The sequence below is a fragment of the Eubalaena glacialis genome, chromosome 10 (genome assembly GCF_028564815.1).
Source record: "Eubalaena glacialis isolate mEubGla1 chromosome 10, mEubGla1.1.hap2.+ XY, whole genome shotgun sequence".
NCBI lineage: Eukaryota > Metazoa > Chordata > Mammalia > Artiodactyla > Balaenidae > Eubalaena > Eubalaena glacialis.
In genome coordinates this window covers 15,445,297-16,022,012 of record NC_083725.1, presented here as the reverse complement: position 1 = coordinate 16,022,012, position 576,716 = coordinate 15,445,297, and the positions used below count along the sequence as shown (strand labels likewise).

The 576,716-nt window shown below is 42.9% G+C and overlaps 13 protein-coding genes, 1 non-coding gene and 1 pseudogene across 26 annotated transcripts; 7 read left to right on the top strand and 8 right to left on the bottom strand.

The window, feature by feature from the left end:
- Positions 1-57,690: 57,690 nt before the first annotated feature.
- BUD13 (BUD13 homolog) lies at positions 57,691-91,532 on the bottom strand. Its single transcript, XM_061202499.1, has 10 exons — positions 91,367-91,532; positions 89,302-89,395; positions 85,194-85,278; positions 78,556-79,431; positions 73,125-73,429; positions 71,124-71,229; positions 70,630-70,768; positions 69,798-69,982; positions 69,476-69,557; positions 57,691-58,071 (listed from the first exon to the last, which is right to left on the bottom strand). Exons 1-10 carry the CDS (start codon positions 91,507-91,509, stop codon positions 57,978-57,980), a joined length of 2,109 nt encoding a protein of 702 aa, XP_061058482.1. The 5' UTR covers positions 91,510-91,532; the 3' UTR covers positions 57,691-57,977.
- Positions 91,533-93,768: 2,236 nt separating this feature from the next.
- On the bottom strand, positions 93,769-103,106 carry ZPR1 (ZPR1 zinc finger). 2 transcript variants are annotated; one of them, XM_061202497.1, is made up of 15 exons: positions 102,900-103,106; positions 102,557-102,718; positions 102,021-102,111; positions 101,522-101,592; positions 100,788-100,874; positions 100,509-100,631; positions 100,097-100,144; positions 99,872-99,938; positions 99,384-99,454; positions 98,632-98,721; positions 98,053-98,163; positions 97,296-97,382; positions 95,217-95,282; positions 94,283-94,397; positions 93,769-93,964 (listed from the first exon to the last, which is right to left on the bottom strand). In XM_061202497.1, the coding sequence occupies exons 1-15, from the start codon at positions 103,062-103,064 to the stop codon at positions 93,936-93,938; spliced, it is 1,383 nt and encodes a 460-aa protein (XP_061058480.1). In that variant the 5' UTR covers positions 103,065-103,106; the 3' UTR covers positions 93,769-93,935. The 2 variants fall into 2 exon arrangements, with proteins under 2 accessions (XP_061058480.1, XP_061058481.1); XM_061202498.1 differs by having other exon boundaries at positions 93,769-94,397.
- Positions 103,107-105,213: 2,107 nt separating this feature from the next.
- On the bottom strand, positions 105,214-106,985 carry APOA5 (apolipoprotein A5). Its single transcript, XM_061202799.1, has 3 exons — positions 106,911-106,985; positions 106,686-106,797; positions 105,214-106,165 (listed from the first exon to the last, which is right to left on the bottom strand). Exons 1-3 carry the CDS (start codon positions 106,957-106,959, stop codon positions 105,214-105,216), a joined length of 1,113 nt encoding a protein of 370 aa, XP_061058782.1. The 5' UTR covers positions 106,960-106,985.
- Positions 106,986-131,665: 24,680 nt separating this feature from the next.
- APOA4 (apolipoprotein A4) lies at positions 131,666-134,173 on the bottom strand. The gene is made up of 3 exons (XM_061202571.1): positions 134,026-134,173; positions 133,533-133,659; positions 131,666-132,729 (listed from the first exon to the last, which is right to left on the bottom strand). The coding sequence occupies exons 1-3, from the start codon at positions 134,072-134,074 to the stop codon at positions 131,763-131,765; spliced, it is 1,143 nt and encodes a 380-aa protein (XP_061058554.1). The 5' UTR covers positions 134,075-134,173; the 3' UTR covers positions 131,666-131,762.
- Positions 134,174-138,676: 4,503 nt separating this feature from the next.
- Positions 138,677-141,028, top strand: APOC3 (apolipoprotein C3). The gene is made up of 4 exons (XM_061202581.1): positions 138,677-138,692; positions 139,333-139,400; positions 139,567-139,690; positions 140,729-141,028. The coding sequence occupies exons 2-4, from the start codon at positions 139,346-139,348 to the stop codon at positions 140,847-140,849; spliced, it is 300 nt and encodes a 99-aa protein (XP_061058564.1). The 5' UTR covers positions 138,677-138,692; positions 139,333-139,345; the 3' UTR covers positions 140,850-141,028.
- A 2,267-nt stretch (positions 141,029-143,295) lies between these two features.
- Positions 143,296-145,623, bottom strand: APOA1 (apolipoprotein A1). Its single transcript, XM_061202496.1, has 4 exons — positions 145,292-145,623; positions 145,024-145,086; positions 144,688-144,841; positions 143,296-144,038 (listed from the first exon to the last, which is right to left on the bottom strand). The coding sequence occupies exons 2-4, from the start codon at positions 145,064-145,066 to the stop codon at positions 143,438-143,440; spliced, it is 798 nt and encodes a 265-aa protein (XP_061058479.1). The 5' UTR covers positions 145,067-145,086; positions 145,292-145,623; the 3' UTR covers positions 143,296-143,437.
- Positions 145,624-151,170: 5,547 nt separating this feature from the next.
- Positions 151,171-401,527, bottom strand: SIK3 (SIK family kinase 3). 6 transcript variants are annotated; one of them, XM_061203636.1, is made up of 25 exons: positions 401,239-401,527; positions 264,354-264,470; positions 261,023-261,086; positions 226,717-226,878; positions 202,284-202,408; positions 201,621-201,744; positions 183,323-183,441; positions 182,671-182,781; positions 182,282-182,425; positions 181,772-181,849; positions 181,552-181,661; positions 180,035-180,188; positions 179,613-179,768; positions 176,319-176,389; positions 173,948-174,091; positions 170,010-170,160; positions 169,153-169,278; positions 168,801-168,886; positions 168,251-168,360; positions 166,819-167,158; positions 165,392-166,263; positions 156,146-156,309; positions 155,074-155,206; positions 154,060-154,230; positions 151,171-153,360 (listed from the first exon to the last, which is right to left on the bottom strand). In XM_061203636.1, exons 1-24 carry the CDS (start codon positions 401,509-401,511, stop codon positions 154,073-154,075), a joined length of 4,092 nt encoding a protein of 1,363 aa, XP_061059619.1. In that variant the 5' UTR covers positions 401,512-401,527; the 3' UTR covers positions 151,171-153,360; positions 154,060-154,072. The 6 variants fall into 6 exon arrangements, with proteins under 6 accessions (XP_061059619.1, XP_061059621.1, XP_061059620.1 ...); XM_061203638.1 differs by having other exon boundaries at positions 165,392-166,083; XM_061203637.1 differs by lacking the exon at positions 173,948-174,091.
- LOC133099206 (cyclin-dependent kinases regulatory subunit 2) lies at positions 250,280-250,822 on the top strand. The gene has a single exon (XM_061202720.1). It carries the CDS (start codon positions 250,351-250,353, stop codon positions 250,588-250,590), a length of 240 nt encoding a protein of 79 aa, XP_061058703.1. The 5' UTR covers positions 250,280-250,350; the 3' UTR covers positions 250,591-250,822.
- Positions 271,926-281,359, top strand: LOC133099029 (small ribosomal subunit protein eS1-like; annotated as a pseudogene).
- A 46,398-nt stretch (positions 401,528-447,925) lies between the features above and the next one.
- PAFAH1B2 (platelet activating factor acetylhydrolase 1b catalytic subunit 2) lies at positions 447,926-472,502 on the top strand. Its single transcript, XM_061202495.1, has 6 exons — positions 447,926-448,065; positions 454,828-454,915; positions 462,953-463,042; positions 463,867-463,983; positions 465,609-465,731; positions 469,080-472,502. Exons 2-6 carry the CDS (start codon positions 454,835-454,837, stop codon positions 469,356-469,358), a joined length of 690 nt encoding a protein of 229 aa, XP_061058478.1. The 5' UTR covers positions 447,926-448,065; positions 454,828-454,834; the 3' UTR covers positions 469,359-472,502.
- An 8,398-nt stretch (positions 472,503-480,900) lies between these two features.
- SIDT2 (SID1 transmembrane family member 2) lies at positions 480,901-497,195 on the top strand. Of its 2 annotated transcripts, XM_061203627.1 has the most exons (27): positions 481,336-481,644; positions 483,259-483,380; positions 483,692-483,856; positions 483,944-483,989; positions 484,405-484,506; positions 484,615-484,698; positions 485,488-485,587; positions 485,785-485,850; positions 486,756-486,849; positions 487,189-487,241; positions 488,290-488,361; positions 488,509-488,589; positions 488,782-488,844; positions 489,654-489,772; positions 490,074-490,147; positions 490,256-490,322; positions 490,878-490,951; positions 491,096-491,219; positions 491,645-491,762; positions 492,251-492,387; positions 492,588-492,696; positions 492,929-493,005; positions 493,180-493,226; positions 493,493-493,598; positions 494,232-494,342; positions 495,540-495,653; positions 495,727-497,195. In XM_061203627.1, exons 1-27 carry the CDS (start codon positions 481,462-481,464, stop codon positions 495,787-495,789), a joined length of 2,571 nt encoding a protein of 856 aa, XP_061059610.1. In that variant the 5' UTR covers positions 481,336-481,461; the 3' UTR covers positions 495,790-497,195. The 2 variants fall into 2 exon arrangements, with proteins under 2 accessions (XP_061059608.1, XP_061059610.1); XM_061203625.1 differs by lacking the exon at positions 488,782-488,844 and having other exon boundaries at positions 480,901-481,644.
- Positions 497,196-499,108: 1,913 nt separating this feature from the next.
- TAGLN (transgelin) lies at positions 499,109-504,377 on the top strand. Its single transcript, XM_061203621.1, has 5 exons — positions 499,109-499,220; positions 502,589-502,780; positions 502,884-503,061; positions 503,349-503,451; positions 503,796-504,377. The coding sequence occupies exons 2-5, from the start codon at positions 502,601-502,603 to the stop codon at positions 503,938-503,940; spliced, it is 606 nt and encodes a 201-aa protein (XP_061059604.1). The 5' UTR covers positions 499,109-499,220; positions 502,589-502,600; the 3' UTR covers positions 503,941-504,377.
- Positions 504,378-504,634: 257 nt separating this feature from the next.
- On the bottom strand, positions 504,635-526,978 carry PCSK7 (proprotein convertase subtilisin/kexin type 7). Of its 2 annotated transcripts, XM_061203620.1 has the most exons (18): positions 526,900-526,954; positions 525,624-525,700; positions 525,231-525,352; positions 524,314-524,796; positions 523,451-523,585; positions 522,672-522,837; positions 521,391-521,481; positions 520,422-520,476; positions 519,830-519,968; positions 518,888-518,988; positions 516,194-516,361; positions 515,630-515,737; positions 515,110-515,212; positions 508,127-508,283; positions 507,512-507,606; positions 506,608-506,701; positions 506,275-506,392; positions 504,635-506,007 (listed from the first exon to the last, which is right to left on the bottom strand). In XM_061203620.1, exons 4-18 carry the CDS (start codon positions 524,782-524,784, stop codon positions 505,645-505,647), a joined length of 2,364 nt encoding a protein of 787 aa, XP_061059603.1. In that variant the 5' UTR covers positions 524,785-524,796; positions 525,231-525,352; positions 525,624-525,700; positions 526,900-526,954; the 3' UTR covers positions 504,635-505,644. The 2 variants fall into 2 exon arrangements, with proteins under 2 accessions (XP_061059603.1, XP_061059602.1); XM_061203619.1 differs by lacking the exon at positions 525,624-525,700 and having other exon boundaries at positions 526,900-526,978.
- Positions 526,979-527,523: 545 nt separating this feature from the next.
- RNF214 (ring finger protein 214) lies at positions 527,524-576,187 on the top strand. Of its 5 annotated transcripts, none has more exons than XM_061203607.1 (15): positions 527,524-527,602; positions 529,162-529,277; positions 531,765-532,275; positions 532,965-533,024; positions 536,946-537,086; positions 540,048-540,187; positions 571,063-571,159; positions 571,384-571,472; positions 572,062-572,152; positions 572,356-572,454; positions 572,653-573,029; positions 573,164-573,296; positions 573,511-573,615; positions 573,891-573,986; positions 574,902-576,186. In XM_061203607.1, exons 2-15 carry the CDS (start codon positions 529,165-529,167, stop codon positions 574,965-574,967), a joined length of 2,118 nt encoding a protein of 705 aa, XP_061059590.1. In that variant the 5' UTR covers positions 527,524-527,602; positions 529,162-529,164; the 3' UTR covers positions 574,968-576,186. The 5 variants fall into 5 exon arrangements, 4 of the variants coding, with proteins under 4 accessions (XP_061059590.1, XP_061059593.1, XP_061059591.1 ...); XM_061203610.1 differs by having other exon boundaries at positions 531,765-531,810; positions 574,902-576,183; XM_061203608.1 differs by lacking the exon at positions 573,891-573,986 and having other exon boundaries at positions 574,902-576,187.
- Positions 557,114-557,251, bottom strand: LOC133100164 (small nucleolar RNA SNORA8). The gene has a single exon (XR_009702407.1). It is a non-coding gene; the product is annotated as a small nucleolar RNA SNORA8 (small nucleolar RNA).
- Positions 576,188-576,716: the final 529 nt, after the last annotated feature.

The following is a 576,716-nucleotide window of genomic DNA, read 5'->3' as shown; positions in this document are numbered from 1 at the left end:
TCACTCTCCTTGTCTCACTCACTGTGGCCTCCCTCTTCTTAACCAGAATGCCTGGTAGTCTGATGGGTAAGAATAGACATACGGGGTTTGATTCACAGTCATTGGCTATGTGACCTTGGGCAAGATAGTTAATTTCCCTGAGCTTCAGTTTCCTCAACTCTCAGATGGGGATCAAATAGTATTTACCTCAGAGGGTTACTGTAAGGACTTAGCACAGTGCCTAGCACATATCTGCTCTGGTTATCTGCTTTTTACTGTTTCCCTAACACGTGGTATCTTCATGTCTTTCTTCCTTGGTGCCTTTCTTTCTCTTCCTCCCTCTGTTGGTCTGTCTGCCTGTCTTCCTATCTCCCAAACAAGCTGCAGTTCCCTTAAACATGCTGGGCCCAACCTGAGGGATACAGATGGGCATGGGGCTGAGACTTCCTGGATCAAGAAGGGAACTTGTTCCAGGAAAGGAACCATGGTGAAACCACATACATCAACACCTTCCTCACCTGTGCCAGGCAAGGTCTTGGAAGAAAAGCCTGGGGAGGCTGTGTGGGGTGGCAAGGCTGAGGGGGTGGGGACAGCCCTGAGAAGACCTGAGGTGAGGTGAGCTGGGGGGTCCCAGTCCTGGGTGAAAAGAAACCGGGTGGGATGAGAGTGGCCAGCACCCAGGCATCAAGGGTACCACCCTTAGGGAGCAGCAGAGGGTAAAGGTAAGCCCCCTGGCCATTGCCCAAGGGTCAGCTCACCCAACAGCAGGCACTAATCGAGGGACCTCTGTGCTAGGCTGATATCAGGGTGGACAGCACAGGGGCTCTAGGCCTCGTGTAGGTGGAGGGTCGTCAGACCGCTGGAGAGGCGTCATGGCCTCAGCACCTTAGGGAGTAGGAAGAACTAGGACTGGTCTCAGAAGACCTAGGTGTGGGTGAATGCATGGCCACTTAGTAGTCACGTGACCTAGAAATCATACAATCACTCTCAGCCTCAGTTTCCTCATCTGTAAAATGTAATAGCAATATATGCCGCCCCTGGATTGCTGTGGAAATTAAATTTAAAGATAACAGGTAAGAAAGCACTTGGTAAACTACAAGGGGCCCTGTGATGTTAGGTGTTATTACTGGGACAGGCTGGGAAGCAGAGCTCCCACTGCTACCCCTCTGGATGGTCAGTCCACCCCTCATCTCCCTGCCCCACTGTCACAGAGGACCCATTCTCAATGGTGACACCAGGAAGACAGACACACTCCAACACAATGTGGCAATATAGTCCAGCTGAGCCCCTGATCCACGTGCTAAGCGACCTTGGGCTATTCCACCTCTGGGCCTCAGTTCCTTCTTCATACCAAGGGGGTTGGGCCATAATGTTAAATTTTCAGATTTGTGAGCCCGTTTTGACTTCATTTTGGTAGCACGAAATCAGCCATGGTGGGAGTCTTTACACCACAGAAATTGGCAAACACTTCAAATCAGGGTACCACTGTTCAGGCTGACATTCCAGAATCCCCTCCTTCCAGTGGCTGGCCACGAATGGAGCAGCTGGCCCAGACACCTTGCCCAGCGGCGTGCTCAGCATCCGGCTGCCTCCCAGGGACTCTCCCCTGATAAATACGGATGCACACCTGGCAGCAGCAGGCTCACTCCCCACAGACCACCCCCCGCCCGCCCCACCCTCTGCCTGGTGGATTCCTGGGTGCAGACAGGGAGGGGAGGGAGGGAGGGAGGCAGCCCTGTGTTTGTCAATTGCAAGGTCTGGGCCCCGCCTGGCCCGAGTATTACACGAGGCCCTTTCTCCCCGCTATTCCTGATCTCCCCATCTCCCCAGCCAGTGTCAAGGTAGGAGGGGAGCTGGCTAAGCCTGCAGCATCTTGCCTGCTCAGTAACTGAAAGGTACCACCAAACAGACCCCTGTCCCCCACTGCCACCCCCTCAGGACGTCCACACTGGGTAAGAGCCATGCTCGGGAAGCAGCTCCTGCACGGACTGCAGTGTGCCTGGTGGCCCCAGAGCTGGAACACATACACTTTGTCCCCCTCATGTGTTGTTCCACACACCCATAACCTAGAAGGCAAACCAGCCCCAGGTGAAGCGGCAAAGGGAGGGAGCTGTGCAGAGGGCTGCCTGGGGGTGGAGGCTGAGCCTGGTCTCTGCCCCCTCTCTGTCCCCTTCCAGGGTTTTGGGGGTGTTGTTCTTGCTGCTATTTTCTGAATCAAGCCCTCGGGCACTTGCTCACTCCCTGTTATGGGTTGAACTGTGTCCCCTAAAAATGCTACGTCGAAGTTCCAGCCCCCAGTACCTCAGAAGGTGACAGTATTTGGAGATAAGAGGTAAGTTAAAATGAGGTCATTAGGATGGGCCCTAACCCAACAGCACAGGTATCCATATAAAAAGGGGCCATTGGGACACAGAGACAGACACACACTGATTGAAGACGATGTGAAGACAGGATGAGAGGGCATCGAAGCCAGTAGGCCTGGAACAGGTCCCCCGCTCACAGCCCTCAGAGAAGCCAACCCCGTTGACACCTTGATCTTGGGCTTCCAGCCTCCAGAACTGTGAGACAGCACATTTCTGTTGTTTAAGCCACCCGGTCTGTGTTCCCACAGCCCTAGGAAGCTTATACGGTCCCTTTCTCTGAAAGTGAAGTGAGGGAAACTGCATCTTGGTTTCACTCCTTCCAAGCGTGCTCACTCTGATGTCCGTATCTAATCCTCAGATCACATGACTCCTTAGGCCCAACGGGTGCTACTCAGCCCATTTGACAGATGAGGAACCTGAGGCCCGGAGGCAGGGCGCTTACCAAAAAGCCCGCACAGAGTTAACCACCAAGCCAGGACTAGAACCCAGGCCCCCTCACTAACATCCCAGAGGACTTTCCTACATCAAGCCAAACGTCTCTTCCTAAATTTGTACAGAATTCTGTGAGGCCATAGGGCTGGGGGGCTAGCGGCACCTTTTTCACCTGGTCCTCCCACCTGCATCCTCTGTGGCATCGCCCAGGCAGCCTTTAATCACCCTGATGCCTGGGCCCCACCCCAGACCAAGTGAATCAGAACCTCGGGGGTGGGGCTCAGGCAGTGGTAGCTTTTATAGCAAACTAATGTGATTCCATGTGTGACTGGGGTGGAGAAGCACCAGCTAGAGGGTTCCAAGGTGGGTCCTTGACCAGGGACCACTGGCTCACAGAGCCAGCAACCAATTATGTGGCAAGGGGGATGGGGGCCCAAGTGTTCGCACTCCGTCCCAGAGGGGGCCTGGGGGTGCCCAGCAGGCAATCACACCTCAGGAAATGTGAGATATAAATTAAGGTGCGAATCAGCATTCACTCATTCCGCGCAAAGCCTAGAAATTGTCAGGGCTGGGAGAGGTTCTTCCAACTCTTTTACTTTACAGGGTAGTGGGGAGTTCTTTAAATATCAACAGAAAGAAAAATAGTGTTTTTGCTTTAAATTTGGGGCCTTTACTCTTCCATCTAAATCAAATGTAATTGCTTGTTATGAAAATGAAAGAGCTGCTCTTGCTTGAACACTTACTATATAATGGGCATGTGCTAAGTGACCTTTACAGTGTTTGTCTTTCCAATAATCCTACGAGGTAGGTACTATAATCCCCATTTTACAGAAGGCGTAACTGAGGCTTGGAGATGTTATTTAACCTGCCCAAGGTCACTCAGCAATTAGGTGGTGGGGCTGGGAGTCCAACCAGGAAGGCTGGCATCAAGGACCGTGCCATTGACCACCAGCTGCACGGTATTCTACAGTCTTTTAATGTTCATAATGCATTTTTGTAAAAGGTACTAAAATAAGTAGCATATTAAAATATTTAAACAAAATACCTTTTTACCAATTCTTCAAAATTTCCAGAGATTTTTTTGTTCCCTAACTCAGCACTGAGGAGCTCAGGCAGTAGTAGGCCCTAACCCAGAGAGGCGGCAGAACAGGCGCCCTCATTCCCAGCACGGGGAACCCCAGCCTGGACACAAGCGTTGGCACCCCGCCACCCCCAATTCCCATCCCTACCTGGGCCCTTCGCTTTCCGGAAAGAGGGAAACATGGGCTGGGACTTCCCTCTAGTGGCTCTGAGACTAACTGCAACGAACACATCCACACTTTCCCAGGCCGGGTGCAGAGCCCTGAGCCCCAGTGAAAAGGGGAAGCTGCACACCCAGTGTGGCAGCACTAGACCCCTGCGACTCTACCAGGTACTGAAGCTTGGAGGCCTAGACGATGCGCCCCAAGAGGCCAAACCACGTCAGACTCCCACTCACCCTCTTCCCCTCATCCGCCTCCCATCCCTCCCCAGCTGATGGGGGCATTAGAAGTCAGGAGGGGGCACCCCTGGAGAGAGGATTCTGGCCCCGGGGCAATGACAGGGACCCACAGCACTCTCCCAAACATGGCCTGTGCCCTCTCTCCAATGCTCTCACCCACTCTTCTCCTTGCTCACCTAAATCCTGCCTGTTCCAGCGCTCCCCGCTCCGGGAGGCCTGCTCTGAGCCCTCCCTCCCCCCACCCTCCCCCTAGCTGGCAGTTATCTCCAGAGGGGTACAAGGTACCCCTCAGCAGCAGGCCCAGAATACTTATCAGGACATCAGTCTTCCCTTCCCCCAGCCCTCCTCCACTAGACTGGGAGCCCCTGAGGGCAGGCTTGAGCCATGTATGTCTCTGGTACAGAGACCCCTGGGCCACAGCCTGGGCACAGAAGCCTGCTCAGTTGGCTACACCGAGCCCACGGGAGGACACAGCCGTGGGCACCCGCACGGGAGGCTCCACTCCCACCCGCTCCATGACCCAGTGCGCACTGAGGGGCTGGGCAGTGGACCCAAAGGAGGCAAGGGGAGGGTCCCAGGAGTGCGCAGCGTGAGCTGGAGGGGCAGACACTGACGGCACAGAAGACCCCTGCGGGGGAAGGGCTGGCTCTCAGGTCTCCACTCCCTCCTGAGCCGGTGGAGGGCTGGGCCTTACAGCTCCCGGCAGCTGAGGGGAGGGTGGGCTGGGAGTCCCAGGGTCACCCCCAGCCCAGCAGGGACCCGCCCACCTCAGAAGCAGGCAGACTCCCAGGGTGCCAGCCCCCACCAGCCAGCCCGAGGGTACCTCCCACCCCACCCCAAGGCCTGAGTGCATCAGCGGCAATTCCAAAGGCCCCATTTAGATTCCTAAGTAAAGGACTTGTTAAGATGGAGCCTGCCTCTGGGGAAATGGGAATGCTTGGGGTGAAAGATGACAAATCGGGGGCCCAACGGCCAGGCTAAGAGCATAATATTCACTTACATCTCATTCATCAGGGCTGCCCCTCCAGGCCTCCAGCCACTCGGCCTCAGCCACCTGTGGGGGTCGGGTGAGGGAGTCGGCCCTCAGGGGCCCCTTTGGCCTCCAAGAAGCCTTGGGATGATGGGAGGTGGCCGAGCAGTCAGTCCTGCCCGCAGCCAGGGGCAGGCCCAGCAGCAGAGGGAAACGGGGGGTGGGGGGCAGGGTGGAGACCCACCCCCCGCAGCCCTACCACGCAGACGTGGATGAGGCCCAAACCAGAACATTCCTTGGGACAAAACCCCTGCTCCTGGCTCCTGCGAGAGAACCAAAGAATGCCACCAGGTCCGTCTTGGGCCCAGCCCCTGCCTGGGGAAGGATGTCCAGTCAACTGGGCCTAAAGGGGGCCAGGATGGCTCCTGCTCAGGTTCCGGCCTGGAGGACGGGTCGGAGCTCTCCACACACACTCGCAGACACACACTCGCACACACAGGCACACACCACAACCCAGACGCCAGGCAGGACGCACGGCCGGGCGCTGCCGAGTAGCAGGCTTGGCGCCGGGGCCCAGGCGGGCGGGGGTGTGGTGTGAGTAATGGCGGGTGCAGGATGCACCCGAATCCTGATAAGGGAGAATAATAACTTGTCAAAGATATATATGATATGTGCTTGCTTTCCCTACGGAATATCTATGCGGCTAATTCATCAAGCCGGCGGACTGGCTGGAGACCCACGGAGGGAAGAGAAGAGAAGCACGTGACCAGCAGGCCCCAAAGTGCCCAGTGGTGGGGAGGGGAAGTGGCCTGCCCCAGCTGGACTCCCGCCAGGGCTCTAAGAAGTACTGAAACTGGCCCGTCCATGGGTCCCCCGGGTCCCTAACGCTAACGCTCAGGTGCATTTTGGATCTGGAATCCAGAGCAGATGTCCCCCTACTTGGGAAGCCCACTGTTTCTCACGTGCTCCTTCTCTCCTCCCCTCCTTTCTTTCTCCCTGCTGTGCAGTCTGCAGAAAGCCTCTAGTTCAAGAAGTTGGAAGGTGATCAGAAAACGTCTCCGCTTTTGGAGAGGAGACGACAAACAGAAACAGTTCTTGGGAAGAGCAAGCTGAGAGGGCAGGCCCTATGTGGCTCTCCTTGCTCTCCTCACCGCTCTCCTCCTGCCCCTCCCGGCCCGACACCCCCCCACACCCTCCAACCTCCCTAAGCTCCCGCAGAAGGAAGGAAAGGAAGAAGGAGGACCTGTTCCCCTTAGCCAGGTCATTTCAAGGACGCCGATGCCAGAAAACCCACCTGGAAACACGGTGCGCACCCCCAGGAGGCAGCTACCTCCCCACCAGAGAGGTCTTTCATCCATCTACACCTTCACGATCCCCGGCGGGGGGGGGGGTGGGGGTGGTTAGAGCTTCCTCTCTAATCCCCTCTCTTTCTTCCTCCTCTGTCTTTGTCATAATAATTTAAAAAAATGAATTAGCTTGCATCATCCCAGGCCTCCCCCAGGGCCTCTGGAGGTCTGCCTTCACCCATCCTCTGTCCCGCAGGCCCTCGTGGGGCATCTTCCCCCGCTGCCCCTCAGACTGTCACGGGGCGCTTGACTCACCATCACCCAGGTCTGCGTTCTGCCACTTCCACTGAGGTCAGCTCCCTCCCCTGTCAGCTCCAGGCTGGCATTCACCCTCCACTTGTACCTACTCACTAAACAAAGACTAGAGTAAACAGACCAAGAGGCTGTGGAGCTCATCATGTGAAAATACTGAAACCCCTCACTACCGACACCCTGCTCTTCCCCCTCGCCCACCTCCCCAAGACCCAGCAACCAAAGGGTTAACTTCTGGCACAGCTCAGGGGCCTCCAGGACCCTGCCCAGCACCTGGCCCCGCACCCATCTGGTTAGTAAGGGCTGGTGCCACACGGTTGTTAAATATTGTGATTCCCACCTTGGATGGTGCAGCTGTAGCTTCATCCTGTGGGAATTACGTGAGAGTTTCTCTGTGCAAGAATCACCACTGGCCTCCTTCCTCCCTCCCTCCCTCTCCTCCTTCCTCCTCTCCCCACTCCTTCATTCCTTTCCTCCTTCCTTCCTTCTACTCCTTCCTTCCTCCCTGTTTGAAGTCTAAGGTCTCCCCCCCAGCACGCCCTCCTGGCCCTCAGCTCTGACACAGATCTGAGAGGCCACCCACCACTGCTTACAGCCCCCCTCTCACTCTCCCTCCCAGGGCCACCCTGGCAGTGGCTGGCATCTCCCAGATCCCAAGGGCCAGGAAATATGGGGACCAGGCTCCAAGAGTGCCAGCCCCTCCCCGTCTCCATTTCTCCCTAATGGCCAGTGATAGCCCATCCCCTTCTCTGCTCCTCTGGCCCTCTCCCCAACCCGCCCCACTGCCCTGTCCACAGAGGGCAGGCCCAGGGCTGGAGACCGCTGGGGCACGTGGAAGGGGAGAAGAGAGGGGGGCCATGCCCCTGCCAGTGCAGCCTGAAGCTACAGAGCAATTAACTTGGCATTTTCAAACAAGGGCAGAGGAAGCGGGAGCCACAGGACTGAGTCAGCACATAAGAGAGGCTGGCTCAGCTCGTTAGCAGGACAGGGCTGAGCCAACAAGAAACAAGGTCAGGGAAGAGGGAGTGGGAGCCCCCAAATGGAGATGGGGCGGGGGGCAAGTGAGGAAGAGGGCTGCAGGCCCCTCCCCATCCCCTACCCAGCAGCCAGCCTGCACAGGTCCTGGCTGCCAAGGCCATGGGACCAGCCCTCAGCTCTTTTTCCCCCAGGCAGCTCCTGCCCACCCTCCACAAGTCAGCAAACATTCTCCATGTACTGTAAGTGCTCCATGACTGGGAGTAAAGGTGACAAGACACTCCCCTCCCTCCTGCCCTAAAACATACAATAGAGTTGGCCTCCCAGATGACATCACCAAAGGGCCTGGGGCCTAGGAGCAGCACAGGGCTAAAGACGATGTTTGGGGGATGGCGGGCGATCTGGTCACCTGGGAGACTTCATGGAGGAGGTGGACTTTTTTAGTAGCTACATTTAAAATAAGGTCGGCACACCCAGTCTTTTTCCAAAAAGGAAACAAAGCCTCTGAATCCAGCCATCTGCTGAGTGCTTTGCCAGGTGCCAGGGGCACTACCCACATCACCTATGATCCTTACATCCTCCTGCAAGATTCCTCTCACCTAGGAAGAAGCAGAGGCCAGGGCTTACGTGACTCGCCCAGGCTCATACAGAAAAGGGCACAGCTGAGATTTGTACATGGATTCATCCACTCCAGAGGCTGTGTTCTTTCTGACACAGTGCTTAAGCAGGTAGGACTCTGCTAAACTGAGAACAGGGGAAGGTATTGGAGCAAAGGCCCAGATGGAAGAGTGAATAAAGTGAGTTCTAGCAGCTAGGCTGTCGGCCAGGTTGGAAGAGGGGCTGAGCATGCGTGATGGTTAATTTCATACATCAACTTGATGGGGCTAAGGGATGCCCAGATGGCAAAACATTGTTTCCGGTGTGTCTATTAGGGTGTCTCCGGAAGAGATTAGTGTTTGAATCAGTAGACTAAGTAAAGAAGATCGCCCCCACCAATGTGGGTGGGCCTGAACAGAACAAAGAGGTAGAGGAAGGGTGAATTTGCTCTCCTCTTGAGCTGGGACATCCACCAGTGCTCCTGGTTCTAGGGCCTTCAGACTCAGACTGGGATTTACACCATCAGCTTCCTAGTTCTCTGACCTCCTGACTTGGATTGAATTACAGCACTGGCCCTCCTGGTTCTCCAGCTTGCTTACGACAGATTGTGGGACTTCTTGGCCTCTATAACTGCACGAGCCAAAAAATATAATAAATGAATAGACAAATCTCCATATCCTATTGGTCTGTTTCTCTGGAGAACTCTGACTCATACAGCATCTCCAGGACAGGGTGTTGCTCTCAGGGTTACTGACAATGCCCTGTGGATGTGCCACAACTTGGGGGGATCTCCTAAGCCACACAGCAAAGCATCCTTGTAGACAGGAACCAAGAATTTACCAGAACACCACACTGGACCATATCGTCATAACTGCCAATTCTACTCGCCTTGATTAATCTTGATCCTTGAGAGAGGGGCTATTTCCAAGGGGCTGTGTGTGGTTCTTTCTGGTCCTGATGCTACTGCTATTTTCGAGGCAAGGTAAGTTTAGGGGGAAGGCTCAGGAGCCATAGGCTGGGGGGAAGCCCAGTGATGGTCAAGAACTGGGTAAAATCTGGAGTCAGCCTGGCACAGCCGCGTCAGCCATGAGATGCAGGGTCCCAGACAGATGGAGCAGGAGCAGGGAGGAAAGGGATCTGCGGCTCGGCTGAGTTCCTGGCCGGAATTTCCCATCAGCATCAAGCTAGGAAACCCCCTCCCTCCAGGCCTTCCAGTGGGGCTGGGCCACCTGCGATACCACTCCCCCCTAGTCTCATGATGTGACCTGTCCCCACACCCCCATCTCTTCTGATCTAAACATGGACAGATTTTTCCCTTTTCTTCATAGTCTGCCCAGGTGAAGTTAGAACATTCTGAAAAAGACTGACTAGAAAGCACAAGGCAGATAAATACAAAATCATGCAATGGACAAATGCCCCAAACACATTTGTTGAATGATAAAAGTATTCCACGGGATTTCACCAGAGTAAGTCCCTACGCTACTGCTGTATCCCTGGTGCCTAGAATCGTGCTCGGAACAACGTGGATGATTAGATGATTAGCGCACCTTCGCTGAGTGAATGAGTGCATGAAGGGATGAGCGGGCCAAGTGAACATCCTGCCTGATGCTAAGCATGGCTCTCCCCTTCACCCAAGCTTGTTTTCCTCACTCTCAGCTCCACACAGCACTGACCTGATGACCCCCCGCTGCCCTCCACCTGACTGACAAACAAGCCTCGCCAAGAACCCACCTGCCTTCCTGCCAGACTCCTCCCTCCGCCACTTGCACTCCGCACTGCACCCCTCTCACCCCAATGACCACACCGCACATGCCACCATCTACTGTGGACTGAGCAGTAACTGGCATTTGCTGAGCCCTCTACGTGACTCATCTCATCTGATCCTCATGTGCTGTGCACAGGTACTAAAGGCACCCAGTCTGGAGATGAAGAAACTGAGGATTACAGAAGCCCAAGGTCAAACAGCAAGTAAATATAAGAACCAGGACTCAGACCCTTAACTGTTTCCAAAACCCATGTTCTCTGCCACTGAGAGTAGTGATGGTGGACCCCTGACATCACCAGGTTACCTCCTCATATCTTCACCAATCATCAAATTCAAGAATATCAGTGACACTGAATTTGCCCCAAAGACATTCGTTCAATAAATACTGAGCACCTACCACACGTTCAGTGGATACATAAATGACGGGCATCAGACTCCCTCCCTAGGAGTTGTCGTGGTCCGTGAGGTGGACACCACCTTGCCTGGGGTAAGTGATCTCTGAATGGGGACCTCCCATCCCCAACGCTGGATTCTCAGCAGCAAACAGTCAGGAGAAAACCCTCTTATTTGGTTTTCCTGGCCCCCACCTCCGGCGGCCTGCAGTTCCCAGCTCGCTCACAAAGCTCATCTGCCCACCAGGTGCCGTGCACCCAGAACAATCAAACACGAGTGACCTTGCTTCTCCAGGGGGCACTCCAATAAGTCATCATTCAGGCAACCCCCAGGGAGAAGGTGTTCTGGAGCCCTGACACTATACTCTTGCAGCATCAAAAACATTTTACTCACTTCAACAATGCAAGATACCATCTTCACCAAGACAAAGCAGCATGGTTTCCTGAAAACGATGCCCAGCAAGTGAGGGTCGGAGATGAGCGAGTCATTCCCCCCTGGAAGGGGCAAACTGTCCTACATGGAAACTTCCTGTGTGATTACCGGTCCACTCCTCACTTTGGAGACAAGGACACCTCAGACCCGTCAGAGAAGCCTGGAGACTTGTCCCTCCACCGAAGAGATGGAGCCAGGATGTGGACCCAGCTTCTCTGGTCCCTAATCCAGGCCTCCTTCCCTTATTACCATGCACTCAAAGTTACAGGGAACAGGCCAGTGTGGGTGCTGGGCAGGGCAGGGTAAGGCCAACCTGATGGCTGTCCAAGACATCCTGGCCGGTGCTGTCCTGTCCCTGGGAACTTTCTAGAGAGTGTTGCTGCCACACACACCCATCCCGGCAGCTGGCTTGCATGAGGCTTGTCTGGATGTGTATGGGGTGTGGAGGCCTCATGTGCCCAGGGGCCGAAGGCTTTCATCTGAGGGAGGGGTCTTTTCTCACAGCCTGGCCAATGCAGAGGCCCGGGGGTGAGGGCGCCCAGATGGTCTCCAGGGGCCCACAGTCTTGAGCATCAGGGTCCTGGGGACCAAGTGGTCACCTGCACCCAGGACAGGGGGACTGCCAATAGCATTTGGCCTTCCCTCTCCCTCTCCCCTACCCCTTCCCCCAGCTGGGCCAGTTGTCTTCCTCTCCAGCCCAATCAGGGGAGTTTCTCATTGTAAGTACCACGCCACAGCCATCCTCCAAGTTCTGGCACTCCAGCTGCACAGGTCTGCGCTTTTCTCCAAGTACCTCTCCCCCTTGATAGCACTGAGCCTCCCCTTCCTCATTTCATCCTTCCCCATCTCAGCCACTTGAAATCTGGCCCATCATTTAAGACCCAATTCAAAACTCACCTCCTCCACTGCCGTCTCTCTCCCAGCTCTGTCCCCCCAGAGCCTCTCCCGTCATCATCATCATCATCATCGAGCCCCTTCCAGTGCGCTCACCTCACTCCATCATGTGCTCCCGTGACATCTGTACATGACTTTGTTTCCTAGCACAGTGCCCCACACAAAGAAAGCTCAAAACTAATTTTTACTTGAATAAGTCCAATGCATTCATCATTATGTTACAGACAAGGAAACTGCAGCAGGGAGAAGTCGAGAGGCTTCCTCGAGGTCACATACCGGCCGGTCAGTGCCAGAGGCAGCTCGAGAACCCATCCATAAGAGCGTGATTCCCACCCTGTCCTCCTCCCCTGACCCCATACTGCCTCTTACCACCTACTCCAATCAAGCCAGGGCCACAAGCTCAGCATGGATGATTTGTTATTGCAGGCATCGCACATACAGAAGAGTATAAATATGTATGTGTTGTGAAAAGAGTAACAATCACCTGAGTCTCCACTACCTGGGTTAAGACATACAATGTTATTAGTGCCTTAGAAGCCCCCATTTCCCCAGCCCCCTCTCCTGTGACCCTCCCCATTAACCACTGGAGTTAACCACTATCCTAACTCTCCTATTAATCATCCCCTAGCTTTGCATTATGGCTGTGCCACTTTTATGCATCTCCCTAACAATGTATTGTCCTTTGCTTACACAGCTAGGTTTGCGCTTGCTACTCAGTTTTTCAAAACTAAACAGGATCTGTGATCTCTTCAATGCTGAACACTGTTATGTTCAAGTTCTCCCAATGCAGTGAACCCTGAGCAGATGCCTATTATAAAGTCAGGCCACAAAAGCATGTACAGAGTTCTCCTATCAGATAGCACCAGCTCTCTCCTAAAACAGAGAGCTTTATTTTAGGCACTGAATTAATGGTATACAAACGACATGCATAGTAATGTGGAATTTTTTTTTTCAGGAAAGGATTTTGTATGTGTGTGAAAAAGTCAACTGCTCAGGCCCTTGTCTTACAGGGCTGTTTTGATCCCAGTTGTCTGACAGCAGGGACCTGTCCTTGTGTTTGGAGGCAGAAAAGAGGCTCCAAGAGGATGTGAAGAGAAGCTGGCTCAGAGGGTCCCCCAGACCCCTCCTTGCTTCCTCCCAGCCAGCCCTCACCACGGTGGCTTTGGCCCACAGCTGCCCTAGCCCAGGGACCTGGTGGCAGACAGAAACAGATCTACTTTGGTTTCCATGACAACTGCACGCATTGGGAGACCAACCGAGTGAGCCACAGCCAGCGAGGCAGCTGGTTTGAAGGGTGTTGATCTCTCTGTGGACCAGCAAGGCAGAACCACAAGGGACCGGAGGCAGCAACCAAGCCAGGACGAGCCACAGGAGCTGGGCATATGGAGTCTGCAGGAACCTGTCTGCAGAGCTACACATGAGCAGTGCACATGTGTCCCCTCACCCACGACCCTCTCTCACCCACCCACTCAGGCAGAGGCACGTGCTGAGAAATGCACATCCACACTCTACTGTGAACACAGAGACCCATGCTCCCAAACTCAGACACCTGTTCACACCAAATACACCCAAGGTTTTACACCTTGCCCCATTTTCACACTCAAAAACACAGACCCCTGCATACAAATGCACATTCATCCATAATATATAATCTGTACCCCTAGAAAGAGTCACAGTCACCCCAATACACATTCTCTGTACACACCCACATGCACAGATGGTGCACACACTCACCTTAGACACACAGACCCACATTTACAGGGAGAAACGCACGTCCACACTCACCTGTGTGCTGGCAGGGACACTCCCAGCACATACACATGGATTGAGATCAGAGCCTCTGGATGCTAAGACGGAAGCTGAGGAGCCCCAACGGCAACAACTCAGAAATGAGATGTGGTTCAGGGCTGCAGCTGCATCACAAAATCCCAGAAACAACTTTCCTGGCTTGCTGCCTCATGAACGGTGTGCCCCATGGAGGAAGGCCATTAATCTTCTCTGTTTACTCAGAGTAATTCTTTTTTGTGTCCTCCATAAACACCAAAAGGACAGAAATCCAACAGGACAGAAATCCAAGTATCCTCATGTCATGCAGACTTGAAATAAAAATTTTGATGACAGCCTCAGAGATGCATGTTCCTCTTTAAGACACCTGTGTGTGTCTGACTCTATGAAGAGGCATGTCCCATCCTGGTTCACTGCCTTCTGTTCCCAAAAGGCAAGGAAAAGAGGCCTGCTGGTTCCGCTCCTAGGAAAAAGGGACAAATTCACAGCACGTGGAGTATCTTGCTAAGCCAGGGGTTAGCTCCTGACCTAGCAGGGAAACCTGACAACCACAGGCTCCATCCACAGAGGCCCTTGAGAGCCAGGGGTCACAGAAGCACTTGGCGGGGGAACATTTTGTTGAGAATTTCTTGAAGCACATTCGAATATTTGTGACATTTATTTTAATATTGTCCTAATGATCATTTAATTAATATGGAGAAATGGAAAGATTATGTACATGTGTATATATTCCTATTGCAATAATAATAATAGCTAATACAGGCACAAAAAGGTCACTAAATGTTAAGCTATTGAAGGGCTTCCCTGGTGGCACAGTGGTTAAGAATCCGCCTGCCAATGCAGGGGACACGGGTTCGAGCCCTGGTCTGGGAAGATCCCACATGCCGCGGAGCAACTAAGCGTGTGCGCCACAACTACTGAGCCTGTGCTCTAGAGCCCGCACGCCACAGCTACTGAAGCCCGCGCACCTAGAGTACGTGCTCTGCAACAAGAGAAGCCACTGCAACGAGAAGCCCGCGTGCCACAAGGAAGAGTAGCCCCCGCTCGCCGCAACTAGAGAGAAAGCCCGCGCACAGCAACGAAGACCCAATGCAGCTAAAGGTAAATAAATAAAATTTTTTTAAAAATGTTAAGCTATTGTTATTACTGTGATTTTAAATTGATAATGAAAATCATCTATAACTTAAAAATTGAGGGTTGTTGAGATGAACCTCCTTATTTCATAGGCTTTTAAACACTTTTCAGTTTTAGCAGCAGCAGGATTAGCACTGTGTGGTACTTTACAAACAGCTTCACATACACCGTCTCCTTTGTGTCCCTGAGCATCTTCTGTTGGCCAGGCATCAAGCTGGGGTGGGGGGTGTCATAGATTAATAAGACCCAGGCCCAGGCCTTGAGGAGCCCACAATCCAGCAGGTAAGGGGCGGGGGAGCCACACTGGAACTGTGTACCATTCAGCCTCGTGTCATCACAAAGGCCAATGCAAAGGGCAGGAAGCATAGGGAAAGGAATCATTTGTAGATGGGGAAGAATCAGGAAGGGGTGGAGAATCAAAGAGAGCTGCAGGGAGGAGGTCACACTTGAGCTGGGCCTGAACTCACCAGTAGGTTTAGACAAGCCAAGTTCCTGGCTGGAAAGGAGCATTGAGGTCCCGAGCACAGCTGTAGAACAGTGGGTGGTCGACCTGGGCAGCTAGACCCAGGGGTCCAGGAGGGTACAGGAAAGAATGGAGCCACAAAGGTAGACTGAGGCCAGATTCAGAAAGGCCTTGCACGGCAAGCCAAGGAGTCTGGCCCAGCAAATCATCAGGTGTGAACCGGCCAGACCTGTGGTCCAGAGAAACACCTCAGGTACCTGGGTGTCTGACACTGGGTTGTGGGGTATGACTGGGGAAACTCGGGGCCAAACCGGAGGGTTAAAATTGCACCCTCCCATTAACAGAGCCAGAGCGCAGGTCAGCACCCCCGGCACCCAGCTCACCCAGCTCGGCGCCTGACTCACACAAGGCTCTCCATAAATGTTTGCTGAACTGCACGGCGCAGCGGGTCACGCGAGGAAAATGGAATTAAGAGTCGAGTGACCTGGAGGGCTGGTTCAGGCCCACTATTGACTGGCTCCGGGACTCTGGACCGGCGATTTAACCTCTGGTTCTCGGTTTCCACGCTGGTAAAGCGAATCCGATAATGCCCTGACCTCCCTGGCTTAGCTGCTCTGAGGCTCACACGCGGGAACCGGCTGAAGGCGCTGGAGGGCGCAGAGCGCCGGCCCTGGCGGGGGACCACGCGGGCCGCTGCCGCCTCCCCGGGACCATATGCGGGGAGAGCTGGCTCAGCCGTCATACCTGCCCCCCAAACTCACACCTGCTCTGCATTTCCGCTTAGGCAGATGGTGCGATTTGGCCGCGCGCCAGCGCGTAGGCCCCGCCCCGGACGCTCGCGCACGCGCCCTGCAACCGGCGGGACGCCGCTGGGAGGTGGCTTTGCGGACCCGGCGGGCACCCGGAAAGGACCTGGCTCAGCCAGAGGGCGGGGTGCCTACGGCGCCCCTTCCCTTGCTGGAACAGCGCCCCTTTCCCAAGGCCAAGGCAGCAGCAAGGCCAGCTTCTCCCCAATTCTCACACCGCCTCTGAAAGGTGAACAGGGAAGGAAGCTTTCAGAGTTTCGCATGTGGAGAAACTGAGGCTCAGAGAGATTAGGAGACTTTCAGCTGGACACACAGATATTAAAAGATGGAGCCAGATGGAAACTCAAGTCTGCCGAACTCCAAGCGCACCGTTCTTTCGTTGGTTGTCACTACCCCGGCTACTCAGACCGCTGTGGCCAATATCTAGTGGGGACAGGAATTCTTCCTTCACCCAAAGCTGGCTTTGCGTCCGTCCAGCGCAGCCGCCTTACGATTCCCATACCGCCCGGCCCACTCCTGAACCACCGTGCCACCTCGCATACCTGAAGATTAGTGGGGATCTGAGCCAAGCGTAAATCAGTAGAATTAAATAATGAAATACACACAAAGAACTCCTTAAAATATATATATATATATGCTGCTTGGAAAGAACATTTAAAGAAATCTGGTCTAAATGCCAAGCCGGGGGCAGGCATATCTATTGGTACAGCATGACCACCAAGGGCTCGTCTGGCCTTAAGCGGCACACCTCCCAGAATCCTGAGCTCATCGTTTCCTGTTTGCCCAACGCTGGTGTTCAGAAAGTTCTTGCTTCTCTTTAGCTGAAATCCATCGTCTCCTTAAGGATCCAGTTGTCCCTCTTGGGGCCACATGGGACAAATCATATCTCCCTTTCTTTTCACAATGCAGCCTACATTAGGAGGCCGCCTTCTCTCTTCCAGACTCAGCGGCCCCCAGTTCCTTCAACCATTCCTTAGAAGTCATGCTTGTGAGTTCCTTTCTCAGCCTCCAGACACACTCCTGTCTGGTCCTATCCTTCAGAGCTCAGCACAAACATGTGTTCTCACCATGTGTCATACACCGTGCTATAAGTGCCTTCCCTGAGTCATCTCATTTACTCCTGACGACAACTCCAGGAGGTGGATGCCATCATTATCCCTGTTTTGCAGATGAGGAAACTGGGAAGTGAAGGAACTTGCCAACAGTTACAGAGCAATTGACGGATCAGTCTCTGCTGCCCTCTGCTGTCATTGCAGCTCCAGCAGAACAAGAGCACTGGGCTTGGGGTTGGGTGAGCTTTGCTTCCCACTCTCCCACTTATTATTGTGTGACCCGGGCAAGCCACACATCTGGTTCTCCTGGTCTGTAAAATGGGGGTCACTATAATGTCCCACCTGCTAGGCTTTTTGGAGATTAAAACATATTTTGAGATGTGACCATAGGCCTGATACTCCCCACTAGCTCCCCCTCCCCCTCCAGGAGTCCTGTGTGAGGATTCACAGGGACTACAGCAAGTGACCAGATTCATGTCACATCCTATGGTGCTGGGGCCCTCTCCAGGAGGGAGCCAGGTTCAAATCTCCAGGTCCCCCACGCGGCCTGAAGTCACTCTCTAAAATGATTTGTCAAGTAACAAGCAAAAATATATTACCAATTTAAGAGTGTGATTTGCCTGGAACTTTTTAATCCTTGGGCCGTTGTTGAATAGATTAAAGTGTCTGCTTTGATCCATGCATTTAGATGGAAACATAAATATAGCCATCACTTATTCTCTCAGCCGCCAGGATGGGTGTCACGTTGCATCACGCCGGCTTCCCACCCAGACAGGGTAATGCATGAGAATGACCTTTTTGCCATTCAAATCCCTCTTGACTTTTCTGCTCTGGCCGGAGCCCGAGCTGCCGCTGCTGCCTAATGTGACCACAGCTCACGCTGGGAAACAGTCACTCGGGGGAAAGGGTGGAGCAGGGGATGCCCGATGCCGAGAACTTCCCCCAGCTCGGCAGAGCCCAGCAAGAATAAATCTCCGGAGAAATAGATTTTGAAGAGGAATTTGGTACATAGATCTTCTGTCAGCGGAGCAGACTCCGGCTCAGCCGTTTTTCAGGCTCGCTGCTTATCCAGAAATACATCTATTTTTGCATGGATCTCTGGCGAGATTCCCTGTTCCCTCGTGGGGTGGGGGGCGGGGCCTCGGGGCAGGGCAGGCCCAGGGTCTGGCTCCAGGACGCTGCGGCTTGGGAAGAGGGAAGCGGTGCCGAGCCCTGGGCCTTCCGAGGCTTCCTCCAGCCATCCGCCCGCATCCTGCCCCGGCCCTTCTCGGGACACGGCCCGGCCTCCCAGAGTCTCCATCACGGCGCCTGCCCCCCTGCGCCCTCTCCACCCAGCCAAAGCCCCGGCCACCTCCATGACCCCCTCAACCCTGAAGTCTGCTGAGGACTGAGCTGTGGACACTCCCCAGGCTCACAAGTCTGCGCAGACGCGCGCGGACAGGCACACAACGAGGACCCCCATCGGCTGCCCACTGAGATGGGCTGCGCCCGCCCTTCGCTGCCGGTTTATTCCGGGCCTGCCTGTTGGCACCCGGCCACCGCGAACAGTGGGAGCCGGCTCTGGGCAGCCCCGCGGACCAGCGGGTGGAATGGCTGGCGGGGGCTCTGAGCAGTGCGCTGTGGCAGGCAGTTAGGCCTCAAACAATGGCCCGTGAAACGTCAGAAGTAGCGGGGAGGCTCGGGTTGGCAGGGGCCTTGGGCATGTGGAGGGCCCTGGGGTTGACCACGCACTGATGGAGCCAAGAGCCAGGGGGACAGTGCTCTCCTGATCCCATAGGACCCTTTGGCTGGAGAGACACCGTATGCCTCCTTTCCCCAAACCCCCTTGAATAAGGTAACTCCTTTCACCCCAGGAGCTTTTGTGCTGTGGAGAACCAGGCCACCCCAGGATAATCAGGGGAGAGAAGATAGTTCCAAAACTAGGAATGACCCCACTGTGGCTGTATCTGCTGCCCTACTTGGCCCTGTCCTCTGCCTCCTCCCCACAGCCCATGCCCAGTCCATGCTTCTGTTCTAAGAAGCCCACTGTCCTACCCAAAGGTCCTGCCTCTCCCCTCTCCAGGTCCTGGCTCTGGACTTCAGCCCCTGCTGCTTTGGGGACCTTGTTCCTGAATCATACCCCTCCCTCTCCTTCCAGCAGTGCCAGTCTCTTCCTCTGCTCTGTTTTCAGTCGGCCCTGGCCTTGCCCCATCCCTGCTCACATGCTGACACGCAGTGCCTGTGGACCCTACTGAGGCTGGTGTGTGTCCCCACTCTCTCCCTCCACACCACCTAGTCTCACTCAGAAATACCTGTCCCCCACAGAGAACAGACTTGTGGTTGCAAAGGGGGAGGGGGGTGAGGGAGGGATGATTTGGGAGTTTGGGATTAGTAGATGCAAACTAGTATATATAGAATGGATAAACAACAGGGTCCTACTGTATAGCACAGAGAACTATATTCAGTGTCCTGTGATAAACCATAATGCCAAAGAATATGAAAAAGAATGTATTCAATATATATGTATAACTGAATTACTTTGCTGTACAGTAGAAATTAACACAACATTGGAAATAAACTATACTTCAATAAAATAAATTTTAAAAAAAGAAAAGAAAAGAAATACCTGTCCCCATCACCCACAGCCATCCCATCACCGACTCCTGGCCTTTGTCCCACTCTCCTGCCAGACCTCTGCCCTTCCTAACCCCGAGCACCAGCGCTGCCTGGCCTCACAGATGGGACCTCTCCTAGCTTGCTTCCTTCCCTTCCAGCTGCCCAGCTGTGCCTGCTCTTTCACTCTCTCTAGCTCTTCTTCCTCCTCCTCCCATCTCTTCTTTGGTGGTCCCCCAGTGTTCTAGCCCAATTTCCTTTCTACCCTGTCTCCCTTGGACACGACGACGATCTACCCCCGCACACCCAAGACTTCAATCATTGCTTTCATGTGAATAGGTCACAAATGAGTATCGCCTGGCCTGACATTTCTGATGAGTGTTCCCACCTGCTCATAGGACAGTTCCAGGTTGGCAGATGCTGTCACCCCTAAGTCACCCTGCCTGAAACAAATGCATCATCTGCCCTCCATGACCAGGACCTCCACCTAGAGTGACTGACGAGTTACCATCTTTCTCCTGTTTCCTAAGCTGGATCCAAGGATAACTCCTCCTTTCCCCTTCACTCCCTCCCGCCCACCCACACGCATGCAGCCAATCATGGAGCAGCCTCTAGTGTCGCCCGCCCAGCCTTTCCATTCTCATTACACCCAGGTTCTAGCCCTCATTTCCATTCACCAGGACTATTTCAGGAATCACCTAATCTGTCTTGCCCCATGGGGTAGGTAGAACAATGCCTCTCCCAAAAAATGTCCATGCCCTGGTCCCTGGAACCTGGGAATATGTTCCATTACATGACAAAAGGGACTTTGCAGATGCTTAAAATTAGGGTTTTGGACCTTAAAATAGAGATTATCCTGGATTACCTGGGTAAGCCCCATCTAGTCACATGATCCCTTAAAAGCAGTGAACTTTACCCAGCTGAGGTCAGAGAGATGCAACAAAAGAGAAAGTAGGAAAGTGGTGGAAGAGCTGCAGCAGAAGGGGAAGTCTGAGAGCTTCCAAGAACAGAAGGATTTGATACACTGTTGCTGACTCTGAAATACAGGGGCCCATGTGCAAGAACTGGGAGGGCTTCTAGGAGATAATGGTGGCCCCAACTAACAGACAGCAAGGGAATGGGGGCCTTCAGTCCTACAACCACAAAGAACAGGATTCTGCCCACCACCTGAATGATGCTAGAAATGGATTCTTCCCAAAGCCTCCCCACAGGAGCCCAGCCAGCCAACATCTTGATTTCTTGTACAACCCAGAGCAGAGAAACCGTTCAAGCCAACCTGGACTTCTGGCCCGAAGAACTGTGAGATAATAAGTTTGTGTTACTTTAAGCTGCAAGCTCACCCTCGCACTGCATTACCCTTCAGGACTCCCAACCAGATATCACATGTATCCCAAATCCTCAGCCTGATGTTCGACAGTCAGCCTCCAATTTTTATTTGTAGTTCATCTACCCCACTAACTCCCACTAAAAATACACTAGCCACATTCACACCCTCCAAAATTGCCTCAAGCATCCCTACCTCTGGGTCTTTGCTCACGGTATGCCCTCATCAGGAGTTCCCTCTCCTGCCCCCTCCCCTCTGCCAACCAAATCTGAGCCCCCCTCCTCCATGAAGCCTCCCGAACCTCCAGCCTGAGAAGCCTCACTACGCTGCTCTCTCTGCCTCACCCACTGGGCGCTCAGTACACACGGCCTTGTGTCAGTGTCTGTCCCTCCTCGACACCCTTCCCAACCCGATGGCAAGACCCACACCTGTCTTTTCTCTAAGGGCCCCACTGTGCCTAGCACAGTTCTGGGTATAGAGTAGGGATCAACAGAAACCCGTTGAGTTACAAATAAAATGGAAATATTTCCAGCTACCGCCCTATTGAGCACTAGATCCCAGACGTGAGGATCTGAGGGACTATCCAGCCTGGACCTAGCTGCCAGGGACCAGGAGAGAGGGACAGAAGCCCTCAGGCCAGGAGGCCACTCTGCTTGTGGTAAGGTGGTAAGGGGACAAAAACAATTCCAAACCACACAGAGCCAGGCCAGAAACGATCCTGTGTCAGGAGCAGGTGAGCCAAGAAGAGGTCCCCAGGTCAGACCGGGAAGGTCCAGAGGGAAGCAGGAGGAAATATCCAATCTGAGCTCAGGGATCAGGGCAGATCGGCCAGGACCTGCAAATTAGCCATTACCTACCTGCCTGGCAATGCAAGGGGACAGCGTGGGCTGTCACCAAGTGCCAGTCAGACACCCATGAAGACCAGCAAAAGGCTGAGGGAGGGAAAAGAGAAAAGAAGAGATTAAGAAGTCAGGGAGAGGGAGGGCTGGAGAAAGGAGGGCTGGAGAGGGGAGCGGGAGAGAAGACAGAGAAAGGATGCGAGGAGGAGAAAGAGGGGAAGTGGGAGGAGAGACAAGGACTTCTCCCTCCATGGCCACTGTGGAAATACCACGGTCCCTAGACTACCCGGAGCCCACGGGGTTAAGATGAGGTGAGGAAATGGCAATACCCCACCCTCCTTGGTCACCACAACTAAGAAATTACGTAGAGTAATTAATCAAAAGCTAATGAGAAATGTGTTTTCTCTCCCAGCCTAGCCCCACATCATATTCTTATTAGCTGAGGTTATTACAATAGTAATCATGCATGCTCCAGGCACAAATTGGGTTTTTTGCTCCACTGCCACCAATTTAGAAAACCATTAATGGCAAGATAAAGCCCCCATGGGTCACACCAGGCCGAGCCCGAGGAACCGGCTGCTGGTTCCTGCTCCCACTGCCACATACCCACTGTCCAGAGAGGGCACCCCCCGCCCCTGCCAAGAGCAGCCACAGGAATCAGAAAGTCTGACCACAAGAAGGAGCCAAATACTGGTGGGGTGGGGCGGTGCTGGGCCTGGAGTGGGGGGACCTTGGACTTTACACACACACACACACACAAACACACACACACACACACACCCTCCAGTGCAATTGCTAGGGCAGGGACAGCCCTCATGAAACGAAGCATAAAGGCAAGTTTGCCTCTGGGGTCCAAGTCATCCCAGTTCTCTCTTGAGCCCTTCGCCATTCAGAACCTGTTCTCTAGAAAGGGTTGGCTACATCTGTGGTTCTGAAACAAAGGTATGCAGTCAGGTGCTGACTCTTGATGAGGTTTCCACTAGTAAAAAGAAGGGTAATGTTTTCATAAAGCTAAATGGACTCAATTTGAAAGATGTTCTTAATTCTGAAACTGTCCTTCCTATTTTCTTTGTGGTTTTACACACATACGTGTATGTGTGCCTGTGCGTGTGCGTGTGTGTGTGTAAAAGTTACATATATAACCTTACTTGGTAATTACTTTCAGTAGCAAGGGACGGATTTAAACTGATAGTGCACAATTGGAGATGTACTGGCTGATGTAACTAGGAAGAACAGGGGTAAAACCAGAAGTCAGATGGTATTGTTGGTCCCTCTCCCTTTCTCCATCTCTCTTTCATTGCTCTTGTTCTCTCTCACTAAATTTGAGCTTCCTCCCCAAGCTGAGATCATGGGAGGGATGACTCCTGGGTTGGCATGGCCAAAGGCTGCTCTGGGCTTATGTTATCCATGCTTAGGATCTCAGAGGAAAGAGATCTTGGTTCTCCCTCAGCACCCCCATGTGAAATCCAAGGCAGGACTCTTACTGTCCCACCTTGGGCACTCTATATGTATTCTTAGACCAATCACTGTGGCCAGGGACACCAGGCCTGAGCTATGGGATTACTCCTGAGGCCCAGGTAACTGTAGCCTGCTGCCCCACTAGAAACAAGGGAAGAGTTGATGCCCTAAAGGAATACGGATAAGGTAACTGAAAAAGAGGGAAGAAGGGGGCCACACAGACAAAGACAATGGACACCACTATACCTGGCAAAATAAAAATAAGATGTCAGTCCTCCACCCCTATTGCAAAAGTGTCTTTCTGAAAGTCTTGGGAACTACTAAGTCAACTGAGCCACCAAAAAATGCCAAAGACCATTCTGCTGTGTAAATCTCCCAGGATTTACACAGAAGAAAGTTACAGCAATGAGGTGTTAATGTAGACTCAGCAACCTCACTGGTAAACTAAACTGTTTCAGAATATCAGAGGGCCTGTATGTAACATCAGAACAGATGGTGACTCCTCCAACCATTCCAGATATTCTGCACTGTAAGCCTAAAAGGTCCTCAGAGCCATACTGCTATGACAGTAAGGTCAGCAAGCAGAAATTTTTCTACAGAGGAAACTCCCCAGGGGCCCAAAGACCTCATGGAAACCCACTGAAGTCAGCTTGGACTCATTTCCAGAATGTCAGGCCCCTGAGCAAAATGGCTCTCCCTTAGCCTCCCAGTATCAGCACACCTATGGCTTGTCCAAGTAATGGATCAGAAGTATGGTCAAGACATCCTCCCTTAACTGGTGCTGGTTTGGCTATTTTTTATCATTTATTATTTAAATGTTTGAACCTGCTGTCTGCAGAAGTCCCCCAAAATAATAAACAGCCCTAAAACAGACCTGACTTTGAAGTCTATCTCTACTTCTCACTGGTTGTTTCACTTTGAACAAAACTCTTTGACCTCTCTGATCCCCAGTTTCTTCATCTGTAAAATGCACCTTCAAAGACATTCTTGCATCTTTTGGGGAACTTTGTCAAGCACTTACTAAGTGTCAGGCACTGTTGTGATGTGCTGTGGATGAAGGGGGTCTTCCTAAGAATGCTGGGGATAGAAGACACACACCCAACATGTGTGACCCAAAGGAGAATGGGACATGTGTCATAAGAGAAGTATGAACCAAGTACAGTGGGCATTGAGAGGAAGAAGGTACTACTTCCAACTAGGGGGAAGTGCAGATGTGGTGGAGGAGAAGACTTCTGCTCTGGTTTGGAAGGATAGATGGAACGTAGTGATGAAAAGGTAGGGCATTTCCTGCAGGGAGGATGGCCCAAGCAGAGGTCTGGAGACAAGAATACTAAGAGTGAAAATAACACAATAGACCAGTTGGACTTAACTGACAACTACAGGACATTACATCCCCCAACAACAGAATACACATTCTTTTCAAGTGCACATGGAATGTTCTCCAGGATAGATCACATACTAGGTCACAAAACAAGCCTCAACAAATTTAAGAGGATGGAAAGAAATTATATTACGCATTTTTTCCAACCACAACACTATGGAACTAGAAATCAACTACAGAAAGAAAAATGGGAAAAGAACAAACACATGGAGACTAAACAATATGCTACGAAAAAACCAATGGGTCCTTGAGGAAATCAAAGAGGAAATCAGAAAATACCTTGAGAGAAATGAAAATGGAAATACAACTTTCCAAAATCTATAGGATGCAACAAAAGCAGTTCTAAGAGGGAAGTTGATAGCGATACAGGCCTTCCTCAAGAAATAAACAAACAAAAATCTCAAAAAACCTGACCTACCACCTAAAAGAATTAGAAAAAAAAGAAAAAAGAAAACCCAAAGCCATCAGAAGGAGGTAAATAAATAAGATCAGGGAGGAAATAAATAAAATAGAGATCAAAAAATAGGAAAGATCAGTGAAACCAAGAGCTGGTTTTTTGAAAAGATAAACAAAATTGATAAACCTTTAGCCAGGCTCACCAAGAAGAAAAGAGAGAGGACTCAAATAAACAAAATAAGAAATCAAAGAGCAATAACAACTGATACCACAGAGATACAAAAAATCATAAGAGAATACTAAGAACAGTTATATGCCAACAAACTGGACAACCTAGAAGAAATGGACAAACTTCTAGAAACATACAGGCTGCCAAGACTAAGTCAAGAAGAAACAGACAATTTGAACAGACCGATCACTAAAAGTGAAATTGAATTTGTAACAAAAGATCTCCCAGCAAACAAAAATCCCAGGATTGGATGGCTTCACAGGGGAATTCCACCAAACATATAAAGAAGAACTAATACCTATCCTTCTCAGACTATTCCAAAAAATTGAAGAGGAGGGAACATGCCCAAATTCATTCTATAAGTCCACCATTATCCTGATACCAAAACCAGACAAAGACACTACAAAAAAACAAAATTACAAGCCAATATCTTTGATGAATATAGATGCAGAAATCCTGAACAAAATATTAGCAAACTGAATCCAACAATACATAAAAAGAATCATACACCATGTTCAAGTTGGATTTATTCCAGGGTCACAAGGATGGTTCAACATTCACAAATCAATCAATGTGATACACCACATTAACAAAAGGAAAGACAAAAATCAATGATTATCTCAATAGATGCAGAAAAAGCATTTAACAAAATTCAACATCCATTCATGTTAAAAAAAAAAATCTCATCAAAGTGAGTATAGAAGGAACATATCTCAACATAATAAGGGCCATTTATGACAAACCCACAGCCAACATAATACTCAATGGTGAAAAGCTGAAAGCCTTCCCGCTAAATTCAGGAACAAGAATGCCCACTCTCAGCACTTCTATTTAACATAGTGTTGGAAGTCTTAGCCACAGCAATCAGACAAGAAAAAGAAATAAAATGTATCCAAGTTGGAAGGAAAGAGGTAAAACTGTCACTATTTGCAGATGACATGATAGTCTATATAGAGAACCCAAAAGTCTTCACACAAAAATTATTAGAACTAATCAATGAATTCATCAAGGTAGCAAGATACAAGATTAATATACAGAAATCTGTTGTGTTTCTTTTAAAGAAGAACACTTTAACACTATTAAAGAAATATTAAAGAAAGAGACAGTAAAAAAAAAAAATCACATTTTAAATCACATCAAAAAGAATAAAATACCTAAGAATAAACTTAACCAAGGAGGTGAAAGACCTATATGCTGAAAACTATAAAACACTGACAAAACAAACTGAAGATGATTCAAAGAAATGGAAAAATAGTCTGTGCTCTTAGATTGGAAGAATTAATGTTGTTAAAATGGCCATATTACTCAAAGCAATCTACAGATTTAATGCAATCCCTATCAAAATACCCATGACATTTTTCACAGAACTAGAACAAGTAATCCTAAAATTTATATGGAACCACAAAAGACCCAGAATTGCAAAAGCAATCCTGAGAAAATGAGAACAAAGCTGGAGGTATAACCCTCCCAGACTTCAGAATATGATACAAAGCTACAGTAATCAAAACAACATGGTATTGGCACAAAAACAGACACATAGATCAATGGAACAGAATAGACAGCCCAGATATAAACCCACGCACCTATGGTCAATTAATCTATGACAAAGGAGGCAAGAATATGTAATGGAGAAAAGACAGTCTCGTCAACAAATGGTGCTGAGAAAACTGGACAACCACATGTATAAAACAACGAAATTAGAACATTCCCTCACATCATATACAAAAATAAACTCAAATGTTTTAAAAACCTAAATGTAAGCCCTAAAACCACAAAACTCCTAGACAAGAACATAGGCAGAACATCCTTTGATATAAATCATAGCAATATTTTCTTGCCTCAGTCTCCTTAGGCAAAAGAAATGAAAGCAAAAATAAACAAATGGGACCTAATTACACTTAAAAGCTTTTGCACAGCAAAGGAAACCATCAACAAAACAAAAAGACAACCTACAGAATGGGAGAAAATATTTGCAAATGATGAGACCAACAAGGGGTTAATATCCAAAGTATACAAACAGCTCATACAACTCAATATCAAAAAAAAAAAACCCAATCAAAAAATGGGCAGAAGACCTGAATAGTCATTTTTCCAAAGAAGACATACAGATGGCTAAAAGGCATATGAAAAGATGCTCAACATCCCTAATTATTAGAGAAATACAAATCAAAACCACAATGACGTATCACCTCACACCTGTCAGAATAGCTATCATCAAAAAGTCTACCAATAACAAATGTTGGAGAGGATGTGGAAAAAGGGAACCCTCCTACACTGTTGGTGGGAATGTAAATTGGTGCAGCCATTGTGGAAAACAGTACGGAGGTTCCTTAAAAAACTAAAAATAGAGCTACCATATGATCCAGCAATTCCACTCCTGGGTATATATCCTGAAAAAACTAAAAACACTAATTCAAAAAGATACATGCACCCCAGTGTTCACAGCAGCACTATTTCTATAGCCAAGACATGGAAGCAACCAAAGTACCCATCAACAGACAACTGGATTAAGAAGATGTGGTGTATATATATATATATATATATATATATATATATATATACATATACACACACAACAGAGTATTACTCAGCCATAAAAAAGAACAAAATGCCGCCATTTGCAGCAACATGGATAGACATATAGAATATTATGCTTAGTGAAATAAGTCAGAGAAAGACAAATACTGTATGCTATCATTTCTATGTGGGATCTAAAAAATAATACAAATGAATGTATATGCAAAACAGAAATAGACTCACAGATATGGAAAACAAACTTGTGGTTACCAAAGGGAAGGCGGAAAAGGAAAGGGACAAATTAGGGGTATGGGATTAACACATACAAACTACTATATATAAAATAGAGAAGGAACAAGGATATACTGTATAGCACAGGGAATTATACCCATTATTTTGTAATAACCTATAATGGAGTATAATCTGCAAAAATACTGAATCACTATGCTGTACAAGTGAAACTAACACAATATTGTAAATCAACTGTAATTCAATTCTAAAAAATCCTAAAAGTGAGTAGGCTTCCTGCCCTGAATCTGGAGAAGGTCACTGTTGGAAGGGTCTTCCCTTCTGGACCATCCTCTTTCTCTTCTACCATAGCTCTACTCTCTCCACCGTGCATTCACAGGTGACATTGGCTGGACACAGCCAAGGGTGGCATGGGAGAGGAGTTACCTCAGGACCAGTCCCTAAAGAATCTACGACACCCTCAGCAGAACCACCCGTGAACAGTCCCCACACACACGCATACCTGCCTTTATCTGCCTCTCCAGCTTTGCCAAGGTTCAGTGCTGCTAATGAGCATCAGTCAGCTCAGCTCTCCCCCCACTCCTGCCAGGGCTGGGACACAGCTGATCACCAAGGCTTCCTTTCCATTCTGCAGGGACAACACAGCTGGAGGCAGAGGCAGGGGGCAAAAGGGAGGGAGGAGTGGCTCCAGGGGTTGGGTGAGGTGGATAATAGGGAGGGATTGGAGGCATTTGGGACTAAACTTTGAATCATAGGCTCAGTGAGCTGAAGGCCTCTCTAGCTCCTGCTTGGACTGAGCCTCTGTGATAATAAGAACTCCTACCAAGAAAGTGCTTCATAATACAAAGCCCTTTCCCACAGAGCCTCATTAGTTTAGTCTCCAAACAACCCTGGGAGACAGATATTTTTTTTAATATCTTTCTTCTTTGGTCCACTCTAAGATCCACAAGGGAAGGGACCATGTCAGCCTTGTCATTGTTATGTATCCTCACTGCTACATACAGTACCCATTGTAGAGCTGGCATGCAATAAATGTTGCTGCCTGGATGGATGGATGGATGGAAGGGATAATGGATGGACAGGGAGATGCATGGATGAATGGATGGATGGATGGATGGATGGATGGATGGGATAATGGATGGACAGGTGGGTGGATGGACGGATGGATGGATGGATGAATTATCCCATTTACAGTTTAAGAAACTGAGGCCTTAGGGAGAAAAAGTAACTTACCCAAGACCAACCAGACAGCTAGCAGCAAACCAGCACCAAGCCCCAGTTCACCAGCTCCCCATCTGGCACACTTCCCAACACCCAGAACTGTCTCTCTTCTTCGGTTTCTTGAATGTGCTCAGCCAAGAAATGCCATCCTTCTGAAGCTCTGATTCTAATCCTTCCTCTGGCAGTTTTTCAGAAACCAAGCTACTACCAACTGGTCTCCCATAAAAAGAGCAGGATCCCCAAAGCCCAGTGACCATGGGCTAGAGACAGGGAGGCCCTCTGACCATCGTTCTGAAAACACCTGACTGCTGACTGTGGAGGAAAGGTAGCAGTGGCATCCAGAGCATGAGCCCCCATGGAAGAACTGAGTACAGCCGGCATAGGTTGAACAGAGCAGGGCTTGGAGTCACATAGGCTCAGCCTAAAATCCCAGCTCCTTCCCCTCCACAAGCGTCTCCTCTCCATCTCAATGAACCTGGCTCCTAACCTCTCCAAGTCTGTCTCCCTGTCCATACTTATCACACATGTTTTTCTGAAGCATAAATCAGTGATGAGATGAAGTCACAGCTTTGTCTCAGTTCCCTGGCTCTCTCTAGATTCCCAGCTTCCTCACTCCTCCCAAATCCTGAAGCCCAGGCGTCAACACAGACACCTTTCCAGGCCTTCCATGCCCCACTCTGCAGGCCTTCTCACCACAGCCTCACTGCTCTGCTTCAGGCCTCACCCACTATCCCAAGGGCCGGGCATTCTTCCTTCATCTTGATTCCATCTCCGCCTTTGCCCCCAGGGGCCATGTCAGGGCCCTTTCTCCTTCAGCTCCCATGTTTCTGCTGCAGCAGCCTGCCCTCTGCTCCCACAGTCACTCCTTAGTCACCAGATAAAACTTCTCTCTCTCCACGGTGAGTTCTGTCTCTTCCCAGGAGGCCACCTCAGATTCCCCACACAGACCCTAGGCAGGCCATCTGACTCCCACTATCCCTGTTGTCCCCTCTGGTTTTCTAAAACCTCCAGATTTTTTTTTGCCTAGACCAGACAGGGGTCCTTCGCCAGGTCCAGGAGCCCCAAGAAGGCCCTCCATATATTTTTGGATTTATAGGAACACATGCACATTTTGTAGGAAAAGAGTCCGTAGCTGCAGAGTTCCCTGATCCCAGAAAGCCTGAGATTCACTGCCTGGAGGCTCCAGACCCTCTTCCATCCCACCCATGACAGACAGCTCAGATTCAGTCCTTTGCAATTCAGTGTGAATTTTGCCCTTTCAAAGCCCAGTTGACAAGATTCCTCCTGCCTGGCCCGACATCTACATGAATTTCAGGGACACCACAGACTTTTGGTCCCTTCTCCCTAGGCTTGGCCTCAGCACAAGGCATGGCCTCATTGCTCCACCAGGGGTTTAGTGCACGAGCCACAAGCAGCCACCATCCTTCCCACCATATCTCCTCCAAAACAGAGCCTTCTGGTGTGTGGGTGCAAGGCCCTGGAGGGTCTCCTTGGTGAGGACAGGATTCTATACACAGTGGACGCTGCATCGATGCTGTGACCATTAGAAGTTAAAGGGTCTTTGATTACAGCAGGTGGAACTGGGAAATCTGGCAAAAGTGCGGATCCCATAGATCCCTGGAGTAACATCTTAAAAGATACCAACAGACCATCGGATCCAGCCAATTATTCAAAAACCCACTTCAGTAGCACCTTCACCGTACCCAACACTGGAGATAGACAGACATGCGAGATACGGCCCACTGGGATGGTGTTAGTGTGATTCCCATTTCACAGAAAAGGCAACTAACACCCAAGGGGTTGATGGCTTGTCTAAGGCCAAACAGTTGGTAAGTAAAGGAGAGGAACTAGGTAAGACCCAAGCACCCTGTCTTCTTAGGTTCAAGAGTTCACAGCACATACCCCCATCCAGCGGCCCCAAATGTGACCCCGCAGGCCAGCCTCTGCTTCCTACTCTAGATGTGGGAATGATGGGAGGACTGCCTGAGAGTGGGCAGACACTGGAGCTACCAGGTCTCTCTTTTGCCTGAGACTCACAGAGGGCTCCTGGCAGAGGAGGGTGGGAGAGAAGCTGGGAAGCCACAGCCTGTGCACGCAAATAAGGCAGCTGCATAATTAATCAACATCAAACAGTTTCATTAAGAGATGGAGCTTTGCGGCTGTTTGTCTTGGGAAAAAAAAACTGAAACAGCAGGAAGGGGACAGGAGAAGGGAGGCTCAGACTGTTAAGGCCCTATTCAGAGGCTAATGTTTCTGCCCGCTGGGGGCCAAGGGGTCTGCAGATGGTGACAAGATCTGTTGGGAGAGGAGGCTAATGGCGCCCAGGACGGCTTTAGCCCCCAAATATTAGGCTTGGGCTCCCAAGAGGTCATTTTATCCCTCCTGGACAGGGATGGTGCCCCTCAGCTGTCAGCCCACTAAGAACCACACCAGCCACCTGAACCCAGACCTCGTACAAGAGCAAAGGTTTGGGGGAGGAAGGTGGGCATCGCCAGACGGAGCTCAGAGACCCATCCCGGAACAGCAGACCCTCTTGAAACAGAGAGTCCCAGCTTCTGAGCAGGGGGTTCCCCAGGGAGGGAGCAGATGCCCTCATACACCCTGGGACTTGGTGCTCAAGTTCCCCAAAATGATCGCAAAGCACTGTGGGACAGAGAAGAGCAAATTGCAGAAACCAAACCAGGGGACCTATTTATCCCTAAATCTCCAGCTGTCCCCTCACCCCATGCCCAGCACCTCTTCTTTTACTCTAAAATGAAGAGAGGAAAGCAGGGGAATGAGAGCTCCTTGCCAGGCCTTCTGGGAGCTAATGCCACAAGGCTGGAGTCTCCCTAGGCATCCAGCTGTGGGGTGTGGCCCCCAGTTGCCCTGGTTAAGTTCCCATGGGCCAGGGAGATCACCTCTCAGAAGAAATCCTTCCAACTCTTCATGATCCGGCTCTGATTCTCTTTCCAGCCACTTTCTCATCCCTCTATTCGCTCTGTGTTCCATCCATATCAAAGCAAGTTCCATTCCCCCAGCAGCCACGGCCTCTCACATTCCATGCTATTCCTTCTGCTGGAATGGCCTTCCTATTCTCTGTGTTCCCTACCTAGCAAACTCTTCCTTATCTGTCAAGTCACAGTTCAAATACCCCTTCCTCTGTAGAGCCTTCCCTGAGTTCCATACCCTACAAGGTCAGGTATCTTCCTCACTGTGCTCAGCGTAATTTGTGTTGTAATTATTTGTTTACTTGACAGACTCTGGCCATGAAACCACAAGCTCCTTGAGGACAGGGACCATATCTTTCTTCATCTTTGTATCACTAAGACTTGGGCTGCACTCTGTAAGTTTATCAAATGAATAAATCTTTCGAACTGAAAAAGATCACAGATCCCTCATCCAGATGCCTGACTCTTGACAAATGTTTAAACCATTCAGAATGAGAAGTTTATTCTCTTCCTGAATAGATCTCAGATCCCTGAGATTGGGAAGAGGCGGAAGTGGGAGAAGTGAGCCTCACTTAGCAGGTTGGGTCTCCAGGATTATGAGCAACAGTTCCTAAGGGGTCAATGCCTTAGTCTGAGTGCCAGACCATAATAAAAGCCAGTGTGCTGGGCCAGAGCCCCCTGAGCTCTCTTCCGGAGCTAAGTGCTGCTGGGTGACATGGAGTGTCGTCTGGGAATGCGGTGGGGCGGAAGTTGTTCCAGTGCCTCTGGAATCCCGCGGCCACGGGGCCTGTCAGGGAGGCCTCTACCCATCAGGAGCCTCTCCTGCAGACCTGGAGCTCCAGGCAGGAACCAGGTGGGACCAAACAGCCGCAGCTCTACATGCCCACCCAGGTCCTCTTACCCTCTCTTCTGCCCGCCCCCCGTCCCCTTTCCTCCAAAACTGCTGAATCCTCGTGACTTAAGTCTTCCAGAGATGGCCAGAAGGGAGAGGATCCGTTTTAAATTAACAAGGTTATTAGCAGTTAATTACTTGAGGTATCGCTGTAATTGAAAAGAAAAAGAGAGGAAAGAGGCTCATAAACATTCCCAGGCCCCGTTCTCTTCACTATCACTGAGGGGAGGATGAGGAGGGGAAGGGTGAAGAGGGCCCTCTCCCCGACACGGGCCCTGCTCAGACCACTGGCTTTTCTTTCTCTCAGTGTTTCTGCACGTGCTCCCACCCATTGTCCAGAGATATGTGGGCGTGGGGGAACCAGACACAGGAAGAGTACTCTGCCTGCCCCACAGACACTTCAGAGAAATGCTCAGCAGCAGCTATAAAGATGAAGGGAGATTAATTTCATATTAGGGGTGTGGAAAGGAGGCACATATCTGAGGCCTCCAGTGAATATTTTTAGTGATTTTTATCTCGGATTGTCCTTAGTTATTCTACAATTAAGCATGGCTGGCATACGTCGGAATTATTGATTTTTGGTCCTGAATTCACTGCCACCAGAGATACCACTTATGGTCAGGGATCATCCCCCTCCTCCCCGACTCCTCCTGCCCCTGCCAGGGCTAAAGACCGCAGGGAGGGGTAGGGCCTGGAGAGGACACAGAAGGAGGCGCCCCTCCCTCAGGCTGGCCACCTAACCCCAGCTCCTGCTAATGAGATCCTGAGACTAGGATGCCACACCCCACAGCTTCTTAGCAGAGAGGCCTCTCCTGCAGAAGCTCACCAGAGGCCATCCCGTCCCTGACACCTCACAGAAGGCGCCGAGACCCACAGTCTCCATCAATGCCTGCCTGTGGGAGATGCAACCATCACAACTGTCTCCCGTTCCCACCAAACTGTTCCCTGTTTAGGGTAAACCAGCAGGAGGAGCTAACCTGAGAGAACCAAAATCCCCCCACCAGTCCAAAAACTCTCCCGCAGAGGCAAGTGGCAGGTGCAAATGCCCGCACTCCCGGGCCAGGGCCCTGACAGAGGCACTGCTGGGTCTCCTGTGAGGAGAGCAGGGGGTGGGTGCCGGCAGGATGGACAGGGGAGCCCAAGCGGGAAGGCAGCCATCCAACCGCTTCGAGCCTCTGCTGCCCTGAGACGCCTGCCACCACCCCCGGCCACCCTCCCTGTCCTCCTTCCTTCCCCCACTACCCCCCACCCCAGCAATACCCTGGGTCCCCTGCCCTAGGCTAAGCCCCTTCACCTCTGTACCTGACTCTCCTGAGCAGCATTCAGCCCCCTGAGGAGCCAGAGTGGTCAGGAGTAGACCCCTCAGCCCCACCCAACCTTCTAGAGGCAACAACAAAGTGCAAAGCGGGGAAGGGCAGAGCACGTGGAAAGCCCACACAACCACATACATGTGCAAGTATGAGTGTAGGAAGTATAACATACATGCAGAAAAACGCACAGAGCATTAGTTTTTTTTAATTGAGCATTTACTATGTGACAGGTAAATGACATTACTAGCTGCATTTCATGAATGGAGAAATTAGGGTTCAGAGATTCTAACATGTCCAAGGTGATGGAGAGAGATATGAACCCAGGCAGTCTGTCTCTAAACTGCCTAAACCCTAAATCCTCCATTACACGCTTGGTAGGGGTGGGGTAGGGAGGAGATGGTTAGGGAGCCAAGGTGTATTAAAATGTTCCTCTCCCCACTCCACATGGGGAGGTTACTGCTCAACAGAGGACCAGAGTCCTTCCTCCTCTCTTCCCCACCCCAGGCAGGAGCAGGGGGTCAGGGTCCTTGGTCAGGGGGAAACCAACCCACCAGCACAGACTCCCCCAGTCATGCCCTCAACCTCTGGCTCCCTGCCCTCCCTGCCCTTCCATCCACGCTCCTAAGGGCAGAGGGACCCAGCTGGGTCAGGGAGGAAAAGGCCCAGTCTGGATCCCATTTCCTCACCTGCAGGGCTGCTCCATACACCGCGCCCCACCCCCCCACCACCCTGCACTGAGTTTGCACCGTTCAAAGTCACCTTGTGAGTGCCTCCCGTGCCAGGGAAGGCAGCCAGTGGGAGAGAAGCAGATGGGCCGCTGACAGGGGCAACATGCAAAGAGCATCTACAGCTAGCACGGACGAGGGCATGGGGAGGCTGCTGCACAACCTGGAACCTGGACTCGGGGCTCCCAGGGCTCAGGGCAGGCCCAGGGGTGAGCCCAGAACCCTAGGCTGGCCCTGGAACCCGGTTCACCTGGACTGGCCTCTGAGTCTGGCGGGCCACTGACTGTAACATCTGGAACCTGAATGGGCTTGTGAAACTGGAGGGGGTGGATCTGACACCTGAGAGCCACGAAGCTCCCAGGAACCAGGGCTTCACTCCAGAGAAACCTTAAGCCCTGTCCTTTCTTTCCTGGGAACAGAGGAAACAAAGTAGGGAGGGAAGGAAGCGGCCCAGGGCCTACCACTCCACCCTGCGCCCCTGCCCCATGCATCTCTGGCCACTGGGATTCGCCTTCTCCCTGGTCCTCTGAGGCTCTGGACAGGCAGGGGTGTAATGGGAGCCCACAGAGCTGCCTTCAGACCTCTCCCTGCAACTTACTGACTCGGGGAAAAAATCACTTCACTTCTCTGGGTAACAGTTTCTATAACATGGGGAAACCACCCACCTTGTGGCTTACTGCACAAAGTACCTAAGACACAGCTGGCACTCAGCAAATGTTATTTCCACCCCCTCTCCCTCCCCACCCCTTCCCACTGGAGAAGCTCTCTCCCCGCTGGTGGGCAGGCCCGGGGAGTGGAGGGACAGCAGAGCCTCTTCGGGGCACCGTCCCGAGCTAGCACTGGCACTTTGGGAATTGGAATCTACCGGGGATCCTGCAGGGACAGTGGGATGTTGGGGCCACGTGCTGGCGCGTTCTTGGGAACATGCTGGAATCTCTGGGGGGGGACACCACGTACTCCTGGGCACAGGCTGCGATATCACGAGAGGTCCACTGTGGGGTGTTTGGAGCAACCCGGGCACACTGGGACCTTCCTGACAGTTACTAGCGTGCTCCTGGGATTCCCCACCCTGAGGGCTGGGGGCCTTACAGGGTCTCCATTGGAGAGATACCAGAGCACAGTAAGAATACAATAGGAGCTGCTGGGGACACGCTGGAAGGTTACTGGGAAACTCTCCGGGGTGCCACTGGGAGCAGAAGCACACACCTGGGCGTTCCGAGGGCACTCTGGACGCGATGCCCGCTGGGGCCCTCTGGGGACCACCAGGGGCTCCCCGCAGGGCACTCACGGCTTCCGCTAAGGGCTCACTCTCAGCTGCTCTGCTCTTGATGGCCGGGAGGGTAGCCTGCCTGGGAGCCAGACGCAGGGCCGCATTGCCCCAGAAGAGGGAGTCAGCATCTGGACCTGGGACTGGGCAGCAACCACCAGTCTGTGCCTCCGTGGTGTGGCGGCAGGCTCGGGGAACGTGCAGCCTGGTCTGGAAAACCGACCCTGAAGAGGGGGGCAGCTCTGCCTGACTGCTGGGAGCCCTGCCTGGTGTCAGTGCCCCCAAACTCGGGCCCTAGGCCCTACATCCACCCCCAGGTGAGAGAATACCCAGGGCTCCGGGAGGCAGGACCGCTGGTCGCAAGGACCCTCTCAGGGCTGAAGCAGGGAGACCCAGTGGGGCTGGCAGGGGCCTCATCAACAACAAAGCTTCCTCTGTGTTCCCGGAGCTCGAGCACAGGGGTCTAGAAAGTACTCAGCAGAGAACAGCCTTCCTCCCCACGGTCGTGGCCCTGGAGGGAGGCAACAACAACCCAAGCCATGCTCCAGGGTCATGTGTGGGTAGCTGCGATCTCACAGGAGCCTGCGGTGGAGGCAACGGGAATGCAGACACCGCGGAGCGGCAGAGGGCTAACCTCACAGAGCCCTGCTACAGGCAGGCAGACAGTGCAGACGCCCACTAACCAAAAAGCCGAAAGGGGAAGGTCGAGGTCAGTTTCCAGGAAAGGGCCCGGCTCCTTTTGAAGAACTAGATATGGTCAGAGGAAGAAAAAAAAAAGGCAAGACAGACAAAGCCCCAAACTTGAGCATGTTCATTATCAACTAGCAGGTATTCAACACCTCCTACGTCCCAAGTGACTCCATCAAACGCGGTCCTCGCCCCCAAGGTGTCCCCAGGCAACATCGTCATCTCTCCTTCTTCCCCGTATGCCTCTTCTCCTCGGAGAATAGCACCCCTCCGCGCCAAAAACCTGGACCCCACTCTGCCCCTCACGGCCACTCAGAGGCCAGATCCTGCCTTTTCTGCCTCAAGACGTATCTCTCTCCTCCTCCTTGGGCCCCGCACCGCGGCAGCACCTCTCAGGCAGATAGCCACTGGGTTGGGACCCTGCCTCTGACCTTGCCCATCTCCACGCAGTTGCCAAATGGTCTTTGTAAAACACCATTCCAGTCATCCCTGCCTCCTGCACGAAGTCCTCTCTTGCCACCTCAGAGCCCCTAAAGTAGTATCAAAATTCCAAGGAGTAAAATGCCCTTCAGCCCGATGCCCTTCGGTCCCCAACACAATCTATCCTCCAGTCACCCTAAGCTCCTTGTCAGTCTCTAAACATTTATTCCTCTCGCTCCTCTGGGCCTCTGCGTGTGCTCTTCCCTTGTCTGTCTCCCATGAATCCTTGAGACTGCCTGCAGTTTTGTATCCCCAGCACGTGGAACATGGAAGTGATTGAATGAATGGGTGGATGCCCATGGGAAAGGATATATTAAAAATCTCATGAAAGGATAAATTAATCTCTCATGAGGTTGTAGTGTTTTCCACATCATAACAACGAGGAAACAGATTCAGAGAAGTGAAGCTACTTGCCCGAGGTCACAAAGAGTCAGTACCTCATCAGAAGAGCCCTGGAAGGCCCCACACAAAAGAAAGAACAGAGTAAGAACCGAGGATGGGGTCAGGAGCAGCTCAGGCAGGAGTCAGCAGAGGTCAGGGAGAGGAGACAGGGAGCAAGGCTGGTAGAAGGTCGGCGCCTGGTGGTCATACAGCTCACAGTGGAGGAAGGAGGTTTCAGGCAGATATCACTGGGGTCCCAGTAGGAAAATAGTGTCCTCCTCCAGGAATCAGAATGGGGCTAGAGTAAAGACAGGACACCAGGGTGGGGGACATTAGCTAGCGCTGGCCATGGTGACAAGGCTGTGTGCAGGTTACTAAGCCTGGACTAATGGTGGGAGTCTTGACATAGAAGTAACTCTTCCCCATTCCCAAAGCCCCATGGGGCGGGGTGGGGATATGTATCCCAGTCTCGGGAAGAGAAATTTGGGGGCACACAGGCTGGACCTCTGGCCTGTGCAAAACAAACCTCAGCTTCTTGGCCCTGGGTGGTAATGGCTGCTAGGGAATCTGGGACCCTTGGGGAAAGATAAAGACTTGGATAACCCTATTGTCCCTATTCCCCAACTCCTATCCTCTTTTCTGCGTCCTCCCCACCCTAGCCCTTCTTAGAAACCTTCCCTGTTTCCAGCATGCATTGCCCCTTCGAATAACAAGAGCTCCTCACCAGGCCCCTGACCTCCCGGCTTGTTCCGGACATGGAAGACCATCTCCTTAAGGGCCATGGTGACTGGGGGAGAGCAGTGGGACGGACCCGCCACCTGCCCTAGGCCTGGCCCCAGCCCCATCCACACCTGCTCAGGGCTCAGGGCTCCAGGGCCTGGTGGGAGGTGGCTGTGCTCCAGCTAGCAGGCATGTTTTGTTAAAGAGAATACAGCTGCTGCTCTGCTTCAGCGGATGGGACCCAAGATAGCTGCAAGCCCTGGAAAGCACCAGTGCTGCTGCTGGGCCAGAGGAGCTTGGCCACCTCTGCCCCCAGCCTTGGACAACCAAGGCAACCAACACCAAAGCAGCTCCTATGCATGCCCGTCTGGGGAAGTATGGACTTGGAGAAGAGTGAGTCACTCGGCTCAGGACACTGACTTAGTTCCTCTACGCCCTGCTGTGCCAGCATCAAGGAAACTTGGATCCAAGGTACCCACGAGGCCCCAAGCAACATCACGCACCTGTGCACCCTCACCTGAACTTCCAGGACTGCTCTGTGCGTCCGTTCACTAGGCTTGAGGACCTGCGTGGCTGAACCAGGATATGCCCACAAGTCCACCACCCAGAGGCCTCCTCTCCATCACCCCTGGCCTGGTGTGAGCTAGCAGCTGGTGTAGGCCAGTGGAAAGCAGCAGAGACGCTGTCAGCACCCACCCCTTCAGGGTGACTGGCCTGCCACCCCCCCACCCCTGCTCAGCCCGCTCCAGCCTGGCCACCGGACAACGAGGAGAAACAGGAGAGGGGCTGAGGGTCGGCACAGCCAGCCCCGGGCCTGGCCACCCACTCCCCCACCCCTGGCAGCACTGAGCCCCATCATCAGGCACTAATTAAATCCCCCTAATGAGGAAATAAGGATGCAGGAGCTAGCTCCACCATGGCCTCCCCGGCCCACCGCCCTTGCCTCTCCATTGGACTTATCGCTCGTCACAGGATGTTTACAATAATTTTTAATTTGTGCAATTATTAATCACTTTTCTATCTGCCTAATTTGCATAATAATTAGTCCTCTCACTGTTTGGCATGCCTGTGAATGACAGTGTTTTAAATTGAATTAAGATTTTAATATTCTATTTTCCTGCTTTCTTCCCCCTCCACACGCTAATCAAAGTCAGATTTGGCAGCCAGAGGGAGGGTGGGGAGGAGGCTGGCAGGCGCTGGACTTGGCCCACTCTGCGCTCCTGAGAGCTGTCTCTCGGAGGAGGGCCTGTCTGGAGAAGGCAATGGCAACCACCCCTCACCCCAAACGCGGCACTTGAAGGGTTAACCCAGGCTTGCCTAACCAGTAGAGGTAATGAGTGAGGAGTGGGCAAAGGCACCGCAGAGGGAGGGGTCATACTGGCCCAGAGGCGCCAGAGATCAAAAAAGAGCTTTCATTTTTTTTTTTTTTTTTCCCCAAACGGGCTGCTTTTTGCAAGGGGAAGTCAGAAAGCACATCACAGGCCAGTAATTGATCCCCGGTTACTAGTCTAGGTTAACTTTGATGGCTCAGGGTCCCCCAGGTAGAGAAGCAGGCTGCAGCAGTCTAAAACCCATTGCCATTCTTCAGATGGATGGAGAAAACACATCTCTGCAGCTGAGTTTGGTCCCCCGACTCCCCTCTAGAGCCACCGCTGCTCCACACGCCGGCAGACCCTCTGCCCAGGCTCAGCGGGGCACTTTGCAGACTGTGCCAGGGAGTGTTGGGTTTTGACTGACCAGAGACAACAAGCAGGGGCACACTGTCCTCTGTCAGGAGGCTTTGGTGGGTTTCTTTCTCTCCTTCTTACCCTCTAGCCCCTCTCTGACCACCCCAGGAATTCAGCTCCACCCCCGCCTCCCCACCACTATCGGCTTGTTGCCATGGTAATCCCGAGGCTGGCCTGGATACCCACTGCTGCTCCAGAATTCTCTGCTTAGGCAGGCAGCGCACCCCGCAGCCTGCTAAGAACACCTCCCCTTTGCCATCGCTGCGGACAAAGGGCGAGGAGCCGGGGCATGATCACCTACACATGGTCTGCAAAGTCAGACCCTGGCCTCTCCCTCCAGGTGAGTAGGGAGAGAAGACGGGGTGGGGCGGGGGGCAAACTTCACACAGCAACCGAGGCCTCCCCCAGGCCAGAATAGGAGGAAGGGCTCCGTCCTACCACGGAAATCCCTTCCTCCCACAAGGAGCAGGGCCTCCCAACTCTGCCCTTAGGGGCCAAGGGAGGGAAGTCCCCTGGATGCGAAAGAGGGAAGTGGGGTCTTGCTGCCAGATTTAGAGCTGGATGAGAGGAGGGAGGGCTACCAGTTTCCGGGGGAGCCCTTCTCCTTCACAGGACTCCACGTCTCGTCTGCATTCCCCACCTGCAGGTCAGTCAGCACGGTCCGGCAGAGAAGTTCCAGGCATCCCTGGGGCCTCCTCTGGCACAGGGTATCTGTGGGCCCTCCAATCAAGTGCTAATCCACCTAGGAAGGCACCAGCCTCCGGGGCTGGTAGTACCAGGAACCATTTGCCTAGTCTTTGCCTGAAGGGGCAGGATAAAAGTTGCCAGGATTCAGGGGAGGTGCAGTCCAACCCAGGAATTACAGGGAGAAACCGGGCCTCAGGGCTTTGGGCTGTGTCCTCAACCCCAGCTAGAGGGTGCACACAGCCCTCTTAGCATGTTGTACAGCAGGCTCTGACGAGCCAGACTTGACACTCTGCTACACTGTCACTCAGGGGACCCCAGCCCTTACCACACCCAGCTTTACCCACCACAGCCAGCTCTCTGCTTCCCCACAGCCCCTGAGCGGCCAAGGGAGCTCCGAAGACAGTGAGGCCTGCACATATAGCCAGTGCCACAGCAGCCTCTGCTGGCCACCCTCGCCTCCCACACCTGACCTCGGGATGAAAAGAAGGCAGCAGCCCCTCAGATCCAGGCCCGCTGTGTGTTGCAATCATGGACCTGGGAGAGACCTGGTTTACCCCTGCTGTCTCGGCATAATTATCAAGAGCACACACCATTCACTCTCAAAGTGTCCTGGTTTGGAGGATAAACTAATCACAGCCAAGTTCAGGGTCCCAGAGAGCCCGGGGGGAAGGTGGAAAAACTCCAAGGACGGAGACAAGCAATCTTCTCTCCACCCCCACCCAGAGTTACTCTCTTCTAGGCAACACAGGAGGAAGCTCAGAGCCTCTGTCCTGGGCCAGAGCAGACGTGTCTTGACAGTCCTGCCTGGGGAGAGAGGGAAAGTAGCTCTTTCCCACTGGAGGAAATACTAGACAGGAACCCAAAGGAACCCAAAGAAGATAGAAGAAAACTCAGCAAAAGGGTAGGAAGCCGGAGGGAGTAAAGTGCTATCTCTACATGTGTCCAGCAGGTGGCAACACAGAGCAGTCTGCATCCACCCATCCCCGTGGCAGCAGGGCAGCCCTATCCAGCTGGTTGCCTTGTCTGGCTCTGGGGTGTGGCCTCTGCCCTTCTGCAAAGCCTCTCTCTCCCCTTTACTAGATTCTACACCCGCTTTTCCCCAGCTGACTCCCTAGCCTGAACCTCAAAAATCAACAAATTAACACACTACGCGCGCGTGCACACACACGCACACACCCAACCCTTAACCTAAGAGAGGAAGAAGAGAATTCAGAGCCCAAACTAGGGGCTGCGGGACTCCTGGATCCCTTCGTCTCGTGCTGCTGCCTGGTTGATGCAAGGCTCTTAGCGGATCCCTTCCACCAAATGGGTAGAGATACCTGAGAACAGAGGTATAGAGACCACTGTGTTTCTTTGTGGGATGGGAATGGAGTCATAGAAATCGGGGGATTTCTATACGTTCTGTCATGTGGAGAAGTCAATGCAAATTGGCTGCAAAGTAATACATAAATGCACAGGATCTACATCAGGAACCAACAGTGGTGGCATTATGGGGACTCAGACAGCAGTAACTACTCCACAGAGCCTTGTGAGACCAGTGGGAAGAGAAACCAGCTGGTGCACAGGGGTTTTCCTGCACTGCCTTCCCACTCCTGGGCACGCCCCTCCACCCCCCCACCCCCCATGAAGCACATGGCCAGACCCTGGTGGAGGCAGAGGAAGGTGTGTCTTGCACTGAAGTGGCTCATGGTCTGGTTGGTTGGCCCTTGGGCCTCAGTCCCACACCTCCACCATTTCCCCTCCAGCCTAAGACTCTCCCAGCATGTAGCTGAGGCCAAAGTGGGATTTTTATCCCCCTTTTCCCCATGCAGGAGAGGATTATTGTGAAAAGAAGAAATAAGAATCACAAAATCCTTACGAAGATTTCAAAAAATGCCCTACCTCCACTTGCACATCGCTTGCTGAGTTCTGCAAGTTCACATTTGCCTGGGTCTTACCTGCAATAGAACCTCAACCTAGCATTTAGCTGAATTCAGCAAATATTTACTGTGTCTCCTATAGGTCAGGCTTCGTGTTGGATGCTGGAGACTGTGGTCTCCGCCTTTAGTAAGCTCTAAGTCAGGCCAGGGGAACAAAACCACATTCACTGTAATATAAAGAGATTTATACTAGAGTCAGGTATGAACAAGTATTATGGGAGCGAGCCCAAAGAGGAAGCATTTCATTCTGCCAATCTGCCTGTAGCGAGGAAGCCAGGGAAAACTCCACAAAGGAAATGACATCTGAGCTGGGCCCTGAAGGTTCTGCTAGGGGAAGGAAGAACAGGGCAGAAGCAGCAGCTTGGAAAAGCACAGAGGCCTGAACCAGTGGCGTCTGACCAAGGGGAGTGAGAAGTCCAGAGAGTACAGGGAAGGGGCCCACAGGTCAGGTCGCAAGGGACCTTGACAGAACGCTGAGGATACTGGACACATCCTGCAGGCAAGGGTTTCGTCCTGTCGGCCTCCCACGTGGCCCTGGAGGGCGTTCCTGTCCTCGGTCTCCCCTGCCGACACTGGGATAATCATGCTTCCCACACCCTGTTCCCACAAAAGCCAAGGACCTTCTGTCGCTGGGCCTGGGTTGGCTGGCAGAACCACTCCATGAATATCTGACAGGATGTCCATGTGCTAATTAGGCATTTACCTCATGCTGCAGACATGACAATCAGTTAGCCCAGCCCAGAGCACCCACTTTGGCCTGTTCTTACCCAGAGTCACCCCCTCAAGACTCATTCATTCATTCATTCATTTGGACAGAGAGCATAGGCTTTGGTAGCTCTGTGGTCTTTAGCCTTAGTTTCCTCATCTGCGAAATGGAAATATTAGCATCAAATTTGTTGGGTTTTTATGAGATTAATGTATGGAGAGGCCTGGTCCATAGTAGCCTAAATAAATGAAAGCTATTAGTTCTGAGGTGTAACGCCTCGGCCTACAAGCTGGAGATTTGAAAGTGAATAAGAGACCTGAATAAGAAAATAATGAATAATAATCAGAAAATGAGTAAGAGTCCTGGCCATAGGAGCTTACAACCCACAAAACAGCATGATGAATGTTGGGTACAAAGTGCCATGGAAACTCAGAGAAAGGCTGAATCGGCGAGCAGACCCTACCCTGGGAGAAGTAGAACGAGTCTGCATTCTGAGTTCCGAAGCAGAACTGGGAAGACAGGCCCTTCCAGCCCCTGCCCCATAACCTGGGGGTCCCCCAGCACCTCGGGTGGTTGCTTCAGTTTGCCTTTGTCAACACTTTCTCTTTAGTCCACATCAAAAGACTCCCCAAAAGACTCAGAAGTTAACTCCTCTCCAGCATGAGGCCACATTGGCTGGGCTAGTCTGAGCGTCAGGAGAAGTAATGGGCCCCAATAACCCTCATTCCAGCCTCCTCTCCTGCACCAAGAAAAACCAGGAGAAGGACCACCATCCTACCACTTTGCATGCTGAGAAAGCGTAGCAGAACAAGCAAGTGGGATTTCTCTTGGAGAAACACCAACGGCATACGTGGAGATGGGGGCAACAGGGCTCCATCCCCTCTCATAATATGTATAAAGGAGCTGTGGGAACTTCTGACAGTAGTGAGCTCAGTGGTAATCGATGGTGGGATGTGGTCACCGTGAAAGCTAATTCAGTCTTAAACACACTGATTGCAATGTAACAGTGATGACACTGACTATCAAATAACATTGATTACAATATAACCCGATCTACATGGAGGGAAGTGACAGTCCTACTGTACTCTGATCAGAATACCCTGAGCCTCAGGACTCACACCAGCTGCTGTACTTTAAAACAGACGGCAACAAACCGGAGTGAGTTCAGAGAAGAAAATATGGGACTCAAAATCATCCATCATAAGGATGGTCGAAGGAACTGGAAAAGAGTCAGATAGGCCCAGCAGCTTTCTTCTAATGTCAACATAACTGTGACATTACTTCCTAATCACACAGGAGGTGCCACAATTAAGGGGGAAAGAGTCTTACTGTCAGCCACTCCAGCACGATGAATCCCAGAGATTGTTCCCTGGGTCCCTGCCTCACGTTCATGTGGTACAGCCCAACCCACACAGTGCCTCCAGGACGACAGCATTCAGGAATAGTTCCTCTAACCCATTTGGTTTCCCCTGATCTTTATTTATGACTCTGGGACCCACCTGGAGACCACCGTTCAAGGTTAACTTGAACAGGCCTCCAGACCCCTTCAGCTGACCCCCTTGATCCTCTCCTACAGTCCTTCATCCTTTTCCTCCCACCTCTTCCTCTCCTGTCAGCCTCTAGCTGGGTTGTCATGCTTGGGTCTGCTGCTGGATTGCGTGTGGAGGGGAGGGAAGAGGCCCTATGTGAAGTATCTATAAATACAATTAAACCCTCTATGTATGAAGATTAATTTCCTACTACCTTATTATGCACAGATCGTCTTGCTTCCTTTCCTTTACAAGTTTCAATACATAGCTCTCCTCCTATTACCTTAACCTTATGGCTCCTGGGAGGGAAGCCGGTAGGGCATGGGAAGAAAAATGTGTCCCAACACATCTAAAGTGTTGTCAGGTAGAGAAGGGGTTATTAGTCTGTTTTTGTAAGCCCCAAGATGAATAACTCAAATGGTGAAGCCACAGGAAACACAACTGAAAGGAGCTGGAGTTGCCCAAGAATGGAATACATTCTGTTCCAGGACGTGGTGACGGGACAGAAAGTGTTTAAACATGGATGTGAGTGGCTCTTCCCAGAAATACGATTTGCCTTTGAACTCCAGCACTGGAGTGGGTGTGAGGATTAGACTTCTTTATGACACTTTCTAACTCTGATTCTAGGATTAAGATAATTAGCGCTGCATCTCCATGGGACCAGAAGTTGGGACAGCAGTTGAGCTAATAAGTTGATGGAAAATACTTTTAAATTAATTGGTGTGGGGAAAGTGTAGTGTAGAGAAGTCTTTTAAGGTATCTTCCAACTCTGAGATTCCTATTTTGTGATTACAGGTTTTGAAAGAGTGTCAGCCACTGGCAAATCTATACAGCTGACAAGATGCCAGTCCACCTTCTGTCTCAAGACGACAGCTGGTATGTGGGTGTGTGTGTGCACGCGCGCACTGGGTGGAGATGGGGGCAGGAAAGGACAGGCATCTGAAGGGCCAGAGCCTGGGCTCACACAGCTCACACACACAGTGGAGATCCAGAGCTGGACTTGAGGCTGGTGGCAGACACAAGGCCTGAGCAGGCCCATGCCCACCCCCTCCCAAGCTGCAGCCGCAGCGTCTGTTGTTAGGGACACAGCGGCCTCTGCCTCCTCTAAGTCACAGCACTCTAAGCCATCAGAGCTCAGAACCAACGCCAATATGCCAAAGCACAGGCAGTCAGGAGCGGGGGACAGAGGACAGGGCCGGGCAGAGAAGCTAGTGCCAACGTGGCCCGGAAAGCCAATGCGCCAAAGTGCCCACCTGCAGCCTCTCTGTGGGCTCTGTGACTGTGGGTGAGTATCCAGTCACCCCTCTCCCACGACTGCCACCCACTCCCCTACCTGTCCTCAAAGCTCCTGCTCTCTGCTCTGTCCTCCCATGCAGGGTTGACAGGAAGAGGACACAGGACACTTCCTGTCTTGGGTACTACTCTGGCTCAGGGCTCACCCGGACCTCGATGGTTCACGGGCGGTCCTCCCACAGAGTTCTCATTACCTGCTCCCCACTGTAACTGCAGCCTCTCAGTATCAACCAGAGGTTAAACGGCCCTTTGGCAGCCCTTTTCTCCATCCTAAGGACACCACATACCCTACCCTGCCTTGTCCATCTTACACTGGCCGGTCAAAAATGTTCTTTATTCACCAGTCAAAAAGGTGCTTCTAAAAGGGCAGCAGCACCTCCTCTCCCAATCTGCCACCCTTGAAACTCAAATGCTGCGTCTGTGTGGCCAATGCAGAGACCACCTTCCTCCCTCTCTCTGAGGAACTGGAGGGGCTTCCACAGGTCCCGAGGGGTGTATCCTTCCTCGCAGCTTCAGAAGTAGGGAGGGAACAAAATCCCTGACTCTAATCCTCCTGCGCTCCTAGACTACTCTTTCCTCTGCCCCTTAGGAAACACAGACACCACGGCAAATGCGCCAAGCCCTGGAGCAGGGTAGTCGCCTATCTGGAGCTCCGCCCACCTTTCAGTGAGTCCACCACTACCCATCCTCCTTGTGAGCCACCCCTCCGCCAGCCAGCACTACTCTCAAAGCCAAAAAATACCCAAAAAACAAAAACAAGAGAGAGCTGAAATACTCATTGAGAAGAACTGCTTTTGAAACGCCATATGGCCTTACCTACAGAGAAAGCCCCCCACCAATTCTTACTGATCCAACCACAAATAACCTAAATCTGGGTCCCGTCTGGACATACCATCAGCAGCAGTGGCCCACTTCTCCCCTTAGTCGGGTAATGGGTGAGGGAAGGCCGCCTGGAGGTAGATGGGGAAGAATCACTGAACTAGGCCAATCACGACTCCTCCCCCTGCTCTAGACACCCTCTCTCCTGGGGACAGAAGACCCCACCCACTCCAATACCCTTCTTCAAATGGCACAGCCCTCAATCCCACCCAGCAAGAGATGCTGGCTCACCAAACCCAGCCAAGGAAAAGCCATCCTGCTGTTCAGGTAGAGTCAAGAGTGCGGTGAGAGTGGAGTCAACAGGGGCACGTGCCACTGATACAGCAGGCACCTCTCGAAATAACTTAATAATACCATTTTAAGAGAAGATACTAATATTTTATTAAGCACCTACTACATGCCAGGCACTATGCTAGATACTTTATTTCAAATCCTCTCAAATAAGGAAATTATGGCTCAGAGAATTTAAGTAACTTGCTAGATGGTAGCACCTGCCTAGTTTGTTGACCTCTCTAGGAGGCTGGTTCCCACCAACTTCCACTATTAACGACGGGAAGATAAGAAGGACCCCTCTGAACAAAGAGGTGGAAGTGAACTTCCTGTGATGGGCAAGCAGCAGCAGGGGGTTGCTTTGCAGGAGTCAGAAGCCCAGGAGGAAATAGCCCCAGGAGATGGTAAATACCGCCTGGAGCCCCTTCCCAAGGCTCCACTCCAGATACAACATCTAGGCTACTTCGGCCGGCCCAGCAAGTCTCCATGGATTCACTTCAGTACAACCTATGAAGAATGTTACAAGCCCTGGACTTACCATGGCGAGAAACCCTCCCATTCAGGTGAGACTTAGCCTGGAGGGGTGCAGGGTAATAGGGGATAGAGGAGTAGGCACTCTGCATAAAGCAGAAACTGACCCCTGTTCCCAACCTACCCAATGCCCCTTACCCAAGGGCACTCCTGTCCCCCAGGCGGATCCCAGGCTTGCGAACCACCAACCCAGGAGAATACAATAAGCAGCAAGTGCCCCAGCCCTCTCCCTTCAAGAGCCTTGCAGGCAATATTTGGCTCCATGGTTAGCCAGGACCCCTCTGGCAGGGCACCATACCCACTACCCCGTCCCAGCCTATGCTCCTCCTTCCTGTTTGGGCTGGACAAGCAGGCAGCCCTGCAGTCCAGGCTTTCAAAGCTCAGGTGATCCAAAAGGGGCTGGGAGGCCACTCTGGGATTCCGCACTAATGACTCTCTATTTCTGGTCTTGGGGAGACAACTTTGAAGGTCAGAGGTGTAGAGGAGGCAATGCGGATATATTTGGGATCTGCTATTCCCGTTATAAAAGGCTTAGTCGAGTCGAGCCGGCTGTGCAAGAGGTCCAGGCTGCTGGGGTCCAGATTCCCACCTTTAATCTCATGCCTTTCCCACACAGAGGACGCCCTCTGCACGCTTTCTCTCTCCCCTTAGGTGACTACTACATGACCACTACTCATCAGATTTCCTTCCAGAACCCTCCTCTTGGTCAGTCGATGTTCCTGGTTCACATTCAGGGCAGAAAAATTGCACTAATAATGCATCCAGACTACATGGAGTATTATCAACCAGTATCAGAGTGACTTCCAAGCCCCAGGGTGGAATCAAGTCCTCAAACCTGACCCAGACAAGAGCAGCCAGGGGATCAAGAGAGTAACCAGAACCGTGGGCAACCTACTGTAAGTTTACTGTGGGGGGAGGGGCCAGAGGAGGGCTCTATTTCCCAAGACAAAGGTAATAACTTCAGAACTGTCTTCTGTCCAACTGAGAGACAAAGCTGGAGAAGGCAATAGAGCAAAGGACTAATTGTTTGACAATCTTGGATCTCCATCTAGTTCAGACTAACTTAGTCCTCTCACCTCACATAAGTTTTGAGCAAGGACAAACTGCATGCTGTTCATAACGGGGGGTCAGCTCTTGCCCTACGCATCCTGGGAGACGTGAACTCTACCCGCAAGCCAGGAGGTAGAGTAGCCAGGCTTATCCAGTACCCATGAAACTATAGAGAATCAGACATCCCACTCGCCCAACCTTGTCTTAGCTTCTCCCCTATTAAAGCCTGCTTCCCTTGGGGCTCGGAATGGCCCTCTACATACCTCTGACTCATCCGTGAACGTTAGAAGGCCCAGCTCCAACCCAAAGTCAGTAATATGTGCACAATGTTACACAAGTGTTACAGAAACAGCCATCCTATTCCAAGGTGGTAGAGGAAAAGATAATCTTCACCCCGAAGTGACCAGGAACACTAACCTAGCAATAAAACAGTTCCCCTCCCTGCCCCCTCAGCAAACACACATCCAAGCTCCTGTTTCCCAAGACCACATTTTCTAAGCTGTAGCCTCAAGCTGCCTAACAGGGTGATCTAGAAAGTGTCTCCACTGCCCTATCCTTCGGCTGCAGGTGTCACATCCTCTCTGCTGGGTCTTAGTGTGATAAACGGGGAGTGTGAAAAGAAACAGAGATAAAATAAATTAAATTTTTGTTTTCAGAGAAGAAATAAATTTTCATTTGAAATTACCTGAAAATACACTGTACAGTTTAGGCAGGCACACAAATGACAGGCAAAGAAAGCATGCAGAGGCCCGGTGCCCTTCTATTTGGCATCCCTGGACTGGTTCAGATATGGATTCTGACCTATAGAAATGCTTTTACCGTGTGGAAGGTCACCGCTCCTGGCTGGCAGACCACTACACATCAACATCAGAAGCCGAGCTGGCCGAAGCAGGAGATGCCATCCTGGGCGGGAAGAGTGCTGCCAAGTCTGATGGAGACACAGTGACCAGGGTGAAGTGCCTGAGCTCTCTGTCAAAGGGGGTCACATAAAGATCCTAGCTACCCCTCATCCCAAGAGGGGGTGCAGAGAACAAGAAAAAGAGTTTACCCGGCCAGGATACCCCAACGCCACTTTTCTCGGGAAATCCAGAAATTTGGCCCTCACAAATCCGCAGCCACTCACAGACTATGATCTCTCCCTGACCACAGAGGTGAGGTATGTATGCAGTTAACACATGCTTGACACGTGGTAAGTACTTAACAAAAGATAGCCATTAAAATCATCATTTTATTATCATTATTATTATTTCCCCAGACATGCATTCCTCTCTACCCAGATGTCTTATCTACTACCTCCCCAATCCCTGGAAGAAAGCGTCAAGGCTAAGTACCCCTCTAGTACATTCAGGGTCTTCAAAGCCAAGCTCCAAGCTGAAACTGCCAGCAAGCAATTCTTCCAGGACTGTGGAACTCAGCCCCGAGTATGCCGTGGAGACCCTCATCACAGAGGCTATGAGAAGGCCCTGGTAAGAACTCCTTCCTGTGGGTAGGGGACCACCCTCTGGACTCTCCCTTCGCCTCTTACCTGATGTTTAAATCCTGGCTCTTCTCTCTTGCACAGAGCGATTCTGAGCAAGTTACCCTCTCTTGCCAAAAGAAAAAGAAAACAGGCCCTGCTTACTAAGCACTAGACATTGCTTTTTTACCTGTGACTCCTTGTAATTCCTTAGCTGACAGAGGGTGCTGAACATAATATGCAGGAAGAGGAAGACTGATTCCTTTTTCAGCTGACTGCTCTCTGCCCCCTCCCAAGGGTAAGGGTTCACAGGCACCAACTGAGAATCAAACTACCACCAGGACCTCCTACATGCCCTTGTTTTCTGAAAGGGTGAACCTGTGTAAGCCCAAGGTCAACAGCATCAAATGTGAGGCAAACACACTTTCTCTACTGAGCAGAGGAAAATATTCAGGTACAAAGGAGAGACTGAGTCATTACCAGATACAGTAATGTTGTCTGCACATGGCAAAAAAGGCCAGCGTCATGGGGGAGACATGACTCGGCTTCAGCCTGGCCCCATAATCTCTCTACCTACTTTTACAGGCCAGTCCAGCTGCCTGAAAGCCGGTTCCAGAAGTATTTATGCCAAAAACAGGACTCAAAACTAAAAAAAGAAACAAAACCGGGAGAAAGAAACTGCCCAAATAACCTATGCAAAAATGCACAGTTCAGGACACACATTTCTTAACAAACTCAAACTTAAAACTCAGGCCTCAAGATAGCTACCTCACAGCCTAGACTCCGCCTTCTCACTGGGATTCCCCAGGCACACCCTAACCCTAGTCCAGCTCTTTGACTAGGGTGAGTAACCTCTTTAGAAAGGAATGACGCTCTCTGTGTCCTAGGTCAGTGTGTTCCAAGAAACCTGAGGAGAAAAGAGATCAGAGTATTGCACTCTTGCTAATGAACCAATGGCAAAGCAGTAAGGCTTCTCAGATCAGTAAAATCAATTAAGTACATTGTATTTGAGCTACAGCGTCTGCTCACTGCTGTTTTTTGCCGTTTATATTTTTTGAGATATAATTCACATACCATAAAATGTTCTCTTTTAAAGTGTACAATTCAGTAGTTTTTAGTATTGCTCACTGCTCCTTAAGTCTAAACTTCAGGCTGAAGAAGGCATAGGAAAGGAAGGAGAACAAGAGGGTCTGAATATGATTTAAAAATTAAAAAAAAAAAAAAAAAGTCTTCCATGTAGAGAAAGGTTTCCAAAGCCCAAGTAAGGGAGATTCTGGTCAAAACCTAAATACTATGTTTCTCTCTTGAAAATCTTTACCATATTGAAAATAGGATTATGTTTCTGGATCTAAGGTAGAGATAAGAAGTGGAAGAATATGCAACTGAATTTAGCCACCTATATCTTTGAAAGATTCTAGGGCTTGTTATTTTGAAAAATGTGCATGGACCCAGCGCCCTGCTTCCCCAGTCCAGAAAAGATGTATCACACTGCCCTCTAGCAGCCAGCCTAGGAAATGACAGCCAGCTTCGAGCTGAACAGGCTTGGAGGTCTCTGCCCTAAAGGTGTGCTGTGCTCATACATGTAAAGGCAGAGAAATCAGAGGGAGGAGGAATTTATAAATTTTCACCAATGCCCACTAAACACAAAGCTTGCCCGGAATAGAATCTATCTGCTTCCCCTCCACCTCAGTCTCCGCTTGAATACAGGTGATAAATTCTTTTGTTAAGAAAAAAAAAAATTGGTGGTTTAAGATTTTCAAAGTATCTGAGCCTCTTAGTCCATTCAGGCTGCTATAACAAAAATACCATAGACAGGATGGCTTAAATAACAAATATTTATTTCTTATAGTTCTAGAAGCTAGGAAGTCCAAGATCAAGGTACCAACAGACTTGGTGTCTGGTGAGGGCCAGCTTCCTGGTTCACAGACAGCCAGCTTCTGGCTGTGCTCTCACATGACCAAAAAAGCAAGAGATCTCTCTGGGGTCTCTTTTATAAGGGCACTAATCCCATTCATGAGGGCTCTACCTTCATGACCTAATCCCCTCCCAAAGGCCTCACCTCCTAATACCATCAACTTGGGAGCTAGTATTTCAACAAATAAATTTTGAGGGGATACAACGTTCAGTCCATAACAGCCTCTTAAGGCGAGTTCTTCCTAAGAAACAGTGTAGGGCCCCACAAAAATGAAGTTAAAACCTGAACCCATACGGAAATAAAAGCCAGCTGTGTACAAGAGATGTGACAATAGTCTAGAAGTTTAACGTACTCACCGCCACTCACAGGAAAGGGACTGGCTTTAACATAACTTACAAAAGTATGAACTCAAAAGTAGTAACTTAGAGTAGGATCCAGTGTCCAGAGCCTATATTCCCTGGGGACTTTTTTAAAAATAAGCTTTTTATTTTGGAAAAATGTTAGACTTACAGAAAGTTGTAAAGACAATACAGAGAGTCTCATTACTCTTCACCCAAATTTTTCTTGACTGTTAACTTACCTAACTACGTTCATTTTTCAAAACTGAGAGATTAACAATGGCATAATTCTATGAACTAAATTCCAGACTTTATTTGGATTTTTACCAGTTTCACCACAACGTTCTAACCTTGGGCCTTTTAAAAAAATGTTTGGGACTTCCCTGATGACTCACTGGTTAAGACTCCACACTCCCAATGCAGGGGGCCCGGGTGCGATCCCTAGTCAGGGAACTAGATCACACATGCCGCAACTAAGGGTTCGCATGCCACAACTAAGGAGCTGGCAAGCTGCAACTAAGACCCGGCACAACAAAATAAATAAATAAAATATTTTTTTTAAAAAATGTTTACAGCAAGGCACCAAAGGACCATATAGGCACTGCAGAGCCCAGCAGAACACTGGGTTCTAGTCCCAATCTGCCACATGTTAACTATAGAAACTTCGAGTTTATTTTGAGCTGTTTCCTCTCTAAAACTACCTTCCTCTCACAAATGCTGATTCTAGACACAATTTAAGTTTACCCTTCATCTCTCTGCCTAAGCTCTCCTCTGACAGCCACTGACCAATCAGGAAAGAGATATTCCTAACTTGGTAGCGACTTCAGCTGAGACTCTCCAGGTAAGAGAATGGAGTCCCTCTGGGATTTTCAGATCTCAAAATTATTTTAAAATCCACAAAAGTCTCAAATGGCTGGGGGGCAGACAGCCTTTCTTCAGGATTACAGCAGAGATGATCGCTATCCCAACAACATCCACTTTTCCCCTCTTCCTGGGTGTGCATCACATTTCTCAAGCTCCTTTGCGTTAAGGGGCAGCCATGCAACTAACTTCTGGCTAACAGAATGTGAATGGCTGTGTGCCACTTCTAGAGCTGGCCCACAATATCCACCAAGCAACCCTCCAAGCTCTGCTCAGCTCACCAAAATGGCGATGCCCAAAGCAACCCTGGAAGCCACGTTAATGTTGGCATCAGCCTGGTCCCTAAATGACTGCATGGAGAAGAGAATGCCCCTCCCTCTCACCCAGTCTGAAACTACCCTGGACATGAGTGAGGAGGGAGGAAAAAAACTTCTATTGTGGTAAGCCAGTCCATTTGGAGACTGTCATAGCAGTTTAGCCTACCCCAACTAATACAGGTACTAAATGTCAATTCCATTAGAGCAAGACCTTGCCTCTGGATGTGTGCTTAGAGCCCCAGGCGCAAAGAATTGAGTGGATCACATGCCTGAGGTCAGGACACACTATCTCACTCATCCATGCAAGGCCCCTCTTTTGTCTCCCTTTCCCTCCTTCATTCCACATTCTAGTCCCATTCTGTTCCCTCCCTCAGACACTATTCTAGTAAGTTCTAGTAAGGTGTAAATTCTCCTTAAAAAATGCTTTCTGTGTTTCTGTTGCTTTCTGTGTTCAATTTACTTAGCTAATTTTTGCTATAAATTTCATTATTCCTTATTTTCCTCACCTGGAGTCTATCATGTCCTAACAGCTTGCATCTGACTTTTTTATAATATTCCATCATATGCATATACCACATTTTACTTATCAATTCCTTTAGAAACAGGCTTCTAAGCTGTTTTCAGATTCTCGCTACCCAAGATACATATAGATAAACATCCATATACGTAACTCCTTGTGGATCTGTGCAAGTTTCTCTGAAGGATAAAGCCAGGAGTGGAACTGCTTTGAGGTAGGGTATGTACAAACTTAATATATCAGTTATCTATTGCTGCATAACAAATTACTTAAAAACTTAGCAGCTTAAAACAATAACACCCACAGAATGAAATACTTGCAAATCATATATCTGCTAAGAGACTTGTTACCAGAATATATAAAGAATTCTACATAACAGTGTGTATGTGTGTATATGTGTGTATGTGTATGACAAATAACCCAACTGAAAAATGAGCAAAGGATTTGAATAAACATTTCTCCAAAGAAGATAAATAAAGATATTCAACAACATTAGGCATTAGAGAAATGCAAATCAAAACCACAATGACATACCACTTCACACCACTAGGATAGCCATAATCAAGAAGACAGATAATAACAAGTATTAGCGGGAGTTCCCTGGTGGTCCAGTGGTTAGGACTCCGCGCTTTCACTGCCATGGCCAGGGTTCAATCCCTGGTCGAGGAACTAAGATCCCACAAGCCGCATGGCACGGCCAAAAACAACAACAAAAACAAGTATCGGCAAGGATGTGGAGAAACTGGAACTCTCATACACTGCTTTGGAAGTTTGGTAATTCCTCAAAAAGCAAAACATGGAGTTACCATATGAGTCAGCAATTCTACTCCAAGAAAAATGAAAACCTAAGTCCATACAAAAACTTGTACATGAATGTTCATAGCAGCATTAGTCACAATAGCCAAAAAGTGGAAACAACTCAAATATCAACAGATGCATGGATAGATAAAATGTGGTATATCCATACAAGGGAATATTATTCAGCCATTAAAGGGAAGGTGGTACCGATACATACTACAACACGGATGAACCTTGAAAACACTACGCTAAGTGAAAAGAGCTAGATCCAAAAAGCCACGTATTGTATGATAGTCCCATTCACATACTATATGAAATGTCTAGAACAGGCAAATCTATAGCAACAGAAGGATTAGCGGTTGCCTAGGGCTAGGGGAGCTGGGGACAAGTGAGGAGTGGCTGCTGATGGATACAAAGCTCCCTGTATCCAAAATGTTTTTAAATGAATTATGGTGAAGGTTATACAACTCTGTGATATGCTAAAAACTACTGAACTGTACACGTTAAATGGGTAAACAGTATAGTATGTGAATTATATCTCAAGCTGTTAAAAAATAATAAACACCTCCTCTTATCTCAATTTCTTTGTGTCAAGAATTTGGAGCTGGGTGGTTCTGGCTCAGGATCTCTCATGAGGTTGCAGCCATGTTGTTGATCAGGGCTGAACCCATCTAAAGGCTTGAATGGAACTAAAAGGATCCACTTCCAAGGTGGCTGGCTCATTCACAGGGCTGATAAATTGGTGTGTCTACTGGTGAGAGGCCTCAGTCCCTCTCCGCATGGGCCTCTCCAGAGGACCACTTGCGTGTCCTCATGACACAGTAGCGGGCTTCTTCCACAGCTAGTGATTCAAGAGAATACAAGGCAGATGCTTCAATGTCTTTTATGACTCAGCCTCAGAAGTCACACATTTCCAGTACATCCTACAGGTTACACAGGTCAGCCCTATTCACTGTAGGAGGGGACTACACGAGGGCTTAAATACCAGGAGTCAGGGATCATTGGGGCCATATTGGAAGCTGGCTATCAACACTTGATGATTAGGAAGACAATGATAACAACAGCTAATAATTTTGTGACATGTACTATGTGCCTGGCACTGTTCTAGGCTCACAATAAACCTATGAGGTGGGTAATATTATCTCCATTTCAAAGATGAAGAAACTAAAACACAGAGAAGTTAAGTGGCTTATCAAGGTCACACAGTAAAAGACATACCTGAGATTCAAACTCAGACAATATTCTCTCAAAAATTCTGCAATACTGCATCCCAGATATTACTTATTTTCAATTAAGTTTTGCCCATTTGTTCTCCAGAATGGATGCACCAGTTGAAACTTCCCATGAGTTTTCATTCCCCATGAGAATTCAGTCTCTTGCTTATTTTTGCTAATAGATACAAAGTAGAAACTCATTAATGTTTTGATCTCTATTTCTCTAATTTACTAGTAGTAATATACTTATTAGCCATTCTGGTTTTCCCTTTAGATTTTACATATTCATATTCTTTGCCTATTTTTATTTTGTGTTTTGTATTTCTTTCCAATTTGCAGTAGTTCAATCTCTTATAAATGTAATCCTTTGTCAGTTTTAGACATTGGAAATATTTTCCCTAATCTATACCCATTTTTAACTTTGACTATGGGGTGCTTTGTTGACTAGAAATCTTTAATTATGATGTAGGCAAAGCTATCAAATCTTACGGATTGTGATTTGGAGATCTAATTTAACAAATTTATCCTCACCCCAAGGTCACAAAGACATTCCCCATTTTTTCTTATTGGCTGTAGCATTTTACCTTTCATTTAGGTAAAATCACTTTGGGATTTGTCTTTGCTTTATGTGGTTTAAGGCAGGGATCCAACTTTATTTTTGTCCATATAATAAGCCAATTTTCCGAGCACCATTATCTATCTCTTCCCCACTAATTTGTGACACTACCTTTACCAGACACCAAGTCTCCAAACAGCCATGTCTATTCCTAAGTCTAGTTTAGCAATAATTCTTATTTTCTAAGAGGAAGGAGCTATCACTGTGAAAGTTTTTACTCATCCTGCTTCCTAGATGAATGAAAAATCCAACTATCACCCTCCAAGATCCCTGGAGGTTCAGTATTAGCTTGTATTCTTCCCCAAAACAGAATATCCATTTAAGAAAATTATTTTAAAAAAATAAATGTGTGTTTATTAAAAAGGGAAAACCCTAACCAAGAACCAACCCTGGGACACAGAGAAATCAACGCTTCCTCTGAAAGCCAGCAACAGGCAGTGTCGGCACACCTGAGAAGTACAGGTCCTTCAGTCCAAACATTACGTCTCAAATATTCTTCTGCAGTCAAAACTGGCATCCAACAAGTCGCTGGTCTGTGTGGGCCCTGATTATGAGCACAGATGACTGCTGCAGCTGGACGTCTGTCCACCCTGTGTCCACCACCACAACCCACAGCCACCCCCACTGCCTCAGAAAAGTTACATATCCTCAACACTCCACTTGTAGGCAAGTTCCTCCACCGCCTTCTTGCTGGCAAGCCTGGCAAAGCGCTTCTGTTCAAATCCATTGGATCTGCAATCAAGAAATATTAATCAGCCAGAATCCTGAACTGAACATTTATTTTTGAAAAAAGAGTTCACAATCTAATGAGCAAAAAGGAAAGTAAAGGCAATCATGTGAAAATATTTAAGACATAAGCAACAGAATCAGAAAGACAGAATACCTAATCCACCCTCTTATTAGTCCTTGTTCAGTTCCTTCTCAAACTCTTTGACAACTGTTTCAAACATTTACCACTCTCTAAAGGCCCAACTCACTCTCAACTGATGTCTACGTATTATACTTTATCCATTCATTACACAAAAAATTAGTGAATTCTTATTATGTACTAGGCACTGTGTCATGAAAATGAGTATAACATAGCAGCTATCCTGATAAACTCACAGACTAGTGGAGGAGATTGACATTTAAACAAATAATTAAAACAAAAAGCATAGACTATGGTAGAAATATGCATTGGGTATCATGGAAGCAGAGTGGGGACCTTACTCTGCTTGGGAGGGGCGTGGACAAGAACGGTCAGCAAAGGCTTCGTGAAGGGGGCCCCTACGCTAAGTCTGAAAAGACTTAGAGTTAACCAGAGGGCCAGAAGGGTCAGGAGGGCATTTCAGCACAGAGCATAGCACGAGCAACAACAGCAAGGGCACAAAGTAAGAAATCGTATGGCACATGCAGGGAACCAAAGGCAAACTGGTACGGCTGGAGCCTCAAATATGAAAAGAGAGCAGCACGAGACAAAGCTAGAAAGGTAGGTAGAGGGCAAATCATAATGAGTTCTGTAAGCCACAGTATAAAGCTTAGATTTCACCTAGTAAGGATAAATTTATTTTTTTTTATTTTTATTGGAGTACAGTTGATTTACAATGTTGTGTTAGTTTCAGGTGTACAGCAAAGTGAATCAGTTATACATATACATATATCCACTTTTTTTTTTTACATTCTTTTCCCATGTAGGCCATTACAGAGTATTGAGTAGAGTTCCCTGTGAAGGATAAATTTAAAGTGGGAGCATAAACTGCATTTCAAAGAGATCACTCTGGAGGAGACTGAAGGCAGGAAAGTTACTGCAATGGTCCGGGCAACAGATGTTGAAAGTAACGATAAAGAAGAGGGACAGAAAGAGAGAAAACATAGTAGGACTTAGTGATTGATTAGTTATATAAGAGCAAAGGAGGAAGGGGTAAGTTTGACTCATGGGTTAATAATTTTAGTGACTAGATGAATGAGGCTGCCATTAACCAGGACAGAACACAAGAGTAGGAGCACGCTTAGAGTAGGGAAAGCTGATGAGTTCAGTTTTGAATACGTTTGCATTTAAGGTGCCTCAAGTACATATCAACAGAGAAATCCAATGCACAGCCAGATACTCCAGACTGAGGTGCAAATACAGATTTGGGAATCATGTACATACAGCTGGTAAGTGAAGGTGTACTAGACAAGATTCAGCCAAGACAGCACATGGAGTGAGAACAGCTAAGGGTTACAGATGGAACCCTGAGAAACATTTAAGCAGGGGGCACAGAGGAACAGAAGTTCATAAAGGTGGCCGAGATGAAATGATAAGAGAAAATAACCAGAAGTAGGGTGTCATGGAAGTCACTACAGGGGTGAATTTCAAGGAGTGGCCCTCAACTCCCTTCTAATACCATGTACTTCGTCTTCTTATATAAACTTCTTGAAAGAGCCTTTATTCACTGTCTACTTCCTTATTTTTCATTCACTCCTTGATACATTAGAACCTGGCTTTTGTTTCACTATGCTATGGAGTTAATGCTCTCTCAAGTCATTAATGACCTTCCTTATTGCCAAACCCAGTGATTTCTCCCTCTCACCTAATCAGTCACTAGGTCCTGCCATCTTATCACTTAACCAATTTCCCACTTCCTCCTCTCTCCATTCGTACTACCACTGTCATGGTTCAGACCTCCATCATCTTTAGCCTAATCTACTGCAACAACCTTGTATCTTGTCTCTCTACTTCCAAATTTGTGCCTTGCAAATGCTTTGTACGACCGCTACAGTGCGTCACCTATCTAGAATGTAGAGCTACTGTTAATCCACCAGTGGCTCCCCTCTGCCTCTAAGGTGAACACCAAGCTCCTCAGAAATGTTTCCAAGTCCTTCAGTGACCAGGCCCCTGCTTACCTTTCCAGCCCATCTCACACAACTCCATTTCACACTTACTGCTATCCAACATCAAATTGCTTATAACAGGCCCCCACCCCACCAAACACTAGGATGTTCCATATCCTTATGACCTTGCAATACAGGATGCTCTTCCTTAAATATCCTTCCTTTCCTTCTTATCTTGACATCCCTTAAGACTGACATCCCTTAAGACTTAGCTCATGTATCACCTCCTCTAGGAAGCATGTATTCCCTGACCACAGTCTCCCAAGGCTGAATCTAACTACTCTTCCTTTGTGCTCCCAAGGCACCTTGAAAATCCTCTATAGTAATACTTAGCAAGTAGCATTGAAATTATTTACTTGTCTGTCCTCTCCTCTAGATAGAAAGTGAGTTGCTGTGCTCAAGGACCGTCTCTCACTAATTGTGAGACCCTAGCACCTAGTACATAGCTGCTTAAAGTTATAATACGTGTGCTAAGTGCTACTGAACTGATTGGGACGACAGGCTTCCCTCTTTCCTAAGGTCTTCCCTAAGGGATCAGTTGAGTGAGTAGTGAAAGGGTGAGGAAGAAGGGAAGCTTATTATGAATGGCACCATCTCCAACCTTAGAAGCATGCATGGTGTTCTAGAGCACAAGGAAACCACTGCCTCTTGTCTTGGGGAATTAGTACTTAAGAGAATCAACACTAATATGATCAAACAGACAAAAGGTCCTATGAATAACAAACCAAACCCTAAACAGAATCAAAAAAACAAACTGCAAGAGAACACACAGTGGAAAGAGCTTTAGACCAAAGAATCAGATGCCCAAGGTCTAATTCCAGCTTTATCAGGTGAGCTGAAAGACTCTTAAGTTGTTAAATTTATCAGGGCCTCCGTTTCTCTTTTAAATAATGTAAGTTAGTTTAATTGACCTTATGGGTTTTTCTAACTGTAACATACTATAGATCTGTTTTAGAAATATTCACTTGCCAAAAACAGACAAAAGCAGAAAAGGCAATGAAAGAATAAATAATCAGAAAGAAAGCAAGGATGAGAAAGGGAACTAAAAGGAAAACTCTAGGAGAAAATAAGAATGAGAAGTGTAGGAAAACTACAGGGAGAAATGGAGACAAATTATACCAGTTAAAAACCAGGTCAGGGAGGGTTCTGTTTTGGGTCCAGAAATTTGAAAAAAATAGAAAAAAGAAAAAAAGAATGAACTCAGTGTAGCAGGCGTATCTTTAGGGTTGTGGCTATAAAAAGATCTACTTCTGGTTATACAGCAAATTAGTATTCTGAAAAATCCTCCTGTTACCAAAAAGCCGATATACAGTGCGCTGCAAACGAAAGCAGGAAAGGAGCCTGAAACCACAGCCACCCTGAGGATACCTGCCAATATCAGGAACTAGAGCTCTGGATTTAGATGGCAGCTTAAAAGGACAGAAGATAATGCCTTAGGCCCATATAAAGCAGAGTGGTAGATGCCAGTCATGGCAGAGAACTCGTGCAAACTAATCTACACTCAGAAAACAATTATAAAGTCTGGACAAAATATAAAGATACAAGTATCTGAAAGTATTTGAAGGCATGAGAGAGTGACCAAAAGCAGACAAAACTTGGGTGGGAGTCTAGGTGTGAGAAGAGATTTGTGAGGCTTTTTGCCAGAGGGCACTTCCCAAACTGCACAGCTCATGGAGGCAGAAAGCCACAGGCGTACTGGCTTGAGGTGTCAGTGCAGAGTGAGCAGAGCAGCTGGCATATCAGGGAAGAAATACTGAAAGGGAGGGAGCTTCAAAAGGGATGAACCCCAAAATCTACACACAAACTGCACCCAAATCTTTGGCTAACTGCTAAACTGTGCTTGTGCAGGGGAAACCCCCTTGGGCCCCATGAAAAAGCAGCAGCTAGAAACTGAAAGAACTGAGCAGAAATTTTAGCTGCTGCCCACTGCAAAGGAGTTAGCGTTTGGAGTTAAAATACAGCCAAGTTAACTGTCTGCTGGAATAAAAATCAACACACTTCAAGGACTTCCCTGGTGGCACAGTGGTTAAGAATCCGCCGGCCGATGCAGGGGACACAGGTTTCGAGCCCTGGTCCGGGAAGATCCCACATGTCGTGGAGCAACTGAGCCCGTGTGCCACAACTACTGAGCCTGTGCTCTAGAGCCCGCAAGCCATGAGTACTGAGCCTGCGTGCCACTACTGAAGCCCGCACGCCTAGAGCCCGTGCTCCGCAATGAGAGAAGCCACCGCAATGAGAAGCCCGCGCACCACAACGAAGAGTAGCCCCTCTCACCACAACTAGAGAAAGCCCATGCGAGGCAACGAAGACCCAACGCAGCCCAAAATAAATTAAATAAATAATTAAAATAAATTAATTAATAAATAAAATAAATTAAAAATAAGATGGTTACACCATCTAATTAAAAAAAAATCAACACACTTCAAAGGAATATAAGAGAATTCAAAGTCTCTGCAATGTATCATTCATAATGTCCAGTATAACATTTTTAAGTGACCAGACATGTAAAGAAACAGTAAAATGTGATGAAACTCAAGAAAAAACTATGAATAGAAACCAATCCTGAGATAACCCAAATGTTGCAATGAGCAGACAGGACTTCAAAGCACCAATTATAAATATTCTCAAGGAAAAAAAAAATGATTCATAATGAATGAATAGGTAGGAAATCTCAGCAGAGAAATATGTCAAATGGAAATTCTAGAGTTGAAAAATATAATAAACTAGCTGAGGGACTTCCTTGGTGGCACAGTGGTTATATTATAAAAATATAATAAACTAGCTGAGGGACTTCACTGATGGCACAGTGGCGCCTGCCAATGCAGGGGACATGGGTTCGAGCTCTGGTCCGGGAGGATCCCACGTGCCGCAGAGCAACCAAGCCCATGTGCCACAACTACTGAGCTTGTACTCTAGAACCCGTGAGCCACAACTACTGAGCCCACATGCCACAACTACTGAAGCCCACGTGCCTAGAGCCCACGTTCCACTACAAGAGAAGCCACCGCAATGAGAAGCCCATGCACTGCAATGAAGAGTAGTCCCTGCTCGCCACAACTAGAGAAAGCCCACGTGCAGCAACGAAGACCCAACGCAGCTAAAAATAACTAATAAATAAATTTAAACTAGCTGAAACAAAAAATTCAGTGTATGAGCCTAATAGGCTAGAGATGGCAGAAGAGTCAATGAACTTGAAATCAGATCAAAAGAAATAATCCCACCTTAAGAACAGAGAGAAAAATAATGATAGAAAAATGAACAGGACTTCAGAGATCTGTGGGATAATATCAAGTAGTGGAAATAGTGTAATCGGAGAAGGAAAAGTGGTTTAAAAAAAAAGAAGAGGAATTGAACAAAAAATAGCCAAATACCTCCCAAATGTGAAAAACATGAACTCATAAATCTAAAAAGCTCAACAAACTCAAGAAAGGATAAATACAAAGAAAACCACACCTAGGTACATCATAGTCAAACTGCTGAAAACCAAAGACCAGAAGGAAATCTTGAAAGCTGCCAGAGAATATATTATAATGTGTATATGTTGGGGTTAGGAGGTGAGACAATGAAACAAATGAAATCTGAGGGTTGACTTCTAATTGGAAACAATGGAGGCCAGAAAGTGATGAAAAGTCTTTAAAGGGCTGACAGAGCTGTCATAGAAGTCTGGTACTGTCAATCCTGAGTTCTTTGTGTTGGTTTGAAACCTCAGGAGTTCCCTGGGTAAAATCTGAAATTGGCCCCCATACTCGGAGGACAACAAGAGACCAAAGAAAGAGGCAGATCACTCCAGATTGGCAGGTGGCAGGTTTAATAAGCAAGGGAACTTACATACAAGGTTTGTCTTGGGCGCAGGACAAGTGGTTCTCCACACCTGCCTGCCAGCACCTTAAAAGTTTATATAGAGGCCTTATATATAAGGGTTCAGTCACATATTCAGTCCAGATGGTCTCAACAACACCCTACTCTCTCAAGGCTATGTCCTTGAAATGGCTGCCAGTATGAGAAGAGTAGGCAGGATGTACATTCCAAGGACAGGGGAGAGGTAAGGGCCTCCAGTTGCCTGGGTCCAGCTCATAGGTCAACCAGTGGTCACATCCCCTCGATAACCTCCCCCAACACTATGCCAGTGAAACAATCCTTCAAAAACAAAGGTGAGAAAAAATTCTCTAATTTAATTAATAGAACTGTGCCAATGCCAACTCCTGGCTTTGATAATGTACTATGGTTATATAAAATATTATCATTGGGGGAAGTTGGGTGAATGGGACACTAATACACTGTACTATTTTTTCAAGTTCTTGTGAGCCTAACATTATTTCAAAATTAAAGCTGTTAAGAAACAAAGGTGAAATAAAGACGTTTTCATATCAACAAAAACTGAATTTTTTGCCAACAGACCTGCACTGAAGGAATATTAAAATTTCCTAATTTCTTTAGGAAAGAAGGAAGAATACCAGAAATTGTAACTATGTGAGTAAGTACTAACAACTATATATTTTTTTCTTTTGTTTTCTTAGCTTCTTAAAAAAATATATAACTGCAAAGTAAAAATTTTAACACTGTATTGTGGGATCTATACCACTTTTTATGTAATATGTATGAAAACAATAGCACTAAAAACAGAGGTTAAGTAGAACTGTAGTGTTGCAAGGTTCTTATATTTTATGTGAAATAGTACAATTATAACTCTCAGTAGGCTGTGATCCTTATAACAAACACTGAAAAAAAAATTGCAGAGAGGTATAACTAAAAAGAAAACAGAGCAATTAAAATTCACTACTAAATTCACACACCTAAAATCCAAAACACTGACAATACCAAATGCTGGCAAGGATATGGAGCAACAGAAATCCTCACTCTTTGCAGTAATGTAGAATGATACAGCCTCTTTGGAAGACAACTGGCAGTTTCTTACAAAATTAAACATAATCTCAACAATACAATATAGCAATCATTTACCCTGGTATTTACCCAAGTAAACTGAAAACTATATCCACATAAAAACCCATACACAAATGTTTATTGCAGCTTTATTCACAACTGCTAAAAACTGGGAGCAACCAAGATGTCCTTCAACTGGGGAATAAACAGACTGTGGTATACCCATCCAATGCAATACTACTCAGTGATAAACATGGAATACAGTACTGATTCATGCAAGAACATGGATGAATCTTAAAATGCATTTTGCTAAGTGCAAAAGGTCAGACTCAAAAGGTTACACATTGTATGATTCCATTCATGTAACACTCTGGAAAAGACAAAACTACAGGGACAGAAAACAACAGCAGTAATTACAAGGGGTTGGTGGAGGAGGTATAAATGACTAAAAGGAGACTTACACAGGAAATTTTAGAATGATGGAACTATTCCATACAGTACTAGGGTGGTGAATGAATGACTCTACTCATTCGTTAAATCCCATAGAACTATACACCATAATGAGTAAACACTAATATAAGTAAACTATAAAAGAAAAAAGTTACCCAGGATGTTTGGCGGGGGGGGGTGGGGGCGGTACGGGGGCTGACTCTTTAAGTTATGTTGGAAAATGGTATTTTGATTAGAAATTATAAGGGTAAGAACAAAATGAACTGCACATAAATGCTACACTCTAGATGGTAAATTAGTTTCTCATTTCTGAATTTCTCAATTTTGAAACTGTTTTACATGTGTCCTGGGATGAGCAAAATGGATGGTGGATGGTGGGTGCCAGGTTTCTCAATGTTGGGGAGGTAAGCAAAAAGGAAAGGTAATACTTGGTTAGAGTCAGTTACATCAACATGAACTCATATTTATATATATATGTAAATATATGTGTATATATAACATACTTGCAGGTGGATAGACACAGAAACAATTATAGATATGTGTGTATACACAGACTACTATACACGCATTAACTAGCTCTGTCTGCTGAGAGGGTCTAGAAACAATGACACCTCAGTAACAACAAGCACTCTAGCAATCGGATCTTGGTTTCTAAATATCTTTCTCCATTAAAAGCAGTCAGGATTTCTTAGAGAAATGGCTATTTTAGGGCTGGGGCAGAGAAAATACAATATGAGCCTGAAGCACCTTATAGTAACAGAAAGTCAAAGGATGCTCAAAAAATAAAAGGATGGGCATATAAAAGGGACACCTGAGAGAACTCCCAATGGCCAAAGAACAGAACAATTTAAGCAACAAAATAAATAACATACTATTAGATTACTATACAAAGTACAAAATATACATGAGTCCATACTGATATAAACAAATGATTGAGCAAATAAATGGGGAGATGAAACAGATCTTCCTTACAGAAAAAGTCTAAATAATATATGTAGATATCCTTCTGTAGGTCTCCTTTTGAGTGTAAGCTGAACTCAGTCGACTCACTTCCAGATAAGAGAGTATGAAAGAAGAAAAACAGTAATTTTAAAGCAGAGAAACCCGGCAAACACTCACTACCTTAACCCAGTGATCCAGGTTAACATTACTAGTGATGTCATGTGGATATCATGTAACCCCTAAAATGATGTGATGAGAAGGACACTCCACCACTGCGGAATTCTTTCCAAAAACCCATAACCTCAGGCTAATCATGAGAAAAACATCAAACAAACTCAATTTGAGGAACATTCAACAAAAATACCTGACCATACCGCCCCCCCCAAAAGTGTTAAGGTTACAAAGAACAAAGAAAGACTGAGAAACTGACACAGATCAGAAGAGACTGAGGAGACATGACAACTAAGTACAATGTGGTATCCTGAATTGCATCCCTGAACAGAAAAAGAACATTAATAGAAAACTGGTGAAATCCAAATAAAATCTGGTGCATTAATAATAACATACTAATGTTGGTTTCTTAGATTTGATTAATGTACCATGATAATATAACAAATGGTAACAAAACTGGATAAGGAGTTTACAAGAATTCTTTATAGTATCTCTGCAAATTTTCTATAAATCTAAAATTATTCCAAAACAAAAAGTTTACTTAAAAAAAGAATACAAAAAAAATTTTTCAAAACACTACCCCAAGCAACTGCAAAATACACATTATCTTCAAGTGCAAATGGGCTATTCACCAAGGTAAACCATATACTGGGCCATAAAACATGCTTAATAAATTTCAAAAGATCAAAATATTACATAGTGTATTCTCTGACCTCAATGGAATTAAATTGGAAATCAATAACAATGAGATATCTAGAAAAGTCTAAATGTTTGGAATTCTAAAATACACTCATAAGTAAATCATGGATCAAAGAATGAACCAAAAGGAAAATTAGAAAATATTTTGAACAAAATCCAACATACATTCCTGAAAAAAGACATTCCTTAGCAAACTAGGAATAGAAATTTCTCAACTCAATAAAGGAAATCTACAAAAAAAATTCTATAGTTTACAAGATATTTCATGGTGAAAAGGCTGAATGTTTTCCTCCTAAGGTTAGCAACAAGGTAAAATATGTCTGCTCTTACTGCTTCTACTCAACATTTGCACTGGAAGTTGCAGCTAGTGCAATAAGGCAAGAAAAAGAAACAAAAGGCATCTGGATTAGAAAGGAAGAAGTAACACTGTTTATATTCACAGAGGACATGACCCTCTAGGTTCAAAATCTGACGGATCCTACAAAAAAAGCCATTGTACGAAGTGACCTTTACATCAAGGAAAGTGGCTGATAATATTTGTTGCCAATGATAAAATAGGAGCTTTCAAGCGTAAATTAGAATTTTGAAAAACTTGTACCCACTACCATGAACTCCTTTAGCTTCTAGTTATTTAAAGATTTTTGTGATGAGATCAAAGTTAATATTAATATGTATATATCATTATCTGATATTGTATATGAAATATGTCAACATTTGGAAGGTCTGAAAAACTCAGCAAACCAATGAACAGTACATGATGTTATAAAATCATGCATGAGTAAAAGATCCATCCAAAATAGGAAAAAGACCAATGGATTTTAATCTAACAGTATGAAAAGCTTTTTGATATGGTTTCTGATTCCATATTACAAATAACCTTTAAGAAACTACCACTTATTGAGTTTTTGTGTAGTATTAAAAAAAATCTAATACACCTTCCTTTTCTAACTACCTATGTATAAGGTTGAATTTTCTTCCTATATTTCAGCTAAACATACTGCAACAGACTAAATCCTGATGTCTTCTTGTGCACATTGCTATATTTAAAATGGATAACCAACAAGGGCCTACTGTATAGCACAGGGAACCCTGCTCAATATTCTGTAACAACCTAATTGAGAAAAGAATTGGAAAAAGAATAGATACATGTATATTTATAATTGAATCACTTTGTTGTACACCTGAAACTTAACACAACATTGTTAATCAACTATATACCAATATAAAATAAAAAGTTAAAAAATAAAAATAAAATAAAATACAAAAAAAAAGTCCTGATGTTTTCTATCAGCCCAGACATTAATGAGATTTGCAAGAATGTAAATCAAAGCTATCCTGAATCTCACTTTTTTTTGTTTGAAAAATATAGTTATTTCTCTTTAAAAACAGGGTAACTATGTTAATGTAATGGCTTTTTTTTAAAGAATTAATAAATACTTTTTAAACTTCTTAGTTTAATTTCTAATATGGTAAATATTAACAGCTATAACCCACATAAACAAAACTTTTTAGAGTCCTCAATAATTATCAAGAGTGTAAAGGGGTCTTGAGATGACAAATTTTGAGAGTCACTGTGCTAGATGATATAACAATGTCCTTTAGCAGGCAAGAGATGGGATCTAACATGAAGTAGAGGGACTGACTTTGGATAGGAGCATATATAGTTCATCCATGATAGCAGAAAGGAAGTTAGTGCATGCGGGTACAGATATGGGTAGGTGAAAAGACAAGGTGGTAGGGGCAGTGCAACATGACAAGTAACTCACTCATAAGGCAGTGAAGAAAAGATTCAAGGGCTACATTTTAAAGATACAACATACAAAAGGCTTCAGACTAGCACCTATCATTCACCGCCTCCAAACCTTAGAAAATATCATTAGAAGTGATCAGTGTCAAAAACAAAGGGTATCCTAGCTGGACCACCTGAGTTATTTGCCCAGAGCTTTGAAAAGGAAAAAAGGAAGGAGTATTCTAAGCATGGGAAATGAGATTTGAGAAATAGAAGCAACCAAACTGCATATTATTAACCTTGTGATTAGAGCAGAAAATGAGGCAGAGTGTAGAATGATTTGAGAACAGTCAGGGAAGGTTCAGGTTAGATGGAAGAGAAAACAAAACTGTAGGAAATATTCAGGTTTACCTGTCTACTCCATCCCAGCGATATCCAGGCCAGATATTGAACCTGTTGGGAGGAGGTGCTGGGCCACTGTAGCGAGGTCTCACTAATGACAGGAGAGGGAGAAAAGTTAGTTACCTACGTAATTCAAATCAGAGCTGGATGGCAGTGGGAAAAAATGTTTTTGTACAGAAGTCTCTATTGAGTTAAATCTCAATTCCCCAATACAAGAAATCTGAAATTGTATGGGAAAGCCTTCTTTGCACATAGCTATGTATCATCACCCTATTGATTTTCTCTCTTCACATAAGTCACCTCATTCTCTGAAGATTCCCAGAAGGCTCACCTTTCTTATTCTTGCTCTCCTTGGCCTTACTCTTCTTGATAAAGTTGGCCATGGGGTCCCCCTCTCTTTCTTTTTCTCTCAGCATCCGATCTAGATCTTCATCATCAATATAGCGGGCCAGAGGCTTTTGCATTTCCTTCACTGCATCCTCCACATTTTGTTGCTGCTGCCGGCGCTGTGCAAGCCTGGACAAAAAGAACCAGGAGTGTCTGCTATCCTGTTTAACATTTCCACTCTTACACTGAGATGTACTGCTACACTTGGAGAACCTCCTCTTTCCAGCAGCCTAGGCCAAATACTGAAAAAGGTAAAATTCTTAGAATACCAACTGGAAGTGTGGAATATATCAGTATCTTAGGAAGGAGACTGAGCACACTGAATTTCCCATTCCTGAAAACAGCTTTGGGGCTTCCCTGGTGGCACAGTGGTTGAGAATCCACCTGCCATTGCAGGGGACATGGGTTCGAGCCCTGGTCCGGGAAGATCCCACATGCCGCGGAGCAACTAAGCCCATGTGCCACAACTACTGAGCCTGTGCTCTAGAGCCCGCGAGCCACAACTACTGAGACCACGTGCTGCAACTACTGAAGCCCGTGTGCCTAGAGCCCATGCTCCGCAACAAGAGAGGCCACCACAGTGAGAAGCCCGCACACCACAAGGAAGAGTAGCCCCCGCTCACCGCAACAAAGACCCAACACAGCCAAAACTAAATAAATAAAATAAATAAATTTATTAAAAAAAAAAACAAAAAACAGCTTTGAAGGCAGAAGAATAGAGAAATGACTCCCTCCGGTCACTGCAGTCTTGTTTTTCCTTTCAGTGGTTCTCTTACCCTTTTCCCCACTGAGCATACAGCTCATCTCTCTCTGAGTCCTTCTCCGCTTTTCTCCTCTGCTCTAAACGTTCCAGTTTCAAATTCCTCTTACGACCAGACTTATCTCGAAATACGGTTTCAGCATACTGGAATTCAGCTGCAAAGGAAAATTATACTTTTAAAGATAAACACCAGGTATCAAAATCAGAAATAATATTCTAACAGCTGAAATCAACCACGTGGGGTTCTGATGCTGGATAAGAACCTTCACAGCCAGACTACTAGTAGTCCCTACCAACATCTAAGTGCATATCGGTGATGATCCTGAAAATTAACATTTTTCAAGAAGGAAAAGAACCACTTGGACCCAATGAGAAGTTAAAATAATGCACAAAACCAGAGCTGAAATTTGACAACAATTAAAACTTTTAAATATCAGGTATAATAAGCTACATTAAAAAAAATGAAAGCTACAAGAGCCTCAGCTGGTCTCTGCACTTTCACGTTTTTACCTTCAAACGCCACGGTCTCTTGGTCCCGTCTCTCGAGCTCCTGCTGCTCTCGCTGTATGTCAGTTAACACCAACCCAGTTTTAGCCCCAGAATACATGTGTGCAGCCTATGCAATGGAAAAGGGAGCATCCAACATTAATAAGACAATGCAGCAATAGACTCCATGGGTATACACAGGTGTATTTCTGTCTGATAATCAGCAATAACCAAACCAAAAACTCTAGCTTTATATTCTTATTATCAACCACAGGATTCACAAAATAGAAATGAAGAAATAAAACTGAATTTCATGGAAAATTAACAGTACTATCAAGTTTAAGAGTAAACAGAAACACAAACCAACGATATGCTAAAGGGAAGGCTAAGCATCGTATTTCTGACTTTTCAGCATATAAACTGCACACACGAAGACTCTCAGGTCACCTGACCAGAAACCTCTATCACGCTCTAAGCCCTCTGGTAGAGATCAACACTGATAAAATATTTCATTTAAATCACAAAGTCAAGCAAACCTAAGATCCTGAAATTGTGGCTATATTTCAGGATAATGACAAGATATAACCAAATCGAAACTTCTTACTAAACTCCACTCTGTATCAAGATAACAAACCAACCCACAATCAATGTATATACTTATATCCCGATATCCTTAAACAATGTGCTAAATTAAATTTGATTAATATTAAATTGCCCATGGACTAAGCAGATACATAAAAATGTCAAGGAGTCCAGCTGAAACACAGACCTCACTCTGTTCCCCAAAAGAGAAGAACCCTACTTCCTGGGCTAGGGACAAGCTGGTCTACCCTACCAGGACCACATGGGCTACAGAGAAACTTACCTGAAAAGTCTGCGTTAGAGGAAACGTGCACACCATAGGCTCTATCATTCTCATTCTTAACCAACTCACTGGAATAACACTTTTTTTTTTTAATTAATTTATTTATTTTTGGCTGCGTTGGGTCTTTGTTGCTGCGCGCACGCTTTTTCTAGTTGCGGCCAGTGGTGGCTACTCTTCGTTGCGGTGCACGGGCTTCTCATTGCGGTGGCTTCTCTTGTTGCGGAGCATAGGCTCTAGGCACACGGGCTTCAGTAGTTGCAGCACGTGGGCTCAGGAGTCGTGGCACATGGGCTTAGTTGCTCCGCAGCATGTGGGATCTTCCCGGACCAGGGCTTGAACCCGTGTCCCCTGCATTGGCAGGCGGATTCTTAACCACTGCGCCACCAGGGAAGCTCTGGAATAACACTTCTTTACTAGTACTGGTGTTCTTTACAACACAATTACTCAGGGTTCATGCGGATTTGTTTTGCTAATTCAGGCTTCATCACAGATTTAAAATAATACAAAACACTTACTTCCCAGGCGATATGATTTCTAAAAGTCGTTTTATATTTTAAGTGCCTCTCTTTAAGCTCTGGAGACCTACAGTCCAATTTATAATAGTAAACTGCTTACACTAAATGCTTACTTTGTCCCAGGCACTGTGCTAAGAGCTTTACTTACTGACTCATTTAATTCCCACAAGAACCTTAAGAAGTACGTACTACTATTATCCACATTTTAAAGATGAAGAAGCTGAGGCTTAGAGATATTATATATCTTGCTCAAATCTCACAGATAGTACATATAAGAAGTACGATCCCAATATGTGATGTTCGACACAAGGTTCATGCTCCTAACTCCACTCTGTAAACTGCGTTCTCAGTTTATTCGTAAGAAAATAGGAAGTTTCTGTGGACCTATTAAAATGAGATTCATGGAACTCAGAGGATATAAAGGCAGACGCTCTTTAGGGAATCTGCTATTTGTAAGTTCACCTGGGCTGAGTTAGGCAGTCCTGATTTCAGAGAGAAGAAAAGAGCCCTAGAGGTCCTGTGAGCTAGATTTACTATGCTACTAAGAGCTACCTCTTCCTGCTTTGGCTTGGATCTCTGGGACTTGTACAGAGCTAGAAGATAGGAGTTACTCTAAGAGAAGATATGGCTCCTGAAAATTCTTACCTTCTTTCCCAGAGGCTGACTCCTTCGAGGTGGAGACAGGTCGGAATCAGAAGATTTGGCCCTCTGTTTCCTCCTTGGTGGAGAGAGGTCAGAATCAGAGTTCCCGTGCCTAGGTCTATTCCGTGGAGGTGACAGATCTGAATCAGAATCCCGGGGCCCTGAACTTTGTTTATGCCGTGGAGGAGAAAGATCTGAGTCAGAAGCTTTCCTACTGTCACTTGGGTAGGAAGAAGAGTCCAACGTGTGACTCTGATGTCTCCTGGGTGAAGAGCTTTTATGATATTTCCTATGGCTGGGAGAAGAGCCTGGAAATTAAACAGTAAAGTCTTTAATCCCCTTGGCAGAATCTAAAAAAAGAATTTGTCAGGCTAATGTTCAACATTCATTTAGTCCTCTTGTGAGGAACTATCACTAACCTAAATACAAGTACGAATGACATGGGAGAAGAGCAAAGTGAGAAACAACTTTTAAAACCAATAGGCAGGATGTGGGGTTCTATTCCCAAGTTACTAGTGACTGACTAGCATGTGAGATCTCAACATACTCATCTGTGCCATATATATATATTTTTAGGTTATTAATCTGTTTTGAGTTTATTTTTGTGTATGGTATTAGGGAGTGTTCTAATTTCTTTCTTTTACATGTAGCTGTCCAGTTTTCCCAGCACCACTTACTGAAGACTGTCTTTTTCTCCATTGTGTATCCTCGCCTCCTTTGTCATAGATTAGTTGACCACAGGTGTGTGGGTTTATCTCTGGGCTTTCTATCCTGTACCATTGATCTGTATTTCTGTTTTTGTGCCAGTACCATATTGTCTTGATTACTGTAGCTTTGTAGTATAGTCTGAAGTCAGGGAGCCTGATTCCTCCAGCTCCATTTTTTTCCCTCAAGATTGCTTTGGCTATTCGGGGTCTTTTGTGTCTCCATACAAATTTTAAGATTTTTTGTTCTAGTTCTGTAAAAACTGCCATTGGTAATTTTATAGGGATTGCACTGAATCTGTAGATTGCTTTGGGTAGTATAGTCATTTTCACAATATTGATTCTACCAATCCAAGAACATGGTATATCTCTCCATCTGTTTGTGTCACCTTTGACTTCTTTCATTAGTGTCTTACAGTTTTCTGAGTACAGGTCTTTGACCTACTTAGGTAGGTTTATTCCTAGGTATTTTATTCTTTTTGTTGCAATGGTGAATGGGATTGTATCCTTAATTTCTCTTCCTGATCTTTCGTTGTTAGTGTATAGGAATGCAAGAGATTTCTGTGCATTAATTTTGTATCATGCAACTTTACCAAATTCATTCATGAGCTCTAGTAGTTTTCTGGTGGCACGTTTAGGATTCTCTCTGTAGAGTATCAAGTCATCTGCAAACAGTGACAGTTTTGCCTCTTCTTTTCCAATTTGTATTCCTTTTATTTTTTTCTTCTCTGATTGCCATGGCTAGGACTTCCAAAACTATGTTGAATAATAGCAGCGAGAGTGGACATCCTTGTCTTCTTCCTGATCTTAGAGGAAATGCTTTCAGTTTTTCACCATTGAGAATGATGTTTGCTGTAGGTCTGTCGTATATGGCCTTTATTATGTTGAGGTAGGTTCCCTCTATGCCCACTTTCTGGAGAGTTTTTATCATAAATGGGTGTTGAATTTTGTCGAAAGCTTTTCCTTCATCTATTGAGATGATCATATGGTTTTTCTCCTTCAATTTGTTAATATGGTGTATCACATTGATTGATTTGCATAAATTGAATAATCTTGCATCCCTGGGATAAATCCCACTTGATCATGGTGTATGATCCTTTTAATGTGCTGCTGGATTCTGTTTGCTAGTATTCTGTTGAGGATTTTTGCATCTATGTTCATCAGTGATACTGTAGTTTTCTTTTTTTGTGACATCTTTGTCTGGTTTTGGTATCAGGGTGATGGTGGCCTCATAGAATGAGTTTGGGAGTGTTCTCTCCTCCGCAATTTTTTGGAAGAGTTTGAGAAGGATGGGTGTTAGCTCTTCTCTAAATGTTTGATAGAATTCACCTGTGAAGCCATCGGGTCCTGGACTTTTGTTTGTTGGAAGATTTTAAATCACAGTTTCAATTTCATTACTTGTGATTGGTCTGTTCATATTTTCTATTTCCTCCTGGTTCAGTATTGGAAGGTTATATACCTTTCTAAGAATTTGTCCACTTCTTCCAGGTTGTCCATTTTATTGGCATAGAGTTGCTTGTAGTAGTCTCTTATGATGCTCTGTATTACTGCGGTGTCCGTTGTAACTTTTCATTTCTAATTTTATTGATTTGAGTCCTCTCCCTCTTTTTCTTGATGAGTCTGGCTAAAGGTTTATCAATTTTATCTTCTCAAAGAACCAGCTTTTAGTTTTATTGATCTTTGCTACTGTTTTCTTTGTTTCTATTTCATTTATTTCTGCTCTGATCTTTATGATTTCTTTCCTTCTACTAACTTTGGGTTTTGTTTGTTCTTCTTTCTCTAGTTCCTTTAGGTGTAAGGTTAGATTGTGTATTTGAGATTTTTCTTGTTTCCTGAGGTAGGATTGTATTGCTATAAACTTTCCTCTAGAACTGCTTTTGCTGCATCCCATATGTTTTGGATCATCGTGTTTTTGTTGTCACTTGTCTCTAGGTATTTTTTGATTTCTTCAGTGATTTCTTGGTTATTTAGTAATGTATTGTTTAGCCTCCATGTGTTTGTGTTTTTTACAGTCTCTTCCCTGATATTTCTTTCTAATCTCATAGCGTTGTAGTTGGAAAAGATGCTTGATACGATTTCAATTTTCTTAAATTTACTGAGGCTTGATTTGTGACCCAAGATGTGATCTATCCTGGAGACTGTTCCGTGTGCACCTGAGAAGAAAGTGTAATCTGCTGTTTTCAGATGGAATGTCCTATAAATATCAATTAAATCTCTCTGGTCTATTGTGTTATTTAAAGCTTATTTCCTTATTAATTTTCTGTCTGGATGATCTGTCCATTGGTGTAAGTGAGGTGTTAAAGTGCCCCACTATTACTGTGTTACTGTCGATTTTCCTCTTTTATAACTGTTAGCATTTGCCTAATGTATTGAGGTGCTCCTATGCTGGCTGCATATATATTTATAATTGTTATATCCTTTTCTTGGATTGATCCCTTGATCATTATGTAGTGTCCTTCCTTGTCTCTTGTAACATTCTTTATTTTAAAGTCTATTTTATCTGATATGAGTATTGCTACTCCAGCTTTCTTTTGATTTCCATTTGCATGCAATATCTTTTTCCATCGCCTCACTTTCAGTCTGTATGTGTCCCCAGGTCTGAAGTGGGTCTCTTGTAGACAGCATATATATGGGTCTTGTTTTTGTATATATTCAGTGAGCCTGTGTCTTTTGGTTGGAGTATTTAGTCCATTCACATTTAAGGTAATTATCGATATGTATGTTCCTATTACCATTTTCTTAATTGTTTTGGGTTAGTTTTTGTAGGTCCTTTTCTTCTCTTGTGTTTCCCACTTACTGAATGAGATCCTTGCTGGGTAGAGTAATCTTGGTTGTAGGTTCTTCCCTTTCATCACTTCAAATATATTGTGCCACTCCCTTCTGGCCTGTAGAGTTTCTGCTGAGAAATCAGCTGTTAACCTTATGGGAGTTCCCTTGTATGTTATTTGTCGTTTTTCCCTTGTTGCTTTTAATAATTTTTCTTTGTCTTTTTTGTCAATTTGATTAGTGTCTTGGCATGTTTCTCCTTAGGTTTATCCTGCCTGGGACTCTCTGCACTTCCTGGACTTGGGTGGCTATTTCCTTTCCCATGTTAGGGAAGTTTTCGACTATAATCTCTTCAAATATTTTCTCGGGTCCTTTCTCTCTCTCTTCTCCCTCTGGGACCCGTATAATGCGAGTGTTGTTGCCTTTAATGTTGTCCCAGAGGTCTCTTAAGCTATCTTCATTTCTTTTCATTCTTTTTTCTTTATTCTGTTCTGTGGCAGTGAATTCCACCATTCTGTCTTCCAGGTCACTTATCCATTCTGCCTCAGTTATTCTGCTATTGATTCCTTCTAGTGTAGTTTTCATTTCAGTTATTGTATTGTTCATCTCTGTTTGTGTGTTCTTTAATTCTTCTAGGTGTTTGTTCCTTAATTCTTCTAGGTCTTTGTTAAACATTTCTTCCATCTCCTCGATCTTTGCCTCCATTCTTTTTCCAAGGTCCTGGATCATCTTCACTATCATTATTCTGAATTCTTTTTCTGGAAGGTTGCCTATCTCCACTTCACTTAGTTGTTTTTCTGGGGTTTTATCTTGTTGCTTCATCTGGTACATAGTCCTCTGCCTTTTCATTTTGTCTGTCTTTCTGTGAACGTGCTTTTCATTCCACAGGCTGCAGAACTGTAGTTCTTCTTGCTTCTGCTGTCTGCCCTCTGGTGGATGAGGCTATCATCTGTGTCATAGTTATCCACACATAAAGAGTGGGCAAAAAAAAAAAAAAAGAGTGGGCAAAAAACAAACTGCACTCAGGTCTCAGTGGTGTGGTGAAACTTAAAACTACCTGGATTATATTCTCATGTCCTCAGACTAAAGTATAAAAATGTATTTGAATTTAAAAATTAAAATAGTACCTAGGGACAAAAGATGGAGTAAACAAATTTCACCACACAGGTGTGAATCGTAGACATAAGCATCACAAATCACCTTCCCCAAAAGCAATCTGCAATACATATCAACAGTCCTAAAAGCACAGAACCCTCTGACCCAATAAATCAATTTCTATTGTACTTAGTTTCCTAGGAAACAGATCTAGAAGTACTTCAATTCCCCAGAAATCTATCTAGAAGTAGATAAGGAAATAATTCAGAACAGGGCAACAGTTTACGTATAAGGATGTTCATTATGGAATTATAGAAGAAAAGGTTTAGAAATAACCTAAAATACGCAATATTAGGGAAATGGTTAAGTAAACACCAACAAAAATTATATTAACAAAGAGATGTTTTACGACATGGGGAAGATAATGTTCAGTGTAAAAAAACAGGCAAGATTACACATGCAATATGTACTTACTGCCTAGACAAGTCTCAACTACATCAGAAATGAATAGAAAAAAAAAAGACTAAAAGGACATTGGTTACAACACTAGCAGTGGCTGCCTCTGAATGACAGAATTTTGTATGACCTTTTTCTACATTTCTATGCATTCTATACATGCAACAAACATGTATATAATATCTTTATATGAGGTGGGGAGAATAAACAAAAGGATATATAAAAATTTCCTCCCTGCTACTGTAAATTTTTAACTCTCCTCAGCCCAACCTGTCACTTCCCTCCAGTTTTTAAAACTTCTCCAAAGCTCCATTCTCATTTCTAAAGATCACAAATACCTAATAAAGCAACTAAAATGTCCAAAAGAAAGTGCCTCGGGAACAAGTCTCTCTCATGGACAATCAAATGCTCACCTTTAGAATCATGCTGCTTACTTCCAAAACGGGATTTTGCTTGCTTTTTCCGTGGAGGAGAGAGTTCTGCGTCATATTCATACTTGCTGTTCTTTGGGAATGATAGATGAGAAGGTCCTGGCCCCTTCCGATGTGGAGAAGTTTTGCTAGAGCTTTCTGGGGCTTTACTGCTTTTGGTTCTGGGCAGTGAATGAGGGACATTAGAAGCCAAGTCAGGGGAATTATGATGGGCCCTCCTGAGCTGTGGTGTGTCCACGGAGTCAAGAGTCCTTCTAGGCTGAGCTGTGTCAGGGGAGCTGTTATGGGCCCTTCTGCGAGGAGAGATATCTGAGGAATTGTGGTGGGCTCTCCTAGGTGGAGATGGATCTGGTGTGTCATGACGAGCCCTCCTAGGAGATACACCTGAAGAATGACGATGAGGCTTCCTGACGGGAGAACGATCCGGTGAATCATGACGGGCCCTCCTTGGGGGAGATGGGTCTGAGTCATGATGGGCCCTCCTGGGGGGAGATGGATCTGGGGAATCATGACAGACCCTCCTAGGAGGAGATGAATCCGGGGTATCATGACGGACCCTCCTAGGAGATGAATCCGGGGTATCATGACGGACCCTCCTAGGATGCAATGAATCCGGGGTGTCATGACAGACCGTCCTAGGAGGAGGTGAATCCAGGGGGTCATGACGGACCCTCCTGGGAGGAGATGAATCCGGGGTGTCATAACAGACCCTTCTAGGAGGAGATGAATCCAGGGTGTCATGACGGACCCTCCTAGGAGAAAATGAATCCAGGGTACCATGATGGACCTGCCTAGGAGGAGATGAATCCGGGGTATCATGACGGGAATGTCTGTGTGAGGGTAGATCTTCATTGTGGCCTAAACACAAATAGCAAAGAGTCAGATTCCTACAAGTGCTCTGTTCACCCCTGTAACCAAAGTTTCAAAAGATGCCCCAGCAGGATACATCTCAAAACTCTTCAGAAAACCCAAAAGGTATGCACAACTCTTACTTAGGGGTAGTAAACCAGCACTCATGTATATCCTAAGAATAATCTCTCATGTTTGCCTAACAAGTCATAAATCTGCAAAGCATTTTAAATGTATTTTTCATGTTACATCTTGTTAGGTAAGCAGGGCAGGTATCCTTGCTTTACAGACATGAAAACACAGACTCCAAGGAACTAAGTGATTTCTTACCTAGGGGTCATAGCTACTAAGATGAAGAGATAGGCTAGAACTCCAGCCTTCTAACCCCCAATCCAATGTTCTTCCCAAAACCTTATTTGTACAGAGTTCCCCATCAGAAGCTCCTACTGATATTTAGCCTAGATAATTCATAGTTTGTATCCACTCTTCTTTCAAAAGGCAAATTGACTAAATCTGTGCCGCATCAAAATGAAATGCTGTTAACTATTTAATCCATGCCATTGTGCTCTTTATTAGAGTTGGGGAGAGCACCAGAAAGAAAGGATCAGCATTTACTGATCACCTACTGCATGCCCATTATTTATATAGATTATCTCATTTAATTCTCAAAACAAGCCTAGGAGATAAACACTGTTATCCCTATTTTATAGATGAAGAAGTTGATACTCAGCAAGATTAAGTAGTTTGCCAAAGTCATCCTGCTAGTAAGTGGCGGAATGAATATCAAAATCCAGATTTGTTTGACTCCAGAGTCCATGTGCAATCTTTGAAAAGGAAAGCATTTGAGACTTTCAATATTCAAAGGCATAACAGAATGAAATGTTTATAGCAAATCAGGACAGTTCCAAAATCCAGTTTCTCTTCTCCCTCTATTTCTTATCACTGATCTCCCTAAACAAATAAAATACAAACAAAAATAAAAGCTGGGTAGGACCCAATGAATACTTGTTAAATGGATGAATGAAACAAAGTCAACTCCTTTACTTTGGAGAATAGGATCCTCTGACTGGAATCCACCCTTCAGAGAAAAGTATTGATATCTGTGGGGTACCTGACAGTAAATCTAATCCACGAGGTTGATAAATTCCATGATACTTATAAAAAGGAAGTAAGGGTCAGAGATCAGTCAGGATATTTCCAGTAACAAATGGGCCAGTGAGGATGAGGCGAATGAAAAACAACTATGCACGTTTATGTTTGTGTGTGTGTGTGTGTGTGTGTGTGTCTGTGTGTCACTTCCTAGACCTACAGATATGGAAATCAGAAGATTCTCTCTGAAAAAAAGATTGTGAAGAAGACTGGAAACACAACCACAGGATAAGGCAGAAAATAACAGATATGAGTGAACAGGATTCTGATAAAATAATACTGATAATAAAGTTTTCATTCATAAAACATAATAATAATGTACTAAAAATTGAGGCAAAGGTGATCACTAACCAACAGCCAATTGTCACTTTTGTTATGCATTTTTTTCTAATCAGAATTTTAGGATAATTAACCTAAAGGCACAAAGTATAACACAGAAAGAATAAATCCTGTTTAGGAGTTAATTCTTCTACCCTCCATATGTGAAAGGGAACAAGCATCAAGGGTAAACAGGAGTTAACTATCAAGAAGCAAGATCCTTGCTTATGTAAGAATGGAACAGAGAAGGTAAAAATCAGCACTCTTCCACTGGCCACACAGAGCCCAAATGACTGCTGGGACCAGGGCTGTGACTCAATGGGACCAAGTATTTCTTAGTCTGTGTCCCTTAGTAAGCAGACCTACCACCAAGTTTTTGGAAAAGGGGAAATGACTGCTAAGCCCCAAGTGATGATTTACCAAAGAGCAGTAGGCTGTAAGAATCGAATACCTATTAGCAATTCAAGAAATATGTCTTAATGGCAACTCTTTGTGCTGGGCAGAGGGAATACTAGGGCAAATAAGACTAGGTCTCATTTCTGCTCAGACATAACAAATGTCCTTTATCAAACTCTCAAGAACTCAAAAAATGTTTTAAATAGAGAGTTAAATTACTAGCCCAGGGAGAGGGTGTAGAGTGGCAAATGGAGGATAATGTGCTGCAAAATACCAATAATTAAGGGAAGAACAAAGAAAGATTTATTAATACAAAAAAGAGGATAGAAAACATTGATCCTTGGCCCATACACGTGTCACTTCAACCTGGGAGAGGACAGAGGTTGCTTTAGTCTCCAAATTCTGTTCCTCAGATTCTCGTAAACTCCTCCAAATATATACTAAGTGCTCTCCTATTCTGGGCCAGAAAGGAGTGGGTGCTGAAAGACACCCAAATGAGTCACTTCCTGACCTCAGTAACCCTAACACCAAAATATAAGAAAAAGTGGAATACTTGGTCTCTCAGTTCTCATATCTTACTACCTCTGAAAAAGTTCCGAATTCTTTTTCACTATATTTTTCAGGATCAGTGACACACTAAAATAAACTATGCATTCCTCTAAAAAGAAAAGTGCAGGACAGAAAAAAAAGGCTTCCCTCAAATCCAACAATACATAAAAAGGATCATACACCATGATCAAGCATGATCAAGTTGGATGCAATCCAAGGTCACAAAGGATGGTTCAACATACACAAATCAAATCAATCAGTGTGATACACCACATTAACAAAAGGAAAGACAAAAACACATGATCATTTCAGTAGACAAAGAAAATGCATTTGACAAAATCCAACACTCATTCATGACAAAAACTCTCACCAAAGTGGGTAGAGAGGGGACATATCTCAACATAATAAAAGCCATTTATGACAAACCCACAGCCAATTGTCACTTTTGTTATGCATTTTTTTCTAATCAGAATTTTAGGATAATTAACCTAAAGGCACAAAGTATAACACTTTTTTTTTTCCTACTATATATCACAGGGAACTATATTCAATATCCTGTAATAAACCACAATGGAAAAGAATATAAAAAAGAATGTATATATAACTGAATCACTGTGCTGTAGAGCAGAAATTAACACAACACTGTAAATCAACTATACTTCAATTTAAAAAAAAAAGAGACACTTCTGAGTAAGAGATAAGTAACCATCAGGAAGAACAATTCAAAAGCTTTACACAGAGATAATACTTTAAGTAAGAATTATGAAAGTGTCTACAAAGGCCCCCCAGGCTATGTAGTTCAAATGTCAAAAGGTCTAAAGCCGTCTCCATTCAGTGGGCCTGATTTGTATGAAAAAGCAAATGTGCAGTTTTATATAAAGAAATAAACATATTGTGTCTTGATGTGAACCAAGCAGCAATGCTATTTTGCAGTTCACATTTTCTAGCTCAGCAAATCATTTACACACAAGATTATATTCATATTGAAAAAAATCTTTTGTCTAGGTGATGTGATTACCTTTGACAACTGGCACTTACTTCATGGTCAGTGGAGCTATAATACTCAACAGTGAAAAACTGAAAGCTTTCCCACTAAATTCAGGAATAAGACAAGGATGCTCACTCTCACCACTTCTATTCAACATAGTATTAGAAGTCCTAGCTACAGCAATCAGACAAGAAAAAGAAATAAAACCTATCCAAATTGGAAAGAAAGAGGTAAAACTGTCACTATTTGCAGATGACATGATACTCTACATAGACAACCCTAAAGCCACCACACAAAAATGATTAGAACTAATAAATGAATTCAGCAAGGTAGCAGGATATAAGATTAATATACAGATATCTGTTGCATTTCTTTACACTAACAATGAAACATCAGAAAGAGAAGATTAAAAAAAAATCCTGTTTAAAATAGCATTAAAAAAAAATTACCTGGGAATAAACTTAACCAAGGAGGTGAAAGACCTATATGCTGAAAACTATAAAACACTGACAAAGGAAACTGAAGATGATTCAAAGAAATGGAAAGATATTCTGTGCTCTTAGATTGGAAGAATTAATATTGTTAAAATGGCCATACTACCCAAAGCAATCTACAGATTTAATGCAAACCCTATCAAAGTACCCATGACATTTTTCGTAGAACTAGAACAAATAATCTTAAAATTTATATCGAACCACAAAAGACCCAGAATTGTGAAAGCAATCCTGAGAAAAGAAGAATCAAGCTGGAGGTATAACCCTCCCAGACTTCAGACTATGCTACAAAGCTACAGTAATAAAAACAGCATGGTACTGGCACAAAAACAGACACATAGATCAATGGAACAGAATAGAGAGCTAGAAATAAACCCACACACCTATGGTCCATTAATCTATGACAAAGGAGGCAAGAATATATAATGGAGAAAAGACAGTCTCTTCAACAAGCGGTGCTGAGAAAACCAGACAGCCAAATGTAAAACAATGAAATTAGAACATTCCCTCACACCATATACAAAGATAAACTCAAATGGTTTAAGGACCTAAATGTAAGGCCTAAAACCACAAAACTCCTAGAAGAGAACATAGGTGAAACATTCTTTGACATAAATCGTAGCAATATTTTCTCAGCTCAGTCTCCTTAGGCAAAAGAAATAAAAGCAAAAATAAACAAATGGGACCTAATTACACTTAAAAGGTTTTGCACAACAAAGGAAACCATCAACAAAACGAAAAGACAACCTATGGAACGGGAGAAAATATTTGCAAATGATGCAACCAATAAGGCGTTAATATCCAAAATACACAAACAGCTCATACAACTCAATATCAAAAAAAAACCCAATCAAAAAATGGGAAGAAGACCTGAATAGACATTTTTCCAAAGAAGACATACAGATGGCTAAAAGGCACATGAAAAGATGCTCAACATTCCTAATTATTAGAGAAATACAAATCAAAACCACAATGACGTATCACCTCACACCTGTCAGAATGGCTATCATCAAAAAGTCTACCAATAACAAATGTTGGAAAGGATGTGGAAAAAAGGGAACCCTCCTACACTGTTGGTGGGAATGTAAATTGGTGCAGCCACTGTGGAAAACAGTATGGAGGCTCCTTAAAAAACTAAAAATAGAACTACCATATGATCCAGCAATTACACTCCTGGGTGTATATCTGGAAACAATAAAAACACTAATTCAAAAAGATACATGCACCCCAATGTTCACAGCAGCACTATTTCTATAGCCAAGACATGGAAACAACCCAAGTGTCCATCAAGAGACTATTGGTTTAAGAAGCTGCGGGACACACGGACACACACAAACACACACACACACACACAACTAAATATTACTCAGCCATAAAAAAGAATGAAATATTGCCACTTGCAGCAACATGGATGGACCTAGAGAATATCATACTAAGTAAGTCAGACAGAAAAAGACAAATATTATATGATATAATTTATATGTGGTATCTAAAAAATAATACAAATGAATCTATATACAAAACAGAAACAGACTCACAGACATAGAAAACAAACTTATGGTTACCAAAGGGGAAGGGGGGAAGGGATAACTTAGGAGTATGGGATTAACAGATACAAACAACTGTACCTAAAACAGATAAGCAACAAGGATTTACTGTATAGCACAGGAAACTATATTCAATATCTTCTAATAACCTATAATGGAAAATAATCTGAAAAAAAAAAAAATATATATATATATATATCTGAATCACCTTGCTGTACACCTAGAACTAACACAGTCTTGTAAACTATACTTCAATTAAAAAAGAAAAAAAAAAAAAAAAGGCTTCTCCTATAAATGGGAAATTCAGATTTACCTATTGTTGGAACTCACCTCCCAGAAGCTTCCATTTGGCACTGGAACGAAAGGCTTCCATCTGCTTTACCTCTTCTGGCCGCTCATCCACAAACTCAGCCACCTGTGGGAGTCAGAACAATACGTTAAGGAAATCCACAGGATCCAGCCAAGTAGCACTGTTGTTGTCTCAAGAACCTGAAGCTATGACTATTCCATTCCTAATAATACACAACACACGAAGACCCAAAACGGCCATGAAGAAACAGGTACTGGTCCTCAGTTACATTTGCTCCATAAACATGTGATTGTCACTGGATGGTTTAATTATAGATCTTTCTCTGACTAATCAATTTCCCTCCAGAGGTTAATTTCTTTCATTACAAACCTTCTTATTAATGTGCCAGGTATACAACTGCCACTTGTAAGCTAAAAGCTAAACTCTTTTTACCCTTTTACTTTTACATTCAGAGTGAAAACACAGGCAGGTTTCCTGTCATCCTATCATTCATTAAGGGCGTTGGACTCCTTATGAAAACTTTCTTCTTGTAGGTAGTCACAATGACAGTTTTTCTAGTATCCAACCAAAAGAAGTCACTAAAATGTACACAGACTCATAGAATCTTTAAGGGATAAGACCATATTTCATATCATCCAAATTCCCAAACAAATCTGGAAACTTCTCTACAGTATCCTTGATAAATGATCACTCATGTAGTCCCTCCCTGACAGGGAACTAATTCACTGACATGGAACTCATGTTACAAGGCAGTCCACTGCATTTTGGGGCTAGAAAGTTCTTAGTTTCATTGGACCCATATCTACCTTCCTATAACTTCTTTCCATCCACCCTAGTCCTACCTCTGATGCAACTGATCCCCTTTCCACATGACAGACCTTCCAAGATGGCTGGCATAATAAATTCTAATTACACAGTAGCAACTATGAGCAAGGCACTGTGTTTTGTGCTTTACTTATATTATCTCACTTAATCCTCACAAAAGCCCTGGAAAGAAAGGCTCCACACTACTAAGAGCAAACTATGGCTCAGAGAAGTTAAGTAACTTTCTCAACCTAGCAAGTGGCAGAACTGAAACTCAAACCCAGGTTTGAATTCCCCTCTACTTCTTCTCTTCTCCCAAGATCCTACCATCATTCTTCATATAACCTAGTTTTGAGATCTCTCACTGGGCATTAAAAACACAGGCTTTCAAACAAGATGGGGTTTCCCTTGTGGCACAGTGGTTAAGAATCCGCCTGCCAATGCAGGAGACACGGGTTCGAGCCCTGGTCCGGGAACACCCCACATGCTGCGGAGCAACTAAGCCCGTGCGCCACAACTACTGAGTCTGCACTCTAGAGCCCGCGAACCACAACTACTGAGCCCGCGTGCCACAACTACTGAAGCCCGTGCGCCTAGAGCCCGTGCTCCACAAGAGAAGCCACCTCAATGAGAAGCCCGCGCACCACAACAAAGAGTAGCCCCCGCTCGCCGCAACTAGAGAAAAGCCTGCGTGCAGCAACAAAGACCCAATGCAGCCCAAAATAAATAAATAAATTTATAAAAAAAAAACAAGATGAATTAAGATCTAAATTCCCAGCTTTGCCCCTTAATATTTGTATAACCTTTGGCAAATTATTCTAAGCCTCAATTTCCTCATTTGTAAAAGCAGGATCAAAGGATTGCTATGAGGATTCAACAGATAATTCATGTAAGCTTAGCAGTGCTTGGTACATGGTAAATTACACCTATTAATCTTGTGCTGCCACTATTACTGTGTGTCCTAATTATTGGTTGTGATAATCTTGGAGTAACAAAAATGAATTCAATAATCAAGGTCTGTTGTAACAAGCATAGAGTCTAGCAGTGGGGCTAAAGCTTCCCTTATTTAGGTTTTGGGACAATCATAAGAGCAAAAGACAATATTATGAAGGAAAATTAACAGACCTGACTACAAAAAATCAAAATTTTTAAATGTCAAAAACTATTATAAATGAAGAGGCAAATGACAAAATATACCTATGGCGTGTAAAACAGATAATATATTCCTATTATACAAATATCAAATAAATCAATGAAAAAAAATAAAAACTCCAATTTTCTTAAAAAATGGACAAATACAAGAAATTCATAAAATACAAAAGCCCAATAAACATATGAAAAATCATTCATTTTTCAAAGAATCTGGATACCACTGTTCACCTGCCAAATTGACATAGGTTTGCAGTTGTTTTTGTTGATGTGAATAATGCTCCAATATTGATGAAGAAATGGGGAAACTGACATTCCCATACACCTCTAGTGGGAGTGTAAATTCATACCACCTTTTGGAAAGCAATATGGGAAACACCTCAAAATGACCATACTCTCTAACCTATTGATTTCACTTCATAGGAATAAAGAAATAAATGGATTCTTACAATGATTTATGTCCAAAATGTTTATTAAATCATTATGATATTTTAAAACAGGAACAACCCCCCCATACAGCCAGTAATAAGACAGATTAAATTAATATGTATATTGAACTACTATGCAACCATTAAAAGTCACATTCTCAAAGAATATTTTAAAGTCTTACTAAAGTACTGACAACATACTATTAAGTCAAAGAGCAGGCTCCAAAACCATATGTATAGTATAATCCCAATTATACTTGAAAAAATAAATAAAATACAAGTATTACAATCTATGAATTAAAGCATCTAAACGTTAGCAGTTGTTATCTCTGGATGGTCACAGTAAAAGTGATTATTATATTCTTTTTAAAACTTAAACGTTCTTACAATTACAAAATATTCTATAATAAACATGTATTGCTTTCATAAAATAAAAAAATAGGGCTTCCTGGGTGGCACAGTGGTTGAGAGTCCGCCTGCCAATGCAGGGGACACGGGTTTGAGCCCCGGTCCGGGAGGATCCCACATGCCGCGGAGCAACTGAGCCCGTGCGCCACAGCTACTGAGCCTGTGCTCTAGAGCCCGCGAGCCACAACTACTGAGCCCACGTGCCACAACTACTGAAGCCCGTGCACCTAGAGCCCGTGCTCCGCAACAAGAGAAGCCACCGCGATGAGAAGCCTGTGCACCGCAATGAAGAGTAGCCCCTGCTCACCTCAACTACAGAAAGCCTGTGCGCAGCAACGAAGACCCAACACGGCCAAAAAAAAATGAATGTATAAAATTAATTAATTAATTTAAAAATAAATAAATAAATAAAATTTAAAAATAACAACAAATGTTATAAACATTAACTAGGTTTCAGTAATTCATTCTGACTGAAACTAAATTGGCTCCTTATGATCACTATTTCCCTTCTAATTACTAACAAACCTTCTTTTAAATAATCTATCAATATTATAGAATATGCTGGGGATTAACATTAAACACACTCATCTGGAATTCACCTTTACCACCTTTTAGTATAATACAGCCTATCAAAAGCTCTCCTCTTCACCTTGTTTCTCAGCAATTCTGAGCAAAGTTTCCATGACCATACCAATGCTAACTTACTTGCCTATGCTTTTACCCACCTGGCTCTTACTCATCCTTTAAAATTCAATTCAGATATTTCCATCCTTCATGGAATTTCCCAGTGGGATAAAAAGTGTGCTATCTCCCTTGTGTTCTAATAGCACTTGGTACATATGTGAACTCTATCTCCAACATTCATCATATTGTCATTTGAAATTCAGTCTCCCATTGTAGAGTATGACCTGTAAAGTACAGACACTATGTTCTCTTAATCTACATATCTCCTGTACTTAGGCAAGAGCATATAATTTAAAGCTTAGTTGAATCAGGGAATAAAATGAGCAATTAAAAAGTTTCCTTTGATTGAACCTGAACGTTATTTTTAAGGTAGGTTCCAACAAATTGAACCATGGCGAATTCTAATCATGGCTCTATCACTGACACTGAGGAATCCTGCCTCTCTGTGATCAGTTCCCGTTTCCAGGCAGATGGAGCCCTCCATATACAAAGACTGTGTATAGGCATCAGCAAAGAAGACTACTTTAAAATAGCTCCTGGAAAGTGTCACCTTTTCTCTGCCCTCAACTTTCCCCCTTACTAATCTACCCTGCACTGGGAGTCGAGATTGAGAGGCTTGCATTTCAAAGTCCTCACAGCCTCAAAAGATACACACCACAGGCAAATCTCCATCATCTTCCTCTTCCTCCTTTTCTGTTTTAGTGGTTGACATAGATGTCCAGCTCACGTCATCATCCACAATCCGCATTCTAAATGTGAAAAATAAAAAGATCAAAAGAGAAGAAACATTTTTGGATAACAGCCCACAAACACTTATCTTTGGTTTTAGGCTAAAACTCAAAATTCTACAAGATCTATGGTCCATTCTTTGCCAATACGGCCAACTTCATCTTGTACCACTGCCTCCTCAGTTCATTACTCACTAGTCATCTTTTGGTGCCTAGAATGAGCCAAATTCCTTTCCGTATCAGTTTCATGTCTCAGTTCCTTCCCTCTGCCTGACCTACTCTTCTCATTCTTTACTGGGAAACTCTTATGCATTCTTAAAATCCTAGCATATATATAACTTCCCTCACAGACCTTCCAATACTATTTCACTTACCTCCCCCAACTAAGAACCCCTGTTAACTCATTCTTGGAATACTTTATCACAAAGGAAATAAATCAACCAGTTGTGTAATTAGTTGTTAAAAGGCTGTATCCCCATTAAACTATAAGCTCCATCAGAGTAGGGACTATGCCTCTCTCACTCACAGTGATATCAACACCCTGCAAAAATTGGCATAGGAAGTACTCAATAAATGTTTGTTACATGGATAAACTATGGATGAGTCCAAATAATAACAATGCCATGATGTAAACAGTTATTATTAACAGTTATTATTTGAAAAGGCAAGATCACTTATCACAACAACCATTTAAGTGATATCATTCAGTATTACTCTCATTTTTAAAGATGAAAAAACTGAGGCTTAGACAGATGAAATACCTTGCCCAAGGCCACACAGCCCATAAAGTGGCACAGCTAGGACTTATCAGTGTTACTCCAAAGCTCAAGTTAATTTCACTACATGGCACTGCCTCCAAGGAATCCACACAAGTCAGAGGGGACAGAAAGCAAGAATAACACAACAACCAAACTAGGAGAGGAAATGGATTAGTTCTTCGGAACTACTTGACTTTATTGGGTATATTATTAGTTTCCTAGGGCTGCCTAACAAAGTACCACAAACTGGGTGGCTTAAAACAACAGAAATGTATTCTCTCACAGTTCTGGAGGCTTCAAGTCTGGAATCAGGTGTCTGCAAGGCAATGCCCGCCAGTAAGTCTCTAGGGAAAGACCTTTCCTTGACTCTTCGAACTTCTGGTAGCCCCTACTGTCAGCATAAAACCAGTCCAGTCTCAGCCTCCATCTTCACGTGGTAGTTTTCCCTGTAAGTCTGTTTCTGTATCCAAATTTCCCTTTGCTTAAAAGGACACCAGTCATATTGGATTTAGCGCCCATCCTAACCCACTATGACCTCATCTTAACTAATTACAACAGCAAAGACCCTATTTCTAAACAATGTCACATCCTGAGGTTCTGGGTGGACATGCCTTGGAGGGAAGGGGCACTATTCAACCCAGTACACTGGGCCACATAAGTTTTCTCGTTTGAAAAGTGGGGGTAACAAAAATATCTACTTCATGGTACTGTTATGAAGCTTAAATAAATTCGTTTAGGTCTAAAGTACTTAGAACGGTGCCTGGCACATGACAAGAACTGTATAAGCGTTAGTTGTTATTGTTAGTAGTAGTAGGAAGAGTAACAGGAAGTGAGCATAGGTCGCCGACTCAGGACCGGAGTCCTTGGCATTGGAGAATCCCCACCGACATGTTCTGGGCCCTTAATATCCACGCACAGAACCTCTGAATTCGCTTCACCACTTTAGTCTCAGGGCACAATATTCATTCTCTGTGGGAGAGGACGGAATGCTACAAAGGCGGGAAAAGAGTAATGAAAGTTACAGCCGGGCCTCAATACGTCGAAGATACTGCCCAGGGGCGCGAGGAGCGGTCTGAGCGGACTCTGGGCTCAGGCAGCGCCGGGCGAGCAGTCAAGGGCGCTGGGCCCCTGGGGGCCGCCGGCGAGGAGCCCAGGAAGAGCCGGGCCGAGGGCGGAGCTGGGAAGGTTAGGGGCGGCGAGCCGCGCGGACCCCGCCCCGCCAGGGCCAACTCACCCCTTGCCGCCGGCCCCGCCAGTCTTCGGCCGCTTTTTGCGACGCTTGCGGCCGGACTCAGGGCCCCCGTCGACGCCGGCATCTGCCCCAGACAAGTAACGTTTCAGGTATTCGGCCTTGGAGAGCGGCGGAGCTGCCGCCATGGCAGCGGCGAAGGCGGGGAGACGGATCGACGCTGAGGACAAAATTCTCAAACGCGAAACGGACAGCGAGAACTCTGGGAGGCGGGACCAAGACCGGAAGTGGCGGAGGGTGTTTGGAACGGCCAGGGTGTCTCGTCTGAGCTTTTGCGGGCTTACGAGGGACACGCGCACCTTGGGGGCCCACTCTACATCCCTCTGACGGGGCAATCGTGTTTCTTATCTTTGTCCATTCTGTCATTCAACAGACCGTGCAGCAAGCGCTGTTGTAGCCGCGAGGCTACAGCCACGACCCCAACAAGATCTCTGCCCCCAGCAGCTTCAGAAGCACCAGAGAGCAGTAGTTAGGAACGTGGGCTCTGGAGCTGCAGTGCATCTAAGTTTGAGTTCTGCTTCCATAACTTCCTAACTGTACGACCTTGGGCAACATACTTAACAAAATGGGGATAATAATGACACCGAACTCAATGGTTGCAAGGACTAGGATAATATTACTGTGTAAAGTGCTTTGAACAGCATCTGGCATAGTGTGTCAGTTATTTTTATTAGTATGTTTAGGTGGAGAGAAATCTGCTTTAATAGGCTTTCAAGAACTATTCAACAGAGGAAGTCAGGAATTCCAAACCCAATATAATTACTATGAAAAATATGGAGGTTTCTAACCTATGTATCTTACCCACATTTGATATTGGTTGCCCCTAGCTATCTCTTGCATAGAATATTTCCAATGAAAATGACCTGGATCTATTTTCAGCATGGCAAGAGAGAAGCTAGAGACATTGAATTTTTTTTTTTTTTTTTTGTCATTCAGTCTTTTATTTTTTAAAACTCAGGTAATTTATTTTTTGGCCAGGCGGCATGCAGGATTTAGTTCACCGACCAGAGATGGAACCCGCGCCCCCTGCAGTGGAAGCGGAGTCTTAACCACTGGACCGCCAGGGAAGTCCCTAGAGAGACTGAATTCTAATACTCAGGTTTAGGGAGAAGACTTTTCTTCTTGTGGGCATTAAGAGCTTTACTTGAATTATCTCATTTAACCCTCACATTTCTCAGATGCTTTTATTATCCTTACCTTACAGATGAGAAAACTGAAGCTTGGAGAGGTTAAGTTGCCCAACTTCACACAGCCAGAACATATGACCCTTGGGAGCAGAGGCTACCAAAGTGGGGTGCAAGAGGTAATCCAAATTTCTTGAAAAAGAATTAGATTGCGTATTTTACTTATCTCACCATATGTTAAATTTTTGTCACTAAAGTTTTAAGGTTTATTAGTCAATAAAGTATCGTTATACTTTATAAATACGCCTATCTTGGAACACATGTTCAGAAAATATACATTAACAAAACAGGTTTGGAGATCACTGCCCTGAAGCATGAACTTTTAACCACTGGGCTACACTGAGTGGTCACAGCACAGGTCCAGGAGGAAGAGCAGGCTGGGTGTCTCAGGGCCTGTGAGAAGGGAGCGCTGGACTGATAGGGCTTCACTAGCCGCAGGGCCCCACAGGTCTCCCATCCACAGCCCTGCCTTGGCTTCTAGTCAACTTTAGTGTATCTCAAGCTGAACTCCACAGCCCTGCCTCCACCCTGGTGTCAGCAGACATTGGGAAAGTCTCATATTTCTGCTCCAGTGAACATTACCAGTGTAGTCCTCTCCACCCCATCGCCTCCTGCCCATTTCTGTCTTCAGTTCCACCTCTACCCGTTCTACTCGGTACCAAACCTTAGCCCGACAAGACTAAGCTCAGGTCTTAACCCTGCCTCACAGGGCAGTTAAGCAGGATCAAATGCATTCACGACCAGCGGCATGGTCTAAGCTTTGCCCTGTCTCTGCAGTTCCATCTAATAAAGCTAATGCCCCCGCCTTCCCTGGCACTACCCAGACCCCTTCCCTGCTTGACATTCCTCCATAACATGGTGATTAATCTGACACTGTTCTACTTGTTGGTTTCTTGTCAACCCGCCACCCACTCTGTTTGCCAATTTTCCCCACTACACTTGAAGCTCCATGAAAGCAGAGCTTTATTTTGTTCAGTTCTATGATGTGCCGGGCACAAAGCAAGCACTCAAACATCTATTGAAAGAATGAATGAAATGCCAGCTCCAGTCCCCCGATTACAGTAGCCACACTGGAGAAAATGTTCTTCAGGAGGCTGAATTCTACCAGCATAACAAACAAGGACAGAGTGCAAAAAATTAAAATTAAAATTAAATAATAATAAATAATAATAATAACAATAAAAAAAACAATGACAGAGTGATTTCAGAGGCCAGTGCTGTTTGAAAGCCACCATTTTAATGAGAACTTCTTCACCTGTCCTAGACTCCCTCCCCTCAGAAGATTCTCTTCCTGTTGAGAGTCAGTATTTTATATACCCAACCCAACTTCCAAACTCCAGACGTAGCTGTCTTCCACCTTCTCCAGCTCTTCAGAGTTCCAGCTCGACATGAGAGAGCACTGTGTGGAGGGAGGGTAAAGACTTGATAGGAAAAAAGTGACAATGACATGCCCGATGGTTCATTTCTGGGTTTCTTCCCAGGCCAATTCAAATCCTCCAAAACAAGGTCAAGTAACCCAAGAGGCTTGCACTTCCGTCACAAACTGTTCAGAAAGTATGCTCAGATCTCCGACTCAGACCAGGTGTCCTCCTCACATGGGCAAGGCCTGGTGGGGAGGCCACTCCAGGCTTTTCCAATAGCAATAAATAGCCCCACGGTCTGAGCAGCGCTGGAGGCTGGCCGGGAACCACCCACTGCTACCGCTGGGAAGCCAGACCTGTCTCATAGCCCTCCGTCTTCATGTCGTTGAGCCCCAGTTCCTCATTTTGGTCAAATGTGCGCTTATAATGCTCCACCTTCATCTCAGGATCGTCTTCAGGTGCATACACGTTCTGCGAGGCCAAGGACAGACCATCAATGCCTGTGCCATCCTGCCATCCCCCCTCCCCCAGGCAGCTTCCAATTCCCACTTTCCCAAGACCTTAATGAGGTGTTTATTCCTTTTTGTTTTGGTTTGGTTTTGGCCGCACGCCATGCGGGATCTTAATTCCCTGACCGGGGATTGAACGTGCGCCCCCTGCAGTGGAAGCACAGAGTCCTAACCACTGGACCGCCAGGGAAGTCCCTTTATTCTCTTTTTAAGGGCCTCCAACACCCCATGGCTAGGCTCAACTCGTGGGCAGCAACAGAACCCACATGGGCTAGAAGTGGGACTGCGGGGAGAAAAACTTTCTATCTGCACCTTCTTACGAAGAGAGTAGCATAGTCTTAACAGTGGAGAGACCTTAGAAGAGTTTTGCCTGACCCATAATAACTGCTCAATAAATGTTAAAGTTACTGTTAATCACCAGAATATCTCCCTAGTCAGCTTAAAGCCTTTTCCCATCTTGGCCTCTGGACAAGGCACCATTTCTCCTCAATCCACGGTCAGATTTGCAAAATGAAAACGCCACTGCTGGACTTAGAGCTGGGACTCGAGCTAGACTAGAGGAAGAAGGAACCTGGGAGTCTCCTTTTTCCCCCTCTTGACACACACTTACAGTCCCATACACCTTTCCCTTCCTTTCTTATGTTCTAATTTCTGCTAAACGGTTCCCTGATAAAAAGCAGTTCATTTAGAATTAAGTCTCTCAGTTTCTGGAGAAATGATACATATTTAAGGAAGGTCAGAAAAGATATCTCTGTGAAATACCAGGGAAAGTCTACAGTACCTGCAAGTAGCTGTTTCCTGCTGGATCATCCATAACAAAGTGGGCCTTCATGTTACCCTCAAGGATCTGAAGGAGACAGAATACAGCATGAGCATGTAAATCTTACATAGCTGCTGGCAGGAAGGGACTATGTCTGCCACACAGAAACCAACCCGATTTACACTGCAGAATCCCCCAAAGTTTTAAGAATTGGTGAGATGAAGGTACCTCTAGAGGTGGAGTGGAGAGAATCTAAAATAAGGACTTTTGACAGCTATTTAAGAAGCAATCAGGCATCCCTAATCTCCTCTCCCATTCCAAACAGACCAACGATTGCCCTTCCCCCACCCCAATAAAAGACAGAGAATTCTGTGGAGAAGTTACCACAGCACACTATGGACTGCGGGACACTGGCCCAGTTGAGGGTAGAGGGAAAGGAATCAAGAACAGAAGGTTAAGTGAATGTACCCTTATTGGAAACAGACATACACACACCCCAGCCCTCTTCCCACACTCAGCTCTCAGAACACAGCCAGCCAAGCCTTCACCCTCAAGACAGGAAATGGAACATGCACTGATGGAAATCTGACCAGCCCAAGAGGAAACACCTAACAACTCTGGCACTGGAGTTACCTCAACAAAATGGCTAAGCTAAATCCCCCTCCAACGAGTCCAACGTCAATAAGACTCACCCCACTCAGGTGTTTTAGTCCTCTACTTTTAAATAGACAACCAATGATTACCAGACATGTGAGCAAAGCCCCTAACATTGAAAGACAGAAATCAAATGGAAAAAAAAACTTAAGAGGAAATGGAAACTATGCGAGGAAAATAAAACGTCAAAAAAAAAAAAAAAACCCCAACATTAATATCCTCAAACAGAAAAAAATACTACATCCTTAAAACAACAGGATGCTATTTTTTTAAAAGGAGGAGAAAGTATTGAAAGACCAAAAGCCACTTGGAAAATAAAAATGTCAGTGGAAATGAAAAACTCAATTGAAGGGTTGGAAAATTAAGATAATCTCCAAGAGTAGAGCAAACACAAAGAAACTGAAAACAGGACAAAAAAATAAGTAAATTACAGAAGACCAGACAAGTCAGTCTAACATCCAAAACATAGGGATTTCAGAAAGAGAGAACAGAGGGGAAGCAATAGAATACTTTTTATGTCCTAGAACTGAGCCACATGAGTTTCCAGATTCAAAGAACCCACCAAGTGCTTAGCAACAATGGTTGAAAATTGACCCACATACACCAAGTCACATCCTGAAATTTTACATCACAGGGGACACAAAAGTATCACAAGAATAGGTCACAAACAAAAGATAGGGAATCAGAATGCCTTCAAACTTCTCAACAGCCAAACTGGGAAACTGAAAGACATTAGTGGGAAACTGGAAGACCTTAGAAATTCTGATAAAAAATTACTACCATCCTAGAATTCTATTCCCAGCCATTAATCTAATATAAGAGCAGAATAAGGACTTCCCTGGTGGTGCAGTGGTTAAGAATCCGCCTGCCAATGCAAGGGACACAGGTTCGAGCCCTGGTCCGGGAAGATCCTACATGCCGCGGAGCAACTAAGCCCGTGCAGCACCACAACTACTGAGTCTGCACTCTAGAGCCCGCGAACCACAACTACTGAGCCCACGTGCCACAACTACTGAAGCCCGCGCGCCTGGACCCCGTGTTCCACGAGAGAAGCCACCGCAAGGAGAAGCCCGCGCACCACAAGGAAGAGTAGCCCCCACTCGCCGCAACTATAGAAAGCCCATGTGCAGCAACAAAGACTCAGTGCAGCCAAAATTAAAATATTAATTAATTAATTAATTTTTTTTAAAGTGGAATAAAAAAATTTTCAGACATGCAAAGTCCCAGAAATTTTACTTCCCATGCATTTTCTTAAGAAGCTACTGGAGAAGATGCTCCAACAAAAAAAAGGGAGAAAACCAAGAAAGGAGATGGCATGGGATATCAGAAACCAAGAGAATCCCCAGCATGTCGGTTAGATGTTTACATGTGGCAAGAAAGGATATGCAGCTTCTTGTTCACTGGAGCCCCAAGATCACAAGCACTGACCGGCCAGAGTCCTCTCACCTGGTCCAACTTCTGGCTAAACTCCTGCAGTTTCTCTGTCTGGCCAGGACTGGAACTGTCGCCCAGTGTGAAAGGGTTCTTGGTCACCTGCAATAAATGGCATCCAAATTGCTAGAATACTGGCTCCATGTTTGATAGGCTTAACCATAAACCTGGTGCGGGGTGACAGGGGTGCCTGTCAGGGAAGCTTGGTCTCCATTTATGCCGCACCGCCTTTCTGACCTAGGCGGCCACCCCTAAAACCGTGTGAATTAATCTGCCAAGATGATAACGGGCAACGTGAAACAAAAACTATAGAAATGTTCTTAAATATGATCTCTAGTCCTCATTGGAAGAAGTGCAAAATAAAGTATAATTTACAAAGACAAAATGCCCGACGACTGATCATCAGTTAAGCGAAATGATTCATTAAGAGGATAAACATATGGGTTAAGTCAACACACACACATATATATGTATGTTCGGGACTTTTTTAGGTGCTGGAAGGACCCTCATGACCCCATTTTACAGTGAAATAAATGACTTATCCGAAACCGCAAAATATCTACGTCAGCCCAGAATTAGGCCTGAGAATTTCCATTCTGAATTTCCAACAAACTTATCATCACAATCCAAAATAATATTTAAGTCTGTCAAATCAGCTTTAAAGCAAAGAAACCTGTTATCAGCTCCAAAAACTAGGACCTTTGCAGCCTTCTAGCCCCTTCCCCACAGCTGCACTGCGGAAGATGCCATGCACTATACTCAGGGGACTCACCAGTTCCCGGATGTCTTTCAGTATCCCCTCCAGTGTGGTGAACTTGCCCCCGAGGACAGCCATTCCCAGTTCAAATTCCAGCTCTGGGATTTCCAAACTACATGTCTCGGACTGTGAGATGAGAGATCAAATTAGGCTTTAAATCCGGAGCTGCTAGAGAAAGCTAACCAGAGTCCTCCTGCCAAATTAGTACCACCAGTGATAATCTGGGGACAAAGTCAGCTGTCCCAGTTTTCTCTGAATCTCCAATTAAAGCTAGACTCACTCCTGGAACCAACCTTAAAAGGGGGCATTCTGAGTCATGGCTCCAAGCTGGCAGGCATCCTGTCATTAGAGATCAGAAACAAGGGCCCTCACAGATACTAGAGGCAAAAGGCTGCCAGGTCATCAGAAAGAGCTTATGGGTCACCTTCTGAATCTGCACTTCCTACCATGGATTAACTCTGCTCAGGGATCCTCAAACCCAAGGAAGTAAGGAGGTACCTCACAACGCAAGGACATGATTGAGAAAACACAGATTCCCCCTCGACAGAGACAGCCATGTGCAGAGGAGAGTCACTTCCCCAAGCAGGTTGTTACCTTGAGCAGGTCTCTAGTCATATCTGAGGGATCAGTGATGTAGAAGGTGATCCTGGTGCCCAAGGGCTCTACTGCTCCTCCAGATTTCACCTGCAACAGACAACAGTGTCAGGAGCAGCAGCAGAGGAGACGCCCATCCTCACCTGGTGCGGGGAGACCCGGGCGGGTTGGGGGAGTAGGCTTGGACCTCCAATCAGGCCCACTAATGGCTACCAAGGACAGTGCCTTCTAAACCAACAGTGGCAGCAGTCACCCAAACCAAAATCACTGAAAGCTGGCCAGGAGCAGAGTGCCCAGCAACAGCGGCCTGCCAAAGATTTACCCCAGATTGCCAAGAAACTGAATTCACGGTGAAAAAAATGACTCTTGGGGCTGAAAGGGACTTCCAACTGCAACTAGTGTGTAGATTCCCTTTATAATTTTCTGGTTTAAGAATTTAAACAGCTTATGCTTGAAAACACTCAGGGAAAGGGAATTTACAACCCTCCAAGGCAGCCCACTCTATATTCAGATAGACCTAGAAAGTTTTTTATTATTGAGTCAAAATCTGCCTCCCTGCTCTGCCATCCCTCTGAGCTGTAGGTCAAAAAGTGGGTCTCTCTCTTCCGTATAACCAACTTTGAATGTCTTCAACAAGTTATGCTATCTCTAACTTTTCTTCTCTAAGCTAATTTCTAGTTCAAGAGCTCCTCACCCTAAGCAGCTTCAGAAAGGATGAAAGCTACTCTTCCCAAACAATGAAGCCCACCCACCTCATTGGTCCGATGGCCGCAGTTCTCGCAGTTGGTAGCCATGATGATAACCTCCTTAAAGTGGGGAATTTCTGGAAGATGGAATTAAGGAAATCTGCTTCCAGGATAGCAAGACCACCCTCTGGGGAAGAACAAATCCAAACCCCACAAACACACAGTTGCTGGTCCCAGGACTGCAGGAAACAGATCACAAGAAGCAGCCTAACTCAGACAGCCCCCCAGAAGAGGGCAAGGTCACCACCCACGGCGATCGCTGTTCATCAGTGTTTGATGACATGGCTCAGGCCACACGCAGGAGCCTACAGACCATGGCCTAATTCTCTCTTTGAACCCAAAAGCCAAGGTGCACAGTCTCATCAAAGGCAGCATCCCTCTCATCACTCAGAATAAAGCCTTGTGCTTTCCCTGAAGGGAGTACTCTCCAGCTTGAATATCATCTTCATGCCTGAGTCAGATGAAGAGCAACCCAACTGCCCGACAAAAGATACCAACTAGCTTCATGTTGGTCTGGGCCGGAGCATTGCATTCCGGGCAGTTGGTGTTGAACTGGAGCACCTGGAACACAACAGGGGGACGTAGAGTGAGCCCTCCCAGGCGGATGAAACCTGCTCAGGCTAAAGACATTCAGCTGGCACACTGGCGGCCACCCGTGAACACCGTCAGTCTCAGCCCACCACTCTGCTCCTTCCTCCACAGTTGCCAATGTGACTCACTTCGTTTCTGAGATCTTCCTCTTCTGGTTTCTCTTCTGGTTCCTCTGCCTAAAGTAGCAGAGACGCAAATCATATGTTGGCACGCAGACCTCAGCCTCCCCAACACCCTGCCCCAGAGTGAGAGAAAATGCTCTGGTTTGCTTACATCAGCTGCCACCTCGTGGGTTTAACAGAGAAGTTGGAGAGCAAAGCCCCAGGCAAGGGCAGAACAGAGTTTAGGATAGGATCACAGCCACTGATGTCCTGTGTTGTAAAGTTTACCCAAAGTCCTTAAGTGAGCTAGAGGGGAGGCACACACATGCTGAGATAGCATACACAGGGCGGCAGCAGCAAAATAAGTTCCCACTGACTCCAAGCAATCGTAGTGCAAGATGATTCCAGAGCATTCTTCTGGCTTCTTCAGTGCACTTACCTGGAGCCCCAGCTTCTCTTTCTGCTGTAGAGTCCGATTATAGTGTGTGATCACCAGGGCATCATCTTTCCGGGGAGCATATGGGTTTTCCACAAAGCTGTTCCCTGAGGGATCATCAATGATCTAACAGATGGGTAAAGAGAGAGCAGTTATAACAAGAAATCATGTACGATCCTCCACCTACCATCAGACCACTGAGGCACCACAGAAAAATCTCAGACAGTCTTAATGGTCTCTCCTGCCCTAAATCTAGGGCACCTGGAATCCCTCAGTACTCACCAGGGTGAAAGGAGAGGCCACTTGCTTTAGCTCCTTCAGTTTGACAATGAACTCATCAATTCTTTCAGCCATGGCTTCTTCATTCGCCTGACAGGAACAAAGAGTAAAAGATCAGCCCTGGTGATAGAACTTATGCCCCCATCACTTCCAACAGGAAGTCACCACCTGTCTTAGTGTGACTGGGAACAGAGACTCAGGCTTCACAATAAGAAGTAGCAAATAAGTTTGAAGTTTATGGGTGGTGCCAGATGAGCCTCATTTTCTCACTCATTCAGCCATTTAGTCCAGGCACTTGTGCCAGGTTATAGACAACAGTAAATAAACCAGAGCCCTCTCATGGGGCTCCACAGCCAGTTAAGAAGACAGGTGACTAAATTTGCAATTATATTATTTCATACACATATATATATGTATATATAAAATGTCATAATAAACATAAGATACAATGGAACACTCAGGAAGCACAGATAAGCCCAAGAGTATCAGGAAAGGCTCTTCGGAGGTAATGTTACAGTGTCTGTCTGAGAAGAGGCCTCAATGTACAGTGGGGGAGGGCAAGTGGAAAGGATAGTCGTACAGCGTATGCAACATCCAGGAAGCTATAACATCACTGTGTGCTTCCCCCCACAGTTCTCCAGCATTCAATCAGAGACAGTTCAGCCACATGGGAAGGTGAACAAGTGTACATAAATAATTTTTCCTTGAGCTGCTGCAATCAGAAAACCCCAGCTCACCCTTCGTGTGGGCTGGTCCTGCTCCAGGCCAGAGACAGCACGGCTGATCAATCCTTCAACAGTAGTCAGAGCTGGTGAGTAAGAACAAAAGACTGGTCAGTCTTCACTTTGCTATCAAGTGCCTGTATGACCCTGGGCAGTTCACTTGAACTCTCTGGGCCTTGATTTCACCTGTAAAATAAGGAGGCAGGGAACAAGGTTCCATTCACCTCTAATAAGAGTGATTATTACAGAAAATTCTGTAATATATTGGGTTGGCCAAAAGTTCATTCTGGTTTTTCTGTAAGATGTTGTGGAAAAACCCGTACGAAGCTTTTGGCCAACCCAATACTATCTTAAGCTGCTTTACCTAAGCTTTCTGCTTATGTTAAACCAATGAAGATCACAGTGATGTGGCCAAACCCACACACAAGCCACTAGACCTGGCACCAGGAGTTTTGCAAGAAAGTAAGATTTGAGCTAGGCATGAACGGTGCAAACACTCTGACCTTAAACTTACCTCCTTTCTGGCTGAAGGCAGGAATTTCAAAATCCAGCTCTGGGATCCTTGTGGTGGCAGAGTCAGTCTTCACTACTTCTCTGTTCATGTCCTGGGCAGAAAGAAAAACCTTCAGTCCACAGAGGTCTCAACAATACAGGTACTTCTCAGGAAATAACAGAGTGCGTGCCTGCCCCACCCCGCCCCGCCATCAGAGGCCCCAGCCCAGCTGTCTCTTCCTCTCTCCACTAGGGCGAGTCCGGACTACTCCTGCGGAATAGTACCTTGATGTGAAAACCAGCTACCCAAACGATGAGAGTCCTATTCATAACAACTACTGCTCATTTGATACTTTCTGACAAAGTTTACAAAGCACTTTCACAAGTCTTACTTAACCTGAGCAGATGACAGCACCAACGCCATTTTACAAAGGAGGAAACCGAGGCTTGAACACTTAAGTGGATTTATTTGAGGTCCGACCACCTCGACCAGAGCTGTGACTCCAGTCCCCAAGCTTTCTCGAGGACACTAGGGTAACTGCTCTGGGCTCCTCTCACCTCCTGGGCCCTGACGGTCAAAGTATAGCGCACTCCCTGGTCCTGTATCCTGCCTGCCGACTGGATCTCCGTGTTGTTCCAGCCACAGTGCTCGCAGGAAAAGGAGCTCACGATTATTTCTCTAAAGAAGGGGATCTCGGTGAGCAGGAGGCGCGTCATGCCCTAGGGAAGCAGAAGACAGTTAAGGAAAGAACCAATGAAACCCCCATCCCCCATCTACTGACCCCCGGGCGTGCCTCGCCTCCGGGTCCCCAACTGGACCAGCCTGGCCAGGTCGCCGACCCCCGCTCCTCCCCTCCTCGGCCCAACCCTCCAGCCGCCCGCGGCCGCGCCCCCGCCTCACATTGCGGTAGCAGTTCATGCACAGCGACTCGATCTCGGTAGGCTGCTGCTCCTCGTCATCAGCGCTAATAGGCCGGAACAAGTGCCCCGGCCCGGGCTGTCGGGCCGGGACGGGGGCGGCAGCAGCCCCCGGGAGCCCGCGATCCACACCCCCACTGGCCAACATCACCACGCGCAGCTCAGGCCCCAACTTCGGTCTTCTGCGCCTCTCTCTTGGCCCCACCCCTTCCTCCGGCACTTCCGCCAGCTACCGCCCCGCCCATCCTTAAAGAGGCCGAGGACTCCCCTCGGGGAGCAGTACCTGACACGGTTTCCCAGTTGCCGGGATTATTCGGTCCAGACTTCCAAAGCCAGCCGGATCCAGGCTTTGCCTCCACCTCAATTCAGGCGTCACTGCCCCCAGGGCGCCCTCTCAGACCCAGGGCAGTTTTTTGCTCCTTTGCAATAGCTCCGCCGTACTGGGTTCTAACTATTAGTCCACAAGTCTAACTACGAGAGGCTTGACGGCAAGGGGCCTGGCCGTCCATCGGTATCCCCGAGGAGGTGCGCTCCGCCCTGGGTTTGCATCGATCCGCCGTTGGGCCAGATGCTGCCTCGGCCCTAGATCACCCTCCCTTAGTCCCTCAATCTCTCTCCCTTTCTGTTCTTCTCACTCCCTATTTCTGTCCTCATAAACACCTGCCCAAATTCCAGCCTCAAATACACGGCCCTCACTTTTACCGCTATTGGCTCATCCCCACCACATCCAACCCCAGCTGACTCACCCCTCCTGATCTCCTAACCACCAACAACAAAAACACCTCTTTGGGGGGTAAACTTTCCTTTCCAGCACCTCCTCTCCCTGGGCACCTTTCTCCCAGTTCTGGTGCTAAATCTAGGGTGTCATGGAAGAGATCCAATCTGCAGGCATGATGAGTCCAGATTCAGATGGGGTCTGTGCTATGAGGGAGTGCGGCAGTGAGAACTCTGTGCAGGGTGGGCTGAGCCGGGAGGAAAGGGTGCTGCCCGGGACGTTCTAAGGGTACTGGACTGGGTGTGTTTACCCTTTCCTCTCTCCTCTTCCCTCCACTTCACCCACCCCCAATTTCAGACTTCCCAGGGAGCTATGAGGAGCTTGGTTGCCCCCAAGTGAATCTGTACATGGGGAATGGGGGTGGGGGTATGAGTTTGAGGGTCCAAGAAGAGGGTCAGTCATAAAAAGAGGGACAGTCAAAAAAGAAAAGAGGCCATTCAAAATCTGGACCAGCCGGGACAAAGAAGACAGGCCACCTCAGGGGCCTATACCTCGTGCACACCGTCCTGTGGTAAGCAGGCTGGTGAACAGTGCAGGTGCAGAGGAAGGGTCTCTAACCCAGGCACACCACAGGTGTGACAAACAGCTGTCAGCCCAGCCAGAGCAACACCCCTCCGATACACCTGGACTAGGAGGAGGTCAATGAGAAAGAGTAGCGAGGGACTGAAGGGGGGTGATGGGTGTGCTTTGGGGATAGTGGTGAGGCCACTGATTTCAGACATAGTCCAAATGAGAGTCACAGCAGGCAAATAAGCTTCCATCATAAGCATCTATTTCATTTGTGTCAGAAATCTAGACTTCCGCCTGGGAGTCGGGAGGGAGGGGCCAGAGATGGGGAGGGCACACAGTAGGCTCCCCAGAGAGTTTAAGTAGCCCTCACAGATTGGAGGGCTCGGTCAGCTGTTTAGATGTAGTGTTATGTAAGGAAATCCAGGCTCTGCTCCCTCCCATCACGACCCACACCATTTGTCCCCACCAGCATCAGCCAGCAGGGATATATACACACACACCATCACATGTTCTCTTCATCATATTTTCTGCTCTTTCTCCCTTCTCTTCCCCCAGCAGAAGCTGTCATGGCAGACCTGGGGAGAAAAGAGCTCCTCTCTGTGGACCAGCTCTAGCAGTGGCCACCAGGTGGCCAGAAGTGATCAGAGCCTGGCCCTGGGACGAAGAGGCACAGGCTTCCAGCACCATGGCAACAGGCTTGCACATAATCACCCTGCACATACAGTGCCTCCTTCCCGCCCTCTCCCGCCACCCCAGAATGGAGCAACTCAGGAGGATTCCCAAATGAGCACGGGAAGCCGGGTTTGCAAAGCCTGGTGAATGTAATGCATCCGGACGGGGGAATTGCAGGAGGCTGGATGGCCTAGGACAACAGCCCTTTGGATGACCTCAGCTATCCTGTGCAGGGCCCTCCACCCTCTGCCCAACAGGCCACTGTCAAGGACATAGCTATGTTAGAGGCTCAGATCGTGGGCTCCCCAGACAAGAATCTGGGACGTGGACAAGTAGACCCTCAGGGCTCCCCCAGATGGCCGGGACTATGGTCGCGAAGGCTGTAGTTGATGTCTTCCCACAGGTCGTCGAGGCGGGCCTGCAGCTCGCTCCGGGCCTTGCCTCCGTCCCCTTGTAGGAATTCTGGAGCGAAGGCACTGTGGCCTGGCGGAGGCGGCGCCAGCTGCTGCTGGATCTGCTTGGTCTCTTGGTCAATGGCGCGGGTGAAGGCGGCAATCTGCAGGAAGGTGTCGTGGCGGAAAGCCTGGAGTCGTTGGCGCACCTCCTGAGACAGCACCTGGGGGTCCGGCTGGGCCTCTTCCTCCGCACCGTCAGCGCCGGCGCCAGCAAAGGCGCTGAGCTCTTCGCGCAGCTGGTCGAGGTTCTGCTGGATGCGCGTGTGCAGGGCCTTGGCCTTGAGCGTGAGCTTGCGCGAGAGCACCTGCACGCAGCGGCTGAGGCGCGCCGGGCTGGCGGCCGCGTGCGGCGCCACGCTGCGGTGCAGCTCCTGCACGTGGTGCCCGATGCCGGTCACCAGGCGCTCCGCGTACGGGTGGAAGAGCGCCTTGACGCGGCCAGTGTGGTGGGCCACGCGGTTCTGCAGCTCCTGCAGCAGGCTGCGCGCCTCCTCCACGCCCCCCAGCAGCTGGGCCTTGGTGCCCTCTCCGACCACGCGCAACTGCTCCTGCAGCTCCTGCACGCGCAGGGCCACCTGCTCCATCAGCTCCACCGTGTAGGGCTGCAGCTGCCGCCGTAACCCCTCCAGGTTCCAGCCCACGCGCTCGTGCACCTCCGCCATGTAGGGCTCCAGGCGCTCCCTCACTTCCTCCAGCTCCTCCTGCAGCTGCTGCCGCATGCCCACCGGGTCGCGTGGGAGCCCGGGAGGCTCCCTCCCCTGCCCATTCAGAGGGCCCAGCTTTTCCAGGAAATTGTCCATATTGCTGAGGTCTGGCTCAAGTCTGTCTTTCAGGCTCCTGGGGAAGGAGACAATCAGGCCATCAGACTGCTAGCCCCCTCATCTCCTTTGCCCCAAAGACATCACTCACTGATCCTATGGAGAAACCAAGGATGCAGGGCGGTGGCGGCAGAGCCGGGTCTCTAGTACTAACCCAAGCCAACCATGACTCCTCCCACAGGAAGTGCAAACACATGGCACAGGCATATCCAGGTCAACACTTCCAATTCCTTGTGCACGGAGGCACCTGGACTCTGACATAATCCTTTCGTTCTGGAGACTGCAATGGGGGGTCCTCTCCCCTGCTCTCTGGTCCCACGCCTCAGCGGGCATGGAGGCAGCAGCTAAAGAGAGATCAAAGGCAGAGGCTGCCGGCAGGGGTTGCTGAACAGCCCAGGAAGACCAGGACAGAGGGCAGAACTAGCACCGCTCTGTTCTCTTCCCAGGGAGGACCACAAGGTTGAGGAATCAGGCAGGGCAGCATCCCACCCTCTGGGTGTCTTCTCCCTTTGCCCGCACCCCTTGCCCTGGCCACTCACGCGGGCTCCCCTGCCAGCTTCTGCTGCTGGATCTGCTCCACCCTGCCTTTGTCCCTGCTGCTCTGGCTGAAGTAGTCCCAGAAGCCTTTCCGTGCCTGGGTGATTGAAAGCACTGTGGAGAGGGAGCGGGTGAACAGGGGCTGGGTTTCCTCCCCCAGGGTGGACGGACCCCTCAGTCCAGCCTCCACCCACACCTCCACAGTGAAGTCAGGGTTGGAGACCCACCTGAGAGGAGGACCAGAGCCCTGGTCAGAACTGCAGCCACACTTGCCATGATGTTCTCTGAGAAGAAAGGCGAATGGAGGCCTGGTGAGAGTGAAGAAGCAAAGAAGGGACACCTCCCAGGGGACTTGCCCCAGGGGACGCTGCCCCAAATCTGTTAACCCTCCCCTGGGTGTAGGGAGCACAGAGCTATCAGGGCTTAAGAGGACTGACCTAGCTGAATGTGGCTGGGAGGGAAAGGGTGTCTTCCTGGGATGGGTTGGGGGGGCTCCTTTTTCACCTCATCACATCATATGGAGTTTGTGGAGCTCAAACTGCTTTGTAAAGGTTCCCCGCCACCCCGCCCCGCCCAGGAGACCCCAGGAGCAGCTCCCTCGGCCACTTTTGCCACCACTCCCCTGCTCACCTATTCCTGCCCCCATTTCATGGCTGGGAAAACTGAGGTATCCCGGGGGTGGGGGAAGAAGCTACTCTGCCAAAGTGCTCCAAGAGGAGGTCCTTAGTTCTTAGTTCCCACCCACAGCTCTCTGCTCAGTCTCCTCCCTTAGGACTCCAACCCACATCCCTCTGCCCTGGCTGCTCACCTGCTCGGTTCTGGGCACAGAGACCAGACATTCCGCTTTATAGTCCAGGGCCTGGGCCTCTGGCAACAATTGCTCTGAGTAAATACCACGTGGAGGTTCAAAGAAGGATGACCTCAGCTGCCTCCCAGTGCTTACCTCCTGCTCTTTCCTGGCACCCAGGGGGTTAATGAGTACCCTAGTATCTGGATGCTGCCCCAGTAGAAAAGTGCTTCCTGGAAAATTTTACAAGGAGTGGGCCTGAACTCCTCACCTAGTTCCCCCAAACCCCTTGACTTCCAACCTTCCTGTGGACCTACTGACTGACCCACCAACAGAGACAAGCCTGTTTGTCTGCTGAGGGCCCCGCTCTTACTCAATTGCCGAGAAGCACTGTGCCCCAGCCAGACAGGGGCAGTGTCCAGCTGCCAGCCTGAACCTAAGCAGCCCTTGACACCTCCACCAAGGGCTACTCAGGCAGCCTGGGAAGAGCCAACATTTATAGGGTTGAAGACCCACCCACCTCCCACTTTATGAAATAATTCTGGAACAAGCTGGGGAAGTTTGATGGGGTGAAGATGACATCATGAGAGGCATCTGGGCCAGGGACATTGGGCCCAAAGAATGGGAGCAAGAGGAGGATTCTCCCCATGGGGAAAGGCTGAACTCCACCCACAGGGCCTCTGAGGAGGAGAAGCCAAAAAGCCCAGACTTCCTCTGATGATATATACCCCTCTGATGATATATACCCACTCCATATACTTAAACACACACATTCATAAACTCCTGATTTTTGCTTCTAAATGTATCTTGAATTGATCTCCTCCCCTCCATTTCCACCACTGGTCATTTCACCACACCACTGTCTCTCACCTTGATCACATTTGTAGCCCCCAGCAGGTCTCCCTGCCATGGTCCTCCCTATTCAGTCCGTGCTCTGCTGTGGCTATTCCCAACCCACTTCTGGCCTCATCTCCTGCCACACAAACCCTTGGCATTCCCTGAGCATACCACCTCTTTCAGGACCCTAAGCTTTTGTACCTGCCGTTCCCTCTGTTTGAAATATTCCTTGGTGAACTTTTTTTTTTTTTTTTTTTAAACATCTTTATTGAAGTATAATTGCTTTACAATGGTGTGTTAGTTTCTGCTTTATAACAAAGTGAATCAGTTATACATATACATATGTTCCCATATCTCTTCCCTCTTGCATCTCCCTCCCTCCCACCCTCCCTATCCCACCCCTCTAGGTGGTCACAAAGCACCGAGCTGATCTCCCTGTGCTATGCGGCTGCTTCCCACTAGCTATCTATTTTACATTTGGTAGTGTATATATGTCCATGACACTCTCTCACCCTGTCACATCTCACCCCTCCCCCTCCCCATATCCTCAAGTCCATTCTCTAGTAGGTCTGTGTCTTTATTCCCATCTTGCCACTAGGTTCTTCATGACCTTTTTTTTTTTTTTTTTCCCTTAGATTCCATATATATGTGTTAGCATACTGTATTTCTTTTTCTCTTTCTGACTTACTTCACTCTGTATGACAGACTCTAACTCCATCCACCTCATTACAAATACCTCCATTTCATTTCTTTTTATGGCTGAGTAATATTCCATGGTATATATGTGCCACATCTTCTTTATCCATTCATCCAATGATGGACACCTAGGTTGCTTCCATGTCCTGGCTAAACAGAGCTGCAATGAATATTTTGGTACATGACTCTTTTTGAATTATGGTTTTCTCAGGGTATATGCCCAGTAGTGGGATTGCTGGGTCATATGGTAGTTCTATTTTTAGTTTTTTAAGGAACCTCCATACTGTTCTCCATAGTGGCTGTATCAATTTACATTCCCACCTTGGTGAACTTATATTCATTTTTTTCCGACTTAGTTTGTATTAGTTAAGATTCGGCTTAGCTGCAAATGCCAAAAAAAAAAAAAAAAAGGAGAAAGAGAATAGCTTAAACAAAATGGAATTCTGTATCTCTCTTATGTAAACATAGGCCAATCAAGGCTCCTTCTGTCTTGTTGCACTATCATCCTCAGCAAAAGGCTCATGTCCAAGTTTCAGCTGCTTCAGCTCCAGCCATCAAGTCCACCTCCCAGCCAGCAGAAAGAAGGACATGTACTCTTCCTTTAAAGACACATCCCAGAAATTGTTCTTACCACTTTAACTGACATCCCATTGGTCAGAACATAGTCACATGGCTATACTTAGCTGCAAAGGAGAATGGGAAATGTAGTCTTTATTCTGGATGGCTGTATTCCCAGCTGGGAAAGAGCTATATTACTCAGGAAGAAGAGAAGAATGGATTTGGGAGGACATGAGTAGGCTCTGCTGCACAGCTCCAATATCACTCTAAATGCCCTTTTCTGCCCTCAAACTTCTCTGGAGACAGACGATTCCATATTAACCATAGAACATTTTGTATATTCCTGGAGTATCGCACTTATTATCCTGCAGTGCAATGATTCATTGACATATGTGAGAGCTCTCTGAGTGCAGGGACTTTGTCTAATTCATCTCCATGTCCCCCTATTATGTTTGACACAGCACATATTAAATGACTTGTCCATCATTACACAGTAAGAGGTGCAGTCAGAATTGGAACCCAGGTAGCTAAGGCCAGCATGGGATGGGGCAGAAAGGGTAAAGAGACCACAATCAGGTCATGAAGAGCCGTGTGCAAGCGGTCACTGAAGGGTATATGATGGAAAGATCACTCTGGAGGGCAGCAAGACAGAAGGTGAGGAGACTGCTTAGAGGCTGTTTGAGTAACCTGAGAGATGATGAAGACTCTGAACTAAGGCATAACAATGAGGATTGGTAGGAGAGAATATATTTGAAGAATATTGAAGTGGTGAACTGATAGTACCTGCTGACTGGTTGGATGAAGGAGGTGAAGGAAAGGAAGGAAACTAGATGTTTCCCAGGTTCCTGGGCAATTATGTAGATGGTTGCATAACTTGTGTCCATCAACAGATGAATGGATAAACAAAATATGGTATACACATATATACACTGGAATATTTTTTAGTCTTAAAAAGGAATGAATTCTGATACATACTACAAAAATGGATGAATCTTGATGACATTATGCTAAGTGAAATAAGCCAGACACAAAAGGACAAATCTTGTATGATTCCACTTACATGTGGTACCTAGAATAGCCAAATTCAGAGACAGAAAGTAGATTAGAGGTTACCAGGGGCTGGGGGAGGGAGGGATGAAGAGATAAATTGTTTAATAATACAGAGTCTCTGTCTGGGAGAAGAAAAAGGTCTAGAGATGGATAGAGGTGATGGCTGTATAACAATGTGAAAGTGTTTAATGCCACTGAACTGTGCACTTAAAAATGATAATTTTATGTTATGCATATTTTACCACAATATTTTTAAATAGCATTTCTGGTACCCTAATGGTTTTCTGCTGAGGCTATGCTATAAAATATAGCTGCACTGGATTTTCTGTGAATCATCATCATCACCACCCCTTCTAATGTCTTTTCTGGGCTGCAGAGGAGACACCTGGAACCATATTTCCCAGAATCCCCTTCTCTCTATGGGCCTAGGTTAGAGTCACCAGGGTGAGATGGAAGAGGAGAGACCATTATTATTCATTGGTTGTTGCAGGCAGATGCATAGCCAGACTTGGGGTTTAAAGCAGCTTCTGGGTGACTTTCTTAAGAATCACACTCATTGGTTTTGCGAACTAAGATAATTAGGTGAGCTTCCCATTTGTAGCCACTTACAAGTGAACTTTTGAGAATCACTCCTTCAAGTGCAAGCTGAGATGGTCACTCCTCCAGCCCTTCCAACAGTTTATAAAACTGTAATTTTCTACATTACAGCCTTTCACACTTGAAAAATATAGAGTGGCTTCTGTTTTTCTGACTGAACTTAGATTAATACAATAGGTAGATGCAACACACACTCATTCTTCCCTATTTGATGATACAGTTTTAGTTTTTAAAATGTTTGGGTTGGTTGGAGGTATTTGTATATGTGTATGTGTTAAGTGCTTTGTGTGTGGAATCATTTTAAATCATTGTAGGCAGAGTGACACTTCACCCTAAATACTTCAACATACATCTCCTAAGAATAAGGACACTTTGACATAAACAGAATACAACTATCACACCTATGAATATTAACATAATTCTTTACTATCATGTAATATATACCATATATTCAAATTTTCCCAATTCTCCCAAAATGCCTTTTATAGCTGTTTTCTCTCTCTTTTTTCCTTTTTAAATTCAGGATCCAACACATTTCATGGGGTTGTTATGCCTCTGTTGTCTCTTTACATTTAGAACAGTATTCCCCAACCCTTGGCATTGACTTTTTTTGAAGAGTCCAGATAAGATGTCTTGGAAAGTGATCTGAATTGGACTAGTCGTTTCCTCACCATTAGATTCAGGTTAAACATTTTTGTTCAAGTCTTTGGATTCAAAAACCAGTCCCCTGAAAGCTCTTACTTACAGAAGAAATCAGCTAATACATGTAAATGGAATGATGTAATTTTTAAAAATCACTATTTTGCAACCCTCAGGGAATATTTGATTCAGGCAAGGTTCATCAATGAATGCTAAAACCATTAAATGAAAAATTATTGAGGAAAGGGATGCTCACATGCCTTCAAACGATCTCCCCACAAATTACTTATCAAATCACTAAACTTTACTTTTGCAATGGAGAAATCTGGTGGTTCATTTTAACCAAGTGATCAAACTTAACATCACCAAACAGTGGAACAACCTGATATTTTGTACCTCCAGATATAATGCAATAAGAAGGGTCAGCTCTGAAGTGTCTTGAACCAGATTACTTCCACAGAACTTGTTTGAGCTTCCCTGTCTTCACTGTCTCCCTGTTGTGTAGAATCATGGTATTCACAGACAGCTGAATTTTTAGAAGAGAGTTAACCATCTGTTTTTTGTTTTTGTTGTTGTTTTCTCATCCAAGAATTGCCAACATAATCTGACTGTAGAGTAAAAAGAATTTTAAAATGTATTTTTATAAAGATTAAAAGGTACCTTGCTCTTTAATGCTCTGTAGCAGCAGTTTTACTGTAAACACATGAATTAAACAAGTATACGGATCTCAAATAAAAACTCAATGTGAACCAAATGGGAAGACCTCCTAGACAGTCTTTCTCTTGTGACCTGTTCTTTAGAGGAGCAATAGTGACTCCTCATTGTACATAGTGTATAAAATGTGCTGCAGGTTGCCCTCCTTCAGTGTACTCTGCCAAGATCTCGAGTGTAAGCTGTGATGCAGCAGTCTCCACTCAGTGTGGCACCGGTTCCTGGATTCCCTTTCAGAAGACACCAGGGACATAGAATATAATCATAATATAATAACTGCTCTTTATGGATCCATTCTACATTGCTTATATTTCTATCACCAAGTCTTAATGGAAGTCCATTTCTTAAAAAAACAAATTTACATCTCAAATACAATTCAAAAAGAAAGGTATTTACGCTTAACACAGCATTAAAACAGCCAGACAAGTTAAGCACTGACCTGTGCGATGGTTTTTTTGTCTTGAATGACAATCTATTTGCATTATTTGTCAAAAAGAAAAAGAATTAAATAGGACATCTAGAAGTGAAATATATTGTCATTAAATTAAAAAAAAAAAAAAAAACTCAGCTACAATTGGAAAGAGAATTAGTAAACTGGAAGGTTGATCTGAGAAAATCACCCAGAAAGAATCATAGAAATAAAGAGAAAGAAAATATGAAATGGAAGTTAACAGACATGAACAGAATAGGAAAGTCCAATATATCCCTACCAGGATTTCTGCAAAGAGAATAGAGACACTTCAGGCAATATTCAAAAGATGATGGCTGAGAAATTTTGAAAATTGAATAAAGATGTGACATGAATCGTCAGTTATAGGAAACATCCTGAGTCTTGAGTAGGATTAAAATTAAATTAAAACAAATGCAAATCAAGACACATTATAGTGAATCTACAGAACATTGAAGACAGAGTATCTTAAAATCAACCAAAGAGAAAAGACTAATGATCCACAAATAAAAATTATTAAACTGACAGCTAGCTTATCAGCAATATATCTTCAAAAGACTGAAGGTAAATTAATGGCCAACCAAGAATCATACTCAGGTAAACTATTATTCAAGAGTAACAAGTTAATTTCAGAGAAGGACTGAGAGAGTTTATCACTTACAGATCCTCATTGAAAGACTACTAAGGATCTGAAATGGAAACAAACCCAGAGAGGAGTGGGATACAAATAACATGGAAGCAACAAACAATGAAATTAGTAAATGTTTAGGTAAATTAAAGCAGCAGGGACTTCCCTGGGGGCGCAGTGGTTGAGAATCCACCTGCCAGTGCAGGGGACACAGGTTCGATCCCTGGTCCGGGAAGATCCCACATGTGGCAGAGCAACTGGGCCCGTGCACCACAACTACTGAGCCTGCGCTCTAGAGCCCGCGAGCCACAACTACTGAGCCCACTCACCACAACTACTGAAGCCCACGTGCCGAGAGCTCGTGCTCCACAACAAGAGAAGCCACCACAATGAGAAGCCTGCGCGCCGCAAAGAAGAGTATCCCCTGCTCGCTGCAGCTAGAGAAAGCCCGTGTGCAGCAACGAAGACCCAACGCAGCCAAAAAAAAAAAAAAGCATTGGTGATTTTACATGCATTTATGTAAATGTGTGTGTATATATATTTAAATATACATATATTTAACCCATATGAGATTAGTTTTTAATAACTAAAATTGGTCAAATATTGGCAATTTCACATAGTGCAACCTAACATGAAACATTTTTACATGTAGTTTAGTCTGTCTTAGTCACTGCTGTATTTCCGACACTCAGAACGCTGCTTGTCACATGGCAGGGGCCTCAATGAATATTACTGATGAAGGGATTGCTTTAGAGAAGGTGTTGTAAACAACGAGGAACTAAAATATTATTGACTAGACCAAAATCACGTGGAGAATGGGAAAGGAGAGGTCAAAGTGAAAGCATGCTGCAGTCTTTGCATTACTCAGGAAGAAGATAAGAATATTGATTATCTTTAGACTTTAAGTCAAGTGGGAGGATTAAAATTTCAGGAGTAACCCATTAAAGACACAAAGAATACATAACTTTCAAACCAGCAAATGGGAAAAAGAGACTAAAGAACATCAGATTGACTTCTAGTAAAGGCTGGTGGATTGACTGTGTGCATTAGCCTCTGCTCTTTTCTGAAATCCCAATAAAATGACATTAAAGTGCACTTTTAAAAAAATGCATAAACCCACAAAGAGAATAGGAGACAAAAGAAATTTTGTAAGCTGGAAAGCTTCTAGATAGTCAAACGATAGTAACTAAACACACCTGAGAAGATGAATTTTGAAGCAGCAGTGGAGAAAGGCAAGAAACCCCCTGATTGATATTACTGAACTCCCAAAAGCTCAGACATTAGCAGCAACAGATTCTTCTGGAAACATGGGTGGCAGTGGGGCTGAAAATGTGGCAAATGGTTGAGAGTCTGTTTGAGAAGCAGATTCCTCTCCAGTTCCGCTCAGCTGGGTTTCTGTCCTTCCCCCAAAGCAGCAGGAAGCCAGAGGTTTATTCTCTGGAGAGAGTAAAAGAACAGGTCTCTGGCCTGGGAAAAACAAGATATTGTTGGGGCCAGGGTTCCTGTACTCAAAAATACAGGATTTAAGTAAAATTTTATATATTAAGTTATGAGACTCCTCTTTCCACACACCATCCTTCCTTTCGGCCAAAATGTTGGCCTGTTTGACTTTACCCTCCAGAAAGGAGACTGGAATATTCTCCCTGTGAAATTAGACTAAGCCAAGAAAATAGACCTAAAGAAACACTTTTGGGGGTTTTTGTGGTCAAGATGGTCCATTGTAAAGTGACCCATGGACTCAAGGCTTCACATCAGCTTCGTTTTTTCTTCTAATTTGCTATGAAATTTTCCAACATACAGAAAAGTTGAAGGAACAGTACAATGATCACCCTAATACTCACCATCTAGGTTCAGTAATTGTTAATATTTTGCCATGTTTGCTTTCTCTCTCTATATATATGTATTTTATACGTGTGCCTAACCACTTGAAGTTGCAGAGAGCATGCACTTTTCCTCTAACAACTTTAGCTTGTATGTTCTAAAAAATAAGGACACTCTTCCACAAAACCACAGTACTCTTATCATACCTAGGAAAATTAATAAGAATTCCATAATATCATTGGATATACAGTCCATGCTCAAATTTCCCCATTCATCATTTAACAATCTTTTTATTAGTGCTTTATTATTTTCTCAGTCAAGATCCAATCGAGGTGGGGGGAGGGATAAAATAGGTGTCTGAGATTAACATATATACACTACTATATATGCAATAGATAATCAACAAGGACCTACTGTATAGCACAGGGAACCCTACTCAATATTCTGTAATAACCTATATGGGAAAAGAATCTGAAAAACAATGGATATATGTATATGTATAACTGAATCAGTTTGCTGTACACCTGAAACTAACACAACATTGTAATAAGTCAACTATACTCTAAAATAAAACAAAAATTAAATTTAAAAAAAGGTCCAGTCAATATTTATGCATTGTCCCTTGTTGTTACTAAAGTACTCTTTAGTCTTTACTAAGTTGTTCCTACTTTTTTTAAAATGACGTTAACTATTTTAAAAGACCAAGCCAGTTGTCTTGTAGAATGTGCCATATTCTTAATTTGTCTGATTGTTTCTTTGTAATGTCATTAACCTTGTTTCTCTATCTTCTGTATTTCCCATTAACTGGAATCTGAGTCTAAAGGCTCAGTTATGTTCAGGCTATGTTCCTTTAAAGAGGAAGCAGGAACTTCACATTACAACACATCAGGAGAAATGCAGTGTCCAGTTGTCCCGCTGTTAATGATCCTAAGTTTCATCAATTAGCAAGGCAGTGAAAAGGAGATCTCTTAGTTGTAAAGACATGCTATTTCCCTTTGTAATTAGCAGGTGATCCCTTGGCTCTCTGTCCTTGGGAACCTGATGAATTTACCACACATTCAAGATCTTTGCCTGAAATGATTATTTCATTGGAGATTTTTTAATTCTATTATTCCTTCTACATGTTTTAGCTGACATTATTCTGTAAAGAAAAGCTCTCCCTTATCAATGGGGATGAACTACAGTTCTTCCTGAAGCAGCAGCAGGGTAAATGCTTAATTCTTTCCTTTGACCAATTTACAGAAGAAGGAGGTGGTAAAATATTCTCCTCAATGGTGGCAAATTAAATTTTATATTTTTCTTTTGGTTGTCACTATGGACTCGGGGAATTACTCTTTTTCAATTTTTGTGATAATGCACAGTTATTACAACACAATATAGCCATGTTTGATGCTCAGACTCTTCCTAATTTGGCCAGTGGGAGCCCCTTCGAGCTGCTCCTGTGTTTTGGTTTTTTTTTAAAGATTTTAAATTTTATTTATTTTTTTTGGCTGTGTTGGGTTTTCATTGCTGCGCACGGGCTTTTCTCTAGTTGCGGCGAGCAGGGGCTACTCTTCGTTGCGGTGCACAGGCTTCTCCTTGTGGTGGCTTCTCTTGTTGCAGAGCACGGGCTCTATGCGTGGGCTCCAGGAGTTGTGGCACGAGGGCTCAGAAGTTGTGACACGCGGACTCTAGAGTACAGGCTCAGTAGTTGTGGCGCATGAGCTTAGTTGCTCCACGGCATGTGGGGTCTTCCTGGACCAGGGCTCGAACCCATGTCCCCTGCATTGGCAGGCGGATGCTTAACCACTGGGCCACCAGGGAAGTCCCTCCTGTGTTCTTTTAACACACCCCACTTATGAGTCAGGGTTCTTTAGAGAAACAGGACCAATAGGATATATATAGATATATAAAGAGATTTATTATGAAGGAGACTCACACAATTATGGAGACTGAGAAGTCCCACAACCTGCCACCTGCAAGCTGGAAGCCCAGGAAAGCTGGTTCTAGTTCAAAGGCCTGAAAACCAGGGGAGTCAATGGTGTAAGTCTCAGTACAAACCCAAAAGCTCAAGTATTGGGGGCTGATAGTGTTAAGTCCCAATCAGAGTCCAAAGGCCTGAGAACAAGCGCTCCAACATACAAGAGCTGGAGAAGATGAATGTTGCAGCTCAAGTAGAGAGACCAAATTTGCCCTTCCTCTGCCTTTTTGTTTCATTCATGCCCTCAAATGATTGGATGATGCCCACCCACATTGGGGAGGGCAATCTTCTTTACTCAATCCACTGCTAATCTCTTCCAGAGACACCCTCACAGACACACCCAGAAATAATATTTACCAGCTATCTGGGCATTCCTTAGCCATCAAGTTGACACTTTGAGTGCTTCCTTGATTTCTGATACAACTAGATTTCCCAAGCTCACCTTGTACTTTGTTTGCCCCAGACCTGGATCTCCAAGGGGCCCTGGTTTGTTTTAGTGGAGAATGGTATTACCAAACCAGGTTCCGGTGCTTGGCATTGCTGTTGGGTTGTCTTTGCTTGTAAGCCCTTGCAGTTAACTAAAGGTATGAAATATATGGGGAAAAAACATGATTTCATATAGATATTTCTAATTCAAATTTTAAACTGCAGAATTTTTCTTTTTTTAATTTTTTTATTCCTTTTCTCTTATGTATTAATTTGCTTTAACCTACAATACACATAAAATAGTTTCTTTTAGTCTATCGTTTGTCTTTTGACTTTGCTTAGAGTGATTTGATCTTTTGCCCTGCAACATATTTTTATTTTTGTATAGTCAAATTATAAAGTAATTCACCTATTTTTTCTTAAGTACATGTATGGTTTCATCTTTTCATTTAGATCTCTCATGCATTTGGAGTTTATTCATCTCTCATTTATCTCTCGTGCATTTGGAGTGTATGGCATGAGGCATGAATCCAACTTTATCTTTTCCCAAATAGCTATTCAGTTGTTTCAATACTATCTCCCCATTATTCAAGACCTACTGTTTCTCACATACTAAATTTCCATTTGTTCTTTGGCGTATTTCTGGACTCATCATTCTGTTCTATTGGTTTGTCTCTTCATATGCCACTACCACACTGTTTTACTTTAGAGCTTTATAGTACGTGTGTCAGCTGCCTAAGGGTTTCCCCCTTATAAACATAAGCAGACAATCAAGAATCATAGCATAACCAAGGGGGGAAAGTGGTGGGGTAGGGGTGGTGGTATGATGAATTGGGAGATTGGGATTGACATATATACACTAATATGAATAAAATGGATAACTAATAAGAACCTGCTGTATAAAAAAATAAATAAAATAAAATTTAAAATTAAAAAAAAAAAGAATCATAGCATATCTAAGGAGAGTCTCTCATATGAAAAATGTGGGCCAAAATAAAAAATAGAAAACAGCAATGTAGAGAAAGAGTCTTTGCAGGGAGAAGAAAAGAAAAAAAGAAAAATGCAGAGAGATGTAAGAAAAGATATTTTAGGACTTCCCTGGTGGTCCAGTGGTTAAGACTCTGTGCTTCCAGTGCAGGGAGTACGGGTTCCATCCCTGGTTGGGGAAGTTCCACATGCCATGCAGTGTGGTTAAAAAAAAAAAAAAAAAAAAGAAGAAGATATTTTAACCATAAAACAACAATAGGATTTTTCTTTAAATGTCAATATGGATGGCCAGAAAAAAAAGCTCTTGGAAATTAAAAAATATAACAGAAATGAAACTAATCAAAATAAACAAACCAAAACTCAATAGCAGGGTTACAAGATAAAGAAAGCTGGTAAAGAGAAGAGAAAATTTAGAAGGTGAGAGAAACAATCCAGGAGGTCTAACATTCAGACAATAAGAGTTCCAGCAAGAGACAGAATAAGGGAAACCATCAAAGAAATTATTCAGGAAATGAATTTCCAGATTGAAAGGGACTATCAAGTACTCTCATGCCTAAGGAAGTGTTTGCAAATAGACCCACACAAAAGCACTTCATCGTGACTTTTCATGACCACAAATGAAACCGTGTACCTCAGATTGGGACTTGAACCCATATGCTGGGACTCAAACCCAGCCAAAACCCGCAGTCTTCCAACTGAGATCACACACCTGGTTTCAGGATTTAATGAAACTCAGGTTCTTGATGTCTCATCACAGAAAGAATTCAGTGAGAGAAAAAGCGATAGGTAACAAGTGGATTTATTTAGAGAGAAACACACTCCACAGACAGAGTGTGGGCCATCTCAGAAGGTGAGAAAGACACCAGGGTATGGGGTTGTCAGTTTTTATAGAAGGGGTTAATTTCATAGGCTAATGAGTGGGAGGAGTATTCCAGCTATTTTAGGAAGGGGCTGGGATTTCCAGGAATTGGGCCACTGCCCACTTTTTGATCCTTATGGTCGGTCTTGGAACTGTCATGGCACCTGTGGGCGTGTCATTTAGCTTGCTGATGTGAGCCTGTACTGAGGCTCAAGGTCTAGTGGAAGTCGACTTGTCCGCCATCTTGGACCCATTTGGTTCTAATCACTTTATGTCATGTCCTTGGGTTATGTCATTCTTTCAAAGGTTGTGCCCTGCCTCCTTCCCTCCTGTTTCACAAAGAGAAAGAGAAGATGTTATGGAACGCAAGTTCATGTGCCTGACATACAGGGAGTCCAAACAAACAGAAACATCGGAGTTTGGAGCAGAGAAAGGTTTATTGCAAGGGCCAAGCAAGGAGAATGTGTAGCTCGTGCTCAGAAACCTTTAAATCCCCAATGGTTTGAGGGTACAAGTTTTTAAAGGCAAAATTTGGGGTGAGGGATGCAGGGTGTGTGACTTTCTTCTGATTGGTTGGTTGTGGGGTAACAAGGCTGTGTTCCAGGAATCTTGTGCTCAGCCTGAAGTTACCATCCTCCACCTGGGTGGGGATCCCATTTCTGCAGAAGAACTGAAAGATATGTATGTATATGTATATTCCTTGAGGACAACCGGACACTGCTTTATCACTGCACCATTGTTTCTTGTCTGCTCCTCCTTTGTTTCAGCAATACCTCCCCTCCCTAATTAGTAACTGTTTAAGTCTAACCTTTGGAACTCAGGGAAGGTCTAGGAGGCTGAAGCCTTTTTCCTTCAAACAAGAAATGGGGGACACGGAAAGGATTTGAAGCCAGGAGAGCCCCACAGGGTCCTGCTTCATTTCAGGAAGTCAGGGGATAGAATGTATGTGTGTGTGTGTGTGTGTGTGTGATGTGTACAAGTTGTTTATATGTGGAAGAGAACCCAATTTTCATTGATCATTAGTGGATAATCATAAGCCTGAAGATAAGATAAAGCTAAAATTGAAACATCAGAGTAATAAGATTTTCTAAGAGCCAAAAGTTGTTTTTGCAGAGTGGAAAATGGGGATGAGCTTGAGGGACTTCTGTTTTTTTATACTACCTTGTAGGCTTGCTGGACTTTTAAAACTGTGTACTTTGATGAAATAAAAGCAGAATTTAAAGGTACATAAAATTATTTTTTAAAGGAATACAATAAAACAAATAGAAGTACAAGCAGGAAGATAAAAGAAGCAAAGAAATACCATGGTAAATAGAAAATACAAAATAATATGATAGAGATAAATCAACAATCACAATAAAAGGAAACAGATTAAACCAGCCCATGGAGCATCAAATCTGGAGCTAGACTGCCTGGGTTAAAATGCTGACATGGATTAGCTCTTTGACCTTGGGCAAGTTATTTAACTTCTCTGTGCATCAGTTTCCTTATTAGTAAAATGAGGATAATTATAACATATAGTATAGTATAATTCATAGGTTCTTTGGGAAATAAATGCTTTAATATATTTAAAAAATAAAATAAAAGCACTCAGAGCAATGCTTGGCACATAGTAAGTGCTGTGTAAGAATTTACTATTGTTATTATTATTATTTTCACATCAGACTTTACAAAAATTCCAGACATTTTCTATTTAAAGAGGCACACCTATAACATAATGTCAGAGAAAGTAACCTTTAACAAAGGGTGGGGGGAGGGTGGAAGGCTTTAAAAAGACATACCAGACAAAAATTAATCAAAAGAAAGCAGGTATGACAATATAATATCAGAACACATAAGCTTTGGGGCAAAAAGTATTAATAGAAAGAAAAATTCACCAGGAAACGATAAAACCTAACAGTAGGGACTTCCCAGGTGGCGCAGTGGTTAAGAATCTGCCTGCCAATGCAGGGAATATGGGTTCGAGCCCTGGTCCGGGAAGATCCCACATACCGCAGAGCAACTAAGCCCGTGCACCACAACTACTGAGCCTGCGCTCTAGAGCCCACGAGCCACAACTACTGAAGCCCACGGACCTAGAGCCTGTGCTCTGCAACAAGAGAAGCCCGTGCGCCACAACGAAGAGCAGCCCCCGCTCTCCTCAACTAGAGAAAGCCCATGTGCAGCAACAAAGACCCAACGCAGCCAAAAATAAATAAATAAATAAATCGATATATTAAAAAAAAAAAAACCTAACCGTATAGTCTCAAAAGACATAAACAAAAAACTGCTGAGTCTCAAAGAGAACTTGACAAATTCGATAGGTGATTTTAGTGCCATCTTCTCAAAATTGATAGAATCACAGAAAAAAGATGTGAATAACAGTCAACAAACTTGATACATAAAGAACTCTGCACACCCCAGGAAGCGGAGAATCTTTACCATCACAAGTACATACCTCAAGGGAAATCCAAACATTATTTGTAATAGCAAAAAAAGAAAAAGAAAGAAAGAAAGGAAGCAAGGAAGGAAAGAAAAAGAAAGGGAAACAACCTAAATGTCGTAAATAGATGGACAAATAAATGATGGTAAATTCACAGAATGGAGTATTAACATTAGCTGGTAAAAATAAACATGTTTGATATATATGTATTAACATGGATATGTTTCCCAAAGATAATGTAAAGTGGAAAAAAGCAATGTGCAGGAGGATACAAACAATTTTATATTAATCACTTAAAATTTTATAGCATGTGAAACAATACTGCATATCATTTTGGTTACATAAATATATGTAAAAGAATAAACCATGGATGGAAAGGAAACTCACCAACTTCAGGCTAGTGACAGACTTTGGGGAGAGAAAGGAAATGGGGAGGGACTTTCACTATATCTGTCAGATTCTATTCCTTTAAAAAAAGATTCTAAGACATTAACGTTAATATTTGTTGAATCTTGGAAAGGGGTGCATGGATGTAAATAACTCTGCCACATGTACTTGTATGTATGTTTGAAATATTTCATTGTAAAATTTTAAAAATAAAAAGCAAGAGATCAAATTGATGGAGAGATAAAGGAAATAAAAGCTGAAGAGTATCGTTGGTTTTGTACACAAGAGGCTCCTGGTGAGCCCAATAGAGGCAGATGCAGTGGCTCCATGGATGTAGATGCCAGATAGAGTGAAGTGAGGAGAAATGAAGGAAGGAAGGGGCTTGAATGGACCTTTGGTGTAGGTGTTTTGGGGGAACAGGAGAGAGAATTGAGCAGGAACTCATAGAAGTCTTAATTAACAGACTAGCCAAGGGCCCACTAAAAGCTGGAGGTCTGAATTTACAGTGGCATAAATCATAGCACAGTCTTCTCTAACAGGGTTCCATAAGGTGAAGTTGAAAAAGCAGAAGCCAGCTTTTTTTTATATATATATAAATTTATTTATTTTATTTATTTCTATTTTTGGCTGCGTTGGGTCTTCATTGCGGTGCACAGGCTTCTCATTGCAGTGGCTTCTCTTATTGCGGAGCACAGGCTCTAGGCGCGCGGGCTTCAGTAGTTGTGGCACGCGGGCTCGGTAGTTGTGGCACGCGGGCTCAGTGGTTGTGGCACACAGGCTTAGTTGCTCCGTGGCATGTGGGATCTTCCCAGGCCAGGGCTCGAACCCATGTCCCCTGCATTAGCAGGCGGATTGTCAACCACTGCGCCAGGGAAGCCCAGAAGCCAGCTTTTTGTGAGGAAAATGAAAGAGAAAGACAAGGGGACAAAGGGTCCAGAGAATTGCAAAAGAGTTGTTGAAGTAATGCACTAGATGGGAACGATGGAAGCAGGAGCCGTGAATATGAGACAGAGAATGAGAGGTCAGAAGGATGGGCACTGTGGCTGAAATGAGACAGAGGAAAAGGATGCTGAAATTGAGGAGGTCAAGGAGTTGAGAGGGAAGGTGTTTTGTTGGGTTTTCCACATACATGATGTCACAGGCAGGAAGGCAAGCTCCGAGGAGAAGAGATAGATGGTCAACTAAGAGCCAGATGCTGAAGTCTGTAGTGAATGTGGAGGTCAACAATGAGGACCAGTGAGGGAGCATGGCCAGGTGGAGCCAGCCTCCAGGAGTCAGTGGTCTGGAAACAACAATGGGGCTGCGAATCGTCTGCCTCTGTGGAGGAGGGTTGCAGGAGAAACCAGGGAGCAGGCATCCTGCACGAAGGCCAAGTTCCCACAAGGGCCAGGAAGTGGAGAGAGTTCTAGGCAAGGCTGAAGATGCAGAGGCATCTGATCCATGGGGCAGTGGGAAAATTGGGAGGGAAGAGAACTTTGGGGTGTTGGGTAGAGAGAATAAACAAAGAAGGATGCAGGAGAGAGTAGGAGTGTTCATCTTTCCAGAGAGCCTTTCTTTGGGGCTGTGACCAGGAATGAAAGGGATGTGAGGCACAGTGGGTTTAGAAGAGGGGTTCATGTTGTATCCAACATGTCCAAAGCCTTGATGAAGGCAGCCGCTGACACTGAGACCGACATGGTTGGGACCTCAAGGGTGGGACCACTTACTGTGTTCCAGACACCCCGCCGGGTCTGGAGATGAACTCGGTACCAAGTAACATCCAACTAGATTACACTGTGAGCCCAGGGATGTTCCAAGTGCTACACAGCAAAGGACGAGTTCTCCGGGTGATGAAGGGAAGAAGCAGCATGCCCAGCAAGAGAGAAGACGTGGAGGCCAGAAGCTATGCAATCCATAGTATGAATGAAGGGCTCAGTATGGCTAGAGTGTGGTGGTAGGAAGGTAGCCTGAGCACATCTGCACGTCCCTCTGCCCCTCAGAGTCTGGCCCAGTAGGATTTGAAAATACTTGATAACAATAACCCCTCTATTGAGCACCTCCCATGTGCCTGGTATTTACCCTTTATCATCTGTAATGTTCAAATCAATACTCCGAGGTAGGTATTGTTATCCTCATTTTACTTACAGAGAAACTGAGGCCCAGAGGGATTCGGGAACTTGCTCAGGGTCTTGCCCTGGGCCAATCCCGGGTCTGTCTAACTCTGAAGTCCATGCTCAATACGCCAACTCATGCTCAGGATGAGAGAGAACCCTGCTCGTGGGGCCGGTACCACACAAAGCCTCTACACACCTTACTGGGGGACCCAGAGACCCACGTGCTCAGTAGAAAGCCAGGCGCCAGGGATTTATGATTCGGTAGAAAGAGGCCTGTTGAAACACAGGGGAGCCAGGGTCCATGTGTAAGCTGATCTGGGGACAGGAACAGTAGCTCAGGGCCAGCCAGGGAAAGGACAGCCAAGCTCAGGACAGCTGCCAAGTCATCACAGGGAGTGGAGTCCACCCCTCCCTCCTTGTCCCATCCCACACTTAAATATGCCCCCTTCAGTGCCCCTTCTCTCCTGTCCCCTACGGAGGTAGAAGCAGCTCTAGTTATGGCCGGAACACCAGGTCCTTAGGTCTTTAGCCTTGTCAACCGTGGCCTCCACAGGCCATGATCCATCGTGCCTCAGAAATGCCCCACAACTAGATGTTTGTGTCAGAAACACCTACTGGTGGTGCAATAGCTAGGTGGGACCAGTGACATGGACTCTGATACCACAAAATGTACTGAGCACATTCTGAGTCAACACAGTGATGGGGGCCAAAAAAGATAAGGATTTTAGTTGTTTGGGTTTTGCTTATGTAAACCCTCCTTCATCACCAAAGGTTTGAGGCTCCTGGCAGTGAAAACTGAAATGATGATGATGATGATGATGGTGATGGTGATGATGATGACGATGAAAGAGAGAAAGAGAGAAGACCCTCAGGACCAGTGAAAATAAAAATTGTAGAAGAAAATCATGACCTGAGAGAGCACAAGACCTGAAGAACACAAGCACAAGCAATAAGGGATGACAAAGTTGCAATAGTTGACTTTCACGTTGGCTTTGGGTTTCCTGGAAATCCATGAAGAGGGAAATTCAGTTAGTTACATAATTGTCGTAAGCAGAAGAAAGAAACAGACCAGAATCAAAAACAAAATAAAGCTTTTCCAAACATGAGTTGCAAAATAAACATCTCGATGGGACTTTGTATACAAGGACTTTTGAATCGTGTTACAAAGTCACTGAGAGATGGCAATTTTGCATAAGATCAAAGTGAGGAAGCCCAAATATCTAAGCTTCTGGTGATAAGATCTGTGGATAGGATTACGAGTGCCTGATATTTTTTAGTAGGAAGTCCTGTCTATTAAAATATTAACTAACGTTAATGAACAGCTTTTTATTTCATTAATACTTAAAAGAATACAATATAGAAAAAGCACACATTGCAGATAAGCAAAATATATATATAATCACCTATATTCCCACCATCAGCACTTGTATATTCTCCAATTTTTTTTTAATCTAGGCATATGTTTAGATTTTTTTTTACAAATTTATTTTTATGCACTCAGACTGTTTAGTAGCCTGATTTATTGTTTAGAATATGTCATACTTACAATCCATGTCAATTAATGTTCATTCACAATATGATTTTTAATAGAGATTAATGTGGACATATCATAATTTAACAATCTCCTCTTGTACATTGTGTTTTCTTAATTTTTAAAATTATAAACAGCAATGTAGTGAACACTTTTATAGCTAAATGCATGCATTCTGTGGTTATTCCCTTACCATTAATTTTTAAATAGAAGAACATTTTCTAAACAGGTATATCCCTATTCACAAACCCTTTGCAGTAATACTGAGACCTCCCAGTGTTAGGACCAGTTAACCTCCCAGGTTGGAACCAGTGGCTTAGACTCTGAAGGAAAGATGCACCACAAAGCCTTCAGGCATTTTCTGTCTCTGTTACTTTCATGGATTTTCAGATACAAACTGAGTGCATGTATCTAATTTCACTTTTCTCTGAAACCTCCCTCAAAATGTAGTGAAAAGATTTTTTTTTTTTTTAGAAAAGATGTAGACCCATAGGGACAAAAAGAATGGAAAAAAAGACCACAGCAAAATTTTGAAAGCTAGACAGCAGACAGACCAGTTGCAACTAATTTAGCAGGCCTGAGCAAACTGATCTGAAGTTGGCAGTGGGGAAAGATGAGTGCCAACCTGATTTATTGCACTGAATTCTCAAAATGTTAAGGAATTGTAGTAACTCTTCTGCTAGCCAATGTTACACCCGTGTATGAATTAGTAATACCCTCCCTTTTCTCAAGACACTCTACTGCCATCTACCAGAAGTTTGTCATAATAAATATACAATTCCATGATGTCTACAGTGCGGGAAAGGTGCACTCGGAATTGTGCCCTGCCCAGCTTGCACAGCCATACATACCAGCCCTGACCTGGAGGCACCAGGTACCACTGAAAATAGAAGTGAATGAAGAGGCTGTTGTAAAATATGAAAGATCGGTTAAAACTATTTAAAAAGCTGGAAAAGCTTTAGCTTTTCTCTCTCACCTTGGCAGAAGATTGGAGGTTTATTCTCTGAAAAGGGGAAGACCGAATATCTGTGGAAAGAGAATGTCTGGCAGAGTTGAGGACAGGGGTACGGTACCAGAAATAGAGGGATTAAATCAAAGTGTGCCCTCTGAATGCTGAGCCTCATCCTGCTTCTTCCACTTCGGCCCGGGAACACTGGTATCCAGGCCTTTACCCTCCAGGCAGGAGAGTAGGAGAAACTTCCTAGGGAAACATGACCTACTCAAAGGAAAATACCTAACTATTTTTACTTTGGGGGTTCCTGAACTAAACTTTCCAGTGGATCACCCAACAGTGAAGCTCATAGTCAACAATACTATGTACTCATGTACATGGAGCTTCAAATCAGCTTTAAAATCCCCACTCTGCAGTTTAAGCAGATAAGCAAAGTTGACCAGGCATTTGAGGAAAGATCCTAACGTGAAAGACAGAGACCAAAACAAACAGACATTTAAAAAGGAACTTGAAGAAAACTGAGACTATGCAGACAGAAGAACACTTAAAAATACCATTAATATCATCAGAGAGTTAAAAGAATATATTACAATGATGAAACAAGAACAAGATACTACAAAAGAACATTCATAGAATTTTTTTTTAAAAAGCCCTTGCAAATTAAAAACACAATTGTAGAAACAGAAAACTGAATAAAGTGTGAGGAAATCTCCCAGAAAGGAGAGCATGCAGAGATGGAAGGAATGAGTGAAAAGAAAATTAGAAGACTTGTCCAGGAAGGTCCTATTATTGGAAGCGACTGAGAAAAAGTGGTACAATATCTTAGAAAACAATTTAGCATTACCTGGTAAAGATGAACATACATATACTGTACAACTGAGCAAGAGAATAAAGATTTATTAAATTCATTCATTTATCCAACAAATATTTATTGAGCACCTGCTAAGTCATTGTGCTGGGCATTGACTATACAAGAATAGTAAACAAGATAGACAAGACCTCTGCCCTCTCAGAAACCAACCAAGATTCTTCATCCCAAGGCAGCTGTGAAGTATGGCACATCTCAGGCTCAATTTTGTCCACAAGGTTTGGGTTTTCATGCAAGGAGTCTCTGGATAGATTTCCTGTGGGCAGAACATGTGTATGAAGGAATTGTAATTATTCTGTGGCTCAAAAGAGGAGTAAAAATTAGAACAAAGCTGGATTGAGAAAGAACCAATCTAATTTTTTTAATTTTGATAATCTTGAACAGAGTTGTCCAAAGATAGAATCAATTGTTTGGGGAGGTGGTAAGTTGGCTGTCAGTGGAGGTGTTCAATACTAAGCAGGATTCATTCACTCAGTGATTGCATGATGGCCATGTGCTGGGCACTGGGCTAGGCAGTGTGTATTAGTTAGCTATTGCTGCATTGCAAATCACCCCCAACTTGAATGTCTTACGATCCCTCACAGTTTCTGTGGGTCAGTGGCTTGGCTGTGTGGTTCTGGCTCAGGATCTGTCATGAGACTGCAAGTAGGACGTTGCCTGGGTCTACACTCATCTGAAGGCTTGACCAAGGCTGGAGGATCTGTTTCCAAGGTGGCTCACTCGTATGGCTGGCAAGTCGGTGCTGGCTGTTGAGGAGGGGCTGTAGTTCCTTCCTATGTGGACCCCTCCACAGGGCTGCCTGAGTGTCATCACAACATCACAACATGGTGGCTGTCTTCCCTCAGAGTCAACGGTCTAAGAGAAAGCAGTATGGAAGCCACAATGGCCTTTATGCCCTAGCTTTGGGATTCATATACCATGACTTTCACAAAGCCTATTGATCACCTAGGTCAGCCCTCTTCAATGTGAGAGGGGCCACACAAGGTCGTGAGTACCAGAGATGAGGATCAATCTCAGAGGCTGGCTACCACGCTGTGAGTGCAATGATGAACAAACGAGTGGGGTGCCTGACCTCAAGAGTCTGTTAGTGTAGAGTTAGGATATTTATTAGAGATGCTGTCAAAGGAACTGGACTGAGAGACAAGACAGATCCCTCCAATCCTAACGTCCTGTGATTTTGTTCTTCTAGGTCTTAGTTCTTTACTCACCGTACCACTAAGCCACCGTCTCAGAACCAGCAACGCACACCCTCGTTCTTCTGCCACAGGCAATTCTGAGGTCTCCATTATTAGCTGCTTGTCATCACACAGCGACGTAACATGGTCCCACTCTTGGTGCTCTCAGATACAGAAGTCCCTGGATAACCCCACGCTTGTTGTTTCTCTCCCCAGGGTGCACCACTGCCTGTGCTCCTCTTCCTGGGAGCACAAGGTGTCCTATGATAATGCCAAGAGAACACTGTGTCCCCATGCGGGAGCTTCTTTTGATCCAGCTGGGCAATCCCTCAACAGCAGCAATGCCCTGTGGCTTCAAGGGGAGAGCGGGCCCAGCCCCCCTTTACCCTGTTGTGCTCTTCTCTCCCTAATCAGGGCCATGCCAACCACCAGAGACTTCAGGGGCCGTGACCCCTCGGACGTTCTCGGATGACTTTTTACCTTCAAGCTTTGTGGAAGGGTGCAGGGGTATGGCTAATGTCTTAGCCTGGCCCACACCGGTGCTGGTCGACCCTCGGTTTGGTGCACTCACCCATGTGCACCGAAGAGTCTGTTGCCTCCAGTTCACCCGAGGAGCCAGAGGTAGCTGGGGGAGCTTCAGGCCTGAAACTGTGCCGGGCTCTGGGAGGACCATGGAGAGATACTGACGTGGGCTGCACCGGAGTCCAGAAAACGCCCTCCCCTGCCACTTGCAAGGGACTCAGTGCTCAGTTCTCCCGTGTGTAAGTGCTTCAGTCTTGCCAGGTGGTAAAAACCGGATCCTGGAGAAACTCTGGTGAATATTTATTTATTTGTTTGTTTGTTTCTAGTTTTTAAAGTAATACTATTAGGATGGCTATTTTTAAACACAACAACAGAAAATAACGTGTCGGAGAAGACGAGAGAAAACAAACCCTTGTGCACTGTTGGTGGGGATGTAAAATTCTGTAGCTGCTGTAAAACACAATATGGAGGTTCCTCAAAAAATTAAACAGAATTACCGTGTGATCCAGCAATTCCACTTCTGAGTATATTCACAGAAAAATTGAAAGTAGGGACTTGAAGAGGTATTTCTACACCCATATGCATAGCTGCGTTCTTCACAACAGCCAAAAGGTGGAAGCAACACAAGTGTACACAGACAGATGAATGGATAAACAGAGTGTGATCTATACATGCAATGGAATAGTATTCAGTCGTCAAAAGGAATGAAATTCTGATATATGCTACGACAGGAGTGAATCCTGAAAACATTATGCTAAGTGGAAGAAGCCAGACACAAAAGTAAAACTATTGTATGATTCCACTTACATGAACTATCTAGAATAGGCAAACCCTAAGAGACAGAAAGCAGCCGAGCAATTACCAGGAGGTGGAATGGGGGAGTGGTAATGGCGAATTACTTAATGGATACAGAGTTTCTGTTTGGTGATGAAGAAATTTTGGAGATAATGGTGATTGTTGTACAACACTGTGAATGTAATTAATGCCACTAAACTGTACACTTAAAATGGTTAAAATGGCAAATTTTATGTTATATATATTTTACCACAATAAAAAACTAATACTAAAACATTATCTTAAAGTCCCAACACTACATAAGTCTATAAAGTAGAAAGAAAAATCCCATTCTCCGGAGAGGAGACCTGATGAATTTACCATCTAGGTTTAGAGATTTCTTTCTTCTGTGCAGTGGGCATCCTTGTGTAGTGGGCATCCCCTCTTCTCTATGGTCTCTAGGCCGCATTCCTCAACTCTGGAGACCATGGGTTTAGCAGTCAAGAAATTTCTGAAATAAGCATGAATCGATATAATGGAAGTGTGACGGGGTGGGGTAGAATAAATCAAAATTCACATAAATAAGTCAGGTTAAAGGCACAAAAGAGCTTATGCCAGGAGGGACAGTCTCCCCCACTGTGCCGTGAGCTCTCCAAAGCCAAAGACCACGTCCTGACTACCTCGGTGGCCCTCTCAGAGTGAAGCACATTGTCAGACCGATGCTCCACAAAAGCTATTTTGCTCGTTGTCTGGTGCCTATGATTCCACATACAAGAAATATCTAGAGTAGGCAAACTCACTGAGACGGAAAGTAGTGGTTGCCGGGGGCCGGGGGAAAGTTACTGTTTAATGGGTATGGAGTTTCAGCTGGGAAGATGAAACAGTTCTGGAGATGGATGGTAGTGATGGTTGCACAACGAGGTGAATGTACTTAATTGAAGACATTTGTTGGCTAAGTGAATATAAATGGGTTGCATATTTCATTTGTGGATAACACGTGACATCTTTATCCACCTTCCCCTTAGAGCTATCCCCACACCTCTCTCAGCACACCCTGCCCTCCCCCCTCCCCCCGTCGCACCTCCCAGCCCTCCGTGTCCCTCTAAGCATCCCCTGGCAGCCCCTGCTAAGCATTGCAAAGCTCTCATCTCAGGCCCTGCAACACCAAGAATTCACATTGTAACCAGACTGGGCTAGCTTCTCAGCAGCTTTATTGAGTAGCGAGAGGTAGTGTCACTTTGCACTGGACAGGTATCCACGGGTTTATACAAGAAATGCTTTGGGACAGACAGACAGACAGGGGGCAGGGCAGGGCAGGTGTCAGCGGTGGGGCAGGAGCACCGGGGGCAGCTCAGCCCGCCAAAGGGGCCGGCGTCTGCTCCTGGGCGGTGAGGGCGTGGGCCTGGCTCTCTTCCTCCTTGAGGGTGTTGAAGAAGGTGGTGACTTCGTCCCTCAGGTCCTTCTCCAGGAAGCTCAGGTGGTCTTCCACGTCCCCTGCCAGGGGGCCCAGCTTCTGCCTGAGCTCCTCCACTTGCTGCACCATAGCTTTGTTGAAGGTCTCGCCGTAGGGCCCCACGGTGTGGCGGAACTTCTCCACCTGCTGGTCCAGGTGGCTGCTCAGCTCGGCCAGCGACTTCTGCAGCTCCCCGGCGCTGCCCTTCAGGTTGCCGCGCACGCTCTCGGTCAGGGGCGCCAGCTTCTGCCGCAGCTCCTCCGCGCTGGCCGAGATCTTGGTCTTCAGCTCCTCGGCGTGCTTCTTCATCTGGAAGGCCAGGCCCTCGAGCTGGTGGCTGAGCTTCCCCTGGACGTCCTGCGCGTAGGGGGCCAGGCTGCGGCGCAGCTCCTCCACGTGCTGGTCGATCTTGGCCTTGAGCTCGTCGGCGTAGGGCGTGAGGCGCGCCTTGAGGTCCTCCACGTTCTGGTCGATCTTGGCCTTGAGCTCGTCGGCGTAGGGCGCCAGCGAGGCCTGCAGGTTGTCCATGTTCTGCCTCAGCACCGCCTCCATGCGCTGGGTGTAGGGCGTCAGCTGGCGCTGCAGCTGCTGGGCCTGGGCGTTGACCTGGGTGCGCAGCTCCTCCGCGTAGGGCCCCAGGCGCTGCTGCAGCTGGCGCATGTTGTCCCCGATCTTCTGGCCCACCTCGCTGGCGTGGGGCAGCAGCCGGGCCCGCAGCTCCTCCAGCTCCTTCCGAATCTCCTCCTTCAGCTTCTCTGAGTCCTTGGTCAGGCGTTCGTGCAGCTCCGTGGCAAAGGGCACCAGCTTCTTCTGCAGGTCATCCGTGTAGGTGTTCACTTCCCCAAGTTTGTCTTGGAAGAGGGTGCTGGGGCGGAAGGACACAAGGGGGCCACCGTTATGCTTGGCATTCCATGCCAGGACCTTGACTCCTTACATAGCACTCACCTTACACACACCTGCCTAGGACAGGTGAGTGTGCAGGGTACTGATTTCACCCATCTTTTCCCTGTGGCCTTCCCTATGGGTGGATCATGATTTGAGCAAATGGATGTAATAGACTAAGGTATTAACATTGAACTTGTATCTCTGAGTCTCCCCCTGAGCTTGAGTCACAGTATCTACCTATCATGTGACCTGGAGCAGCTTGCTTTCCTCTGCTTACCTGTAAAGTACAAAGTGTGGACTCTGAGGTCCTCCCCATCCCAGCTGTGCTGTGACAGAGATCACATTCTCTAGTAGAATGTTATGTTCTGGACCTCTTCCAGCATCTTCTAGCTACACCGGGTGCTGGCTTCCATGCCATGTGCCCACCCTCAGAAGCTTGCCAAATATCCCCACCTCCCTTCCCATGATTTCACAGAGGCTTGTCCTTCTGGAATGTATTAGAAGCCAGCTCACACGACATTTCTTCCCCTTCCTTTCTTCTGCGAGCCTCAATACTAAGATGTGGCCATTCGTCATGCTCTAGAAAGTTAAAGCAGGGATTATTCAGCCCAACTTTTCTGTTTGTATATGTGGATCCCAGGTCTGGAGACCTTGGGTCACCAGTGAGTTGGTGGCAGGGCAGTGGGTATCCTAAGCTCAGGTCTCCTGCCTCCGATTTCAGCCCTTGCCCACTCATTGCATGGCCTTTAAGAAGCTCCGCCTTGCAAGCTCTGCCCCTCTTACTTGAGCTGCTGCGTGAGCTCAGACTTCTGGAGATGTTCCACAGCCTTCTTGGCATTGTTGCTCAGCTGGCTGAAGTAGTCCCAAATCACAGTGGCCACCTGGTCGGCACTGACCTCCTCCTGGGCACCTGGGTGGAAAACAGAGCAATTCATGAGGACCTGTCTCCTTCCCTGCCCCTCTGCACCAGCCTTGAGCTGCAGGCCGGATGATGGGGGGAGCCCAGCCACTGATTTCCTTCTTTGCGCTTGGCTAGTTGGAAGCCATGGGGGTATGTAAAACGGGTATAGCACCAATGCCAGGGGGCCCACCGCTGTGAATGGACCAGCTCTCCTGCGAGCCAGATGGCAACCGGGCAGCCGCCTGCATCCAGCTGTGGGCTGACAGGCACTCGGAACTGTCCTCTTACCTTGGCCCCAGACTCTCCACCCTTCCCTGCCTGATGCAACAGATGGGTCCTGCCTGAAAGTCCCATCCAAAGGCAGCTTCTACTCACCGGTGACAGCCACCAGGGCCAGGCTCAGGACCACAGCCTTCAGGAACATCCTGGGCTCCTTGCTGGGCTGGAAAAGTCTCTTACTGCACTGGATCCTTCCTGGATTCAGAGGGGGCCAAAGGAGAGGTTCTCAGGCAGCTCACCTATGCTGCTGTTCGAACTGATTGAAGCTCAGAGCCAGCCAGACATTTAAATCCCCACCGGGCTGCCCTCCCCGCCTTCCTCCCCATTGTGACTCCACGCTGGAAGGTGACACATTCCCAGGAGGCCTCTTGGACTTTTGTGACCCTAAGGCAACGTGGAAGCTGACGGCAGACTGGGGCTCAGGCAGCAGTCAGAAGCAGCTGCTCTGTGCACGTGCCCCACCCAGCATTGAAGGGAGGATGGGTGAGGGGCCATGAGCTGGGGGAGAAACAAGGCCTAGGGAACACCTGAGCCTGGGACTGATGCCCCAGAGGCCCTGTGGCAGCTCTGAGTCTGTGCCAGGCTTGGTGGGGGTGAGGGGGAGGCAAAGTTCACAGCTCCTCTGTCTGCTCCAGTGAGGAGTGGCCCCCCACTCCTACATCCCCCCAACCTGGACTCCATCTCAGAGCACCAGACTCTGGACTGGGACATCTAGGGCCACAGGTGCGGGCAGCGAGCTGAGATCCAGGGCTCTGGTCAAGGTGCACCCAGGAGCAGGGGACCCCTGCAAGCCTTTGGGAAGGTGGGTGGAGTTGGGGGGTGTCCCGTGTTGAAGGTGTTAACTGTAAGTGTGCTTCATGTCCCATCACTGCCAAGTGTGTCACCTTGGTCTAGTGATTCAACTTGGCCTAGCCCTGAGCCTCAGTTTCTCCTTTGAAAAATGGGGTTGTTGGGTATATTAAATGAGATATTGCTGGTGAAGTGAGTAGTATAGTGTCTGACAGAGAAAGCACTAAAAATTAGTTGTTATTGTTGTTAATAATAATATTACTATTTTCCTGATTTGGATCAAAGCAGGGAATACAGTAGAGTGCTCACCGCTCCAGTGAGAGTGGCAGAGTTAGACCCAACCCTCCGGGGGTCATCAGGCAGGCGTGATGCAGGGTGAGGGGCAGGCTGGCCTGAGGCCTGATTCCTGCCCACCTCTCCAGCCACACTCCCTGGGTGGGAGCAGTCAGCTTGTGATGAATCACAGGACTTGAGGCTCTCAGGGGGCCTCTCACCAGGGGATGATGGGGATGGTGGTGGTGTCCAGGAGATCTTCTACTTGGGCTTCCAACGTTCTCTCCAAATGAGGTCACACACAGGAAGATATCCACCAAGAAGGCGACACAGTCTGGTCAGCTTGGGCCCCTCTGCTGGACCACACACATCACCGTGAGAGACTATGAGATGAGATCCATCGTATCGCACTGTTGGCTGCCCTCTGTGAGTGCAGTGCCTGGCACGTAGATGGGCTTCCAGTGGTCTGCCATTGGAATAGACCACAGTTGTGCTAACCCTGACTTCCATGTCTCCATTTTTTCATATACCAGAAGTGGCTTGATGTATCATGGGATGGAAGACAGCTAGAAGGCTTTCTGATGCTTGCACCCCTTCTGCAGAGTCCCCACTACCCAGCAGTGTCCCACACCACCCATGGTCACTTCCAGCGTCAGGGAGCTCCTCCTTCCTGGAGCAGCCCATGCCGTCACGCAGTAGTTATTAAGGGTTCCGGTGCTGGAGTCGGATGCCCTGGGTTTGCGTGTGGGCTCCCCACGTACTGACTGTGTGATCTTGGGTGAGCCTCTTAACCTCTCTGAGCCCTGTCTGCCTCAGCAGGGCATAGAATAGTACCCACCTCCTGGGGGGTCAGGGAGATAATCTGAGTAATGCTGGGAATGGTGCCTGGAGCAGAGTGAGTGCTCATCAAGCACGAGCCATGTTTTACCCCTGAAAGCTTTACCTCCCTGCAACACGCCCGAATCAGGCACAGTCCAGCCTGGGCTGGCTGCAAAGGTCAGTGCCCCATCCCTTCCCCCCTCCAGGCCAGAGGTGAGGAGGGCAATGAGTCACCAAGGACACTCCGTTGAGTGTGGCCTCCCGGACTTACAGTCTGAGCAGCGGGCCTCTGGCTGGCAGGGCTGAATCAGCACTGCCCAGTCCAGCCTTGTGGCAGGGGCATGGGTCACAGAGACTCATGTGCTAAGCCTCACTCGGACACAAGTGGAAGCAGAGTCAATCCAACCCCAGGGGACCATTTTTGGCCCCAGCTGGTCAGGCCTTCTCCCCCTCGTCCTCCTCCTCCTCTCCTCCCACCACCAGTTGTGGTCTGGGGGCCAAGCCTGGAGGAGTCTCCTCATTCCAGGGGAGCCCTGGTCGGGGGGAGGGAGAGAAGAAAGCGGGGAGAGGTGGCTTAGTCTGGGCCACCGATAAGACCCTTACTGAGATAGCCCTACTGAGACCCAGCTGGAACTGCTGGGAGGGATACAGGCACACAAAGGCGCCAAGCCCTGTGAAAGAGTTAAGGTCCCAGGCGCCACGGCATGTCGCCACCCAGCTGCATGGGCCCACACACCCAGGTTCTCTGCCCAGCTCGGCACCTCACCGCCGGGTCTCTCTGCCCGTGTCTTCTGACCTCCCTGGGATCAGTGGCCCATTGCCGTGCAGGAGAGAGAGCACGACCTCCTCCAGACCCTCCACACGCATGGAAAGAGAGTTGGAGGAAACAGGGCCAAGGGCTCCAGCCAGCCCATTCTAGCATGACCCAGCCCAGCCTGGAACCTGGACTCCCACTGTGGCCCTCACCTCTGGGGCCGAGGAACAGGCCAGAACAGAAGAGGGAAGTGGACACAGTTGCCCTCTACCTTCCCCAATGTCCAAATCCTTCAGTGACCTCCTACTCACCTTCCTTTCCTCCCCACCCCATCACCAAAATCTGTACTCAGGAAGAGATCTGAAACGGATTGACTCTGATGAATGAGTGACACAAATCTCCAAGGGTCTCATCTCTCCAAGTGGTTTGGTACCAGCGTGGCTATTTGAAGACCTGGATTCTGGTTCCCAGCTCTGCCACTGATGGGCTATGGGTACTTGGGTATGCCTCTGGCCCTGCCTTAGGTTTCTTACCTGTAAAACGGGGTTAATAATGTCTACTTCACAGGAATCTATTTGTATTTTAGCAGATAACAAGGTCTAAGTCAAAGGAATGAATCTGTATGGAGAAACTTCAAGTCTCAGCCACAGATAAAGAATTCTGAGGGTAGGGCCAGGTCACTTTCTCAGGCCTGTGATTTCACACTGTGGGTTTAGTCGCTTCCTCCTGAGAAGACGGCCGCCTGTCAAAAGCTCTACTTCTACATTGGAGGCTCCTCCCGCCTTCAGACTATGCTGTCTAGGGAAGGACAAGGTGTTTAGGAGAAAGGGAGAGAGATTTATGAAGCCCCCTCCATGGACCAGCTGCTTTGTACATATCTCATTTACATTTCACCGCGATTCTGGCATATCGGTATTCTAGCCCCATTTTACAGAGGAGAACATCGAGGCACTGAGATGTTAGCTCTCTGGCCCTGGGTCATATGAGTAAGTGCCAAAGTCATCATTTAAACCTAGAATTTCTTGGCTCTAACGTCTTCACATCCAGAAGACAAAGGCCCCAGATCCTGCCATCCAGGCTACAGCTCCCAGTGTGGGCCCAAGGGACACCTCACCCCGAGAAGGGCCCAGGCCTCTCCTGGACAGCTGACTGCCCCTGTAGAGCTCGTCTGGCCCCTCTCCCCAGCAGACCAGCCTCACCACAACCTTGGTTCCTTTCAGTTGCCTAGCCAGCCAGGGGACTATGAGGGCCGTTATTTCCAAGCTGAGGAAGCTGAAGCCTGAGGTGAGAGTACTCAGCGCTGGGGGTCCATCCCAGCTGCTGCAGTTTGGGGAGGGCCCCAACCATGAGCCTGGATCCTGTCCCAGGGAATGTTATCAGTGGGTCCAGAGGGCAAGGTGAGGAGGAGGGGATGGTAGGATAAAGGCCTGGGACTCAGAGCGGCCTTTGACCTTCTCCCACCACCCCCTGCTCTGGGATCAGCTCAAGGAGGTTTCTGGGTAAGCAGCACTAGGGACTGAAGCCCAGAGATGGAGATGCTGGGGAGGTGGCTGTGTGCCCTCACCTGTGTCCCCCCTCCCCGCACAAGCCTCTGCCCGTAGGCCTTCTGTGACTTCACTCTAGACACCCCATCCCGACCCGCTGAGTTGTTCCCAAGTCCGAGACAGCCCATCCCCCTCTCACATCACCCACAACCCTTGCAGGCTGTTGTCAGGGCTTGGGGCTGGGGGGTGGAGGGGTGGGAAGGACCTGGAACCCAAGTGTAAAGGGCTGAGGTATGTCCTCTAATCCCTTCTCCCATTTTGCCAGCCTCTCCCTGAGGAGCCAGGCTTCTCAGGAGGAATGGGGTCTCCCCAGGCCCACGCCACCCCCGGGTCCTGAGCCCATCTGGGCTGCGGGGGTGGCAGAGAGCAGCATGGGCACCCGTAGCTTTCTAGAGATTTCCCAACTCCCAGCAGGCCTGACTGCCTCTGGCTACCCTCTCTCAGGCCCTGGTCTAGATTGATCAGCAGGTGACCTTTGCCCGGCTCCCTGGGCCCTCAGTGCCCGCTGCCCTGGGGACAATATAAAACAGGTCAGAACCCTCTTGCCTGCTTACTCAGTTCATCCCAAGAAGCAGCTGCTCCAGGTAATGCCCCCTGGGGGGAGGAGGAGGAGGAGGAAAAGGAGAGCAGGATGGAGAGGGCCAGGCGGGGGTCCCTGCCCAGCCCAGCCAGCAAAGCCTGGAGAAGAGCCTGCTAGAACCGAGGAAGCCTTAGGGCTTGATGAGCGTCCCCTCCCCAAGGCATTCCGGGGAAATGGAGGTCCGTGGGGGAAGGTCACTTGCCCAAAGCTACGTAGAGCGTAGTGGCAGAACTGGGGCGGGCACTGGCTCCATTTTCCATGCATTCTGCATGTTTAGGACTGGAAGAAGCCTTAGACACCCCAGTCCCACCCCAGGCAGAAAAACTGAGGTCTGGAGGGTACAGAAAGCCACCCAGAGTCACACAGCATTTTAGTGGCGGAAACCTGGCCAGAACCCAGGTGTCTTGATTCCCAGTCTGGTGGGGTTTCTGCTCCATGCCACTCCTCCCTCTCTCTGGCCTGGGTCCCCCAAGTACCCTGTCTGAAAGCCCTTAGCCTCTCCCATACTAGGATGGGAACAGGCCCTTCCTCCTCCTGGCCTGACCCAGCTCAGGTCCTACTTTAAGGGCCACTGCGTCTCCCCAGGGAGGGCCCAGCGGCGGTGGGGGGACGTGGGGCACCCCTCACAGGACACTTCCCTGCAGGAACAAAGGTGCCATGCAGCCCCGGGTCCTCCTCGTTGCTGCCCTCCTGGTGCTCCTGGCCTCTGCCCGTAAGCAGCTGGTGGGACCGGGCTGGGGGCGGGGAATGGGCCGCTATCTGCCTGGAGGACCCTTGGCAGGTGGCTTTGGGGATGCCGGGCCCTGATGAGTGGCCGGGCAGGAGCCAAGGGTTCCCCAGAGGCTAATCCACCCCACTCAGCCCCACTCTCCTCACAGAAGCTTCCGAGGAAGAGGATGCCTCCCTTCTGGGCAAAATGCAGGACTACATGAAGCAGGCCACCAAGACTGCCAAGGACGCACTGACCAGCGTGCAGGAGTCCCACGTGGCCCAGCAGGCCAGGTACGCCCTCCCTTCCCTGCCCCCGGCCCCCCACCTGCCCCTGACTTGGTGAGAGCCCAGGAGGAGGGCTGTGGCTCTCCCATGGCCACCAAGGACCTGCGCCTCTCTGAGCCTTTCTGTCTGTAAAACAGGCTCCCTCACAGGGAGAGGGCACCAAATCCCGCCTCTTATCCCTTTGTCGTCCCTCCTTTCTCCCTCCGTGCCCCGCGTGGCTCTGAGGAAGGCCATTCAGCCTTCACTTCCATTTTCCTTTTCTGATAGTTTGGCTCTAGGTTTGGCTCCACCCGACCCAATTTCAGCCCGGTGTGTGTGTGTGTGTGTGTGTGTGTGTGTGTGTGTTTCTGCCTTGTTCCAAGCCCTGGGGCCCGTGTGACCAGAAGTCGGCCCTTCCCCTCCCACCCTGCCCCTGCCCACTAGTCCTCTGCTCTCCCCAGCCCCCTTCCCAGCCTCCACTTCACCCGCATTGGCCGGCATTTCCATAGCAGAGGCGTTCACAAACATTTTTAGTCCTCAGAACCCGCGGTGGAGTAGGTATTATTTTCCCCATTCTGCAGATGAGAAAACCAAGGCTCACTTAACCAAGTGACCTGCCGCATTTCAGGTAGCTAATCAACCCTCTGACGATTTTCTAAATGAGAGACGGCTTCCCTCGGCCCTGCCCCACTCAGAGCCACGGGGATGTACAATTCTAGGGGGCCTCATTTGCCTAGACTAGAACGGCAGTCCTGACCTTACACATCTCCCCACTCAATCACTCCTCTCCAGCTTGCTTCAGACCCACGTGGCACAAAGGTCTGCCCCCACCTGGAGAAACTCGGATTTGGCTTGTGCTGGGGGTCCCATCATCACCTTTGGCGTCTTTTCCTGGGTTGGCAGCTGTAGAGGGTTCCTGCCTGAGGTCTTGGGGCATTGCTGGGTGGAGTTGAGAAGGTGGTGGGAGAGGCAGTGGGGATATGGTGGGAGCCCCATGGTTGCCACTGCCTAGAGACCGGCTCTCATCCCCACCCTGTTTGTTCCCCTCACTGATTTGACCCCCAGAGGCTGGGTGACCGACAGCTTCAGCTCCCTGAAAGACTACTGGAGCACGTTCAAGGGCAAGTTCTCTGAATTCTGGGATTCTGCCCCGAACCACACACCGCCTTCACCTGAGGTCGCCTGAGATCTCAGTACCCCAAGTCCACCTGCCCATCCATCCTGCCAGCTCCTTGGGTCCTGCAGCCTCCCAGGGCTGCCCCCAAAGGTTGCTTGAAAGGGACAACATTCTCAGTGCCCTCCCACCCCACCCCAGACCTGGTCCACCCCCAGGGTGTGCTGTCCTTCCAATAAAGCTGGACAAGAAGCTGCCATGAGTGGGATGTCCCACGCGTGCCATGTATGTTTGGGCGCGGGAATGGGCCGGGGCTCTTCCGTGGGTGGGCTCAGGACTGACTCCCACTCAGGCAAGCCTGGGGCTGGTGTCCCACCCACCTCTTAGCAGCTGCGTGGGGTAAGGTAGGAGTGACCCTACCTACCCTGCCTGCCTCCACAGGTTTGCGTGGAGGAGCAAAGGAGATGCTAGGTTTGGCAAGACTTTGATAAACTGTCAAGTGCTGTGTAACATGTCTTGAGTGTGTGCTCTGTGCCAGGCCCTGCGCCTGGCATTTTATGTCATCATCAGAATTGAGACTCTGTGTGTCCATCAAAATTCTGGAGTTGACTTGCCCCTCCCAGGCCACCTGGCCCTCTCAACCACACTTGAGGGAAGGAGGCCGAGGGGTAGTAGTTAAAGTAAGATACATCTGGGCTCTAGTCTTGGCTCCATCACTTCATATCAGCCTCAGTCTCTTATCTGTAAAGTGGGTACAATGATACCCCATCCACTGTAGGTTTGTTGAGAATGAATGAAGGAAAGGAGACACTGCACAGCACCTGGGACATCAAAGGCACCTGGTAAATGGCTGCCATTGTCACTACAGGCTGAGCTGATTGTCCCCTTGGGACCAGGATTGGAGTGGGGGGGGCCAGTGTCCTGGGAACTAAGGAGGAACCCAAGGTCACCCAACACAGGCTGCGCCCCTTGCGTCCCCACTACCCAACAGATGTTCACGTCAGAGGGGTCCAGAACCACAGACTACTTGAGCAGCCCCCCACTCTTCCAATGACAAGACTGAGGCTCAGAAAGGTGAAGGCACGTGCCCAATGTCACTGAGTCAGCAAACAGCAGAGCTGGACCTCAGGCCCAGGACAGCTGTCCACATTCTGCTCAGCTGACACAGAAAAAGGCTTCGTTACTCCCATGCCAGGTGTCAAAGGCTCCTTGACAGATCTTGGTGGCATCAGGACATCCAGCCCCACTGGGAGACGTCTGCTCTCTCTTTGGAAGTCCACCTGGGCTTCTCTTTGGGCCCAACTTGGCCAGGGATCCCAGCACCCACACCTGGAAAATGTTCTCACCCAAATCTGGGCTTGACACCTATTGTAGCTCAGGATGGTTAGGAACTAAAAAAGCCCACTCCTTTACCCAAGAGCTGTTAAGATACACTGGAGGTAGAGGAAGGGTAGATTTTCCAGCACCAGGGCAAAAGGCCCTGAGGGGAGAGGGAAGGGAAGGCTCCGCGAATGCACTGCCCAGATCTTTGCAGGTCTGTGAAGCCACAAGCATGCACATGGGGGTGTGCATACCTGAGTGTGAAGAGGGGCCGGCTGTAAACACTCAAGTCCATATGAACTTGAATGCCTGGCCACAAACTTTTTTTTTTTTTTTTTTAATAATCATGGGTGCTCAGGAGCACGTAGGTCTAAAAGGGGCAATCTAGACCACCCTGCTCTTCAACCCCGGAAGTGACTTCACATCTCCAAGCTCCAGCTTCCGCATCCATACCATCGATTTCATGGCAGTCTACCCAGGATCTGGGGAAGGATGCAGTAAGATGATAGATATGAAAACACTTTGGAGCTTAAAATGTGCTAGTTACCTGCAAGAGGTGGTGATGATTTTTCTGACTCAGGCCAGAAAAAGAGGGGCTGGCAGGGCTGGAGCCCCAGGGATGGGGCTGGCACAGCTGAGCCCGAGGAAACGGCGGCTGTTTCCAGGCAGGGTGGGAGTGTGAGGAATGGCACGAGGCCCTTGTGAAAAAGGAAAAGGGACGTGTTTGTTAAAGTATTTTTTTGCATTAATAAATGATGAAGGAGCAAGTGCCAAGCCCTTCATCTGAACCTGCCCAAATCCTTCAAGTTCCAGTGGCTCCTTGCAATCTGTCCGCCTCACCTGCCCTAGAGTAGGAGGGCTGGGGGAGGCTCCTGTCCTCTGCCCACGGGAAACGCTGGGGACAGGGAACCCACTTCTCCCAGCAAAGCCACTACTTCTTGCTTGAGGCCCTTTCAGGGCCCCTTGCGTTGGATTATCTGTCGCTTTGCCTGGTCCTCTATTATTTCCTTTCTGTCCCCACTCTTGAGCCCCCCGGCCAAGCAGGCCCTCCAGCATTAAGGCCCTGAGAGGCCCCAGTTCAGAGCTGATGACTCCACTGGGAAATCAACAGGTGTCCCTGCCCTCTGGCCACGCCCCCCTGGAGTCCCCTCCAGCGTCACTCCCCCCACTCCTCCAACCTCATTCTCCCCAAAGAGAATTTCTTGGCTTTTGGAGAACTCTTTATTGTTTAAAAATCATCATCGAAGCTTCAAAAAAACATACAACCCATCACACCCGTCCCGCTCCGAAAATGTTTATTCTAAGAAACTGAACTGATGGCGAGGGGAGCCCAAGGCATCTCACTGGGCATTCAGCTTCTTGGAGGCCTCGTCGATGGCGGCCAGGATGCTGACCTTGAGGTTCTCCAGCACAGGCAGCAGGCCCTGGCGGAGGTCCTCCAGCGCGGGCTTGGCCTTCTCGCCCAGCGCTTTCAGCTGCTCGCTGGCCTTGGCGTGGTACTCGACCAGGCTGCCGCCGCCCTCCTTGAGCATCTCGAAGCGGGCGGCCATGCGCTGGCGCAGGTCGTCACTGAAAGGCGCCAGCTGCTGCCGCAGGGTCTCCACGTGGGCGCGCGCGCGGTCGCGCATCTCCTCGGCCAGCGGGGTCAGCTTGTCCTGCAGCTCCTGAACCTTCTGGCGCGCGCCCTCACGCAACTCGTCGCCCAGCGGCGCCACCTTCTGGCGGTAGATCTGCAGCTCCTCCTGCCACTTCTTCTGGAATTCGTCCAGGTAGGGCTGCACCTTCTGCTTCACCTCCTCCAGGTCCTTGTTCATCTCCTGCCTCAGCGACTCTGTCTCCTTTTCCAGGTTGTCCCAGAACTCCCGGGTCACCGGGCCCAGCTGTTCGCGCACTTTGGCAAACGTGCTGGTCAGGCTGTCCCAGTTGTCCAGGAGTTTCAGGCTGACGGGGGAGAGAGAGGAGGGCTCAGGGGATGCCTCCCAGGCACCCCGGCAACCCCCGGAGCTGCAGCCCAGCGCCCCCGCTTACCTGGGGTGACACCTGGACATACCTGTCCCTGAAGGTGCGGTAGCTGGGGGCAGACCCTCAGCCTGGCTTCCCCCATCCATGATCTCCGCACCCCCCCCCCCAGCCCCACTCCCACTGCATCCCACTGACCAGATGGACAGAGGAGCTAGAAAGAGACAGAGCCGGTTTTGGTACCCAGTCCTGTCTGTCCCCGAAGCCGGGCCTTTTAAGGACCTAGTCTCCACCCTTCCAGCCCATTTTCCTCTCTGAAGACAGCCATCCTGTTGCTGGCCGGAGCCAAGGGGGGAGTTAAGAAGGGCGTTAAGAACAGGAAGGGGCTTGTTGCACCTGCAGGCAGAGAGCGGTGCCGTGAATACTGACCCGGCAGCACTGGTCTGCCCCCTGCTAGGGGGCTGTGACCCTGTGTGGGGATCCCACTTCTGTCTTCCATCCAGGTCTTCTATGGGGCCCATCAAATAGCAGGTGGGGATTCGGCCAGTCTGGCTGCTTCTTCCCACAGGCCTCTCCACCCCTAGCACCGGCACCCCCTACCCCTGCCCCAGGCCCCAGGCTGGGTCCTTACTTGAGATGTTTTCCCAAAGCGGAGGCTTCAAATTGGGACACATAGTCTCTGCCACTGTCTTTGATTGCATCCACGTACACGGTGGCAAAATCCTTCACCCGATCCCAGGATGACTGGGGGTCATCTTGCTGCCAGAAATGCCGAGCCTGGCTCCCTGGAGGTGGGAGGGGAGACCCAGATCAGGCCAGCTCTGGGCCGGGATCTGAGCTGAAATGCTAGGTAGGGGAGAAGGGAGTGAGGGAGAAATTCTGCTCCCTGTGCCCAGGAGGGTGGACCACAGTGGTTCAGAGAGAAGTCGCCCCCCGATGGTCAGCTCCCTAGGTTGGGGGCACCTACCGGTGAGGAAGAGCACAGCCAAGGTCAGCACCACGGCTTTCATCTTGAAGGGACGTGGGTGACCTGGAGGAGAAGACGGGCCCGGCTGAATGGGGCTTGAAGGAGCCCGCGCACCCCATCTTACTGTAGCCCAGGAGGAGGAGGCGGGGCACAGGGTAGGAGAGGGCCAGGTGTCCAGAGCCCCAGCATGGGGCAGAGGCTGGAACCAGGATCCCAAAGCCTGAGCCTCAAATGCCTAGAGCTGGGGGAAGCAGGTAGCAGCACTTACCTCAATGGTCAGCAGTCTCTGAACAGCCAGCTCTCCCCCAGCCTATTTATGTGACCAGGCAGGGGATGGGCTGGGAGGCTGATAAGGCCAGCCCAGGCCTTGCCGCCGCTCACTGGTCCTGGCGATGTGGAACTCAGAGTTCAAGGATCAGCTCTGTCCCTGGGGCCGGGCAAATAGAGCAGGCAAACAGGAAACTGTGAGGGCTGCAGGGCCAGGGATCAAGGGTTCAGGCAGGGGTGGGAGGGAGTGGGTGCAGGCGTGCGGGTCCCCAGGGTCTGGGTCAGCTGCACCCAGCCCCTTCTCCTCGGTCGGGGCTGTGTGCCGGCCACTGTCCATTGTGCCAGTGCAGCAGGCGAATGGGAGGAAGGAAGAAAAACACATGAGCTGCCAGCGATGGCTGGGACTCCTCCACTCAGGCGGTGTCCTCCCCCACTGTCCCCTCGCATTCCAGGGAGATTCTCTCACTCCACCCTGCCCCTGCCTCACAAAGGCAGCAGACGGTGCTCCCACCAATGCTGTCGCATCTCTCGTCGTCCCCCCTCTCCAGGCCCTTGCAGACCTCCCAGATCCAAAAGCTAAGGGAGCCCCGTGCTAGGATGCTGCCTGGGGAGAGAGACAGGACAGTGCTCAGTGGCTCCCAGACTCTGAGATGTCAGAGACCTCTAACATTTCCAAACAAATTCTAAAGACCAACACGGAGCTGCCCACTTTTCATTTTGTCATGTTAAAAATCTTACCCACCGCTGCGCCCCACCTGGCCCAAACCCTACCATCTGGTGGGATGAACTGGGAGATTGGGATTGACATGTATACACTAATATGTATAAAATGGGTAACTAATAAGAACCTGCTGTATAAAAAAATAAATAAAATAAAATTCAGAAATTCAAAAAAAAAAAAAAAGAACCAAAAAGAGCATAACCTCAGAATAAAGGACAGTTGCTTAAATGGGATACATAGATCTTTGCATTGTTAATATTTTTAATTAATTAATTAATTAATTTTTGGCTGCATTGGGTCTTCGTTGCTGCGCATGGGCTTTCTCTAGTTGCGGCGAGCTGGGCCACTCTTCGTTGTGGTGCGCGGGCTTCTCATTGCAGTGGCTTCTCTTGTTGTGGAGCATGGGCTCTAGGCGCACGGGCTTCAGTAGTTGTGGTGCGCGGGCTCAGTAGTTGTGGCTCGTGGGCTCTAGAGTGCAGGCTCAGTAGTTGTGGCACACGGACTTAGTTGCTCTGCGGCATGTGGGATCTTCCCGGACCAGGGCTCAAACCCATGTCCCCTGCATTGGCAGGTGGATTCTTTTTTTTTTCCTTTTAATTTAATTTAATTTATTTTATTTTATTTTTAACATCTTTATTGGAGTATAATTGCTTTACAATGGTGTGTTAGTTTCTGTTGTATAACAGAGTCAGCTATACGTATACATATATCCCCATATCCCCTCCCTCTTGCGTCTCCCTCCCACCCTCCCTACCCCACCCCTCTAGGTGGACACAAAGCACCGAGCTGATCTCCCTGTGCTATGTGGCTGCTTCCCACTAGCTGTCTGTTTTACATTTGGTAGTATATATATGTCAATGCCACTCTCTCACTTCGTCCCATCTTACCCTTCCCCCTCCCCGTGTCCTCAAGTCCATTCTCTACGTCTGTGTCTTTATTCCTTTCCTAACCCTAGGTTCTTCAGAACCATTTTCTTTTTTTTAGATTCCATATATATGTGTTAGCATATGGTATTTGTTTTTCTCTTTCTGACATACTTCACTCTGTAGGACGGACTCCAGATCCATCCACATCACTACAAATAACTCAATTTCGTTTCTTTTTATGGCTGAGCAATATTCCATTGTATATATGTGCCACATCTTCTTTATCCGTTCATCTGTCCGTGGACACTTAGGTTGGCAGGCGGATTCTTAACCACTGCACCACCAGGGAAGTCCCAGCATTGTTCATATTGATTTTGGATCCCACACAGGTGAGAATGGACACCAGCACTTAGGGATGGCTGGTGTCAGGGAAAGACCTCTGGACTGCTAGTGGCAGGAGCCTAGGTTCTTATTTCATCTTTGCCTTCAGTGTGCAAAATCCTGGAGGAGGATTGTGAGCCAGTTATGTAATCTCCCTGAGCCTTGGTTTCCTATCAGTAAAATGAAGATGAGAATGGGGGTGGTTGGAGGACAAAGCCAGGGAAATCCTGTAAATCAGTACTGTGTGCTTGTTGGTGTTTGCAGAGTCATTTTGTAAGGTTTCTCCTGGAAGGCGTGGGAGCCCCCAACACCAGGTCACCTACAGGGCCCCAGTCATAGAACCTGTGAACGTGCAGGCCGAGAGTAATTTTGAGATCAGCCTCTCCCCACCCACCATCTTCAGATGAGGAAACTGAAGAGTGGAGGAATTTGCCTAGTGTCCCTGGTGTCCCAGGGAGTTAGAGGCAGGGCTGGACTTAGAACCCAGGTGTCTGGTCTGAGGACCCAGGGCAGAAATGTGCTCTGCACCACCTACCCAGGAAACTCCCTAATGTTCTAAAACCCAGCCGGGGACTGCCGTCTGCCAGATCCCAGAGTGGCGGGCCTCCAGACCTCTCCCACTCTAGCCAGCCTCGTGCCTTTCTCCTCAGAGGGGAAAGCTTTGGAGCTGGACCACCTTAGGTTTCAATCCCAGCTCTGTCACTTGTTAGCTGTATGACCTGGGCTAGTCCAGACCTTCCACCTTACCTGAGTCTCTTATCTGTTAAGTGAAGATAATGATAGAACATGCATCTCCTAGAGTTATCGTAGGGGTAGCATGCATGGCAGGCAGGATAAGCCCCTCCCCCAAACATGTCCATGTCCTACTCTCTGGAACCTGTGACTGTTCCCTTACATGGCAAAAGGGACTTTGCAGATGTGATTATAAGGACCTTGAGATGGGGCAGCTATCCTGGGTTATCCAGGTGGGCCCATGCCATCACAAGGGTCCTTAAATACACAAGAGGGAGGCAGGAGAGGGAGAGTTGGAGAAAAAGGTGGGAGGTCAGAAGCAGAGGTTGGAGTGATGTGATTGCTGGAAGGGGGCCTTGAGCCAAAGAATGCAGGCAGCCTCTAGAAGCTGGAAGAGCCAAAGCAGCAGAGTTTCCCTAGAGCCTCCCGGAAGAATACAGCTCTGCTGACTTCATGCTTTAAGACTAGTGCGACCTATTTTGGACTTTTGACCTCCAGACCTGTACTGTCAGATAATAAATTTATGTTGTGTTAAACACTAAATTTGAACGTGCACGGCAAAACTGAAAGGGACCTGGCACTTAGTAAACAGTAACTATGCTGTGGCCCAGAATCCCAGTTTCTGCCATTCTGCCCGCCTGCTCCCACTGAACGCACTTGCACCGTCAGACCAGAGCTCTGACCTCAGTTTCTGGTGCCAGAAGTGGGGGACGGTGAGGAATCACATTTTCTCTGCGTGGTCTTGACGTGCAGATGCCGAGATGAGGGACTGACCCACCCCCAAGGCTCTGTGGGCTCGGCGGAGAGGGAGGCTGCCACTTGGCCAGCCCAGCTCCCTGCCTGTTGTCTAGAGAGTCTGAGGGAGGCCGGTCCCCTGCTGGGGCAGCTCAGGGGTGTCTCAGGACGAGAGGCTCCTTCCTCTTGGGGAGGGAGGCGGTAGAGATCCTCCTAGCCAGCGTACGGGGGGGGGCCTCAGAAGCTTACCAGTTGGGCACTGTTTTGCCCTGCTCTTTGGTTCACTACTGAAATTAGAGCAAACCTAGTGTTTGACGTCTGCACAGTTCTTTCGTGGCCAAAGCAGTTTCAGGATGAATTCAGTTTGTCCCTTTAAGGCCAGCAGGCCAGATATTCTCCTTGTTGTGTCTTTGAGAAGGCTGCAGCTGAGAGCTGCTAAGAGCCGCCCTGCGCCCTTCAGCCGTTAGTGTTCGGTGCTGGCAGGAAGGGAATCAGGGGGCCTCTAGCTTCTAGCTCTTCTGGCTTCTAGCTCTTTGATGGTTGCCTGTCAGCCAACAGCAGCCGGACCCCCGACTCCCAGAGCCCTTGTTTGATAGCATCTTACCAAGCCAGAAGCTTCCTTTTAAAATATACTTATTCACTAGTGTGTCTACTCCATCTCATTGTAAGATATTTGGCTTAAACCAGCCCAAACCCCTCGTGACTAATATTTTGGAGAAGCGAGTCTTTCTGGACAGAGACCTATGGGAAAACCACCACCAAGAGCAAACGGAGCGCATCTCAGAACCAGACTTGGGGTCCAGCCGTCATTGTCAGAGGCGCCAAGTGCCCGGATTGGACTGTTTGGTGGGTGCAGGGCCTACCAATGCAGGCCCGCAGTCCTACCACCCTCTTCCCCGATCAGGGGAGTCTCCAGAGTGACCGTTTCTGAAGTGGGTCCCCTGACACGTGTGGGAGTGTGGCTGGCTGGCTACAGGAGTGGATTTTGCTCAGAATGACGGGCCACTCATTTCACAATTGATGTCTCAACGTTGTACTGGTCAGTCCGCACTGGGAGGACTCTGTCCCCTGCTAGGCCTGGCACATAACAGACACTCAGCAAATATTTGCTCCATGACCCACACTGGCAACCAAAGGAAGGGTCACCAGGGAGGCAGATGGTCACCTGAAGGAGCGGGCCTGGAGAGGGGACACAGGAATCTGGAGCGTTTGGCCCTGTATCACGGGCCCTGCTCAGAACATTTACTGGGAAAGCACATGGTGCAGGTCGGGAGGGGAGGCTTGAAGTTAGGAAGGTTTGCATTGATCAGGGGAGGAGATCCCCACAACCACCATCACCCTATTCACTATCTGGCAGTTTTGTTGCAGCTCCCGGTGATAGAGCCCAGTTGAGACCCAGGGCAGGGCATTGTAACCAACCGAGGTTCTCTCCTGCCCTCCTGCCTGGGAGATGAGGCAGCGGGAGCAGACGTCTGGCTCCTTGGCAGGCACGCCAGCCTTCCGAATTCTTGATCTGTGCAGGTGGAACGGGCTGGGGGCTACCACAAAGTCAGAGAGATGAGTAAGGATCTGTCAGCAGGGCTTGCATCTTCTAGAGCTCAGACCTCAGGGCCTGTATCCAGGAGGCAGGGCCCTGAGGGCCCTGAGCTCATCTCAAAGGCATCCTGGCTGCATTCAGGAGGGCGTGGCACCTCCCATAAAAGGTTCTTACAAATCGTTTGAAGGCATCTGGGTTTATCGCTGTTTGGTTCCAGAGACACTCCCAGCCTTCCATGGGAGTGTGTACACACTCAGATGATTTCTAGAAGACCCCTCTTGAGGCTTTTTTCTGTTCTAAACAGTCCCACAGCAACTTTTTAGTCCGCCATGGACTCCCTCCTCTCCCTCTTCTTCCTACAAACTCAGTATTTCCAGCTTTTGTAATCTTTCTTCATAGAAGGCCTTCCATCAGCTATCTGTCAGCCGTGGCTGGGACCCTGCTAGAAATTCTACCCTGCCCTCTGGAGTCCAGCCGTGGAAAAAGAGGGAAAACTATAGCAAAAGTCCCCTTCCATCCTAACACTTAGAGTTGATCGTATCACTGGGCTGACTGAGGTCACCCCGTAAAGGCCCCAGCCTGTGCCAACTCTCTTGAGGTCCTCCTTTTACTCCTTCAAAAGTACGCTCTCAAGGAATCTGTTTTCCACCCGACTCAGCAAACTCGTAACGTTCCCTTCTGAGGGGCCAGAGTCCAAGCAAGGTGCCTGACGACCCAGCGTGGAGCCGAGTTCAGGCTTCTAGAGAATGCTCGGCTCGCAGGGCGGGGTGAGATAAAGCACTGCTCAAAGCCCCACGCTACACGTCCTCAGCCTCCAGCATTCCAGCTTCCAGCCTGAACAGTTTCTCCCAACTAGACTCCAAACCACAAGGCAAGAAACATATCAGCATAAGATCATAATCAGGTGTTTATTTGCACAATCCCCTATTGTCCAACCAAGTTACTAAGTTGTAAGTGCCCACCAAGAAACGACTAAAGGTCTTACTGCAACTTGGGTCTGGAGATTTTTAATCCTTTTTTAGTTCAACATAAATGAGAAAGAAAAAAATACTCTGACATTTTCAAAGAACAGAAATAGGAAAGTATGTTCATATACATTCAACATATACTGCGCATATTGGTCACTACAATACAAAGCAATGATTTTTTAAAAGTGTAGTTCGCAAGATGGCACGGTTAATAGGCTCACTGGCTTTCGTCTGGGTGGTCGCAGGGGGGCGGCAGTCTGCTCGTCCATCAGCACCGTGAACAGAACAGGCTGAGCACGTGGTGGGTGGGAGGCCAGCATGGGAACTGCAACGAGCCCGGAGAAGTCAACAGTGGCTGTCTGGGCTATCTCGGTTGCTTCCAGAAGGTGAGCAGCTGGTGGCCCCACCCAGTGGAGGGGATTTGGGGACCAAGGAGACACGGAGAGATCCCAAGAAAGGCTCTTGCACTGCAGAGACCCACTCGAGGGATACTGGGTCCAGGAGCCGAGCTGCCAACATCAGTGAGAAGGACAAGCTGCATGGGTATCCTGTCAGCAACACCAGGATGGCCATGCTGGGAACCCGCTTTCTTCTGTGCAAATTCAGGATGAAAGACTAGGAGGGGCTGGGGGACCTTTTACTCTGCTTTCCCAGCAAAATGGATCAAGAGTCAGAATATTTAACACCTCTTCCTTGTTTTGAAGATCGGAAGGCGATAACCCAGATCCTCTGTCAGCCCCCAGCCAGCAGAGAAGACTTTGGTTTCTAACAGTGAAGAAAAATAAAGATAATAACACAAATAATAGCTATTGCATATGCACTGCTTCAGCTGGGGGAAAGGAGACCACTACATCTGTCACTGGCACGAGTGAGAACTGTTCACAATTACAAGGTCTAAATAAAATACTTTGAACAAAAGGTGCAAGTCACAATTCAAATAGAACAGAATCTGGTTAAACATTTCTCTTTTAAACAAAAATTCCTTTTGTTTTTATTTATTAATAATAATAATAACAATAATAATAACAATAATATCAACATTTACCAAAAACAATTCCTACATGATCAAGAATTAAAAGAGGGGCTGAGGATGCCCAGGGAGAAGGAGAAGTTAGGAGAGAGGCAGGACCCAAGACAACCTCCTGTTCTTCTTGCCTGTGACAAAGAGGCTGAAAAGGAAAAGCATTATATATATATATATATGGATGTATACGGTTACATCCATATATATATATATGGAGCAACAATCCTTGTTATAGCACAATATAAAATGAGAATAAAAGGTGACACAAAAGCATAGTATACCACTGTCGGGTGTTCAGTCCATGGGTGGAACCAGCAGGATGATAAAGGCAACCAACTTTCCAGGTTGTAAGAGGGGAGCCGAGTTACACACCAAACAGGTGTTCTAACTGGCAACCCATCAATGCCAGGCCACTCGCAGCCTCCGTGCTAACATTCTCATATGACCTTGGCTGGGCCAGACATGTTCTTCAGTGGATCCCAGCAGCAAAGACCTCTCCAGGTTCCAGGCTTGGGGTTTCTCTTTTTGCTCTCCAAGGGCCAAAGGCTGTCATCCCTTCCTCTGTCTCTTTCTCCAGCTGCTAAGATTCCAGAGGATGTCCCCCTCTAACTTCTGCTCCTGTGGAAGAGCAGTGCAGAGACTGGAGGGCACTCTGTGGACGGAGGCCAGGGAGGGGAGTGGCTCTGCGCCCCTGGCCCCCGTACACTAACTGCTTTGCTCTTCTGTCTCAAAAAAAGGAAAGAAAGAAAGAAAAAAAAAAAGAAAGAAAATCACCTCCAAAAGAAAACATACTTAAAAAAAAAAAAAAAACAACCAAAAATAATCCAAACCAAAACCAAACAAAACCACCAACTCAGATACACCAAATACACTTTCATGAAAGGTGGCGAACATGGATTTCCTGTTTATTTCCTTGGTGACTTGGTCATACAGGCGAACGTGGCAAAGCCCCCCTCAGAACCCAAAACAACGGCACGCTGATGAACCAAATGTGAGGAAAGGAGCCGACATTCTGGGTGGAGGGAAACACAAGGGCAACTTGGCGCAATGCTGCTAGATACTGTTGGTTTAAAGTCAACCTTCTCATTCCCGCGCGGTACATAAACCTGCAACAGAGCAGCAGACACAGACAATTAGTTTCAAAAGAGAGAGACTCATATATTCCACTGAAAACTTAAAAAAGAAAAAAAAATAGGTGCACTTTACCTCAGTCAGATATTTAAAGAGTTTTGCCTAGTATGGATTTGCCAGATGGCTTAACTTTCATCAAGTCTTTTCTGTCAATGAATTTTCAGACAGAACCGATACTACCTGCTGTGTGCGTTTAGCCGTTACTCCAGCCAGACTGGACTGTTTACCCGTTTTCTACCACTGGCCTCTGATCACACATTTCTGGAATATTTTGCCACTTGCAGCACAGCCTTAACAAAATCTGGCTGGCCATGTTTTCTTGCTGAATTTCATCCTTCAGGACTGAGTTCAAGGGTCACCTCCTTTCCCATTACCCTGGCCAGAGGTCCTGTCTGTCCTCTGAAGCCCTAAGCTCACTTACTCTGTGGAGGCTATGGCACCTATAACACGTCTTATCCCCCATAATTCAACCAAGGGACTATGGCCAGCATCCACCCCCCAAACAACTAGCATGGTGCTTAATGAAGGAACAGGAAGATACAAAGACCTTGACGGGAAGAGTGGCGTTGTCAAGTTCACTGGCTCAAGTTCACATGGAAGGGAATCTCCTGATGGGATGAGGAGCTGGTACTGGGCCAAAGGGCTGGTTTGGCCCCGGCCAGGGTGATACTCACTCTCCATCCTTTGCTACACGCCTGCCTGTTCCATGCTGAAGGAGACCTCGGGGTGCTTGTAGCTGAGCAGTATGTCTGTAATACATGTGGACGGGTAGCAAGAGGAGTTTAAATGCTGGCTGCCATCAGTCAGGTCTGGGTGCTCATGACCTCCAAGACTCTCCCCGCATTCTGCAAGACCAGAAGAAACATGGGAGATTTGCAGGGAGTGGGGTGGTAGGTGGGCAAGAGGTAGGCAGGGGTGGAAGAGAAGTCTGAGCCTTCTGTAGCCTGACTCCCAGCCCTGAACTCTAGCTCAGAGTAGGCCCTCGGTTTGGCTAGTGACCGTGGCTGGGGGCCAGCCTCCTTCCTGTTGTCCCCAGTGTCCGTTTTGCCCTCTTCCTTTAGTCTCCCACCGTCAAGCACTGTCAGCTCCTGTGGTGTGGAGGACACCCTCGCGGCTGGCAGGCACTGACTCCTGGGCACGCTCTGTACTCAGGACACGGGCCTAAGCACTTTAAACTCCCCAAGCTAGTTAATGCTCACAGCACAATCTAGGACAGGGGCTCTGTTGTTTCTGTCCCTTTACAGAGGAGGACCCTGGGGCTCAGAAAGGTTAAGCGCCTTAACCTGTGGAGCCGGTGAAGGGCAGTCAGAATTTACTGCAGACCTGTCCACTCCCGAGCCTGGGCTTTATATCAACTATGATACCCTCCCTCTACTGGTTCTAAAGGGAGGCAGACATTGGGACACGGTGCCCTCTAATCAGAACCAGAAAAAGAGTTATTGAAGGAGCATCTTAACAAAGCACTGCAGACAGAAGCGTGATACCCCTGCCCTCAAACAGGAGGCGTGCTCCTTCATGCACGCACACTCGGTGGAAGAGAACTGGGGAAAGGTTGTATCCAGAACCCCTTGGGGATGCTGTGGCTTCCCATGGGCTGTTTATACAATAGGGGAGTAGTCACTGGTGAAGATGAAAGGGGGGCCCCTCCAGGAACTTCTCCGGGGTGCCCCACGCATAACACCCCTCACCCTCATTCTCCCCATCCTGGAACTGCTGGCTCCCCATGAGCGAGGACTGACTGAGAACTGCATCTGACATCCGGGCAGAACTAAGTGCTTTCCCAGCCACGAGACTCATGCCAGGCAAGTTATCCAGCTGCACCTGCAGGAAACAATTAGGAAAAGAAGGATATCAGAAAACGTGCCACTCTCAGGGACCCTTACAGACAGCTGTGCCCTCCAAAAGAGCCCAGGCAATGGCCGGCCTCAAGCACCAGTCCCAAGCACTACCACCCAGACTGCCTTCCTCTGCAGGGCCAGCTAAAGGGGGACGCTGCAATGGTGACCGTGCGGGAAGCTGAGGCTGGGGGTGGGGGTAGGGTGGGAAGGGAGGGGCACGGTGAATCTCAGCTGGTGGTCAGATGCCCTTGACATCTACATGGCCCTCCAGTGCCAGGCTGCTGACCTATCTCATCACCACGAGGAGTTTGTCTTAGGACCGCACTGTCAACAGCACTCCCTGCGAGGATGGGAATGTCCTGTGCCTGCCCCGTCCAATAGGAAGCCAGCAGCCACAAGGGCTACTGAGCCCTGAAATGTGACTCGTGTGACTACAGAACTCAGTTTTAAGTTTTATTTTGTTTTAATTACATTTAAGATTGAAAAGCCACATGGGGTTGGTTGCTACTGTATTAGACAGCGCTGCCTATGAGTCTGCCCTAAGGAAACAACGCTTTGCTGCGTGGATTAGCTCCCTTATCTGAATAAATTCAATGTAGCTGCCAGAAAACTAACCAAGAGCCTGAAGGCTCATTTGCTGGGGCCTGAGTTTAGACTGTCTGGGGAGAAGTTCAATAACTAAGACTAGAGGAAACAGATGGCAAACCGTTCTTGATTCCTCAGTCTCTAATGTGGAGTTCAGATTCTACGGAGATTCTCCTGGAGTTTAGGATTGCTTGTTACGGTGATTCAAAGAAATGCTCCCTTAGTGCCCAGAGGCGCTGGACTCTGGCTGAGGAGAATGAGAGTAGATGCTACCCCACATTCCTAAGTTCTGTTTTCAAGGATTCCACTTCCGAAAAGCAGGAGGGGGCCAACGTACATAAGCATCGTCACTGTTCTGGATCGTGTGGTGTCTCTGGAGGGTCCGGGGCCTGTGGTGTTCACTGACTGAGGGGTGTGCTGGGTACCCAAGTCCATTGTGATCTGGCAGCTCCATTGCTTGTCCTGGAGAACTTCTATCCATGCAGTTCCCTAGGACAGACTCTGAGGGGACAGAGCAAAATAGGGTCAGCAGACCTAGAGTTTCTCCCAACGCTGGCAACTCTCACCAAAGAAATGTCTTGCAAGGGACAGTGGGCAATGGTGAGGACCACATGTGCACTCTCTGCTAATCCTCAGCTGGCTGGTGATGCTCAGAGGAGCCTGGACCAGCCTGCCAACCCTAAGTCTTAACAGCAAAGCTGAGGCTCTCTCTTGCAGGGATCATACCCTCAGGAGAAAAAAATTCCACGTATCAGTGGTTGGCTGGATCACACTGAACCTTTTCTTTTTTTCTTCATTTCTCTGTTGATTGGACAGTGCTATGTTCCCACACCTAGATGCACAGAAGAATCATTCTTGGAGCTTTCAGGACCTCTGGCCTAGAAGGATGGCCTCCATCCTGTGGACGCCTCTCACTCCTTCCTTGGCTTCTCCTCCGTACACCACCCAGTCCCCTCCTCTCCTCCTCTAACTGCTGCCCCCAGCTCCTTCCATGGCTCCTTCGCTCTTTACATTTCTGTCCTTTTTTTTTTTTTTAATTTTTATTTATTTATTTTATTTTTATTTTTGGCTGCGTTGGGTCTTTGTTGCCGTGCGCCGGCTTTCTCTAGTTGCAGAGAGCAGCTAGTGGGGGCTACTCTTCGTAGTGGTGCGCGGGCTTCTCATTGCGGTGGCTTCTCTTGTGGCGGAGCACGGGCTCTAGGCGCGCGGGCTTCAGTAGTTGTGGCACACGGGCTCAGTAGTTGTGGCTCGTGGGCTCTAGAGCACAGGCTCAGTAGTTGTGGCGCACGGGCTTAGTCGCTCCGCGGCATGTGGGATCTTCCCAGACCAGGGCTCGAACCCGTGTCTCCTGCATTGGCAGGCGGATTCTTAACCACTGCGCCACCAGGAAAGTCCCTACATTTCTATCCTTGACCGTCTCTCTCTCCCCACACTTACTTTGGCAGTATCATCTATTTTCACGACTTCAACTACACTGCTTCTATATAAAGAATTACTGAAATGCTCTTTTAAGCTCCAGATCCAAAATTTTAACTATTTACTAGGTATCTTTCCCTGGATGGCTAACACTCAACGTGTCCAATTCTAAACTCATCAGCTTCCCCCACAATCTCTTTCAGACATCCTGGTTTTGGTGCCTACTTTCCTAATCTTCTGGGTATGATGAGCTTGTGGAGTTCATATGGATTCCTTACTCCTGGTTCCACATCACCTTAAGTCAGAAGAATGTGCCCCTCCAATGTTGGTCACTTCAGTCTCTTTCTTACTAATCTCACTGCTTCCACTGAAGTCCTGTTACCTCTTGCCTGGATCACTATAATAGCCTCCTAACCATCCCTCTAGCACTGCCCTACAAAGACTAACCTTTCTATAGGGGAGCCCAAACCCCTCATTTTCACAACACCGTCCCAGCCTCTCTTCCAATGAGTACGCCACACGACTCTCCTCTACATTCTAAGCTCTGGTCAAATGGGACCACGGACAGTTCAATGCATTTGCTCTCACTGTTCTCTCTCTCTGGAAATGCTTGACTCTTTTACTTCCATTCCTGCCAATCTGAATCAACTCATCCTTCTAGGTCCAGCTCAAATGTTATAATTTTTATGAAATTCTCCCTTTCAAACAGAAAGAGATCTTTCCTTCCTTTAAATGGCAGAAGACTTTATTGGACTCTGATTACTCTAATGTTATTCCTGGCACCATCTTCAGTTGCATACTTGTCTTAATTATTCATATTAAACTGCAAATTCTTTGAGGACAAGAATTGTATTTTATGCATGTTTGTGAGCCTTCACTATTCCAGAACATCGTCCTATTCCCAGTGTTTAATAATAATCTCTTTAACTGATATTAATAAACACTCTCTTAATGTGGGTTAGCTACCTGTCAGAGTCATACAACCCTGTGGACTGGACTTTGGAGAGAAAGAGGAATTCATGAAGACTGAGTATTTCTTCTTCTTGACCAAGGATGGTCAAGAAGGATACCAGGGCCACACCTAAGTTGACAGGATCCTCCTGGTGGCACTTCTGGCTCCAGTCCTTAAGAGCCTAGACCTTCAACATACGCTTTCTTTGCTTGGTTGGTTTTTCTGGGTTAAAGCTCCCTGGCAGCTATTGGGCTTATCTCCTGATGAACTGTACCTTAGCGAGACCAGGCTTTTAAACAAATTTTAATAGGAAATACAGTCCTAACGCTAACTGTACCATCCCAGTATCTATTTGAATAACGAAAGTAAAATGTGCTGCTTGAGTGATGGTTAAAGGGTTTCAGGTCTCTAGATTCAAATGGTCTCCATAACCATCAAGGTGAGGCCTGGGTTCAGGGGCTGAGGCAGGACGGGAAGGGAGGGGAACAAAGTGACATGCACGTTGCTGGTAATGCAAAACACTCTGGAGAAAAGTGAAAGGATGGGAGCTTCCAAACTACCAAAAGTGAAGTCAAGTGAGAAATCTTTTGAAAGTTCTTTGAGCAAAGAGGTCAAAGGAAGAGCCAGGAGCCACCTCTTTTGCTACTGAAAGCTAAAAGCCAGCAGCGAGAGGAAGATAAAAGAAAGCCTACGCCAGGACTTGCTCTGTGGGATTAGGTCACCCATCCTACCCACCCAGCCCGATTCCTCTCAGTGGACATAGCTCACGTGCTGGCCGCAGGGCCAAACAAAAGCCACCAGCAGGAAGTGGTGCAAGGCTGCCTCTGTGGAGCGAGGGACTGGCTCTTGAGTCTGCTTTGACAGGAAGGAACACGAATAGCTGCTTCTTACTTTTCCGAAGTGTTTTCTAATGCCTATACTTTCTTCTTTGATAGCTAACCCCATCCACTCAATTCCTTGGGGCTCCTTTTTTCTGGACTATAGAGCTGGATGCAAATCTCATGAGCTGCACCTCCTTGCTCTCCCAAAGACAAACACGAGAGCTCTCCTGTTTAAAGATTTTTCAAGGATGATTATCAAACGTGAGGAAATGGCAAGGCTAACAGCATGTATAAGCCCTGGTTCTTGACATTTGGTTCCTTCCCACCTCTTCCAGAGGCCTCAATGTGTTTATCTGATATGTACGCTGAATCTCCCTCCCCCAACCCACCTCTCTTTTTTAAATCTATTTTTATTCCTGAGAATGGGGTTTCTCCAAACCCAAACACCCACCCTCCTTTTGGCCCTGCCTTTGGGAAGGTCCCATGGATTCTGTCCTCCTAGTCTGCTCTCTTCACAGCCTTTGGGTCTGGTGCCAACACACCTGAAAGTGCCACCAAGACAGAGCGAGCTATTGCTTGACAAATCACATGACGAGTCTTTCTGACTCCCTGGCCTAGAGCTCAGAAGCACTAGCTCTGGGGTCAGGAAGACCCGGGCTTGGATCCTGGCTTCACCAGAATTCCTGAGGTGGGGGAATCCTGGGCAAGTTACCTGACTTCACTGGGTCTCAGTCTCTTCATCTGTAAAATAGGACTTACTCCACAGGTGGGTAAAGGGCTTACTTGAGCTTGGTACTCTGTTATGAGCTCAGTAAAGACTCATAGTCATTTCAGAGATGTTACTTCTGAGTGGTTGGGGCACAATGAACCAGTTGACAAAAACAAACAAGAAAATGATTTTATCACAGAATCCTACTTCCAGAATTATGGGGGCAATTTACCCATAGGTAAGTGAACAAGTGAGTCACTGAAACTTTAATTTCCAGGAAAGAAGCCTCTGGTTTAGGAGCGACAAATGGCAGTTAAAAACTAGACGAAAGGGAGTTCCCTGGTGGTCCAGTGGTTAAGACTCAGCGCTCTCACTGCTAGGGCCCAGGTTCAATCCCTGGTAGGGCAACAAAGATCCTACAAGCCTCGAGGCACAGCCGAAAAAACAAAACAAAACAAAACCAAAATCAATCAAACAAACAGAAAAACTAGACGAAAAAGAAGCCTATTAAGGACTTCCCTGGTGGCGCAGTGGTTAAGAATCCACCTGCCAATGCAAGGGACACCGGTTTGAGCCCTAGTCCGGGAAGAGCCCACGTGCCGCGAAGCAACTAAGCCCGTGTGCCACAGCTACTGAGCCTGCGCTCTACAGCCCGCGAGCCACAGCTACTGAGCCTGTGCGCCTAGAGCCCGTGCTCCGCAACAAGAGAAGCCACCACAATGAGAAGCCCGTGCACCGCAACGAAGAGTAGCCCCCGCTCGCCGCAACTAGAGAAAGCCTGCGTGCAGCAACGAAGACACAACGCGGCCAAAAAAAAAAAAAAGCCTATTAATAGGAGTTGGGTAACAAACCAGGGCTCTGTCTGTTCAAATTTCAATATAACTCACAGGTTGAAGATCTGGAAGGGCTGGCATCTTTTGCTTGGCAGATATACTTGGAAGGGGTAGAATGGGAGGCAAGGAGGCATAAAGAAAAGAATATGACTAGGAATTCGGGAAACTTGAAGTCAGGTTCCAACTCCATCACAAACAGTGTATGAACTTGAATAAGTCATTTAATCTCTCCTAACCTCAGTTTCCCTGTCTGAAAAATGAGGGTTGTTTGGGGGCTCAAGAGCTAACACATGTATAAGGGTCTTTAATAAACTGTAAAGGACTACACAAGAAAAGTATTATTTTTAGTAAGAATGTTGAGTCCTGCGTTTAGAAGTCCCCTGTGACACTCTATAGGTGAGACCCTCTGACCAGTTTGGCAGCTGGGGTGGGGCGGGGTGGGGGAACGGGGGCATGTGTGTAAACAGACCAACCCACTGGCCAAGGAACGGGAAATGCAGGCTCAAATCTTTGGCATTCTTTATGCCAATTCAGCAGCTGGAGGAACTATCAAGCTCACCACAGGATATATAAATAATGCGGAAAGAGGACTGCTGGGAGCAGAATTCTCGGGTATTTACCCAAGTAAAGCTGAGACAGTACAGGGGGAAGGATGACCATCTGATCACGCAAGGGGAAAAAATACACAAACGGACACAAAGCACAGCACCCACCTACCCAGGGAACCTCGGGGCAGCTTGCACAACTCTCTATTGAATCTGTCAATGTTGACTCGTCCGTACTCATTTACTGGGTTTTAAGAGAAAATGAGAGAAATGACATGTTGTGCATATCCCTCCTAAAGGTTCTGAGGGGTAAACCCTCGCAGTCTGTCATCGTTTGACTCCTCTGTGAGGCCTGAAGTCCACCAATGCTGCTGAAGCTGAGTGGGCTCCGAGTAGAGGATGTGGTTTTCTCTGTGAGTTCAAGCTGGTAATCTCACTGTGTAAACCGGTTATGCTATCATATTTATTTGCAAAGTAAAAAAACAAAAACAAAAAAAAAACCAAGTGTATGTAATACTACAGAGGGAAGATAAACCTTACTTCTACTTCTGGAGTGGCAGACGGGAGATTACAGGCAGCATGGGGCATGTCTAGCCCTGAAACTTCTACACATTACAAACAGACCTTTGGCACGTTGCCTGCTCAGCACTCCGGCTGTGCCTGGCCCCGCACTGATTGGTGGCATACGGCTGTAAAAGAAATAGGTAAGCATGGCCGCTGATAATGATGGCATGTAATTTTCCTTGACTAACACCAGCAATCCCTGATAATCTACCCTTAAGAAATTTTAGAAAGATGCCAGTAGCTCTGCTCGTTATAATTATACCTCCTACAGCACTCATTACGTAGCGCTTCATTTAAGTCTCTTTATGAGCTTGTCTCTCCCGACCCTGCATTCCCCACTGGACCTAAAATACAGTCTCGTGTGATCTAGTCATTCAATAAATTTCACTGAATTCGCTCTATCACAGAAGTAACACATGAAGTGTTTGGGGGCCCGTGTGTAACTACGAGCAAGCAGCAGGTGTCCCCCCACAAAGACATAAACAAGGATGAGCTGCACCCACGTGCCTGCAGGGTGGTGGGCGGAGCACATCACAACCCTTTCTTGGCAGAAGGAAGGGCAAATTATCGGATGATTCTTTGGCGGTTGTAAAACTCTGAGCTCTCATGTTTTTAAAAGAGAAGAATCACGTCAGGTTAAAGCAGGAAGAGATTGTGGAGCCTAGTTTCTCCTGTAAAAGGGATCATAAGACATACGCCCAAGGTGGTTGTGAACAATAAATGAGTAACTGGCTGGAGGGCACCAAGCCCGGAGCAGACCAACTGCAAACACCTTCTCGGAGGGGGCATCTAGCTAACATCCCTCACAACACAGATGAAGACAGGGAGGTGCGGTTAGGTGCCGGGGTGGTCACAGGTTTAAGGTAAGGACAATGGAGACGCTTCAGGATAAGAAGAAGTTTTAAACACACATAGGTACATCCCCGGACGGATTCTAACTCTTAACTCTGGAGTGGCTTTGGGCTTCCCTGGGCTATTTTTTCTCTATTGCATTATTTTACTATACTGGATTCTAAACTCACAGGGTAATAAACTTGGGGCTTTATTTGTTAAAGATAATTGTATATATGGTTCCAAAAGTCTCAAAATAGAAGTCGAAAGAGGTTAGAAAGAGGCGAGGTGAATAGTATTGAAGAAAAGGCATACGCCGTAGCTAAGTTGAAGAGTGAGTTGAGAGTAAACTGGGCAGAGATGGGAAGGATCATCTCTGCCATACACTGGCAAGCAGGGCAGGAGCTAAGACTAGGGCTTCTAGAAAAGCTCGTATCCAAGGTCAGGAAAAGAAGATTTAAGAAAAAAGAGGGCTTTGGGGGGAAGCAAAACTGATCATGAGGCAACAAGGACAGGGTAGTTTTGAGCTGAAACCTTTAGGGGTGTACTTATGGCTTGACTCTTCCAGAAACCAGAAAGGATGCTTGCAGAGAATGATGGCGGCGATGGCGGCGGATGGAAGAAGGCAGGGGGAAGGAAGAGGGAGAAGTAATCGTAGTCACTCAGCTTGGGGAAGAGGTGGGAGGGACTCGTCAAAAGAATCCTGACTCAAGTTTCGGTCTGAAGTGAACTGAACTGATTTAAAGCCGCGGGGAGCCGCTGGAGGCAGATCATCCTCTGGATTTCAGGAAACCTTGGCCCTTAGCTTCTACTAACTCCTTCACGTAGACTAGACTTCACACTGACCAAGGCAGCTTGCCTCCCCCCAGAAACGTCCCTGAGGCACTCCCACCCGCTGGTCTTTCCTCGCGCTTCTCCCCTAAATCCAAACGGCAAAATCCTTTCCATCCACCAAGACCCAACTCAAATGTCACTTGCTGCAGGAAACCTGCCCCTGCTCCGACTGAGAACTGGCCTGTCCCTCCCCTGGTCTCCCACGGCACTTGGACCAGCCACGTCCTGCCTTCCTTCAGGCACCAGATAGACCTGCAAGCCTGCCGAAAGGGGGTTCCTCTGACAATCAGGGGACACAGGCGAATTCAAGCCCCCTGGTCTTCCTGTACGTAGGAGTCACACAGGAGGGAAAAGTGAAGGGGATTCAGAGAGAGTATTTTTGAAGAATAATATTTCAAAAGGTTATTTTCACACATGGTAATCCAGGGTGCGGGCGGGGAGTGTGCACTGTGTGCTCGCTCGCTCGTTCCCCGAGCCTTGCACACCCAGCGTGTGCTCAGCAAGTGTCTGCCGGCGTGAAGTGAGCGGCTCTCGGGTTCAGTGCTACTCCCGAGCTGTGGGCCCTGCGGGAAGATCACTTAACCTGGGCCTCAGGTGCCTCACTGGTAAAATGGGGACAGTAAGATTTGTGAGGATTAGACAAGTTCATACGTGAACAGCATCCGGTGTCTGGCAAGTGGAAAGCCCTACGCAAGTGTCAGCTTTTCTCCTTTTCTGGTGAAAGCTGTCATTCGCACAGGAAGCTTTCCCACGGCATCCACATACGTCCTGGCTCCAAAACCTCCCACTATCCTACGTCTGCCTAAAAACGCAGCAGCCGCAGGTGGACACGATACGTCTGACTGGTGCAGACCTCAAACTGGACGGCACCCATCTGCTCAAAAGCCCAGGATTTAACTGGAGTTTTAGGGAACCACATCCCTATCAGCGCTTAATGAGCACAACCTGAATGCACCAGGTCCTCTGCACATAAACTGATTTCGAGCCAGGTCTTCCATCCTGCTCTGTGCCAGCGGACCCAATTCCCCCAGGAGTTGAGTTTTGTGTGCTGACTTCAAAAGGACAGGGCAGGAGAGGCAGGCAGCTTCAAGAAGGGGAGGATGGGAGAAGTGCCCAGATTCGGGGTTGTATATTTCATTTTCAATGCCCAGCTTCAGGGTTGTATATTTCATTGTATATTTCATAGATCTCATTTTCAAGATCTATGAGGATGGGAGGGATGTCAGTCCAGACTTCGAGTAGGGTGAATGCCATGACATGAGTGGAACAATGTCTTCTGAGTATAAGTTACTGACAGTAATCCCAATCTCCTCCCAAATGAAAATGAATGTACTAATTATACAGTGATACTAAATGAAATGGCATGGGGTCCCTTATGATGCTGTAATATTCTGTGTTTAGCTTATTAACAAAGTGATCAGAGTAATAATAATGCCTCAAATTATTTACATCATACATTCAGATGATCAAGTGTGCCTCTCTCTCCCTCTCTCTGTGTCACACACACAAACATTATGTATAAACATAAATACATACGTGTATGCTTTAGTCTTCACAAATACTCTGCAAAGTACCGTTATTCCTCCTGCCCTTTTTCACAGATGAGGAAATAAGAACCTGAGGTTTAAGTGACAAGGTCACTGCATTCGTAACACAGGCGTGTCCAGGACTGAGGGGCCTTGACTCTTAGTTCAACACTATTTACACTAAATCCTATTTCCTTAGCACCGGCTGACTTTTATTCTACCGCAGAGGTTAAAGTCAGCTATTTTGATGACAGCTGAGAAATTCTGGATTCTAAGGAACCATGGTATGAATATGGGAAACAGGTAATATACCTTACTGACTGTACTATCTATATGTTAATTGTCTATCACTCTCTTTTAAGTTTGAAAACAGATCCCCTTCCCCACCAAATACCCACTTCCTACGTGCTTCTCCCCTAAAAGGTGCTGAAGGTCTTCTCAGGAATTCTTTTTTTCTTAGGAACCCAGAGTACTAGCTGAAAAAAGGTAATACTGCTGAGTTAACTGAATGAGGGCAGACTGGCCCGGGACTGGACTTTGCAGGGCTCTTACCTCGGCTGGACACCTTATTTCTATTGAATGCAGCAGCTGGCTGTCGGTACGGATGTATCCCCAACTCCTGTACATGACTCACGGTTCCTAGTAAAGACTCAGGGTCCCCGGGTCCGCCAGTACTCAAGAGCAGGGGGCCATCGTGGCAACCTTTGGTCAACGTGTTCACGTTCTTCCTGTCCGGAAAGCCGTCCTTGGCCCCCTCGCACGAGCACTCCTCCTCCATGCTCTCCGAGTGCACGAGCGCCGGCTGGTGAGCGTACCCGTGGGTCGGGGTGGGGGAGGAAACCTGCGAGATACATTCTTGCGCCCTGATTTGCAGAAGATGCTGGGGGCTGGTGTGGTGGTGGTGATAAGAGTCAGCGTTTTGATACGGTAAAGCCTGGCGCTCTGTCATACTCTGCCCCCCGAGGCCGGGAGCCAGACTCCCTGCGTCCCCCTGGTTCATATGCCTGAACAGTTCTTGGTACTCTTGCTGCTGCTGCTGCTGCCGCTGCTGCCTCTTAATGAGCTGTGCAAACTCTGCCGGGGGCAGCCGAATGTCCGAGTGGCCGGTGAGCGAGTGCCGGGGGGAGAGCAGTCCTTGGAGGATGTGGGGGACCTGCTGGTGTCGTGCGTAGTCCGGCGGCGTCGGGGACAGCAGGGCCTGCTGCAGCGCCGACGCGGTATAGTGCGGTGGCTGCTGATGAGCACTGGGAGGGAAGGTGGGGAACTGGTCAAGTGGAGGGACTTTCAGGGCTTGGGTGGGAGGTAACCCCACTCCTGCTGAAGGGCTGTAGCTGCTGGGGGAACCCCGGGACTGGTCCGAAAACAGATGGGGGTGTAAATGCGCCTGGTCGTAGTTAGCAGGGGAGAACCGATTCACGTTCAAGCTGCAGACACAAAAGGGAGTGAGTACCAGGCATCCATGTGACAAGTGTGCTAGACTCCCCGGGGGAACAGCTACCACGCTTCCTCAGTGGGGAGCCCCCGCTGGCACAGAGGACCGCGGTGGATGGGGCGGGGGAGATGGGAATGCATGCGTCATCCCCACCCGTCCCCTCTGGTTGTAGGTGGCAACATCACTTGAACTATTAAGATGTACCCATCTCTTAGAATATGGGTGACAGAGAAAGAAACAATCCTAAAAGAACAGACAAGGGGCAATGGCATTTTTACCAACTCCTCTAATTGGCCACTTTCTTCTTTGCAGACATATAGTAAGGTAGCTTTGTCCTTTTCTTCCTCTGTCTCATTAGCATTTTGATCCTGGGTCAATATATAGGTTTCAAGTCCGTCCCAAACCCACCACCCCAATTTTAATAAGGCTGAAATGAGCACAGCCCAGTCAGAACCCTTCTCCTTTCCTCCTCCTCTCTCGCCCTGCTAAGGGGCTTCCTCCCACCTAGGCCACCTGGAGAGACGGCTGGGTGACTGGGCCGGCTTACCTGTGGGCCTCCGCACTGTCGGCGCTCAGCTGCTTGGACAAGGGCCGGTGCCCATAGCTGAAGGCGGCCATCAGGTTGGTCCGGTGCTGCATCTGAACCTGACTGGCGCTGGGGCTGATGGAGACGCCCCGGCCAGCAGAGCCTGCAGCTGTCCCGGGCATGCTGCTGAGCATGTCAACAGGCTCCTGGACTTGGATGGTCACCTGCTGTGACTGGGGAGGCTGCTGTATGCCCAAGCAGGTTAGTGCCACATTGGGAGGAGGGGAACAGTTCTCAGGCTGCTGCTGGAAGACTGCACTGCGGGAGGGGAAGCCTTGAAACTGGGAGGGAGATGCAGCACCTGGAGAGAAAGGAACCTCAGAGTGACCAAATGCCCAGGTTACCAGCTGGCCGGAAGTCATGGGAGCCAGTGAGGACACTTAACCTGCATACCACCCAGAGCAGTGCTTCTCCAACTCCAGGGTGCCGAAGGCTCCTCTAGAGGACTCGAGAAGACACAGGCTCTCCTGGGCCCGACCCACAGAATGCTGATTCAGTAATTTGTCATTCCAGGAATTTGTCATTCCAATAAGTTGCCCGAAAGCTGGTCTGTAGATTATTCTTTGAGTAGCTCTGATCCAGGGCAGTGCTTCGCAAACTCTAATGCACAGACAAATGGCCCGGGGATCTTGCTAAGATGTAGATTCTGATTCAGCGGGTCTGCGATGAGACCTGAGATTCGACTCTTCCCGCCGATGTTGTTCATCGGGGACCCCACTTTGGGTAGGAAGGGCCTAGAGACCAATTCAAACTCTCCAGGGGATCTAGATTGGGTGGCGTTACTTAAGAGATCCTCAGTTTTTGGAATACTAAACGCTCAGAGTGCTGGTCTCTGAAGGCCCACACAGACTAGGGCACACTCATCTTCACCTTCACCTAAACACCCACAAGCGAGGAGCCACGTGCCCAGTGGATCACCAAACCCAGGCATGACAGGAGGGAAGGTTCCGGTAGTCGCCTTTCATTTGGTAGAGTTGGAGGGGGTTTTATGAAAAATATTATTAACGGTCAACCTTTACTGAGACCTATTTTGTTCCAGAGACTATTTCAAGTATTTAACTTGAATTAATATATATTAATATTGATATTAATAATTTAATATTAAATTATATATTATATATTAAATATTAAATAATATTAATAAATATATATATTTATTCGGTAAATAGTATTAGTATCCCTATTTCACCTTTGAGCAAGCTGAGGTGCCCAGAAGTTAAGTAACTTGCCTGAGGTCTCACAGCTAAGGAGCTGGTAGAAGAAGTCAAACCAAGGCAGACTCCCTTGAACACTACGTCACGCTGCCACCCGAATCGATGGCTTGAGGCACGCAAGGCGAGGCCTCACTTCTCCCTGCGGCACACCGCGGTTGGGCATAAACCTCTCCACTCACCGTGAGGCTGGATCATGGCGCCGCTCATGGGGGGAGGGCTGTTACTGGGTTGTCTGAAGAGGTGGTTGTTGGGGTGGCTGGGAGGAGGGCTTGAAGGCTGAATCCTTAACCTTAAAAACAACAGAACCAGATGAGCAAACGCACTTCCTGAGGTGGCAGTATGACCTTGCAGTTAGTTTCAGCCATTCGACACACAGGCGGACACTACTTTTTTGGTTTTGGTAAGACTCCAGGCTAGACAGACATGCACAGACCGCCCACCACAGTCTACTTAGAGCCATTCACATCTTATCTCCCCAGACTTCCCAAGGAGGCAGCGGTCACTGTGGGCCTCCGTCTGGCCTCCTCTATTACTGGCGTCAGGTTACTTTGTTCATGGGGCTAAGAAAATGAAGCGGCACAGGAAGTCAGGATTTTAGGGGCCCGCTAAAATTGACCCTGGCCTCCCTGCTTTTCAAGTGGGTTCTTCCAAGATGAACGTTAGGGTCAGTCAGCATCGCCCATGAGAGTCAGGCCAACAGCTTAGGCATGAAACAACATGCTTCATTACCTCTGGAGCTGGTGGGTGAGGAGGGCGGGCTGATTCTCACACGCAGCCTGAAGGGGTGGAGAAGGCTGAGGAGGACAGATAGAATCCTAAAACAAAGGTGGGAAAGGAGAAAAAATACTCGTGAGCTCGAAGATTAACAAGAGCCGTTCTCAGGAAGGGAAGAAGCTCTCTGTGGCTGAGATTCACGCTATTGTTGGTCATCGAAAGGTTTGATTACCTTTACTCAGCCATGGCAACCACGCACATAACTCAGCTCCTCTTTGCCCTGCGTGATCTCCTCTGAAACTCACGGGCCAATCCGCCTGAAAGCAAACTGCAAAGAAGCTGGAGAAAGCACAGCGGGAAGGCCCACCTGAATCTGCTGCTGGAGAATCTGATGGTGCTGCTCCTGCTGGTACAGCATGTGCTGCTGCTGCGTCTTCTCCAGGGCTCTCTCATCAATCTGCCCCCCGTACATCTTCTGCAGCTGCTCACACTCCTGAAGGGAAAGCAGTGAACACAGATGGGATGCAGCCAGGCCCGCGCCACGCAGGCGTGTCAGCAGATGCAGACCTGCCCCCAGGTCTCACGGGCGGAAGGAGCCACCAGGAGAACAGTGTCCTGGAGGAGCAACTAACCCATTTACGTAGCCATTGGTGTACGAAATTATTCATTCACGCTCTGTTCTGGCTGAACAAAGGGAAAACTCCAAGATGGCCTGCGTACAAGCAAAGGTTCCAGCGTGAAATCTGTGTACAAAGCACATGCCGCTCGAAGCTTGGTCGTCAGGAAGGCAGAAAGGAAGCCGGCCCTTTCGAAAGGCTGGGGGTGCACTTCCTTCCTCTGGGAGCGCCATTCCATACCAACCGGAGAGTATGCCAGGTGGTAAGAATGCAGAGCAGGCTCCAGCAAGACCCAGGGCCTATAAATCATGAGAGGAATGCCAGGGTTGCTTCGAAGGACATTCCCTGGGGCCTCCCACCGAAACACAAGCCCAGAAATTCCTCTCTAATGAACTACAGAGACAAGAGGAAAATTTAGTCCCTTCCTGCGGAAAGCTGGACATAACAAGAAGTAAGGAGAGTGTCAGGAAGCTATTTGCTTTGGAACCTCTAAAACTTCAGTGCTGCTGACATGAAGGGGGTAGGAAGTTTAACACCCGGGTCCTCCTGCAATAGTGGTCTCTGTCACCCATGCTTCTCCAGAGAGGCCTGCCATCTCTTCCATTACCTGCTGCAACTGTTTGATGCTGCTGTTGTTGCCCATTTTTTCCAGGTGAGCTTTGAAGGCCTGGATGCTTGCAGCCCCATCAGAGAACCGGCGCACAGGGGAGAAACGCTCCGTAGGGAGGTGCAGGGTGTTGGAGTCCTTGTAGGTAGAGCTGAATACATGGGAAGAGAAGGTTAGGGGCTAGGACTCAGGGGTTTTGACCAAATCACCTAGGGACACTGTTCCAGATGAACACAAAGCTGGCTGGCTGCACGTGCAGCCCTGCACATTACGCCACTTCCACGTCATCTCCAGAGGCCAGTCGTTTCCCTAGCCTGCTTCCCTTTAGAGGCCTCCAAGTGACCGTCTTCCATTTCCACTTACCTTGAGTTGGCTTAATATCCAAGCCCGGTAAGGTCCTGGGATCAAATACATCCAGTTCTTACAAATACACTGGGTCAGAGAGAAGAGCTTCACAGTATCCCTCAGGCCCAGCTGTATAGGAACTCTTGCTTTTATAATCATGTCTCTATCTAGTGTCTTTAGAAACCTAGAGCAAACCTACCCGTTCGACCCGAAGTTTTCCCTGAGCAGCATTCTCCGTACGATGGACCAGAGGGAAACTACAGTCAACTGTGGGGTCAAAGGTCTGGCCTGGAATTCACAGGTTTTGTGCTAGAAAACGGAGGGTGGAGGTTAAAGTGGGGAAAATGGGGACTTGTGATCCCCAGATGGAGACAGCCCATTCTTAAGGAATGTGGGCCTCAAGATCCTGCACGTACCTGGTCAACGCAAATAAGGTTACCTGCTGGGAAAGTTAACTTCTCAGAGCAGTGGCACCCTCCCAACCTGCTAACGAAAGAGGAATCATGTGGATTACCTTCAAAATGACCCACTGCTCAATCAGAACACAGCCAGTGTCTTACAGAAAGAAAGAACAAGCTATCAATGATAAGGAATGCCTAAGACAGCACCAGAGTTAGAAGCTAATACCTATACTTGTTACCTAATCAGAAAGAGATGTTTATGGGTTGAGGTAAGCAGATAAAAGACTGCCAAGGCAGCATTCCAGCAGCTGATGGAAAGGATCAGGATTTCATGTCGAGGGCAGAGATGACATCACACTGAGCTATGGGTGACATGATGTACCACCTTGCCAGTCACTCATTCTGGACTGAAGCAGAACCAAGGCTAAGGAAGAGGGTTAACAAGCGAGTTCAAACGCAGCAGACAGGGAGGGACTAGGCGGGTCTGGTGACTGTGCGGAGGGGTCAAGAGAGTTCTGGCAGCAGGTGAAAGCCCTTTACCCTCTCTTCTCTAACGATGGCTCCTGTTTCAGACTCTACCTGAAGCCGAACAGTAGGGAGCTAATGAAACGAACACGAACATGCATCTGGTTCAGTAACACAAAAGACAAATGATTTTGGCAGACGCACTCCAGAAACAGTGATCCTGAGAGCCGCTCTCAGGAGTATTTCCTCAATACTTCTTATTTCTGTCTCTACTTCAGGTGTTGGGAGTTAAAGCAAGCAAATACTATTTTCTCCTAAAATTTGATTCTTACACTTGCAATATATTCTGATAATGGACACATTTCTGATTCATTCAGAAAGTCATGTTCTTCAAGGAGTTAATATGGTCTGTCTGCACAAAACACATTCTCTCCCATCAGAGCAATACTCCCAGGTCCAGGTATTTCATGGCTTTTCCAGAAGATCAGGTTGTGAACAGACTGACACCCATGGCAGCCCAGCACAGTAGATTCAGTGGAACAGTTCTGACGCAGCTGCTCATTTTGGAAGCACTGATAGTATCAACTGTGTTTTATTTTTATTAGCAATCATGTTCAAACTCAGGACAGCCTCATATTAGGCTGATATTCCCACTACACTCTTCAAACAGGGACTTGGCACCCCACCTAGATAAAATCCATCTTGTGTCAGTTGTTTTTTGTTGTTGTTGTTGTTAATTACACTTAAACTTTTTTTAAATTTTAAATTACACACTTCCCGCATTGAAAAGGTCGGTCAGACCCCTCTTCTGTCTCCATGTTGGACTTTATCTATGATACCCCAGAAGAATAGATAATATGTGCTGTTCTTGAGTCATTTCCTCCAGCAAATGAAAGGAATTCAGTAATCTATTCAGGCTACCCATTTTCAGTGTTTTATAGCCTGGGAAAGTTTCTCTTTTCCCCTGAAGACTTACTTCAGTCTCTTGTGTTGCCATGTTTTTATAACCCCATCGAGACACGCTGAGGTTGCATAAATGCCCCACCGTACACAATCTGTCACTCATAAAGCATTCATTCCAATTCAAACTGGCTTGACCATAGGAAACCCTCTACCAGGAGTGTTCACACAAAAACAGACAGCAGACAGATTTCCAGCAGGCAAGGCCTTGACAATGACTAGGCAGGGTGGAAACCACACAAATGGAGCTGTGGGCCAATGTGGTCTTTCTTTAGTAACAGGTGTAAACAGGATATCAGGTCTGATAAAGGCAGACTATGGAGATGTGCTGATCTTCATGCTTCCCCCATAAGAACACATCCTGAGGAGCACCTGAATTAAACAACGATTAAACCCAAAGGCCTGAAACTAAACAACAGACCCTGACATAGGATGAAAAATTAAGTGTGGGGCTATAAAGGAGGGGAAGATAGAAACAGGGAGAAACAAAGTAATAAAGGGTCTATTAGGTAACAGTGTAGAGCTCAGTTATTGAGAAATCACAGAAAATGTTTGGAGTGGAAAATGCAGCTAATAATCACTCAAAGTACTCTCGATGTAGTATCGTAACAGCGTTAGGCCCTGAAGAGATTTTCCTTATAAAAATACTGTCTTTCTGTGCCATCAGAGTTTTATTTGAGAAATGTCATTTCTACTAATAAACCATTTTCACTACATTATTCATAGTCATTTATAAAAGCTTATCTTCCTCCTTTCTAAGTTCCAACGTGGCACTAATGATGTCTCAGTCTGCTCAGAGGTCACCTGTCTCTGCTGATTACCTCTGATGCCCAGTGGGTAACTAGACACAATAAAAGCACTGTGTCAAGATGGCCAGTGTGAGCCTGTTGCAAGATTGAATAACAACACATTTATAAACTTAATCTCCTTGGAATCTGCTTTCCAAGCTTCCCAAGTAAGACTGCTTTTCGCTGTCCTCCCAAAAAGATTGAAAGACAATAAGCTCTAGCAACTGGTGGTGGCTTTGAAAGTGTGGCCTTTGAGCTTGGGGACAGCTTCAGAGTTTACTAAAGGTTAAGATTTTCAGTCATCGAGGTGTTCCCAGAAGATAATCATCTCCTTAAGCCAGCAAAGTGTCATTCCCCTCTGTTCCGAGGCTTACTTGAACTCAATTTTGTGAAGTTTTCTTGGCAAGAAAGGTTACACTTGTTTTTATTTCTTTAAGACAATGAATTATAAATGTATCAGAGACCTACTAAAAGATTTTGCCATCAGAATATTGCAAGGATGACTTTTCAAGCATAACACTCAAGAGGATGCAGTATCTCTGCTCTACCACTCACAAAGGAATGTATCTTCCCCCATGTCTAAGCTCCTTGTTCAGCGGTCACGTGATAAGAAATGTTCATTCTTCTGATGGCGATGGGTTATTAAAGGTCAAGCCTACTGATGTGGCTACAAATCCTTCTATATTTCCAGTTGGCCTTCTGAGAGCTTCACCCACTTTCAGGTTTCAAGTTCAGTTTCATCTATAAGTCAACATCTAGAATCATGAGAATCACCTGCAGGCACTCAACGTGCCTACGAGGTAATGGGAAAGAAGCATCTCACATTGCCCTGGGCACTGCTTAGCTAAGGAGTTGAGAAGATGTAAGTTCAGGATGCTATTTAAAGCCACGATGCTAGTCACCATGTCTGTAAGACTAGCCAGAAGGGTGCCTGTCCAATGAGCCTCAAGGAGCTCCCACAGCTCACGTGGCTACTCACCGATGCTGATCAGGTACCAGGTGAGGGGGCCAGACCCGGGAACGGAAAGGCTGCTGTCCTAGCTGCCGCTGTAGGTCCGGTGGGATCTCAGCTGTAGGGTTGGTCATGGCCAGTGTATGTCTTTTGGACCTATTTGCCAAGTACCTGCAACAAGCAGGAGCACATTTCATAGTAAAAAAGACAGACAGGAATATTCCTCAGCAAGAAGCATTAGAAGTTAATCCAAAGCGCTCAGAATGAAACAGTGCCAGAGCTCAAAAAGGGCTCGATGGCCAACAGATCCCTGACTGGATGAAAGTGAAACATGTTCCAAAAGGCCAACAAAAGTTGGCTTACCACTGAAGTGGCTGAATTTGGGACCTAAGAGTAGCCATTAAGAGAAGAGAGAAAACAGATGTAGCTCACGAAGTGGATCAATTTCCCTTACTTCATTCCATTCAGGAAAAGAATTTATTTTCTACTTGTTAGTCTCATTCCTCTTTTCTCTCCAAATTTCCAAACTACAAGTCGGAGGAAATGAGCCCTAAGGATTGTTCCTAGAGATGAGCCAAGAGAGATATTCAGAAGGGCTTCGCATGTGTCTCTTGACGCCACTGGCCCCCAGGGCTGGAGACTGACCTCGCTGCAAGTCACAGAAAACAGATCTTTCCATGTGGGGCTAAGCGAGTTCCGACACCTCCCCTTCCCTCATGCCCCATGATTGTAACTCCATCATCAGAGAAGAAAAACTGATGTTGTCCCCAGGGAACCAACATTCTCTAAAGGATGAAGAAATGAAACCACATGAAATGTTTAGAATTGTTTTTTAGGGGGAAAAAAGGCAAGGCAAGAAAACAGAAGTTTCAAAAGCTGAAGAGTGGACAAGCTGATGACTTTTCTTCTGAAGACCTTTCAGATCCACCACTAATACCATTAATAAGGTATCAGTCCCCCTTGGTCTGACTGATGACTCCCTCCACCACTGCCGCTCTTATTGGGCATGAATAAAAGAAGCATTATTCCTTCCATTACATCAAAACTGATGGGCATTTTACCCTTTAAATGTTGGTCTAAGGAAGAAAGAAGGAGCTGAAGGAAGTAAAGTGCAAGACAAAGAAGATAAAATGAAATACTGCTGTCTAATTAAAGTAGGAAGGCAGTAAGTTTCCTAATTTCTCTTCATGACACCAGCAGCACCCATGTACAACTTTACACACCCTGTGATTGGCAAACTATAGAAACCACAGCATCAAGAGAAAAACAAAGTCAACACGATTCCTCTATCGGCTACGCTGTAGAAGGAGCTGGCCCACCAGCCAACACCCCTGTTCTTCACTGTTCTTTCCACATGGGACCAGACTCTTTTTGAACAGCAGCTCTCACACAAAGCTACTGGGGGTAGGGAAAGAATACTGGCCAGCAACCGTCTGGGTCTTAATAATAAAGTGGTCTTGTTTCATTCTTAACTACTTTGCCCATTCCAGCTAAAAACAGATAACAGACTAGAGAGTAATTAGCGGTATGCAAACTTGCCAGAGGGTAAGCCATTAGTGGTTTAATATCCATTTGATAAAAACACCCAAAGTTTCCCCAAGAGCCCATGAAAACCATTTTATTTCAACTTCCCTCAAGGGAAAAAACATATAATCTTGAAGAACACCTGTATTTCTGGGAAAATACATGCTGGATTCTGGTCAAACCCCCCTCCCCGGAAAATAAGAAAGTCAACTCTCACAAGGGGGCATGCATGGAGCTGAGGACCATGGCTAATGGAACTGAGGTCAAATGAACAGTACAGCATGCCTGACGGTCACTGCCGTTTTCTGTGAATTAGGCATCTCTGCAAACAATGGATATCTGCATCTGTCCCTGGCCCGAATCCCATATTCTTTTTTCAATATCTCTTTGTTGATACAAGGGGATGGAGGAAACACACAGCAAACAGTACAAGAGGTATTCATTCTCCTGGAAAGGAAGAGTCCATGCCAGCGGTCCATGGCCAGACTAGCTAGGATCACTGTCATCCCAAATCTCCAATTCCTTTTCAGTAACAGTTCTTGGCAGGTAGGAGCAGGCTTTGTGCCTTGTGAATACTATCAGAGTTGCAATATGAAGGCAGGGGGCAAGGAAGGAAGGAGGGAGGAGAGAAAAAGTTCTTATGGTTATTGCTGTCACTTAGGGGACTTCCAATGGTGCTTACAGAAATGAAATTTTCTGGGTAGTCTTCTGTTACTTCCATGTGGGGAGGAACATGCCATCTGGCTTGAGCAAAGAGACCACACAAATGTTGAAGCTGCACTGTACCACCTCCTTGGGCAGAGGTGACCTTTCGTTGGTTGCAGGGGGAGCCTGCCCAAGGACGTTCTGCAAGCACTGCCAGATGCCACATTACCTCTGCACAGCTTCCTGATCTGGCTCCCCATCCGAGCTCTCCTCGTCCACAGGGGTAACTGCTGGCACTGCCTGAAGAGAGACAGGAAGGAAAAGCTCAAGGTGGCGCTTCTTCTGCAGTAGCTCTTATTCTAGACACTGGGCTTGGGGCAGGCCTCTCTGTCACTTTTTTTTTTATCTGCAAAGCTTTTCTAGGTTCCCTGGGTTATACAGAACTTTCATATACCTTTCCATTGTTCCATTTTTTACCTCGCACGGTTGATTTTAATTTGAATTTCTTCCTCTGATTCATCTTCCTTCGTTCATTTATTCATCCAACAAATAGCTGAATGCCCACTATGTTCCAGGATAAAATGTGAATTAATAAAGTTCTTGCCCTTGTTTTACAGTCTAGTGGAGGATAGAGATAGGCAAACAGACAAGTACAAAACAGCAGGACCCAGTCATGGGCGCTTGGGAATTGAGGAAGGCATTCTGGAGGACGTGGCCCCAAACCTGAGACCTGAAGGATGAGCAGGAGTTAGCCCAGCAAAGAGGGGAAGGGGTCACAAGTGTCTGAGGTTTCTAGGCCAAGAGAAAAGAGAAGGCCTGCAGGTGTTTGAGGACCTGAAAATGTGGGAGAAGCTTGTTTACCTGGAATGTCTAGGAACTGACCTGTTGTTTCATATTAATGTTATTTCCAGACTTTAGATATCCTTTACTCCAGAAAAGCTTACTGGTTTTTTAAAAGCACACTTTAGTACATAACATAAAACTGTGTAATTACAGTTCAATGCTTTAAAATCGCTGTTACGCACCAAAACATGTAAGTGAGATGAGGACCGCCACAATGCATGCATTACTCTGACTCTTCCCATCTGCTTGCGGGCTGGAATGCTGTATGTCCTTGATAGCTACTCACAGCCTGTGGCTCACATAATCACCATGCCTCAAGCACCGGAGCAAACATCATACCGCAGTTATTACAAAAGAGCATTTTTTTTAATGGACAATAATTATAAAACAAAACAAACTTTTGGAATAGTTCCATTGTCTGTATGCTCCTAGGGTTTCCAGATCCCTTACTACAGTTCTACAAGGCTGGAGTGAACAGGGTTAGGCAGGAAGTGGCTACAGACGAGGCAGGAGAGGAACACTGGGGCCAGTTATAAATGGCCTTGAATACCACATTAAGAAGTTTATTTTGAGAAAAGGCAGTGGTGAATCACTAAAGATTTTAAGCAGGGACATGATGTTACAAGATTTATATTTTAGAAAGCTGGCTTGCTTTAGTTGCAGCATGAAAATGGCCGGTGATGAGGATTAGAAGACAAGCCGGAACAAGGAAGCCGGTTAGGAGGCCACTGTGCTAATCCAGGCAAAGGATGACAGTGGCTTGAGTTAGATAGAGAAAGGGCAGTGGAGATGGACAGAAGTAAGATACTTACTTCACAGGCACTGGGTAACTGATTTGACATGGGGAATAAGGGAGAGGGAAGAAGTAAAGATAATACCCACATTCCTAGCTTGTCTAACCAGGAGAGTGACGGTGCCGTTCACTGTTACCCAGCGGGAGAAACAGGTTTCACACAGTCAGGATAAGTTCATTTGAGGACACGGTGAATTAAAATGGTAAGTACTTGTTGAATAACCAACTAAATTCGTGCAGTCGGTAGTCATGTATACAGAAGTACAGAACTCAGAAGAGCATTCTGGGCTGGAGAATCACTCAGTAACTGAAATTACAGAAGTGGACAAGATCACTCAGAGAGAGCATGGAAAATGAGATGGAAACAGGGCCTCAGATAGAACTCTGGGTTTCACCTACTTCAAGGAAAAAGAAGAAAGGGAACCTGAAAAGGAGAGGCAGGTGGAAAACAAAAAGCAAGGAGAACGGGGTAAAAGAAGACAATATTTCAAGGAGAAAAATGGTCAGCAGTGACTAATACAGTTGGGAGGTCCAAAGAGATAAAGATTAAAAATGTCCAGTGGACTTACCAACAAAAGCTTGTTCGTGACCTTGGCAAAAACAGTTACAGTGGACAGAGTAAGTCACTGCACCTCCCATAAAGCTGTTCCTGATCCTTCATAACCTACATTGAACTTGCCCTTCTCTGAGTGCCTCTGCCACCTACAAGTCCATGGTCTTCACTCTGGTACTTAACCACATAGGGCCTTTTACTGTTATTCCAATACTTCACATAGGTGGATCTTATTGTCCCATATTATAAGCTCAGTGAGGCCAGGAACCGTGAATATAAATTCTTTCCTTTTCCCGACAGCAGTGTTACTGAAAGTGTGGCCCGTGGACCCATGCCGGTCCACAGACTGTTTCGTTACCAATCCAAAATAAGGTAGGTAAAGAAATAGAGAGTAAGATTTACAAACCTTTACAGCAACTTAACGGAGTGATTTTTTTCTGTTGAATCAAATAAAATTTAGCCTTGCAGTTCATATATTTAAAAAGTTTTACTTCTCTAATAATTCACTTTCATTTTATTTTACAAAGGTATTTATCCCTGATGGATGGACTGAAGGTCTGAGGAAAAAAAGGTCCTCAACTAGAGATACATAAAGAAGCACTGCCCTAAAGCACCCAGTAAGGGCTATGGATATAATTAGCACCCAATCTTAAGGTAGTATGAGACTAAATGAATGAATAAATGAAGGAAGGAATGAATGAATGAATTTACCTATGACAGAAAAATAATCAGAAATAAACAGAACCCAGCGGAAGAAAAGAATCTTTGAATGTGACCATCATATAAAAAAAAAATTGGGATTGAGAGATACCAACTGTCAGGTTTGAGCTTGTGAAAGCCAAATAATCAAGTGATTCAGGTTGTACCAAAAGTGTGAGGTACTGTTAATCAAAGGAGGAAGGGTTGGTGAGAATGTAATTTTGGAAACCAGTCTAAAAAGCAATTAAGTCCAGAGAAAACTGTTAGCTGCCGCTGCCCTCTGGCAGGGAAACGTTATCTGCAGGAAGGCCATGCCTGAGGCTAATGCTCCCCGCCCACCCGCCCTTGAAGCGCAGGCTGCAGCCGCCCTTTATGCAAGTATCTATAAGTAGCCCCCCCGAGGATGAGGCCTCCAGAAGCAGGCTGCAGTGTGGAAATTATTTGGTTAAGTGAAGAAGTTAACCAAAAATTAACTCTGGAAAATTCTACCAGCCTGAAGAAAATGGGAATGACACTGAGCATCATACATTGAGGGAAAGGAGAAATTCAGACATTTAGGTTGGAGACTCTGGGTTCTACAACCTCTTTATCAAAGGCCTCTGAGAAAGCAAGTTGGGCTTCGTGCTGCAACTCACTGGTGTCATGGTGACAAGAGGGGAGGGTCCCCGTGGGCGCTTTAGCAGCTGCTGGGCATGCAGTTGGATGTTGGCGCCTCCATCTGATGCCCTCCGGCCAAGGGGGCCCATTCCATTCAGCAGCTGCAGGGTGGGCGGCTGTAACAGGGACTGCTCCTGTCAGTAGAGTGGGAAGGGACAGATTGGTGAGGCGGGGGGAAAGGAGGAGAGAAATCAGCGGCACTCTAATCTACTGAAACTAAGGGATCCTACGATGGTGACGCAGACTAGAGAAATCTTCCCTCTCACCCGAGCTGCTTTGCAAGAGAAATCATCCTTCCCTATAAGGACACCCTTAAATCCTGGGGACAGTCCCTTCAAGTCTCTCAAAGGAAGCTCTGATGTGCATCCTTGGGGGCAAGCCCTCTCCCGTTTCCGGGTACCTTGTACTCCAGCTGCCCAGCTGGCTGCAGATTTTGCATGGGCAACAGGTTGTGCATGAAGTTCATGTTAGGGGCCACCTGCAGGAATGGAGCCTGCGGGTTGACTCCAGGAAAGCCAGGCAGCAGCTTCTGCAGATCTTCCATAACCTCCGTGCTGATGGGAAACAGGATGACAGAGAAGTTCGGTTACAATTCTCACTCACAACCTATATCCCCAAACTGATGAAACTGCTAAGTTCGGCACAATTTATTTTGTTTTATTTTTCTACTTTCCTCCTAAATTTGTATTTCCCTCTACGATCCCAGAGCGAGTAGAAGCGTGTGGAGACTAGCGTGTGGAACCTGGCGCTCTGCCACGTTACTATCTGGGGCTGGGGATCGCCATTCTTCGCGGACCACTCATGTAAAACCAACAGCTCTGAGCCAAGAGGAAACGTTGGCCCCAGTCCAGTTCAGGTTTCCAAGGCCTGGAGGTGAATGGCAAGTTTCTGGAGGACACAGGCCATCCACTAAAACAATGGCTGCCCGAAGTAGCAACTGATTCACCAGGGAAAGAATGCAATCGGTGCCGTCAGTGCTGATGGGCAGATAAGCGTGGATCTGTCGAGCTCCAATGGTGGGGTTTATCGCACACTTTAAAATAAGAGCTCTTTCCACTAACAGCCGACACGGGACTCCACCCCTTTGCAGCTGACGCAGTCTCTGGAGCCAGAATGTTCCCCTATTGCCTGTTTGATCATAGGCTGAGAATGAGAAACGCGAAGCAAGCAAACCAGCAGGCAGGGGAGGCTTTTTTGGAAATTGAGAACTGAGAGAAAAAAGAACCCTAGCTTTGCCCCTAGCTGAGCTCTCAAGAGAGCCCCGGCCACACCCTTTTCTTCCCTCCTCAGTACAAGAAATAGCCAGAGAACAGGGGTGGCTATTTCAGTGGTGAGAATCTCCAAGTGCAGAACAAAATCGGGAGAGCTGGTCTTCAGTCCACTTCCCCAGCGTGAGGGCAGCAGGGAACACACTGAAGGACTGTTTTGGGGAAACACTTGGGGAAATGGGTACTTATTTGGCGTGTTTTTGGATTTTTGTTTACTTAATTTTTAACATATACAAATTATATCATACTATTTGTCCTCACTTCTTAGATGAGTCTTGCATTAGAATATATGGCAAACAACATCTCTAAAGGCTGTCAAACTCGGATGAATTTTCAGGGGTACCTTTACGTGGCTTAGATCAGAAGACCTTAATCTTTGTGGGAAAAGACATGCTATGCTCTTCACCAAAGTACTGTGATTACCTGGCACGATGGTGGCTTTCAGCCCACTATCCACGAGGGACAGCGCTGTGATTTTTAGTCAAATCCAGTCTCATCTACCAGGGACCCTGAACTGGTTAAAAACATGTCTTGGCCACTGGATTAGATCTCATCTGGGAGATACGGTGAAGTAGGGAAAATGTGCCATGGTAGGAACTCAAAGTCAGTGGGAATTCTCTGCCCGGGTGTTAATCGGACAGATACTCACCGTGGGTCGGCCACGCCCACTGTGTGCCTCCTCATCGACAAATAGCGGACCAGCGCTTCAGGGGAAGGCTCTTCACCCTCGTCACTGTCCAAGTTCACCGTCCCATCCGGCTGAGGAGGAGAGAAACACAATCAAATTAGAAATAAGAAGTAAGGAAAGGCAGCAAGACTATGGGCAAGAAAGTAGTTTCAGCTGACAGCTATCAGAGGTTGCTACTTGCCTCCACGATTTGATTCTCTGGGTTGATGAGCTGCACCTGGGGAACGCTGATGTTCACAGTGGTACCAGCCTGCTCCGCCTGGAAAGCAGTACGCACATATACACACATTCCTTCGGTACCGGAGGGAAATAATGATAGGCTTGCAAAGCATTCTTGATTGCTAAACTCTATGTTTCTACCTCTGAGTCTTTGGTTCCTCTGCCCTTAGAAGCTACCAGGAAGCATTCTTTAGAGAGGACAGTCTCTCTCAATGATTTGCTGTTTCTTTAAAAAAAAAAAAAAATTCAACTATTGTTGTCCCTCCCAAGTACTGGGATACTCTTCCATCCTCTCTGTCAAAGAAAGGTTCAGTTCTTTGCTTGACCTCTGACAAAGCAAGAGATGACAGCCGGGAGGGGACAGAGGTATGGAAGAATAGGAACTCTCGAGACCTAGAGTTAGTGAGCAATGGCTAACCAACCCCCCTCCATCTTACTTGTCCCGAATCTGGTCACTGGAGTTATTGCCCACCTGAATGTTGACTGGTGCTTGAAAGGTCATGGCTCGGGGCATGGTAGGAGGTACTCCGACACGCAGAGTTTTATGTCTCTTATGCCGATCACACAGCAGGCTGTAGATTGCACTATAGTGATCATAGGCATCTGATCTTAATGACTACCAAGAGAAAAGGGGAAAGAGCAAAAAACCTGGGTGATATGGCATGTCAATGACCAAAACCCTTTTAATAGTAACAGTAGAAGACCAAAGCGCCTTCTTTCCAAGGCCCAGACAGGGGCAGAGGAAGAAGAACGGGAGGAAAACAAAAAGATCCAAGTTCCCAGGAAGGAGGAATAATGGAAAAGGCAGGACAGAGGGAGTACAGCTACACCCCACCTTGTCCTCCACTCGTTTACAGATACCTGTAGTGTCCGCTCTTTGTCCAGTCCCATGTCCTCCATGGCTAAGAGGACATCCTCATTTAGGGGGTCCATCTGTCTTTCTTCCTTCAGCTGCTGGCATTCAGCTATTAACTGTAACAAAAAAAGGCAAGCTATCTAACTCCCAATTAACCATGTCAAGATGGCATATCATATATAATGAACAAGCTGTTCCATGCTGCCTAGCTTGGGATATTTTTGGCCTCAGACAAAGCCTAAGCAAGAAAGCCCTGGGTACTCAACTAGGAGCAGATAAGATCGTAAGGCCACTATTTTCCTGAGCTCCTTGGGGTACCCGGGATGGCTACAGGGGTTCAAATAAAGGAATGCTACGGGAGCCACTGGACTGAGCACACTAAGAGGAGGGAAACAACCCCGTGGGAGGAGGCTGTAGGGCCCCAAGAGCCAGGAAGGGACTCTGATTTGAGGACAAGCAGCAGGGAACTGGTATCACTGTTCTCCAACAACTCAGCTGGTTTAGGATTCCTTCTTGCTGGCTTCACTTGCTTTAGGATTACACAACAGTCTGTACCCAGGCCCGCCTTTTCAGCTCCTGGCCTGATTACAATCTCATGCAGAAGAGACTGCAGTAGCCCTAAGAGGAGTTCCCTGGGGCGAGTGGTGCCCAGCTCACCCTGTCAAAGCTGGGATCAGCGTCCCCGAGCTTCATCCACTTGTGCTTGCAGATCTGCTCCATGGAGAGGCGCTTGTTGGGGTCTAACACCAGCATGTGGCGGATCAAGTGCTCACATTCTGCAACAGACACAGAGCCTGCGTCAAGGTCGGTGAGGGAAGCACCGCTGGGGCTGAGGAACTAGAGGCAAGGTGAGCAGGCAGATTTTCAAGCTCCTGACTTCTCATTTGTTTCTCTTGCTTTGTGATCCTTACCTATGTCCTTGCTTACTCCAGGAGAGACTGGGCAAAGGCAGAAAGAGGTGGAGGAAAGAGAAATTCAAGTCTGGTAGTCTGGTTAATTAATACCTTCACTAAAAGTCAGATCAGAAAAAATCTGGGGATAATCCCCGGATTTCATTTATTTATATTATGTACGACCTCATTTAAGGCAATTAACGAAGAGTTTTGAATGTCCTTCTGAAGAGATTCAGTTATCTTACAAGGTCCTCAAAATAGTTCCTCCCTCCTCTATTCATTCCTATGTGCATACTAAGGCTTTCAGCTTAGGGTCCAAAGCACTCATCAAAACTCAAGGAATTAGATGTTCTGATGGTTCCAGGTGTGGGGAGAAAGGCACAGGCACAGGATGCCTCCCTACCACACACTGGGTCTCTGCTGGCCTTACTGATCATCTTCTCTGCGTTGTTTAAACATTCGCAGGTGCATACAACTGGGCTCTGAGCTAAAGAGATTCAGATCGAGAGATGTCTCTCGCGGGGAGCTCATGCTACAGAATATATTGCAAAAAGAATGACGGTTTCAAAATCAAGACGCCTATATTCCGATTTCAAAACCACCCTCTTATTTCTAAGTTTTCTCATCTGTAAATTGGGGGTTTTGAGGATGAAGGTGGTGATGATGATGATAGAAACAGCAGTATTAAGATACTCTTCTGAGCACTTTACACAATTATTTTTATCTCATTCAATCCTCACAGCAATCCTAGGAGGAAGGAACTATCATTCTCATTTCGGAGAGGGTAAAAATTAGGTGCAGGGAAGTCAAGAAGCTTGTCGAAGACCACATAATAGGTCAGATTTCAAACCAGACAGTCTGACTCTTTGGTTGTTGCTCTGATCCACACCCTATCTCACCCAGAACCCGCAGAACAAAGTCCAAGAGTCCTTTGACTTTCCTGAGCTCCAGCACACGGGCCTTCTTTCTAGTCTGTGTGCGTGCTTCACTCACCCCCTCCAACAGCATTTACACGCGCTGTTTTCCTCAGTCGGGACGGCCGCTCCCGAACCCTCACTTGGCTGGTTCCTTGTCATCTGGGAAAGGGCTTAAATGTCACTTTCTGAGAAAGATCTTCCCTGGCCGCCTCATCCACCTCAAGTAGGCTTCCAGTCGCTCTCTATTACATCACACTGATTTTCTTCACACTAATGACTTCTTTGTGAAATCACCTTGTTTATTTACTGCTTATCATCTATCTCCTCCCCCGCCCAGGTAAGGTCCATGTCTTTCTTATTGCTGTTTCCAGCACCAAACCTGCAATGCCAAAGATGATTATTACACCTAATAGGAGCTGAATAAACAGCTGCTGAATACGTGAATAAATAAATATGTATTGAAACTCTAGTCAAACAAGACTGTATTTGTGGAAATGCTTTTTAAAACTATAAAATTCTCTATAAGATACAAAATTGTCTGTTTCTGTTTTACTCCAGCTGTCCTGAAAATAAAACTGGCCAGTGATAATAACAATAACAATAATAAATTAAAGAGACTTTAATAAGTTAAAAGACTTTTCATATACAAGGCACTGTGCTTACCAACTCTATTTCATTTAATCTTCACAACAACCCTATGTTAGATACTGTTTTCAGCCCCATTTATAAAAGAAGAAACAATTAACGTAATCAACCACTGCAACCTAAAGGGCAGAGCTGGGACTTGAGAGCTCTGCTCTTGCACACTTTCACATGGATACAAATCATTAGGTATGTTTTTCCAGAGTAAATTCAACTCTGAAACCCCACAATTTCTGCACCGTTTGGCAAACACCATTCTGTATCACCATCGTGAAAGGAATACAAAGAGTAATTAAGACAAATTACTCTTAATTTTTAATTTATTCTAACTTTAAACGAAAATACAACAAAGCAATATATCCCTATATCAAACTGATATTACGGGAATCATCAATTTGTTCTTGCTTTATGATCAAAACTATATTCAACTGCAGTGTGGATCTCAAAGGCTGTAGTTCCTATATCCCTATAAAATAAATGCCATCTACAACATTAAGCTTTTATTAAAATTATGTCTCCGGAGTAGCAAGGCTAGATGCTACAACTGTAGCCTCTATGTAGATGATAAATATCATTGCCACACATCTTTATGGTGTGCAATTACTTGAGAGGAAAAAAGTGTTCTTGATTTAGAAAGTTACTAAAACTAAAGACCCCCGTGTAGGGAGAACGCCTGGGCCTGATTCCAAAGCTGGGAAATTATTGTTAGGCCCTCTAGATGGCACTCTACTGTTTTCTTTTGGTTTCCATATAGCATCTAGTGCATGAACGGTAGCCACATTAGTTCTGAATCAGATGACCAAGGCAGAATGATGTTTAGTTACAGGATCACTTTAAAACAGAATTTTCAAGGCATTTTATTAAAAACAACAACAACAAAAATTAACACCACTGTAATAAGTCCTGATTAGAAGATGTATCTGGTTCAATATCAGGATCTTGAAACCTCTATTAAGTCATCCTTAACCATTATTTGGTTTCAGATGCCTCGAAAAATCTCCAGAAAAATACGGACAAGAACTTATACACAAAAATTTGCGTATATTTTTAGTCCATTCAAGGAGCCCCCAGAGCCTGTCACAGATTCCCCAGGCGTCTACAGGTCCCAGGCTGAGAACTCCTTGTTGCGGTGGCAACACCTAACGGATACAAGCTCTTATCTGTGTGCCCTATATAACATCCAGCGCCCAAAGGAGCAGAAATCTAACACTCTTCATATGTTGCACAGATGGTAAAATATGACAAAATGTGGAAAGCCAGGGTATTATTATCAACTCATGTTTCCTAAGTGTCACATATAGCTCAGGAAATTATATTCAAACTAGACTGGAAAGTACCATTCTACATAAAACATGGAAAGAGGGTGAAAACAAAGGAAATAAATGCTTTCAAACCTAATAACACAATTAACCACTGGACAGTCAATTGAAATGAGTGGAAAGAAAATGGGGCCTCAGATCAAAGAGTACAAAACATCAACTTTCCCAGATGCCAAAGAGAATTCTATTTTAATGTCAAAAATGTCCCCATCGCTTGTTCCCTCTCAAAGGGCAGACCTTTGCTACTGAATAGAACTGAAGCACTTGGGGCAGTGCAGGAACCCTCGGCTCTGCGTGCGCCCGAGGGGGCTCCCTTCAGAGCTGCTCTCCTCTGCTCCTCGCAAGCGCCAAGTGGCCTCTGCAGTGAAAATCGCTGTGGCCCCGTGAAACCTGATGCCATCAGAACAGTGACTAGAGGATGCCCAGCTCAGGCCCTGCCCCGCGGCGCTGACAGGCATTTGGATGACTTTGTGGAGAGAGGGCTGCCGTATGGGCAGGGTCCTGAAACGGGAATTAAGTTCAGACTGCCATCTCAAGTTGTAATTCCATCTGAGGCTGGGTCTTAAACACCTTTTTTTCTTTTTTGACCTTGATAATAAACAGCTTTCTCTAAAAGACTGAAAGCATTCAGCCCGAAGGAGAAAAAAATAAAGGATGAAGAAGGGGAGTTAAAAACCAACTTCAAATTCACCAAAGATAGTTAATAGAAGCTCTGTCTCTAGTTTCCAAGATAGAAGAAATAAATAGAATAGCTTAAGAAAGAAGTTCCTGACTAAAACTTTGAAAACATGTCCCCCAAAGACAGGGTAAAGGTCATGAGGCTGATTTATCTTGGAGAAGAGAAGGTGTAGGCAGGAAGGGGCACACTGGGTGTTCTTCAAGTATCTGAAACATATTTATACAGAAGACAATGTGCATTTATATTTTGCTGCTCCAGGGCCCTGAATTTGGAATAATTAGAAGTAACAAGTTCAATTTAGGAGAAATCTTTCTGATTATTAGAGTTGATCCGAAGTACTTGATCAAGGTCCTAGGGATCTATGGAAGGGTCCCTTAGGGAAGTGAGGGGGGCAGTCAAGTAGGCAGGGCCATACCTGGAGCACAGCTAATTTTATTTATTTTATACATTAGTATTCTGAGTAAGGTTTCATTTAGAAAATTAAGTCCAGGGACTTCCCTGGTGGCACAGTGGTTAAGAATCCACCTGCCAGGGGTGGTGGTGTGATGAATTGGGCGATTGGGATTGACATGTATACACTGATGTGTATAAAACTGATGACTAATAAGAACCTGCTGTATAAAAAAATAAATTAAATAAAATTAAAAAATTAAAAAAAAAAAAAAAGAATCCGCCTGCCAATGCAGTGGACATGGGTTCGAGCCCTGGTCCAGGAAGATCCCACATGCCACGGAGCAACTAAGCCCGTGCACCACAACTACTGAGCCTGCGCTCTAGAGCCCGTGCGCCACAACTACTGAGCCCGCATGCCACAACTACTGAAGCCCATGCACCTAGAGCCCGTGTTCTGCAACAAGAGAAGCCACCGCAATGAGAAGCCCACGCACCGCAATGAAGAGTAGCCCCGCTCGCCGCAACTAGAGAAAGCCCGTGCACAGCAACGAAGACCCAACGCAGCCAAAAATAAATAAATAAATAAATTTATTGAAAAAATAAAATAAAGAACCCCCCCTTTAAAATAAAAAAAAAAAGAAAGAAAATTAAGTCCAGAAGCAACTGAATAGGATGAACTCTTTGGTCTCCTCCAACTCCAAAAACCATGTAACTATGAAAAGGGAACAATTTGACCTGAAATAGTATCCTTATTGTCATGAGAAATGTCTAATCAGAGGCTGGCATTTGAGATGTCGTTAGAAGGGCCCCCAGTATTAGGTGTGAAGAAGACTTGGGATCCTTGAACATCTCACTGAGCTCTGTGTCCCCAGGGCCCACATAGCACACAGTATGTAACAGGTTCTCAGTAATGCCAGTTGAAAGAAACACGGGACTAGGTGACTGCTACAATTCCTTCTTACAACTTTAATAATCTGATTCCAAGAACCCACAATAGAATAGGCATTCTCCATGCTTCAAGCTAGAAAAAGCAGCCAACTATCATTTTACAGAAGATTAAGATGTGGCACTGTTTGGGGGCAAAAGCCTGGATCAGATTATTTCCAAGGCCTCCCCTTGCAGCTTTAAAGTTCTCTGTCTCATTCACACAGAGGGTACTTACTCACTGATCTTTTCTGAGGCTGCTTAGAATAATATGTAAATCAGATTACCACGTGAGGAGACGTCTGCATGTGGCCTAGCCATAGTGTCTAGGTTATGGTACAACAAACCAAAACAGCTCTTGGCAGATAAATCTTCTCCATAAACCCTGTGGATGTGTCTGAAAGTATTAAAATGTATCCATAGCCTCTTAAGAGAGTGAAGGTGAGAGAAAGAAAAGAGTGGAAAACACATGGAAGGAGGAAATGAAAGATTAATAGAGCAATTCATTCAAAAATATTATTTAATAATAATTACTAACATTTACTGAGCACTGTATAAGAGCTAGGCAGAGTGCTAATTAAAATAAATTAACCCTTTAAGTTAATTTAAGCATTTAATTCACACACTAATCCTTATTAGTATTATAAATATTTCACAAGTAAAGAAATTAACAATCAAGTAAGTTAAGAAACTTGACCAGATAATAAGAGGCAAAACCAGGATACAAATTCTGGTCAGTGTTATGCCAAAGCCAGAGTTTTTAACCCATATAATACCTAAATTAATTGTTGATGTATTAGGTAGCAGCTAGAGTATCTTTATAAAAACATATCAAATCAATTTCACTCCTCTTCCAACAGATCAAATGCCATGTAGTCACCACAGGTTCTATCACGATAGAGTCACCTATAAGCCAAGTTCATAGAAAGTGGGCTAGGTGATAGCTTCATTGTCAGAAGGCTATGCACAGCTGGAAAACAGTGTTACGGGGAATGGCAAGTTGCATTAAGGTGAACTGAGAAGGCGGGGACATGATGGGGAGGCTGAAGTGCGCTACAGAAGAGTGAGCTTGGTTTATATACTTCGGTTGTTGCGTGGTGACGGGGACTGGGATGGAAGGCTGGCAACGACAGGCTTCCCCAGTCAAGGGAACACAGGTAGAAGAGGCAGGCAAAACTTCAGGGACTGGCCCTCAGCGTCTGCAGGCTGATCCCATGATGCAGGAAACGCCAACTGTCCCTTAAGCCCTTCAAGTGTGGCCAAAGTACGGGACATGCAAAGCAACCATGTTCAGCTCTGTGGGCAGAGGAGTGGTCTGAAAGGAACTGAGTCACAGATTCTTTCTGACCACATAAAACTGCTTGGAGCTGGGGGAACAGAAGACATCTGTGTGCCAGGAGGCATGGGAAGAACGCGAGGAAGAAGCAGTCACCCAGGCAAGTCATGCTTCTTACAGGTCCTTGGAAGAGGGTATGGTGTGGTTTCTCACGGCCTCTTTCCAGTCAATACTAGGTGTGTTCAAAGGTAATGCCAAAACATGTAGCCAAAGAGCTCTTTATTTTCAATAACTTTAACAAACTTCTTAATAAGGTTTAATTCTCCTGAGCAATTCGAATTTCAAAGAGAGCACTATTTTTCTCAAATCTCAAAAATCCAAAAAAGAAACAAAAATAAATTGGCTAAAATGTCTGTTTCCCTGAAAAATGAATTAACTTCATTTTTTTTCTAAAAAAAAGTTACATGGCACTAAAGTCTTAACACTTTTCAGAACAAGAATACCATGTGAAATACTGTCTGATCCTGCTATCCACTTTGGCCAGCTCAGGTACCAGTCTGGGGGAGAACTGACACTATTACAGCAGACAAACAGAACAAGACTGATGACAATCTCTGGATGGAGCACCATGGCTTTGATAAGAATCTGTGTTCTGGACTTACAAATGTTTGTGACTCAGAGCTCCTCTTTAATGTTATCTGCCTTTTCCAAAAGAAAAAAAAGAAAAGAAGAAGTCTGTCATAATGTCCTGATCCTGTCATAATCATGGCTAAAAGAGTGTGCTATCTTGCAATGTCATGATCGCTACAGAAATAATTAAAAAGAAGATCAATAAGAAATCATAGGTGTTTTTGCCAAGATACCTTCTTTTGGTATGAAGATGGCCGGAGTTAGGAATCCTCACCCTGCTTGTGGACTAAGTCCTAGAAATGATACTTTTTAACATGCCCAAGGAAACCCTGTACATTGTCAGCTGTCAGCTAAGGTCAAATCTGTCTTACATAGCAACTATTTTAAAATCTAAACAAAGTAGACAAATGGTCTTAAAATATGACATTTCTATGTATAAAGAACATACACTGAATGCACTGTCATATACCTGCATTGAGAGATCGCATAAATGTTAAGTACAATCATACAAAATACAGGGTTTTTGTTGTTGTTACAATGAAATTTTGTTATACTGGATGTTGCTAGAACAATGGTGCTGTAGGTATTGGAAGATTTTTACTCTATAGAAATTAATTTTGATACTTTACTGTTACAATAGAAATGCATAAACATTTCTAACTTGTATTTCTAACTTTAAAGTGATAGTCAATACCTCAGTTTTACACAGTGAAAGAAAATACACAATCTTGGAACTAACTCTAATGGAACTTAATCTGTAATAACGTTGGTTGTGATAAGATTTGACTCATAATAAACAAGCACTGAGATCAGCTCCTCTAAAAGAAGTGACACTGAGGAAAAAAATGTCTTGTTTTGAAGCCATTTGCTTTTAGTTCTTTCGGGGAAAGAAAAATGGAGTCCCAGTACCAAAGCATTCCATAAAATTCCTACAAGGATAGCCCAACAGCAAGAGATCAGACAAGGAAGTGGAGAGTGATTTAAATACAAATTCTACCACCACTGGTTTCTGCAAATTATTATCAGAATGTTCTGGAATAGAAATAAAGTTCCTTACAACCAAATCCTGTGAGACACTTTCTATGGTTGAACAGAGGCCAAAGGGAGATGGCTTGGCACAATTTAGCAAATAATGATGGCGCAGATAAGAAAAGCTTCTATTAGGAATCCATAAAGTTAGGCTGAGAGGCTAAAACTTCCATTTTAACAGTTTATCAACCTGAGATAGACTAAGGAGAAAACAAGTGTTTGACCCATAGGTATCCATTTATTAGAAAACTAACATCTATTTCTTGAACTTTGTTTATTTTCAAGGTGGCTGTGATCTTGACAGAATTAAGATTTAGAAATTAGGAGACGTTGGCTTAAAGGCTGGGGATGACCACATTTACCTGCAGCCTTGACCCTGAAAAGCCCCTGACGTGCCACACTGTTATACTAGAGACTGTCCAATTTGCAGTTCACATTTTTTAAGTAAAAATTTGTCACTTACACTACCTTATTATTCAAATATATTTTAAGTCCTAACAGCAATCATTATAGTGGAAGAAAACTCTGGTTCAGTTTTACATCAGAGTCCAATACATAGTCCTTGATACTAACACTTCTTTCCAAAAATAATCCAGATGCAGATGGGCAAAGATATCCATTCCAGGACTCTCTGGATACTTGGAATAACCTGTGAGATATGTACTCACTGAGAATTAAAGTATAATCGAAGACAGTTAGGTGGCTTCTGAAGCCAGAGTGCACGGGCTCAAATCTCAGCTCCGCCACTTCCCAGCTGTGTGATTCTGGGTGTGTTACTTATCCTTACCATGCCTCAACTGTCTTGTCTATCAAATGACAATAGCAGCCTACCTCATAGGGTTGTTTTAAATATTAAATAGGTTAATGCAACAGTGTCTGGTCCCAAGAAAGTGTTCAATGGATGTTAGCTACTATTCAAATCTCTGGAGTCCTTCCATCTAGAACTTCTTCCCTTACTCTATTTTCCTCTATAGGGTTGCTAACGCTAGGAGACAGTGTGCTTGAAACGGGTAGTAAGAGATAGGGCAGTACCCATATTTACCCCCTGGTTTTCTATCATATTAGGTAAAATCACGGCAGAGCTGGTCAGGGGAGGCTTGCTTAACTCTGAGGTAGCCCTAGCCTCGTTCCTGACATCATGTGGATTTCTGCACTCACTAACACGAAAGCACGAAACAGGTTGTCTCCCTAGTGGCTGAGTATACCTTAAAAAAGTATGCGAGAACTGCTTTGAGGACTCTGCGCTCCTTAGTATACGGAGACTGATGGGCGAGTTACTTTAATCTCCTGTCCCAATCCCGCTTGCTGTGTGGTTCTTGATGAGTAAGCCAATCAGGGCAGAATTGTTCGCATCTAAGTAGAAGCTTTTTGGCAGTAGCTGCATGGTAGTCTCCACCAGAAGCATAATGTAAGCCCAGGTCTTGCATTCCCAGGGATAAAATGCTTATGCAGTATTACAATTAATTAAGTCACAATGAAGTCTAATCAATAAAGACTCAAAAATATTGTCCACAAGAGAGCTCTATATACATGTCTCAATGCATTTCGTTCACTGTAAATTAATTTTCCTTCAGCTAAATATTGGGCTGGCCAAAAAGTTCGTTCGGGTTTTTCTGTAAGCTGTTACCGAAAAACCCAAACGAACTTTTTGGCCAACCCAATAAATGACTGATCTTACTATATCTGCTAGCAGGTGATATAAGTGGTGAATAAGACAAACTAGGCTTTAAGAAGTAGGCCTCTGATGGTTTTTAAAAATATACTGGTAGTGACTGAGCTTGGTGCTCAAAAACTTTACGTTGTTGGCTTCCGTCAGTGGGACCGGAACTCAGAGAAAGCGACTGCTAACATATGTGGCCACGTCAGGTCTCACCTTCTGCAGAAACTCAAAAAAACAGCAAGGTTCAACTTTGAATCCTTTTACAATTTAGGCTCAGGGTTTTACCCTAACTGCTCTCTGGGATGCTCTGAGAAGTTTAATCCAGAAACACTTGCCTAGACCAAATGTATTATACTTGAGACATTGAAAGCCAACCCTATCGTAGATCAAACCCTTTTAAAAACTAGAAATCACTCGACCTGGTCATTTACATAATAATGTATATAACAAAAGTACGTAAAACCAATTAATAATTCAGATCATCAGTGAGTTACCTATCACTTTAATAATAAAATGCAAGAGTCTGATGGAAGAGTCTATAGGTAAGTGATGATTCAGTTTTTCATTAAAAAAAATTTACTGAATATTTACGCCATACCAGTTGCTCTTAAGGCTTATGGGAGGGTGATGATGTGTGTGTGAAACACAGTTCTGATATAAAGGAGTTTGCATTCTAGGGAAGAGGAGAGGAAGACACATACATAGCTATTGAACTAGGTCGTATAATATCGATCCCCCTTGAATAAATCCTCTTAAATTTATACCACTGTCATTGCAACTTGAAAGTATGTCTTTAGCATATCTCGGGATGTCCACGAAGGGAAGGTTGTATCAAACAAACAAGACTAGGCCTAGAAATATCCACTAATTGGGAGGACACTTCATTCCACACATTACTGACAATAAAGAGATGCTTAGAATTCTTTAACTGTATCCATTTGTGTAGCATGGCCTCCCACACAGAGCTGTAGATGCTCTGGAATTCAACTTGGCTAGAAGCTGGACCATGAGGCCTTCCCCACTCGGCCACCCAAATGCTCATTTGAAAAACGACACCAGCTCTGCTGGAGTTTCTGGATCCTTCTGGCAGAAAAATGGATAAACTCAGTTCAAGTCTATGACAACAGCCTGAGAAAAAAAGGATCTTGTGTTTTAGGACTTCCCTCAACTCCATTATTATCTGTAGCACAGTAATGGCTGACCTGACAGGCTGGAAAGCGGCTGGCTCCAGCCTCCATATAAAGAATGAACTGTAGGTCTAACGAGGTGCAATTATGCCTAGAAACTAGAGGTGTAATCAGCAAAAAGACTCAGGGACAGACTCTAGGTTTCCTTTACGTGAACTCGAAACTTTCTGGTACTTGAAGGAGGTCTAAGCTGAGAGAAGTCTAAACCATCTTATGCATTCATTTTCTCCCATGCCTTTATCCTTCTGACAGCAGTCTCGAAGGGCCTTGGGATTCAGGCCTATGCTGGTAGGCAAGGCCGAGCACACGTATGTCCCTGAGGGCAGAGAGATCACACTAGTAACACAGCAACCGTCTACTCACTTCCTAGATTGGGTTGTTTGTCATTTCCTGTACTTAATCTTACAAAAAATGTTATTCCTACTTAGGGAATCACTTGTCCAGGATTAAAAAGTGACCACATTTAGGATAATTATGTTGGCGTTCTATGAGTCTTTAAACTTCCGTGTTAACGTATATCATGTTACAAATATTAGCTCTTTCTAAGTAGGTAAAATGTTCCATGGTTTATTTCTAAGCACTAAGACACAATGTGGCTGACAGCATGGTTAGCTATTTCACCAGCATCCACTATCGGAAGCCAGCGCTGGTAAGGCTTGAGTAAAAATCTTTTGCCATGATGTGGAGGTGGAGGGGAGAACGGATCCAAGTTGCTCACAGGAAACACTGTGGACACTGGAAAAGCAGAGGAAGTGGTTTGTTTACACTGCCCTTTCTTTGCAGCGGTGTGGTATAGTGGAGCAGACACTGAATTTGAGTACTAACTTGGTCACTTATTACCTGTGTGGCTTTAGGCATGTCAACTAATTTCTTTAAACTTCAGCTTCTTAAATTTCATTGGCAAAATGATAAATGTTAGTGTCAATACCAATTCCAGAGTACAATTACATAGCTCAAATTAGATCAAGTATAGGAAATACTTTGTAAACTTGAAAGCCCTAAAGAAATGTAAGTTACCGTTATTGATATTATTATTTGAATTATTTGGTAGTGAGCACTGTAACAAATCTATGCATGCATGCATTCATTCATTCAACAAATACTTAGTGAGTGCCTACCAGGACCCATGCACTGTCCTAAGCCATGGGAATACAGCAGTGAACAAAAACAAAATCGTATTACAGTCAAGAGGCAGTGGGGATGAGGGGTGGGGACACAGTAAACAAATAATGTCAGGTAGTGGTAAGTGCCATGAAAAACCGTGAAGCAGAGTTATGGAACGAGAATGACGGGGGTATCGGGAGAGGCCTCTCTGGGGGGACATTTAAGCAGAAACCTCAAGTTAGGTGAGGAAGCCATGTTATCTGAGGAAACAGGAATGCGTGCACTTGGAAAGTCTGAGAAACAGCAAGGACGCCTCTGTAACTGGAGCTCGGGGCCTAAAGGGAAGAGAAGCAGGAAATGAGATTAAAGAGAGGGGCCAACCACAGCGTGCCTTGTAGGCCATAATAATAATGACTTTTGGAATTGTTTTCTAAGTGTAAATGAAAGCGACTGGAGGGTTTTAAGCAGGATCCTATTTACCATCTACATACTGTTTACTAAATCCTACTACATGCCAGATACTCTGCTAGGCTAGAGACAACTGTGAAAAAAACCCCACATTTTGTCTTTACTTTCTCTAAGCTCACAGTCTGGTATGGAAGATATATAACGAAAGAAACAATTACAATGAAATGTTTGGGAAGTCCTATGATAAAAGAAAAACTGGTAGAAATTATCTAGATTCTTATTTTTATCACATCTAATTTCTTGCTCTAGAATACAGGAGTGGGTGGCATGGGGTAGGGTAGGGGGAGGAAGAAGTACCCCAGGCAGAGGGAGTTGCTCCAGAGAGTATCACTCGTTCAGGGAACCAGAAGGAAATTAGGGCGACTAGATGTAGAATGGGATCAGGGGCTGCAGAGATAGGCACGAGCCAGGTCACAGAAGTATTACTATGTCACTGTTTTTCAAAAAGCAGTCATGAGATCAATTCAGTAAGTTATAATTAGCATTTTTAATGTAATAGAATAAAATGTATTAGAGTGCACTGTACCTAGTAAAGACAAGTTTTGCTTTTTAAAAAAAACTTTTGTTCAATTGTATGTATATATGTATTTTCTAGGTCACTGTATAAAATGTATCTTTTACTATGGTCATGGTCAAAAATGAAGTCAGTGCTCTAGCCACATTAAGGAACAAACTTCAGCCTAGAGGCAATGGTAAACCATTGAAAAGTTTAAGCCGGAAAATGATATAACCAAATTTGTGTGTGTGTGTGTGTGTGTGTGTGTTTTGTCATATGTAGTTTAGAAACATTACTCATGCAGCCGTGTGGAGAACGCATTAGAGAGGGATAAGGCTGGAGCCAGGCGTCCATTTAATTGGCTATTATTTAATCCAGGCAAGAGCCACTACAGAAGCGTCTACAGGAATGGAGGGTTGAATCTACAGGATTTGGTAAGTGAGCGGCTGTGGTGATGGTAAGAGAGGAGGAATCAAGGCTAGCTTCTTGGTCAGACGGTGACACCATTCGCTAAGATAGGGAACACAGAATGGAGCAATTCTAGGGAGGGATTAAATTCAGTTTTGAAAATGTTCCCATTGATGTGAATTCAAGACATACAAGTAAAGTTGACTGGTAGCAACTGGTTGGATGTATAGCCTCTCATCCCAGAGGAGAGGTCTGGGCCAGAGAGTTACCCAAGTGTTAACTGGGGACTGAACATCACTGTGTTCCCTGGAGCCACGGCAGTGAATAAGATGCAAGAAGAAAAGATTTAAAGGATGAACAGAGAAAGAGAAATCTGGCAAACAAGGTGTACTCAGAGAGACAGGAGGAAAACTGGAGAACGTGGCATCTGAGAAGCAATGGAAAAAAAAGTGTTTTAAAAAGTAAGGAGTGACTCAACAATAAGAAAACAAACAACCAAATTTAAAAATGGGCAAGGGACTTCCCCGGTGGTCCAGTGGCTAAGACTCCCCATTCCCAATGCAGGAGGGGCCTGGGTTCGATCCCCTAGTCGGGGAACTAGATCCCACGTGCCACAACTAAGAGTTCCCGTACCGCAATTAAGAGTTCCCATGCCGCAACTAAGACCCGGCACAGCCAAATAAATAAATAAATAAATAAATAAAATTTTTTAAATGGGCAAAACATTTAGACATGTCACCAAAGAAGATATACAGATAGTAAACATGCATATGAAATGTTAACTATCATACATCATCACGGATTACAAATTAAAATAACAAGATACCACTTCACATCTATTAGAAAGGCAAAAATCCAAAGCACTGACAATACCAAATGCTGGTGGAGATGCAAAATGGTACAACCACTTTGAAAGACACTTTGGTGGTTTCTTACAAAACTAAACATACTCTTATGGTATAATCCAGCAATCATACCCCCTGGTATTTAGTCAGATGAGTTAAAAACTTATATCCACACAAAAACCTGCACACGGATATTTATAACAGCTTTGTTCATTATTGCCAAAACCTGGAAACAACCAAGATGTCCATCTGCAGGTGAATGGATAAGTAAACTGTGGTACATCCAGACAATGGAGTATTATTGAGCATTAAAAAGAAGTGAGCTATTAATCCACGAAAAGACATAGAGGAACCTTATATGCATATTACTAAGTGAAAGAAGCCAATCTGAAAAGGCTACATAATGTATGATTCCAACTATATGACATTCTGGAAAAGGCGAAACTGTGGAGACAGTAAAATGATCATTGATTGCCAGAGGTTAAGGGAGCGGGAGGGATGAATAGGCACAGAGGATTCTTAGGGCAGTGAAACTGCTCTGAATGATACTATAATGGTGGATACATGTCATTATGTATTTGTCCAAACCCTCGGAATGTACAACACCAAAAGCGAGCCCTAGTAAACTATGGACTTTAGATGGTAATCCAGTGTAGTGTCGCTGCAGGTTGATGGACCGTAACAAATGTTCTACTTTGGTGCCGGATACTGACAGTGGAGGAGGCTATGGGTGTGAGGGGACAGGACGTATACGGGAGCTCTCTGTACTTTCTGCTTAATTTTGCTACGAACCCAAAACTGCTCTAAAAAATAAAGTTTATATTTAAAAAAAGAAAGAAAGGAGTGGTGAACTTTTAGCATTTAGCGCTAAATACTGCTGGGCAGTCATTAAGATAAAGACCGAGGATATCCAATAGATTATGACAAGATCACTGGTGACTCCGGCCAGAACAATCCACTACACCCCTTCTCTGCTTCCTTCCAGAGTACAACTGGAAAGAGCTGCGTCTATTTCCTTTCTCCACTTCCCTTCTATTCCTTTTCGGTTGCATCTACATGAGTTAGGGTTTTCCTCCTGCTCCTCCACCAAAACTGTACTTCAGGATCATCAGTGATCTCCAAACCTTTAAATCCGATATTCAGTTCTGTATGGCTGTTAGCATAACTGATGACATTTTGGGCTCCTACCATGCCTCCTGTCCTTCCACTGACCCTACCTAGGACTGTAAGTCACTTCTCTGTCATCAAGGACTCTGTAGTTAATAGACATTGTCTCATGATCATTAGGTCCAGGTGGCCTCTGTGCTCTGGTGGTCTCCAAACAATGATGAAGACCTTTGCTGACATATTCCTGGTGCCCATTAATAGACTAGCTACCCATTAATAAATATTGACTTAGGAATGCACTTACTGTTTCCAAGCACATACCCACCCCCCTTAGGTTAACTATAAAATTGTCCCCTTGGCAGTGCACAGTACCGTTGTGAATGTTCCTGGATGGTTGTCCGCCGGATCCTACTTACTCTGTGAGTAAGTTACCCTATAATAAACTGACCCATTGATCACCTGGGGCTGCCTACCTTGTTTGTTGGTCTCAAGATGCCTTCTCAGTTCAATGGGTGCTTTCCGTTCCCTCCGTCCTCCAACAAGTTCTCAGTCATCTGACCTATTAGCAGCACCCCACACAGTTCCTCATTCCCTCCTCCTTGAAACATTCTCTTCACTTGTCTTCTGGGACAGAGGACTCTCTGGCTTACCTTACTAGCCATTCCAATGCTGATCCCTCTTCACGTTCCTGATCTCTGAATATTAGTGTGTCCCAGAGATTAATCCTTAGACCTCTTCTCTGCAATCATGGCCTAAAAAGTGACCTTATCTCAGAGCTTAAAATACTGTATTATCTATACACTGATCATTCCCAAATGTGTATCGCTAGCCCAGCACTCCCAACTAAGCTACAGTCCTATATTCAACTGCCTGTACAATATCTCAACTTAGATGTCTAATGGGCATCTCAAACTAACACATCTAAAATATCTCTCCATTCCCATCTCTGTTAGCAGTAAATCCATCCTTCCAGTTGCTCAAGCCAAAACCCCTGGATTATTAATTTAATAATTACTTTTTCTCTCACATCAAATCCCACATATATGTTGTTGGAGCCAGACTGCCTAGGCTCAAATTCTAGTTTAGTCACTTAGTAGCTGTGTTATCTTGGGAAAATTGCTAAATATCTCCTGGCTTCAGTTTTATCACCTATAAAATGGGGGTAATAGTCCCATGTATCTTACAGGGTTGTTAAAGTAATTAAATGAGTTAATGTTTGCAAAATGCTTGAAACAGAGCCTGCCACACAGTACATACTATCTCTCTCTCTCTCTTTTTTTAATATTTATGTATTTATTTATTTGTTTAGGCTGTGCCAGGTCTTAGTTGTGGCACGAGGGATCTTCGCTGCAGCATGCAAACTCTCAGTTGCGGCATGCGGGATCTAGTTCCCCGACCAGGGATCGAATCTGGGCCCCCTGCATTGGGAGCGTGGAGTCTTACTCAGTGGACTGCCAGGGAAGCCCCTGTATTATCTCTTGAATCTGACGACTTCTTACCATCCCCACCTCTACACCCCAGTCTGGGAACTAGCCACCAATATCTCTCATCTGGATTATTGCAAAAGTCTCCTACTAACTGGTCTCCCTCCTTCAGCCCTTGAACCTTTCAACCAACAGAGCTGCCAAAGTGACTTTTTTAAAAAACAGAAGTCACCGTAAAGTTCTTTAGATATTTTTGCATGTTTGAAAATATTCATAATAAATGTTAGAAAAAAACGAAAAGTCAGATAATATCATTCCTCTGTTAAAATCCTGATCCTTTGCATTTCACTCCGAGTGAAAAAGGCCTTTACACTGACTGACTAAGCCCTCAAAGTGAGCTCTCTGTTGCCTCTCTGGCGGCACCTGCCCTGTCCCCTCACTCATTCCTTTCCAGCACAGAGGCTTCCGTCTGTGCTCCCTCACTGGGGCCTTTCCACCTGCCGTCCCCTCAGCCGGGAAAGCTCTTCCTCAGACCGCACGGCTCACGCCCTTGCCTTCTTCAAGCCTTCGCTGAAATGCTGACTTCTCAGGGAAGGGGTTCCCTGACATACCTTTCCAAATAACCACCCACCCACCATCCCTAACCCCCCTTCTCTATTTTATTTTTCTCACAGCTTTTTTCTAAAATGCATTTTAGAAATAAAATTTCTGAAATTTATTCTAGATGCAATTCTCATTTATTCTAAAACGTAATTCCCACGTGCTTATACTGTGTTGCCAACCCAGTGGACATACCCTCTGTATGTTGTTCCTTAAAGTGAAATCATGATTAAGCAAAACTAAATAGATTGCTTACAGCATTGTCTCCAAAATGTTCTTTTCTTACGTGCATACAGATGGTGATGAAACACTGTAGATTCTGGGAGTCTGGTGTCTGTTTTCAGTGTTAAATTCTTCTAAGAGCTACTTACCCTATTGCCCACTCATTTAAAAAGCACTTTTTGAGTCTGGGGGATAAATGTCATAGAAGCAGGAAATGTAGTAGCAGCAAGATTAAGATGCAAAGCCTGCTTTATCCTTGGCATTTATTACCACACCTCAATGGGGCCCCAGTAAATAGAAATATCATCCTGAAAAAGGGTGAGAGATGAGGTGAAGACAGGGGTGAAACGACTACGACTACTGCTACTATGCGATGGACCTACTAACTTTACACACATTATTTAATTTAGTTCTCATAGTAGCAGCCCTCACAAAACTGTCAGCCATTTATTGACGAGGAAACTGAAGCTCAGAAAGACTTAGTAATCTGCCACACCACACTAGCAGTCCTATGTAGAGCCCAGAGCCAAACTCAGGAGGGTTATCTGATGCCAGAGCCTAGATGCTCTGTTCCTATAGAACCTTGCCTCTGGAGGTGTCAATTCAGCAAACTGGAGCCAAAAAAGGTGGTTAAATGGGCAATTTATACTCTGCCACTCAATTCCTGGGATAACTTAGCATGTCTAATGTTCCATGAACCCAGTCACAGCTGTGTGATGGCAACTCCCTTACCTGTGGACATAAAAAATGGGATGCGGAACTTTCCACTCAACACCCGGGCCCGCAGATTCTGCAGTGTGCTCCCATCAAATGGCAGGGCACCACACACAAGCACATAGAGGACGACTCCGAGGCTCTGCATCCCAAACAGAGTACGTACAATTAATCACATCAGAGGAAACAAAAAAGGCCATTATAGTATGTGTATGAAGATAATGGTGAGTCATGCACGAGATAATGGAACAAACTTTTTCTTCTTTTTTTATGAGAAATAATATGGGGCACTGTCAAGGCCAATCATCTTTAGAATAGTCAGCATTCTTCTTTGCTTCCAGACATTACTTTTTGGGAACATAACTAGAATTTCTCTCAGTACTCATCCTAGGGAGAAGGCAAGTGGCAACAACAGAAAGAATTTCTGTTCTTGGCAAGGGTACCCATCCAAGCTTGCCCTAGGGATTTTTTTTTTTTTTTTTGCAGATGCAAAGGGGGAGGTTGAACTCTGTGGCTCAGTCCATAAGACAAAGGTTGAAGAACAGACTGCACAAAGAATTGGGAATTCAAAGAACAGGTGATCAATTCTAGTGCAGTACTACGTGTTGTCCAGGATGAGGACGGCTGTCATCAATCAAGGGTAACTAATGCTATGGGGTATAAGAGAAGGCAGTCACGTACCCAGATGTCCACTTTGGGCCCGTCATATTCCTTTCCTTCAAAGAGTTCAGGTGCAGCATAGGGAGGGCTGCCACACCAGGTCTTTAGCAGCTGCCCAGGAGTGAAGAGGTTACTGAAGCCAAAATCTAGAAAGACAAATGGACATAACTCATGTTATCTTTACCCAGTGAATACTAGTTTCTAGTCAATAGAATAAAGGTTCTGGATCCTTAAGTCTGAATATCAAACATGAAAAGAGAACCTTTAGAAATTATATAACCAGCCGCTTAAATTTAAAGTAATAGTGAAATAGAGATACAGATGGGCTGGAATGCAAAAGACATATGGTTAACTAAAAGTAAATATGATTGGTTTACGTCAGCAAAACCAGCACCGTTTCCTTCATAAATCTGGACTGAGTGAGGTGAGTGGAATTTATTTCTTTAAGAACAAAAATAAAATTGGATAATGATTGATATTAAGACCACATCAGAATCAGTAAATACATGTTAAGTCTACTCACCTGGACCCAGGATTTTCAGATTATTTTTACTTATGACAAACACATTTATGACCACTAGAGATATAGTGAACTTAAAAATTAGACAAAGTGACTTTATTATCATTAAGGTGGCTTATTCAAAATAAAGAATATGCAACTTCTTTACAAACAAACCATGAACACTTACATTTTAACTTCAACTCCTTTTGTGCTTCAACTTCCCCCCTTCGTTTCTCCCCCTCCCACAGTTTGAAGAGAGAGTTGACGGGAGATAGGAGGGGTGCGGTTTGGGGAGGAATACTAAGAAAATGAACAAGGATGGCAGGCAAAGGATAGAGTCTCGCTGACTTATAAATACTTTTATGCACAGAGATATTTAGATGAACAACGCACAGGTATGACAGGCTAGAGCTCCCTCCTGCCCCCAGGCCTACCACATTCCCACAGTCCCAGCAGCTGAAGACTCTGGGCACCTCCCTACTCTCGGAAACTCTCCTCCCTTTCCTAGTTTTACTCTCGTTGACAACTCTGCCTCCTTCTGCTATTTGCTTTTCTTCTTCCTACCTTCTCCAGAAGGTGTTTTCTAGTAAACCATGTGCTGATTTTGACTATCGCTCCTCGCCCTGTATTTTCTCAGGGCCAGCTCTTCTGGTCCCACAGCTTCCACTCTCATTTGTTTGGTAATGATTCTCCAAATTCATATCTTTGGCCCTGGTACCACGCTTAAGTTCCTGACATGAACTTCCAGTACTTGCCTGGGAAGAAACATCTCAAACTCCCCATTTTCCAAAATCAAATCTGCTCTTCCAGCAACGTTCCCATGCTCATTCATGGCACTACCTTTGCGCCACTAGGAGCACTGCCGTCTTCGTTCCTTGCTCCTTCTCATCTCCATTTCAAACTGGAGGTACAGCTTTTACTGCTTCTACCCTGTAAGTGTGTCTTGAACCTATCTCCTTCTTTCCATTTCCATTCCTCCCACCTCAGTTCATACTCTTATTATCTCTGACCTCGACCGATGCTCTTGCTTACTACCCTCTATTTCATTTCCCTCTAAGCCACCCATTCATAGCACAGTGAACGTGACACAAATCACATCGTGCTGCCTCCTTGCTTGAAAACATTCGGTGGCTCCCTTCTGCTTACAGAACAGTCTAGCTCTGTTAGCATTGTCACTTGAGGTCCTCATGACCCAGCTCCACCCAACCTTTCTAGCATCACTAGACTATGCACAGCCTGTGTTCATGTGCCTCTCTTATGCTACTTACTCTGTGCCATGCTTTTTCTCTTCCTTGCCACATTTGAAAGAGCACTCATTTTCAAGGCCCAGTCAAATATTACTTCCTGTATGAAGCCTTAACTGACTCCCACCACAAAATACCATGCCAGTGGCTTCCTCCTCTGTGCTTCCATGGCCCTTTGCTTATACCTCTACAGCCCAATTACAACTCTGCCTCATGCTATACTTAGTTGTATTATGTGTTTATACCTTCCACTAGTTAGTAGATGGGAGGGATATCATTTTATTTATTTTAGTCTCCACACAGTGTTTTCATACATAGCAGGGACTCAAGAAAGGGTCACTAAATTAAACTGCAATAAAACTGCAATAAAATCACTGGGCCAATCCTCTTGTCACCTCCTGGCTACTGGAGCCTTTTCATACTGACTGGCAGCTGGTCAGCTACTAGAGCCTCCACCTCCCAGCCAGCCCTCCTAAGGTTGTAAAAAACTTAATGATCACAAGGGGCTTAGAGGTCAGAGCCATCATCAGAATCACTATAGCTACTTCAAGGAGAGAAATCCAATACTCTCGTTCATCAATGCAAAATAAATGCCTCTTCTGCCAAGTCTTCCTGAATCTCCTATAAGAAATGTCCTCCACCTACCTTCTCTGCACTCCCTTATTACTTTGTATTCCTCCTTTATTTGGGGTATTTACATATATAAATATCCTATTCTTCTAGCTCCTTAAAAATATCCTCTCTCTCTAGTAGAGGTCTACCCCCTCTCTCCCTAGTTCCTTAAAAATACCTGTTTCAACTCTGACTCTCTCACATTACCTAGCATACTGTTTAATTTAAACACAGTAGGTACTTAACAAATGTTGACTATGAATGCAACTGCAATTAAAGCCCTACCAACTAACCTACAACTTTTGAAACCCAGTACTTTTAATTTATAAGTTAAAGTCTGCATGCACTGAAACCTGTTTTTCTTAAGAGACTGGGGATAGGTTGCTAAAAATCCCAACAAATGAGATTCAGCAGAGCAGGTATCTTTGGGAATTATCTAGAAAGAGGGCTCTTGATATATCTTTTAATTGGTCGGCAAAGACCTGCACCAGGTCCTTTCCCACGACTAGCCTTCTCTGCACAGCGAGGAAGACATGCTGATGGAGTCTGTAATAACTAATGGACTCTGACACTGGTGTGACTGGAGAGCAAAGTCCAGAAGAGTCATGGAGTATTCTGCTTGTGTTTTGAATGGAGAATGCAACAGGGCAGGCAATGAATTAAAACCACTTGATTTTTTTTTTTTTTTAATAAATTTATTTATTTATTTTTGGCTGCGTTGGGTCTTCGTTGCGGTGCACGGGCTTCTCATTGCGGTGGCTTCTCTTGTTGCGGAGCACGGGCTCTCGGCTCGCGGGCTTCAGTAGCTGTGGCTCGAAGGCTCTAGAGCGCAGGCTCAGTAGTTGTGGCGCACGGGCTTAGTTGCTCCATGGCATGTGGGATCTTCCCGGACCAGGGCTCGAACCCGTGTCTCCTGCATTGGCAGGCGGATTCTTAACCACTGGGCCACCAGGGAAGCCCTAAAACCACTTGATTTTAAAACTTCCTAATAAACAGCTTAAAGTATATAGGAAATCTGTCATTTTGAACAATGAATGCTCTATCTACAATTAGTAACCTTTCTATGCTTTTACTCTGTCGGGCAGGAGAAGACTGCTCGGGCAGGAGAAGTCTGCTCGGGCAGACTTCATGGCACGAGCTTGTTTTTTAATCTACCAAACAGGAAACCTTTACAAAGGAAACAATATTAAAGGAAACCATCTTCAGCGATGGTTATAGGCTTAGATTGCTATTAGGTGTTTATATGAGAAATGAGTGTGCAAGAATGAATGACATGATCAGAGCCTGACATCTCGAGATGCCACATCGGGGGAAACACCTGCTTCCACAGCATGTTACAGCCACACAGCTGCGTTCAACAGCTAGACCCAATGACCGAGAGCAAGATTTCAGTAAGATTCAACAAGAAACCCCCCACCAGCAGCTCGCTCCTATTTCCTATTACAGAGCAAGCAAAAACCCTTTAGTCTTGTAAACCTGTCATGGGGTCTCCTCTAATCATTCCAAGTATTGTTCTTACTCCTAACCCTAAAGTGTTGCACATTTAAGCAAAATTTGTTTTGCCATGCTTGCTATGACACTTGTTGGAATGGACTTGTTCATCTTATTTTGGCTCAGCAGCTGAGCCAAATGTCTTTCAGTCTTTACTAAAGCTTCTTATTCCTAATGTCTCTTTCATGGTCTTTAAGTTCCTCCATTATCTTCACTCATGTATTTAACATGTATTTCTGGAACCCTTCCAATCAGTAGAGCAATGTGTTGGTTCCTATGAAAGAACCAAAGGCAGAAAAGATATGTTCCTATGGAAGGACTTAAAAAGAAAGCAGAACTTAAGGTGAGTGGATTGGAGCTGGAGAAGCAGAGGGGGATATGGAAAGGGTTTTCTAAGTGGTGGCTGGGCAAAAGCAGAGTAAAGGCAGATCACTTGGAACTAGTGTGCTAAGTTGAAGCAACAATAAAGAAACTGCCCTGGGTATGATGTAGGGTTCACCAGAGGTATATGGCAAAAAATAACGTTACACAGTAGCAACAGGCCAGACAAAATATAGCTTTAAATGATAGAACAAGGACCCTAGATTTCACCATGTGGACTTTTCTTTCTTTCCTTTTCTTCTATTTTCCCCAAATTTATGAATTTTATTAGATTTCAGATACAAAGAATTTGATTATGAATTAATTATAATCTTTGGTTCCTGGCACACTCTCACCATTGCTCCACATGCGGCCTGCTTTTATTTAGACTTTTCTTCTATAGCCTTATTATATAAAATTCACCCATTTAAAGTGTACTTTCAGTGGTTTTTAGTGTATTCATAGAGTTGTACACCATTACCTCAATCAATCTTAGAACATTTTCATCAACCTAAAAAGAAACCCTGTACCAATTAGCAGTCACTCTCCATTTCTCCCCCCTCAACTCTCCCACCAATGCCTCCGCCCTAGACAATCACTAATCAACTTTCCGTCTCTATGGATTTGACTATTCTGGACATTTCATATAAAAGGAATCATACAATATGTGGTCTTTTGTGACTGGCTTCTTTCAATTAGCATAGTGTTTTCAAGGTTCATACACATTGTAGCATCTATCACTAGTTCATTCTTTTTTTATTGCTGAATAATATTCCATGGTATGGACACACCACATTTTATGTATCCATTCATCAGTTGATGGATATTTAGGTTGATTCTTTTTTTTTTTGGTACTATGAATAATGTTGCTATGAACATTCACATAAGTTTTTTTGTGGATGTATGTTTTCATTTCTCTTGGGTATATACCTAGTAGTGGAACTGCTGGGTCATATGGTAACTCCATGTTTGGTCTTCTCAGGACCTGCACAAACCGTTATCTGAAGTGGCTGCAACACTTTACATTCCCATCAACAATGTACAAGAGTTCCAATTTATCCACATCCTTCCCAACACTTTTTTTTTTTTTAATTTTTGGCTGCATTGGGTCTTCGCTGCTGCACGCGGGCTTTCTCTAGTTGTGGCAAGCGGGGGCTACTCTTTGTTGAGGTGTGCGGGCTTCTCATTGTGGTGGCTTCTCTTGTTGCGGAGCACAGGCTCTAGGCCTATGGGCTTCAGTAGTTGTGGTGCATGGGCTTAGTTGCTCCGAGGCATGTGGGATCTTCCTGGACCAGGGCTCAAATCTGTGTCCCCTGTGTTGGCAGGCGGATTCTTAACCACTGTGCCACTAGGGAAGCCCCTTCCCAACACTTATTACTATCTTTTTATATTTTTTAAATTACAGCTATCCTGGGTGGGGGATTGGTTTTAATTTGCATTTCCCTTATGGCTAATGATGTTGAGCATCATTTCATGTGCTAATTGGCCATTTGTATATCTTCTTTGGACAAATGTCTATTCAAATCTTTTGCCCTTGGGCTTCCCTGGTGGCGCAGTGGTTGAGAATCTGCCGGCCAATGCAGGGGACATGGGTTCGAGCCCTGGGCTGGGAAGATCCCACATGCCGCGGAGCAGCTAAGCCCGTGAGCCACAACTACCGAGCCTGCGCATCTGGAGCCTGTGCTCCGCAACGGGAGAGGCCGCGACAGTGAGAGGCCCGCGCATCGCGATGAAGAGTGGCCCCCGCTCTCCGCAACTGGAGAAAGCCCTCGCACAGAAACGAAGACCCAACACAGCCAAAAATAAATAAATAAATAAATAAATTTATTTAAAAAAAAAATCTTTTGCCCATTTTTTAATTGGGTTAACTTTTTATTATTGAGTTGTAAGAGTTATTTATATTCCCTGGATACAAGTCCGTTGATATGATTTGCAAATATTTTCTCCCATTCCGTGGATTATCTGTTCACTTTCTTGATAGTGTCCTTTGATGCACAAAAGTTTTCAATTTTGATGAAGTCCAATTTATCTAGATTTTCTTTTGTAACTTATGCTCTCGGTGTCATATCTGAGAAATCATTGCCTCACCCAAGGTCACAAAGATTTACCCCTATGCTTTCTTCCAGAAGTAGTTACTTATTTTTAGTTATGCAGTGAGCACCCCTGAACCCACCACCCAAACAGAAAACTGCTATCTTAATAATTACATCTAATCATAAGCACTACCCATCCCATCCCCTGTCCTCTTCCAACCATTGATTTTCAACCCTGTGTGTACATCAGAATCACCAATGTACTTAGAGTGATCCACAAACCTTACTTCAGACCTACTGGGTCTCCTGGAAATAACTTAGACATCTGAATGTAAACAGATAAAACAACTGTTTCCAAAGAGGTTTGAGAACCACTCTTACAGTAATGAGTCGTTAGAACTTCTGGTGCAGGCAGATGCAGTAAAATTAACCTGAAAGCAAGACTAGATTAAGTGTGACGTGAAGTAGAAGGCCTGTGAGAAAGTAGAAATAGTGAAAATGAGAAAGACAACTCAAAAATTATTTTGAAAAAAGACTGGACAGTACTTGAGGACAGATAATAATACATGGGATGAAAAGGAGTGAAAAGTAGAGAGTAGTTGATTTGGGAAGAAAAAAATTTTTTTTTGGTCATGGATTGAGTTTAAGAAGGTGAGAAGAAATTCAAGTGAAGATGTTCTGATGAAATGAGTTGTAGTAATGAACGGATACAAGTTTTTTGAAAGAATAAGTAGAGAAAAAAGGATGGCTGGGAATCAAGGCTTAGGAAACACCCATAGGTACTTCCTATGCTTTAGGTGCAGGAATAGAAAGAAAAAGGAGCAAAAGGGAGAGAGAAATATATAAAAAGAAAGCTGAGAGAGGAGAAAAACATTTCAAAGAAGGAAAAGGTGGTCTGCAGCATCCATATAATGTCATCCAAGTACTATGCAACTTTTATCTGAGGGAAAACTACATCACATGTAATTACTCTAGACTAGAAGTGGTATAATTTCCCCTCAGAATTTTTGTTAGTTAATCTGTCTTAATGCTAAGTCATAGGAATGAACTAAGAACATAACCTAGATTCATTCTGAATCATACGGAATGAACTAAGAACATAACCTAGATTCATTCTGAATCATCCGGAATGTCACACTACGAATAAAATAAGGCCTTTCTTACCAAGTTGGATGACAACCAATAAATAATAATTCTGAACTATGAGTAAATTTGTTCAGGGTACTTAGAAACGAGCAACGCGGCCACGCAGCTGAGTGGCAAGGACCCTGGAGAGCCAAGTATCCTGGGCTGCCCTGATTCGTCTCTCTCAGTGCCACAGTTTTTCCATTTGTGCAGCACTTTGAATTCTGTGGAATAAACAGCCATTTTTCAAGGGACACTCTGTCAAGTGCTGTGTTATAGTACCATGCATTTATTATCTCATTGAGATGAGCGTTATTTTTGTTTTACATCTGGGAAAGTGAGGGTCATTAAGTAACATGTTCAAATTTAAAGTTTTAAAAAAACCCCAAAACTTACTAAGAACAAGGCCCAGCCTACAATGCCAGCCTGGATGCCCTCAAAGCCCACATCCACACTGTGCTTTCAGCATCATGTATATGTTTATATTGAGGTAAATGTACATCCCATAACTATTTTTATACAACTTCCAAATTCCTTAGTTATTATATTCTACTGTTTTTCATTTTCTTCTTGACTGCCAACCCTTTGTTCTGCTTATGTAATTCCCAAAGGCATACAGGGCTTGAGACATACTGCTTCTTTACAAGTTGCTTTAAAAACAGTGCACTGAAAAGAAGAGTAGGCACTGTATATCACTGAGAAAAGGATGAATTTCTCAGTAAATGGCATAGGTGCATCTGATTTTCCATATGGGAAAAAATTAAATAGGACACCTTCCTCACATCATATCCTAAAATTAATTCCAGGTGGATCACAGACTTAATGTAAAAGGTAAAACTACAAAGATTTTTATAAAACAATAAAGGAGACTATCTTTATAGCCTCAGGGGATGGAAGGATTTCTTAAACAAGAAACAAAAGGCACAAATCATAAAGAAAAAGATGGTAAATTCGGTTACATTAAAATTATATTAAAATGTCTAGGACAGGAAGCACATGAAAAGCTGCTCAACATCACTAATTATTAGAGGAATGCAAATCAAAACTACAATGAGGTATCACCTCACACCACTTAGAATGGGCATCATCAGAAAATCTACAAACAACAAATGCTGGAGAGGGTGTGGAGAAAAGGGAACCCTCTTGCACTGTTGGTGGGAATATAAATTGATACAACCACTATGGAGAACAGTATGGAGGTTCCTTAAAAAAGTAAAAAAAGAACTACCATATGACCCAGTAATCCCACTACTGGGCATATACCCAGAGAAAACCATAATTCAAAAAGACACATGCACCCCAATGTTCATAGCAGCACTATTTACAACAGTCAGGTCATAGAAGCAACCTAAATGTCCATCGACAGATGAATGGATAAAGAAGATGTGGCACATATATACAATGGAATATTACTCAGCCATAAAAAGGAATGAAATTGGGTCATTTTTAGAGACGTGGATGGACCTAGAGACTGTCATACAAAGTGAAGTAAGTCAGAAAGAGAAAAACAAATATTGTATATTAACACATATATGTAGAATCTAGAAAAATGGTACAGATGAACCCGTTTGCAAGGCAGAAATAGAGACACAGACATAGAGAACAAACGTACAGACACCAAGGGGGGAAAGCGGGGCGGGGGGTGGGAAGAATTGGGGATACTGGGATTGACATATATACACTAGTATGTATAAAACAGATAACTAATAAGAACCTGCTGTATAAAAATAAATAAATAAAATTAAAAAAATAAAGTCCGCCTTGCTCATAACAAAATTATACTAAAATGTCTATTCATTGAAAGATATTTTAAAGAGTGAAATGAGAAATCACGAAATGAGAGAAGCTATTTGTAACCCACAAAACAAAAGACTCATATCCTTATTATTGAAACAAAAACTCCTATAAATCAGTAAGACAGACAACCCAGCAGAAAAATGGACAAAAGACTTACTTAAGCAGACACTTCACAAAAAAGGCCAAAGACATGAAAAGGAGTTCAATCTCATTATTAAAGACAAAATTAAAAACTAAAACCACAATGAGATAACCACTACACACTCACCAAACTGACAAAAATTATAATGTGTAATAATACCCAGCACTACACACTACTATACAGAAAGTGGATAGCTAATAGGGACCTACTGTATAGCACAGGGAACTCTACTCAGTGCTCTGTAGTGGCATATATGGGAAAAGAATCTGAAGGGGAGAGGATATGTGTATATGTATAGTTGATTCACTTTGCTGTACACCTGAAACTAACACAGCATTGTAAATCAACTATACTCCAATAACAAATTTTAAAAAAATACACAGCACTGGTGAAGACATGCAGGAATGGGAACCCTTACACAAACTGACACACCAGTTTAGCATCACCCAGTAAAATCTGAAAACAGACATACAGTACAACCTAGCAACTTTACTCCTGGGTTTATACTCTTAAATGTTTAAGAATGCACATTAATGTTTAAGAATGCAATGTTCATCGCAATTGTTAGTAAGAGCTCCGAACTAAAAGCAATCCAAATATCCATCAATGGATAAAATGGAAAAATAATTTGTGGTATACTTCTGTCATGGAGTACTAGACAGAAATAACTGCGCCACAACTACTGAAGCCTGCACGCCTAGAGCCCCAGCTCAGCAACAAGAGAAGCCACTGCAATAAGAAGCCTGCAGACCACAACGAAGAGTAGCCCCGCTCACTGCAACTAGAGAAAGCCCACGCACAGCAACAAAGACTCAATGCAGCCAAAAATAAATAAATAAATAAAGTTTAAAAAATGGTCCACATCAAAAAATTAATAATAAAAAATAAAAAGGAATAAAGGTATGAGAACTCAGAGCTGCCCTTAGAGAACAGCTAAGAGGGTAGGAACTGGGAGTTACTTGCTGAAACAGGAATCCCAGTGAAGTTTTTGTTGAAAACAGCAATAATCCTATTTGAAGAAGAGCAAACTATGAAGATGTGATATATAATGATAAAGTTTAGAGTTGTAGTTAAAAACAATTTAAAAGTAGTAAATATTTTAATGATATATAATTGCTGTCATAATATAACAGCTATTAGGTAAAAATGATAAGCAGTTCACTGCATTAAAAATATTAGTATTAGTGTTACACTAATAAAATAACTACTTCTCAGTAACTCATATTAAGAGACAAAGATGGCATACGTTATGTTATTGTCTGAATGTGCCCCCAAAATGCACATGTTGAAATCCTAATCCCCAAGGTGATGGTATTAGGAGGTGGGAGCTTTGGGAATCGATTAGGTCATGAGGGTGGAACCCTCATGAGTGGGATTAGTGCCTTATAAAGGAGGCTCCAGAGAGACCTCTAGCCCCTGCCACCATGGGAGGACACACTGAGCAGGCACTAGCTATGAACCAGGAAGAGGGCCCTCACCAGAAGGCAGTCATGCTGGTGCCTTGAGCTTAGACCTCCCAGCCTGGAACTGTGAGCAATAAACTTCTGTTGTTTATAAGCCACCTAGTCTGTGGTATTTTATTATTGCAGCCCGAATGGACTAAGACGCCTTACTCATAGTTTAAAAATCAATTTTTGTCTATACTGTCACTGTCTCCCCTAACTGAACAAGAGCTGCTATCAAAGAACACCACTAAAGAGACTTAGATTTTCCTTCTTTTCCTTCCATATGTCTAACTTAAGATAAACAGGCTTGATATACTAGCAAATCAAAAAACATGGACGGCCAGAAGAGAGGAGAGGGAAAAAAACTCAGAAAAATGGGATAGTAAAAAACAGAACAAAACAAAACAAAAAAACCAAAAAAAACCACGTAGGTAACTGAGAGTTAACCTAATCTTGGCAAATCTTTCTGATAAATAATCTTAACTCTCCCCTAAATAGAAGATATTTTTTTTTATGCTTATAACTTTTTAATTTTTCAAATCCCAGAGGTAAGAAGCCAGTGGATGGACAGAGCCTAAACATGTCTTTATCACCTCAGGCACTCTGTATTCAGCAACTACTTTCTTTTAGCTTCCCAGAACTACCGTCCTAAGGAATACTAAAGTGCTGCATGGCCCCAGCTCATGTCAGCCCAGGATGGTTCTAACCAGGGGGCACAAGTAAAATAAACTACGGCATCACAAGCTCACACGGCGGCATCACACGGCGAAGGATGGAGAACGCTGGTGCAGTACAAAGGGAAACGCAGAAGCAGGGCAACGTCCACAAGAATAAAAAACGAGAACAAGAACAACAAAAATAACACAGAAACTTAAGGCAAAGAAGAGAACAGATTCAGTGCATGTTCAAAATGATAAGTATATAAACCCTGTAGTTTTGAAGTGTACTGATAATGTCAAAGAAAGGAAGGTGGGGGGGCGGTAAACACCACAGCCCTATCAAGAATTTCTGTGCTCTTACAACAATATGGGAGAGATTAAGTAAATTATGTTATATCTATTTGATATGCAATCATTAAAAATGATTACATGGAGCAGCATAGGGAAAATATTTGACATACCATAAAGGATAAAAACTACATGTAAAATTGTACATACAGTGACTATAATTATAAAAAGCATGCATAGAAAAAGAAAGAAATGCGCTCAAAATGATAATGATAAGTTTTGGAGGTGAGATTCCAGTTTGAGTACTTCAAAATCTTTTGTTGTTGTTTAAATTTCCTATAGTATGCTTATATTATTGCTTTATTATTCTGTATTAAAAATTTTTGTTTTAAAAATAAAGACTTGAATAATAAGAACTAAAACACTGAGCAGTTAGTTTCAGAAAATTCTCAGGTACAAAGATGCCATAAAGATACTTTATATCCCTTCCTCTTTATTTATTGGCAATAGGAAAAAAATTATGATCTACAGAATCAACATTAAAATGATGAATATTCTAAAGAGTTACAGAAGGAAAGGGAGAAACAAGAAAAGAAACTGGTTGAAGTGAATACTCACACCCACACAACAGAAGCCATATGGGTGGAGTTGTTCTCTTCATGTGGCCTATGGTCATTTATTTCTCCACTCAGAAGTGGCTCCTAACATAATTTGTTAAGTCTCTTTTCCAACCCCCAACACCCTGGTTGGTTAGCATTTGTCTGCAGGCTAGAATGGTATCTTACATCCCCTTAATACAGAGCAGCAGACTTTAATTGGAACCATATGTCTGTCTTCTAGGGATGGTTTAAATACCAGAGCTTTACTATCCATTTTGAGACTTGAAATCCTTTGTTCTAGGCAAGATCAGGAGCCTGGGGCTATACGTGGCAGTGATACTGTAGCCCTAAAAGTTAAGTATATCAACAACTGGGTATGTCTATGCCGTAAGGGGAAAGAGGGAACGGGTGGCACGAATTTAAAAATCAGGACAACTGCAACAGGAAATTTTCTTACTTGGTCCACCACCTCAGAGTAATACCCTTGACTTCTTTTTTGGCTGACCAAGGAGCAACCTGAAGCAGATATAACAGATTAGGTGAGGCCTGCAGCCAGTTCCAAATGTTCACAGTGTCTGTGAAGGTAATACAGTAGTACAGCTACAAGTGGCAGCCAACCCCTCCAGGAGTAACTTGTGCTTCATTTCACTTCCTCGCTGTGATAAGTAAACAGCTTGGAAGTACGGGGCAGAGGAAAAAAGTGAAGTGGGAAAATAATTATTTATCCTAAATAAACCACCTTACCAGAAAATACTGAGACAAGATCCTTCCTGTTTTAAAATCTGAAAGCTTCTGAGGACTCATAACCCCAATGCTGCACTTGCAATTAAAGACAAAGACCACGAATAGAAATAATTTGGGGCCCTGATTAACTTCTCAGTGGACTAATAAGTACGGGGTGTAGGCCACAAGCTGTCAGGTATTCTAGCCAGAAATGACTTGACGAATCAAAGATCAAGACCTGTAAAAGAACACTTTATAAACAGGATTTAGACCGTTATATGGACTGTTAAGATAGAACATGACACGGAAGAGGAACTAACCTTGCTTTTCCTACACAATATTACTAGACTAGAAATCATGTGACCCAAAAGCTTTATTTGGATTTGGACACAAGAGTCAACTGTGTGAATCTCAAAATACTGGTAGTGACAAAGGATGAGTTTCAAAGTTCCCAGGAGTCTCAATATTAGTTTGCTCTTAAAAATGGGTCTGGGAAGTCCTGAAGTGTTTAGCAATCCCTTCAACCTCTGGCTGAACTTCCTAACTAGGAGCTAATAGAGAAGTAATGCCAAAAACTACTGACTCACAGCCTGAGCATTTATACTCAAGAGAAATTCCTTCATGAGAAAAAAAAAAAAAAAAAAAATCAAGTAATCAGCTTATTTGGGAAGGGGGGCATTTGGTTTAGTTTAAGAAACCAGGGGAGGTCAGAATTGGAGGAGGGGAGAGATAATATTCAGGAGATTGAAAGAATATACGTACCTTCTTGGTAACGTGTTAGAGAGGTATTAGAGGACCATTCTGTTGCAGCTCCTACTATTGCCCCATATACGGGGCTCTTCCACAGCTATCACTTAATCTTAGCAATCTCCTGACCCTCCACAACTTCCGAGCATCGTGTATCTATACAGCATGATGACTATCTCCATGGAAAAGGAAAGTTTAAAAACAAAAATGCTGGAGCAGCATTACATTGGTATTTTCAATGAATGACATGTATTTGCCCCCAAAGTTTTAAAACTATCTTAGCAGTTAGGATCACTGAACTCAGCTATTTTTAAATGAGGTAACAAACGAATCCCCTCCACTCTATCATAGATAGCACTACCCCAACCCTTCTCATGAAAGGCAAAAACCCCTCGCCAACACGGGATCTTTTCATCAAACTCAGTATTGAGTAGATGTATAAAGGAAAAGGTTATAATAAGACCTTTTCTATAAGACCTACAAACAATATGCACTGGAATTCTTGAAAACATTAATGCATACTATTGTAATGATGATTCTAAAGTGATTCATATCACTTAGAAAAATAATAGTACAATCATTCAATCAGGTAAGTTTCTAATCCTGATAGGTGAGCACACTATACAAATTTTTAGTGTGCCTTTTATAGACCATAATGAATCAAGGTCCCCTTAACTTCTCAAAAGAAACTGAAGATACCAAATGGAAATACAGTATATAGGTATAACAACAATATTTTCCAAATTAAAAATTAAGGCATATGGTCTGATAAGCAGAGGCTACTTTTGCAGAAAAGAAGGTATGATCACATATAAGATTCTCAGTTGTCACCTAGAAACTAAGCAGGCAAGAAAATACTCTCTTAGGTTAAAGCTAACAGAATAGAATAAACATAACTCAAATGAGAGGAAACATCTGAACAGTAACCCACCTAAAAGGTAAGGTGTAAATATGCTAATAGGAGTAGGATACGCCCCAAGTTTTTGAGGGACCATTAATGCATCGAGGGGCACACAACACAATCACACATCTAACTATATAATTATATACATAAATTGAGTTTTAAGCACAAGTTTAGGGGCAATTGGTATATAATAGAGGAGAAGGGCTTTCCTGAAAAAGAGTCTATCAAGAGCTCAGAGAATCTCTATCTGATTAAAAAGATCAAGGTCATATTTGGACTAGAATGTAAAGAAAACTAACCTATTTAATTGTACAAGTACCCTGTATTTTCCAACTTTTTTGACTCTCAAACTTCTTTCAGAGGAATATATTATCCTAAAAACCTTGCAAGAACGAAATTTTAAAAATAACTTTGTCATTTTTGTGTGATTTATGATAAAGAAGTAATTTAAGTAAAATATTTTATATTAGTACATTATTAAAATTGATTTAAAAGTTCATTATAAATATTTATATTTATCAACAAAATGAAAAGGCAACCTACTGAATAGGAGAAAATATTTGCAAATCATATATCTGATGAGGGGTTAATATCCAAAATACATAAAGAACTCATACAACTCAGTAGCAAAAAAACAATTCAATTTTTTAAATGGACAGAAGATCTGAATAGACATTTTTCCAAAGAAGACATACAGATAGCCAACAGGTACAAGAAAAGACGTTCAATATCACTAATCACCAGGGAAACGCAAATCAAAACACCTGTTAGAATGGCTATTACCAAAAAGACAAGAAATAACAAGTGTTGGTGAGGGTGTGGAGAAAAGGGAACCCTTGTGCACTGTTGGTGGGAATGTACACTGGTGCAGCCACTATGAAAAACAGTATAGAGGTTCCTCAAAAAATTAAAAATAGAACTACCATATGATCCAGCAATTCTACTTCTAGGTATTGATCCAAAGAAAATGAAAGCACTGGGAATTCCCTGGCAGTTCAGTGGTTAGGACTCCTTGCTCTCAGTGCTGAGAGCCCAAGTTTGATACCTGGTTGGGGAAATAAAATCCCATAAGCCATGTGACGTGGCCAAAAAAAAAAAGAAAAGAAAAGAAAATGAAAGCACTAATTCAAAAAGACATCTGCATGCTCATGTTCACTGCAGCATTATTTACAATAGCCAAGATACGGAAACAACCTCAGTGTCCATCGACAGATGAATGGATTTTAAAATGTGGTATATAACTCTTAGAGGAAAACATAGGCAGAACACTCTATGACATAAATCACAGCAAGATCCTTTTTGACCCAGCTCCTAGAGAAATGGAAATAAAAACACAAATAAACAAATGGGACCTAATGAAACTGAAAAGCTTTTGCACAGCAAAGGAAACCATAAACAAGACCAAAAGACAACCCTCAGAATGGGAGAAAATATTTGCAAATGAAGCAACTGACAAAGGATTAATCTCCAAGATTTACAAGCAGCTCATGCAGCTCAATAACAAAAAAACAAACAACCCAATCCAAAAATGGGCAGAAGACCTAAATAGACATTTCTCCAAAGAAGATACACAGATTGCCAACAGACACATGAAAGAATGCTCAACATCATTAATCATTAGAGAAATGCAAATCAAAACTACAATAAGGTATCATCTCACACCGGTCAGAATGGCCATCATCAAAAAATCTAGAAACAATAAATGCTGGAGAGGGTGTGGAGAAAAGGGAACACTCTTGTGCTGTTGGTGGGAATGTAAATTGATACAGCCACTATGGAGAACAGTATGGAGGTTCCTTAAAAAACTAAAAATAGAACTACCATATGACCCAGCAATCCCACTACTGGGCATATACCCTGAGAAAACTATAATTCAGAAAGAGTCATGTACCAAAATATTCATTGCAGCTCTGTTTACAATAGCCAGGACATGGAAGCAACCTAGGTGTCCATCATCGGATGAATGGATAAAGAAGATGTGGCACATATATACAATGGAATATTACTCAGCCATAAAAAGAAATGAAATGGAGGTATTTGTAATGAGGTGGATGGAGTTAGAGTCTGTCATACAGAGTGAAGTAAGTCAAAAAGAGAAAAAGAAATACAGTATGCTAACACATATATATCGAATCTAAGGGGAAAAAAAAAAAGGTCATGAAGAACCTAGTGGCAAGAGGGGAATAAAGACACAGACCTACTAGAGAATGGACTTGAGGATATGGGGAGGGGGAGGGGTGAGATGTGACAGGGTGAGAGAGTGGCATAGACATATATACACTACCAAATGTAAAATAGATAGCTAGTGGGAAGCAGCCACATAGCACAGGGAGATCAGCTCGGTGCTTTGTGACCACCTAGAGGGGTGGGATAGGGAGGGTGGGAGGGAGGGAGATGCAAGAGGGAAGAGATATGGGAACATATGTATATGTATAACTGATTCACTTTGTTATAAAGCAGAAACTAACACACCATTGTAAAGCAATTATACTCCAATAAAGATGTTTAAAAAAAAATGTGGTATATATACACAATGGAATATTATTCAGTCATAAAAAAAATATAAAATCTTGTCATTTAAAAAATATTAAATAGTTATATTCACTTTATTTCTTGTTTTTTCTTTTCCATTATGGTTTATTACAGGATATCAAATATACTTCTCTGTCTATACAGTAGAACCTTGTTGTTTATCCATTTTATATATAATAGTTTGCATCTACTAATTCCAAACTCCCAATCCATCCCTCCTTCAGCCCCCTCCCCCTTGGCAACCACAAGTCTGTTCTCTATGTCTGTGAGTGTGTTTCTGTTTCATAGATAAGTTCATCTGTGTCATATTTTAGATTCCACACATAAGTGACATCATATGGTATTTGTCTTCCTCTTCCTGACTTACTTCACTGAGCATGATAATCTCTAGGTCCATCCATGTTGCTGCAAATGGCATTATTTTACTCTTTTTTATGGCTGAGCAGTATTCCAGTGTATGTATGTATGTATGTATGTATGTATGTATGTATGTATATATATATACACACCACATCTTCCCTATCCATTCAGCTGTCGATGGACATTTAGGTTGCTTCCACGTCTAGGCTATTGTAAATAGTGCTGCTATGAACACTGGGGTGCATGTATCTTTTCTTTTTTTTTTTTAAACATCTTTATTGGAGTATAATTACTTTACAATGGTGTGTCAGTTTCTGCTGTATAACAAAGTGAATCAGCTATACATATACATATATCCCTATATCTCCTCCCTCTTGCGTCTCCCTCCCACCCTCCCTATCCCACTCCTCTAGGTGGACACAAAGCACCGAGCTGATCTCCCTGTGCCATGCGGCTGCTTCCCACTAGCTATCTATTTTACATTTGGTAGCGTATATATGTCCATGCCACTCTCTCACTTCGTCCCAGCTTACCCTTCCCCCTCCCCGTGTCCTCAAGTCCATTCTCTATGTCTGTGCCTTTATTCCTGTCCTGTGGGGTGCATGTATCTTTTCGAATTATAGTTTTGTCCAGATGTAAGCCCTGGAGTGAGATTGCTGGATCATATGGTAACTCTATTTTTAGTTTTCTGAGGAACCTCCATACTGTTCTCCATAGTGGCTGCACCAATTTACATTCCCACCAACAGTGTGGGAGGGTTCCCTTTTCTCCACACCCTCTCCAGCACTGGTTATCTGCAGACTTTTTAATGATGGCCATTCTGACTGGTGTGAGGTGGTACCTCACTGCAGTTTTGATTTGCGTTTCTCTAATAATTAGCGATGTTGAGCATTTTTTTCATGTGTCATGTGTGTCAACTATGTGTACCTGAAATGCCTTTTTAATGAAGGTACATTAATTTTTCATTTGTAAAAGCTCCAGTCTTAGGAATAGGATTCAGAAGAGAGAATTTTCCAAACTCCATTTTCCCAAGGGTCAATATACATTAAAGTTCCTTAGACCCTGATAGTTGAGGGTCCTATACCATTTCAGGGTGAGAGCACAAGGGTGAGCCGTTATGATTCCTAGGCTCTACTAGGACCCGAATTTGGGAAAGTCACATGGCCTCTCTGGGTCTCAATTTACTACCCATCAACCAGGGAGGTGTACTGAAAGATTACCTAAACAAAGGGTGTTAGGATCATGACATAAAATTTGGGATTGACACGATGAATATTCGTAACTACTTTTTGTGACCTGTCAGGGACATTCTCAATCACCAGACTACGGAAGGGGTCTCAGAAATCCAAGGTTTCCAACCTTTGTTTTGAGATACAGATATGACTGTATCTTAGTATATTCATACTGGCAGTGAAAGGTCAATAGACTTATGAAATGTTTTAGTTTCTCACTTTTAAAAAATGAAGTAGTCTAGATCTCACTGCATTAAAGGTCAAAAATTTCCATAGTATCTTAAAGCCAGGCACTGTGGAAATTCTTTCCAAAATGTTGGCTTTGCTGGAGCTGAACTTCAGATCTTTGCTGTCTACTGATTGCCAACTAAAACAATAACACCGGAGTGGAAACCATCTCATGGAGACCATTCTGGGAGTCGACATTTAAAGAAAAAAGTTTCCAACTTCCTTAGGTTAAAAAAAAAAAGTTTCCACAATTTTCAAAACATTCTCATAACGTCTGAGTATTTCAAATAACTTTGCTTCAGGGAGTAAGCCAGCTACATGTAGGCAATCTTTTATAAATACAGAAATTTCTCTAGTTAATTTTTAAGAACAAGAATTAAAATTCCTTTTAAATAGCAGTGCATCAACCATTAAAAATAAGGCAACACCAGTTTGATAGCTTAATATAATCCATCAATAAGAAATCTGATTTCTCTATTTCTAAACACATCTCCGACTGGAAGTTCCCTCTTCCTGGCCCAGAGATGTGACTGGTTACCCAGTCCCAGAAATTCCTGCTCTGCTCACATCTCTTGTATTTGTTGCCCTTTTCTTCCTTCCCACATCCACTACCACCACCTGTATGCAGGATTTTACCATTTCACAGCCTTTGAACTGATCTTCCTATTGCTTTCCTGTCCCCTCTCCCTACTCCCGCCCTTTTTTCCTTATCCACCCTGAATCTGATTTATTTAGCCTGGCATTCAAACAATTTCACAATTTAGTATAAATACCTCCCCTTCCTGCCTTCTCAGGCCTGACTCCCCTCCTCGATTCTTCCCTCTCACCAAACTTTTCTGCAGATATGCTGTGTGCATTCGACTGCTGCTCATGCGTCTCCAACTCAGCTTCCCACTGTAACCAAAATAAAGCCCCAAATCCTCACCACGTGCACAGGGCCCCACGTGAACTGGCCCTTGCCAGCTCTCTCATCCCATCTTTCCACTCCCGGCCTTATTTATTATCCTCAGCCATGCTAAACTTTCTCTTACCCCCTAAATATGTTGAATTCACCTCTCGCAGGCCTTTGCCTTGCTCTTCCTTCTGTTTGGAAGGCTCTGACTATCCTGGTTATCCTCCCACAAGTCATTCTATCAGGCTACTCGATATTACCATTTTCACAGCCCTTATGAGAGCTTGTTTATGTGTTTACTGTCTATCTTTCCCCATCAGAATGTTCGTTCCAAGGGACAATTTTATCTGCTGCTGTATTCCCAGTGTCTGCACACAGCAGGTGCTTTACTAACATTTGCTTACTGACTAATCCTATGGGCATTCTCTCCTTGACACCTACCCTTAAAGAATTCTATTCATCCTTTAAGACTCACCTCAAGCGCTATATTCTCAAAAGGGTGTTTCTGTCCTCATCACCACTGTGTAAAGTTCAGATCAACAAAGTTATCGAGCACCTACTATAGAACAGGTACGATAAATGGGATATGCTTACAGTCCCTGAGGCGTTTGTAATCTAATGAAATTCTGCAAACTAAAGTGCTTTCTCCATCCTCTGAACTCCTGTGGTAACTGGACTATACAATTAACGTGATAATGAATCATGATGGGCTCTGTAACATCTCTCCTATTGTATCAAACTGCAATTTGGTAGCTGTTGGCCATGCTGTCACCCAGGGATACAATCGATGTGCTGAGAGAGCCATGTTGTGCCTCCCCCATCCCGAATCTGTTCCTTTGTGGATCCTCACACATCTGAGGCACAAAGTGAAAGGTTAGAGACCACGAATCCTATTCTTTTCCCAGCGTTGAACTCTCTACATGAAAGCGATTTGCATGAGTGCTCTTTATAAGAAATTCAAACTTTTAGCAAGTTAAAGGTGTTTTGGAAACTCTAGTGTTTTCTAAACAAGACATATTTGCATGCCAAGTATGTTGAAATTAAATGATATACGTGAAAATGCTTTGCAAAGTACTTTTTATATATGTAAAGCATAATTTTGGTGTTATTTAACTTTTCAAAGCTCTAAGCACTTGTTGCCCAAATAGACTGTAAATTCTTGAGGGTGGGAGTCATGTTCTTAGCCTTCTTTTTTCTGTTCCATGATACCGGAGCAAAAAGCCTTTGTTAAGAACAGTGAAGATTATAGATAGCCACTACAAATTCTTCGTTCCAGACTTGGCAACTCTGCCTTTCAGAAATAAAATTCTTTATTCTGAAAACAATCAATGCTTATGCTGGATTACTAATGATAGAAACATCTTTCAAATAATTCTACAGAAGACAGGTTTGTGACCAGCATTAAGAAGAAAGCATTAAAACCAGAAAAAAAAACAAAGTATTCACCTGGGCTTCATTCTCTCTAGAACTAGCACTAGAACAAAAATTCATAGGTAAGAATTTAATCACAAAAACTCTTAAACAATGGAATGATGTTTAATCTTTTAATATCTGTAACTGAAACTTATCTCTCGTGTCCTGGGAACACATATTCACTTGAAGAGGGCTAACATGGGCTTTTATAATAGCTAGATTTTTATAGTAGTACCAAGTATTACATGTAAATTGTCACATTACTTCATACAAAAAGTAAACATAAATTCCTGTAGGCACAGACATCCCCAGAACAACTTATTCATCTACTTTTGAACAGGATGCATAATCTTTTCATCAAAACCACTAGGTAAATATTGGATAAGGAAAACATGAATTCTTTAAATTTCCTGACCTGAATTTTTATTAATTCCAAGTTAATTTGCTACTATAACATATATGATGATTTTTAAAATGAGGTGCTTAAGACTAACAATATTTTAAATAAAACAAAAAACCCCTCTTTCCTCTCTCATGTGTTTCTTTCATATACAGTAGTTCTTTCTTACTGAGATTTATAATAATTCATCAAAAACACTACGGAAAAGATCAGGGATCTGAAAGTTACTTTCAGCTTTCAGAATAAAAAGTTGATTTCATTACTTATCTGAACTTATCCCATCAGAACCATCCAACCTACCTCTCTAAAATTAGTCATGCTGTAGTCAGCTGCAACTAGAAGCGCTTCTCCCACTGGTCCATTAAGTTCAAAGAAGGCCTGGCTGATGAGAAACGGGTATTCTATCCAATTTATGTGTAGGAAGGGAAGTTCAGGCAATGACTGAGAAACTGAGTAATGATAGCATGTAGGAAAGAATGCAAACAAAGACAATGTCAGACACTGTAGCAGAGCACAAAACTAGAGGTGCTCATTTATTCTTTGCTTTGCTCTGAAAACAAGTAATAAAAATGCAGACTTTAGGTTAATGAAATAAAAATCTTGCCAAAGTATATGTATTAATACACAGAGAGCCCAAGGCTGGCTGTCAGCACCCCTAGGAGTCTGTAATTACACACCAACAGGTAGAGACTCATATTGTGACTGCATGGGTTTGTTTTTAACTATTAACAAAGAAAAGTATTTAAAAATCTCCTTACCCAAATATTTGTCAGTAGAGTTTCTAAATTCAATTATCATCAACTCCTGCTTTTTAAACTTGGCTTCTCAATGCAAAAACTAAAAGCCATACAAATTTCCCTTAACTAAATCAAAATGATTCTAAGTTCAAAATCAAGAACAAGGAAGCATAAAAATTTTTTCTTAGTCTTCGGTCAGTGAAGGTAGAATAAGACTGTAGCAGAAAAAGAGGGCCTTCCTTTAACTCACTACCCTAATCAAAAATCCAAAGAACCCTACAGTAACATTTGTGGTAGGTTGAATAACAGCCCTTCAAAGACATCCTTGTCCTAATCCATGGAACTTGCGGATGTGTTACCTTCTTTTGCAGATGTGGTTAGGTTAAGGATCTTGAGCTGGAGAGACCATCCTGGTTCATCCAGGAGGGCCCAATGTAATCACAAGGGTCCTTACAAGAGGGAAGTAAGAGGATCAGATTAGGAGTGGGAGATGTGACAATGGAAACAGGAGGTGGAAGTGTGATGTAAGGGATGGAGCCAAGGAATGCAGGAGGCCTCCATGAGCTGAAAAAGGCAAGGAGATGAATCCTCCAAAGCCTCCAGATGGAACCAGTTCCACCAATACCTTGGTTTCAGCCCCACAGGATTCATTTCAGATTTCTGACCTCCAGAACTATAAGATAAACTTGTATTGTTTCAAGCCACTAAGTGTGTGGTAATTTGTTACAGCAACAATAGATAATTAACACAACATTTGATTATACTTTTAAGGATTGTGAAGCTTAGTAGGTGTTATTACCATTAATTTAATTGAAACTACAATGAATAATTACGAAAGAGGGTTTGAAATTGTCAGGCCTTTCCACCCTACCCACCCTTGTGAGAACTGTCAGCATCTAGAGAGCTTTAGAGAATATAAAACAGACGTAAGGGCAAAGGAAAAACATGATTTCATGTAAGATAAAGAAAGCATCTAATTCCTGTCTACTGTGTATTGAGCAAATACAGAACTCAAAGAGCTTACAACTGTAAAAGTTCTAATCAGCCCAACTCAGATAAACAAAAGGCTAGGTGACATTCCGAGGATGTAAAAGTAGAGCCTGGAAAGTGAGCAGAGTTATGTACACAAAAGAAACTGTCAGAAGAATCAACAACCTACAAGGGTACACATAGGTACTTTGACCTATAATATAATATAAATTTGAACTCTCAATTCCCACCCAGTTAAGGAGGGAAATCTTCAGAATTGCTTCTTACCTAGGCTTTTCAAGACAGTTATATTCTAGCTAAAGTTCTGTTTTCTATATGAGATTCCAGTCCTTTTTTATCTGGAAGACGAGGGACGTACAATGCAATACCAAAAATTGCCAGAAAAACAAAAATGGTTTATTTCCATATTTATAGTTTCTATATAAACTGCAGTCACTTTCTTCTATCAATAGGTGGTGAGCTTGCATTGGTTAGGCAAATGCTGACAGTTTACTAAAATTGAAGTATGAGTAGAGTGAGGCAGTGAAAAGTGCTTTTGTAGGCACTGTCAGATGAGCAGATGAATGAAATTTGAGGATAAAAAGAGATGGACTGCCTTTAAACCACTGTAAGATCTATTCTTCCTAAATGATCATAAAACCACAGTCTTAAGAATAAGCATGCTCTATATCAGCAGTGACACAAATCAACCTTCTCAAGTGAAGGTGAGAAGGCACACAATTTTATCAGTTGTTTTTTTTTTACTACTTTATTCTATATTTTATTCCTTATTTAAAAATTACTTTTTCTTCTTTCTTCCCAACCTAGTTGCATCCCAAACTACATGAAAAAATAGCATCAATGTATTTTGAACGCTTATTAATTTTCAAGCCACACACACACACAAATCCTTTTCATAATACTTCTTTCTGAATAGATGAAACAGATAATCCCTTGCTTTAAGAACCTTGAAGGAAAAGCTGCTTCACTCCTATTTCACATCCTCAGCATACTTCTCACCTGCTATTTTGATATTCAGATTGGCATCCAGTAGCAAATTTTCAGCTTTTAGATCACGATGAACAATATTCCGACAGTGACAAAAATAGACAGCTGCGACAATCTGTTTGAACTTCCGACGGGCCTCCTTTTCTGCCATTCTGCCATGGGCCACCAGGTGGTCTGCAGTGAAGAAGAATACCGTCAGTTCTTGTTTTGGGACAGTGGTATAATTTCAAAAGGTAGACAGAAGGAATGATGCAAGCAGGCCCAGCAAATGAATGAGTCAAAGAAGTAAAACAAACAAATGGAAAACAATACACTTACAGTCCTGATTTGTATCTATAAAAATTCATTAGTAATGAGCACCCAAACTTCGTTAAGTATAAATCCCATTACACATACATATGGATAAGAATACACTCGCCCGACCATAAGGAAGGAAGAGCTGTGAGGGATGCACGTAATGGTTTTCTTCAAGGATCGTAACAGTCAACACCTTCCTGTTCATAATCTCCGTTGCAAAAGATTACATATACGCAGCAAACATGCACATGAAGATAAGTATCAGCAATATTTCCTGTGCTAAAGGGTGAGTCAAAAAGCAGAGTCACAATTATCAATCATTTTAGGAAAGAATAGACAGAAATTAGTCATTGCTGAGAGGGGAAAACCTGCTTTATATAGGATTCTGTTTAGGTTAATATCTCTTCTGCTTTCTCAAAGGTTTACAATTTGACATAAAAATGTACTTATTTGGTGACTGTTCTCTGGAATGCATAGTAATATGCCTGCATCTTTACATTTGCATTTATTGTGCTTACCAAATATTTTTAAAACTATGTTATTAATTTTTACAGATAACATCAATAGAAAACCAAGTGAAGTTTCTACCACTTTAAATGAAATAATTTCATTGGCTACGTCACTAACTAAGGTATAACAAAAGAATTTACATGGGATAAACTTTGTAATTCTATAAATCAGGCTATCCTCTATATTTAAAAAGGAATTGATTGACATATAATCAATGTCATAAGTTCTATAACTTTTTTCTAATAGTGGAAGTAGGTTTATATTGAACCAATGACATACACATCCTTAACCCAGTTCTTCATCTAACAACATATACAGATCATGACAGCTGATGGGATTAGAAATGTCAGTGACACAGTTTGCTCTGCTTGAAATCTGTAATAGCTCATCAGCACTATCATTAAATCAACTGATCTAGCTGGAAAAAAGACACATTTGCCATCATAAGCATCCTGAGATAGTGGGAAAGTGGAAAATTAGACAATATAAGTGTATTATTTTTTGTTTTTTAATAGTAGTTTCAGTAATACTACCCAATTGTTTTGGCACCATCTCCATCCCCCATGGGACCAGTCAGGTATATCTTTTCTTCACCACAAAGAAGAACTTTGAGATAAAACATATGCACCAGTAATGACTGACAAGATTAAGAGCTTAGGACAAGAAATGGAGGGGGGGTGGTTTGAAGAAGGGGGCAAAATGACAATCCATCTACATATCAGATTTTCAAATAATTCAAACTACATTCTGACCACAACGGACATTAAACTTTGGAGACCAAATACTATAGTAATTTTAAGAACAATGTTATAAGTAGTTTATTTAAATTATTAAGGAAGACCCCTCAAAGGAATTGTTATAATTGTTGGAGTTATCAATGACCCACACATAAGATCTTTGAAGCATTTCCCTCAAAAACAATCATTATTATGGCCAAGATCACCAACTTGGTAGAAAGAAAGAGAAAATAAGAAGTCTTTAAGCTTAGATGTTAGAAGGACTAGGATACAGCTTTCTACAGGAGTTTAGAGGTGGTGATAAATGAGCTCACACTCTGGTATGTTTAGGCTTCTGGTGAGATCTGTCAAATGAACTTCAAACAACACAAGGTCCCCAACTAGGGACAGGGAGTGAATACAAGCTGTTGAAGAACTGGACGTCCATCAGATGTGGACACCATGCTCCACTTGAAGAGGCCATTCTCTCTAACAGTACCTGCTCCTTTGACCCACTATTTCTCTTAACCCAAGGCCTAATTATTCTAATAATGTGCTTTAGCTGCTAAACCTTGTCTAATTAAAGAGCTTTGAAGAGACAGCTATTCTTGAGAAACACAAAAATAAACCCTTATGAAGGTTTACCATCAGAAGCTCATTTGGCCAAGCCACCCATTAATTAAAATGCCCAGGAGACATTCATCTGGCAGTAAATACTAATTACCAGAACACATCAAAGAGCTTCTTAAATACAACAGAATGATTAATTTAGCAATTTCCAAAATAAGTGATTTTCTTTTATTAAAAAAACCTCTTTGTATTTTCTAAGTACTTTGTTTTCCTAAAATGATTGGAAAGTTCTCAAAAATGTTACATAGGCCAGGAGCTGGTGGAACGCAGCCTAGTTTTGTTTTATCTCTACAATGACACATTGGTTGTCCTTGTATGAATCATTTATACTGCCAATATTGCCACCTCTTGATCTGCTAAACAGAAATAAATTCTGTTACATGCTATGGCCAAAGAAAGAATAGCATATTTGGGAATAAACTTGTACTTTGACTAAGAGTTATCATATACGACATAATTTTAACTTTCAAAGACATTTAAAAAGCTATATTTTAAAAAGGTCCACTCATTACTACACAAATACTATTTCAGCATTTGGTTAATAGATCATAAGGATCTTTGTTCAGGATTCTGTAGTGTTTGAAAGTGATTATTATCATACACCAATTGTACTGTTACACGGTTCTGGTTACAAGGTATTTGTGATAGCACACTGGGTAAAATGGCTTAAACTATATAGTACTTTCCCTAAAGATACCTACAGTATCCCTATAGCTATGAATATAAAGAAGATACACAATTTACTTTTTTAAAAAATGTGTTGTCCGCAAACGTCAGATGTTTCTTACTAGCCATTGTGTTTGATGTTTAAGTTCTCTCTTCTTTGGGAACGTTGTGCTCTTCCCCATATACAGGACCTTCATACTGGCTCAATGTCGTTCAGACTTTAGCCTCTGCTTTTATTTTTGCCCATCTTATTACCACCACCACCATCCCCCGCCTCCAGACCCTGTTAGTTTGCTTTCAGTGTAAACCTACAGGGTCTAGTGGGTGTGCCAGGAAGCCAGCAGCCTGCAGTGGTTTTTGGTCCCTGCTGAAATTGCCTTTCAGCTGCCTGCTGACAAATGGCTGCTTTATGTTCATGTGTGCTCCATAGGCAGGCAGCAAAAATTCTTCAAGTTCAAATATGACACTTAACTTTCAGCGAAGAAACCCAGAGCAGTAGTAGCCCAGCCTCGACTTAACACAAAGTCACAGCATTTGAATACATACTGGGGTAATTTCAGAAGGCAAATGAAACAAATAGCTCCTGAGCCACTCAACATTCAAAGTAAAATACATTCTGCAACTTGTCAGGATAAACCCACTTGCAAGGAACTCTAAAGAGTCGTTCTGCTTCTTCTGGACAGTTTAGTGAGCTAGTGCTCCGAAATACTGGGCGAGATACCACCCATACCTCCAGTCCCAAACACCCCACCCTGCAACCATGACCCCAGCCCCCCACCCACACCCCTGAGTCTAGACAATCTTGAATCCATCACAGTAAGTCCCTTTTCACCATCAATTAACTACTACTCTATTTAGTTGCCATTATACCTCTGGGGCAAATTTGAAGTTTTTCTCTATCACAGCTTCAACTATTTCAACCCAGACAAGGATGAGGTGACTCTCAATTAAAAGGAGAAAACAGTTCTCCTGTTTTCAAGCTCTTATCAAAAGTAAGGAGCCTGTGAAATAAAAACAAAACAAAACAACAACAAAAAAGAAAAAAGTAAGGAGTCTAAGTTCTCTTTCTCACTTTCCAATCACCATAAATAACTTGGCACTGGATTTCTGTAATCTTTTTTTATCTGTTCTTCCTTACAAAATCAAAAGTAGTGACACTAAGGGATTTATATACCTCATGAGGAGTATATTATTAGAAGCGGAGGGAATGAATTCTGAAGTTTCAAAAGTATTAGAGCACCAACATTTATAAAGTTTGCTTCAGAATTCACTGTTTGTAGTTTTGTCCCAATCTGACTCAGGAAGAAATATCTTGTGGTACAGTTAGATTCTAACCTTTCAAAGAGCAAAAATACACATAAGGCAGTCTTAACGTCCCTAGACCAGCCTTGCTGGAGTGTCAGAGGCATGCCACTAATGGGGTAGCGGTGGGAAGCCAACATTTCTTAAAATAAGTCACTTTTCCACTATAAACAGACAGTGTCTCCATTTGTCTGCTAGGTCTACAACTTCTAAGATCCAAAACACTAGCTGAAAATGAACATACCCTGATAGCAGGTCAAGCAACAGGGCAGAAACTTTTCATTTTTCATGATGAAGAAGTAACCCAGTCTAGAATGGGGAAAAGGTGGCTCATGTGCTAAGCTTAGATGGCTACCTGGAAAGATTTCTGCCAATTCCAAGCTAACCACAGCTAGCAGTTCTTTGCTTTGCCACTCAGTTCTATCATTTATTCTTTCTACACTCCTGGAAACGACTTCCTGTTTATCAAACAAATGCTTCTTTCCAAAAGAGTCAGGGCAAGGCCAAGATAACTCAGCTTCCTGGGAGAAGGTTAACAAGAGTGCACTCAAATGTCATACTGTCCCTAACCCTCAGAGGCCCCAAGCTGCCAAGGACTAGAGGAACAGGGCTTGTTATTTGGTTTTCCTTGCCAAGATTCCAACTGCCTCATACCAGGCTTCTTTACTTGTTGCTGCTGCTGGTTACCATCTCTTTTCTTCATCCTTCCAGTGGTCCAGGCCAAAAACCTTGCTGTCGTCTTTCATTCTCTTTCTCCCACACCCCACATCCAATCCATCAGCAGATTTTATAAACTCTGCTGTCAAAATACATCCAGAATTCAACTATTCCTCACCCTTATCCCCACCCCACTCTAGTGCCACCAACCTAGTCCAATACCCATTATCTCCCTCCTGGTTTACTGCAGTAACCTTAGAATAAACTCCTAACCAGTATCCCTGATTCTGCCCTTGGCTTACTGCGATCTACTCTCAAAATGACAGCCAAAATAAGAAGTCTTTTTTTTTTTTTTAACTTTTTTCTTTTGAAATAATTACAGATTCACAGGAAGCTGCAGAGATAGTACAGAGAGATCCCATGTACCCTTCACCCAGTTTCCCCCAATAGTTAAAACTAACGTAATTATAGAACAATATCAAAACCCAGAACTTGACATGGGTAGAATGTGTATACTCCTATGTCATTTTATCACATGTATAGATCTTTGGAACAACCACTGCAACCAAGATACAGAATTATTTGGAGTTACTCATTACTGAGTATTCTTGCAGGCATAAAAACAAAATGTCCACTATTACTTTTTTCTGTCTATCTCAAATATTAAACTTTTTCCTTCAGGGTTCTGAGAAAACACAATTTCTTTCTGATTCACTTACAGTCACAAGATGGGCTTTAGTTCTAAAAGTTTTAAGCTAGAACTATTTTTCTTTTTTTCCTATGCCTTCTTACTCATACAAAAGAGCTTTGCATGTGACGGATGCTTAATAATTACAGATTAACTCAGGGAATATCCATCAGAGGAAAGACTACATACATATTTTTTTACTCTTCATCTTGCCACCAGCAAAGTTTGTAAACTAAGCATGGTTTATGTTAAGGCTTTATAAAAAAAACATGCTATTCTTTTGATACAAAGTCTGTTTACATTAATGTATAAAGGAGGATTTGTTTTCTTATAGTTTCTTAAAAAAATACTTCTAGACTAAGTATAAGCCCAGGTAGCCTATGAAATAGGATCCCGTATATTCTTAAAGGCCTTTCAAGAATGTTATTCAGACTTCTCAGATATAGTGCAAATGTTTCTCGTGCTACACCAATACACTAGCAAAGGTGGGTTAGCTAATTTTGTAATACAGAGATTCTTCCCTGATTCCTAGTATAATCTGCAGGTTCCAAATCCAGCTCATTCTTTCTCTGAAGCTTTCCCTAACCTACTCATCTACTCTAGAAGAACTGGTCCATAATTTGTATCTAATGGCATTTAGCCTATACACCTCTGTAACATCAGTGAACAACTGTATTACAGTTGTTTCTTTTTTTTTTTAATTAATTTATTTTATTTTATTTACTTATTTATTATTTTTTGGCTGTGTTGGGTCTTCGTTGCTGCACACAGGCTTTTCTCTGGTTGCAGTGAGCGGGGGCTACTCTTCATTGCAGTGCGTGGGCTTGCAGTGGCTTCTCTTGTTGCGGAGCACAGGCTCTAGGTGTGCGGGCTTCAGTAGTTGTGGCTCGCAGGCCCTAGAGCTCAGGCTCAGTAGTTGTGGCGCACGGGCTTAGTTGCTCCGCGGCATGTGGGATCTTCCCGGACCAGGGCTCGAACCCGTGTCTCCTGCATTTGGCAGGTGGATTCTTAACCACCGTGCCACCAGGGAAGCCCCACAGTTGTTTCTTAACATGTGTATCTCCCTCTCTAGACCAGGGATTCTTAGTCCATGGATGGGTTTCCATCCATGAATCCTGTAAGGTAAAGGAAAATATGGATAGTGTGCTTCCATTTGTGTAGTAAGGAAAAGGAAATACAAATATGTATGTGGGTGTATGTGTGTATATTTAATTTATATTTTCTAAAGGAAGTAATATTAAGTGAGAAACTTCTTAAAATGGTTACTTATAAGGGAATGGAAAAGGGGTGGAAGCTAGAATTTCCTGAACGTACCCTTTTTTTATAGTTTTAGTCCTGAAAACATGTAATGTCTTAAATAACTTACACAATTCAGAATTGAGTCAAAGAGAAGAAAAATTTCTAAAAATTGAAAGCAAATTGGAAAAAAAAAGAACGTAACTCTGAGTTAAGCTGTGACATAACCAGAAAATAATTTTTTTAAGTGACAATTGAATGCAGTATTTTGCCTATGCATCTTTAATGGGCTATATCCTGAAGACAAAAAGAACCAGTAGTCTCTTTAATATTTGTAATAATATTGGTATTACTTTGAGTCAGTCTTGCCCTCACTCTCATATTAAATATGTAATTACGTTAAAGTCATTTGAAACCACAACTTTTCAGCATAAGAGAAATGAGACATAAATACATAATATTCAGGAAGTAGAAACACTGAAATCTTAAATTTCAATTGGAATGTTAGTACAAACTTGTATTTTACTTTTCTCTCTATAAAAACCACACATTTGCTACCTCTGTGCCCTAAACAGGCCTCTAAGCAATGACAACCAGTAGTAATATAAGCATCCCTAGGGGACAGGCTGAAGGAACCAGAGCTCCCAGGAGAAATGTTTGATTCCAGGTCTGGGACAGGAAGTATTCAAGATAAGCCTGGAACATCTTACCTAAAAGCAAGGAAGCTATTAAAGACTATTGGGATCAGGGACTTCCCTGGTGGTGCAGTGGTTAAGAATCCGCCTGCCAATGCAGGGGACACGGGTTCGAGCCCTGGTCTGGGAAGATCCCACGTGCTTCAGCGCAACTAAGCCCATGCGCCACAACTACTGAGCCTGCGCTCTAGAGCCTGCGAGCCACAACTACTGAGCCTGAGTGCCACAACTACTGAGCCCGCACGCCTAGAGCCCGTGCTCCACAACAAGAGAAGCCACCACAATGAGAAGGCTGCGCACCGCAACAAAGAGTAGCCCCCGATCGCCGCAACTAGAGAAAGCCCACGTGCAGCAACAAAGACCCAAGGCAGCCAAAAATAAATTAATTAATTTTTAAAAAAAGAAGGAAAGAAAGAAAGCTATGTGCAAACACATAGCTTTAAAAAAATAAGACTATTGGGATCATGTCAAAAGAACACAGGAGTCAACTTAAAGAGGCTTCCGCTAGCTAAGTGGAGTAATTTGAGCATCAAAAGAGTAATAACTCAATGGACTGAAACACGTCAAACATGTTAAAATCTGTAAGTTCATAATGATATTACAAAATAAACAAATAAAATCAACTTCATTGGTCACCACTGGTGATTGCTAGGGTACCAGTTCATTATTCTGAAATTTAATACATAATGAAAAAGAATCAAGCATTTATTTTGCCTTTATTGTAGTTTCTAAATAGTTTATAGGCAAAGTTCTTTACAGAAGAATTAGAGCTAATAAATGCAGAAAGAATGAGAGAATTAAAAAATCACCATTTTGCAACTTCTAATGAAGTAATTGTATTTATTAGGCAACTAAATAAAAAGAGTGGCTAAAACATTTGATCAAAAGTGGATGACAAACTTTATAAAAACTTTATGAAACTTTATACATCACTAAAAGTGGTGAAATCGGACATTATACAAATCCTGAAATGATGCAACAGTTAGACTATGATGTATTCCTCTCCCCGACCCCACCAAGGTGACCCTTATTTAACCAAACCACTTTATAAGAAATAGTGAGCCAGAGACACATGCTGAATGATGCAATAAGGATCCAAATCCAGAATGTGGGAAATTTTACAAGATGATCCAGTTTCTTCAACAAATAAATGGCATAGAAAAAAAAAAAAAAAAAACGTGTGTGATGGCAGGAGAGAGAAGGGGTTGTTATAAAGCATAAAAAACTTAAGATATTTATCAACTCTGGATGTCTGGACTTCGTTGCATCATGATATGAATAAACTATAAATAGATGTTTTGAGACAATTGGAGAAAGCTACGAAACATGGCCTGCCTGTTAGTTAATTTTGTTGGGTTTAAGAATGGTATTATAGACTTTAGTTGATTATGAAGGATTAGCTGATACTGGATTTACTCTCCCACTTTAACCAACTATAAAATTTGGACTGTTTGCAGACATTGGGCAATAACCAACAAAAGGCTATGATTCTTCAGGGAAAGAAAGCACAAGAGTTGCGCCCCATATTCACCCCAAACCACAACCTATGAAAACAGATCAGAGGTAGGGGCTGGTAAGGCAGTTAGAATTTGGGTGGCAGGAGAGCAGAGAAGGAGAGAGAAGCAGAGGCGGAACATCAAAAGTTACAAAAGAAATTCTGATGAGGTCTTGGCCAACTCTCAAACTGCATATGAGCAAAAGCAAGGCTATAAAAGGTCTAGCATTAAAAAGTTGCTGGGAGGATGAAAGCTAAAGAGAAAATTTTAGAGATTACACAGTGCACAGGGGATGCTGGCGTTCAGATACAGCTTACAAGGCAAGACCTTGGTGAATATTCTACATACTCAGTGGAGAGCCCAGAGGACAACACCCTGGGAGTAAGGGCTGTGCCATGGGAGTAAGGGCAAAACTAAAACAGAACCAACATAACAATGCCTAAAACTAATAAGCCTCAGCATGATCAAGTTGATCCATCATAATTCAACCTCCTGCCAGAACAAACTCAACACTGTAGAAGATAACATAATCCAGAGTCTTTATAACGTGTCACTCTTAATACCCAGTATACAATAAAAAAATTACTAGACATGGGAAGAAGTAGGAAAAATGACCAATAATCAAGAGTTTAACATCAACAGAAGCAGAACCAAAGATGACTTGGATATTGGAGTTAGCAGGCAAGGACTTCAAAAATGACTGTGATTAATACGTTAAAGAAAACACAGGGAAAGATGTACAAAAAGGATAAGATGGAACATGTCAAAGGAGAATCAGTCTCTAAAATATATATAACTTATAGGGACTTCCCTGGTGGCGCAGTGGTTAAGAATCCGTCTGCCAATGCAGGGAACACAGGTTCGAGCCCTGGTCTGGGAAGATCTCACATGCCGCAGAGCAACTAAGCCCGTGCACCACAACTACTGAGCCTGCGCTCTAGAGCCCGAGAGCCACAACTACTGAGCCCACGTGCCACAACTACTGAAGCCCATGCGGCCACAGCCCGTGCTCCACAACAAGAGAAGCCACCACAATGAGAAGCCTGCGCACCACAACGAAGAGTAGCCCTCACTTGCCGCAACTAGAGAAAGCCCGTGCGCAGCAACGAAGACCCAACACAGCCAAAAATAAATAAATAAAATAAATAAATGTTAAACAAATAAAAAAATAAAAAATATATAATTTATAAACATATTCTAAAATGGCAAAACACCCGAAATTGAGAACTTATTGGATAGGTTCAACAGCTGGCACAGCAAAAGACAGGATTAGTGACCTTGAAATAAATATTATTGCTAAGTTTTTAAAAATCCTTATATGCAAGAGAAAATATTAAGTATTTATATGTGAAATGATATGATTTCTTGATTTGCTTTAAAATACTTTTAACCAAAAAAAAGTTGGGGGAAAGGATGAAACAAAACCAGCAAAATATTGATAACTATCAAAACTAGGAGATGAGTACATCAGAGTTTATTATACTATTTTCTTTCCTCTTACATATATTTGAAAATGCCTATAAAAAGAAGTTTTTAAAAATGGAATCTATCATTTGCACACCTATTTTCATAACAGCATTATGTGCAATAGCCGAAAGGTAGAAACAACCCATGTATCTATCCATCCACAGATGGATTAAAAAATGTAGTACGTACATACAGTGGAATATTACTCAGCTTTAAAAAAGAAGGAAATTCTGACACGTGCAACAACATGGATGAACCTTGAGGACTTTATGCTAAGTAAAATAAGCCAGTTGCAACAGGACAAATACTGTATGATTTCACTTATATGAGGTACCTAGAGTAGTCAAACTCAGAGACAGAACATAGAATGGTAGTTGCCAAGGGATGGGAGAAAGGTAAATGGGGAGTTGTTATTTAGTGGGTACAGAGTTTCAGTTTTGCAAGATGAAAAGAGTTCTGTAGATGGATGGTGGTGATAATGCGAATATAATTAACACCACTGAACTATATACCTAAAAACGGTTACAACAGTAAATTTTATGTTATGTGTATTTTACCACAGTTTTTTAAAAAAAACAAAATCTCTCTCTCTCTCTCTCTCTCCCTCTCCCCCTCCCTACCCGACATGCACACACACACAGACACCAGCCCAGAAAATATCTTCAGGATATCAAAGTTTGAAGGCACACTGAAATAAAATGCACTAATTCCAAAAAATGAGCTAAAAATCTCTTTATATAAGTCAAATATTTTAAAATATTATGACTAAAATATCTTTATTTTTCTAGAAGTTTCACTTTGTCAGAAAAGACTTCGTTTTCCAAAGACTTCATTTTCATTAAAAAAAAAAAAAACAAAAAACAGTTCAGAAAACCCTCAGAAAAAATATTAATATAGGAGCCAGGTAAAAATATTCCTTTTGCTCATTCTCTGGGGCATTTATTTTTACGTCATGATAGAACCGACAGGATGGTCAGACGACAACCATGAATAGATATCTGGCAGTAAAGTGAGGTCATCAAACTGTAAGTTTCTAAGCACTAAGCACAGGTGGCTTCCTCATATACCTTGGGCAGGTTACAAACATAAATGCTAAAGTCATGTCTGATACTGAGAAAATAAAACCAAAAAATGAAGAATAACGAACGGGAAATTAATTAGTGAAGGAGACGGATGTAAATTGTTTTAATTTAGGATGACTGAATGAAATTCAGTGATACAGTTATTTGCTTCTGTCAGTAAAGCCTTAGAAAACAGCTAGTTTTTGTAGCCAAAGGGAGTAAATAATTTAGTGAGAAAACAGTATTTTAGTTATAAAAATATATAGAATGTCGTGAGGATTAAATAAGAAAAGCATGTTACAACAACAACAAAACCACCACCCAAAACACAGTAGTGTGTTCAAATAAACAAATGTGATAGTGTTCTCAAACATTTAGGAGGTTGAAAGATAACATATGTAACACTTAACACAATATCTGGTACAGGATGGTTATACAATTTAGTCTTTCCCATTCTCTGCTCTGTGAGTCTGAGGGTCCCATAGCATAAATAAATGGCTTTGCGAGAAGTTCGGGGTTCCATACATGTTGACACCTTTAGGAAATGTCATTTTTAAGGCACTGAGAATGTCCATAATAAATCATACACACTTCAACACAGTACTGTTAAGTTAATAATTTATTTTAAATGCTCATGAGTTCTGCCTGGTATTCAGGAAACTTTTCTTGATAAAGTGCTGGATTTATGACTTCATAGTTTCAAACAGGAAGTTTGGGGATATATATCTAAAGAAATCATGCTGTGGAAGTTTTAAATTATGAGTTTAGTGGTTTACAGAACTAACCAGTTTCTCAATTCTGTTTATAAAATTAAACAGACCCACACTGTCATGGCTGCCCCTTTATAATACAGTGTCAAATAATCATTTCAATAAATCAATTGAATGAGTAATAAATGCTCATTCAATAATCATTTATTGAAGCCTATTACATTGCTTAGAATTCATAATCTTTAATGTCTTTCTCTGCAGTTATCCAGAAAACAAAAAGGTGTTTTCCTCCCATGTCAAAAACTCATTTAACTAAAATATGTTACGGAATAACGTGAAAATTCCATGCTTGACTTGGTTATACTTCACTGTGATACAATGAAATAAATATACTGAGTGCCTACTATATGTTAGACACTGCATTAGTGAAGACACAGATGAATATGATTCAAATGTCACAATCTACAGTCTAGTGACATTCTTTCATTCAGTTAGTCTTTCATTCAACTGATCAATAAATATTTAATGAGCATGTATTCTCTGCGGGCACTTTTCTAAGTACTAGAGATTTATTAGCAAGGCTCAAAAGTTACAAAGTCCTTACTCTTATGAGGCTTATATTTTAGTGAGATGAGACAATAAGCAAACAAACAAACAAATAAATAAATGTCAGTTGGTGGTAAGGACCAAGAAGAAAAATAAAGCAAGGAAGGAAATACAGAGTAGTGGGCCAATAGGAAGAGTGAGATTTCAGACAGCACGGCAGGCAAAGACCTCTCTAATAAGGTAACATTTGATAAGAGACTTGAAGGAAATGGAAGAGAGAGCCATGTGGATATCTGGGGAAAGAGTATTTCAGGAAGAAGAAATGGAATATGTCAAGGCCTTAAAGTGGGAACATATCCAGAGTTTAATGAACAAGAAAGAGATGCCAATATGAAATGGGGGAGAGTACTAGGTGCTAAGGTCAGAGAGATAGCTGGAAACCAGATAACATAGAGGTTTATAGACTATGCATTTATTCCAAACAGATGAGAAAGCCAATAGAAGTAGAAAGCGGAGTGGGAAGATTCCACTTTCATTTTAAAAGAATCACTCTCCCTGCAATAGAGGAATCAGGGCAAACTCAGGGAGCCTGGTTAAAGGCTATTGCAGTAACCCTAGCAAGAGATACCTATGACTTCGGTCAGATTGGTATTGATGGAGGTGGTGGTAAATGACCAGGTTCACCATATATTCTCATGGTACAGTCACCCAGGTTTACTGATGGATCTGGCCCGAGGTATGAAAGCAAAAGAGAAATTAAGTATGACTCTATAGAAGTTTTTGGTGTGAGCAACTGGATGCACAGAGTTGCCACTATTGAGACAGGAGAGACTGGTGAAAAGAAAAAGTTGGTGAATGGAAATCAAGAGTTCAGTCTACATATGTTAAGACTGCGACATCCATTAGACATCCAAGGGGAGATGTCAAGTAAACAGCTGGGTATATAAACCTAGAGTTCAGAGGACAGGTCAGACTGGAGAGTTAAAATTTGGAAGCCATGGGACTTCCCTGGTGGTCCAGTGGGTAAGAATCCGTACTCCCAATGCAGGGGGCCTGGGTTTGATCCCTGGTTGGGGAACTAGATTCCACATGCATGCCGCAATTAAGAGTTAGCATGCTGCAACTAAGAAGTCCGCATGATGCAACTAAAAAAAAAGATCCCACATGCCACAACTAAAGATCCCATGTGCCACAACTAAGACCTGGCACAGACTAAACAAACAAATAAATAAAATATTTTTTAAAATAAATAAATAAAATTTGGAGGCCAGCAGTTTCATGGGCCATAAAAATCAATTAGGGAGTAGATGTGCATAGAAGAAAAGAGGTCCAAGGACTGCACCAAGCAGCACTCCAAAGTTTAGATGTCAGGAAGATGAGGCGGATCTGGCAAAAGAACCACCAGAAGAAAAAGTGATCAGTCAAGGGACTATTGTCTAAATTACTCAGTCTAGTGCCAGTAAATGACACAGAAATACAAAAGAAAAAAACTTAACTGCAAATAGTGCTATAGTAGAGGTATGCTCAAAGGAAGAAGGAAGGGCTTCCCTGGTGGTGCAGTGGTTAAGAATCCGCCTGCCAATGCAGGGGACACGGGTTCGAGCCGTGGTGTGGGAAGATCCCACGTGCCGCGGAGCAACTAGGCCCGTGAGCCACAACTACTGAGCCTGCGCATCTGGAGCCTGTGCGCCACAACAAGAGAGGCCGCAACAGTGAGAGGCCCGCGCACCGTGATGAAGAGTGGCCCCCGCTTGCCGCAACTAGAGAAAGCCCTCGCACAGAAACGAAGACCCAACACAGCCAAAAATAAATAAATAAATTTTTTTTAAAAAAAAGGAAGAAGGAAAAAGGCAATAACTCTCGAGCACAATCAGGGCAGAGTTCACAGAAAGCATAACATTTGAGAAGGGTCATGAACGTTGAGTAGCAATTAATAAAGCAAAGAAGGATAGCTGGGCTTTTGTATCTTGTGTTCTGACACGTCCTACGGATAATCAGCCTTCCAACCAATTCCTCTGAGGACAATCCCTTTATAGATCTTGTGAAGAAAAAAAGGACAGTATTCTACAAGAGATTAGGAAGTAATGTAAACTCAGCTGAGTCCCCACTATCTTCAGACTACCATGGGACATGCTAGGGTACCTGGTAAACCCCTTTCTGCCTCTCTTGCCTTCACATTTATCAAAGACACTGAAACCCATTTCACAGTTCACTGCTCCACCCAGAGTCTGCCAGTCACTTAGGCAATATCCATAGCCTTGAGGATAATCTATTTGACAATTTAACGTCATGATTACTTGAACCTTCTTTATCTCCGGTGACCTATAACTCCACCAAACTTCAGCAACTTTCCTATGGCCACATCTTGAACTTGTCTCTGCTTGACACTTTTCTACCTTCGAAATTCTAAACTTTGATAGTATACTCCCCTCTCTCTTAATATAAACTTCTATATCAGCAATGTTGAATAGAAATAAAATGTGAGCCATTTATATAATTTAAGGTTTTCTAGTAGTCACATTAAAAAAAGACTCATTTTGAAATTAATTTTAAGAATTTATTTTAACTCAATACATCAAAAATATAATCACATTAAGAATATAACCACTGCAACATGTAAACAGCATAAATATTAGCAATGAGACATTACCTTCTTTTTTTCATACTAAGTCTTCAAACTCCAGTGTGTATTTTACATTTACAGCGTATCACATTTCAGACACTAAATTGTCTATAGTCAAGGTGAAATGTAATTTTACCAAAATAAGAGTTGGGTTTTATGGAAAAATGTTTTACACTGTGTGTAGTAAAGAACTGGCCTTGCTCAAAGTGAAGGTCTGGCCTTACTCCTTGGCTTCCAGGAGGTCATCTCTGGGCCTTTGGAATGTTATGCCTGATGGGAGTGTCTTTGCCTGGTCATACCAGATAGTCTAACAATATGATTTAGCATGGGACTGGCCATACCCACATAGTCTTAGGATGGAGGCTGGCCACACTAGAAGACCAACAATGTGACTTAGGGTGGGAGCTTTGGGTCATGTAGTATCAGTTGGCCTGGAGACAGAAATCAACCATGTGGGCATTCAATCAATCAATCATTCATGCCTATGTAAAATAAAAACTCTGAACACAGAGGCTCAGGTGAGCTTCCCTATGGGCAATACTCTGTGCATACTGTCACACATCAACACCGGGAGAGTAAGACATTCCATGGGGAGTGGAAAACAAAAGCTCCATGTCTGGTACTTCTCATGGACTCTGCGCTTCTTCCCTTAGGTGATTTTAATCTGTATCCTTTCCTTGTAATAAACTGTAACTGTGAGTATAATAGCTTTCAGTGAATTCTGTGAGTACTTTTAGCAAATTATCAAAGGTGAGGGTGGTATTGGGAAATTCCTGAACTTGCAGTTGGTGCCAGGAATGAGGGTGCTGTTGGGAGCTGTGTTCAACTCTGTAGTTGGCTAACTCTCTCAGTTGTCCTAAAACTGCTTCAGTTTTTAAATGTAAATGTAAATTCAATTCAATTCAAAATTCAGTTCCTCAGTTGCGCTATCTACATTTCAAATGCACACAGTGGCTACAATATTGGGTGCACTTTCAGACTTTTATCTCTTTGATCCTCTTATGCCCAACACACTTGCTTTTCAACTTCATCTAGATCTCTAGTTTTTAAAATTCCTCCTATTTAAGATCATTCATCCTGGTCTCATTTGCCCTATACCCCTTTCAGCCTAAGCCCAATGACCCACACATTAATTACTTTATTGTTAGTGGCCTGAATTTCTTTGCCAACTGTCTCTCATCTTCTACTGCACATGACTTTATGTCATGTTAATTATATCTCAGTTTTTTTTAAGTTTTTTAAAAAATAAAAATGTTTAGAATATTGCCTGGTACATAATGCTGCTATGGACAAGTTGTACAATCTTTACACTGACTAAGCACTTTACACTCACATAATCCTCACACCAACCCTTTGAGATAAGTGGTGTCTTCATCATCATCCTTATTACTACTATTATTATTATTATCTTCCTTTTAAAAGAGGAGAACACTGAGGTAGTGAGATTAAAAAGTTTGCCCACAATTACAAAGGCAGTAAGTGGAGGAATTAGGATTTGAATCATAGCAGTCTGACTCTATCCATATTCTTAACCACTAACAATGCCGCTTTAACTATATCCACAATCCATTTCTCCATCCCCAGGGCCACTACTCATCAGACAATTCTCAGCCCTCATCTGTTTTACTGCAGTAACCTCCTAAGTGCTCTCCCAGACTCATTCCCCTCAAATGTATCTTTATATTGCCAACAAAATACCCTTTCTTAAACAAGTCGGACTGCGTTCTGGCCCTTGCTTAAAGCCCTCCCATTGCTCACGATCATCTCATAGTGGAAGAAACTTTTAGTGGCCACAGACTTATTTATTTAAATGAACTCTTATGTGGAAATCCAACAGGCATATTGGGTATAAAAGCAGAGATGCTCCTGTTGAATATGAGTGAAAAGTGGGGGTTGGTTGAATGCATTTGTGAGGCAAGCATGACTCTTGAGCCCTGCCTCACACATCTTCCTCCTCAGAGATGGCATCTTAGACATTTCCAAAGAACCCTTAGAACTTCTGGAATAATCTGAAAACCACCAGTCTATCACTTAACCCTCTAAGAAACTAGTTCTAGTCCTGTGAATACACAAAGTTCTTTCATGCTTTAGAGTCTTTACCTATGTTATCCCTCTGGAAAGGTCATTTCCACTCAGCAAACTTCTCATACTTGAAATCTCTGTTCAACCCTTACTTCCTCCACCAAGACTTCTCTAACCTACTCCTTATTCCAACAGCTGCAAATAGAGCTCCCCATCTTTATCACTGGCCTGTTGATGATGTCCTTTGTACAATATAGTACTCAAAACTGAAGATAATATTCCAGCCATGGTGTGACTGCCACTAAAGTTAAGACTGCTACAACTCTTTCAGCAAATCCGAAACTGAGTTTGGAATTAGCAGCCAACTACTATCCAAAGCAGTTTTGTGTCTTAATTAGCCAATGACACTGGGATAAAGTTCCTAGTTAATAACATTTACACCTAGAGCAGAAACTTCCAAGAATCATCATTCACCACTTCAAATAACCTAGCAAAACTCTGGATCAAACCAACTGTCTCTGTTCTTCACTCCTATATCTCAGCTGCCAAGAACTGCTAACAAACAACCCATAAAACAAGCCACAACAAAGTTAAGATCAACAACTGCCAGCCCGTCCACACTGTCTATCAGTCCTTCGACTTGTCTCCTGTCATCCACCTCCTTCATTTCCTTTAGTTGCTATTCCAAGATCTCACATCTCAGCATACAGATGGTTTTCTTACTTCTCAGAAATTAGTTATTAGGTACTCAGATTCTAAACCTTAATCCCCCAGACATCAGTCTCACACAAATACTTCAGCAAATTTACCAGCCTTCAACTCTATCTCTACCCACTTCTTCTCTTCTCACACAAAACGAATCCCTCACCGATGCACTAAAATGTATCCCCTTGTATCTCCTTGAGGAATGCTCCATTAAATTTCACTCTCTCCCTTCCACCTGCATTTCCTCTGGTTCTACTCTTCTTTCCCCTCAACATAAACTATAGGTTTAAGTCAAATATGTAAAAAAAGAAAATACACATGCAAACAATGCCCCAGAATTTACCAACTCTCTCATTCTTTCCCATTATAGCCAACTTCCTCAAGAGTTATTTATACCACTGGCCTTCAAAGTAGGGTGCTGATTTTTATCTCAGTAGTTGCTCTAGGGATTATAATATGCATCTTAATTTATCACAATCTACTTCAAATTAATGCTGACTTGATTCAGGTAAAATATAGCAACATTATTCCAATATAACTCCATTTCCTCAACCTTCCTTTAGATACTTTACATCAATCTCTGATAGAAATCCAGAAATAGAGTGTTATAGTTACTTTGTTAAATCATTTTATGTCTTTTAAAGAAATTAAGAGAATAAAAGGGGGAAAAGTACATTTGTATACTCTTTTATTTCCTATACATTCATCTCTTCTGATTTTCTTCATTTCCTCCTATGGACATGAGTTACCATTTGGTGTCACTTCCTTTCAGCCTGAGCATTTCCTTTAGAATGGGTTATATAGCAAGCAGGTCTGCCTATATAAGAAACTCTCTCAGTCTTTAGTTATTTGGGAATGACTTTATTTTGCCTTCCTTTTAAAGGATAGTTTTACTAGATACAAAATTTATGGTTCACAGCTTTTTTTTTTTTAATTTCAGCATTTTAAACATGTCAATCCACTGCTTCCATTTCTTTCTGATGAGAACCCAGCTATAAATCATATTGTTGTTACCCTGTATGTGGTGAGTCATTTTTCTCTTGCTGCTTCAAGACTCTCTTTTTCTTTTAGCAAATTGACAATAATGTGTGTAGATGCAGACCTCTTTGTAATTATCCTACTTGAGATTCAATGAGCTTCTTGATACTGTAAATTGATGTTTACATTACATTTTGCAAGTCCTTGGCCATTATTCAATGAGCTTCTTGATACTGTAAATCGATGTTTACATTACATTTTACAAGTCCTTGGCCATTATTCAATGAGCTTCTTGATACTGTAAATCGATGTTTACATTACATTTTACAAGTCCTTGGCCATTATTTCTTCAAGTATTTTTTTCTGTCCCTTTCTCTCTCTCCTTTCCTTCTGGAATTCCCATTATAAATATGTTGGTATACTTGACTTTGTTCCATAGGTCTGTAAGGCTTTGATTATTTTTCTTCAACGGTCTTCTCTCTGTTCTTCAGATTGGATTATTTCTATTGATAGAAATAATCTTCAGGTTTACTGGTGTTTTTTGGGTTCTTTTCCTGCCACCTCAAATCTTCTCTTGAACTCATTTAGTGAATTTTTCATCTCAGTTATTGTGCTTTTCAACTCTGGAATTTCCATTTTGTTCTTTTTTATAGTTTCTATTTCCTTATTGAGATTCCTTATTTGTTAAGTCATTGTTATATTTTCTGTTTGTTATTTAGACATGATTTCTTTTGTTTGAACAAATTTATAATAATTGCCAGAAGTTTTTGCTAAAAACAACATCTAGACTCACTCAGAGAAAATTTCTATTGACTACTTTTCCTCCTGATTTTGGATCACATGTTCCCGGGTTTTTGTTTTTGGTTTTCTTCCAGTTTTATTGAGATATAATTGACATACAGCACTGTATAAGTTTAAGGTGTACAGTATAATGATTTGACTTACATACATCATGAAATGATGACCACAACAATTTTAATGAACATCCATCATCTCCTATAGATATAAAATAAAAGAAATAGAAAAAATCTTTTTTCTTGTGATGAGAACTCTTAGGATTTACTCTCTGAACAGCTTTCATATACACCATACAGCTATGTTCATGATACTTATCATGTTGTACATTACACCTCTGCTACTTACCTATACCTGGAAGCTTGTACTTTTTTACTGCCTTCAATCAATTCCCACTCCCCTCAAAGTGCTTTTTATAAAGCTGGGTATTGTAGATAATATATTTAACCAACTGTGGATTATTATTTTTCTCCCCTGTGGACTGCTGTTGGTACTGCTCTTCCTTGTTTTGTTTTGTTGTTAGTAACCCTCTCAGAAATAATTTGAGCATCTGTTTCCCTGTGGTATGTAGCCAGTGATATCTCTGCTAATTTTTTTTAAAAATTCTTCTTTTTATTTTTATTTTTTAGCATGGCTTCCTTGAGGTCATCCCTATGTCTACATCATTTAGTAGTCAAGCCAGCAGACCTTTCACCTTCTGTGGACAAATCTATTGGTGGATTCAGGAGTCCACTCAAAGTTCAGAAAGTTTCAAAGTTAGCCTCAGCTTTAAACTTTGCTGGGCTGTCTCAGAACTTCCTAATAGAGGCCAGTCCCCCAGTAAGCCAGAGATGAATGGAGAACTTATCTTACCCTGCTGTGGTTCTCTAATTAACAAGGTCTCCCTACTAGATTTCTGGCTTGTCGGCCATTTTGCTGCTCACCTCTAGCAAGACCACAACCTCTAGCTAGCAAGGCTTTGAGCCTTCTACATTCATTTCCTACCAAAATTACTAGTTTTACTGATGACAACACAACTGGGCATGGGTTTTTTTGTCTTTCATTCCAAATCAAGTCAGTTGCCTCTGGCAACAAAGATGCTAGTTTTAAGGCCAGCCCAGCCTTGGATTACATTATGTTTCCCCCTGGGGAAGAGGTGCAGGATGTAGGGGCTCAGGCAAGAAAGCCAAAGATTCCCACTGTTCCTACCACAAGTTCAAAAGATTTTCATGAATTAAGCTTCTCAATTTGATGTTTGCTACTGGTTCATTTTCAGAGCCCTAAATGGGTGTTTCTAACAATTTTGTCTAGTTTTATATTTGTTCTTTGGAGAGAAGATATTCTTAACTCTGTTACCATCATATTTTTTTTTAATATTTATTTTATTATTTATTTGGTTGTGCCGGGCCTTAGTTGCAGCAAGCGGGATCCATGGTTGCAGCTTGCTGGCTCCTTAGTTGCGGCATGTTGCTCCTTAGTTGCAGCTGACAGGCTCCTTAGTTGTGGCTCGCCGGCTCCTTAGTTGCGACAGGCAGGCTCCTTAGTTGTGGCATGCAAACTTTTAGTTGCGGCATGTATGTGGGATCTAGTTCCCTGACCGGGGATGGAACCCGGGTCCCCTGCATTGGGAGCATGGAGTCTTAACCACTGTGCCACCAGGGAAGTCCCACCATCACTTTTATTTATCTTATTTTCAATTGCTACGTCTGTACATATTTTAGAATTTATTTATTATATTATATAACATTTATGCACTCATACCTCACCTCATTACATTCTGATTTCTATTCTTATTACACTAGTGAAACAGCTCTCTTTAAGAATACTGAGAACATCTTTGTCTCAAAGCCAGAAGTTACCTTGCATTCCTTATCATATTTGACTTTTCTACAGCATTTAATACTGCTCCTTTTTGAAATTCCTATTTTCCTTGGTTTTTATAACACCACAGTCTTATTTCATTGACAGTGGCTTTTCACATTTTATGGCCTCATTTTCAACTTAAATACTGATGGTAAGAAGGGTTTCATCCTTAAACCTATTCTTTCATCCTTAAACATACTGATGACCAACTACCATCTATCTGCTGATGGAAACAATATCCCTAGGCTCTATCTTATCCCTGATTTCCAGATTTCTATATCCAATTACTTGATGGACAACTTTCACCTAACTGGTGCCTCAAACTAAATATGTCTAAAACAACACACTTCATCTGATCTGTTTTTTTTTTAAATTTATTTAATTTATTTATTTTTGGCTGTGTTGGGTCTTCGTTATGGTGCACAGGCTTCTCATTGCAGTGGCTTCTCTTGTTGCGGAGCACGGGCTCTAGGCGTGTGGGCTTCAGTAGTTGTGGCATGCAAGCTCAGTAGTTGTGGCTCGCGGGCTCTAGAGCACAGGCTCAGTAGTTGTGGCACACGGGCTTAGCTGCTCTGCGGCATGTGGGATCTTCCCGGACTAGGGCTCGAACCCGTGTCCCCTGCATTGGCAGGCGGATTCCTAACCCCTGGGCCACCAGGGAAGTCCCATCTGATCTGTTTTTAACCCTGGTATTCTTTATCTCAATAAATGACACTACTACTGTCAAAAACAGGATCAGAAATCTAAAAATCATCTTACTACCCTCTTACGCATTTTCTCCTTTACCTAGCACTGTACTCCCCAATAGTTTAGTAACCTTTGATATGCTTAATTAATCTAAAATTGCAGGAATACTGCCTACTTCTTTTACATGAACAATGACAAAATAAAAAGCCTTGAGGAGAAAAGGTGAAGTTGTTATTATATAAGTAGAGGAAATGCTACTAATTTATACGTACTAGCTCTGCAAACAAGCTATTGCCTATGCCTAAATCTCACAGTAAAAATACCCATCTAAGAAAATCTGTCTCACCCTCTTTTTAAATGGGGACTTATAACAAGAGAGTAAAAAAGACTTCATGTTAAGATTGTTTTGCTGCTATGTCTGTGACCTATTTTCAAAACAGAAATTTGGTTTATAGTTATAATCAAAGATCCTCCCAGAAACACTTTATTGAAGTCATTCTATATGGAAGAACAGATTCTTCAATCTGGTGAATGGGAAAGAACATATACTCTGGACTCAGGTAATCCTCAGCTCTGTTACTGATTAGTTATAGGACTTTGGCAAATTATTTAGTGTTCCTGAACTCCAGTTTCTTTGTAAGATGATGGCAAAAATATCTGTGTTACAAGATTATTGTGAAGTTAAAATGAAAAAGATGAAGTCACTACCTTACTTCAATACGTCATCATTCTTAAGTATTACTGTACAGTTTCCTAACTGGTCTTGGAATGTTCCATCCCAATTCTTCCTTATATGGCAATGATTCAAGATAAAATTCAATTCTTTTACATGGTTGGTTCCTTCATTCATTCACTTACTCTTTCAGTAGTTACTGATCATTTCCCTCAGTAATATTTGAGTCCAACAGTATGAACTGGAGAGCAAGAGGAGCCATGGAGTTAAATGGTGAGCAAAAATAGACATGGCCCCTAAACTTGTGGAGTTTGGTGCCTGGTGGGAGAGAGAATCCACTACATAATTACAGAAAGAAATGTAAAAGCAGAACTGATATCAGTACTGCCAAGAAAGGATACAGTACAATGAGAGGGTGTGATAGGGGATTTGGCCAAGTCAGAGAAGTCTTACAAAGCTCTTTACTATGGAGCCTTTCCTATCAAACCAGCCTTATTTGCGGCCATTTTCTCATACATAGCCTATATTAAAACCATACTAGAGTCGAGTCGTTGCCTTCACCTGACGAGGACGTGTCGCTCGCCTGCGCCCGTTCTTCGCGCCTCGTCGCTCCAGTCCCGTGCTGCCCACCGCGCTCCCGCAGGATGGCCCATAAGCAGATCTACTACTCGGACAAGTACTTCGATGAGCACTACGAGTACCGGCATGTCATGTTACCCAGAGAACTTTCCAAACAAGTACCCAAAACCCATCTGATGTCTGAAGAGGAGTGGAGGAGACTTGGTGTCCAACAGAGTCTAGGCTGGGTTCATTACATGATTCATGAGCCAGAACCACACATTCTTCTCTTTAGACGACCTCTTCCAAAAGATCAACAAAAATGAAGTATATCTGGGGATCATCAATTAAATCTTTTTCAAATTTAATGTATATGTGTATATAAGGTAGTATTCAGTGAATACTTGAAAAATGTACAAAGTGTTCATCCATTCCTGTGCATGAGCTATATTCTTCACAGCAACAGAGCTCAGTTAAGTGCAACTGCAAGTAGGTTACTGTAAGGTGTTTAAAATTTCTTCTAGTCAGTTTTTCTTTTAATGTAAGTGCCTGTTTGACTTTACCTGTTACTTTTGTTAAATAAAGTTTGTATGTTGCATTTATCACTGTTTGAAGTTACTGAGGTTTGTTTTCTTAAGGTTAATTTGTGACTGTTGAGGATGTTGGATGATTTCAGTTTTATAATTTTAGTCCTGAGGAAATAAATTCACTTTATAGAAATAAAATGTTAGGTGGGTTTAAACCCATTAAAAAAAAAAAAAAACCATACTAAACAACTTAATGAATATGAAATACGCCACATTCTCTCTCCTCTTGAAATCTTTTGAACATGCTACAGCATTTCTGAAATACCTTGCTCCCCCAGTTAATTCCAGAAAGTATCCAAAGATACAGTTCTTACACTACTTCTTTAAAGCCTTCACCACCCATGACATTAATATTAATCACCTGATCATGTTGGGGTAAGCCAATTCCTCTACCTGATAACGTTTGTAAATCATTAATATTTTATGGGGCGATATTCTGAGATTATGCCAAAATCCTGTCCCCATCTGTATTAGTTCCCTTAGGGTGCTGAAACAAATTACCACAAAATAGGTAGCTTAAAACAACTGCAGTTTATTCACTCACAGTTTTGGAAGCAAGAAATCCAAAATCAAGTTATCAGCAGGGACTCACTCTACCTGGAGGTTCTAGGGAAGAATCTTTTCTACACCTCTTCTAGCTTCTGGTCACTGTCAGTTTTCCTTGACTTGTGGCTGCATCACTCCAATCTGCTTTCTCTTTTTCAAGATTGTTTTGGCTATTCTGGGTCCTTTGTAATTCTACATAAATTTGGAATCAGGATATCAATTTCTACAAAAATGTCAGCTTAGATTCTGATGGGGACTGCATTGAATCTGTACATCAATTTGAACAGCACTGTCATCTTAACAATGTTAACTTTTACAATCAATGAACATGGGATGTTTTTCCAATCATTTAGATTGTCTTAAATATCTTTCAACATTGTTTTATACTTTTTTGTACTTTTCAGAGTATAAGATTTGCACTTCTTTTGTTAAATGTATTCGTAAGAATGTTATTCTTACTAATGCTATTGTAACCTGAACTGTCTTACTTCTTTCATTCTCAGATTGTTCACTGTAAGGATATGGGAATACAATTGAACATATTACTCCTGCATCCTGCAACCTTGCTAAACCCTTATATAGTCCTTACAGTTTTTTAGTGGATTTGTTAGGATTTTCCATATACAAGACCACGTTATCTGTGAATAAACTGTCTTACTTTTTCCCTTTACAACCTAGTGCCTTTTATATCTCTTTCTTGCCTAATTGCTGTGGCTAGAACCTCTAGTACGATGTTTAAATAGAAGTGGAGAGAGATGAAATCTTTGTCTTCTTCCTGATCTGTGGGGGAAAACATCTAGTCATTCACCATTAAGTGTGATGTTAGTTGTGAGTTTTCAGACATCCTTTATCGGATTAAAGAAGTTCCCTTCTATTTCTAGTTTGTTGAATATTTTTGTCATGAAAGAGTGTTGGATTCTGTCAAGCACTGTTTCTTCATATGTTGAGATGATCATGTTATCTTTTTTTTTTAATAAATTTATTTATTTTATTTATTTTGTTTTTAGCTGTGTTGGGTCTTCATTGCTGCGCGTGGGTTTTCTCTAGTAGCAGCGAGCTGGAGCTACTCTTCATTGCGGTGTGCGGGCTCTCATTGTGGTGGCTTCTCTTGTTGTGGAGCACGGGCTCTAGGCACGGGCTTCAGTAGTTGTGGCACACGGGCTCAGTAATTGTGACTCACGGGCTCTAGAGTGCAGGCTCAGTAGTTGCAGTGCACGGGCTTAGTTGCTCTGCAGCATGTGGGATCTTCCCGGACCAGGGCTTGAACCTGTGTCCCCTGCATTGGCAGGCGGATTCTTAACCACTGTGCCACCAGGGAAGCCCATCTTTTTTAATTTTAAATGTATTGGACTATATATAGTTGATTTAATGCTGTGTTAGTTTCATGTGTACAGCAAAGTGATTCAGTTATACATATACATATATTCATTCTTTTTTAGATTCTTTTCTCATATAGATTATCACAGAATATTGAGTGGAGGTCCCTGTGCTATACGGTTGGTCCTTATTAGTTATCTATCTTATATGTAGTATTGTGTGTATGTTCATCCCAAGCTCCTAATTTATCCCTCCCCCCACGTTTCCCCTTGGGTAACTGTAAGTTTGTCTTTGATATCTCTAAGTCTGTTTCTGTTTTGTAAATAAGTTCATTTGTATCATTTTTTAAAAATTAGATGCCACATATGAGTGATATCATATGATATTTGTCTTTCTCTGTCTGAGTTACTTCATTTAGTATGATAATTTCTACGTCACCCTTCTTGCTGCAAATGGCATTATTTCATTCTTTTTTATGGCTGAGTAATATTCCATAGTAAATATGTACCGCATCTTCTTTATCCATTCCTCTGTCGATGGACATTTAGGTTGCTTCCATGTCTTGGCTATTGTAAACAGTGCTGCAATAAACACTGGGGTGCATGTATCCTTTCGGATTACAGTTTTCTCTGGATATATGCCCAGGAGTGGGACTGCTGGGTCATATAGTAGTTCTATTTTTAGATTTTTAAGGAACCTCCACACTGTTCTCCATGGTGGTTGTACCAATTTGTACCAATTTACATTCCCACCAGCAGTGTAGGAGGGTTCCTCTTTGTCCACACCCCCTCCAGCATTTATTGTTTGTAGACTTTTTGATGATGGCCATTCTGATCAGTGCGAGGTGATACCTCATTGTAGTTTTAATTTGCATTTCTCTGATAATTAGTGATGTTGAGCATCTTTTCATGTGCTTTTTGGACATCTGTAAGTCTTCTTTGGGGAAACATCTTTTCAGGTCTTCTGCCCATTTTTTGATTGGGTTGTTTGTTTTTTTGACATAGAGCTGCATGAGCTGTTTGTATATTTTGGAGATTAATCCACTGTCAGTTGCTTCATTTGCAAACATTTTCTCACATTCTGTAGGTTGTCTTTTTGTTTGTTAATGGTTTCCTTTGTTGTGCAGAAGCTAAGTTTAACTAGGTCCCATTTGTTTATTTTTGTTTTTATTTTCATTACTCTAGGAGGTGGATCAAAAAAGATACTGCTGTGATTCATGTCAAAGAGTGTTCTGCCTATGTTTTCCCCTAAGAGTTTTATAGTGTCCGACCTTATATTTAGGTCTTTGTTCCATTTTGAGTTTATTTTTGTGTATGGTGTTAGAGAATGTTCTAATTTCATCCTTTTACATGTAGCTGTCCAGTTTTCCCAGGCCCACTTCTTTTCTCCATTGTACATGCTTGCCTGCTTTGTCATAGATTAATTGACCATAGGTGCGTGGGAGATGATATGTCATCTTGTATTTTCTTTTATTGATATGATGTATTACATTCATGAATTTTGATATGGTGAACCAACCTTGCATTTCTTGCACGTGGATAAATTCCACTTGATTACAGTGTATAATTCTTTTTATATGTTGCTGGATTTCATTTGTAAGTATTTTGTTGAATATTTTTGCATCCATAGTCATAAGAGATACTGGTCTGTAGTGTTTTTTTTCTTTTCCTTGTGAAGTCTTTGTCTGGTATTGGTATCAAGTATATACCAAGTGTACATGTATATATATATGTGTATATATATATGTATATATATATGTATGTATCAAGTCTCCCTCTTCTACTTTTAGAAGAGTTTGTGAACATTTGCTGTTAACTCTTTTCTAAATATTTGGTAGAGTTCAGCAATGATGCCCTCCAGACTTGGACTTTCTTTATGGGTGGTCTTTTGATTCCTGCTTCTATCTCTTCACTTGATATAGGTCTATTCAGATTGTCTATTTCTTCTTGAGTCAGTTTCAGTAGTTTGTGTCTTTCTAGGATTTTTTCCATTTTACCTAGGTTAAACAATTTGTTGGTGTACAATTGTTCAAGTATTCCTTTATAATAATTGTTATTAATTTAGGGTCAGTAGTAACATCTCTTCTTTCACTTCTGATTCTAGTGTTTGAGTGTTTCTTTTTTTCTTGGCCAATCTAACTAAAGATTTGTCAATTTTGTTGATCATTTCAAAGAACTAGCTTTTGGTTTCATTGATTTCCTCTATTTTTTTCTATTTTCTATTTCATTAAATTCTGCTATAATTATTATTCCCTTCCTTTAGCTAGATCTTAGGTTTGGTTTGCTCTTACTCTTCCACTGTCGTAAGGTAGAAGATTAGGTAATTGATCTTTCTTATTATAGGCATTCTACAGTTATAAACTTCCCTCTAAGCACTCCTTTAGTTGCATCCCATAGGTTTTGATATGTTGTCTTTATTTTCATCCATCTCAAAGTACTTTCTGAATTTGCCTTTGACTTCTTCTTTGACCCATTGCTTACTTTAAAATACATTGTTTAATTTTTACATATTTGTGAGTTCCCCAAAGTTTTCCTGCTATTCATTTCTAATTTCACTCCACTGTGGTTGTAAAACATTTTGTATTACTGCTAAAATTGAATAAGTTTAAATTTTATGCACGTTTGTTTTATGGCCTAGTATATGGTCTATCCTTGAGAATGTCCTGTGTTTACTTGATAAGCATGTATATAGTATTGTTGTTAGGTGGAGTGTTCTATAGATGTCTGTTAGGTATAGTTGGTTTACAGTATTGGTCAAGTCTTATTTTTCCTGTTGATCTTCTGTCTACTTTTTCTATCCATTATTGCAAGTAGAGTATTGAAGCTTCCAACTATTGTCATTGTCTATTTCTCCCTTCATTTCTGTCAGTTTTTGCATTTTATGCATTTTAGTGCTCTTTTATTAGATACACGTTTATAACTGTTATAGTTTCCTAATGTATTACCTTCTTATCATTATAGAATGTCCCTCTTTATCTCTAGTAGTAGAAATAAAGCTTTTGTGTTTTAAAGTCTATTTTGTCTGATATCAACATAGCCATTTGAGCTTTCTTGTCATTGCTGTTTGCATGATATATAATTTTCCATCCTTTTACTTTCAGTCTATTTGTATCTTTGAATTTAAAGTGTGTTTCTTGTAGACAGCATACACTGGACCATGTGTTTTTATTCAGTCTAACAATCATTGCCTTTGCATTAAATTATCCCACCCATTTACACTTAATATAAGTACTGATAATAGTTGGATTTATACCTGCTGTTTTACTTATTGTTTTCCATATATTTTATGTCTTTTTTTGTTGTTCTATACTGCCATTACTGCTTTCTTCTGCATTAAGTGAATATTTTTTAATGAAGCATTTCAACTTCTTTAATGATTTTTTACATTATAATTTTCTGAGGGTTTTTTTTAAAGTGACTGCTCTAGTGTTTAGCATGTATATTTTATCTTATCCAAATGAGCTTCTGATTTATACCAGGTGATTATATAGAAGGGTTTCTGCTTTATAGCATCATTTCTTTTACCCCCTTTTTTAGTGTTTTTGCAATAAAATTACATCAATTAATGTTACAAATCCAACAATACATTGCTATAATTATTTCTGTGCCATGTGTAATGACTTCCTTAGCCTAATGCAGTTTTTCTCACACATATTTCCTTTGTACTGTTATTGACAAATATATTACACATATATTACATTATAGCCTTAACAATGTATTTTATATTCAATTATTTTTAAACAGGTTAAAAGAAAAAAGGAGAAAGTATGCATCTTTTATGCCTTTTATAATTACATAATGACATTTATTGGTGCACTTTGTTTATTGTGTGAACTCAAATTACCATCTGAGGTCACCTGCTTTTACCTTGAAGAACTTCTTTTAGTATTTCTTGTAAGGTGTATCTGTCAGAAACAAATTCCCTTAGTATTTTTTTTTTCTTTATTTTTTGGCTGCGTTGGGTTTTCATTGCTGGGAGCAGGCTTTCTTTAGTTACAGCGAGCGGGGTCTACTCTTCATTGCGCTGCTTGGGCTTCTCATTGTGGTGGCTTCTCTTGTTGCAGAGCACAGGCTCTAGGCACGCGGGCTTCAGTAGTTGCAGCACGTGGGCTCAGTAGTTGTGGCGCACGGGCTTAGTTGCTCTGCGGCATGTGGGATCTTCCCAGACCAGGGCTCAAACCCATGTCCCCTCCATTGGCAGGCAGATTCTTAACCACTGTGCCACCAGTGAAGTCCCTCCCTCAGTTTCTGATTATCTGAGAAAGTCTATTTCACCTCCATTTTTGAAATATACGTTTACTGGTATAGGATTTTGATTAATAGTTTTTTTTTTTTCCTTTCAGGGCTTTAAAAATGTTATCCTATTGCCTTCTGGCCTCCGTTGTTTCTGCTGAAAAGTCTGCTATCTAAACCTACAGAACTCCCTTTAAGTGATGCATCATTTTTCTCTTGATGCTTTCAATATTTTGTCTTTGACTTTCACTATTCTTACTATGATGTATCTGTTTGTGGATCTCTTTGTGTTTAATCCTGATTGGATTTTATTGAGCTGATTGGATTTTATTGGATTTTATTGAGCTTCCTGGATATGTAAGTTATTGTTTTTCAATAAATTTGTGAAGTTTACAGTCATTATTTCCTTGCATATTTTTTCTGCTCCTTTCTCTCTTCTTCTAAGAAAAGAGACATTATAAATATGTTGGAGCATTTGATTGTATCCCACATTTCTCTGAGGCTCTACTCATTGTTCTTAATTCGTTTTTCTCTCTGTTCTTCAACTTGCATAAAATGCCTATCTACAAATTCACTTCTTGTTCTGCAGTTCAAATCAGTTAAGCCTCCTGATGAATTTTTTAATTTTAGTTATTTTACTTTTCAATTCCATAATTTCTTTTGATTCCTTTTTTTAAAATTTCCATCTCTTTATTGATATTCTCTATTTGATGTGACCCTGTAATCATATTTTCTTTTACGACTTTAATTGTGAGTTCCTTTATGTCTGTGAACATGTCCATAATGGCTACTTTAAAGTCTTTTTTTGATAAATGTGGCCTCTCTGACAGGCAGTTTCTGTGGCCTGCTTTTTTTTCAGTGTATGGGTCATACTTTCCTGTTTCTTTATATGCTTCATAGTTTGCTGTTGTTGGAAACCAGACATTTTAGATAACATGTTGTACCACGTCTAGGTACTGGTACACCTCTACCCTCCTGGAGCATGTTCTTGTTATTTGCTTGTTTATTTGTTTAGTGACTAGCTGGATTGTTTTAGTGAAGTTTATTCCCCCATACACAGTGATCAGCTTCTAATGTTGTTCCTCAGGGGAGGCACAGCCTTGGTATAACCATCATTACCCTCAGATCACTGGATCACCATGGTTTGGGCAGGGCTCTCTTCATGTTTTTTCTTAACCAAGCCCAGCTGTTAAAATCCAAAAAATGTGGCTGGTTGCTCTATCTTTTTTTTTTTTTTTTTAATATTTATTTATTTGGCTGTGTCGGGTCTTAGTTGAGGCACGGGGCTTCTCTCTAGTTGTGGCCGTGGGCTATAGAGTGCGCGGGCTTAGCTGCCCCACGGCATGTGGGAGCTTAGTTCCCCAACCAGGGATCAAACCTGCATCCCCTGCATTGGAAGGTGGCTTCTTAACCACTGGACCACCAGGGAAGTCCCTGGTTGTTCTATTATTTTCAACAATGCCCTGGAGCATAAACTGGTCTATAAACAATCCAATCAAATTCTGGTTCCTTTGAAGGAACAGTTTCTGAGATCAGTGTTTGATTTTTCTTCTGACCTTAGGAAGGCTCTTGTGATGTTTTACTCCCTGGTTCTTACCTGCAAACTAGCTGGCCTATACTTTAGCCTGCTCGAATCTCCTCTGAAATGCCTGTAACCACAACCTCCACAGTTCTTGTGAGTGCCTTCAGGCTTGAACTTCTTCATTCTCCATTGCAAATGAAGTCAGTTCCCTTGGGAAGAAATTAGGAGCTATATGTGTTATGGTCTGTTTCTCCCTCTGGGCAAATCTCTGAGCCAGGACTCTGAAGCTAGGCGTGGGGACAATGGAAAAGTTTTCCTTGAGTAACACTCCCTCTCTAGGAGCTGAACTCAGTGCAGAGAAAGGGGACACAATCTCAATTCTCCCAGCTTGACTCTCTTGGGATGACCTACCAACTTATAACCCAAGACAAGAGTGATCTGGGTCCCAGTATTCTCAGCATGCCACACCCAAACTCCACAAGTCAGGGCTGGGTGGAAGAAGGAGTCCCCACTGTTCAACTGCTCTCACCCAGGACTTAGCAACAGCAATAGGTAGCTGGGGCAGGATAAGAAATGCTGATGTCCAGTTCCTCCGGGAAGAAAGCCATTAGTCTAGGTGAAAGGGGGGACCAGAGGGCAGGCCTGTGTTCTTGGCTACAGTAATCTTGAGTGTAATCTCCACCTTGCTGAGCTGGCTAGGGGGAAGAAGGAAGCAGTACTGGCTTAAAAACCACAGACACTCTTATTTCTTACTAAATTTTCATAGATATTCTTGAATAAATGTTTCTTCAGTTGCTGTTCACCCTTAGAACCATTTCCAGAGACTTTAAATGGCTGGATTTTAGGGGTTTTTTAAATCACTTTCACCAGTTTCACTGGGGAGCAGGGCAGCAGAGCTCCTCATGGTATCCTACCAGAAGTTGATCACCCATTTGTCATTTAACATGGAGGTGAAGGAAGCAAAGTGTTGGGGCTGTATATGTGCTATCTCATTTTATCTTCACAACTGTAAGGCAGATATTACAGATCTGACTTTTATAGACCATGAAACTGAGTCCCAAAATCCAAGTAAAAAAGCAAATAGTGGCAACGATCTGATTCAAAACCAGCTATAACTGCCTCCAAAGCTCATGTTCTTGATTAAGCCCGTCCCTTCATCTCTGATACAGATACTTTTAAAAACAAGACCTCATGAGACAGTTATATCCCTGTGCAGGCACAATGATTTCTTTAGGTGATACATCAATTTCTTCCTCCTCCAGATCTTTTATAATAATACCATGAGAAGTACTATTCTGTTTCCTCATGCCTTGAGCTACATTCCCACAAAGAATCTATCTTTTATCTTTTCTGTACTTTTGAAATCTGTTTTCCTAAAGAGCAAAGTAGGTATGATGCGCACTGTGTTTGGTTCTTTGATTATTATGAACATTAAGATGACAAGGTCTCTTTGCTCCCAAGATTACCATTATGCATAAGCACAGATACAAAGCCAAGCAAAAATGTCATTAAGAAGTGATACCTCCTTTAAAAAAGACTCGCACTTATTTTGAAGATTCTTAGATACAAAATTGTCAGATTTATGGGGAAAGTTTAACATACCAAAATATTCATAGTCACAACTCACAGTCACTAATAAGAAGATTCCACTTTAAAAGTGATATCATGCTTTTTAATATATTTTAAATAAGTAAGTGCCAATATTTTGAAAATTAAAAAAATTCTTACCATCCAGATTTAAACTAAAACAAAATCTAAAAAAATAAAGAAACTAGATAAACCTAAAATATATAAGAAGAAACCTTTCTCTATATTCACATGCCAAAAAAGAAATAAAATTTAAAAATAAAAAGACATGTCAATCTAGATTTGAAAGTTTAGTCATTATCTCTATTTGGCTCCATTTATCATTGTTGCCACAAAAAAAAAAAAAAAAAAAAATGGGGGGGCCAGTTTTTACCACATCAAAAAGTCATATTTCCTGGTAACAAATTCTCCTGCTTAATTCTGATGTTGTGCTAACCTAAGTGTTAGAGGAAAAAAAGAATAGCTACTGAAGACAAAACGTCCTAAATTACAAGAATCATTAAGGGAACTGTGAACACATGGTAAGGAATACAGTTACATGTTATATTTAAATAAATGTTAAAGAATGCATTAGGGTGAGACCGTTTGCTCTGAGTGGCTATTTCACACACAACAGAGGCCCACCACACTTGTAAGCATTCTGTCACACTTGGTCACCCCAGTTAGAATCTGGCAATAGGAAAGACCCTCAAAAGTTCAGAGAAATGCTTGTTTTTTGAAGATCTTTAATCTCAACCATCAACACCTTACTGAAATAAACAAAACACCTTTGCTAAGGAAACAAAGATGGTGAAGACTTAAAGAGATGAATCAAAAATAATTAAAATTACTTTGTTGATAGAAAATGACAGCACTGAAGGACAGCATCAAGTGACAGCTGCTCAAGTGACAAAGGCATCGAACAGCTATTTTAAGTTTGCCATGGTGTGCTCAATAGCTGTTTAAAGAATGCAATAAATGTACTTACCAAATATTTCCCCTCCACTAGCATATTCTGTCACCAGATAAATCATCCGTTCTGTCTCCATAACCTGGTGCAAAGGCAGGAAAGTGACAGTGATACAAATGACAGGCTGATATCATAGGAAGAGAAACTAATGAATCTTCTTTTGTCATTTGAAGTATTAATAACCATTACTGCCTAAAGGAGACTTAAAACATTAGGGGATTGGGAGGGTGACAGACATAAACGTTATTAAGAAGAAAGGGGGAAAACAGGTATTCCTCCACGTTTTTAAAAGTAGGAGATATTTACTACTTGAGAGAGTCCTTTTGTCGTCTCAGGAGGCCTCTGCAATCTTTTAAGCTCCACAAAACTGAGAAGCAAAGAAGCTGCCAAGAACCAAAAAGTTCACGTTCGACAGTGATCACTTGAAGCTCAAAAACGTCCCCCGCAAAACCCAACCAAAACAAAACTTAGGGGGAATAACAGGAATCACTTAAGACCTGCACAAATATCACATATGGCTGTGCTTTTTTAAAATGGAAATGACAATTTTCCTGTCCACCATCCTTTTATTCAAAACTGGGAACAATAATATAAATATTCAACACTTCAATAATATAAACGACTTACTTGTATTTTTATCTTAGTCTCTATTTTGCCACTGTTTAAAAAATTAGTTGTAGTGTGTTGTCAGTGACTTCTTCCTTTTTACCTTTTTCATTAAATATTTATTAAAGTAATATATGAGTATATATGTTCATTATAAACATTTTAAATACCCAGTATATAAACAAAAGACCAAAGGTTTTCCTCTTTCCAACCCCCTCCCTTTTATTCCCCAGTGGAAACACTGTTAATAGCTTATTCTACAACATTTTAGAGCAGTGCTGTCCAATAGAAACATTGTGATTCTCATATATAATTTTAACTTTTCTAGTAGCCACATTAAAAAAGTAAAAAGAAAAAGGTGAAGTTAATTCTAATAATATATTTTATTATCATTAATATTATTTCAAAAATTTTTAATTGTAAACAGCTCCAATTTTTATATTTACATTAATATTAAATGAAAGTAAAAATCCAGTTCCTCATTCACTCTAGCCGCATGTTAATACACAATAACCACATGTGGCTAGTGGCTATCATAGTAGGCAATACAGTTTTACACTTTCACTATGCTTCAAGGTTAATTATGTTATCAAATCATTCCCTAGTCACTTTATTTTTGACATCTCTATACATTAATACCATAACAGTATCATACGTTACCTTATAATAATAGATCTATTTCTTCTTTTCAATAGTTTCATGGTACTCCATTGTATGTATGCACATTCTTTTAATTTTTCAATCTAATAACTGTGTCATTTTTTTCACTTTAATTTAAAAACTCTCTATAGACTGGTGATACTAGCCCACTGTTACATGTATTGCTTCCAAGTTCTTTATACGTTGACTTATATAACAAAAAGTAAGTACCCTAAATATATGCAGTTGTTTAGGAAAAAAAAAAGAAAAGAAAAAAAAATGTCATAATGTGTATCTCCTTTGTACCAGGCCTTTTATTGACTGTAAATTTTTTACATTTTTTAAATTTTATTGAAGTATAGTTGATTTACAGTGTTGTTTTTAATTTCAGATTTTAAAAAAAAATCTTTTCAGGAGTTCAAAAACTTTCCTATATAGTTATCTATATTTGGCTCACTCCATAAACCTGAAGAGACTAAAGTTTTAACAAATGACCTGAAAACTGCCTTGACAATTCAACAGCCGTTCTTCACCTTGGCAGTTCAGAATCTCCCATTAACAATATTAGCTGCCAGAGAGCAAAATTAAAGCTTAAAAAAGGGCAATGTTCAAAGCCAGGGCTGAAAGTATATAAACCTTATAGGCTAAAGAAATCTTGGGTAAGAAAGGTAAATTTGCAGATTTCAGTTACAAGGTTAGTACCTATAAGTTAACCTCTTGAGAAAGATCAGCCTAATAAGCTCTACAACTATTTAAAGATGATTTATTTTAAAAAGTGAGGTCAAGAAGTTTACTCAATCTGTCAGGATAGGAAGGAAGCAGAGGTTAGACACCTCTGAGTGTGCAGATACAGGTCTTCAGGCAACCCCAGGAACCGTGCATGGGTTTCCTTCTGGGGTACAATGGAGGTGTGGTTCAACGTAATTTAGTGTGATGAATTTCAACAAGCCTGCTCCTGCTGATCTAATTCATTTCATTATGTGAGCAGCTGATGCCAGAGACGAGCCCTAACACTGTAGCCTTAACCGTATACACTAATATCAAGACATGCTTTCTTTCCCATGAAAGTAACAGACTATGAAAGCTTCCCCCTTTGGGCCTTGGGCAATGTACTCTTCACACTCTTACACATGATCCCGGATCTGGGCCAGTAACCATTTACTGCAGACTAACAGCAGCAAATGAATTGAGGGGGTGGCCACATCCTGCAGAACCAGGTGATGGCTGATCTGGTAGAAAGCAGTGAGCAGGGCTGGCCCTATGTACAGGCAGAGCTCATGGCTGCCAACACGCTGCAATTTGAGAAGCACCTCAAAGCTCCACCTCTCCCAAAATACCTCCTCTACCAGCCTGCTAGGGCAAGGCTAGCAAGGCTAGGGCAAGGCTAGGGCAAGTCCTCCTCTCCTATCTGGCTTAAAATTCCAGCCATTAGATTTACTGCTTTTGCAGTAAGGCTAGGGAATCACTTTTGATGATGGCATGAAATATGCATGCTTCTTGGGAAGGTAAGAAAACTAGAACAGAAATCTCTTCCATTACACAGAATCAATCTCTTGGTTATCAAAGTAATCAAATGCTATCTTAGAAAACTAAGTCTAGGACCCTGTTAGAATAGAAAGGAGGTAGGCTCTGACTCATACAAGAAGCCATACTTAAAATATCCTTTGCCATCATAATTCATAACATGATCACAGAAATTAGTATTTAAATAATATTGTAAAATTAATATTATTTTCACCCCTCAAAATTCTGTTCCTTTTGGGCTTCCCATTCTGCTTTAAGATTCTGACCTAAATAAGTAAGTTCTCATCATCTTCTAAATAATCTTTTTGTGTAACTCTAAGAATGGCATCCAAGTTTTAAAAAACACATTATAAAGGCCTACTTAGGTAAGTTAGACCTTACCAGTAAATATCCAAGGGAAACAGAAGTACTCAGTTGGGGGATAATAGGGTAGGATAAATAGTAGGATGAATATACGAACATAGAAACAAAAAAAAGTTGCAGATGTTCACCCACCCACCTTCTCTTCAAAAGTAACCACAGACACAAGTGACCATTCTGGGTTCTTTGTTGCCATACGCTACACCACTAGTGATCCTACCTGGTAAAGCCTGATAATATGGGGGTGGCAAAGCATCTTCATAATTTGAACTTCTCGGAAAATCTTCTTCAAGTTTTCTTCATCCAGCTGGGTCTTATCTATGATCTTGATAGCAACCTGACAACAGAGAAAGAAAATTTACTCTGATGCATTATTAAAAGGAGTTTACTAAGGAAAATTAAATCCACTTTAAAACGTATTCCACAAAATACAAACTGCCAGTATTTTGTTTACAGAATGCCAATGAAGAAAATAAATTTACTCTTTTTAAAAAGACAGAAAATGGACTTCTCTGGTGGCGCAGTGGTTAAGAATCTGCCTGCCAATGCAGGGGACACGGGTTCGAGCCCTGGTCCGGGAAGATCCCACATGCCATGGAGCAACTAAGCCCACGCGCCACAACTACTGAGCCTGCGCTCTAGAGCCCGCGAGCCACAACTACTGAGCCCACATGCCACAACTACTGAAGCCCGCACGCCTACAGCCCGTGCTCTGCAACAAGAGAAGTCACCGCAATGAGAAGCCCACGCACCACAACGAAGAGTAGCCCCCGCTCGCCGCAACTAGAGAAAGCCTGCACACAGCAACAAAGACCCAATGAAGAAAGAAAGAAAGGAAGGAAGGAAGGAAAGGAGGGAGGGAGGAAGACAGGAAATGGATTCCTAGCAAGTTGGTCTCAAAGGAACAGACTCCTAAAGCTAATGGGTCTTCTGCCATTTCTTAAATTGCTGCTACAGTAAAACCCCAGGACAAAATACTTCATTACTCTGCAGATGCAGTTACATTTTAGGCAAATCATGCTGGGTGCAGAGAATGGTATGTAGGGCCTCTTATTAAGACAAGAAGCTTATATCATAAGTGATGACTTAGTAAGGGCTGACCAGAAATCCACAGGTGCATCCCACACCTCACCAGGTGCTTCTGTAACTCAATAACAGTAGTAGTAGTGGTGATGGTGGTAGTGGTACCAGCAGCAGTTACTATATACTGAACACTAACTGTATGCCAGGCATAATCCTTAGTGCTTTGCAAGTACTAACTCATTTAAACCTTACAACACTCCATATTATTATCAATCTTATTTTACAAATATGGAAACTGAGACACAAAGAGATTAAGTAATTACCCAAGATTAAGTAATTCATAGCTAGTATGTGGTAGAGCCAAGATTGAAGCCCAGGTATCTCGGCTTTGGAGTCAAATTCTTAATGATAACCCTACAAAAATCTGGAGATCTTTCTGTGCTGTATATACACTGCTTCAGCATAAAACAGCTTTCTACTTTGCTCATAATTCTTAAGATACTCAGCAGCACACATACTTAAAAACAGAATGAATGATGAAAGACTTTTTAAAATTACTAAATCTAAACTTCTTCATTATTCTCAGTGAAATACTCAAAATATTGGGTTGCCCCCGAATATCTCTATATCTCAGTTTCAATTACTCAATCAGTATGTAATCAATGGATATTAGTTGGATGAAGAACCAGGACTAGGCAAATTCTAGCCCCTTTCAATTCTTAAAATTCTATGGTTCTATACAATGGGGGAAGAAAATTTAATTTATACTAATTGAGAAAAAAAGGAAAAAGAAAAATCAGGGAAGCAAAAATGTCAATACTAAAAAGTTTAGCCTAAGGATGTAAAGACAGTATGGAACTATACATGCTAGATGATTCAAATGTATGAATGACCAACATAACAATAACTCTGTTTGGAGCTGTTTCAGATGTAGAATGAGGACTGACGGGAGAAAGGCACAGGCAGACAAATTTCAGCTCAATTCAGAGTTAAGCCCTGCCTAATGATGGAATGTGATAAAATGAGGCGGGTGTAGCTTGAGCTTCAGAGATTAACCAGACACAGCCTTCACTTCAATGAGCTCACAATCTAGTAGAGGAAAGACATATGTGAAACAGCCAACTATACAACATTGGAAATACAATCAATAAAGCTATGTACACAGTATAAGTAGAAAAGAGGATGAAGTATGACCTTCACTTGAGGGGAGAATAAGTAGACATAGGGAAAGACTTCACAAAGAAGAGAGAACTTGAGAAGAGACAGAATTGAGATGGGCAGAAAAGAAGGAAGAGAATTTTATAAGGAACAACAGCAGAATCATTAACAAGTCCTACCAGCTGCTTGATCTCCTAATAAGTCTTGAACCATATGACCCGCGACCACTAGCATTTCTACTCCTCATCACTGTGTCAGATCACACACAGTGTGCTGTCTAATATAGTAGGCACCAGCCACATGTGACTACTGAGCACTTGAAATGTGCACTTAAAATATACACCAGATTTCAAAGACTTAATATTAAAAAGGGAATATAAGGGGCTTCCCTGGTGGCACAGTGGTTGAGAATCTGCCTGCCAATGCAGGGGACACGGGTTCGAGCCCTGGGCTGGGAAGATCCCACATGCCGCAGAGCAGCTAGGCCCATGAGCCACAACTACTGAGCCTGCACGTCTGGAGCCTGTGCTCTGCAACAAGAGAGGCCGCGATAGTGAGAGGCCCGCGCACCGCGATGAAGAGTGGCCCCCACTTGCCACAACTAGAGAAAGCCCTCGCACAGAAATGAAGACCCAACACAGCCATAAATAAATAAATTAAAAAAAAAAAAAAAAAAAGCTTCCAAGTTATTGCTATAAAAAAAAAAAGGGAATATAAGCTATCTCACTGATAATTTGTACATTGATTACATGTAGAAATAACATTATGGATATGCTAGGTAAATAAAATATATTATTAAAACTAATTTCAACGAAAAGGCAACCCTATGGAATGGGAAAAATATTTACAAATCACATATCTGATAAGGGGTTACTATCCAAAATATAGAAGGAATTCATACAACTCAGTTTAAAAAAAAAACCCAATTCAAAAATGGGCAAAGGACCTAAACAGACATTTTTCCAAGGAGGACATACAAATGGCCAACAGGTACATGAAATGGTACTCAACATCACTAGTCACCAGGGAAATGCAAATCAAAACCACAATGAGATACCACCTCCTGCCTGTTAGGATGTCTACTATCAAAAACACAAAAGATAAATGCTGGCAAGGAAATGGAGAAAGGGGAACCCTTTTACACTGGTGGTGGGAATGTAAACTGGTACAGCCACTATGAAAACAGTATGGAGGTTCCTCAAGAAATTAAAAAATAAAACTACCATATGATCCAGCAATCTCACTTCTGGGTGGGAAACGAAAGGAAAGGAAACGAAATCATTATCTCAAAGGGATTATCTGTACTCTGATGTTCATTCAATAGCCAAGGTACGGAAATGACCTAAGTGTCCATCGACAGATGAATGGATTAAAAAATGTGATGTATGTATACTACTGAATATTATTGAGCCTTAAAAAAGAAGGAAATCCTGTCATTTGCAACCAGTGGATGAACTTAGAGGACATTATGCTAAGTGAGAATTGCCAGCCACCCATCTCAAAGAAACTTGGCAGGCTACAAGGCACTCAATGCTCAACACTGCCTCGGGGAGAATCTTAAATAAGGTCTCAAAAGTTGCATTCCAAGAACTCTATTTAATTCCATTAAAAAATGTTTACTGAGCAACTGACTGGCTTAAGGCAGTGCCCTCGAGCAACTCACTAGCAGCTACTCTCAACAGGGATTCTGTGAGAGAATTAAGTTTTACACTCAGTTTTACAGCAGTTCTCAAACTTTTTGGTCTTGGGATTCCTTCTCTTAAAAATTACTGAGAACCTTCAAAGAAGTTTTGTTTATATGGGTAATATCTATCAATATTTACTTAGAAATTAGATTAAAATTACAATCAGAAGTTAAAACAGAAAATTTTAAAGCAGAAGAATACACATGCACACATTTCATCAGCCATCAGAGTAATCATATCATCAAACATCAGGTGGTCTTTTGAAATCTCCACTGTATAATTATGAGAGAATGAGAGTGAAAAATGAAAATAATGTTTGAATATTTATAAAAACAGTTTTGATCTAGGGACTCACTGAAAGAGTTTTGTAGACTCTGGGGTCCCTGGATCAAACATTGAGAACAACAAGGCATCATTGTATGTAATGAATTAACTTCTTGCCTATGTATCTAGAATGGTACTGAAACAGGAGGGAAGGGGGCAGAACACAACCTTTAAAAGAATGACATAGCCAAAGGACATGACAAAAACTGGTTAGAACCAACTAAGTCCAAGATGGCGGAAGATGTGACTTCCACTGGACCTTGAGCCTCATTATACGCTCATTGTAATACATTAGCGTATGCTAAATGACACACCCACCAGAGCCGTGACAGCTCTGAGGCTAACCATAAAAGGTCAAAAAGTGAGCGGTGGCCCAATTTCTGGAAATCCCCACCCCTTCCCCAAAATAATTGGAATAATTCTCCCACTCATTAGGCTATGAAATTACCCAGCCCATAAAAACTAATCACGTCATATCTCAGGGCCTCTCACCTTCTGAGATGGCCCGCACTCTGTCTGTGGAGCGTGTTTCTCTCTAAATAAATCCACTTCTCACCTATCACTCTGTCTCTCACTGAACTCTTTCTGTGACGAGACATCAAGAACCTGAGCTTCATTAAGTCCTGAGACCAGGTGTGTGATCTCAATTAAAAGACCGTGGGTTCAAGTCCCAATCTGAGTTGCACGGTTTCAGTACCACCTTTGGGAAAACTGAGAAAATCTTCACTCAAATTTTTTTTCCTGTAGGACTTAATTCCTTCTATAAGAATTAATTAATTCTCAGTTGAGATGGCTTCTAGAAAAGGAATTTAAATGCCTTTGCAATCAGCCTTGATGAAAAGCTTTTTCCTTTTAAACTTACTAGAAAATAGAATTGTCATCAGGAAACGGGTTTAAAGCAACCCCAAACCACCACAAACTACACAAGCTAGACTATAAGGCTGAACCTGCCAAGCACTAAATGGCCATGATTAAAGATGTACCATATGTACCACGGTCAGGACGTAGGCTGGTCATACTCTTGGGAAGATCCTGACCTTTGTGCTGGAACCAATCAAGGAGTTGGTATTTTAGTTTGTAACAAATATTCAGATCAAGTACTAAGGGGCAAAGACATACATTTGGAAAGAACCCATTACTCCATCCATTTTACATACCATCATAACTGTTTCTGGGAAAATATGCAGCTGTCAAGCCTAAGGAATGACTGAGATGTTAGGATTCTAGCCAACTTCAGACAGGAGGATTCAACATGACCACCAACGATAATGGTCAGTCAGCTCTCAATGAATCCCAAAGGAAATACAGTTGACCCTGAACAACGTGGGTTTGAACTGCTAGGGCCCACTTATACACGGACTTTTCTTGATAGTAAACACTACAGTACAACACAGTCCATGGCTGGTTGACTCCACAGATGTGGAGGAATCAGGGATGTGGAGGGCCAACTGTAAGTTTTATGTGGATTAATCCCCGTGTTGTTCAAGAGTCAACTATAGTTTTAAATAAAAGAAAAAGAAAAAAAAAAAGATTCAACTATTGTTTAAAATATCTAGCAGGTCTTTAGGTGATTTTTATTTTTCTATACTTCTCTGGGCTGTATTGAACAGGGAAAATAAAATAGTTCATGCATGCACAATGTCTGGAGGATAGAGAATTGAGAGCTTACCTGCAGTGACAAAATATACCATGAAACATGCATTATTCTTGGAAGTATTTCTAAGGTGGAACACGGTATATTGTGCATAATTAATAAATGAAAATTTTCTGGTGACGACTTGGAATTCAAGGCATAGAAGGGACATTTTTAAGGCAAAAAAGAAAATAACTTCTCAGTTCCAGTAATTCCCATCTGGTTAACATTTACGGTCTCAGAAAACAGAAGTCCTAGGAGTGTCTCTAACACAATGGGCAACTCCCTCAGCCTAACTGACATTATTGTTGTTGTTATCTTAACATTTACATGGTGCCAACAATATTTTGTATGCTTTACAGAACATTAAATCAACTCCTGGCCTGTAGGTTTACCACTTAAATGAACTGAACAAAAAGATATTTTAAAAAGGGATGGGGGGGGCGAGATAGGAGAAGAGGATGGAGTTGAAAAAAAAAAAATGAAAGTAAGGTTAGAGTTACTTACAAAAATATCAGTCCCCATTCCATTTTCAGGTATTTATTTTGGATTGACCAAATCTCAGAAGTCTAAGAGGGGGATTTAGATTGAGACTGATGGCTTAATTCTAAGGGAGCTATTTAAAAGGATGCCCTGAAGCCTTTTTTAAAGGAAGAATTTAAAGGAAGGGAAGGAAAGAGGGAGAGGCCCAAAGAAGATTGGAGGGGAAACAGGAGCTTTGAGAAGAGAGGAGGGATTGGGCAGAAAAGCATAGAGAAATGGGGAGGAAAAGGCTAAGAGCTAAATGGTTTAACGAGGAAGTCCTAATAGTTTAAAGTGGCTACCAAAGCAAATGGTATAATGAAACAATACTAATTGTTACAGAAATGTTTTGAAATAAAAGAAAAACAGAGAACAGCAGTTAGTCCAAGGAGAAATTTAAAGTTATGGTAGGAAATTAAGCTATGAAAGATGAAATTTTCGTGCCAGAGAAGAAAGACTGGACATGTGAGTAAAGAACTTGGCAATGGCCTGGACTGTGAGGTCAGAAGGAAGCAGAAAGCTGAATGGATTTCAAGAGGAATTTTCTTAATGAAGTTCATGCTACTCCTTCCTGGAGTGCCATCTCATAGGGAAAAATAACACAGACTCACAGAAGGATTGTGCTCTTCCCAAGAATGGCATTTGTCAAGGAGTCTGTGTACTGTTAGGCACATTTAGATGTAGCACCTAGAACACTCAAAGCTTTTTAAATCACCAGCTGGAAAGAGAGCTAAACTCAACTGGCACGGCATAACTTTCTTAAACTTCCCCAGTGGAGATTTATTACACTGAGTATCTTGCTAACCTTACAATGAATGGTAGTGTTGTTCCCAGTGAACAAAGTCAGCAACAGTTCGTATCTTAAATTGCTTTAAATTATATTAATACGCCCCCAAGGCCTAATAACATGGCCTGCAGTAGCAGGAGGTTGATTGAACCAATGGAACACAATAACAGTAGAAAAACCATTCTAAATTCCTCATCTCTGCATCTCCCAATTATTTGGTAATGAAGACTAAGGGAAAATAGGGAGCAATCTCCATTATCAGATAAGCATCTTACCCTCCCTACTTCTGAAACTCTTACCTGTCATGCATCCTTAGATGTCAGTACTGTGAGCTAATTGTCAAGATGTACATCTTCGTCAAGCCAGGCATTTCTAGTCTGAATGGTTATAACACTGGCCTGTCTGTCTTCCCTGCAGCAGCCCAGAGTTAGAGCCAGCTTCCCTGTGCCCATCAGGAACACTGCACCAAGTACCTTCTGAGGGGTTTTCCTAATCCCAGCTGCAAACCATAAGTGCTGGCAGGAAATGCCCCCCTGGGATTCCACCAAAATGGGAATATTTTTGTGTGGCGGCTTTTTGCATTTATTCCGACTTCAATGAGTTCCTTTTATTAAGTAGTCATCACATTTTCAAACCAAACAGATTTTATTTCCATAATGAATGTCTGTGTCTCATGTGCTGAACAGTGAAGTTTAAGTGACTTAAATCACTCGCCTGGATAGTCTAACTGGAACATTAATTAATTCTCAAATTTCTGATATTTATTTTAAAGGCAGGAGGAGGAATGTTGATAAACAACAGTCCCATAGAAAAAAATTTGAAAAACTGTTTCAGCAAAATATAGCTCATTATTATACGGATTATTGCTATTAGATTGGCCAAAAAGTTTGTTCAGTTAGTGAATACGTTGTTCAATACAGTTCTTGGTGAAAATGACTTTTATTTTTACTTAAAACTGAATGAACTTTTTGGCCAACCCAATACATATCACATGTATGTTAACATTATTGTACCCACATTAAATGCAGAAACACAACTACATGAAGTATGTACTTCATATCACAGTTAGCATTTAATAAGATTGTTCGTCCTTTCCCTTAGCAGGATTACATGCATCCTAAATTCTGACTTTCTATAATAGTCCTAAATTGACATTACAGTACAAGTCTAGAATTCTAAAAAGCTACTAGAAGTACCAGCAAGGATTTTACTTTTAAATAAGCTACCATAATTGTGTATTAATTCACTAAAATATTAAGTATAGTTAATAACAGTGAGGGTTTTTAAAAAAATCATTAAAAGCATCCACAATTTAAGCAAAAACCAACCTTATTTATTACACTGTCTACTGGGCCCTCTTTTGATCTTATGACAATATTGTTTTTAAGCAAATGGATATGACTCTTAATTCACTGCCAAAGAGACCCAAAAGAATCTCCAGACATCAGAAATAGTTTCATTTAAGACAGACATATTTGCATAAATATCTTTTTAGAAAAGTAACAGACCATGAGAAACATCATCCAAAAAATCACAAGGAATGAGATTTATGAGATGAGAAATGAAGGGAGAATAGAGAGCAGGGGAAAAGAAAAGAAAATGTTAATTGATAATAACTTCACACTAAAAGTAATTATCCCTCCCTATTTTTTTTTAATTTATTTATTTTATTTTTATTTATTTTATTTTTGGCTGCGTGGGGTCTTCGCTGCTCGTGGGCTTTCTCTAGTTGTGGTGAGCGGGGACTACTCTTCGTTGTGGTGCATGGGCTTCTCACTGCAGTGGCCTCTCTTGTTGTGGAGCACAGGCTCTAGGCGCGCGGGCTTCAGTAGTTGTGGCACACAGGCTCAGTAACTGTGGCTCACGGACTCTAGGGCGCAGGCTCAGTAGTTGTGGCACATGGGCTTAGTTGCTCCACAGCATGTGGGATCTTCCTAGGCCCGGGATCGCACCCCTGTCTCCTGCATTGGCAGGCAGATTCTTAACCACTGTGCCACCAGGGAAGCCCTATCCCTCCCTACTTAAAGGTCCTTTTGAATTTTCCTGAGATCTCTGGGTCACAGATTTCTTTAGAGATCACACTGGCATTCTTTGAAACAAAGTCAAAGAAAATTCCAATAAATCAAATGTACTTTTCTGAGTAGAAGATGGCACAGAATAAAGAGTTCTGGTAGGAAAGACATAAAAACTAACACATACAGTAGCAGAATCTTTTTCCCTCTGAACAAAATCTCATAGAAGCTCTAATACGTAAGATGAGGAATGGGAGAAGCACCTACTATGGTTAACTCTGGGTAAGAGGTTCAGAGACAAAACTTTTCAGAACCCTAGGGCTCTGGAGAACAATTCAGAAATCACTGGGACAGCGAAAAGAGAACTGCAGTGAGAGTTGAGATCTAGAAACATTTGTGACCTTGGGCATATCACCTTACCTCTATAGTCCTCAAGGTCCTTATCTACTAAATGAAAGGTGTGACTGTAAGGGACTTGCAAGCAGAGTTATCAAGACAAGGTCTCACCATGCCAATTCCTAAGTAGAACTCTGAGAGACTTTGGTGGTGTTTCTTTTACATTTTTATTTTGTTTTTTTAAGTTCCAAGGTTCATTCACATAAAATGAATCAGAATCACTAAACAGTTCTCAATCTTGAAAAACTAAAATATTTAAGCCATCTAGTTTTATAGTGCTATATAATATAGGACGATATGATAAGCAGAAAGATGTATTTACCACATTTGAGATAACCTCAGTGAGTAAGCTCTTAAGTATTACCTTTCTTACTTAAACAGCAATTAAATACGTTGAAACATAACACCACTGTCTACCTAGGAAAGCCTTGGCATTTTTGCTGCTAATATTTTCTCTATTGGTAAAATCAATATCTCCTACCACTAAGACTAAGAACACTGATAATCAATAATATTATTAATTTCCATTCCACTTACAGAACAATGGTAGTCTAAATTAAATGGAATGTGATGCAGGCCACAATTAAATCAAACTAATTAAGCCATAAATTATAACCAAATTAGGAAGATGTCAATATAGAAACCAAAAATCCAAGTCTAAGAATCTTATCCAAATTTGATAGTTTCCATCTATAAAAAGAATCTTAGAAATGAGAAAATTAAAGTGTCAAGTTTGTTTTATATTTTTTCTTTGTGTTTTAGACAAGTTAATTCCAACATATTAAACATAATAAAAATAGCTTTAAATTTATTAAGCACTTAACACATGCCAAGGCAGTTACTTTTTACTTTTTATTATGAAAAAGTTCAAATATATATAAAAGTAGACAGTAATACAATTAAATCATCAATCAGCTTCAACAATTATTAACTCATGGTCAATCTTGTTTCATCTATACCTCTACCAATTTCCTCCAAAATCCCAATTGCCATATCATTTCATTTGTAAATATTTCAATATGTACCTCTAAAAGGATTCACTCTCTTCTCTTAAAACATAACTATGGAACACTTATCACACTTGAAAAAAATAACAATAATTATAGGCATTAACTCAATCTTCACAACAACCCTATGAAGTAGGTACTACTATCATTCCCATTTAAAACTGACGCACAGGGGCTTCCCTGGTGGCACAGTGGTTGAGAATCTGCCTGCCAATGCAGGGGACACGGGTTTGAGCCCTGGGCTGGGAAGATCCCACATGCCGTGGAGCAACTAGGCCTGTGAGCCACAACTACTGAGCCTGCGCGTCTGGAGCCTGTGTCCCACAACAAGAGAGGCCGCGATAGTGAGAGGCCCGCGCACCGCGATGAAGAGTGGCCCCCGCTTGCCGCAACTAGAGAAAGCCCTCGCACAGAAACGAAGACCCAACACAGTCAAAAATAAAATAAATAATTAAATTTAAAAAAAAAACCTGACGCACAAACCAACCAAGTAATTTGCCCAGGTTATACGGTACTAAATAGCAGAGGCAGAATTTGAACCCAAGCAGTTGAGCTCTAGAACCTGAACCCTTAACTACACACTATGTTTTGCTGCCTCTCAAAACTAGATTTTATGGTAAGGAGTTCTCAAATATAAACATAGTAAACTGACTAACAAAGGAATGAATGACAGAATCAGAAGTCAGCAAAATTTTGAAAGCGGGAAAATACATTACAGTACTTCACCTCTCCTCCAACTTCTTTCTTCATCTTCTGCTGGTATGCTCACGAACACCTCTACCTTCCTTCATTTAACATAATGCCAATTATTACAAGGTTTGTTCTTTTCACTACAACCAGCTCCACCAGGTTAAGCTGATATTTGGGATGTACTCTGTGACTAGCTTTCATCAAAACAGACTCACTGGGTGCAGTCCTACTCAAAATTAAATATTCTCTACAGAAGTCATAAGATGTAGCAGACAGACCCTAAGGTGACCAACCTCCAGTGACTGCACACACCATACATTCATTCATGATTTTGTGTAATCTCTTCTCTCCCCTCCATCAAGCTGGAAGTCCTGATGAAGTAAGTGGCCATGTTTGAGAAGCTCCTAAGAAAAGGAACTGTGGATGGTCTCAAAGAACTGTAGGCCACCTCTCTAGAACCTGCGGGCAGCCTCCAGCCAACAGCCAGCAAAAAGTCAGTCATAAAGCCACAAAAAAATAAACTCTACCAGTAGCCTGAATGGTCTTTGGAGTGGGTTCTTCCCCATTGGAGCCTCCAGATAAGAATGCAACCCACCCAATACCTTGATTACAGCTTTATGAGACCCAGAGCAGAGGGTCTCCTGACCCACAGAAACCATGAAATAAAAATGTGTGCTGCTCCTACCTGGACTGGGGAGTCGGCAGTGACTCCTATGAGGAAGTGATACTTAACTGAGCTCTGATAGATGAACAGGCGTTAATTGGGGGGAGGAATGTTCAAAGGTCCCAAAATAGAGGTAGCATGGCAAACAAAGACTGAAAGAAAACGTGTGCTTAGAACAGAATAGAGAAGGAAGACCAGACTGAGGAGGGCCTCAGAGGCCCTAGGAAAGAAAGTGATTTGGAGGACTTTATCCTGAAAGCTATGATTAAAAAGTTTTAAGCAGTGGGTACCATAACACCGGAATGTCCCAGAGACATCTTTAATTCAACTGTACAAAATCCAATTTCATTACCCCTATTTCTCATTTCCCAATTTCTATAAATGGCACTATCCTTCTTCTAGTTAGGAAATGACAAAGAGGCTACATTATTTTACATTCCTACCAGTAATGCAGGAGAAGGTTCTAATTTCTCCACATCCTCACCAATACTTGGTATTGTCCATCTTTTTTTTTTTTTTTTTTTTAATAAAGACAGTGAAATAGAGAGAAAGTCTTTATTTATTTATTTATGGCTGTGTTGGGTCTCCATTTCTGTGCGAGGGCTTTCTCTAGTTGTGGCAAGTGGGGGCCACTCTTCATCGCGGTGCGCGGGCCTCTCACTATCGCGGCCTCTCTTGTTACAGAGCACAGGCTCCAGACGCGCAGGCTCAGTAATTGTGGCTCACGGGCTTAGTTGCTCCGCGGCATGTGGGATCTTCCCAGACCAGGGCTCGAACCCATGTCCCCTGCATTGGCAGGCAGATTCTCAACCACTGCGCCACCAGGGAAGCCCCTGTCCATCTTTTTTTAATTATAGCCATCCTGAAGGGTATGAAGTGATATTTCATTGTGGTTTTAATTCTCATTTTCCTAATGCCTAATAACGTTGAGCATCTTTTTATGTGTTTATTGGCCAGCTGTATACCTTCTCTGTGCATTTTTTAATTAGGTTGTCTTTTTATTATTGAGTTGTAAGAGTTCTTTATATATTCCCAATACAAATCCCTTATCAGATATATGATTTGCAAATACTTTCTCTTCATTCTGTGATCTGTCTTTCACTTTTTTAATGGTATTGTGTACAGCACAAAAGTTTCTAATTTTGATGTGGTTCAATTTAATCTGTTTTTTCTTTTGTCCCTTGTGCTTTTGGTGTCATACCTAAGAAACCACTGCCTAACTCCAGATCACAAAGATTACTTCCATGTTTTCTTCTAAGAGTTTTACAGTTTTAGCTCTTACATTTATATCTATGATCCATTTTCAGCTAATTTTTGTGTATGGTGTAAAGCAGGGGTCCAACTTCACTCTTTTGCATGTGGATATCCAGTTGTCCCACCATCATTTGTTGAAAAAACTATTCTTTCTCCATTTAATTGTCTTGGCACTCTGTCAAAAGTCAAATGACCACATTTGGCTTTTATTTCTGGACTCCTGAACCTATTCCACTGATCTGTCCTTACATATACTGTCTTGTCTCCTAGTTCTTGATATTCTAGATGTTGATATTCACCTTACTCTCTTAAGGTTGGTGTTAATTACACAAAACAATGGGTTTTGTAAAGTCTCAAGCACCCAACACAGGACCTAGGACCCAGAACAACTATTTATAATTATTTAGCAATTATTAATTATTTATAGCAACTATTAATGAACCAAACCAAAAAGATTTCTGCTTGTGATTTAGGGGGAACTTTTAAAATTATTTTTAAAAAGGTCAATTGATAAAGCAAATATTAAAAATTGAGATGAAAATAACCTACCAACTTAGCAAAGTAACAACAGAGAAATAGAACTAAGAAAGAACTGCAGTAACAGTTACTAGGCAACCACAACAATTACTAAAGGGGATGACTACTCCAAATTTTTATTCCAATTAATTCATTCATTAACGTAAGTGTGTATGTTAGATCCTAACTACTTCTTTTAAAAGAGAAAGAAAGGGGGCTTCCCTGGTGGCGCAGTGGTTGAGAATCTGCTTGCCAATGCAGGGGACATGGGTTCGAGCCCTGGTCTGGGAAGATCACACATGCCGCGGAGCGACTAGGCCCGTGAGCCACAATTACTGAGCCTGCGCATCTGGAGTGTGTGCTCCACAACAAAGAGAGGCCGCGATAATGAGAGGCCCGTGCACCGCGATGAAGAGTGGCTCCCACTTGATGCAACTGGAGAAAGCCCTCGCACAGAAACGAAGACCCGACACAGCCATAAATAAATAAATAAATAAATAAATAAATAAATAAATAAATAAAATTAAAAAACAAACAAACAAAAAAAACACACAAACTTTAAAAAAAAAAGAGAGAAAGAAAGGACTGAGGTGCTTACAAAATCAAATACATAAAATAAGACAATTGAAAAAAAATCAATAAGTTCTTTCCTCCTATTTTCTCAAAGCTATAGTGCCCTTGGGAAAGGGCCAAACACTTCTAGATCAGCAGATATGCAAAGGATTCATTAGCATTAAGTCCATTAGTCTACAGGCAACACACACGGGGAAACTTCTAATATATGAAACAGGGACAAACTGTTAGACTCTTCAAAGAAGAATAGATATAGGAAGTTCTGGCCCTCACCTCCCCAAATCTCTGCTTTTTAACCAAAAAAGGATAAAGAAAAGTGAGGGTTTCTTTGTCCTCTGGTTCCTCCAAAGTAGGTCAGGTCTGTGCGTAATTATTGGCTTTAGCATTCCTTCAGAAAAGGAAGAGATGTCAATGCATGGAGATTTTTAAAAACAGCAGACTCAGGCTAGGGGTAGAGACAAAAGAGTGCCTCTGCTGCTTACCAAAAAAATAAACTAAGAACAGTCTTTTGTTTTTAAAAATAGTAAGTCAATTTTAAGACAGGTAGGATAAGAGGCCTAATTTCTCATTCTAAGGCTACAACCCCTGAACTTGAACTTGTGCATAAATCCTCCTTGTTTCATCTTCTTCCTAGTCATGCTCCCTACTTAGCAAGGTTGACATGAAGAAACCGTGAAAAATAAATTCAAAATATATTTACCAGAGGATTTTACATGTAAGAACACCTACCAAAAGATTAATTAAGAACTAGTATTTTGCATTACCAAATCTTTCCTTAGAAAAAGAATCACTCTGGGGTTCTTTTTTTTTTTTTTTTTCCTAATTAATTAATTTATTTATTTATTTATGGCTGTGTTGGGTCTTCGTTTCTGTGCGAGGGCTTTCTCTAGTTGTGGCAAGCGGGGGCCACTCTTCATCGCGGTGCGCGGGTCTCTCACTATCGCGGCCTCTCTTGTTGCGGAGCACAGGCTTCAGACGCGCAGGCTCAGTAATTGTGGCTCACGGGCCCAGTTGCTCCATGGCATGTGGGATCTTCCCAGACCAGGGCTCGAACCCATGTCCCCTGCATTGGCAGGCAGATTCTCAACCACTGCGCCACCAGGGAAGCCCTCTGGGGTTCTTTTTAACAATATGCTCATAGAAATTTTTATTGTGAAATACGTCACATACAAACCACAGTTCCTTATGTGCTTTTCTATTCTAGTCCCTATCCCAAGACAATCACTATCCTAAAATTTATATCATCATTCCTTTGCTTTTCTTTACAATTTTACCCTATATGTATCACCAAACAACATATTATTTAGATTTGCCTGTTTTTAAATTTTATATCAAGAGAATCAGACTGATCATTGTTAACTGCCTTTTTTGATCCTTATAATGTATTTATAATATTCCTCCATGAAGATGCCTGCAGTGGTACCTAATTCACAATATTTATGCTAAATAGTCATCCTTTTACAAATATACCATCTTTATTATTGCTTTACAGTTGCTGGACATTTAGGTTGTTTGCATTTTTAGCTATTATGAACAGTATTTTAAATATTATTATACTTGTCTCCAGGGCCATGAATACAAAAGTTTCACTAGGCTATATATTTAGGAACCAATAAGTAAAGCCAAATTGTTTTCCAAAATGGTCATATCCAACAGTGGGACTGTTCCCACTGTTCCATATCATCACCAACAACTGTTATTTCTCATTTTTCCCAGTCTGGTGAGTGGTGGGGAGCAAAGAGTTCCTCACTGTTTTAATTTGCATTTCCTTGATTACTGAAAAGGTTGAGGATCTTTTCATATGTTCACGGACCATTTATTTCTGCCTCTGTGAAATAAACTTATTCACGACTTTCCTATTTTTTTTTTAATTTGAAAATTTCTTTTATATTCTAGATGAACTTTGTCAGTACATCTTCTCTCGAGTTGTGGCTTATTTTTTCACTCTCTTTATTGTGTCTTTTTTTAAGTAAATTTTTTATTGAACTATAACAGATATGCAGAAATGTCTCCAAATTATAAGTGTAACCCACATACGAAAAAGCAACTTGGCCCTTTTGGCTCTATGAGCAGCACCATGGCGGTTGCCAAGAACAAGCGCCCTTCTAGGAGGCCTCACTTTTAGTCTAGCGCAAATTACCTAGACTATTTGAAGGTGATAAAAGCATATTATAAGTGATTTTTTTCCTACTGTGAAAAAAAAAATAGAACAAGCGCCTTACAAAAGGCAGCAAAATGGGAGTCAAGAAGAAAGTGGTTGATCCATTTCCTAAGAAAAATTGGTATGACGTAAAAGCACCAGTATGCTCACTACAAGAAATATTGGAAAACCACTAGTTATAAGAACTCAAGGAATGAAAATCACATCTGATGGCTTAAAGGGTAGTATTTTTGAAGTGAGCCTTGCTGATCTGCAGAAGGATGAAGTTGCATTTTGAAAAGTCAAGCCAATTACTGAGGATGTTCAAGGCAAAAACTGCCTGACTAATTTCCATGGAATGGATCTTAGCCATGACAAAATGTGCTCCGTGGTCAAAATGGCAGACCATGATTGAAGCTCATGTTGATGTCAACACTACCAATGGTTACTTGCTTCATCTATTCTGTGTTGGTTTTACTTAAAAACACAACAATCTGATGCAGAAGACCTCTTACACTGAGCGTCGACAGGTCCACCAAACTTGGAAGACGATGGTAGTAATCATGACCCGAGAGGTGCAGATAAATGACTTGGAAAAAGTGGTCAATAAATTGATTCTAGACAGCATTGGAAAAGATAGAAAAGGCTTGCCAATCTATTTATCCACTCCATGATATCTCTGTGAGAAAAGTAAAAATGCTGAAGAAGTCTAATTTTGAACTGGGACTAAGTTTGAGCTTCATGGTGAAGGTGGTAGTTCTGGAAAAGCCACTGGGGATAAGACAAATGCTAAAGTTGAACGGGCTGGTGGAAATGAGCCACCAATCCAAGAATATGTTTAAGATTCAGATAAAAAATCCTATTTGTGGGGAACGAAAGCAATTTTGGGTTCTCAATAATTTTTAAGAGTGTAAGAAGTCCTAATATCAGAAAGTTTGATAACTGCTAAATCAGACATATGTGGTATCTTATTATCCGTGCCACTAAACCTCATATGTCCCATCTCTTCTTTCTCTGTACTAAATTTCAGAAATCTTTTTCAGATCTATCTTCCACTTCACTCTTGAATTCTATCCAATCTATATCATCTTTCCATTGTGTTTTGTCATTTTTTCCTTTAAATTTATTTATTTATTTTTGGCTGCGTTGTGTCTTTGTTGCTGCGCGCGGGCTTTCTCTAGTTGCAGCGAGTGGGGGCTGCTCTTTGCTGCAGTGCGCAGGCCTCTCATTGCGATGGCTTCTCTTGTTGCGGAGCACGGGCTCTAGGCACGCGGGCTTCAGTAGTTGTGGCACGTGGGCTCAGTAGTTGTGGCTCACGGGCTCTAGAGCACAGGCTCAGTAGTTGTGGCGCACGGGCTTCGCTATTCCGCGGCATGTGGGATCTTCCTGGACCAGGGATCGAACCCGTGTCCCCTGCATTGGCAGGCAGATTCTTAATCACTGCGCCACCAGGAAAGCCCCTGTCATTTGTTTTTTATTTCTAGAAGTTCTGCTGAGACTGAGCTCTTCTTTCACACCTTCCTCAACAATTTTGAGTCCCTTCACCATACCGTACTTTTACTCCCCTCTTTTATTTCTTTAAACATCTATAGTCTTTACAAGACTAATGATTACCGCTGATGTTTTAGTTATCTAACACTGTATAACAAACCTCCCCAGAACTTTGTGCATTCAAACAACAACAATCACTTATTTTGCTCACAAATTTGCAATCTGCCCAGGGCTCAGAAAGGACAGCTTGTTTCTGTTCCATGTGGCACCACCTAGGGCTGCTTGATAGGAAGTTGGAGGATCCACTTTCCAGAGGCTTCTCACAAGGCTGGTAAATTAGCATTGGCTGGCAGCTGGCAGCTTAGGCCTCAGTTCATCTCCACATGGGTCTCTCCATGGACTGCATGGGCTTCTTCACAGCATGGTGATGGGTTCCAAGAACGAGCATCCCAAGAGAGCAAGGAAGGTGTGTGGCATTTCTATGACTCAGCCTCAGAATTCACATAGTATCACTTCCGTTGTATATTTTGTTGACTGACTTTTGGTCAAAGCAGTCAGAAAGGCCTGGCCTAGGTTCAGTGGAATGAGACAGACTCTACTTCTTGATAGCAGAATAGCAAGGTTCTAGAAGGGCACATGGGTCGGGAAATACTGTGGCAGCCATCTTTGGAAAATATAATCTGCTACACCTGACTCACTCGTAGTTGCTTGTCTTCTTGTGCAAGCTCACATTTCTTTCAACTTTATCCATAAAAATTTTTGAGGTCTGTCCACAGAGATTTAAATTTGATTCTCCCAGACTCTGGGAATCACAACCAACTAGGACTACTAACAACAAAGTTAGCAGCTGAGAGATTTTCAGGCCTCACAGGGAGTACAAAATCCTGGTTGCAAATCCATGTGAGGGCAAGCTTCTGTTTAGGCAGTTTCTTGGGAGACTTTTTCCCCTTCTCCATTCAGATCCAAGACATTAACATGCAAGTCTCTGTAGGCAGGGGATTTTTTCTCCTACTCATCCACTGAGAAGTCACCTTTCTGGGATCCCAGTTTTATATAGGGCAGTTTCCAATATGACCTCCCACTCTGCTTGGACACTATTTTTTTCTCTTGTCCCTCCTCCCTTTTGCTCTAAACCCATAGGAAACTCTCAGCACAAACACCACCATCAGTGCTTACTCTACATTGTGGAATCATGCTTTCTAGTCCTTTCAAGGCCTTCAGTTGTTTTTCTCACATGGGCTCCAGTATTTTACATATATTTTTCCTTTCCCCAGCTTCATTTTAAAATGTTCTGACCAGAAGGGAATTCTCTGCACATCTAATCTACCATATTACTGTCAAAGAAATTACTCACCATTCATTTTAAGCTATTTCACTTACTAAAAAATGATAAATAATGTCAGGAATACATCTATGTTTTTAAAAGGCAGCTATGTAAAATATCATATTTACTTGGATGGAAATGCTTTGGAAAATGTCCTTAATTAATACACTTCCCACAAAGCAAATCAGAGGGAACTTAAACTTATTAGAAACGGTAACTTCTGCCCCAGATTCTTCACATCTTTTAAACTCTATTGGGCTCTATGCCCTTGTACGTATTTTTTTTTAGTTTATTTATTTTATTTATTTTTGGCTGTGTTAGGTCTTCCTTGCTGCGTGGGCTTTCTCTAGTTGCAGTGAGCAGGGGCTACTCTTCCTTGAGGCGCGTGGGCTTCTCATTGCGGTGACTTCTCTTGTTGCGGAGCACAGTCTCCAGGAGCGCAGGTTTCAGTAGTTGTGGCACTTGGGCTCAGTAGTTGCGGTGCATGGGCTTAGTTGCTCCGCGGCATGTGGGAATCTTTCCAGAGCAGGGCTCGAACCCATGTCCCCTGCATTGGCAGGCGGATTCTTAACCACTGGGCCACCAGGGAAGCCCCCTTGTACATATTTTAAACATGGTTTAGAACTGCACCACAACCCAAGGTAAAGGAAACTGTACCGATTTAAAGGAAAAAACAACAAACTATTTCTAGAGCCAATGTCTTAAGGTTAAAATTTAAAAAATAAAAAAAAGATGAGGTCAATGTCATGTAGGAAGAGGTAAATTCAAGTTCTCTTTGGCAAAATGAAAATGAATTAACTGGATTTAATATTCATATGCATTTTTTGAAACATATTCTTAAGACTAAAGAAACAGCAGTTCATGAAAAAAAGGAGCTATAAGCCACTGGAATAAAGCCTTTGTGAGTCAGATCTCCCCACCATGCTGAAAGCAATGGCTACAAATTACCATATTCCCCAAAAGATGACAGCCAAACTCTTCTATCCCAGAGGAAAAATGGCGATTACAGCCGTTAGTCGGCACTGCAGGAGGCTTAAGAGCAAGTCACTGAACAGACCATTTATTGTTCTTCATCTTGTGCAATATGACCTTTCCAGCGCTGCCTGCTAAACATCACAGTGGTCCATGAGGAGTAAATCCACATGGAAGCAAATTCCAAAATGCAATTTACCCTATAGGCAGCTTGCTTTTCCAGATTCTTCATCCCACTTTGCTCTACTCCCCTCTGGGTCATAACAGAACTTGGCAGATGTTAGAATTTGCTATGTATAAACTCTGGAGCCCAGATTAGAAAACTCAGCAAAGTATGCATTTGGTACTGGTAAAAATGGTCGCTTTGTGCACTGATTCAGATTTGCTAACTTAGGATATCTACGGTTTCAAAAATGTGTCTACAACTGTTGAAATAAAAAAAATCGGAGAAAAGGCACGTGTCACACACATCCCAACATAGGCTTACGAGTCTTCTGAGATCATCCTCTCCGTACCAATAAAATACCAAGGCCATTACACAATCTGTGGTTTCTTCTCATAATTGAAGAAATTAATAGCTTTGGATGCAAAACTTAGATAGCTTTACTCTGAGATATTCTCCCAGCCTTGGAGCTTTGTGTATAGAATCCCAAAGTACCAGTTACCAGACTCCCAAGTAGAGGTCTACAAAAGGTTCTTTTCATTCACTAGCAATCTTTCTTCATAGAAAACTTCAAAAATGTCTTTTGGAAGAGTTTTCCACTTATAAAAAGAGTCTGCAACAAACCCCTATTGTATAGTAGTGTGTGTTTACCAAGTTGATAAAAATCCATCTATACTGTATTTCATGTCGTACTTTATTGATAGTTCTTTTCCTTATATTCAAATCAAAGAGTTAGCATCCTAACAAGGTAGAGAGTACACAGGATACATTTAGCACGTGACGTATGACCAAGTTTAAAAGGGTTGAACCTGGAAAAGGTAATTGCTCTGTTTGAACTATAAGTAATCTGACATACTGATTTGGGGAGCAAAGCTACATTCTATAGTTTTAGGCAATGCAAATCTAAGGCATAACACAGCAATGAGTTTTCCCATCTGAGTAATAAGGGTATTCATATAAACTAATTACAGCCTAGAAATTAATTAATTGATCAAACTAGATGAGTTTACCCTTGGTAAGTTAGTAAGAGCTTGCTTGTCCATCTGGACATTAAAATGCTAGTCAGCAGAGGTTTCGTTATAACTTAATCTGCTTTGATTTGCTTTACATCAGAATTCTTTTGGCCTCCATTTGTTCATCTACAATCTCTGGAAGTTCCTTCATACACATCCAATAAAAGCAAAACAAGTACTTAAGCTTGTACATATGATTCTAAGGGGCTATCTTTTTAACAAATTTTGCATTTATTTAGAGCAATAATGTACATGCATAAAGATGTTATTGTTTAAAAAAATTATACTTTGTAATGCAGTCCCTTAACACACCCAAAAAAATCAGTGCAACTAATACCTATTCAATGAATAGTATAACTACAAATAAAAAGGTCCTCATTTACTCCTGCATAGAAATTGAAGGACTTGCTAGCATTAACCTCAATCCAGTATTTTAGACACACAGGCTTTACGGAGAAAATGAGTTTATAATTTCAGATACCTCTAACTGTCAAGTCACAGAACCAGGTCTGGGTTTCTACAGGGCTGTGGTAGCTCACTTCAGTTAGTGAAGCAACCCATCAAGGGCATCAATCATTCTGGTTGGGGGGGGGGGGAAGCATCAACATATTTGTTATATTTTGTATATATATACATTTTTTTCAGTCCACTCTTCCACCTTTTTCTGAAGAACAATTTTTTTGTTACACTCTAAACTTCTGGCTTTTGATACCAAGTAGAGAATCCCAATGTCATTAACGGTGCAGAAAGAAGAAAAGAGCCTGGGCTTGAGGCAAGAGAATGAAATTGGAATCCCAACTCTACCACTTAGTTTCTTATCTGTAGAACAACTACTTTAATAAAGTTGCTATAAAGGTTAAAAGATAAATCACCTAGAACAGTAGCTGGCATAGAACAGATAACTAATAAATATTGGCTGTTCTTATTGTTATTAGTACCAACACTATTATTATTATTCTACTTATTCCTGACTGGGTCCCTACCCTGTTTCCTAGCAATTCCAAACTTCTGTCACTTTCTTCAAGCCCTCTAGCCAAGCTCAAATCCCTAACTTTCAACAAATGACCCACTCTGTGCTTGACAGAGAAAACAGACATGAAGAATTTCTTCAATTTCATGTCTCTAGATATCTTCATGCACCCAAATTTGCCTTTTCTTTTTCATTCTAGAAGAAGCAGGTCTTTCCTCCAACCTCAGGCAAGTAATAAGTGCCCAGTAACTGTTAGCCACTAACTATCATCTTCTTCCTCTTCCTCAACAAAAGGAATAGGAATTTCCAAACTCCATGTTACTGAAGACTGGCTGTTGCTCCCATTTCAGGCTTGGCAACTACCAACACTCATGTGATTATGGAGAATGGCTACTGGTTTTACAGTAATCGATTACTCTCTTCTTCATCCTCAAAATCCATTTAGCTGACATAAAGGAGGTCAAGTTCTCATAAAATAACTACTGGTTCAAACTCATAGAAACAGAAAGTAGAATGGTGGTTGCCAGGGGCTGGGGGGAAGGGGAAATGGGGAATTTTTTAATGGGTATAGAGTTTCGGTTTTGCAAGATGAAAAAAGTTTTGGAGTTTGGTTGCACAACAATGTGAATGTACTTAACACTACTTAACTGTATACTGAAAAACAGGTAAAATGACAAGTTTTATGTTAGTGTTAATTTTACCACAATTTAAATGCATACATACATACATATTGGTACTAGCTCAAGGCCACCCCAATATGACCTCTGCCAACCTTTGCCCTGAATTCATTTTCTGGACCCCTATTCAAATTAGGGTGAAAGTTCATTTAGATCATTTCAGTTTGTTCAAGCAAATTCCTGACCAACATCCAGATAACTTATATAACCTATGTTTTTATAAAAGATAAAAAAGATGGCATGTTGTTGAGGGATATTTGGGGGTTAGGATTGAATTCTCAGAGATAACAAGTACAGCATCTGCTTCCCTCCACCCAGCAGAAATTAATATTAAAATAATTCTCCAAGAATACTACTCACACTCCCAGTGGAATCTTCTGACATTGGCACATAGGATACTTGGGACAGAGGTATGGAAGCGAATAAACATGTGGTAGAAAGCTCTCTTAACATAACCTGCTCCAGTGAAACTCACCAAATGAAACCCATGTTGTAGGAAAAAATTTGACCTGAGATGCAAATATTTATAAAAACTGTGACTTAAAGACCATCTATTTTTAGGAGGGAAAATATGCAGCAAATCTAACACAGCAACAAACTAAAATGCAGGGTGAAAAGATAATAGTAAACCATTTCAACCAGAATAAGAAACTGTACTTTTGAGAGTTATTTTTAAAATGTTAAGTATTCACTCTTTACCTCACTCAAGATGTTCAAGAATCATTATACAGAGAACTGAGTGTGTTAAACACACGCAAACACATATGAACAAAAGCTAGGTTTGGCTGTATTCACAGAACTTACCTGTAGTTGGGTGGTAAAACTCCCACTCACCTCTTGAAGTATGTAAAGGACATTACCTCAACACAGAACCATGTAATGTTAACACTAGAAATATCTTATTCTAACCCAAGTCCTTTGTTTCATAGATGATGAAACTGAAGCACTGAAGGGATAAGTAAAACCTACGTTCAAAATAAATTATGAGATCCCAGCATATAAAAATTCAGTAACTTTCTAATATACCAACATTAATTTATAAGAAGATGTGATGATGATAATTTTTAAAAGAACACATTCACAATAGCCACAAACTATCACAAGCCTTGGAAAAAGCATTACAAACATGTGTGAGAATTTTATGGAGAAAACTAGAAAACGTTAGTAAAGGACCTAAAAGAGGACACATGCCATGTCCATAGACAGAAATGCCTAATGTTGAAAAGACCTCAGTTCTCCCTCTTGCCCCTATATAAGCCACACTCTAGTCTCTCTTCCAAATAAAACTACAATAAACAAAAGAATATTCTTCTATGTTGTGGGTGATAATGGCAAAGGGACGCAGGGGTAAAAAATATAAGTATAAACCAGGAAAATAAGTCATCTTACCCAAGCAGTTTAAACTTTAAATGCAGGTTTCTAGCCTATAACGCCTAGCCAGCAGCACTCTTCCTTCTACATTCATTATTTCTGCGAGTTCAAATGTCCCTCAGATGATCTGTGTTTTCATGCAATTCTCGATATTTGCTTTAAAAATCAGTAAAGGGGGCTTCCCTGGTGGCACAGTGGTTGAGAATCTGCCTGCTAATGCAGGGGACACGGGTTCGAGCCCTGGTCTGGGAAGATCCCACATGCCGCGGAGCAACTAGGCCCGTGAGCCACAACTACTGAGCCTGCGCGTCTGGAGCCTGTGCTCCGCAACAAGAGAGGCCGCGATAGTGAAGAGGCCCACGCACCGCGATGAAGAGTGGCCCCCGCTTGCCACAACTAGAGAAAGCCCTCGCACAGAAACAAAGACCCAACACAGCCAAAAAAAAAAAAAAATATATATATATATATATATATATATATATATATATATATATATATATATATAAATAAATAAATAAAAGATTACTAAAAAAAAAAAAATCAGTAAGGGCTTTTAAAATGTAAAGTGAACTTTGGAAACAATGTGCGCAGACCAGAAACTTATTTAACATTGTAACTTTATAGCCCACCTTACACTTCTTTAAAGTCTGTACAAACTTGCACTTCAGTATTCTGCCACTGTGCTTCCTGAAAACAACACGGATACAAACTATCTTTCTAAGTCCCTACAGATCAAGAAGACAAGGTCAGCCGCCCACCCCACCCATGCCGCCACACACACCTCCAGGACCAAAAAGATACAGCACCATAAAATCCTAATAAAAGTTCTATATTAAAACTAAAGGCAACCCAAGTTATTTTCAGTTAGTAGTCTAAAGATAAAGAAGGGATTGAGTAAATTAAAATGAAAAATTAGACCTGACCCTGTGGAATTAACTTCCTATTACTGTGGATTTCCAAATTAAAATCCCATGTGTAGATTTTGACACATGAAGTAGGACCAGGCGGGACAATTAACAACTAAATCTTTAACCTAAGCAAGATAGTTTCTGACAGTTTAACTCAAAAAGGTAACTAAAAATACACATAGGGCCTAAGTTAAACCTTACTGCAAACTGGGAAATAAGCAATTGAAACTTCTGTTCTAATAGAGTAATTTCCAAGTCTCTTTAATATTTTATTACACCAGATCCAAAGCTGCTAAAATTTAAATATCAGTCTGAAGACAGGGGCAAAAGATTCTTTTTCCTCTCTCCCTCAGAAAAAAATAAATTGGAAACAGTAGACATTCTGTGAGAAGGCAATAAGACCGTCTGTGTTTTAACGGTGCAGTCATGTAAAGTCTATGGCCGGACACACCGACTATGCGAGCTGCTTGGCAAGCAATACAACATGGTGTTTACTAATACCAATCGCTGTAGGGCTCTCGACTAGCCAAGTACCAGCAAATCTGCACTAAGTCTACAATTCAGAGGTGAGAACTTTCCTGAATACAAAGCTACTATAGAGGCCAAGTGTCTAGACTTGAGGAGGAGGAAATCTGCCAACATCAGAGAGCTTCCCCAGATTAAAGAATGAACATTTTCCCCCTCTGAGAGAGAACGGGAGAAAATGTTATGAATGAGCCCCAACAGTCAGAAAGCCAACCAAAGTTGGGTATATCCTGTATACATTAATGAATAAAGCAACAAGTCTAAACTTACAGGCCTGCAGAATACAGATTTGAATATCTTAGTATAATAGTAAGGATTATTTTATTAAAATAAATATTTAAAAGTACATTTAAAAAACATTATTTCTCTAGTTTCTTCAAGAATATAGGACAGGGGCTTCCCTGGTGGCGCAGTGGTTGGGAATCCGCCTGCCAATACAGGGGACATGGGTTCGAGCCCTGGTCCAGGAGGATCCCACATGCCGCGGAGCAACTGGGCCCGTGCGCCGCAACTGCTGAGCCTGCGCTCGAGAGCCCGCGTGCCACAACTGCTGAAGCCCTCGTGCCATGGCTGCTGAGGCCCGCGTGCCTAGAGCCCGTGCTCTGCAACGGGAGAGGCCACCGTGGTGAGAAGCCCGTGCACCACAATGAAGAGTAGCCCCCGCTCACCGCAACTAGAGAAAACCTGCACGCAGCAACGAAGACCCAACGCAGCCAAAAATAAATAAATAAATAAATAAATAAATAAATTTAAAAAAAGAATATAGGACAAAAGACCAGTGAACTATATCCCTAGAGTCAAACAGGAATAACCTCTTTGACAGGCTCTCAATTCTTAAACCTTAGTTTTCCTTAAGGCTCTTTCTCTCTGCTTAGGCTGCTACTCAGTCACTCCTCCCAGACTCAGATATCTCCAATCAGACCATAGTAGCTTCCATGTCTGTATCTCCAGGCTTCATATTTCCAACCATCACCCCCTGGATATCACCCTCATCACCATTATACTGGAAAGTCAGTCCATCCATAATTAAACTGATCACATTTTCTCTTCCGCTGCCAAATCTTCTCTTCTACTCTGAATTCCCTTGTCACCTAAAAGCATTGTTTGGATAAAGCAATAATTAATCTACTTCCTAATTAATCTACTTACCAAAGGTCTCCTGCTTCACTTCCCCAAACGATTAATCCCTCACATTCCAAAACTGTTCTTCTATCATGAAAGCAGTATCAAAAAATAATAATCGCTACATAGATAAGTTTTCTGTGTGAAGTACTGGGCTTTATGTATATTACCTCATTCAATCTAACCCTCAAAACAGTTCTCTGAGGTAGGCATTACTGTGCTTGTTTTACCAATGAATTAAACTGAGATTGAGGCTTATCCAAAGTCAGAGAAACAGCTAATAAGTGGGAGACTAGGAGTTCAATATCAGATACTAACTCAATCACTATATAAAACTACCTCAGTACAGTTTTTTTTTCTAATTGAAGGAAGGGGGAAACCAGGCATAATTTGATCACCCTAATAATTAAGTTACTAATTCATCATTTATCATACAGTTTCTGTCATGAAGTACACATTATTTTATATTATTAGAGATACTCTCAAAACACGAATTTGATCTAAAAGACTGAACCAAAAATATATTTTGGTGATTGCCTATTGCTTAAACAATGAAGTCAAATTGTATTTCACAATCTGCCTCCAACCTACCTTTCAATTATATCTTCCAATATTCCAGCTACTGCCCCCTTCCCCACTCCCCACACTTTTTGGCACTAACCAACGTACACAACTAGTAATTCTCATTCACTCTCCTAAGGCCAGGTCTGTGGGCAATGTATTTAATGTAGCCTTCCCTGACTTCTTCAAGCAAAATTAATTCCTCCCTCTTCTTGCTTCTACAGCAGATTTTTCATTCTTTTTTTTTTAAACACAGCTTTATTATTTTTTTTAATAGATTCACTTTTATTTGAATACAATGTTTTGTGTGCTTATTTTTTTTTTTTTTGGCTGCACTGGGTCTTCATTGCTGTGCGCGGGCTTTCTCTAGTTGTGGCGAGTGGGGGCTACTCTTTGTTGCGGTGCACGGGCTTCTCACTGCGGGGCTTCTCTTGTTGCAGAGCATGGGCTCTAGGAGCACGGGCTTCAGTAGTTGCAGCATGCCGGCTCAGGAGTTGCGCCATGCGGGCCCTAGAGCGCACGGGCTCTAGGGCACACAGGCTTCAGTCGTTGTGGCATGCGGGTTCAGCAGTTGTGGCTTGCGGGCTCTAGAGCGCAGGCTTAGTAGCTGTGGTGCATGGGCTTAGTTGTTCCGCTGCATGTGGGATCTTCCGGACCAGGGATTGAACCTGTGTCCCCTGCATTGGCAGGCGGATTCTTAACCACTGCGCCACCAGGGAAGTCCCCAGGTTTTTCATTCTTAACTTATAGCACACACATCTATGTACATATACATATACACTCATACACATATATCATCAAGTTATTACAGACACCGAGAAAGGGAGTCATCTTTTCATATATTTAGACACACATACAGAAACCTCATATATTTTGCACCTATAGGGAAAGGCATTTGTGTAGTAATTCTTACTATTTCTGTTCCTAACTCTTCCTTTCTTATCTACTTCTTACCTACATACACTCCATACGCTCTCCAGCATTTTTTTTTAAGACTTTTTTTTTAAAATTTTTATTTATTTATTTATTTATTTTTGCCTGTGTTGGGTCTTCGTTTCTGTGCGAGGGCTTTCTCTAGTTGTGGCAAGCGGGGGCCACTCTTCATCGCGGTGCGCGGGCCTCTCACTATCGCTGACTCTCCTGTTGCGGAGCACAGGCTCCAGACGCGCAGGCTCAGTAGTTGTGGCTCACGGGCCCAGCTGCTCCGCGGCATGTGGGATCTTCCCAGACCAGGGCTCAAACCCGTGTCCCTTGCATTGGCAGGCAGACTCTCAACCACTGCGCCACCAGGGAAGCCCTCTCCAGCATATTTTTAAATTACATGACATTGAGGCCAAAGTAAAATATTTCCAAAGGTAAAAGTAAATGACATGGCAACTAGCACTGCAGTCAGGATCAACCAGGCAGCACCTAATACATATTAACTGGACAAACTGTTTTGTTTGTATTTTAAAAAGTAGGGCTTTTCACTGTGCTTCAGGTAGCAGAAATGGCCACCACTGCCCAGGATAGTGAGGTAACAGCATGAGGAGTTGGGATTCAAAACGTTATCACTAAAGGACCAAATACGAACAACAGATTTTTAGATCTTTACTTCCTTTCCCCTCCCCACAGTAATAGAAATGCTTTTTCATAGACACAATTGATTAAAAAAAAAAAAAAATCACTGAGTAACCCTACAGTAACCAAACTATGCACACTATTTCCAGATTATTTTTCCCTCTACAATACCTTGCATTACTAACATATTTTAATTATAAAATGTCTGGATTAACTGGCAAACATTTTTTTTATTACTGTTTAACAACAACAACAAAAAGACACTACAGGCAACAGAATAAACGTAGCCTTTTATGGCAGAAACCCTGACACCCAAAAAGACAAGGTTACTTAGCTTCTGTAAGGGATTTCTTTTCTCTCTCTATCCTTCTAATATATTCTGAGAAACATACAGGAATGGAAATTTAAGAAAACATGCCTATTCTTCCAGTGCAGACCTAAAGCAACAAGGGAAAAAACCCCTCAAGTAATGGAAGGGAATGGGGAGAGGAACAGGGGCTGTATGATGTCAGCAGGGTGCTAGGGGAGGCCAGGTTGCCAAAGAAACCAAACAGTAAAGAATAAGAGGAAAAATCCTTAGTTGGAAAACCTCTGAATGCTTTTACAGGAGCTCAATCCCTTGTCCCAAAAAGATGTGCTGCAAAGAGACCAATTGTCACGAATGACAAAGGGGACCAGGAGCAGGAACACCAACTGCCAAGCAACGACCTCTTCTAAATTACACAGTACACGTCCATCAATTAGAACGACCGCGAATGAATTCGGAATCCATGATGAACCTTTCGACTGTAGAAACCCAAACTTTGTGTGTGTCTGTGTTGTTTTTTTTAAAAGAGCTTCTGGGGGCTTCCCTGGTGGCGCAGTGGTTGAGAGTCCGCCTGCCAATGCAGGGGACACGGGTTCGAGCCCTGGTCTGGAAGGATCCCACATGCCGCGGAGCAACTGGGCCCATGAGCCACAATTACTGAGCCTGCGCGTCTGGAGCCTGTGCTCCGCAACAGGAGAGTCAGCGATAGTGAGAGGCCCGCGCACCGCGATGAAGAGTGGCCCCCGCTTGCCACAACTAGAGAAAGCCCTCGCACAGAAACGAAGACCCAACACAGCCATAAATTAATTAATTAATTAATTTTTTTTAAAAAAGATATTCTTTAAAAAAAAAAAAAGAGCTTCTGTCAGCTTACATTTAAATAAGTATAATGGTATATTTAAACAGACATAAATACAAAAACTATTACTGTTAATATAAGCTGACCCAGGTAAAGAAACTCAGCGAGCCAGAAACACTTGTGAAATCTGCTAGCCTCCCTTCTTCCTTAAAGTCCAGTCTAAAGTTGTTTTGATTTACCACAGTTTAGAAAGAAAAAAGTGAAATTACAAAGTATTATTTATAAGCAGCCAGTAATTACTGGTTTAGAAAAGAGTCTGAAATGAGCGAACCTACTTGAAATCCCCAAGGCAAACCTTTGTTCTAAGGCCACTAAATCGTGTTGTAGTTAAGGAGACAGGGAATTAATAAGGGGAAAAAATTACACAGAAGAAAAGAATGTTAATTTTATTTTCTCTGGAAAACATAATATTTTAGAGCATGGTGGTTAAGACCATGGTTTCTGAAGCTCTACTCATTAGTTTTGGGACCTTAAGAAAGTTTCTTGCCCTTGCTGTGCTTCAGTTTCCTCACTGGTTAAGGTAAAGAGAGTAATAATATCTAACTCACAGGGTAGCTGTCAGGTTTAAATGAAATAATGATTAAAGCACTTAGGGCAAACAGTGCTCGGTAAGGATTCAATAAATGATCACAAAATCCCTTTGAGATTATCTAAGTAATCCCCTCATCTTGACCATGGTTATATATACTGCAAATTATCCCCTATAGTATCACTGTCAGACTAAACTTCCTAAAATCATCCTTTCACAGTGCATGAGGAGCCATGTTTACTCACAAACTCAAACTATGGGTCTGGCTTTCAATATCCTCTGAAACCTGTCCCCACACAATCTCTCCAGTTACTGCCCCCAAACAATCAGTTTTCGTCCTGCTACTCTTCACTCAACTTCAACAAAACATACTTTTTCATTTCTGCCTTTGCAGCAACTACAGTCTTCTTAAAAGGTCCACTTGCCAGGCACCTCTTACCCCTACTTTCTACCTGTGCAAATATTAACTACCCTTCCAGAACACAGTTCAGGTTCTTTGAGAAGACTCCAGTACTTTGATCTCCTAGTGATCATTCCTAATCCTCTCAACAACCTAGCTCCTGAGGATTAACTGTGACTGTTCTCTACTTGTACCTGGTTCGTTCTAACTATACAAGACAACAATCTCCGTGAGGGCAGGGACTATATTTCCCCTTAAACATCATCCACAGGTCCAGCAAAATGCTATGCACCTTGATAATAAGGCTTTCACTCACTTGTTTTCACAGTTGAAAACAAGGGAAAAAATTTTATTCAATAAACACAATAAACAGTAAACCTCCTAAATCCATATTATAGCTTAACTCTAAGAAATTAGAAAATATTCTCTTAAACACAGCTGTAATTTTATGACCAGAAAAATATCAGTTACATATAAACTTGCCCAAACCCAGTGGCATAAGAGGCAGATTCAACAGGATGAAAATATGGTATTTGTCTATTCTTTTTTTTTTTTTTTTTTAGTATTTATTTATTTATTTGGCTGCACCAGCTCTTAGCTGCGGCATGTGGGATCTAGTTCCCTGCCCAGAGATCAAAGCTGGGCCCCCTGCTTTGGGAGTGTGGAGTCTTAACCACTGGACCACCAGGGAAGTCCCGGTACTTCTCTATTTTTGATGTAAAAAGAATAAGCAGCAGCGTTTCACTATTCTTAAGTTGCTAATGGAAGCATGCAGACTTAAAAAAATCGGCAGGTCCATGTTCCCTGATCAGTATCACATTCATCCACAGCAATATCATGGATGACCTTTTCACTTTAATCCATTATCAAAACAAAATCACAGATCTACCCTAATGCAAGCAACTTTACATCTCTCTGAAGTTCAACAACTTGAAGGAACAAGATTCAGAGGAACCACTGGCCATTATTAGTGGATTTACCTCTCTTGAAATTTCCTCAGTGCCAGTCTTCATTTTGCCATGCACTTGACTCCTTGGCGTCTAGTCTGGAAGTAGGCTTAAATACATACACACAAGGAGGTGTGCTGAGCAAAACACTGGTTATATGCTCAGCCAGTTCATCTTGATCTAACGGGGCAGGCAGTCTGATAGATAGGCAAACCAGATGCAGGCAGAGGAGACCCGAAACAGCAGACTTTCTCAGACGTACATCAATCATTCATTCAACAAACACGCAAGGCACTAAGTGCATATCTACTTCTATGCACTATATACTATATGCAAGGCACTTTGCTCAGTATTGTGGGGTTAAAAGTACTTAAATCACTGACTCATTCTACACTGGCTCACATTTTATTTATTTGTTTATTTATTTTTAATAAATTTATTTATTTTATTTATTTATTTTTGGCTGCATTGGGTCTTCGTTGACGCGCACGGGCTTTCTCTGGTTGTGGCGAGCAGGGGCTACTCTTGGTTGCGGCGCGCAGGCTTCTCATTGCGGTGGCTTCTCTTATTGCGGAGCACGGGCTCTGGGCACCCAGGCTTCAGTAGTTGTGGCTCGTGGGCTCTAGAGCGCAGGCTCAGTAGTTGTGGCGCACGGGCTTAGTTGCTCCGCGGCATGTGGGATCTTCCCGGACCAGGGCTTGAACCCATGTCCCCTGCATTGGCAGGCGGATTCTTAACCACTGCGCCACCAGGGGAGCCCGTGGCTCACATTTTTAATAAAAGGCATATAACATATACTACCAAAAAGGCAAATATGTCATTTATTTGTATTTCACTTTGATTCAGAAAATGTATAAGATAGCTTACAAAAAGTCACACTGGATAAAATATAAAATGATGAAGGGAAAAAAAGATAGAGAAAATGAGATTAGAAAGACAAGATAAAGAAAAAGTAAGAGGTTTATATACTAAAATGAGAACACTAAGATCTTTAACATTTTTCCAGAATCGGACAAATGTACAATGTAAAGAAAACAGACAGAATACTATGAATTTGAAGGAGTAACAGATCTCATCCAACCAGGGCAGCTGGGAAGACTGGGACCCAAAAGAGCACACACAGTGCCACTGCTGACTAAGAATGTTAATTCCTTTTTTTAAATAACAAAGCAAAACTGTATTCTGTTGCTCTAAAAACATGTGTATATGAGATGCTTTTCTAGACTACTCCCAACCAGAATTGATCATCTCCTTATCAGTGCCCTTTACTACTTTATGTAACTTTATTCCTTCCTCCCAGGTTTTTCACTATCTTTGTAACATCAATGCCTAGACCAATGTATTATACGAAGCGCATAGTAGGCGCTTAATGAATGTCTGTCGAATCAATTTGACAAACCAATTATTTTCATGGTTCCACTAACCTCTGGGGTCAATCAAAAGTTTTTTTCCCCCTTTTACAGTTTTAGACACGACCAGGAGACACAGAATAGATTGGGACAGTGGTACTTCATTAATGTTCAGTAGTAGTATCTTAGGAGGGTACTATATATAATAATCCAAAGATGAGCCCAGGGGCTCAAGGGAAGGAAAGTAAGGAAAAGACTGACAACTGTTGTTTGAAACATATCTGGAATTCTTCTTCCTCTTACCTAGGGTGAATTTTGGATGTAAAGAGAAACGAATGTTTAAAATCTCAGTTTCACCGTAATGAGAGTCAGGGACTTTCACAATGATCTCATAGATAAAGAAACAAAATGGCAAGACAAAGGTATGACTTTCATCATTTCCTCAACAAACTGGAGCCTCAGAAAAGCCCCAGCCTGGCACACAGAGGTCTCATCTAATCTAGGGTTTTGCTCTTGCACAACTCCAAGATCACTGAAATTTTTCAGAAATAGTCATAGAATCATAAATCTGTATGTGTGCAATTACATGAACTTTTTACTTCATAAATACAGTAAAAAGATAAATTATTAGCCATATAAACATAGAAATTTAGCCATAATCCCAAAGTAATCCAAAAAGCTGCTTTTAATGAAACTAAAAGTGGACAGTTAGGGAACTAATTTTATTAACTGATACATTTTGAATAAATCAAAGAGAATATTGACAACTATACAGATACTACCTTCAAGAACAAAGGGATATGAAATCAAGGAACATTTCAAATCAAATTCCAGATTTACATAACTAATCATAATTCTTAGCTTTTACTTCAAAAGATTTATGAAAAAAATGTATTTGCACAAACATAAGGGAACCAAACTTGCCTAGAGTTTGACCATAGAGTTAAAATATGTTAGAACAGTACTGGAATTATAGGTTCAAATATAAAGTTTAAAGCATTTTGATGTTTTTTTATTGGTAGATACAGTTGACTTTTACAGCCATCACTTCTTTACATGAAGTTGCCATAACAGGCCAAGTGTTTGATAATTAAGCCATAGATAGATGTTTGTGTTCCAATTACAGTTCCAAACCGTAAATGTCTGGCAACTTTTCTGAAACTGCAACTTCAAGTCCTCTAAAATTCTTTAAAATCTGTGATTCTTCTAAGCTCCGGGTAGATCAGCAATGGCAAATTAATTACAATCCTAATTGCTATCTAGTCAATCCAGATGAACACTTGTTTTTATATCAGTTTGAAGTTCAACACATTTGTAGGTCTTATCACATCAGTAAGAGTATAATCGTGCGAGACACAGGAGGCAGCTGGATCTCTAAGGCCTTTAATTGAAAAATATTCTTGATCTCAGGAAGCAATTCAGGAAAATGCTTCAATTTTCCATGATCTAGCAATCTGGCTTTAAATACAAATCATCTTTCCATACGTTGCTTTAATTTAGTATCTTCCCAAAAGAATCCCATAAACTGCTCATGGCTAAAGGTACAAAAATGAGGTGATTTAACAATCATTTTCATCATCATCACATCACATGCAATTAGCCTACTTGCTAATAAATTCACAACATAAACTCTTCTGACAATTCATTGAACACTGAGCACCAAACCACCCTTCCATGTTTGTTTTTTAAAATACTGTTATTTTTTTTATTACAAAGCAATACATGTTTATTGTAGAAATTTTAGAAAATACATATCAAAAAAGAAGAAAAAAATCACTAATGTTACCACTTACGGAATGCAACCACTGACATTTTAGTGAACAGTAGTCTGTCACCTGGCTCAATGTTTTCCACCTCAAGCTCAGCTCCATCATCTCCCCAACTTCTTCCAGGTCCACCTGGATTACCTAACTCAACACCTCACCCTAAATTCCTTGAGTATGTCTGTAGTTTTTTCCTATATGTATACCTACCAACACAGAAGTGAAACTATACTATACATACTTACCATATGAAATATGCTTTTTCCACTTAAGAACACATATTGTTTATCTTTCAATGTCTTTAGTTTTCTACAACATTATGAAAATGTGTCATAATTTAAAATTGCTCTTCCAGGATTAGACTTTTTGGGTTTTGTTTTGTTTCATTTTCTTGCTATTCCAAACAATGTTTCAGTAAATATTCTTATGGATACATTTTTGTTTCGACCTACAATTATTTCTGTTAAGACAAACTTCTAAAAATGAAACTGCTAAGTCAAAGAGTATACACTTTAAGCTGTGGACACATTGTGGATATGAACCACTAAAGTTGTGCCTATCTAGTCCCCCACCCTCAGAGCAACACTGAGTATGATCTCTTTTTAAATAAAGCTTTGCCATTTTGGCAAGTAAAAACGACTGTCATTGTAACTGGCATTTATTTCTTTGATTGTGGGTGATACGTATATAAGGTATATCTAATATGAGATTTGTATATTAGATAATTATATGTTTTTTCATTGTTGCTAAAAATTTCTATCAGCTCACTTTTACCTCAAAAACCTCTTTGCCTGACCTCTGAACTTTAGCAGGCTTATATAAAAGGGGAAAGTACAGCATAAAATAACACTGTTCTGCTATTCCTGTCTTGGAAACTATTTTCTCAAACCTAATGTTGGGCAAAATAACATTTCTATTACTTACGCTCCAATATAGAAGGTATACACAAGAGAGGCGACACAATACCTTGAAAAATAACAGCTGCAATTAGCTGCACGTTGTTAGAGTTTATAAATCAGATCAAGCCACTTGGGATTTGTTTGTTTTTTAACTACTTTCCTAGACATCCCTTTTAAAATATTAAGTGCATTTTAATGCATAGTCCTGTCATGGAGCCAAGAAATAATAAAACAGGGGGAATATCAACTCTCTTTAAGACTATCATGTTACTAAGACATTAATGACAAAGCATCATATTAAAGTGATATATCTTATAAAAGTAATGACAGATCCCATTAAATTACAACTGATTCATCTCTTGTTACCATGCCCAAACCAACCTGAAAGACAAAGTAGCTTTCGGGCTCAAGATTTTCTCTGACTTGTCCGGCTCATTCACACACTGCCAAGGCCAGCTCCAAAGTGATTACCTGGATTTTAATGAATGCATTTCTTAAAGTTTATTAACGTACTTACTTGATGCCAGCATAGCTGGAGGGAAGATAACTAGTCCAATGAGATCATTAGGCATTGACACCAGATTATAGAAACATTAGGAAATGACAAAAGGTTGCTTAGCAGCAGTTTTCCAAACACATTCATATGAAAAAAAACTGACAGTAATCTTCTCCACAGAGAAATCACAGACTAAATCTATTCATAAGAGCATTCACTGATCTCTCAGCAAAGGAGCTCAACTAAAAAAGTCTACCTTCTTGGCAAATTTTCCTCATAAATAGGAACCAGAATATGGGATATCATAATTCCCTCTCCCCAAAGTTCTCCCACCTTCAGATAGGTGGGGGGACAGCAGGGAAACCTTCCTCTCCACGGAGGTTGAGCTGTCACTCAACTACACTACTATCTAAGTCAATGTCATAACTCATTTCCAGGTCATCTTTCAATATATGGAGAATGTGAAAACTAAGAAAGGGAAACCTCACTGAAATGGAGTCAGGAGGCCAGAAGGGGGAGCTCTCACGCACATACCACTTGTCATCAGCACAGATCCCAGCAGGAAGAGATGTACTTTGCATCTCTGACAGCAGGAGGAAGATTTTCCCCTTGCCAGGCAACAGCTCAGCCAATGAGAGACTCACAACTCAGCAAATGAAAAGCCAGGATCCTTCGAATTCCCAGGTTCCTCCAAAGGACTTTTTGTGTATAACAGCCCCTCCCAACTTCCCCTTCTCCTCTATAAAAGAGTTCCCTCTCCTTTGCTTTACCAGACTATCATTTGTGGTTTGACATAGTTGCATGTTCCGAAGTGCAATTCTATGCTGCTCCCAAATAAGCCAGTTTTGCTGGTAAAATAACTGTTTTATTCTTTTACATGAACAAGAAGAATCTGGCATCTGTCTCTGCCTTTTCCATCCTAGTTACAACCATCCTAGGCAACTTCCCATAACTATGACCTTACTGCCAAGGACCTTTATCTCCACTCTACTTTGTTGTCCCCATCCCACTCCTGGATTAGTCATAATCCATAAATACTTCAAGTCTTGAAATCCTAAAGTTCAATATCTGCATCAAGCTAGACGGACTTTTCTAACAATCATAATACCTATCCTGCAAAATTATGGGAAACAACAAGCCTTCAAACAAGCCTTCAAATAAATGTTAATTCTCCTCCCCCACCTCACCGTTCCCCTGGGAGCAACCACATCAACAGATACTCTTCAATCTCATTAGAACCTTCAGTCACTTACTTGGCTCTTCCTCTTCCCTTTTCTCCCAGCTGCAGTTTATCTCCTCACAGCCAACCTGCTAGGACAAGTGCTGCCACCTCCTCACCTAACACTCCTCAGCTCCCTGGAATCTGCCTCCCACCCCAACTACTCCACGGAAACTCTCCTCACAAAGGTCACCAACTGACCCACTAATACCAAATTCAGTAGATACTTCCCAGTCTCTATCTTAATGACTTCCCAGCAGTCTCTGACAAAACCGACCACTCCCTTCTTTAGTCTTCCTTCTGCTTCAAAAAATAAAACAAATAAAAAACCCTCCCCTACCTCTCTGACACCTCCTTGTTATCTACTCTATTCCTCCTCCTCTCCCAGCCCTCCACGCAGCAGCCAGAGGGATTTTTCTAAAGGTCTAATTTGATCATGACCCTCTCCAGCTTAAAACAGTTCGCTTGCTCTTAAGCAAACTCCTCCTCGTAGTTTATAAGGTGACTGGTTAATTCCCCTGGCCTCATTTCTCGCAACCCACTTCACTGCCCTCCACAATCCAGCCACACTAAACGATCCATAGTTCCCTAAACAAGCTAGGGTTTTTCTCTCACCTCCTCTAGCCACAATTTCCTCAACTGAAACATTTGTGTCTTTCCAACACCCCAAATCCCCACCCCTACATCTTGCACGACTTTACTTAGCTGACTTCTACTCATGCTTTCCTAAAAAGGATTCCCTGCTCCCTGAGGCTGGGTTAAGGTCTACATGCTATCATAAGCGCCTTGTTATAGTATCTGACAACTGTAATTGCCTGTTATTTGTCAAATACAGACAAATAACACTAGACTGGAAGCTCCCTGAAGGCATTAACTGTATCATGTTCACCTTGTTAACCCAATGTACAACTAACTCTGTGTCTGACACATAACAGGGACTTAAACATTTCTCAAATAATGAATGAATAAAGTGCACCCTTCTCTGTACCCCTAGAACAACTCTCTAACTCAGGTCATTATTCCTTGCTTGAATGATCACAACAGTCTCCTAATGAATAAAGGAGTCTCTCTACCTTCAATCCACCTTCCACGTTGCCACATGAATTAATAAAAGCAAATTTGATTCTATCTGCCCCCTTCTTAAAAGATATCAGAAGTTTCCCCATTATCTATGGGAACAAATCCAAATTTCTTCATTATCTGGTCTCTACTAACCTATCCTTTCTCATCTCTTGCCACTTCCTCACACTGTCATTGTGCTTTGGCCCTTATGAAACCATTTACAGTTTCCAGAACTTACCATGCTTTTCCAAACCTGTCTTTGTATCTATCCTAAATTCCTCTTGCCACTTAGTAAAGCCTACAGTCTGAACATGATAGTAACATCTAAAAAACTTCCTGACTCTGGAGTAGACGCTGACCTTAAGTTGCGAATACTGGGATAAAGTATTAGTCTCCCAAGGGAAAGAAAAACCACAGCATCCATCTTAGATCATTTTCCCAAACAGAAGCAGAATCTATTTACATACTTAAGTTACTTTCACTGGGGTCCATCTGGGCAACAACTTCTCCTTCACAATGCACTTGCATCTTAGTTCATTACTGAGAAAAAAAATGCTGCATTCCAGAAGAAGAAAAGAAAGAACATTTCACAATACTGGCTTCACGATAAATACACTTTATCCTAAAACAGTATGAAGCAGAATTCTCAATATAATAAAATACTTGTCACTAGCAGTTCTTTTATGGAGCACATGTAGGAGGAAGGCTTGTCATCTGACAGTATCTACCAGGTTAGCATTATGCAAGTATCAGAAATAACAAGCAGAAAGTAACAGCTACTGTCACCAAAAAGTCTGTATCCCTAAGTGAACTCTACTGTGAAACGAGGTGGAAGTTGTGTTTTTCCTGTTCTAAAACCCAACATGCTCACATTCCTTACAGGTAGCCAATACTGGTAAAGTACGGATTTGCCAGCATGAAAAGCAGTCAGTGTTCTGCCTTAAGTATACATGACTTGTGGAGTAAATGCAGCCTTTGTAGTAGTTGCTAGAGCAATAACCAACAACAACAACCAAAAAAAAAAACGTTAGTCTGCCTACTACATTAACATCTCTTTTCCCATGATACTGATTTTTGCCACACTGAGTGTCCTGTAATGATGAGAAATTAACAATGACTTTATCAGGGCTACACTATTCAAAATCTGACAGGATTTATACAGAATCACCAAGCTGCATGTGCCCAACACTCACTCCTTTCTGTTCAATGAGTCTTTCGTGAATAAGAAGATAAAAGAAAGCCCTGACTCAGGCAGATCTAGTTTGGAATTCAAGCTCCATGACTTACTAGCTTTACATTTTGTCAAATTTGCTTAACATCTCTAAGCACAATTTCTTCTAATGTAAAACAGGTATAACAAAAGTACCCAGCTCATAGGGTTGTTCTCCGGATTAATAAAATAATATATTCAATACAATGCCATGTATAATATACAGTAAGCACTCTGTAAATAGAAGCTATTATTACTATTATTTAGATTTTGCCGCTATAGCTATTCTATTGCTTTAGGCAGGGTCAATACCACAGAGGGTTATAAATTTCCTCTTTTGGAGAATTTATATTTTGGGAAATTGAATTGAAATAATCCAAGCTGAGAATTTAATGCTCAAAATGATAAACTCTGATTAAACGTGATATTGCCTTCATCTGGGCATCTAGAGAAACTGGTGAAGAAAAAGCAAAAGAAGTAAGAAATCAGACTGAAGTATTTATTAAATAACAAAATGCTACCATAGGAGTTGTATATATTAAAAATCCTCTCCAAATAACCCCGTCATCCATTGATTAGAAACAAAATTCATAGAATACAACCCTGAATTTAGCTAGTTTGAACTAAGATTGGAGCTTGTCTTCAATTAAGCTTTGACAAGTAAGTTCACTGAATCTACCTTTAGGGGCATATGTTGATAAAAGTAACTAACAATATTATTTGGACTCTATAAACAGGAACCCTAAAAACACTTGGGTAAATGCATTTTGCTAATCAGCTCTGACCGCTGATAATAATAAAGGGGGAGGGAAGTAATGACACTATTCATTAAGACCTGATTCAATTCTTTCCTTCTAACCTTTTTTTAAAATTTATTTATTTATTTATTTATTTATTTATTTATTTATTTAGGCTGCGCTGGGCCTTAGTTGCGGCACGCGGGATCTTCATTGCTGCATGCGGGATCTTTAGTTGCGGCATGCAAAATCTTAGTTGTGGCATGTGGAATCTAGTCCCCTGACCACGGATTGAACCCGGGCCCCCTGCATTGGGAGCACCAAGTCTTAGCCACTGGACCACCCAGTGGTCCCATTAAAGGAAGTCCCATTTCCTTCTAATCTTAATGAACAAACGTGAGTCACAAGAGCACTTCTTCCCACCTGCCAGTAACTTTCTTCCACCCAAATGCACTGAGACTCCTACCTCCTCTCCCTATCCCACCTTCCACTAACTCCAGTCCAGTTCCTACCGGGCAATGAGAAGGGGAACAAAGTTAAAGGCTATAGGATAATAAAGAGGTCCCCAAACCAAAGATTTCTAATTAAAGCGTAATGTCACAAGACTTGAGCACTAGAAGGCATGACAGAGACATCTAGTGCAGCTACCTCAATTTAATTGGTAAGGAAACTCTAAGAGTTGCCCAGTCTCATGCAACTAGTTAATGTCAAAGCCAGGATTAGAACCCAAAACTCTTATCTCCCAGTCCAATGTTTTTCCTACTAAATCTGAGATCAGTTTTTAGAAGACTGTATCAATGACCCCTTCTCCATTTTTACTATATAATACCCAGAATATAAAAACAAAGTGTGAACAAAGGATGAGGCACTGGAAACAAAAACTACTAACAGCTAACATTTATTGAGAGTTTACTATACACCGAGCACTCTGTTAGGCACTTAGGTGCATTATCTCCTTTAATCTTCATAACAACCCTACAGGTAGGTGCAATTATTAGCATCCTTTTTCAAATAAGGAAATTGAGGCACAAAGAGGTTAAATAACTTCCCCAAGGTCATACAGTTAGTAAATGGTGGATCTAGAATTTGAGGTCAGTCTGACCCCAGAGCCTGTGCATAAGTAGCAAAGCAAAAAAGAAAAAGATATCACCAGAAAAGCAGTTCATCTAGTCAATATCCACAAAATTTCCTTCTTCCAAAGATACTATATTAGGGCCTCTATTTTGACCTCAAGAGATCAAATCTCTTAAGAGAGATTTCTGTACGGGATTCAAGGTTTGCTATAATCCTGCCAAATCTAGTAAAATCCAGATCTGTTCTATATCTGGCTTTGATAGAGCTGCAATGATCAAAAAGTTAGTAAGGACAGAGCACTGTTCTGCTGTCAGGCTACTGGCCCAATTTTAATTTCAAGAATGAAGCCCAAAAGAGGATTTGCCTTATTAAAACAAAACTATAATTCAAAAAGATACATTCATACCTATGTTCACAGCAGCACTATTCACGATAGCCAAGACATGGAAACAACCTAAATGTCCTTTGACAGATGAATGAATGAAGAAGATGTGGTACATACATACAATGGAACACTACTCAGCCGTAAAAAAAGAACAAAATAATGCCATTTGCAGTAACATGGATGCAACTAGAGATTATCACACTAAGTGAAGTAAGTCAGAAAGAGAAAGACAAAAAAAAAAAAAAAAAAAAAAAAAAAAAAAAAAAGAAAGAGAAAGACAAATACAGTATCACTTATATGTGAAATCTAAAATATGACACAAATGAACCTATTATGAAACAGAAACAGAATCACAGACATAGAGAACAGACTAGAGGTTGCCAACAGGGAGAGGGTTGGGGGAGGGGTGGAGTGGTATGTTGGGGTTAGCAGATGTAAGCTTTTATATATAGAATGATAAACAACAAGGTCCTACTGTATAGCACAGAGAACTATATTTAATATCCTATGATAAACCATAATGGAAAAGAATATTAAAAAAAAAGAATGTGGGACTTCCCTGGTGGTCCAGTGGCTAAGACTCTGCACTCCCAATGCACGGGGCCCAGGTTCGATCCCTGGTCAGGGAGCTAGATCCCACATGCCGCAACTAAAAAGATCCCGTGTGCTGCGACTAAGACCCGACGCAGCCAAATAAATAAATAAATAAATAAACATTAAAAAAGAAAAAAGAATGTGTATATATATATGCATAACTGAATCACTTTGCTATACAGCAGTAATTAACATAACACTGTAAAACAGCTATACTTCAATTAAAAAATAAAACAAAACAACAACAACAAAAGAGACATGCAAGCAACCTAAATGTCCATCAACAGAGGAATGGATAAAGAAGATGTGGTACATATATATAATGGAATATTACTCAGCCATAAAAAAGAACAAAATAATTCCATTTGCAGCAACATGGATGGACCTAGAGATTGTCATATTGAGTGACGTTAAGTCAGACACAGAAAGACAATATCATATGATATCGTTTATATGTGGAATCTAAAAAAAAGGGTACAGATGAACTTATTTACAAAACAGAAGTAGAGTCACCAATGTAGAAAACAAACTTATGGTTACCAGGGGATAAGGCGGGGGAGGGATAAATTGAGAGACTGGGATTGACATATACACACTACTACATATAAAATAGATAACCAATAAGAACCTGCTGTATAGCACAGGGAACTCTGCTCACTACTCTGTAATGGTCTATACAGGAAAAGAATCTTAAAAAAAAAAAAAAAAGAAAAAAGAGTGGATATATGTATAACTGATTCACTTTGCTGTATACCTGAAACTAACACAACATTGTAAATCAACTATATGCCAATAAAAATTTTTTTTTAAAAAAAGACACTATCATATACGTCCACATTTTCTCTGTTTTCCTCTGCTGTATCTGTCTTTGTTTCATTGAGGCAGTCCTTGGCCAACAAACACAGAGACTGGTAGAAAGCTACAATAAACAAGATAATTTAGAAATCTCAAGACCCTCCAAAAAATGTGTCCATTTTTTTTTTCAAACTATTAATGCTATGATTGGGTCTGTTTTGAAAGCTGCTAGATTTTTAAAAAATTTATTCATCTTCTTTTATTTATTTTGGGCTGCTCTGGGTCTTCATTGCTGCGTGTGGGCTTTCTCTAGTTGCAGCCAGCGGGGGCTACTTTTCGTTGCGGTGCATGGGCTTCTCACTGTGGTGGCTTCTCTTGTTGCAGAGCACGGGCTCTAGGCACATGGGCTTCAGTAGTTGCGGCACACGGGCTCAGTAGTTGCGGCACGCAGGCTCAGTAGTTGTGGCACACAGGCTTAGTTGCTCCGCCGGCTCCACGGCATGTGGGATCCTCCTGGATTAGAGATCGAACCCGTGTCCCCTGCATTGGCAGGCGGATTCTTAACCACTGTGCCACCAGGGAAGTCCCTGTGTCCAGTTCTTGAGTCTTCGTCATACAGACTTTTCTATTCAACTCAGAGAGATGCCTGTTCCACTCAGCAAACTCTCCTTTAAAAGTGGAAAATTTCAGAATGGCAGCCATGGCCACAGCCCAACGGTAAGGAATGCAGCTCTCCGCACACTAACCTTCACAAGCCAATACTGGAGAGTCCCAGAGAACTGCAACTTTGGCCAAGCTATATAGTGAAGTGGGTTTCAAGTTTAAAATGCCCTTTAAAATAAGGTGCAAGTGGGACATCCCTGGTGGTGCAGTGGTTACGAATCCACCTGCCAGTGCAGGGGACATGAGTTTGATTCCTGGTCCGGGAAGATTCCACATGCCATGGAGCAACTAAGCCCGTGCACCACAACAAAGAATAGTCCCCCCCCACCACTCGCTGCAACTAGAGAAAGCCCGCGTGCAGCAACAAAGATCCAATGCAGCCAAAAATAAATAAATAAAAATAAAATAATAATTAAAGAAAAAAAAGAAACAGACAGTGGCTGGTTCACTGGGTCAGTATCCTTCAGACTCGACAGAGGTCAGTGCATTGATTTTGAAGGCCAAACCACTTGCGTTTGAATCCAGCTGTGTCACTCACTAACCTTGGGACTTCAGGTTCAAGCACTCTCTTAATTTACTTATCTCTAAAATGGGTATAGTAACATCTACTTCACAAACTGACAAAGTAATAAACAAGAGAGTACACTTTATGTGGTATATACTAAAAATCTTATTTGTTACTATTTTTTGCTGCTTTTTGATAATATAAAGTATCACAACCCCAAGAACATGATACTTATATAAACAGCAAGTCTAAATGGCCCCAGGAAAGATGTATAATCAGAAAGAGGCAGGATATCTGGCATGTTACACGTGTCATTCATTCCCATTGTGGGGTTAAGGTGAAGCACTGGGGGAATGAAAATGCATCCAGCAAGGAGGAATCATGACGCCACAGTAAAGTAGAGAAGGAAGGAAGGGAGGGAGGGAGGAAGGAAGGAAGGAAGGAAGGAAGGAAGGAAAGAAGGAAGGAAGGAAGGAAGGAAGGAAGGAAGGAAGGAAGGGGAGCAGAAAGCAGAGGCTGATTAATAAATAAATGCAGTGTTCCTTGAACCTTGCTCAAGCTAAAGTAATTAGCTCTATACTTTCATTTAGAGTCAACTACTAACACAGACACGCACGCACACACACATACAGAGGACAAAGGAGTTCGAATACAGAGCCCTCTCTTGGTCTTTGGCACAACTGGGTTAGCATCTGTAAAAATACAGTATAAAATGTAAAATCATCAGGATATGAAACTAACCGAACTTTATTAAGTGAAGGTAAAGAAGAAGGCTCAATGGATGCTTCCTTATGGACTGCAGCTTTGATCTTAGATGGGCAGATTCCATACCTAGCCAGAAGCAGAATCTAGGTAAACTCCATGATCAAGTGCTGTGGTCAACCTTGGGCCAGGATTTATTTGAAGTCTCTCCTAAGTACTCCACTCTAAGTGTACTCAAGACAAAGGCTCTTTATATTAAACAATGAAGGAGGGAAGGGACTGAAAGTGGGAAGTAGTAAGAGAGAAGTGAGAAGTAGTAAGAGAGAAGAACCTAAGATCTTCACAATGTAAAACGGTTAAATGTAAAACACTTTGGGGGGTAGGTGTTGCTGTTTTTTGCAAATACAGGTATTTCTGTTCAGGCTATCTTAACCCCTCACTTACCTGGGGAGTGGATAAGAAAAATGCACAGTTGGCATTCTATTTTTCCCCCAGAACGAAAACAGCAACTTTCACAGAAAAGCCCTTGTCTCAGATTAATCTTGTTATGGAACATTACACAATTACCACAAAGGAAAATGAACTGATTTGAAAGCAGTCCTAGCAAAGCCATCAACAACAGAGCAGACCAGTGAATTCACTGAAACAAAGAACCTGGAATTGGGGACTTAACCCTCAAAATTAGATTATCATCCATAATTCACCACTCTCGTATTCAAACCCACAGTGTTCCCTTTGGCCCATCCTCTATTATATTATAGCACCAGCTTCCTACTGAAAGCAAAAGGATGAAAAATAATAATCTGTTTAACTAAATATCTGTAACATACCTAACATTTAATGTAAGCTTGTTTGCCTTCTCTTTACCCAATCTACTCTCCCACTTCTCATCAGTTAGAATCAGCAAATCTGTACTGAATGCTGAGGGTGTGGGCGGGATATACGTACACAGGTGCACGTGCCAGTGCACATTCAATCACAGGTGACTGTGTGTGATGGAGGCCCCAGGCAACATTCTATCTGTAGAGCCCAGGCGCCCCCGCGGCTCACAGCTCTGTTACGGTGTACCACAATAATTTTCAGATTAAGAGAATTTCTTTCTTCCTAGAAATTTGACATTAGGCAAACTCTAAGAGTTTAGAATGGGAGTTCAGTGTACTGTCAAGTTGTTCAATCTTCCTCACTAAAAAAATGCATACCGTCTTCCTTCCAGTAACTAATCCATCACTTATGGAAAACATATGTTAGAAAGAAACACGTTTGGCAGACAGAAAACCCAGTTTTAAAAGCTGGGAGGGAGCATGACATAAAAAAAGCCTGACTCTGAAAAAAAAAAAAAAAATCCTGAAATATAACCATAAAATTTGAATTTATTCCAAAACAAGTAGAAAATTTGAGCCTTAAGCCTAAATGATTGCCAAAGGAAAATAAACTCACATTCATTGCTAAGCACTTTTCTTCTGGTTTTATCCCTACAAAAACCCCAAGAGATGAGTAAATCATCCCATTTTACAGCTAAGGAATCTGAGTCTCAGAAAGGTTAAGTAACTTGCCTAACATCACGCTAGAATTCTGAACCCAGTACTTTCTGACTCCAAACTCTATATTTTTTCTACTGTAACCTTGCAAACTCACAAATCTGTTAATACAGAAACAAAGGAGGAAAAGGCAAAACTATAAAAAATCAATTCAAATTCTCTATGGAGGGCTTCCCTGGTGGCGCAGTGGTTGAGAATCTGCCTGCCAATGCAGGGGACACGGGTTTGAGCCCTGGTCTGGGAAGATCCCACATGCCGCGGAGCAACTGGGCCCGTGAGCCACAATTACTGAGCCTGCGCATCTGGAGCCTGTGCTCCGCAACAAGAGAGGCCGCGATAGTGAGAGGCCCGCGCACCGCGATGAAGAGTGGCCCCCGCTTGCCACAACTAGGGAAAGCCCTCACACAGAAACGAAGACCCAACACAGCCATAAATAAAATAAATAAATAAACATAGAACAAAACCTGTTAAAAAAAAAAGTTCAAAAACATGCAAAACTAAAAAATATATTGCTTGAAGAGGCATACATACATGATAAAATTAAAAAAAAAATTCTCTATGGAGAGAAGTCAAAACCTTGAATTCAGTTAAGCACACTAAATAGGTATACTATATGTATATATGATTAAAAGCCTTTCCTGCAGAAAATAACACTATGGTTTTTTTAAAAAATATATTAATCTCAAATTCCAGAATTACTTCAAAATCTTGTTGGCAAGGGGCTTAATTCTATACAATTAAGACAGAAAGAAAGGAAATCAAAATGTTTGACTAATAAACAAAAAACCAAATCCATAAAGTCGTTATGGCTTCTGAACCAGAAAACTTAATTACAAATAGCCTTACATTTGGTAAAATTACTTTCCTGAAGCATAAGTCTGCAATTATACTAAGTCCACAGAAAGCAACCCAGAAATAAACTGTTCCAAAATTAGACCAACTAAAGGTAGGAAGACAAAGATATGAGTTGGTATTTTTAAGAAACTATAATGCATAAAGTCAAAATTTATTGTTGAAAACGAACCTTTATGTAAATACCATAGGAGTCACAATTGCTTTATAGGCCGTCAATCTCAGTATACTTATTAGCATGCTCTAACATCTATAACAAACCAACATACCTTACAAATCCTTTAGAGATCCTCACTTAATAATTCACACCTTCTTGTCTTCCTAAAAATTTTCTTTGGATCTAAATTTTCATACAGCTGGATGTTCAACTACTCCTCAAGAATGTTTTCTTCATCTATTTTGTTTTAATGCTAAAATGGTGCCACTTTTGTTTATTTCTCAACTTCTAGATCAGCATTAATCAATCTTATGAAACTTTATCTACCTCCAAAGTCCGGATACTGAAGATGCATTTGGGAAAAAATATGTATTAAAAATATGAAAATTTTAGAATAACACTAATGACAACTCCTGTTATCAGTTTATCCCTAAGGAGGTTGATTCTGGCTGCCCAGAGAAAAGGCCACACCAACATCAAGGGGACAGGGGAGAGAGGCTTCTACCATGGAAGCTCAGACTCCAAAAAGCCTCTCCCAGACAGGCTTCCCCCCTTCCTTGCTCGCAATGGGCCCCCCTTTCTGAAGATCAGAGAGGGAAGGAAAGGAAGGGAAGCAGAATAAGACTTCCCTGCACTTCGAATTTACTCTTTCCCCTTCCCCTTTCCAAATACCTATAGTACTCTCAGCATCCATACTGAAGGTTTTAGAGACTCTTCTCTGCAAAAGGATGGGTGGGATGGGAAGCCTAACTTCTCCAGTCCTGGGGTAAAAGCTGTGACAGGTATCCCCTACATGGAGAGAGCTGATAAACCAGAGACAAGAGGATTAGGCTGCTATGTTCTCATAGGTATTGGAGGTGAAAGGCGTGCAATACCTACTAGAATACCAAAGTCTGACTTTTCTCTTTTTTCCACCTCAACTACCCTCTTCAGTTCCCAAGGACTGTGCCTATTACATAACCAGGGCTGTCTCAGCTTAGTGTGGGACGCTTCTTTCTTCTCTGCTGGCTTATTGGGTCATATGCCAACTGTGCTCCCACTCCCTGTCCCCAAGGCCACTGTCCTACTGAACTCTTCCTTTAAGTGTTTAAATGCTATTCCTACGGAGGAAGGCCAAGGTTATCTACCCCACTTCATTAAATTACATTATATGAGTCAACCAAAAAAACGGTTACTATGTTTTTTAAAGAAATATATCTATATAGTGTAGAGATGAAATCTGAAATCCCCTCCTCCCCGCCCCCGCCCCCCCCCCCGCCCCCCGCTTTTACAAATTGAAGCTGTAAACGTTTTGTAGTAAGATTGCTGATGTGTTGCAAACAGATTAGTCAGGCTAAACCACAATGGGGTGAGAAGGAGTAATAAGAAGGAAGGCTGAATGGGACTGTTTAAACATGTTTATATGAGTATTTAGGGATGTATTATGATTACATTCTTAATTCCAAGAGATAGTTTTGGATGAGTCATTGTGTTGTACCATCCAGAGAAGAATTTCTTTCCATTGTTACACATAATAGAGAGTGGACTATTCCTAAGGGGTTATTTTCTACAGAAATTAAACAGAAAAAATTCTTTTTTCCCAGAACCAGAAATTCTGTTGAGATTGGTGAGATTCTCAAAGAATTCAACATCACTTAGCTATTTTTTAGCGCTGAGAGAAGCTTCTTGGGATTTACTGAGGCTTCATTCATACATAAAATTCTGAAAGGTATAGCCGAACAGCTACCATAAAATAGGGTTTCCTGCTGTGTAGTTTGACTGTCAATACAATTCTAATCTGGTTATCTCTCAAACACTTACAAAAAAAAAATTCTTATGTTGTCAAGGGCCAAACAACACCATTTATTAAATCAGAGCAGATTCAATGGCCTCTACACAGGCCTGTAGAAGAACTAGAATCCTCACTATGCAATCAAACTTGAAACAGTTTACTTTTTTTAAAAAATAAATTTATTTATTTTATTTATTTATTTTTGGCTGCATTGGGTCTTCGTTGCTGCTTGCAGGCTTTCTCTAGTTGCGGTGAGCAGGGGCTACTCTTCGTTGCGGTGTGCGGGCTTCTCATTGCAGTGGCTTCTCTTGTTGCAGAGCACGGGCTCTAGACGCGTGGGCTTCAGTAGTTGTGACACGCAGGCTCAGTAGTAGTGGCTCGTGGGCTCTAGAGCCCAGGCTCAGTAGTTGTGGTGCACGGGCTTAGTTGCCCCACGGCATGTGGGATCTTCCCGGACCAGGGCTCGAACCCGTGTCCCCTGCATTGGCAGGCGGATTCTTAACCATGCACCACCAGGGAAGCCCGAAACAGTTTATTTTTAAAACTTAGACCTCAAGAAGGAAAAGAGCTGCCTAAAGTCACAAAGGTAATGTCATAGCCAGGCCTCTAGAATGAAATATAAGTCTCTAGATTCTCAGTCCAGTGTTCTGTTTATTACATGATGCTGACTGCTAAGGGCCTCAACTACACAAATAGAATGCAGTTTATTTTAGGGCAGGATCCATGCCCTACATATCTTTGTGTCTTCCACTGACTCTTCTATATAGCTGAAGTTACAATGAATACTTATTCACTAATTACACCTAATCAACTAACACTTAATGATCTAATAATTTCAGCTCTTAAGAAATTTAAATGTTAAAGATAAAGCAATAAAACTTTTAGAAGCTAATATTAGAGGTTATCCTCATGACTTTATGTCACAAACAAGATACAGAAAGCACTAATCTTATAGGAAAATACTACTAAATTTCATTACATTAAAATTAAGAACTTGTTTATCAAAAGACACCATTAAGAGTGAAAAGGCAAGTCAAAAAGGTATCTGTTACAGGTACAAACAAAAACAAAAGGGCTCCTATCCAAAATATATAAAGAACTATCACAAGTCAATAAGAGAAAAAGACAAATAGCTGAACAGAAGAATCTGCAAGAGACTCAGACATCACAAATGGCGAATAAATTCATGAAGAGGTGCTCCTACTATTAATCAAGGAAATGCAAACTAAAATCACAATGAGATACCACAACACTCCCATTATATAGCCAAAGTTTTTAAAGTTTGACAATAACAAGTGTTGAAGAAGACGTAGAGCAATAGGAACTCTCCTATACCACTGGTGAGAAAATGAACTACTACAACTACCTTAGAAAAAAGTTGGGCAATATTGAGTAAAACTGAAAATAAGGAAATCTCACAACCTAGTAATAACTTCATTTCTGGGTATATGTCCCAGTGAGGCTGATATGTACCAGAATACATATATAAGAATGTTCCTGCCAGCAAATTCATAATAGCTACAAATTGGAAAGCACCTCAAATGTCCACTAACAGTAGAATGAATAAATTGTGGTATATTCCTGCAATGGAATACTATATAGCAAAGAAAAAGAACAAACTATTGTTATAAACATAACATATAGACAAAACCTAAAATTGGGCAAAAGAAGCATACGTATTTTGTAATTCCAATTACATAAAGCCAGAAACTAGGCAAACTGTATTGTTTAAAGAGGCACATTTAGGAGGCAAAACCATGAAGAAAAGCAAAGAAGTGAATATCAAAAAGTTAACATGTTTGTACACAAGAAGCTGGCTTCTGACATGCTAGGAATGTTCTATTTCTTGATCTGTGTGTGGTACACATGAGTATTTATATTACAACAACTCACAAAGCTGTACATTAATTTTATTTTGCACTTTTCAGTATGTCTATTTTCTTTCCCCAAAAATAGGTTTTAAAAGAGCTAAGCACAGGCTAAGTACATAGTAAGCACCAATAAAACATATTATAAGCTTTTTTTTTTTTTAAAGGCAAGATACTATTGAATTGATGTGACACACTTTGGGAGAATCAAAGTACCTGTGAGCATGAAGCAGTCACATATGAAAGCAAAAGCAGTTTGACTCCTGACTGAATACGTCATTACCCCACGGAAAATAAACTGGTTGTATAGCTCCTTTACAGCCAAAGGAGGTAGAAGCAATTAAATACCATATATGAGAAAGCACACAGTTCCTGGAGGCAGACAATGTGGATTTCAATGTTAGCTACTTGGCCTTGAGCAAATTACTTAATGTCTCCAAATCTCAGTTCCTTCATCTGTCAAACTAAGAAAATACCTGCCTAGCTACATAGCATATCATGAAGTTCAAATAAAACAATGTTTGTAAAAGCACTTGCTGAGTGGTAACATACCAAATATACGGTATTATTAAGCTATTGTGCAATATTATTTTAGATATGGGTAAATCAAGCATAGAGAGGAAAATACCATGGAACACGAAAATATGAATACTTCATACCCTACCTTTCATTTAGGATGTAGGAAGAGATGATGCCCCTAAATTGGCATAAAATATGGGCCCCTAAATTGGCATAAAATATGACAGGGTAGGAGAAGAAAGGATGAAATCCCAGATAATGTGAAAACTGAATAGCACCTTAGGGGAAAACCTGCAGCTGATACCTAAATAGAATAGTACTCACTAATTCTGACCAAATGACAACTCCAAATGAGAGCGTCACTCATCAAATACCACTGACCTAGTCCTAAAACGTATTATTTTTGATGGCAGGAACTGATCTTAATCATCTTTATAGAAGCTTTAGGTGTAATACAAATAGAACAACAGGAAAGAAAGAGCCCCCTGTCAGTCCAATCAACTCCAATCCTCAGCAAGTAGGCAAATGTTGCTGGGAAGAAAGCAAGAAGAAAAAGAAATGCTATGACCATATGCCTCAGAGAATAGCAATTCTGAAAATGTGAAAGACTGGATTATTATAACATTTTAAAGGAAATGAGTAGATTGCAGAATCTCAGAAATGTAATGGACACTAGCCATCATAATAGAAGTCCTAATTTTACAAATGGAAAAATGTGATGCCTCAAGAGAATGAGAAGACAAACCGCAGACTGGGAGAAAATATTTGCAAAGACAAGTCTGACAAAGGACTATTATCCAAAACATACAAAAAACTCTAATTTAAACTCAACTAAAAAAAATCTGATCTGGGGTCTTCCCTGGTGGCGCAGTGGTTAAGAATCCACCTTCCAATGCAGGGGACGCGGGTTTGATCCCTGGTCAGGGGAACTAGATCCCACATGCATGCCGCAACTAAGGAGCCTGCAAGCTGCAACTAAGGAGCCCTCCTGCCGCAACTAAGACAGGCACAACCGAAATAAATAAATAAAATTTAAAAAATAAAAAAATCTGATGTAAAATTGGGCTGAAGACCTTAAGAGACACCTCACCAAAGAAGATACACAGATGGCAAATAAGCACGTGAAAAGATGCTCTACATAATATGTCATCAGGAAAATGCAAATTAAAACAGCAATGGAATATCACTACACACCTATTAAAGTGGCAAAAATCTAGAACACCGTCATCATCAAATGCTGGCAAGGATGTAGAGTAATAGGAACTTTCATTCATTGGTGGTGGGAATGCAAATGGTACAGCCAACTTTGGAAGACAGTTTGGCAGTTTCTTACAAAACTAAACATACTCTTACTATACAATCAATAATTGTGCTCCTTGGTTTTTACCCAAATGAGTTGAAAATTTAGGTCCACATGAAAAACTGCACATGGATATTTATAGCAGCTTTATTCGTAACTGCCAAAACTTGGAAGCAACTGAGCTGTCCATCAGTGGGTAAATGGATAATTAAACTGTGGTACAACCATACAGCGGAATATTATTCAGTAATACAAAGAAATGAGCTAACAAGCCATTAAAAGACATGGAGGAAACTTAAATGCATACTGCTAAGTGAAAGAAACCAATCTAAACAGGCAACATGCTCCATGATTCCAATTATAATATGACATTCTGAAAAAAGCAAATTTATGGAGATAGTAAAATAATTTGTGGTTTTTAGGGTTAGGGAGAGGGAGCAATAAATAGGTGGATCCACAGGATTTTTAGGGCAGTGAAACTATTCTGCATGATACAACCCATAATGCTGAATACATGTCATTATATGTTTGTCCAAACCCACAGAATGTACACCACCAAGAGGGATCTCTAAAAGTAAACTGTGGGACTTTGGGTAATAATGATGCGTCAATGTAGGATCATCAATTGTAACAAATGTACCACTCTGGTGGGGGATATTGATAATGGGAGAGGCGATGCATGAGTTGGGGTAAAAGGTATACAAGAAATATCTATAGTACCTTCCACTCAATTTTGCTTTGAACCCAAAACTGCCCTAAAAAATAAAGTCTATTAAAAGAGAGCGAGAAAAAAAGAAAAAACAAAATAAAACAAACAAAAAACCAACAACAACAACAACAAAAAACAGTCCAAAGACTAGAACTGACCTACTGAAGGTCACAGTAAGGGGCAGTTTTATTAGTAAATAATTACAAAGAGAGTTCAAAACAAAGTTCCCATAATAAACAGTTAAGACATTCACAATTAACAAAGCTCATGAGAAATCAAAATCTCCTCCTCTCCTCTTCTCCTCCCACTATTTAAGCTTAGAAATCAACCTTTTCATAACAGACTGCAAAATGTAGATTTTAGCCCCTTTAGGGCCAAATTCTCATTCGTTCTGATTTTGTTCACTACTAAGCAATAACGTTTTGACTTTAGGGAAGCCAACAGCAAAATCCTGCAGTTACTAAGGTTTCTAAGTGATAAGGCAGATACTGGAAATGACATTTTCCAAGTAAAGAATCTGAAACTTTAATCACTGAGGTTCAAAGTGGACAGTATATCAGGAAACTAATATTCCCTTTTTTTTTTTTTTTTTTAAGGATCCTTAACATTCTTGAAGTTGGCCAACAGGTGATCAAATGGGGCAAGAATGAAGCTAATTTAATTGGGAAATTATATTAATTATCTATCAATGTCCTTTTAAGAATTAGAAACTACTAAAAAGACTATGATAAACTTTAATTTATATTGTACTTTAGGTTTGGACAAATCCAAAAACTGTAAATAATTGTGAATAATAATTATTAAGGGTCACAACTTAATGCTTAGGTGCCACATAACCACAAGACTAAACTAATAGAACAGGTTAAAAAAAAAAAAAAAACCTGAAATAACTGGAAGAGTATTTTATTTATTTATTTTAAAATAAATTTCATTTTATTTCATTTCATTTCATTTTTGGCTGCGTTGGGTCTTCATTGCTGCGCGCGGGCTTTTCTCTAGTTGCGGTGAGCCGGGGCTACTCTTTGTTGTGGTGCGCGGGCTTCTCATTGCGGTGGCTTCTCTTGTTGCGGAGCATGGGCTCCAGGCGCGTGGGCTCAGTAGTTGTAGCTCGTGGGCTCTGGAGCGCAGGCTCAGTAGTTGGGGCACACGGGCTTAGATGCTCCACAGCCTGTGGGATCTTCCTGGACCAGGGCTCGAACCCATGTCCCCTGCATTGGCAGGCGGATTCTTAACCACTGTGCCACCAGGAAAGCCCTGGAACAGTATTTTAAATGATTTTTTTGTTCCCTTAATAATCCTGTCGAAGAATAAAGGGAAATTTGCTATTTTGAATTTAAGTGGTATAGAGGTTTCCAATAGGCACACATCGAACCAATTAAACAGAAGCCTCATATGCCCCACACAATTTCAGGAGCAGTGAAACTGTAGATCAGTGGCCTTATGTAAGGCACAGTGACGTAAATTCCATCTCCCTTGACACAAGATAGGGGTTGGATTAAGAAGCCTGCAGGAATTTCATATCACATTTCCATTCTTCAGTACTCATTCATTTGTATCATTTTGCTGTGACCTTCCTCTCCAGAGACATATATTACTGGGACCAGACACATAATCTCTATTAACCTGAAACTATCCTACTAATAGGACTTCAGGCTTGGCAGAACAGAGGGCTGATGTTGCTTCTTCTTTCCTCAGTATGAAATAAAAATACTTTTTTCCAAAATGTACATGGATAATACTAATAAACACTGTGTTCAATATTAGAAAAAGAGATATCTCAAGAAATCGTTGTTAACTAATAGCAGGACTACAAAACAAAATCATTTTCTGCCCCTGTATTTTCCTTAATCAAAGAAGAGGCTACAAAACAAGTATTTACTGATACTACTGAACCATAAGGGGCTACACTATTTCTACTTGAAAGGGAAGGGAAGTTCAAAGTGTCACCTTCCCCAAAGAAAAGCCCCACCTCAACCACCTCAATTACTACTAGCTAAAACAAAAACAACGACACAAAAAAGAAAAACAACCTCCCAAACCAGAGGCTTGACTACATGAGCCAGATGAAACTATATATTCGTTTGTTCAGAAAAAGTAAGTGTCACAGCCAACTTGGCCAGTTCTCACAAAGCACACACCCTTGAGAAGAGCCTGGGTCATCCACGGTCATTTGGGCAGTTTCTCCACAAGAAGAGCAAGCACACCGCATGTGTAGTGAAAAACAAACATTAAACCTCCAGAACTATTTGCACAAAAGAAAAATGGGATCAATCTGGGCTGAGAAGGAGTGGTACTTATCAAAGGTCAACCACGTAGTACACGTTTGCTCAATCTCCTTGGTAAAGAGCAAATGCACAGAAACCACTCCTTACCCAGAATTTTCCAAACATTAACCAATGCCCATAACAGCCTAGTGAGGTGAGTGAGGTTTTACAAACAGGGGGAGACGCCCTGAGGATACAAAAAGAAGTGAGGACCTGGCCCCTGGGCCAATGTCCTCTCTGCCTTTGACTTGGTATACAGACTACTCAAAAAAGACTGCCTGAAGCCTCTGTTTTCCACCTTAGTATAGAAAGCACCTCTCAATTCTCAATTTCACACATAAGAGACTATGTTTGAAGATATAAAGTCTATACCAAAGGTAGCAGGGCTGCTTTGCTTACCCCTTTGTCAATTACTATCAAAAATTCTATTAATTGGTTAAGGAAGACCTTCTGCCTATATATACAGGCTTTACCACCAAAAAAAAAAAAAAATAGTTTTAAGTAAATTTTACTTTGTATTACTTATACTACCAGTCGCTACAGAAACAAAGTCCTGATCATTTTGTACTTGGGCATGTCAAAATCTTTTTATTATACAAGTAAATATGTCTGGGAACTGACTAGAGGAAAGCACAAGAGAACCACGTGGATGACAGAAATGTTCTATCTTGATTAAGGTGGTGGTTATAACATTTATCAAATCTCACTGAATTGTATACTGAAGATCAGTGCATTGCCCAGTATGCAAATTTTACCTAAAAAATACAAGCATCAAAGATGATTATTTAATAACCAAACACTTGAGTTAGGAAGCACCAAGGGGTAGCCCCATATCACACCACAAAAAGACAAAAATCCCAGCTGAAAAACTTGCTCTTTTTTTCCTCAGCCTGTTATCTCCAACTTCTGTGCACTAAGTAATTCCTAGGGAATCAAGTGGCCACGGGGCCTTCACAGCCTCCACTAAGCAGAAAGGAGAGGGTCTCAGGGCAGTGTGGAGAATTGCATCTGCCTGTGAGCATGTAAACCACATTCATCAACTAGAGTTGCCTCAGATATCAGGCAAAGTAACACAAACCATCCCTGTGTCAAAGGCATCATGGAAAAAAGCATAGATATCTCCTCTGAGGCAGATTAAGAAGAAATGAATAGAAATTTCATTGGTAACCACATGGCCCAAATTAGTCTCTCATAATTGTCAGTGAGATGCTTATCAGACTGTGCAGAGCAAGTGAGGAATGTAAAATGGTACAAATGTAAATTGCCACTTCCATCAGCAAGTAGCTAAAAGAACATTTTAGCTGAAAAGCCAGGTCTATTTTGTTCAGAAGTAAACCCTGAAATGAGTACATAACAGGATCTCTATTTCAAGGGTTAATAACAACACCTTTTACTCTGAAATTTTAAAAAGGGGTTGGCGGGGCAGGGAGAGTTCCTTCTTGATAGAAATGCCAGGTTTAACCATTGGCACGTCGGAGAAAACACAAGTGACACCCAAGATAACTAGTGTAAGCTAAATTACGACGTGTTCATTTTTAAAAATAGCTCTTTAAAATAACTCCAGTGCAACTCCAAAGTCATTCTTACTAGCAGTCTTAAAAAAAAAAAAAAGTATTACCAACACTGGCTACATAAATGTAATTACCCATGCTCATTTCTGACATTTGCCTCTTCCCTAAAGACTACTAAATATAGCCACTTCAGCATGTAAGAATAGACCATCTTGGAAGATAAACAGGGCTTCAATAGTGCTTTATAACACTAAACTGATGTAAGGTTGCAATGTTCCCATGGGCTCATCCGGTGACACTACCAAAGTTAAAGTTGCAATGTTTTTCAGTCTCCTAGGCTGAAACATGACCTTAGAAATCATCTAATGTGGTTGTTTTCAAACTTTCAGATGACTTTCCGCCTTCTTTTTGCCCCATCACACTAAAAAGACACAGAATCATCCATCAATAATAACAGATGCAGAAAAAGACCCACGGGTCATTTGGAAATGTGCAGCTACCACCACACCCCACATTTCCACTCTGTGCCCAGTCTAAACAGCTTTCCCCATATTTCTATCCTTATTCACAAGCAAACCAGGAGGCTACTCTACAGAGTCCTGGGACTCTGGGTAAACAGAGCTTGAAAAAAATCACTGATCTGGTCCAACCCTTCACTTTACAATTAAAAGTAAGATGAGAGGCAGTATGGTGTAACTAAAAAGGAGACCATGGAATAAAAGTCAATTCTGGTCCTAGCCCTTGCCAGGTGTATGACCTTGAGCAAATCTCTTAAACTCTTTACACTTCCTCATTATAAAATTGGTATAATCATATCTCCGCCCAGTATTTTCTATAAAATTGCTTTGTAAACAGCAGAGCATTACATACAATATGGTGTTTTTTTGTCTTGTTTTTGGCCGCCACGTGGCTTGTGGGATCTTAGTTCCCCGACCAGGGATTGAACCCACGCCCACAGCAGCGAAAGCTCAGAGTCCTAACCACTGGACCACCAGGGAATTCCCAATAAGGTATTATTTTTATTGTTAGGTTATTATAAGCCAAGACAACATGGTGAGTTAAGAGCACCGCCAGACCTGGAACTAGAGGCTCCTGACAGCCTCTCCAAGGCTTTTCTCACTACTTCACACAATACTTGTGTTCATTGCTAGACCATTCTTATTAAATTCTCAAACTTGGGTTTTATAATAACCATTTTTATCAGGAAAACAAAATGGTACCATGCATAAAACAAAATCTTTAAGATTACGTGAAATAAATGTAAATGCAAGGAATTTACAGTCTCTGCAAGCCAAAAAGGGGAAACACAGATAAAGGGGGTACTTGCATTTTGCACGATGATATATTGTGAATGCTCACCAAGGTACTAATGAAACAATTCTGACCATTCTGAGATGCTGTGTGCTACTGATGTGCTGAAGAAAAAAATAAAAGCCTACAATGGGGCTGAATAATAACTTGAGGGCATACACATTGATCAGAACCCAACCGTTATTTTTAACAGTTAAAAATGTCACAAAGCAATACATGGTTGAACTCCAGGTCAAATATAAATACAATTGGACAAAGTAATCTAACCTACAAATCATACATTAATAAAAGACTGAATGGGCATATCTCTGCCACAAGCCTTACCACCTGGGTGCTGACCATTTAGTGCTCTCGCATCTACTGGCCCTCCAGCCACTGAGCGTCCCCACTCATAAGCCTAAAATGAGTCATTGCTGTTTCACCTGCCTAAAGGGTGAGGAGGAAACAGTGAATTTAAGAAACCAGATGGAAAAAAGGATGGAGAAAATAAAGCCAGAGACGTCATTAAAATGTAGCATGAATGGGGAAAAAAATGTGTGTATACATATATTATTCAAAGAATTTCTAAGACTAATGGAAAGCTTCTTCTCACCCCCAACCCCTCCAAAAAAACAACCCTTGGAAAATACTACCAACGTAATTTTTTTTTCAGAACACAAAAATTTCTTTTTCAAGTCGTGTTTATAAGCGCATGTATATTCATAAAGTGATTCATTTGGTAGGAACACATAGTCATCCAGAAGCAGTGAACAAGCTATAGCTTTAAGTGCTCAATCTACCCATCTAGACTTAAAGGTTACAGTAGCATTTCTGGAAAACATATGACTCATCACTGCTCTAACTATACATCTCTGTATAGAAAACATGGAAAACAGGGTGGATTAGTAGTACACAAGTTTGTCACTGACAATGGTTAGAAAAGTCAAACCACGTTAGAAAATAGCATGGAACTCTGTTAACATCTGCATAGCTCATCATCCTGGAAATTTCACATCACAGACAATAAACATATGGACTACTTTCAGGGAAGGCTGTTTTCTGAAAATGACTCACCCTAAACCCATCTTCAGTGTCTAAACATGTGATGAGACAATGCAAAAATAAAGCAATGGGTCAATAATGCAACCAAATTATAGCCAAGTAAGGTAAACTAAACTATCTTGTAATTGATGGGTATGTCTTCCCTAAGTTCTGAGTAATTCTCCTCTTATTTCAATGAAGATAGTGCATTACACACATGCAGCCTGAACATACAGGATGCTTTTTATTACTGATAATAATACTAACTAAAATTTACAGAGTATTTATTGTTTAAAAAGCACTTGTATTATTATTACCACTACTATTATTACCTCCATTTTGCAAAAGAACTGAAGCTCAGAGAAAGGAAATGAATTGCCTAAAATTATGAAGACAGTAAGAAATAATGGTAGGACTCAAATTCAAGTGCTATGACTCTAAATTCTGTGATTTTCCTTAAAGTTAAACCTCTTTTCATTTATCAGCATGAAATCCTTCATTCATGAAACCTTTCGTTCATTCATTCCTTTATCTAGTCAAGAAATATTTATTCAACATCTATGTGCTGCACACCATTCTCTTCTTAAGGAAACAAAAAGGGTATGCCTGCTTTAGGTGGTAAAGAAGTGTATGTTACAATCTAGCATAATGGTCAAGGAAAGATTAATCCCTAAAAAAAAGATACCAGTGTAGGAAGTGGCAAAAAGAAATGGGTATGTGGCACAATGGGAACACAGATGAGGAAGCCCTTAACTCTTCCTATAAAGGGCAAGAAAGCTTCCCATAGGAGGTTATAATGTTACCTGAATCTTGAACCATGAAAGAAATCTGGCCAGTAGATAGGGGAGGTAGGGGGCGTGTAGGAAATAAAAACAAGATGGGCAAAGGCCAGAAAATTCATATATAATATATTGAGGAAACTAGCTCAGCATGACTAGGAGCCAAATCAGGCACCACCAGTGAAGAAGATGGAAAACAGGTAGGGGCCATGGCGATCAAGACCAGGCTCATCGATGCAATGCTAAGGAAAATGGGCTTTGTTTTACTGGAGATAGAGGACAGTGAAGGTGAGTAACATGCTGAAATTTATGCTTTAAAAAGATCAAACTGGTTTTAGTGTGGAGATTGGAACTGAGGGATAAAAGACCAGAAACAGGAAAATCAGTTAAAACTCTACTGCCGTAGTACAAAAAATATGAGTGCCTCAGTTAAGGCAGTGAAAAGGAGAATGAAGGGCAGGTAACAAATCAGAAGTCTATTTCGAAAACAGGATCTTAAAACTTAGTGATCGACAAGAAGTCGCCAGGCAAGGTTCAAGGAGTAATCTAGGCTAACTCTCAGATTTCTGGCTTATACTACTGGGTGAAGAAGGAGAAGCTGTTTTGGTTAGATAAATAATGAGTTCTGTTTCAGATAACTGAATTAAGTCTGTGATATCTATGTGGCATAAGGTCAAGATGTCCAAGATACAGTTAGAAACTGCGCCCTAAAACTCAGAAGAGATATGGGATTTAGGAGTCATTTGGGTGTAAGTTGTAGTTGAAGACATAGACCTGTCGCTGGTTAGCCCAGAAAGAATATAAATAGAGGAGACTGAGAAGGGAACATTAATGAACCTAAATATTTAAGGGATAAAGAGAAACAATGTCGGAAGACTGAGAAAAAGACAGAGTTGTAGGAGGAGAGCCAAGATAAGATGTTTGGAAACCTAGAGAAAAGAGAATTCAAGAAAGAGCAGGGGGCCACTTCCCTGGTTGTCCAGTGGTTGAGACTCCATGTCCCCAATGCGGGGCCCTGGGTTCCATCCCTGGTCAGGGAACTAGATCCCGCATGCTGCCAGAAGATTCGGCGCAGCCAAATGAATGAATGAATGAATAAATAAATAAATAAATAAATAAATAAAAAAGAGCAGGAGTTACCACAATTAAAAAAAGAAAGAAACTAAAGAATAAAGTTTTACAAAGAAAGGGGAGTATGAGGGGACGTACACTGAAACAATATTTCTGTAAAGTATTCGTATTTGGCAATGTGTAAAAGTTTTCAAAAGCCTGTAATATACCTACATCCGATGACACAGTAATTCCACATCGAAGAGTCTATTCTAAGGAAGGAATCAGAAATCCTACAGTGGTTTATGCACAAAAATGTTCATCACAGGATTATTTATAATAGCAACAGAATGAAAATTTTTTTTGGCTTCATAAAAAGATAGTTTTATTATAAAATAAAACATGGATACAGAAAGAAAAAGTAAAAGCTTGATAAGCTAAAGTGAATATTCTTTGTAACTGACATCCGGGTCAAGAAACAGAATGCTGCCAGCCACCCCAGGAGCTTCTCTTTGTGCCTCATCCCAGTCATAACCCTTCTCTGTCCTCCAAAGTATCCACTATCCTGGTGTTTACAGTAATCACCTCCTTGTATTTTAATAGTTTAATTACTCAAATGTGCATCTCTAGACAATATTGTTTAATTTGGCAAAAATATTTAAAATGTATGAGAGGAATGGCTAAATAAATTATAGTACATCCATACAATGAGTATTAAAGTTATTAAAATTATGTTCATGGATAATTTTCAGTGATGCAAAAGATTCATGATAATGTTTGTTGAAAAGAGCAGGACACAACCCCCATATTCAGTTAATTATGTAAAATAAAAATGCATAGAGTCAAAAAAGAAAAAGGTATAAAACAACAAAATGTTAGTGGAAGTTATATACAGGTAGCGAGATCACCTGTGTTTTTTGTTTTCTTCTTTAGTCTTCCTTTTTGCATGTACCAAATTTAATAATGTTCATGTATTATTTTTTCCTTCTTTTTAAATTAACCTTTTTTTTTTTTAGGATATCTCATTGAGGCTCTACTTTGAATCCCGAATAACTAATGCTGAACATCTCTTCCTGTGCTTATGCGCCATCTGCATATCCTTGTCAGTCAAATGTCTCTGCATGTCTTCTGTCATTTACTAATTGGTTTTTTTTCACTATTGAGTTTTAGAGTTCTTCATATATTATAGACACTAGTCTTTTGTTGGACATGTGGTTCACAAACATTTTCTCCCAGTCTGTAGTTTATCTTTTCATTCTTTTAACACAGTCTTTAGCAGAGCAAAAGTTTTTAGTTTTCATGAAGTCCAGTTTATCAAATTTTCTATGAATCCTGCCTTTGATATCAAGTCTGAGAAGTCTTTGCCTAGCTCTAGATTCCAAAAATTTCTCCTGCTCTTTTCCTAAAAGTTTTATAGTTTTATGTTTGCATTATTTAAGCCTATGATCCAGTTTGAGTTAATTTTTATATAATATATGAAGTTTAAGACAAAGTTCATTTTTTTGCTTATGGTGTCCAACTGCTCCAGCACCATTACTGAAAATGCTATCTTTCCTCTATTGAATTGCTTCTGTGTATTTGTCAAAAATCAATTGGGCAATGGCTAACAGGTAGAGCGTTTCTTTTTTAGGTGATGAAAATGTTCAGGAATTAGATAGTGGTGAATGTTGTATAACTTGGTGAATATACTAAAATTCACTGAATTGTACACTTTAAAAGGGAAAATGTTATGGTTTGTGAGTTACACCTCAATTTAAAAAAAAATCCACTGGAGATATAGGTATAGGTCCCTATTCTGTTACTCTGAGTTCTCTATTCTTTCCATTGATCTATGTGTCTGTCCCTCACACAAATTCGATTATTGTAGCTGTGTAAGAAGTCTTGAAATCAGGTAGCATGATTCTTCCCACTTTTTCTTATATTTTGCTATCCTAGTTCCTTTGTATTTCCACAGATACTTTATATTGAGAATAATCTTGTCTATATCTACAAAAAAAATCTTGCTGAAAGTTTTATAGGAATTGTACTAAACTCGTATGTCAATTTGGGAAGACCTGATATCTTTATTATATTGAGCCTTCCAATCCAATATACACTGTTAGTATATTGAAATGCAACTGATTTTTGTGTGTTTATCTTATATCCTGTGACTTTGCTAATACACATATTATTTCTAGGAGTTTATCAGTAGATTGTTTTCTACATAGCGAATCATGACATCAGTAAAGAGGGAGATTTTATTTCTTACTTTCTGACCTATATTTCCTTTGTTTCTTTTTCTTGCCTTATTGCACTAGGTAGAACTTCCAGCACTATGTTGAATAAGAGTAATGAGAACAGACATCCTTGTCTTATTCCCAATCTTAGGAGAAAAGCATTCCATTTTCACCATTAAGTATAATGTTAGCTGTAGGGTTTTTTGTAAATGCTTTATATCAAGTTGAGAAAGTTGTGCTCAAAAAGGCTGGGCCCTTCTGAGATTATGTATAAAAGGAGTCTGCAACTCATCAAGGGGAAAGTAACTACTTGTATCTCTCTCTCCCTCTCTCATGTATATATATCCAAAGATCACCCTATTAACCTCAGAAGGCAGTATATATACTATCTAAGCAATCCACTCTATGGTAAATTATCTACACTTGACTCTTTAACAATGCTAATTAAATTCAACCATGATCTTTCCTATCAGGCATTTCCTACCAGAATAGCTCTGTCATAAAGGTAAGACAATAACTTTCTGTTTTAAACTAGTAACCTAGATAACTTGGACAATTAGATTATTAAATACAGTAATGGCAGAGACTATGCCACACATTGCTTATATTCCTACTGTGCCTTGAACAGAGCCAGAAATAAATAAAGCTATTGATTTAAGTCACTATTTTATGGCATCATTATACAGTTTTTTAAAAAGGAAAGGCCAAATGTTTCAACCCCTTCGATGTGAATTATAATGGACTACATCCCTATTTAAGTATGATGGATATTTACAACCTATAGAGAAACACAGTTTGTGTCCTACTTCTCAAATATCTCATCCAAATAATAAAAATGGGCTTCTTTTTCACACTTACTAAGAGGAGTCTAGATGAAAGGGGGAAAACGCCCCTTTCAAGTTATAACAACTAAAGACTTAATATGCAGCAAAAATAATAATAAAAATTACTTGTCTACTTTTTGTAGATTCCTTAGGAATCTTTCCATTGACCAAGATTCTATTAATAGTCTGAAGCATTTAAAATATTTTCCCTTCGATGGCTATCATAACGTAAGGTGGGGAAGGCTCAAAATGAGTAGACTGGTCTCTATTCAGGGGGGGTGTGTGTGTGTGTGTAATGTACACAAAGTCAGGTCCTCCTTGCAAAACTTCTTTTTTTAAAATTTTTTTTTGAATTTTATTTTATTTATTTTTATACAGCAAGTTCTTATTAGTTATCCATTTTATACATATTAGTGTATATATGTCAATCCCAATCCCCCAGTTCATCCCACCGCCACCCCCACCCACCCCCCCCACCACTTTCCCCCCTTGGTGTCCATGCGTTTGTTCTCTACATCTGTGTCTCAATTTCTGCCCTGCTTATAGTCATTACTTATTCTGGAAGTCAGGCTAATCCACAAATTAAAGCATTTTTCAAAGATTTTATTTTCAAGCCACTAACTTAGAAATGTTGCTTTATATAAAAGCACTCACCCTGTATATGTCAGTATAACCTAAAGCAATAAATATCTATCTGCCATTTCAAGCAGAATAGAAGTTATAAGTTCCTACCCCAGCTCCAATATTTGGTGAGTGTTTACTCTTAGTCTGATTTCTTCTAGGCCTAGAACCGATTGACCCACACTAATTTGCTAAATAAACAATGGGCCTAAAGCTTAACTACTAGTTGTTAGTCATCAAAAAAAAAAAAAAAAAAAAAGCTGTTTCTACTCCCCCCGTTTCTTTTTACGTCTAACTGGAACACAACCAAAACCCAGAAGGTAAATTCAAAAGAGAGAAGGGGGCAGGGAAACATGGCTTTGAGCAACCAAAAAGAAAATCAAAAGGTTCATGCAACCAAAGCTCGTGCATTATGTTGAAGAGAAGGGTCTCTCGGGTCCTTATTAAAATCTTATTTTATATAAAAATCATTATTACATTTCTCTCCTGGTTTCCAGCCCACAGCATATTAAAAGGGGAAAAAAGTAGAAAGAGGAACCAGGAGAGAAAAAAATCCGTTAGAGTAGCAGTGACAGAAGAGACAGAAGTATTACAAAACAGAATTCAACAGAACATTTAGTTCATTCAATTCATGGGAAAGAGCCCTATACACTTCGGCACAAAAAATAATGTTCATAGTGATGACCCTAAGTTATCAAATAAATTTAAATTATACTTGGGCTTCCCTGGTGGCGCAGTGGTTGAGAATCTGCCTGCCAATGCAGGGGACACGGGTTCGAGCCCTGGTCTGGGAAGATCCCACATGCCACAGAGCAACTGGGCCCGTGAGCCACAATTACCGAGCCTGCGCGTCTGGAGCCTGTTCTCCGCAACAAGAGAGGCCGCGATAGTGTAAGGCCCGCGCACCGCGATGAAGAGTGGCCCCCACTTGCCGCAACTAGAGAAAGCCCTCGCACAGAAACGAAGACCCAACATAGACAAAAATAAAATAAATAAAATAAAAAAAATTAAAAATAAAAGATAGCATCATGTAATGGCAATTCTATAAATCTGGGTTTAAAAAAATAAACAAATAAATAAATAAATTATACTCATATGTTCTGTTTAAAAAAAAGAAAATATTAAATACATTAAACATACATATTCAGGAAAAGTGTCACTATTAAGCTCATGAGTCAAACAGATCTTTAGACTGAAGCATGTACTGGCTCTGTAACCTTGGACAAGTTACTTACATTCACTAAGACCCAGTTGCCTTATATGTAAAATGGAGCTAATAAAACACGCCTCATTGGGTTGTTGTCTGGTACTAAGAGCTCAACAATTATTAGTCATTTCTATTACTACTGCTCCACTACCACTATTATTCACATTAGAAGGATTTCTATTCCAAATGGTTTTTATTGAGGTATAATTACACACAATGAAACACACATATTAGTGTACCATTTGATGACTTTTGACAAATGTATGCACCCATGTAACTATCACTCCAATCAAGATCTAGGATACTTCCTCCAGAAAGTTCTCTCCTCTTTTCTACTCAATTCCATCCATCCACCTAGAGACAATCACTATTCTGATTTCCATAACCATCACTTAGTTTTACCTGTTCTACTATTCAGATAAATGGAATCATATAACATGTAGCCTATTGTGCCTGAATTCTTTTGTTCAACATGTTTTTGATATTCATTTCAAGTTTATCTTTTTAAATTTCTTTCACTGAAATCATAAAAAATTCTTTGTATGAATATGCTACTATGTATTTATCTGTTGGTTGTTTCAAGCTTGGGGCTATAATCCACAAATTTTTTTAAATCATAGGGTATATAATGAAGATTCATTTACCAGTAGTATTCACCATATAGAATATCTTACCATTGATATTAATAAAAGAAGCATTAATATAGAAAATGTAGATACTTCAAGGTCTATAGAGGGCCTTTTAATGATTAAATAGTCCATACTTCTCACACACCAATAAATCTATAATTGAGATTTCAGTTACTCATAAAGCAATCTTTCATCATATCTGATGAATATTTTTTAATTCTGCAGATGGTAAAGAATATCCTCAACACTATTAATAAATTAAAATCCTATACCTAAACAGGAGGAAGCTCCTGTGCCAACACTACTCTGGTTGATCCATTTAATGGAGAACTTCAGCATAACAGTCTTATATGAATTCAAACTCCTGATACAGATGCTAAACAATTTTCTGCCTATAGGAGGACAGTTCCCATCCATGCCCAGTATTGCTGAGTGCAGCAATACATTTTTACCAACATCCCTTAACACTGGTTTACAAGAAAGAACCTTATTTCCTGAGATGAGAAATAAGGCACAAGTTTAAAGAATTCATCTCTTTAGTCATTTTTAAATAATTAACTAATCTGTATAGCCAAAACCCATGCTCTGGCTGATAATATCAATAATAATGCAATTTCTCCCAACACAAATACATTCTAAGTCAAGTTAACTCAGGGAGGAAATTCTGACTCATTAGTGAAGACCCTATCCTCTGTGAATTTAGACAATGACTAGGCTTAGAACTAGTTATCTAAGGAGAGTGGTTTTCAAAATAATGTCCAAAAAATACCAGGACTTTAGCAAACATTTACATTACTTTCATTTATTAAATAAACTGTAACTATTTTTAAGACTTCAATAACAGAGATGCACACAGATGTGTTATGCCAATTTTAATAAAACGGAGACAAGCTCCAGGCAATTTCACCTACCAGGTTAACTTGCTTTTGTGCAGGACTCAAAATAAGGCTTCTCCAGCCATTTCTGTCCATTTGCTGAATACGAAATTCTTTAAAATATGCCCTTGACTAGAAAGACTGTAGTTGTACACTGGTGTTTGTTCTTGTTGTTCTTCTTCTTACTCAGGACTGTGTATATCCACTTATGTAAAATGGTACAAGCACACACATATGCTGCACTCCATTAGTTGTCAGGCAACACTGCCTCAGCACATGCTCTAGATGACATAGCATGACTGTCACAAAATAAGTGAACCTGTAACGTGAAAGTTTGGGTCCTTCTTGCCCTACTTTTATATTTATGATAGTTATTATCATAAGCTTTCAATACTTTTTCAATAACTTAATGTTTGTGGTAAGGTAAAATGATTAATGAACAATATCAATGAACCATATCAAAATATGATTAAAATTCTGAGATTGAAGAAAAATATCTAATAATGAATATAACAAGATTAGTCAGGCTCAAGGCAAATTGAAAATTAGTATTAGAAACCAATACCAACCAATTGTTCAACCATTATCAAACACACTCATAATAGTATGTGAAATGAAAGACTCTCATATCAATAAATAAGGTAATAGCTCTTTGTCAATGGAGGTCACCTTCTACAGCATGAAAAAATATATATCTCAACTCCTTGATACGTTTAGTGAAGTTAAACCTTACAAAATAGATTTATGATCCCTGTCAAGTTATGACATAGTTTGTTGGGAGGAGGGGGGAAGAGTGAGCATAAAAAGAAAGCTTAAGGTTATTGGGGGGGGTGGGGAGAATTCAAACAAAATTTAAATCTAACAATGAAAATACCACAGCATCGTTCAAGGTAAGTTATCACACAGAACATGAATAACTAGTACACACTCTGGAGGAAAAGCTTATTAAATCCTATACTACTAACACTGTAAAGAAGTTTATTGGATGAATACACTACTGTTTAAATATAATTATAACCATTATTTGAAACAAGAAACTAGAGAAAAGCATCTACAATACTTGAATAATTGAAAGGCTAAAATTATGTGAAATCTGTACACTTTAACTAGGCAAGGTCATGAATGTTGAAAATCTCAAATTTTTTAAATGATATATTCATGCAAGTGATGATGCAAAGGGTTTATTTTTAAAACATGCACAATAGGAGGGAAAAAATTAATATTTAGATAACTTTTTAGTATGCCCTCAAATAAGTTGGTTAAAACATAATGAGATATGTACTAGTGGTAATAAAACAATGACAGGAAAAACTGCAGAAGTAGTGGCTCTTATAAAAACTATTACCTAAATATAGTTTAAGTAAGAATGGCATGTTCCATAGATAAGCACGAGCTGTTAAGGAGATGCCAGTATGATTCAAACTATCAATTTATTAAGGCATGGTCTGTAAATTTCAGACTTCACAGAGTTATTTGTAACTATATAATGAGTTCCAGAAACTCTTCTTTCATTTGTGAAATTTGTTAGTTATCTAACCGCAAGTTCTATTATAAACAGTTCAAATAAAGCCCCCGCCCCCCCACAAAAAAAACTTGCCTTTTTTACTTTTCATTACCAAGAAACTCCTTTAGTATCTCTCAGTTACAACACAGCTGTACCAGCTGGTGCATCCTGCTAATACTTTAAATAATTCTGCCAAGCAAGATGGTGATGCTACCAAGCTTTACAACTGCAAATAATGTCAACGATAAAATTAAGACAAAATCTCAACTGAACATACAAAACAAAATATATTTATCTGTTTTAAAATTTTGAGCGAATAAAAGACAAAGACAGGCAACGAGGATTCTTTTTTTTTAATGACTCTGATAATATTTTCAAACACGCAATGAAGATTTAAATTAGCCGAGAAACTTACTCAACAATCACTCCAAATTGAACAAGTATGAATTAAGGAATATCAGTGATTCTACTAGGAAATTAGAATTTCCCGCTACTCCATTTTAAAACTTCAGATTAACTAAAACGTTTTCAGAGCGATACAAACACAGCACAATGGTTAAGGGCACCAGATTTGAGCCTAGCTCTGCCACGTATTCACTATCTGTAAACTTTGTATTAGTTACCTTAACTCACTGTGCCTCAATTTTTTCATTTGTAGAGATAAAAGTAACTACCTACATTACTGGGTTGTTGTGTAAATCAATACACATAAGGCTCTTACCAGGAGTCTAGTGCTTGGGTGCTCAGAAATGTTAGATGCCATTGTTGTTGTTTGTTGTTGTTAGGCAGGGTGGTCTTAAAAATTGTTACCATTTACAAGGACCCTTCTGTGTAAACCAGGATTTTTTTTTGATACTGTGCAACCGAAACAAAACACAAAAATAACCTAGAGCTCAAACATAGACTGACTTTCTTTAAAATTCAGCAAACTTAAAAATATATTTATACTGGGCTTCCCTGGTGGCGCAGTGGTTGAGAATCTGCCTGCCAATGCAGGGGACACGGGTTCGAGCCCTGGTCTGGGAAGATCCCACATGCCGCGGAGCAACTGGGCCCGTGAGCCACAATTACTGAGCCTGTGCGTCTGGAGCCTGTGCTCCGCAACAAGAGAGGCCGCGAGAGTGAGAGGCCCGCGCACCGCGATGAAGAGTGGCCCCCGCTTGCCACAACTAGAGAAAGCCCTCGCACAGAAACGAAGACCCAACACAGCCATAAATAAACAAATAAATAAATAAAATTTAAAAAAAAAAAAAAAAAAAAAATATATTTATACTAATTTATCAGTTTTGCACTCATTAGGGCTCCAGATAAAAATTCATTTACAAAACCTCACACTAGGTCAAAGAGCTCAGGACAGAAATTTTGGCTATAAAAATGTTCTTTGAGAAACCAACCCAATCAGAAGTGGTCTTACACTCAACTTTTAAAATATCTGATATAAGTAACAGTGCTAATTCATCCAAGCTCAAAATTGGATGCTCCCAGGTGAACCTGTTTTCAAAAGAATAAAAATATTTCAAAAAATGTTTTGGGGGAAAAAAAGACAATGAATTATTTTCCTCTCTGTGAGTAACAAGATAATCCTAGTAAGGAATGTGTGTGAGGCTCAGATGAGAGAATTGTTTTCAGTGAGAGAAGAGAAACAATAAAGAAAAAAATACAAAATTACAAGGGAAAAATAAAAATTAAAACAATGTTATGTGTGTTTTACCACAATTTAAATTTTTAATTAAGTCAAAATAAATTATTTTCCATGACCCCATGCATAGCATATAACTGTACTTCTCTAAAATCCAAGATCCATTCTTTTTGGACAGGATAGAAATAGGAAATAAAATTTTCAAAAATAATAATGTAAGTAATAAATTGTTTCTCATAAAAACACAAAGAATATGTAAGTTGTGTTTTCCTGAAAGTTGAGATATTGTTATATGGAGATATTTTACAAACAGTCCTCAGAAAAAAATAACCGTAACAAAAGGAAACGTGTAAATATGGATGCTATGGGGACAATTCATGGGTTCATGGGCTCATTCAAAGCTTTGGAAGGCCCACTCTGACTCTACTTAAAGAAGAGTCAGCATTCTGACAATACTTAGAGAAGAGTCAGAGCTCCTGAAGACAAAAAGCCTTGAAACCTAAGGTAGTAATCATCATGGGAAATATCTTAGGAAATAACTCGAGGTTTGTGTTTTCCCCACAATTTGTTAGAGGGAAGAAAAAAAAATGAAGATCTAACTATATCATCTCAAGAGCTCAGAATAGTTCCTTTAAAGTAAAATTTTAGACTTTTCTCCCCAAACAAAAATTGACATATCTATTGTCACAATGCCATCACAGGCAACTTACATTAATGTACGGTTAGTTCCTTCAGAATTGTTACATGCCGCCAAGCCAAAGTCAGCACAGAAAATATATTAAATGACTCTCTGGCAAAACAGTTAGAGCTTCCAACAGGGCAATGATAAACATAAAATAACTCTTATGAAAGTTGGGGTATTATATAAAAATATGCAGATTCCTTTTAAATTTGAAATCCCCAATTCATTAAGAAATAAATCCCCCCTTAAAAGAAACTCAGAGCACCATATCAACCAGGTCATTCATTCCTAATGTTACAGAGTGAATGCAGCAAAATTAGAACATGTTTTATACAATATTAACTAGTCATGTGAGATCTTAATTTTAAATGTTTGCTTGTTTACCTGCCCCCATAGCTAAGTACTGTACATCATTCATTTCTGTCTTTAAAATATTTGGTGGAAAATTAAAGCTAAGTAAAGGATACTATCATTTTCTCTCCAAACCAAAAAACTACTTAAGGTAAGTATTAATCTAGGAAGACTCTGGTGCCTGGTCTTTACCCAGAATCTTGGTTGTGTCTGTAGGAAGGGGGAAAAACTGCTTTCATCAAGGCCAAAGGCAAACACTGCGCAGCCTGAAAAGTCTAAAAGATTCTGAGTTCTTATGAAATGTTCTAAAGGATCCTCTTGCCATTTGAGAGACAAGAAAACTTCCCAGGGTAAATCCAGGGAAAAATCAGAGTCACTGTAAAATGTATAGGGAATAATAAATCAACAACAGCCCTTGTCCTCAAGCAGCTTAACATTAACAATAAAAGTCAACTACAAGAGATAACACAAAGCAAAACAAGATTAACTGCCACATAATTCAGAGACAATTAGGCTGAGTTCAAAGGAGGGAATGGATCACCTGGGCCAGAATAAACAGAAAGTTTCCCTAAGGCTAAGAAGCATTTAAGCAAGGTAATGGGCAGAAGTTCTTAGAACCAGGAAGGGCACTCAGGCACTGTGCCTGTACTCTCATACTGATGAAGGAGGCTACCTTGGAAGGAAGTGGATCTGACACCTTTTATCAGCATTAAGCAACTAACATGAATGAGGATGGAAAAGAAATATAACTGATTTCCAGGTTCCTGCCACTCCCAAATAATAACGCAAGCATCAAGACCTAAACTGGGTAAAACAAACTTCAGTGACTCAGCTTAGGACCAGCTGTAAATGAAGTTCTGGTTAAACAAAACAACTGCTTTCTTCGAACTTGCCTCCCGTATCAGTAGGGTAATTGCCCTAGATAAAGAGACATCTTGGAAGGCAGAAATTATAAAAGACATGACAATCAAGCAAAAACAAACAAAAAACACATGCACAACAAAAGAACCACCACAGAGCCAGTGGTTCAAACGCTGCCTCGTTTCCTTGCCAAGAAACAAGTTAATTCCTATGCTAAATACCTTTCCTCTGTTTTCACGTGGTTTTTCAAATGCTGAATGCATCAAGAAATCATACCACTTAAAAAGTTCTAATGTTTTATGACTTCTCTTTTTTGTTGTGTGTTCTGTGGTCGAGATCTGTTTTGTCTTATTTCTGAATCAAAAGAAAGCAGAAACCTTAGCCAGAATAATTTACGCCAGATATGTGAATTTACATATCAGACAATTTTTTTTAATTTATTATTTATTTATTTATTTATTTATTTATGGCTGTGTTGGGTCCTCGTTTCTGTGCGAGGGCTTTCTCCAGTTGCGGCAAGTGGGGGCCACTCTTCATCGCGGTGTGCGGGCCTCTCACTATTGCGGCGCACAGGCTCCAGACGCGCAGGCTCAGTAGTTGTGGCTCACGGGCCTAGTCGCTCCGCGGCATGCGGGATCCTCCCAGACCAGGGCTCGAACCCGTGTCCCCTGCATTGGCAGGCAGACTCTCAACCACTGCGCCACCAGGGAAGCCCTCAGACAATATTTTTAAAAACAGAAACATCCTCCTGGGGACTCTTCTTATAAGATGATTGAACTAACGTGGCCTAAAGACAACCTTTTCCCCCTCCCAAGAACAATCTTCCTGTTCTCTCAGCCTCATCTGAACCTGCTCAACTAAACAAAGAACCACGCAAAGAAAATTTCACAGAATACCAACTTCAATAGTTTACAGACAAACCAACACACCCCTGGCTCCAGTCTAGAATAAATTACAAGATTCTTTATTTGCAATGACTCTGCGCTCCTCTTCTCTTTATCCTCTTATCTCCACTCCTAATAATCTCATATTTCTTCCCTATACATGAATCAAAGCTAAGATTCTTTGAAATATCCCACACATTCATGCAGAATCTCTCAGAGCAGAATCACCTCAGCTCTACATCGAGACTACAGCAGTTCTCAGCACAGGAAGGTGACTCTTCAGGGTGCAGTTTAAAAGAAAAAGCATAATTAATAAAATAAACCTTATTTGATCAATAAAAAGATACCCATTGTCTTCATATTACAAACACCAAAAATAAAGCTCAAAAATGAGAAAATATTCAGAACAAACTCAGTTTAAGACAGGGTTGCCATTAATTTACGTTTGTAGGTGCAATGTACACTAGAAGTCTTACTGCATATCATAAATAGAAACGTTTCCTCTTCTCAGATAATAGTTTAATTTTGATAATTTTTATTTTAAGAGAGTATTTTTATTTTAAAAATAAGACAATTTTGTAACTATTTCAAAATACTACAAAAGGCAATAGGCATGAGATTTTTATGTTTATCAAAAGAGGCGATGAAAGCAGCAAAAATCTCTGATCAATGGCTAGAGCCACAAACTGAGCAACAAAGCCAACATCTCCTACAAAAAGTGAACTTATTGAATAAGAAAAATGTTGGAACCTAGTGCTTTGAGCTCCTAATCTAGTGCTCACTTATTTGCCATGAAATAGAGAACAAATAACCTAAATGTTGGACTACCATCTTCCCCAAATTAGAAAATAAAATAATGTGAAGTAGAGGAAAAGAAAAAAAAGAAAATCATAAAAAACAGATCTATTTAATACTTTCATTGAAATCTGAAGGTCTAAGTTCAAAGGGCATATTTTTTTTCAAAGAGAGAAGCAGCTAGTTTTACATTAAATAAAACTTCCTGTTCTATAAGTAACATCAGTTGAGCACTTAATATGTACTGGGTACCATGCTAAGTGCTTTCCATGATTATCTGGTTTAATTCTCCCAAAGACACTAATGAAGTACCTACTGTTATTTTACAGAGGAGAAAACTGAGGTTTAGAACAGTTAAGAAACTTGCTAAACTAATAAATTAGGAAGCTGAAACTCCCATACAGGTCTTCAGACTCCAAAGCCTGGATTCACCACTATTCCCTCCACAAGGAAAGCAGCGGTTTCTAGCCTAGCACTGACTCTTCTTGGCTATACATAAAATCCTGCATCTCCCCATACACTCATCTCTACCACTCCCTCAACCCACCTGAACTCTTGTTAATTGTTCTTTGTCATTTAGAACTTCTTACATGGCTAGATACATGTCAACGTCAAAAAGGTGATAAGGAAAGTACCTTACAATCTTGAAACACAGCTGATGGGCCCCTTTTCCAAAGCCTGGCTTGCTCATTCATTCATTCATTCAAATACTCACTGAGCACCTACTATGGGAAGCAGTGCTGTGTAGTGATTAAGAGCATGAGATTGCTTAGGTTCAAATCCTGGTTCCATCACTAACTTAATATGTGACTTTGAGTAATTTACTCTACCTCTCACTGCCTTAGTTGCCTCATCTATAAAACAGAGATACCTATAGGACTGTAGTAAAGGATTAATCATGTAAAGAACTTAGAACAATGCCTGGCACTTGGTAAACAAATGTTAGCTTGTATTATTACTCTGTGTGGGGGACATTTAAGCTAGGAGCTATGGATGATATAAGTGATATGGCATGGCATGCCCTCTCTTCTCAAGCTTGCAAAACATCTGCATAAATAACCACAGACCAATCTGTAAATACTACTACAGGTGTTAGTAAATAAATGCTACATGTCCAAGGAAGGAGAGATTACTTCTAGCTAAAGAGATCAGGGGAGGTCTCATGGAAGAGCTAGAACTTCAGCTAGACCTTAATATAAAGGTAGAGAACATTCCAAGTACACAATAAAATCACGGAATAGTAAAGAAATTGAGCTCCAGTAAGGAATTATCATGGGAGAATAGTGGTGAAAAACCTGAAAATGTAGGCAAGACTGGGGTCCAATTATGAAGAAACCTGAAGGTTCAAATAAGGAGTTCACAAAAATACTATCGTATTTTAAAATGTAAACTAGTATTAATATTCCCCCCAAGTGGAATACACTCATGGAAACGAGAGAGCGGAGGCGGGGGCGGGTAATGCGGGTGGGAGGAGTGGGAAAGAGAAAAAAAATAGCAAAGCAAGTCAGGGGAGTTGCAGAAACCCAGGCTTACAGGTAACACAATCACATATACCAGCTTTTCTCAAACTGTACTGTGGCCAGCTAAATTTGAGAAAAGCTACACGCTCCACCCCGTTTCTCTCTTCAGGGATTCACAAGGCACACTAGTATTTTAAGAACTCTCAGATGTCCTATAGCAAAGAAACAGACTAATTTTGTTCACTATTTTGTTATTTTGTTGTGGAACCCTATCAGTCCCCAAACTTACCTAATGATTCTTTTCCTCCTAGAACATATATTTAAACATTGAGGGACACTAGTGTTCTACAGAACTTATTTTGGAAAACTCTGATACTAAATATCTGGGAAAATGGGGTGTGATCACGTAAGAGAAAAGAGGCATCTTGCAGCCCTATAATCATTTTTTGAAAGGCCCTTCTAAGATCACAGACTACTCTGGAAGTCTCCCTTATTTTGTTTTATCCTAAGTGGCAAATAGACGAACTAAAGGAGTACCATGAGTATACCTTTTTTTCTACCTTGAGAACAACAAAAATTTTAAGACTATACTCCAACAACAATACAACTTGAATTAACTTCTAATTTCCTTGCCCAAAGTGGCCCGAGAATTTCACAGATGTATTTCCCTTTCCTAATCCAAAAATAAAAGGACTGGTAGAGCCTGTTTATGCCTACTCTCGTGTCTTTTTAATCTTTTTCTTTCCAATTTACCATTCTCTATTCTTCCATCCATAAGTGATTTTCCCTTTACTGGCCCACTTTTGTCCTAAATACCTCTGTCTTCTTTATTTCTCCCAGGTCCCTGTTGAAATTATTATCTTGAGGCTTTGGGCTCTCAGTATGATCAGAGAACGCGTTCAACGTAGGTGACAACACCATGGATGATAGACAGAAGGAGCACATGCTGCAGTTTCCCCATTCCAAACCCTAGTAGACACTGCCCATCCACCACAGCACTCCTTCCCACTAAACCCATAGTACTCTCAACAGCTATTTCCAATCTCCTAAAAGTGAAACTGATTTACACATAGGTTCTATAGTTCCCATCTGCATTCTTTAGATTCCACTGGCTGAAATGTGAAATGCACTAGCAAACACATCTTACAGGTTACAAAAGAAACACAGATGGTCTTGAAGGCTGGAGTGGTGTCTTATTGCACATCTACATGAGTCTGGGTTTTAAAAGTCAGTACCTGCATCACAAGTGCCTGAGACACACACAGGGCCTTACCAAAATAGTACCACATCCAGGAACCTTCGTCCAGTTAACATACGTATGGATGAATAAAAATAATGAGGATAAACTTTAAAACAACCTTGAAATATTTTACCTTCTAGGAGGCTTTCCTCTACCTTAACTGAATGTTTTCAGTAAGTATGCATTTCATTATGCTTTCTTCCTGAGTTGGATTTCATCTAAATGTGGATAACCATTGTAATTAAGGAAAACCAATGGGCAAAAATGCTTTAAGAGCAAGACCTCTTTTAAAATAATTAATATCTGTCTCTGTTCAACTAAAAATGTGGAGTGCAGCAGCATGAAGGAAAATATAAGATTCATTCAATGACAGCACATAACTAAGCTAATTAAGATAAGTAAAAAAACTGTTTACTTAGTAGCCGCCAAATTCTATAAGGAAAATAACTGTTGCTGTAATTATGCAGTTTTGTATCTCATTAGCTACCATACTGGAAGATTATGTATTATGCAACAATGATATTTGTTGAACCAATGAAATCTGAAGCTACTGTCAAAAAGTTGTGTTTATATATCCCTTTAGAACACTAAATCCTTTTTTCACTTTTAAAACTAACATATGCCCACAAGAGTCCCCAAAACAGACTCTATATTCAAATTACAACTTATTTACTTCATCAGAGTTTCTCTAACCTGTGAAACCAGAGAAACGGTAGTACTTTTTGACTCAGCAAAAAGCATCACATCCTGCCCCACAAAGATGCCATGAAATAACACTACAAACTAAGGAAAGGGAAAGTTTAATAACTAAAGGAAAAACAGAACGGAAATAATAGCAATTTCTAAACTGCAATTCACTTCTTTTTCTATCTCAATATTAAATCCATACTTATCGTATAAACAAAAACCTACTACCATATAAAAATAAAGTGAAACTTCAGTCCTCAGCTCCTCAGCCTAGGTTCCTAAACTGTCCCCTCAACACAGTGAAGTTTATTTATTTATTTATTTATTTTAAAAATCTTTACTGGAGTATAATTGCTTTACAACAGTGTGTTAGTTTCTGCTGTATAACAAAGTGAATCAGCTATACATAAACATATATCCCCATATCTCTTCCCTCTTGTGTCTCCCTCCCACCTTCCCTATCCTACCCCTCTAGGTGGACACAAAGCACGGAACCAACCTCCCTGTGCTACGTGGCTGCTTCCCACTAGCTATCTATTTTACATTTGGTAGTGTATTTATGTCCATGCCACTCTCTCACTTCGTCTCAGCTTACCCTTCCCCCTCCCCCTGTCCTCAAGTCCATTCTCTACATCTGCATCTTTATTCCTGTCCTGCCGCTAGGTACATCAGAACCTTTTTTTTTTTTAAATTCCATATACATGCGTTAGCATATGGTATTTGTTTTTCTCTTTCTGACTTACTTCACTCTGTATGACAGATTCTAGGTCCATCCACCTCACTACAAATAACTCAATTTCGTTTCTTTCTATACCTGAGTCATATTCCATTCTATATATGTGCCACATCTTCCATATCCATTCATCTGTTGATGGACACTTAAGTTGCTCCCATGTCCTGGCTATTGTAAACAGAGCTGCAATGAACGTTGTGGTACATGACTCTTTTTGAATTATGGTTTTCTCAGGGTATATGCCCAGTAATGGGATTGCTGGGTCGTATGGTAGCTCTATATTTAGTTTTTTAAGGAACCTCCATACTGTTCTCCATAGTGGCTGTATCAATTTACATTCCCACCAACAGTGCAAGAGGGTTCCCTTTTCTCCAAACCCTCTCCAGCATTTATTGTTTGTAGATTTTTTGATGATGGCCACTCTGACCGGTGTGAGATGATATCTCATTGCAGTTTTGATTTGCATTTCTCTAATGATTAATGATGTTGAGCATTCTTTCATGTGTTTGTTGGCAACCTGGATATCTTCTGTGGAGAAATGTCTATTTAGATCTTCTGACCATTTTTGGATTGGGTTGTTGATTTTTTGATATTGAGCTGCATGAGCTGCTTGTAAATTTTGGAGATTAATCCTTTGTCAGTTGCTTCATTTGCAAATATTTTCTCCCATTCTGAGCGTTGTCTTTTCATCTTGTTTATGGTTTCCTTTGCTGTGCAAAAGCTTTTAAGTTTCATTAGGTCCCATTTGTTTATTTTTGTTTTTATTTCCATTTCTCTAGGACGTGGGTCAAAAAGGATCCTGCTGTGATGTATGTTATAGAGTGTTCTTCCTATGTTTTCCTCAAGAGTTTTATAGTGTCTGGACTTACATTTAGGTCTTTAATCCATTTTGAGTTTATTTTTGTATATGGTGTTAGGGAGTGTTCTAATTTCATCCTTTTACATGTAGCTGTCCAGTTTTCCCAGCACCACTTATTTAAGAGACTGTCTTTTCTCCATTGTATATTCTTGCCTCCATTATCAAAGATAAGGTGACCATATGTGTCTGGGTTTATCGCTGGGCTTTCTATTCTGTTCCATTGATCTATTTTTGTTTTTGTGCCAGTACCACACTGTCTTGATTACTGTAGCGTTGTGGTATAGTCTGAAAAGTCAAGGAGCCTGATTCCTCCAGCTCCGTTTTTCTTTCACAAGATTGCGCTGGTTATTCGGGGTCTTTTGTGTTTCCACACAAATGGTGAAATTTTTTGTTCTAGTTCTGTGGAAAATGCCAGTGGTAGTTTGATAGGGATTGCACTGAATCTGTAGATCGCTTTGGGTAGTATAGTCATTTTCACAATGTTGATTCTTCCAATCCAAGAACATGGTATATCTCTCCATCTGTTGGTATCTTTAATTTCTTTCATCAGTGTCTTATAGTTTTCTGCATACAGGTCTTTTGTCTCCTTAGGTAGGTTTATTCCTAGGTATATTATTCTTTTTGTTGCAATGGTAAATGGGAGTGTTTCCTTCATTTCTCTTTCAGATTTTTCATCATTAGTGTATAGGAATGCAAGAGATTTCTGTGCATTAATCTTGTATCCTGCTACTTTACCAAATTCATTGATTAGCTCTAGTAGTTTTCTGGTAGCATCTTTGGGATTCTCTATGTACAGTATCATGCCATCTGCAAACAGTGACAGTTTTACATCTTCTTTTCTGATTTGGATTCTTTTTATTTCTTTTTCTTCTCTGATTGCTGTGGCTAAAACTTCCAAAACTATGTTGAATAATAGTGGTGAGAGGGGGCAACCTTGTCTTTTTCCTGATCTTAGTGGAAATGGTTTCAGTTTCTCACCATTGAGAACGATGTTGGCTGTGGGTTTGTCATATATGGCCTTTATTATGCTGAGGTAAGTCCCCTGTATCCCTACTTTCTGAAGATTTTTTATCACAAATGGTTGTTGAATTTTGTAGAAAGTTTTCTGCATCTATTGAGATGATTCTATGGTTTTTCTCCTTCAATTTGTTAATATGGTTTATCACATTGATTTGCGTACACTGAAGAATCCTTGCATCCCTGGGATAAACCCAATTGGTCATGGTGTATGATCCTTTTAATGTGCTGTTGGATTCTGTTTGCTAGTATTTTGTTGAGGATTTTTCCGTCTATGTTCATCAGTGATACTAGTCTCTAGTTTTCTTTTTTTGTGACATCTTTGTCTGGTTTTGGTATCAGGGTGATGGCGGCCTCACAGAATGAGTTTGGGAGTGTTCCTCCCTCTGCTATATTTTGGAAGAGTTTGAGAAGGATAGGTGTTAGCTCTTCTCTAAATGTTTGATAGAATTCGCCTGTGAAGCAATCTAGTCCTGGGCTTTTGTTAGTTGGAAGATTTTTAACCACAGTCTCAATTTCAGTGCTTGTGATTGGTCTGTTTATATTTTCTATTTCTTCCTGGTTCAATCTCGGGAGGTTGTGCTTCTCTAAGAATTTGTCCATTTCTTCCAGGTTGTCCATTTTATTGGCATATAGTTGCTTGTAGTAATCTCTCATGATCCTTTGTATTTCTGCAGTGTCAGGTGTTACTTCCCCTTTTTCATTTCTAATTCTATTGATTTGATTCTTCTCCCTTTTTTTCTTGATGAGTCTGGCTAATGGTTTATCAATTTTGATTATCTTCTCAAAGAACCAGCTTTTAGTTTTATTGATCTTAGCTAATGTTTCCTTCATTTCTTTTTCACTTATTTCTGATCTGATCTTTATGATTTCTTTCCTTCTGCTAAATTTGGGGGGTTTTTTGTTCTTCTTTCTCTAGTTCCTTTAGGTGTAAGGTAAGATTGTTTACTTGAGATTTTTCTTGTTTCTTGAGGTAGGCTTGGATAGCTATAAACTTCCCTCTTAGAACTGCTTTTGCTGCATCCCACAGGTTTTGGATCGTCGTGTTTTCATTGTCATTTGTCTCTAGGTATTTTTTGATTTCCTCTTTGATTTCTTCAGTGATCTCTTGCTTATTTAGTAACGTATTGTTTAGCCTCCAAGTGTTTGTGTTTTTTACGTTTTTTTCCCTGTAACTGATTTCTAATCTCATAGCACTGTGGTCAGAAAAGAGGCTTGATATGATTTCAATTTTCTTAAATTTACCAAGGCTTGATTTGTGACCCAAGATATGATCTATCCTGGAGAATGTTCTGTGCACACTTGAGAAGAAAGTATAATCTGCTGTTTTTGGATGGAATGTCCTATAAATATCAATTAAATCTATCTGGTCTCTTGTGTCATTTAAAGCTTCTGTTTCCTTATTTATTTTCTGTTTGGATGATCTGTCCATTGGTGTAAGTGAGGTGTTAAAGTCCCCCACTATTATTGAGTTACTGGCGATTTCCTCTTTTAGAGCTGTTAGCAGTTGCCTTATGTATTGAGGTGCTCCTTTGTTGGGTGCATATATATTTATAATTGTTATATCTTCTTCTTGGATTGATCCCTTGATCATTATGTAGTGTCCTTCATTACGTAGTGTCCTTCCTTGTCTCTTGTAACATTCTTTATTTTAAAGTCTATTTCATCTGATATGAGTATTGCTACTCCAGCTTTCTTTTAATTTCCATTTGCATGGAATATCTTTTTCCATCCCCTCACTATCAGTCTCTATGTGTCCCTAGGTCTGAAGTGGGTCTCTTGTAGACAGCATATATATGGGTCTTGTATCCATTCAGCAAGCCTCTGTCTTTTGGTTGGAGCATTTAATCCATTCACGTTTAAGGTAGTTATCAATATGTATGTTCCTATTACCTTTTTCTTAATTGTTTTGGGTTTGTTTTTGTAGGTCCTTTTCTTCTCTTGTGTTTCCCACTTAGAGAAGTTCCTTTAGCATTTGTTGTAGAGCTGGTTTGGTGGTATTGAATTATCTTAGCTTTTGCTTGTCTGTAAAGCTTTTGATTTCTCCATCGAATCTGAATGAGATCCTTGCTGGGTAGAGTAATCTTGGTTGTAGGTTCTTCCCTTTCATCACTTTAAGTATATCATGCCACTCCCTTCTGGCTTGTAGAGTTTCTGCTGAGAAATCAGCTGTTAACCTTATGGGAGTTCCCTTGTATGTTATTTGTCGTTTTTCCCTTGTTGCTTTCAATAATTTTTCTTTGTCTTTAATTTTTGCCAATTTGATTACTATGTGTCTCGGCGTGTTTCTCCTTGGGTTTATCCTGTATGGGACTCTCTGCGCTTCCTGGACTTGGGTGGCTATTTCCTTTCCCATGTTAGGGAAGTTTTCGACTATAATCTCTTCAAATATTTTCTCGGGTCCTTTCTCTCTCTCTTCTCCTTCTGGGAACCCTATAACGCCAACGTTGTTGCGTTTAATGTTGTCCCAGAGGTCTCTTAGGCTGTCTTCATTTCTTTTCATTCTTTTTTCTTTATTCTGTTCCGCAGCAGTGAATTCCACCATTCTATCTTCCAGGTCACTTATCCGTTCTTCTGCCTCAGTTATTCTGCTATTGATTCCTTCTAGTGTAGTTTTCATTTCGGTTATTGTATTGTTCATCTCTGTTTGTTTGTTGTTTAGTTCTTCCAGATCTTTGTTAAACATTTCTTGCATCTTCTCGATCTTTGCCTCCATTCTTTTTCCAAGGTCCTGGATCATCTTCACTATCATTATTCTGAATTCTCTTTCTGGAAGATTGCCCATCTCTGTTTCATTTAGTTGTTTTTCTGGGGTTTTATCTTGTTCCTTCATCTGGTACATAGCCCTCTGCCTTTTCATCTTGTCTATCTTTCTGTGAATGTGGTTTTTGTTCCACAGGCTGCAGGATTGTAGTTCTTCTTGCTTCTGCTGTCTGTATTCTGTTGTTTTTGGATGGAATGTCCTATAAATATCAATTAAGTCCACCTTGTTTAATGTATCTTTTAAAGCTTGTGTTTCCTTATTTATTTTCATTTTGGATGATCGGTGCATTGGTGAAAGTGGGGTGTTAAAGTCCCCTACTATGATTGTGTTACTGTCGATTTCCCCTTTTATGGCTGTTAGCATTTGCCTTAAGTATTAAGGTGCTCCTATGTTGGGTGCATAAATATTTACAATTGTTATATATTCTTCTTGGATTGATCCCTTGATCATTATGTAGTGTCCTTCCTTGTCTCTTGTAATAGTCTTTATTTTAAAGTCTATTTTGTCTGATATGAGAATTGCTACTCTAGCTTTCTTTTGATGTCCATTTGCATGGAATATCTTTTTCCATCCCCTCACTTTCAGTCTGTATGTGTCCTTAGATCTGAGGTGGGTCTCTTGTAGACAGCATATATACGGGTCTTGTTTTTGTATCCATTCAGCCAGTCTATGTCTTTTGGTTGGAGCATTTAATCCATTTACATTTAAGGTAGTTATCGACATGTGTGTTCCTATTACCACTTTCTTAATTGTTTTGGGTTTGTTATTGTAGGTCTTTTCCTTCTCTTGTGTTTCCTGCCTAGAGAAGTTCCTTTAGCTTTTGTTGTAAAGCTGGTTTGGTGGTGCTGAATTCTCTTAGCTTTTGCTTGTCTGTAAAGGTTTTAATTTCTCTGTCTAATCTGAATGAGATCCTTGCTGTGTAGAGTAATCTTGGTTGTAGGTTTTTCCCTTTCATCCCTTTAAATATGTCCTGCCACTCCCTTCTGGCTTGCAGAGTTTCTGCTGAAAGATCAGCTGTTAACCTTATGGGGATTCCCTTGTATGTTATTTGTTGTTTTTCCCTTGCTGCTTTTAATATTTTTTCTTCGTATTTAATTTTTGATAATTTGATTAATATGTGTCTTGGCGTGTTTCTCCTTGGATTTATCCTGTATGGGACTCTCTGTGCTTCCTGGACTTGATTGACTATTTCCTTTCCCATATAGGGAAGTTTTCAACTATAATCTCTTCAAACATTTTCTCAGTCCCTTTCTTTTTCTCTTCTTCTTTTGGGATCCCTATAATTCAAATGTTGGTGCATTTAATGTTGTCCCAGAGGTCTCTGAGACTGTCCTCAATTCTTTTCATTCTTTTTTCTTTATTCTGCTCTGCAGTAGTTATTTCCACTATTTTACATTCCAGGTCACTTATCCGTTCTTCTGCCTCAGCTATTCTACTATTGATTCCTTCCAGAGAATTTTAAATTTCATTTATTGTGTTGTTCATCATTGTTTGTTTGCTCTTTAGTTCTTCTAGGTCCTTGTTAAACGCTCCTTGTATTTTCTCCATTCTATTTCCAAGATTTTGGATCATCTTTACCATCATTACTCTGAATTCTTTTTCAGGTAGACTGCCTATTTCCTCTTCATTTGTTTGGTCTGGTGGGTTTTTACCTTGCTCCTTCATCTGCTGTGTATTTCTCTGTCTTCTCATTTTGCTTAACTTACTGTGTTTGGGGTCTCCTTTCTGCAGGCTGCAGGTTCATAGTTCCTGTTGTTTTTGGTGTCTGCCCCCAGTGGCTAAGGTTGGTTCAGTGGGTTGTGTAGGCTTCCTGGTGGAGGGGACTGCTGCCTGTGTTCTGGTGGATGAGGCTGGATCTTGTCTTTCTGGTGGGCAGGACCGCATCCGGCAGTGTGTTTTGGGGTGTCTGTGACCTTATTATGATTTTAGGCAGCCTCTCTGCTAATGGGTGGGGTTGCTTTCCTGTCTTGCTAGTTGTTTGGCATAGGTGTCCAGCACTGTAGCTTGCTGGTCGTTGAGTGGAGCTGGGTCTTAGCGTTGAGATGGAGATCTCCGAGAGAGCTTTCACCGTTTGATATTACATGGGGCTGGGAGGTCTCTGGTGGACCAATGTCCTGAACTCAGCTCTCCCACCACAGAGGCTCAGGCCTGACACCCGGCTGGAGCAAAAAGACTCTGTCAGCCACCCGGCGTAGATCTCAGCAACCTCAGCATATGATTTTCTTTCTTTCTTTGGCAGAGAACTTTCATCTTTTCACTTCAAGGAAGCAAGTTACGGCTTCTCTTTGGCATATCTGAATTGCCAGCGTCACTACTCTGGTGCTTTGTGGCCATTATTAAGTAAAATCAGGGTCACTTGAACATAAGCACTGCAATACCACGAGGCACGAAGTGACAAATGGCGGGATGCGCTGGACAAAGGGAACACAGTGAAGTTTAAATAAAATTTAAAAATAATACTGAAATCCATCTTATATTCAACTCTCATAACTAAAGAGTAACAACACTACCACTTACAAAACCAACTCCAGGTGACGTTTTCATGGGAGTTCCCCCAAAATGCCCGAACTCTTCATAATCCTGCTAAATATACTAATCATGCCTTAACATAGCTTGAACATAACAAAGCTTAGCTTCTGTATCATGTCGCTACTAGGATGAACATTAAACTGAGCTTCTCAGCCATAGGGCCCATGTCTTACTATTCAACCATATTTTGGCCTCCAAATCTAATTTCTATTTTCCCTGGTTCTGAACTTAAGTTATATTTTATAATATTATTGTATTTACTTCCTGTCAGTATTTCAAATCCTTTGTAGAACAAAACCCAGTATAAGTAATGTTTTATTCACCTTTGTGTCCTCAGTATTTAGTGCAGTACCTGGCATATAAATTCTTTTTTTTTTTAATTAATTAATTTATTTGTTTGTTTTTATTTTTGGCTGTGTTGGGTCGTCGTTGCTGTGCACGGGCTTTCTCTAGTTGCGGTGAGCGGGGGCTACTCTTTGTTGCGGTGTGCGGGCTTCTCATTGTGGTGGCTTCTCTTGTTGCGGAGCACGGGCTCTAGGCGTACAGACTTCAGTAGCTGTGGCACTCGGGCTCAGTAGTTGTGGCTTGCAGGCTCTTGAGTGCAGGCTCAGTAGCTGTGGTGCATGGGATTAGTTGCTCCACGGCATGTGGGATCTTCCCAGGCCAGGGCTCAAACCTGTGTCCCTTGCATTGGCAGGCAGATTCTTAACCACTGCGCCACCAGGGAAGCCCGGCACATAAGTTCTTAATTAATGTTTCCTGACTTGAAGGCTACTGCCCCAGTGCAGTTCTAGCTCAATAAAATACCTATGACAAATGACCATAGCAAACCTTAGCAATATTATTTATTGACCTGGATCAGAAGCTACATGCCCTGAGCTGGTGTTCTAGACAATGTTTTTGTCAATGAACAAAGGAATGTCAAAACTCTTTTTAAAATTGTTTTATTCCTTGAATCTTATCAAAGAAAACAATCATGTCATTTTTACATAATAAATATAAAAACTCAAGTAGATGAAAGAGATTTTCAGATTTCAATTTGAATAACCATTATTTTTACTTACTTTTCTGTTTATTTTCACTTTCCAGGCTCTTTTCTTTTGAGCAGATGACAAAGAAGCCTATTAAAATGCTTCCAAAATAATTTATCATTTATCATTTATTTATTTATTTATAAAAACCTATCTCATCTCAGTGATCACAGCAGACCTGTATCAGTCTATTTCCGTACATGGCAAGGCATAGTATATCTATAATATAATTCCAGTTTGGACAAGATTATGAGTCCTGGTGACTATATTTTAATTATGACTTATTCAGACAAGCCAAGACATACTACTAAACAAAAAGTAAACTGCTGACTTAAAGATCTGATGATACAAAACACAGTAGATTCTGCCAGGTAATTGTGTTTCCCTCTTCAGCAGCAAAAGGCACCAAGCCCAGTCACTTTAAAGATAGACCTCTTCACCCCATATTTTGTGCTGCCCCCCCCAAAAAAAAAAGTTAAAAACCTTAGGGTCCAATCTAAGTACCTACCTAACTGAGGCAAATCACTCAAACTATCCAATATTGAGGATAATAAATAAAGGAATCAAACTATCCAATATTGAGGATAATAAATAAAGGACAATAACATATGCAAATCAGCCACTATAATTTATCCAGTTATCTTTCTTGGACACAAACAATGGAGACGATGTTCAAGAACAAATATAAGAGATAAAGACTAGTGACAGGAGTTAAATAGATAATATTTGTACACATTAAACTACCACAAGTCAGTTCCACCTACTTCATTATTCTCCTTAAGCTCCAAAAACACAAAACAGAAGACAAGTCTTCTATTCCAAAAGTTGTTTAGAAAGGATCTGTCAATATATAACCAAATATCTGCTTACTGACGGGAAAAATCTCTGTTCACCAGCCAAGGGACTTTGGAGAATAAGAACTGCATGTGGCATCTCCCCTTCACAGCCTCCTAATTCCACACCAGTTTGTAGTTATTCTTGTACTACAAGAGTATCGGTTTCAGAATGTAAGCCTCATAAGCCCCCAGGAAAGCCATTCTAGTGGCGCTGTTCCAGAAAGTTTCACTTTAGTTCCACAAAGAATCTAAGAGGCCCAGTCCATGACAAGAGTGAACAGTAATTGCTCTCTTGGTTTCCGCCTCTGACCTATAAAGAGCAAAGCTTGGAGCTGTCTGTAATCCATAATCCATTTTAATATTCTGCTAGAACATCACAAAAATGTGGCTTTCACTAAAGGCCCTGGCATGAAGCTAAAATTGGGATTCTCAGTTACTAATCCTGTGTAGAATTTGTTCTAATTCTCAAAAAAGTAGAGGAAATTCTCCTTTCCCCCCCACTCCCCAAATAAAAAGGGCAGTGGTGAGGCCCACAACACTTCTGACAGGCTGTATAACACACTGTCTTAATCACACTTCAGATAAATAACAAGTAGTAGGCTATTCTTCTCCACGACAAGCAAGTAATCTCCATTATTTTGGCATCTATTTCTTAAAGTTTGCTACAGCTATCACTTCCAAAACTTAGGCACTGTGTAAAAATGTATGGAGTAAATTGACGATTCTTCATTTCTGAGCTAGATCATCATCCAGTTTAAACTTTTTTTTATAAAAGGAAACTAGAGTTCAAATGTGTTAAGTGATTTGGCCAAGGTCACATGGCCTAGGGTAGAGTCAGGACACGAACTGGGGTCTCCTGACTCCAGTCTCATGTTCATTATGACCAGAGGAACCAGACAATGAGACAGCTCTACTATTCATCAGTGCTAAGTGCAGTGGGCACTTTTCCTATCCATCTGTCTTCTAAAAGATACAGTCCCTCTCTGTTCTGCACAATAGCCTATGTGGAAACAGAGCACATATGAGCTAAATCACTACTCAAGGGTCATTTAAACAAGCATGATGCAACACTGAGGCACAATGTCCGTGTTAAATAAGCAGCAAAATACAACCAAATAAAGGCTTTATTTAAGCCAAATTATGTGTATATGTCCCCACTCCATCATTCAACTACAAACCTTCTTTAGGGCAGAAACTGTTTCTTCTTGATCTCTATATACCTTGGAGCATTATCTTCAAAAAGTTTTGCTTATATACCCCCTAAAATAAAACTGGGAGGAAAAAATCCTTCCTTGAATATTTTTAAGTTGATACTGAAATTTTTTTATCTATAGTTTAAATCATTGCAAAGGCTGTACTTTCCTTTATAGATCAATCTAGGCCAATTTAAAACTGACAACTAAAAAAAAAAATTTATGTCATTAATTTAAATACATCCAATGAAATCTAAACACTTGAGTAATCTGATACTCACCATCCTCCATTTTAAAACTATAACAGAATCTTCATTTCCTATATGAAATGTTATACTATTTCTTTTTCTCCTTGAAATTATATTTCTATTCTTCTTCTTCCATACTATTTTATTTTAATATAAATAAAAATAAATAAATAAAAATTTTAATATAAATTTTTATCATCCTTTCCTGTAACGCATTGTTTTTTTATTTATTAAAGTATTTCCTTTGGATTGAGTTCCTGTTACTATTATTGGTAGCTGCAATTGGTGAAAACAATGCAAATGTACTATAAATTTTGATAACTAACCATAAAAAGTTATTTCCTGTTTTGGAGATGCAGCTATTAATAAGATGTATGGAGAAGGGTATACACCTTGATAAAGAGAAGTTTCACACTTGATGCCAGTGTCACAGCTATCCTTTTGTTGGAACCCTGGAGTATTTTACACCTCAGATAAACATACATCAGTGAGATTCAAGATGAGTAAAAGGTATGGCTTTTTCTTTTGTCAACCAGAAGAGCCAGAACTAAAGGGAGAGTAGGAAAAGAGCGAGGATTTTGCCAGTCTTGTCTTCAGACAACAATTTCAGGAAAGAGTATAAATGAATATTGAGAACTCTCAAAACTAGCCAGCCTAGATACCTTTAGACATGTACTCCAATTTGAAGATCACTGCTCTAAAGCACCCAGCTGGGTTCATTTATTGGAACTTAATAAAATGACAACGATGCCTGGCAGACAGGAAGAATCAGTGTACATTTCCTGCCATTAGGCTAATCTTATTTTTCCCATCTCTCGTACACTTATTTAAATAAGACTAAAGTCTTATTCAGATATGGCAGTGTGATTTATTTTTAAAACATATATAGGACTTCCCTGGTGGCGGGCGCAGTGGTTAAGAATCCACCTGCTAATGCAGGGGACACGGGTTAGAGCCCTGGTCCAGGAAGATCCCACATGCTGCAGAGCAACTAAGCCCCCGCACCACAACTACTGAGCCTGCACTCTAGAGCCTGCGAGCCACAACTACTGAGCCCACATGCCACAACTACTGAAGCCCGCGCGCCTAGAGCTCGTGCTCCGCAACAAAGAGAAGCCACCACCATGAGAAGCCCACACACCGCAAAGAAGAGTAGCTCCCGCTCGCCGCAACTAGAGGAAGCCCGCGCGCAGCAACAAAGAACCAATACAGCCAAAAATAAAGAAATTAATTTTTTTTAAAAAATATATATATATACATATACATATAGCTCAGTCTGCCAAAGAATAATTGATCAAGTTGGCTACTGTCTTGGTACCACTTCTACACATATAATGATTTTTACACCACAAACATTCAGATTACTTTGCAAAAAACCAGAAGACTTTTTAAGCATATATGAAAAGAAAAGTGTGCCACTGATGAAAATCATATTTTTGACACTTTTATGAAAACCCAAGGTGATTTACATTTCAAAAATTAATAAAAATACTTTTAATTCTATAAGGCCTATTAAAACTTTCCTTATAATTCACTATGAGACAGATTTCTCAAGATCTGTGAGGTACACATCCAAGATGGAATGGCAAGAACTTTAGCCTATCGAATTTAACAGGTCAGAACCTGCTTTGTTTAAAATACTTCTTGATCCCTCTCTGTGTTAATATATCTGTCTGGATTCTAAGGGATGGTAAGTCCATCCTTATCTGATCTGCTCCTACTTCTACTCTGCCCACTAGGGTTATAGGGCACTGAGCAGTTACCAGGCTTAGGTCTGACAAAGTCACCCCCTTCTCCCACTAACCTTTGGCCTCACTTGGAGCTCAAATGTAAGTAACCTTATACTCCCATTCCATCACACCAGGCAAACAGGTGACACCCCAAACCACATCACAGTTTAATACAGGAAGTTGGGAATACATTTTTTTGAGCTATAGTTCGCATACTATAAAATTCACCCTTTTAAAGTACATAATTCAATGGTTTTTTGTATATTTAGAAGATTGTGCAACTGTCTCCACTGTCTAATTCCGGAATATTTTCATCACCCCCAAAAGAAGTTCTATGCCCATTAGCAGTCACTCTCCACTCCCTCCTCTCTCATCCCCCTGTAGCTCCTGGCAACAACCAATCTACTTTCTGTCTCTATAGATTTGCCTATTCTGGACATTTCATATAAATGGTATCATACAGTATGTGGCCTTTTGTGTCTGGCTTCTTTCACTTAGCAAAATGTTTTCAAGCTTCATCCATGTTGCTGTGTTATCAGTACTTCATTATTTTTTATGGCTGAAATATATTCCGTTGTGTGGAAATACCTCATTTTGTTTACCCATTCATCAGTTGATGGGTATTTGGGTTGTTTTCACTTTTTTGCTATTATGAATAATGCTGCTATGAACATTTGTGTACATGTTTTTGCGTGAACATATGTTTCAGATTTCTTGGGTATATACCTAAGAGTAGAATTGCTGGGTCATATGGTAACTCTATGTTTAACTTTTTGAGGAACTGCCAAATTGTTTTGCAAAGTGGCTATACTATTTCATATTCCCACCAGCAATGTATGAGGGTTCCAATTTGGAAAATAAATTTTATTTTCCAAAATCTCTTCCTTTACAAGCCTTCTGCCTTCTTTAAAAAATGAGCATGAGGATAACACAAGATTGTAAATCAACTAGACTTCAATTTTTAAAAAATGAGCATGAGGAAAATAAACTCTTTTCTCCACAATCCATTGTGTGTTTTAACAACTAGCTTATTTTTTAAAAAACATATTCTCTGTGAAGAATATAAGCATTAAAAGAGAATATAAATGGTATGGCTATAAAATATTGAGACTATCTTAACCAACACATTAGAATATTCACATCTAAATGAGTACTGTGCCTCATTTAATTACTTAAGGAGGTTATACACCCATCCCATCTTTGGAAACTCCTCTTTTGAAATTGCTTTCAAGGCCAGCTCATAAAAGTAGATAAACTCAGTCTTACGGTATCATATAGCCATACCTTTTTCCTGTTAAGGACCAGACACCATACTACCCAGCTTGATCACCCACCTAGTTTGTTTTGCAGACATGAGTTCAAATGATTCCTGGCCACTTCCACAAGTCCAATACAGCCATTTGTAAAAAAAAAAAAAAAAAAAAAAAAAAGGAGAAAGAAGGAAGGAAGGGAGGAAAGTTTTTTTCCTACCACTGAGAATATTCTTCAAAATGGAGTTTTTAAATGGACCTTGTATTATACTACAATTATATAAGATATCATCATTGGGGGAGGCTAGCGGAAAGGTACACAAGTACTCTATGTGCTATTCTGCAATTTCTTGTGAGTCTATAATTTTTCAAAATAAAAAGGTTTTAAAATACAGACCTTAAAAGAGGGGCAGAGGGACTTCCCTGGTGGCGCAGTGGTTAAGAATCCGCCTGCCAATGCAGGGGACACGGGTTAGAGCCCTGGTCCGGGAAGATCCCACATGCCGCGGAGCAACTAAGCCCATGTGACACAACTACTGAGCCTGCACTCTAGAGCCCACAAGCCAAACTACTGAGCCTGTGTGCCACAACTACTGAAGCCCGGGCGCCTAGAGCCCATGCTCCGCAACAAGAGAAGCCACCGCAATGAGAAGCCCGCACACCACAATGAAGAGTAGCCCCCGCTCGCCGCAACTAGAGAAAGCCTGCGTGCAGCAACAAAGACCCAATGTAGCTAAAAATAAATAAATACATAAATTTATAGAAATCTCTTCTCTGAATCATTAAAAGGGAAAAGTTTTAGTATTTCAATCTTTAGCAGACTTAATAAGAATAGACTTGAAAAAGGCCGAAACAGCTCTACTCATACTCAACAAAACAAAACAAAACAGGTCTGATAGAAAATAGACTTTCTAGCTTTGGACTGTGTCCCTTCAATCAAAAAACATTAGAGGTTCTCTTACACTCTGGGAGAAACTTCCTGCAGAGACCACACGCCATCCACTGCATTCTGCCTGCTATAGGTAGGAAGCTTCATTGTAATATCAAATTTCTGGTTCAAAAGCTCACTGAGGTCCTAAACAAACAGCTCTGTGTCTCTAATGCCATACTTTCAGAAAGCAATCATTTCCAGAAGATGTAAGACACTGACTGCTGAAACGCGGGAGGATCCAGCGCTTTACTATGGGCCAAGCAAACAGCACGACTGATTCAATGTTTATTGGGGGCCGCTGTGTACTAGATACCAGTGACACAGAGATGACTAAAAGACAAGTTCTGCCTTCAAAGAAGCCACTGTCTATTGGGAAAAATACACCAAAAGAGTAACTGTAATAAAGGTGTAAATGCTATTGTAGACTTACGTAAGAGGTGCTTTGAGAATAATAATAATAACAGCTAATATTTATGAACTACTTCATATGTGCAGGTTCTATTCAAAGCATTTTTCCTATATTAATTCACTTAATCCTCACAATAAGAGTAATATTATCCACTTTTTATAGATTAGAGGCACAGATAGGTTAAATAGTTTTATCCCACTTCTACAGCTACATTATTAACCAAGGCAGACTGACTCAGGGGTTTTAACTACCCACTATATGGCCTCTTAAAAAAGGACCAATTAATGTTGCGTGGAAGGGCAGTTAAGACTAAAGAGAGGAAAAAGAGTAGATTAACATATTTATCAATGTATCCACTCATCACTGAAGGATGACCAGAAATTCACCAGACAGATGAGGAGTCTGGGGTGGAGCTTTGGGTGCTTATTCACAGGGAGTGGTTGAGGGGGCAGCACCCTAAGCAAAACGAATGAAGAAGTAGCAATAACAGGGGAGGGACAAAGGCATGAGTGTGTGGTGCAGTCGCTGAAGCGTCAGCAGTCTAACCTATAGACAGTGTAGGACCCAACAGTTCCAGGAGCAAGAGATGAGGCTACAAAAGAAGACTGTGGGTCGTGGGCCTTGCAGGTTCACATGGCAGGTAAGAGGGACGCACCTGAGGCCTTTACTGCTGAGTGACATGAGGAGATCTGCCTTCAATAAACATAAATCCATGAAAGGTGGGAGGTAGCCTGGAGGCCGGGAGACCAGTTAGGAGGTAATAATAATTACCAATGATTATTATATTATTGGTAACAGTAATTCTGTGAAGAAATGATAAGGAGTGGACGAATGCAAGCAGATGCTTCTGAAGTAGAATCAACAGTACTTGGTGACTAACTGCAGGTGGAGGATAAGGAAGAGAAGGCAGACCGAAGAAGGTATTTCTCAGGCTCTTGTTCCAGGCAGAACAGGGCAAAAGGAAGATCGAATTTTGGGAGGAATCATAATAAATAATAATAAAGTAAGTCCTATTATTATCACCCTTTCGAAAATGGAGAATTTGAGGCTTAAAGAAAATAAGTAATTTAGCCAGAGTCACTAAGCATTGAAGCCAGAGAAACACCTCAGATAGAGTTTAAGGTACCTAGGGAGGTATCCAAATGTGAGTCTTTAGTAAGCAGCTGAATATCTTTGTATGGACCTCAGGAAAGCTGGGAGTCCTAGAGATACAGAGTTACAGTAACAACACAACCATACTATTATTACTATTCCTACTACTAGTATTTATTAAGCACTTGCTGTAAGTGAGGTACGGTTTAAATGTTTTACATACATTATTTCATCTAATCCACATGACCCTGAGGTAGGTATCACTATTCTCCTTCATACAGAGAAAGAAACAGAGAAATGAAGCAAATTGTTCAGATCTCTCAGACAGAAAATAATGGAATCAGATTCAAACATGGGTCTTTCTGATCTGGAGGAGGGACAAGAAGGGAAAGAGGACCTGAACATGAGCTGGGAGGAAGAGCTAAAGGACTGAATCCAGAGGAATATAAACACTTAAAAAGCAGGGAGAGAAAAAGAGTCACAAAGGGGCTTAAGAAGTAGTAGTACATCAGTGAAGGGAAGAGAGAAATAGGAAGGCACTTCTGTTATGAAAACTAAAGGAAAGGAAGTTTTTAAAAAGAACAGGGTAATTAATAGTGTCAAATGATATAAAGAGCTCAGATAGAACAAGAGTTTAAATTAGGTAACTAGGTCTATCAATGAGGCACTGAAAACCCTCCTCAGGTCAGTTTAACTGAAACTGCTGGGATAGACAAAAGATTACCACAGGTGTAGGAGAGAAAGAGAGGTGAAGAAACAGAAGTTAGGTAGTAAAAAGAAATAACATAAAAAATAAAGAGGTACTAGCGGGGTCAGTGAACTACACACTGCGTCCCATCTTTTCCTTTGTTTTTTCTTAAACAACACTTTAAAAATGTAAAAAGCATTTTTAGCTGGGATATACAAAAAACAGACTGCAGGACAATTCTGAGCAGTAGTTTCCCAGCCCCTTTTTAGAGCATGGTGGTTAAAAGCACATACTTTAGAGCCAGACTGACTGGATTAATATCCAGCTCCTCACTATCTGGGTGACCTTGAGCAAGTCACTTAACTTCTCTGCGTCTTGCTTTCCTTACCTGCAAGATGGAGAGAATAGCGGGAGCTACCTCATAGGGTCTTACGTGAGGATAAGTAAATACAAAAAAAGCACGTGGCTGCTGAAGAAAAGCCCTATTGATGTGGAGGATCTGTTAGAGGATCGGCAGACAGAAGAGAGCCAACAGAGAAGGTATGGAATGGAAAAGGTCTAGCTTTTAAAAGTCCCAAAGAAGAAACGGAGAAACAGAATGAAGACAGTGAAGGTGAATGCACAGAGCACAGGTTCTATCCCAAACGCTGGTCAAAGTATAAACTGGTTTGGAAGAGAGCCTGTCAACTTTTATCAAAATTTCAAACGTGCACACCTTTCAATCCTTTCTCCTCTTCTAAAACTTGTCTGTGCATTTATATCCAAGCAAGTATAAAGCTATGAATGCAAAGATGTTCCCCCTTCAGTAGTGTTGGGAAAATGAAAAAATGGAAATAACTTAAAAGTGCATCAATTAGGGGAAAGGTGAAATGAAATAATGCATACAGTGGAATCTTATCTAGCCATTTAGAAGAGATAAATATGCTGACATGGAAAGAGTCTTATAATTTTTTAGTTAAACTTTTATTCTGAGATAATTGTAGAGTCACACGTGTTGTAAGAAATAATACAGGGAATTCCCTGGCTGTCCAGTGGTTAGGACTCGGTGCTTTCACTGCTGTGGGCCCGCGTTCAATCCTTGGTCGGGGAACTAAGATCCCACAAGCCACGCAGCGCAGCCAAAAAAAAAGAATACAGAGGGACTTCCCTGGTGGCGCAGTGGTTAAGAATCTGCCGGCCAATACAGGGGAGAGAGGTTCAAGCCCTGGTCTGAGAAGATCCCACATGCCACTGAGCAACTAACCCCATGCGCCGCAACTACTAAGCCTGCGCTCTAGAGCCCGCGAGCCACAACTACTGAGCCCGCGTGATACAACTACTGAAGCCCATGCACCTAGAGCCCGTGCTCCGCAACAAAGAGAAGCCACTGCAAAATGAGAAGCCCACGCACCGCAATGAAGAGTAGCCCCCGCTCGCAGCAACTAGAGAGAAAGCCCGTGCACAGCAACGAAGACCCAGTGCGGCCAAAAATAGATAAATAAATTTATTAAAAAAAAAACACAGAGATATCCCATATACTCTTTACCTAGTTTCCCTAAATAGTGACCTCTCGCAAAGCTATAGTTCAATATAAAACGTTAACTTTTAATATAAAAAACAAACTTAGAATAGTATGCGTATTACGTACACTCCCTTTTGTGTATTTTAAGAGTGCGTACAGTTTGTACATGTACAGAAGAAGGCATACACTTGACTGCTAGTAGTTGATAACTCTGGAAAATGGTAAAGGTTAAGGAAGAAAGAAAATGAAGGACACTTCCTTTGTGTACATTTACACTAATTGTTCTTACAAAGTGCATATATTGCTTTTAGGATATCACAGGTAAACACGTAGAGGGATTAACTTTTGAAATAAATAGGGCATCTATTCTTTCGATCAAAGGGATTTAACATTTGGAAGCAACGGGGAAGGAAACTGAGGACAGTCACACTGAAAGCTTCTATTTACTCAATTAAGCAGAATGGCAGCTGTGACTCATTCTGTCACAGCCTACTCACTGCCGGGCTCTGTTCTAGGCACTGGAGAATCAAAAATTAACCAGACAGGTGCGATCTCTGAACTCAAGGAACTCAGCACCTACCGAGGAAGGGAGACGTTAACCAGAAATGACACGGTTACAAGTACCGGTACAGTGCAGCACAGCAGTTTAGAACAGGGGCTCTGGGGCCTGACTGCCAGGGTTCAAATCCCAACTCTCCTACCAGATGGCTGTGTGACTTTGGACAAGTGACTTCACCCTCTTCACTTCAGTTTCCCCATCTACAAAATGGGGACAATTCTAGGCCCTATTTATTTACCCATCTATCTATCCCATCGGGTTGCTGCAAAAACTAAAAAAGTCCACATGTATAAGTGCTTAGAGTGGTGCCTGACACACAAACACTCAAATGTTTACTGTTATTGTTGTTACTCTCATGACCATTAACTATTTCAGGGAGAATCTGGTCTATCTTCAGGTCCATGGAAGGTCAGCAAAAGCTTTTCCAAGCAAGTGTCATATAAGTCCCAAAGAGGAGTCTGAATTAAACACCAAAAGAGAAAACCCGTCTGGCAGAAGAAAGAGAACCCTATGCTAAGAATGAGCTTGGCGTGTTAAGGATCTGAAAAAAGCCCGTGAAGTGGGGCCTCTGAGAGAAGAGAGATGGCTGGAAAACTAAAAAGGGCTGTTAAACTTGCCAGTTTATCTTTATCTGAATAACAAAAGGTGTTATACGGAAATAATAGATGTGCTGGGTTTTCTTAAATGGAGCACGTGGAATCTTCTGTGATAGAGGGAGGTGAACCTGAGCTCAACAAAAATGGGTAAAGATTTAGAAAGAACAGTCATTCTGGTGAAGGAGAAATGAAATCAACTACAGACAAGTAAGACTACTAAAGAGAATAACAAGCATAGATGAGGGGGGAACTCATGAATTAGTAACAGAACAAATTAATACGATTCAATCATTTCTTGAAGCCCTACAGCAGGAACACGGAAAATGGGCAGTATTGTTCATCCACAGCTGGAGATCTGCATGACATGTGGGAGAGAAGAACAAAGGTGCAGGAGAACTGAGGATACTTATGACTCATCGCAAGTGACCAACTATGGTGTCCATATGGGATAAACCGATGCCAGGAAGAATGTCACAAATTTGGAGACAGAGAAGATTTAATGGGCTGGAGGCCTCAGTGAAATCAGAGAATACATTCAGCAAATGGCAAACTGAGAAGGCAGGAAACTGTGTTCAGAGAGCCAAATTTCCAAATTTATGATTTCAGAGGTGGAAGTTCTGACTGGCCACAGGAACAGACTGCTACAGACAACGGGAGGGACAGATAGCTGCAACAAAGAAGATCAAGCCAGAATGAGATTAGGATATTGGACAAGTAAGCAAAATGGACATTAAAGGCCCATGAGATCATGGAAGGAGTAAGAGTAAGCTATTACAAGGAATAGAATTAAATTTTCAGTTACATTCTTAAATATAATACCATGAGGAATGTGTTTTAAAGTATCTGGAATACAACAGGGATGCCTTGCTAAAAAACAAAGCTTCACCCATTCATTTAGCCAAATAATTTTCAAAGACTTCCCTGCTATAGTAGGCATTCCTGACTAAAGCTCTTAGACAAACAGAGAAAGAAACTTTCTTGATTATTTGTCACAACTGGAGAGCAAGCCTCATGGTAATGGTAAAAACTAAAGGCATAGACAAGCCAAAAACTGGGAGGAAATCTTTGCAAAACATATATCTGATGAAGGACTGGTATCCAAAATAACAATACTAAGAACTCTTAAAAACTCAATAGTAAGAAAAAAAAAATTTAATGGGCAAAAGACCTGAACCTCACCAAAGAAGATACACAGAGAGCAAATATGCATATGAAAAGATGCACAGCTTCATATGTCATTAGTGAATTGAAAATTTAAAAATAAGATATCACTACACACCTATTAGAACGGCCAAAATCCAAAACACTGACAATACCAAACACCAGCAAAAATGTGAAACAGGAACCCTCTTTCATTGCTGGTGGGAATGCAAGATGGTACAGCCACTTTGGAAGACAATTTGGCAGTTTCTTACAAATCTAAACATATTCTTACCATATAATCCAGCAGTCATGCTCCATGGTATTTACCCAAATGAGCTGAAAACTTAAGTCCACACAAAAATCTGTATGTGGATGTTTACAGCAGTTTTATTCATAATTGCCCAAACTTGGAAGCAGACGAGATGTCCTCAGTGAATAGATAAATAAACTGTGGTACATCCAGACAATGAAATATTATTCAGGGATAAGATGAAATCAGCTACCAAGCCTCAAAAACACATGGAAGAACCTTAAATGCATATTGGTAAGTGAAAGAAGCCAACTTGAACAGGCTATATACTCTATGATTCTAACTATATATGATTCCAGAAATCTGGAAAAGGCAAAATTATGGAGACAGTAAAAAGGCCAGTGTTTGCCAGGGAGCGGGGGTGGGGGAGGGAGGAATGAATAAGTAGAGCATGGGGTAGTTTTAGGGCAGTGAAAGTATTCTGTGTGATACCATAATTGTAGATACATGACATTAGACATTGGTCCAAATCCATAGAATGTACAAGATAAAATGTGGACCCTAATGTAAACTATGGACTTTAGTTTAAAATGATGTATCAATATTCGCTCATTAGTTATAACAAATGTACCACACTAATGCAAGATGCTAATATTTGGGGAGAGGGAAGGTAAGGAGGTATATGGAAATTCTCTACATCCTGCTCAATTTTTCTGTAAACCTAAAACTGTTCCAAAAAATAAAGTCTATTAATTAAAAACTAAAACTAAACTAAGGGCATTACCATGTGAGTCACACAAGAGAAAATAATGTCTGCTACTGGTGAAGAAATATATCCAAGAGGTTAAGGGTGCAAACTGCTTGAGCTTGATCTGGCTCTTCCACTTACTGGCTGTGTCACTTTGGGCAAGTCTAAGTCTCAGTTTCTTCACTGGTAAATTGGGGATGCTAATCATCACGGAGTTAAGAAGAGTCCATACATGTACAAGACTTAGAATAGTGACCAGAATAAATTAAGTGTTCAATAAATATTAGCTCCCTGTTACTCAAAATAAGGTCTATAAGCTTGTAAATCAACATTACCTGCGGGCTTGCCAGAAATGCAGACTCTCAGGCATGCCCAGATTTACTGAATCTGCTTCTTACTAAGATCCCCCAGGTAATTTCTGTGCATATAAGGTTGAGAAGTGCTGTGTCAGGTGGTATTACTAGCATCACAACTATTCTTCAACAGTGTCACTAAAAAAGGAACATAAATACTGGAAGAATCCAAGTTATCGTTTGCTGATGATGATGACAGTCTAAAAAACAGAGAGACTGAATCGATTGTAATAATTAATGAATTTTGAAATATATGCTAATGTGACAGTAATTAAAACATGTAGTACAGATACACAGTTAGTACCCTTTATCAAGAGTATATGTTAACAAGACCATTTCAAACATGTAGGTAGTAAATGATAAACTACTAGGACAACTGGCTATCAATATTTTTTTAAGTTAGATCCTTATCTCACACTATATTGAAAAACCTAAATATTAAAAATAAATTTACAAAACACTAGAAGAAAATACAGGATATTTTAAATGTTCACGTAGGTATCTACATTCCTAAGCATACCATAAAACCCAGAAGTCATACTAGAACTAGTTTTTTAAAAAACTTTTATATGACAAAAAATATCACAAAAGTTAAAACTTAAGATAAATGATATGCGGAGAGAAAATACACCATATGTAACAAAGGATTAATAACCATAATATGATTTTTTAAAGGTCCTATATATGAATAAGAAAACAAACAACAGTCTTTCAAAAGCTAACAGAAAAAAATGGGGGTGGGGGAATAAAGTAGGTTTCATATGCAAAGAGAGTTACGAAAGCTACAGTACAACAAAATAAAATAAACGCCCCAAAATTTACCTACAAATGTTTGTATGTACACAGGAAAAGGTATGGAAGAACATATACCAAACTGTTAATAGTAGTTACCTCTAGAGAGCAAAATGTGGGAATGTGGGACTGTCTTTTTCTTTATAAATTTCTACATAGGGGCTTCCCTGCTGGCGCAGTGGTTAAGAACCTGCCTGCCAATGCAGGGGACACGGGTTCGAGCCCTGGTCCGGGAAGATCCCACATGCCGCGGAGCAACTAAGCCCGTGCACCACAACTACTGAGCCTGTGCTCTAGAGCCCGTGAGCCACAACAACTGAGCCCACGTGCTGCAACTACTAAAGCCCGTGTGCCTAGAGCCCGTGCTCCACAACAAGAGGAGCCACAGCAATGAGAAGCCCGTGCACCACAACGAAGAGTAGCTCCCACTCGTCACAACTAGAGAAAGCCCGTGCGCAGCAACGAAGACCCAACGCACCCAAAAATAAAAATAAATATTTATTAAAAAAAAAAAATTTCTACATAGACTGAACTTTTTACAATGAACATGCTTTTTTTTTTAAACTTACCTTTGTTTAATTATAAAAGAAAAAATACTGATAGTTTTAGTGTAAAAGGCTAATATTTTCAGTAGAAATCACAAGCTTCCTGGTTTTCTCAACAACTACTTAACCTCAAAATCATATGACATTTGGAAAATATATCTTCACATTATCAAAATTTTCCTAAGAATTCTTAACTAAAAATATGCCAACTTTCTGTCCTCACCAAATGGGCCACTGTATTCAATTTCCAGTAGCCCTCTGTTCAAAGGCGGTTCCAACCTAACTTCAAAAGTGAAGTGTCTAAACCAGACAAGAAATTTAGCAATGTAACACAAAATATTGATATGGAACCCACATGTCCAAAATATGCCTAACAGTAACAGACAGCAACTGTTTAAGGGTAACTGCAAGTAACTCCATATCCACTTCAGTTTCAATTCTGAATCATTTCTCACTAAACTGGAAAAAAAAATTTTTTGAGCCATTTGTCACCTCTGACTAAACACAGGCTTCAGCCCCCAAATCGCTAAGTGTGGAAAAAGTACATGCCCTCGAGAAGACTGCCAATGGAAGGGTTCTTCCAGAAAAAGTGGTTCGCACACACAGCAGGAAAATCTTGTATAGAGGGAACTCGGCTACCACGTTCATTCCCTCAACCAATCTGAACACTACTGGAAGTAAATGACTAAGAAGTAAAACATGAGACAAGATGAAAAAAATCTTACATATTGAAAAACACATAAAGTGGTTCAAGTCTGTTTGTTTTAAAAAGTTGTCTTTTGCTGAAATTAGAATATTACATTCTTTTGCTCTGGATGAAACAGAAATTAGCTTTACTAGTTTCCTATAATGCACTTAGAAATTTTTAGCTGCTATCATGGATTATATGACTACTTTTCTTACTACTTACACTTAACAAAATGTATTACATGTAGATTTGCCTAACTATTCTTCACATCATTAGACCTATTAAATTATTAATTAAATTCTATTAAATTAGAATTTAATAAATAAATAAAACTACCAGTTGTTGGAATTCAGCACCCTCCCCTTTCCCTAACACTGTCGCTCAAACAAGCTTAAGCTAAAATAATCAGCATCCATGTCTCAGAAGATGTGACCATAACCACAATGAAACCTTAAATTAGTGAGGTTGGAAATCTTCCACAAAGCAAAGCAAAGATTCATTACCTTTCACCATTTATGTAACAGGCACAGTATCTTGGTTTCTAGAGCGGCCAGACTCAGAACCACTAAGCATGGCAGTACCCCCTGCTCAATCTAAATTCAGCTGCCAGGATATCTGCAACCAAAACAAACTGTAGGGCCTAGCTTCCCTTGTTCAAAAGGTAAACAATCCCACTGGCCTGACTTACCAATAAAGATGTGAGTAAAAAGAATTATCAGGAGGAGAGCATACCCAAGTTTTAAGCTCTTAAGTTCTCAGTGAAGTTTCTTAAGATTCCTCACTTAAAAGAGAAAGACAAACCTTGTCAGTAATGTTAGAAATGGCACACTCTACTCCAGGAAAAACAAAACAAAAAAAACCTCTTAAGGTACACTGATAACTTTATCATACACCAATGAGCATATTATCAGAAAGATCTAGGAAAAAATGTGCCTGGAAGAGTACAGCATTAAAATTCATAGACTGGTCGAGAGAAAAAAGACCCAAAACTAAGGTCAAAATCCCTCAGTATTTTTAATGTTGGACTTGCTCCTGTCCTGAACAAGCTCCTAAGCTTGCTCTCAAGTGTAATTTGTCAGTAACTGCCAAGAAAAAAATTTTAAACAACACAGAGTGCTTGTTTTATCCAATTTATAACATACTTCATTATCATCAGACAAACACTAAAAGTTACATAACCCTACGTCTTTGTAATTATCTCCTAAAGACATTTTAAATGAAAACAGCCCTACTATTTATTGCCTCCCTTTCTTAACTCCTTTTTCTTTATTTTTTGAGACTACTGACTCTCAAAACTGGATAATAGAGACTGGTTCACCCTTCCTCCAATTCATCTACCAGGCATTTGACCTTCAGTGGTAGTTTAGTGTTTAACCATCATTCACATTTCTTTTCTACTGATAAACACTGCCACAAATTAGGATGAACAATACAATTTGGCATGTTATCTTATCAGACTGTGTACTTAAAATTATTGGCTGCTACCCAGATCTTGACTGGTCTACTCTTACACCTACAACAGCTCCTTTTGGAAAAGCCACCTTAAAACAGAACTTCAACTTAAGCTCTTTCTGCAGAAAAGGCAGGGTAATTAGTAACTAAATGGCCTACAAATTGAGTTCTCTTCAAACACTCAAAATAGTAAAGTTAAGTAGTAGATCTTAACTGCATTTGACTCTTAATTGCTAAAAATATTGTGCTAGAGAGAAATCAGGAATAGATCCCATAGAAAATAATTTGTCTCTAACGATTTTTTTTCACATCTTTATTGGAGTATAATTGCTTTACAATGTTGTGTTAGTTTCTGCTGTACAACAAAGTGAATCAGCTATACATATACATATATCCCCATATCCCCTCCTTCTTGAGCCTCACTCCCACCCTCCCTATCCCACCCCTCTAGGTGGTCACAAAGCATCAAGCTGATCTCCCTGTGCTATGCAGCAGCTTCCCACTAACCATCCATTTTACATTTGGTAGTGCTTATATGTCAATGCTACTCTCTCACTTCGTCCCAGCTTCCCCTTCCCCCTCCATGTCCTCAAGTCCGTTCTCTACGTCTGCGTCTTTATTCCTGCCCTGCCACTAGGTTCATCAGTACCGTTTTTTTTTTAGAGTCCATATATATATGCGTCTCTAACGCATATAAAATGGAATGTGGCTTGACTTCTTGCCCTGCTCTGATAAACCCCAAACTACTTTATTACTTTAAAAACTGAAAGGAGAAAATGAAGACTAAATTTTTAACTTTAACAGCTACTTAAAACAGTAAAATAAAAATAATCACACTAAATAATACCTCTCATTAATGAAGGAAATGAATTTTCCATTTTTCGTGCAGCAAATCAGACAACCCATAAACTTTTGAAAATAATTCATGAAAACAAATTTTAAACCTTACACTATATTTCATTCGAGAGCATGGAAACTTAAGTATGCTATAAGATAAACTATTCCATGTAAAGGAGTTTAACAAAATTGATGTATCTGTTATAACTATAAATGGCTATTTTCACACAAATCTAGCACCTTTCTTCAGTATCTTCAAAATTTTTTAAATCTTCATAAATTGATTTTAATAAAGTTTATCCCCTGAGCTAAGATTGATTGATTGATTTTTTTAAACTTCTATCAATCTAAGATCCCTGACATCTTTACACCAAGGAGGGAGTTTGGTCTTCACTAGAAAACATGATTTTTCTATAAACCATGTTAGATATGGACGGGTATTATCCACACAAATTATTTATCTTTCAAATATTATTAAAATCTGATGATTAGTAAACAACACATTGCCATTGCCCCAAGTACCTGAGAAGTAGCTGGAAGACAGTTTGCATGTGCTTGAGTTATGGGTTAACAGCAAGGATTTCTTAGATATGATACCAGAAGCACAATTCATAAGAGAAAAATGGATAAACCAGAATTCAAAATAAAAACTCTTGCTCCTAAAAGACACTGTTGATATATGTATAACTGATTCACTTTGCTGTACACATGAAACTAACACAACATTGTAAATCAACTATACTCCAATACAAATTTTTTTAAAAATAAAATAATAAATAAAAGACACTGTTAAGAGGATGAAAAGATAACTCAAAGAAACGAAGAAAATCTTTGCAAAGCATTTCTCTGAGAAAGGACTTGTTTCCAGAATAATAAAGAATTCTTGAAGCTCTACATTAAGAAAACAAACAACCCAATTTTTTAAAATAGGCAAAAGATCTGAACGAGTACTTCACCAAAGAAGATAAACAGCTAGCAAATAAGTACATGAAAAGATGTCAGTATCATTAGTTATCAGGAAAATGTAAATTAAAACCACAAGATAACACCACACACTGATTAGAATGGTAATGGCTAAAATGTTATCATACTAGTGTTGGCCAGGATAAAGAGCGACAGGAACTCTCACACACTGCTAGACAGAATGTAAGACAACACAGACACTTTGGAAGACAATCTGGCAGTTTCTTAAAAAGTTCAACACACACCTACTAACCAAAGGATCCAGCCATTCCACTCCAAGGTATTTACCCAAGAGAAATTAAAACATAAGTCTACCGAAAGTTTCACAACAAGTTCATAGCAGCTTTATTCATTATAGCCAAAAACTAGAAACAATTCAAGTGTTCAACAGATGAATGGATAAACAAATCCTGTTATATCCTTACAATGTAACAGTACTCCCATTACCACTCAGCAATAAAAAGTAACAAACTACTGATACAGGCAACAACAATGAATGATTCTAAACACAGGATGCTGATGAAAGAAGAGTACATCCTGGATAAGGCTGTTCACATGAAATTCCAGAAAAGGCAAAGCTAACCTATGGACAGCAAATCAGTGAATTTCTGGGGGTAAAGAGGGGTGGGAATGAATGCAAAGGGCAGTAAAGGAACTTCTGGGGAATAACAGAAAAGTTCTTATATCTTGATTATGTGACCATTATTTGAGTGAGTGTATCTGTCAAAATGCAAAACGTGTATCTAAAATGTTCAGTTTTACTGAATGTAAATTATACATCAATCAAGTTGATTAAGAATATTAAAAGCAAGATACATAGTGGTAGCAATCAGAAGCATAAGGTAGGGGCATAACATTACACTGGGCAGATTTATCAATGGCAATGAAACAGCTACCACCAAACAAACAGACAGGACAGGGGATAAACAAAATGATGGGTCCTGATCTGCTAAAAAATCCTGGCTAGAACCACTTCTAAAAATTAAGGGCTGGGAGGGACTTCCCTGGCAGTCCAGTGGTTGGGACTTCGCCTTCCAATGCAGGGGATGCGGGTTCAATCCCTGGTCAGGGAGCCAAGATCCCACATGCCTTGCAGCCAAAAAGCCAAAAAACATAAAACAGAAGCAATGTTGTAACAAATTCAATAAAGACTTTAAAAATGGTCCACATCAAAAAAAAAATAAACTTAAAAAAAAAAATTAAGAGTTGGGAATTACCTGGCGGTCCAGTGGTTAGGACTCCACACTTCCACTGCAGGGGGCACGGGTTTGATACCTGGTTGGGGAACTAGGATCCTGAATTCCACAGGGCACGGCCAAAAAAATAAAGGAAAAAAAACTTACGGGGACTTCGCTGGTGGCATGGTGGTTGAGAATCCGTCTGCCAATGCAGGGGACACGGGTTCGATCCCTGATCTGGGAAGATCCCACATGCCGTGGAGCAACTAAGCCCGTGCGCCACAACTACTGAAGCCCGTGTGCCTAGAGCCTGTGCTCCACAACAAGAGAAGCCACTGCAATGAGAAGCCTGCACACCGCAACGAAGAGTAGCCCCTGCTCGCCGCAACTAGAGAAAGCATGCGCGCAGCTATGAAGACCCAACGCAGCCAAAAATAAAAATAAAATAAATTTTTTTTTAAAATTAAGGGCAAAAAAAAATATACATTCCCAAGAAGAAGGTGGGGTGAGAAAAGGCAGAAAATGCTTAAAGTCAACATTACCTATAGGTACTACACATCTCAAATAGAAAAGAATACCAGTTACACGGAAAACAATTACCTTTAATTAAGTAAAGGGAGTAGAAGGAGCTCAGTACCCAAGATATCTGATCTGAACCCAGATCTGCCACTGACTCACACTTTATTAAGGGCATTAACTCTGAGCACCTCAGTGTCCCTCCCATTTTTGAAACAGAAATATTAATTATGGTCCCTGAATAGCCCTTTTGAGATACCGCAGAAATAATTTATGTGAAAAAAGTTTAAGTTATACAGGAAAGTTATATTCTCCATGCAAAAGCATGCAACTAAGAATATACTACATTATCATCAAATCAAATTAATAATTGGGTATCTTAAGAGTCAAAAATGACTCTCCAAAATGTCTCCCTATAGCCTATAAAGGCAAGCCCAAATGCCTCAGCTAAAAATTCATGTCCTTTATGAACTGACCCAATCCCATCTATCTAAAACATCTTGTATCAATCCAAATTCAACTACTCCTCCCAAACGTAGTATTTTCCCTCCCTGGACATGCTGTCCCTATACTTCAGTCAGCAATCCAACTCCTATACTTTGTTTAAAGGTGACCCCAAAGTCCACTGGCCTAATAAAACCTGCTTATCCCTGGGGGGAAGGATAAACTAGGAGGTTGGAATTAACATACACACACTAGTATATATAAAATAGATAACCAACAAGGACCTACTGTAGCACAGGGAACTATACTCAATATTCTGTAATAACCTATAAGGGAAGAGAATCTGAAAAAGAATATATATACATACATATATATGTATAACTGAATCACTGTGCTGTACACCGGAAACTAACACGATATTGTAAATTGACTATAATGCAATTTTTTTTTAATGGTTAAAAAAACAAAACAAAAACTTCTTATCCCTAACCAAAAATGTTCTTTCCTTTTTCTTAATTTCTAGTGCTTACTCAGCACTATAAAACATGGCATTTAATTTTAAACCATAGTTTCCTATTCTCTAATTATGTATTGCTTTTTAAATCTTATTTCTTCATCTACAGAAAGGAAGAGCCTTAGAGATGCATAGTATGACTTCTACCCTGTTGTAATTACCACACTGTTGGGAAGACAGAAAGTAGAGCCTGTTGCTTTCTCGATGATGCTGTATTACAGACAGTTTACCAACTTGAGGGGATGGAAATCTAAACCACATTCCATTCTGGCAACATCAGCAAGAATCTATGGTTTTACTTGCCCCATCTGGAGTTAAGTTGGAAGAAGGCAGAAGTGTAGGTTTGACAATTCTATACCTAAGTTGTTGGGCTTTTTGTTTTTCTGTGGGTTTCGGTTTTTTTGCTTTTTGCTTTTTTTTTAGTTTTCATTATTATGGGAACTTTCAAATATACACAAAAGTAGAAAAAAACTGCATAGTGAACCTCCTGTACCCATCAGCCATCTACGACAATTATAAACACATAGCCATTTGTACCTGTACTCCTGACCACTTCTTCCTCTCCCCAGCAGATCCCAGATACCATATTAGGTCATCTACATTACGTCAGTATGTATTTCTAAAAGCTAAGTACTTTTTCTTTTGAATACGACCACATTATTATTACTCTATCTAAAAAGATAATAATAATTCCTTAACATCAAATAGCTAGTCAATGTTCAAATCTCCTTATTGTCATATAGTAATTTTTTTATCAATTGGTTTGTTCAAGTCAGGATCTCAGATTACTTCAGGAGGAAAAATGGTTTCTTTTCTCCTGCTCCAAGGCCTTCCACTCCTGCAATTTCATATCCTACCTCTCTTAATTTTTAGGTGTATGCAGAAGAGCATTTCCTTTGCCCAGTACCCACTACTCTCCTTCTTAATCAAGAAAACATCTCTTCTCAGTCCCGATACTGAAGTCTACCATTACCTCAGAGCTCTTACCACATTCAGAAAAACATTTAATCCAATGACACAGCCTCCTTCCTTCACAGTTAAGCTGCCCATTGCATTTACTACTCCAAAGAGTTTTGAACTCTAACATCATATAAATATAAATAATGTAGCCCCATTAAACGATTATTTTTCCATTTCTATGAATCTCTCTGAGGACCTCAATTTTAAGTTCATACTTTGTCAGCTTCCCATTTTAAGTGAGTTACTCTTAACAATTCATGAACTAAGGCACAGTAGGTAGGGCATTTAAGCCCAAAAGATTACAGGTACAACGCTGAGAGATCAACATTGGGTTGGCTCTCTTCCTTAGCCATGAAATTCATCCCTCACTAGTCACAAAGGGAACCAGGTAAGAAGCTATGTAATAATCAGTTCAAAAACAAACCCTAATAATCAGCTCAAAAAAAAAAACCCCTTCATTAGAAAATAATATAAATGCAGACAGTGAATCAGTGGGGTTATTTTCATTCATTGTGACCGTAGATTAATAGAAGCAGATAGCAAATGTTAGGAAAACAACTAGGAGAGAAGAGAAAAAGAAAGTATAATCTTCACAACTACTTCTAAACCCTAAGAGCTAGTAACTTGGACATTCAGCAGGGCAGGATGAATCAAAACCCTTTTATTACCCACTTGCTTGGACTCAGCATTGTGGAGGACAAAAAACAACATGGCAGTCTCTGTCTTTAAGGAACTTACACTCTGGTAAAATGAGACTAAGGTATACCAATAAGCACTAAGTTGTGTAAAGCGGATTTAAAGCAGTGGAGCTCATGGAAGGGATGGGTCAGCAAAGGCTAAAGAAGTCAAAGAGAATTAATTATGTGACAGTCGGAAGAGCTGAACCTTGAAGGCAGGACATAACAGGAATCAGTAACACTAGGACAGACTGTAAGCACGTGAGGGTGGAGACCATGTCTCTTTCACCACTCCAGCCTAATGCCTGGCACAGAGCCTAGAACACCGCCGACCCTCAAATATCTGTGGATGAATAGAAGGACAAATAGAAGGAAGGACGAAAGGTAGAGGGGAAAAAAGAATAGGCATTCCAGATAAGAGGGTTTTTAAAAATTATTTTTTACTGGAGTATAGTTGAAAGAGTTTTTTTTTTTTAAATGGAAGATTAAACATGGCAATTTCATGAGGCAGTAAGGAAACACAGAATGGTGAGAAATTAGGTAAAATAGGTAAAATGAACCCAGCCTATCCATAGTTTTAAAAGTCAGCCAAAGAGATATAAAACTGCTCCCATATTAAGTACTCAAATGAATATGTCCAGAAAGCACATTGTTATGTTTCCACTTTTCAAGAATACTAACAAAAAGTATAAATGGCCATTTTTCCTAAAATGGTCATTCATCTTTGTAATATTATTGGGCATAACCTAGAAACTGTGTTAACATTTCCCCAGAGGTGAACTAATACCATTTGCTGGTAAAGATGAGTAATTCTTTTCCTGAATATTTTTACTATCTGGAAATGTGACTGGGTTATCACTAAGGTCAGTCTCTTTGGTGGCTATTTAATCAAATGCCTGAGACTCACCACAATTAAAGCAAGAGACGGCTGAGTGCAACCTAGCATAAAAGCCAGTGACTAATGCTGAATCACAGCTTCCAAGCGGTTATTTCACCATAATGTCAACCTCCCATATTAACACCCCCTACAGTGGTCCTTGGAAGTACATCAAAAGTATTATCCAATAGTATTCTCCAATATTTTGCAGGATAATGCTAAAGAATTGAGGGCAGTAAAATCTAGTAGGGTCTTCAGCCTATAAGCCAAAATTTGTTAAGTCAAGGAAATTCTTACCTCCTCAGACTACACAATGGCAGGAGTATTCATGATTATGGCATATACTCAGTGAATATGAATTCCCCAGACATTTACCCCCCAGAAATGTTCCAGGTCCTGGCTACCACCAGCTACGGTCTTCAGTGGCAGCTATATAATCACTATATAGAAGGACTTTAGGAACAGCAATCTAATGAGGGAAGGGGACCGTGGAGAATTCATCATAAAGCTATATATGCATGGTAAGTGTATTACTTTCATTTAAATTATATGCATATTCAGAGTGAGTTTGGCCAGCTGTTAGCATCTCCAGCCATTTTCCTTAGCATTCCTTCTACTCTTCCAGCCCAAATCATGAGAAAAAGGCAAGTTGTCTGCTTATAGATTAACACTGTTATAATTACAGTGATAGAATTCTGGTTATTTATAATTTCACTGTTCAATTTGGGTGCCTAACACCTGGTAAGATGGAAAGAACAAGAGTCCTGGAGTAATACTGACCTACTTATAAAATCTCAGCTCTACCACTTAAAAGATTTGTGACCTTGAACAAGTTACCAAACTGAACCTCAGTTTCCTCTATGGAAACTAGGTATAACAACAGTTTCTTTGCAAAGCTGTTGAGAGGTTAAGCATGAAATTGTATGAAGTAACCAGAACACAGTAGGCACTTAGCATATGGTAATTATGATGGAAGTCTGGTGACCGGGCCTATACTCAGGTTTCCAAATAGTATTAACTATATAATGAAAGCCTTTATCAGCCTCATTCTCTCTAGTCCAGTTGTGAGGTGACTTACCTACCCTTGTATAATCTCATCTGCTGTCTAGAGGAAAAAGGCTCCCTCCCACTAATCAGTCTTGAGGCCAAAAGTGACTCTGACATTACAGCCATCTCCTTGCCATGCTATCATCTCCTCCCTGACTCTGGAGCCTCTAGAAAATCCTGTGTTTTCTCTATTGCCTATTTGTTTCATGGCCTTAGGCTACATGCACTCCCTTAACAGATTTTGAATGCCCAGTTTTGCCCCCAATCTATTCTAGGAAACTCTGAAAGTATCCAGTTTCTCAAGAACGACCATGTTTTGGTTTGCCCTCCTACTATACTCCAAGAGGGCAGTCAACCCATCATGTTCTGCCAATGCCTAAAAACCTTTTTGTCTCTGTCACAGGCTGATTGCCAGCTCTTCTCTCCCCTGGTAAGCGGGATCCTGATTTCTAGAATGACAGGTACATCCCTCTCTCTCACAAGCTTGCCTCACTCAGGTTTATTTCATCTTATTCTCCCACCAGCACTTCCCTACATCCCCACAACAGTATTTCTAGTTTGGGAAAAGTGGAAAGATACTCAAATCAGAGTTAAAAGACCTTGGTTCTTCTACCTCGACCTCTGTTACTCAAATTTATTCTTCTTTGTAAAATGCTGTGCTTACCTCACAAGATCGCAGTAAGGCTCAAATAAGACATCTGTGAATATGTTATAGAGATCCAAGATATTATTATAACTATAACAAGTTTCTGTTATGACTTAACATTTACTTTTTTTATTTTTATTTTTTGACTGCATCGGGTCTTAGCTGTGGCGCACGGGATCTTCGTTGAGGCATGAGGGATTTTTCACTGCAGCGCGCGGGCTTCTCTCTAGTTGTGGCGTATGGGTCTTCTCTCTCTAGTTGTGGCATGCGGGCTCTCTCATTGAGGCATGCAAGCTCAGTAGTTGTGGTGCATGGGCTTAGCTGCCCCACGGCATGTGGGATCCTAGTTCCCCAACCAGGGATCGAACTCGCGTCCCCTGCATTGGAAAGCAGATTCTTTACCACTGGACCACCAAGGAAGTCCCAACATTTACATTTTTTTTTTTTAAACATCTTTATTGGAGTATAATTGCTTTACTATGTTGTGTTAGTTTCTGCTGTATAACAAAGTGAATCAGCTATATGCATACGTATATCCCCATACCCCCTCCCTCTTGCAACTCCCTCCCACCCTCCCTATCCCACCCCTCTAGGTGGTCACAAAGCACCGAGCTGATCTCCCTGTGCTACTCCCTGTGCTATGCGGCTGCTTCCCACTAGCTATCTATTTTACATTTGGTAGTGTATACATGTCAACGTTACTCTCTCACTTCGTCCCAGCTTACCCTTCCCCCTCCCGGTGTCCTTAAGTCCATTCTCTACGTCTGCGTCTTTATTCCTGTCCTGCCCCTAGGTTCATCAGAAGCATTTTTTTTTAAGATTCCATATATATGTGTTAGCACACGGTATTTGTTTATCTCTTTCTGACTTACTTCACTCTGTATGACAGACTCTAGGTCCATCTACCTCACTACAAATAACTCAATTTCATTTCTTTTTATGGCTGAGTAATATTCCATTGTATATATGTGCCACATCATCTTTATCCATTCGTCTGTCGATGGACACTTATGCTGCTTCCATGTCCTAGCTATTGTAAATAGTGCTGCAATGAACATTGTGGTACATGTCTCTTTTTGAATTATGGTTTTCTCAGGGTATATGCCCAGTAGTGGGACTGCTGGGTCATATGATAGTTCTATTTTTAGTTTTTTAAGGAACCTCCATACTGTTCTCCATAGTGGCTGTATCAATTTACATTCCCACCCACAGTGCAAGAGGGTTCCCTTTTCTCCACACCCTCTCCAGCATTTATTGTTTGTAGATTTTTTTGATGATGGCCATTCTGACTGGTGTGAGGTGATACCTCCTTATAGTTTTGATTTGCATTTCTCTAATGATTAGTGATGTTGAGCATCTTTTCATGTGTTCGTTGGCAATCTGTATACCTTCTTTGGAGAAATGTCTATTTAGGTCTTCTGCCCATTTTTGTATTGGGCTGTTCGTTTTTTTGATATTGAGCTGCATGAGCTGCTTGTATATTTTGGAGATTAATCCTTTGTCAGTTGCTTTGTTTGCAAATATTTTCTCCCATTCTGAGGGTTGCCTTTCATCTTTTTTTATGGTTTCCTTTGCTGTGCAAAAGCTTTTAAGTCTCATTAGGTCCCATTTGTTTATTTTTGTTTTTATTTCCATTTCTCTAGGAGGTGGGTCAAATAGGATCTTGTTGTGATTTATGTCAGAGTGTTCTGCCTATGTTTTCCTCTAAGAGTTTTATAGTGTCTGGCCTTACATTTAGGTCTTTAATCCATTTTGAGTTTATTTTTGTGTATGGTGTTAGGAAGTGTTCTAATTTCATTCTTTTACATGTAGCTGTCCAGTTTTCCCAGCACCACTTATTGAAGAGGCTGTCTTTTCTCCACTGTATACTCTTGCCTCCTTTATCAAAGATAAGGTGACCATATGTGCGTGGGTTTATCTCTGGGCTTTCTATCCTGTTCCATTGATCTATATTTCTGTTTTTGTGCCACTGTCTTGATTACTGTAGCTTTCCAACATTTACTTTTGAATATAAAACCCTAACATTTTTTAACTCCTCTAGCATTATTTATATTAGCAAAGGATCAGAAATAACTCAAATAGTCATCTACTGGGGGATTAACTAAAAAAATATATGATACATCTTTTCATGGGAATACTGTATAGCACTTTTTTAATTAGAAAGCTCCTTATATAGCTACATGTAATAATCCTTAAGATATAATAGTGAAAAAAGATGCAGATCAGTGAGTATAATTTACTACAATTTGTTTTAAAAGAGGGGGCACAGTAAATAGATACACACATTTACTTATAAACACATAAAATATCACAGGATATATGACACTGATAATACTGACTATATAGGAAGGGGATCTGGATCGCCATGGGGTATGTGCAGACAGAAAACTTTTCTCTGTATTTCACTCTTTTGTAGCTTTTAAATTTTTGAAACCCTAGCCCCTAGATGGGGTAGGAAAATCATCTCTTCATACAACTATAAACCTGAGAAATAATATGGACCATTAATGAGGATGACAGCATATCTGACAATTCATTTCCTGGGCCAGCCTCAACATCAAAATTACCACCACCTAAAACAAACTATGTTCCCTTCCATGATCTCATTCCATCAAGTGACCAGAGTTAATTTATTCCTTCTAGTCAAACTTCCTGACTTGCTAATTATGTATCCATGTGCTATGCATTTCCACACTCAACGCTATTTATAAACTTTTTTTTTTTAAAGGGACGTAGTTATTTTAATTTATTTATTTATTTATTTTTGGCTGTGTTGGGTCTTCGTTTCTGTGCGAGGGCTTTCTCTAGTTGCGGCAAGCGGGGGCCACTCTTCATCGTGGTGCGCGGGCCTCTCACTATCGTGGCCTCTCTTGTTGCTGAGCACAGGCTCCAGACACGCAGGCTCAGTAGTTGTGGCTCACGGGCCTAGTTGCTCCGCGGCATGTGGGATCTTCCCAGACCAGGGCTAGAACCCGTGTCCCCTGCATTAGCAGGCAGATTCTCAACCACTGCGCCACCAGGGAAGCCCTATTTATAAACTCTTAAAACTTACTGCCTTAAGGGATCTACTGCAAGTCCTAGAAAAGCCCTCTGAACCATAACATTTTCCACCTTCAAGCCTGGTCAAGGATCATTCCAATGCTAACTTTTCTGAACCAAAGACTAAGTTCTTCCTCTTAATTACTCAAGGCTCACCACAGGATCCAAGCAAATCACTAATTTGAGTCTCTATGGTTAGATGACTCTACTGCAGACCATCCCCCTACTCAGAGAAGAGTAGATTATGTTAATTTCCTCTAATCTGGCAGAAAAACACTCCTTCCAAACCTTGCAAAGTAACTCTTCCAGGGTGATAAAAAAAAAAACGTATGGAGGCAACATCCTCCCAAACCTAAATTGTAAACAACATTGCCTTAAACATGACTTTAGTCATGCTGGAATGACATCACAGGAGCTAAAACACTGCTCAAAACAGCAGCAAGTGCTGCCTCCATTCTTGCTGTCCTATGACAAGCAGGGTATTTTTGGACCTAGCCTATGAAGCAGCACTCTGTTGATTATGAGCTCCATCCTCTGAATTCCTTTCACATTCAACCTTGGTTTTCACTTTTCCGGCACAGCGCTCCAAAACCTCAATGCAATACATAATGAAATGCTGGGTTACTTTAGCGCAAAAAGGTCAAGCCTCCAAAAGCTTTCTAATTAGGAAATCTCTTCAGTGAAAGCATATAGAAATGTGCTGACTACTTTTCCCTTCTCTCTTTTTCCAACAGCTATTTGCTTTCTCCGGAGCAAATCTTCAGTCAAACACAAAAGCCAACCACCCAGCAAAGCTCAAATACAGACAGGTGTTTTGCAAGCACAGTTAAATCTCAGGAGTAACTGATCAACATGAGATAACATCCATTAACAAGGTGCTGATTGGTGTGCTGGGACAGTTAACTGCCTAAAAATCTCTCAGTTAAGACTAGCATTGAGAAAAATGAGGAATACGACTAAAGAAAAAGTAAGCCCACTTTCCACCAACAGAAAACTCGCAAAAGAAAGAATCACGTTAAGTCAACTAGTCCTGCCACACAAAAACACTTTATTCCAGGGTTATTTTCAGTGATACTTAATTCCATGGTGGAGACTAAGGACCGTAAACAAACCTTTTTGAGTATTTTTCTATTTTAATTCTACTGAAGTCCATGGTTAGGCTTATTAAGAAAAAGTCTGAGACAGCATGACAAAACCATTGTGTTTTTTTTTTAACAAAATGGGTACTCATCTGAAAATATACTTGTAAATTAGCAGTTATTTAGAATTAAGAGTTTCGTTGAAGCACTCTAGAATAATGTTCCAACTGAAAAGAAAGCAATGATCTTAACACAATAGGTATGCCCTGTTCCATTAGCTCTGTTCCCCAAACATCAAGTTTCTCTGCTTTAAACTTCTTTAATACTCACAAGACCCTAAAGTTGGTTCCTGCATGAGACAGACATGACAGAAAATCCCAAGAGAATGCTAATTTCAGACTGTAAGAATTTCTAATGTTTAACAGAGAAAAGAAGGCTAAAGAAAAAGAAGTGATTATTTAGCAATGTTACCTGGGCTTTGCCCAAGTCATATCCGAATCGATTTACTGCGCGCCACAGGAGGTAAACAAGTCAAGCACAGGTGAAAAATCAAGGTCACTAAACTGAATTCTGTATAGCACTTTTAAGTAGTATCTGTTTCACCATGGGCTTTGACTTCAGCTGGGTGCCAGCGCAATTTCTTGATGCCTTTTCTGCCACCTACCCTCTCTCTCTGTATTCTGCATTAAAAGATTGTGAGGAAAATGTTATGTTTTCTAGAGATACCCAAGATTATAAAATGAGAGGTTTTTTTTTTTTTTAAAAGACACTTAGGATGTCAAGCCAGAACAAGGTATGTCATATCCTAGAAAAGCTCTTCAACAAGTAACACTCCCGGATCATTTCTACTTTGCAGGCTCTCAGAATGCATTAAATGTTTCATAAGTTAAATGAATGTTTTCTAAGGGAGAGCAAAGAGTTTTACTAAAGGAGATTACAGTGCTTCCCAAACTGGTATTATATTTAAGAATGTTTGAGCCTGGCCTTCCAAATATACTTTAAGTACTATAAAGCTATAATAATTAAAGTTGTACAGTATCGAAGCAAGTAAAGACAGCACAATCAATGGATTAAAAGAGTTCAGAAATGTACCCAAGTATCTGGAGATTTTGTAGACAAAGTAGCTTTTTAAATCAAGAGGGAAAAGATGGATTATTTAATAATATTGTGTTGGGACAGACAACAAACTAGACATCTGGGGAAAAAGATAGATTCATTCACTCAATAAATGGAGGGCCTATTACCGGCAAGCACTGTGCTAGATACTGAAAATAACAACAAGGGAAAAACTGCACAATCCATTGCCCTCAAGGAGCTTCCAGTCAAGGGGAAGAAGAAAGCCATTAATAACCACAAAAATGAATGTAAACCTACAACTCCAATAAATTCCAAAACTGATTCCCTTCTCACCTGGTTTAAACCAAAATGCATTCCACATGAAACAAAGATCTAATTTTAAAAACAAAACCATAAAAATACTTGAAGAAAACATGGGTAAATATTTTTATAAGATTAGGATGAGGAAGAAAACTGAGAAACCTTAAAGTAAAAAACAAAAAAATCTGAATACATGAAAATGTTTACATTTTATAGTAAAAAAAAAAAATACACACACACATACACTGTCGAGACAAACACAGAAACATATCTATAATATTTTAATAGGTAACTAATTTCCCTAATATTCAAAAAGCTATGCACATTAATGAGAAAAAGCCAAAAAGCCCAAAAGAAAACTAGACAGGACACAGATAATTCCAAGAAAAAATACGAATAGCCAATAGACAAATTAAATGATAGTCAAATTCACTAATAAATAACTACAAACTAAGATGACATTTTCTTACCTGTCAGACTGACTCCCTAAAAAGATGGTTGGTTGCCAATGTTTAAAGAGAGCAGAGGAGCACTGTCATACACTCTCAGATGAGTGAATTAGCTTGGCCTTTCTTGGAGGGCAATTTAGCAAAATTTATAAAATTTTAAGCACTCATACTTTGACTCAGGCATTCCACCTCTAGTGAATTATTCTATTAAATTACTGAGAAAATGAAGAACTTCGTTTCTAACATTGTATATATCATAATGGAAAAGAACACATAACTTTTGGGAGGTTTACTCTAGGTTGGACCTAATAAAACACTTGTTTTTTTTTTTTTTTTTTAGTTGTGGCTCGCAGGCTCTAGAGCACAGGCTCAGTAGTTGTGGCACGTGGGCTTAGTTGTTCTGTGGCATGTGGGATCTTCCTGGACCAGGGATCAAACCCGTGTCCCCTATATTGGCAGGCAGACTCTTAACCACTGCACCATCAAAGAAGCCCTTTTTTTTTTTTTAATTTATCTCTTTATTGATTTATTTGGCTGCAGAAGATCTTCGTTGCGGCACGCGGGATCTTTAGTTGTGGCATGAGGGAATCTTTTAGTTGCGGCATGAAGGAATCTTTTAGTTGCGGCATGCGGGATCTAGTTCCCTGACCAGGGATTGAACCCAGGTCCCCTGCATTGGGAGCGTGGAGTCTTAACCACTGGACCACCAGGGAAGTCCCCAAAACACTTGTATTTTGAAAAATTAAATTAAATCTGAGATTTATGAGTCTTTTGAATAATAAACAGTGCAAAAGCAAATAGAAAACTAGTACAAGCATACAAATATAAATGTGCAGAAACTGTTAAGTGACATATAATTTGAAATAAAAAAATAAAAGCCGGAAACAACCCTAAACCTATCAATAGGGCACTACTTAAATAAATTATAGTATATCCATAAAATGGAATACTCTGCAGCATTAAAAAGATTGAGACTAGAGCAAAATGTATTGATGTGATAGAATGTGGAGATATATTATTAAAATAAAAAATGAGTAGCAAAACCACTATATATAAAATAAACAACAAAAACCTGTATAGCACAGGGAACTATATTCAATACCTTGTAATAACCTATAATGGAAAAAGACATATATATACATACTACTGAATCACTTTGTTATACACCTGAAACTAACACAACATTGTAAATCAACTATACTCCAATTTAAAAAACAAAAAACCAAATAGCGAAGAAAACATTGGCAGTACGTTCTTTGACATTGATCTTAGTAATATTTTTTGAATATGTCTCTTCAGGCAAGGAAGCAAAAATAAATAAATAAATGAGACTACATCAAACTAAAAAGCTTTTGCATAGTGAAGGAAACCATCAACAAAATGAAAAGGCCACCTACTGAATTGGGAGAAGATATTTGCAAATGATATACCCAATAAGGGGTTAATATCCAAAATATACAAAGAACTCATACAACTCAACATAAAGAAAACAAACAACCCAATTAGAAAATGGGCAGAGGATCTGAATAGACATTTTTCCAAAGAAGACATACAGATGGCCAAGTCACATGAAAAGATGCTCAACATCACTTATTATCAGGGAAATGAAAATCAAAACCACAGTGAGATATCACTTCACACCTGTCAGAATGGCAGGTCAAAAAGACACGAATAACAAGTGTTGGCGAGGATGTGGAGAAAAGGGAACCTTCGTGCACTGTTGATGGGAATGTAAATTGGTGCAGCCACTATGGAGAACAGTATGGAGATGCCTCAAAAAATTAAAAAGAGAGCTACCATATGATCCAGCAATTCCATTCCTGGGTATTTATCCAAAGAAAACAAAGCCACTAATTAGAAAAGATATAGGCACCCCTGTGTTCACTGCAGCATTATTTACAATAGCCAAGATATGGAAGCAACCTAAGTGCCCATCAACAGATGAATGGATAAAGACGTGGCATATATATATATATATATATATATATATATATATACACACACACACACACAATGGAATATTATTACTCAGCCATAGAAAAGAATGAAATCCTGCCATTTATGACAACATGGATGGACCTAGAGGGCATTATGCCAAGTGAAATAAGTCAGACGGAGAAAGACAAATACTGTATGATTTCACTTACATGTGGAATCTTAAAAAATAAAACAAATGAATAAACATAACAAAATAGAAACAGAGTCATAGATACAGAGAACAAACAGGTGGTTGCCAGAGAGGAGGGTGGGTAGGGCAAGAAGAGAAATAGGTGAGGGAGATTAAGAGGTACAAACTTCCTGTTGCAAAATAAATGAGTCGCGAGTATGAAATGCACAGTGAGGGGAATACTGTCAATAATTACGTAATATCTTTGTATGGTGACAGATCGTAACTAGACTTATCATGGTGATCATTTTGAAATGTATAGAAATAATGAACCACTATGTTGTGTAACAAGAACTAACACAGTACTGTAGGTCAATTGTACTTCAAAAACAAACAAACAAACAAACTCACAGAAAAAGAGATCAGATTTGTGGTTACCAGAGAGGGGTAGGGGAAGAAGGAACTGGATGAAGGGAGTCAAAGCTACAAATTTCCAGTTATAAGACAAATAAGTACTACCGATGTAACGGTACATGATAAATATAATTAACACTGCTATTATGGTATATGTGAAAGTTAACAGAGTATATCCTAAGAGAAAGGATTTCACAAGGAAAAGGAACTTTCACTTTTGATGTTAGTTATTTTGTAGAGTCTGATTATTTTATAAGACACATGTACCAGATAGATACATAGATAGATGTTTTTAAAGAGACTTTGTGGCTATAAAATGTCCTGGAAAAGGGAGATCTATCCCAAAGTGAGAGAAAGGTACAAAATGAGTACAGAGGAAAATATTTCAATAGAACATATAATTTCAGAGTTAGAATAACTTTACAAATAAGGAAACTAGAGCATCAAAATTTAAAACCTTTGTGCTGCAAACAAAACCATCACAAAAGTGAAAAGACAACCTACAAAATAGGAGAAAATATTTGTATGTCATATATCTGATAAAGGACTTATATCCAGAATATATAAAGAATTCTTACAACTCAACAATAAAAAGACAACCCAACTAAAAAAATGCGCAAAGAATCTAAATAGACACTTCTCCAAAGATCTACAAATGGCCCCTTAGCACAGAAAAGATACTCAACACCATGAGTCATAAGAGAAATGCAAATCAAAACCACAATGAGCTACCACTTCACATTCACTTGGATGGCTAAATCAAAAAGAAAGAAAATAAGTTTTGGTAAGCATGTGGAAAAACTGGAACCCTCATACATTACTGGTGGGAATGGAAAATGGTGCAGCCATTTTGGAAAACAGTTTGGCAATTCCTCAAAAAGTTAAATATGGAATGTTTATGATGCAGAAATTCCACTTCTAGGTATATGCCCAAGAAAAATTGAAACATATGTCCACACAAAACTTTGTACACGAGGGGCATTCCCTGGCAGTCCAGTGGTTAAGACTCCACGCTTCCAACGCACAGGGCACGGGTTCCGTCCCTGGTCAGGGAACTGAGATCCTACGTGCCGCTCAGTGCCGACAAATAAATAAATAAAAGAATGTAATCTAAAAAAAAAACTTTGTACACAAATGTTCACAACAGCATTGTTCATAATAGCCAAAAGTGGGACTAATGCAAATGTCCACTATTTCATGAATGAATATACAAAATGCAATATATCCATACAATGGAATATTATTCAGCCATAAAAAGGAAGGAAATTCTGACATATGCTACAACATAGATGAACCTTGAAGACATTATGCTAAGTGAAAGAAGCCAGACACGAAAGGCAATATGTTGTATGACTCCATTTATATGAAATGTCCAGAATGGGCAAATCTATAGAGACTGATTAGTGATTGATTAGGGCTGCAGGAGGGAGGTTGAGGAAATGGACAGTCACTGCTAATGGGTCACTTCATTTAAGAGGAATAAAAACATTCTAAAATGGATTGTGGGGGACTTTCCTGGTGGCGCAGTGGTTAAGAATCCACCTGCCAATGCAAGGGACACGGGTTCGAGCCCTGGTCTGGGAAGATCCCACATGCCGCGGAGCAACTAAGCCCGTGCGCCACAACTACTGAGCCTGCGCTCTAGAGCCCACGAGCCACAACTACTGAAGCCCACGTGCTACTGAAGCCCGCGTGCCTAGAGCCTGTGTTCCGTGACAAGAGAAGCCACCGCAATGAGAATCCCGCGCACGGCAACGAAGAGTAGCCCCTGCTCGCCGCAACTAGAGAAAGCCCGCGCACAGCAATGAAGACCCAACGCAGCCAAAAATAAATAAATAAATTTTAAAAATAAATAAATAAAAATAAAATAAAATAAAATGGATTGTGGGGACTCCCCTGGTGGTCCAGTGGTTGCCAATCACCTTCCAATGCAGGGGACACGGGTTGGATCCCTGGTCAGGGAACTAAGATCCCACATGCTTCAGGGCAACTAAGCCCGAGCACTGCAACTACTGAGCCCGCGTGCTCTAGAGCCCGTGCACTACAACAAGAGAGATGCCCGCATGCTGCAACTAAGACCCATCGAGCCAAATAAATAAATAAATAAATATTTTTAAAAATAAAAAATAAAATGGATTGTGGTGGGGAATTCCCTGGCGGTCCAGTGGTTAGGACTCTGCGCTTTCACTGCTGGGGCCCGGGTTCGATCCCTGGTCAGGGAACTAAGATCCCGCAAAACGCTCAGCGCAACCAAAAAAGGAAAAAAAAAATGGACTGTGGTGATGGTTGCACAACTCTGTGAATATACTAAAAACACTGAATTGGGTGAATTGTACAGTATGGGAATTATATCTCAATACAGCTGTTGAAAAATATACATTAAAAAGAAACTGGAAGGGACTTCCCTGGTGGCGCAGTGGTTAAGAATCCGCCTGCCAATGCAAGGGACACCGGTTCAAGCCCTGGGTCTGGGAAGATCCCACATGCCGCGGACCACCTAAGCCTCTGCGCCACAACTACTGAGCCTGCACTCTAGAGCCCGTGCTCCACAAAAGGAGCCACCGCACTGAGAAGCCCCCGCACTGAGAAGCCCGCACACTGCAACGAAGGGTAGCCCCCGCTCGCCACAACTAGAGAAAGCCTACGTGCAGCAACGAAGACCCAGTGCAGCCAAAAAATTAATTAATTAATTATTTTTTTTAAAAAAAGAAAGAAACTGGAAGCCCTATGGGGTTAAGTGACCTGCCCAAAGAGAGCTGCCAGGCTAGTAAAAACTGAGACGTGAAACACGTGCCCTGACTCCCACAGCAATGCTCAGTGCATCACTTAGACTGCCTTGAGCTGCTCTGATGGGCCAAAAAGGTTCCCCAAAGACTGGAAAAGCAGAAAACACTGCTACTAGCATAAGGAAAGGAAGAGAAATTTAGGTAACACAACTGAAATGTTGTTTTCAAATTTTAATGTGACTCCAAAATTGATTCTTGGCCTAAAAATCTAAAAACCATTGATAGAAGAGGTTGTGACTTAGTAAAACAGTACCCCTTTTACTAAGAGCTCAATCAGAGCAGGGCACGGGATGCAGCTGCTGGCTGAAAAGGAAGAAGGAAAATGAGATGAGAAGAGGCAGCAGGCTGAAATCACCGGCCACTCTTCTGCATATGTCAGAGGCCAATGGCTAACAATGCTTCAAACAAGTTTTATTCTTGAGGACTGTGAAATCCTGTACTGAGATCCGAAAGTATCAACTCAAAACTGAATTACCTCCCAGAATTACTATACACATATAAGATATTTAGGAATAAAAAATGAACATGGTATCTCTGCAGCTGACTTGGACACAAAGATCACTGCTGGAATACAACTGCCCCATTTGACTAGAATAACAATATCACTGTTGATGTAGAAATGGAAAGTAAGCCAAGAACATACAATCACTAAAAACATTATTTTGAGGGTTTAAAAAAATGAGCTACCAAAAAACCTCATCTATTGTCAGAACACTGCTTATGCAACACTAGAACATTTTGACAGAAGGAAAGGACAACAGCAGGCAGGAAGCAGAAAGAAAGAAGTAAGAAATCCTGCAGGTGCCCAGCTAATCCTAATAAGAAACACACAGCTCTACTCCTGCCTTCCACAGTAACAACAATCCTGTTCCTTGTGGTATACGAACCAAGATTTCTTTTGCCAGGAACAGAAAACAACTTACTACATGAAAATGTCAACTTGTTCCATGGAACGCTACACTGGCAGTGAACAGATATAAACCTTTCAAACTACAAAGTTTTGGCTGTTTCCTCAACCAAATTTTTAACGTCACTGGCCTATTGTCAAATTCAGTCCAGTTCATGCAAACTCTAACACAAGTGGACAAAAATACTACGCTGAAGTACACACTATAAATAAAAAACTCTATAAAATATCTTGTCCTCAAATTTCTAACAATTTGGCTTACTTATAATTATAAAATTAATGTAGAAGTTCTCTTAACCCACCACCTCTCAACCAACCTGCCGAAATAACTGATGCTTCCCCTTTCCTCTGTAAAACAACTGGGGCCCCAGCATGCAAGCTGGCCCCAATTAATAGCCACTCCCTCTACTCCTGGATGTTTCTGCTCCCATCCATTAAGTTGCACGCTTACCAAGAATTAACTGGTTTTCCCCAAACCTATTTATACCAGTTGTTCTTGTTATTATAGTAATGCAGTTTAATTATCTATGTAAACGGATGAGAAATCCGGGAGAAAAGAAAGACATGTTTCTTTGAAAACTAAGTTGAAAGCTTAAAATGACTTGGTAAAGTCAAATTAGATGTGGATGAGACAAGTGTAAAAGACTAGGGGGAGAGAATCAAGAACTCGAGAGATTCTGTACTCATATTGCTTCACAAATGCCTTTAAATTCCTACTCTGCTTTAAAAAAGCAAAACAAAACTGGAAATCATAGATGATGAACTATGGGTAGGTTTAACACAAACATGATGAAGAACTTCAATCAGGACATCAATATACAGAGAAAGGTGTACATCTAAGATTAGTGAATGTGTTTCTTAGACAAATTGCAAAGAAAAAGAAAAGGAGGGGAAATCTATAGAGTAAAACAAACAATTTTTTTAATACAAAACTTAAGGGACATCAATCAATTATAATGTATGGACTTTATTTAGACCCTGATTCAAACAAACGAGTGGTTAAAAAAAGAAAAATATATATATATGTATACACATATATATACATATACATATATATGACAATCAGAGAAACTTTAACACTAATTTGATACTTAATGACATTAGAGAATTATTGTTAATTGTTTTAGGTAGGATAATGGTACTGTGGTTATGTTTTTTGAGAAACAATCCTGGCCTATTTAGAGATACATGCCAAAATATTCACAGATGAAATAAGATTCTGGGAATTTCTTCAAAATAAACTAGGGAGAAAAGAGAAGCTGGAAGTGATATGGGTGAAAGATTGGCTGTGAGGTAATAACTGCTCACATTGGGTGATAGGTCGATGGGGGTTCATTATATCATTCTTTTTAATTTTGCTTATGTTTGAAATTTTCCATAATAAACACTTTTTGAAAAAGATTAGTGGATTAATGCATATTCACATTTTAAATTAAAATAAAATATTAGAAGTATATATGCATCATTATTTCTGATTTCCCTGCTTCAATTCATTTCTTTCCCCAATTAACTAAGCAAATCATAACCCAAACTTACTGTATAAAAGGCCTTCTATTGGAGATAAAAGAAAAGAGCATATTGTCAGATGCCTAAAATACAGCAGTGGTAACCCCCAAACATTCTAAGAACAATATTCCACATGACCCAATTACCCTTGAAAACCTCTTAAATAACGCATAAAGTACAGTGCGTGAAGTAAATACAAACATAATAGGACTGGTGTATCACCATATTTATTAACATAATTATTTCCTTTACAATTTCCTCACCATCTTTTTACCATTAAAAAAAGAGAGGAGTAATTTACAACCTTCATCAATCTCTGAAATTCTCACTCAGGTTTACCGAAGGATAGTTACTTAAAAATCAAAGATTCAGGTAATCAGAGTCTTTCTCATTAACCTTTCTTCTCTCCTTCAGCAATTTCTCCAATTTAAGTTTATGTCTCTTTGTGAAAGACTAGGAGAGAATGATGTTTCATAAAAAACAACTGAAAAGGTTAGAGTCACACTTAACTCTTTTCATTCCTCGTCCAGGTTTGGTTCAGGGAAGGAAAGATTAGGCAGCTGCTCCAGCCCTCTTTTAATGTGTCCCATACCTACTGCCCTAGGTTTAGAGGTGCAGCAGGGACTTAAAAGCCCTACACTCCCAAACCAAGGAGGGCAGAAGCGGAGACAAAATAAAAAAAGAAGATTTCATTCACTTCTGGGAGGCTAAACCCTGGCACAACCTTTCTGGAAAGCAATGTGCCAATATATGAATCAGGTATCTTAAAAACATGTATACCCTCTGACCCAATAATTTCACATCCAACAATCTATCCTGAGAAAAAAATCAGAAATGCTTCAAAGATTCGTGCACAAAAATGGTCATCACAGAAAATTTCTAACAGTGAAAAACTGGGAAGAACCTTAAATTATGAAAAAGCTTAAAAAAATAATGGCAGTCATACAACAGCAAAGTACACATCCATTAAAATGGATGTTTACAAATAGTTTCAAATGATGAGAAAATGCTTATAATGATAAGGGGGGAAGAAATAAAATAGTATATCAATATGATCACAATTATATATTTTACAATATTAATAACTGTTGCCTCTGGGGGGCAGGATTACGGGTGATTTTTTTCCTTCTGCTTCTTTATAATTTTCTGAGTTTTCCCAATTATAATCAGAAAAAAATAGGGCAAGGTGGTAGAAGTGAGCCAGTAATAATAAGCAACTGGGTTGAAGTAAGAGAATTTATGCTCAAGACCTCTTGTATTCCTCCTCTATCAGGTCCCGGCTGCGAGCATTCAATTGCTCCTTCAACTTAACCCTTTGCCCACCCTGACAAGAATAGCACTTATCCTCTTGTCTTCTAATATCAGTAGCCGCTACTTTTTGCCTATAGATGACAGAAAAAATACTATTTGAATGAATCCATTTAAGGTAAGGACCAATAAAAGTAACCCATTGAAATTAAGGACCAGTGACAGAAAAACAGTAGTTATTTTAATCAGATCACTTAGTATAAAGAAAAGAACAAGTGGTAACTCCAACAAAGAGTGTGAAGTTATTTCAGGAAGTGCCAGCAGCCCAAGACAGCATAGTGGGTCTGCAAAGAAGAGGCTCCTAGGCAGAAGAGGGAAAACAAGGCACTGGCTGACTATACTGACTGTACCCATGAGACCTTCTCAAGGAAGTAACCCATTGGGAGCCTGTATGTGTAAGAACCTTCTCCTTAAAATAAGGGACTTGAATTTAAATTGCAGGATTTACTTTAAATTATACTGAACTTCTTAATAATGAAAGTTTGAGATATGCCAGAAGTAACTTGCCCAGAAAGGCTGTGAAATCTCCTTACCTAGAGATTTGTGAGCAAAAGGTAGAATATTATTTTTCTTTAACATCTTAACTGGAGATAGAAAATTTCAATAATAAAATTCTAAGATGCATTAAGAGTATAAAAAACAAACTCAGCTCCCATTTTTTTTTTAATCCTTACATTCATTCACTAAATGAGTATTTACAGGCATTGTAGTAGGCACTGGGAATACAGCAGCAAACAATAGCTTAAAATCCCTGCCCGCATGGAGCTGACATTAAATTATCACCCTGTGCCTCCTAACAAGCTTTAAAAGTTAGGTATTTTCTTCTATTTCTTTTTAAGTAAAATGATTTTTAGAAATTTCAAGCATGTCAAAACACTGCCAGAAAACAAACAGCACCTAGCATTTGGACTGATCCAGAGACGCCCTTAATAAATACTGGGGAAACAAGACTAAAAAACTGTGTGTCTGAGGCACTGGGGTGGCAGGCAGACAATTTCACTATATACGAGTTTGCACTTTTTGAATTTTGTGCCATATATCATTCATTCCTAGTTTTTGATTAACAATTTTTCAAAAGCTTATTGACTGGATGGATGGAATGAATGAATGAAAAATTTCTTCTCCAAAAAATTCAGTCTCAAGAAATGTGGTTAGTTAACCTAAAATTTCACATTCAATTCTTCTGGAGGGAGCAAAGAGAAGTAAAGCCTACTGCTGGTAAGCATGGGCTGGAGCTGAAACTAGGCAGAAATTTGAGGATTTCTCAGAAATTCCTAATCAATACCTAAATATAGGTAAAAGTATCCAAATGAGTGAGCCCAGCCTACACAGGCGAGCTTAAACAGGCGATGGGTTTGCATCTCCTTCCTTTTCAGTTTCTGGGAAATGAGACTGAGTATTTACAATCCGATTCCTAACTCTCTGACAAGCTAAATTCTGAGAAGAAATACTTATCAGTGTGGCCAGAGACTCCCGGTCTACAGTGGATCACACACCTCCTGAACAGAAATATGTTCTAACATAACTTCGCCACGGCTCATCCAACAGTTTTGTCCTTAGCTGATGGAATTTTACTCTGAACAGATCCAAAAGAAACCCTCTCAAGCTAATTCATCCACGACTGTTGAGGGCTTCTCAGAGACATTGCCAAGGCCATTATACACATTCCCATGGACAAAAGTCCATGGGAATGTATATAATTTTCATCCTCTGGATGTTATCAGTCATCCACAACACAGCATGACTACACTACTATGCCAGAAGGGACCAAGCTACTATTATAAAGGAGGTCGGGACTCACCTGATGGGTGAGGTCATTCACCTGGGGAACAGACCAAGCTCTTAGATCAGAAACTAGAACCACATAAGAGGAGCCCTAGATAAATGGTTCTCTTGGCCCTCACCTGCATCATCAAGGTATGTATCTTGGTGACCAGTTCTCTTAATGAGTTATAAGATGGCACCATCCCCTGGAAACTGGTAGTGTTCTGGTAAATAAGGAGTCCATCTAAGAAATGTACCTTCAAAGACAGACCAGACCAACCCAACAGAGCAAAAGTATAATTACTCATGTTCCCTGAGTGTGAGCTAGATATAGTGGCAAAAGCAAACTATATGTGGTAGACTGTGTTTACGGTCATTGCTTTTTCTGTGTTTCTTTCTCTTTTTACTTCCTTAGCATTTTGAAAGGCTTTTTTGACACCTCAGTCATGTCAAGGGAGCATCAAGGGGCATTTGAGTAGGAGATTGAAAGGCAAAGCAGTGTACCCATGGAGGACTGCAGGTAAGTGACAGGGGTGATAGAGTGAAACAATGCCATAGGACAGGTTAAATACAGTGTTGGTATATCCCCTACTTGGAAAATTTTCCTCTCATCATGACTTCTCATCTTTGGAGTTTGTTTTAATAGAGAGGATAAATAATCTTAGACTTTAATTAGTAGGTGTATCTTGTTTCTCTAATGAAAAAGAGTAAGTATTCAGAGGGCAAGGACAATGTTTTCTATGATTGGAGGAGTCAGGGTAGAGTTAACTAGGAGTAGGGATACCTGGATTCTATTTCTACCTCCCCCACTAACTAGCTATAGGATTCTGGGCAAACAGGGGGTGGGAGAGATACAGAAGAGAGCTGTGAGTCTAACAGATAATTGGTCTAAACTACTTTGATGGCTCCTAAAAGCCTGAGATTCTAAATTCCATTAAGTCCATCTTTCTAGACTCTAGAAAAGAAAGAGTTGGAATAGAACATCTCTAAGATCTTTTTTTTTAATACATTTATTTATTAATTAATTAATTCATTCATTCATTCTGTGTTGGGTCTTTGTTGCTGTCCACTGGCTTTCTCTAGTTGCGGCAAGTGGGGGCTTCTCTTTGTTGCGGAGCACAGGCTCTAGGCACGCGGGCTTCAGTAGTTGTGGCACGTGGGCTCAGTAGCTGTGGCACGTGGGCTCTAGAGCACAGGCTCAGTAGTCGTGGTGCACGGGCTTAGTTGCTCCGCGGCACGTGGGATCTTCCTGAACCAGGGATTGAACCCGTGTCCCCTGCATTGGCAGGCAGATTCTTAACCACTGTGCCACCAGGGAAGTCCCCCAACATGAGTTTTTAAAAACATAAATCAGATAATGTCAGTGCTCTGCTTTGATATCTTCTGAGGTCAGTCCCCTGTTTCATACCCAATTCCATAAAATGGCCTATAAGACCCACATGATCTGGCCCCTGTCTAACTTTCTGATCTCATTCCTTACCATCCTTTCTCTTGTTCACTAAGCTCTAGGCACCCTGACCTTGGGTCTCATCTTTGGACAAACCAAGTTCATTTCTACCCCAAGGCCGCTGCACGTGCCATTCCTTCTGCACTGAATATTCCATTTTCTGAATCTTCCCAAGCTGGCTCTTTCTCATCATTCAGTTGTCAGCTCAAATATCACCACCCTGGAAAGGCCTTCCAGCACCCTGCCCCAGACACTCTCTAGCCCATTTATTGTCTTCATGGTATTTGTCACTATATAAAGATATTTGTTTACATGTTTCTTGCCTGTCTCCTCCCATCGGAAAATAAGTTCCAAGAAGGCAAGAGCTTTGTTTCCCTTTTGTTTTTGGGGTACTCGAGAGCCAGAGTAGAACCTGACACAAAATCTGCATTCAGTAAATATACGTTGAATGAATGAATGGACAAGGGAAAGGTTCCATCTCTGTGCAGAGAAGTTTTAGGTGTTTTTTAGACTTACAAAGGCTCTGGTAAGAAGAGCACATTTCTTTTTCCTTCCAAAGCATCCATTTTGTTCTCTTTTATGCCAGGAACTAGAAAACATTAGCCAGATTGATGCTTGGAAAATGAAAACAGCACTTCTGGCACAGAAATAACTAGTCTGGGCACCTCTGGCTTGAGCCAGATCTATGACTTTCTAGGGAGCTGGCACCAAAGTCAGAATGTTAAAATAAACAGTTTTGATGCTGAAAGTGGAATACTGGTATTTCGACTCTGGAAAAACTAGTCCAAATCAGTCTTAGCTCTTCACAAAGTTTCAACAAACCTATCTCAAAATGAAGTTAGTTGTCTTTCAACAGTCATTTCTAGATTATCTAGGGATGGAACTATCCTCCTCAAATGTAACTAATATAAATCTTGCTTTCAATTTCTTTTTGACATAATTCTCTTTTCTATTTACTAATGAATCTTGTTTTCAGCCTTCTAACGAACACAAGCACCATCCTTAGAAGTGAAAATACTACTACTGGCCCACTTTGAGCTGTTCTCCTGGTGGAAATGAGTTTGCACTAAACCACACAGCACACAGATGGGTCCTGGCTCGTCAGTATTTGGAAGGGGTCAGGGAGCACAGTGGTTTTTCTGCGTAATATCTACAGTTAAGAATCCTGACCTTGGCCCTCTAAGTAGCGCACCCTGCGCCCAAGTGCAAGTGTCTCCTTAAGCTTGTAGGAATATTTCTTCATATTCTCCATGAAATTCAAGGGAATCTCTGGAGAAAAGACCGCATTCAAACAAACTCTGTTCTGTCACCAATCTGACAAAGTGTAGCTACACAAACACCCTGAATATTCAAGGCAGCCCAAATAAAAGCCAGTGCTAGTCACAGTTTTCATTAGACAAGTCTCATAACTATTTAAAAAGTTTAATGGAAAACTATATTATTAAATGTCAATCGCATGAAATTAGCCCATAGTCCACAGGAATTAAATCCACTCTCTCAAAGAGGCACGTGAAATAATAGCAAACTACTTTTTTAACCTGAAAGCAGCACATCATCAGGATGACATCTACCTACACCAAACAAATGGCACTCATGAACTGTTCCAAAAGGGTGAAAAGCAAACAAAGGGGACTATGTCTTACTCATTTTTGTTACTATTGCATCTGATGATGATGATGATGATGAAGAAGATGGTGATAACATTTACTATATACCTACTATGTGCCAGGTACATTTGTTCTAAGAGTTTCACATATATTATCTTATATAATCTTCATAACACCCAAACGTGTGAGGTAAGTACTATTGTTATCTCATTTCATAGATGAGGAAATCCAAGCACAGACAGGTTAAATTACCCAGCTATTAAGTAGCAGAAGATCCAAACCCAGGCAGTCTCAGCCAAAGCTCAAGCTCTTACCACAAACCAGTAAACAGGCAGGTGATATATCAATATACTTGCTAAAATACATTTTTTAAGTATTTGACCAATGGCTTTTATAGTCATGTATACTCTTTTGTTAAATGCATACAAAATATATCTACTCTTCGTTCCCATTCATCCAACCAGTGAAAGTATAATTAGGTACAGGCAACCAAATAAGCAATTGAGAAGAGAAAATCTTTTCTTTTTTTAATCTCTTTAATATTTTATAGTGTCCTACCAAAAGAATAGGGCCAGAGAATCTCAGACCAAGGCTCCTCCAGAAAAGGGAACTCAAAGAAGGTAGGACAAAGACAGCCAGGGTGAGCTGCTGACCAAAGTATGTCACAGATGAATATTCTCTCCTGTTAACTGTTCTGCAGTGACTCTCTAAGCACTGCAGTGCTGCCAATATTAAGTCTGAGCTCATGAATGCCGTGCTGCAAAAGTCACCAACAACCAAATAGGAAAATATTTCCCTTTCTCTGCTGATTTTATTCATCCCAGAGTCCTGATCTAGGAGGTTTGAGAGTTAACAGAATTTGGGAAAGGGCCAGCTTTACCACTTATTGTTGGAGGGAGCACAGTAGCTTAGTCAATAAATAAAGTTTACTTTAGCCTCTCAGTCCATGGAATAGGTAATGTGCGTAAGAAAAGGTGACCATAAGTATTGCTCTGATGTTCAGAAAACACCTACTACCTAACCTCTTTCAGACAACACAAATATCATCTGAATTACCTAAGTCTGATGGTTATATATGGTTATAGGAAAAACCTAGACCATTCAGTGGCCTACAGGGAGAAAAAGGAGAAAGAAAAAAAATCACATACCTCCAAAAAACAAAACAAAAAAATGATACATTCTGAAAAGGGATGGGGAAAAAAAATAGCTAGCTCTCTTTGGTTCCAAGTGACCTGACTGCAGAAGTAAGATAAACACTGCAGTGCATGGGAGAAAAATCTATCTACCTGAGTAACAGAACAGCAGCTTCTGCCACTGCCAATACCCAGGCACCTTCCTTGCCATTATATAACCAAACCATGGCCTCAATAGGCCATCATACTGTATGGCAACAGTTGTTAGACACATCTGAGCTCTCAGCATTTGAGAAACCTTTCCAAAGTGGATTCAGATAAGCATGAAGCAGGCCAAAATATGTTCATCATTTACTCAGAGCACATGACAGCTCCTTGTGAATTAAGCTTCACTCATGTCGTCAGAGTAATTTAAGCAGAGAAACACAGGGTGCCTATAACTGTAACTAGGAAATTGCACACCGCTACAGAAACACAAATGAGTGCTGGTGTGGTCCCGTCACACATGCAACTCATTGTCCAAGCCATTTCAGCCTCATTCAAGATTTTGAATATTTCCATACATAGAAATTGCATAACTGCACACCACAAATGATCAAAGAAAAAACCAACATAAACAGTGACACCCATTTATAAACAAGCTGATGTTTAAAATGCTGCAGTCCTAAAGGATAGCAAGGACTTTGAGAAAAACTTAGACACAGACACACAGACACACAGACACACACACACACAGACACACACACACACACACACACACACACACACACACACACACACTGGAAAATTAGAAAGCAGGGAGACCAGCCATAATTAGCCACTGGCTTTGCTGACTACTGAAGATAGAAATGTCTCTATTATATATAAAGCCAAGAATCAACTGTTTGCAATTACATTTACAAAAACATTCAACCCTCTCTGTCACAGATTTTTTTAATCAATATTTTGGTGTATCCAAGGGCTGTAAGATACAAAATTCTTTAAATCAGAGATACCATAAACCAGGCAACCAATTAAGTTCATAGAGTCTGTCCCCCAGAGGTCAGAGCAAAATAATCACAGGAGCTCAACGTGATTACTTAGGTGGGAGGGGTAGCCGCGGAGAAAGGAAATACCAAAACAAGGAACAAGGCTCCAACAACTAGAGCTGTTTGTAAACATAAATTTGGCTTGGCTAACAGTAAACACAACTGGAAACACTAAGGGGGGCAGAGATGCACCAGAGTCTTGGCTCAGTCTACTCCCCGCCGGGGGGCTGAGGGGAGCACCAGGAAACCTGGGACTTTGGGATCTCATTCAACTCAGACCTGCAGACTTGAGGCCCTCTGATAGACACTGACAAAAAGGCTGAAGGGGGCCCCCCAGAGGAAGCGAAACTGACCAATCAATTTTCCACAGCCACCCCCCAAAGCCACCCTGCTAAGAAGGGCCCCTTACAGTCTGACAGAAAGGAGGGAAAAGGGGACTTCAGGTCATAAGTGAGCAGGAGACAAGGCAGAGGTAAGTCACTGCCTTCTGAAAGCAAGGGACTGCCATAAGAGCAGAAACAAGGTAGGTGACAAGAACCAGAGACTAGGCTGAGGAGGTGAGGGGAATTGACGCGGCTTTGGTAGGAAGCAGCAGCAGCTGTTAACAGTTCTTCATTAGTCAGGGTGAGGGAAACACAAATTGCAGCTTTAAATATAATGAATGACTACATCTAAAGTATTCATTCAAGTGAGAGACGGAGCAAAGAAAGAAATCCGGAGTACAAATGGGCTTGTGAGTCCTGTCAAAATCAAACAATTCCTCCTCCTGTCTTCGATTCCAATACTCCCAATGAAGAAGACCACAGGGAAGAGCTAACCATATTTCCTCCAAAAATGAATTTTCTATGTAAAATGTTAAATGGATATGGATATGGCTTCCTAATTGACCTTGCCCAATTTCACCACCACAGCTCCACAAATCCCTTGGGAACCAAAGGGCCCCATGAGTGTCTGGGTTCCTCACACACCTCCTCAGTCACCAGGCTTTCCCCTCACCACTGACAGCCCACCCTGGGCTCTATAAGGCCCACAGTTCTGGACCCTCCAACAACTAAATATAACCAGCAATCCAGCTCTCCCAAACTGTTTAACCCCTGAGTACCTAGGGCCACCACAAACCTGGGCCCCCCTTCCGGGCCTCTGTTCCCTGACCCCCTTCCTGCAGAAAAATAAAGTGATTTTTTTCCTCCATATTTCCCCATTTTTTTCATCGCCTCCTCCAATAATCCTGTCTGTCCTCAGACTCCCATTCCCACCATCTATCAGTCTTGGACGATCAAATGCTGATTGGTGCCTCTGTCAAAAGGTACCAGGTCCCTCATACCTCCCAGTACCCTGTACCCACCACATACCCCTGGTACGTGCCCCAGCTAGCCTCGTTCCCCTCATAACCCCACATCTGCGGGCTGCCGGTTTCACCCTTGTTTTCCCCCATCCTCCTGGTCCACATTTCCTATTCCCCTGCCCTCATCCCCTTAGGATTTCCTAACTGCTGGTTCCAGAGGCTTCTTAGCTTACTGTCTCCTGGCTCCGGGAGAGTTCCAAACCTCTTCTTTCCAATTATCCCTTCTACGACCCTCCGCACAGCCCAGGGAGCCCCCTCCCCATCCCCGGCTCCCTAGTTCCCCAGGTCCCCGCGCTCAGTGGCCCCCTGCGTCCCCTCTGCCGTGCAGTTACCCTCTCCCGGGTCCCCCGGTGTCCCCCACCTTCTGCTCGCCCTCTCCGCACTCTCGCCCGACAGCCCCCTACCCGTTTCCCCGGTCCCCAACGCTCTCCCGAGCCCCGCTCCCCGCGCCGACCCCTCAGCCTCGGTGTCGCGGGGCTCTCCTGCGCCCTCCGCACTCGGACGGTCCCGGGCCGCGCAGCCCCGCCGCCGCCCGGTCCCACCGCGCCACTACCTTGGCCTTGGTGACGAGGTGCGTGGCCCGCTTGACCACAGCGAAGTTGCCCTTGCCGATGGTGCGGTCGATCTCGTAGTAGCCGATGCGGGCAGGCACCGGCCCGCGGGAGGCCGGGGCTGAGGGACGCGGCGGGCCAGCCGCCGGGGGCACAGCAGCGGGGGCGGCCGGGGGCCCCGAGGCGGGCGGAGGCAGCAGGCGGCCCGCCGGCCCGGCTCCCCCCGCTCCGGCCCCGGCAGCCCCGCCAGCTCCGCTCGCCGCCGCCGCCGCCATCTTGTTGTGCAGTGAAACCTCCGGGGCCGCGGGGAGCCGGCGGGGGGGAGGGGGGGGAGGGGGCAGAGGGGCGGGAAAAGAGGTGGGGGGGAGCCGGGGGACGTCACTCCGGGAGGCGGAGCGCCCGCGCCGCCGGGGCCTGGCGCCATGGCAACCGCTCGTCACGTGCCGACGCGCGTCACTGCCTAGAGCCATGGCAACCGTGACCTCACTGGCGAGCTCGACCTTCCCGCGTGGGCCCGGTTCCTCGGGTGTCGGCTCCCGGGTGCCCCCCTTCGGGGAGGAGACAGTGGGCACCGCAAGTGTGCCAGCAGGTTCCAAGCCGCCGCAGCGTTGCCCGAGTCGGGGGGTGCTTATGCCTGACCCAAACCCTCCCTCGATCCCCCCGGAACCGCTAATGTGACCCCTAGTGTGACCTCTGTCCCAGTTCGGCAACCACCCAGCCTCCTTTAAAACAAAGTATTTCCTCATCACCAGAAATATTAGCACTGTCCCACTTTAGCCCTTGAGGCCCCAAAGGCAGGAATAGCTACAGTATCGAAGCAACTGTAACCAAGTCGGAAGCGAGGCAGGGGAATTCTTCAGTAAAATTCCTTCCTCTTACAAAACCCAACTCACCCGGTACAACCACTCTAATTGTCACCGAATGTAGAGGAATGGGGAAATTAGGATTTGCGTGTTCAAGGGCGGAGAAACCAGCCCAAACACGCATTCCAGTCATTGGGTGGGTGAGGGCCAGAGCAGGGACGTCATTTTCCTTCCTCCCACCCCGTCTCTGAATAAGTCTATAGCTAGATGATTGTCAAAGAAGTGCCTGCGTCCTATTTCTGTCACTTGTATAACCCTGATGAAGCCGTGGTGCGCATTGTCCAGTGAGTCACGTCATGGTTAAATACGTTACGTCTGTTGAGCAAAATAAATAAGTAAATAATAAAATAAAAATTCACCCTTACCAGCGACTCTCCAAGGACATTAAAGGTGATCAAATCAAATTCCAGCAGTAAATCTCATATCCCTTTTTCTTCTCTCCTGTGTATCTGCCATTCCACACCCTCCAGAGCCCTCACTAGCTCCCAGGTTTCCCCCTCCTTTCCCCCCCCCCCCCCCTTTATTAAGTAGATGGGCTTTAACAGCTTCAGGTAGGGCCGGGGAGGGGTAGGCTACTGGGCTATCAATAACAAGATGGTCTGGTCAGGCAAGTGGGGAGGAGGGAAGACTGTGAGCACTCCAGTGCTGAAATGTATTCCTCCTTCCGGTCCTGACCCCTCCACATCTATGTCTCTCTCGATGGCAGAACTGTGTTGTCAGGTCACTGCATGTACAATAGTAAAAACTGACACCCAGGGCACTGTGAAAGTATGAGAAGCAGAGCCCCTATTTACTCTCTCTGACCAAAAGATGTTTACTAGCTCTCTGATTCCCCATCTGACTATGAGTAATGGCTGGGACTAGGACAGGACAGGGAGGTCCTTCCACAATTGCCTTGAATCAATTCCCTGGTTGCTGTTCCAAATTACCAACACAATTAACACTAATTGGCTTCTTTACTAGCAAATAAGGATACGGATGAAGTGGTCCTCAGCTTCTTGCAGTGGTTAAGCCCTTTCATTGGTTGAGCTCATTCAATTGCAGATAAATGATGGCATGTGGCCAGCCTCTCATCACTTTGACCCTACTCACCTGCCTCGAACAGGGACTGTACATTAACTTGGGTGCTGGGCCCCAGGGTCCCAGTTATCCTATCTCCCTAAGGAAAGGAGGAGGATGGGGGTCTCAACAGAAAACTTATGAGCAGTAAGGCAATGGGAAAAAATCTTTTGCTCCGAGGGCTGCAGGAGCAGCACTGAAACCATTCTCATAGCAACTTTACAGCCCCTCCTCCACCCATGGAGATCATTTGAACATCAGGTACAGCAACTTCTGCTGCTCTCTGGAGGGTGTCAGAAACAAAGAAGCCTCTGGGGAGAAACTAGAAAATGGAGCGTTGGTCTAACTTCCCAGAAGAAGAGGCAGGCAGATCACTCTTGTCCCTAGTAATGGCCAGAATGTGTATGCTGTGTATTATGTGATACATAATTATCTGTGCCTGTATGGATAGAGGCCAGTAGATGCCGTGTCCTATTGAGACTTGGACAAAGACTTGCTGGAGATTTCCCTGAAGAGTCCTCTTTGGTGAGAATAATATGGAAAATTAGGGAGGGGATTGATGAACGAAGATCATCAGGGAAAAAGGAAAACAGTTTAGATGTATGTATTTAATAATTATTTGTCGAATACCAAAAACTGAGTTAAGTTTGGGAGGAACTCCCAATAACAACAATTTGCCAGGCACTATGCTAAGCAGTTTATATAAATGAACTTACTTAATCTTGAACAACCCTGTGAGACAGAATATATTATTATCCCCATTTTGCAGTTAAGGAAAATGAGGTACAGAGGGATTAAGGGAGTTGACCACAGTCATAGGGCTAGAAAGTGAATCGTAGAATTAGGATTCAAACCCAGGAAGCCTACCTCTGGAAATTGAGATCCTCCCCCACTGGATTATAAACCCTGTCAGAGTAGTAGCTAGTAGGAAAAGTAGTTTCCCCCAAAACTCAGTTTAGACCCAGGGAAGAAGACTTGGAGAGTTCTGGAGAACAGGGCAGAACAGGCACCGAAGCATATCAATAAAGAACAACAGATAGCAAAACTGATTGAAGTGATGGCTTTACTTGCAAGTAGCTCCATGAAGAGACTCACTACTTACTGTGCAGGAGTTTTGCTGCCCTTAGAAAACAGACGGGAAGGTGTGTTCCTGCCCTGCTGCAGACTCAGAGGGGTGGCTTGAGGGCTGGATTCTCGGAGTCCTGCAGTCCAGGGTGGAGACAGCTAGCCACCACCCAGCTTCCAATCCACCACCATAACCAATTCACTCTTTTCTGGAAAAGCAAAAGATAGATTCAAAGATGAAAATGAGACATTTTCCTCCATAATGTCATTGCATTTTGTTTCTAAAATTTGAAAAGGGCAAACCAAGGCATTCTTGATGGATATGATAGGCCCTTAGGAACTTCTGGAAACGATGCAAAACCTCTGAGGACCTAAGGTCTGAGTGGGGAGTGATATAAGCAGTGGGAGGGAATACATTAACTCTTTTATGATTTTAAAGGCCCACTTAGCCTGTCTGCAGAGCAGTTTACCAACAACCCGAAAGGAAACTGCAGCCTCACCACATAACTCCATAGATTCTCAGAGGCATCGGGACCTTGAAGAAAGTCTAACCCCTCACTTTACATTGTCCCAGCTCATTACTGCTCTGAAAGAAGCTAGCATTATATGAGCATTCAGTGACACAGAAGCATTATTCAGAAATTCTATATGACAAAAGGCAACATCATATAGTTTACATGCCACATATTCCCAAACAAGGCCATTATTAACCAGTTATAAATTCTGCCGTCACACAGAAATCAGGTCACTGTTGGATACACATTGTCAGGACACTCAGTGTGCCCTGGTCCTCTGGGTGAGCTGAAGGTGCATCTTCTCTCTGCTGGGGAGTGCTCTGAGCTACCACCTCAGCTGTGTGGCTCTTGCCTTTCCTTTCCTATCCCAGACCAACCTAGTCATGACCACATGCATCCTCTGGGTGCCCAGAAACAGGTCTGAGCAAAGTAAGTACATAGTCTCCTGCTGTAAAGTATCTTGGGGAGGGGGCTTGAGAGCAGCTTTCAGTCAAGGATTTTCTGTCCTGCTTGCCTACATTTTTCTTTTTAATGGAACCATTCAAGCTACTAAATGAAACATAAAAATTACCCTTGCTACTCTGCATATGTCCTAGGATACGGTTTAAGCATTTTTAGATTATTATTAAATAATTACCCTTTAGATCATCCAAAAGATCTTTAAGTGTGATTTTTTTTAAGGTTTTCTGCATTCTTAGATGTGACTATATTATCATTTGGGATCAATGTTTTCCTCAGGTAAATACACCTGTGGTTTTATAAGGAAAATCAGTGGGAAAATATATTTAATAAAGAAAAAGAGCTCATTCAGAACAACTTTTTTCACAAAAGGATATGATCCTTAAAGTAAGTTACACTTACTCTGTGATCAACTACCAAATATTTACACTAATTAAAAAAATATGTTTGGGACTTCCCTGGAGGTCCAGTGGTTAAGACTCTGCACTCCCAATGCAGGGGACACAGGTTCCATCCCTGGTCAGGGAACTAAGATCCTGCATGCTGCACATCTCAACCAAAAAAAAAAAAAAAAATATATATATATATATATATATATGTTTAACAATTTCTTTCTTTCTCTTAAATGAAAAGTGTGATACTCAACAAATATTAAGATTTTGGCATATTTGGATCCTTTTCTTTCCCTTGAATATAGAAGTGTATCTCAATTCTAGGAATTCACCACATTTCACAGAAAATAAAGGCACGCTTCAAAGGTCTACGTTAGACAGAAGTTATTTATTTCCCTGGTTCTAAACCGACAGAACTGCAGCTTTCCTCTTTTCACTTTATCTTCACATCTCTCCTGACTACAAAGCCATCATCTCTGCTACACCTGCCTTGGGAATTGCCTCTCAGTTTTTAGTGCTCACCTTCAAACAGCCTTGCATTGTTTTGGTAGACACTACAGAAACACTATTTTTACGGCAGCTTCCTTGCATTATAATTGGGGTTTGCTTAATTTTTCTACCAGCCTTTCCAGCTGTTGGTTAAGAAAAATTTATACTATTGGGATTGATTTCTGTAGATAGCTAACCTACCTTTGATTGCTTCATTCCCACCACAATTTTCCTCAGTTAAACTAGAAAATCCATCATCTGCCTCTAAGGCCGAAAGTAGCCCTCTCCCTTGTCTGCAGCGACACCTGCTGGTCAAAGTTCTAAACTACACGATTCCTAGCTGGACTCCCTTTTCCATTCCACTTAGGCTTTCTAGTCCTCTCTGTTTAAACTACAGGCAGTTGAAAACCACAATCCCACAGCAGGAGCCAGGAAGCTGGAATCCAAATGGAAGCCGGCTCCAGGAAGCTGGATGTCTTTATGGCCAAATAGAAAGTACAGTGGGCTAAAGTTACAGTGGCGCTTTGGGCTGGGATAACAGTCCACAACCGTGGCTTTGTGCCACCCAGGGATGTCTCCGGTTATCCCTAGAGTCCTCGTGGCATTTTAAAAGACTTCTTAAGGGTGAAATTATTTCTGTTTGTTCTTATTTTTTAAATAATTTTATTCTTTTTGCATGTTTAAAGGGCAGCCTTGAATAATGAGTAAAAAGAGTGAGGGTTAGACCTCGCTTAGACAGTTAGACCTAAGCTTTCCAGTGGGCTTTTCCACTTCCAGGTTCATCTCTGAGCCTCAGTTTCCTTTTCTGGAAAATCACTCCTACTTCGTGGGGTTTTTAGAAGAATCAACTATCATAAATATGTAGAGGAACCTGGATTAGAGTCTGGTACATAGCATGCACTCAAGTATTAATTTTGTCCCTCTCAGTGCTAAAAGCATATAAACAATAACATGCTGCTTTCCAAATCACTTTCAAAAGATTAGGAAGATTGAGAATAGAATTAGGGCTGCAAAAATGGATTAACTTCAGAGTTAAAAAGAGAAAATTATAGTTTTAAATGTTTTGGTTGGTTGACTAAATGTACAGTTCAGTCTTTGGAGGCTGGACATATTTGTGTTTATGGTGCAATTCTATATGTCCAATGAAAGCACTCTCACAGCTTCATAAAGTAGTTATTATTCCACTTTATAGATGGTCAGTTTACTTGACCAACCTGATGATTGGCTCACACAGCCAGGACGTGGTGAATCTGGAAACAAATCCAGGCCTGTGAATCTCCTAAGTGAGTTGTCTTCCCAAACTTGAGAGTATTCCAGTGTCTATGGTCTGTTTAAAAAAAAAGATGCCAATGATTTTTTTCTTCTAAAATTTATTCAAAGTATATATGTAAGAAAAATACTACAATATTTTTATCATTGCTATGCAACAGTCTGAGAAATTGTGTGCATTCCCAAACTTTCTGCAGAATGCAAGTGCTCTGTGAAAACACTATAGGAGCTCTATGAGAAAGAAAAATTCAATCCTGGTGGCATTTTTTCCTTCTAAAATTCATTTAAAACCATGTATGTAAAAATTACTGATTATACTTATAATAATGTCTTTATTTTATGCAATAATCTGCCTTTAAGAAACTAAACACTTGTATGTGGTTTTTAAGTCTATTTTTCAAAATAAAATTAAAACGCCCTAATTTCTTTTTATTCTTAATTAAGATGATAACATTGAGTTAAATTCTAAGTTAAAAATAGGGGCAAGATATGATGAAGTAGGATAATAGAGTTTAACCTCCGCCCCTACCACAACTCTAAGCTCTGAGTTGAGCCACATTCCACTAAAAGCTGGATGTGGAAACCAAAGTAGGAATCAAATCCTTCGTCCTTACATTTCATACCAATTTTAATAACAACTTTGATTCCTCTAGAGATTTTTTTCCTGTGACTTCCAAGCATCAAGTATTTATGGATTCATTGTTTAGTTAAGTCCAATTCAAACTCTTGCAACCTGGCAGCAACTTCTTTTTCGGCTTCTCAAGTTTCGTGTATCTTCCCACCCAACCCTTCTCCACCCAGGAGTGCCGTGGGCTCCTTTCCTGTCAAAGTACATTCTGCACTTTCTCCTTAACTTTTGCTCCTGCTTCTCCTTGTGTTTGGAATACCCTTGAAGCTCACCCATCTGTTATTTGAAATTCTACTACTTCTTTAAAGCACAGCTCAGCGCAGGAGTTTTACAATCTCCGTAAAAATTAATCACAGCTTTTTTTTTCTCCCGTGGGGCTCCCAAGCATGAGTTCACATCCTGCCTCCACAACGTATTAGTTGTGTGATCTTAAGAAAACTATTTAACCTCTCTGGGCCTCAGTTCTTCAACTGTAAAATAGGTATAATAACAACACCTATTTCACAGGAGTATTGGGAGGATTGAAAAAATTGCTACACTTAAAATACAGTAGTGATAATTGGTGCTCTACGAATGATTGCTAAAATTATTATTATTATTAATCTATTGTAGCATTTTTAACAGCCTAACTTATTTTTAACAGTCTAAGCACTTTACATGAATGGCTCTCTAATTAAATAGCAATCTCCAGATAGGCAGGAACGTATCTGTTTTGTTAGCTACTATCCAGGTCTTCACACTGTACCTGGGACACAATAAATTCTCAGTAGATATTTCTTAAATAAATGAATGCCTCCCTGTTAAATTGTGATTTCCTTGAGGCCAAGGACTTCTGTATGTTCAGAGCATTTCTTCATCACTTTATTTCAACATGTACAGAACCTAATGCAGTGCTGGTACCTTGTAGCACTCAGCATATACTGGCAAAAGTAAAGCAAGAGAAAAATAGGAAAGTTTTATCCGAAAGTGTATACTCTCTCTCTTCTGAGAGTTCAGGCAGACATGACTGGTGCTCTAGGGCTGTATTCCAAAATCTAACTTTGTTCTGAGCAGTTTATCTTGCAGAAATGTGGGGATCCCAAGGCACTTCTTAAAAAGCCAAAAGAGGGTTTCCCTGGTCGCGCAGTGGTTGAGAATCTGCCTGCCAACGCAGGGAACACGGGTTCGAGCCCTGGTCTGGGAAGATCCCACATGCCGCGGAGCAACTAGGCCCGAGAGCCACAACTACTGAGCCTGCGCGTTTGGAGCCTGTGCCCCGCAACGAGAGAGGCCGCGACAGTGAAAGGCCCGCGCACCGCGATGAAGAGTGGCCCCCGCTTGCTGCAACTAGAGAAAGCCCTCGCACAGAAACGAAGACCCAACACAGCCAAAAATAAATAAATAAATAAATAAATTTATTTTTTAAAAAAAAGCCAAAAGAAAAGTGAAGGGTTTGCTGGGCAATCAAGCACCCTCCAGAAAACTGAGCACATAGGACTCTGCCCCTGCAAGGAAACAGAAGGCTGGAAGAAGGGTACAAGAAGGGGTAGTTGGCAAAGATCCATTTGGACTTCGATTTGACAGAAAGGAAAGATGAAAGAGTCCTAACTACCATTAAATCAGGACCCCAAGACTGCATAAGAGCTAAAAATAGTTTCTCCAAAGAGGTAGTTTAATCTGGTTCTGTCCCCAGGACAAGTGAGAAGCCATTGATTCTACTTCTTCACTGTCGTTATTTGTTAGACTCTTTCTAACCAGGTCTCCAGGGAAAATAAAGCCTTTTAAAAACTCTCCTGTCCACTCTTTCCACCTCTTTTAACATTGTACCAGAGGTTCCAGAAAGGGCAATTAGGCAAGAAAAAAGAAATAAAAGGCATCCAACTTGGAAAGGGAGAAGTATCTCAGTTTGCAGATGACATGATCTTGTATATAGAAAATCCTAAGGAATCCACTAAAAAACCATTTGAACTAATAAGTGAGTTCAGCAAGGTTGCAAGCTGCAAGAGAAATATACAAAAATCAATTATATTTCCATACACCAGCAATGAAAATTCTGAAAATGAAATTAAGAAAACAATTCCATTTATAATAACATCCAAAGGAATAAAATACTTAGACATACATTTAACAAAAGAAATGTAAGACTTGTACACTGAAAACAAAAAAACATTGTTGAAAGAAGATCTAAATGAGTGGCAAGATGTCCATAGATTGAAAGACATAATATTGTTAAGATGACAATGCTCCTGCAATTGATCTGCAGATTCAATGCAATTCCTGTCAAAATCCTACGTGACTTCTTTTGCAGAAATTGACAAGTTGATCCTAAAATTCACATGAAAATGTAAGGGTCCTAGGATAGTCAAAACAATCTTAGAAAAAGCAAAGTTATAGGACTCACACTTCCCTGTTTCAAAACTTACTACAAAGCTACAGTAATCAAGACAGTGTGGTACTGGCATAAAATCATATATATCAATGCAAAAGAATAAAGTTGGGCTTCTACCTCACACCATACACAAAAAGTTAACTCAAAATAGATCATAGACTTAAAAGTAAGAGTTATAAAACTCTTAGAAGAAAATGTAGGGGTAAATTTTCATGACTTTGGGTTGCCAATGGTTTCTTAGCTATGACACCAAAAGCACAGCAGACAAAATAAATGATAAATTGGACTGCATCAAAATAAAAATGTAAATAATAAATAAATTTGTGCTGTAAACAATACCATCAAGAAAGTGAAAAGATGACTTATCAAATGAGAGAAAATATTTGCAAATCATATATCTGATAAAGACTTATATCCAGAATATATAAAGAATTCTTACAACTTAATACTAAAAAGACAAATAATCCAGTTTAAAAGTAGGCAAAAGATTCGAATAGGTATTTTTTCAAAGAAGATCTACAAACGATCAATTAGCACATAAAAATATACTCAACACCATTAGTCCTTAGGGAAATGCAAATCAAAACCACAGTAAGATACTACTTAATGGCCACTAGGATGGCTAAAATAAAAAAGACAGACAATAAAAAGAGTTGGTGAGGATGTGGAGAAATCAGAACTTTCATACATTGTTGGTGGGAATACAAAATGGTACAGTCATTTTGGAAAAATAGTTTGGCAGTTCCTCAGAAAGTCAAACACAGAGTTACCATATGACCAATTCCAACTCCTACGTATAGCCAAGAGAAATGAAAACATGTTCATACAAAAATTTGTACACGAATGTTCGTAGAAGCGTTATTTGTAATAGCGCAAAAACAACCCAATGTGTATTAACTGATGAATGGATAAGCAAAATATGGTATATCCATATAATGGATTATTATGCAGCAATAAAAATAAATGAAGTCCTGATACATGGTACAACAGATAAACCTTAAAAACATTTTGCTAAGTGAAAGAAGACACAAAAGTCACATATTGTATGATTCCATATATATTAAATGTCCTGAATAGGCAAATCCATAGAAACAGAAATTAGATTAGTGGTTGGCTAGGGCTGGCAGCATTGGGCTATAGAGAGGAATGGGTATGATTACTAATGGACACAGCATTTCCCTTTTGGGTGATGAAAATATTCAAAACTTAGATTGTGGTGATGATTGCACAAGTCTGGGAATATACTAAAACCCTTACCTTGTACACTTTAAATAGGTTAATTTTATGATATGTGAATTATATCTCAATAAAGGTGATAAATTTTTTTTATTAAAGAAAAACTCATCAGGAAGAAATTCTCTACCAATAGAGACCCGGCTAAAAGGAGTTCAGTAAAGGCGGGGTGGGGGTGGGGGCAGGAATCAAGCTTTTCATCCGAGCACCAAGGTCTTTGTGAGAAGAGGTGCTTTCAGGGAAGCCAGTGGGGAGGGTTAAAGTCTGAACTACTCTTCGACCTGTAGAATCCAGAATCAGAGTCAGTTTTATTTCTATAAAGAACACATACTTCAGGGAAAGAATAGTGTATGAGAAATATCTCGGGGAGGGAGAATTCCACAGGAGGAGGAAATAAAATACCTCCCCATTTCCATTCATCAATTTTATTGAACAAGAGCTCTCAAAGATACAAACCCCGCTTCATATGCAATGACTTAAATAGGCCACACAGCTGACCCCACTGATCAGCTGGCAACCTTGTCCTGCAGTCCCTGAAGAATCCCTCACAGTTATAAAAAGCTCATCTGGTTCGGTGGCAGTAGCAATGTCTGCTTATTTCTTGTCTATCCCTTGTTGATAGACCCCAAGGGTTGTTGATTGCAGTCTCATTTGGAGGTAGTCTCATGGGCTGAATTATTTTCAGCTACCACGTGTTTATGTAGTACCCTGTATGTTGGAGGAGGTCATCAAAAGGATGTGACTGCTGGCTGACCCTTCAGGTGGACCCGGGCAATTGGAGGCTCCTCACTCCCTTCCCTGTCCTTGGAACGTACACTCTGCCTACCTTTCCCTCAGTAGGAGCTGCTCCAAGGATGCAGCCTTGAGAGAGTAGGGTGTTGTTGAATCCATCTGGACTGAATATGTGACTGAACCCAGTTAAGACCTCTGTATAAACTTTTAAGATTCTAGTGCGGGGGTATGGAGACCTATTCATCTTGCCTCCGCCCAAGACAAGCGTTGTAAATAAGTTCCCTTGCTTATTAAACCTGCCACCTACCAATTTGGAGAGGTTGGCCTCCTTCTTCATTCTCTCCTTGCCCTCTGTGTAAGGGAGCCCATTTGCAAACCAACCCTGTCGACTTGGGGGGAAAAAAATTGAACACGCATACCGCTAAAGCTGGGGTTTCACAGCAGCAAAGATGCAGCCACGGGACCAGCTGTTCCAAGTATTTGACAGACCCAAGAGGAGATCATGAATTACATCTCCTCCGGGATGGGGTTTGAGGTATGAATTGGGGAAAGAACTAGAATGATATTCGCTTATCACACCAAAATAATGGAAAGAGGTTAGCAAAGTTTCCATAGAAGACAGTACAGCAAAGCTGTGCAAAGTACATCAAAAGTAGTGGGATAAAGAAAAGATCTAAAACAAAACAGAGCAGACCACTTAACTTCAAGTTATATAAACCAACAAGCCATAAACACCTCCTACATTGTGTACGTGAACTAGCTTCAGTGAAATGAACTCCCTGTCTTTGAGAAGCTGGTCTAAAATTTTTTTTCTTTAATTTACAAAGACAATACTATGCTGTAGTTGATTCTGTAGCAAAAATTTCCTTTCCCAGGGAAATAGCCGAGGTGTACATTAGCATTGCATCTGATAATATGAAATATATGATCAGCACTTAGGAAGAGGGACAGATGGAATGTCGGAATTTGTGGCTGATAAAAAGGAATGCTGGGTAGTCAAGAGACAGAAAGCAACAGAGAAGGAACCTAGGATGCCAGTTCAACTTGATAAAATCAGAACATTTCATACCAGAAAGGATCCTGTATCTTGTTTTTCAATCCCCTTATGTTGCAGCTGAGAAAACTGAGCCTTAAAGGGATGAAGCTATGAAAGGACTTGCCTGAGCTCACACAGATAGTAGCAGGGTTGGAATCTGAAACGACATCTTCTGACTCTCTCCTTATGAAGCCAGCACTTTTGCCTTCACACTGTTTCCTCCCAGGAGCAAGTCAAGAAAAGCCTAGGAACCAAAGGACCAAAGCAGCAACGAGGGATCCTCTCCTTACCATTACTATGGCAGGCGAGAGATCTGGGAGTCACAGGCAAAGAAAGAGTGGGCTATGAGGTCTGTATTAGTTAGCTCAGGTTGCCAGAACAAAATAGATAGATTGGGTGACTTACACAACAGGAATTTATTTCTCACAATTCTGGGAGCTGAGAAGTCCAAGGTTAAGATGCTAGCAGATTCAGTTCCAAGAGGAAGAGTTTCTTCCTGGCTTGGAGATGACTGCCATCTTGCTGTGTCCTCACCTCTCAGAAAGAGAGAGCTCTGGTCTCTCTTCCTATAAGGACACAAATCCCATCACGAGGACCCCATTCTCAGGAACTCATCTAAACCTAATTACCTATCAAAGGCATCACATTGGAGGTTGGGGCTTCAATATATGAATTTGGGGGGCGGACACAAACATTCAGTCCACAACAAGGTCTCAGAGATCCAAGCAAGAGAAGACCCCAAACACAAGAGAGCAAGTTGAAAAAGGAAGGAAAAATGATGAAATAAAAACGGGTTGCCCTGGACTTCACTGGTGGCACAGTGGTGAAATATCCGCCTGCCAATGCAGAGGACACAGGTTCGATCCCTGGTCTGGGAAGATCCCACATGCCGCGGAGCAACTAAGCCCGCGAGCCACAACTACTGAAGCCCGCGTGCCTGGAGCCCGTGCTCCGCAACAAGAGAAGCCACCACAATGAGAAGCCCACTGCAGTGAGAAGCCCGTGCACCGCAATGACAAGCAGCCCCCGCTCACTGCAACTAGAGAAAGCCTGAGCGCAGCGACGAAGACCCAACGCAGCCATAAATAAATAAGTAAATAAATAAATAAATAATTTAAAAGAATCTTAAACCAAAACTAAAAAAAAAAAAGTGTTGTCCTTAGTCCTCTTTCACACTTCCTGCTGAGATGGGGAGGATAAAGAGAGGTCATACAGAGGGAAGATTGAAGCTAGGTTGAGAGTATAAGCACTGTAGGTGGTCCCTGATGCGCCAGCAGTGCCGTCATGGTAAGAGACCTGCACTGGAGTCAGTTAATAGGGGGTCAAGGCTCAGCTCCACCACTGAGGATCTTGGGACATCTTGACAGCTTGGAACATCTCAACTGCAAAATGAGGATACTGATAACCTAACTACAGGGTGGCTGTAAAAACTAAATGAGGTAATGTTTATAAAACTACTTTGCAAATTATGAAGAGTTGTGTAGGTTTGTTTTGCTGAATGTTAGGATAGTTATGGGACTATGCTAGTGTTACAGATACAAAAGGAGTAGAAAGCATGGTTTCTGATCTCCAGTATCTTGTGATCCTATAAGTATAAATAAGGCTTACAAACATGAAAAGCCTTTAGGATAGCACATGGCTGCACAGGGTTGATCAGGGATCTCATCTTGTCCATTGCAGGTGACTCCGTTATGGCCGGTGTGTCTGGCTAGCTGGTAGGGTGGCTTTAAGGAAATTTATTTGCCAGAAGCCTGCGGTGCCTTATATGAGAGACCTCCTCCTAGGGGAATATGGAGTCAGGCATGACAGGCACACCAAGAATTAGTGCCTTGGTCACCTGGGTGGAGCGTGGTTGTTATTACTCAAATGCAACACTGCCCTAAACACTTAGCTGAAGATCCAGGCCTCAGAGAAAAGACAAGTCTGTGGACATTGAAAGAGCTGTTTGCCTATCTCTATAACACACTGGAGCTCAAACAACATGCTCTGGGACCTCTCTCTGAGTGTATAACACAAAAGAGTGATAGAAAATTTTCCCTACCCTGCTGCAGACCATGTGCTCCTTTGATACCCAGTAGACACCCAGTGGAGCAATGGGAAAGACCCAGAGAATCCGGAAGAAAGAGCAGAGTCATGGCAGTGCCAGCCTGCAGAGGTGTCAGTTTCCAGCAGGGACTGCAGCACAATAACTGAATGCGACAGTGTGTGTATTGTTGCCGTCAGAGCGGTGACAGTCCCTAGCAGAAACTGCCACGCCAGGCAGCGTGGTCGGAGGCAGTGTTCATAGATCAGCTTAGAGCAGCAGCAGCCCTTGATCAAGCATTGTGGATATTTTGGGAATGAAGGATGTTAGGTAGCCTATGGAGCTTCCAGGAACATTGGGGTGGGGGTGGGATTTGCAGAGGGATGGGGCCCCTATATTATCAGATGAGCGGTAAAAGGCCAGCAAAAAAGTTCATGTAATACAGTCATTTCAGATAACAAAAAAGGTCAGTAGACTGGAATCACTGACATCACAGAGGAGGTGGCCACCGGACCTTGAAGTTGTTCACCATGCATGTTTAAATATTGAAAGATGCCTCTTAGCCCACAAGTCATAGAGCAAACATTCAACTATTAATTCTCCAACACCCAAAGTGCCAAGTGAGTTTTAAAAGAGCAATTTTTAACACCACTGTGCCAGACTAAGAGGTAGCAAGTCTCCCTCGCAGGTAATTCTTGCCATTTGCCTATACCCAGAGCAGCTGCTGCCTCTGCTTTTTCCAAAGAAAGCCTTCTCTGTGTTCTCCCTTGCCCCAGGGACCCAAATGAGACAGAGGCTCCTTAGCTCTACCTCTGGTGAATAGGTTGGTTGAGTCTCTCATGTCTCCCAAAAAAAGTCAGAAAACAAGTGGTAGCTGGTGATACAATAGATCTAGATTATGCATAGCCCTTGCCCACTGAAGAGTCCCTGCAAAGATGGTTGCCAGTGTTGCTTAGGGAACCTGCAGCAGTAAATCTCAAGTGGTGTGGTGGTTGCCATAGGCAACACTCTATCATCCCTGAAAACAAGAGACAGGTGTTCCCTTTGCATCTTTAATACATTGGGGATGAAGCTATGGGGGTAGGGAGAAAAACTGATTGTCCTTAATCCTGAATTTATTTTAAAGGTGACTACTCAATGAATTGGAAGCTGAATCTCCTTTAGGATTTCCTATGGCGGAAAGGATTTTTCAGTCTCCTGTTTTGGAGGAGAGACAATAACCAGCAATCTAGCTAAGTTACAAGTAAATCAAATGAAACTTAATGATGATAATAAAAGTTTCAAAGTTTATAAGCTTGTGTCCTGAATGTAACCAAAGAAAAGGGTGTAAAATCAGTGGTTCTTAACCTTTAGTGCCCCTAATAATCAGCTAGGAAATTTGCCTCAGGAATTCTAAATCAATAAGTCTTAGTTGAGGCATAGCCGGTGGCACCCTAATTTACCCTTCTTTCCACCACTATCAAGAGTTTGCAAGCAACTTATTCAACTGAAACTTTGGAGCCTTCAACAGACTTGTTGAAATGATTGGGAAAAAGCTAAGAAATTCATAAAACATAGGAGCCTGAAGACACGATTTTCTCCTTGAATGATGATCCTTTCACTGATAAACGCCTTCCCTGTCCCAAGATACCACCACTTCTGAGATTGGGAGAAGTTTGGAATATACCTAGAGCAAAAGAGATGAAACAGCTATTGGCAGGATTTTACCGGTGCATTCTTCCCATGCTATAGAATAGCTACTCTCTGGGCTACAGATCCTAGAAATGGTGAAGAGGAGAAAATTAGAGTCCCAGTTGGGCTTCAGGTACCAATCCTCCTCTAAGCATGTAAAGGTAAATTTCAGGCTTCTGGTGGTTGTATATACTGCCCTGATGGCCTTCCAATTACAAAGCCCTTGATCAAATTATTATAAGATCAATTCTGACCACATCCTCTACTTAGTTCTGGTTGCTGGTTATCTTAGCTCAGACTGCCATAACAAAACACCAGAGACTGGATGACTTATACAACAGAAATTTTTAAAGTTGATTTATAGTTGATTTACAATGTTTGAGGTGTACAACAAGGTGATTCAGTTATATAGATATACATATATGTGTGTATATATGTATATTCTTTTTCAGATTCTTTTCCATTATAGGTTATTACAAGATATTGAATACAGTTCCCTGTGCTATACAGTAGGTCCTTGTTGTTTATCTATTTTATATATAGTAGTGTGTATCTGTTAATCCCAAATTCCCAATTTATCCCTCTCCCTCCCTTTCCCCTTTGGTAACCATAGTTTGTTTTCTATGCCTGTGAGTCTATTTCTGTTTTGTAAATAAACGCATTTGTATCATTTTTTTTAGATTCCACATATACGTGATATCACATGATATTATACAACAGAAATTTATTTCTTACTATTCTTGAGGCTGGAAGTCCAAGATCAAGGTGCCTGCATGGTCAGGTTCTGGTGAGAGCTCTCTTCCTGGTTTGGAGAAGGCAGCCTCCTGGCTGTGTCCTCACATGGCAAAAAGCAAGGGAGCTCTGGTCTCTTCTTTTGCTTATAAAGACACTAATCCAATCGTGGGGTCCTACCTGAATGACCTCATCTAAACCTAATCACTTCCCAAAGGTCTATCTCCAAGTAGCACATTGGGGGTTAAGGCTCCAATGTGTGAATTTGTGGGGAACACAAATATTTAGTCCATAACATTGGTTGATTGCTTTATTTATTTATTTATTTAATTCTCGGAGTCCCATTCTGCCCAGGACACTTCCCCCATTCTCTACCTTTTAAAAGTTTTTATTATGAAAAATTTCAAACACAGAAATGTAAAGAGAATAGTACAATGATCCCTTATTTGCCTATATTCCAACTCAGTTATCACCTCTCTGCCACTCTTTTTTCATTGGTCCCAACCTCCAACACAACAAGACAAGTAGTTTCTATGAAGACAGAAGCTGTGTTTATTTGGCATCTCTAGCATCAGGTAAAATGGCTGGCTCATGGGCACTTAATAAGTTGTTGCTGAATCAATCCACTATGAAAATGACACTGTGCAAATGTGCTAGATGTTACGGGAGGTGCCAAGATAAATTAGACCCAGTTCCCGCCCTCAAGGAGTTTATAATCTAGAGGGGAAGTAATGGAGTCCACCTCACGCTGGGTGAAAAACACCTGCCAGAGTCAAGGGGATTCTGACTGCTCTTACACAGAAAGTGTATCTGTGTAAGATATCTAGGTATCTATTCCCTGGGGCACAGTCAGACTCTAATCAAGGAGTTACTCTTCCTACCAAAGGAAAAGAGTCTTATTTTCCTCATCTCTACAAGAGAGGTGGCAAGAACAACAAGGGCTCAGATAAGTGCTCAGAACAGAAACCTGCAGGGTCAGACAAATGAAAAGAGAACTCGTTCCTGGGAAATGGGCATTTCACAAGAAGTAATATGAGCAAAGCTCTTCTGAAAGAAGGTGGCCAGGAGTTGGGTACCAAAAAGGAATGGTAAGCAATTGCAGATGAGGAGCTGGAGAATTGTCCACTAACAATAAGGGCCCTGATGCAAGAGGTCACATCCTAACCTAGATCGGATGGGATAGGAATAGCAGAGTTGCATAGAAAGTGGAGCAGGAGAATCTGAAAGAGATGGGCAGAGGAGACCAGAAGTCTTCAAGCCATAACTGCTTAAAGACCTCAGTAAGAAAAGAACTATAAATTACTATAAGAACCCTACTCTAAACTAGCTTTTAGTAGGTCGCAAACAATTTTGTTCAAGTTAACTCTGTGGTGAATTGTATTATGTTTCTCATTCCAGGTTATGAGTTCATTCTAAATAAAATCCTTAACAAACATGCCCTTAAGAAGGTGTATTTCCATCAGGGAGTGCCCCACATAGTGCTAAGACATGTATTCATACAGATGCATTGCAAGATACCCACAGAAGACACAGGTGAAATATTATGGAATCTCAGAGGAAGGAGAAATTTTCTTTTCAGCTGTTACAATCAGGGAAGCTTTGTGGAAATGGATATTTCAATTGGATCTTGAGAGATGGGTGAGATATGGACATATATGGGAGATCAGAACAAGACATTTCTTAATAATAGCCACCTTTTTGTTTGTTTGTTTGGTTGTTGCTTTGTTTTTAATACAAACTACATACAATTTTCAAATTTAGGAACTGGTAATAACCTTTAACCAGTGTGGCTAAGAAATGAGTTTGGATGCAGTTCCAGATCTTCTCTGTACCCTCCCTGGGCTTGTTTCCTCCCTGTTTAGTTGGAATGTTTTCCTGGCTCAGAATTCTGAATTTTATGCGTTTACTCAAAATTCAGTCTATATTGGACCCGCTCCCATTCCCACCATCACCCCATCACCCCATCAAACCCAGGTGTGTTCTCTTCCTTAGCTTTCTCAATGCACATGTGATGATACGTAGATGATAAATACAGAAAGCCATATTAGGGGATTTGCTTGTTTGTTTTTAATCAATAGACTAATTTTTTGAGCAGTCAGGTTTACAGAAAAACTGAGCAGAAAGTACACAGTTCCCAAATACCCCTTACCACTCCCGCACCCACATTTCCTATTTTATTAACATCATGCATTAGTGTGGTACATTTGTTACAATTGATGAGCCAATATTGACACATTCTTATTAACTAAGGTCTGTGTATGTATGGTCCATAGCTTATGTTAGGGATCACTCTTTTTTTATTTATTTATTTATTTATTTATTTATTTATTGATGGCTGTGTTGGGTCTTCGTTTCTGCGCGAGGGCTTTCTCTAGTTGCGGCAAGTGGGGGCCACTCCTCATCGCAGTGCGCAGGCCTCTCACTACCGCAGCCTCTCCCGTTGGGAGCACAGGCTCCAGACGCGCAGGCTCAGCAGTCGCGGCTCACGGGCCCAGTTGCTCCGCGGCATGTGGGACCCTCCCAGACCAGGGCTCGAACCCGTGTCCCCTGCATTGGCAGGCAGATTCTCAACCACTGCGCCACCAGGGAAGCCCAGGGATCACTCTTGATGTTGTACATTCTATGGGTTTGGACAAATGTATAATGACATGTATCCACCATTACAGTATCATACAGAATAGTTTCACTGCCCTAAAAATTCCCCTATGTTCCACCTATTCATTCCTTCCTCCACACCCCAACCAGTGATCTTTTTACTGTTTCCATAGTTTTGCCTTTTATAAATGTCCTATAGTTAGAATCCTATAGTATACAGCCTTTTCAGATTGACTTCTTTCACTTAGTAATATGCATTTACGTTTCTTCTATGTCTTTTCATGTCTTGATAGCACATTTCTTTTCAGTGCTGAATAATATTCCATTATCTGGATATACCACAGTTTGTTTATTCGCTCACCTACTGAAGGACATCTTGGCTGCTTCCAAGTTGTGGCAATTATGAATAAAACTGCCTTAAATATTCATGTGCAGGTTTTCATGTGGACTTAAGTTTTCAACTCATTGGATAAATTCCAAGGAGCATGATTGCTGATTGCTGGCTCATATGGTAAGAGGTTGTTTCATTTTGTAAGATACCACCAAGCTGTCTTCCAAAGTGGCTGTACAGTTTTGAATTCCCACCAGCAATGAATGAGCGTTCCTATTGCTGCACATCCTTGCCAGCATTCGGTGTTGTCAATGTTCTGGATTTTGACCCTTCTAATAGGTGTGTAGTGGTATCTCGTTGTTTTATTTGCAATTCCCTAGTGACATATGATGTGGAGCATCTTTTCACCTGAGTATTTGCCATGTGTATGTTTTCTTTGGTAAGGTGTCTGTTCAGATCTTTTGCCCATTTTTAAATTGGGTTGTTTGTTTTCATATTATTGAGGGCATTTGTTTTTGTTTTACAAAACAAAATGAGATTATGTGTTTCTCTCTATCTTGCTTTTCTCACTTAGTACATTGTGGAAATCCCTCTAAATCAACTGGCATAGATCTAATACATTCTTTTTCATGATTGGGTAACATTCCATGGTATGAATGGTCCACAGTTTATTCAAACATTCCCTGTGGATGGTTATTCCCCTTGTATCTGGTTCTTGCCATTAAAAACAATGCTGCAGAGCATACCCTTGCGCTTATTTCCTCCCACCCTGGTGCTTTTATTTCTGTTATGAAAGGAGGATTTAGTTGGTGGCTAGGAGTACAAGCCCTGAATTCAGACAGCCTAGATTTGAAACCTAGCTCTTTACTTATGATCTGTGTCTCCTTGAGCAAGTCACCTGATCTCTCTGTGCCACGGGTTCTTCATTACTCCCTACAAAACAAGGATAATAATACCTCACAGGGTTGTTGTGAGGATTAAATGAGATAATATATTATTGTGCATGGAACAGAACCTGGCACAAAATAAGTACTCAATAATTGTCACCCTTGACTGTTTACAAGATAGATTCCTGGCAGTGGGATTGCTTGCTTGAAGGGTATGTGCATTAAAAATATGTTTTTTTACTGATTCAATCTTTCTATTTTTTTTAATTTTATTGACATATAGTTGATTTACAATGTGTTAATTTCTACTGTACAACAAAGTGATTCAGTTATACATATGTATACATACTTTTTCATATTCTTTTCCATTATGGTTTATCACAGGATATTGAATATAGTTCCCTGTGCTATACAGTAGGACCTTGTTGTTTATACAGCATTTTAAATTCTAACAGATGTTTCCATATTGCTTTCAAAAAGTCAACAAGGTTCATATTTCCACCACCATGAGAGTCCTTCCTTTCTATGTCACTGTCAGCAGTAGGCAGTATTACTCTTTTTAGTTCTTGCCAATTTGATAGGTATAAATGACAGCATTGTACTTGAATTTGCATTTCTCTGACTGTTGGGAAGATAAGCATCTGTTTATATGTTTTCTTGTCATTTGTATTTGCTCTTCTGTGAACTGTCCATTTATATCTTTTGTCCACTTTTCTATGTGTTGTCTTTTTGTTACCAAATTGTGAAAATTCTTTACATTTATAGGTCTTAGTCCTTATACGTTCTTTGTACTGCAAAAACTTTTCTTGGGACTTCCCTGGTGGTCCAGTGGTTAAGAATCCACCTTCCAGTGCAGGGGACATGGGTTCTATCCCTGGTCGGGGAACTAAGATCTCACATGCCGTGGGGCAACTAAGCTCGCGCATGGTAACTACTGAGCCCGCGTACTCTGGAGCCTGTGCGCCACACCTACAGAGAAGCCTGTGCGCCGCAGCAAAGATCCCGCGTGTCGCAACTAAGACCCAATGCAGTCAAATAAATAAATAAATACTAAAAAAAAAAACCAAAACTTTTCTTAACATATTAACAGTCTCTTTGTTTATGGAATCTTTTTCCACAAACAGTTTTTGGGGGTTTTTAGGTATTGTTAAATGTATTCTTTTATAGCTCCTGGGTCTCCTGTCTTGATTTACAGGTTACATAACATTTAGTGTGCGTGTGTGTGTGTGTGTGTGTATAGGTGCCTAAATTTTCTTCTATAATTTTTATTGTTTACATTTAAGCAGGGGTTTTTTTGCATATGATGTGAGGTAATGATCAAACTTCATTTTCCCTCTAGGCCATTTATTAAAGCCACTTTTCTCCAATAAGTTCAACTAGCATTTTTAATATAAAAAATTATCATATATTTTTTGATATATTTCTGGATAATCTATTCTGTTCTCATATATTTTATTACAGAGGCTTTATAATATAAATATCTGTTATGGCTACTTTATCACTGTTGTTCTTTTTCATAATTTTCTTGGCTATTTTTTTTTTTTTAATAAGTGTTTACTTTTTTTTTTAATTATTTATTTATTTATTTATTTATGGCTGCGTTGGGTCTTCGTTTCTGTGCGAGGGCCTTCTCTAGCTGCGGCAAGTGGGGGCCACTCCTCATCGCGGTGCGCGGGCCTCTCATCATCGCGGCCTCTCTCGTTGCGGAGCACAGGCTCCAGACGCGCAGGCTCAGTAATTGTGGCTCACGGGCCTAGTTGCTCCGCGGCATGTGGGATCTTCCCAGACCAGGGCTCGAACCCGTGTCCCCTGCATTGGCAGGCAGATTCTCAACCACTGCGCCACCAGGGAAGCCCTTCTTGGCTATTTTTAAACATTTTTTCTTCCACATAAACTTCTAGTCTAATCAAAATTAAAAACCCTGTTATAAAATATCACAAAGTTTGCAACTATCTCCAACAAAGTATGCATATTCATATATATACTATCTTCCAAAGGTATACACTCAAACACACATACTTTTTCACTGCACCATTTGCAGTGCACATTATATTCTAATATATTCTAACACAAGGGTAATTTTATTTTCATATGGGAACAGATGAGGATGTATTTATTTTAATATGCAAATGTGACAAAATATTAACAATTGTTGAATCTAAGGTGTTCATTTGGTTGCCTGAACTATTCTTGCAGGTTTTCTGTAAGTTTAAATTCTTCTAAATAAGCAATTGAGGAGAAATTAAAATAATAAATAATCTGGGAATGTAGATTGGGGGATAAGGCCAATAAAATAAAGCCATAAGTTGATAATTATTTAAGCTGGGTGATAGGGACATAAGGGCTCACTATATTATTCTCTCTATTTTGTGTATTTTTAAAATAAGAAGTTAATTTTTTTAAAAAATTGAAGTGGGATTTTCATTGGAATTCCATTTAAATCATGTAGTAAGTTGGTGACATCTTAGTTGTGTTAAGTCTTCCCATCCAAGAACATGGTAGATCTTTCCTTTTATTCAAGTCTGGTTTTATGTCCTCTGGTAAGATTTCTCTTAGGCTTCAGATTGGTCATTCATTGTTCCAATAAGTATTTGCTTAGGTTCTTACCACAGGCTAGGCACTGTTCTAGAGGCTTGGCATCCATCAGTGAGCAAAACAAAGATCTCTGTCTTTCTGAAGCTTAATACTAATGAGGGGAATCCAACAATAAACTATAAAAGTAATAAAGAAATAATATAATATGGTAGAAAGTGACAAATGTGATGGATAAAAGTAAAGTACAGCAGGATAAAGGATTCAATAGTGCAGGGAGTGGGTGGTCAGCAAAAGCTTTATTGATGGTGGTGACATTGAATAAAGACTTGAAGGAGGTGAGGGAGTTAGCCAAAAAGAAACTGGAAGAAAAATATTTGAGGAAGAAGGAAAATGTTTGTATGCTGAAAAGAATTATCTGATAAAGAGTGAAAAATGATGACTATTAGGAAGGAGAAGGGACAATTGCTGGAGTGATGTCCTTCATTAGATGACAGGGATGGAATCTATGGTGCAGGTGGAGGGACTGACTTAAGGCAGGAGCACAGAGAGTTCACTTATGATCATAGGTAGGAAGGTGGAGAGGTGTGGTGTTGGGAGTTTGTGAAAGTCTTCTGGTTGCTTCAACTTTCTCAGTAAAATAGGGGGCAAGGTCATGATCTGGATGGGAGTTAAGACGTTTTGAGGAGAGAGAAGCTATGAAATTCTCATCCAGAAGAGTGGATGAATGAATGAACTAGGGGTATATACCATCGTTGCCGGGCAGCACTGAGACTTACTTGAAGTTCATGGGACCAGTTAGCTAGGCTATGTTTTTTCTCCAGCCACTTTCAGCTGCTCAGAGCAAGTGAAAAGTTTTTATGTACCTAGAGTTGTGGTTATTACCAAATAAATATGATTATATACATGGATTTGAATAGTGACTGATCATGGAATTTAAATTAGATCAAGAAAGGAGAAAGGCCACAACGGAATAAGGTATAGTGAAAAGGCAGTAGGAGGACAGGAGGTCCTGGGGGATTAAAGAATTGCAGGTGTCAGGGTACTGAAAAGAGTGTTAAGAATCCCTGCATTGGCAGGCGCAGTGGTTAAGAATCCGCCTGCCAATGCAGGGAACATGGGTTTGAGGACTGGTCCGGGAAGATCCCACATGCCACAGAACAGCTAAGCCCGTGAGCCACAACTACTGAGCCCGTGTGCTGCAACTACTGAAGCCCATGTGCCTAGAGCCCGTGCTCCGCAACAAGAGAAGCCACCACAATGAGAAGCCCGCACACCGCAACGAAGACCCAACACAGCCAAATAAATAAATAAATAAATTTATTTAAAAAAAAAAAGTAAAGGAAATAAAACTAATGACGTTGAAAGTAAAAAAGTAAAGAAATAAAATAAAATAGTAAATACATGAGGTGGGTATATTGGGATGAGAAGAAGATCAGAAGATGCCCGAAGCTATTACAGAGAGTGGGTGATGTCTGAAAACATGAGATTCTGAGCTTGGGGTTATCAGGGAGGAAAGACTGAGAATGATCTGAAGATAGCAGGACACCTACCTGATGTCCGGGCCCAATAATATGACAGTCGTGGGAGTATATACATACAGCCACCACTTTAAATGCAAAAAGATGAAGGGAATGTTCAAGAAATATTTGAGAATATAGGTGATTTTGCTGGTAATGGATCATAAAATTTAGAGTAAATAGTGGAAGAATTTTAGGAGTTGGGAGGGGTGAGGGGGGGACAGAGTAGGGGATATGCCAATCTTTATGGGGCTTCCAATGTGGGATACGGGGTGTCATGGAAGAACCCCAACCTCATTGAGGAAGGCAAGAAGTAACAAGACTCCAAAGGTGATAACTAGGCAAGCAAGCAGGTTGGTCTGCCACAACTCCTTGGTGGCTAAAAGTTGACATTGAAACTTAATGGATCAGAGCAAAACAGCTTCTTACAGCACAGCAAACAGCAGGAGTCTCAGCCTAACTGTGCTGATTCCCCTTGCCCTTAGGCCCCACAGGATGATATAATCGGCCCAGATGGATGCTGCACATGCAGTGGGTTGTGCCACAGCTGAGAATTTCAGGTCCAAGCCTCAGTATCTTTTATAGTAAGCAGCAGACAAGCCAGTCCCCCTCCCCGCGGAAGGTACAGTTGAGCAAGCAGACAGCAGTCACACCGTGGTCACCTTGAGCTACTTAGTTGCTCCTCTATCGAAACTGCTCAATAACATGGGATAAGTCTTGCAGTTGGTACCCTCTGCAGGGATGTTCAGGACCCACAAGGGACTGCCTCTCCCAACGTCATGGTGATTGACATAAACAGAGATGAAAGACATAATGGGATTAGTTCCAAGGGATGCAAGGCAGAAGTTCAAGTCTGTTCAGTGTGGTTAGGGAATAGGGAGTGGTGGGTGTCTGGGTATCATTTTTTACCCGTTAATAGAGGCAAGGAAGTCCAGGGATTCGAGATCTCAGTCCCAGTTCGTGTACCCCTCTTGTTCTCTGATGATGTAGGTAGAAAGCCTGATGGAAGGGGAAGGTTATAATCAAGTTCTCAGGAGCTCAGGTTCACTCTTGGCCCTGTTGGTGGAGGGGCACATTTACACCAGATGCAGAGTCCACTTTGATACCTGCTGAAGGAGTTGGGATTTCTCAGGAAACCAGGGGTTAGTCTAAGGTTAGAGATCCCCTCTTTGATCACATGATGTGAATAGAAGACCTGAGAGTTGTGTGGTCTTAGTTCAGTGCACGGACCAGTTACACAGGCACACCCTGCACTCTCTTTTTTCTTTGGCCGTGCCACACGGCTTATGGGATCTTAGTTCACTGACCAGGGATCGAACCTGGGCCCACAGCAGTGAAAGCCAGTGAAAGCGTGGAGTCCTAACCACTGGACCGCCAGGGAATTACACCCCCTCTGCTCTCTTGATGATGGGGTAAAAGAACTCATGGAGACATGGTCTTAATCCCTATATACCAGTTCACTCAGACTCCTATTGGGGAAAGGCAAACTTGTTTCTTCAGTCTTGGTCTTTTTTTTTTTTTTTTGGATAATATATATATATATATAAAACACAAAATGCACCATTTTAGCCATTTTTAAGTGCACAGTTCAGTTGCATTAAGTTGCAAGTTGCATTACATCATTGTGCAACTGTCACCGCCATCCATCTCCAGAACTTTTTCATCTTCCCCAACTGAAATTTTGTACTCATTAAACACTAACTCCCCATTCCCCTCTCCAAGCCCCTGGTAACCATCATTCTACTTTCCGTCTCTATAAATGTGACTACTCTAGTACCTCATATAAGTGGAATCATACAGTGTTTGTCCTTTTGTGACTGGCTTATTTCACGTAGTATAATGTCCTCAAGGTTCATCCATGTTGTAGCATGTGACAGAATTTCCTTACTTTTTTTTTTTTTTGACCACGCCATTCACCTTGTGGGATTTTAGTTCCCTGACCAGGGACTGAACCCAAGTCCTTGGCATTGAGAGCACAGAGTTCTAACCACTGGCCCACCAGAGAATTCCCGAGAATTTCCTTACTCTTTAAGGCTGAGTAATATTGCATTGTACACAGACTACATTCTGTTTGTCCATGTATCCATCAAGGAATGCTTGGGTAGTTTCTGACCCTTTTTTTTTAAAGAAAACCTTCAATCATTTCTCATTTCTCACACCATCAAGTTTAATCTCCTCTGCCTTTCTTTCTTTCTTTTTTTTTTTAATTTTATTTATTTATTTATTTATTTATGGCTGCGTTGGGTCTTTGTTTCTGTGCGAGGGCTTTCTCTAGTTGGGGCAAGTGGGGGCCACTCTTCATCGCGGTGCGCGGGCCTCTCACTATCGCGGCCTCTCTTGTTGGGGAGCACAGGCTCCAGACGCGCAGGCTCAGCAATTGTGGCTCACGGGCCTAGTCGCTCCGCGGCATGTGGGATCTTCCCAGACCAGGGCTCGAACCCGTGTCCCCTGCATTGGCAGGCAGATTCTCAACCACTGCACCACCAGGGAAGCCCCGTTTCTGACCCTTTTGATTAAAACATCTGGGGAAAATAGAAGGCCCCTTTTCCACCTTGATGGGGATAGGAAGTCCATACACTTTGATTATAATCATAATTCATAATCTTTGGTATGTATGTACTACTAATACTGATCCATGTATGGTCTTATTTATTTATTTATTTATTTATTTATATAATGAATTTACTGTCTAACTTAAAAAATGGAACTTTGCCAATAATTCACAATCTATTTATTTGCTTCTTCCTCATCTTCTTCCCTTGCCCACCCTCAGGGTTTTTTTTCATATATTTTATTACACCTTATTCCTGAAATATATACTGTTCATGACACTACCCATTTATAAAAACTGGTAGAACTTTATAGCACAAAGAGTGAATCTTAATGTATGAAAATTTTAAAAAAATCAACCAGGAGAACAAAAGATGCTCGGATGGAATATAGACTATTACAAAAGAATCTACATTATAAATGACATTATTTCACTGAAGTGGGTGAGGAAAAAGAGGTGTTGACTTAATTAACTTTGGAAACTCTGGAAACTGGAAGACTGAAAAGGAACTATACTTAAGCTTTGTCCTCAGGTTGGTAAAGTCGTTTTCCTTGGAGGTATGGGTTAACAATTCTAAAACCACTCTACACGTAGACCGGGAATGAACAAATAAGTATATGAATGGCAGATGATGGGAACCCGGTTTCTTACTGTTGGAGTGAGAGGGTACAGTTAGGAAAGGAGGGAAAGCTAGAGTGAACCATGTGATACTGGATTATAGTGAGAGTTATTAGTATGAACTCGTGTTTAGCTTAACACAGATACTGAGAGATGATGATAGTGTTGTGTATACACATATAGGTACAGATATGGTTATTTCCTAGCTCTGTCCTATGAGAGGCCTGCAAGCAATGACACCCTGTAGCAACGAGGACACCCATTAGATCTTGGTGTCCAAGATCTCCATACCATTCTCCAACAATATATTTTAGGTGGGCTTCACCTTATATATTCTCTCTCTCTTTTTTTTGGTTTGTTTGTTTGGCGTGATACCTTTATTTTTTGGGGTTTGGTTTGGTTTGTTTGGCCATGCCACGCAGCTCGTGGGATCTTAGTTCCCCGGGCCCGTGGCAGTGAAAGCGCTGAGCCCTGACCACTGGACTGCCAGGGAATTCCCTACCATGATACTTCCTTTTTTTTTTTTAATTAACTAATTTATTTATTTTTGGCTGCGTTGGGTCTTCGTTGCTGCACGTGGGCTTTCTCCAGTTGTGGCTAGCGGGGGCTACTCTTCGTTCCGGTGCATGGGCTTCTCGTTGCAGTGGCTTCTCTTGCTGCGGAGCACAGGCTCTAGGCACGCAGGCTTCAGTAGTTGGGGTACGCGGGCTCAGTAGTTGTGGCGCACAGGCTTAGTTGCTCCGTGGCATGTGGGATCTTCCCGGACCAGGGCTCGAACCTGTGTCCCCATCATTGGCAGGTGGACGCTTAACCACTGTGCCACCAGGGAAGTCCCCATGATACTCTTTGTGAGGTATCAAAAAATTTACATTTTTTCCCATGAAAATATCATGGAAAAAATTTGTGTTTTGTTTTCTTGTTTTGTTCTCTGTCTTCAATATTAGAGTCTTTTCTCAGATATCTGGTAACTTTGGCTTCTGCTTGCCTCTTGGTTAAGAATGAGGAAGTAAATATCTGTTGAAATCTCTGAGCACATCCGTGGGGCTTGTTGACTTTGAGCTTCACTATAGGGGTGAACTGCATGGGTCATTTGTTGGGAACAAGATTCCCCAGAGAGATTTCTTTCAACCACCTGCCTTGATAGTAAAGGTGTGCGTTCTGGGAGCGAAGTGGGAAAAAAGGTTAGGGGCTCTGTGTACCCAGCATTCAGTATATGAAGAGTCATTTCATCCTCCTGCTTTACTGTGCCTCCCATCCTCCAGTCCAGAACCTCTCTGTTTTACCTTCTCCAGAGAATATAACTCAAATATTCTCCTGGGATGAGGGACAGGCTCAACCAATGCTATGGAGTGGGAAATCTATCTTTCGCACTTAGCTTTCACACAACCCTCCTCATTTTAGTCCAGCCCCACCCCCATCCCACCCCCACACCCAGTTCCAGAGGTACTTAGTGCTGTCAACCCCTGTGCCTTCTGAGGATTTTGTGATGTAATTCAGGTTGGCTCTCAGATTTGCCCACTGCCAGTTAGGCATTGAGCCTTCTCTGTTCTTTCAAACTAATAACGCTTTGATTATTATCTACTGTTCTTCCTGTCCTAGTGGGTCTTTTTTCTTTTAAAAATTAAAAACCATTACTGTATTTATAGTCGTGCTTTGAGAGGGAGTGAAATTAGATGGATGTGCTCAGTTTGCCATATTAATTCAGAACCTTCTTACCTCCAGTCTTGCTCCTGTCAAATCCTACCTACAAGCCCTTACCTCATCTCTTGCCAGAAACAAGTGGAATCAGGGTGAGGGAGTCTAGACAGGCTCCCTGTGGAGGGTGACCAGTCATTCAGGTCAATGTCAGTGAAGGCATGGCAAATCCTGTCTCCCTATGAGTCAACACTGAGATCTAAGAGGCTCTATCTTCGGGGTGAGACAAGATAGCAAGCACCAACGCACCACGACAATGTTAATAATCAAGCCATTAGTTTGAAATAGAACCTAATGGGGAGGACCAGAGATGGGGCCTCACCTCCAGAAAGGGTAGTCTGGGAAGAATTGTATAGGTTGTCACTTAACCCAATGGTGAGGTTCAGGATAGGCCTATAGTTTCAGTGAGGAGAACTAAAGGACTAATCCAGAAATCACATAGAGCTAGAGCTGGGATGGTAGGCTTCAGCTCCAAGGACTCACCACTGGAGCAAGACTAACACCAGAGAGACTGACTATAGCCCCTGGGTTTGTCTAGGTCCTTGCTACTCAGAATATGGGTTCAAGGACCAACAGCTAGGGTATCATCTATTAGCTTGTTAGATATACATAATCACAGGATCTACCCTAAGCCTATTGTATCAGAACCTACATTTTAACAAGATCCTCAGCTGATATGAGTCTGCCCATAGTTTAAAGGTCTTCTATACCTACCTTTGGGGGCAAGCTGAGGGCAACAGTTGCTACAATTAGGGATACTCTTACAGACTTGCAGAAAATAAATCAAATTGAACTGACACTACTTTATTCGTGGTGAGTAAATGGATTTTCCAGTGCTTGATCTACTCAGATAAAACCCAAGTATACCATTATGATGGGACCACAAAGTCAATAAAATTTGTAGGATGGTCATATTTTCTCAATTAATACAGAAGGGCCCATCATACTCTTAGGTTATTAATTTTATGAAGGCACTAAAACCAGACAGAGAAACACGTGTCTTATGTTTCAACAATTGCTAAGGGTTTAGAAAAACAAACCAAGAAAAACATGAGGACCTTTGGGAATCTAAAAGATGAAATGTAGGATCTGTGTAGCCTCACATTCTTGGTGTAGTAGAAACATAGTATTTTGAGTCAAAAGACCTGGTTTGAACCACATGTCCATCACTTACTGGCTAATAGTAGCCAAGTTATTCAACCTCTGACTTTTCTCATCTGAAAATGAGGAATAATAATACCAAATCATACAGTTAAGTGAGCATTAAATAAGACGGTAAAGGGACTTTAAAACTATGAGGTACTGTGCAAATGTGACTTTTGTTGTTATTAAGCCCCTGGTTCAATTACAATTCTGTAAAGTAGAGCTGTGACCAAACTGTATGACTGGAAAGTCTGGGGAATGCGGTAATTACCTACATGTTGTGATTTGAGAGACACCAGAAAAGGTCTTTGCTTGAGTGATGACTACAGCGTCTGAAATTCCGCCATCAATGTTATTATTCCTTGAGGTTAAATAAGTCTATTATCTCCGTGAATCCCTCTGTTAAAATCCAAATTCCACAATGAAAATACAATCAGCCCCTACTTGTGTTACTGCTTTATATGTTTCAACATTTTTTCATATTTATTATCTTATATTACCCTTTCAATTATGTGATACGGTGGGGTTGATATTTTTACTATTTTTGCCATTTTGCAAATAAACTAATTGAGGCTCAGACAGCTGAAAGTGACTTAACCAAGTTCACACAGTCACTTCCATCCCTCCTGAAACTCAAGTCAAACATTTAAGTAAGTCTTTATCCTTCCTTTCCCTGCTATCTTATATTCGAGGCATGAGAAGATGCTATCAGTTCTACCTCCAAAATATTTTAAAATCCATTTTCTCTTCTCCATGTCTACTGCTATTTACTTTATCTACCATATTTCTACATCATTATCATCTCTACACTATTGTCTCTCACCTGGACTACTGCGATACCCTTCTGACTCTTCTCCCTGCTTCTACCTTTACCCCCACAATGCATCCTCATAAAGTAACCAAAATGATCTTTTAAAAACAGAAAGTGGATTTTTAACAAATGGTGCTGGATATCCACATGCCAAAGAATGAAATTGGACTCTTACCGTACACCGTATACAAAAATTAACTAAAAATGGATAAAAGATCTAAACGTAGAAGCTAAAACTATAAATCTCTTAGAAGAAAACATAGAAGAAAAGCTTTATGACATTGGATTTGGCAATGATTTCTTGGATACAACACCAAAACCACAGGCAACAAAAGAAAAAATAAATAAATTGGACTTCATCAAAATTAAAAACACTTTGTGCATCAAAGGACACTATCAACAGAGTGAAAAGACAACCCATGGAGTGGGAGAAAATATTTGCAAATATCTGATAAGGGATTAATATCCAAAATACAAAGAACTCCTACAACTCATCAACAGAAAAGCAAACAAACCAATTAAAAATGAGCAAAGGACTTGAATGGACTTTTTCTCCAAAAAAGATATACAGATGGTCAATAAGCACATGAAAAGATGCTCAACATCACTAATCACTAGGGAAGTGCAAATCAAAACCAAATGAGATACCACTTCACATTCATTAGGATGATGAAAGAAGAAAGAAAAAGAAAGAAGAGAGAAAGTGAAAAGAAAAGAAAAAGGAAAAGAAGGAGGGAAGGAAGAAGGAAGGAAGAAAGAAGAAAGAAGGAAGAGGAAGGAAGGGAAGGAGGGAGGGGGAGGGAGAGATGGAGGGAGAGAGGGAGAAAGGAAGAGAGAGAGATGAAAGAAAGAAAGGAAGAAAGAAAAGGAAAGAGGAAAGAAGGAAGGAAGGGAGAAAGAAAAGGAAAGAACAAGTGTTGACAAAGATATGCAGAAATTGGAACCCTTGTGCATTGCTGATGGGAATGGAAAATGGTGAAGCCACTGTGAAAAACAGTATGGCAGTTCCTCAAAAAATTAAAGAATTAGGGAATTCCCTGGTGGTCCAGTGTTTAGGACTCCACACTTTCACTGCTGAGGGCCTGGGTTCAATCCCTGGTCAGGGAACTAAGATCCTGAAGTCCGTGCAGCACGTCCAAACAAACAAACAAAAGAATTACCATACAATCCAGCAATTCTACTTGTGGGTATGTATTCAAAAGAATTGAAAGCAAAGACTTGAACAGATATTTGTACATTCATAGGAGCATTATTCACAATAGCCGAAGATGGAAACAACACAAATGTCCACTGATGTATGAATGGATAAACAAAACATGAGGGGTTTTTTTGTATATACATTCAATGGAATATGCTTCAGCCTTAAAAATGAAGGAAATTCTGACACATGCTACAACATGATGAACCTTAAAGATATTACGCTGAGTGAAATAAGCCAGACACAAAAGGACAAATACTGTATGATTCCATTCATATGAGGTACCTAGAAGAGTCAAAGTCATAGAGACAGAAAGTAGAATGGTGGTTGCCAGGGGTAGGGGGAGAGGAGAATGGGGAGTTATTTTTTAATAGATACCGAATCTCACTTTAGGAAGATGAAAAAGTTCTGGAGATGGATGGTGGTGATAGTTTCACAACAGTGTGAATGTACTTAATGCCACTGAACTATACACCTAAAAATAATTAAAGTGGTAAATGTTATGTATATTTTACAAAAACAAACAAACAAACCAAAAATCCCTCCAAAGGAGAAACCTGATCTTCTCAATCCTCTCCTTAGGATCTTTTAATGATTTCTGTTTACAGTTAGCATGGACTGCAAGGCCCTGCATTACCTGGCTGATGTTTACTTTGCCAACCTCATTTTGGGAAGGAAGAAAGGGAGGTAGGGAGGGCTAAAGGGAGGAATCACAGCTGAGATTCAAATCCAGATCTCCTGACTCTCAATGATATAGTCTGTCTACTGTAATTACCTGCCTCCTATATTTGTAAGTTAAACTTTATCAGCTAATTAACACCTTAGATCAAATAATTTAGCAAATTGTTTTCCAATGTGATACCTTGCTGAGAATCCAGTCCTTACCTACATAATATGATAACTTTTTCATGAAGAAAGATATCCTGAGCAGGTAGCACTGGAAAATAAAAGCAGAGTGGGGAACTGCAGTCAGTTCTGATTTGTTCTAACTGGGGAAGCAGGGGAAGCTTTACAGAGGAAGGGCTATTAGAACTCAGCAAAGCTTTAAGAAGAAGTAGAATTTCCATGGGTAAAGGATGGTAAAAAGGACACTGAAGGCAGAGGACAGCCAGAGCAAAGACAAGGAAAAATGCATGAGTGGAGAATGCCTGGGAACAGTCAGGTAGATGGAAGGGTGGAGCAGATGGGAGTGTAGACTGGAGGGGTGGGAGATGAAGCTGGGGAGGCAGTTCAGGACCTAAAAGGGAGAAGGGAACTCAAAGCCATGATAAGGAAACTGGACTTTAAGAGAAAAGGAGAGTGAGTCACTGCAGTGTAGAATCAGAGCCAAGGAACCCCAGGAGTTTTTGGTGGAGAGAAAGGGAAAGGGCAACGTCATGGACCAAGTACCTGCATCTGAGCATGTGGGGACTTAGGATGGGGAAGGCAGAAAGATGGGGAAGAAAGAGGAAGGTCTCTTCCGGACCTAGGCTCAGACAGGGAAATTAAGAGGAGGGGACCAGAGACAGACGCTAGACAACTGTGGTACTGCTTGATGAACTCTAGAGTGTAGTTTGCACAGAAAACTATATTAAATATCTTGTGATAAACCATAATAGAAAAGAATATGAAAAAGAATGTGTATATATGTATAACTGAATCACTTTGCTGTACAGCAGAAATTAACACAACATTGTAAATCAACTATACTTCAATAGAATAATTTTTTTAAAAAAGAGTGTAGTTCGAACCTGGAATCAAGAGACCTTAATGAAAAAAGTAACAGAGGTGGGTGGATCCTAGAGGGTTTTGATAAAGATCTTAGATAATTTCCTTATTTTAGAAATTTTAGCCTAAGTCCTTGAAAATTGCACTAATACCTCTGGCTGACTGGCTATCTACAACAGCAGAGTGAATGGAATAAATAAATAAGATTTTTTAAAGTTCAATGTTTATAGACATATTTATTTTAAAAATGACTGGGGACTTCCCTGGTGGCACAGTGGTTAAGAATCTGCCTGCCGACACAGGGGACACAGGTTCGAGCCCTGGTCCGGGAAGATCCCACATGCTGCAGAGCAACTAAGCCCTTGCACCACAATTACTGAGCCTGCATGCCACATCTATTGAGCCTGCATGCTGCAACTACTGAAGCCTGCGTGCCTAGAGCCCGTGCTCTGCAACAAGAGAAGCCATTGCAATGAGAAGTCCGCACACTGTAACAAAGAGTAGCCCCCGCTCGCCACAACTAGAGAAAGCCCACGTGTAGCAACGAAAACCCAACGCAGCCAAAAAAAAATTTTTTTAATAAATAAATAAATAAAATTTTAAAATGACTGAATTAGAAGACATTAAATAATGTTGATACACACCAGGAAGGGATTAGGCAAGGAAAGGCACATTATTTCACCACAAGAAATAAAGACCATAGTTAGAAGTTAATGACCAGCCAAAGCTTTAGGTCTTGTGGTAGTTTTCCTAGCTCCAGAGGATCATTATGGTGGAAACTTCTTTATGGTACTTAGCTGAAATAACAGATGGCAGCTGGAGAATTTTACTCTGTGACCTCAATGTAGTGTTAAAAAGAAAGCACTCTTTTAATAAGTCTGGTGTGTGAGGAGGGAAGGCACAAAAATCCAAAATGGTTTGGTGATACTGAAAATCCTATTAAGTAAGAGGGCATAGTGAAGCTCCAAGAGGGCAGAGATCTCTGTAGCCCAATCCGCTAGAAAGTGACCAGCACACGGAAACATTCAGTAAGTATTGTGAAAGAATGGATGGATGCAAAGGTATGGATTCTTGGCTTTGTTTTAACCTAGAAGATCTCCAGCAGTGAGCCACAAAGCTCTGAGCTTGGTCCTGAGCTGTTATGTTCTTTTGATTGAAGAAATACAAAGTATGCTTACCAAAGAGCTATCAATAATTAGGGCTGGCGAGTAATACACTGGCCTTAGAAGAAAATTCCCTGTCAAGTGACTACTTAAATCAGAATTTGAGTAAATATCTGTAAGTTGTGCTATAAATAGATTTCTACATGACTTCTCACCTGAGATGCCTTCTAACTTTCAAGTTCCCCGATAATGATTATGTTACTCCTTATACTTAAGCGCCTGCAAATGTTCCCTATTGCCTATCTAAGTAACAATTTCCTCTTTGCAATGCCCTGCTTACTTTGATTCTACTCTCCTTTTTTTTCAGCACTTTTGAAAAGCTTTTTCTCATCCCACACAGAGGCCATGCCTGTTCTACTTCAGTGGTTAAAAGTTTAAATAACATAAGTGTTGGATTTAGAAGGAACTGGCTCTGAATTCCAGATCCACCACTTGCCGTGGGGCTTTTGGTAAATTACCTGACTTCTTTCAGCTTTAGTTTTATCATAAAATGGTGATGATGATGATGATGATGATGTGTTTTCTGAGGATTAATAAAGATCATATGGAAGTTCCCAGGACTATGTCTGATACTTAGTTCTGTCATCTTTCTTCTTCATGGATTTTTTCCCCTTCTGTCAGGACCATACTATTCACTGCCTAATTGCTTTTGAATTGTTTCACGTGTTTTCATTTTAGCGTTACTACTAGATTGTTATGGAATCCTGGAGTCTGTAAGCAGGGTCCAAAAAGTTTGACCTCCCATACCTGTAGTACTTGTCTATAAAATGAGACAGCTGGACCAAATAATCCTTTTATCTATGAATTCTGTTACTTCAATATGCCTTTTGTATCCCTGAGGTGGCTTGCACAGTCTGACACATAACTATTTGTTAACTGAATGACTAAAATCTCTGTTTTTACTTCTCTCTTTTCTATTTACAGTAGTCATAATATAGTAGTAGTAGGATCAATATAGTAGGATCAACTAGGATAATGTATATGAAAGTAATTTTAAAATTTGAAGTTGTAATTATATGTGTGTATATAAACTATATATTTATATATATTATATGTATACATAAGCAGTACATAATATATATAAACTACCATCTATATATATCTGTATATAAATGTATGTAAATATATAGATATAGATAGATAGATAGTTAGATAGATAGATAATGTGGTAGTTGTAATAGTAGAAAGAATAGTGGTAATAGGACCATCCATGATTTGAGGCAATTCTAATTTATTTACCAGTGTAAGACTGAGGCTGGACTTATGTGACCCCAGGCCCAGCTTATGCTTGTCCAGGGTGATTCTCTGACAGCAGAGAGGTCCCATGTCATTGGGAAATTATTATTTATTAGTTTTACAGCGCATTGTACACAGAATCCATGCTCTGTGTTAGTCAATGTGAAGAAAATAAAGCTGATTCAGGCATGATCCCAATCTGGTGAAGGAGACAGCTAATATGAAGTTATCACCATAATATTTTACTCCTGAGAGATATTAAGCAAGGGAGATTTTTCTCCTGCTGCCTCTTCTCTTCAAGCCTTTAATCTTGCTGGCCCCTTACTTCTCTCCTTTACCCTCTCTACTTTATACCTGGCAATTCCTATTTATTCTTTTTGTTTTAATTAATTAATTTATCTATTTATTTTTGGCTGTGTTGGGTCTTCACGGCCGCACGCGGGCTTTCTCTAGTTGCAGCAAATGGGGACTACTCTTCCTTGCGGTGCACGGACTTCTCATTGTGGTGGCTTTTCTTGTTGCGGAGCACGGGCTCTAGGTGCACGGGCTTCAGTAGCTGCGGCACGCAGGCTCAGTAGTTGTGGCTCGTGGGCTCTAGAGCTCAGGCTCAATAGTTGTGGCACACAGGCTTTGTTGCTCCATGGCATGTGGGATCTTCCCAGACCAGGGATCAAACTTGTGTCCCCTGCATTGGCAGGTGGATTCTTAACCACTGCACCACCAGGGAAGTCCTTCCTATTTATTCTTTAAGACTCAGTTCAGGTACACAATGTTTCCACTCTCCCCACACCTTACCATCACATTACTAAAGGCCTATTTATAGCAGTTTCTTTTAGCTAGTACATCATGTTCAGCAATCAAGAAAAATTAAAAGGCATATTAAAAAGCAAAAAAAAAAAAAAAAAAAAACCCGCAATTTGAAGAGGTAGCTCAAGCATCAAAACCAGACATCTAACCAGAGTTGTTAGAATGATCAGACCTGGAATTTAGAACAACTATGATTAATGTACTAAGGACTCTAAGGGATAAAGTAGACAGCATGCAAGAACAGATGGGTAATGTAAGAAAAGAGATGGAAATTCTAAGAAAGAATCGAAAATAAATGCTAGAGATCAAAAACACTGTAACAGAAATGAAGAATGTCTTTCATGGCTTATTAGTAGACTGGTCATGGCTGAGGAAAGAATCTCTGAGCTCGGGGACGTATCAATAGAAGTCTCCAAAACTGAAGAGCAAAGAGAATAAAGACTGAAAAAAACAGAATGAATATCCAAGGACTGTAGGACAACTACAAAAAGTATAAGATATGCATAATGGAAATAACAAAAAGAGAAGAAACAGAGAAAGGAACAAGAGAAATATTTGAAACAATAATGACTCAGAATTTCTCCAAATTAATGTCAGACACAAAATCACAGATCCAGGGAGATTGGAGAACAACGAGAAGGATAAATGTAAAAAACCTACACCTAGGCATAGCATTTTCAAACTACAGAAGACCAAAGATAAAGAAAAATGCAAACATATAAAACTCCTAGAAAATAACATAGAAGAAAAACCTAGATGATCTTTTAGATATTAATACAACGCCAAGGGACTTCCCTGGTGGTGCAGTGGTTAAGAATCTGCCTGACAATGCAGGGGACATGAGTTCGAGCCCTGGTCCGGGAAGATCCCACATGCCGCAGAGCAACTAAACCCGTGCACCACAACTACTGAGCCTGTGCTCTAGAGCCCACGAGCCACAACTACTGAGCCCGCATGCTGCAACTACTGAAGCCCGCGCACCTAGAGCCCATGCTCTGCAGCAAGAGAAGCCACTGCAATGAGAAGCCCGTGCACCACAACGAAGAGTAGCCCCTGCTCACCGCAGCTAGAGAAAGCCCGCGTGCAGCAATGAGGACCCAACGCAGCCAAAAATAAATGACTAAATAAATTTTTTAAAAAATACGCAGCCAAAAATAAATGACTAGATAAATTTTTAAAAAAATACACCACCAAAGGCACAGTCCATGAGGGAAATAATTGATAAACTGGACTCCATTAAAATAAAAAACTTCTGTACCACAAAAGACAATGTCAAGAGACTAAAAAGACAAGCCACAGAATGGGAGAGAATATTTGCAAAAGACATCTGATAAAGGACTGTTATCCTAAATATACAAAGAACTTTTAAAACTCAACAATAAAGAAACAAACAACCTGATTTTAAAAATGGGCCAAAGTCCTTAACAGATTCCTTACCAAAGAAAATATACAGATGGCAAATATGCATATGAAAAAATGCTCCACATCATATGTCATTAGGGAATTGCAAATAAAACGACGAGAATATCACTACACACCTATTAAAATAGTCAAAATCCAGGACTTCCTAGTGGTCCAGTGGTTAAGACTCTGAGCTTCTACTGCGGGTTGCATCCCTGGTGGGGGTAGTTCTGCATGGTGAACTGTGCGATCAAAAAAAAAAAAAAAAAAAGTCAAAATCCAGAACACCGACAACACCAAGTGCTGACAAGAATATGCCATTGGCTGGTGGGAATGCTAAATGGTTTAGCCACTTTGGAAGACAATTTGGTGGTTTCTTACAAAACTAAACATACTCTTACCATATAACCCAGCAATCATGCTTCTTGGTATTTACCCAAATGAGTTGAAAACCTAGGTCCACATGAAAACCTGCACATGGATGTTTAAGGCAGCTTCATTCGTAATAGCCAGAACTTGGAAGCAACCAAGATATTCTTCAAAAGGCAAATGGTATATCCATTCAATAGAATATTGTTTATCACTGAAAAGCAATGAGCTATCAAGCCATGAAAAGACATGGAGGAATCTTAAATGTATGTTACTAAGTAAAAGAAGCTAATCTGAAAAGGCCATATACCGTATGATTCCAACTACATGATGTCTGGAGAAGGCAAAACTATGGTGGCATTAAAAAAAAAAACCAGTGGTTGCCTGGGTTTGGAGAGGGAGGGGGTAGGGAGGAATAGGTGGAACACAGAGAAATTTTAGGGCAGTGAAAACACTGTATGATATTGTAATGATGGATACATATCATTATACATTTGTCCAAACCCACAGAAAGTACAATACCAAGAGTAAACCCTAATGCAACTTATGGACTTTGGGTAATTATGATGTGTCAGTGTAGGTTCATCACCTAGGGGCAGGACAGGAATAAAGACACAGACGTAGAGAATGGACTTGAGGACACGGGGAGGGGGAAGGGTAAGCTGGGACAAAGTGAGAGAGTGGCATGGACTTATATATACTAACAAATGTAAAATAGATGGCTAGTGGGAAGCAGCTGCATAGCACAGGGAGATCAGCTCCGTGCTTTGTGACCACCTAGAAGGTTGGGATAGGGAGGGTGGGAGTGAGACACAAGAGGTAGGAGATATGGGGATATATGTATATGTATAGCTGATTCACTTTGTTATAAAGCAGAAACTAACACACCATTGTGAAGCAATTACATTCCAATAAAGATGTTAAAAATAATAATAATAAATTAATTAAAAAATTTTAAATGTAGGTTCATCAACTGTAACAAATGTACCATCCTGTTATAATAGTAGGGGAGGCTGTCCATGTGGGTGGGCAAGAGGTATATGGGAAATCTCTATACCTTCTTCTCATTTTGCTGTGAACCTAAAACTGCTCTTTAAAAATTGTCTTAAAAAAAAAAATTCAGATCAGGCATCATTTTCTCCTAGAAGCCTTTTCTAACCACCCCACCTCCTCCTTTCATTTCTTAGAACATTCAATTCTCTCCTCTATCATTGTGTATTGTATTAGAATCATTTGTCCTCACTATCACTAGATAGTGAGTTCCTTGAGGAGAGAAATGTTACCTTATTCATCTTTTCTCCCCATTGTTTAGCAGAGTGTCTGACACATAAGTAAGAATTCAATAAATACCTACTGAAATGAAAAGAAATTCAGTGGGCCTAAGATCACTTTGTCAATTACTTGGACATTGCCTTTAAGAATATCCAGCTTTTTAAAACATACAAGAAAATGCAAGAAACTGTCTGCCAGAACTAATTTGGACGATGCCCGGTTACCTCCTGTGTTCCAACTTCCCACTGCATTGCAGCCTTTTAGGATTCCAGGTGCTTATTCCTATTCTTGACCTCGGTTCCAGCATCTGTACCCCTCAGCTTTAACGGTCTTCTTTCTTGAGACCTGAAAATTAACCTTGACTATTCATCCATCAAACATTTACCAAAAAATATTTATTATGCCAGGCACTTCCTGGTACTGGGGTTACAAGCAAACAAGGCTCCTACCCCAGAAGAACTCATTTAGTCAGGGAGAGAGACTTGTAAACACATGGGTAAGAGAAAGGTAGACATCGTGATAGAAACAGCCATGGACTATTGGCGCTCAGAACTCAGGGTTTTATCTTGAGAGAGACCCTAAAAATCCATGATATAAGGATTTGTCATTTTTAATGAGGTGGAAATTTGAATGAAACTATCTTGAAAGTTGGTGGTCAATGAAAGCAAAGCACTTAGCCAGATGTCTAGACTGGGTGTGTATTTTGGCCTGGCACTGAGGTTCTTAACTCCTTCTCAAGCACATTGTTACATTCATTACAGATATCAAGCTGATTGTTTAAATTTTTCAGGTACATTTAATCAGAGAGTAAATGCTATTGTAGGGTTCCCAAAAATGGGGTGTTCTCTAAGACCTCAGGAAAATGTTCTTACGAATGTGAAGGATATATTATATGTAGTTAAGGATAAATTTATTAAATATATAGACCTGTACAATGAAAGTTACAAAATTTGCTGAGAAAAATTAAAGATGATCTAAAATGATGGCACAATAAACAGTATTCATGAATCAGAAGACTCAATGTTGTTTTCAATTCTCCCCCAAATATGTATTCAATGTATCCCAGTCAAAATTTCAAAAGGCTTTTTGTAGAAATCAAGAACATGGTTCTTAAATTTATATGGAGGGAATATCCTGGCAGTCCAGTGGTTAGGACTCGGCGCTTTCACTGCTGGGGGGCCTGGGGTTCAATCCCTGGTTGGGGAACTAATATCCCGCAAGCCACACAGCACAGCCAAAATTAATTAATTAAATAAAATTTATATGGAAATGCAAAGGACCTAGGAGAGTCAAAACAATTCTGAAGAAGAAGACAGCTAGAAGACTTACACTATCTGATTTCAAGAGTAACTATATAGTTACAGAAATTGTGATAGTCTGGTATTGGTATAAAGATAGACATAAATATAAATGGAACAGAATATAAGTCCAAAATTGACCCACACATATATAGTCAATTGTCTTACAATAAAGCAGCCAAGATGTCAATAATTCAATGGAGGACTTCCCTGGTGGCGCAGTGGTTAAGAATCCACCTGCCAATGCAGGGGACACGAGTTCAAGCCCTGGTCCGGGAAGATCCCACATGCCGCAGAGCAACTAAGCCCGCAAGCCACAACTACTGAGCCTGTGCGGCACAACTACTGAAGCCCGTGCACCTAGAGCCCGTGCTCCGCAACAAGAGAAGCCACCGCAATGAGAAGCCCGCGCACCGCAACGAAGAGTAGCCCCTGCTCGCCAAGAAAGCCAGTGCGCAGCAACGCAGATCCAACGTAGCCAAAAATAAATAAACAAATAAATAAATTGCGCTGGAACAATTGGACATCCATATGCAAAAAAATTAACTTTGTTCTTTACTTCACACCATACACAAAAATTACCTTAAAAAGGATTACTAACCGAAATGTAAAACTTAAAGATATAAAACTTCTAGGAGAAAACATTGGAGAAACTCTATTGTATCGATAACTAATAGTAGATAAAGATTTATTAAATAGAACACAAAAATCACACACCATAAATGAAAGAAAATGATAAATTGTATTTTACCAAAGTTAAAAACTTCTGTTCTTCAGAAGATACTGTAGAGAATTCCCTGGTGGTCCAGTTAAGATCCCGCATGCCGAGTGGCATGGCCAAAAAACAAAACAAAAATAAAAAAACAAACAAACAAAAAGACACTGTTAAGAAAATGAAAACACAAGCCACAGACTGGGAGAAAAAAATGTTTGAAATAAATATATTGACAAAGAACTTTTGTTCTGAATATAGAAGAACTTTTACGATTCAGTAATAAGACAAATAACCTAATATTTTTTTAATGGGCAAAAGAGCTGAACAGGCACTTTGCAAAAGAAGATATATAAATGGCCAAAAAGAATATGAAAAGATGCTTAATATCATCAGGGAAATGCAAATTAAAACCACCATAAGATATCATTACATAACAACTAGAATGGCTAAAGTTTTTTTAATTGATAGTATTGTGTATTGCCAAGGATACAGAGCAACTGGAATGCTCACAGTCTGCTGATGGGGGTGTAAAATGATAAGCCACTTTGGAAAACAGATGGGCAGTTTATTATAATGCTAAACATACACTTGCCATATGACTCAGCATTTCCAGTCCTAGGTCCGAGAGATCCAAGAGAAAGGAAAACACATGTCCACACAAAGATTTCTACATGAACCTTCATCTTCATTTTATTTATAATAAGCAAAACCAAAAACAACCCAAATGTCCATTAACTATTGACTGGATAAACAAATTGTAGAATATCCATCAACAGAACACTACTTGGCAATAAAAAGGAGTGAACTATGTACTGGTACACACAACAACATGGATGAATCTTAATATATCACGTTAACAGGAAGAAACCAGAAACAAAAGTTGATTCTACTCTATGATTCTATTTATTGAAATTGTAGAAAAAGCAAAACTAAAGTGACAGAAAGCGGATCAATGTTTGGTCATGTCAAAATGACTCAGGAGCCAACTTGAATGGGATCATTTTGGGACAATCTGGTCATCAATAAGCAAAATAATTGCAATGAATGAAACATATAAAATGTGTTTCAATCCATGAGTTTATAATGATATTAAACCACACATACACACACACACACACACACACACACACACACACAGTTAAAAAAATATAAGAATATGACAAACTAACAATTTTCAGTTGGGAAGACAAAAATGTTATAATATGTTCTTTCTTTTTTTTTTAATAGATCTTTATTGGAGTATAATTGCTTCACAATACTGTGTTAGTTTCTGCTGTACAACAAAGTGAATCAGCCATATGCATACACATGTCCCCATATCCCCTCCCTCTTGAGCCTCCCTCCCATCCTCCCTATCCCACCCCTCTAGGTGGTCACAAAGCACCGAGCTGATCTCCCTGTGCTATGCTGCTGCTTCCCACTAGCCAACTATTTTACATTCGGTAGTGTATACATGTTGATGCTACTCTCACTTCACCCCAGCTTCCCCCTCCCACCCCATGTCCTCAAGTCCATGCTCTATGTCTACATCTTTATACCTGCCCTGCAACTAGGTTCATCAGTACCATTTTTTTTTTTTTTTAGATTTGATATATATGCGTTAGCATACGGTATTTGTTTTTCTCTTTTTGACTTACTTCACTCTGTATGACAGACTCTAGGTACATCCACCTCACTACAAATAACTCAATTTTGTTTCTTTTTATGGCTGAGTAATATTCCATTGTCTTTACATTATTTCTAACAATATCTTGACCTGACCACAAAGATCTTAAAATTGAGAAATAAAATACTTACTGACCACATGGTTACTGATTGAAAGAAATCGAGGCAAATGAAAATGTGTTAATTTGTAAGAATGGGAGTGAAAAAATTTTTTCCTGTTGAAACATTTCTTAATGTTGTTTTAACAATAAATAAAACTCTGAAACTCTTTCTATAAACCATCTGACCTTGCGTTCTACCCACAGAAATTCCCTGAATTCAGTGTGTGTCCATTCTCAGTCCACATAGCTTTTCTTCCTTCTTTTCATATCTGAAATGCCAGGTCCCCTGAAGCCTCCCAGTTTAATTACTGTAAGTGATGAAATGCCAAATAGTCTCCTAAATTCCAGGCCACTTGGGTGGTGTTTTGACACTCATTCTCAAAGTCCTAGGTTTACATTTGATCATGTTTACGTTACTCCAATCAGTCCATAGACCTTTTGTCAGGGTTTCTATATTTTCTCCCTTTGGGTTGGCATGCAGTCATGAGGGAAACCAGAAAGAATCCGGATGGAATCATTAAACTCATCATCATTAATGGAAAGACAACTTGAAGGGCAAGCTCTCCTGATAGCTTTCAGTCAATTTGTCTCATAGTCAGAAAACAGCTATTTTTACCTATCACCAACTGTATGGTGATATGGAAAACTGTATGGAAAACACAGACCCTGAATGGGGCCCAGGGGAAGGGGAGGTTGTGTGTGGGAAGTGAGTAGTGAGATACGGTTGTATGTCCCAGAATCATGTTCCTGCAAGGAACTGAGGGGATAGTGGAGGCTTAGAGCTAAAAAGAACCTCAGCAATGACCCAGTCCATCCCTTTCACCTTACACATTAAGAAACAAAGGCTCAAAGAAGTAAAGTGAGCAACAGCCTTCAGAGAAGAACCCAGGGCACCCTGAAGCTTAGTTTAGGGTCCTTTCCACTCTACCACCTGCATTTTTTAAATGAATTATTTAGAAAGCTAAAACAGACATATTAGGAGACAACCTCAATAAATTTCAGGGTTCGGTGACATTCAGATTTTGCCAAAACACTAAAAACTGCCTGAGCCATAGAGGTATTCAAATATTTGCAGAGGCTAGTTTAACCAGCTCTAGTGTTCCCTGGGGCACACTTCCCTTGTTTATGTTTCTTAATTAAAAAGCTGACAACAAGAAAGTATAAAGATAGGTCATAGGGTCCACATAGGCACAAATTCAACCCTTGATCATTCATTCCTGGTTGAGCAATACTTAATGAGTGTCTGCTATGCATCAGGCAGCATGCCAGGTGCTGGGAATCCACACAAGGTCTCTGCTCCCTCAGAGCTTAGAGTATAGCAGGGAAGACAGTGTATTAAAGTAGTAATTACATTAAAGTGTGTTGAGTGTTAAAACTGAGGAAATTCAGGATTCTATGGATTTATCCCTGGACACTAATTCAAGCTGTGTCTTCTGTTATCAGTATATTTCTGGGCTCTTTTTATAGCATCATTTGAGTTCCCCAAACACAAATTCTTTTCGATAAAACATTTAAAGCAACATTTACCTGCTGGTGTGCCATAAATTGTGTGAACATCTGCAAGAGAATTACGAGGTAAATTAGCGTTTTATAGGAGGACAAATTATTTTGGATTATATACGTCTGATAAATTTAGTACCATTTGACAGTACAGGTCACCTGAAAAATAATTTGACGTATCTTGAAACTTTAGGCTTCCAGGTTTTCACAGTAATTCTTAACGGGTTTTGTCTGCAAAACCGACCCCTCTGATCATTTTCAGAACTCTGGAAGGCTCTACCAATTCAGACAAGGATCTTAACGAATCCTATCCATTTTTAAAGGGCCAGCTCAGGGCGCTGCTCCACCAAACGTTTTCATAGCCTGCGTACATCTTTTGCCCCTCCTCTCTGTTATAGATTCCGCATTTATATAGGATTTAGCACATCATCTTTTCAATATTAACTGTGTGTGTATATATATATATATATATATATATATATATATATATATATATATATATATATGTCTTCCCCGAAACTGGATGGATCTCTAAGGAAAAGACTGTCTCTCCATCCCCCTATAGTATCACCTTAAGAGGCGGTCATCCAAAATCCGTACATTCATCATAGAAACAAAAATTCCACCCATAAATGTAAGGGACTGCCTCATTAACCTTGGGGCCCTATTTCCCTCCCACTGGCAGCAATCTGGTTTATTCCATAGGGTGGAGAAGGAAGCCAGGTTGGCGGGGCGGGAAGGGAATGGCGTCAGTGCGAGGTCACAGCACATTGTCCCGAATGCCATCTCCACACTACGGTGACATGAACCCAGGACTGAGGGATGCAGTCGGAGGAAAGATAGAGGCCCAAGTCGCGCAGACTACATGCAAAACGAGAGCAGGATAGAGAACAAAGCGTGGAACCTTGCGGGGCGTGGCAGGACACCTGGGCGCCGGCAGCGAGCTCCCGCAGAAGGAAAGTGAGGAGAGGCGAGCCGAGCCAAGGCCTGGCAGGATGGGGCGGGACTTCCGGAAGCCATTTGCCTGAGTGGCAGGGGAACCGGAAGTGGGGGCGCTGCAGCGGGTGCTGAGGCTGGAGGAGGGACGCGCCGGAGCGGGGCCGCCGGGACTGAGCGAGCGACAGACGCGCGACCCGCCGACGCCGCAGCCGCTTGGGGCCCGCACGGACCCTGTGCCTGAGTGAGTGCATTCCGGGGCTCGGGGAACCGGTGGCTTAGAGGTGGGGGTTGGAAGAGGCTGCGATTTGTTATTGTGAGAGGCCCGCGACCTCCCCTCCCCCACCCTGCCGGCCCCTCCCCCGCGCCACCCCTCCCCCCCGACCCTTGGGGTGCCTCCGCGCTCGCCCCTTCTCGGCTGGCCCGGCGTGGGTTCCCCGGCCGCCCGCTCTGCCCCCCGCACCTCCAGGCCGCTCGCCGCCTCCCTCGGAGCCTTTCCCCTGTACCCCACCCCCAAACCTGCTGCCTCCTCGGCCGCCCAGCCGCCCCGCCTCTTCCCGCGGCCGAGCACCGTGGCGGGGCGCGCCGCCCGGCCCGATCCGGCCCTGCCCGCCCCCCGGAGCAGGCCGCCCTGCATCCCCCGCTACCCCGGCCCGAGGCTCGCCGCCTCCAGCCCCATTTCCAGCCACGCTTCTGCTTCGGGTCTCGGCTGTTGCCTTTCCCTCCTCCCCGAGGTTGAACCTCTGACCCTTTTCTCGCCTTTCCTCTGTCTGAGAGGCCGTTGGCGCGGGCTCAGACCAGTTACTGTTTTTTTTGACGGAGCACTTTTTCCCACCCGTCAGAAACTTCTCCGTTACCTCCTCTAATATATTCAAAAATCCATTGGCTGTCACGACTTAGAAGGGCTTATTTCTTAGAGGGCTGTCCAGTCCAGCACCTCATTTTAGAGATGAGGCCCAGCGAGGCTGGTGATTTGCCCAAGGTCAACCAACTAGTTAAACCTACCAATGGACAGGCTTTCTCAGGTGCTTTTTACCTGGTCCATGTCCATGTACCAGATCAGGATCTTCTGGCCTTGAGGTTTGTGAGGTACCCGTTGCACGGTGACTCACTATTCTTTCCATATCTCCCAGGCCAGCGTTGCTTTTCATAATGTGTATACAAACCTTAAGAAAACCAAACACATGAAGCTTTGGCCTCTTTTTAGAGCTTACCCATGGAGAAAGGGAAGACCACCTGGACCCACCCTAAGGCCTCATTTCGTACAGCTTTAAATGGGGGGGGGGTCATGTTGGGGGAGTGGTAAAGGTATGGAGAAAACACGGGGTATTGCCCCCTTGAGCATCTGAATACGCCTTTGCCTTGGATATGCCTTGTGTCTTTGGATTCTTCTCCTGGGCACATTGTTCTGATATAAAGGTTGCCTCCTTGTGTGGGAGCAGGGGAGGAGTATGAAATCATTGTGCTTTAATGTGTTGGCTTGGGCATTTGATAATAAATTCTGAATGTGCTGGAACCCCGGGACCCATCCACCAGCCCACTGAGGCAGGGTACTAGGGATGAGGCCTGCCTTGGCCTTTAGAATAACCCTGCCAGCTCCATCTGAAACAAAATGAAGAGTCTGAGGTCAGAGTGGAAACATTCTAAATCTTTTAATTCTTAGTGCAACTTTCCCCCTCCATCTGTTTCCTGGTTAAACTAAAGAAACATCCAGCTCAGCTTGAGTATTTATAATTCTTTGTTGTTGGAACTGGTTTTTGATTAGACACACACTACACCACGCTGGTATAAGCATTTGGAAATTCTGGTGTTAAGACTGTCATAGTCGGAGTTAAGTAGAGAAGACAGAAAATGCAGGAAAATTGGGAAATGCTGTGCAAGTCACTTACTCCTCATCTTCCCAGAGAACTCATTTTAGTGGACAGTTAAAGCTTCCCTGGAAGAGTATGTCTCCTGATAAATTAATTTCTTCGGACCTTTATCTCCATTCTGTTGGGTTTTTCTAACTGAACATGCTGTTTGTGACCTCAGAAGTTAATGACTTGCTGCACAGAGGCGATTATTATGAATCAGTGAGGTGAGATGGGAGTCAAATCCCTCTCTGTTGCTACTTTTTCTGTTGTTACTAATTACAGCATTCTGAATACTTCTGTGCCACGATACTGCTCTCTACATGAGGCAGGAAACCCCAAATCACTCAGATTTTTGTGACCCACCACAGGCTGTTCTCTGGATGGCTCCTGATTGATTATTCATTTTTATTATAAACAGTACACAGTTTTTTTTATCTAACTCCCGAATTATTTGAATCCCCTAAATGCATAGTCCCCAGCTTGGTTCTTCTTTTTTTCTTTCTTTTTTTCTTTCTTTCTTTTTTTTTTTTTTTAATCCTTTGGCCTCACTGCATGGCATGTGGGATCTTAGTTCCCTGACCAGGGATTGAACCCACGCCCCCTGTGCGGAGTCTTAGCCACTGGATTGTCAGAGAAGTCCCTCTAGTTTGGTTCTTAAAGAGGAGATTATGTGGATTTGCCCCTCAGTTTTTTTTTTTTTTTTTTTTTTTTTAACCGCTGTTTAAAAATGTTACCAAGCCATAGGCACAGGTAAAACTGAAAGCTACCTTGTATTGTAAGATTTTGATTTGGCAAAATAATCCAAAATCCAAGTGTCTGAAGGCACAAAGAAACAAATTTTGCTCAGAGGAGGAAGGAGGATGACCTTGTATTCATAGTTAAAGAAGAAAAAGACTAGCTAATTGGGAATATTGTGCTAAATTCTCTCAGTTTAACCTGCCTAGTAACTTGAGATAAGTGACATTTTGTTCCTCAGTTTCTCTGTCCCTGTAGCTTTTTCATTTTGCTCATGACAGAATTTCGGACTGAGATGAAAGTGTTTTGCTCAGGGTATCAGAATGCCATTAAATTTGGGTAGTAGTAATAGGATATATAAGTAAATTAGAATTTATCATTGTTTCATGCAGTCTTTTCTATATAGAGCCTAATGCCCTTTGCTCAAGAGTAATAGGTTTTGGAGGGTAGTATATCACCCTGAGTTCAAATCCCAGCTCTCCCTATCATGGAGCAGTTTCCTTAAATCTCCCTGAGCTTCAGTTTTACTTAAATAACAAAGCTCCTAGCACAGTGTCTTGTAAATAGTAAGTTCTTAATAAATCTTTATTGCAGTTATTATTTTTTGATCAGTTGTTTACCTGTTGGAGAAACTCTAAAAATCCATGTCTGTAAATTGAATCATAGATCTAAAGAGATCTTACAGTTTATATAGACCACTGGTCTTGAAAGTAGAGTATGTGTGCTGCCCTGGGATGCATAAGGAGATCCATTGGAATATAGGAAAATATTTAGAACCTCTTTTTACATTCATTTTTTTTACATAAAAAAGGAAAAAATTACGAATATTTAATATACAGGTTAACAGCAATTCACATCTAATTTATAAATATACATATATTGAGCAACATTTCAAAAAGATTCTAAAACATTAAAAAATGTTTGAATCCCGCTAATCTGGGCCAGTCTTTACTCATATGCTTTAGTTCACTTTATGCTTTTCTAGTAGGTGTTCACCTAGTCTCTGCGGCCCCATGGGAAGAATCTGCCTTGAGAGACAGGTCATGTCATTTGCAGTTCTGTTTGTTAGAAATTTGTCTCACTGTACATTGTATCTACTGGCCTTGTCTTCCTATTTGGGGACATGCAGAATAAGCCTAAAGTCCCTTGCTAGTAATCTTCAAATACTTTGACAGCTATTTGTCCCGTGATTTCCTCTTCCCCAACCAGTTTTTCTACAGATTATAAACATACCTGTTTCTTTCAACTATTTCTGATATGACAGGTTTTCTAATTTCTCACCATCTTGGCTCCTTTCCTTGAAACACCCTCTGGTTTGTCAAAATTCTTAAGTTTTTCAACATAATCTGAACATGGTGTTCCAAGAACTGAAATGTAGTTGGAGTGCCTGCATTGTGTCTTTAAGTGTTGAGGGATGAATTTGGATACATTTTATTATGGAGGCACCTCATATGTACAGTTTTTTGTTTTGTTTTTTTTAATTTTGAATTTTTTTCTCTTTATTAATTTTATTTATTCATTTATTTTGGCTGTGTTGGGTCTTCGTTGCTGCATGCAGGCTTTCTCTAGTTGCTGCGAGCGGGGGGACTACTCTTCATTGCAGTGCGCGGGCTTCTCATTGCGGTGGCTTCTCTTGTTGTGGAGCACGGGCTCTCGGAGCACGGGCTTCAGTAGTTGTGGCACATGGGCTCAGTAGTTGTGGCTCGTGGGCTCTAGAGTGCAGGCTCAGTAGTTGTGGTGCATGGGCTTAGTTGCTCCGCGGCATGTGGGATCTTCCCGGACCAGGGCTCGAACTCATGTCCCCTACATTGGCAGGCGGATTCTTAACCACTGCGCCACCAGGGAAGCCCATATGTACAGTTTTGTCATCCTTGTTCTTTTAACAATCACCAGGAAAAATGGTTTCAATTACATAATCACACAGTGAGAGGGGGGCAGATTATTTTTCTCCTTTTTAGTAGTGATCGCTCAGTTAACCCTGTGTCAGTTAACTTTTGCCTCAAAAATACCTAACATGTTAAGAGTTTCTCCAGGTGGGAATATAAATGAGAAATGGTTGGGTTTTTAAAATCTATTTTAGGGCTTCCCTGGTGGCGCAGTGGTTGAGAGTCTGCCTGCCGATGCAGGGGACACGGGTTCGAGCCCTGGTCTGGGAGGGTCCCACATGCCGCGGAGCAACTAGGCCCGTGAGCCACAACTGCTGAGCCTGCGCGTCTGGAGCCTGTGCTCCGCAACAAGAGAGGCCGCGATAGTGAGAGGCCCGCGCACCATGATGAAGAGTGGCCCCCACTTGCCGCAACTAGAGAAAACCCTCGCACAGCAACGAAGACCCAACACAACCAAAAATATAAATAAATAAATTTTAAAAAAAAATCTATTTTAAAAGTTAGGAAATAGATTTTTTCAATTAGTGAGTGGAAAATGGAGCTGTTTTGTTGCTGTATTTCTTTACATTATATATCTAATTTTGAAATCGAGAAAATGGGAAAAGTTGCTCCTTGTTGGTCTTAAGGACAATAGAGCTTTTTGATCAGCGGGGAAGAAAGTTACTTACTAAAATTAAAATGATTATTAAGTGCCATATCAGATTTAACCTGAATAGCCAGACTTGAATCAAGAATTGAACGTAGACCCCAAGAAACTTTTATATAGAAGATTTAGAATGTTTTATTGGCTAAAAACAAAAAGTTTCTGTGTGGCTATTTGTTTTAACCCTGTAATCCTTTTTTTTTTTTTTCTTTTATGTATCTTCTGATTTTTCCACACTTTTCTTAGACAGTGAAACTCCAAACAGATATCATAGTCTGATTGGAACTATATAGGTTCATCTTGCAGTTCTTCCTGATTCTTGCATTTTACATTGATGTTTTTAGCTCCGTGTGGTATGTCGTAAGTCTTTTGGGTGAAATGGTTAGATATAGGTCCCCTTTAGGGAGTCAGCGTGAACTGGTTTGTGATCAGTGGGCCAGATGTGACGTAATTGGGGTCAGACAAACCTCATTTCAGTCACTGAACAAAGTACCTAAATTATCTGATCCTCGTTTTCTTCATTTTGCAGTACTTCTGTGAGGATCGGAGGTGGTATGTATAAAGCATAGAGTAGATAGTCCTTCATAGGTAGTTATTATTTTCTGATAGTTGCAAATTTTAGTAATCTAAAGAAATATACACAGGTTGTGAATGATATTTTACATCTTTAGTCAGATATAGGCTTAACCCTGAGCCCAATTTTTTTTAGACCTAGTAGTGTTAAAATTGTTTGCTTCTTTAATTTATTTTTCATGAAGGTTTGCTTTCATGTTTAGGGCTTGTTACTTTTTGAGCCTCAAAAACTACTACCTTGGTAATCCAGGGTGTTTTGTTTACTCAGTGAATACTTATTAAAAGACTATAACTCAGTCCTCTTTCTGAGAAAGTTTAGTTGTATTTGAGGATGGCAAAGGAAGGAAATAGTACGGCCTTTTTTTCTATAAGCCACAAAACCCCAGCTTTTTCTCTTTCATCATCCTTTGCATTTTCCAAGTAACCTCTTGAGCCTAGTGTCTCTAGTATGTATTCTCCAGAGTTGGTTGAAAACAGTCTGGTTTCTTACTTGTCTTTCTAGAAGATTAGCATTTCTAATTTTCCTGAATTTCACTTATTCCTTCTTCTCCACTATCAGATGCCATATTTAGGTTTGTCATTAATCAAATGTTTTTTAGTGGATACCTGTCAAAAATAAAAATACCTAGTAAACATTTGTAAAAAACCAATGCCAGGGACTTCCCTAGTGGGCTAGCGGTTATTAACACTCTGCTGCGCTCCCACTGCAGGGGACACGGGTTTGATCCCTGGTCATGGAACTCGATCCAGCATGCTGCGGGGCACTGCCAAAAAAATAAAAAAATAAAAATAATAATAAATAATAAAAATGAAAAAACCACTGCCAAAGCCCACAACTAGTTTTGTCATCATCTGTAATACAGGTATTTGTGTGATGTTTAGTGATCACTGGATTCTAATCGGTGCTGTACTAATTCTTAAGTGTGTAACTCTAGCAGCCTAAAAGGCTCTAATGTAGATGTCATTGAACTTGAAGGGTTTAATTCCTTGTCATTTGGTTCTTACAATAACATGTATTTATGAAAAATTAATATAGGTGTAAGGTATATACTGATGTAATGCATTGTTCCTGAATGATATTCAAACCTGTCTGGAAGTTTAGTAGTGCTAGATATTTATGGGACTTAGGCAGTCATGTCCTGGACCTCGTCTCTGCTGAAAATAAACTCCAGTTGCATCGTTTCTAGGCAAAACCCAATGAAATTTATTTAATTCTTATTCTTATTTAAAACCTGACATGTAATATTTAAGTAAGTGGTAACAAAGAAACATTCCTGTCAGTGAACAAAACCTAACATAGACATTTTTTTCCTCAGGTGTAGAATGAGCCAAGGAGACTCAAACCCAGCAGCCATTCCACATGCAGCGGAAGATATTCAAGGAGATGACAGATGGATGTCTCAGGTAAAAGGAGGTGCACATGCATTATTCACATAGATGAGTCTCTTCAATTTTTAGAGTCTTTTAACCAGAGCTACAATGGGGTGTTTTTAATGGTCAACAAGAATTGATTACTGTAAATAAAAATCTAATGTTAGAGATGTCATTCCTAATCACCATGTGATGTTGGAACTGAGGAATATTTTGAGAGCATGGGCATTGCGTACGGTTAATTTTAGTAGATGACAGTGTCTTTACAGTATTCTTTCTTTAAGCTTTTTTAAATTTTGAAGTAATTTCAAAATTATACAAATATTACAAACACTTTAGAAGGAACCTCCTATATCCTTCATCTAGACTTGCAACTTGTTAACATTTTGCCACATCTGCCTAATCATTCTGTCTGTATCTGTTTGTACTATTTACCAACTTACAGTTTTTTCTGAATCATTTGAAAGTATGTTGCAGTCATCACAATGCCCCTTTACCCCTAAATATTTGAGTGTGTTTTTTGAAAACAAGAACTTTTTCTTACATAACTACAATACAGTTATTAAAATCAGGAAATTTAACACTGATATTACACTGTTACCTAATCCAAAAACCATATTCCGATTTCTGTAGTTGTCCCAGTAGTGTTCTTTATTTCAATTTTCTTCCCAGTCTAGGATCACACGTTGCATTTGGTTGTCGTTTCTCTTCATTCTCCTTTAATCAGAAACATTTCTTAGCCTTTGTTTTTCATGACCTTGACCATTTGGAATAGTATAGGCCATTTATTTTGTGAAATGTCCCTCTCTTTTCTCATAATCAAGATTCACATTATACATTTTTGGCAGGAGTATCAGGGAAGTGATGTCTTCAGTGCATCACATAGAAGGCATGTGATGTTGATTTGTCTCATTGATGATAGTAGCTTTGATCACTTGGTTAAGATGGTGTTGGCCTAAACCAATTCTATTTCATTATAATATGGTCTCACAGGTTCTTATTTTAGTCAAGTGGGTTATAATCCACTCTAATTTTGAAACTCATTGTCCAAGGTTTAGCAAGTGGGAATCCCTTCAGGCTCTGGCCCCTTTGCCCTCTCAGTATGTCCCATTGTTTTTTTTAACACTTTTTTTCTTTTCAGTATTTGTAGCTTGCTTTTAATAAGTGTTGTCACTTAACAATAACTATATTTAACCTTTATCTGTTTCCAACCGTATTACCTTTATTTTTAATATAGATTACTTTATTAATTTTACTTTTTTTTTTTTTTTAAAGCAACACAAGTGGACTTTTTATTTCGTTTTTTAAGGGAACGCTATTTATTTATTTATTTCGGCTGTGTTGGGTCTTCGTTTCTGTGCGAGGGCTTTCTCTAGTTGCGACGAGCGGGGGCCACTCTTCATCGCGGTGCGCGGGCCTCTCACTGTCACGGCCTCTCTTGTTGGGGAGCACAAGCTCCAGACGTGCAGGCTCAGTAGTTGTGGCTCACGGGCCTAGTTGCTCCGCGGCATGTGGGATCTTCCCAGCCCAGGGCTCGAACCCGTGTCCCCTGCGTTGGCAGGCAGATTCTCAACCGCTGCGCCACCAGGGAAGCCCTGTATTACCTTTTTTTTGCCCCTTATTACCTTTTGAACTGACAAGTTCTATATGATTTTAAGTCCCCAGAGTTTCCTGTTTTAGTATTTAGTGATTCTCTTTATACTCTTCATAGTTGTATTCTCTTTCTGTTTTGGTCATCTCAGACTTAAAAATCAGTCTTTCAACTAGCTTATTTTGAGTGGTAGTTTTTTGTTTTTTGGGTTTTTTTAATTTTTTAATTTATTTATTTATGGCTGTGTTGGGTCTTCGTTTCTGTGCGAGGGCTTTCTCTAGTTGCAGCAAGTGGGGGCCACTCTTCATCGCGGTGCGCGGGCCTCTCATTATCGCGGCCTTTCTTGTTGCGGAGCACAGGCTCCAGACGCACAGGCTCAGTAGTTGTGGCTCACGGGCCTAGTTGCTCCGCGGCATGTGCGATCTTCCCAGACCAGGGCTCGAGCCCGTGTCCCCTGCATTGGCAGGCAGATTCTCAACCACTGCGCCACCAGGGAAGCCCTGAGTGGTAGTTTTTTATTTTGACTGCTCTGCTATGGATCAGTTACGTGATTATTCTTTCTTAATCGTCCTCATTTGTTTATATCTTTAAAAAAAATTATGAAATATTTTGAGCATCTGTGTATTTGCTACTCACCCTAAAAAAATAAAACATTGCTAAAAGAATTGCTGTTCCCTGTATACCCCTCATTGATCACGTTTCTTTCTCTTTCCTACCTCCCCACCCCCAAGCCAGTAATTTCATGTATTTACATACTACATATATAATCTCTAAACACTATAGTTAGTATTTTTGCACTTTTTAAAAATTAATTAATTTATTTATTTATATTTGGCTGTGTTGGGTCTTCATTGCTGCATGCGGGCTTTCTCTAGTTGCGGTGAGCGGGAGCTACTCTTCGTTGCGGTGTGCAGACTTCTTCTCATTGTGGTGGCTTCTCGTTGCGGAGCGTGGGCTCTAGGTGCGCAGGCTTCAGTAGTTGTGGCACACAGGCTCAGTAGGTGTGGCTTGCGGGCTCTGGAGCGCAGGCTCAGTAGTTGTGGCACATGGGCTTAGTTGCTCCGCGGCATGTGGGGTCTTCCCAGACCAGGGCTCGAACCTGTGTCCCCTGCATGGCAGGTGGATCCTTAACCACTGCGCCACCAAGGAAGTCCCTTTTTGCACGTTTTTAAACTGTAAATAGTATCTTTCTGAGTATATTTTTTTCTGCAGTAATCATACATATTAAAAATATAGCTGTAGTTTATTCATTTTTTTCTCTTCAAGTAGTATTCAGTTATTTTATATGAAAATACCACAGTGTGTTGTCTGTTATCTCATTGATGGGCATTTAGGTCATTTATAAGTTTACTAAAAGTAGTAACTAAGACTAGATGCCTTTGTTGTTTCTGTCGTAAATTAGAAGACTTTAAATGATTAGCACTGACTGGGAAAAAATTAGTCAAATGGAAGAAAAACAGATATGAATATTTAAATGTTTTTTAAAACTTGTATAATATGGAAGGACTAACTTATATTAAAATATGTTATATACCCAGATCTTGGTTTTTAAATACAGTTCTCCAATGAAAGGAACCAGGGTTCCTTGGAGAAATGATTGATTCTGTAGCTGGAGCAAAGAAAATAAAAATATGGGCCTATAGCATCTTGTAGCGCAAGAAACTACTCAAAAAAGAAAAGGAAAAAAAAAAAGATGGACGGCAGGAATATCACTGAAGTGATGGGTCCCCAGTGCATCACATAGAATACATGTGGTATTGGTTTGTCTCATTGATGATACTAACTTTGACCACCTAAAAGACCTGAAAGAGCTCCCAGAGTGCAAAGTTGAACATTTTGAGCAGTGTAACAAATGATGGTATTACTGGTTTATAACTGAAAGAATAAAATAAGTGTTCATTAATCCATTCTGCTATAAATAAATGAGTGGATGAATAAATAAATAGGGGAGAAGGGCTAAATCTTCCTTACAGAATAATTTTAATTAATAAATGTAGAAGTAAGGAGGGAAAAGAAAATCATGGATTTTAGTAGTAATAATTAATTAATGTAATTATATTATATTATACTATACATTATATATAATAATTAATGTAGTAATAATTACTGTAGGCAAGATCCATTGATGAATACTAACATTAGTGGACACAACTTTAAGGAGAAACGGTATATTTGCCTAGCCTTAGAGTATCTCCCTGTAAATTACTTTGGTTTTTACATACGCCCACATATTTTTTGATACCCCTCCCTCTAGGAGTTGGAGCTGAATTTAGTGTCTTGCTTCTAACATATAGAGTATGGAAGGGAAAATAATAACTTGATAGTGGAGAAAACTGGCAAACACCACCTTACCCAAATGATCAATATTAACATCACCAATAATAAGTCATGTTCCCTGATATGATACAACAAGGGCACATCACCTCTGTGGTAGTCTTCCCCAAAAATCCATAACCTCACCCTATTCATGGGAAAACATCAGACAGACCCAAATTGAGGGACTGTCTACAGAACACCTTACCGCAACTAAATGTGTCAGGTCATGAAAGACAAGGAAAGACCAAGAGACTGTCCCATATTGGAAGAGTTAAAGGAGATGTATAGATTAAATGCAATGTGATGTCCTGATTGATTCAGGAAATGGGCATTAGTGGAAAAATTAGTGAGATCTGAATGAACTTTATTTTAGTTGATAGTATTCCCTAATGTTAATTTCTTAGGTTTGACAAATGTACCATGCTTATATAAGATGCTAACATTGAGGGCTTTTCTGGTGGCGCAGCGGTTAAGAATCTGCCTGCCAATGCAGGGGACACAAATTCGAGCCCTGGTCCAGGAAGATCCCACATGGCTGCGGAGCAACTAAGCCCGTGCGCCACAACTACTGAGCCTGTTCTCTAGAGCCTGCGAGCCACAACTACTGAGCCTGCATGCTACAACTAATGAAGCCTGTGTGCCTAGAGCCCGTGCTCCCCAACAAGAGAAGCCACTGCAATGGGAAGCCCACGCACCACAGTGAAGAGTAGTCCCCGCTCACTGCAACTAGAGAAAGCCCGCGCACAGCAACAAAGACCCAACGCAGCCAAAAATAAATAAATAAAAAGTAAATAAAATTAAAAAAAAAAAAATCCTTACACCTGAAAGTTCTGTTTTTTAAAATAAAGTAAAATAAAAGATGCTAACATTGAAAGAAGCTGAGTTAGGGGTATATGCAAATACTCTACAATCTTTGCAGGTCTTCTGTAGATAAATTATTTAGAAACAAAACATTAAAAGAAAAGCAGTCATGATTAAAACAAGTATTGAAGTGATACTCAATACTACTCACGGAGTATTGCTAAAATATCTGTCCCTATTCTAGACTTAAGTACCACATATCAAGAAGTACCTGGAACAGTTGAACATGTCCACCACCACCACAGGAATGCAGTCAACAAAATCCAGACTATGGGAGAGTCTATAGGTCAGACAGTCATATTCCTTAAAAAAAAGTTTGGGAGGTGGTTGCATAGGGAGGAGGAACCTATAGATTAAAAGGGATTTAAGAGACAAATTGTCTGGATCCTGATTTTAAAAAACAAATCATAAAATAAAATTTTGTGACATTGAATTTGAACACTCACTAGTTATTTGTTGCTATTAAAGGATTACTATTAATTTTAGAGGCATAGAACTGGTATTGTCGTTATATATTTTTTTAATCTTTTAAGAGCTACATGTTGAAATATTTATACATGAAATGCTATATCCTCAGTTTGCTTCAAAATAATCTAAGAATGGGGTGGGGCAGTAGTTTCTGGAATGTTGAAATAATAGTGACCGTAAGTTAGATGATTGCTGTATCTGGTGATAGATACACAGAGATCCATTGTGTTATTCTCTCTGTTTTCCTGTATGCTTGATATTTTCCATAATCGTAAATTTTTTTTAAGGGTGATATTAAAAGACTTGACTGTAGACAAATTTAATAACAATTCGTATCAAAACATTAACCACCTAAAGAAGGCTTAGCAGCAGACTGACAGAAATATTTGCAGTAAATATTACAGATGAAGCACTGATATTTTTTGTTGTATTAATAAAAATATCCTCAAATATACCGGATAAGTGTCTCAATGAGCATGACAGGAGCTTTAACTTTTTGTTTCCAAAAAGTACAGATTAAAACAATGGGAAAAGAAAGGAGGGAGAGAAAAATATTAATAACCCGTGCAGGTGCAAGTATAGTAAAATGAGTTCTGATACATTGCTGGTGTCAGAATAGATATAGCCAGTAGCCATTTTGTTAGTAATTTGGAAGTATTTCCAAGATCCATGCAAGTGTTAATCCCCTTTGCCCTAAAAATTCCCAACCTGTAAAAGAAAATGTGTGTGTGTGTGTAAGTGTCTTCATCTCAGTCAATAGGAGGCTTCTGGCAAATCTGTCATTAGGAAGGATAAAGAGCTAAAAAAAATGAATGTGCCACTGGATGCATCCAGTAGGATATTAAGGGGTGTTAAAAATTATGGTTATAGGGAATTCCCTGGCGGTCCGGTGGTTCGGACTCCGTGCTCTCACTGCCGAGGGCCCGGGTTCAGTCCCGGTTGGGGAACTCAGATCCCGCAAGCTGTGTGGCGCTGCCAAATAAATAAATAAATGAAGATTTTTTTTTTTAAATTACACGATAAAATTTTTTAAAAAAATTATAGTTATGAAAATCATGTAGCTACATAGAAAAATATTTCTAATGTTAATGCATTTATAATGGCTGTTCTTTATTGAGTACCTACTGGGTGGCAGCCAGAAGCTGGGCCCCTTTTATAGAACTCTCATCTTCACAACTCTAAAACAGAGTTGCCAGCAGATGGGTAAAACAAAACTCTGGGTTATGTACTTGCTTAAGGTCACTGCACTAGAAAGTAGATAAGCTAGACTTCGAACATAGGTTTTTCTGTCCCCAAAGCTATTGTGCCTTAAGGAGATATACATAACGTTTCAACTGTGTTGCGGGGGGATGTGAAAAAATAATGAGAAAAAAATACCCTAAAATGTTAATAGGTACTGGGTTAAAATGGTAGGATTATAGATGTTTTGCTTTGATCTTTTCTGTTTTTCCAAGCTCATTGCAACTACTTTTATACTTAAAAAGAAAATTTAGAGCACTTAAACCTTTAGAACAGCACAGCTTAAATTCCATGACATTCTTTAAACGTAAGCTGTTTTGTTGGTATTGAGAGGTAGTTGGCACTTTAGCATACACAGTAGAGAGATGACGTGATGTGAAAGAGCACCTACTCAAAACTAGCTAAAGTTTTATTCTTGCTCATCTTATCCCTTCAGTTTAAAAATACTTATTGAAACAATAGTAATTTTTAAAAATTGTTTACACAAGACATGGACCCAAGAGAAAAGAAAAAGTTATCCCAAATCCTGTCACTGTAAAAGAGATGTCTTAATCAATTGTCAAATTATTTCCAGAAATATTTTTGTATTTTCACCAATAGCAGTGAAATATCTCAGTTTCACCACAGTGTCATCTGCTCTTGTATTATCAGCAGAAATACCTAAATAGTAACTCCATCTTAATTAATTCCTAGGGGAAGTATAATTGAATGTAGAGTTTGAGAAAAAGAAACAGTATTCAGACCTTTCCGTAGAACTGGGTTAGAGACCTGCTAAAGCATCATGTTAATTTGTTTCAGGGATGAATATAAAAATTGAAGCTATGTCCTTCAGTTTAGCATCAATGGGTGAAATCTTTTTAAAGGTGTCTTATGCCTTAAGAGCAAAGAGAAGCGTGCCAGGGCTAGGTCACCCCTGCTTAGAAACTTGAATTAGACTGAAAAAGCCTGAGTCCCAGTTTGCCAACATCTCACATTTAGAGGTTAGCAGACATTTTCAAAGGCCATATTAAAATCATCCAAATGAAGTGCATGCCTTTTGATTGGATCCTAGTTCAAAAAATAGATACATATAATACTTTTGGAACAATTGTGAAGACTAAATGTTAGATTTTACGGGATTATTGTTTATTTTCTTAGATGTGATAATAGTTCTGTGGTTTTATAGGAGACTGTCCTTATGCTTAGGAGATGCATGCAGAATATTTAAAGGTGAAGAATCACAATGTTTGCAGCTTACCCTCAAATGATTCAGCAAACACACACAGATAAAGCAAATGTGGGAAAATGTTATTGTTGAATGTAGGTGAGTGTGTACAGGTGTTCATTATATTACATCAGCTCTAAGTATATCTGAAATTTTCTTTAAAAGAGTTGGAGGAAAAGGTAAGCTTTTAAAAAGACATGAACGCATTTTTCTGTTCTGGTTTTCAGAAGGGCCGAGGAGTTAATAGCAGATTGAGAGGAATCAGCTTTAGGGACAGACCAAATAGAATGTTTAACAACAGAGTAACTGGTTGGACGACTGTTCTGTCTAGGCCAAGAAATCTCACAGGGAAAAATGCCAGTTTCTGATTGTTCTTTCTTCTTCACACCAGCACAACAGATTTGTCCTGGACTGCAAAGACAAAGAGCCGGATGTCCTGTTCGTGGGGGACTCCATGGTGCAGTTGATGCAGCAGTATGAGGTAAGGTGCAGGGGTGAGGGTGGTCCTTGGCTGCTCATGTCAACACATTCATTGATAACAGACTTGCATTCATTCCACTCTAGTTCAGAGTAGAAGGGAAATCAGACCTACCTGATGGGATTCTTTGTGCCATCAAGCATGATGAGACAAAGGAAAAAATACAACATTATTTATAACTAAGCTCCCTTTTTTGCCTTGGGTTCCAAGAAGCTTCACATTATGTTTGTTTGTTTATATTTGTCCTAGTCATGATTTTCAATTCTTATTTGTATTTTACTATTTTCTTATTTGTATTTGCTCATTTAGGTTTGTCTTAGTCATGATTCTCAGTTCTTATTATTTGTGTTTACCATTTTTATATTTTATATATTTTTGTAGTGAACTGTTTTGAATCTTTTTGAGGTTAGGCATTCTCCCAAGGGAAACTTAAAAGAAAAGATAGCTTTATATCTTTTTGGCTCAAGCACTCTAAATTTTTTCATATCATGTTTCTACTTCACCCTATTCCTTTAAATGGTTGAATAAAGGGAAAGGAGAGTTTATTGAGTTGACAGCTTAATTATAAATGTTGGTACCTAAGTGGCATCAGGTTGAGCTGTGACTTAGGTCTTGAGCTGAGATCTAAAGCTGCACTGAAAACTGAGTTACACAATGGCAATGGCATCTTCAAAGCCCTTTCAGCAGTTGGTAGAATACCACTTGGAGTGTTACATTTGAATACAGAAAAGGGAAACTTATTTCAGATGCCTCACAACACATTGCAATTGAGGGATTTTATTTCCCACTAATTTCAGCTTAAATAAATCAAGTTTTTCTCTTTTCAGATATGGCGAGAGCTTTTTTCCCCACTTCATGCACTGAATTTTGGAATTGGGGGAGATACAACAAGACATGTTTTATGGAGACTAAAGAATGGAGAACTGGAGAATATTAAACCTAAGGTGAAATGAAACTTATTATTATTATTTTTTTAAAGAATGTCCTTAATCTTGAGTCTTTTGCAGATAGTTAAATTGTCAGAAACTGGTAGTAAAAAAAAAAATTGCTTCTTTAAAATGTTATTTCACTGTTGTTCTTTGCTTCTTGCCCCTTTAAGTTAAATGATATTGTTTAAGAACATTCCACATACATGCTTAATTAAGAATCAATGTATTGCTTGCTTGGTTTGTACTTGTAATTGTTATAATTATCTTCTGCTGTAGGAAGAGATTTGATGCTAATAAGATATGCTATTCTGTTGACCTGAGGCAGTATGAGGGGGAAAGTGCTCAGAGGTGGGCCGTGGGAGCAGGGCTATGATTCACTTGAGGAGGTAATTTTGGATCCATTTAAACATATAAACAGATTGGTAATCAAGGCCTCCCAAGTTCTTCTGAAGAAAATTTGAAGCAGATGTGAACAAATGTTCAGCCCGAACATGTACCCAGTGCCTTATAGCATTATCAACATCCTGAGTTGGCACACTGCATATAAATTTTTTCAACCCCAAACAATAAAAAGAAAACAAAGCTGAGCCATTGATAACAGTCGCTGTAGTTGAAAGTATTTTATTTTTGCCTTTCTAACAGAAAAACTCATGCATATTCCTTTCTTTTGTGACAGGTGGAAATTACTTTGGGTTACATAGTAAGATGTATGTCTCTAGGTGATAGCCACCTTGTAAAATTATTTTTTTAAAGAGAAAAACTTTGAAAAACTATATCCAGCCTCCACCCCACTGATTCTTTTCCTTGAGTAGAACTGTGTATTTATACCCACTACACTCCCTTGGGTTCTTTTATTTTTATTTTTTCTAGAAGGTACTTTTACTAAGGGAGTCTTATGATGTTGCAAGTCTTTTCCCCCATGTTTCTTAGATTTCACTTTTTTTTTTTCTTTTTTGACTTGCAGTGGTTTTATTTTTATACAGTTGAATTTATTATCTTTTTTGTATAGCTTCTGGATTTTAAGAGATTAGCTTCCAACTCCACATAAAAGAATTTTCTTATCTCTTCCTAGTACAGTTTTCCCACTTAAGTGTTTTTCTGTTTGGAATTTATCCTGATGTATATGAGGCATACATTAATATTTTAAGATGGCTGCCCTGTTGAAGTTACCAATACCATTTGAGAAGTTCATCTTTCCTTCTTTGATTTTTTAAAAAATTTATTTATTGTATTTATTTATTTTTGGCTGTGTTGGGTCTTCGTTGCAGCAGGTGGGCTTTCTCTAGTTGCGGCGAGCGGGGACTACTCTTTATTGCGATGCACGGGCTTCTCATTGCGGTGGCTTCTCTTGTTGCAGAGCGCAGGCTCTAGGCGCGCGGGCTTCAGTAGTTGTGGCTCGTGGGCTCTAGAGCACAGGCTCAGTAGTCATGGTGCATGGCCTTAGTTGCTCCGCGGCATGTGGGATCTTCCCAGACCAGGGCTCAAACCCGTGTCCCCCGCATTGGCAGGCGGATTCTCAACCAGTGCGCCACCAGGGAAACCCCTCCTTCTTTGATTTTTGAAATAAGATTTTCAACTAACTAGTGGACATTCCTGAGTATTTATCTTTTTTCTCTTTTTCTTCCTTCCCTCAATTATAGGTCATTGTTGTCTGGGTAGGAACAAACAACCATGAAAATACAGCAGAGGAAGTAGCAGGTGGAATCGAGGCCATCGTACAACTTATCAACACAAGGCAGCCACAGGCCAAAATCATTGTATTGGTATGTGGTCTTTGGGTGGGTGGAGACCTTGGTATCATTAGGTAAGGTGAGGAGTCTTTGTAGAAATGTGATCACTCATGAATATAGAGAATCTTTAGGTTGGAAGCAGTTTATCATGCTCCCGAGAAGCTGTTCTCTGATATGTCCCATCGTCTTATTGGTCTCATTTCCTAGAACAGCTGTGGGGTCATCTTTTTTCTGCTCATCCTTGTTTAGAAGTGGAAATCCTCTTTGTTGCCTCAGGTTGCCTTAATTTTTTTTTTTTCCCCTTGACTATCTTCTGATAATTTTTTAAGTTGCATATGAGACTTCTCCTAGTTCCTGAGTCTCTTTTTATTAGACCTTAGTTTGGATTAGCCTAGATGTGTTGTTTTGTTCCATTGTTAATATGGTAAAGGTGGTGTATTTATCAGAATCTCTGAATTCTTTAAAATATCAGAGATTCCATCAGGAAGAAAATGGGTACTTCATAGTCTTACCACTAACAGGAAATGCTACCCTTTGTAGAATTAAAGCATTGTCTTCATGGTCTCAGGGATAAACAGCTGTCTATTTCAGTGTTAAAGTTTACCTGTAGATATTCTTAACCCAGCTAAAAATGTATGTTTTTGAGAAATCTGACATGTATTCAGTTCTTTAATGAGATATAGTGTTAATAAGGTAGTCATTTATTCAACAAACATGTGAGAATCACGATGTACAAGGCACTATCCTAGGTCCCGAGCATACAAAAATGAGTAAGACAGTTCCTCTCAAGGAGCTGGTGGATGGACACAGCAATATAAACAGAATTATTATACTGTATGCTAAGGGGAGAACAGGGTATATTTTAGACATAAAAATTGACATCTGAGTTTAGTTTTAAAGAATTCATTGGTTTCCAGACAAATAGAGAAATGAAAGAAGAGAAGGTATTACAGAGAAGAATGAGAGAGAGAGAAAGGGAGGGAGGAAGAAAGGAAGGAAATGATCAAAGGCTTGTACATGTATGTGTTTGTTGGGTGAGTGAAGGAGGGTGCTAGAAGAATTTTAGGGTTATCATAGGAATAAAGTTCAAGTCTGGGATAGTTAGAGAGAGGCCACAGCCAGGTCCCATGTTAGGAGTTTGGATATTATCATATAACAGGGTTCTGGGGAGCCAGGTCTTATTTTTTTATTACATGGTATTTAATTAATTTGTTTATGTATTTATTTATATCCTGCATTATTCCAGAAAAGACTATATTGTGGTTAAGAGTCCATCTCTTAAGTACAGTGGGTGGTACATTGTAGTTGGCTTAGGACATATTTGTTGCATGAATGTTGCTGAGTAAATCCTCCATAAATATTCTTTGTTTCAACGAGACTTTTGAATTTGATATATAGTGGTGTTATCTACAATACTAAAACATTGGAAATAACCTAAATAATCAACCCCATGGGGGAATGATTACACAAGTCATTGAATATAATAGCACTAATCATATGACAATTAGGAGGACTGTGTGAAAACAGAATTTATGATGCATTTAAGTGAACAGTCCGAATACTAAACGGTATGTATATTATATTTAGAATTGCTTGAAAGTAAATATGCAAATTGGAAAAGGAAATAAAATTAAAATAGTTGTTACATGGTAAAGGAATTAGTGTAATTTTTTTGTCTTCTTTAAAATAATATTTTAACAATTATCAGTTATTATAGAGAAAAAATCACATGGCATACCCTTGATACTCATTTATTAAGGAAAATGTTATGCAAGTACGTAAGCTATTTTTCTTATCCTTGCTTGACAATCCCAATAGGTATGGCGCCCTGCTCTTGAGGCTTAATCCTTTTTTATGGCTTTAATTACTATGGTATTCTTTGAAAGTCAGAATAACATACGTATTTATTGGTCACTGGCCATCCTTCCTGGTTGCTCATTATATCTCAACCAAGCTTTGATGTGCCAGCGCTGAGGGCTGCTTTTCTTTGTTAACTATTAGATGCAGAGCCTTATACTTTTAACAGTTATATAAACTAGGGTTTAGGATTGACCTTGTCTTCACTTGACAAGGATGAAAGGAGATGGATTGGGGTAGCATATTCATAATTCTCTATAGTTCTCTTTGGAACTTTACAGTCACACAGTAAGTTAATAATCGAGGTCCAACGTTTTGCTGAAAAAATTTAAAGCAGACATGAATAAGCGCTTACTTTGGGCATAAAAATTTTTCTCATTTTTTTAGTAGAACGCCTACAGAAAACCCGTTTTTATGAAATAAGACCTCTTATCATACCCTGTAGGAGAAACAGGTGACAACATTTTTGCCTAAATAACGATAACTTGCTGTGTGGCATCATTAACTATAAACCAACTAAAAGGTTGGGGATTTCTAACAATTTTATAATTGGATCAGTTATCTGTATAAAGGCGATTTCTAGTTTGAGATGATAAAACCTTGCACTTGCCATATAAGAGCTGGCTTTTATTTACTATAGTAGAAGGACAGACATGTGATTTATCTGAAAATTATATTAGATCATTAACAAATAAGTTAAAAATGAATTTAGAACACATCTCTGTTTTATACTACCAGATATTATGTGGCTCTGATTCATCAAGACAGCGTTTGTTCCAAGTCCATTTCTCGTGTGTTCTAGTGTAGGTTCCATGTGGCATTAATGAATAGATGTGTATTTGAGCTAGATTATTCTAGCTATGTGGTGGACTATATGGAGGATAAATTGAAGAGGTAATACCACTGGAGGTAGGAAGACCAGTCAGGAGGTTTTACATTAATTGAGGTGAATATTGATAAGTTCCCTAGCCATAGCAGTGTCTATAGTCAGAAAAAAGAATGGATTGGAAAAATACTTAGGATGTAAAAGCTGAGTGATTTAATGATGAATAGATAAGGTACATGGGATGAGAGACTCAGGGATGTTGGAATGATCAGTTGACACAGAGAATGTAGAAGGAACATAGTCTGTGGGGGAGATGATGAATGGGTTTTTGGACGTGTTAAGTTGGGTGTGCCTCAGGAGCATTCAAGTTTGGTTCTATACCTGGACGTTCAGTACACAGTTCTGAAGCTCCAGGAAGAGATCAGGGCTAAAGTGTGTAGGGTGGAGAGAGTACTGGGCCGAGGACAAAACCCTGAAGAATACCAGCAGTTAAGGGACAGGAGGAGGAGGAGGAACTCAGGAAGAAACCTAGGAGGAATAGTCAGAGAACTTTCATTAAGACTGGTCTAGTCCAGTGTTTCAGAAATCAAAGGTATAACAAGTGCCAAGTAGAGAGTTCCAGGGATATTTGAAATCACAAGTAAGTAGGAAAAAACAGTGAGTCTTCTCATCTTATATTCTTCTCTGCTCTTCCCCAGGGTTTGTTACCTCGAGGTGAGAAGCCCAACCCTTTGAGGCAAAAGAATGCCAAGGTGAACCAGCTCCTCAAGGTTTCCCTGCCGAAACTTGCCAATGTTCAGCTCCTGGATACAGATGGGGGCTTCGTGCACTCGGACGGTGCCATCTCCTGTCACGACATGTTTGATTTTCTGCATCTCACAGGAGGGGGCTACGCAAAGATTTGCAAACCCCTCCATGAACTGATCATGCAATTGTTGGAGGAAACACCTGAGGAAAAACAAACCACCATTGCCTGACTGGCTCCCATCAGTGTTAATAGCATCCCAGCTTCCTCAGATCAGTTATATCACTGGCACTACAGAATCCTTCTCTTTCTTAAGGCACTTTGCATTGTAGAATGTTCCTGGATGTTCATATCTAGTGTTTGAAGGGGAGGAGGGATTTAAACTGGTCCTGTACATAGAAGGTTTGTTTGACACAGGAGAAAAATTAGCCAAGGAAGATGGTTGTTTAAATTCATTGGAAACCAGAAGGGGACTTTTTAGTTGTATGTGTGACACATTCATTGACTTATCACTGTTTTTCCTAGGACAACATCAAGCCTAAGTACTGAACAAAATGAAGATTCTTTCCTTGGCCTTTCTTTTTATGGATTATGTCATATATAATAATAATTAGAATAACACCTTCTTGGCTTTAAAACAGATGTTTTTCCAGTTTTTAAAGTTCATAATTTAGCCTTTTGTTTTTTTATTTTGCTTTACTCATACGTATTCTCAATGTTATAGCAACATATAACATCAGATTGAACGTGCTTCTCATTCAGATATGGGAGATGCTATGGTTACAGGTGAATTTGTTCCACTCTGTTAATCTTTCCCATGCTTAGCAGTGAAAAATAGGTTTTGCCCCATTTGGGGGACTCAGTGGAGGGTATTATTTTTATGCTGCTGAATATCATGTCTGTAATAGACCCATGCATGCAGCCTTTCCTCTATTCCCCCTCATCCCCTCTTTTTTTTGGTGGGAGGGGTCCTTGTTAACATTACAAGCTTTTAACACGTTTTTGACCTAGGAGCTCTGTTGCTGGAAGTATAAATCCCCAGCCAGTTACTCTCATGATGATATTACTGATGTGTAATTCATTCTTGTGTGGTGGTCTGTGCTATAGAGTCTGTGTAGTGCTATCCATATTCAGAGTTCTGGTTTGTTTTGTTTTGTTTTTCCCTTAAAACCTGTTACAGTTTTCCTTCTTTTGGGGGGGGAAAAAAAATCAGAACTCTGTTTCCCACTCCATAAGCCCTGACTTTATTTCAAGTTTTGTAGTATTTTAAGGTGTATATTTTATTTTATTTTTATTGGCTTAGTTTTTAAATTATTATTAGTCCAGAAAAATTTGGCCTCTTCTCATGGGGAAATGGTGAAACTGCTCTTCCAAATAGACATTCTGCTTGATCCCACTGTTTTAGTAAAAAAGAACTAGTAAAAAAGAACTTCGTTTAACCTCCAGGATTTCTCCTTAATACATCTTCATCTGAGAATTTCTTTCAAGAGAGCTCTTTATAATCTTAATGGTTTGTTGAGCTACAAGACCTGCCATTTTAAAAATAATAGGACAACAGGTGGTTTATTGTTTAATATACCTATGGAATATGTACAAACTGGATTTACAAACAAATACTTTAAACTGGACCAGGTGGATATTGAAGTAACGCATCAAAATGTGCTCTGCAGTGATTCTGCTTAACGTTCAAGTTCAGTAACTAAGGCATATGTTTCTTTCTCTGCTTGCAAGGCACATGGCATTTCTTTTGTGTGCTGGAGGGGGATTTGTGGTTTGTGCTAAGAGCTGCTTCTGACTGAAAGGGATAGAACTTGGGCTGATTTTTTTTTTTTTTTTTTTTTCCTCGTTGAGGCTTTTTCTGGGAATTTTGTTTTTTGGTTTTTTTGTCTTTAAAAACAAAAACAAAAACAAAAACTTTCCTGAATGTATCATGTCTTCATTAACAACTGAAAATATATGTGGTGTTTACTAAACTTGTTTACTATATTAAATTTTCCTTTTTATTTTTAGTAGCCCAGGTTCTTGAGTTTTTCAAGACAGATTTTTTTTTCTTAGCTGAGGTATAGTTCTAGGGAGGAGATTTAATTAAGCCACAATTTTGTGTGTGAAAAGACAGTTTCCTATCCAGGTCTTTTTCTGTTGTCAGAGGGAAGGAGTATGGTCCAAACAAACCCCATTAGGTTACTCCTGCAGCATGTGCTTTTAGCTTCTCTCTTGACTAAGGATCAAATATCCCTTTGTGAGCTGGCCTTCAGCTCCTTTGCTTCTGTGTATAAACCTTGGATGTTAACTACATTTTATATTTACCAGAGCTATTTGAGCAATAGTATTTGAACCACTAGCCTTTTAAATAAAAGTCTGCCCCGTTGCTAATGTGCAGATACTGAGTCCACTTTCATTTCTTGCCAGCTTTCTTTGCACTGCTTTAGGCAAAAAGTGTTCATCTGTTTTTCTTTGATTGACACCCCAGTTTGTTGCAGTGACAGAACTTAATGCTTAATCTTTGGATTTCATATATATATATATATGAGAAATATATACACACACACATATACATGAAGTTTAATGCACTATCCAAGTGAAATGTCCTACTTGTGCTTGTGATTAAGGGGCCAACTTTCTAGGCAGCCAGCAGAGGTGTTAATTCTGTTTGTCTCCCAGCAAACTTTCATTCCTTTGCCCACCCATTCCCACTACACTAGATGGCAGCTGGTGATGGCACAATAAAGATTTCTGCAGTCCCGTCTTGAATGTGGCAGGTTGAAGATGTACTGCCAAGGGTGATCTAGGGCATGTTGTTTTGCTGCCCACATATTCTAGACTGCCATGGGCAGTGCTCTGGCTACCACCATGAGTCGATTTGGACATCTGTCTAAGCCTGAATTTTTTGTCAAAAACCTTAACCCAACAAAACAAATCTTGAGTAGCTCATGCCCTGCTCTTAGGAATTCTGTCGTTGTTTAAAAATAATGTTCAACTTTCTTTATCTTTTTTATTTGTTTAACCTAGTCACTGTTTACAGTTGTATGCTAAAGCCTGAAATATTGTCTGTGCTGTGGTATATGAGCATTGCCAATTTTATATTTATTGCAGCGAAGAAGAAACTAAAGATATATGAAAATGAGGAGCCTGGCTGTGCTCCTGAATCTGTGGGGTGCATGTGGGAGAAGTGAGTTGGGATCTCTTGAAAGGAGGCTTTTTGGGGTGGGGTCTCCCAGGCTTCTCCTTGGTGTTCCTGCTTGGGGATCACTGCTGCTAGTTGACTGGACCTCCCCAACGGAAGTTTGTGTTTCCGCTTTGGCAAAGTTTCATTGACTAGTAGAACTCATTCTGTTTTAGTGCATATTTCAATATAAATGTAAACATTTCACTCAAACTTGCTGTCTTTCTGTCTCCTTTATCATAGTTTGAATTCCAATGAAGAGAGAAGGGATGGTTTCTTTTCCTACCTTATCACAAGCAAATTGGATACTTAGATCATCCTGCTGCTTTTCTGTTGCACTGAATGTACCAAGCTGACCCTCATCGCTTATCTCCTTGGGGGTGCAGAATGGCAGGGTAGGATGAGCAGATAGAAGGAATCCTAAGTAGATAAATGGAAATATTGTCAAGCGAAATGTTTCAGATTTGTTAATAGTATCTGGTAGTTAAAAACAGAATTAAGTCATTAGATTGACCTCTTGACCCTTTTTCCTAATTTCAGATCTTTAGAATTTTATTCACGTTAATTGTCCCAATTTCTACAGTTTCTCCATTCCTCATGCTAATAATCACCAGTTCTTCTTTTTTACACTTTGGAATATTTCTTTCTACTGTTACCCCCAGCTTGAACTTAAGTGCCTCAAATTAATTGGAGTGTTCTGAGTTCCTGTGTCATCTAGGGAGAAAAGCTTCAGGATAACATTTCCCATATATTAACCACCTAAGCAATTTAGGTAGGTGCATTTCCACTTTACTGTTGGCTGGGAGGCCTGGAGAAGTTTTCTGTCTTGTCAAAGATGAGTCATGTAATGTAAATGGTTGAGCTGTGATTTGAACCCAGCTTTACCTGACATCGAAGTCCTTGCTCTTAACCACTACTCATTCAACCTGGGGTGTCTTTTTAGCTCTAGATTCTGATTCACTGAGTTCATTGCAGATACATCCCTAGTTTCCTTTCAGTTGAAAGTCCTGGGAATGAAGTGACAATCTTCTCACCTGGACCGAAGGCAACAGCTTCCTTCAGTCTTTCTGCAATCAATGTACTCCCTTTCGATTCCATCCTCCACGTGGCCACGGAATTATTAGAATTTATTTAAAGTGCATTATCTGGCCATCTTGTTTCCCACCTTAAAACCAGCAGTAGAATTTAAATTGTGTTTATAGAGCCAAGAATTTTTGGTGGTACACGTGAAGGGGTTCCAAGACTGGCAACTGTATTAACATGTCAGGAAGTTCAGATTGACAGGAGGATACTACCTGGGTAAGTGAAATAAGATTTAAAGTCTAAAACAGGAGAGTGTAAGTACAGTCAGTAATAAATGGCAGAATGATTAAAATAGGAGTTGTCAGCTTCCATAGGCTGAGGGGTGGTGGGGGCCACAAGTGCAGATGGAAATACTGAATGAGGGTTCATGTCAGACCTTCAGAAAACACAGCTGCCTCCCTTGAAGTCCACTCCATACCTGAGTCCAGACAGTTCTGCAGGTGGGTTTCTGTGGATGTGTGCTGTGGACTACCTCATCCGACCTGGGTGAATGGCCTCAGTCTCAGTATAACAATGTGGCTGCTAATGACAATGTGGGCACAGTTCTCCTTTATCACCCTCGCCTCCCCAAGCTAACACATCTGCCCCAAGGACGACCTCTTTAGAGCTGTGTGACCAGAGCAAGGGTCACTTACCTGGCCCATTAGGGCCTATCCAGATGACTAACACCACCAACCACGCCAGTGATGATTACAGCAGATTGATATGCCAATAAAATGTTCCTTAGCAGCTAAAAGTGTCTATGGTTTTTGCGACATTCCCTTTATCACTTCTCACCATGGTGAGGCTATTGGATTAAAATGATTTACTCCTATAAAAGGATAAAATTTGGAGATACGAAACTGAGGTATTTTTGTTTTTCTACTTGCCTCCCCCTGCCCACCCTCCCCATCTAATCACACTAAGTTCCGCTCCACCCGCCCCCCAGAGGCATTGCCTTGTGAGCTGGTCACAGGTTCCCCTTAAATCACAGGACAGCAGTGAAAGCAGCCTGGGGCCTGAGGCTTTGCTGATTGTTTCCAAACTATGCTGTGTGAACCTCTTCAGTGGCCCAGAAGTGGAAGAGAGGGTAGTGTGGTGGAAGAGGAATCTCCCTCACCAGCATCTACTTGGGGAAGGAACCAGCAGGAGAATCCATCCCTGCTTTTCTCCAGCCAAGGCAGGGGTGAAACCTTAACTCAGCTACATATTTTTACATAGCCACAAAGCAAAGACCTTAATTGTTTTGCTAAACACATAGTCTTTCTTGGGCCTGATTTTATGCTATGCCTCTTGCCTCTTGCTTATTTGCTGGCTTATTTTATCTTAAATCACATCAAAAATATGTATCAAAAAAACAAATTTTACACACTGATAAAGCTTTGACAGCACCCCTGGAAAAAGTAATGACACATCAGTGTACTGCAGCATGCTCTTTGATAACCACTGATAGTCCAAGCTATTAAATATAACATCCAGTGTGCTCCATGACCTGGCCCTCTTCAGTTCGTTTATATCCTCCCACCTCTTACTTTGAACTTTCATGCCAATAGCATTGAACTCTGAGTCTATGCCTTTGCTCCAAGTTGAGACCCTCTGTCTGGAATATGCTCTTGCCCATTTGCCAAGCTAGCTCCTACTCATCTTTTAAGAATCCTTCAGAGATGGGGCTTCCCTGGTGGCGCAGTGGTTGAGAGTCTGCCTGCCAATGCACGGGACATGGGTTCGAGCCCTGGTCTGGGAAGATCCCACATGCCGCGGAGCAACTGGGCCCGTGAGCCACAATTACTGAGCCTGCGCGTCTGGAGCCTGTGCTCTGCAACAAGAGAGGCCGCGATAGTGAGAGGCCCCGCGCACCGCGATGAAGAGTGGCCCCCGCTTGCCACAACCAGAGAAAGCCCTCGCACAGAAACGAAGACCCAACACAGCCATAAATAAATAAATTTAAAAAAAAATATAACGACTGTGGAGTTTTCATGTGTTGCCCTTTCTTTAAAAAAAAAAAAAAAAATGAAGTGAGTAGTATTAACAGAAACAACTTTGAAAGTTTATTTAAAAAAAAAAAAAAAAGAATCCTTCAGAGACTCCTGGAATGTTTTCTGATTTCTCCTGTTTTCAGCTCACATCTGTACTAGGTCTCTCATCTCTGAATTCCCATAATACCCTGTGTAAATCTTTTATCATTGCACTTAATCACTTTTCTACACTGCTAGATATGAATTCCTTAAGAACAGAGAATGTGTTTTAAGTATCTCTGTGTTCCCAGCACCTAGCTTAGTGACTAGTACACACTAGGCACTGAATGAATGAATGGATAGGAGATCGAGTAATTTCTTCATGATCATCTAGCCAATAACAGTCAGAATTGAAACCGGAATACAAATCGTTTGACTTCAATTTCTGTCCTTCCAATGGTATTATGCTGCTGCTTGTAAGAAACAGTAGACATTATTCCAGCTAGTGATAAAATTACTTAAGAACAATGAAAAACAGAAAGATGCAGTATATACCTATTACAAAAACTATTGAGACATTTTCTGGAATTGTTTGATTAGAACTAGATGGAATTATGAAAGATACATGCACTCCAATATTCATAGCAACATTATCTTCAGTTGCCAAGGCATGGAAGCAACCTAAGTGTCCATCAACAGATGAATGGATAAAGAAGATGTGGTATTATATACACAATGAGATACTACTCAGCCATAAAAAAGAATGAAATTTCACAATTTTCAGCAACATGGATGGACATGGAGGGTATTATGCTAAGTGAAATAAGTCAGAGAAAGACAAATACTGTATGATATCACTTGTATGTAGAATCTAAAAAATACAACAAACTAGTGAATATAGTAAAAAATAAGCAGACTCACAGATATAGAGAACAAACTAGAGGTTACCAGTGGGGAGAAGGAAGGGGGGAGGGGCAAGATAGCGGTAGGGGATAAAGTGGTACAAACTATTATGTGTTAAATAAGCTACAAGGATATATTGTGCAACATGGGGAATATAGCCACTATTTTATAATAACTATAAGGAGTATAACCTTTAAAAATTGTGAATCACTATATTGTATACCTGTAACTTATATAATATTGTACATCAATATAATACAAGTATACTTCAATAAAAAATAAAAAATGAACTAGATGGAATTAATAAAGATGGTTTTTATAGGAAAAGTGAAGCTAGAAGAAAAAGCTAGACTGGTTCAGAGGAACAAAAGTATCGTGAATGAGAAAATCACCTTTGTGAAGGCTCTAGGAACCAATAAAATAACAGAAGCAGCTATGGGATGTAGCCTGTGTCCGAGCCAGAGTGTAAAGAGAGGGGACCTGTTCTAATAAGAACAACTTGGAATAAGGACTGGGTAGCTGTATGTGAGCTTTAGATACAGCCAGAGAGGAGTGAAAGGTTCTTCAGTTGCATCTTCTGATTTCTTAGCCAGAGACCCAAGCTTTCTTGAAATAGGAGGATGGCTGGCTCAGTTTTATCAGTGATCTTTGGAGACACGGATTTGAGTTGATCAATTATTCATCTGCTTGTTTTCAGCAACCTGATGACCAGCCTCATTTCCTGGAAAGCCCTGATGTTGGTTCCACCATATGGCCACAGGTAACCAGATGCAGGGCCTGAACACACTGTGCACATTTCCCCTTCTGAATGGTGAAAACGCAGGTTTAGGAAATGCAAAGTGGCTGATCTGTCTCTGGCAGAAAGTCCTGGCCACTTGGTCAAAGCTCTTCTCCCTTGACTCCCCTTCTACTCTTTAGACAATAGTTCAGGATGATGAATTCAGTCAAGCCCAGCTCCACTGTGTGCGGCATTTAGGAGGACAATGGAGATGAGAGGTGGATCCTGAAGGCTCAGAAATTGCAATTTGCCTAAGATGCACAATACAGGGAATTAAACATAGAACTTTCTATCATCAAAGTCCTTGTTTTTTCCACAACACCATGAAGCCGTGGGACGGGTATGAGACCTTATCCCCAGAATGACAGAGTAAATACTGTATCTTTAACTGATTCCTAATCTGTTGTGCACTCCCTTTTCACAGTCCTTGATGGAGAGATAAACAGACCTGAGGGCAGCTCTGGGAAAGAACAGAACTTGCATGGTGGGAAGAAGGGCTGTGCTCTTGCTTCTGGGGCTGCCTATACCCAGGACAATTCTATTTGAGCTCCAAGTAGATACACTGAGCCCTTTTTACGGTCACAGTGAAAACAGGGAACTTCAAGTTCATTTCCTTCAGGGGGACTGGTTTTGCAACCTTTTTTTCTGGGTTAAAGTTATACCATTAGTTAATTCTAAAGTCTGTTTTGATTCTGCCACCCACCTACAGACACAGCCACTACCTACCACCCAGATTCTTAAATTACTTGATCGGATTCAGCTAATCCATTTACTGTGATTCCTACAGCATCCTGCTCTTAGTGAGTCTTAAGGTCATTTTAACAATACCCCTGAGCCAGCCGAAGCTTCCTTCCTGTCTTCTTGCTCCAAACTCTGAAAATCTTGTGACACAAAATGGAGCTGGACCCGTGGAAAGCTGTGAACCTTGTCAGCTGCCTGGTGAATGGTCCCATTTCCCAGGTCCTTTCTGCATTCAGGCTCAGAAGGATGGCCCACAGGGAAATGAAAGGAAGTCATCCAGCCTTGTGACCCAACACTGCCCCCTTCATCGCCAGGGCTGGGGTTGGGCTTTTTATATAACATGGCAGAGAATGCAGTAGCTGGGCCTGTGCAGAAGGCCAGGGGGCCTTCCCTCAGGACTTGACATCTCCTTGCACTTAGAAGTCTGGCTTTGAGACCCAGCACAGCCCTTCTTTTATGTTGATTGCTGCAGCCAACAAAAAAAGCCTTCTCTCCACTCAGGGCTGCCAAACCTCAGAAAGGGCCTATTCATAACAGGCTTGTGCTGTCTCAACCCCAGCCCCCAACCCTCCTACCCACCGTGAGTGGGGCAGCAGGGCTGAGGAAAGTTCTGCAGACCTGAGAACAGCAAGAAAACACAGGGCTGCTGCCTTCCCACCCTGTCTGAACACTCAGGGTTAAGCCCTTGAGACCTTGAAAAAGGAAAAGATGTTGCCGGGAGAAAGGGAGCAAACAGAAATATTGATCATCCACAGTTGTTTGGCCCCAGAGCAGTAGTTCTCAAAATTTACTGTGCATAGCAAACTTCTGGAGTGCTTCCTAAAATGCAGATTCCTGGGTTCTACCTCTAGAGACTGTGATTCAAAAACTGCAAGTAGGGTCTCCATGAGCATTTTAAACAGGCCTAGAGGCACATTTTGCCCCAAAACCTGAGGCAGAGTTGGAATGTTTGTCCCCACCCCCAAGCCCAGCCTGGGATTATTCAGTACAGCCTCAGCACCAACCAGCCTATGGCAGAGATGCTCCGGTCCTCAACTTGTGGTCCTCACAGAACCCAGGAAGTTCCTGGCACAGACAGCGTAGACCAGTTAAATCACATCAGCCTCAGTGGGGAGCTCAAGCTCAGGGTGGCAGTATTTCTTAGAGTTCCAGATTTACTGGGAGGTTTGTGATGAGAGAAAAAGTGAAGTCCAGTTGGAATGGGGAAATCTACATTGACTCTCCACACTGGGCTGCTGACTGCATGGAGGGCTCATTATGAAGATACCTCTTGTAATCCTGAGGGTCCTCCGATTCCGATTCAGGTTTGTATAGATGTGTGGGATAGAATACTGGACCAAGGCACAGGGGACTTTAGTGAGCTACTCATGAGTTGACTTTTTCTGGGTTTCGCTCTGCCTATCTGTAAAATGAGGGGTTGGCCCAGGAGTCTGCTAAGGTTCTAGAGTTCTCTAGCCCCTGCAGCTTGCTTCTGGTCTTCATCCTCACGTATGAATGCTTGGGCAGGGGCTAGGTCTAATTCTCTCCCTCACTGTTTGCCCAGTATAACTAGAACAGTACCTGGTACATAGTAGGTGCTCATTAAATATTTATTGCAGGAATGAATACATATTTATAACAGGTCATAAGCTAAAATAGTCCTCATTGGAACAATGCCCAGGTAGTAAGGCAGGGGCAGGGACTGAGGCTGCTGGAATCTTGCAAGCAAGAGAACCCTGACAAGCCAATGGCCTAGGTGGCTTCATCAGGGTATCTGACAACTTCAGAGGTGGCCTTTCTTTCCCTTTAAACATACCTAATTTGTCTTAGATATGTTCTTAGAATTTGTGTACATTGTAGAAAATTTATAAATTTTTAAAATATATTAAATAAATTTAAAAACCATCCAACCAGTGATCTTTTTTTCTTTCTTTCTTTCCTGAACTTGTCTATACTTTTGGAATTAGAGGAAAATGATATGATACGTGTTATTTATTTAAATTTATTTTTATTTATTTATTTTTGACTGCGTTGGGTCTTCGTTGCTGCGCGCAGGCTTTCTTTAGTTGGGGCGAGCGGGAGCTACTCTTCGCTGTGGTGTATGGGCTTCTCACTGTGGTGGCTTCTCTGTACGGCCTCTTGCGCGGCCTTCAGTAGTCGTGGTGCGTGGCCTCAGTAGTTGTGGTGCAAGGGCTTAGTTGCTCCGCGGCATGTGGGATCTTCCCGGACCCCGTGTCCCCTGCATTGGCAGGCAGATTCTTAACCACTGCGCCACCAGGGAAGCCCGATACATGTAATTTAAAAAGCCACCTGTAATTCAGAGGTAATCATTGCTAAATTTTATGCAGTTTTCAACGTTTTTCTATGCATGTCTATGTGTTTGGAAAACCTACTGTTTATATAGTGTCATAACCTGAATTCTCTGCTTGCATGTCCCTTAATGTCTTAAGCATCACTTTCAATGGCTTCATGATAATAGTACATTTAAGCACTCCCTCATTATGGACATTTAAGCTGTTTCCTTTAAACTTTGTATTATAAGGATCACAGTGATAAGGATATTTGCCCACACGTTTTTTATCTGTATTTCTTATTTCCTTAGGATAGCACCCCAGAAGTGGAATTACTGGGTCAAAGAGTGTAAAGCTCTTTAAGCTCCTTGAGACATGGTGCCAAACTATTTTGTAGAAGTTTCTTTCAACGAGCTTTGTAGCTGCCTCAGCAGAGAAGAAGAGAAACAGCCCTGCGAGCTTGAAGGCATCCTTGAAGCTGTGTGGCCGCTGCAGTGGGAGGCGGGAGCGCACAGGGTTCCCCGGGCATTTCTGTCTCGGCTTCCCCTCCTCGGGCAGTTTCCTAGTTCTTAGAAATTTTTCTTTTCTTAAGATAATTGGGAGAAAAAAAAACGTCCCGGGGTGGAGGATGTTAGTGGTAATGGCAGTGGTGGGGGGGGTGAGGGTGATCCTTACGTGTGAAAAAGAGAATTTGTCAACGAGAATCCAACACTTGGAGATCCTTCACGGAAACATCCATCTAATCCAAAGTGAGCTTCCAGAGGTCAGGATAATGAAAGAGGAGCCGGTAACAGGATAAGAGTGGGAGAAGGCCTCCAGCTGGAAAGCGGCGTCCCCTTTAAGGCCCCAAACGAGGCCTGGCCCTTTAAATCTGTGTCAGTTTCCCTTGACGTCAGCGGGCGGGCCGGCAGCCCTGCTGTTTACCGCCCTGCGGCGTTGCTCGCTCCGCGGAGTTCTGAGCGCCGAAGCCGGCGCCCCCAAAACTCGCCGCGCCGCGCGGCGTCGGGTCGCTACCACCTATCACGCCCCTCACCCTCAGGCTCTCCTCCCTTCGCGGCCGACCCCGCCGCCGGCTTCCCCTTCCTCCCTCCCTCCCTCCCTCCCTCGCTCCCCTTTCCCGGCGTCTCCAGGCTCCCAGCAACTAGCCGCCTCCGGGCTGTCACGGCCCTGGCGGGCGCCCGCCGGATCTCCCAGCCGTGCTCGGCCCCTCGCGAGCTGGGGCCCCTTCCTGTGGCCCGTACCCCAACCCCTCCCCACCCCCTCCCAGCCGCCCCATCCCCTCCCTGGCCGCTGAGAGCGTGTCTGCGGCTCCAGGGGAGGGACCGTTTCCTAATCTCAGGCCGAGGTTAAAGTTCTGGTCCTGGTGAGATGCTGGAAGCTGCGGCCAGAGCCGCAACCCGCCCTGGAGGTGACCTGTCGCTTATCGTCGCCGCTGCTGCCGCCACTGCCGCCCGGCCGGGGCCATGTTCGCTCTGGGCTTGCCCTTCTTGGCACTCTTGGTGGCCTCGGTCGAGAGCCATCTGGGGGTTCTGGGGCCTAAGAACGTCTCGCAGAAAGACGCCGAGTTTGAGCGCGCCTACGTGGATGAGGTCAACAGCGAGCTGGTCAACATCTACACCTTCAACCATACTGTGACCCGCAACCGGGTGAGGGAAGGGGCTGGGCTCGGGGCTGGTGGTGAGTGGGCGAGCGGACCAGGGCTCGGCGATGCTGTCAGTCCCCAAGAACAGCCGCCCCACTGGGTTTCCCAGAACCACACTGGACCCTCTTGCCAGCCCTTCTTCCTTTGCCGGGGATGTTTGTTCTGAAGCTACCAGTGGACAGTTTCTGAAGTTGCCTCTTTCCCATCTTCTCTTTGATCCCTTCCTTTCTACCAGCTGTAGTCTGAGCAGGACTGGCCTGCTCCCTACCCAGCACCCAGAGTCTGACAGTGCTGTGGGGTCTGGAAGCAAGGAAGCAGGCTTGCTACTGGGCTTGGCCCAGAAAACCCCAGGGGGATGAGACAGGCCCAAACTGAAAGGCTCTGCCCCCAGGGAGTTATAGCTGAGACTCCCCAGGGAAATGAATGCAGGACTTCCCAGGCTGCCGTAACTGCTGGGACCTTCCCAGCCCTCTTCCTTCCCTTGGAAAGACAGCTGGCCTTGTAAGTTGAAGGTGGTGGAGATACAGCCAACCCCAGGTTGTGTGGGAGGGGAGAAGGAGTTTGCCTACCATGGAGAAGCTTCCTCACCCTGATTTCTCTTTCATTTCTCCCCAGCTGTGAGTTGAACATGGGCACAGCTAGGTCTGGGAAGTCTAGACCCCAGGCAGGGCTGAGATTTGGAGCACTCTTGCAGCCTGGCTCATGGTCTCCTGCTCAGCTCTCACCAGGACTGGATTTACTAAGAAGTGGTGGAGTTCGGAATGGGAATCTGATTTTTTTTTTTTTTTTCCAGAATGGGGAGGGATTGGGTTTTGATGGCAGGCCAGGATCTGCCTTCAGTGCCTGGTTCTCTAAAGTTTGATCTCATCCAACTTAGAGTCCTTTCTCTTTTTGCCCGCATATGTGGGGTTACCCTGAGAACGGTGGCCTCTATCCGTCTGGGAGGTGCTGCCCTAAGGGCTTGGGTTTCAGCAGCCCAATAACAAGCAATCCCAGGATTTATTTTATTTTATTTTTTTCTTTAAGCTCCGACTGTCCTATATACTTTCCTCCATAGTGCCAGTGGTGGGAGTGTCTCCATTTTATAGAGGGGGATGTTGAGGCTCAGAGATGTGAAGTGACTTTTCCACAGCCCTATCCCTCGGTCAGAGCTAAGGACAGAACTTGGCCTTCTTGGCTTTCAACAATTCCTGTTTCCCCACCTCCCTGTGGCCTCTGGCCGCCAGATGAGTTGTTGAATAGGAACTTCCTGGCTCACAAGGAAGAAGGTTGGGGAGCACTTCTTGCTCTCCTGTGTCCCTGTGTGTGCGCATGTGTGTACATGCACGTGTGTGCAGGCATGTGCATCCGTGAACTTTTATAGCAATGGGGTATCCTGGGCATGCCTGAGGTCTCCATTGTGTTTCCCATCCTCTCCCCTAAGTCCCTCCTGGAGTCTGGGGGCTGCTCTGGCAGATGAAGGGGCATAGGTAGCTCCCCATCTCGACCTGGATGGGGAAAGCACAAGCCGTCTGCTTGAGGGAGGGCAGAGCTCACAGTCTCTGGAGCCATGTGTTCCCGTGGCAGAATTAGAGTCACCGTGGGCTTGACTGAGGGACATTTCCGTGTCATCTTGCAGACAGAGGGCGTGAGAGTGTCCGTGAATGTCCTGAACAAGCAGAAGGGGGCTCCTTTGCTGTTTGTGGTCCGCCAGAAGGAGGCGGTGGTGTCCTTCCAGGTGCCCCTGATCCTCCGAGGGATGTGAGTAGGACCCGGGAACCTGGGAGCGGGGGTAGGCCCAGGCCAGGCCTTGCCCAAAGCCTCACTCAGGGCCTTGTCCAGGGCCCCCGACCACCTGGGTGCCCCTCTGTTTCTCCTCCTCATTCCCTGAGCCAGGAGGCTGGTCAAGGGCACAAGGGCCCAGCCAGCTGACCTGGAGCTTGTCAGCCTAGTGGAGGTGGGGTAGGGAGGTAGTGGGACCAGAGCGGAGGAATTGGGGCTCTGCTCCCCTGGAATGGCATGCTGGCTGTTACGGGACCGCAGTCATGTCTCGACTCTGCCTCGGACCATAGGTTTCAGCGCAAGTACCTCTACCAAAAGGTGGAGCGAACGCTGTGTCAACCCCCCACCAAGAATGAGTCCGAGGTCCAGTTCTTCTACGTGGATGTGTCCACCCTGTCACCAATCAACACCACGTACCAGCTCCGCGTCAGCCGAATGGATGACTTCGTGCTCAGGTCTGCAGGGGAGAGCGAGGGGGCCATGGGACTGGCCTCCTTTCCAACTCTGGGAGTAACGGTGAGGGGCTCTTCTCTGCCCCACAGGACCGGAGAGCAGTTCAGCTTCAATACCACGGCGGCGCAGCCCCAGGTAAGACCTCCCTGTCAACAGTCCCTCCAGAGGAGAAATGGGGAAGCTTGAATTTGGGGGTGGGAGTGGTCAGCACTCTTTGCCAGGAGTTTCAGGTTGGTTGTACTCTCCGTGGAGGACTCTCTAGAAACAGGAGCACTGGCCCTAAGGTGGTGGGGGACAGACAGTATAGGAAGTGCAGAGACAGGGGGTCTGGCTGCCATCTTTCCTACTTGCCCCTTGGGCACTGTCCTGAGTGCCCAGCTGAGGTTGAGGGGAGTGGTGTATGGGAAATGGACCTGCTTGTGGGCAAGGCCTTTCTTCCCAGAGAGCCTCCACTGCCCAACCCTGGGAGGATTCACACTCTTCCCTTCTAGAGGGGCAAAGAGAGCATCCTCATGGGATGGGGCTCTCCCCGCCCTCCCTGTGCCCTCAGTACTTCAAGTATGAGTTCCCGGAAGGAGTGGACTCAGTCATTGTCAAGGTGACCTCCAACAAGGCCTTCCCCTGCTCAGTCATCTCCATCCAGGATGTCCTGGTAAGTAACCTGCCCTTTTACTCTCCACCAGTGGATAGCAGGGCTGCTGAAGAGAGGGGACAGGGCCGAGGACCCTGCCCATCTGTCTGTCCCCTCCTCCCTCTGTAGTGCCCTGTCTATGACCTAGACAACAACGTAGCCTTCATTGGCATGTACCAGACTATGACCAAGAAGGCAGCCATCACCGTGCAGGTAGGAAATGGGCATGGCCCGATGGGGGATGTGGCCAGGTGATTAGCTTTCCTGACCCTCGCTTCTTTTCCCCTGCCCCATTCCTACCCTACCCGCAGGCCTGAGTCTTGGACGTCCAGTCCCTGAGACTTTGGGTCCCCTGATATATGCAAGCATTGAATCACAATCCCAGTTGCCTTTGGGAACAGGAAAGAGCAGAGTACCCTTTATGGCTGCCATGTATGCTTCATTCACCACAGCTGGGAGAGGAAAGGGCCCTGGCTGGTGATGAGGGCTGCCCTTGGCAAAGGCTAAAACCTGTGCCGGGGGCAGGGAGAGAGAGGCATGTGCTCACCTCACGACATCTAGTTGTGCAGCTGACGGAGGCACCACGGCCCCTCCACTTTTTCTCCTGACTGATGCCCAGACTATAATAGGGCACCCGTGGGTTCCATGATGATGGGGCATACCCTCATTTGCTCACCTGGCACTAGTGTTAGTGCAGGGTATGGGCCCTGGAGTCAGATGATCCTGGCTGTACCACTTACTGGCAGTGTGACCCTAAGCTAATGTCCAACAGGGATAATGATAGTACTTACTCATAAGGATCTTTGTGAGGATTCAATAAAATAATATGAGCAAAGAGTTTAGCGTAGTGTCTGGCCTGAAATAGGTATTCAGAAAAGGATGGTGCTGGTGATGACAAATGATGACGATGATGTGATGATGACAGTCGTCTTCATCATCACCATCCTCACCATCCTCCTCATCGTCACCATCATCACCATTATCACCGTCCTCATCCTGCAGCGCAAAGACTTCCCCAGCAACAGCTTTTATGTGGTAGTGGTGGTGAAAACTGAAGACCAAGCCTGTGGAGGCTCCCTGCCTTTCTACCCCTTTATAGAAGGTACGTTTTGTGCCCTGGGCCTGGCCAGGGGTGGGAGGGCTTGGACACTTCCTGGGAGGTAAAAGAGCCTGTGTGGCTGATTGAGGGATCTGATGGGATGTGGGTTTTTGGCTCCAGACTCTCCCAGGCCTGGTCCCACCAACTCTAGCCAAGCTCCAGGCAGGCGCTTGTTTGCCATTTTGCCATTTTACTTCCAGATGAACCGGTCGATCAGGGGCACCGCCAGAAAACCCTGTCAGTGTTGGTCTCTCGAGCAGTCACGTGTGAGTGTGGGTGGCTGAGTGGGGATGGCCTGGCCACTGGCTCTTCTTTCAAGCCTGGGGTAGGGAGTGTTCTCTGAATGGGAAGGGTGAGGAGGACCTACTCGAGCAGGCTGACAGGGTAGGAAGGAGGAGCGTTCTTGGAGGGCTTCATGACGGGAGGCGGGAGGGTGAGTAATGTGCTTTGGCGCATCCATGAGTAAAGAGATTGAGGGACTGAGTTCTAGATCTGTTTCTGTGGGCAGTGTAATCTCATTGAGCCTCAGTTTCCCCATCTCCGTAACAGGAGTAATAGAATCTGTTAGTCTCTATTAGTCTCACTAAGTCGGTTTAGCACAAAATTAGTAGGAAAGTTCCAGGCCCCTTAGTCATGCTCAATAAATGTTTACTGAGTGATTGAATAGAGCCCTTTGTAAACTGGAAAGTATAAGATAAAAATAAAGGATTGTGACGGGAGGGGAAAGAAGCTGCGTCTCCTACCTGGATTCCTTATTCAGCACATTTGTTTCGAGTCCCTTCTGTGTGCTTGGTGCTGTGCTCCAGCTGTGGTCCTTAGGGTGCTCCTGTCTAGAGCCCGTTGCTATGCAGGGTGCTGAGGGCTGTGAGGAGCCCAGGACAGTCACTGTGGGAGGTCAGGGCAGAGAAAGCCTCCTAGAGGACACAGCTCCTCAGCTTTGAAGGTTAAGTCAAGGAGGGGTCTTGGAGAAAGAAGTAGGGGAGAAAGTTCTAGCAGAGGGAGCCGTGTGAGCAGAGCCAGGAATCATGTCGAGTTTGGCATATTGTTGGCACTGGCTGGGTCATTCCACCCGAGGGGAGATGTGGAGAGAGATGAACCTGGGCCCTGCGTGCTGTGATGGGCAGGCTTGGAAAGTGCTGGTGTATTTTCCTTCCCACTTCCCTCCCCACAGCCGAGGCCTACGTTGGCGGTATGCTCTTTTGCCTGGGCATATTTCTCTCCTTCTACCTGCTTACCGTGCTCCTGGCCTGCTGGGAGAACTGGAGGTAAAGTGGGACCGCTGGGCCCTCCCCTGCTCTGGGGTAGGTCAGGCAGGGGGAAATGGCCTGGCAGGATCTGTGTGGCCCTGGATAATCTCCATCCACGAGGCATAGGAATACAGGTCCCTGTGAGGGTCTGAGGTCCCTGGGCCTCTGCTCTGGAAACCAACCCCTCCCCTCAACCTTCTTCCCAAGCAGGGAGACCCCGCATTGCTTCCCAGCCTGGGAGGACCCTGGGGATCATGGATGGAGGACAGGGTGGAGGGGGTGGAAGGCAGGCCAGCCCAGCATAGGAGGGATCCTCCTGCTGCCCTTCTGGTTTGTCTCTGGATTCTGTCCCTGCAGGCAGAGGAAGAAGAGCCTTCTGGTGGCCGTGGACCGAGCCTGCCCAGAAAGCGGTACCTCCAGAGGGTCCGGGTCGGTGGGCTGTTTGCTTTGTGGTTTGGAGGGGATAGTGGTGGATGGTTCCCTTGGGGGTTGGAGGAGGAAGGTCCCACTGGGGGATTCTGGATGTTCAGATAGGGAGTAACACTGTAGGTGGAAATGGGGCTGGGGCAGTGTGCCTGTTGGTCCCTAACGTGCCCGTCTTAAAGACTGTCACTTGATTCATTCAGTGTCTGGGTCTAGGTACAGTGTCTGCCCCTTCAGACAATGCGACTCACCGTCTCTGGGATTATTAACCTTTCGTTCTCTTTCCCTTTCTTCTACCCCTCTCTCTCTATCCTCCCTCCTGCTTGGGACCTTCTCTCTCAGCTTCTCTCCTTGGTAAGCTCCAGGTGCTGTGGGCAGAGGAGCTGGAGTCCCGAGTGGGGAGGGAGGGGAAGTAGAGGGGTGTCTGGGTGGGACCCGGGCAGGCCGATGCTGGTCTGTCCTTGCTGCTGGTAACTTAGATGGTCAATTCCTTGACTTTGCTGTCTTTCTAGGGAGGAAAGAGGGGGATGAGAGTTTCCAATGGGGCAGGTGGTGGTGGTGGTATAGGTGTTTGCTGGTATAGGTGCTTATTCTTTGCTGCCGCCATGGCCCCTCTGTGTCTCTCTTTGGATTCTTCCTTCCCTCTTCTCCCTGGCTTGCAGCCTCTCTCTGCTTCCAAGGCTAAGGGGTCCTTGACTTCTTTCTTTCTTTTTCTTTTCTTTTTTTTTTTATGACTCATAAATTATAGTTTATTGAATTTTTAGAAACAGAATAATTAAGCATTGCAAATTTGTTTTAACATTTCTGTTGAAAAACCTTTAAAGTGTATTACATACATACTTTAATAACCACAATATACTCTATGATATTTAATTTTTCATGGTAACAAAGGGCTTTGAATATTAATCAATATGCTAAATACTAACCTACTGTAATATGTACAAGAGATTTCCTAGTACATTATTCTCATTTTAGCCCGGTAGCACCCTGCAGATGAGGAAGATAATGTAAGGTGTCCCTGACTTCTTGTTGCAGGTCACCCTCGGGTCCTGGCTGATTCCTTCCCTGGCAGCTCCCCGTACGAGGGCTACAACTACGGCTCCTTTGGTACGCGTCCGCACCTGAGCTCATGCTTGCCCACTCGGCCGGGTCACCACCTCCAGGGTGGCCTCCTCGGCGCCCCCTGGAGACGGGTCCAGAGTCCCCTGCCCTGAGGTCTCTTCTGCCTGCCTCACCATTTACTATTCCCTACAGAGAATGGTTCCGGCTCCACTGGATCCACCGACGGTCTGGTTGGCAGTGCGGGCCCTGGGGACCTCTCCTACAATTACCAGGGTGAGTGGGCCAGGCGGGGCAGAGCTGTGCGGTGCAGGGCTGGTGCTGGCTGCATGAACCATGACGATGGGCGGTTGCCTTTTCTGCCAGACGCTGGAACCAGGGAAGGGCTTGCTGTCTCCCCACCCCTCTCCTCCCTCATTCCCTCCTCCTTGGTCCCATTTCCCCGGTAACTTTCCCTTTCCTTTGAAGGGCACGACCAGTTCAAGCGGCGCCTCCCCTTTGGCCAGATGCGGCAGCTGTGCATTGCCATGGGTAGATGTGGGGAGGGCGAGCGCTGCTCTACTAATCAGCTCCTGCCAGGGTGGTTGACTGGAGCCAGAAGGCTCTAGGACCAGAAAGATGCTTTGTGCATGGCTTCCCCATCTAATGCCAGTAATTGCTAGCTCGTGTGTCTTTTGAGATAGGCAGGCACTGGCCCCTGTTGCTGGCAAGCTGGCACCCCAGCCTCCCCCAGGCCAGATGTTCTGGTTGGCTGTTGTGTTTCCCAGCACCTCACTCTCTGGCCTCCTGGGGCTCATGGGCCGGGGTGTCATGTCCTGGCCTCAGGGGCCTTTGGTCAGCAAGGTTACAGGAGGAAGCTTCCGAAGGCATGAGAAAAGAACAGGATAAAGGATTAGAGAGGAGGCAGCCTCTCACCCTTACCTGCACCCCAGGGCCCACTGGGTCTTTACCCAGTGGGGGCCAAGGCAGTGTCTTCTCAGAACCCACACAGCTGGGCATCTTCTAATCAGCGTGACTTCTACCAAATTCAGTCCTGCTGCTTGTGTCTGGGGCCCGGGGTCGGCTCAGTGTCCTGGCCTGGAAGCCCTAGCTCAGTGAGGGGGCAGGGCCGGAGCGGTCCCTGTTTGGTGGCCTCTTTGCGGAGTCCACCCTTGTTCCCCTCAAGGACTTAGGAGCACCTGATCCCTCCTCCCCAGGCCTGAGCCCACCTCTAACCCTGCTCTGAGCCCACAGTTTGCCTCTTCCCACTGCCTAGTAATTGTGACAATTGTCCCAGGTGGGTGGGGACAGACCTTGGGTTCTGTGCCCACTAGGCTACCCTTCCCCCCTTTCTGCCCCAGACCATTCCCTTGATCCTGTGGGCACTCGGCCACGACTGGACTCCATGAGCTCCGTGGAGGAGGACGACTATGACACATTGGCCGACATCGATTCAGACAAGAATGTCATTCGCACCAAGGTGTGACCCCACATGGGCTGGCCCTGGTCACGGGTTCCCGAGGAAGGGAGATTCTGTGTTCAGCCGCAGCGTATCTCCCCACTGGGTGGCATGTTATGAAAGCAAAGGGAAAGAGCTTGGCTGGGGTGGCACAGATTCCAGGGGAAACTGACTCGGCTCCCGGCCCTCCGGACCGCCCAGAACCCGGCCCGCTGGAATTCTGGCCTGTGGGAGGGAGGTCCCCCCATGTCCTCCTCTAACCTGGGCGAGAGGGGCTTCTCTGGGGCAGTGGGGCAGGGGACTCACTCCAGCTTCTCCGCAGCAATACCTCTGCGTGGCTGACCTGGCACGCAAGGACAAACGCGTTCTGCGGAAAAAGTACCAGATCTACTTCTGGTGAGTGGGCGGAGCAGGCCGGCCTTCCTGTCATTGACAGGATGTTGCGGTGGGTTCTTGGGTTCTTTCTCGGTGCTGCCACCTCACCGCCACCCTCCCACTCCTCAGGAACATCGCCACCATTGCTGTCTTCTATGCACTTCCTGTGGTGCAGCTGGTGATCACCTACCAGACGGTGAGCGGGCAGGGGCCGGCTCCCCAGGGCCCATGCTAAGTGCCCTCGAGGAGCTGCCACAGGCTGGGACAATGCCCCAGTGCAGAGCCTCCCAGCCTGCGGCTTTGGAGCCAGCACAGGTCCTAGGTCATGGGTCCTGGGTTCCCATCCCAACTCTGCCTTACCAGCTGAGTGGCCTTGAGCAAGTCACTCAACCTCCCTGAGCCTCAGTCGTGTTCATCTGCAAAATGGGGGCAGCAAGCCAGCAATGATGGCACCTCCCCCAGGTTGTGGGGATTTACGAAACGAAAGTGCTGGGACTTTGTGAGTCTCGGTTTCCCTTCCCTCTTCTCTGTACTGTGGGGCAAGAACCTCCGTCATGGTCATGCCTCAGGGTTTTCAGCCACACCTAGCGAGGGGGGCAGTGACTTTACCAAAAGTGGGGCTTGCTGGTGTCACGTGCGCACACGTGCTGGCCGTGGCGGCACCTCCCATCCGTTGCAGAACGGGACTGGTGGTGGCGCAGGCTGTGGACTGAGGCGCTTTAGCAGCGCTCCCTCCCTGCTCCCGCTGCAGGTGGTGAATGTCACAGGGAACCAGGACATCTGCTACTACAACTTCCTCTGCGCCCACCCTCTAGGCAACCTCAGGTGGGGATCCACTTGGGAGGAGGCCCCTTTTCCCGGCGTACGGTGAACCGGGGCAGGGGCAGGGGCTCTGCAAATGCCCGCCTCGGGTGGGGAAGCGGCCAGGGCATGAGGCCGAGGCAATGCGCCCGGTGTCGCCCCTTCCAGCGCTTTCAACAACATCCTCAGCAACCTGGGGTACATCCTGCTGGGGCTGCTCTTCCTGCTCATCATCCTGCAGCGGGAGATCAACCACAACCGGGCCCTGCTGCGCAACGACCTCTACGCCCTGGTGAGGGGTGCACGCCTGCCCGCTGAGGCCTCAGGCCCAGACCCTTCCTAGCAGGCGGGGCCTTGCCCAGCCCTGCTCTACCCAGCCCAGCCCAGCCCTGCCCAGCCCTGCCCTGCCCTGCCCTGCCCAGCCCAGCCCTGCCAAGCCCAGCCCAGCCCTGCCCAGCCCTGCCCTGCCCAGCCCAGCCCAGCCCTGCTCAGCCCTGCCCTGCCCTGCCCTGCCCTGCCCAGCCCTGCCCTGCCCAGCCCTGCCCAGTCTTATCCTGCCCAGCTTTGTTGTGCCCAGCCCTGCCTGGCCCTGCCCTTGCTAAATACCCACTCTACCCCGCATCCCACTCCTTTCTCATGATCTCCCTCTTTAGGGCCCCTTCCTTCCTCCCTTCCCATCTTACCTCATTTCTCCCTTCCCTTCTCTGTCCGCAACAGGAATGTGGGATCCCCAAACACTTTGGCCTCTTCTATGCCATGGGCACGGCCCTGATGATGGAGGGGCTACTTAGCGCTTGCTATCACGTCTGCCCCAACTACACCAATTTCCAGTTTGGTGAGCGGGGCCTCCCTCTTCCCTGGCTGAACCTCAACAGGAACCTGCCTGAGTCCGCCATCCCCACTCACCCGCAGGGATTGGGATCCCCAAGACACAGCCATGTGGGAGACTCCAGGGCTGGAGGACTTGTGTGAACACACATCCTAGCTTGTAGAAAATAAGCGTCTGGATGCTATTTCATGCATCTGTCAAGCCTTTCCTATGGAAAGGCATGTGCAAGCACTGAGAAAACAAAGATAATTAAGGTACAGTCGCTGATCTCAGAGTGCTCGGACTAAGTTGTCCTTGTCGTCAGGGGAAGTCAGACTGTGGGTGACAGCCAGTGAGGCGGCAGTGTGGTGTGGCAGGGACAGTTAAGGAGCTGGAGTTCAAGCGCCAGCCCGCCACCAGCTCGCTCTGTGGCTGTGACGAGGTGTGGGGACCGGGGTTCCGTGCCCGGGCTCCGCGGATGTTTCCGTAGCTCACGTCCACGTCCCTCCACCTAGACACGTCATTCATGTACATGATCGCGGGGCTCTGCATGCTGAAGCTGTACCAGAAGCGGCACCCAGACATCAACGCCAGTGCCTACAGCGCCTATGCCTGCTTGGCCATCGTCATTTTCTTCTCTGTGCTGGGCGTGGTGAGGCCCCGGCCTGCTCTGCTCACCCGTAGGAAAGGTGCACACGTGTGCACACACCCCTGTCCACCCCTGCAGGAGAGAGCCCTGCTCCTTCCCTAAAGTGCCCTCCCAGCCTGGCGGGCTTGGAGCGGCTCTCCCAGAGGAAGGGCGGGCCGGGGGAGCAGCTTTCTCCTCACCCCTGCCTTCGGTGGCCCCAACAGGTCTTCGGCAAAGGGAACACAGCATTCTGGGTCATCTTCTCGGTCATTCACATCATCGCCACCCTGCTCCTCAGCACACAGCTCTATTACATGGGCCGCTGGAAGCTGGGTGAGCGCTCGCCTGGGGCCCGCCGGGGTTGGTGGCCTCGGGGACCTAGTCTCATGGGAGACTTTTGGGTTCTGCCCTCTCACAGGGGGCCCAGGGGAGTCACTGGGTACGGAATTCAATGAGGCCTTGGCACAGCTGTGCCCCTGAGAGGCCCTGGCTCCTCTCAGCTGGCGCAGCCCAGGGGCCGGGACAAAAGGGTGCCCGTGCCTTTCAGCACCTTCCCTTCTTGCAGACTCGGGGATCTGCCGTCGCATTCTCCACGTGCTCTACACGGACTGCATCCGGCAGTGCAGCGGACCCCTCTACGTGGTACCTGCCCAGCTCCCCGGGCCCCTCCTCCTCTATCTCCACTCTTCCTCTTCCCTCCACTGGGGGGCGCGCGGAGCGCAGCTGAGAGCCCAGGGGCGGGGTGGGGACCCTCTGACAGGCCTCCCCCCACTTCTCTCCCTGTCTCTTAGTTCCCGTGTCTCTGCTTCCCTCCAGGACCGCATGGTGCTGCTGGTTATGGGCAACATTATCAACTGGTCGCTGTGAGTCCGGCCGTTGTCTGTGTAGCCAGGCTGGGTGGGCAGCTCGGCGCTTGGCCAGCCACGGGCTTCCTTGGGGAACATGGACAAATTTGGGCATGAGACATGGGGGCTGGAGAGAGAGGTGTTGGCCCCTGGGGTTCTAGAATCTTCTGTGGGCCTCTGTACCCAGCCCCACATCCTCATAAAACATGGGTTGGGGGCAGGGAGAGCCCTTTCCTTGCTCTCGGTCCTCCCCTGCTTCACCAGCTCCTCCTCCCTCCTGCCAGGGCTGCCTATGGGCTCATCATGCGTCCCAATGATTTTGCCTCCTACTTGTTGGCCATTGGCATCTGCAACCTGCTTCTTTACTTTGCCTTCTACATTATTATGAAGGTGAGTGGGGGTGGCTGAGCCCCCTCAGCCAGCTGCTCTGCTTTGTGGGGAGGGAGATGGGCACAGCCTCCCTGGGGCAGCACCAAGAGGGAGTGAGAATTTTTCTGTCATCTCTCCATGCTACTGAGTCTTGAGGAGGGGAGAGGCTAGTCTCTTGCACGTACTCCCCGGGAGCCATATCCTATATCCTCAGACCCGTTTCCTGAGCCCCTTCTGTATTCTAAGTAAGGCCCATAGGACTGGTAGCACTTCAGGCCACAGCTGGCAAGAGCCCCGTTCTGTGGAGAAGGGGTTGAGGAGGTGGGGCTTGCTGAGTCTGTGTTGGGCTTGGGCCTCCGAGGGCTAGGTGCTTCCCAAGGGCCCCTCGTGCCATCCAACGTGAGAGGAGCCCCCTGGCCATACATCCCCCAGCACAGGGTTCTGGGCACATGGAAGGAGGCCCAGCCAGGGTGGACCTCAGGGGTGAGGACACCAGGCTGCTAGTGTGGGGACAAGTTGAGCTGTGTAGGGTGATGGGATGGATCCAAGAAGGCTTCCTAAAGCATCCATCCTGAAAGCCTGGGAAGGCGCTTCAAGGGCAGGCCAGGAAGTGGGGCAGGGCCCTCAGGCTGCTCTTCCCCATCTTCCCCCCAGCTCCGGAGCGGGGAGAGGATCAAGCTCATTCCCCTGCTCTGCATCATCTGCACCTCGGTGGTCTGGGGCTTTGCACTCTTCTTCTTCTTCCAGGGGCTCAGCACCTGGCAGGTGAGTGGCCCTCCTGCCAAGAGGCTACGGGAGTCGCCCACAGGCTCATCGTGAGCCCACAAACGGCCAGTTCTCTTTTCAAAAATTGTTTGTGAGCATCGCCCTTGCTCTTTCACAGCTGCTTTCTCATTTAATCCTCCTAACATTCACCATGCCAACGTGGAAGTATCCCCATTTTACTTATGAGGCAATTGAGGCTCAGAGAGACCCAGTGACCTGCCAAGTTTACACAACCAGTGGTGGTACAGCTGGGGTTTGAAGCCAGAGATGTCAGCCTCTTCCCTCTGCCTCGTAGGGCACCTGCTGTGATCAGAACTAAGTCTGGCAGCGTCTCTGCCTTTGAAGCACTTATAAGTTAGTTCCAGAGAGAGAGAGACTGTCAGTTCCTGGCTTTTCTTTACAATATGGTACATGAGATGGAGGGTAATAGACTAGACAGGTAGGGGATGTGCAGGAGGGCAGAGGACAGAAAGGCTTCTGTGAGTTAGGAGGTCCAGGAAAGCTTCTTAGAGGAGGCAGGGCTTGCTCTTGGCCTTTAAAGACCCTGGCTGATGGGGAAGGGCCCTGTGGCCCAGAGGTGCTGTGACTTGAGTAACGAGGCAGAGGCAGCTTAGGGGTCAGTGACTGCATTCGCTTGGGAGCCGAGTGAAGACTGTGAGCTCCTTGAGGGCACGGCAGAGCTTTCTTGGTCATCTCTGTGGTCTCAGCATATGGCACAGACAGCCCCCGGACACAGAGTGAGGTCCAGCCAGTGTTTACTGGACAGAGGTTGGGGAGAGAATGGCGGACCTTGAGGGCCTCGGGTCATGGCCCACAGGTCCTGGCTACCGTCGTCCTCGGGCAGGGCTGTGTGACCTGACAATAGTGCTTTGGAGAGAAAGTGAGCCGGGAGGAGCCCTGGAGGACTGATTGGAGCCGGGGGCGGAGTCCAAGGCAGGGAACGGAGTTAGGCGGCTTTGGTGGCCTTCTAGTCCTTCAAGGGAATCATGACCAGTGCTCTCAGGGAGCAATTTGCAACTAAAGGCCAATTCTTAGATGTGGGAGATGAGGGCAAGGGGTGAGCCTGAAAAAGGGTGCTCTCCAGCCTAGGGCTGGGGCTGGGAACGGAGAGTGCCTGGAGGGGATGGGAGCTGGTCTGGCCCAGCCTCGCCGGGCGACGGGCGGTGTCAGCAGGCAGCTCTCCCTGTTCCGCCCCAGAAAACCCCTGCAGAGTCACGGGAGCACAACCGGGACTGCATCCTCCTCGACTTCTTTGATGACCACGACATCTGGCACTTCCTCTCCTCCATCGCCATGTTTGGGTCATTCCTGGTATGTCGGGGAGGCTGGAGAGGAGGCGGAGGTGGCCTCCTTTCCTGTGCTTGACTCCGCATCCACCCCCCAGGTGTTGCTGACACTGGACGACGACCTGGACACCGTGCAGCGGGACAAGATCTACGTCTTCTAGTGGGAGCCGGGCCCGTTGCTTCTCTCACTGGGCCCTTAGCTCCTCTGCTGCACTGCCCAGAGCCTCCGTAGTGCCAGGGGCGTGAGTCCCAGCCCTGCTGCCCAGTGCCAGGTGGCCGTGGGACAGCGAGGTCCAGCCCAGGCTCGGCCCGGGACAGTCACAGGGTGGCCTTGAGCCTTGTTCCTGCCCTCTGCCGGGGAGGAGGCCTGCTCCCCTGAAACCCCGGATGTTGGCCAAATTGCTGCTTTCTTCTCAGTGTTGGGGCCTTCCACAGGTCCCCGTCCGTCAGCTCTCTGTTTGTCATCTGCAGGAGAAAGGAGGGAAGTGTTGCCTGCCCATCTCATGCCTTGCATTCTGCCCATCCTTCCCCTGCCCACTGGCCTGGGACCCAAAGCCCTTTCTTCTTCCCCGAGCTTCCACTCCAGGGCCCTGGTCTGGGGCCTGATTCTCTGTCCTGCATCAGGGTTCTCTCCACTTCTCCTGGGTCTGCACCTGGCTGCCATCACTGCCCACTCAGCTCAGCCAGGATGGATGGGGCTGTCGGATTTTGGGGACTGGCCAGCTGGTGCTGGGCTTTTGGTGCTAAGGCCTGCGAGGGGTCCCAGGCAGTGCTGCCTCCTACCTCTGACCTGTGCTCAGGGCTGGCTCTTTAGCAACGAGGGTCAGCCACATTGTCAGAACCACCTTTGATCGAAGGACTGAATTCAGAGGTCACTTTCGTAACCCGTCAGCCCCCAGACTGATGTTGGCACCAGGATTGGAGGGAAAAAGCAACTCACTTTCCTTCCCTTCCTTTTTCTTTCCAGGCCCTTAGTCCTGCCAAGCTCCAGTTGGGGGCCTTTCAGTGCCATTGACACTGCCCAAGAATGTCCAGAGGCGAAGGAGGGGAGATACAAAGAGCCCAGCCCAGCCCGCCTCCTCCACGGCCACGGGAGCCCCAGTGCCTATCTTAGAAAGGGGCTCAGGGAAGGGACACGACATTCCCCTCTGTGTCCCTGGTCCAGCCTCACTCTAGGACCCAGGGCTGGCTTCTAAGTTTCCGTCCAGTCTCCAGCCAAGTTCTGTGTCAGTCACACACATGCACACATATGAAATCTTGGAGTTTACACTGAGTTGCCCCAGCTCTGGTTCCCCCGGCTGCTCTGCGCCTTGGATCCTCTTCGCCCTTCCTGGTCTGTTCTAGATGCCAAGGTTGGGGGAGGTCAGGTCAGGCCTCGGCCTTGGGGATGGGAATGTGTTTTCTTCTCCTCAGCTTGTTTTTATAGCTCTCCTTTGGGCTGGGGAGAGGAGGAGGGAGGGTCTGGATCTTTTTTCAGAGCTCCGTTTAATGTCTGTTTCCATGCTATGGTTGCATTTCTGTTTTCTATGAATGAGTCTGCATTCGATTAAAGAAACAACCAGATGCAGTTCTTGGGCCCATGTTTGCTCCCTCTTTCTGGGTGGAGATGTTGAGAATGATGGGTGGGGCGGGGCGCCCCCATTTCCCAGGTCTTCTGGTCTACCTTTCTCTTCCAAGCCCCAGTCCCATCGGGAATAGGAGTCCCTCGATACCCCGTTTTTTCCTCTCCTTTGAGCAACGGCATCAATTCAGTCAACATTCACCAGGGGCCTGCTCCATGCCAGGTGCCATGAGGGTGGAGAGGATAGCGTAGTGAAAAAGCCTTAGCTGTGCCATCTCACCTCTGAGAGTCTCCCCTTACCTGGCAAATGGCAGCAGCCTCTGCCCACCTGGTCCCCACCCACCAGTCAGACGAGCTTCACTTCTGATCTGAGCCTCTCCCAGCTCGGTGGGCTGCAGGCCGCAGGCACAGGCAGTACTCCCTGACCTGCTTTAATGGACAGGTGGTACTCTGGAAACACCAGATGGTGATGGATGGTGGGAGAGTGGGCATGTGGATGACATGCAGGCTCCAAGAGGAAGGCGATCTGAAATGACCCTGGAAGGTTGATTTAGATTTCTGCAGGCTAAGGAGGACAAGATGGGGAGTGGGCGGGGGTGGGAGGGGGCGGGCGGTGGGGAAGCTGGTGAATTCAGGACACAGCCAGAGGTCTGGGCTCCTCTCCAGCTGATCCTCGGCTCCTCTCCATGCTCTTCCCTGCAGATGCCACTGGGGGGCAATATAGCTCTTCGCGCCACTAGGCTCTGGCGTCAGGAGCTGGCTGTGGTGGGCAGACCCTCCCTAGACTGCCTGGTCCGGCCGCCCCTCTCCTGGTGGTGCCGGGGGTGTGTGTGTGCCGGGGGTGTGGTGGAGAGTGTGAGCCCCTCCCTGCCAGGCTGGCCTAGGATGGGGCAGTGCCACAGCAGGCAGGCCAGAGACCCCGCTGGAGGCCTCTCACCTTTCTTCACTTCCTATCCGTTCCCGGTACCCCACCACCACCACCCCCGAAGCAAGATTTGAGCAGGTCTCCTTCCTGGGTGATGGGGTCCAGTCTGTTTTCCAGGGTAGGTAGGGACTGTTTAAAAGGGAGGGAGGGATGATAGCAGCCTCTGAACCTCCTACCCCAGTGTTGGTGTCTCAGGCCCTAGAGATCCCCTGGATGGGGCCAGGGTCAACTGAGCTGTTGCTGAACCCTCAAATCCCACCCCCAACTAAAGCGTGTAACTCAAGACCTACCCCAACTGTAAACTCTCAACCTGAGCAGGGGGCGGGGCAGGGGTGGGCGGGGGCGGGGGCGGGGGGTGGGGTGGTCGGCAGGGATGCCCAGGTTCTGCCACTCAAGACTTACCACGTGGCCTTGGGTAAGATGCACTCCGAGCCCTTGTTTCCTCATTTGTAAAATGGGATAGTAATTTCGCTGTCACGATGCAGCTGTGAGTATGAAATGAGCGTATGTGTAAAGTGCCCGGTATGTAGCCGGTCCTCAGTAAAGGTGAGTTCCTGTCTCCCACTGGAGCCAAAAGCCCCTGGAGGAGAGGGTGGCTGGTTAGTCCCCCACAAACCTCAGGGAGGGGGCCCCCTAGCCTCTTGCCTCTTTCCCTGGACAGCCCCCTCTTGAATTTCCCCCTCCCCTCAAACTCGGAGGCAGGAAACAGTGTTGAAGGAGCAGCCGTAAGTCCAGACAGCAGGGAAAGCCTTCACGGTCCTGTCCATAAAAGGCTTTTCCCGGCTGTTCCCCGCCGGCAGCGCGGCCCCGCCCCCGCCCGCTCCATCTCCAAAGCACGCAGAGAATGTCTCGGGCAGCCCCCGGTAGACTGCTCCAACTTGGTGTCTTTCCCCAAATATGGAGCCTGTGTGGAGTCACTGGGGGGGCTGGGGGTGGAGAAGGAGCCGGTTTCCTCTAGCAGGGAGGGGACCGGGGTGAGCCAGCAGCGGGGAGGCTGACATCACCGCGGTGGCAGCCCTTTAAACCCCTCACCCAGCCAGCGCCCTGTCCTGTCTGTCCAAGTCCAGACAGAGCTCACTTCTTCCTGCGAGCCCCGAGGAACGCCTGTAAGTGCATCTGTCCCAGGGATGGAGGGGAGTTGGGCTGGGCCTTGGCAGTAGCAGTGGATGTATTGCAGGCAGGGCTCTCGGGCGCCCTGCCTGGGGAAGCCCACCCTCTTCCAGCATGCATTCCTAATCTCCACCTGCGGAGCTGGTCCTAGCTTGATGGGTGGGATGGGGTTGCTGGAGTCCTGTATCTCTTAGACTGGGCAGCCTTGGGCTCACTGAAATGCCCAGGGAGACTTGGCTGGTGCACAGGGATTGATGGTGGAAACCTGGGAACTGGGGTGAGGGAGGCTCCCCATTTTCAGCCGTAGTCACACCCATGGGGGTGTGATAGGCTCCAGGTGGTGTTGGTTTAGACCCAGGTCTTGTAGTCTGCTATCTACCTGGGAGGATGTCCGAGGAGGTGAGGAGGCGTGTGGTACGCCCGGGCTGGAGAGCAGTGTCCCACTGGTGGGTCCCCAGGCCCTGAGTGGCAGCAGAGAGCCCCTGGGTAGCCACTGCGGCAGTGGGCAGGACCACAAGACTCGTCTTCTGGAACAGGCTGGGGTGGCAGGGTGCAGGGCCAGTGAGAGAGCTGCCTTTCCAGGCACACAGCTCCCTCCATACTCTGAGTGGGAGGTTCCCCCCCCACCGGGCAGAGGAGTGGGGGTGAGCACTGCCAGGCGCTTTGGAATGATAGTCTGGGTGGTGCAGGCAGGGCCTTCCCCAAGGGTCTGGCTGCTTCCCCTCAGTGGTGGCTCTTCAAAGGGTAGCAGTGAGTCGGAAAGGTCTCCTCTTTCCCCAGAATTTAGATGAGCCACCCCTCCTGCCTTCTCAGATCCACGTGTGCTCATCCTATGTGCTGTGTTTTATTCTGAAGAGAGAGGGGCACAGCAGTCCTGCAGAGACCCCTGGTTCTGCCAGTTTTTCTGGGTTCCTGCTGGTAGGAGGTGCCAGCTTTGCAGCTGGACTTGTATTTTTCTCAGGGGAGGGGAGGCTGATGGAGCCGCAGGCTAGGAGGGTCAAAGCAGAGCCTCAGGCTGCCCTGCCCAGCCTGTCCCAGGAGCCTTTGCCTAGAAACGCCCCTGGGTGGGCTGCCCTGCCGCCCTCGCCCTCACCCTCACCCTCTCCTCACCCCTCCCCTCCCCAGCAGCTCCAAGGTGGGCCTGGGGAGGGCTTTGTCAGAGGACTTTGAGGGATTCTTGGAACCCTCCACTTTCAGACTCTACCAGGAGCGGCGGGGGGCGGGGGGGTGCCTTTCATCCCCCTTCTTTGTTCTGATCAAAACCCAAATGTTGTCTCTGGATCTAGGGGCCGCGACTTTGTGTACTTGTCGCTGTGAGCCTTGACACCTTGACTGTCCTGAATCTCCTGAGACCGGAAGCTAGGGGTGGGGGACGCACTGCTGGCACCCTGTTCCTCACGGGCCCAGCGCGAGGTCTGGGAGGGGAAGGCAGATGGGAGGGGAGGTGGGGAGGGGAAGGCAAGAAGGTCTGGGCATGGAAGGTGGGGAGGGTGGTGGTGCCCGGACCACAGGGATGCACCTTGCCTGCCTGGGATGGTACGGTGAAGGCTGAGATAAGGAGGGAGGGCGGGAGGCCAAGACGAAGGATGGCCTGGTCCCAGCTGCTTGTGTGTTTTGACCACAGTTCTTCACCCAGGAGTCCTTGGGAGGCTGGGAAGCAGGGATGAGACACACAGCGGGGTGGGGAAGGGAGGGATTTGGCCTTTGGATTCTTTGGCCCTCACTTTACAAATAAGGAAACAGACTCAGAGAGAAGTGAATTGCCCAGTGGCTGGAATTTAGAGGAGCCCTTCTTCTGTTCTTCCTCTCAAATTTCGTTGTCCCCTCAGGGAATGATTTTGAACAGGGGTGGAGGCTGGAGCAGGAAGAACACTTACTGTTTTTCACCATTTGGTCAGGGGCTGGCTTTCCCAGGTCGCTACCAGGAGACCGGCTCTGGGGACAAAGGACTGACATTTTGAGGAGCTCCGCTGAGGGGCAGGCAGTGTGTTGGGTAGCCACAGACAGGGCCTCGTGGAATGTTCCCAGCCCTCTGGGGTAGATAACATTATCCTTCCTGCAGAGACGGGGCATTCGAGCTCAGAGAAGTTGTCGGTCGTGGGGAAAGAAGGGCCGGGCAAGTGAGGTTTGGCAGCCGAGCTGGGCCCATGTGAAGTGATAATGTTCACTGCCTCCCATGGGGCTGGGTGGGGAGAGGGACTCAGCTCTGGTAAGACAGGGAGTTGAGAAAACGCGCTGACTACCTCCATCCGCAGACCGTTCTCTCCTCCCAACCTCTGACCTCTCTGAGGGCCAGGGGATGGTTTGGCCTCGTTTGGTTCCTCTTCGAAGGGTGAACTCTGGCACCACCCCAGGGTGATACCTGAGGCAGGTCAGGTTCCTCCGGGCTGGCCACATGCTGGTCTGCCCAGCGGCCTGCCTGCCTGGCCCTGCTCCTGCAGCCTGGACGGGGAGGGCTTCCCATGCTCTGGTTGGCAGATTCCTGGCTCACGTCCCTGGAGAACTCTGGCTTCCTGGTTACTCAAGCTCCCACCGTGGTGAGAGCCTGAGGGCACGAGGGCAAGCCGGTGGGTATGCCAGCTCGCAGCCCTCTCTCATCTGGCTCCCCTGGGGAAATGCAGCTTCTTGGCCCAAAGCTCTTGGGCTTTGCTGGTTTCCTAGCCCTTTCCAGGGGTGGGTGAGCTTCGGCCTCTGTAGCTGCAGGCCGGAGGCTGAGCTGAGCTGGCAGAGAGCCTGAGTGCTGGAGTTCCCGCTTCTGGGAGAAGTGAGAGCTGGAGATACCTCCATAACTTCGGGCACAGCCGCCAAACCACCTCACTGGACAAAGACATCTGCTGGCTTTCTTTTGAGGGGCAATGTGACCTCTTCCGAAAGGCCTCTGCAGTGCCTCCGTGGTCAGTCTTGGCAAAGAAAGAATGCTCTAGACCAGGGGTTATCAAACCCATGGGCTAAATACAGCCTGCCATCTGTTTGTGTAAATAAAGTTTTATTGGCACACAGCCATGCTCACTTGTTTACACACTGCCTAAAGCTGCTTTGGTGCTGCAGTGGCAGGGACCTTATGGCCTGCAAAGCCTAAAATATGACCGTCAGTAAAATGACTGTCTGGTTATTTACCAAAAAAGTTTACTAACTCCTGCTCTAGAGTGCCAAAGATCTGGCCTCGAAGTTCAGAGAGGCTCCGTGGACTGAGGGGACGAGCTGGCCCAGGTGAGCAGTGCCACGGAAACAAAACCAGGAAGCAAGGGGAGGTAGATAACCGGTTAGGGTGGTTGCCCAACACAGAGCTGGAAGACCTGCCCGGCACCGGGGACAGCAGAGCTGTTCTCTGAGCCTCTCCCTCCTCCGGCTTGTGCTGCTTTAGCTCCCTGCCAACATGGCCAACAAGGGTCCCTCCTACGGCATGAGCCGTGAAGTGCAATCCAAAATCGAGAAGAAGTACGATGAGGAGCTGGAGGAGCGGCTGGTGGAGTGGATCATAGTGCAGTGCGGCCCCGACGTGGGGCGCCCAGACCGTGGGCGTCTGGGCTTCCAGGTCTGGCTGAAGAATGGCGTGGTGAGTGGCACCCGGGGCAGGGGGGCTGGGTCCGTGCCATCCTGCCGGAGTTGTGGGGCAGATCCCCCAAACCAAGTGCCAAGCTACCTTCTACGCCTGGCAGATCCTGAGCAAGCTGGTCAACAGCCTGTATCCGGATGGCTCCAAGCCGGTGAAGGTGCCTGAGAACCCGCCGTCCATGGTCTTCAAGCAGATGGAGCAGGTAGCTCAGTTCCTGAAGGCAGCCGAGGACTATGGTGTCACCAAGACTGACATGTTCCAGACTGTTGACCTCTTTGAAGGTACAGAGAGAAGAGGGGTGGAGGCAGGTGGGGGACAGGAGGCTGAGGCAGGGACGAGGGATGATCAAAACTGCCATGATGATGGGTCTGCACAGCAGGAGTGGGATACGCCGGGAGAATCCCACACCTGCAAGGGCGTGCCCTGGGATCTACTGCGCCTCTTTCGATTTTAGGACAAACTCTGCCCCGGGTTGGCCATTTTTCTGAGAGGTGTGGGCAGGCTCTGCCTTGGAGTCCTGTTTACACAGTCCTGAAGATCATTTCCCCTCCCCTCTTTCTACTCACAGGCAAAGATCTGGCAGCGGTGCAGAGGACCCTGATGGCCCTGGGCAGCTTGGCAGTGACCAAGAACGATGGACACTACCGTGGAGATCCCAACTGGTTTATGAAGTACGTGGCCACCAGCGTTTCCCTGCACCCTGAGCTTGGGTCTCTGCAGGAGATGGGCTAACCCTTTAGTACAGTGATTTGGGGAAGCAGATAGCCAGGAAGGTATGAAGTGAAAGTCTAGGATGGGGGGAAATGGGTCCCTAATACTTCTTGACTCCTCCCTTTCTACCCTCCTGTCTCAGCCAGTCTCAATAGCCTGTGCTGTGGGGCAAGCTAGATTAAGGAAACAAGAGCGGTGAAATGGGGAGGGAATGGGATCGGCCTAGGAAGTAACAGAGGAAACCAAAGATGGGTGGAAAACACACAGTCCTGGCAAGTCTTTGTCCTGGTTCTTCCTCTCCTAGGAAAGCCCAGGAGCATAAGAGGGAATTCACAGAGAGCCAACTGCAGGAGGGAAAGCATGTCATCGGCCTACAGATGGGCAGCAACAGAGGGGCCTCCCAGGCTGGCATGACAGGCTATGGCCGACCTCGGCAGATCATCAGTTAGAGGTGGAGGGCCAGCCCCCGGCCCTGCCCCTGCCCAGCTCGCCGGCCGCAGCCCTCCTGCCTCGCCTGCCTCACCCACACCCGAGTAGTTCCTTCAGCCCCGGCCAAGCTTCGAGGCTCCGTCACTGAGCAAAGGTGACTGCACTTGGGCAGGTCGCCTGCACCCCTCAGCCTCAGTCCAACTTCTGACCCCAAAGCACTGCTCCCCTGGCCCACCTCTCAGCTCCCCGGCCAGCTCCACTGTCTCTCCATCCTGGGCCGAGCAGGGGAGATGTGGGCTGGCGGTGGCCGGGGTGTGGGCAAGTCCACCGTCCTCCTGGGCAGCTGATGCTCATAGAAGGGGACCCAGCCCAACCGCCCCCGATTTTTTTGCTGGAATATTTTGGAGGTTGAAATTCAAAAGGAAAAAAAAAAAAAAAATACATCAATCTTTTCTCAGGCCTGGCTGGCAGAGTCTGATTTGTCCTAGTCACTTCTGTTCTGGTTACAGGAAATCTGAGCAGGGAACAGGCAGGCAGCTTGGGTTTACGTGTGTTCCTGGCTGCCATCCTCTGAAGGACCCCTCGAGTTCCAGGATTTCAGGGGCTGGAAGAGGAGAGTGAATCTCGGGACTGAAGGGAAAGAGGAGCAACTTGGAGACTTGCATTAGCTTTGGGGAGGCGGCACAAAGGAGATGGAAAGGGGCAGAACTGTGTGGAAGGTTTTTATTTTGGAAAAGCTGTGCAGAAAAAATTCAACAAAATGTTGCTGTGAAAAGAGAAAACCAAATCTTAAGCGTTAAAAAAAAAAAAAAATTCAAATCCACCAACTAGCTCAGAAGAGGGGAGGAGGCCAAGAATGGGAGGAAGAGTCGCAGCCCACCAGGCAGATGGCTGGCCTCCGGCAGGCAAGGCCATTTCCCTGAGCACTTTGCAGAGGAAGACGGGTGGTCGCAGGGCTAGAGGGGCAGTGACTGATCCGACACCTGCCCCAGTCCTGCCGCAGACTCCCCCAGGATGTGCCCTAGCCCTGCCAGGCGCGTCGTACCGATCCTTCAGGATGAAGGGTGGGCGTGATGGTGAAGGGGTCAGGGGGTGTGTTCAAGGTTGGCTTCTGATCGGGGCTAATGGAGGCAGCTGCTTCCAGGGCATGTGTGCTGAGCTGAGGGTTGACTGCCATGCCCATATGGCCAAGGTCCAAGGCTTAGGCTGGGAGGTGAGGGGGAGAGAGGAAAAGTCTGCTGTTTCTGGCCCCTGGGTCATTAAAAGGACAGGCATATCCGGGGCTCTTCCCAGCCTCCACCCCTAAGCCCTCTTCCCAAGTGACCCCAGTGATGTTTCTGCTGAGATGCTCTTCTGGCCATGTGTGGGTGAGGGTCCCTGTGACCAACACCACTGGCCGGCCCTGGAGAAACGAGGATGGAGGCCTGCCCGGCAGGGGCCCCAATCCCTTGTCCGAGACCTTCTCACCAAAAACTCCCGTTGGGTTGGAGGAAGGTTCCATGGCTGTTGCGAGACTGTAATCCGGCTCCGCTTGTGCCTTCTGAAGCCCCTTGCCCTCCCTGAGTGTGGTCTTTAGCCAGAGGGTGCTCTTTAGGCCTCTGGTCCCAGGTGGAAGCATCGGGGCTGCCTTCTCCCCAGAGCTTCCGGGACTGCGGAGCAGCTTTCCAAGCTTCCCCAGTCTTAGGAAGTTAGAGCCTCTCCCACGTTGGCTGTCAGGCCCAAGGTCAGCAAATCTGCGCCTCCTTCCCCTGCAGCAGGTCTGGGGGCAGGTGCTGAGGGCAGTCCAGGGCACTCCTGCCCTGGGATAGGCTCCAGTCCCCTTGATCCAGCAGGTCTGGGGCGTGGAGCTCGGAGGTGGCGGGAGGGCCCTCGCTCTCCATCCCCACTCCACCTGGATCCTGGCTGCTGCAAAGGGGCACTGATTCCAGTTCTGTCCCCTCCTCCTTGGCTGTTCGGCTTCGCTGGGGCCGGTGGCAGGGTCCACTCCTACAAACTGGGTGAGAGGCCACATTCCTCTGGCTCAAGTATACTTCCAGCATGTAGTAAATGGTCCAGAAGACGGCGAAACAGCCTATCAGCACCAGGGTCTGGGGGAAAGTCAAACACCTATGTAAGGGTGGTTTCCCAGAACAATGAGCTCAGAAACTCTCTCTCTTCCTAGGGGCTGCCTCTCCCACCCCAAACCACTCCCCCAGTTCCCCCCACACAAGGAATGCCCTGGAGAGTTAGCCTGTAGAGTGGGGACCTAGGTCTTCCCAACCCCTCACTCCCCAAGACACCTTGAGTCTCCCACCAAGGACTACATCCCTCAGGACATTCCTGCCTCCCTGCAGCTTGGGTTTTGGCCCTCGTACCTTGAGGGTGTTAGGGGTGATGGTATAACCATCTTCCTCTGGGATTTTCAGCCCGGGAGGGCAGGGCAGCGTGAAGCCATCGTGCAGGTATTCCCCACTCATGGCACTTTCTAGTAACCTGTGGAGAAGAAAGGAGACGAGGATGCCCTACTCAGCTTGGTTCCTCTACCGCCTGCCTCGCCCATCCTCCCACCTTACAGCCAGACAGAGGGAAGCCCCATAGCAAACAGGGGAGGGCCACGCTGTGGGTTCCCAGGGAGGTGGCACTCCCTAAGTGGCCTTCCCCCTGCCCCCGTGAGTCCCCCTCCCTCTGACACATGTGTCTACACCTACCTTTGTCTGTCCCTGATGTCTACTGGACTCCACACAGAGCCATATAGGGTCAGCTGCCATTGCCGGAGGATGCCGGCCTGGGACGTCTCATCTCCTAGAGCCGCAAGCGGGGCGGTCCGTGAGCCACGCCCCCCTGTTGGCCACACAGACAGCAGAGGCCCTGCCCACCCCGCCACCCAGAGGGACTCAGACCACATGAGCGGCCACAGTAGTTGTCTAACTGTGTCCCACTGACCCCAGGGTACTGCAGACGTGCCTCTCGGGGTGCCCTTAGGAATGGAAAGGCGGAGGTGAAAGGTGGCACTCCCAAGTGGAGAAGTTTTGCCTCTTTCATATTTTGGGGTTTCAGCTGGGATTTTTCTTGGGGAAAAAAAAAAAAAAAAAAAAGTCCTGCTAAATTAAAGGAAGGTTTGAAAACCACCAGTCTGGTGATGAACACCTAACTTGGCTGGAAGTTGGGAGGGTTGGGTTCAATTTCCAGTCCTCACTGAGATACTGTGTGACCTCACACAAGTCACTTCAAACCTCTGGGTGGGCCTCAGTTTTAAAAAAAGAAAAACGGTGAAAATTAGTCCTGCCCTTACCTGCCTACCAGGGCTGGCCGGAGGATGGTTATATGTGAAAGAACTTGAAATGTGGTTTCAACAAGGAATTTTTGTTGCTATCCTGAGGAAAAATGGATCAGTCACTTCTCCAAGGAATATGAGAGGTAGTATAAATGAATAATTCTAGGTATCAATGCCCGTTTTTTTGGATGGGGCATACGTCTTGGCATCTACCCTCTTGGTCCGATGGCAACCCTATGTATTCCACCTGGGACGATTTCTGTGGGGACTGTGAGATCCAGAGGGACCAGATGACAATCACGAAAGGCAGGGCCCTGGTGGGGGGCAGGCAGGCTTACCTACATCCCTGATGACGAGTCTGTAGGTCCCTTTCGCTCTTTCCCCCCAGCACCGCACAGTGGAGAAGGTCCAATCATTGAAGCCGTTGGGGTCCCTGGGGCAAGAACAGAGGAGACAGAGGAAGGCATGGAGCAGGGAACTGACCCCTTTGCCCAAAAGCATTTTCTTACTGTAGTAGCAGTTGTTGTCTGAGCCACAGCCATCGGGAGGGTGCCATGAGGGGCCCTCAGTGCTGGCCCTTGCCCCTGGGATCTCGGGGGCTGAGGGACCTGTGTCAACGTAGTGTAGTGCAAAAAGCAAACGTGGAGAGAACACGGGCTTGGGAGTCCCATAGGTCTAGGCTTACTGTTATTCACTCAGGCACTTAACTAGCTCTGTGACTTGTTTCCTCATTTGTAAAGGGTTACAAAGTCTACCCTGCATCATCCTTACTAGGATTAAAGAAACTACACTTCAAGTGCAGCGCCGAGCACCTTGTAAGCACTTGAACAAAGCAGGTAATAAAGCCAGTGCCACGGTAGCTTAGGACAGTGCCAGTGTCCACTCCTCCCATATCTTTTCCTGGAAAAGGCCCTTGTTGCAGAGAGAGCTCAGGTGAGGGCACGTGTACGTACGAGTCCAAGCTGCGGGGGGTGCCAATACGGGACATCATGCCACTGGGGCAAAACAGCTTCAGTTCCAAGCTGCCACGTCGTGGATGAGTGATGGAGACTGTCACGGCCACGTGCTCCAGGGTCTTCAGCCCCGACATCTCCAGGTCCATCCTGCTGACTGTGGGAAGTCAGGCTGGGCAGCTGGGAAACCAGCCCCACAAACACTTACGCCCTCACTTCACCCCAACAGACAAAGGAACATACTCATGGAAGACACATACAAATATCTTTGGCAACCCTGATTGAACCTCGTGTACACTAGTAAATGGAATGCAGTTGCTGCTTTCAAGTTTACAATCTAGTTTAGAGTCCAGTTGGGAGGACAACACATACTCAAGACACAATGGAAGAACCAAATGGAGCAATTTCCGACATTCATTCACCCAAAAAATAACTTACTGAGTACCTCCTACATTTCAGGCACTGTGCTAGTTGTTGGGAATATAAAGAAAAGTTGGGGGCTTCCCTGGTGGCGCAGTAGTTGAGAATCTGCCTGCCAATGCAGGGCACACAGGTTCGAGCCCTGGTCTGGGAAGATCCCACATGCCGCGGAGTGACTAGGCCCGTGAGCCACAACTACTGAGCCTGCGCGTCTGGAGCCTGTGCTCCGCAACAAGAGAGGCTGCGATAGTGAGAGGCCCGCGCACTGCGATGAAGAGTGGCCCCCGCTCGCTGCAACTAGAGAAAGCCCTCGCACGGAAACGAAGACCCAACACACCCAAAAATAAATAAATAAATAAAATTAAAAAAAAAAAAGTAAAAAAAAAAGTTGGACATGGTCTCTGCCTTCTATGTGCAAGTGGAAAATGATATGGTATGCGGTCTACATAACTGATGCTAGAACAGAGATGAGTCAGATGGGTTTAGGCACGCAGCCGTGAGACACACTCTGAGGGCGGAAGTGAATATGGATGGGTGGAGAGTGTTGGTAGAGGGTATTCTAGAAGGGGAAATGGCATGTAGAAAGGCAGAGGTGGACATGAACAAGTTTCATACTGAAAGAAATACAAATTAAAAAAAAAACTACTGAAGTGAATAAATTTCAAGGAAATTGTGCTGAATGAAAAAAAGCCAATATCAAAAGGATACACAGTGTGTGATTTCATTTACATAATATTCATGAATAACATAACTGTAGCGATGGAGAACAGATTAGTGGTTGCCAGGTGCTAGGGATGGTGCAGAGGGGATGGGTGTGGCCATAAAGGGGTGACACAGAGGAGTCTTGGGATGCAATGGTTCTGGATATTGGCTGTGGTGGTGATTACACAAGGCTACACATGTGGTAAAATTACACAAACACACACACACAGAAATATGAGTCTAACTGGTGAAATCTGAATAAGTGCTCTGGATTGGACCAATGTCATTTTCTTGGTTTTGCTATTGTCCTAGAATTAAGACATTTAACATCAGGAGAAGGGTGCACAGGACTTCCCTGAACATTTCTTTGCAACCTCCTGTGAATCTACAATTATTTCAAAATAAAAAGTCAAAAAACCCCAAAACAAACAAACAAACAAACAAACCCCACCAAACTACTGAAGTAGAAGACTCAATTGGGGAATATTAAGAAATTAGGCTGCAATGAGAAATGATTCTTTCCAAAGCAACTTTCCTTTCATTAATTCATGCCGACAGGCAAAGCAGAGAGCAGCACCCCCATTTCACAGATGAAGAAACCCAGAGAGAATATGAAAGTATGGGCAGGGGACCTAGCATGGGAAGGGCTTTAAAATTTTTATTTTAAACAAGCAACTGAGAGCTATTAGAGATTACCGAGCAAGGACAGAGTTTAAAAAAAAAAAAAAGTGCTAAAGGAAGGTTACTCTTTTTTTTTTTTTTAATTTATTTATTTTATTTATTTTTGGCTGCGTTGGGTCTTGTTGCACATGGGCTTCTCATTGCGGTGCTTCTCTTGTTGCGGAGCACAGGCTCTAGGCATGTGGGCTTCTGTAGTTGTGGCTTGTGGGCTCTAGAGCACAGGCTCCATAGTTGTGGCACATGGGCTTAGTTGCTCTGCGGCATGTGGGATCTTCCTGGACCAGGGATCGAACCCATGTCCCCTGCACTGGCAGGTGGATCCCCAACCACTGCACCACCAGGGAAGTCCCAAGGAAGGTTACTCTTAACAGCTGTGGGTAGGCTGAATCGGAGTAGGAAGAAGAAACAGGTGACAGGAAGCCCAGCTAAAATGCTTGATTCTAAGGGTAAGCCGGTATGAGCGTGGATAACTGATCAAAGAAAGAGGGGGGAATTCCCTGGCTGTTCGGTGGTTAGGACTCCGTGCTTTCACTGCCGGTGAAATAAACCCTTTCTCAACTCTTGTGCCTGCTGGTGCTAATGGCATGGGCTCTGGAGCCACCCAGCCTGGGTTCAAATCCCAGCTCTGCCATTTACTAGCTATGAGAATTAGTTTCTTTATCTGTAACGTGTCCCCGTCATAGTTCATGGTTTATCATTTTAAGGTACACTCTCTGTCTCTTATTTTCTGCTGTACCTGGGGCCCCGGGCTCTGGAGAATAAACTTCCTAACTCCTGCCCGGAAAAGGCTGCTAAGGATGGGAGAAGATACCTGGGAGTCTACCTTTTAATTGATCTCTCGTTTTACTCTCACACCTCATCTCTGTCTTCTGTAGTGCATGGGGCCCCCGAGTCCTGAGCCTTTGGGGATTCTGAGGCATGAATGAGCTTGCTGCCTAGGCTCACCCTTACAGATATTTGGTTTGCAACTTTCTTAGCCCTGCCCACTTCTCCACTCGTTTTCCGTCTTCCAAAAATGTGTTGCAATCTCTCCTTTGCTGTGGCCTCCTCCCTCATTCTCTTTGTCCTTGTGCTTATACCGCTTTTATTCCTTTATTCTCACTTTGGTGAGGCTTTGGGAGTAAGCAGCGATAAAAGCACGTGTTCAATTCACCGTCTTTAACCAGGAATCTTCTTCTGTCCCCACGAATTGTTCAACCCACTGCAGTCTAGCTTTTGCCCCCATGAACAGACTGAAACAAAGTACTCTTGGCAGTGGAAGCACGGAGTCCTAACCACTGGACCGCCAGGGAAGTCCCAAAGTATTCTTCTTAAGGTCACCAACGGCCTCCTTGATGAACCAGGGACGCCCTCAGTCCTTGCCCGCTTGCCCGCTCCCATCAGAACTACCCTAGATTCCAGTGACACCATCCTCCTGTTCTTTTTCCAACCTCAGGCATCTCTTCTCAGTTTTCTTCTGAGGCCCCTTTCCTCTGTCCACTCCTTTAATGTCAGCCTGTGTCCTAGGTCCTCTCTTATCCTTGTCCCCCCAACCCTAGTGATCTCCTTCTTTCCCAGACCTTTCTCTTCCATTTTTATGCGGGTGACTCCCAAACCATTACCTCCAGTCTAGACCTTCAAACGTATTTATTCAGCTGCTTTCGGAATACAACCTTTAGATGTTGCATAGAAGCCTCAAACACAGCAGAGCCCAAATTCTCTTCCTCACTTCTTCACACTCCATAGTCCTTACCCAAACCTCTTCTTCCTCCTGGGTTCTTAATCTCATGTGATGGCACCGACAGAAATGAGAGAAACTTGGAAAGCAAGCTGGCTTTCGATAGGCGATAGTGAAATCTAAGATGCTGTACATTTTAAACGTAATGTATTGATGGGATATCCAACAGCACACAGCGATTTAGGAATAGAAAGATGGAGGAAAATATTCCTGGCATAGTTGAAGGAGAGCATTAACATGGAAGATAAGGGCCTAACAGAGAGTAAATGACACGTTATAGAGCACGACAGAACAGAATGGAATCCAAAAAGAGCCCCGCGAGTGCTTGTCTGTTGTTAGCATGTGTACGGAGTGGCACGTTACATGCATTTCCTTACTGGGGTGTACAGGGACTTGGGTGGCCAGACATGTGGCAACACGAGAATTATTTTATTAGAATTAAATGAGTTAATCCTTAAGCCAGTGCTTGGCACATAAAAAAGCACTCAAATCTTAGCGGACGATGATCATCATATTATTTTGCCTTTGGCAAGCTGGGGTCTTTTTCAACCACCCTCCCCCACCCCCACCCCGCCCCGAAGATCCCAGGGATTTATTTGCCCATAATCTTGTGGAAGCTAGCAAAATCTCTACTTCTCTCACTGGTAAGGGATCAGAATAAGAGATGTTGATCTAGGAATCATTTGTGGAGAGGTGGCAGCTGAAGCCATAAACACAGCTGCGCCGTTGAGGGAGAAAACGTAGAGGGAGGGTCAAGAACACGGAATGAGTCGTAGAAGGCACTCATGGTTTGGGAGTAGTGAGGAGAGCGAACAGAAAAACCAAGTTCCTTGGGCAGAGAAGCCAGAAGAGGGCCATGGAGCAAAGGAGGTCACTGCAGCCGCAGGAGGAGGGAGGCTGCCACACAGGTCTCGTTAATCCGGTCAGAGAACAAGAGGGCTGAGAAGGATGGGCTGTGAGCTGGTCCCTGGGTCTGAGCAGGAGAGGGGCACTGTGAGTGATGAAGTAAGTCTTCAGCGGTGGAGAGGGTGTGATAAAGGCAAGCAATTGCTTTGGTTAATTCATTTGAAAAGGTTACTTGTTGGAGGGGGGCAGGGACTTAAAGGTGTTTCCTAACAGATGCTCTGAGGGTGTTTGAAGGCAGAAGGAGGAATCAGTGGGGAGAGAAAGACTGGGCAGGAGAGGAAGATTCAGAGCCAGGAAGGAACAGGACGCAAGCACGGCCAGAGGGGGAGCCAGCACTCGGGCTGCAAACAAGGATAAAAGGGTAATTGCAAGTGGTGTTCAGGAATCTTCTGTAAATACACACAGGCTCCCTTGTGTTTTGGATACTCCTCCCAAACCCCGCCCTCCCTCCCACCCTCTGGTAGAGATTTCAGACCCAGAGTCAGAGCTAAAGGAACCGAGGGGCTCCAATCCCCTTCCCCCTACATCCTCCTCCTGTCTTGCTCTAGAGCCGCCCTGCCCAAGAAGGTGGCCACCAGCCACATGTGGCTATTTAAATTCAATTACAATAACACACAAATTTAGTTCCTCAGCCACACGAGCCACATTTAAAATCTTCAATAGCCTCACATGAATTGCACAGCACAGATAGAGAACATTTTTTTCATCATTGTAGAAAGTTCTCTTGGACACCACTGCTCCAGAGTCTTAGTGGTATTGCACCCCTTTTCCACCTCAGGGATGTTCAGTTCCTTCTACCTTATAAAAAAGTTCACCTTCCAGCCCTTGGACACTGACTCGCCCAGGTCTTGGTGGGAAAGACTGTTGCTTGGCTATAGGGAAAGAGGTTTACTAACTGTCCGGGACTAAGTTGCTCAGCTCTACGTGAACTGGACTTTCTGCAGCCTCCAAGCACGCCCACAAGCGTGGACCTTCAGTTCTGTCTGCTCAGGGGTGAATGGAGTCACAACAGAGGGGAAGGCACCTTTGCTGACCTCGAAGATCAGCAGTCCACTTGCTGCCCTCCAAACCAACGAAGGGCTCCATTAGCAAAACTCGCTGAGTCTTCACCTCCCTTCTCTCCATCCTTCTCTCCCCACTATCCCCACCTCCCACTCTCCTCTGCCCAGGACAACCTGTCCTTCTTTCTCTTGCTTCCTAGTGACAAACAAGCAGGTGTCAGATGCCTCTATACCGAGGGAAGGTTGTTAGACATGCCGGGGAACATCCCTGGTTAGTGGGAAGCAGAAGATGATGAAACTGGGAAGGACCCTAAGTTGACCCCCTCATTTGATGGATGCGATTGCGGGTTAGCAGCCCTGGATGGAAGGTAAAAGTTAAAAGACATACTGTCCCCAAGACATGCAAGTGCAAAGCCCCGAGGTTCCTACTCAACTGCATTCCTGGGAATGTTCCTGCACTTCTCTGCCTTGGCTGATGCTTTATGCCCTTTCCAAGATAGCATTCCTTTTACGGAAAATGCATTGAACTGGGCCCATGGATTTCCTTCCACGTAGAGGGGAAACTGGGCAAGTGCTGGACATGGTTAGGGAGAGAGACAACGGGACTATTCCCAGTGAAACCTCCGCCCCAGGGATGCCGTCCCCACTCTCCCCTCCATGCTCCCATCTTTGGCCATTCCTCCTCTTGCCATTGTTCTGGTTTGAACACTTCCTAGGAGGATGCGAAATGCAAAAACAAAGTTCCATTTGGGTAAAGCATGACATGCTCCAATCTTCACAAAAATTAGTGAATAACTGCCTGTCAAAAATCCTTGAAGTAAAAAAATCCCCAAGGAACTGGAGGTAGGGAAAACTCCCCAGTGGGAAGTCCGGGAAATCTGCAGACAGAAGATCCTCTTTGCTCAAGTATCCCAATCCAGCTGCCCTCTTCTCTGGGAAGGGGTTCAACCTCTGTGCTCAACGTAAGACGACATCTCTGACTGACAACACACGGCCCTCACCCCTTCGGATAGTCCTAGTGGCCCCAGGTGTGATGGACGCGTGGGCAGAGGGAGGGCCACCACAGTCTAGGGAGCCCTCTGGGCACTCCTCTGTCCTCCCCCTACAGGCCCCAGCTGACTCTCTCTGTATTAGACAAGCCTGAGAATCAAAGGAAGACATTCTCAACTCCTTCACTCCATCCAAAGGCCACCGGGTTGCAGAGAATCGTCTGGCAAGTTCCTAGCATGGAAGTCAAAGGAACGTCTTTCAACTCGTGCCTTGTCTCCCAGGTCCCAGTCCCAGCCCTCCCACCAGCCTTCCTAATCGCTTGCTCGGCAGCTCCTTTCCACCACCAGTAACTCAGGAGAAAGGTCTCGTTTAAGCAGCCGGGGGGCCAGCCAACTCAGAAGCAGCAACATGTCCTAAAATGGTCAAAGAAAACTCCACAGGTTTGGCTGGAGCTCAGCTCCTAAAGGAAGGGGGTAGGATCCGGCAGGGAGGATGAGTTTAGCTTCTCCATCACCCCGCCCCAAACCTCAGGCCCACGATTAACCCCCTTTCTGCTGACTGCTTACCATTCCACAGGACCTCCAGGGGGCGGGCGGATGGCGGGATAGCCTTGTTCTCTTTCAACACGGGGCTGACGTAGGAAGCTAAGTAAGGGACAGACGTCCAGATCTATGAAAGGAAGGGGGGACGGCGAATGAACAAACAAGATGGACCCCACACACCCACTCTCATCTACTTGACCTCTAGGGCACTGCTCTTTTTATTTCTCCCTTCCTCACCACCTTCTTTCGCTCCTGAGGATCCTGCGGACCACCTGGACTGCTCCCTATGGCACCAAAGCAAGGACAGGCTGTGTCCAGGACGGCAGATGAGGAGCAGAGCACCCTGAGGGTTCCAAACGATACTCAGGTCCCATTTACTCTCCACCGACAGTTTAGAAACTTTAATTATAGCGTTGAGCCGGCTTCTTCATTTGTAAAATGGGTCTCAGATGAACGAGCATTTATTAAACACCTACGATGTGCCAGGCAGTGTCTTAGGCATTCTCCCACCCCCTTCGTCATTCCACGCAGGACACCTGTTCACCTTGGCTGCGTTCACAAGTCTCCAAGCATTGAGCAGGCCGAATCCGTGCTGGTGGCTGTGGCTAAAGCCGGCCTCGTTGGTGATCCAATCTGCGCGGCGATCCTCATACTGAGAGGACAGGGGTCCCAGTTAGTCTCTCGGATTTTAAGTTTCCCTGCTCGCCCTGCTAGCTGATCCAGTCCAGACTCTCCCACCAAGGCTGCTAGGAATGGATTCCCCAAGGAAAGCTGGGACAAAAGGGCAAAGGCCTGTGATGTCACCAGCCCAATGGCCTGTTTCTAGAGAGGGAGCCAGGAGCCCCAGGCTCCAGAGTCAGGAACTCCCCCAGCCGGAGCTCTCCTTTGCAGGTAAAAGGGCAGCAGTAGAACAGGTGCGAGTGAATTTAGGTCTGTGGTCTTGATGGGGTCCCCACCCTTGTTCCGTGCACGTGCAACTCTGGACGGGATTTGGCACCTAACGCCTGGGACACCTAGAATCTGAAGCCTCCTGAAACCTCCAAGTCCTTGGGACCGAAAGTCTGAGGTGGGCTGGGCCAGGCCATTTGTCCACCTGCGAGGATCTCACCGGGGTGGCTGTGAAGACGATGATGTGCTGGACGTCACGCCACGTGAGGCAGGGCCGCACCTGCAGCATCAGGGCTATCATGCCGGCTGCCAGAGGGGCCGCGGCTGAGGTCCCCGTGTGGCCCTCGGTGCAGCCTGTGCCCTTCTGAAGGTCCCAGTCTGTGGTCACCTGGGAAGCGGAATGGAGAGGACGGGGACTGGGTTAGGGACTGAGTTCCCAGGTGCTGTGGAGGGAGGGGTGTGGGGCTGGGCCTCAGCGCGAGCCTCGGTGCGGGGCGGGGGAGGGGGGGGGGCCCTTCCGTTGCGAGAGCTGAATGTCTAGCAGGTCGGACGAAGGAGATTCTTCCTCCTTCTTCGCCTAACAAGAGAATCTCTGGAGAGCTGAGAAGAATGAAAGAGTTACTCTGCGGGTCTGGTTACAGCAGGGGAGGGGGCGGAAAGAAGCTGGAGAGAGGGGAGAGGCCTCACGTGCAGAGGATGGTTTCCTGATTCCAGCTCCTCTGGTGACCCCTTCCCAAATCCTCCACCCACCCAGCCCTGCCCCTCCAGCCCCCGCAGCCCTTGGAGACAGAGGAAGTGGCCGGGGAGCTCCTGGGCCCCAGCTGGAGCTGGGACAACACTGACGGCACCAGTCAAGGAAATCCAAATTGGCAGCTCAGCGACAGGGCCTGGAGTGACATCAGTGCGAACAAAGGGAGTGTGTTCCCGGGGAGAGAAAGCTGTCCCCTTGCCCACCCGTGGGCTCAGCATGGGTGTAGCATCTACACCCCCTGCCCACCCTGGCCCGGGGCGATCCACAGGCCTCCCTGCCTCCCTGCGCTGGGCCTGGTGCCTCGGGTGGTTTCCACGAGTCCCCCCTTCTCCACCTGTGGTCCTGAGGTGGGAGGTGAGAGCGGGGGTCTGGGAGACGCGGCATCTGTCTGGCATCCAGTTCTTTTCATGCTCTAATCCACCCTGGGGCCACAGAGGGTTTAGCTGAGGGGGGCCCTGCCTAAATCTGCTCCAGGCCATGGCCCTCCAGATCTGGCACGCGGTGCCCAGGCTAAGACCAGAAAATCTTCTTCCAAGCTTCTCTCCTGGGTCAGATATCAAGGTGCTAACTTCTCCCAAGAGCTGCCCTTTCTCCACTGTACTCACTGCTCGCCTTCCAGCTGTTACAGCAGCTGCCAAGAGATGTCATTTTCACTCAGACATCGTGCGCACGGAAGAGGAGGCAAAAACTCTCCAAGTGGAAGTCTCAATGAGGGTGGAAAGCCTGGTCTGTGCCAGGGAGCAGATTGATTTTTTCCTGTTACGGAAACAGCCTCACAGTGACAGTCTAGTGTGTAGCTGTGAGGCCCGTGAACTTGCCTGTGGCGGCAGGAGCCCCGGGCAGCCACAGGAAAGGGCCGGGAAGGGCTCTGGGCAGCAGACGGTGGGCAGCCTGTACCTCCGTGCCCGCCCTCAGGAAGGCAGCCCCACCGAGCTGGTAATTGAACAGAAACTGGCAACTGGTTTCCAAGGCAAGAGCGTCCCAAAGATGGGAGCCTGGCTAAACAAACTCTCTTTTCATTTCCGGACAAATTATAGCTCAGCTGGAACGTGGTAGGGGTGGGGGTGAGATGCGGAGCTGCGTCAGGAGGAGAAAGGCAGGCAGCGCACAGTAAGAGGAACCATTATGCTCGCCAGCCTTCGCGGTCCCTCGCTGGGGCCGGGTAGAGCGGGTTCCTGAGAGTTCTGCCAGGATGTCCCTGCTCTTCCTCCCAACCCAGCCTGGCCTGGGGTGGGCATGGGCGGTGCCCTCTGCACCCAGACCCCCGCCTGCGGAGCGGAGCCTCCTGCCCGCTTACTTTAGTCAGCTCCCTTTTTTCTTCTCCCGGGGTGGGGAAAGGGGCTGGGGTCACCGGGCCCCGAGCCTTAGAACACTGTGCTAACCAGAAGTCATTTAGTGGCAAAACAGAATTTCAGTTTGGGAAAGTGAATCTGACCCAGAGGAAGCAGCCTAATTCCCAATGGTCCTGGAGAGCGCTCCCAACCCAGAGCCACTGGAGAAATGTGACACCACCTGGCTGCAGCCCAGCTCTGCCGGAGAGCCCCTTGTCCCCGTATCACTCTGTTAGGGGCATTGGGGACAGGCAGGGAGCTCTAGGATGACAGGATGGAGCTCAGCCAGCTGGGTGTAGGCTCTGGACCCTGAATTCTTTCACAGGTTCCCACAGCTTGAGCAACTCCACTCCCTTGCTCCAACCTCTTGTTTGCTGTGGCTCCAGTTCCAGCTCCAAGGAAAGAGCTGTCTCTCGGGCTGACTGAGACATTCCTGACTCCTTTTCCCGCCCATTCAGTGCCGACAGCCACTAGCTTTACTCCCAAGGATGAACAGGACCAGAGCTCACAGTATTTACATAAGGGCTGCATAGCAGTGGAATGATGATCCTTTTTTTTTAAAGGCCACAGAAATTTAGCCAAAGACCATATTCTACCAAAGGAAGACATTTCAATCAATGTGATACTTAATCAATGTGATAGAGTGATTCCTATGATAACATGCATATTTGTAAGTTAAATTTTTAAAGATAAAAACCCTTTACACAGATATATTTAGAGTCCTCAGCTCCATTCTTCCAACAGGGGCAGACCCTAAGGGACACAGATCTGCTAGGGAAGAGGAACCCGAGGGCCCGGGGCAGGAGTGGAGGGCCTGGCGGGGGGCACTTACGATGCTCCGGAGCATCTTGTCCCCACCGCTGAAGGTGACCGCCAGCATGGAGGCACACTCCTCTGCGTAGAAAGGCATCCGTCCCTCCTCGTCCACAGCACCTGGGGACAGAGTAGGGGAAATGGGAGCAGAGATAAGGGCCTGATAACATCAGCGTCATCTCTGAGTTATCACCCGGGGGGTTGTCCTGAGTTTAAAAAATGATCTCAGTGGTCCAAGTCCTTCAAGTACCCACACTCCTCACCAGGACAGGCAGCCTCAAATGGCAGAGGGTATTCTGTGCCCTAAGACCATTCTTTCAACAGGCTCCAGGGTGAAACTGGGGGGGCGTTCCATCTCAATACCTACTCATCCATTCACACATGCATTTTCCTCAACATGTATCAATTACCTACCGTGAGTCGCACACTGTGTGAGGCATGGGGGCCATGGGAGAAGGGCACAGACCTGATCTCAAGGAGCCCAGAGTCAGGGAGGAGGTCCAGTAAGTAAATAAAAACAACTGGGATGGTAAATGCTATGGGAGGGAGCACAGGTAAAGGGCATTTGGGGGTCAGGGAAGGCTTCAAGCAGGAGGGAAGGGACCCATGGAAGAGAGGCCAAAGCAGAGGCCTAAGCAGCTGTGGGGAGTGGAGGCGGGGGGGTGGGCTTGGTATCCCAGATGATGGGTGGAAAGTGCTCCGGGGTATGACTTCTAAGGAAGTCCTGACATCCTCCGAGAGCAGGGCTAGTCCCTCCTAACTATCAGAGCCTGAAGAGAAGAGAAGATCATGCATACACTTTTAGACAGACACACGGAAGCTGGGGACACACCCACATACACGGTCCCCTCACGACTGAGTGACACACACACACACCCGGATACACGGTCCCCTCACCACTGTCTCTCTCACACACACAGGCGTGAGCACACATGCACACTCGGGGCCACCAGGCCACTACCTATGGTGACTGTATAGATGGAGTTGGCATAGCCATCGTAGTTGCAGTTGTCGTTGTGCTGGCCCCCATTGCCACTGGCTACCACGAAGATGCTCCCAAAGCCCTGGCGGCCAGCGATCACCCCGTGTTGCAAGGCAGCCTGAGGAGCAAAACGTCCAGGTCAGTTGAGGAGTTCATAGGAAGACCCCAACCTCCATGCCGCTCACTCTTTCCTCCCCTTCTAGAAGGAAAAGAAAAAAAGCCAAGGGCACTGGACATGGGAGAAAGAGATTTAAAGATGGACTCAAGGGGAAGAGGCTGTTAGTGGAACAGCTGTATGAAGGATGGGCTCTGCTTATCAGAGAGGGTAGGGCCAGAAATGGGGAGCCAAGCACAAAACCAGAGCGAAACAATCTCAAAGCGCTGCTCCATTTCTCTCTAAGAACACCTCCACACTCCCCCAACCCCAGGTCGGGAGTGCTCTTCCCAAAGGAGGCGCCAGGGCTACATGGTAGGTCTGGCCCTGCAAATGGGGGTGGGGCGGGAGCAGTTCCAGGAACGGAATGAAGAGGGGGTCCTAGGTCTCCAGAGTCTCCACGCAGTTCCCAGTTACCTTCCCAAGCTGATGGGGACCGTCCACCGTCTTTCCATCGTCATCTGGTCCCCAGCTGTTAAGAGATACCCAGTGGGAAGAGCCAGAGCCAGGCTGTGGCTGCCCACCCAGGCCCCCCAGCCTCAGCTGGCCATCCCTCCGCCTGGGTCCTCCCTCTCCTCCCAAGGGCTCCAGCTCCGGACTCCCACGATGAAAGGACATAGGGGTCAAAGGTCCAGCCCTCACTCCAAAGTGGAAAACAGAAGTACGTGCTAAAGTTCTTCTTGTCCTTGGAAACTTTCCCAGTTTAGGACTACTTTAACCTGACCCTAAAAACCCTTTCTCAGGTCCCCGGGGAGTACAGAGTGGTAGAGATGGACGGGACCTAGGGATCTAACGCTAGGCTTGATGGCAGAGCACCAACGAAGGAAGTATCTGTGAAAGCTCTTGGGTCTGAGGAGTTCTCTATTCTTTCTCTGAAAGGAAATGTCCATGTGGATAATGCCATGCATTTACAGGAGACACTGGTTGGGGAAGAGCAGGTGCCATCAATGCTGGGGGGGCAGCCCAGCCTCAGCTCCTCCTTATCAACCACCCCCTCCCCACCATAACCGTAATCTGGAGCTGCAGGTGTGTTTCTGGGGGGTGGTGTGATGGGGCCTGGTGCTGGGTGGCCAGCTCCGCTGTGGTTGGAAAGGAATGCCCAATTTCTTCCAGAGCCTTCTGAGTTTGATAAACAGATAAACACGAGGCAGGATGGAGCACTCCTCGAGTGGCAACCTGATTACTGGGGTGACGTGGGGCTTAAGACTGAGAACCCAGACGCTGTGGGTCTGGAGAAATGAGGGCAGTGGACTTACAGGCTGAACCCAGTGGGGAGAGCCCTGCTGGGACCTGCCCGAGTCAGCCCATCCTGCTGTTCTTTGGTTGGAGGATTCGCCCAGTGCCCGAGCCTCTGGCCCCCTCACCTTGTTCCTGGCTCTGCCTCACCTGCAACTGTAGATGTCATTGATCTGATAGTGCTTGTTGAACGCCACAGCCTCCATGCTGTCTGTCAGGGGTCCATCCAGTACCCGGATACCTAGGCGGTGAAGGCCACACCAGCTCCTCAATAATGCTGGTCCCCTAGACGGGGAGCTGGGTGCTGGGGGGCCCCCTGTGGAGACTTACTTTTCCCTCTAAGTGCTCTTGGATCTTTTGAATTTTTATACCATGTGCATGTACCTGTCCAGAAATATTTTTTAACGTAATGCTAAATCTTAGACTTTAAGGATCCTGGGGTCTGGTGGGAAGATGCAGAGCCTAGAATGTAGGGAATCCAAGGTTCCCTTCTTATGTGCATCCTGAATCATGTAAAACACTGCAGTGGTGCTTGACGCACAGAGGGTACTCAATAGATGGTACTCATTAGCATTACTCCTCTCATGGATGCCTGATCTCACCCAATAAAATGGGGTGAGTCACATCCTGGTGACCACATAGGGCGGAACGGAGCTTTCAGAAGGGACTTGGGCCCTGGAGGTTTCTGGCTCCCTCTGTAGCCCCATTCACAGAGAGGGCTGCTGACCTCTGCTGGAGTGTAAGAGGAATACAGCCAATCTATTCCAACCTCGGAAATGCAGGTCCCAAGCATTTATGAGGAATCACGCGGACAGCGTGTCCCCATTCATCCCCTTCACCTTCTGCCTCGATGGACAAAGACTCAGAGGCAGAAGAGCCACAGAAGCACCCCAGCGGGGGCCGGGGCTGCTCCGCTCTCCTGAGAGGATGGGGAGCAGACGGTGACCATCAGAAGGGCTGGGAACTGGAGAGCTGGGAGAAGGGAGAGGGGCCTCCACAGACACACGGGGGCCAAGGAGGAAGGGGAGACCAGGAGGCACTTGGTAAACCATTAAAATACAAATACAGCCTGGAGGAGTACGAGGCGTTGTCATCACAATGAGCTGAGCATTGACAGGGCATAACCATGATCAGAAAAAGGGAAGAGTCACCTGAGTAGGTGGGGCTAGGGCCTCCATCTCCCATCCAGAGCATTTCGTACTTTCAGCTGTTTTATACAGTGGGGTTCACTGCTAAAAACATGTTGGAAACACAGTGCATTGAAAAAAAATCAATGAACCGATATGTCCTGCAGACACCTATTTATAAGCTTAACCTTTGCTTTCTGCTGTGTGTTGAGAGTGAAATAATGTCGGGTTGGAATTCATGGGGGAGGGACAGAGGATGGACAGCTGTCACAGGAGGAGTGTACCGAGGCCGGACTGGAGGTACCTGCTATGCGGCTCCCATACGCCACTCCCACGGCACAGAAGCTGTTGTTGGGCACGGCAGCGATCTCTCCGGCACACCTCGTGCCGTGGTGGTTGCCATTCTCCATATCCGGGTGGGGCATGGGGTCAGGGTCATTAGAGTTGAGGTCATAGCTGCCCTCGGGGCTCTGAAACAAGGTGGGTGCGGGGGGAAGGGGACGGGCGGGGCATGTGGTCACTCGCTGGTTACAAGGGGTCAGGTCTTGGAGCTCAGGGAGAGAGGGGAACTGGGATTTGGGGGCTCTAAGCCAGCACTGTGGGCCCATCTCTGCAAACCACATGGGCTGTGAGATATGAGGACAGGACACCTTGAAGCAAAACTGAGAAGTGCTGCAGCTCTTGGAAAATTTCTCTCTTGGCCATTATAGAAACGTGCCTAGGAGCCGCTTCCATGGTGTGGGAAGCCTGGGATAAAAGAGGTATGGGGCTACCTAAAAGTCAGGATTTAAGGAACTTGTGCAGAGAGGGAAGTTGCCGGCAGGGGCCACTCCTTACTCCTCAGGGCAGGGAGTGGCAGCAGGAACCAGGAAGTGTCTCCCTTGCTGAGTTGGAGCCACGTCCTGAGTCTTAGCTACCAGGCTGGAAGGCTGGCTGCAGAAAAGGAGTAGATGAAGAACACCATCCCACCTTCCAGGCCCTTTTATTTGGCCCAATGACCTCTAAGAAAGGGGACAGGCCTGAGGGAACATCAAGAATCAGGTAAGGCCCGGCGGTGGGACGGGTCGTGCCAGTGCCACTCACATAGTTGGGTGCGATGTCCTGGATGGTGTGCTCCACACCGTCGTCCACGACCACCACGGTCACCCCTTGCCCGGTTACATTGCGCTCCCATACACCCGTCACGTTGATGTCCCTGCCGGGGTTCCGCCGGTTATTCTGCAGGAGAGACAGGGTCAGGAACTATTCTCTGAGCCCTGGGAATCCAGTGACACGCAGCATAGCCCATAGAGAGACAAGTTACAGTGAGCAGCCCCTGTGCACTCTTGGCCACCATCAAGGAGCCAGAGAGAGGTTGTAGACCAATAAGGGTAGGTGGGGACAGAGCTAAGGAGGGACACGTGAGAGCTTTGCCACAGCCTAGGTCTCCAGGAAAGCCTGGCATCACTCACGGGCAATAAGGGTGAGATGGTGGCTAGGGTCAAGGGTTGGATAATATAATTCGTAGGCCATATGATATACATTATATTAACACCGTATAATATAATGTTACTAGTTAACTCTTGTAAAGTGTTTCCCATGTGGGCACAAGTACATTAGTTCACTTAACCATAACCATAACCATTACAATCTCCATTTGACAGAAAGGGAAACTGAGGCACGGAGAGGTTAAACAGTGCACCCAAAGGTACATGCTAGTCAGTGGCAGGCGGCCCAGGCAGCCTGGTCCCAGCACCCACGCCCTGCCATTGCAGTCCGCCGGCTCTCTGGATGTGAGCACAGGGCAGGTGGAGCCCGAGGACGAAGCCCACCGTGGAAGCCCACAGAAATGCCTCCTCAGGCAAAGGATGGGGGCCGCTTAAGAGTAACACAGACAAGAGCCCACTAAAGCACCGGGTACCCCCCGCCTAGCCATCTGAAGCCAGAAGCTGCAGGGCTGGACTCACCAGGTGCCACTGCTGCGGGTACTTGGGGTCATTGAAGTGGACGCTGCGCTTGGTCCGCTTGAGCAGCCTCTGCTCTGAGTGCCAGCGCACAGCTTCGTGCCTGGCCAACACAGCCTCCACCTGCTGCCGGACGGCCTCCACCTGCGGGGCCTGCCGGTGCCCTGCCGGCTGGACCAAGAGGTAGTGCCCCTGGAGCTCCCCGATGCGTCCTGCATTCACCAGCCCTGCCGCCTGGGCCAGGGCATCTGCCCGCTGCTCCAGCGACTGTTCTTCCCTCTCGCCTTCTGGGCTGTCCACATGCACTGCCCAGCTCAGCCCCCCCGGACCCTGGGCCCCAGGCCCACCTGCCCCCACCAGGCCCATCACCCAGGGAAGCAGTAGGAAGAGCCTGGCTAGCTCCAGGCAGAGGCAAGTGGGCCTGGGGCCCAGGGGGGCATCTGAGTGTGGCACTTTCTGCCTCCCCTTGGGCATCAGAGCAGTAGGCTGCAAAGAGAAAGGACATCAGAGGTAAGAGCGCGATAACATGGCACACCTGGAAATCCCTAAGCCATGCCTTTTAAATCATTAAACATGTGATCCTCTCCTGTTATTCACAGTTATCTCTGACCAACAGGGATAAGCCCCCAGGGGCAGTGTGGGCCAGCACGAACCCCGGTGGGTCCCTCAGTGGCATGATTATCACTAGATAATCAAGCAGGATGTCTAGTTGCTAACAGGCACCGTGCTGCTCTTTCCCACTGTTGCCATGAAAAGGGCTCAAAAGTCATAGGACTCCTGCAAATTCCTGGCAGAGTCATGACCGTTCTTTAGAAGAGACCCTCCTCCCTTCTTTAGAGGGGACAGAAATCTTTCCCCAGCTGACGTCTTGGTCCCGTTGTCCTGAGGGCTAACTCCCCGCAGTGGGGCCCCGTTCCCACCTGGACCCTGAGTGAGGCTGAGCTCCTGGTCTGGCTAACCACCTCACGCTCATTTTGTGCAAACGGAGAAAAGGCATCCCTTTCGCTGTGAGCAGTGGTGACTCCAAGCACAGACTGCAGACCTGTAGGCCCCAAGAAAACAAGAAATGGTGTCCTCCCAAACCCAGTGGAGCAGGCAGAGGCTGGCCATGAACTCTAGGACCCATGACCAAAGAAACTGCAAATGATTAAGTATCATTTCCAGGAATCTCAAATAGGTCACAGACTAGAACCGAACTGGTACAGTAAGGCCAGAACAGTACATAACCCAGAAACCGTACTTCTCGACCTAAACATCAGGCCATCCTCTTTTCTTTCTTTCCTAGATGCCTAGAAGAGGGCTTGAACTCTTACCAAAAACCCCTCTTGAAAAAGTAGGTGGTACTGCTCCCTAGAAGTCCGGGTGGTAGCTAACTTCCTGATTTCTGTACCTGTGAAGGATGCCAGGGGAAGTAAGAGTAGGCGGGAGGCGGGTGAAATGGGGAAAACCCGAGCATGCAAACAAAACTGAACAGGCGTAAGAGGCAAGTGGACACCCTGGGGAGAAGGGGTGATTGGAAAGCAGCACTAAAGGGCTACTCTTAGTCACTAGCTCAGCAAGTCGGCTGAGAGGTGAGGGCTCAAGCTCTAAACCTGGGACTGCCACCCATGGTTTGACAGAAGGGCCAAAGTAGAACTGGTGGGCAACTGTGGGGACAGAGACAGGCGAATGGGTGGCAGAACATGTGTGTCCCTATTGGTGGCTGGGCTTCAGAAGCATCTGCTCTCTACGGGGGTGGGGTGTAGGGGGGTCACCTTGAGGTAGGGCTTAGTACCCACACACATACGCAAATGGATTAGTCTCAAAATGTTACAGAAACATGGGTATTTTACCGAAGTCTCTTTGGAAAGGGAGAAGGGGACTTCCGCCACCTAACATTTCCCTCCCCAAATCTATATATCTCCTTCTCTCTTTTCCTCTGAGGTTCCCAGGCAAATTCCTCCCTGCCCTCCAGCAGCCTCGACTGTCCCAAGATATTCAGGTGTCCTTCCCAGTGTGCATACAAAAATCTTGTTAGATAGCCTGATAGTGACCCAACTAGGCAGGCTCCTTCAGTCTCAGTAGAGCCCATAGATTTCCGGAAGAGAGGAGAAACCTGACCACTACATCCTGCGGTCCCTCTGGCAGAGCAGTACCTTAACCCCACCCCAGCCCTCACCCTAAGCTTCTGGGGAAGGAACCTTAAATACCCTCTGAAAGTAGATCTCAAACTTCACCCAACTGCTAGGTGTGTCTTTACAGCTCGGAGGTGCCAAGAGAGAAGAGGAATGATACGGGCAGCCCAGAGTCCAAGATTCCGCTCCCAAGAGACTGTCCTCCTCGCAACCTCTACACCCTGTTCCTAGAAACCAGGCTGCGTACCGGGGTCAGCTTCATTGATTTTCCCCCTCCCTGGCCTCGACTGCCCCGTGCAATGTGCCCCTCTCCTCAGAGGACCCACACTATCCTGGATCCAAGACTCCGTGGCCCCGTCTCCCTGGGCTCCCCCACGCCGGGACTGAAGGCGCCCTCTGTGCGGCTCCCTCATCCTCAGACACCAGCTGCCCCCCAGACTTCCGATGCCCCGCCCCCACCGAGTTCTCAACTCACCCGCCTGGCCGCAGGGGCTGCCGCCGCCTCCTTGCGGAAACTCGCGGCTTCCCGGGAGCCCGAGAAGCCAGTGACAGTAGCATCACTTCCGCCCGGCGGCGCAGCCAATCAGCGACGGGTCCCCCGGCCGGCCCGCCCAGCCGGGAGCAACCGGCTCTAGGGGGCTGGCTGCTTCGGGCATCCTCCACTGAGAGAGCAGCGTGTGGTGGGTGCTCCTCGCGGGGCCCCACCGCCCCGAGTTCTCGGGGCATCTTCAAGAGGGACCTTCTCTATAGGGACGGTCCTCTCCTTCATGGCGTCCTCTGGAAAGGGCATCTCGGTTGCGACCTTTAAAAACACCTCGTTCCTCGTCTTCCTCTGATCGTCATGACCCCGACTCTCCCTGTAACCTTCCTAGAGGGGGTCCTCCCTCCACCAAGTCTCCTTCCTTCTCGCGGTCGCATCTCCCTTAGTCCCTGCGCCCCGGGAGAGTCCACTAGTATCTTAGAGGCTTCCGCGGCGTCCGCGACCCCTTGACGGTGCCAGCTCCGGCCGCCAGAGGGCGCCGTCGGAGGCGGCGCAGTGCCACCGCGGCCTCTCCTCTGCCGGCCGAGCCTCGCCCCCGCCGCTCGTGCCGCCGGAAGTGGGAGGTGTCGCGCGCGGGCCGGCGCTCGACCCCTCCCCCCAGGCTCTGCCGCCCCCTCCCCCCGCTCCGCCCGCTCAGGTGAGTCCCGTCCCTCCCCCCTTCCCTCCCGGGGGCGCGGCGGGGGAGGTGTGTGCGGGGCGGGCGCGCGGGCGGGGGCTGCGGCGCGAGGGGCTGGGGTCGGGGCGGGGGGGCGTGGAGGGAGCTGCGGGGATGGGGGGCGGGGGTCCCGGCCTAGAAGTGGGACGGGGGTGGCAGCCGGGCGGGGGGCGAGGGCAAGGTGCGGAGGGGTTCTGGCCGGAGGAAGCGGCAGGCTGGGCCAGCCCCCTGTGGAGGGCGGCCGGGACCACCGGCGTCGCTTCCCCCCATTGTCCCCTTCGCGACCGTCTCCCGATCTCCCCCCGAGGACCCGTCGCTCCCAGCGTCGCCGTCTGGTCGCCGCCGGGTTGCGGTGCGGGGCTTCCCTTGGCTCCTTCGACTTAAAGCCCCCTGCCGCAGCCTCTTGCCAGATGTCCCTGCCCCTCTCCCCTTTGGGCTTTCAGCCACGGAGTCGCACGTAGGACCCGTGCCCCGTGGTTTCGTTTCCTGGGCACCAAGGACCCCCGGCCCGGGCTCTGATGGGGCAGGACGTTTGCACCTGTGCGAGCAGTAATGGCGATCTGGGCCCATTTTCTCCCGGGAGCCTCGTATAATTTGATGAGGGAAACTGAGGCACAGGGGATCTCCGGCCTGGGACGGAAGTGTGGACACAGCCCAGCCTCCATGCCTGCCCTATGCGCTCTTGGAGGGTCAGGGATGTACCTGGGATGCTATTAAAATAAAAACAAGAATTTAAACTAACCCTGTCTTACACCACCAACCACCCGCCCCCCCCCCGCCCCAATATTCATTTTTATTCTTCCTCTTCACCATAGAAGGCGTGAGTTTATCCTGCAACATCTCTTACTTGGATTACCGTGTTTTTCAGCTTCTCATTTTCATGCTGGAGTAACCAAGATTCTCATACTCGGGCACCTTTAGTAACTCTAAAGAGTCTGTACTTTCCTCAGTCAGTGGTTGTCAGACTTTTCCCATCTGTGGGGAACCCAGAGTAAAAGGGAAAGATCCTTGGATTGTCCAATAAAATATTGCTTTTTCTGTCTCACACGAACATCTTCAAATTAATGGAGAATGCTTTTAATGTAACAGCCATAAAATGATTTTAAAACATAAGCTATTATTGATATTAGGCCCAAAATCACATCCTGTGTAAATGATACTAGGCAAGGTAGGTAGGCATGTGGATCATTTGGAAGATTCTCATGGTCTGTGAGACTGCATTTCTCCTAAAGTGAAAAAGCTTTGCGCACATATATATTTACATATGTGTGTGTGTGTATATATATATACACACACACACACACATACACATATATATAGTGTGACGTTTGAGGATTGATATCCCTTGGGACCTATTGCATGTAATGGCTCTTTTAATATCCTACTAGAGAATACCCTTAAGTGTTTTCTCCTGGAGCCCAACTTTTTCTTTGTGTTTCTTTTCTGATATGACTCTGTTGTATGGACATTCTGAGAGGGTGAGATACATTTGTTTTGAAATTTTGGAACTTGTAGCCTGTACTTTGTTTCTGAATGTGCAGAGCATGATGGCGGCATCTGAGGTAGCTGGCGTGGTGGCCACTGCTCCCAATCCTCCGGAATCCTCGTCTAGTGTATGTGCTTCCAAACCAGACGAAGTTCTCCCAGACGGTCTAAGGTAACGTGTGGACTCTCAACTGGGAAGATTTCATTTGGGTAAAGGGCTTTGGAGATGGGCTTCTTACGGGAGTGTAGTTCGTCTTTCCCCTTTTTGGCTCTAGTGACATTGCATTAGACGAAGCTTTTTAAAGGTAGGGACTATCTGATCTATATTTGTATATCTGGTACCCAACACAGTATCTGACACTCAGCAGGCATGCTAATTATTTGTTGAATAAACAGATTAAAATACAGGGGGTCAAACTCATTTGAAAATGCAAATATTTCCCACCTTCTCCTACATGGACTATCTGTTTATTTAACTATATGTTTATATGTTACATCTGTATGTGTATATATATATACACACACATTATATATACATGTACATAGACACGTGTGTATGTATCTATGTCTGTCTATAGGTAAATAGATAGCTTTCTTAATATGGCTTACTGCTTCATGTATGTATTTTGCCTTCCAGCTAAACTCTTGAGGACAGGAATTATGAATACCCAACCTTGTGTTTTATAGTGCTTAAAACATGGTTATGTATAATGTTGTACTAGGTTGACTATGTATCCTACCTCAGCTCTTTTTTTTTAATATTTACTTATTTATTTATTTATTCATGGCTGTGTTGGGTTTTGTTGCTGTGCGCGGGCTTTCTCTAGTTGCGGCGAGCGGGGGCTACTCTTCATTGCAGTGCGCGGGCTTCTCGTTGCGGTGGCTTCTCTTGTTGCGGAGCATGGGCTCTAGGCGTGCAGGCTTCAGTAGTTGTGGCATGCGGGCTCAGTAGTTGTGGCTCGCTGGCTCTAGAGTGCAGGCTCTGTAGTTGTGGTGCACGGGCTTAGTTGCTCCGTGGCATGTGGGATCTTCCTGGACCAAGGCTTGAACCTGTGTCCCCTGCACTGGCAGGTGGATTCTTAACCACTGTGCCACCAGGGAAGTCCCCTACCTCAACTCTTTTGTAGAGTACCTGGGACCTAATACAACAGATAACACTGTGCTAGCAGCTTTACATGTGTTAACACATTTAATTCTCTCAACAATCTCAGCAGGTAGGTGCTAATGCTATTATTCCCATTTATAGGTGAGAGAACTTGAGACACAGAGAGGTTAGTAACTTGCCTAAGGTTACCAAGCTATGTTGGAGTCAGGGTTTGAACCCAGGCTCGTCTGACTCCAGCATACTTAATAAATGTAACAAATCTGTTACATTTGTATTTATTATTTGTTATTAAGTGAGTAATGGGAAAAAATGTTAAGTAAACCTAACCATAAACTTGGATCTTCATTTTATAAATAAAATCAGACACATACTACTAGTAATAATAATAACAGCTAAGGTTTATTGAGTGTTTACTGTGTGCCAGAATTAAATACACCAGATGCTTTATCTCATGTAATCCTCACAATAATCTTAGGTAGGTAATATTGTTTCTGTTTTACAAATGAAGTTATGTAACTTGCCCAGAGTTAAACAGCTAGTAAATAGCAGAGTCAGGATTCACACCCAGGTACTGTATCTGCCCAAATTTATAATTAAGTGTCTCCTCCCCCCACCCACTTAACCCCCAGCAAGGAATCAGCTTAGAGTGTTTATAAAGATTTTCATGTCACAAGGTGCTCTCTCTGTTGTTTTATTTTGAACAGTAGGTACTATTGAGGAAAGGAAGGCACAATCATCTGAAGCCTCAGTCAGTACTAGTTTGGAGTCCTTAAGGGCATAGTTGACAGAAGCAGTTGTTTGTTTTTTTTTTAATAGCAAAGGAATTTAACACACATTATTCCTGGTAAAAGACTTACAGTCGTGAATGTTGGATGTCATTGTAAATAGGTTTTGAAGATCTCTTAAAAGCAGTATGGTAAATGGTTGTAGCAAACAATAAAACAACGATTTCAGTGTATACATGTGTGTATATTTGTTATCTGGGGTAAAAGTTCTGCTGGCAGCTTCAATTTTGGGTTCAAAATTGTCTGTACTTCAGGCAACTTGGAGTGAAGATGCTATGCTCTGGAAGGCTGTTGGTGGTTCTGGTCAAAGATCTGTAAAATGAATTTGAATGAAAATTATTTTTGTGAAACGAGAGTGGAATTTAAAACAATATTTCTAAATTAATATTTTATTTATTAAAATATGTGTAACAAAATTAGTACATGTACCTAAATGAAATATTCTAACTAACAGTAGGCTATTTCATCTACATCCCCCCAAGTTATTAAAATTGACTCCCACCAAATTTTTGGCTCTTCAGAGTCATTTATGTGTGATCGTTTACTGCTGACTGTCTGCAGAACCCAAGTTCTTCACCACCACACCATACTCCCTGCATGTGGGATAGAAATCACAGGGTGGAAACTAAGTTCCTTTTCATTCGGGTAGTTTAGAGGGGCTTATATAGTCTAGTTTTGTTCTTCTAGTGGTTATGTTGAAAGTATTATATATTTAAGCCTCTTTAAGATTGGGTGAAGAGAGAAACTTTTTATCTTATGTTTTTGATAGCCCCAAAGACCCTGCACAGAAGCACAAGAACTCGCCTCTGTCGAGTGTAAGTAACCAAACGATAACCAAGGAGAATAACAGAAATGCCCATTTGGAACACCCAGAGCAGAATCCTGGTTCATCAGCAGGTGACACTTCAGCAGCGCACCGGGCGGTTTTAGGAGAAAACTTGATAGCCACGGCCCTTTGTCTCTCTGGCGGTGGGTCTCAGTCTGATTTGAAGGACGTGGCCAACACAGCGGGAGAGGAGGGGGACACACGCCTCCGGGAGAGCCTCCACCCCGCCACTCGGTCTCTTAAGGCAGGGTGCGATACAAAGCAGCTTGCCTCCGGGAATTGTCCTGAAGAGAAGGCCCCACAAGCCTCCATCCTAAAGGAAGGGAGCAGGGACACAGGCTTGGATTTCCCACCTGTGGTGCCTCCAGCAAATGGGGTTGAAGGAGTCAGAGTGGATCAGGATGATGATCAGGATAGCTCTTCCCTGAAGCTTTCTCAGAACATTGCCGTCCAGGTCAAGTATCAAGTTTCTACTACTAAAACGGAATTTGGGCTTTTAATTTTTTTTTTTTTTTGAGGGCAGGAGATATTTCTTCATAGTTGGTGGAGAACTACTCTGTCTCGTTTTTTTACTGGCAACTCCTATACTATTTTCATACGGTGCTCTGTGATGACTTCATTCTGGTGTTCAATAAGTAACAGCCCGTGTCTAATCGTGACGACCAGGAGCTTCATGACCTACATACAATCACTTTCACTGAGTAATTGATGAGTGTAGGTCATTAGCATTCATATTTCCTATCTTCGACCTTGCAGGAGGAATCCTTGTTAATTCTCTCACCTACATCTTAAGAAGTACGGTGTATCCTGCCTTCTAGTGACTGGTGTGCTTTTTTGTAGCAGGAAGGATGAGCACAGTAAATTGTAGGGGCCAAAATTCTTATCTGAGTCTTGAGCTTGTCTCTCCATCAGTTGTTGGGTCTTGTTCAGCTTATTTTGTGGGGTAAATGCTTCATGCTACATGGATGTCAGTGGACATTTGCCAAAACTACAGTTCTCTTGCTATGAAGCTGATAAGGGGAAAGAGCAAAAAGTTAATTTCTCAGTTGCTTGTGGCAGATTTCTCTGTGAAAGGACAAGAGCAATTCTGCCTTTTAGAATGTCTCTGAACAGTTCTGGATATAATTGTTTCTTTCTTTATAGACTGACTTTAAGACGGCTGATTCAGAGGTAAACACAGATCAAGATATTGAAAAGAATCTGGTAAGTAGTTAAACTGCAGTTGTTCATGTATGAAACCATTAATGCAGAAGATCTAGAGTCTCATCATCTCAGTTGGAAAAGGTACAGGAATCTCCTTTATAAAATCCCTGACAGATGGTCAGCTAACTTCTACTTGATCACCTCCAGAGATGGGAAGCTTACTACTCATGAAGCAGCATATTGCATTTTGAAAATAGCTCTTATTGTTAGATCTTATTATGAGGTGAGAACAGAACCACTAAAACGTCTTGTTATAGTTCTCTCTTGAGCTATGTAGAGTAAATCTAAATCCCTTTACTTGTTAGCCCAAAATATATTCAAAATGTCTTTTTAAATGCTTTTTCCTCTTATCCTTCAAGTCTGAACCTTTCTAGGTAAAACATCCCTAGATGTTTTTTAACATTCTTCTTTACTTCATATGATATATTTTTCAGTCTTTTTTTTTTTAAATTTTATTTATTTATTTATTTATTTTTGGCTGTGTTGGGTCTTCGTTTCTGTGCGAGGGCTTTCTCTAGTTGTGGCAAGCGGGGGCCACTCTTCATCGCGGTGCGTGGGCCTCTCGTTGCGGAGCACAGGCTCCAGACGCTCAAGCTCAGTAGCTGTGGCTCACAGGCCTAGTTGCTCCGCGGCATGTGGGATCTTCCCAGACCAGGGCTCGAACCCGTGTCCCCCGCATTGGCAGGCAGATTCTCAGCCACTGCGCCACCAGGGAAGCCCAGGTAATTGGTTTTTAAAACTTAGAGAACTTCACATTTATATTTGTTAAAGTGGTCCCCTTGATCTTTCCCTGGCATTTTGTGGCAAAACTTCCACCCTGTAAGTGTGTGGATATCTGAATGTCCATCTTTCAAGAGGAAGGATAACGCTAGAAAAGGCACCCTAAGTTCAAGAAGAGGTCTTTAGGGTAAGATATGTTAATTGAGTGGAAATAAAGAGGAAAGCCAGGTAAGAATGTGGATATTTGGTGCAAGTTGAAGAAATTGAGGGGCAGATGGAAAGAGGTAAGTTATTGGAGTACATTAACCACATGAAAACTTTTAAATAGAGAGTAGCAACTCAGGAGTTATTTATAACAGGCAAGTAAAAAGATCCTAGAGATGAGAGACCTGATGGCGATGTGCTGGGTGAGAACCAGGCTAGGAGAGAACCTCCAGGGGAAGGAGGAGAAGTCGCCTTTTCTTAAGCACTTATTCTAAGCACTTTACATGGAGTGTTTATTTGGTCCCCACAGTTGTAAGGCGGGGTTCGTTGACCATATAGCAATTGAAGGGGCCAACTAAGAGGTTATAGATAAGCTTTAGCATCAGTCTGAAACAGGGGTGGAAACTGGCAAGCCATTAGGCCAAAAGGGGCCCAGGGTTGTGTTTTGTTTGGCAGTATTCTTTCGGGTGGTGGTGTGGCCACATGCTGTAATTTATTTTATTATTATTACTTTTAAAATATTTATTTATTTATTTAATTTGGTTGCGCCAGGTCTTAGTTGCGGCAGGTGGGCTCCTTCGTTGCGGCTCCAGGGCTCCTTAGTTGTGGCATGCGAACTTTCAGTTGCAGCATGCACGTGGGATCTAGTTCCCCGACCAGGGATCGAACCGGGCCCCCTGCATTGGGAGCGCAGAGTCTTAACCACTGTGCCACCAGGGAAGTCCCTATTATTATTATTTTTAAAACACAATATGATTATATTTTAATACACAACCAAAATACAAAACACCATAGTAAGTTGACAACAGTAGAACATGGTATTTCATTTGCATTGCATGACAGATGGTTAACATTCTTAGTTTTAAATGAGCTCTCCACATGCTTTTAAAAAGGCATTGGGACTAGGCAGGTATTAAGCTTAGTGGCAATACAGGGAACTTTGCTCCTGTTTTATTTGCTACCCTTTTCATGCATTTACAGTAATTGCCCACTGCCTACATTTGAAATTGTGACTCCTGGCTCTCAGGACCAATTCGCCATCAATGAAACAAAGTAACAATGTGTAACCCTTTGGCTTATTAAGATGAGAATTGTATCAAGTAATTTACTGTATGCCTTTAAGCCATCCATTTGTATGTACTAATAGTATGTACCTTGAGACTTCTTTCCCTGAAGACTAGAGTTTTTTCCCCATCCTGTGTTGTTATAAAGATGCAATATGGACAGAGGGGTACCATAAGGAAGTAGAGAGAGAAGAAAAGAATCCTCTAACCTACTAGTTTTCATCAGTTGGTTCTTAACCTTTAACTTTTCTTGGGTTAAGGTCCTCTTTCAGAATCTTTTGAAAACTTTGAATTCTCATCTCAAAAAATTTTATACACACCTATCCATAGACCTCAGGTTCAGAATCCCTGTAAAGTTATGATGCTAAGGTGTCATCTGTTTAGTGAGCGTTAGTCACATTTCAGTACATGGACTAAGGACTAGCTTATCCCAAAGCTAAAGTCCCATCTTGAGAGCTTATTTTTTTATTATCGTAGTGTGATAAGTTTTCCCCCATTCACTTCTAAAACCTTTCTTTTCTTTGAAAGTAGTTATCGTCTAATGAACAAATTCAGTTTAATGCTCTGTTTAAATTTTACACCAGTTACCTTATACCAAATGTGTTTTAAATTGACCCTCTAAGTTTTAGTGTTCCTTTGAAAGGTAATCATTACTTTTCTTGATTTATTAATGTGGGGGAGGCAGAGCTGAACTGTGACCCTTAGAAGCTTCACCTCTTTTATTGATTTATTTATTTATTGGCTGCGCTGGGTCTTCGTCGCGGCACGCGAGAGCTTTAGTTGCAGCATGCATGCGGGATCTAGTTCCCCAACCAGGGATCGAACCCAGGCCCCCTGCATTGGGAGTGTGGAGTCTTACCCACTGGACCACCAGGGAAGTCCCAGAAGCTTTACTTCTGCTCTCTATTTATATGAGAACTTGCCGATTTGACCAATCTGAATACCAAGTGCCCCAGAACTCTTTGGTGGATCTGCCAATTTGTAGTGCTAATGACCAGTAAGGAGTCCAGTTTCTGGATGCATTTTGAGTAGTCGACCTGTTCTTTGTTTTTGCTCGTTCTTCTTCCTCTTAATAGATAAAATACCTTATTTCTCTTATTCCCTACTGCAGGGAAATTAGCCTATAAAGGGTCAGTTAGTAGATATCTTAGGCTTTGTGGGCTATATGTGCTCTTTTGTAACCACTCCACTCTGCTGTTGTAGTGTGAAAGCAGCCAGCCAGCTGTCGGGTATGGCTGTGTTCCTATAAAACATTTACGTATAAAAATGGACGATGGGACTTCCCTGGTGGCGCAGTGGTTAAGAATCTGCCTGCCAATGCACGGGACACGGGATCAAGCCCTGGTCCGGGAAGCTCCCACATGCCGCGGAGCAGCTCAGCCCTTGCACCACAACTACTGAGCCTGCGTGCCACAGCTACTGAAGCCCGCGCGCCTAGAACCTGTGCTCCGTGACAAGAGAAGACACCGCAATGAGAAGCCCCCGTGCTGCAATGAAGAGTAGCCCCCGCTCACCACAACTTAGAGAAAGCCCGTGCACAGCGATAAAGACCCAATGCAGCCAAAAATAAAATAAATAAATAAAATTAAAAAACAAAAACAGGTGATGGCTGGATTTGGCCCACAGGCCATAGGTTGCCGTCCTCCATCTTAGCGCAGTGTTGTACAATAGAATTTCCTTTAATGATGGAAGTGTTCTGTATCTGTGCTGTCCAGTATAGTAGCCACTACTCACATGTAGCTACTGAGCACTTGGAATGTGGTAAGGTGACTGAGGAGCTGGATGTTTACATTTTTTATTCTAATTAATTTAGCTACAGCAGCATTGGACACTGCAGCCATAGCGCCCTGCATGGTGCTTTGAACAGGGACATGGTGAATGTTTCTTGCAATGAAATTGGCGAATTAAACTTCTCATCTGTTGTTACCAATAGGATAAAATGATGACAGAGAGAACCCTGTTGAAGGAGCGTTACCAGGAGGTCCTGGACAAGCAGAGGCAAGTGGAGAATCAGCTCCAAGTGCAATTAAAGCAACTTCAGCAAAGGAGAGAAGAAGAAATGAAGAATCACCAGGTATTCTGCTTATATTAAAATTGGCAATAAGTAAAGCTATAGTCCCTAATCAGACTTTAATTTTGTTTTCAAATTAATAGAAATAAAAAAGCAGTATTTAACTTTTTAATGGTTATCATAGAATTTTAAGGATAAACAAGAACCTTTGAGGGCATCTCGTCCAAACTCTCACTCCTATTTTGTTTCAGAGAGGAAAGGATTATTTATTTAATATATTTGTTTGACTGCCTACCTGGAAAGTCATTTGATTAGACTCCTGTCTCATACTATATTTAAAAATACAATTCTAAGTAAATTAAAAATACACATATAGGGCTTCCCTGGTGGCGCAGTGGTTGGGAGTCTGCCTGCTAGTGCAGGGGACGCGGGTTCGAGCCCTGGTCTGGGAAGATCCCACATGCCGCAGAGCGGCTGGGCCCGTGAGCCACAATTACTGAGCCTGCGCGTCTGGAGCCTGTGCCCCGCAACAAGAGAGGCCGCGATAGTGAGAGGCCCGCGCACCGCGATGAAGAGTGGCCCCCGCTTGCCACAGCTGGAGAAAGCCCTCGCACAGAAACGAAGACCCAACACAGCCATAAATAAATAAATAAATAAATAAATAAATAAATAAAATTAAAAAAAAAAAAAATACACATATAAAAACTGGAAAAAAATTTTAAAAATCAGAAGAAAATTTAGAAGAATATTTATATACCTTAAGTTGCAAGAGGTCATTTTAACCCAGGCAGAAAACCTAGAAGATTTTAAAAAATTAATTATATATAATTTAAATTTTTGGCATGGCAAATGATATAGAAAACAGTCAAAAGATCAATATTAGACTGAGAGAAAATATTTATAGCACATCTGATGAAGGGTTTAAGATGACATTCTGAGATTCCTACAAATTCATGGTAAAAGCCAAACAATCTAGAGAAAAACCAGGAAACGTTACTGTATTACTCTCCTATTGTAATAGTTTTCTACTCTAATAGTTTCCCATTGCTGCTGTAACAAACTGTCATGAATTTAGAGCTTAAAACAACACAAATTTATTATCTTACAGTTCTGTAGGTCAGAAGTCCAACATGGGTGTCACTGGGCTAAAATCAAGGTATTAGGAGGGCTGCATTCCTTTCTGGGGACTCTAGGGGAGAATACATTTCCCTGCATTTCTGGCTTCTAGAGGCTGTTTGCATTCCTTAACCTGTGGCCCCCGTCTCCATCTTCAAAGTCAGCAACGTTGCATTTCTGTAACTGTGCTTCCCTAATCACATCTTCCTCTGATCACAACTGGGAAAGTTTCTCTGCTTTTAAAGACCCATTTGTGGTTAGATTGGGCCCACCCTGATAATCCAGGATTGTCTCCCTATCTCTTTTGTTATGGAAGGTAACATAGGTTCCAAGGAGTAGAACATGGGCATTTTTGTGGGGAAGGGCTTATTATTTTGCCCATAACAGTTACAGTAATTCACAGAAGAGGAAAAGCAAATGGGTAATAAATGTATGAAAATAAATTCAGCCTTACTAGTGTTGATCCATTTGTATAGCAAATATTTTTTGAATTCCTGATGTACGCTCTGAAGATTTAGTGGTGAATGAAACATAGTCTCTGCCTTCATTGAATGCTTATTCTAGTTGGAGGAGACAGACAATAAAAACAGTAAAAGAATAGGAGGTAGTGAAATGCTCATTAAAATTACTAGATACCATTCCTCCCTCTTTCCCAAGAGATTGGGAAAAATGAAATAAGTTGTCAAAGGTAAGGAAAAAGGAACTCTTTTTAGACATTGGTAGGAGTGTGAATTGTTACGACCTTTTCAGAAAAGATATTAGGGGGACTTACCTGGCGGTCCAGTGGTTAAGACTCCAAGCTTCCAATGCAGGGGGCGCAGGTTCAATTCCTGGTCGGGGAACCAAGAATCCCACATGCCGTGCAGCGTGCCAAAAAGTTAAATAAATAAATAAACAAGTAAATAAGTATATAAATAAATAAAGGCTGAAGAAAAAGATATTAGGAATTGTCACTTAAAATTTTAAAGTGTATGTATACCTTGACTTAGCAGTCTCATTGTTAGGAGTCTATTCTACAGAAATAAAAGCTTTTGTATGAAAATATAGGCATACAGAATGTTTATTGTAGTATTATTTGTAGTTACAAGAAAACTGAAATCAACCTTAACAGGATGGACTCTTAACAGAGAATGGTTGACTAAATTCGTTATGTACGTGTCATGTCGTGCTATACAGCTATTTTTTAGTTTTATCGATAGTATGCTCATGTCAAGTGAACAAAAGCAAGATGCAGAATAGTGTATATAAAATCACCTCATTATAAAGAAAACAAAAAAGCAAACACGTACGTAAGTACACATGTATTTGTGTAAGAATGGAGAAAGATGTGAAAGCATAGAACAAAACGCTTAACACATTGATTACTTTATGGGTAGAATTGGTGTGAATTAGGGGTGACTTAACTTTTACTTTTTGTTTGACTTCCTATTATAAATATATATGTATATAGTTAAATAATTTAAGAAGAACAAAGATAACCCCTACACATAATAAAGTAGAGCCATAACAAAACAAAACAAGACCATATTTGTTGGAAGTAGCAAACTCCCACCCTGTGCAAGAATGCCTTTCTCAGCAGTCTTGACAGGTGTTCATTCAGCCTTTATTTGAGCACCAGTAATGGAGAGCTTATTGCTTCACAAGGCAGTAAATTCCATTTTTGAACTGTTGTGATTGTTCGAAATTCTTTTCTCCTGTTGAATTGAAATCTGCTTTATTATAACTTACTCCCTTTTGGGACTTTTTTGACTGCTTTTGGGACTACTCATCAACCAGATTCCTTCAATTCAATTTGAAATCACTAAAGTCAATATGTTAATTTGAGATAGTTGAAAGTAACCTTCAGACCAAAAGAACTAATTCATTTCCTTCTTTATTTGTGTGTGACTATAATTGTGCGGGACTTAGGAGATATTAAAGGCTATCCAGGACGTAACAATAAAGCGAGAAGAAACAAAGAAGAAGATAGAGAAAGAAAAGAAGGAGTTTTTGCAGAAGGAGCAGGATCTGAAAGCTGAAATTGAGAAGCTTTGTGAGAAGGGCAGAAGGTAAATGATGCTGTTAAGAATAAAAACCCTGTGTTTATGTGTGTGTTTGTACATAACGGGCCGGTTCTGTTTGTGTTTCTACTTTCTTTTCCTTCAGTCTAATTTTTATTTGAAAAACAAGTGTACAAATTAAAATCCTTTAGTGATTTTAGCTTTTTTAGCACCCTATGTTAAATTTAATAAAAAGTGTTTCAGGGATTCATTAATACATTGAAATAACAGCAGCTCATTATTTGGTCCCAAGTATGATCAAGATTTTGATATGTATCTAACACCTATTTCACTTGCCTTATCTGATGTTTTACAGTTTAGGCTATGAGGCTACTTTGATTATGTTAAATTCAGCACCAAAACCAAATTTCAAACAGTAACATTGCAAGCTGTTTGGAAGGCTATTTAATGGATCTGTGTCCTTTTCAGGGTACTGCAGCAAGGCTAAGGTGGGCATAGAATTTGGTCATAGTTTCAATCTTCTAAGTTTCTTAATGTGACCTGTTTGGAAGTCAAAATAGTTGTGAATATTGTGATTTTATTTAAATTCTACTAAAATGCATTTTTATTTATCAAGAAAATCTTGGCTTGCTAATGTGTCAGAGGGCTAAGTGAAAAGTAGCAGGATACTTGGAAAATGATTCAGCAAATGAGGAAAGATGATAAATAAGAAAGGACATTTTGGAATAATTGGGAAAATTTATTGTATCAATGGTAAATATTTTGCGTATGATTATGTAGAAGGTTCTTATTCTTAATAGATACTTGCTGAAGTTTTAGGGGTTAAGTGTCATGATGTCTATAACTTTCAGGTGGTTTCAGAGGGGGAAGTAAAGTAAATGTGACAAAAAGCGTTAACAGCTGGTGAATCCAGATGAAGGGCATGTGTTCACTGGACTATTCTGTTAACTTTTCTGTTGGTTTGAAATTTTCAAAGAAAAAGTTGCAGGGGTTGGGGTAGATATAGGGAGAAATTAGCCAGGCAACGAATAGGGAAAAAGACATTGCAGGCAGGGGACCTACAGACGAGAGAGATTAGCAACTGAGACCTGAGGTAGAGAGGAATGAGGCTAGTGGAGGGAGCAGAAGCCTGATCACAAAGGCTCAGATCCCGTGTAAGGAGTTTGAGATTTTCCCTGATAGTGAGAGACTGGAGAGTTTTAAGGAGGGGGTGGGGAATCAAAGGATGAGATTTGCACTGTATTTATTTTCAGTTAAAAAATTTTTAATTGAAGTATGGTTGATTTATAATATATTAGTTTCAGATGTACAACGTAGTGATTTAAAACGCTTATGGATTATATTTAAAGTTATTATAAAATATTGGCTGTATTCCCTGTGCTGTACACTATATCCTTACAGCTTATTTATTTTATACACAGTAGTTTGTAATTCTTAGTCCCCTTCCCCTATCTTGCCCCTCCCCCCATCTCCCCACTGGCAGCCACCTGTTTGTTCTCCATATCTGTGAGTCTGTTTCTGTTTTGTTACATTCATTCATTCTTTTCACTTTTTAGATTCCACATAATAAGTGATGACATACAGTATTTGTGTTTTTCTATCTGATTTATTTCACTTAGCATAATGCCCTCCAGGTCCATCCATGTTGTTGCAAATGGCAAAATTCCATTCTTTTTTATGGCTGAGTAGTATTCCATTGTGTGTGTGTGTGTGTGTGTGTGTGTGTGTGTGTGTATGTATTACCACATCAGTTTTATCTGTTCATCTGTTGTTGGACACTTAGGTTGCTTCCATATCTTGGCAACTGTAAATAGAGATTTGCAGTTTAGATAGATGATGATGCCAGTTGGAGAATAGATTGGAGTAGTGTAGAGGACCAGTTAGGAGACTTATCTTTCAGAGCCTGCGTTAGAATAATGGTGGCCAAAACTGAAGTGCTACAGTGGGGAGGAGAGATGTGAATCCATTTGTAAGGTGTTAGGGGTAGCACTAATAGGTGGACAGGGGAGAGTTATAGAAATGCCCATATTTCTGGCTTCGAAAATTGGGGAAATAATGGGGTTTTTTAATAAGATGTCTTATTCAGTTACCCACTTTACAAGTTTCAAGTTAAATTCTACCTCCTTTGTAAAATCTTCCTTATCCAGTTCTTCCTGAACTAATCTCTCCCTCCTCAGAACATCTATACAGCTCTCTGCTGATTTAGCTTATTTTGGTATTATACTGTACTCTACATTTTTTTCTACCTGTGTATGTCTTGGCCGGCCATTGGTCTTGTAAGCCTCTTGAGAATAAAGACTGGACTCTCCCTCTTCATATGTATTTAAAAATTTCTTTTTACTCTTTTGTGTTCTTTTACACTTAGCTCAGTGCTATATATCTGATAATTATTGGACAAGTATTTGTTGAATTACTGGATAGGAAATTAAGAGAATTTCACGTTGATATTATATAAAGATGAATTTACGTAATAGAAATTTGCTAAGTGCTTTCTACTGTTTGAAGGTAATCACTGTTTTTTAATGTAATTATAATTTTTAAAGAAGACATCATAAACTGACCAAAAAAAAAGACCAAATATTCAGTTTAGTCATGTATTTGATTTTTTTTTCTCCTTGACACTTGGCTGCTTTATAATGGACATTGTCTTGCCTTTGCGGGGACACTTTCTAGTTTCCGGCTTGCATCCTTCAAGATTATTGCTGGTATTAGAAAGGTGAGGCTTCCAAGCTAGTTCTCTTCTAGGGCTGAACTTCTTTTTAAGCTCCCTGCCTTTAATAGTGACTCATCGAGAATAATAGCAAATGGGGTTCTTCTTGAATAAAGATGGTGAGCTTGTGCTTTAAGAGACATCATCAGTTGATTCACAGAGGTAGGTTGGGACCAGTAGCAGAGAAATTGCAATATCAAGCAAGGATCTTCTTTTTTAAAATGCTCTGAGCTTGCCTGATGAACTCGTGATAGAGTGATAGGTAAATAGCAGATCAAGGGAGTTAATGTTGGAAGAATTACTTTGGATGTAATATAAGAGTTTATGCTATATTGAAATTGACAGGGCGCAAGAGGATTCTTTTTGGAAATTTCTCACCAAATGCTAGTTTATTTAACTGGTATGCTTTGAAGTCCTAATAGCTTGTCTGGCAATCAGTAAATCTAGTGAGTATTTCTTAGGTGCAAAGCAGTGAGCCAGACTGCTGCAGCATCCTGTATTTTGACCACAGCCTTCAGTCCTTCTAGCTTTCTGTCTCATTCCCAGTAAATGTACACTTTGACCTCAAGTCCTCTTTCTTGTTTTTTGACTTCATTCCATTTTCTCCCAGTCCTCCAGCTCCCTGGAAGCATTTCTTTCCCTAGCCAGACTAGACTCGTGGTCCATTACTTGAATTTCTCCCTTACCATTGCCATCAATTCTGCTGAGGCTTGTTCCTTTCCTTTCATTTTTCCATAGTACTCCAGTCCTGGGCCAAGTCAGCCTCCCCGACATCTCTATTCTTATACTTGGGCTGCTGAGGGATTGGAAAATTGGGGAAATAATGGGGTTTTCTAATAAGGAGATCACACAGCTGCAGGAGATCACACAGCTGTGTGTCTTGAGGCCAGAATAAATTTGACTTTCAAAAACACCCAGATCCTGAGGGCTCCCTCTTCCTCTGAGGGCTGTCCCTAACTATTACCTCTCTTTCTAAACTTTCTGTCTCCACCACTTCTCTCCTTAGTCTTAGCATATGATCTTGCTTTTTATTTCACTGAAAAAATAGGGGCCATCGAGTAAACCTTCCTTCAGTTTCCTATCAGCAGATACATCCATCTTTTCTTCCTGTCCTTGTATCTGAGTCTAAACTACCTGTGTGTGAATCCTGTTCCCTCTTGCTTTTCCCACTTCTCCATAAGTGACACCACACTCTCCTCCAGTGACTAAGCCGAATAACCAAGTCATTCTGAATTTCTCTCTTAGCCCCTCTCTGCTTTACCAAGTCCTGTAGATTCTTAATATTAATTGTCCCTTTCTCTCCATTCACTCTGCCACTCTTAGTTCAGGTTTCTATCAGTTCTCCTAGATTCTGAGGCAGGCTACTAAACGTTCTTTGCCTCCAGTCTCCTCCATTTTCACTGGTCTAGTACAAATCTGTCAAAGAAATCTGTCGAAGAATACGGATCTGATAATGTCATTTCCCTGCTTAAAGTCCTTCATAGTTCCTAGGGTAAAGTTTAAACTCTTTAGTTTAATATAAGAGGCCCTCAATTATCTAGTCCCTGTTTATGTCCCTAGCTATATCGTTTACCACTCCCCCAAACCACCATGCTAGTTTATACCTAACTACTACATGTTGTATCCTGAACTCACTTAAAACTCAGCCTGTATCAACTGCTCTAGAAAGCTTTCCCAGATACTCCCCTTATCCTCCCCTTCACACACCCTGACCATTTAATTTAGATGACCCTCCTCCGTATTCACCTAGCATGGTGTGTATGCTTCTGTCATAACACTGACCTCTGATGGTCTTTTGTGTTTACTGGAATGTTTCCCACATTATATAGTCAGCTTCTTGAGGGCAGGTATTTCGATTATCTATTGCTGTCAAAAAAACACTGTAAAACTTAGTGTCTTAAAACAGCAACAATATTTTATTATTTCTCTCAATTCTTTGGGTTGATTGAGTCTCGGATGGTTCTTCTAACGTCCTTTGGAGTCCTTCCTGTAGCTGCCGTTATGTGGCAATTGGGGCTGGAATGTCCAAGATAGCTTCATTCATATTTCTGCCTTGGCAGGGACACCTGGAAAGCTGAGTTCCGGTGGGACTCTGGGATGTCTAGGCCTTTTCACTCTCTATGCTGTCTCAGGACTTTTTCCTCTCCAGGTGGTCTTTCCAGCTAAGGAGCCAGATTTCTTACTTGGTGGCTCAGGGCTCCCAAGAGTACAAAAGTGGAAGTTTCCAGGCTTTCTTAAGGCATAGACTTGGGACCAGTACAGTGCTACTACTGTGGCATTCTGTTGGTTAACGTGAGTGACAGGGCCAGCCCAGATTCAGTGTGGGAGGGGACTACGAGGAGGAGGCCTGGTTCATTGGGAGGACTCCATTTTTGGAGATTTGCTACCACGGCAAGTAACACATCTTGTTTAACTTTTTCTGCTCAGCATGTAATAGTTTCTTTTAGATATGGGAAATCATAGAAGTTATATAAACAGGGGTTACATAATTGGAGGTGTTTTAGAAGTATGCAGGATGAATTATGAGGCGAGACAGAGGCTGGGACATCAACCAGTAAGCTCTTACAATAAAGTGAGTTTATAAGAATTATTATAAGACTAATGGTGGTTGAATGAAAAGGGAGAAATGGATTTAGGAGGGATTGGTGTCGGATTATTTTAAGGATTAGGACAGAGGGAGAAGTCAAAAATAACTTCATTGTTTTGACCCTGGGTAACTCTGTGGCGCCATGGACAGTAATTGGGAAGTAGAATACCAGTTCTAAATTTCGAGGATAAAGTAATACTTTTGATGATACGGGACATGCAAGTTAAAATACTTAGTAGGCAATTAGAAATGGGAGACTTGAATACAGAAGAGATGCTATGTCTTCATTTGGAGTTGCATATAGGTGATAGTTAAAATGATAGGAGTGAATTTTCTGTGGGAAAAAGTATAGAGTAGGGCTCACTTCAGAACTTTGAGGTACACCTGCAGTTTGGGAGTAGAAAGAGGAAGAGAAGGCAAAAAGAATAATCAGAGAAGGAAAAGGAAGCAGTTTAAAATAGTAGTATAGGCTTTCAAAGGGAGAAGGTGGTTAACAGCGTCAGAAACTATAGGGTAGGAAATGAGAACCAGGTCTGAATAAAGGCTATTGGTAATTTTTTTTAAATTAATTAATTAATTTATTTTTGGCTGCGCTGGGTCTTTGTTGCTGCGCGCAGGCTTTCTCTAGTTGAGGCGAGCAGGAGCTACTCTTCATTGCGGTGCGCGGGCTTCTCATTGCAGTGGCTGCTCTTGTTGCGGAGCACGGACTCTAGGCATGCAGCCTTCAGTAGTTGTGGCGCGCGGGCTCAGTAGTTGTGGCTCACAGGCTCTAGAGCGCAGGCTCAGTAGTTGTGGCGCACGGGCTTAGTTGCTCCGCGGCATGTGGGATCTTCCCGGACCAGGGCTCGAACCCGTGTCCCCTGCATTGGCAGGCGGATTGTTAACCACTGCGCCACCAGGGAAGTCCCGCTATTGGTAGTTATTGAATGTAACCAATAGGGATTTTTAGGTAAGGGAATTAGGTTATTGGATTGATTTTTCCCCCAATATTTTATTATGAAAATTTTCAAACATTCAGAGAAACTGCAAGTATTGTACACTAACACTCACCACCTAGATTCAGCAATTAGCATTCTATTAAATTTGTTTTAACAGTATCTTTCCCTCTATCTATTCGTCAGTCCATCTTATTTTTTATGCATATTAGAGTAAGATGTAGTCATCAGTAAATTCACCTATAAACTCATAAACATGTATATCATTAATTAGACTTTAATATTATTTGTGTTTCATTTTTTGTGGTAATAAATTGTATATGCAGTTAAATATATAAATATTAAGTTGTACCATTTAGTGAGTTTTGACAAATGTATATGACCTTGTAATTCAAAGCCCATCAAGATACAGAGAATACTATCATTAAACCAGATAATTCCTCATGTACCTTCCGTCATTCCCTGTCCTTACACTCCCAAAGGTAGCTACTGTTCTGACTTTTCATCGAAGAAATTCTGTATGTTCTAGAATGTCACATAAATGAAATCATACAACATGTACTCTTTTGTGTAAGACTTCTTTCATTCAGCATAATGCTTTTGGTATGTTTTCATGCTGTCTTTTTTATTCTTGAGTAGTATTCCTCTTGTTAATATACCACAGTTTATACATCTTCCTGTTGATGGTAGATAGCAGTTTCCAGATTTTTGACTATTATGAATAAAGCTGTGGATATTCAAGTGCAGGTCTTTGTGTGATCATATACTTTTATTTCTCTTGGGTAAATTCCTAGGAATAGAATTGCTGGGTTGTAGGGTAGGTATATGTTTAGTTTTATAAGAAAAGGCCGAACATATTTCCAAAGTGGATATACCTTTTTATACTCTACCTACAATGTTTGAGAGTTTTGGTTGCTTCATATCCTTGCCATTCAAGTGGTTGTGCAGTAGTATTTCATTGTGGTTTTAATTTGCATTTCCCTAGTGACTAATGATGTTGATCACTTTTTCCATGTGCTTATTGGTCATTAATTTACCTGTTTTTGTGAAGTGTCCTGTCAAATATTCCCCCCCCCCGCCACACACCTTTTTTGCAGGGGTTGAGGTTTTGGCTTTTTATGATTGTATAGTAGATGCTCTTTACATATTCCAAATATAAGTCTTTTGTCAGTTACATGTTCCTTGAAAATTTTCTTCCAGTCTCTGACTTATCTATTCATTTTAAAATTGCATCTTTTGGTGAACAGAAAATTTACTTTCAATGATGTCTAATTTATCAAGTTTCCATTTATAGGTATTGCATTCTCCGTCCTAAGAAACCTCTGCCTCCCCTGAAGTAGCAAAGATGTTCTCCTCTGTTTTCTTATGGAAGCTTTAATATTTATGTCTCTGATCCATCTCAGATTAATTTTTGTATATGGTGAGAAGTAGGGGTTGAAATTAATTTTTTCCCATGTGGATATCCAGTTGTTCTGGCACCATTTGTTGAAAAGACTTTCCTTTCCCCATTGGGTTGCTTGACACCTTCGCCAAAAACCAAATGACAGTATGAGTCATTTGTATAAATAGTGGGTTTATTCTGGGTACAGTACCAATCTGTTGCATTGATATATTTGCCTATCTTTATGCCAAATCACAGTGTTGTAATTATTATAGATAGCTTTATAGTAAGTCATGAAGTCAGATTATACAAAGTCTTCTGCTTTTTTTTTTAAACTTTTAAAAAAAAATAATTTATGTATTTTTGGCTGCGTTGGGTCTTCATTGCTGTGGGCGGGTTTTCTCTAGTTGCTGCGAGCGGGGGCTACTCTTTGTTGTGGTACGCGGGCTTCTCATTGCAGTGGCTTCTCTTGTTGTGGACCACAGGCTCTAGGCGCAAGGGCTTCAGTAGTTATGGCACGTGGGCTCAGTAGTTGTGGCGCATGGGCTTAGTTGCTCCGTGGCATGTGGGATCTTTCCGGACCAGGGATTGAACCCGTGTCCCCTGCATTGGCCGGCGGATTCTTAACCACTGCACCACCAGGGAAGTCCTAAAGTCTTCTTTTTGTTCAAGATTGCTTTGGATATTCTAGGTTGTTTGCACTTACATATATATATTTGAGAAGCAGCTTATCATTTTCTACAAAAACAACAGATTTTCTGAGAGTTGTTAATACGATTGGATGCTTAATTTTGTCAAATGGTTTTTCTGCATCTGTTAAAATTATCAAATGCTTTTTCTCCTTTATTCTGTTAATATAGTGAATTACGTTGATTTATTTTCAAATGTTAAACCAATTCTCCATTCTTGTGATTACACCCAACTTGGGCAAGATATGTTATTGTTTATATATTGCTGGATTTGACTAGATAATATTTTTGAAGGATTTTTATGTCTACGTTTATTGAGGAACAGTGTTCTGTATTTTTTTTATTTTAAAAATTTAGTTATATCAGTTGCTGAGGGGGCGATGTTAAAATCTCTGTGATTATAGATTTTTCTCTTTTTCTTTTTAATTCTGTCAATTTTTGTTTCTTATATTTTGAAGCTGTGTTGTTAGATACATATACCGTTGCGATTGTTATGTATTCTTGATGAATTATCTTCATCTTGTCATTGACATTTTATCATTATGAAATGTCTCTCTTTATCTTGGCCATACTCTTAATGTTTATTTTATGTAATATTAATATAGATATTGCAGTTATATATGCTTACTCTTTACATAGTATATATTTTGCCATCTTTTACCTTCAACCTATCTACATTTTTATATGTTTTGTAGACAACATATAATTGGGTCTTTCTTATTGATCTATTCTGACAAGCTTACTTTTAATAAGAGGCTTTTAGTGTATTTGTATTTAATATGATTATTGATATGATTAGATTTAGGTCTACTCTTTTACTGTGTGAATTAAATATTAATTCATTGACTATTCTTTAGAATTCCATTTTAATTTGGCCTTTTCCACCCAGGATACACATCTATTTAATTCACTGGCAACATGCATCATAAAGACAAACTACATGCCTGTTGATTATGCTATATTAGAAAGAGTTGTAATTTTCTTGAATAAAGTATTTGGGAAATTTTCATAGTTTTAATTGTTGAAACTTAGAATTATCCTTCAGATTTTTTTTAAAAATCAAAAAATTTTAGGTATAATTTACATGCAATAAAATGCACTTATTTTAAGTTACAGTTTGTTGAGTTTTGACAAATTAATCACACATGTAAACACTAACACAGTCAAGGTATAGCACATACCCATTACCCTAAAATCTTCCCTGTATTCCTTCTTAATCACTGTGCTTCCTCCCCACCATTCCCAGGTAAACACTGATGTGCTTTCTGTCACTATAGATTACACTTATCTTTTTTAGACATTCGTGTCTTTCTTTCACTTACATTTTTGAGATTCATCTATGATGTGATGAATGTGAACTATATCAATAGTTCATTGCTTTCTTTTAAAAGACTTAATTTTTTTAGTGCAGTTTGAAGTTTACAACAAAATTGAGAGGGAGGTACAGAGATTTCCCATATGCCCCCTGCCCACACACATGCATAGCCTTCCCTTTATCAATGTCATTCACTAGAGTGGTACATTTTTTACCAAAGGTGAACCTACATTGACACATCATAATCACTCAAAGTACATAGTTTACCTTAGGGTTCACTCTTGGTGTTATACACTTTATGATTTGGACAAATGTATAATGACATATTTATCATTATACAGAGTATTTTTCACTGCCCATCCTTGGTGCTCTGCCTATTTATCCCCCACTCCCCAACTGATCTTTTTATTGTCTCCATAGTTTTGCTTCTTCCAGAGTACTATATAGTTGAATCATACAATATGTAGCCTTTCAGATTGGCTTCTTTCACTTCGTAATATGCATTTGCGGTTTCTCCATGTCTTTTCATGGCTTGATAGCTCATTTCTTTTTAGCATTGAATAATATTCCATTGTTTGAATGTACAACAGTTTTTTATTTATTCATCTTTGAAGGATATCTTGGTTGCTTCCAAGTTTTGGCAATTTGAATAAAGCTGCTATAAATATCCAAGTGCAAATTTTTGTATGGATATAAGTTTTCAACTCCTTTAGGTAGATACCAAGAAGTGTGATGGCTGGATCATATGGTAAGAGTATGTTTAGTTTTGTAAGAAACTGGCAAACTGTCTTCCAGAGTGGCTGTACTACTGTGCATTCCCAACAGAAATAAATGAGAGTTCCTGTTGCTCCACATCCTCGCCAGTATTTGTTGTTGTCAGTGTTCTGGATTTTGGTAATTTTAATAGGTATGTAGTGGTATCTCATTGTTTTAATTTGCATTTCCCTGATGACAAATGATGTGGAGCATCTTTTCATATCCTCATTTGCCATCTGTATATCTTTTTTGGTGAGGTGTCTGTTAAAGTCTTTGGCCCATTTTTTAAATCTTTTTTTTTTTTAAACTGAGAGATGGTATTTTTAATTTTATTTTATTCTTATTTTTTTGGCTGCACTCTGTGGCCTCCAAGATCTCAATTGCCTGACCAGGGATTGAACCCGGGCCATGGCAGTGAAAGCCTGGAATCCCAACCACTAGGACACCAGGGAACTTCCTTATTGTTTGTTTTATTGTTGAATTTTAAGAGCTCTTTGTATCCTTTGGATAACATTCCTTTGTCAGATGTGTCTTTTGCAAATATTTTCTCCCAGTCTGTGGCTTGTCTTCTGATTTTCTTGATACTGTCTTTCGCGGAGCAGAAGTTTTTTATTTTATTTATTTATTTATTTGTCCTCACTGCACGGCTTGTGGATCTTAGTTCCCTGACCAGGGATTGAACCCAGGCCCTTGGCAGTGGAAGCATGGGATCCTAATCGCTGAACTGCTAGGGAATTACCAGAAGTTTTTAATTTTAATGAAGTCTAATTTATCAAGTATTTCTTTCATGGATCATGTCTTTGGTGTTATATCATTCATTTAGGTTTTCTCCTATGTTATCTTCTAGGAGTTTTATAGTTTTGCATTTTACATTTAGGTCCATGATCCATTTTCAGTTAATTTTTGTGAAAGGTGTAAGGTCTGTGTTTAGACCCATTGTTTTTTTTTTTTGCATGTGGATGTTCAGTTCTAGCACCATTTGTTGAAGAGACTCTTTGCTCCATTTTATTATCTTCGCTTCTTTGTTAAAGATCAGTTGACTATGTTTATGGAGTTCTATTTCTAGGCTCTCTGTTCTGTTCCATTGATCTATTTGCCTATTCTTTCACAAATACCATGCTGTCTTGATTGTATAGCTTTATAGTAAGTCTGGAAGTCAAGTAGCATCAGTCTTCCAATTTTGTTCTTCTCCTTCAATATTGTGTTGCTTATTCTAGATCCTTTGCCTCTTCTTATAAACGTTAGAATCAATTTGTTGATATCCATAGAATAACTTGCTGGGATTTTGATTGGAATTGCATTGACTCTATAGATCAAGTTGGGAAGAACTGACATCTTGACAGTGTTGAGTCTTCCTGTCCATGAACATGGAATATCTTTCCATTTATTTAGTTCTTCTTTGATTTTGTTCATCAGAGTTTTGTACTTTTCCTTATACAGATCTTGTACATAATTTGTTAGATTTATACCTAAGTGTATGTAGTGTAAATTATAATTGTGTTTTTAATTTCAAATTCCACTTATTCTTTTTTTTTTTTTTTTTTTTTGGCTGCACCACGTGGCATGTGGGATCTTAGTTCCCTGACCAGGGATTGAACCCACACCCCCTGCATTGGAAATGCGCAGAGTCTTAACTACTGGACCGCCAGGGAAGTCCCAAATTCCACTTGTTCGTTGTTAGCATTTAGGAAAGCAATTGACCTTTGTATATTAACCTTGTGTCTTGCAACCTTGCTTTAACTGCTTATTAGTTCAAGGAGGGTTTTTTGGTCTATTCTTTCCAATTTTATACGTGGATGATCGTGTCATTTGCAAACAGAGACAGTTTTATGTCTTCCTTTTCAGTCTGTATACCTTTTATTTCTTTTTCTTGCTTTGTTACATTTTCAAGGACTTCCAGTATGATGTTGAAAAGGGGTGGTGAGAGGGGACATCTTTACCTTGTACCTGATCTTGGGAAAGCTTCAAGTTTCTCACTCTTGAGTATGATGTTAACTATAGATTTTTTTGTAGATGTCTACCATGTTGAGAAAGTTTCCCTCTATTCCTAGTTTACTGAGAGTTTTTACCATTAATGGATGATGGATTTTGTCAAATGCTTTTTCTACATCTATTGACATGATCATTTGATTTTTCTTTTTTAGTCTTTTGATGTGATGGATAATATTAATTGATTTTTGAATGTTGAACTAGCCTTGCATACCTGGGGTAAATCCCACTTGGTCATGATTCTTTTTATACTTTTTTGTATTGATTTGCTAATATTTTTTTGAGGATTTTTGCATCTGTGTTCATGAAAGATATTGGTCTGTAGTTTTTTCTTTTTGTCTGGTTATGGTATTAGGGTAAGTGCTGGCCTCATAGACTGAATTAGGAAGTATTTCCTCTGCTTCTGTCTTCTAAAAGATTGTAGAGAATTGGTATAATTTCTTCCTTAAATGTGTGGTAGAATTCACTAGTGAACCCATCTGGGCCTGGTATTTTCTGTTTTGGAAGGTTATTAATTATTGAATTAATTTTTAAAATAGATATCGGTGTTCATTCCTTTTTAGTGCTGAGTAGTGGTCCATTGTGTGAATATCCAACAATTTGTTTACTCAGTTGAAGATAATATAATATAAATATTATATTATCCTTCTAATATAAACTGTCTCCTATTGTTTCTGATGAGAAGTCAGTGACAATTGTTTCTCTCTGTGTATTGTGTCATTTTTTCCCTATGGTTTCTTTCAATATTTTCTATCCTTGGTTTTCAGCAGTTTGACTTTGATTTTCCCAGGTGTGGCTTTCTTCCTGTTTTACCTGTTTGGGGTTTTCTCAGCTGCTTATTCTGTAAAGTTATGTATTTCACCAAATTTGTGAAATTTTGACATAATTTTCAAATATTTTTCCTGTCCCATTCCCTCCTTTCCTTCTGGGACTCCACTTTCACATGTGTTAGAACTTTTGACATTGTCCTATAGCTCATGGAGGCTCTTTCATTTCTTTCCAATTCTTTTTTACTCTGTTCAGCACATTGGATAATTTCTATTGATGTGTCTTCAAGTTTACTTTTTTTATATCATTTCCAGTCTATTAAGCCCATGCATTGAATTTTATATTTCCAGTACTGTATTTTTCAGTTCATTCATTTCAGTTTAGTCTTTTTTATTGTTTCTATTTCTCCGTGAAGAGTTCTTATCTGTTCACTCCTTGTGAGCATATTTTTTCCTTTATGTTCTTTTGCATAGTTAAAATAGATGCCTTAAATCTTTACCTGCTAATTCCAACATCTTGGTCTCTTTGGAGTCCTTTCTATTGATTGCCTTTTTTCTTCCAGGAGTCAGAATCAAAAGCATTATTCTAAATAAGAAACTAGATGCAAAAGGTATGCACTGTATGATTCTATTTACATGAAGTTCTAGAAGAGACAAAACTATAGTGAGAGAAAGCAGATCAGTTGCCAGTGGCTCAGGATGGAGGGAAGGGATTAACTGCCGTATAGTAAATATTTGAGGCTTTGCAGACCACATAGTCTCTGTCACAACTACTCAACTCTGCTGTTGTAGCATGAAAGCAACCATAGACAGTAAGTAAGCAAAATGAGCATGGCTGTGTTCCAATAAAACTTTATTTACAAAAAGAGATAGCAGCCTGGGTTTGATCTACAGACCATAGTTTGCAGACCCTGCTTTTCCTGTTTCTTTATACATTGGAAATTTAGGGTTGAATCCTGAATATTGTGAATAATACATTGTAGAGACTCTGGATTCTGTTGTATTCCTCCATTAAATCTTGTGGTTTGTTTTTTAAAATTTGTTTTATCAGGCTATTTCCTTGGTTGGGCTTAAACATCATACATACATGTTTGGTGGGCAGCAGCTGTGGTCTCTGTTGAGTTCATTTATCTGTAGATGGGTTCCTTGGAGTCTCTTCTGTGCATGCGTGGTTCAGGGATCATCCAGAGATTTAGATAGATTTATATGCAGAATTGGGGGTTCCCCATTTGTGGCTTTTATCTTTTGGGGATTTCTCCCTCATTTTCTAGCTGTTATGGTAGCTCCCAATTTTGTCCTTTGGCTCTTGAGCTGGTAAGGCTGCAAGGCTTCTATCTCAGTTTTAGTCATCAGCACAGAGCTATCTGGGGTTTGCCCTTAGATGAATGATGAATAGCCATTAAAAAAACAGGAAACAATAGTGGTATTCGCTTCTTCCAATTGTCAGATCTTCTCCTGGTTTTTGTTTGTTCTTTAGTATCTTTAGATAGGTGTTTTTTTACATTTTGTGTAGAATCTATAGTTTTTTATCTGCAGAAATGGTTGGTCTATTAGGAGCAACTCTGCCCTTAGTGGAACTGGAAACTCTCCAGATTTAATTTTTAGAAGGACGACTTCGGCTGCATTGCGTTAGATGTGCTAAAGTGCAGATAAACTTATGTCAGGAAGACAGTTTTAACAAGATAAGATGAGGGCCTGATCTCAGTGGCAGAGAAAGAGAAAGGAGGGGTATTCTGAGGTAGGATTGCTGAGATTTGTTGATTGTTAGAGGGAGAAGAGGAGTAGTGACAATGAGATGGCTGGAATGGCAGAGATGATGAATATAGGAAGTGGAGCAGGTTTAGGGCAGTGGCCTTGAAGGGGAGGTTGTAAATTCTTGTTTTAAATTCAGTTTTAAGGAGGTATACTTTATGTAAAATACACCGGTTTTTTTCCTACAAAAAGTGTAATGTTTGGGGACTTCCCTGGTGGTCCAGTGGTTAAGACTCCATGCTTCCACTGCAGGGTCCATGGGTTCAATCCCTGGTCAGGGAACTAAGATCCCACATGCCATGTGGTGCAGCCAAAAAAGGAAAAAAAGAAAAGAAAAAGGGTAAAGTTTTTTTTTTTTTTTTAATGTGTAACATAGGCAAAATTATTTAAGTCAATAAGTTTTTGAGAAATTTCACATTTTCTGATTCCACCCACTGCCAAACACCTTAGTGGGGTTTTTTTGTTTTTTTTTTAGCATGCAACTTTTTTATTGTTTTCTAAATCTAAAGAATACAGTGATACAGTATACAGTGATATTATACTGCATCTACTCACGTGAAAATGAACAAAGTATCGCCTCTGAAATAATTACTAATTACACAATACTGCAGACTGATAAACACTATAAGTACTAAAATGTTAACATTTCAACATACAATGTCAACAACATCCTGCTTTTTTAATTGGTTAAAACATTTTTTAAGGTCATGCAAAATAAACACTTTATGAAAATGTTAGATTACACTCAAACATCAAGGCAATGAAAACCCAAAAGAGCAACTTTTTAATGCAATGACTGGTCAAGTAGATAAACTATTCAGCATATTAATAAAAATCCAGTAAGTGAAAAACATCAAAAATGTAAACACTAAATTTAGGTAACTGCTCGTCTACGATCTCACCACCTACAGTCTTACCTGTGACTGAAGATATACTGCCAAAATTGTTCTACGTAAGTAAGCTATGTTAAAATGACCAAAAAAATGTCAGTGCATGATGCCAGGGTAAATTTCTAGTCCACACAATACTTAAATGTGATCATTCTCTTAACTCTGCTAACAGTAAATGAAAAGTCACACCAGATTTATCTTCTTTTTACTCTTGCTTTGTTACATGTTTTTAAACTTTTGTCTACAAGTATTTCCTATGTTCCTCCCCCAGAATTAACATGCTGCTTTAGGAACAGATGAAGCAGATAAACCCTGCCCTGGTATAGAAGGCAGTGATTTCGTTTTCCCTAACTAAATATTTCCTTGTCACTTGTCAGCTGTCACTGACCTTTCTGCTATAGTTATGTCCTCAGTCTCCCATTCCATAAAGATTTTTAGTGCCTATTATTATCCATGTCTCCCTGATTCTCCCAGAGAAAGAATTCATTTTTTTCCTCTCATCGCTAGGCTCACTAAGGAAAGCTGAGCACACAATTTTAAAGGAGTTACAGAGTAGACCAGGGCAGGTTCTCGGGCAGGTGGATGGTGCTTGAAGCCAGGTCTGGGATCTGGAGAGAAGAGCATCCAGGTCATAGGAAGGTGATTGGCCCCTCCCCACGGGCCACTCTCCTAGCAGCTCACAATGACCCAGTTACTGGGGCTCTACTTTGGGCACTGTTCACTCACTTTCTTACCAATTTTTAAAGCCCTCTTTATATTTTCTACTTAAAATTTAAAAACTCTTTGATAAGCAATTTGTCTATTATATAGAACACTGGTTCTCAACTTACAGAGCATTAACCTTTAGTCTCTAGGTTATTCCATAACCTAGTGTTTGGGTCATACTCTTCAAGATAGTCCTTTCAAGAAAAATTTTTGCCCAATTCACAGTTATCATGTCAGTCAGTCTTGCCACAGTTCTTTCAGTTGGGCTTCTTTGCTCTCTAATGAAATATGGACACACTTCAAAAATTCCCCACGTGTAATCTTTGGGATCCAGTTTTCTCAAGCAGTTTATTTTAGGACCATGTTCAGGGTCAGAGGAGATGGATCAGCCTGGTTCTGAATTTTAGACACCAGGAAAAAGAGAAGAAAAAGAAAAAGAGAAGCATCAGTTCCTATTGAAGAGTATGTCAAACTGAACAGTATGAGAAACTATAGGAATACTGTATCAGTAAAAATACCAGGTTTAACATGTACAAAGCCAAGAAAAACAATGATACCAGATACTGAATTTATATTAGCATTGTCCTTTGAACTCCCAGCAGAATAAACTGCTGAATGCAGATACCACACAGTGCAATAAAATTCACCCATTTTAAAATGATGAATTTTGACAAATGTATACTGTTGTATAACTACCACCACAATCATGGTATAAAATATTTCCATTACTCCAGAAAGCTTCTTCATGACTCTTTGGAATCAGTTGCCTCCTCTATCCTGAGCCATTGGCAACCACTGGTCTGCTTTCTCTCAGTGTAGTTTTTGCCTTTTCTAGAACTTCATGTAAATAGAATCATAGAATATATAGCCTTTTCTGTCTGTTTCTTATTTAAGATAAAGCTTTTGCAATTTATCTATGTTGTTGCATGTATCAGTAATTTAATTCCTCTTTATTGCTGAGTAGCATTTACTTATAAGGTTATACCAAGTTTGTTTACTAGTTGATGGACATTTGAGTTGTTTCCATTTTTTGTCTGTTATAAATAAAGCTGCTCTGAATATTCAAGTGCAGGTCTTTATGTGGACATGCTTTCTTTTCTCTTGAGTAAGTACTTAGGAGTGGAATTGCTGGACCGTATGTTTGCTTAACATAAGAAACTGGCAAACTGTTTTCCAAAGTTGCTTTACTATTTGGCATTCCCACCAGCAATGCATAAGTGTTCTGGTTACTCCATAGCCTCACCAATACTTGGTGTTATCAGTCTTTTTAGTTTTAGCCATTCTAATAAGCGTTTAGTAGTATCTCATTGTGGTTTTAATTTGCATTTTCCTAGTAACTATTTTTTTTTAATTCATTTATTTGGTTGTGCCGGGTCTTAGTTGTGGCAGGCAGGCTCCTTAGTTGCTGCTCGCCAGCTCCTTAGTTACAGCACGTGGGCTCCTTAGTTGTGGCTCACGGGCCTCCTTAGTTGCAGCTTGCCGGCTCCTTAGTTGCGGCATGCGGGCTCCTTAGTTGCGGCATGTGAACTGTTAGTTGCGGCATGCATGCAGGACCTAGTTCCCTGGCCAGGGATCGAACCCAGGCCCCCTGCATTGGGCACACAGAGTCTTAACCACTGCGCCACCAGGGAAGTCCCAACATTTTCCTAATGACTGTTGATGTTGAACATCTTCATCTTTTCATGTCCATGTCTGCCGTTTGTTGTTCTTTTTTGGTGAAATATTTATTTGAATATTTTACCCATTTAAAAACATGTTTTCTTTTTGAGTATTGTCAATACAGGTCCTTTTATCAGATATGTGTTTTGCAAATATTTTTTCCCAGTATATAACTTGCTTTGTATTTTGTAACAGTGTCTTTTGAAATGCAAAAGTTTAATTTTTTAAAAAAATTTATTTTTTATACAATTTTAAAGGTTATACTTCATTTACAGTTATTACAAAATATTGGCTATATGCCCCGTGTTGTACAGTACATCCTTGTAGCCTATCTTACTACACCCAATAGTTTGTACCTCCCACTCCCCCATCCTTATATCGCCCCCCTACCCTTACTGGCAATCACTAGCTTGTTCTCTGTATCTGTGAGTCTACTCCTTTTTTGCTATATTCACTAGTTGTATTTTTTAGATTCCACATGTAAGTGATATTATACAGTGTATTTGTCTTTGCCTGACTTATTTCACTAAGCATAATGTCCTCCAAGTCCATCCGTGTTGCTGCAAATGGCAAAATTTCATTCTTCTTTATGGCTGAGTAGTAGTCTATATATATATAGAATATATATATATAGATAGAATATATATATATATATACCACATCTTCTTTATTCATTCATCTGGTTTTTTAAAAATATTTTCTGAAATTAAGATATTTTACAATTTATTTATTTATTTATTTTTGTCTGCGTTGGGTCTTCGTTGCTGCACGCAGGCTTTCTCTAGTTGCCGTGAGCGGGGGCTACTCTTCATTGCGTGCGTGGGCTTCTCATTGTGGTGGCTTCTCTTGTTGTGGAGCATGGGCTCTAGGCACACAGGCTTCAGTAGTTGTGGCACACGGGCTCAGTAGTTGTGGCTCACGGGCTCAGTAGTTGTGGCTCACAGGCTCTAGAGCGCAGTCTCAGTAGTTGTGTGCATGGGCTTAGTTGCTCCGCGGCATGTGGGATCTTCCTGGACCAGGGCTTGAACCCGTGTCCCCTGCATTGGCAGGCGGATTCTTAACCACTGTGCCACCAGCGAAGCCCTCATTCATCTGTTGATGGACACTTAGGTTGCTTCCATGTCTTGGCAATTGTAAATAATGCTGCTATGAACATTGGTGTGCATGTATCTTTTTGAATTAGTGTTTTTGGTTTTTTTGGATATATACCCAGGAGTGGAATTGCTGGGCCATATGATAGTTGTACTTCTAGTTTTTTGAGAAACTTCCATACTGTTTTGCACAGATGGAAATTGGCTGCACCAACTTACATTCCCACCAACGGTGTATGAGGGTTCCCTTTTCTCTACATCCTCATCAACATTTGTTATTTGTGTTCTTTTTGATGACAGCCATTCTGACAGGTGTGAAGTGATGTCTCATTATGGTTTTGATTTGCATTTCTCTGATGATTAGTGATGTTGAGCATCTTTTCATGTGCCTCTTGGCCATCTGCATTTCCTCTTTGGAAAAATGTCTATTCAGTTCTTTTGCCCCCCCCTTTTTTTTTTAATAAATTTATTTATTTTTGGCTCTGTTGAGTCTTCATTGCTGTGCGCGGGCTTCCTCTAGTTGCGGCGAGCGGGGGCTACTCTTTGTTGCGGTGCACGGGCTTCTCATTGCAGTGGCATCTCTTTGTTGCGGAGCACGCACTCTAGGCGCACAGGCTTCAGTAGTTGTGGCACGCAGGCTCAGTAGTTGTGGCTCGCAGGCTCTAGAGCACAAGCTCAGTAGTTGTGGCACACGTTGCCCATTTTTTAATTGGGTTGTTTATTTGTTTTGATGTTGAGTTGTATGAGCTGTTTATGTATGTTGGATATTAGTCCCATATCGGTTATATCCTTTTCACATATTTTCTCCCATTCAGTAGGTTGTCTTTTCATTTTGTCGATGGTTTCCTTTGCTGTGCAAAAGCTTTTAAATTTAATTAGGTCCCATTTGTTTATTTTTGCTTTTATTTCCTTTACTTAGTAGATGGATCCAAAAAAAAAATATTGCTGCAGTTTATGTCATACAGTGTTCTACCTGTGTTTTCCTCTAGGACAGCAGTCCCCAACCTTTTTGGTACCAGGGACCGGTTTCATGGAAGACATTTTGTCCATTGGGGTAGGGGGGATGGTTCAGGTGGTAATGTGAGCGATGGTTCAGGCGGTAATGCGAGCGATGGGGAATGGCAGATGAAGCTTCGCTCGCTCACCCGCCGCTCACCTCCTGCTGTGTGGCCCGGTTCCTAACAGGCCATGGACCAGTAGCGGGCTGCAGACTGGGGGTTGGGGACCCCTGCTTTAGGAGTTTTATAGTATCTGGTCTTACATTTAGGTCTTTAACCCATTTTGAGTTTGTTGTTGTATGTGGTGTTAGAGAATGTTCTTATTTCATTCTTTTACATGTAGCTGTCCAGTTTTCCCAGCACCACTTATTGACGAGAATGTCTTTTCTTTATTGTATATTCTTGCCTCCTTTGTCATAGATTAATTGACCATAAGTGTGTGAGTTTATTTCTGGGCTCTCTATCCAGTTCTATTGATCTATGTGTCTGTTTTTGTGCCAGTACCATACTGTTTTGATTACTGTAGCCTTGTAGTATAGTCTGAAGTCAGGGAGCGTGATTCCTCCAGCTCTGACCTTCTTTTTCAAAATTGTTTTAGCTATTCGGTGTCTTTTGTGTTTCCATACAAATTTTAAAATTATTTGTTCTAGTTCTGTGGAAAATGCCCTTGGTATTTTGATAGTGATTGCATTGAATCTGTAGATTACCTTGGGTATATTGTCATTTTAACAGTATTGATTCTTCCAATCCAAGAACACGGTATATCTTTCTATCTGTGTTTTCTTCAATTTCTTTCATCAGTGTCTTATAGTTTTCGGAGTACAGGTCTTTTGCTTCCTTGGGTAGGTTTATTCCTAGGTATTTTATTCTTTTTGATGTGATGGTAATAAATGGGATTGTTTCCTTAATTTCTCTTTCTGATATTTCCTTGTTAGTGTATAGAAATGGAACAGATTTCTATATATTAAGTTTGTATCCTGCAACTTTACCAAATTCATTGATGAGCTCTAGTAGCTTTCTGGTGGCATCTTTAGCATTTTCGATGTATAGTATCATGTCATCTGCAAACAGTGACAGTTTCACTCCTTCCTTTCCAATTTGAATTTCTTTTATTTCCAAAAATTTAAATTTTGATGATGTCCAGTTTACAATTTTTTTCTTTTGTGGTTCCTGCGTTTTGTGTCCCAAGAAATCTTTGCCTAACCGAAAAAAGAAAAAATCAGTTTAGTTAGAAGAATGACATTGTTTACATTTTTGTAAGCCTCTTTAATGGAACAAGCTTAATCCTCCTATCTACCTCTGCATATAATCTCCTGCAATATGTTGTTTTGGTTAAAGTACAGGAAGAAAATCTAGTGATATGCAGGTATGCAGTTGGAAAAGCAAGGACTATTTTAATAGCCTTTTTAGATAACTGTGGATATTCTTCTTTGACAGTGCTCCAAAACTTGACAGCTGATAGTTCCTTAAAGTTTCGTTGCATTGTGGAAACTGAAACCACATCAGTGATTTTGTACTGTTTTATTAAAATTCATTGTCTTAACTTGCACTTTGAGTGGATCTTTTAACTGTGTTGGCTAGGGAAGGAAAACCTTTTCCCTCTATCCTAGTAGGTTCAATTTCTAAGGCCTGCGAATTAACCTGACAAAGGACAGAGTAAGGAGAAAAAGCCCAGTTTATGCATGCAACATGCATACAGTGAAAGAATTCAGCAATGAGTAACTCAAAGGAATAGTTAGAATCTGGGGCTTATGGGAGAACAAATGACTTCTTAAAAGTGGGGGAGAAAGGACACTTTCTAGACGTTCGGAAAGATAAATGGGTTTTCAGGAGAACAAGCAGGAGTTTAAATTTGTGATAATATTTATATATACAGGTATGAATAGTTTTTCCGTCTCCTTCAGGACCATAAAATTCCACTGGAGAAGAGATTTAGGGTAGGTTTTATTCACATTCTTTCTTCTGGGAGTAGCTCTGCCCTGAAGAGGAGTTTATGACAGCCTTATTTCCCAGAAGTTGCTGCTGTTAGCTAGAGAGAGCTCTGAGAAGGCTTTCTTTCCTGTGTCTGTTGAATCTCAAATGTTTTCATCTTTTTGTTGTTGTCGTTGTTCCATTTTATTTTTTATTTTTTTGGCCGCGTTGGGTCTTTGTTGCTCTGTGCAGGCTTTCTCTAGTTGCGGCCAGCGGAGGCTAATCTTCGTTGCGGTGCGCGGGCTTCTCATTGCGGTGGCTTCTCTTGTGGTGGAGCACAGGCTCTAGGTGTGCGGGCTTCAGTAGTTACAGCACGTGGGCTCAGTAGTTGCGGCACACGGGCTTTAGGGCACAGGCTCAGTAGTTGTGGTGCATGGGCTTAGTTGCTCCGCGGCATGTGGGATCTTCCCAGACCAGGGATCGAATCTGTGTCCCCTGCATTGGCAGGCAGATTCTTAACCACTGCGCCACCCAGGAAGTCCACAAGTATTTTCATCTTAAAATAATCTTTATACCAATTCGTGGGTTCCAAGTGGGCCCCATCGTTGATTTGGTAAAACAATGCATTGATAATTTGGAAAATACTGGTTCAGAGTTATGCAGCTCTTCCAAGTGTTGATACATTTTATTATACAATGTTTAAAGAATCACATTTGTTGGGACTTCCTTGATGGTCCAGTGGTTAAGACTCCCTGCTGTCAATGCAGGGGGCACAGGTTCGATACCTGGTTGGGGAACTAAAGTCCCGCATGCTGCTTGGTGTGGCCCAAAAAAGAAAAAGAAAAAAAAAAGAAAAATCACATTTGTTTCTATCACTGTGGATCTCATCAGAATAGTCTTTAAGTAATGGGAAGCCTTCAAGCTCCCAGTGGCCCATGCAGACTTTCCAAAATTCTAATTTTTGCCTGAAAGCTCAAATGTTATTGTTGGCAACAAACACTGTCAGTTGTTTTCTTTGAAATAACAAGAGTAATTTGTTCATTTTCAAGAACGTGTCTGCTAAGTACTCAAATTCAAATAACCATAGTTTCTCAGTTGTTCTTTTAAGTAAAAATGATTTTACATGAAAAAAGAGGCTAGTTCAAGTCACAACTCAAACAGTCTCACATGTGCTTTTCCTCAAGACAACCATTGTATTTTGGCATGTAGCATTTCATAAACAGAATATTAAACAGTTATGTATTTAAGGGTTGAAATTTAATAGGATTATTACTTTTGATGGCTTCATCAAGGGCATCCTGAAGTAAAAGTGCCCCCCACTCCCAACTGCAAGTGTGTGGCAGTAAAGAAAACAATGACTAGTAGTATAATTTTGATGCCACTGCCTTCATTTGTGTATGGTGCCAATATTTGTATCCACTATAATTTTCATACAAGTAGGAGCAGTGTAAGTATCAACACAATTGTTCTCAGATAAACCAAGAGATTCAAAAGAGTTATTCATCTTGGATTAGGTCGGCATCACTTGTGTTTGTTGCCAGGAATTCATACACGACATCATCTTCAGTGATTAGTTGGTACCAATGCTAGATGAATGTAAACAAAATAGCAAGACTAGTCTTGTCTGTGGATTCGTCTATTCGTAAAGTAAAATTACAATTCTGCAGATGAGATATTAACCAAGTCTTCAAATTTGCAGCAAAATCTTTAATTTGGTGAATTAATATATCATTAAAAAAGGGGCACTGCCATGATTTATTTTACTGAGTTCATTCAGCAGGCATGTAGCAGTGTCACCTGTACCAAGTCGTGCTTCTCCAGTTAAGGAAGTACAGTAACTTACCCTAAGATGCTTCAGTGGCTTTTTCATTTCTAGCTTGAAAGGTGTTAACAATTTTTAAGAACTGTAAAGAATTCATCACATCTGCATTTAAAATATTCAACTACTTTTTCTTTAAATTCTGAATGATTGATCTCAAAATGTCACTATAACTTAACTGGCATAATATAATTAGAAAATGTTGCGTTGCCTAAGATACAGTAAGATAAATTATTAACATCTATAAGGTCAAGAGAAAGATGACTCTTGTCACACTTTGGTTTCTTATTTACAATTTTGCCTAGTTTTTTTGGAGTAGATTCTTCCTTTCCATGAGTCAGATAACTCTAGGCCAGTTGCATCTTTTTTAGTATCTTTAAATGTATGTATTGCAGCTGTGGGTTGAGAAAGTAAGTCTTCTAATCTCCCTGTTTGGAGTCAATGATTCATTCTTAAATATAAGTGAAAAATTACAAATAAGTTTTCTTTTATTTTAGAAAAAATTAAATTCTAAAATAATAACATTTTAGATATAATTTAAAAATTGAGAAGAGTTTTCCAAAAATTTTAAAAGTATTATTGTAAAACAAAATAACAAAAAGTACTTGTTTCTACCTGATGTGTGAACTTTGAAATTTTACAGTAATGATTTATTGGATAGTAATGAGATTATAGTAAGTATAACTAAAGATAGCTGTAAGAGCACAAACAGAAGTACTGAGAAGGAAAATACCTTAAATTATACCCTAAACCTACTACCTTAAAAAATGCTAGAAAACGTTAGAATACAGAAGCATATATTCCACTAGCCATCAGAGTGATGATCTCATTACACTTTGTGTAGTCTCAGGGAAACTCCACTGTAGACTCATGAAAGAATGAGAGTGAAAAAGGCAAATGAATTTAGTGTTATTATGAAACTAATTTTGCTTCATAGACCAGGCCCTCAAAGGGTTTTGGGGACCATGGACTGTGTTTTGCAAACTGCTGTTCTAGATTATTTCTTCCATACCTAGGGCTTCTACTACTGTCTCTGTGCTAGGGACACTCTCATCTGTATCCCAGCCCAGACTACTTATATACCCCTTGCCTGCTGAACTACCTGGACTATTTCCTCAGCTTGGCACTCTGTTTCTCTCTGGCATTTGCATATGCTGTTTGATCTGCCCAGAATTTCCTGTTCCTTTTGTTCACTTGGAACATTACTGAATTGTGAGCTGCTTGGGTGCAGGAACTAGGCATCTTTATATCCCCAGCTTTTAGCAGAAATGTGTAGCACATTGTAGGCTGCTTAGTAGATGGTGAGTTAAATTGAATCAAGGAAGAACTCTAGCCTCATAAACAAAAACTTTGCAGTGCATCTCAGGGTAGAGTTCTTTCTCTTTTTGTCTGATCTCATTCATTCTATTGGGTTGGCTAGAAAGTTCCTTTGGTTTTTAAATAAAAATAGAAGACACATTTTTCATTTTCACCAAGAACTTTATTGAACAACATATTCACCGTTTTGGTCCACTACCTTCTGCCATTTTTCAGGCAACTTCATAATTCCATCTTCTCAAAACTTTTTATCTTTTTGAGCAAAGAACTGGTCCAGGTACCTTTTACAGTCTTCCAGGGAATTGAAATTTTTTCCATTAAGAGAATTTTGTAAAGATTGAAATAAATGGAAATCCGAAGGTGCAATGTCTGGTGAATATGGTAGATGAATCAGAACTTCCCAGCCAAGCTGTAACAGTTTTTGCCTGGTCATCAAAGAAACAAGCGGTCTTGCGTTATCCTGATGGAAGATTATGTGTTCTCTGTTGACTAATTCTGGATGCTTTTCATCGAGTGCTGCTTTCAGTTGGTCTAATTGGGAGCAGTACTTGCTGGAATTAATCGTTTGGTTTTCCAGAAGGAGCTCAAAATAGAGGACTCCCTTCCAATCCCACCATATACACAACATCACCTTCTTTGGATGAAGACCAATCTTTGGTGTGGTTGCTGGTGGTTCATTTCACTTGCCCCACGATCTCTTCCATTCCACGTTATTGTACAGTATCCACTTTTCATCACCTGTCACAATTTGTTTTAAAAATGGAAAGTTTTTGTTACGTTTAAATAGAGAATCACATGTGGAAATATGGTCAAGAAGGTTTTTTTCTGCTTAACTTACGTGGAACCCAAATACCAAAGCGATTAACATAACCAATGATTTGGTGCAAAAATCATTTGGTGCGAATGATTTTCAGCGCTTGATTTGGATATTTTGAGTATGTCGGCTCTCTCCCGAGTGGTATAACATTGATTGTTCTCAATTAATGTCTTGATTTGATCGCTATCTGCTTCACCTGGTCTACCCAACCGTGGAGCATCGTCCAGTGAGAAATCTCCAGCATGAAACTTTGCAAACCGCTTTTGACACGTTTGATCAGTCACAGCATCTTCTCTATACACTGCACAAATCTTTTTGTGGGTTTCAGTTGTGTTTTTACCTTTCTTGAAATAATAAAGCATAATATGCTGAAAATGTTGCTTTTTTTCTTCCATCTTCAATATTAAAATGGCTACACAAAAATTCACCAATTTTGATAACTTTTTTTTTTAAATGCATGCTGATATGGTAGCTGTCACAATACAGTCTAACATAATTATTTCGAATGAAGTTAAAGACAACTAAGCGCTACTGGACCCATCTTACGGAAAAAACCAAATGAACTTTTTGGCCCACCCAATATATTGGTTTGTATTAGCTTCAGTTCAGAGAAAAGAATTTTATAACCTACCTCAAATTCAGGATGGCCAACTCCTATCTATATTAACGCATCCACCAGTATTTGTTTTGTTTCCTTTTGCCTTGTTTAGAGTATATGATATTCTGAAAGGAAGGTATTTCGGCTGAGGACTCAACATCTTAATTTTTAGTTCTGTCTCTGACTGTTGAGAATATTTCACAAGGCGCTTATCATCTGCTTCTCTGCATTAAAATCACCTGATTGCTACCACCACTTGTGGTGGAAAAAAATGTATTCACATATTTTAGTTTCTCTAACATCCAAATGATAACTAACATTTATTAAGTTCTTACTATATGCCAGAGACTGTCCTATATGTTCTACATGTATTAACTCATTTAATCTGCATAATGGCTCTGTATGAGAGGTAGATTATTTTATTATCCCCATTTATCTTTAGGAAAATGAGGCAAAGGTTACATAACTTGCCAATGGTTGCATAGATAGTAGATAGTAATAGGGTCTGGGTTTGAACTGTGAGCTGAGTTTGGCTCCAGAAGCTGTGCTTTTAACTGCTGTGAGAAGCTTCCTCTCAAATCTAATTACTTTTATCATTAACCTATGTTAGTACACATGCACAGATAGATGCTCGTTATAATATTTATAATTGTGAAATTGAAAATAAGAGAATACCTAAATCAATAATGGGATATATGTACAATGGATAGTTATTTAAAAATCACAGTTCTGAAGAATACTTAATGATATGGAAAAATACATTAGGATGAAAAAATAAGATAAAAACCACAGTTTTTGTTTGAAAAGCATATATAATGGATTTATATGTTACATATGCATATATATATATATACAAATATTTATTTTAAAAGACTGAAAAGAAGTATAATAATGATTTTTTGTGGGTAGAGCAAGTGTAATTGTAGAGCAATTTGTTAGATGCTTCCCATGGGCTAGGCACCGTATTAAATTCTTCATGTGTGTTTTCTCAGTGAACTCTCCCATCAGTCCCATGATGTAGGTCCTACTCGTTTCTCAGATGAAGAAACTGAGGCCTAGAAAGATTAAGTAACTTGTCAAGGGTCATACAACCAGTAAGTAGAAGAGTTGGGACCTCTGTATTAGGCTCTTTCTGTTTTTTTTTTTTTTAATTGAAGTATTGTTGGCTTACAATGTTGTGTTAGTTTCTGGTGTACAGCAAAGTGATTAAGTTTTACGTGTGTGTGTGTGTGTGTGTGTATGTATGTATGTGTATTCTTTTTCAGATTCTTTTCCATTATATATTATTACAAGATATTGAATATAGTTCCCTGTGCTATACAGTAGGACCTTGTTTATCTATTTTATATAAAGTAGTGTGTATCTGTTAATCCCAAGCTCCTAATTTATCCCTCCCTCCCCCTTTCCCCTTTGGTAACCATAAGTTTATTTTCTATGTCTGTGAGTTTGTTTCTGTTTTGTAAATAAGTTCATTTGTATCTTTTTTTTTTTAGCTTCCACATATAAGTGATATCATACGATATTTATCTTTCTCTGTCTGACTTACTGCACTTAGTGTGATAATCTCTAGGTCCATCCATGTTGCTGCAAATGGCATTATTTCATTCTTTTTTATGACTGAGTAATATTCCATTGTGTGTATGTGTGTGTATATATATACACCACATCTTCTTTATCCATTCATCTGTCAGTGGACACTTAGGTTGCTTCCATGTCTTGGCTATTGTAAATAGTGCTGCTATGAACATTGGGGTGCATGTTTTTTTTTGTTTTTTAAAATTTATTTATTTATTTTATTTATTTTTGGCTGCATTGGGTCTTCGTTGCCGTGTGTGGGCTTTCTCTAGTTCCAGAGAGTGGGGGCTACTCTTTGTTGCAGTGCGCGGGCTTCTCATTGCGGTGGCTTCTCTTGTTGCAGAGCGCAGGCTCTAGGCATGCGGGCTTCAGTAGTTGTGGCACGTGGGCTCAGTAGTTGTGGCTCGCAGGCTCAGTAGTTGTGGCGCACGGGCCTAGTTGCTCTGCAGCATGTGGGATCTCCCCGGACCAGGGCTTGAATCTGTGTCCCCTGCATTGGCAGGCGGACTCTTAACCACTGTGCCACCAGGGAAGCCCCTGCATGTATTTTTTTGAATTAGTAGACTCTTTCTGTTTTGTATTTTCTAAACTTTTTATAATTTGTATTATTTACATGATGAAAAGCAAAATTAATTTTTTAAATTTTGCAAACATATTGGGACAAGTCAGACTTGTACAGTCTGGTAGGATTTATTCATTGGAACCATTGATTCTTTAAACTAGCTAAGCAAAATAACAGAAGCATGGGACTTGAAAGAAATTAGACCAAGCATTTAAAGAGTTAAAACATACTCAGTGGTTTCTATTATATCAAGGATTTTTTTGGCCATCTACTATGGGCAACTGATTTTTTTTTTTTCTAGCATGGGTTGCAGCTAGTACCCCTTAGTGAAGTGAAATCTGTTACATATCTTACAGGCTATGTGAACGTATGGTAAGGCTGACCATTTTTATGACTGTTTAAGAATTCCTTAACCATTTTTGTTGTGGTTGCTAGTAGTTCCTTTTGTCTTGTTGGATCCCAAGGAGATAGATGTTGCCAAATGCCCAAAGGAAAAGATTTTTCTGTGTGTGAATTTATGGGATGTCCCCCGTGGGCGTGGCAATATTTTTCTAATATAATTGTAATCCCTAGTTGATAAATGAATTTAATGAAAGTTAGAGGTGTTCGATGAACACCGATAGTCTTTAAGAACAGCATCATTCACAGAAAGCAGCCGCCATGTTTTCCTACAATCATCCCATCGTCACAGAGTGTCTAGTAGGCTAAATGGACTGCTGATTGACCCCACAACGTATATCACATATTCTTACAGTAAGAGGATTCTGACTCCTCATATATTTTTTCACTTGAGGAATATGTGCTGTATTAGGAAAATACATCTACTTATAAACCTTTGTCTAAAGAACTGTTAGAGAAAGAAAAAAAAAAAGAACTATTAGAGAATTCTTCCTCTGGCAGGAAGTTTATTTGGAGAGGACAACACATGGAGATTAAGGAAGAATATGCCCTCCTAGTTGTATCTATTACATGAGTTGACCTTGTCAGCAGAGGGCCAGACTGATGTTAGTGAATCAATAAATGAATGTGTGTGTAAGAGACACACAGACATACACACCTGTACTTTATGAAATAGCTAGCCAGGGATGTGTGGAGAATTGGGCAATGAAAAAAGGGACCTGAAACACTTATGTTAAGTGGATTATTTCCTTTCATATTATATTTAAGGTTACTAAAAAAACCAGAAGATGAATAAAATTATTTCTCTCACCATAGAAAAGTGGGAACATTTTTAAGACAGAATCCTTCCCAATCTTTTCTTCTTATTTTCACCTTTTAAAAATTCAGTGAAAATAATGTACACATTTCCATACTGTTCTGTCCACTGATCTGGGTAATCCTGTTGCTTTTAGCTGTGAAACTCATTACATTACAGTCAAGTGTAATACAGGGAAATTCTTCTGCCGGTTTTGTTCCTTTGTTGGCATCTTCGGTCCTGAGTAGAATGATCATCGCCCCACATCCTGGGAAATCCCTCAGTCCTGGGCACACTGGGACAGTTGGTCACCCTAATCCTAAGGGTGTATATTACACTCTAGGGATGGGGCTGGGGAGCTGGTGTAAGAATGAAGGAAACTGATGGAAAGGAAAAGTCCTGAGGTATGAAGACAACATTTTTTCCTTTTGAAGAATGTTTGCTATAACTAAGGAAATGTGAAAATCAGTAAGCCAGTATCTGTGTGGTTAGTAGTGAATTAGTGATTGCTGCATTAGCGATAAGTATTTTGGGTTTAGTCCTGCATTCTTCAGTACCCATACCAAAAGACAAGGAGTCAGAGGAATGCCATTTTGATTTGAGCACTCCTGGATCATAGAAGAACATTCTGCCTTCAGTGGGTTTTGGTTCTAAGTACACACTTTGTTCTGGGTAACTTTATTTTAGCAAATGGAGATGTGAACATTTTTACTTTCAAATATAGGGTGTTTATGCAATTTCAGACCACTTTAAACATAATTTGTATATATCTATAGTTAATACTTAGAGTAACACTTCCTCTAACATACTAGGTAGACCAGTTTCGGGTTTTACTTTTGCCTTGGTGTTCCTTAGCAAGCTTGTCTTTCTCCCCTAAGTCTTGTTCTTGGTTTCTTACCTTACAGAGAAGTGTGGGAAATGGAACTGGATAGACTCAAGAATCAAGATGGTGAAATAAATCGGAACATTATGGAAGAGACAGAACGGGCCTGGAAGGCAGAGGTGAGAAGAGCCGCTATGTTGAAGCTATGTTGAAGGTCTTGATTTTGGGCTTCCAGATGGTGTGTACTTTCGGTATAGTATCAATACTGTACACTAAGCTATTTAAGTATTATACCGTAGAGCCACTAAGCATTGTTTTAACTATCTAAGGGTAGCTTTGTGTATGTAAAATTAATAAAGTGTGTGTGTGTGTTTGTGCGTATGTGTGTGTATGGTTTCCTTAGATCTTATCACTAGAGAGTCGGAAAGAGTTGTTGGTATTGAAACTAGAAGAAGCAGAAAAAGAGGCAGAACTGCACCTTACTTACCTCAAGTAAGTACCTTCCATTTCTAGGGTTTTAATGACCCTGCAGTTTTGTGTTTTGGAGGGATTTCTTTTTAGGTTTTGAAACCCTGGGCCAGCTAGCCTGGCACTTATTCTGTCTTCACGGGAAGTCATCTCTGTGCGATAGTAATTTGTTCAGTGATTTCTCTTCCCATACTCTAAACTTCCTCACTCTCTGACTCTTCCCTTTCTACAGTTTTATAGTTTTGTACTTTTTATTGTATTATTTCCAATTGGATAAACAGTATCTCTTAAGCTGTCAAGCATAACAAATGTCTTTGGAGATTTGTTTCTTATACAGTCATTTCTCCTCTTTCTGCCGTGAAATTTGGAGGACCCCCGTGGCATTTTCAGCCAGACAAGAGCCCTCTCTCTGTGGTTGGTCCGCTTTCTCCAATACTTGTTTTGCAAGATGCTGGAGTTAAAGTGAGGCAAACGGCTTAGAACCTTGGCCTTCTCCTGCACCTGCTCCGACCTCTTCTCTCCAGGCCCATTAGCCAGCTACTGTTCTGCTATCTCAGAGAGTTAGGAATTGGGTTTTCTTTAATTCTGTAAATTACTGTTGGTTTCTTGAAAGGTCAACTCCCCCAACACTAGAGACAGTTCGTTCCAAACAGGAGTGGGAGACAAGACTGAATGGAGTTCGGATAATGAAAAAGAATGTTCGGGTAAGTGTAGTGATGCGTGATCATTGAGTCAGAGTTAATCTGTGCTTAAATACTTCTGGCGATAGGGAAGGACCTTTTGCATTGCCCTTAGGGCCTGTCCTACCACTCCTCTTGCTTTCCTGATATAGGACGGTGCTCTCTTTATAGACAGGCTCATTCTGCTTAGCAGTAAAGGATAATTCCTGCTTTTCTCTCTTTTCTAGGACCAATTTAATAGTCATATTCAGCTAGTGAGGAATGGAGCCAAGCTGAGCAGCCTTCCTCAGATCCCTACTCCCACTTTGCCTCCACCCCCATCAGAGGTAAGAGCGCTGGCTTTGGGGAGTCTACCTTTGTGTGTTGGTGGCAGAGCCTAGAGTCTTTCACTTGTTCTTTTTATGAAGATATCGGGACCATCCTTATTTGGTACAAGAAAGAGTTGCTCACTGATTTCTGCTCCAGTTTCCTAAACTTTCGTTTTCTTTCTCTCCCACTTGTCTTCCACCTCTTCCCCTCTGCAGACAGACTTCATGCTTCAGGTGTTTCAACCCAGTCCCTCTCTGGCTCCTCGGATGCCCTTCTCCATTGGGCAGGTCACAATGCCCATGGTTATGCCCAGTGCAGATCCCCGTTCCTTGTCTTTCCCGATCCTGAACCCTGCCCTTTCCCAGCCCAACCAGCCTTCCCCACCCCTTCCTGGCTCCCATGGGAGAAATAGCCCTGGCTTGGGTTCCCTTGTCGGCCCTCATGGTCCACACGTGCCCCCTGCCGCCTCCATCCCACCTCCCCCAGGCTTGGGTGGTGTTAAGGCTTCTACTGAAACTCCCCGGCCCCAACCAGTAGACAAACTGGAGAAGATTCTGGAGAAGCTGCTGACTCGGTTTCCACAATGCAATAAGTAAGTATCTTTAAGGATTAATTTTAAAAGTGTTTTTCAGAGAAATGTTTATGGGTTAAAATAGGAGAGGTTTCATAGATATTCCTCATGAGTGTAGTATAGAATCTCTCCCCCTCAACATTTTTCTTTCTTAGGGCCCAGATGACCAACATTCTTCAGCAGATCAAGACAGCACGTACCACCATGGCAGGTCTGACCATGGAGGAGCTGATCCAGCTGGTAGCTGCGCGACTGGCAGAGCACGAGCGGGTGGCAGCAAGTACTCAGGTAAGAAAAGCTACTTGGCGGAGAACTCAGACCTGCTGAGGTGTTGGGGAAGAGGTAGATTTCAGAAATATTTGGGGTGGGAAGAAGCATTGCAGCCAGGGGTATCTGGCCTGCTTTCTCCCTTTGCTGCGCTGGGAAATGAATGACTTCTCTTTGTTAAATGCCCTGTTTCTCAGATGTTCCTCCCTCACTGTGACAACGTTTCTGCCCACAGCCCCTTGGTCGGATCCGGGCCCTGTTCCCTGCTCCATTGGCCCAAATCAGTACCCCAGTGTTCTTGCCTTCTGCCCAAGTTTCATATCCTGGGAGGTCTTCACATGTAAGACTCTATTCTTTGAAAACTGGGATGTGGAGAAGCTGGGGGTGAGGAGGGAGTGGGTTTATAGGTGGAGCGCAGGAAGAAGCCATCATCTCCTCAGCTGGGTTGTCGACAGCCCCAGCTGGGAAAATGCAGGTACTCTGCATTGGAACTTTTCTTTCTTTTGGTGTAAAATCTTTTTGCTACATGGAAAGAGTAGATGGACTCATGGGCATATAAGGCAAGGAGGCCCAGAGGTTCCTTACTCTTTTGACTGTCCCTCCTCTGCTGTGCAGGCTCCAGCCACCTGTAAACTGTGTCTAATGTGCCAGAAACTTGTCCAGCCCAGTGAGCTGCACCCAATGGCATGCACCCACGTGCTGCACAAGGAGGTGGGTGCTGCATGCCTTCCTCTTTTTTCCACTCTTTCTTTTTGACAGCTGAGATAATTTAATTTTCTTGAACATTTTACAGTGTTGATGCTCATCATTAATATCTGAACATAAGGTTTTCAGTAAATCATGGCTTAAATATCAGCAGAATTCAGAATACTGGCAGCTAGGCTCTCCCAGCTTCCTTCTACCCCATTCCCTGTAGGGGACTGGACTGGATAAACAGTTCATACTAGAACACTGATAGTCACTGTCTTGGAAAATTGACAATAAGATATACATATCTAACCATTGTTTCGGATGTACCATTGCCAAGAGACTTTGCTTAGATGAGAGGAATGGAATAGGGAACCTCAATATGAGATTAGTAACTCCATTAATAAAATAGTTGGAAGGCTGACCTATTAGAGATTAGCTTCACAAACTGACAAGTTATTCCTGTCTTTTATGATGGTACCAGACAGAGTTAAATCTCTTAGCACCAGGGATGATTTCTTTTTTACTATTTTGTTTTGTTCATTTTGTTTTTCTAAGAGGTAGAAACTGAATTTATATCTAAATTCTTGGTATGGGAAAATCCTGAATAAGATTTGAGGGCGATGGGTATTAGGAGATGGAAGCTCATCTCAGGCTAAATGGATGGTAAGAAGGAGCAAGCCTATAGACAGTCAGCAGAAAGCAGCTTCACACTATTATTAGCTGGTTTTTAATGTTCCCTGTAAAACAAGATCAGGTTCACCTGCTCTGAAGACTCTTCTGGCAGTAAAAGCCAGTGAAGCAGCCCTTCCAGTCCCCCAGTGAGCTTTTCTGACTTAGTAAACATCCCTTAGACCTGTTGAACGTTAACAGCGCTCTCTCCCCTCCTTCCCTCCATCTTTCCAGATCAACCTGAGGTATGTCTTTCTTTCTTTCCAGTGTATCAAATTCTGGGCCCAGACCAACACAAATGACACTTGTCCCTTTTGTCCAACTCTTAAATGACGGACCTGACTGGGGAGGAAGAAGAGGAGAAACTGATGTGAACAGGAAGCGCGGGTTCAAGATTTCTAAAACTCTATATTTATACAGTGACATATACTCATGCCATGTACATTTTTATTATATAGGTAATGTGTGTATAGAAAGTCTGTATTCAGATGTTCGTAAATGAAAGTATGTATATTATGCAGAAATGGTCTGTCCCCCTCACCTTGCAATTCCTCTGGGGGAAGCAGATTGTAGGTAAGATGGTATTTAATTTGGCCTTGAAATTATGATATTCCTGCCTAGGGCTGTTTTCAGATACAATATAAAAACCATCTAGGAAGCTGCTCTTGCTCTAAGGCCACCCTGCTCTGATTTGGCTCAGCCTCTAGGCCATTTTCTTAAGGCTCATGTACGCAGATTTGAACCCTGGTGCTCACCTGCTGTCCAGCCAGATGCCTTGCTTATTGAAAGCCTACGGAAGCCTCAGTGCTATTCTAGCCCCTCTACTCCAAATGGAGAAAATGAGACTGATTGAGGAAAAAATATATAACCCTGATAGTTTGATTTTTCATTGAACATTTTACTGTGTTAACACTCATTATTTATACATAGACATTAGGTTTACAGAATAGTCTGTTTACATCAGCAAAATTCACAGTCCAAGAATAACAACATAACCAGGTCCCATTTTCCCCATGCCTCCCACAAACTTCTCTCCACCCTACTTCCTGGATAGTCATCTCTTTAGAAACTAGCATAGCCCACAGGTCTTTCCTGGGCCAAGCCATCCCTTTCCACCACTGACTTGGCTTCTGATCAAGCTTTCACAGACCAACCTTGTGAAGTCCTCACTGCTTCCCCTTCACTTCTGGTCTTCTAGTCTAGCTATCCCCCCTCCCCTTGAAGGTTAAGGCAGTTGGTTCACAACCAAGTTGTTTGGTGACCTTGGGTGAGTTCCAGGCAGGCACTGGGGTGAGGAGATGTCTGTGCAAAGTTCCTTTCAGGATGATCTTGGGATATGGGTTTGAATTTTTGAAGCAAGAAAGCTATGGGGGACATGCTTCCTGTCTTGGGAAAAATGGAGACCAAAGTGCTATGAAGAAGGGAGGTTAGATTTCAAGTTTATAAGTCATTTGTTCTATGGATAGCTATCTGGAACTAGGTCATTTTTTCACCTCTGCTTATTGAGCACTTCCAGTTTCTAGGTTTATACCTGAGAAAGCTGTGTTTCTATTAGAGCTTTGATCCTTTCCTATCCTTTTATCTTTACTCCTAATGGAAATGGCTTCAGCTCCCTTCTCTTTTGGAATTAAACAAGTAAAAATTAAGCAGTAATAAAAAAAATTAGCTCTAGGAAAGGATATTATTATATTACCAACAGGTGAATTTTTCCCATTCTGGGACCTGGAAATGCTTACTCGCACTAGTGGTACATATGAGGGTAGCAAAGATTTTTCCTTTCAGAGCCAAATAATTCTCTCTGTTTATGTTACTCTTCCTCGTCTTTCATCCTTGCCTGTCAGCTCATGAACATACTCTTTCTCTTCTCTGGTCTTACTTGTCCAGGTTTATTGACTGGCAACAGTGTAAGGAAATGGATTTCCTGGGATCTCCTTGGCATCTTGTCGGGTGATGGAAATGGCCTGAGTACTCCCCACTGTAGAGGTCAGATGACCCACTTTCTTTGGTTAATGAAATATTAATGACTCTAGTTTGGTAGCCGTCATGAACAGGGAATGTGGCAAAATGGAAGACCAGTTCCTT

Coding starts and splice junctions, on each gene's coding strand:
- APOC3 (XM_061202581.1), top strand. CDS start 139,346: ATGCAGCCCCGGGTCCTCCTCGTTGCTGCCCTCCTGGTGCTCCTGGCC. Junction 139,401..139,566: donor GGTGCTCCTGGCCTCTGCCC/GTAAGCAGCTGG, acceptor CTCTCCTCACAG/AAGCTTCCGAGGAAGAGGAT. Junction 139,691..140,728: donor CACGTGGCCCAGCAGGCCAG/GTACGCCCTCCC, acceptor TTTGACCCCCAG/AGGCTGGGTGACCGACAGCT.
- APOA1 (XM_061202496.1), bottom strand. CDS start 145,066: ATGAAAGCCGTGGTGCTGACCTTGGCTGTGCTCTTCCTCACCG. Junction 144,842..145,023: donor GGCTGTGCTCTTCCTCACCG/GTAGGTGCCCCC, acceptor TCCCACCTCCAG/GGAGCCAGGCTCGGCATTTC. Junction 144,039..144,687: donor GCTTTGGGAAAACATCTCAA/GTAAGGACCCAG, acceptor CTCCCCCGTCAG/CCTGAAACTCCTGGACAACT.
- APOA5 (XM_061202799.1), bottom strand. CDS start 106,959: ATGGCAAGTGTGGCTGCAGTTCTGACCAGGGCTCTGGTCCTCCTCTCA. Junction 106,798..106,910: donor GGCTCTGGTCCTCCTCTCAG/GTGGGTCTCCAA, acceptor CCCTCTCCACAG/TGCTTTCAATCACCCAGGCA. Junction 106,166..106,685: donor AAGCTGGCAGGGGAGCCCGC/GTGAGTGGCCAG, acceptor CTCCTTCCCCAG/GAGCCTGAAAGACAGACTTG.
- ZPR1 (XM_061202497.1), bottom strand. CDS start 103,064: ATGTTGGCCAGTGGGGGTGTGGATCGCGGGCTCCCGGGGGCTGCTGCC. Junction 102,719..102,899: donor GCATGAACTGCTACCGCAAT/GTGAGGCGGGGG, acceptor CTGCTTCCCTAG/GGCATGACGCGCCTCCTGCT. Junction 99,939..100,096: donor AGGAAGATCTCAGAAACGAA/GTGAGTCACATT, acceptor GTTGTGTTCCAG/GTGCTCCAGTTCAACACCAA.
- SIDT2 (XM_061203627.1), top strand. CDS start 481,462: ATGTTCGCTCTGGGCTTGCCCTTCTTGGCACTCTTGGTGGCCTCGGTC. Junction 485,851..486,755: donor GGTCTCTCGAGCAGTCACGT/GTGAGTGTGGGT, acceptor CCCTCCCCACAG/CCGAGGCCTACGTTGGCGGT. Junction 491,763..492,250: donor CTACACCAATTTCCAGTTTG/GTGAGCGGGGCC, acceptor CCCTCCACCTAG/ACACGTCATTCATGTACATG.
- BUD13 (XM_061202499.1), bottom strand. CDS start 91,509: ATGGCGGCAGCTCCGCCGCTCTCCAAGGCCGAATACCTGAAACGTTAC. Junction 70,769..71,123: donor AGAGACCGTGGCGTTTGAAG/GTAAAAACGTGA, acceptor TTTCCTTTGCAG/CTGAATTCCAGTATGCTGAA. Junction 58,072..69,475: donor CGCTGGGATGGAGTAGACAG/GTAAACCTGAAT, acceptor TCTTGATTGCAG/ATCCAATGGATTTGAACAGA.
- RNF214 (XM_061203607.1), top strand. CDS start 529,165: ATGATGGCGGCATCTGAGGTAGCTGGCGTGGTGGCCACTGCTCCCAAT. Junction 532,276..532,964: donor CTCAGAACATTGCCGTCCAG/GTCAAGTATCAA, acceptor CTTTCTTTATAG/ACTGACTTTAAGACGGCTGA. Junction 573,616..573,890: donor ATCCTGGGAGGTCTTCACAT/GTAAGACTCTAT, acceptor TCTGCTGTGCAG/GCTCCAGCCACCTGTAAACT.
- SIK3 (XM_061203636.1), bottom strand. CDS start 401,511: ATGGCGGCGGCGGCGGCGAGCGGAGCTGGCGGGGCTGCCGGGGCCGGA. Junction 167,159..168,250: donor CGCCATGATCCAGCCTCACG/GTGAGTGGAGAG, acceptor CTTTCTCTCCAG/GTGCTGCATCTCCCTCCCAG. Junction 166,264..166,818: donor GACAGTGCGGAGGCCCACAG/GTAAGCCGGCCC, acceptor TTGTGTCTGCAG/CTTGAACGTGAATCGGTTCT.
- LOC133099206 (XM_061202720.1), top strand. CDS start 250,351: ATGGCCCATAAGCAGATCTACTACTCGGACAAGTACTTCGATGAGCAC.
- PCSK7 (XM_061203619.1), bottom strand. CDS start 524,784: ATGCCCAAGGGGAGGCAGAAAGTGCCACACTCAGATGCCCCCCTGGGC. Junction 519,969..520,421: donor GTCCCCATCAGCTTGGGAAG/GTAACTGGGAAC, acceptor TTTGCTCCTCAG/GCTGCCTTGCAACACGGGGT. Junction 507,607..508,126: donor ACCCCCCGCAGCTTGGACTC/GTACGTACACGT, acceptor TTCTTGCCCCAG/GGACCCCAACGGCTTCAATG.
- TAGLN (XM_061203621.1), top strand. CDS start 502,601: ATGGCCAACAAGGGTCCCTCCTACGGCATGAGCCGTGAAGTGCAATCC. Junction 502,781..502,883: donor TCTGGCTGAAGAATGGCGTG/GTGAGTGGCACC, acceptor TACGCCTGGCAG/ATCCTGAGCAAGCTGGTCAA. Junction 503,452..503,795: donor GATCCCAACTGGTTTATGAA/GTACGTGGCCAC, acceptor TTCCTCTCCTAG/GAAAGCCCAGGAGCATAAGA.
- PAFAH1B2 (XM_061202495.1), top strand. CDS start 454,835: ATGAGCCAAGGAGACTCAAACCCAGCAGCCATTCCACATGCAGCGGAA. Junction 463,043..463,866: donor AGTTGATGCAGCAGTATGAG/GTAAGGTGCAGG, acceptor TTCTCTTTTCAG/ATATGGCGAGAGCTTTTTTC. Junction 463,984..465,608: donor TGGAGAATATTAAACCTAAG/GTGAAATGAAAC, acceptor CCTCAATTATAG/GTCATTGTTGTCTGGGTAGG.
- APOA4 (XM_061202571.1), bottom strand. CDS start 134,074: ATGTTCCTGAAGGCTGTGGTCCTGAGCCTGGCCCTGGTGGCTGTCACC. Junction 133,660..134,025: donor GGCCCTGGTGGCTGTCACCG/GTGAGTAGAAGC, acceptor TTTTCCACCCAG/GTGCCCAGGAGGAGGTCAGT. Junction 132,730..133,532: donor GAGCTCACGCAGCAGCTCAA/GTAAGAGGGGCA, acceptor CTTCCGCCCCAG/CACCCTCTTCCAAGACAAAC.